General features: G+C 41.9%; 4 long non-coding RNA genes across 5 annotated transcripts; 3 read left to right on the top strand and 1 right to left on the bottom strand.

The window, feature by feature from the left end:
• Positions 1–121,622: 121,622 nt before the first annotated feature.
• LOC122464145 lies at positions 121,623–143,110 on the bottom strand. Its single transcript, XR_006288064.1, has 3 exons — positions 143,097–143,110; positions 137,517–137,526; positions 121,623–121,746 (listed from the first exon to the last, which is right to left on the bottom strand). It is a non-coding gene; the product is annotated as an uncharacterized LOC122464145 (long non-coding RNA).
• On the top strand, positions 142,139–537,238 carry LOC122464146. Of its 2 annotated transcripts, none has more exons than XR_006288066.1 (4): positions 142,139–142,254; positions 376,110–376,232; positions 504,158–504,269; positions 536,604–537,238. It is a non-coding gene; the product is annotated as an uncharacterized LOC122464146 (long non-coding RNA). The 2 variants fall into 2 exon arrangements; XR_006288065.1 differs by lacking the exon at positions 536,604–537,238 and adding an exon at positions 504,769–505,170.
• Positions 177,929–195,497, top strand: LOC122464144. The gene is made up of 4 exons (XR_006288063.1): positions 177,929–178,058; positions 188,094–188,098; positions 192,427–192,433; positions 195,486–195,497. It is a non-coding gene; the product is annotated as an uncharacterized LOC122464144 (long non-coding RNA).
• Positions 206,552–341,666, top strand: LOC122464147. The gene is made up of 5 exons (XR_006288067.1): positions 206,552–206,732; positions 227,477–227,510; positions 235,264–235,327; positions 330,140–330,292; positions 339,876–341,666. It is a non-coding gene; the product is annotated as an uncharacterized LOC122464147 (long non-coding RNA).
• Positions 537,239–576,716: the final 39,478 nt, after the last annotated feature.

Below are 576,716 nucleotides of genomic sequence, written 5' to 3'. Positions count from 1 at the left end.
CTACAATCTGCTGCGTGTGCTGGTGGACTGCTGTGCCTATGAGGAGTCCCATTCAAGTGGGGGTGACAGTTGCAGGCTTGGGTTATGATAGTGTCTCTATTATTTTGATTAACATCTATGCTGTTTGTTTAGTAGTCTTTATTTCTTCCAGTTTTAAAGAAAAAAAGAACTATTGCCTCTTGTGAAGCTGAGTCTCAAAGGGTTATGTCTTCTTTCCCCAAAGACTGGGCATTTGTTTAAACCTGGCAACTTTATTTAGTCACTGGATTTAAAATTCTGTGTCCTTAATTATATATGTGAATCCTTTTACTATTGCCGAAAATGCCAGTATACCCTAGTATACTGGATAATTTGTTGTGCAAAATAGTCTCTGTCAATTTGCGCCTTTTATTTGTGAATCGTACTTCACTGGTGCTACCAGCTCTTAGCTCTGATCCTGCCAGTGGGTGTAACTTTACTCCTATGAGTATTCCTATAGAAGTCAGTGGGTGAGTTAAACTAGACATGTGCCCATGGGTTTACAGGATCAGGGCCTTAGGGATGGTTGAGTAGTACTCTGCAAATATTTGTTACAAATTTTGGCAGCTCTTTTTTTTTTACCCAATAATTGTTCACAAATGTTTGTTGTTTAGACATCTGTAATGTGCACACATCAAAGGAAGAACAGGCTTATTATTAATTACTGTCAACTTCATGCACTGATGCAATCATTTTACATTTACTCAGTGTAATTCTAGACAAGAGATGTATTTCTAATGTCAAGTTAACACTGTATTGTAAAAGAAAATGCTCTACAGAAAACAAATGTACCTGAAATGCTGCTATACAATTTGATCTGCCAGAGGGTGCCACACAACCTTTAGTAAAATCCTGACGGCTAGTTTTATACGCAGATGTGACGTTATCTAATTAAAATATGACCATATAGATCATTGTTACAACCACTGTTATGTATTTGCAACAAATCTTGTACAAAATGTGGCACGTAAGATGTCAATGAAAGGGTTATGATTTGCTGGTTATGATTATGTTATCTGTATGCATGTATCATTTTTGTATTAAAGTTATGAATATTGCTCTATACTGGATTTCAAATGTTTGCTCCTGGGGTAATGCCCACAAGGTAATTAGCCAGCACATCTTGGAGAGACTATTCAAATTAAGTGGCTCAACAAGAAACACTTAACTGACAGTGCACCATGGGAGATGCCCATCTACACTGAATGGACTGTCCTGTGGACATTCCATCTGAAGTATAGGTAATGGCTTCCTGCAATGACTAGGTGAAATGCATGTGACTTGTCCATGTGACTCCAACCAGCATCTTGTTACTGTACTTTTCCACAGTAAGAACAATGGGTTTCCCTCCACATAGCAGAAGAGATAAAAGGCCCTGGAAACTCCTCCATTTTGCCTCTTTCCTGCTCAAACCTCTGGAATATGGATTTATACTATTGGGAACATTCTAACCAATGGACTGAGGGCCTTCCAATGATTTGGAAGCAACCAGAGACTTGACTTAAGCCAGCAGTTTATTCCATCACTGCTACAAGCCTGAACGAAGAACTTTGCATTTATTGTATGTATTCGATTCCTTTAACCGATTTAAACCCTCATCTTTCTTTTTTTCTTTTGATAAATAAACCTTTAGATTTTAAATATTAAAAGATTGGCATCAGTGTGATTTATTTGTTGAGACTGGTTGTAAAGAACCACTTATCTCTAAATCCAGTGTTTTTGATGGTGATATAAGAGCTGGAATGCCTAAGGAAGCTGCTCTTATGACTTTTAGTTAGCCAGTGTGGTGAAACAGAAGTTTACTTTTGTTGCTGGTTTGGTATATCCTATGGAAGAATAACCACCAGTTTTGGGTTTGTTTGCCCTATTTCTCAGCAGTTTGTCCTCAACTTGATATTCTCAGTTGTGGCCCATTGAGGCACGGTTACAGCAGGCCCTGGTGCTTTCACAGCTCTAGGGCCTTTTAAAAGCAGATTAACAGGATATTTTCACTCTGGATCTCCTTCATTACAGTGGAGGATCCTTCAGGCTGTGGAACCAGTGTGGTGTAGCTGCATGGGTCACTTGGAGCGTGGCATAATAGGGGGAACAACTGCCGGTTGAGGCCCCCAGATTTGCCACTATGCCAGTCCACTACCCTGTGCCGCTTCCTATAGGGGCACAGACATTTCAGGGTATATCTGCACTGAAATTAGACACCTGTGGCTTGCCTGTGCCAGCTGACTCGTGCTTGCGTGGCTCGGGCTAAGGGGCTGTTTGATTTGCTGTGTAGATGTTCGGGCTTGGGATTCAGCCTGAGCTCTAGGACCTTCCCATCTCAGAGGGTCCTAGAGCCCAGGCTCCAGCCGAAGCCCCTACGTCTACATTGCAATTAAACAGCCCCTTATCCCAAGCCCTGTCAGCCCGAGCAAGCTGGCATGGGCCAGTGGTAGATTTTTAATTGCAGTGTAGACATACCTATAGGGGTTAGTGCAGGCTGTGGGATGCAATAGTAGCGCATAGCGCGTCTCCTGCCATTTTGTGGCCTGCCCTTGTAGAATGCCTTTGGCCCCGACTCAAAGCCTAGCTCTTCAGGCCTGGTGGAGGGCAACTGATGTTTTTTTGCTATGTGACTACTGTTGTTTTGCTCCAACATCCGTGAGCTCTGCATACAAGTAGTTAGTTGCCTTGCAGAGCTCTGACTTTTTCTGAGATTTTTTTCTCATTGTGCTGCGGTCAGCTCCTCTGTAATTCAGTTTTATCGAGTCCTGACATTTTATCACAAGTCTCATGATGTTTGGGGACGGATCCCGCGTTGTGTCTCTAAGAGGTGCAGCATAGAACTTGCAGCCCAGATGGAGTAGCGGGGGGCTAGGGTAGCTTTAGGCCACCTTTACAACCTCCTGATCCTGGGCTGCTCCTTGGCCTGAATTAGACCCAGTGCAACTTACAAAGCCCTGGGGGTCTGTGTAAGTTAACGCAGGTTGCCCTATAGGCTGTAGGCACAGCCCAGAATCTCTGCCGTGTGAAATACTGCAGCCCTGACCTGGCACATTGCTCCCACCCATCCCTGTCCTTGGCGTCAGGACTTGTGAAGAGGTCCTTGGGAGGCAGACTTACGGCTGACTTTCACAGTGTCTGCACTGGTGGGAATGCTCTCCTGACCAGTCACAGTGCTTTTTAGGGCCCCTTTACAGTCCACTGCTTTCTCCCTTTTATTTTGCATCAGAGGCAGTGCTAGCCTATTGGGGACCCTAAGCAGGAATATTTTTGGGAGTCCCTTTTATGCCTTATCTACCCCCTAAAATATACAAATTGCATTATTCTCATAAACCAAAACTATACCGACACACCCACTAATATATTGGTACAATATCCATGTTAAATAACATGAGTGGTATTTTGGGGTAATATGAAATCAGTGCCCATTCGAGCTGCTTGGGGCCCTAAGCAATTGCTTAGTCTGCTTATACCAAGCACCACAACTGTGTGGTATAAAGGGGCCACTTCAGGGGTGAAGATCTTATCCCTGGAGCTTTTCATAAAGATTCAGGTCCTGAAGTCATGTGATTATGTGAGACTGTCAGATTTCATTTTTTTAAAGCAAGTTTCTAGCCCTTTTGGTAGCAGAGAAAAGCTTGAAAACATGAACCCTAGAGGTTCAAAAATAGCAGGCAAATAAAAAGGTCCTTAATTCTGTTCTTTTTTTTAAAAATACCATGATTTTTAAGACAATCTCATGAGGTTTTGGGCCATGACTCATGATTTTTGGATGTGTGGCAATACTGAATTTAGGAAAAGCTTGCTGTGAGCAGGAGACATGTGGTGCAAACATTTAGTGCATACATAGCATGTTCCATCCAGTAACTATTGAATCCTTGCAGCACACCTGTGGCTGCTGTTAAAGAGACAGGAAATATTCCCATTTTAAAGATGGGAAAACTGAAGTAAGGAGATTGACTGACATGTCCTGCACCACAGAAGGAGCCTGGGATGAGCCCTCAGGAGTTTCTCATCTACTAGTCCTATCCTCAGACCTCTCAATTTTACCTCTTGTTTTGCAGATTTAATCTCACATTTTAGTTCTCACAACACGTTTTTTGGTGGCCTCAGAGTGCGGCCGTCAACTCTTGCTGGTGGCCGCTATGACCATTTTCCCAAAATACTTAATTAACTTTAGGAAAAACAAATAAATATGCGCATATACCTGTCCAAATCATTGTAATTTATTTAGGTTTTTTTTGCATACTCAGTAATAACAACGTACCGTTGTCTCTATTCTTTACTAGACCCAAACAGAATAGAAACACACATAAGGTGTTTTGCGTGTTCTTGTCTTTGGTGGTGGTGGTTGTTTTGCTTTTTTGGTTTCTGTTGTTTTTTAAATAGACTTGCTAGCTAGTAAGTCTGCTTCTGTGAAAAGTGATATTTGTACGTTTGTTAATATCACTTTTCACAGTAGCACATTTGTTAGCTAGCTGGGAGGCAGTGAAAAGTGATATTAGCAAACGTACAAATATCACTTTTCACAGACTAACTCAGCCCTGACAAGCCGGGGGACAAATTCAGTCTTGGATGGGGAGGTGGGTAGGGAGGTATTGGGGGGGCAGGGGTGATGGGGTGGATGGGTCAGGGACCAGAGGCGATGGGGTGGTGAGCCTGAAGCCCAGTGGCTGGAGCCTGCCACCATGTGGCTGAAGCTGGAAGCCTGAGCCCCACTGCCCACGTGATGGTGGAGAACTCACACAGGCTATGTGCTTCTTAGGCGTTTGTGGCTGGGGGGGCAATGCTTCCCTTCCCACCACAATCACTGCTCAGGCAGCTGTGGCTGCAAAAAAGCCTCTGCTGGCCACATTTGAGAAACGCTGTCTTAGATAGTGTTTGCTGAAATAGGCACCGTTAACATAAAATAATATGTAGGCCAGTGTTCAGATGTGATACCATCAATTGATACCATGGTCATTATTCAGAGATTTTAAGGCCAGAAGGCACCATTATGATAATCTAGTCTGACCTCCTGCATAACACAGGCCACGGAACCTCACGCAGTAATTTCTGCATGAAGCCCAAATAACACGAAAACACTTCTTACTAACATTGGTTATAATCCCTTCTGGATAAAACATAATGTGCAAATTGCTTCATTTTTGATGTTTCGTTTAGCTATAATCATATTGAATGTTTCTCTCTGAGATAAATGTGGTGTGGGAATGTCATTTAACCATTTTTGCAGGCCTCTTTTGCTTTCATATTAATAGATAGTGTCCTATTATCATAGTAATATTTCAGACTATAACAATTCCTTGGATCAATTCACAGATTCTTTTATTTGGTTCTATAATATGCCTTGGCAAGATTCCATGGTTAAGTATGTCAAGGATGTGATGTAATGTATCTGAACACCTTTTGACAAACCTTGAAATGCCTCTGCATGGCTTGGAATACCTTGGAAGTGAGGGGAAACTTATACTTTATTGGTAGGTAGTTGCCTTTTCTTAATATTTCTGCCAGCACAAAGGAAATTTAAAGGAAAGCAACTTTGAAATCAGTGTAATAATATTAGAGAAAGACTCTCAAGGCTGACAGATCATAAAATAGATACACTACAATTTAGTAGGATTCTACTTTGAAAAGTGACTATGTAAAATGTTCTGATACAACAGATCTGCTTCTTTTGCATATCCAGTCGTACCTGCTTACTTTGGTCACAAAAATAAGGTTTCACTGCTGTTTATCCACTTCAGTGCTGCTGAGCCAACCCAGCTGTGGAACTGGAGGAGTAACCATTGGTCTAAATTTCACCCACAGTCACCCATATGCAGCCCTGATAGAAGACTTTCTACAGGTATATGGTGGCTCAGGGAAGCATCTGGTTTGTAGAATTTATTATTGGTGGTGATACATGAGCCAGAAAAAACCCAGATTGTATCTGAAGGTACCTTTACATTGCAATCAGAGGTGCTATTGCAGCTCAGGTAGGATACCTGCAGTAGCTTTGAGCTAGCTCGTATGGCTAAAAATATCAGTGAAGATGTGATAGCACAAACTTCACCATGGGATGTACAAAGCCACCCAGAACCCTTGCTAGTCTGTGCTTGGGTCCATGCTGCCACATCTTTATTGTTCCGATACTTGAGTTAGCTAGATTAAACTTATTGTGCTGTCAGGGCTGAATCCCCACCCTGTCACTCCGAGTGCAGAAGGCAGGGGCCCGCAAGGATTCTAAAAATTAATACTTGCCACTCCAGGCTTGTATTAAACTCCCAAGGGTACAGCTTTTCCAAACAGCATATGCACAAACCTCTTAGGACACCACAAATCCAATCCTGTTCTTAAAAAAGGTAAATTTTATTTAAAAACAAAAAGGAAGAAAATATATCTGGAACTTAGGCTTTTACTAGATTTTAAAGGAGCAATTCCAAAAATTAAGTACCCAAAATAGCTTTCTTGGGGGTTAGCTTAAAGGTTACAAGAAAACAAAAGCATCTGGGATTATCAAAGAAGAGATCCACAAGACAAAATAAGAAATAAACCTGATTGTATCTAATTAAACATTCCCTATCCAAATAAATTCCTCTAGGGATGGAAGATACTTTTTCATACCTGGGTTCAAACCTTACACAGCATTTCTGCTTATAGCATTGCTGCTCTGTGTCCCTGCAGCTCAGAGAACGACAGACAAAGGAAAAGTTTTTTTCCCCAATTTTAAAAAGTTCTACCTTCCCATTGGCTCTTTTAGTCAGGTACCCACTCCTTTTCTTTTACCTGTGGGCTTGTTAACCTTTTGCAGGTAAAGCAAGCAGAGAACAGACCAAGAGGGATTTTATAGCTAACTGGCTGACTGGGTGTCGATCAAAGGGAGCTACTCCCCCCGCCCCTTTCATGTATCACATGTGTGTATGTCTATAGGAGCTGCAGTCACGTCTTTGATTGCAGTGTAGACATGCACTTGGATCCTAGAGTGAGTTAACATAACAGGGCTGGGATTTAGACAAAATATCTTTATTTGTAAGGTGAGACCAGTTCTATGTCGAAATTCAGTTGTTGTAGGGTTGTTTCTTAATTTTGAATGCTCTGTGGATTGTGGTACGGGAAGTTTTTCCTTAGACATGAACTGTGCCTTTACCTATTTCCAAACTATTTCAGAAGTATAACCTTAATGGAGATTTTGCTGACTTCCCAGTGTTTGCTAAAACTACAGTATTCACTGAAGTCCCCCTCTTGAAGATATACCACTTACTCTGCCCTTAATTTGGGCTCTTTTTTTTTTTTTTTTTTTTAAAAGGGAATAATTTTTCAAACAAGTTTTGTAAGATTTCCTGTGACTCTTTGATACCAATTATGGATTTGTAAAAGATCTATGTACTGGTGCTCTGGACATCTATGAATTATTAATTTAGTGTTTAATCAATAAGGCTGAGTCAATGAACAGAGCAAAAGGGGAATCCTAGATTAAAATGGAGAAACTCTGTTGTGAGCCAGAGTTGCTTGCAGCTACTGGCATCCTAAGGGTGCACACGGCCCAGCAGTTCTGATATTGGCTTCAGCCTGCAAGCGTGGCTGGAATTGGAAGCTCCCTTGGAGCTCTTGGTGACTTTTACCTCGTTTGCAGGACTGCCCCATCCACACATTGAAAAATCATGAGTTGGGCCTAAGAAATAATCAGATTTTAAAAGATGAAAAAAATTGGATTCTTTTTATTTTGATTTCTGAGCAGTTAGGTTTACACTTGGGTCACATTTTCAAGTTATGTGTAAGGGAACTGTTGTCCCCTTACTAAAACTCAGTGGTGGTGTTTTGGTTGGCTAGCTCCCAGTACCAAATGAAAGGGGAAGGGTCGATGGGAAATCAGGTCCCTGAGACTGACAGTCCCCACGGGCAATGGGGAGAGACCAATGCTCCAGGTCAGCCTGATTGACAGGGTGGGCAGGCTAATCAGGGAGTCAGAAGGCCGGGTGGGTCCCGTCCTCTGTGTAAGCTGAATGTCCTGGGTCAGACAGAGTGGGGCCGGGCTAAGGAGGAAGCAGGGGCCCAAGCTGAGCTGGGGAGCAGAGCTGTGCCAGATCCAGAGGGACCAGAAAAGCAGGCCACGAAGCAGGTCAGTGCTGGGTCACAGAAGCAGGCCGCAGAGCAGACCTGTCCTGGGAGCAGAGCTGCAGCAACCGGACCCAGAGGGGCCAGAGAAGCAGCCCAGGGAGCTGGAGGCAGAGCAGCAGCCGTGTTGAGGCAGAGTGAAGCTGGAGGTGGAGCTGGAGGCAGAGTGGTGGAGCAGTCTGGAGCCGGATGCGGTGAGCAGCTGGGGAGAGTGAGGGGGACCCTGGGCAGTGGGCCCAGGGCAGGGAGATGCCCCCAACCAAGAGGCCCTGCAGGCCAGACTTGGAGGGGGATCGTAACCCTGACGGGGCGGGGGCGATGCTAAGAGGAAGGGCCCTGACACCTACAGCCTGAGGGTGTGTGGCCACTGCCAGAGCAAGTGTCCGACCTGCAGCATCCCTGCAACACAGCCAGGGCCTGAGAAGGGGCCTGGGACCATCGGCGCCAACTTCTCCTGGTGCTGGTGCATGCTCGACCCCCACCACCCCTTGCCCCTGAGCAAGGACTCAGATCCTTTCATTAGCCCATTTCACCGGGGTAGTGTATGAGCCGGGAAAGTTCCCAATAATAGCAGGACCATTCCCCTGCTTACATAATTGGCGTCACAAACAGGATCCTATCCACAGGGTCCACCCCATTAGTTTGCTAGTTGAGTTCTGGTAACACTGTCCAGGCCTGGTCGAGAAGCCTACCATGGCTGGAATTGAAGAACTAACTACGGGCCCATTTTGCTGAACTTCAGCTCAGATTATCAGAACAAGCGGAGGCATTACAACAAGCTAGAACAGAACAGAGAGAAGCCTTATCACTGGCTATGGCAGTAATAGACCAACAGGCAGCAGAACCTAAGAAACCCCCTACTATTTATGTCCCACAGGAGCAGAAGGTCACAGAGTTTGGTGGCTTCCCAACTAAACGAGGAGACATTATGGTAGAGGAGTGGGTCAAGTCTGTGAAGGCAGCTCTGTGTGTGCTAAGAGTACCTGAAGAAGATCATGTGGAGTTACATAGGCTTTGTAACCATGAGGGCTAGAAATGTTTTTCTTCAGTGAAAGCAGAGATTCCCACCTAAACCCTCACCTCATGGAGACAACTGATTAAGTAAAACACAAAATGGTGGAAGAGGTGTGAAAACTGTGCTTGTATAGGATTGTGGGGTCCCATGTCAGGACACCAAAGCCCTGACCCCACACACCCACTGCAGTGACCCTGGTAAACCCCAAAAAAGCCTGAGGTGAAATCCTGCTCACATTTAAGTCAGTGGGAGTTTTGCCATGGACTTCAATGGGGCCAGGATTTCACCCCAGGAGTTTTGGGGTTTGATTCGTAGCCAGTATTCAGAAGCAACACAGGCTCCCAGCTTGGAGCCAACTAGATGCAGATACAGCCTATTGGGGTCAAACCTCTTATAAGAATTATGGTGTTATCAGAGGAGACAAAGGAGTTGTGCTGTCCAGGAGACAATGCAAGGAGCTTTGAGGAAACACAGGAGCAACTGCATTGGAGGAATGATACAAGAGACTCTTGCCAAGCTGGTGTCAAACTGAATTAAACCAGAATTCCTGTAATAAAACCTTGCCAGGAGAAGGCTGATTTTTGTGTTCCAACTTGAGCCTCTGGTGAACTTTGTTCCCATTGTTCTGGTCTTGCTAGAGGCACCAGGTAGCTTTCCTGCATGACAGGAAGGCTGTTCCAATGGTTAGGGCACTTGCCTAGGACTTCGGGGACCTTCGTTCAATTATTTTTTCACTACAGACTTTCTGTGTGACCGTGGGCAAGTCACTCGGTCTCTCTGTGCCCCAGACATAAAAAGAGGGCAATACCACTGCCCAACCTCACATGGGGTGTTGTGAGGATCAATGCATGAAATTCTGCTAGGCACTCAGATACCGTGGTGATGGGGGCCATGGAAGTACCCCAGATGGACTCCTGACATCAGTATAAATCTAATAATGCAAAAATCTAACCAACAGCTTTCAAGAAATGGTCAAAGTCCTTGTCAAAGCCAACAAATCAAAACACATGCATAAAGCTTCTATACCTAGCAATTTTCAGGTATGATGAACATGTGTTTATATATTACATACAGGAAGTGTGAGCTACACACTTTTGATCTCTCATGTCTCCAAAACGTCTTCCAATTTGCCTTTATCTTTTCACCAAAATTCTACCGTTTTGAAAGAATTTAGAGTCACATTCAGTGCTGCCAATTCTCATAATTTTATGACAAGTCATGTGATATCTGTGTTTTACATAAAGCCCCGGTTCTTAGAGACTAGTGAGGAGATGAGACTTCCAGCATAGTTGCAAAAAAAAGTTTGAAAGTGTGACCGAAGAGCACCTGAAAGGCTCAGAAACTAGAAGGCAAATTCAAATAACCCAAAATGTATTCTTTAAAAAACCTCCTTCATGATATCAAAGACAAGCTAAAAATTCCTGAATGTTTGGGATTGGTAATAGTGAGCACTCACAGATATTATAAGGTGATGCAGCTACAAAACTATGCCCAGATGCTAGCAGTGACTCCATGCAGATGCAAGAGTCTACCCAAGTGCATGGTAATTTTGGCACCTGCTTTACTACAATATTATAAGAGGGATTTATATTACACTATTTCAACTCATTGTGTAGTATGATGCCTGGAACTGGAGAAAGAGCGTCAGGATTCAGGAGGGATCGAGCTTAGGGAGCTAGCAGGGCCTCAGGAATGCAAGCTGGAGCTCAGCTGCTATTACACAAACACTAGAGCCTCAGCGTGAAACACTGGCTGCTCAACATGATGAATAAAGCTCTGTTTCCTGCAACACTACCCGCTTGCTGCATGGCTTATTGCTAATAAAACATGATGGCAGCAATTTTTCTGCAAGAAGTTCAGGAGTGCGGCATCTAACAGTGCGAAACTCTTATATAATAGAATTTATTTTTAATATTAAACAATTAATAAAGCAAACTGTTGGGAAGTGGCCTAGTGATCTAGTTGATAGAAAAGGCTGGCTAGTCTCATTTATTCAGTTTAAAATTGCTTAGGTTTGAGTCCATCTCTGGTCTGTTGAATCACAGCTTTCACCCTGACCATTATAGAAAAATGTTTAGTCTTACAGAACATGTGTGCAGCAATATTAGGTCACAGGAGGGTGGTTTAATGGATGAAGTGAGAATCTGAACTTTAGAGTTCCTTGCTCTTGTCAGGTTTCAGAGTAGAAGCTGTGTTAGTCTGTATCTGCAAAAAGAACTGGAGTACTGGCACCTTCTTGTCAACTGTCCAAATGGGCCATCTTGATTATCACTACAAACGTTTTTTTCTCCTGCTGATAATAGTTCATCTTAACTAATTAGCCTCTCACAGTTTGTATGGCGACTTCCACCTTATCTGTATGTGTGTGTGTATATCTCTTACTATTTGTTCCATTCTATGCATCCGATGAAGTGAGCTGTAGCCCACGAAAGCTTATGCTCTAATAAATGTGTTAGTCTCTAAGGTGCCACAAATACTCCTTTTCTTTTTGCTCTTGTCAGTTTGTCTCACTACCTTTAAGTTATTTTCATGTCATTTCAAAGTACTTTATTATGAGCAATAATAGTCACTTTACTTTACGGTGACCAGATGCCTCTGCTTGACTTGAACAGTCTTGATTCTTAATTAAATGTATCCTTTTTTCTTGCTGCTTTCTCAAACCCAAGAAATTTAATACAGTTTTCATTAGCCTGTTTTTAGCAAACATTGGTTCATAGCTGACTTTTATTATACAGTTAGCTGTACAGTTTTAAATTGTATTATGGGGCTCCCCTCAATACTGCGGGTTTCACTATGCACTCCCTTCCACAGTGACATGTCTTTAATGCTTGTGTTGTTACACAGCAATAATACACAATTTTATATTTTACAAGCATTAGCTGTAACATATGAGATAGTAAAAGGTTGTAATTTACAAGGCTCTAAATGGTATATATGTATTTTTACTGGTTTAAAAAAATATTAGCTTAATTTTGAGATGGATTCTATTGTGTTACAAGTAGATACAGCATATTGGTTCCATTAACACTCTGCATTGTCATGTCTTTGAGTGAGAGCATTAAAAAGCACAAAAAACGACATTTGGACTCTGTTAACTGCAACAGATGTTTCCTACATATGCCAGATCATCTTGTCTCTCAAACTGTAGGAGTTCAGTACACATGAAATGCCAGGAGAAATAGGCCAAAATTCTGCAAACATATACACATGCGCTTAATTTATATATGTGCATAGTTCCAGTGATTTCAATAGACTTATACTAATTTCAGCTCATCAACATTAACGTACACATACGCAAACATGAACTCACTTTTTAGCAGCTCTCTGAATAATACATGTGACCAAAAAAGCAGAATGTTATCACATAAGAAAATTTAAACCAATTTGGGACGGTGTATGAAATGGGGAGGAAAGAGGAGACAGAAGAAGCTGAGAATGTGCTGCGGGCAGCATTGTCAGAAGGAGAATCTGTCACTGGGAATCTATGGGAGACAAAGTAGTATCCAAACTCACAGTACGTTCCATCCAAATTGAGTACTTAAAAACCGATAGGAAAGAATAGGTTCTCCTGGGGCAATGTTATTTTTCAGAAGGGTAATCTTGAGGTACCTTGATAACAATAGCTGGAGGGGAAAGCTTTGTTTTAGGCTCAGATGATTGGTATTATTTTAGGTTAAGGTAAAGAGTTCTGCTGGGGTATGTAGTGGGGTGGTCACCCCGCTCCGGCCCTGAAGGGGTTAAAAGCAGCCCTGGAGAGGGCTGCAGCAGGGAAAGGGATTAAGAACAGCTGGGGGAAGCTGATTGTGTAGCTGGCCACAGTGGCCAGCTCAATCAGGGCCCAGCTGGCCCTTATAAGAGGGCTGTGGGCCCTGAAGTAGGAACAGCTAGCTGCCTGAAAGCGAGGTACCTTGAGCAGAGCAGAGCTGGGGAGCTCCAGCCTGGTAAACCCCCAGGCTGCAGGCCTTGGTAAAGGCCCAGAAAGGTACTGGGGTTGTAGAGGGGCAGCCTGGGAATAGGCAGAGGCAGCTGGTCCTAACCCCTTGCCAATGATGAGTGGCCATTACATTGCAGTCTGCCCCAGTGAGTGGGGGCTAGATAATGACTGGCAGTAGCCACTGAGGCATGATGGGTTTAGAGGGTTGGGGGTTCCCCTGGGAGGGGAAACCCAGAGTATGGGGTTATGCTGGGGCAGAACCCCAGGGTAAACAGGCAATGGGGTCTGGAAGGGACACAGGGCCAGCGACAAGCGAGACATTGGCCTGCAGAGGAAGTTCCAATGCTGGAAAAGAGCTAATTCCCTGGACGACCAGCAGGAGGCACTGCACCAGTGAGTTGTCCCCTTGCGACAGGGTAATACTATAGTTAGGAAGCATCAGCCTCTTTGGGTAGAGTAGCAGGATATCTGGATCACTATCCATAGACATGGATGCTGGGAATAAAAGAGGTTCCAAGTCATTCATGGGTATTTTGTGTGTGTGTGTGTGAGAGAGAGAAATTTGATATATACATTTGGAGTTGTTTTATTTAAAATGGAGACACAATTGTATATAAATAAAATAAAGTGTGGCTGTCCATTTTAAATAAAACAACCCCAAATTTACACATCTTGGGACACACATTATTTTCTAAGCAATAAGAATTTTAATGCTTCTGGTGCTGAATGCTGATTATTTAAAAAAAATAGTGGAGGAATTTTGAATATCTAAGTGACAGTTAAAATACGAAAAAAAGACCACTTCACAAGCTCAAACCAATACTATTGAAGGCAAACTAATTTGAAAACAACAAAAAATCTTGTTTTTTAACTAGCAGTGGACATGTTTACTTAATAATGATTATCCTGCTGTATAAGAGCTGGAAAGACCAGGATAGGGTGGGTGGTGTGTGTTTGTGTGTGGGCAGGGTAAGATTTGAGTCGGGGGCGGGAAAACGAAAACCTGTGATTTCACTCAGTTGTTTTGCAGTCAGTACTGGGAATTTGTTATGAATCTGGAAAATGGTCTGACATTTGACCAACGAAGGGTTGAGAGAATTATCACTTTTAAAGCATTCTCGGGAAGATATCATGTTTTTCAAATATGGGTTAGCAGTTCAAATCAAAATATTCTTGACTGAGCAGTTGTGTATTCATTTGATTAAAAAGCCATCCATTTTTGGTGATTTCAGTTTTTGAAAACGACCATATTTCCACTAGCAAGTAGCTGTGTAGACTAGGATAATATAATTGATTAGACACGTTTATCTAAGCCAGGGTAGTTCATTTCAAACCTATTTATTGTCCAGTGAAGCAACAATGTTGTGACATTTTTTTCTCAGTGTCCCAAAATATGTGACATAGTGCTGTTCATACAATAATGCCATTAATTTTACTGAGTAGCTGCTCATGACTGATGTATTGCATCATTATCATTAGCTTCAGTTCTGTCAATGTGGTGTCATTTTCACATTTAGCTTAATTAGTATGGAAGCTCTTTAAAAAGAATGCTTCATACAGAAGAATGTTGTAAGTGCATTCTTGGCTTCTGATAAATAAACCAATAGGTTAATGCACAGTGAAGAATTTATAAAACAGCTGTTAGAGTGGAAAAGGTAACACTCAGGGTCAGGGCAACATGCTAGGAAGATAGTGAAAGAGATAAGCACACATAATACCTGCTTAGCATGAATGTATTATGGCATCATGTTGTAACTTCAGCAGTGCTATGGGGGAGAAGCATAGCTTCTGGAAGGTGGGTAGATAAGGCTCTGTGGTGTATGCAGCTATGAGGAGGTATATGTTGGGTGCCTTTGTTTTCTGTCTTCTGCACCTTTACATTCCTAAGAGCTCTGTCTGTGTGCAGAGACAGCAGCCATTTTTGAATTGCTGCAGCCTCTACAGGGGCACTGTTGATTCTTAATGATTTTCCTTAACTTGAATGGCTGATCGATAGTTATTAAAACATGAAAGGCTCCATTTCAGAACATTGGCCTTCCTGGTTTGATCAATGCATTCGCTCTTCCCTTCCTCCCCCCTGTCCCCGCTCCAGTTTTTAAGATGATCACACAAACCTCTGTGAGGCGGTGTGCTGAATGGCATGCACATTTGCTTGTGACATATATTTGTATGGTTTTTTCCATTGCAAATACACACAGATAAACTGTCTAATAAGCAATTAAAGAGCTACCCAGAGCTTGGAATTTAATTATTTCACTTACCTAGCTGACCAGGCCACTTACCTCCCCCTCCACCCACTATTCTTCTTAATTACACTGTGACAGGAAGGCAGCCTTCATGTTTCCCTGTTCTCTTTTGAAAGTACATGGGCTGCAGGTTTGGCACCGTGGTAAAAATGTCACAGATTGTGTGACGTTTCTTTGTGTACATGATTAAACCCAAGCCATGGCCCAACGACTCTTGCTGACAGGGTTGGAGAGGGGGTGCGACGGGATATCTCATCACAGGCAAGAGACAATGCACCAGAGCGGGAAGCAAGCCCAGCCCTGCAAGACAGGAGCCACCAAGGTTGGATGAGTGCAGAGCTAGCTTGCTCTGCAGCCCCCACAGACCTCCCACTCCCCTTGGGTAGGACAGGACACCCCCGCTCCCCACTGGGGGCAGGAATTTCCCCCTCCTCAGCATGCTCCCGGTGACTTTACACACCCTTTTCCACTAAACCACCGACTTTTACTTTACTATATGTACTCCATGATTTTTGCTAGAAACTGCCACGACAAATCTGCAGCCCTGCAATTGCTCAAAAATCATATGTCAAAGTCACAAGACTGGATTAAAAAGCATGAGATTAAAAAAATATTTTTTTATTTGCATTCTGTTTCTTGAGTCTCTAGGGTGCACTTGGGTTAGATTTTTAAGCTTTTGTCCACAACCATGAGGATGAGAAACTTCCTTTTTAAATCTAAAATGAGATTATCCCTTAATCACACGCCACCCACAACTGCGGCTTTAAGAAAAATACCAAATATCACAAGACTCTCAACAAAAATCTCAGGAGTTAGCAACTTTGACATTAAACTGCAATGAATAGAGATCAGGTTTCCTGCAGTCCTCCCCAGTTATAACAAATATCTTAAGTTTGCCCTTCCCATGTGCCATTGGGTATTACTAGCCCGTTGGTTTTTAATAGTGCATGGAGACGACTTTTGAAAGAACAAAATGCATCACAAACTGCCTGTTCTTTAACAGACATTTTTATGGGTATTTGTTTCTTGAATTGAAAAATTAAGTCTAAAGGAATCGATTCTGAGGTGTTGAGAACCCTCATCGCCTGTTGAGGCCAGGATCCTGATGGCAGGATCAGGTTCCTAATTCTGGCTTCAGACACATGTGTTGGGCTCCTCATTGAATGTCTGTGTGACTTATGCATGCATAGCCACTGTAGGATAGAGCCTTAAGAGAGGTTCAGTGATTCTGGAAACGACTATGCAATCTATTAGCTCAGATGTATTAAAAGGTTTCCTGAAGGAGGTGAGCTCAGACAATTGAAGCTGGAGGAAGAGTAGTCAAAAACGAATCCGGATCAGTTAATTTTTGTTATGTTCTTTCTCTGTCTTCTGGTTGGTGGAAGACAGACCTGTCTGCTTTCAACTCACTTGGATGTTCAGGATTGACTGGGTTAAGCAACAGAACTATAAGTGAATGTTAGACACAAGTCATGTTTCATTGGCTCTAATGGACAATAAATCAAACGTTTTTGTTTGAGATTATAAGAAGCTGCAAGAAAAACTGAGGACATGGGAGGAATCTATTGAGAAACCTAAAAGTCCATTCTGTTTCAACAAGAACTAGCAGGTGGTGAGAATTAGAACTGATTACTTGAAAATTAAACTCGGGTTATGAAATATCAAGTTACATGGTATTTTGGAAGTGGTGGATTAGGAGATACTAATATATTTATAATTTTAATCAATAATTTACAAATATCCTAAGGAGAGGGAAACTTTTAACTCTGTTGACAGCAGTGTTGGCTAAAAAAGCAAATACAAAAAATCCTTGAATGTTTCTTCATATTTTAAAACAGATACGTTTGCTATTTTTTTTGTTTGCATTCCTTTTCCATAGACATTTGAGCAATGGAGTTTTACTGGCAAAATGTCTATGGATGGCAAATGATCTAGTACATAGGTAAGAATTCACAAGAAATGAACAGTAAATTCACATGTGCATGTACTGTAGTAATACCCGAACTGCTTGCTTAGTCATCCTATCAGGGAATAGAACCAATACTACGTGGCTTAACTGATCAGTCCTAACTGAACAACACAACTTGAATTTCAAATATTTGTGATCACTCCATAGAACAGAAATTTCAAACAGATACTCATCAAAAACATTTGAATAATCAATTGATTTCCTCTAACTTATCTGCTTTTGGATATTTCATGAGAAGAAAAAGAAACAATAACTTGTTACATTTCTTGGTGTTTGGTTTTGGGTTTTTTTGGGGGTTTTTTTTTTGAGGGAGAAAGGAAGGGTTTTTATCTTAAATATTTACTTTCTATAGGCAGTGCTGTAGAATGTGGCTTTCCGGAGTGATTTAAATGAGGAGGATATGCAAATAGATTTTGCAATGTCATTCCAAGCACAGGAAGCAGCATGGACGAAGGTAAAGAGATGACTGTGGGAGAAGGAGATGGAAGGGATATCAAGGCAGATATCATTGGTTCAGCAAAAGGTGTAGACTAGAGACGTAAGCGGGGGCAGCACCAAGAAGACGTGTGTAGGCAAGAACAAGACATTTAAGGATTGTCTGTATTGGGGTTTTTAGCCAGTGGTGGTGTAGTTTTGATCTAGTTCCATCACTGGAGACCCCTCGGGCAAGTGCACTGCACTGATGCAAACTATGAATCGCCTCAGTGTAACCTACCCCACTTTGAGTAAGCCATACTGGTCAAGTCACAGTGTATACTAGTGAGCACATCAACTTTAATGGTTTGCATCTGGGCACCTACACATTCGTATAGACAAAGCCTTCAGTTGAACATGGACTGCAATATGCCATGATATGGTCAAGAAAAGTGACTTTGGCAGCTGTATTTTGTCTGGGGTGAGGTGAGTATCACGTAGACTTGTGGCTGGGGGTAGGGGGAGGGAATAACCATAGTCAAGGTGGGGAAGCACCAGATTGTGCATGGATAGTTTCTCAATTGAGACAGAGAAGCAGGGCCATGTTATGGAGGTGTTGTGTAGGCAGAAATGACAGGATTTAGTTATGGCCTGGATGAGAGGGGAGGAGTTGATGAGGATTCTGAGGTCTTGGGCATGTGTGAGAGGAAAAACGAAGGTTTTGTTGACAGCAGTGGAGAGGGGGAGTGGTAGAGAGGGTTTAGGAGGAAAGGTTAAGAGTTCAATTTTGGTCCTATTAAGTTTAAAATTGTGGCTGGCCATCCAAAGAAATGTCAGAAAGATAGTGTGGGTTGCGGGACTAGTTAAAGGGAGATCGCTCCAGGCAGGAGAAATAGACTTGTCATCGACATAGGTTAGTTAAGCCTGTGCAATCTGATGAGGTGCTGATGGAGAAGGTGGAGGAACAGAACCCTGTGGAGGAACAGAACCCTGGGGATTTCCCACAGATTAGGCAGTGGGGTTGAACAGGATCTAACTGAAAATGTCCATGGGCCAGGTTTTCAGTTGATAGATAGCATACTTTTACTAAAGCAAATAGATCCATATGGATTTACAGCAGCTGAGAATCTGACCTATACTCATAAATGGCCTGATCTAACACTCGTTGAAATCAATGGGAGTCAGAGTGGGCCAAGGAGAAAACAAAACACATGCTGGTTTTATAGGGTGAAAGGCTATGAAACGAGTATAAACAAATTGTCGAATTTCATCTAGTTAACATATGAAATATTTTAGCCATTTCTTCATTTTCCTGACATTTTGCTTTAGGAATGTGAATTAATGTAGAACCTGAATGCCAGGGGAGTTAGAGATTTTAATAAATGCATAATTTTAAGAGCTTTTTTGAACTCATTACTGCTGAGATGTGTAAACGGTATTTTATCTGTTATACTGCATGATATGATTACAACCATAGGAATTTACAAGTATTAAATTAGCCACAGTAAGACTCCCCTCTTGTTTCCTAATTTCCAAAGAAACATATTGAGAATTACAGTGGAAAAATTAACTGTATAAAAGGCTGCCTGTTCAAAGAAAGTCTGTTCCCTACTTATCAAGATCTGTGCACATACCAAATTTCATGCAAATCAGACTTAATCTACTGTTTGTTTTTTTTTTGCTGCTTTGAGAGAGAACAAGAATCCTCTTTCATTTTAGCTCTAAATCACTACTGCGAATAGAACACTGATTTGGATAATGTTATTTGTATGCTATCAGGTCTTTGAACAAACACCAAAGTGAAATCCAGAGGTTGGTCAAAAGAATACCCCAGATTCCTCATCACATTTGGTCCTATGTGGATAGTTACTGTATCAGAGCTCTTTATATAAATATCTGTACACACAGACACTTCAATAAATGCATCAGCCTTCCCCAACTTCTACCACACTGTGTTTTCTGACACACTGCAGGCATTTCCCTATGCATAAAAAAGGAAATAGGAATGGAAACGTATATAGTGTGATGTAGTAAATGTGGTTTAACAGTGACTTTTCTCTGTCTCTTGATGTGTATTTCTATAGCCCTTATAGCTATAGTATCTGAGTGCCTCAAACATATTAATGGAGTTTATCCTCCCTTCATACCTCTGATGCAAGGAGCTATTATCTGCATTCTACAGATTATGTCTACACTGCACTCAGGAAGTGTGATTCCAGCATGTTACTTGAGAATGTACCGAGGGTCCCTGGGTGGGCAGGGATAGCCTGTGCAGCCGCCAAGCTGTCACAGCGTCAATGCTATTGTTGCTTGAGCTAGCTTTGATCTCGCTAGATCAGTGCTAGCTCAAGTATGTTTACACATGCTCCAATCACACCTCCCAGTTGCAGTGTAGACATTCCCACAGATGGGTGAACTAAGGCACAGCGACGAATAACTAGTCTAGGGTCACTCAGAGCCTGTGGTTAGGTCAGGAATTAAAACAAAGATCATCCTTCCTCTCTGACACCCCGATCTCCACGCACTCTCATCGGTATCTATCCCTCTAGTAAACACAAGGAAAAGCCTCTCGGTGTAGATATCCTCCAGTAGCAAGTGCCCAAATGTGTTTACATGATGATATAACTAATTGCTACACTGGTTAGCGTTGGTGAAACACAAAGCTTACATCAATCAGAATTACACAAACTGCATATGGCACCCACAGCATTATTGCCAATGAAGTAATCAAATACCTAAGCTAAGGCCATGATGTGTCTATTTTACAAATGTGCAAAAGTCAGAGGTGTGCCAAGCCATTTAACAGTAAATCAAAACATTGCAAACTCAGGATGCTTGTGTTCAACATAAGCAATATTAATTACTAATTCAGTTAATAGAAGATGCTTAATACAGGCTACTCTTGGGCCCTAAGAGATTATGTATTAGCAAATTAATTCACTGCAGCATAACACCACTCTTGGTTAAAAAATTCAAACGGGCACAGTATTCCCTAGACATGTAGTATTTGTTTTGTATTTATACTTTAATGTATTGGTTTTAGGTTGCATGTAGGAAAATTTTAAAAGATGACAGCATCAAAAAGTAATCACTGTCAGCATAACTAAAATATACCTTCATCAGGCAACAACCCACAGAAACCAATGAGCGTTCTGCCAGGCCCTGAAGTTCAACAGCTTTATGTTTAGCAGAGGAAGTTCAGAATTGAGGTCTTCCACTAAGATCCTTGCCTGCTTTCTCAAGATCCTTAAATCTGATGACTGAGTATTTGAATGTTTCAACTGACTTTAACTGTCATGGTGGAACACAAGTAGAGAGATGGCTTTTGATACAGTTTTATTACCCAGGTAACAGAGGGCTTTATGGATCAATGTCTACTCCCTGGATTGTATTCAGAAATGCAAAGAGTGCTAATGAAGTCTTTGGAGCACTGGTGTAATGTGCTGGCTGCAGCTAATGCTTCCAGGTAAGAAGCATGTTTTGTACAGCCATAACCTTGGAATCGTCTTCAAGCTTGGCCCCACACAAGATATAAGATAGCAACTGAGCCGGTGACAAGAGCAAGGAATAGAAGAACGGCCATACTGGGTCAGACCAAAGGTCCATCAAGCCCAGTATCCTGTCCTCTGACAGTGGCCAGTGGCAGGTGCCCCAAAGGGAATGAACAGAGAGGTTATCATCAAATGATGCTGGGATCGGGTGACACGGCATGCTTCTGGCAAACAGAGGCTAGGGACACCATTCTTGCCCATCCTGGCTAACAGCCATGGATGGACCTATCTTCCATGAATCTATCTAGCTCCCTTTTGAACCCCGTTATAGTATTGGCCTTCACAACACCCTCTGGCAAGGAGTTCCAGAGGTTGACAGTGCGTTGCATGGAAAAAATACTTTCTTGTGTTTGTTTTAAACCTGCTACCTGTTAATTTCATTTGGTGGCCCTTTGTTCTTGTATTATGAGGAGCATATAAGACTTCCTTATTTATCTCTATGCCACTCATGATTTTATAGACCTCTATCATATCCCTCCTTAGTCGCCTCTTTTCCAAGCTGAAAAGTCCCAGTCTTATTAATCTCTCCTCATACAGAAGCCGTTCTATACCCCTAATAATTTTTGTTGACCTTTTCTGAACCTTTTACCATTCCAATATATCTTTTTTTTTGAGATGGGGCAACCACATCTGCACGCAGTATTCAAGGTGTGGGTCTTATTTTCTGTCTTATTATCTATCCCTTTCTTGATGATTCCCAACATTCTGGTCACTTTTTTGACTGCCACTGAACATTGAGTGGATGATTTCAGAGAACTATCTACAATGACTCCAAGATCTGTTTCTTGAGTAGTAACAGCTAATTTAGAACCCATCATTGCATATGGATAGTTAGGATTATGTTTTCCAATGGCCAACTTTGCATTTATCAACATTAAATTTCATCTGCCATTTTGTTGCCCAGTCACCCAGTTTTGTGAGATCCTTTTGTAGTTCTTCGCAGTCTGCCTGGGACTTAACTATCTTGAGTAGTTTTGTATCACCTGCAAATTTTGCTACCTCACTGTTTACCCCTTTTTCCAGATTGTTTATGAATATGTTAAATGGGACTGGGCCAGTACAGACCCCTGGGGGACATCACGATTTACCTCTCTCCATTCTGAAAACTTACCATTTATTCCTACCCATTGTTTCCTATCTTTTAACCAATTACCAATCCATGAGAGAACCTTCCCTCTTATCCCATGACTGCTTATTTTGCTTCAGAGCCTTTCGTGAGGGACCTTGTCAAAGGCTTTCTGAAAATCTAAGTACACTATGTCCACTGGATCTCCTTTGTCCGCATGCTTGTTGACCCCCTCAAAGAATTCTAGTAGGTTGGTGAGGCATGATTTCCCTTTACAAAAACCATGCTGACTATTTCCCAACAAATTATGTTCATCTATGTGTCTGACAACTTTGTTCTTTACGATAGTTTCAACCAATTTCCACGGTACTGAAGTGAGGCTTACTGGCCTGTAGTTGCCAGGGTCACCTCTGGAGTCCTTTTTAAAAATTGGCGTCACATTAGCTATTCTCCAGTCATTTGGTACAGAAGCTGATTTAAATGAGAGGTTACAGATGATAGACAGTAGTCCTGCAATTTCACATTTGAGTTCCTTCAGAACTCTTGGGTGAATACCACCGGGTCCTGGAGACTTATTACTGTTTAGTTTATCAATTTGTTCCAAAGCCTCCTCTAATGACACCTCAATTTGGAACAGTTCCTCAGATCTGTTACTCAAAAAGAGTGGCTCAGGTTTGGGAATCTCCCTCACATCCTCAACAGTGAAGACCGATGCAAATAATTCATTTAGTTTCTCCACAATGGCCTTATCGTCTTTGTGTGCTCCTTTTAACATCTCGATTGTCCAGTGGCCCCACTGGTTGTTTAGTAGGATTTCTGCTTCTGATGTATTTAAATTTTTTTTTTTTGCTATTAGTTTTGGAGGCTTTGGCTAGCTGTTCTTCAAATTCTTTTTTTGATCTTTCTAATTATATTTTTACACTTCATTTGCCAGAGTTTATGCTCTTTTCTATTTTCCTCATTAGGATTTATCTTCCACTTTTAAAGGATGCCTTTTTCCCTCTCACTGCTTCTTTTACTTTGTTGGTTAACCACGGTGTCTCTTTTTTGGTCCTCTTACTGTGTTAGGAGAACCACCTGCAAGAGAGAGGATAACACCAAGCTCTGGTTGAAAAGGTACATCTGGTCACGCAACTTGTTTTTGTATACTAAAGTGGTGAGATAATATAGGTTGGTAGATAAATACATAGAAATCACCTTCGATTCCACCAGCAAAGACATGATAATTCTCTACACTTGAAGTTGCCAGCAATTTTTAAAAAAGTCATCAAGAAACAGGGCGTCCCTGAAATGTACCCTGGCATAGGTATAGAATCTCAGCCATTCTCTCCCTTTTTTACTGTAGTTTTTCTATCATACTTTTTTCCCAGCACTTACCTAGGGAACAGCCAAAAAAAGTGGAGCAGGAATGTTTCTGCTGGGGACAGTGTGTAAAGAATATGTCCTTCCCCAAACACCATCAGCAGGAAAGTTGTAGACCTGCAGTTGTGATGATGGAAAGAGCATAATCAGCTGTACGTGTAGCAAAATCATACTTTGTTATGGGGTTTCTCTTTTGCAATTTCATTTTGTTCTTGTTCTGGGACGCTCGTGAAACATTAGATGCAGTGAAAATGGCCCTGCTTTGTCTTGAAGACCTGCGTGGTTTGTTCGTGTGTGGTTTTTTTTTTTTTAACGCAGGAAAAGATCACTCCCTGCTGTGAATGAGTAATACGGGGCATCACTAAAACACTTTGCCACTGGTTATGGCTATACTTGTTGCTGATTTTTATGGAGTGACAAAGAAGTGAATTACTGAGATCATTTTGAAACAGTAATAAAGCCTTGAACAACAAGACTTTTGATTACTTGGCCAGCTGAGTTTGAGATTGGATGTGTGTGTGTCCTGCTCAGGGAACCCAGAACTGTGAGCCAATGTGTTACCCTTCTTCCTTGGCAAGAGTAAGAGCTTTACAGATGCTAAGCTGTGGGTCAGCTCACTCACACCCCTGTCTACCTGGCCAGGAAACTATTCAAGACTCTGCCAGTCTAAACCTTGCCTTGCAGGTAAGAATCAATTTACCCCAGTTCCCGAGTTCCTCAGAGACATCTTCCTGCAGTGCCTAGTCCCTCTCACTGGACACTCCCAGAAATTATTAGGTTCACTACCTCCAAAGAGCATGACAGCCAGTTAGGTTAGCTGGAGACTCACGCTTCACTTGAACACACAGCACTGAGATGGTTTTGAAGTAAAACAAGAATAAGTCTGTTAACAAAGGACGGAAATTCATGTGATACTAAGCAACAGAAAAAGAGACAGGTGTGCTTACAAACAAAACAAAATAAAACACACTTTCTAGTGACTAAAACTTAATCTTTAGCAAGTTACAATCTTTGCCTGAGCAGTTTTCTTACATCAAGTTACCTGCATCTCTAGCTCTCCAGGCAGGGGGACCCAATGTTCATAGAATCAAAGGATGTTGTTCCCTTTGTTGCCGAAGGGATGGATAATTAAAATGCCGCCTTTGCTCCCCTTATATTACCAAAAGTCGATTGTCTATGCCTCAAGAGCCAAGAAGGATTCCTAGAGTGCAGACTCTAGATCGTGGTGGACTCACTAGGCTGCTGCTTGTCAACCTGTGACCTTTGCTTACTATATATGTAAATGTACTTTCATTGTCTTCTGCCAATAATCAAGATGGCGAGATGGATAAAAACACATCCCTTTTGTCCAGGGCAGGCTGGGTTTAGGCACTGCCTTCCAAACAGATTTTAAGAACCTATTTCCTCCACACATATATAACTCTTTGTACACAACCTGTACATACATCATGCCGTGATTTTTGGGATCAGTGTGTCACCAGTTTACATATGATCCTTTACAGGACACCTGATAGATACAGGGGGCATGGATCAGTGTTCATGTCATGTTCCCCATCAGTACCCGTCCTGGCTGGGAAGCTAATCATCCAACCAGCAGACCAAATTCAGTGATGTGTCCTGGTCATGTGCCATCTGAGGCACGTTGTGCATACACTAAGAATGTGTTGGGAGTTTATCAGGTCTGATGAGGTACAGTATGGTGGGCCCTCTCTCACTGGAGCTCCCAGAGTCACAGTGGCCACTTGTAGAAACGAATGTGTTTTAAACCACAAAACAACAGCTACACTATTGGAGAGAGATCTTCTTAGTGCTGGAAACAGATACAGTGACAAGCCCTGTGAAGTGGAGCACAGTACCCTCTTCTGAGACATCAGTTTGCTATTGGCAGGTGTCTACCTGGAAAATATATAACACAGCTAGCCCAGAGGAGATTTGTGAACCTCCTAATCCATTTATCATAGGTGAAAATTCAAGTGTAAAGTCTGCCTTTGAGCTATCCCAAGTGCAAAATTGTTTGCTACTAAATTATTCCAAGGGACTGAACACAGACCTTGCCCTGTCTGACTTTAGTTCAGATTTATAACCATTAATAGTGAAAAGTGTGAACAACAGTAACTAGATCACAGGCTACAGTATTTGTTGGGTTTCCTCTCAGAGAGATCCCAGAGTGCTCACTTGCCCTGAAAGTTCTCTCTCTCCACTCCACAGGGTTCTACCCATCCTCTGAAACATCTGTGTGGAGGGAGTCATTGTGGGAGGGAGGTAGTTTTGGAGGCAAGATGCTAGCAGGAAAGACAACTATACAGAACGGTAATGTAATTTAACAGCAAGGTGCTATGTGCTCTATGTAATAACATTCTGTAACTGAAAAAATTAACCAGAAAACTCTGCTGGCAGAAAGAATATTAGCTGTAACAGGTCACATTGCCCCTGAAGGTATAGTTCAGGCAAAAGCACTGCATTTGTCTGCTCTGTAACTACCTGTGTTTCCATATACCCTGAGGAGCATTAAGGGAGCCTGTAAAAAGCAGAGGGGAATCAAAGCTCCTGTGCAGTACTCTCTCTCATTTTCTATTTTTAACACCTTCTTATAAGCTTGACAATAACTTTTCTGATCCCGATGCTTTTGTCCTTTTTCCATCAGGACAACCGTGATTTCCCTTCATCCTATCCCTGCTTCTCACTCTCTGCAGTTTTCAGGCTTTATTACAAAGTAGAAAGCAATGTGGCTCAGCTTCATTTTTGCCTTTGCATCTGGACCAACATCACGGTTGCCCTTAACCTAGCTGTGAGCTAAGAGGGTTGAATTGACTCGTGCTGTGTGTTCAAGGTGCATCCCAGTGGAGCACACCAGCTTTGCTCCTGATGGCAGCCTTACGTTCCGTTGATTTGAAATGGAAGATAATTGATGATGGCAGTACAGCAGGTAGGATATTGGAACAGTATTGACAGAGTTAATTTGCATAATAGCTGGTGCTTGTCTTGTCGCTTGCAACAGAGGTGCAAAATTATTTTGAGGTCACGTGTAAACAAACAGTCAACTTTTTGGTCAAAACTGCTTGAGCCAGTAGTAACCCAGTAGACTTTTATGTTTGTACATAGGACTTCAGTCTTTGTATTAGGAAGGTTCAGGCCCTCAAAACACTCAACATACTAAGTTTCAAAGAAGATTTGGAAATATTCTGTTCTTAGCTAAACCTGGAATAACTCCATTGTTTGCTTGAGCCCAAACTGCTTCAGATTGTGCAAATATAGATAACTTCTACAACTCTTTAAATTGGAGACAGGTTAGATGTCTTAGTTTGTTCATTCAGATTCTACCTGAACTGCTCTGAGGTCCTGTCTAAGCAAAACAGGAAAAGAGAGGGCAGCACAAATCATCTGGGCCTCTGGGGAGAGCAGAGTATATTTCCAGTTAGTAGCTTGGTGGCAGATGTTCTGTTCTGTCCTGCCTGCTCCAGTTGCAACCCAAAGTATCTCAAAAGCTGGCTTACCCATGCCCTTGAGGATCATCCTTGCATAAAGAGGGAGAAGTGTGGAGTCACCATAGTGACTCCTGCACCACATCCTCCTGGTTCCTGGTGTAGGGAATTCCCAAGGAATGGGGAACCAGGTTGGCACTTTGCAAGAATTTTTGCTTTTCATTGTGGCTATGTCTCCTGTCTCTTCTACAGAGCTTGTGTGTGCTGCGTCAAGCCTCAACTCCAGAGGCTGATCTTGAGATGTGGCTTTTACCTGTGAATTAAGTAGGCTGCACTGGCATCACTTCCAGCATCTTCTGGCACAAGTGGGTGTGGACCAGAATTCAGCTCCAACTGATTGCTGGTATCAGTCTCTAGCACTTGGGGGTCTGAATTTTTTTCCTCCCTCAGACATTCTACACAGGTGTTATAGTGACTACTTTTCAGATATATGCAGTTCTAAATATTATGCAAATGACACACTGTTAAAATGAGCCAAGAGGATGTAGGTATCTTTATCAGTTTAAAAGGAAAGCAAATACAAAATAGAACAGGAAAAGCAGATAAAAACAAGAAAATAATAACACAAAGAAAAATGTGATAGAATGTGTAAGATTATCTTACATTAAAGGACTGACTGATTGGACTAGAAGCAGGAGCTAGGCAAGATAATGTGGTGCATAAACCCATTAATCAGACTCCGTGTTGTATGTGTAACATTATACACCCTACATTCAGAGCAAGAAGATAATATAAGGTTTATAAATCTATCTGGAAGTATATGGAAAATGTGTGGGCTAATGTGAGCAGAGACATGAGCCGCAGGATCAAAGGGCATCTGAAAGTAAAATCGGTGATTAGCAAGCATGAAAACAAACACCTCTAGAATACTGGAAATGACAAATTTTGAAATGCTGGCAAAGGGGTCTCTTAAAGGCACACGATAATCAAAAGAAGGTGTTTTCCACATCAAAACTTTATGGTTAAGCAGTTTTGCTGAATAAGGATGGCGAGTTATAGTTAAATCCCCAGGCCAGCTACTCATTGTTTAACATATAACTGCTTAGTTAATGTTCTTTTCTTTAATTATCCCATTTTAAAGAGTTATCTGGGTAATTAGTTGCGGTAAGTATGTTACTTTAGAGCATCACAGAAATAGAAGCCACTGAGCTGAGACAGAAAAACATATGGGATGCCTTTCTTAAAGACAATGAACATATCAATCTATTGATTTGTAAACTAAAGTAATAAATCTGTAACATAAAATATTTCTCTAAAGTCTTTTTTGTTACACAGCTTAATTTTTGAGTGCATTATACTGGATTTCATTTGAACTGGATTTCTTTTATGGCCTTATTGGTTGCAGGGTTTTTACATGAGGGCAGTAAAGTGAATTATGGGGAGGTACTAACATTTTGAACAACTGGAGATTGGATTATTTGGTCTATCAGGTTTTGGATCTGGAGACTGGAGCCCTTAGACTCTTAAGCTACATAAAAGCTGCTATGAATAACAATAATGCTGTGATTTACGCTCACCAAAGCAAGGAAATTCTGACTAAGGTTGAAGCCCTTTGCTTAACTTGCTCTCTTATACATTTCCTTAGCAGCATGTGCAGAATATAAGATCACACACTCTTCTAAGGCACCAAAAATGTCTCTGGCAGGCAAAGCTTGAAAGGCGTTAATGTTCTAATAAATGTAATAATTAGAGGTGGGCAAAGCTTATGCAAAAACAAATTTCACCAGAATTTGACATGATTTCGCATCTCCCTCACATTTTGATTTTAATTCAGTTTTAGGGGACTGAAAATTTATTTGCAAAAAATATCAGAAAACTCAATCCCTTTTTTTTTTTTAAATGTGGAACTTCAGACCTGAATCCCAGTTTCACCGTTGTCACCGACTGGCCTAAATAATACTTTGCATACATAATGCACGCCACAAGGATTTGGTTGCAGATATCTTCAGTACCATTTGAGAAATGGGAAAGTTGAAGATCCGAGTGGTTAGCTGGCTTGTCCATGGTTACACAGGTAAATCGGGACTAGAAGTCAGTGGCGGATTCTCCTCTTAGTTACTGGTTTTAAGGCCATGTAACTGCATCAACCTCAGTAAAGTTTCTTTTGATGTACATTGGGCAAGAGTTAGAGGAGAAATAAGCCCAGCTCCCTAAACAACTAGATGCAAGGAATTCTAGACAAGCTGCTCAACTTAGGAGTCCCCATTCCTTCTGCCTGTATAATGGAATAATTATAATTATCATTATTTGTATTACTGTGGTGTCTAGAGGCCCTAAAGGAGATTGAGTGCTCCCTTGTGCCAGGCACTGCACAAGCACATAATCACTGCCCCAAAAAGCTTATAATCTAAATAGACAAGACAGTCAAAAGATGGGAGGTGAAAGAGGCCCAGAGAGGTGAAGGGACTTGCCTGTGATCACACAGTGGGACAATGACTGAGCCAAGGTTTGTATTCAAGTGTCCTGGGTCCCAGTGCAGCACCTTATCCCCTAGACCATGCTGTCTTCCCTATAATAGCTATTTATAGCGTGTGTGTGATGGTAAAAATTATTGCCCTCATTTATGTGAAAACTAAGTCTTCAAAAGGTGGAAACAACATGTCTGGGAGCCCTATTAATATGCATAAGACAAGGATTCAGGATACCTGGGTTCTAGTCCAGAAATTACTTGTAATGTGACCTTTTGCAAGAAACTTGGGTGCCTAAGTTACCACGGTTTGTACAGCGGGGATCCTACTGAATCTGCATTTGTAAAGTGAATATTTGTACAGCAGAAAATATTAAAGTCAGACTGTGGCATAGATGGACCTTGACTCCAAGCAAGGTGATTGATTCACTAAACTCTGTAGTTTCTATGAAACACCATTTCCTCTTCTACAAGTACTTTTTCCAAAAACTGGCAGTGCAAATATTTGTTTGGAAGTGGTATTTCCACTGACTCTGTCCCTAGACAATCAGGGACAAAAGAAGTTGCATGAAATTTTACCCAGAAGTGTTTGTAACTTCATGAAATACTTTGATTTTACAGAAGTTTCACTAACTAAAAACAAAAAATGGCAAATATTGGGGGGGGGGGGATCTTCATTTGGAATGTTTTGGACTTCAATGCACCTCTGTCTGAGGTATACTGAACACTTCATTAGTTTAATACCTTTCCTCAGTCCTATTATTAACCCCACTATAAAGATGGGGAAGTTGAGGCACAAAGAGGTTAAGTGATTTGCCCAAAGTCAGGACAGCCCTGCTCCTGTGCCTTAAGCGCAAGGGCTTCCTTTTGTGTGCTGTAACTGTAACGCATTTGAACGTAGTTGTTCACAGGTTTAATTTCCTTACTTTTTTATAAGTAATTAAAAGAAATATAGAAAGCTAACATGCTGTTGACAAGTGCTATAGGGTCTAATGCTCCCCTGAATCCAGCATCCTATCATTGGGCCTATGGAGATTTTATTTTTTTGCAATGTGACTGGCAGCAAAGGAGCGGTACTAAATTAATACTAGGCCTTTTAGCACCCCTGGATGTGAATTCAGTTACGATCTCTAAATTCAAACCAGGCTTTCTGACATCCTCGAACTTTCAACAGACCTGAATAAAGTTTTGAACAAACCTCAGGTGATTTATGCTGTAAACAATACGAAATGTGATGGTTTCAGTTGGCTCTTATCTGAAACCAGGCAAACAATAAGGCCGAATTTCACATTCAGTTCACCTCAGTGTAGAGTCACTGCACAAAATCCTACGAATGATTTTGGTTAAGCCTTTAGAGGAAAATTCACTGCAGGCAGGCAGCTAAACAAAGCCTATTTGCCATCCAAGTTCCATTTAAGCCCTATTTTTGGAGGGCTTAAGTGGTTCATTGACCTTGTGCTATCCCTCTGGCCAGCAGCGAATTTCACCGTTAACACAGGGTTTAAGTAGGTTTTCTGTAATTCTTAGGGCCGAATATAAGTCTTCTGCACTGGGGTGAATTGCGCTGTGGGTTTTTTGCTTTGGTTGATCCCTTCACTCAAAGCAAACCTTAACTCCACTGACTCTCCCACTTGCATGACTTTCATTAAAATAGTTTGTTTTTCTGGAAGAAACAGGGGGAAAATCTTTTGAAAATTTCGTTTGGTATTATATATTAAACATCCGCAGCCTGAGAAAGTTGCTGCTCTGTGTAGTCAGTGAATTATTTTACTTGTGTATGGACAAGGATGTACACTCAGGTTGTTAGTTATAGGGATTGAGGTCCAGATTCATTTCAATGTGAGTTAGGTGCCTAAATACCCTTCAGGATCTGGGTCCGCATAGCTGGAATCCTGGCGTCTGTTCATTACTCTAACACACTGTTTGGCTTTGGGAACATTGCTTACCTGCTGTGACTTTATCTGATTAAAATATGACTATAGAGATCGTTGTTGCACCACTATTCTATATTTGCAATAAATCTTGTACAAAATGTGGCATGTAAGATGTCTATGGAAAGGTTATGATTATGTGATCTGTATGCATGTATCATTTATGTATTTGAAGTTATGAGTACTGGCTCTAGACCTGTATTTCAAATGTTTGCTCCTGGGGTAACTAACGAGGTAGTTAGCTTTCAGAGTAGCAGCCGTGTTAGTCTGTACCCGCAAAAAGAAAAGGAGGACTTGTGGCACCTTAGAGACTAACAAATTTATTTGAGCATAAGCTTTCGTGAGCTACAGCTCACTTCATCGGATGCATTCAGTGGAAAATACAGTGGGGAGATTAATATACATAGAGAACATGAAACAATGGGTGTTACCATACACACTGTAACAAGAGTGATCGCTTAAGGTGAGCTATTACCAGCAGGAGAGCGGGGGCGGGGAGAACCTTTTGTGGTGATAATCAAGGTGGGCCATTTCCAGCAGTTGACAAGAACGTCTGAGGAACGGTGGGGGGTAGTTAGCCAGCACATCATGGAGGGTCTATTTAAATTGAGTGGCCCATCAAAAGGACACTTAACTCACAATGGACCATGGGAGAAGACCATCTACACTGAGTGGACTGTCATGTAAACATACTGTCTGGAGTATAGGTAATAGCTTCCTGCAATGACTAGGTTAGAGGTTCTCAAACTGTGGTCCGTGGACTACCAGTGGTTCGCAAACTCCATTCAGGTGGGCCATGGATCGTTCCCTCTAAGGTGCGTGCCTGAGCGGCTGCACACGAGAGAATGAAGGGTCACCCACTAATTAGTGGAGACCCCCTCTTTCCCAGCCCCAGCTCGGGGGCTGCCACGACAGGGGAGAGAGGGAGAGACCCCCCTCCTTCTCAACCCAGCTTGGGAGCTGCTGCAGCGGGGGTTTGAGCGAGCACATCCATAGCATTAGAAAGGTAAGACTACTGATATTAAAATTAGTTGTGTGCTTTTATTTGTAGAACAAAAAACATGAATTCTTTTTATTTTTATATATATATATATATATATATATATATATATATATAAAAAGAATTAATAACGTTTCTTATATACAGTGCTATATATACATTTTTTTTTTTTATATAACGTGTGTTTTATATAAGCGCTTTTATCCACAGTGCTTTACAATAGTACGCTAACGTTACAACAACATTTGGAAAGGTCATTAAGTGGTCCACCGAAACCCTCAGCAATTTTCAAGTGGTCCGTGGGGGGGGGAAAAACAAGTTTGAGAACCAGTGGACTAGGTGAAATGCATGGACATGTCACTTGCCCATGTGACTCCAAACTCCATCATGTTGCTGTAATTTTCCACAGTAAGAACAATGGGTTTCCCTCCACATGGCAGAGGATATAAAAGCCCCTGGAAACCCCTCCATTTAGCCTCTGTCCTGCTCCAGCCTCTTTTCTGCTCAGACCTCTGTAGCATGGGGCACGGGTCACTTGCTGGAGGATTCTCTGCTCCTTGAAGTATTTAAACCACAATTTGAGGACTTCAATAGCTCAGACATAGGTGAGAGGTTTTTCGCAGGAGTGGGTGGGTGAGCTTCTGTGGCCTGCGTTGTGCAGGAGGTCAGACTAGATGATCATAATGGTCCCTTCTGACCTTAGTATCTATAAATCTATATACTAATGGGAGCATTCTACCCAATGGACTGAGGACCTTACAGTGATCTGGATGCAGCCAGAGACTTATTAAGCCAGCAGTTTATTCCATCACTGTTACAAACCTGAACCAAGAACTTTGCACTTACTGTATATATTTGATTCCTTTAACCAATTTTAACTCTCCCCTTTCTTTCTTTTTATGAATAAGCCTTTAGATTTTAGATATTAAAGGATTGGCATCAGCATGATTTTTGGGTAAGATCTAAGTTATATATTGACCTGGGTGTGTGGCTGGTCCTTTGGGATCAGAAGAACCTTTATTTGAAGAACCACCCATCTCTAAGCCCAGAGTTTTTGGTGGTAATACAAGGACTGGGATGCCTAAGGAAACGGCTTTTATGACTTCTTCTTAGCCAGGGTGGTGAAACAGAAGTTTACTTTTGATGTTGGTTTGGTATATTCTATGGGGGGATACACCCCAAGACTGGTGGCTATCTGCCCTATTTCTCAGCAGTTTGTGCTGAATTTGGCATTTTCAGTTATGACCCGCAAAGACATGGTTTCACCTGCTCTGGGCCCCAGTTTTCCCATTTTTTTTAAATGAGGAAAGTGATACTTATCCTCCTTTGTAAAGAGCTGGGAGAGAGCATTTTTAATTTTTAAAAAAGGTGCGAAGTATTACAGTATGACTAGAATGTAATTTTTTGTGTAAAGTTTTTTAAAGCTAAAAATTGTTGACCTTTTCATTTTTTTTCATGATTTTAAACAAAATTTATCGAATATTTTAGCAAACTTTATAAAACATCTGTGATGGGGTGTTCACCCCACACTTGCCCTAAGAGGTTTAAGGCAGACTGAGAAAGCAGCTAATTAACCCAAGAGGCCACAGCTAAGGGCAATCTGGTGGCTAAGCAATCCCCTGATTGAATGAGGAAGCCCAGCTGAGGAGGGCTGGGCTGGGCTGGGACTATAAAGACAGGAAATTGGAAGCCAAAAGGGGCCCCTGGGAAAGTCAGCAGTCACTCCCTGGGAAGAGGAAGAAGGGTTTAGAACATGTCTCGTCTCGTCTCTTCCCTTCTCCCCCATACCCACGGAGTGGTGGGAAGGAACAGTGAGGGCTAGAAGAGGAAAGTTCAGATCTGCTTAGGGTCCCTGGACTGGAACCCAGAGTAGAGACTGGAAAACCCTATGAGCCTATGAGGGTAAGGCACTGAGTCACTAAAAGGGCAGACTGCCTAGAAAGGACTTTGATACCTTGCAAGGGGAGAACCCTGGGTGACCTGGCTGGAGGTCTGAGTTAAGAAGCGGACGCTGTGGCTCCTGATGTGAGAGGGGGACTGTAGACCAGAGAGAGGAACAGCCTGTTGGCATAAAAAAAACACAGAAGGGGGTTTCAACTTCAGGAACTAAACCCCAGAATGACCAGGAGATGCCAGACCAGTGGTGAATGATGTGCTCCATGACGACATCTAAATGGTTATGGAAAAATTTTCATTTACCTGAAAAAACATTTTGCAGTAAATGACTGTTTTTGATGATCATTTAGCTAACCGCTTCAACAACATTGTCATTAAACATTTTTGATTACATTATTTATGAAAAATATTTTAAAAAGAAATTGGTCCATATCACACCTTGTGAAATGGAAATAATTTCAACATTATTCTTCTTCAAGAAATTTCTTTGACCAGCTCTGATTGTTTCAACATGCAATGTGCAGACCTCCATTGGAAGCATCTGTATTCTTGAAGGTGCTGATAGTACAAAGACCCAAATCTTGCAACCTTTATTCAGGCAAAATATCCTGATTTCAATCACAGTTTTCACAGATGGCAGGATTTAGCTCAAAGAGACGTGCAGATGTTCTCAGCACCTGTGATTTTCACCGCATTTGCATAAAAGTTTAGTTGATAGTTTTACAGTAGATTATTACTGTGACTGCTCCCAGATCATGTGGTCCTAAGTGCAATTTAATTTGAATGTTGCTGCAGCATTGCAGCAAGCTTGTATTACCAATGCTCTAAGACTCAAAGGTCTTGACAATTTTGAGTGAAATGGTTTGCTAAAGTCTTCCAAAATATTTTCTCCTATTTATTATTGTAGTGCTCTGAAGTCCCAGACAATGCCATGCATGTATAATAAGTTCTGTGGTGAGGAGCACGGTGATTGATATGCAGCTATTCAGTTATTCTAGTGAGAACTGATGAACTTTGGATTTCACTGACTGGACTAACGGTGCAATCAGCTGCTGCGAAATGCATGTTTTTCATGATTGCTGATTGCCAGCACAGCATTTCTTCCTAAGCATTTGGTAGGTACAGTCACTGATTTGGGAAGAATATTGCTCTTCCTGGAAGCAGACAGAGTTGCATCCTTATCACTGTCTGTACCACACAAGCAGAAAGAGTGTGTGCAGAAAGGCTATAGTTAAAACCAGAAGGAGCACTGGTATGGAAAGCAAAGAATTATGTGAGAGTGGATTTAATAATACCACTTGGGAGTGTGGCAGACATCAATGAATGAGATCGAAGCCAGGCCCCCAAGTCTGAGTACTGCCTAGTAAAAAGCTACTGAAGCTGCAGGGGGAAGAGGGCCTCTGCTTTTACATGAATAATAAGGACATATTCTGCTGGTATATTAGCTGAAAAGCATTTATAAGGGATGTTAAACCTTCATGTTCTAGGGTATAGGCTAACCTCTAACTACTTGAGATTAAGGAAAAACTTCCACCATAGGAGGATTATTGCAAAAGTGTCCATTTTATACCTGCATATGATACTGGCCACTGATGGGGACAGGATACCAGATGGACCGCTGATCTCATCCAATCAGGAAGTAGCTAATCTTCCATTGTGACAGTTTGGGGATGAGGTCTGTGTCAAATTTACAACTTCCTTTTTGTCACTTATGGTAACAGTTGTGAATTAGATCATTCATTTGGTAGCAGGGATCTGACTGGTAGTGAACAGACTGCCTAGGGAGGTAAAGCAGGGCCATCAGCCAGTGAATAGCTCTGGTGGAGCAATGGGGTTTGTCAGGGTTCCTTCCCCACTCTGAACTCTAGATACAGATGTGGGGACCCGCATGAAAGATCCCCTAAGCTTATTCTTACCAGCTTAGGTTAAAAACTTCCCCAAGGTACAAACTTTGCCTTGGCCTTGAACAGTATGCTGCCACCACCAAGCGTTTTAAACAAAGAACAGGGAAAGAGACCACTTGGAGATGCCTTTCCCCAAAATATCCCCCCAAGCCCTACACCCCCTTTCCTGGGGAGGCTTGAGAATAATATCCTAACCAATTTGTTACAAAATCATCAAAGACCCAATCCCCTGGATCTTGGAACAATGGAAAAATCAGTCAGGTTCTTTAAAAGAAGGATTTTATTTAAAAAAAAAAAAAAAAGAGGTAAAAATCATCTCTAAAATCAGGATGGAAAATACTTCACAGGGTATTCAGATTCAAAACACAGAGGATCCCACTCTGGGCAAAACCTTAGAGTTACAGAACACGGGAATAAACCTCCCTCTTAACACAGGGAAAATTCACATAAAACAAAAGATAAACTATTCCGCCTTGCCTGGCTTACCTATACTGGTTGCAATATTGGAGACTTGGATTAGGATGGGTTGGAAAAGACGGATTTCTGTCTGGCGTCTCTGTCCCAAGAGAGAACCACCACGTAAACAAAGAGCATAAAACAAAAGCCTTTCCCCCTCCCCCCACCAAGATTTGAAAGTATCTTGTTCCCTTATTGGTCGTTTGGGTCAGGTGCCAGCCAGGTTAGCTGAGCTTCTTAACCCTTTACAGGTAACAGGATGTTGCCTCTGGCCAGGAGGGATTTTATAGCACTGTATACAGAAAGGTGGTTACCCTTCCCTTTATATTTATGAGAGGGTTGTGATTGGCAGAACCATTGAGGTTTTTAAACAACTATTTGCCTAGCAATAGCACAGAGAAGTTAGAGCATAGAAGAACAGAATGCTTTTAAAAGGAGACCTACGCTGTGAGCCAGTTGGTCGTGAGAAAGAGGACACAGCTGTACAAGTGGGGGCAGGAGGGACATGCCTTTCCCTAAAGACACCACCCCCAAGGGGTCTCAGGCATGGTGAGGACTTGGGGTGGGGGGGAAATAGTATTCAAGCATTTGTTTTGCCTAGATCTGTAACTCCCCTGTGTTGTCTAGGAGTAAAGTGTATGTGGTTAAGCAGTTTTTTCACAGCCTGTGCTCCCTACTGTAACTGCCATGTGTCCCTGAAGTTATAAATAACACCCTTCATTTGGGGTTGTTTTGTTTTAAATTTCCCAGGAATTTCAGTGTTTAAAATAAAACGTGAAAATCAGTACAAACAGAAAACAAAGGGTCAGTAGGCGAGGGCTGCCCAGCATGCATGGAAGCGATGGTGGGGGGAGTGAGTGACTGCCCAGAAATCATTGGAGGCTGCAGGTGTGGGAGGATGAGGGGAGCCTTCTGTGCCTCACAGGTCTGTTGGGCAGTCTCAGTTGCAGTGCATGGCTGGGGCTCTGAGGGGAGAGCTGGGTCCAGGGAGTTCCGGAACTTGCAAAATGTGGGTTACACTGGGGAAAACCCAATTACTTGCTTTTTCAAAACATGGGGCTTGGGGGGGAGAAAGTCAGTAAAACCCCAAAACCAAGGCCTTACCTATAAACTGAAGTGCCCATGAGGGAGGAGCTCTGGGGAAAAGTGTGCATAGGGGTGTTGGGAAAGCACTGAGGAGGTCCAGCGTTGGTCTCGGGATTGAGGTCAACTGGACTGTAGGGCCCTATGCAGAGAGTCTGCACCACAGGAGTGTGTCCTAGAGGCCTAGAGTTAGAGACCATGACTGGACTCTACCCAGACCCAGCTGGCTGGAAAGTACATGGGATCCCAAGATTAGGTCTGACTGTAACAGCCTGGTACTGTCCTCTAGGGGTACTGAGCCAGAGCTGTAACTCCCATTGTCGCTATATTTAAGCATATGTTCCTGAGAAGGGTTGCTTTCAGGGGTTGGAACTGTCACTGCAATCTGGGAATAGCTACAGCTGCTGTATGTGCTAGCTAATGCCAGGGTGAATGAGTCTCAAGTTAGACAGGGATCTGTTTGTTTGCTTTCAAAACAGTTCTATTTCTTCCCCCTGTAATCAGTGCAGAAAATTAACAAAAAGCCTTTGTGTATCTACAATAATAATGACCTGTAATTTTGTGACCCAGCCAAGCTTTCACATAGGTTCCCAGTAGCCCATGGGAGGCAATCAAACTTTTCTATTGTAAATCATCTGGAGTATGAAATTGGGACTATGTTAAAGGCGAGATGCTTATCCATTGATTTTTTTGTTTTTTATTTTCTTTTTAAATCAGATATAAGGATGCCTAGCTATTTGAAATTCCCTTTTATTGAGCCATTGATTTTTGGCATTTTGATTTTTCTTGGACTCTTTCACTGAATGAAAACTAGCTTGTTTTATATTTACAAAACTGAATTTTGAGAAGCTCAGCTTTTGTGTGTGAGGTCTTGTTCTCTGTTGTTCAATCATGGCTTGTAATTTATTCAGCACTTTGAGCCCCATAGTTTTACATATGCCCTCAAAGCACTTGAAAACAAACCCACACCTGCCTAGATTTTCAGACAGAGGTTTTATTCAATGCTGTTTGTAAGGCGTTCTCAGAAGCTTAACAGAGTTTTTGCCCGCACCACATTTTAGTGAATCTAATTTTTTCCAGACATTAAGCTATCATGGACTTTGTTTCCATATCCTCTTGGATGAAGCCTTCAAAGTAGCTCAGAGCTTTCTGGAGGAGACATGCTTAGTTAGCTGTGACCATTGTGCTAGTTGGCAATATCCATAGCAAAAGTATTAAAACCTAATCCATAAATAGTAGCTGTTGGAGTATATTTATTTTTAAATATCTTGGCAACAGATTGAATAAAAGAAAATACTGAGCACTTTCCACTTTGGTAGGTCAAATTTATGTTCTAAACTACCAGCAAATGCAACTTTCAAACTAAGTTTTGGTACATCTATTTCTTTTACTAAAAAAGGTAAATATACAAGAGTCTGGTCTGTCTAATGGCTAGAGCAGAGACACGGAGCCAGAACTCCTGGACTCTATTCCTGGTTCTGCTGTGGACTTGCTGCATTACCATCTGTTTACTCATCTGTCTATGGTACTTCCCTGCTATAAGGATAGCATTTATGCTACAAATGTGAGAGTGTATTGTTAGTATGAGAATGTTTATGCTAATACTGTGTTAACCTCTGAGCATGCCCAGCATGAAATCGGACTACAGAAGCCTGACCAGTTTTGATTGGAGTTAGCTGCTCCTGCAGTTAATAAAAGTGCTGTGCCTTCTCGTACCTGCCTCCTGAGTGCTTGCTAAACATTACACCTACTTCACAGAGGATATATGAAGCTTGATTAGTTGTTGGTAAAACCTTCTGAGCTCCAAACTGGAAGAAAAACGAATTCTGGAGTGTTAGAATTACCTGTGGAATGGAAAATTGAATTTCCAACCATCCCTAGTCTTGGGCTGTTCAGTTCTGGATTGTAGTCTAGGCCCACCTCTGCTAGGAAAGTTAATATCTGGGGCACTGCAGCTAAAAAGCCCTTCTTGCACATAAGACCCTGACCCTCTGATCATGTGACCCTAAGAGAAATGAACACAGGGCTTGGAAATCAGGAGGTCCGTGGTTCTAATCCTAGCTCTGCTACTGACTCAGTGTGGCCTTTACCTTGTGACTTCAGCTTTCAATCCACTTCCCCGATTTTTAAAATTAGGTTTCTAGTACTTTATAGATGTGTTGTGAAGTAGTTAGATCATGGATATGTCCAAAGCTCTGAACAGAAAGTGTTCTACAAATTCTAAATATTAATGTTTCTTGGCCTACATCCAGGCAGTCCTGAAAGGGTGTGGCTCATCCCAGGTGGTCAGGATTTCTGGTTCAAGAAGTATTTCGGGGTTGGCTTTTCATACATCCACCTTTTCTCTGAGAGTTAACAGCTGCAGCAGAAGCAGCATAGTCCGAGCTATTTGTGTACCATCTTCCAGCAATAAACAGAAGTGGTTCTTTGCTTTAAAGAACTCATACTTACCTTTTTTTTTTCTTTTCTTTCTGAGCATTGTACTTGGTTGTGCTAGCCCACCAATAAATAGATTGCAAGAGCATGTGACAGTAGTCACCTGGGGTGTTGTAAGCAATATGAAAATGTAATTTGCACATTAGCAGTGAGTTGCACCAGTGTAATTGATCCTAGATCTCCTTAGCTGTGCAGACAGGAAATAGTGTGGGATCTGTGCAGAAGATGAGCATGTGTAAGTGTGATTAATCAAAGTCTGTAAATGAGAGCATCCCTTCTGCATTAGCTTCACTCAGGCTTAGTGCTGCCTTCAAGGCGTTGTTCCATGTGTGAACTAGCTCAGACAACTCAGATTTACAGCTGGCTAAATTGTAACTCTGGTCTCTCAACAGCTATTACAGAAGTACAAAGCATTGTAGAGAGAAATTTCTTACAGTTGGGATTGGCAACTCAAAAGTACAAGCAGCTAAGGCATCACTGGGCTGGACAGACAAGTGGATTTCAGCTGTTCAGGTGGCAACCAGCAGCACACTGATGTGTATTGTGGTGTTACAACCTCTTTTCCCCACTGCTCCGGTCATTGACACTGCTCTGGCTCAGCTGCATAATAATTACTAGATTACAGGAAATAATGGTCTCTGGGTGGCCTTTGAATGGTCCTGTGTGGAGCAGTTATGAAAATCAGGCCCCAGGCACTTAGTCTTGCACTAATGCGCACCTTGCTTTATGGCAGCAACACAGAGACTGATATCACCCAGGAGTGTCTGATTACACAAGGAGGTGCGCTTTAGTCTCGGTTTCAAGCCAGGAGGCAGGACTGAACAGGTTCCATTATGTTGATTGTGCTTAGCAGGTTTACAAGAGAGGATGTTATTTTCAATACCATATTCTTAACATAATAAGCCCCTCAGTATGAAATTACCAATACTTGTACTGAAATGGTGTTGTTTCCAGGGGGCCTGGAACAATTTGTATATTTTGGGGGTGCTGAGAGCCATTGAACCAAACTGTAAACCTTGTATATGACAAACCACTTCAAGTCAGAGGGTGCAGCAGCACCCCCGGCACCCTTAGTTCCAGCACCTATGATTGTCTCATCTAATCACAACACAGACAGGCTGTGCAGTTAGTGACCCCATTTGTTCAATTCTACAGTCCCTGCATCTTGGGTAAAGGTGAGAGTTTGTTCTGCATAATGACTAGAGCTATTTCTTAAGAATGGAGAAGGCATTACAAGATCTCTCACTTGGCCCTAATTAATATTTAATTATTTATACTAAGTGGAACAGCTCCAACAGGAGAGATTTAGTGTCTCCCAGAGAGACTGACGCTATAGTCCAGTTGTTAGGGCACTCACCGAGGATGTGGGAAATCCAGGTTCAAGTCCCTGATCCAAAGCAGGCAGTGCATAGCCTTGAGTTTGGGTCTCCTACAACCTGTGAATGACCTAACCACAGGGCTGTGTAAGCCTCTCCCGCCATGAAAAATTGAGAGGTCATACCTTTGTTCTGCATTGAAACAGATGTGGAAACCTTGAACATTTTTACAAAATGGAAATCTTGTTTTCTGGCCCGTTCTACAACCCAGTGATGTGGCTACTGGTATGGTATTAAATATGTGTGTATGGGTACACACATATGTACGTATTGATTTATATATAAATAAAACCCACGGCCACACACAACCACACTACTAAAACAAGTCGCTCCACTGCTCACACTTCTCCATTGATGGAGAGGATGAGCGAACACACAGATGACAGATTTGTAATCACGTTGCTTAACACCCTACTGGAAGGTGCTCCGATTCTATGGTTATAAATGTGGTATATAGACCAGAATAGAAGTGACAAAAGGTCCTGCTTCCTCATTAGTCACAGTGCAGCAGTGGAAGAAATGCACCTGTCAGCTCTGAAAAGCAGCGTGCAAAGAGCTATATGTTCAAAATTGACCTCTAAACTTACACCCATATACTAAAAAAGGCTCCTTTGAATAATTTGTCTCAAAGAGCCAGTCTGTTTTCACCTTCCACTAGAGTTGAATCAAGGAGGTAGTGTGCAGATCTGTATTAGATTTACACTGGGGTTCAGAGTTGGGGATTGAGACCAAGTCAGTTCTAGGGTTCAGGCTCAAGGGTGATGAATTCTTGTTATGGGAAGTGTTCTGATGAAGCTTGTGCCATAACTCACTTGTGTTTTATAACCACTTTCTGAACTATCTAGAAAGGTGGCATCATTTTCATTGATTATTTCAGGGATACCATGTAGACCTAAGGTGAAATCCTGGCTCCATTGAAGTAAGTGGCAAAATTCCCATTGACTTCAGTGGGGCTAGGATTTCACCTCTGACTCTCTGAACCTTGATTGCTCTCTAGATCAGAAGGGCCAGTTTCACAAGCAGTTTTCTCCTGCTTTGTGCTGCTTTGGTGATAACCTGCTTTAGCATATCCATGAAATTGGACCAATATTTCTCTATTGAAGTGGAAGCCACTTGAGGAAACACTGGGCCCTCACAGATCATTTAAAGGCCAATAACAGATGTTGGTTATCTGCAAACCTGCTCTCGTAAGTTCCAACATTCACCAACAGGAAGCAGCTGCTAAAGGCAGTTTCAAAGAAGCATGTGTAGACTGGAGAAGGATAGATTTTAGCAATATATGAGGAAAGAATGAGCTGAATAACAGAACATTAAAAAGCCATTGTGTTTTGTCATTCTAAATAAGGCTGACTTTTATAAAACTGGACCCCTCTCACTCCAATTTGCATAGAAATGATGCTGTGTTGGTTTCAGTATTTTTTTTTGGATCCTTAAAGCTTACTGTTTTCATTTCCAACATTTGTATTTCACACAGCTTTGTTAAAATTTCAAAACACTGCTGGAGTTACTGCCTGTATTCTGAATAGCGATATTTTGTGGAACAATACTTTCCTAAAGTATGTTTCCCCAAAGTATGTCTTCCCCCCCGCCCAAATACCTTTTTTATAGTTGCCCCATTAAGGGGGAGAGAGAGATGCCCATTCAGCATTTATAATAGCAATTCTTCTTTGAATAGGAAGCATTTGAGAATTGTCTCAATTGGTCAATCTCTTTTCAGTGCACTATAAACTATCTCTGTTTAATATATTGGTCCTTCAGGTTTCATGAATTTGAATAACTGGGGCTATCAGTGGACAGAGGGATCCGGCTAAGTTGGAGAAAAGTAATAAAATGTTTTTATATTAGGACACACAAGCCCAAAGAGACAGACATTCATTTCATTTCTTGATTTCATATAATGTCTGGCACAAATGAAACCTCACAGTAATTCTCATTTTAGAATCCTTCAGACAATAAGGATTATTAGCCTCTAAGTGTAGATCAGTGATACTCAGACATCAGGTTTCAGAGTAGCAGCTGTGTTAGCATTCGGTGAAGTGAGCTGTAGCTCACGAAAGCTTATGCTCAAATAAATTAGTTAGTCTCTAAGGTGCCACTAGTACTCTTACTCGGACATCAGTGGTTCAGGAGCCAAGTTAGCAGTCCGCATTACCCAAAAGAGCCAAAGTAGTGTGAATTCATTGTTTCATTTACTATAGCACTAGTCATATTTAAACAGATAGGGAAAAATTTAGTTTCTAGAATAAGCCCTCCAATCTCCCATTGAGAAAGGTGGACTAGTAACTGGAGATATAGGTTTTCAATACATTTCTGATTCAAGACTTTTATTCCACTGGCTTCCACTGCATATTGACATCAATAGGACTATTTGCATAGGTAAAGATTACTGGCATGAGTGGGATCGGTATATATATTATAAAGCTTTACATGTAGCTAGTGGCCTGTGAAAACACTAAATTTAGTTCTTAAAAATATTGCTGAAGGAAAAAATGCTAATAGAAGGATCTTAAAAAATTGAACAGAGTAAAATTTCTCAAAAGGGCGCAGACTTAGCTCCTAAATTTCCACCTTCATAGGAACCTTAAGCTATTGCCCTGTGCTCCAACATGATTGTAGTGCCTTGGTGTGGTTTCTACTAAAACCGTGGTGCTGGTTCTAGTTTAGGATGTAGTGATGTAACCTCTCAACCTTTTCTAAAAAGTCTCTCAGGCAGTGCTTGTTCAAGTAAAAAGTTTTTCAAGTGGGTTTGGCAGAAGCTATGTCCTGCATGTACAAAGGGATCTATTTCTTTGACTGAAATCCTCATTAACGTCAGATAAGTAAAGCTGGTTGGGAATACTTCAATGAAACATTTTTGCCAAAAAATGCCAAGTCCCTTGAGACCAAGTGTTGCAAGACAAGGTCAGTTTTGATGAATTTTCCCAACTTGAAAAAAATGTGGAAAAACATTTTGGAATTGTAGAAATGTCCCATTTTTAACTTTTTTTTTTTTCCAGGCAAAAAGTTTTGTTTTTTCTTGGTTCGAAACTACTATGTTTTGAAATTTAACTTAACTTCTCTTTTTAAACCTTGTTTAGTCAATTAAAATCAAGACAATGTTTCAGAATTATCAAATGAGGATTTTTGGCTTGTCAGTGCACACATTTTTCAAGACTCCTATTTTTCATTCTGATTTGGGATAGAAAACCTTTTTTAAATCTCTAAAACTCTACCCCCCCCCCCCAGACCTACTTAATAAATCCCTCCTCCTTATAAACTCCATTAATTGTGTATGTTTATGGTAGTGTTCACTATATGTGGGGATACCAAAAAAAGGTTTATTTTACATTTTCTTTCAACTTACTCTTACCCAAGGGGAAATCTACTGTTATGCAGTGAAGTAAGAATGAATAAAATGGCAAAGTGTAAACGCTTTTCAAGATAAGAGTTTGTTTGACTTGGCCTATGGCCGTCTGAAGTTCATCCTTATAAGATATCTGCATACATTGATTCTACTGGGGTGACATTGTCACTAATGAGATGACACATTCTAGGATGGTCTAGATATCCCTGGCTCAGACACAAAAGTACTCATTGTAAAGTTTTAGTAGAGAGAGTGGAAGAAACAAAACACAGAAATGTAAGTAGATTGGAGCAGGGATCACATCTCAGTTTAAAATCTAATATTTATAAAACCTCTTGGAAGCATAAGAGTCTTCGAAGAAGGACCTATTAAAGTAAAAGGAAAAATACATATATTTCAAATGGTTCATTCAAAGAGTACAAAGACCAAATCAGAATTCAAATAGACTTAGATAAAAGAAGATTTGGACATAATTTGAATAATCCAGAATGTTCAACACCAACCACTATACCCTCAGTAACCAGAAACATAGGTCTGCAAATGAAATAAACCAAGTGAGACTATAAATCATATAAAATCTTCTTTATATGGAATGAGTCAAAGTATATTTCTGCATGAAGAACGTACCCTTCTGAACAGCTCTCTGCTCAACCCTGTTGCTTCTGTCTACAGTGGATCGTGCAGCAGCCAGTTATCCCCTCTTCCAATCTCACTTCTAGCTCAAAGCCTATTACTGGGAATTCTTGTCTAGTCAAGAAAGACTCAGTGCAAGTAATCTGAGCCAGAGGCCCATGGTACAGAAATAAACTCAGAAGAACTGAATTTTTTTTTTTTTTTTAAATTCACATAGATGATGGAAACCTGCTTTTGCATTGTTAGTGTGCTTTACGTTAACAAAGGGGACCTGTGCTGGTTACAAGTGACTGACTTAGACGTGAAAGGCTCTGCATCCATTAGCCAGTTCTTAAGCTAACTGAACTGCAAATACGAAACATTCCAAATTCTGGGCCGAGCCACTTAAGGCTGCAGACCCTTGAAGCACTGAACACAAGGTTATGCCATTCATAAATGTATTTGTAGGTTACATATTGTGTATCTTTTAAATAAAAACTCAGTTTATTTTGTAAAATAAAAGGTTGCCCTGGGGTAGGTGGGTAAAGAGGCATGGCTGTACATCAGACATACGCCTTCCAGAGGTGGTAATTATCAGAAAAAATGATCTTGTGCACTCTTGAGTACCTCTAGGACTTTGCCATCAGTGGATATTGTTTAGAATCTTTTCATTTCCCCCCCACATTCGTGATATAAACAAATGGTGAATTAGTAATATGATCATGTCATGCATGCATTTTCATTTCCCTTTATTCCAAAGATTCTCAAAGCCTTGTCTCAACAGTAGACATGCCACAACATCTAGGGTAGAGGAGAGCAACCAACTAATTCTCGGTCAAAATTGCCCTTGGCCAATAAGGACATTAGGGCAAACCCCTGTTTGTTACCAAATATGTGGTTTATTTTAATGCAGAGTAAACAGGGTCTTCAACTCCCCCCTTTAATAAATAATTAAGTGTTCCACAGTAGCAGCCTCAAACCTTATAGCATAGCCATATGGTAAATTGCAGCATTTTGGATCATAACTGTAGAATACTATAGTGCTATAAAAGATCCATGTAGATTATTCTGCAACTTATCTGCCTCAAAAGGCTTTGCCAACTCTAATGGGGTATGCTGGTCCTTTAAGAGAAGAGGCCGGAAGACCCAGTTGAAATGTCCAAAGACTGAGGAAGTGACCTGATAATGGAAGAGAGGAAGTGGTCCCAGGGAATTGGGAGTTGGCTGTGGGGGAAGTCCCCAGGACAATGTTCTTCCAGTAGCCTGGGATCAGGAACCCTGTACTGTAAACTGGGGCAGGGCTCCCATTTCTTCCAGCCAGTTGAGAGGAGCTCTCTGAAGGTGCACAGTATACAGAACAGGACACACTGGCAAGAGAAGGAAGCCAGCAGGCTAAACCCAGGAAGAGACCACTAGGAGAGGCAACTCCATGAAGAGCAGGCTGTGGCAGGGGAAGAGGTCTGTGTGGATGGCAGAAGAGCCAGAGAAAAGTGTGAACCTTTGGAATGCAGTGATGGAGTTTACTGGTGAGACTGGTTGCTGTTAACTCAGCCCCAAGTAGAGAGTGGTAGGACTGATAAGACTTGGAGGGAGGGTCTGTAAGGGGCCCTGGAGAGGGAGAACAGAGGGAGGTTGCTGCAAAAGAAACTGTCCCCAAAGATCACTATGTCAAATAACTTAGATCCACTCTGAACATGAACAGAATATTTAATGCTACTGCACTTCCATTTCTGTTTCCTTCCCAGAGGGTGATACATGCTTATTGACCTGTAATATAGCTGGTATGTTTAAAAAAGAAGCAGGTCAAAATAATTGCTGGTGGAATAATTGCCAGAGTTTATACAGAACAGGGGACTAGATTAACCTTTAACTCCATCTTGATTATTTTCCTGTAATGTGGAGCCAAAGCAAACTCTGATCCAAGCACCCCAAAGCTATGGAATTCTGATCCAAGTGTGATTATTACCCAACAGGTTCTTATCTCTAAAATGGCCCAAACTCTAAATGTAGTACATTGAATTTAGTACATTTGACGATGTCTTTCTCTAGAGGCTGCTTCAGTGATTAGACCAGTATACTGTTTGGTTATTGCTAAATAAGGAGTTTGCCTTTAGCACAAACGGTACAACAGCCTATGTTTTTGGTGCTGAAGATCCCAAGTTTGCGCCTCAGTGTCATCTATAGCACTGTAAGCATTCAGCCATAGGACCAAATTCTCTGCTGATATAAACTGGGGTAGCTTCACTGAAGTCAATAGAGTTCTGCCAATGGATGCCACCAGAGAATTTGGCCCACAGATAATCTTTGTGGAGTTTAGGCTCTCGATCTGACCTTTGTGACCCGGATAATTGGGTTCTGGAAAGTGATATTGTCACGTACCCTCTCTTCAGACAGTGTCCCCATTTTTCCAGGTCTCTGTCTGAGGAAGAGATGTAAACTGGTAGTGAATTTGATCCTTCAGATACGGTGATGGAATACTTGCTGAACAATCAGGTAAGTCTGTGACACTAACATTTTGGAAACCATTTTAACCCCTAGGTGACAAAACAAGTATAGCGAGGAGTCTTTGCAACAGTAAATACGTTCAGCCAATTTTTTTCTCTATAGTAGGAAAACTATATGACAAAAGCTTAATATTACTCTTTGGCTCTCCTCCAAAACCAGAGTTCAAGATTGTTTAGGTTTCTGGCAAATGTTACTGAGACAATTCTCCATTTAAAAATCAAAGGTCTGATGCTTGGCTGGTGTACGCTGATGCAGTTCCATTGAGTTCTATAGTAAGAGCTTTAGGCTTCAATGGAGCTACTTCGATTTACACTAGCTGAGGTTGTGGCTGAGATGGAAGTGGAAGTCAGTGCTCACTGTCTTGGCATTTATCCTATGTCCATCATGGATCTTGAGCCATTTATAAAGTTTTCAGAGTTGAGGTTGGGATTTTCAAAAGAACATAAAGGACCTAGGCAGCTAAATTCCACTGAAAACAGTGCTTACAACTCAGTCTAAAATAAGGTTCTCCATTTCTCCTCCTCTAACTTCCGAATGACAGGATTTCCTTTAAGAGCCTTCCTACTATTGTAGGCAGCCCCTCTGTCTCCTAATCATTCACATCCTTTGCAGCTCCTGAGCACACTTTGGTAACTTACCTTTCAATACAAATTCTTTTTTTCATCAGGCTAAAGATTGACAAGGTCACTTTGATTTAATAGGAGCTCTCCAGTGCATCTGGGAAACCGGGAGCGAGTATCAGTCCTGCCGTTGCTTTCAAAATTAATTGAAAAAGCACTTTACCAGTGGCTCTACTTTACCTCAGAACATACACACTAGATTAAAATAGCCTGGATTCACTCTGGATAGTCTACTTTAATAGTTCTGTTAAAATTTATAGTTTCAAAAAAAGTAGTCTACCTGACGTGACATTCATTTGTCCCTCACCATAATTTTCACGTGTCTCTCCAAAGTATGTTTACAGTCAGTTGTTTGCAGTACACTGATGATGATCTCTCCCTATGCACACAGGCCTGTAATAGCTTTTGAGAAAGTATTATTGAAGGATATTTTAAAAATTGCTCACTGGCTAGACAGCAGTCGCCTTACTTTAAATCTCCATGAAACATAAACAGTCAGACTCTTCAATATGATAGATTGTCTATTTGGACCATTTTTAAAGATTCACTGAGCAGTGGCGTCATAACATAAATGCTAACTGTGCTAAAATCCAAAATGTCATCTTAATAAAATATTGTATATGGCCCTCTAATTAGATTACACCATCCTTTTAAAGAAGCACCATACCTAATGGACATAATTGCTCAAGTAGCATGAGAATTCCATTTTTCCCCCCTAGAATGCATTAGATCTTGTTCAAGGAACAATAGTCTAGTGATTTATATTCCTTCACTTTAATTATGGAGATGAAATGTGAGTTGAGTATTCAAATGGTCCACTGAAATTGTAAATACTACTTGAGTGTGGGGAAAAGCTAGCAGGTTTGTGCTAAATGTTACTACTTAAAATATTACAAAAATGTTCTAGGCATAATTAGCTTTCATTAAAGAGGATCGGTACCTGGTAACAATGCTGAACAGATGTACAAGCACTGTAGAAGAATATCTTGATGGAAAAATGCCATTTAGCTCAGTCTGTATAAGCAGTATTCTGCTGGAGAATATAACAGAAGGAGTGTCTAAAGCTGAAACAAATGTCAATTTTACATCATATCACCCTATATACTCCTATGCAGGCCCTCTTGGAGGTCCAGAGAGGCCTGGGCCACTTGCAGCTTTTGAGGCCCCTGGCCATAATAAAAAATGACAAAACATGAAAACAAAATAAGGCACCAAAAAAAGAGTAAGACATAATGTGAATATTTATTTTTTTATTTAACAAATGTTTTTCTAGCCTTTTTCTGTGCAAATGCATGAATTATTGAGGAAAAATCTAGCTTTTGTGCACATAAAAACAAGTTGCGAAACTTATCAAATGCCAAAAAATTCACAAGTGTCTAAATTTGAGGCCGCCCTTTGAGCTTGAGGCCCAGGCCAAATGGCCCTCCTGGCCCCCTCTCTGATTGGCCCTGCTCCCACGTATCTGGTTGCTAGCATGTTCTGATGCTCATTCCACAGCATTCAAACAAACCTAAGTAATACAGACACTTCTTTTTTTTTTTTTCCTCCCTCCAAAAATAGCCACTGATTTTTGGGATGCTTCAATATTTGGGCGTCGAACTTGAGGCACCATGGGCCAGATTTTCAAGAGGTTCTCCTTCCCATTGACTTTAGTTGGAAATCTGAGGGCTCAGAGCCTCTGAATCAGGCCCAGGTTGTCTCAGTTTGGGCACCCATTTGCAATGGTGGAAACTGTTGCCAAGTGTAATAATTGGTTTTGTATTTTTACCCTCATAATTTGAAATATGTATAAGGGCTAGGTTATGACTCTCATACACAATTAGTGAACAGTTACTCACATGAGCAACCCACAGTATATCTGTTCAGCACTATTGCCAGGCACCTCTCCTTTCTAATGGCAGTTTAGTTTGACAGTTCTAAAATATTACACAATATCTATTAGTACAATCTGACAGCTGGCTTTCTTGCCCCCAGCCAAAGTGTTTATGATTTCAGGTTCAGCAGAATTTGGTAGCAACAGCTTATAGGAGTAACTGCTCACCAGTGTGCATAAGGAGTTCTCAATCAGGCCCCAAGTAAAGACTATGTGCTTGGAGAGGAACCAAAATAAACAAACGTAAATATGTCTCTGAAAAAGAAGCAAATTCATTGTAAAATAGTCATGGCCTCCAAGGACTCCATGGTTGACACTGAATTGCACTCCACCGCCTTCTGCACCTCGGAGCTCCTGCTCAGAAGCCCTGACTCAGCAAACCACTTAAGGATCAGTCTTGCATAGAACTAGTTGATAAACTTTCGACAGAACAGCTGTCTGTCAGAAAGTGCAGTTTCATTGAAATTGAAATATTTCGCAGGAAAGTGTCAATTTCAATAAAGGTTTCTATGGTGGGGGGGAGGGGAGTCAAAACTTGCAATTTTACAATGTCAAAGTGCTTCATTTTGAGAAGGTGAAATGTTTTGACTTTATCATTTTGTTTTTGATGTTTCTACTGTAACATTGAATTTTATATAATAATTCAACATTCTCACAACAAAACATTTGGAACAATCCAAATGGTTTTTCAAATTTTCTCTACCGCAGGCAATTTCTAAATGTTGTCTTTTTGTTCTGATTCAGAATGAAAACAAATTTCAAAATGTCAATTTCCCACATGGTGGAAATTCCACTCTCAGACCAGCTCTAATCCTGCACCATCTCAGTCATTAGGAATTTTGTGATTGATTTTCAGTGGGAACAGGATTGGGGTCTTAAAGAATTCCTTTACTTCAAGCACGTGACTAATCCAATTAATTTCAATGCAACACCTCAGATGTTTGAAATTAAGCACAGGTGTAAGTACTCTGCTGACCTGAGGCTTAAAACACAGGCCCCTAGTATTTGGGCAAATGTTGAACCTTTTTTAACTGTGTCATTTTAGAGCCTCTGACACATAGTTGAGCAATTGTTTTTCATTAGGGGACAACAAGGTACACCCAGTGTGTGTGTGTGTGTGGTATCTTGCTGTTTTCCAGAGGGCATAGTTCAACATTAGGGCTTTGTATGTATGTATTTCCCCTACAAGATTGAAAGAGAGGAAATCGCATGGCTCAAACATTTGAGTTTTCTGTGTGAGAGGAGGCTATTTGTGCTGGATGAAGCAGCAATATCCATAACTTTTTTTTCTCCATTTACTGCATTCCCTTATTTTATCCCCATCTCACATTAATACTGCACCTTCTTCCCAAAGGACTCCTCTGCATCTGTCTGGGGAAAAAATCACTTACTTACATTAGCCACCTCAGGATCATGGACAACTGGAGCACAGCTTGCTCACAGTATTCGCTCCTTGTGGTTTAATCATAATTTTACTCTTGCCTAATGGGGAAGGATACAGAGGTTGAATTCAGTAAAACCGCTGCCTGGCTTTTCCACAGCAGATTGTAGGAAAACTCCCAAAGCCCAGCCCTCCAGCAACAGAAGCCCAACAGAGTTTAGATTGAATATACAGCAAGAATCATAGCAGCAAATGCTTTTGACATGACATTCTAGTATCCTGCACAGCATTTGCAAAGCTATAGGATGCGGCTGCTGAGTCTCCAGCAAGGCTGGTTTGTGTGTGTGTGGGTTTTTTGTTTTTCTTTTCTTTTTTTCTTCCCTTCCCCTTTGGAAGATGTACACTGTCTACTTTGTTTTAGTAAACTGGCTTGTCTTGCAGTCTTAATTTATACTTTTTTTTTTAATGCAGCCAAGAACTTCAGACAAATAGTTAAACCTTGAGGCCAAATACTCTTAAAAGTAGAGTTAGAATTATGCCTGGCACGGAGTCCCTGACACTTCTGTAACAGGAAAGTCATTCTGAATGATGGAGGCCTCTGAGATAAAGTAGGAGTCTCAATACAGTTATACATGCTTATAGAATTTGCTGGAACACTGCAAGTAACAACTCCAGCACCGGAGGAACCACTTAATTTTGTACTACTCTCTTCTCCCCCCCCGCCACCTTCAAATACAACAAAATAACATGCAAAACAATACTAAGATTAAGGTATAGCACCAACTATAGTGCTATCTACACTGAGCATTACAATACCATTAGAACTGGTCAAATACAACACCAAAGAGGATTTTGTCAACAATTCCAAACCGCTGTTTGGTTTTCCTAGGTTTGTGCTTCAACATATAGGTTTTGGTTCATACGGCTATTTGGGAAATTGTTGTTTGTACAAATACTCCTAGGAACACAAGTATTTTTGGGGTGATTAAGAGTTTGTCATCCAATGAGACCAAATACAATATCCCGTTACTTAATGTGACCAGTCACACAGCACAAAGAGCAAATAGGTTGTGAATATCCCCAAAGTTGAAATGAGGGTCTATGAATACTTGTAAATCAGAAATAGATTAACAGAATTCAAGACTGGTTCAAAATGATTTGAATTTTGCAAGCAGGAAAAAGGACTAATTTCATCTCACAGTTTATTTATTAAATAAACTACTAATCTGACCAGTCCTGCTTCTCAGCGTGAGAGCTCAAGTAAGATGAAAGAGGCCTCTGTAGTTTTTGCTGCTGAATTATAACAATGTTTATAAGCCTGACTGAAAGAAAAAGCAAATATGTAGATGTTGTTTGACCAGCAATTGATAAATGCCCTCTTTAGAACGTAAATAGTTCTGGTTGCTGGAGAAACCTATGTAAAATCTGGCTAGACTTTATTTGCAAATTGATGAGAGTTCCCATTTGGTCTCCTAGTGTATGCAGCATTGCAATTAAACTAATAAAGTAATTGGATTTATTTTTTTTTCTCCCACCATTTTCTCAGCCTTGTACGCAGCAGTACCTTCTGAAACTACAAAGATGAGAGAAAATCATATTTTCTTAAGTTGGTGCTGTTGATGTGAAAGAACAGACAAGCAGCAAAAAAAAGTCCCTCGGCTCTATGAGAAATGCAATCGTGTTTTCCCATGAAAGTAAACATTTTAAAAACTTTATTCCAGATTGTATTTGTGATAAAAAGGTCAACTACATATCTCAAAGATTTAGATATGTGGCAACTCTCTTCTGTGGCTTGCCAAACAAGCATTGATTGCAAGCATTGGCCAGAAATATACAAACACTTATAGATATTGTATGCAGAAGGCAAGCTGCACTTAAATTGATGATTAATAGATCTGCTGTTAGTAATCTATAGCATCTCTTTTGCATGGAGAAATAGTTTATAAGGGATTATAGTTTAGCTGTAACAGTTCATTCTGTGCTAAAACTTGGCATGTAATGATGCTGCCTTGGAGAATTTATCAATTATTCTTTTACAAAGGAGATGTAAATAATGGGAATGCAAAATAAATAAATAAAACTTGCCTGATTGCTGGTTTCGCTGTTCAGGTGATTACGGAGTAATGACTGGTTCTGGAGGTCATGTTACAACCACAATTTCGTATTAAGCCCTACTCTTGGATTCGCTTTCAATTGAAGAAGGAAAAAAACCTCTCCCTTTGCCTGGGAATTTCTCATGCTGAATCTTCAATAAGAGGAGATGGACTTTTTGGGGCGGGGGGAGGGAGGGATGTGTAAAAATTTGATATAAGGAAACTGTATTTCTACATTTACAATCAGTGTGCTGTATATCAGTCGCATTTCTATACTTATTTTTGATATTATCAAAATACAGTGCACCTGGGAGCAAGCCTCCCCACCCGAGTCCACAGACTTGAGCTAGTGGGCCTTGTGCTAACGTTCTAAAAACAGCTGTGTGGACATTGCACCTTGGGCTGGAGCTTGAGGGCTAAAGCCTGGGATGATGGGCTTCAGAGCACAAACTGCCACATCAAAGCACCATCTACACAGCAATTTATAGCACATTCACGTGAGCCCTGCTAACACACAAAGAAATTTTGAACTGAGAGCCTCTCTGTACTTTCTCATTTAAAAAAAAAAATCGACACTTCAGGTCCACTTTAACCCATATTCTTGATCTATTGTACGTACATTTTGAAAGGGTCACCAAAACAACTGGACACCTTTCATAGCTACACAAGGGACCAGAAGCCCACAATGCGTGCTGTAGGCACAGTATGATGATAGATACAGATAGAGGTTCAAACTTAACTCAGAATTTCCTCGCTATTGTGGTCCAAGGTCAGAATCTTAACATTATCTGAATAGAGTGTGTTTTGTGATGTAATACAGACATGTTAAGGGCTAAAAGTCTGCCTGCTGAGTAAGTGAGCTATTTTTTTTTTTTAAAGTTGTTCAACTTTAGGAGACTCCTGAGTCCAGCATAACTTTTATGTAAGTAAAGTCACCAAGGAAGAACAGTCAAGAATTTAAAAGGGCTGATCAGGACTTAACTCTTTTTTTTCTTTCTTTCTTTCTTTTTTTTTTCCTTTTTAATATATTTTTCCAGCCTTTTCTTCCAATCAGAATACAGAGAAAACGAAACCACAGGAGAAAGAGAGATTCAGTTCTGGCTGGTGCATTTAATAGATTTACTAGCTAAATTCTGATTGCGGGCGCAAATTCTGCTCTCCGTTACATTTGGGCAAATTGAATACGGAGGGTGAAATCCACAGATCATTGAAGTCTATGGAAATTTTGCCTTTGGCATCAGAGGACAGGATTTCACCCTGAGAGTGGAAACTCGTCTATTGGCTTGAAATACCTCTCTTACTGGTGGTGATATATGAGAAGGAAAAAGAAAAGGAGGACTTGTGGCAAATAAATTTGTTAGTCTCTAAGGTGCCATAAGTCCTCCTTTTCTTTTTGTGGATACAGACTAACATGGCTGCTACTCTGAAACCTGTCATGAGAAGGAAAGAATCCATCTTTACACTCAGATCCAACAGTGTATTTTCTAAGTTTTTAGCCCTGCAAGTTTACCTTTTTACAAGGTAAACTGGGCAAGTTTGATTTGGAGTCACTCAGAGATATGCTGTTTTTATAGTTGCCTTTTCAGAGTAGAGCTGGACAGTGGATGATACAGCACCTCTGAAGCAGTCCTGATAGTTTTCAGAGTAGCAGCCATGTTAGTCTGTATTTGCAAAAAGAACAGGAGTACTTGTGGCACCTTAGAGACTAACCAATTTATTTGAGCATAAGCTTTCGTGAGCTACAGCTCACTTCATCAGATGTCCTCAACAAATCAATGCCTTATCCCATGGTATATAGAGTAAGCCCCATCCATCCCATTTTCCCTGGCCTTTGAAAGATAACTGGGAAGAAATAAAGAACCCAGTCCTGTCCCTGGTAATGGCAGAGTCGTGTTGCAGTAATCCTAAACACAACAGTAGCAGCATAAAACTTTTAGTTTAAGACAAAAGTTCAATGACGTTCTGAATTATTAGCATATCTCCTCTGAGTATAGTAGAACAGAAAAGTCAGCTCATCACATTCTGTAGATAAGGTTTAATAATGCATTACTCCTGATTCTCTAAAACCAGACTCTCACACTTGGAAGGCTTCATGCATGCAAGCTACAGGCAGTGGCAAGATTTACCAGCATGCCACTATCTGCACTGTTTTAGTTTCCCTAAAAAGCAATCATTGCAGAGTGCAGGCCCTTCAGTCCTGAGATCAATTATGATTCAAGGCAAGAAATCTAAAGGGGACACGCTCAATTTGAAAAGGATTACAAACCCAAAACAATCAAATCTAAATTATATGTGGGCTTACAGAGATGACTTGGAAGGCCCGGTATGCAGAATGCTAGTGTAAATTCACACGACTCATATGCATTAAGTTCCACAAAAGCTCCAAGGATGTTTATTTCAAAAAGACTTGTGTTAACATGTCATCTCAATGTTTTAATGGAAATACTATGTTTTTTTTTTTAACATAAAGAAAAGTCTCAGCAGGTGCTGGAGGAAGAAGCGAGCTTCTAAGAGTGCCTGTTCACTGAAGGGCATGTTTAATTTATTTGCAAAAAGAAAAGGAGTACTTGTGGCACCTTAGAAACTAACAAATTTATTTGAGCATAAGCTTTCGTGAGCTACAGCTCACTTCATCGGATGCATTCGGTGGAAGATACAGTGGGGAGATTTATATACAAAGAAAACATGAAACAATGGGTGTTACCATACACACTGTAAGGAGAGTGATCAGGTAAGGTGAGCTATTACCAGCAGGAGAGCGGGGCGGGGGTGGGGGGAACCTTTTGTAGTGATAATCAAGGTGGGCTATTTCCAGCAGTTGACAAGAATGTCTGAGGAACAGCGGAGGGGTGAGGGGGGAATAAACAAGGGGAAATAGTTTTACTTTGTGTAATGACCCATCCACTCCCAGTCTTTATTCAAGCCTAAGTTAATTGTATTCAGTTTGCAAATTAATTCCAATTCAGCAGTCTCTCATTGGAGTCTGTTTTTGAAGTTTTTTTGTTGAAGAATTGCCACTTTGAGGTCTGTAATCAAGTGACCAAAGAGATTGAAGTGTTCTCCGACTGGTCTTTGAATGTTATAATTCTTGATGTCTGATTTGTGTCCATTTATTCTTTTACATAGAGACTGTCCAGTTTGACCAATGTACATTGCAGGGGGGTATTGCTGGCACATGATGGCATATATCACATTTGTAGATGTGCAGGTGAACGAGCCTCTGATAGTGTGGCTGATGTGATTAGGCCCTATGATGGTGTCCCCTGAATAGATATGTGGACACAGTTGGCAACGGGCTTTGTTGCAAGGATAGGATCCTGGGTTAGTGGTTCTGTTGTGTGGTGTGTGGTTGCTGGTGAGTATTTGCTTCAGGTTGGGGGGCTGTCTGTAAGCAAGGACTGGCCTGTCTCCCAAGATCTGTGAGAGTGATGGGTCATCCTTCAGGATAGGTTGTAGATCCTTGATGCATTGGAGAGTTTTAGTTGGGGACTGAAGGTGATGGCTAGTGGCATTCTGTTTTCTTTGTTGGGCCTGTCCTGTAGTATGTAACCAAACACAACCGCATTTGTTCCAACCCCTCAGACAGAAACAAACACCTACAAGATCTCGCTCAAGCATTCTTACAACTACAATACCCACCTGCTGAAGTGAAGAAACAGATTGACAGAGCCAGAAGAGTACCCAGAAGTTACCTACTACAGGACAGGGCCCCTGCCATTGGGCCAAAGGCTTGCTTTCTGCCATGGGTACCAACGCCATCACCCGATCCCCTGGTTGGAACTGTCGGACTTTTGCCTGGTGATTGTAATGGGTTCGCTGGGCCTCCTGCGCCTTTTCCAAATGTTCCCGTACAATAGGGGTGACCCAGGCTATCCGTTCTCGCATGTGCAACACATGGTCAATTATATTTGTCCCCTCATTGGGTTCCTCTCCCCAGATTTCTTTTGCACTATCTAATATGCCACGGGGGTGGTGTCCGTATAATAATTCAAAGGGGGAAAACCCATTTGAGGCCTGAGGTACCTCCCGGATTGCAAACATAAGGTAGGGTAGTAGGGTGTCCCAATCCTTCCCGTCTCGACTTACCACTTTCCTTATCATTGCCTTGAGAGTTCGGTTAAACCTTTCTACCAGCCCATCGGTCTGCAGATGATACCCTGAGAACTTCAGTCTATGTATATGGAGCAGCGTACAGAGGTCCTTCATTAGCTTTGACATAAATGGGGTACCTTGGTCTGTTAATATCTCCTTTGGTAGCCCCACTTGGGCAAAGATCCCCACCAACTCTTTAGCTATTGTTTTAGAAGCCGTGTTCCGCAGGGGGATGGCTTCTGGATAGCGCGTAGCATAATCCAGAACGACAGGTATATATTGGTGGCCCCGGGCTGTCTTCTCCAGGGGTCCCACTAGATCCATGGCTATTCGCTCGAAGGGGACCTCTATAGTGGGAAGGGGTACTAAAGGTGCCCTCAAATGGGGATGGGGACTGTGCAGCTGACACTCCGGGCAGGACGCACAGTACCTCCGCACTTCTTCATGTACTCCGGGCCAGAAGAATCGTCGCAGGACCCGTGCCAGGGTCTTCTCTACCCCCAAATGTCCCCCAAAAAGAGGACTATGGGCCAGACTTAAAACGGCATTCTGGTGTTTTTGAGGTACTAGGATCTGCTGTACCTTCTGCCCCTGTACTGGTGCAGCCCGGTATAAGAGATTCTTCTACATTATGAAGTAGGGTCCTTGTCCCTGGGTTTTCCCTTCCACGGGGACCCCATCTATTTCGGTCACCTCCTTCCTAATGTTGTCGTACCTTGGGTCTTCAGCCTGGTCCTGTCCAAAATTTCCTCTCCCGGGGCTAATCTGACTAGATCTAGGGGGCCAGTCTCTGTTGCCTCTACTGGTTCAGAGGCGTTAGGGTGTGGGTCAGACTCAGGTGCTTCTCCCTCCTGGGTGGCCTCCTTTTCAGCTGCTCGGGTCCGTCTACTTACGAGAGCGACCTTCTGGCTTCGGGCCAGTATTCGGGTTCCCAAGGCCTTAGCTGCCCTTCTTTCTGTTTTCGTCTTTCTACCCTGTCTGGGAGTGGAGAACAAATCTGGGGATATTTCAGAGAAGGTTGGGGGTTGCCAGTCTACTGTGGATGCCTCACTACTTTCAGGTAACACCCATTGTTTCATGTTCTCTACGTATATAAATCTCCCCACTGTATCTTCCACTGAATACATCCAATGAAGTGAGCTGTAGCTCACGAAAGCTTATGCTCAGATAAATTTGTTAGTCTCTAAGGTGCCACAAGTACTTCTTTTCCTTTTTTGTGGATACAGACTAACACGGCTGCTACTCTGAAACCTTTAATTTATTTGTTTTCTATAGCCAATTTTATATCCCAGGTGCTTTACAAAGTTTTACTAATGGCAGTACTCAGAACAAAAATTCAGACTTCACCAAATTGCCATATAGTCCCCCCCATATTCCAGTGTCCTGCGCACGTCCTTCTCTTCTCTCTCCCTCCACCCCCACGCCGCCACTTTATTACCTACCATAAAAGATAGCCAAAAGGTTTACACAATCCGGTTGCTGCTAGAACAAGAAGGAAGCAAATTCGGAAGTTAGGAACCTCTCCTGGAGAACACTCACCAGGAGAGGTGCCTTGTTTAAGGGCCTGAGTCAGAGCCCATTTGAAGACGGTGGAAAAAGATGAAAGAAAATAGGGTAGTCAAATGGTTTGGGTGCTGGGCTGAGATTTAGGAGACTGGGTAAATTCCTGTGTGTTCTTGAGCAAGTCATTTAATTTCTCTGCCTCAGTTTCCCATCAGTAAAATGGGCTCCGTTATAGCATCCCTGTGAGGGAGAGAAGTATGAGGATAAAGATTGAGGCACTCGGATACTATGGAAGTGGGAGCCATGTAAATACCTAAGACAGATTCTGTTTAACTTCAGTGGACTTTGGATCAGGGCTTGAACAAGAGAGATCCAGCTTAAATTGCTTCTCTGATTATGAAACAAGGATAGAAGTGGTCTCTTTAGTAACCAGGGCTTAAGACCAATACCTTGAATTTCACCTAGAAACTTATTTGCAGCTAGCAGAGGCTGTAAAGCATGGTGTGTTGTGGTTTCTTTGCCAGCGGGTAGCTGCATTCTGAGCTGGTCTTGGTTTCCATGGAATCATGGAATCCACATGGAAAAGGGATTGGTAGGGTACACAGAGGGGAAATGTACCAGCAACGCGGTACAGGTAAGTACCCGTTTTCATGTTCTCTCCACAGGTACCATTGCGGGGAGTGGCCCAGATGATACGTCTGGGGGAAGGGAGCAGAAGGAGACTCCACCAGTTGAAAGTCATGAGCTGCACTGTCCTAAGGTTGGGGGTTCCATGACCACCACTCCCAAGAGAAGGAGGCGGGTGGTGGTGGTCAGGGACTCTCTCCTCAGGGGGATTGAGTCATCTATCTGCCTCCCTGACCGGGAAAACAGAGAAGTCTGCTGCTTGCCAGGGGCTAAGATTCGCGATGTGACGGAGAGTCTGCCGAGACTCATCAAGCCCTCGGACCGCTACCCCTTCCTGCTTTTCTATGTGGGCACCAATGATACTGCCAAGAATGACCTTGAGCGGATCACTGCAGACTACGTGGCTCTGGGAAGGAGAATAAAGGAGTATGAGGTGTGTCATAAATATAAAGGGAAGGGTAAACCCCTTTAAAATCTCTCCTGGCCAGAGGAAAAATCCTCTCACCTGTAAAGGGTTAAGAAGCTAAAAGTAACCTCGCTGGCACCTGACCAAAATGACCAATGAGGAGACAAGATACTTTCAGAATCTGGGAGGAGGGAGAGAAACAAAGGGTCTGTGTCTGTCTGTATGCTGCTTTTGCCGGGGATAGAACAGGAATGGAGTCTTAGAACTTTTAGTAAGTAATCTAGCTAGGTATGTGTTAGATTATGATTTCTTTAAATGGCTGAGAAAGGAACTGTGCTGAATAGAATGACTATTCCTGTCTGTGTGTCTTTTTTGTAACTTAAGGTTTTGCCTAGAGGGATTCTCTATGTTTTGAATCTGATTACCCTGTAAGGTATCTACCATCCTGATTTTACAGGGGGGATTTCTTTACTTCTATTAAGTCTTCTTGTAAGAAAACTGAATGCTTTTTCATTGTTCTCAGATCCAAGGGTTTGGGTCTGTGGTCACCTATGCAAATTGGTGAGGATTTTTACCAAACCTTTCCCAGGAAGTGGGGTGCAAGGGTTGGGAGGATTTTGGGGGGAAAGACGTGTCCAAACTACGTTTCCCAGTAAACCCAGTTAGAGTTTGGTGGTGGCAGTGGAGATCCAGGGACAAAGGATAAAATTAATTTGTACCTTGGGGAAGTTTTAACCTAAGCTGGTGAAAATAAGCTTAGGAGGTTTTCATGCAGGTCCCCACATCTGTACCCTAGAGTTCAGAGTGGGGGAGGAACCTTGACATAGTGGCAGAGTGGTGGGATTAACCTGAAATCATTTTGAGATGAATTTGAGATTTTTTGAACTAGAAATACAGATTTTAAAAAGGAAAATTTTTTTTCCTTTGGGGCTGCTGGAAAGGAGGTCCAACTGAAAGCAGCTAGTTTTTTCTCTGTTTTGGGGCCAGAGCAGAGACAAAATGGGATTATCTTTGTGAATTGCAGGTTTTCTTTGCCTGGAGGCAGGGTACTTAACTCCTGCAGGGAAATTCACAGTCTTCCAACCCAGAGTTTTTTTTCCTAAAAGTAAACGGGGGGGGGGGGGGTGTTCTACCCATTTGCCTGGAGACAAAAGTGGCAGGGTTGTTTTTTTTTTCTTAGGATTTTGATTTTTTTACAAGGAGCACTGGTTTGAAAAGGAACTTTTTTTTTCCTTTAGGCTGCTGGTAAGCAGGTTTCCAAGTATTTGGAGGTTTTTTGCTTTGATTTGGGGCCAGAGCAGAGACAAAGGGAATTGTCTTTTTCTGTAGGCTGACAATCACTATCAGAGAATAGGTATCCTATTCCAGCACAGCAAAATTTTACAGCCAAGTTTTGTTTATTTCTAAACCTCGGGTATAAAGTTAGTTAAAAACAGAGAGGTTAGGATGACAAAATCCACGGCTCAACAAAAGCGGGAATTAGCCAGATTTCAGGCTGAGGAAAAACAAAAGGAACATGAAAGACAGACAGAACTCATGCGGCTGGAGAAAGAGGTACAGGAGGCTGCCCACAGGAGGGAAATGGAGGCAAGGAAGCATGTGGAGGAGGAGAAGGAAAAAGAGAGGAAGCATGTGGAGGAGGAGAGGGAAAAAGAGAGGAAGCATGCACTGGAGATGGAGAAGGTAAAGGCTCAGCAGAATATACCAACAAACCCTAGCAATCCTTCTCCAGGTACCACTTCCCATCCCAGAAAGTTCCCCACCTACAAGGCAGGCGATGATACTGAGGCCTTCGTAGAAAACTTCGAAAGGGCCTGCCTTGGGTACAGCATCTCTACAGACCAATACATGGTAGAGCTGAGGCCGCAGCTCAGTGGACCCTTAGCTGAGGTGGCGGCTGAAATGCCTAAAGAACACATGAACAAGTATGAACTGTTTAAATCCAAGGCGAGAGTCAGAATGGGGATAACACCCGAGCATTCTCGTCGGAGGTTCAGAGCCCTAAGGTGGAAACCAGACGTGTCATTTACCCGAAATGCCTACCACATTGTGAAACATTGGGATGCCTGGATATCAGGAGCAAGTGTTGAATCTCCAGTAAATTTGCCCTTCCTAATGCAAATGGAACAATTCTTAGAGGGTGTTCCTGAGGAAATAGAAAGATACATCCTAGATGGGAAGCCCAAAACTGTAATCGAGGCAGGAGAGATTGGAGCCAGATGGGTGGAGGTGGCAGAGAAGAAAACTGGTCACAGTTGGAGTGGAGACCAGAAGGGACAACCCCAGACCACATCCTATTACCGGGGGCTGCCCAAGGCCCCACCTACCTCCCAAAGAACCCTCCAGACACCTTATCGTCCCACCACCCCGTTCTCCAGCAACCCACCTCGCCCCAGTGATCCGTCAGCTGGACGATGTTTTAAATGTAACGAGCTGGGGCATGTAAAGGCCAACTGCCCTAAGAACCCCAACAGATTACAGTTCATTGCACCAGAATCACACCAGAGGTCCGCAGGCCCAGATACCTCCCAGATACTCTTGGAGCGGAGGGAAACTGTGAGTGTGGGCGGGAAGAAGGTCATCGCATGGAGAGACACTGGAGCACAAGTGTCAGCTATCCATGCTTCCTTAGTGGACCCCAATTTAATCAACCCAGAGATCCAAGTGACGATTCAGCCTTTCAAGTCCAACTCTTTCGATTTGCCTACAGCCAAGTTGCCTGTCCAATACCAGGGCTGGTCAGGAACGTGGACTTTTGCAGTCTATGATGATTATCCCATCCCCATGCTGTTGGGGGAAGACTTGGCCAATCATGTGAAGCGGGCCAAAAGGGTGGGAATGGTCACCCGCAGCCAGGCTAAGCAAGCCGTGAGGCCTAGCTCTGTTCCGGAAACTTCTATCAGGACCCGGTCAGAGGTGATGGACCCGGACCCCAGGCCAATGTCTGCAACAGCAGTAGTGGATCCAGTCCCAGAGACCCAGACGGAACCAGTCCCAGAACCGGAACCAGCCGAACAACCAACACCAGACCCATTGCCAGCACTGAATCCAGTACTTGCAACCTCTACACCAGAGGGCCCCACCAAACCTGAAACGGCAGCAGCCCATAACCCTACACAAGAGGCTCAGCCAGAGCTTGAACCCCAACAGAGTGTCCCAGCGGAAAGCGGTTCACAGTCAATGGAAACAGCCCCATCCCCTACATTGCTTCCAGAGGGACCAAGCATAGGTCCACAATCCAATGAGGAACTGATGTCTCCAGCATCAGGGGAACAGTTCCAGACCGAACAGGAAGCAGATGAAAGCCTCCAGAGAGCTGGGACGGCGGCACGGAGCAACCCACCGCCTCTCAGCTCTTCTAATCGATCCAGGTTTGTTGTAGAAAGAGGACTTTTATACAAGGAAACTCTTTCTGGGGGACACCAGGAAGACTGGCATCCTCAGAGACAGTTTGTAGTTCCAACTAAATACCGGGCCAAGCTCTTGAGCTTAGCCCACGATCACCCTAGTGGCCATGCTGGGGTGAACAGGACCAAAGACCGTTTGGGGGGGTCATTCCACTGGGAGGGAATGGGCAAGGATGTTTCTACCTATGTCTGGTCTTGTGAAGTATGCCAAAGAGTGGGAAAACCCCAAGGCCAGGTCAAAGCCGCTCTCCAGCCACTCCCCATCATTGAAGTTCCATTTCAGCGAGTAGCTGTGGATATTCTGGGTCCTTTTCCAAAAAAGACACCCAGAGGAAAGCAGTACATACTGACTTTCATGGATTTTGCCACCCGATGGCCGGAAGCAGTAGCTCTAAGCAACACCAGGGCTAAAAGTGTGTGCCAGGCACTAGCAGACATTTTTGCCAGGGTAGGTTGGCCCTCCGACATCCTCACAGATGCAGGGACTAATTTCCTGGCAGGAACTATGGAAAACCTTTGGGAAGCTCATGGGGTAAATCACTTGGTTGCCACTCCTTACTACCATCAAACAAATGGCCTGGTGGAGAAATTTAATGGAACTTAGGGGGCCTTGATACATAAATTCGTAAATGAGCACTCCAATGATTGGGACCTAGTGTTGCAGCAGTTGCTCTTTGCCTACAGAGCTGTACCACACCCCCGTTTAGGGTTTTTCCCATTTGAACTTGTATATGGCCATGAGGTTAAGGGGCTATTACAGTTGGTGAAGCAGCAATGGGAGGGGTTTACACCTTCTCCAGGAACTAACATTCTGGACTTTGTAACCAACCTACAAAACACCCTCCGAACCTCTTTAGCCCTTGCTAAAGAAAACTTACAGGATGCTCAAAAAGAGCAAAAAGCCTGGTATGATAAACATGCCAGAGAGCGTTGCTTCAAAGTAGGGGACCAGGTCATGGTCTTAAAGGCGCTCCAGGCCCATAAAATGGAAGCATCGTGGGAAGGGCCATTCACGGTCCAGGAGCGTCTGGGAGCTGTTAATTATCTCATAGCATTCCCCACCTCCAACCGAAAACCTAAGGTGTACCATATTAATTCTCTAAAGCCCTTTTATTCCAGAGAATTAAAGGTTTGTCAGTTTACAGCCCAGGGAGGAGAGGACGCTGAGTGGCCTGAAGGTGTCTACTACGAAGGGAAAAGTGCTGGTGGTGTGGAAGAGGTGAACCTCTCCATGACCCTTGGGTGTGTGCAGCGACAGCAGATCCAGGAGCTGTGCGCTGGCTACGTGCCAACGTTCTCAGCCACCCCAGGACTGACTGAACGGGCATACCACTCCATTGACACAGGTAATGCTCACCCAATTAAAGTCCAACCTTACCGGGTGTCTCCTCAAGCTAAAACTGCTATAGAACGGGAGATCCAGGATATGTTACAGATGGGTGTAATCCGCCCCCTCTGGAAGCGCATGGGCATCTCCAGTGGTTCTAGTTCCCAAACCAGATGGGGAAATACGTTTTTGCGTGGACTACCGTAAGCTAACTGCTGTAACTCGCCCAGACAACTATCCAGTGCCATGCACAGATGAACTATTAGAGAAACTGGGATGGGCCCAGTTCATCTCTACCTTGGACTTAACCAAGGGGTACTGGCAGGTACCGCTAGATGAATCTGCCAAGGAAACGTCAGCCTTCACCACACATCTCGGGCTGTATGAATTTAATGTACTCCCTTTCAGGCTGCGAAATGCACCCGCCACCTTCCAATGACTTGTAGATGGTCTCCTAGCGGGATTAGGAAAATATGCAGTCGCCTACCTTGACGGTGTGGCCATATTTTCGGATTCCTGGGCAGAACACCTGGAACATCTACAAAAAGTCCTTGAGCGCATAAGGGAGGCAGGACTAACTGTTAAGGCTAAGAAGTGTCAAATAGGCCTAAACAGAGTGACTTACCTTGGACACCAGGTGGGTCAAGGAACTATCAGCCCTCTACAGGCCAAAGTGGATGCTATCCAAAAGTGGCCTGTCCCAAAGTCAAAGAAACAGGTTCAATTCTTCTTAGGCTTGGCCAGTTATTACAGACGATTTGTACCTCAATACAGCCAAATCGCCGCCCCCACTGACAGACCAAAAAGAAACAGCCAAATGCCGTTCAGTGGACCGAAAAGTGTCAGAAGGCCTTTAACAAGCTTAAAGCGACACTCATTTCTGACCCTGTACTAAGGGCCCCAGACTTTGACAAACCGTTCCTAGTAAGCACAGATGCGTCCGAGCGTGGTGTGGGAGCAGTTTTAATGCAGAAAGGACCTGATCAAGAATTCCACCCTGTAGTGTTTCTCAGCAAAAAACTGTCTGAGAGGGAAAGCAACTGGTCAGTCAGTGAAAAAGAATGTTACGCCATTGTCTATGCCCTGTAAAAGCTACGCCCATATGTTTGGGGACGGCGTTTCCACCTGCAAACCGACCATGCTGCACTACAGTGGCTTCATACCACCATGGGAAATAACAAAAAACTTATTCGGTGGAGTTTAGCTTTCCAAGATTTTGATTTCGACATCCAACACATCTCAGGAGCTTCTAACAAAGTGGCTGATGCACTCTCCCGTGAAAGTTTCCCAGAATCAACTGGTTAAAATCGTCCTTGAGATGTGGAAAATATTGTTAGTCTTTATGTACTTGGTAGTATATTTAGAGGTGCATGTGTCTTATTAACTCTGTTTTTCCTAGAGCTCCAGGAAGAAATCCCAGCCAGCGTTTCACCCTAGCTGAGATTTGGGGGGCGTGTCATAAATGTAAAGGGAAGGGTAAACCCCTTTAAAATCCCTCCTGGCCAGAGGAAAAATCCTCTCACCTGTAAAGGGTTAAGAAGCTAAAAGTAACCTCGCTGGCACCTGACCAAAATGACCAATGAGGAGACAAGATACTTTCAAAAGCTGGGAGGAGGGAGAGAAACAAAGGGTCTGTGTCTGTCTGTATGCTGCTTTTGCCGGGGATAGAACAGGAATGGAGTCTTAGAACTTTTAGTAAGTAATCTAGCTAGGTATGTGTTAGATTATGATTTCTTTAAATGGCTGAGAAAGGAACTGTGCTGAATAGAATGACTATTCCTGTCTGTGTGTCTTTTTTGTAACTTAAGGTTTTGCCTAGAGGGATTCTCTATGTTTTGAATCTGATTACCCTGTAAGGTATCTACCATCCTGATTTTACAGGGGGGATTTCTTTACTTCTATTAAGTCTTCTTGTAAGAAAACTGAATGCTTTTTCATTGTTCTCAGATCCAAGGGTTTGGGTCTGTGGTCACCTATGCAAATTGGTGAGGATTTTTACCAAACCTTTCCCAGGAAGTGGGGTGCAAGGGTTGGGAGGATTTTGGGGGGAAAGACGTGTCCAAACTACGTTTCCCAGTAAACCCAGTTAGAGTTTGGTGGTGGCAGTGGAGATCCAGGGACAAAGGATAAAATTAATTTGTACCTTGGGGAAGTTTTAACCTAAGCTGGTGAAAATAAGCTTAGGAGGTTTTCATGCAGGTCCCCACATCTGTACCCTAGAGTTCAGAGTGGGGGAGGAACCTTGACAAGGCGCAAGTGGTGTTCTCGTCCATCCTCCCTGTGGAAGGAAAAGGCCGGGGTAGGGATCGTCGAATCGTAAAAGTCAATGAATGGCTACGCAGGTGGTGTCGGAGAGAAGGCTTTGGATTCTTCGACCATGGGATGGTGTTCCAAGAAGGAGGAGTGCTAGGCAGAGACGGGCTCCACTTAACGAAGAGAGGGAAGAGCATCTTCGCGAGCAGGCTGGCTAACCTAGTGAGGAGGGCTTTAAACTAGGTTCACCGGGGGAAGGAGACCAAAGCCCTGAGGTAAGTGGGGAAGCGGGATACCGGGAGGAAGCACGAGCAGGAGCGTGTGAGAGGGGAGGGCTCCTGCCTCATACTGAGAACAAGGGGCGATCAGCAGGTTATCTCAAGTGTCTATATACAAATGCACAAAGCCTGGGAAACAAGCAGGGAGAACTGGAGGTCCTGGCAAAGTCAGGGAATTATGATGTGATTGGAATAACAGAGACTTGGTGGGATAACTCGCATGATTGGAGTACTCTCATGGATGGGTATAAACTGTTCAGGAAAGACAGGGAGGCCAGAAAAGGTGGGGGAGTTGCACTGTATGTAAGGGAACAGTATGACTGCTCAGAGCTCAAGTATGAAACTGCAGAAAAACCTGAGAGTCTCTGGATTAAGTTTAGAAGCCTGAGCAACAAGGGTGATGTCGTGGTGGGAGTCTGCTATAGACCACCGGACCAAGGGGATGAGGTGGACGAGGCTTTCTTCCGGCAAGTCGCAGAAGCTACTAGATCGCACGCCCTGGTTCTCATGGGCGACTTCAATCATCGTGATATCTGCTGGGAGAGCAATACAGTGGTGCACAGACAATCCAGGACGTTTTTGGAAACTGTAGGGGACAATTTCCTGGTGCAAGTGCTGGAGGAACCAACTAGGGGCGGAGCTCTTCTTGACCTGCTGCTCACAAACTGGGAAGAATTAATAGGGGAAACAAAAGTGGATGGGAACCTGGGAGGCAGTGACCATGAGATGGTCGAGTTCAGGATCCTGACACAAGGAAGAAAGGAAAGCAGCAGAATACGGACCCTGGACTTCAGAAAAGCAGACTTTGACTCCCTCAGGGAACTGATGGGCAAGATCCCCTGGGAGAATAACATGAGCGGGAAAGGAGTCCAGGAGAGCTGGCTGTATTTTAAAGAATCCTTATTGAGGTTACAGGGACAAACCATCCCGATGTGTAGAAAGAATAGTAAATATGGCAGGCGACCAGCTTGGCTTAACAGTGAAATCCTTGCTGATCTTAAACACAAAAAAGAGGCTTACAAGAAGTGGAAGATTGGACAAATGACCAGGGATGAGTATATAAATATTGCTCTGGCATGTAGGAATGAAATCAGGAAGGCTAAATCACACCTGGAGTTGCAGCTAGCAAGGGATGTTAAGAGTAACAAGAAGGGTTTCTTCAGGTATGTTGGCAATAAGAAGAAAGCCAAGGAAAGTGTGGGCCCCTTACTAAATGAGGGAGGCAACTTAGTGACAGAGAATGTGGAAAAAGCTAATGTACTCAATGCTTTTTTTGCCTCTGTCTTCACGAACAAGGTCAGCTCCCAGACTACTGCACTGGGCAGCACAGCATGGGGAGGAGGTGGCCAGCCCTCTGTGAAGAAAGAAGTGGTTCGGGACTATTTAGAAAAACTGGATGTGCACAAGTCCATGGTGCCGGATGCGTTGCATCCGAGAGTGCTAAAGGAATAGGCAGATGTGATTGCAGAGCCATTGGCCGTTGTCTTTGAAAACTCATGGCGATCCTGGGAAGTCCCGGAAGACTGGAAAAAGGCTAATGTAGTGCCCATCTTTAAAAAAGGGAAGAAGGACGATCCTGGGAACTACAGGCTGGTCAGCCTCACCTCAGTCCCTGGAAAAATCATGGAGCATGTCCTCAAGGAATCAATTCTGAAGCAGTTAGACGAGAGGAAAGTGATCAGGAACAGTCAGCGTGGATTCACCAAGGGAAAGTCATGCCTGACTAATCTAATTGCCTTCTATGATGAGATAACTGGTTCTGTGGATGAAGGGAAAGCAGTGGACGTGTTATTCCTCGACTTTAGCAAAGCTTTTGACACGGTCTCCCACAGTATTCTTGTCAGCAAGTTTAAAGAAGTATGGGCTGGATGGATGCATTACAAGGTGAGTAGAAAGTTGGCTAGATTGTCGGGCTCAACAGGTAGTGATCAATGGCTCCATGTCTAGTTGGCAGCCGGTATCTAGCGGAGTGCCCCAAGGGTTGGTCCTGGGGCTGGTTTTGTTCAATATCTTCATTAATGATCTGGAGGATGGTGTGGATTGCACCCTCAGCAAGTTTGTGGATGACACTAAACTGGGAGGAGTGGTAGATACGCTGGAGGGTAGGGATAGGATACAGAGGGACCTAGAAATTAGAGGATTGGGCCAAAAGAAATCTGATGAGGTTCAACAAGGACAAGTGCAGAGTCCTGCACTTAGGACGGAAGAATCCAATGAACCGCTACAGACTAGGGACCGAATGGCTAGGCAGCAGTTCTGCAGAGAAGGACCTAGGAGTGACAGTGGACGAGAAGCTGGATATGAGTCAACAGTGTGCCCTTGTTGCCAAGAAGGCCAATGGCATTTTGGGGTGTATAAGTAGGGGCATTGCCAGCAGATCGAGGGACGTGATCGTTCCTCTCTATTCGACATTGGTGAGGCCTCATGTGGAGTACTGTGTCCAGTTTTGGGCCCCACACTACAAGAAGGATGTGGAGAAATTGGAGAGAGTCCAGCGAAGGGCAACAAAAATGATTAGGGGTCTGGAACACATGAGTTATGAGGAGAGGCTGAGGGAACTGGGATTGTTTAGTCTACGGAAGAGAAGAATGAGGGGGGATTTGATAGCTGCTTTTAACTACCTGAAAGGTGGATCCAAAGAGGATGGATCTAGACTATTCTCAGTGATAGCAGATGACAGGACAAGGAGTAATGGTCTGAAGTTGCAGTGGGGGAGGATAAGTTTGTCTATTAGGAAAAACTTTTTCACTAGGAGGGTGGTGAAACACTGGAATGCGTTACCTAGGGAGGTGGTGGAATTCCCTTCCTTAGAAGTTTTTAAGGTCAGGCTTGACAAAGCCCTGGCTGGGATGATTTAGTTGGGATTGGTCCTGCTCTGGGCAGGGGGTTGGACTAGATGGCCTCCAGAGGTCCCTTCCAACTCTGTTATTCTATGATTCTATGAAATGTGAACACATGGTGGCATCCCCTACCCATGTAGATACCCTCATCCCATGTGTAATGCATGATCTGGGCTGCTGTTGGCTGGGGATGGGGGAGAGAACATAAGGAATAGGAGTTGAGGAACAGCAACTGTACTCAGCAGGTTCCTCACTCATTTCACCTTTAAACTACCATTTAATAGGCATCATAACTTACTGCTGCTCTGGACTGCATGTAGAGACCCTTCTTGGTCATTTAAATAGAATGGAAGGTAGTTTATTGGGTAACTAGCAGAGTCTCAGCCAACAGCAGCATAGCTGAGTAGATAACTCTCTGGCATTTAGGATAGTGTGTGAGCTGAGATTCTCTTCTTTGTGAAGCAGACTCATCCACTGAGTCTAAAATCACCACCAACTATATGCCTTATACATTCCTGCCACTACACTCTTACCCTGCTCTGTATTTATAAAAAATGTGTAGTAGCACTTTTTAAAATTTTACTCCACTTTCACAGTACTCTCATAAACCCCCATAGTATGTTCTGTCACCTTCAAGTATCTGGTCAATACGTGTAAATTGTTATTCAAACCTCAATGACTAGTTAACAGTCTAAATATGAGCACTTCACTGATCCTGGTGTAACTTTGGAATAACACATTATTTTCTATTTTCGGGCATACTTCATAGAATCTTCCTCTTTTCTCCTTGGTCCAATTCTTGCCATTCCTTTTTAATCAAATTTTTAAAATCCTGCTTACTCAAAGGAATCTTTATATCAATTTCTCCATGTTTTAAAGCATTTTTGGCTGCTTTATCTGCCATTTCATTGCCAAGTATCCCAGCACGTGCTGGAATCCATGCTAGTACTATGTTCATACCTGTGTGTCAGAAATAATACTTGATTAGTTCACTTCTGCTTTCTGAGGTATCCCTTTTAATTGCCAGTATACCTGATAACGAGTCCAAAAAGATAAGTTGTGCAAGGCTGTATGTCTCTTATCCAGTTTAATGCTACCATTATTTTCCCCAATACAGCTGTCATAATGGCTACAAAATTGAATAATCTTTTAGATTTCTTAACTCCAGTCTCAGGGATTCAAAAGGCTGCTTTCACTCTACCTGTTTGTTCATCTTTCAATCCATCATTATATAGTCAGCTATGCTTACTCCATATACCACATATAAACTCAAACTATCTGGCATATAGGATGACTCTTTTCCTTTATTTTATTTTAGAATTCTAAATCCATATCCAGAGAGATGATTTTCCAGGTATAATTTACTGCCGCATGAGTATAAATTTTAATCTCTTCTAATCCTTCCTTTTCACTTAACTCTTTTTTACCCACATTTTATCCCTAAGAGCATAAGGGAGTTTTCTGTGTTGAGCTACATTTCATAGTTTAATTCCCAATATTCCACATATATTTGTCCACTATTCTTGTCAGTGCGATTTCCCTTGACTTTAGTCCAAAATGTCACTGCATTACAGTGATGTCGTAAGAAACGCAGCACTTGCACTTGAGATTGAATTGACTAGAGCTTAAAAAGGTAGAATCTGGTTGCAGAACTAAAGGCTTGACATGCATAATCTATTACTGATTTTATTAATGCTCTATATAGTATCATCAGAACTTGCTTATCTGTTCCCCAATTAGTCCCAGATTAATCCTCCTTTTACATTTGATTGTAATACTTTCTGTGGCCATTAAATTTTTATTATCAAACACCAACCAGAAATTTAAAGCTTAACCACATGCCCCTGTTCTCCACAAAGATAAATTATGCTCCTTTCATCTTTCTTCCAGTGAAAATCATTCCCTTTATTTTAGCGAGTGAAAATTTAAATCTATAGGCATGTCCTCGGTCTGAGACCTCCCTGAGGACTTCATTGATTCCCTCTCCAGCCACTTTAATTCTAGTGTGTGTAACCCATATAGCACAATCATCAGCAAATCGGGTAACACCTACTCTTGCCTTTACACTTTTTGGGTGATCATTTATCGCAATGTCAAACAAGGTAGGGCTGATGATGCCACTGGCAATACTTTAGATATCTGATAGGACTATATAGGTTAGAATAGGGGAAGTCTTATTACTCAAAAAATCTCTTATTTAACAGAAAATTATACATTGGATGAGGCCAAACAATGTTAGTGATTTACTGAAGAAATGCACACAAGCATAAGGATTACCCCAGGAACTGTGTGCAATAGAAACCTCTCAGAGATCGCTCTATACAGTGGGAACTGTTTGACCCAGGTCACAGGAAAAAAGCTTTCCAGCAAGATATAAAAGAGGGACAATGACAACATGAAAGGTCCTCACTTTCCCCACAACACATCTGAAAACACCTGAGGAACAAAGACTGAACTGTGAGAAGTGATGGTCCAAGGCTAAGATCTTTAGCCTGTGTATGAAAACCTGGGAAAGTCAAGGCAACTGGTGCCTTAAGAATCTGCCAGCCTGTTTATCACACAGGGTGAGAATTTGCTAATTTGTATCCTACCTATCTAGTGTGTTAAACTCAGTTTGCAGCTTTTGTTTATTTACTAAGGTAATCTGCATTGATCTGTTTGCTATCCCTTTAACCACTTAAAATCTACCTTTTGTAGTTAATAAACTTCCTTTATTTACATAAACTGGGTTTAATAATAATTTTTAGCTGAGGGGATGGGGGGGAAGAAGTGGTGCACCTCTCTCTTCAAGCAGGAGATGCTCAGTGAAATCCCAGTACATCAGGTGGCATCTCGGAGGGGGCGGGGGGGGGTGTGTGTGTGTCTACCCCATCACAACCATTCTTGCCACAACTTTACCCTCACATCTTGTGTGGGTAAACTGGTTTCTAGGCATCAGTTCTCATAAGTAGCTTGCCTGGCTTCCCTATTGGAATTATCATGGCATGCTTCCATTCCACTAGTTACCATTCCACTTATTACCTGCAGGAGAGTGGGGTGGGGGGAGAGAAAACCTTTTGTAGTGATAAACACCCTTTTTTTCCATGGTTTGTGTGTATAAAAACATCTTCTGTGTTTTCCACAGTATGCATCCGATGAAGTGAGCTGTAGCTCACGAAAGCTTATGCTCAAATAAATTGGTTAGTCTCTAAGGTGCCACAAGTACTCCTGTTCTTTTTGCGAATACAGACTAACACGGCTGTTACTCTGAAACATTCCACTAGTATTACTCCTTGTCCCAATACACTATTATATAATTTCCTTCAACTCCCTTCAAGTAAGTATTTAAGCAGCATCTTACATATACTATCTGTACCTGCTATTGATGTTTGCTATTATCTATAGCCTATTTTCATTTCCTGCATACTGAAGGTTTCATTCAGTGCATTATCTTCATTTTCCCTACCGTTTAGGCTCACAATTTTCTTCAAAAAAATCTCCTCCTCCTCTCCCCCAGCCCTGAAAATCTGTTTTATTCTCATTACTACTAGCGTTCTGGAACACTTTTGCTAGGATTTCTGCTTTCCCTTTGTTTGAACTTATCCTCCTCAATAAGAACAGGGAAAAAATTATTAGTGCTCCATGTTCCATTCATTCTCCTAACATGCTTGTAAACTCCTGAAACCTTGGTATCTTTATTTACCCAAAAACACCTCAACTCTCTCTTAGTCCTCTTAATAACTGTGTGCAACTGCCGTAGTTCTTTTATATTTCATCAAATCTTCATTTTTCATTGTGATTTTAGCTTTTCTATTTGCCCCCCCCTTTTTTTTTTTTTTGGTAATTGCAGCCTCATATTCTTCATTTCACCATGGAACCAGGTTTCTGATTTTAGGGCAATTAGATGTCTTATGAATAGCTACTTTGACTGCTGCCATAATTCCCTTTATTACATTATCACTACATTCCTCTATAATATCTCTTACACACTTGTTGATCAAGCACTCATCACACTTATTCCTGAAGAGCTCACAATCAGCCTTTTTAAAATTCCAAGGAGGAGTTCCTCCAGTGTCTTCAGCATCACTCTTTCATTGATACTTGGTGAGCTTTGAGAAACTATCACTTCCCACACCCTCTTCCTTCTCAATTTCCCAACTACATTTACTAGCTGTATTGCTTGTTGCAATTCCCAGATCCAAACAGGAAAAGAAACCAGCAATTGAGTTCAACCTAGTTGGTGTTCCATTATTTAGTATTACCAGATCGTGTTTGTCAATAAATGGTTCCAAACATTTGCCATTACTATCAGATTTCATACTTCAGCATAACTCATTATGGTTACTCAAATTTCCATATATAATAGATGGGCCCTTTTTCATCTGTAATTAGCTCTTTTAATTCCAAGCTTGCCAAATCTTTACAGGGGTTATAAACATTATAGATCCTTAAAGAGGTATTTTTATTATGCATTGGAATCTCTATAGCAGCATATCCAAACTCACTTCTTTACATTCATTTCAACATAATTTTAGATTTTCCTTTATAAATGTACAGTGCCCTCCTCCCCTTTGTATTTCTGTCTTGTCTGACTGTACTTTATCCTTGCACTTTAAAAGACAGCTTTTCGAGTAACCACATTTCCTGTACACAGATAACATCAGGTTTGACCTCTATTTCAAGTATAGTCTCCTTCAGTTCTTGACCCATGTGCTGTTAGGCTTGTGTATGCCATCAAAGTTTTTAGCACCGTATTAGTTAAACTGCAGTATTATCTTCACTCAAACTTGCGTGTTGCTTTCTATTGCTACATTACTAACATACACATACCTTATCCACTGCTTTTATCGTAATCTTCATTCTTTGTTTTCTTTCCGGTTTGTGAAGTGCCATTTATTACTTCTACCCTAAATGCTATGGATTTCTTTCTCTGCAAAAAAAAATGTCATCCCTTACTTCTCTTACATTACATACCATATCTTTTGTAAAACTTTTATAGCAATGGTACCTTCCCCTTACTGGTTTTCTCCTTTACCCACATGTCACTTTGAATGCCTTTTTTAGCAGCTTCCATATAAGATACCTTGTTAATTCTTGTTCTTCTCTAGCCTGTTTAGCTACCACATATCCTGCATAAGTACTATCCTTATCACAGTTGCCACATTTTAGCACAGCACCTTCTACACAGTTTTCATACAGATGCTCCCCTCCACATTTTGCCACACCTTGTTTTTCCTTTAACAAGTTTGGACGTGTGGCAAATGTGGGTAAACATCTGAAAAGGGGGCGGCCTATATAGCTTAGTCCAAAACCTCTGATATCCTAGTTTAACCCATCAGCTAAGGCTCTTCCACTAAATGTTATTTGCACGACTGAAGATGGTTTATTCTCTCCCTCTCCCCTACTAAGTTTTCATTTAATGAATAGCACCTGGTCCCAATTTTATTTTTATATATATATGTATAATAATTTTTAAATTTCATCCTCAGCCATTTCCAGTGGACCCTATATATATAATTACCCCCTATTGTTTCCATCATAAATTTGTGTAGTTGATCATCTACTTTTGTTTTTCCTAGAATTCTAGTGGTAAGCAGTTTTTCTCCCTTTTCTTTACTGGTACACTCGACCAACAAGTCTCTACCCTCTATAATCTTCTAGCTCTTGATATATCCCCAATATGTTTCCTGAACTATTCAGCTATTTTCAAGGAATTAATGTCTCCTATCTTTACTTCCTTATTCGGCAGTTTGACCATTACAATATTCTGGTTTTCCACCCTACACTTTAGGGTGCTGCTTCTTCTGTCTGTCTGCTTCTTCTCATTCTGATATTTCTGTTTTTTTTGTTTTGTTTTTTTTTTGTAATTTGCACCCGTTCTTAATTCCTAGCTTCTTCTCTCTCACTTTCTAGAGTGAATTCTGTGCTGTTCATTCTACTTTTTGCCTCTAAGCTGAGCACCAGCCAGAGTCTGACCTGAGAAACAGAAGTTTTTCCTTTCAGATCATGTAGTTCAGTGAGAACAGGTGGCTGCTCTCGTGGCCTTTTCACTTAGCTGCTAGCCTTCAGCAGGAGTTAAGAAGGAGATCAGAAGTGGCTTTGCAGTTGCTGAACTTCTGAACTAACAACTACACCTGCTTGATGCACAAAGGTGACGGTATGGGTTACCTGAGTGAGTGCTAAATAAATGTATTAGAAATCATCAGCGGGTGCTCTTCAAAGCAACAAGCCTACCACAGAAACAGCATTAAGCAATCAAAGTGAGTAGGAATATTTTATATTGTGTGGAACTGTGTTTTAAAATTTAATATTACAAATCTGTCTTTTTTGGGGGGGGGACCCAGCCTTGTAAGATTAACATAATTCCCCAAGTGATCATGAGTTAACCAACAAATGAGAACCCTCCAGCTAATCTGAGGCATGAGAAATATATTGAAGTAGGATAGAATCTTCTCAAATAAGAGACAGAAAACACATTCAATTCAAAATCCATTAACGGGAGAGTCCGTCAACGACATTTCTAATATAACCAAAGGAAGGTAGAAGTGCTGAGCTTAATAGCCTTTACTACAAGAATTATACTTTCAGAACCAGTTATTGCTGCATTTATATTTATAAAAAGTATATAGAAGTGTTTATAAATCATTTTGCATTGACAGCATTCAAGGGTACTTGAATACTTTTAAATGTGTTGTATACTCTGTGGCCCATTGTAATTTAATGAAGGTGAAATTCTCTCCTGTGCAGAAAGCCAGCACGAGGCCTAGGTGCCGCTTATGCTCCTGAAATAGGATTTATATAGTTCATAGGCCTCTGCACCATGAATTTCACCCTGAATAGTCCTTTCTGACTTCTTCTCTATGTGCAAACATTCACGTACCAGTATATTAAACACTTCTAAATACAGGAACAAATACTCCTTTGTAAAAATATACAGTAATTCCCCCACCCCCACTTGTGATGTTACTGTACTGTTGTAATACTCTTGGTTTGGACCATTAACATACTAGATGTTTTTCAGGGGCTGCCCCACAAGTCAATCCAATCATCCCAGCTCCATGGTGAGTTCTGCAGGGGAGTGGTGGGGAAGAAATCCACGCTCAGGCTGTGTAAAGCTGTAGTGGCTCCAGTCTCCACAAGCTGCTGTGGTGTCTATACCCTTGCTTTGTTGCAGCAGGTGGTCTGTGGACCTGTATAGGTGTGAACTCATTGCCTTTTTGCTAACCTTGCCCCCCTTCAACACTGGTGGTTACAGGAATGCTCTATAAGAGACAGATGTCTTTGTTCATGGTAAATAATTCACAGATAAAAGTGCCTCTAGATGGCACTCAGGCATATGCAAATCCACAGCTTTGTAGGGCCCATAAAGCTTCTTGTTGATGTGCAGTATAAAAGGCTTCATGTGTACAACTCTTACCAGTGGTGTTGGGTAAACTGGTGTTGAGCTAGGCTGTGATGTGTAGGGTGCACACCCACATTATCTCCAGGCTGCTGAGACCTCTTCTCAGTCAGATCCTTTGTGCCCTCAGAGTAGGATTTGCTCCTAGGTGTGGATAGGTTTGTAAACTGTACTATATTCTGGTCTTCTGTAACTCTCAGCTCTTGGAGGAACTATATAGAAAACAGACATTATTATTGTCATGTATGGTTAGAACGGAGCATATAATTGAAAATGAACAATTTACTGAGTGAGTTTAGCTTTGTTTTCTGCTCCTAAAATGTCCAGAAGCAGCCTTCAATTTCCTTGAATTTACTACTTTGTGCAAAATTTACACAAAATTCTTTTCTATTTCTTTTAAAACTCGGATTGTCAACAGCTCGTTTTGACATTCAAAATTTGAGCTGTATGCCCCTATTGATCATTCATTTCAGGAGGGAGCCTTTAATCATTCAGAGACTGGTAGCAGATAAACAGGACTAAAGAATCTTTAGAACATTTTTTTACTATTATGTATGCTACTTGAAACTGCTGTGCTTATGTGTATAAAACCTTTTAAGTTTCTGCTAAGACCACAGCCATTTTACTGCTGTAGCCTGATACAGAGGTGTCTTTTGTACACCACTGTGCTCGCTCCTGGAGACTTTACTTTTGTATTTTCATGGGGTTTTTTTGCCTTAAGCACAAAAGAAAAAAAAGAAATCATTTTAGATTCCCCCCCTCCCACCGTTGTCCATGAAAACATATTGTCAACCCTATTGATAAGTTCATGGAGGATAGGTCCATCGATGGCTATTAGACAGGATGGGCAGGGATTTTAAACCATGCTCTGAAGTGACCCTAGCCTCTGTTTGCCAGAAGCTGGGAATGGGTGACAGGAGATGAATCACTTGATGATGACCTGTTCTGTTCATTCCCTCTGGAGCACCTGGCATTGGCCACTGTTGGAAGACAGGCTACTGGGCTAGATGTACCATTAATCTGACCCAGTGTGGCTGTTCATATGTTCTCTCCTGAGCAATAGCAGCTGTCACAACTTCACACGTTGGCTTTCTATTGTAGGAGAAATCACTGACGTGGAGTTCAGATATATCACACCTATGCCCAGTTCCCAGGGAGCAAGCCTGCCTGAGGAATTGGATCTAAATTATAGAGATGAATGCAACAGGCAAACTCTTCTGCTGTTTGACACATTATCCCCCAAGATTCTGCGTCAGAAAAACAACATCACCACCACCAACAAAGCATTTCTTCCAAAACTGAAACCTTGCTGTCATGACAAGAAGGAACTTGAAAGACTCTGTGTAATAGCACTATACCAATAACTTCTCTTTTTTTTCTTTCTGGGTCACACAAGATTTATTAGAGTTATCATTTATAGAAAAAATTATGTCACTGAGATTTACTGGGTAGGCACAGAACTTAAAAATCACCTAATCACTTTCATATAAGATAATTGTGCAGACTAGCTGCAAATGGTGCAGTCAGAGAGGGCTCTGGCAAGGGGTTTTGGGAACACTCTCTCTACCGTGTCAAGCAGTCTCCTTTTCTACAAAACTAGCTATTTTGATGTGAAGATGCAAGCTTAAATTTTACTTTCTGATAGCATTTTGTGAATGACACTCAATCACTCAAATGTTTGTGGAAAACAGGAATTTGTTTTTAAATGTGTGTGAATACTTGTGGAACTCTCCACTTCAGAATAGTGCTGTTAATTATTTATAGGCCAGATTTGGATGGAGACTCTCTGGCATATTGCCCTCACAGTCCTAGTAACTGAAACTACATTTGATCTTTTGCACAGACCGTATCACTCTAACATCACTTCCAAAAAATATTCACTGTATTGGGTGCTCCATTTATGCCTAAATTTATAGCTCTGTTGCAGGGGAAAGAGCTTTTTTTATTGAAGGAGCAAGGCACAGTAAGTTTCTCTGATTTGCATGAAATTATGAATGCAACCAGGTCTTGGTATGAACTAGGGAAAATCTTTTGTTTGAATGCTTTAGTCCTTATATTCAATTTTTTAATTAACTTTTCTCTGTAATTCTCAATATGTTTCTATGGCATTCAGGGAACAAAAGGAAACTTACTGTAGCTAATTTAACACCTGTAAATTCCCACAGATGATGAACAAATAAAGACCTTGTAGCGTGTTGGGAATGGTGGTGGGGAATATAAGCCTTATGGTGTAGAAGCAATGAGTTCAAATGCTTCCTAGATTCCTTAATTATAACCTGTATTTTTTCTTTTCTTGTATTGAGACAGACACATTTTATTGCTTTAAAAACAGTAAGAATTAATATCTGATCCCAAACATTTCACATTTGGTTAAAATAATAAAAGCTTAAGTAGATTTAGGGTTAAAGTACCAGAGTGTGAGTTGAGGGGGGTCTGGATTATTTCCCAGTCTTTGCTATGGTCTTGTATGACTGTCAGCAGGTCACTTAGGGTACATCTACAGAGTAGCTGGAGGTATAAGTCCCAGCTCAGGCAGACATACCTGAGCTAGCTCTGATTTAGGTATTGTGCTAAAAATAGCAGTGACATCACGATTGCATGAGTGGAAAGATGAACTAGCTGCCCTGCATACAATACTATCTTAGGCAAATATGTGTCCTTGGGATGGCTAGCCCATCCTGCCACCAGGGCAACCCTGGCTACACTGCAATTTTTAGCATGATAGCTTGATCAATACTAGTGGGGATAGTGTCTGCCTGAGCTGACAATTACATCTGCATCTCCCGTGTAGGCGTTACTCTTAGGTCAAATTTTAAGTAGTGGCTTGTAACTTTGGAGGCCCCAATATTTAGTTGCCTATCTAGAGGTATGTAAGGCCTGCTTTTTGGCACCTGTGAAAATCAGATTTAAGGCCCCTGTTCAGCAGGGTACATAAGGCCATGCCTAACTTTAAGCACATGAGTAGTCCAATTAAAGTAGTCATGTGGTTAAATATCTTGCTGAATAGGGTTGCAGGTGTCTCAGGCTGGGCAACAAAAAATTGAGGCAACCTTAAAAATGGTGGACACCTTTGGCAAACCTGGCCTCTGCTGACACAGTTTAAAAAAATCATTTCAGGTTTTTATGCTTCATTCTGGGATTTGAAAGAAGTTTGAACAAAACTGCCTTGATAACTTGGCCTCCCAAACTAACTGCATTGTATATGGCTTTGGGATTTGAAATGAACCCTTTGCACAGCACTCTTTTACATCCTCCCTATGTAATCCTCACCACTATTCTTTTCAATAATATGGAGGATTCCGCATTCCCTTATGATATATTGTCATGAAGAACTTAAAATGTAATGATTAATTGGTCTAAAAATAGAAGACTTGTCTGCGTGGTTTTTTTTGTTTGTTTGTTTTTGTTCTTTCCCCCTCAGTGTACATCTAGTGTGGTTCTCCTAACTAGATGGTACATTCGTTAGAAACATAAGAACGGCCATGCTGGGTCAGACCAATAGTCCATGAGCCCAGTATCCTGTCTTCCAAAAGTAGTCAGGCTAGATGGTTCAGCGGGAATGAACAGAACAGAGAAATTGCCAAGTAATCCATCCCCTGTTTTCCAGTGCCAGCTTCTGACAGAGATTTAGGGCATGGGATTTCATCCTGAGCATTTGACTAATAGCCATTGATGGACCTATCCTCCATCTAAACTTATCTAATTCTTTTTCTAACCCGTTTATACTCTTGGCCTTCACAACATCCTCTGGCAATGAGTTGCATAGGTTCACTGTGTGTTGTGTGAAGAAATACTTCCTTATGTTTGTTTGAACCTGCTGCCTGTTAATTTCATTGGGTGACCCTGAATTCTTGTGGTATGTGAAGGAGTAAATTACACTTTCCTATTCACTTTCTCCATATCATTCATGATTATGTAGACCTCCAATATATTCCCCCTTAACTGTCTCTTTTCTAAGATGTATATTCCCAGTCTTTTTACTGATTTCAGAGTAGCAGCCGGGTTGGTCTGTATTCGCAAAAAGAAAAGGAGTACTTGTGGCACCTTAGAGACTAACATATTTACTGTCTCCTCATATGGAATCTGTTTCATACTCCTAATCGTTTTTGTTGCCCTTCTCTGTACTTTTTTCCAATTATAATCTTTTCTGAGATGGGGTGATCAGAACTGCACACGCTATTCAAGGTGTGGGCATACCATGGGTTTATCTAATGGCATTTTGATATTTTCTATCTTATCTATCCCTGTGCTGATGGTTCCAAACTTTGTTAGCTTTTTTGACTGCTGCTGCACATTGAGCAGATGTTTTCAGAGAATTTTATTCTATGAACAGTGACCATTAACCACTTAGTTTGATCCTTTGTCTTCAGCTGAGATAATTCCAGAATGTAGTTCATATACCCTGAAAGCAAAATAATGTTAAGGGAGGAAGCAGTTGTTTTACAGTGCCACTGGATGTTTGGTTCAGAGAAACACTGAAGTTTGGCTGTGTATTCAAAGCTGATCTGAATTATTCCAACCTTTTACATCTGTGAAACTGGGCCAGGCATCTCCCAGGAATTCATTTTCTCATAAGATTGGTGCCCCTCACTTTTACATTTCTGAATAAAAGGCAAGTCTAGAGCCCAGCACACTCCCAGAGTAACAGATTTTGTGCTGGGGGCTATCTTAGAAGAATGTTTCATCCTCTGCAGATATTGTGAGAACAGGCTTCATTTTCATAGCGTACATTAAAGCCAGGAAGTTCAGAGGCACATGAAAGTGAAAAGGGGTAGAGATAGGTAGGGGTGTGTGTGTGTGTGTAAGAAATTAGTTTTATGATCCTCCAGGTCATTCAGTGCTTGCTTTGAACAAAGATTTAGGAAGGTTCACGTTTCTTCTGAATCAATTTATCCAACCTTTCTTAACTAACAAGAGGAGGGCTAGCTAGTGATTAAATTGGAGGAGTGGTAGTCTGTACTTCTGGGTTCTGTTCTTGGTTCTGCCAATTACTGATGTGGTTTTGGGATACTGTATGTTTTAAATTTAAATTTCTGTAATGCTGATTCCTCAGTGCTGATTCCTCCGTGGAAAATCAGCCCAATTACCTCTAAGTGCACTAATTAATGATCTCCCCTTGCTGTGTTTAACTTTGTGTAAAGTGAGTGAGAATGCAAGCAGTGCCAGTGTTATGTTCCAGAACATTAGAGAGGCTTTAAGATAGTGCCCTTTAAGATGGAAGGATGGATGAGCACCCTTTAAGTACTTTCACACTGTGTGATAAGTTAAATGTAAGTACAATAATAAAGTGCTCAATGATGTACATTATGTAAATGAAATATATTGGAAAACCATATTTTCTGTCTTGCAAAGCAGTCATAGTGAATTACTTTTGTTTAATTATTGTAATAATCAAGTGTGGTTCAAGGTTACTTGGCAAGAATGTGAATGTAGGAAATACTAATGGTGTTTTTACTCCACAAGCTCTACATATTAAAATAAACAGTCTTTGTGGCTCCAAGCCTCCTGGGTTTTGCTGTAATGGATGCTATTGTGATTTTTTAAGAGTAAGTGATGATTTCTTTTTCCCTCCCTTTCTGTCCCATTCCTCAGTAGCCCATTGTCTAACACAGAGAAGGTCACTCTGGGTATGTGGTAGGGCTTTCTAAATCTGACTGTGGAATGACCAAGGTAAGCCAGGGAAATCTTGTCCGTAAAACAGATATTTCATTTGAAAAATGCCAATCTTTCCCAGTGAAAAGTGGCCTCTTTTGACAAACATATTTCAAATAGTTTCTGACAGTATTGAAATTAATTTTTTCTCAATTTTTTTTTTAAATCAAAATAGTTAGGATCATTGAAATTTTCCAGTTACCAGTAAAAAAAAAAAAAAAATCAGTAAACGAAAGATTTTGGTAATTGTTTCAATTTAATCATTATTTTTTGTGGGGGAGAGGAAATAGGAAAATGGGCCCATTTAGAACCCTGTGGAACAAAACAATTTCAAAATAAAATATTTTTCATTTTTTGAGCAGCTCTACTTATCTTCCCATGGAAGATGGTCTTTCCTGGCCAGTTTCTCCAGCAGACATATTGGACAGCCAGGAAGCCATTTAAAAGACCTATATAGCCCAAAACCAACAAAGAGAGGCTAGTGGGGTATGTAATGAACAATCCAAATCCTCTTCAGAACTATTTTTTTAAAAACCATTTGAAAATGGGGTCAACAAGCCCGTTCACTAATAAATGGCTCAGCAGAAGAGTAACTATAGCATAAACCGATGTAAAAAACTGTATTACATTTGTCAAACTGTCTGGAGTGGCTCTCAACCATGAGGGCCTACCACCTCAGGGCAAACTGTCAGAAAACGGGACGGACACCCCAACTTGGCGGTGTGTTCTGTAATTAGATTTCATCAAGCTAGTAACAAATGTGAACTCCTGGATCACTATACCAGTCTTACCATGGAGTCACAGACAGTCCCCTTAGACGCTCCAGTCTATCTTGCCATCTAGGCAAACTGGATTTTTGTGATAAAAGGTCACTTAAACTCAAAAATCACATCACACCAGGTTTCTCCCAGTCCCAAAGGACAGCCACTTACCTCAGATCAATTGGTACTCCAGATCTTACACCAAAGACAACACTGGCAGCCAATTCTCTGGTAAACTAACTAAAGGTTTATTAGCTAAGAAAAGGAAGTGAGAGTTATTGGGAGGTTAAAGCAGGTACCATATATCCACAGGTGAGTCACCGTTTGTAATTCCCAAATGCTGGCAGTGATGTAATAAACTGCCAGTTTCCTAAAAGTCTTTTCAAGGTTCCCAGATTCTCTGGGGAACTCTGCTATGCATCTGATTTGCTTCCCTGTAAGAGTCCAAAAAGTCCAGAGATAAAGGATCTTTCCCTGAATCCATACTTACAGCTTTTTCTCATAGAAAACAGAGCTGACCGGGTCATTACCCACGTGGGCTTTTCCTTTGATGCCAGACAGTGAGGAATGAATTTTGAGTCTTTGTCAAGGCTAATTTCCCACTCTGGCTCTTTGAGTGCAGAAGGTGGGGGCCCACTAGAATTCTAAAAATTAATACTGGCCATTCCAGGCTTGTATTAAACTCCCAAGGTTGCAGCTTTTCTCTGACCTTGGATTGCTAGATGCTGCCACCACCAAGTGCAGAACCCCTTTGAGAGCCCAAGAAGGTGCACTTGGGAATTCCTTCCTGTGGGATGCCATCAAGCCCTTTCTCTCACACACCCCTCTGGGGAAGAGCTGAGAAAGGAAAAAACAAGGAAATCCGCTGTTGCCACCAGCTAATTAAACAACATGTGCACAAACCTCTTAAGATGCTCAAATCCAATTCTGTTCTTAAAGTTAAATTTTTATTAATTAAAAAAAAGAAAATACATCTGGGAACTCAGGCTATTGCCAGATTTAAAAAATAAAACCTACAAGAATTAAGCACCAAGAATAGCTTTCTTGAGGTCCAGCTTAAAGGTTACAATCAAAACAAAAGCACCTGGGGTTAGCACAGAGGAATCCACAAGCCACAACGAAATAAGAGGGATAAAACCTAATCGCGTCTTCCTAGACATTTTCTGATCTACTTACATATCTGGGGTTTTAAATGAGGAGTTTCTAGATATGATACTGATGGATTTTTTCATACCTGGCCCAAGCTTCTTACAGCATAGCTGTTGCCATGTCTGCCTCTCCCCAGGAGGAGAACAACGGACAGACAAAAGGGGGGTCTTTTTTTTTCAATTTTAAAAGTTTCTATCCTTCCCATTGGCTCTTTTGGCCAGGTGCTCACTTACTTCCTTTTACCTATGCATAGCAGTGCATGGGTACAGGTAGAGCAATTAGAGAATAGCTACTAAGGGATTTTATAGCTACTGGCTGGCTGGGTGTCCATAAAAGGGAGCTATTCCTTCCCCCCCCCCATTTATCACAGTCTTTGACCTCTGATTATTACACACAATGACCCCTTGCTTTGAAATTAACTCCTTTCTTAGAGTTAGAGGAGTTCTTTTGCATTCTACAGAGCTTCTTTCTCCTTTTGATGGTTATTTAGTTACAGGGCTATATACAATGTAAATGTTTGTTTGCTACTATGTTATAATGAGATATGGATAACTGAAAACAATGCAAGTAACAACCCACTCGTTTTCATGAAGTTCAAACACCAACTTTACTCTTATACATTTAATAATAATTCTGATCTATACTAATACACAAGTGAATTCGCCTGGGTCTGCCAGCATCAGACCCCAATGAAAAACTGATGTATGAAGGGATGTTACTGAGTACACCTCATGGTTTTCCCCCATTCTCGATAAGGCATTAGCCACTACATGCTCCTTTCCCTTGATATGAATTATTTCCATGTCTGTAAACTAGATTTCTGTAAGCTAGATTCCAGTGAAGTAATCTAGAATTGGTTCCCTTCGCTCAGTGCAGCCATGTGAAAGGGGAACGACTTCGTAAAACAATAAAAAAAAATTATTACACAAATAAGGTTTAACAGCCCAGACAATGGTATAGCACTCTTTCTCGATTACAGCATACTTTTCTTCAGTAGGGGTCCGGAATAAGGTAAGCAAGGTAAGCAATAAGATGCATCTTATTCCCCACTGCATCTAGCATCAGTATTGTGCCTAACGCAATGCTCGAAGCGTTAATACACAGCACAAATGGTTTGCTGAAACCAGGGCTGACCAAAACAGGCTCTTTAGACAAAGCTTCTTTTAGGTTCTGGAAGCCTTTCTCACAGGCCACTGTGCCTACCACCTAATCTTGTTACCCCTTTTTTGTAAGGTCTGTTAGGGGGCCACAATGTCACTACACCCTTTACAAACCTTGTTTCCTGACAGCCTGTCCTGAGGTAGGCACTCACAGTCAAGAGCCACTCCAGACACAGTATGCCCTGGTAGGTCCTGTAGGCAAGAAGAGTTTAGATTACCTGGTCCCCCATTCCACACTAAATTCCCTAGTGGTCTATGCCATAAATGATGACAGAAGGAGATTGACTCCTCATGTCCAGGAGCTCAAGCTATTCTTTAAAAAGAAAAGGAGTACTTGTGACACCTTAGAGACTAACAAATCTATTTGAGCATAAGCTTTCGTGAGCTACAGCTCACTTCATCTGATGCATCATGAAAGCTTATGCTCAAATAAATTTGTAAGTCTCTAAGGTGCCATAGGTACTTCTTTTCTTTTTGCGGATACAGACTAACACGGCTGCTACTCTGAAAGCTATTCTTTGTTTGCTTTACAAGTTAGGGTAGCTAACTACCGTACTCTAATGGCAAAGTATGAATACACAAATTACAGCACATTCTTTCATCTTACTAATTTGCCACCAGACCAGCAGGACCAGTTTCAGGCTGTCATCACCGTTGGTCATATGATTGCCAAAGCCTTTTTGCAAGACACTTTGGACATGGCCAACACAGCCTGTCATTTTATGACAAACACCATAGTTCTATGCTGTGCTTCGTGGCTACAGCCCTCTGGATTCCCCAGGGAAGATCCTGCACTGTGAATTTCCATTCAAAGGCCCTAAGCTCTTCAGCAATGGCACATTTAAATCGCTTCATTTGTTAAAGGTTTCTAGAGGCCTCTCCAGTCCCTGAGCATCTACACCTCTGCAACCAATGGAGAATTCAGCCGGTCACAAATAATCCTTGGATCGGAGCTGGAGGATGTATAGAGTGCAGGGGCAGACCCCACAGTTACTGTTACCAAAAATCTTTTGACCAAAAGCACAAGGGTATGCATGCAGCTAAAGTGGAGCACCCACAGGGACAAACCGTCTTGAAGAACACGTACAGGTAAATAACATCTCCTTTTGATGAATCAGGTTTTTCAGGTGAAAAAAACACTTTGTAGAAAAATCCACCCACCCTCCCCACCAATGTTAGGGGGTTTCCAGCAAGTTCTTTCACATGGATCTAATGGCATGCTTAGGTAACACACTGACCATTTAGTTACATGTCCCCACTCTGGGCCTGAGCCACCAAAATTGTGACTCTGTTACAGCCCCCACCTTGACAGTCTGGTTCTTTAGTGTCTGGTTCTTTAGCTCAAGCAGTAGACTCTCTAGATTTTAGTTCTAGAGGTCCTCCATTCAATCCCTGGTGTGCTGGCTGTCACATGAGTGGGGACTTGTCTGTGGTCCACCTGAATCTAGTGGCCTGAGCCCAAATGCCTGGGAGTCAAGAACCTCTGAGCTCTAATCTTAGCTCTGTCAGGGTTCCTTCTCCACTCTGAACTCTAGGGTACAGATGTGGGGACTCACATGAAAGACCCCCTAAGCTTATTCTTACCAGCTTAGGTTAAAAACTTCCCCAAGGTACAAACTTTGCCTTGGCCTTGAACAGTATGCTGCCACCACCAAGCGTTTTAAACAAAGAACAGGGAAAGAGACCACTTGGAGATGTCTTTCCCCAAAATATCCCCCCAAGCCCTACATCCCCTTTCCTGGGGAAGGCTTGATAAGAATTCTCACCAATTTGTACAGGTGAACACAGACCCAAACCCTTGGATCTTAAGAACAATGAAAAATCAATCACGTTCTTAAAAGAAGAATTTAATTAAAGAAAAGGTAAAAGAATCACCTCTGTAAAATCAGGATGGAAAATACTTCACAGGGTATTCAGATTCAAAACACAGAGGATCCCCCTCTGGGCAAAACTTTAAAGTTACAGAAAACAGGAATAAACCTCCCTCTTAACACAGGGAAAATTCACATAAAACAAAAGAGAAACTAATCCGCCTTGCCTGGTTTACCTATACTGGTTGCAATTTTGGATCCAGGAAGTTTTTGGAAAGCGTAGGGGACAATTTTCTGGCGCAAGTGCTAGGGGAGCCAACTAGGGGGGGCGCTTTTCTTGACCTGCTGCTCACAAACCGGGTAGAATTAGTGGGGGAAGCAAAAGTGGATGGGAATCTGGGAGGCAGTGACCATGAGTTGGTTGAGTTAGGGATCCTGACGCAGGGAAGAAAGGTAAGCAGCAGGATACGGACCCTGGACTTCAGGAAAGCAGACTTCGACTCCCTCAGGGAACAGATGGCCAGGATCCCCTGGGGGACTAACATGAAGGGGAAGGGAGTCCAGGAGAACTGGCTGCATTTCAAGGAATCCCTGTTGAGGTTACAGGGACAAACCATCCCGATGAATCGAAAGAATAGTAAATATGGCAGGCGACCAGCTTGGCTTAATGGTGAAATCCTAGCGGATCTTAAACATAAAAAAGAAGCTTACAAGAAGTGGAAGGTTGGACATATGACCAGGGAAGAGTATAAAAATATTGCTCGGGCATGTAGGAAAGATATCAGGAGGGCCAAATCGCACCTGGAGCTGCAGCTAGCAAGAGATGTCAAGAGTAACAAGAAGGGTTTCTTCAGGTATGTTGGCAACAAGAAGAAAGCCAAGGAAAGTGTGGGCCCCTTACTGAATGAGGGAGGCAACCTAGTGACAGAGGATGTGGAAAAAGCTAATGTACTCAATGCTTTTTTTGCCTCTGTTTTCACTAACAAGGTCAGCTCCCAGACTGCTGCGCTGGGCATCACAAAATGGGGAAGAGATGGCCAGCCCTCTGTGGAGATAGAGGTGGTTAGGGACTATTTAGAAAAGCTGGACGTGCACAAGTTCATGGGGCCGGATGAGTTGCATCCGAGAGTGCTGAAGGAATTGGCGGCTGTGATTGCAGAGCCCTTGGCCATTATCTTTGAAAACTCGTGGCGAACGGGGGAAGTCCCGGATGACTGGAAAAAGGCTAATGTAGTGCCAATCTTTAAAAAAGGGAAGAAGGAGGATCCTGGGAACTACAGGCCAGTCAGCCTCACCTCAGTCCCTGGAAAAATCATGGAGCAGGTCCTCAAAGAATCAATCCTGAAGCACTTACACGAGAGGAAAGTGATCAGGAACAGTCAGCATGGATTCACCAAGGGAAGGTCATGCCTGACTAATCTAATTGCCTTTTATGATGAGATTACTGGTTCTGTGGATGAAGGGAAAGCAGTGGATGTATTGTTTCTTGACTTTAGCAAAGCTTTTGACACGGTCTCCCACAGTATTCTTGTCAGCAAGTTAAGGAAGTATGGGCTGGATGAATGCACTATAAGGTGAGTAGAAAGCTGGCTAGATTGTCGGGCTCAACGGGTAGTGATCAATGGCTCCATGTCTAGTTGGCAGCCGGTGTCAAGTGGAGTGCCCCAGGGGTCGGTCCTGGGGCCGGTTTTGTTCAATATCTTCATAAATGATCTGGAGGATGGTGTGGATTGCACTCTCAGCAAATTTGCGGATGATACTAAACTGGGAGGAGTGGTAGATACGCTGGAGGGGAGGGATAGGATACAGAAGGACCTAGACAAATTGGAGGATTGGGCCAAAAGAAATCTGATGAGGTTCAATAAGGATAAGTGCAGGGTCCTGCACTTAGGATGGAAGAATCCAATGCACCGCTACAGACTAGGGACCGAATGGCTAGGCAGCAGTTCTGCGGAAAAGGACCTAGGGGTGACAGTGGACGAGAAGCTGGATATGAGTCAGCAGTGTGCCCTTGTTGCCAAGAAGGCCAATGGCATTTTGGGATGTATAAGTAGGGGCATAGCGAGCAGATCGAGGGACGTGATCGTTCCCCTCTATTCGACACTGGTGAGGCCTCATCTGGAGTACTGTGTCCAGTTTTGGGCCCCACACTACAAGAAGGATGTGGAAAAATTGGAGAGAGTCCAGCGAAGGGCAACAAAAATGATTAGGGGTCTAGAGCACATGACTTATGAGGAGAGGCTGAGGGAGCTGGGATTGTTTAGTCTGCAGAAGAGAAGAATGAGGGGGGATTTGATAGCTGCTTTCAACTACCTGAAAGGGGGTTCCAAAGAGGATGGCTCTAGACTGTTCTCAATGGTAGCAGATGACAGAATGAGGAGTAATGGTCTCAAGTTGCAATGGGGGAGGTTTAGATTGGATATTAGGAAAAACTTTTTCACTAAGAGGGTGGTGAAACACTGGAATGCGTTACCTAGGGAGGTGGTAGAATCTCCTTCCTTAGAGGTTTTTAAGGTCAGGCTTGACAAAGCCCTGGCTGGGATGATTTAACTGGGAATTGGTCCTGCTTCGAGCAGGGGGTTGGACTAGATGACCTTCTGGGGTCCCTTCCAACCCTGATATTCTATGATTCTATGATTAGGATGGGTTGGAGAAGACAGATTTCTATCTGGCCTCTCTGTCCCAAGAGAGAACAAACAGGTAAACTAAGAGCACAAAAATAGCCTTCCTCCCTGCCCCCACCAAGATTTGAAAGTATCTTGTTCCTTTATTGGTCCTTTGGGTCAGGTGCCAGCCAGGTTAGCTGAGCTTCTTAATCCTTTACAGGTAACAGGATGTTGCCTCTGGCCAGGAGGGATTTTATAGCACTGTATACAGAAAGGTGGTTACCCTTCCCTTTATATTTATGACAAGCTCTTACCCTGATTCTCAGTCCTCGTGTAACTCGTGTACAACAACTTGGGAATTTGTCTGTACAAATGAATGCATTCTGGTGGATATTCTGAAGTGTCCCTATGAAAACTGCCCTATCATGAATGACTCTCTGTATATCCGTGTCAGACTGCAAGCTCCATTTTGAATGTGAGTTGCCTTCTATGTTGTCCTTTTATGTCTGTTGGAAGGAAATTCCAACAGGGGTAGGAACAGAGGTCTAACAATAGAGGGTTGTTTAATTTAAGAGCTCAACCACTGAAATTTAATCTCTCTAGAAAAGAGACTGGCTTCCAACCCCGAAAACTGGTGTAGCGGGAAAGAAGTGCTCTTGGCAACCCTGATTTCTAGTCCTCTGGCAAAGCTGGCAATGAGGTCAACTGACAGAGGAGACTGAAAGATTATCAAAAAGAAAGAGCTGATTATTTTGGAGTCTCTATCCATTTTGTCTCTAGCTCAAGAAGAGTGAGAACAACCCAATATGTAGGGGCCTGCCTGCCTTCCTGAGTCCAGATGGTCTCCCAAAGGAAGGCGAGCTATTTCATTTAGAATATTTGTTGTGTTCTGTATGATCTGTACTGTCTTGTGCTTTGGATGACTAAGTTAAAAGGGCAGTTGGGTTATACTCTGGGCAAAGTGTGGGAATTTATCTGCTTCACAATTACCACAAGCCTCCAGAGAGAGTTGAACAGTGAACCAGAGGGCTTGAATAGGCTGCTGAGACCCATGGGGTCTTAAACCACCTAGGGATCCAGGGACTTAGAACCTTGGATTTGACTCACAGCTTTGCAGGGGATGGTATGAGGGAGGCATGCCAACCAAAACTGGGACAATGGATTAACCTTTTTGCTTCAGATTCCCCATCTTTATAACGTGGGAAATAGTACTTAATTGCCTGCCTCAGAAGTGTGCAATGAGGGTTCATATTTACAAAGTGCCCACATATAATTACAAGAACAACCACATTTATTACACAGTGGCAGTGATTTGTTTTGTTTTTACTTTTGGGGTGCCTTGACAACAGAATAAATGATGCTTCCAATTCCTTACTGGGAGTTGGCTTCTGTCTGGTTGACTATTATAAATATTTATTTGAATGACCATAATACCAAATGCCACAATCAGGGCCCTATTATGCAAGGCACTGCACAAACAAGCACACACAGTAAGAGATGTGCTAGGTTCCATTTTTTTGCATCTTAAATAAGAATTAGTGAGCCATCACAATATGCTCATACTCATTCATTAGCATCATAAAAATCTTGAGATTTATTTAGTACGTGGTGATAGGCAGAACATTTTACTTTTATTTTACATGGTGTGATGTCCAGGCTTTTTTCAAATCACATCAGTCTAAAACTTACTAGCTATCAGCTTTAGAACAGTTTTTAAAATAACTTAAAGCATATTTAACTTTTCACTGCTGCATTAAAACCCTTTTTTATTGCGTAATAAAGGGTATAGGCAGTATTTACATTGCTACATATTTAAAATATTTGGCAAAGTCCTTGCAAAAAGATGAGATATAGACATCCCTCACTTCAGTAAGATTTTGCTTTAATAACACAGCAGAGTGTTATTGCTTGATATTATGTAGAATGGTTCTTTGGAGTGCGTCTTATGTGAGTCAAATGTCATTCTATGGGCTGTTTTCAATAGTGTAGTTACCACATGTAGTCATTGCTGAGAGGCAGTGTTGGCCTAGTGAATAGGCTATGGAATTGGCAGCCACACGACCGGGGTTCTACTGACAATTCTGCCACTGTGGGTATGTCTACACTACAATAAAAAATACCCGTGGCACTGAGGGCAAGTCTACACTACAGTGCTACATCAGCGCTGCTGTAGGGTGTCTGGTGAAGATGAGCTATGATGACGGGAGAGCGTCTCCTGCTGACTTAGCACCGGTGTGGACAGCACTTAGGTCAATGTAACTTGCGTTGCACAGAGAGGGTGTCTTTTACACCCCCTGAATGACATAAGTTACATCCACTTAAGTGGTAGTGTAGACCAGTCCTTAGTCTCAGAGCTTATGGAAAACTGACTCAGGTTTGCTGACTCAGGCTGCAGGGCTAAAAGTAGCAGTGTAGATGTTTGGGCTTCGCTGGACCCACCCCTTTCACAGCATCTCAGAGCCCAGGCTGCAGCCCAAGCCAGAATGTCTATGCTTCAATTTTATAGTATCACAGCTGGAGCCAGCTGTCCTAGGCCAGCTGCAGCTCTTCCACAGGTCTTTTATTGCAGTGTAAACATACCCTGTATGACCCTGTGTAAATTGTCACTTAACCCTTCTATCTTGGTCTCCTTTTATGTAAAAGCTGGGGTAAGGTATTTGAAATACCTACCTTTGTAAAAGTGCTTTTTTGACTGTGGAGGAAATGCACAACGTAAGTGTTTACTTTTATTCTACATAACCCATAGCATCCATTGCAATGGAGAAGGCATTTTTGCCCATTGCTTTCAGTAAGAATAAACAGGGGTATGTTACCTAACGCTGCCTAGAAATCTAATGCACTCTAAGAATGATGTGATTGTTTTGCCTGAGCATCTGTGACTTGCTTTAGCAGTAGTGCAACTTCATCTTTAAAATATATTTATTCCATATTGCTCCATTAATATATGTTAGCTCTGCTCTTGAGGGACTTTTGCTAGCACAGAAAGGATAGTTCAGTTTCCATGCTAGTTTAATCCTCTACGTTCCTGAGAGAGCCAAAAAAAGGTCCTATTTCTGCTGTGGGCACTTGTCTCCTAGGAACTGAACTCGGATCACTAACCCATTTCACAGAAACCTCTGAGCAGTCATTACATTGTAATAAGGATCAAATAGGTTGATATTCAGGCTTGCTCAGATGGTTTGTGGCAGCCTGTTTGCATGGGACCTGGATTGTGTAATGGAAATATTATAGAGGTTTGAATATCAAACCCTGTGTGTTTCCCTCTTGGTTTACCTGTCATTGCAGAGATCATCTTATCACCCCCACTGAGATGAGAGGAGGATAATATATACCATTTTTTACTATCTCTGTCGTAAAGTGTCCTTTTATACCACATATAACTGGAATTTCCATCCCCACAGGAAATTCTCTCACTTTTTTGTGGTGGGGAGAAGAATTGTTCCAAATCAAAATGAAAAGCCAAAGTTTCCTAAATCTTAAACTTTTATTCAAACTATCAAAACATTTCATTTCAATAACATTGAAATGTTTCATTTAGACATTTTTGTATTATATTAAAATAATACGTATTGTTTATTTGTCTTACCACAGCTAGAAGCCTTCGTCACGACCAGAATCCCATTGTGTTAGGTGCTGTACAAACACAGAACAAAGATATAGATATTCTGTAGGTATTATAATTAACATTTTAATATACTGTCAAAGTCTATATGAAACATTTCAACTTTTCCTGTTAAATTTTATCCCAATCGATATTTCTGTTAAATGTTTAGATGGAACTCCATTTCTTGACAAACAGCATCATAATGTTGTTGCTATTTAGAATCTATCCACAGTTCATGAACCAGCAACATCTCAGCTCAACAGAACCAATGACCAGCAAGATAGGAAAGAAAAACTGTCTATCTTTGCAAGAAACAGGAAGTGACAACAATATTCTATCCTTTCAGGATCCTGATGCACAAACTGATTTGCTTCCAGACCTAGTATCCTGAAAGAGGAAATAAACTTCAAAAGGCATATCACACTGTTAGTCACTAGAAATTCTCAAGGACTCTTAATTAACTTCGGGTCAATTCACTCTGTTCTCATAAAGCCTAGGAAATTGTATGGGTGAAATGTGCAGCTGTTAAGAGGGAGAGCTGCAGTGAGGAAGCTTGCACTGGAGAGCTGGGTGAAGGCTGCATTAATATGAATGTATATTGACAGTTTGGTTCACTCTTTGTGACTACTCTAGTGTATGAGTTTATAACACCACCAAACTCTTATATGGCACTTTTCTCCAATACAGATGAGGAACCTGTGGCACAGAGAAGGAAGTGACTTGCCCAAAGTCACCCAGCTGGCCTGTGATAGAGCCAGGAATATAACCTGAGTCCCGGCACAGTGCTCTATACACTAGGCAACACTGTCTCCAATAACTGCACAAATGCTTGTGGAAACAGTGGGCTTTAAGGGAGTATTGCAGAAATTCACAGAAGGCAAATTTTAAATTCCTAATTGTGACTGTTCCTAGTGATTCTAAAAATTACTCTTATCCAGAAAAAGAATAGAAATATTCTCTGGGTGCTACATGCCAATCAAAACAGCTGGAATTTGAAATAATGTATAACAGCAATTAACCCCTCCTGTACAAAGTAAAGACAAATTATTATTCACCAGATAATTTGGAAGAACCAAATCTATTCCAGAAAGTCGTGGTCTGTTCACAGACAGAAAAAGGGGGCAAAATATTGAATTACATTATGTATTAGGAGATATCCATAAAGGTCAACCTATGCTTATAAAATTTATGCCATATCTCTTCTATAGATGGAAGACTTCCTTCTCCAGAGCTGTGCATCCGGAAGCCTTCAAGACCACTTCATTTAATTAAAAAAAATTAAAAATCAGATGTACACCTGTGACCTCCTCCATTTCTTCAGTGTTCAGTAGGAAGTTTGCTTGCGTCAGTTTATTTTTTTAATAGCCTGTAAAATGTCATGACAAACTTTTTCATACAAAACCAAAATAGACTGGTATAGTAAATTATATATAAAGCCGAGCGTTATTAGGAGCAGTCTTAGTCAACTGCTTCAAATAGCATTTTTGCAACAATAGGCTCTGATTTTTGTTTCAGGAATGAATTAGTAATGACAGTTGCTGCTTGTCCTCCTGGAAATTGGATGTGCTGTGAAAAAGATGGGCTATGTCCCTAAAGAGAAGGGGTGGCAGCTGCAATGCTCCACAGCTGCTTGCTGCCCGTCCTAGGAATATCCTTGGCCTTTCTACAGCTACTGTTGCACCTGGTCATAACCGGATCTAAGATGACTTCATGGAGTGCAAAGGTGGTTGGCAAGAAAAGAGAAAAATCAGATGTTCACACATGCACGTATAAACATCTCCTCCATTTAATTTTGGTCCCAATTGCCTTTCCAATCCACTAAGTCGTGTGTGTAAAATTAACTGCCTATGTACTTTGTGGCCTGGATTTGTCTCTGATATCTATGTAGCTATATAGTATTTATTTTTACTGCTGTGTAACACATGTACTGATCCAGCACGTCACTAACACGCATGCTTCAAGTTAAGCATGTAGGTATAACCACTGAATTTAGACCTATCAGGGTATGTCTATGCTGCAATTAAACTCCTGTGGCTGGGTCAGCTGACTTGACCTTCCAGGTATCTGGCTGCAGAGCTGTAAAATGGAGGTGTAGAGGCTTGGGCTGGAGCCCGTGCTCTGGAACCCTGTGAGAGGGAGGGGACAGTCCCAGAGCCCATGCTTCAGTCAGAGCCTGAATGTCTACATCACAGTTTTAGAGCCCTGGAGCCTGAAACCCCTGGGGCTGAGTCAGCTGACATGGGCCATCCATGTGTTTAATTGCAGTTTAGACATATGCTTAATTATGATTTACCATTTGTGGCAAATTGCCGGCACTACTATGATGGGTCTTGGGCTTTCTCTTCTTGGGTGGGGTTCAGGGCACCGTTTCTTGCCCCTGAACTGGGGTATTAACTGCCCCACTAGTGTCCTAGAGGAGGGGAGTGGAGAGGGAGGGACCTAGGCCCGCCCTCTACTCCGGGTCCCAGCCCAGGGGCCCTAGGGATAGCAGTAAACCACTTGAACTAGCAGTTCCTTCACTTGGGCCACTTCCCTCTCCTGCCCTTCAGCTTGTGGGGCTTCCTGCCCTCCCTCTGCACAAACCAGGTGTCCCTTTACTGAGGATCTTGGTGGTCTTAGCCCACCGCAGCACTTCTTCAAACTTTCTTCTGCTTCCCTCCAAACTGCTCTTTGCTCCAACACCAGTCCACTCTGCTTCAACTCCTCCTCCTGTCTGATTGAAGCAGGGGTTTTTTAATCATCTGACTGGCTTCAGGTGCTTTAATTGGCTTCAGGTGCTTTAATTAGTCTCTAGCAAACTTTCTTCCCTCTACAGGGAATAAGGTTCCCTTCTAACACTCTCCTGCTGCCCTCTGGCCATGCTGTATCACATTGCATATTAGATTTTTTTTGTCAATAGCACTAATCGCTTGCTTAAAGTTTATGCACCTGCTTAAGCGTTCTGCTGGACTAAGGCCCAGATCCGGACCGGAACTCCCCAGAGAGTGAGAGTATTTGCATCTAGGGTGACCAGAGGTCCCAACTTTACAGGGGCTTTATTTGGGGCTTTAACTTATATAGGTGCCTATTACACCCAACCCCCGTCCCGATTTTTCTCACTTGCTGTCTGGTCACCCTATTTGCATCTTTGGGTTAATCCAAAATAGATATGTAGCGTACCATCATAACGCACCAGAAATCAAAACTATTGTGTATATAAAGCATAAACCAAAGTATATGAAACAGAAATGGTACTATTCAGAAAGCATATGGTAGAAGTTAGGGAAATGGGGGAATTTCTGGTGTTGACCCTAAAAGTCAGAACACTTGACTGCAATCACAACTTTGGGAAAAAGAGTCAGAGCATAGGATTCTTCCGGGCTAGCAACATGACCTGAGACTGTTTGTACTGTGGTGCTAAGAAAAAGAACAGTGTGGGTTTGGTTGGGCAGGTTAGCCTAAAGCTTAGTTTTGGTGAATTTGAATGCTGGCTGAAGCCATTGGCATAGACCGAGTGCTGCAGCGCTGCTCAACACCGCCAGTGATGCTGTCCTTCAACACTTCTCCTTCTGTCCTTTTCCTGCTGATGCCCGAGCATGCTCTCTTCGTCTACCTTCCATCTGGCTCTCCTGCAATGTATTGTACGGGAGGGATAGCTCAGGGGGGAGGGATAGCTCAGTGGTAGGGGGGAGGGATAGCTCAGTGGTTTGAGCATTGGCCTGCTAAACCCAGGGTTATGAGTTCAATCCTTGAGGGGGCCATTTGGGATCTGAGGTAAAAATTGGGGATTGGTCCTGCTTTGAGCAGGGGGTTGGACTAGATGACCTCCTGAGGTCCCTTCCAACCCTGATATTCTCTGATTCTATGTTTCTCTGATTCTATGTGCCCCACTTCTGATCATTAGAGCTTCTTTAGAACTTGGTCTAGATCTGGTTGAAGAGCAGTGGGAGGGGAGGGAATAATTTGTCATACGTTTGCCAACTGACAAAAAAATTGCAAGTAATTTAGCTGATTGATACTGCTCAGCCATCTATTTTCATCTCTATAAACATACTTATGGAAACCTTTTACTTTATTGTAGATAAGACTTTTTTTTTCTTTCACTTCACCGCTGAAGCTAGGAAGATGACTTACTTTCCTGAAATCTAATCAATTTCTCTTGTACACTGCTTCTATTTCAAATCATTATCATGTAGAAGGATGGGTAAGTCATAGAGAAACACAGGTGCTTTTCAGGGATTTACAGGGAACAGTTAAAATGCTAATATCAGAGAGGAAGGATGAGAGACCAGCTCTGACAGAAGCACTGGCCCCAAACTCTCCTTGATTTATTTTTAAACAGGGGACGAGTGATATGCCCCCTCCTAGAAAGGACTCATTTATTTTCTATGCTGATTTTCAGGGCTCAGAAGCGTCTCTCCAGGACCCAAGCTTCTCTGAATGGTAATCTCATTCACACTAGTAGATACAAATACATTCTGGATGATCTCTGCTGGGAATCCCCAGCTTGTGGAAAATTATGAATTCAGAGATCAAGAGCTCAGCAGAGAGGAATTCACCGCCTGAACCACCGAGTTTCACAGCCTTCTTTTCATCAAAAATTGAACTGGGGGATGGAAGGAGCTTTCTGGGAAACTGCAGGCAGGGCAAGTCTGGAGGAGATTGGGAGTGTGAATGGCAGCTCGTGTAGACATACCTGTGCTAGGTGTACTCTAGCAATCTTGCTAAATATAGAACTGAGGACACTGGTGCAGGTGTCAGCACAGGCTCCATAAGACAGCCTGACCCCCTGGGGTATGTACTCATTTGTGCAGCTGCCACTGACACCCATGCCACTACGTTATCGCTGCTATTTTTAGAGAGCTAGCTAGAACACAACCAGTGCAGGTATGGCTATGCAAGCTGCCGTTCACACTCCGTGATTGCAGTATAGACCGACCCTAGGACAGAAGTGTTCTGGGCAGCTGCGGGGACAGAACCTCCAAAGGAGTCGAGGGGATGGAGATAGTATGGGAAGAATGGAACCTACCATGGGAGGAAAGGAGGGTAGTTGTGGGAGCCTAATATAGAGGGCAGATATTTGACAAGGATCATGGGCCACAGGTGTGTGGAATAGGAACACTAACAACTTTGGTTAGTTCAAATAAGCATCTACATTCTTTGGTATGTATCCAAACTGAGCCGAGACAAACCAACCCTTTGGGACACATCCAGTTAGAATATGCCTCTGATGATGACGATGCTCAATTTATTGATCCTACATGATACATGTATCAACACCGAAATCCATGTTGTAGCTCTGACGCAGGTAAAATGCCCAGTGAAGAGAAGGGGAATCTTTCCTTCAAAAAGACTCCAGGATCGGGCTTGGAGAAAACAGTCAACAGGACTGGATAGATACCTGTTAGGAAATGGCTACACGCACGTTGGCTGTTCATAGCAATTTGTAAAAATCTACCTTTACAGACTGGTAAGTAAGTACACAGCAATTGCACCTTGTACACCAGCTGAGAATGTGGCCCAGAACTGGCCTATAGCGCCATTGAAGAATCTGGTCCATTATTTCAAGTTTTACTTGTTTCAGTGAAATAGAGTAGGCAACTGTTTGTTCCCAAGTTACTTACGCTTCTCACAAATCTTTATATATCATACATTAACTTTTCAAACATGGGTGCCTAATGTAAGGCACTTACATATAGTCTGCTCAGCACCTCTTAAAGTCAATCCACTTTTAAATGCCTAAATATGGACATAAGTGCCTAACTTTAGGTGCGCATATCTGAAACATTTGGCCCATTTTTCTAACCTTTCAAAGCTCTGCTCCTTTTAGAGCCAACATCTATGCATCTTTTACATATAATAATGCAACACAGATATATTTTAAAATTTAGTTTTCACAGTGATCATTAGTGGGGCTCAGCAGCAGTTTTTGACAATCCTCTCAGCTCAAATCTCTCATCAGCAAGCGCACACACGTACTGAACAGAGCTAGGAATGTGCATGCCAGGTTCCTATGCAGCTGTTGCTGTTTTCATGGCTGCACAGGATTATTTTAAAAACACAAGTTCTTTCATAAACTGATGGGAGGATGTTGGCTAGGAAAAGGCCACAAGTTGCCTGGAAAGTTAAATCAAGCCCACTTCTCTTCTTCGTGCCCCTTTATCTTCATAAAAATGTCCACATCTCTTAAACTCATTATAGTATTTGCTTCAACAGCCTTATTTTTCACCTTAATTCATATATTTGATTGAAATGTAACTAAAATAATTGACTGGACAAAAATGGCTTGGACCAATCAATCACTGGTCTAGATATAGATCTCTTCTTGTTGAAATCACTTGTGCTTCCCACCTCAGTGAGCTTGTGGTTTATCAGCAGCTCCTGTTGTAAGTAACTCCCTTCTTTTATTGAGCTCTCTCAGAATTTGGGACATTTGGCTGTTTCTGCTTCAGCAAGGGTGAGGGGGGTGCAGGAACACCCCTTGGCTTGAAGTGGTTTCCATCCTATATACAGGTTTTACAGTTTTGTTCAATGGCTCTCAGCACCCCTAACATAAAATTTGTTCCAATGCCACAGCTCCTCAGTTTCTATTATATGTAGCTTCCTGCAACAGCAGGCCAGACTTCTCATCAGAGTACATGGCTTGCGCTCTCTCCTCCTCTCCTTTTGGCCCATGGCCCTACTTTGAAGCAACAGTTCTCTCCAAAACGTGACCCTTTCTTTATAGGGTGAAATGCACTTTTAAGAGTCTTCAGTTGGACCTCCATTTCCTTAGCCTTTTCCAGTTAAAGGGATAAAAGCCCTAGGTATTTTTTTTTAATAAAATCTGAATCAAGGGGCAATTGCTGACCCAAGAGGCAATCCAAGAGATGCCGGGTTGGACCTGAGTAGAGAGGAACTCAAACCAAAGCTCTGCAGCAGAATGATGCCAGACTTCAGAGAGAAGGTGCAGTTCAGATCTGAATTGTGAGGTTGGCCCCTATTTCTGATTCCAAATCCTACTCAGATCTCAACCCTCTGAGTCAGGGAGTTCAAAAATCTACCTGTGAAAGGTGCTCAAGGGGCCCCAATTTCTATAGGTACTGAGCACTCACAATTTTCAATGTATTTATCCTAATAACATCCCCGTGAGCTAGGGAAGTGCTACTATCCTCATTTAACAGAGGGGGAACTGAGGCATAGAGAGACTGAGTGACTTGTCCATGGTCACACAGCAAATCTGAATTGGGTCTTCTGAGTCCAAGGTTACCATCCTAGCCATTGGAGCATCTTTTTTCTGCTCTGAATGTGACTTCAAATATTGTGGTTCTGGCCCAATTCCAATTTTAATAATCTTTTTCATTCACAAGATGCTTTTGTATGTGTATGATGGTTAGGTAAGTCCTAAATACACTTCTGTGAGTCACAGTGCGGTGCTAAGGTTGAATAGTATGGTATTTCTTTTCAAGCCTTTGGTTTAATATGACTTGTGACTTGCTAGGTTTCTCTGGAAACATGAAATATTGCAATTCTGGCCCTTAGAGAAACTGGCCATTTAAAACTCTTGAATTTGTGTATTCCCTAATGTATCCACACAAATGTATGCTGGAGTAAACATTTGTACAGGGCCATAGTTGTGGAAAAACTCCACTAGGAAAGAGCTTGCAGTGGCAAAAAGCAACCTCTCCCTCAGTAGCACTTGGGAAGGAGGGTGACCTGTTGCTGGCCAGTACCCTTCAAAAATGTGTTGCCAATATCTGGGAAAGGTATTATGGACAGGGCAGCTGGTGGAGGTGCTGATTCAGCTCATCCTCCTCTGTCACCTCTGCCAGCAGGGCTTCTGTGGAGCCCCCAACACAATCTAAAGCTACCCCATTGCAACCTGGCCTGCCAAGCAGAAACCCTTAGAGGGCTGGGAGGACCCTACGAGCAAAATGCTGAAAGGGAGGGACTATAGTGGTCTGATATCTTACACTAGAAAATTAGAGGCTAGAGTGGGCCTTGTCCCTCAAAAGGCAACTGGGATGTGGTTAAATATAGCCTATATGGAGATACTTGAGGCTTTCTGCCATCAGGAGGGAGAGCCTCAGAAAGTTCTGGTCATTTGTGTGGGCTTTGGATAAACATCCAACACAACATAAACCAGTAGTGCTGTGCTTGTCAAACTCCTTTGCAGCCATACTCTAAAGGACTCATCCAACCTGGTTCTCAGCCAGATTTTTACTTCTGTGTTTGCTTGTGTGTGTTTGTTTACCAGGGTAAGAGTGAGGTGGACAGGAGAAAAAAAACAGGTTAGCTGTACTTGGCTGAGAGAGTTCATGTGGCCATGCAGCAAGTTGCCTGAAAAATGTATGTGACCACCTGTTGGAATGGGCACAAGTAGCTTAACTGGGTCCAAAGTAGAGCTGGTAGATTGCTTTGTTATAAATATTTTTTGTGACCCAACTCACCCCTGTACTCACACTGTACAGTTCAAACTTTAACTATGTGAGGATATATGGATACTTAATGATATTATGCTTTAAAGTCTGTGCCCAAACAGGGAGAAACAAGTTCCCTCCCAGATTGGAGACAGGTAGATATCTGCCTTCTCTCCTATGTAAATTAAGCATGGGGGAAGCAAGAGTGGGGCTGTAGGCAGGCTGCTGGGGTCAGAGTTGTTCAACAAGTATACAGGCACTCAGGGTATGATCTGCATGCTTGTAGGCTTACTGTAAGCATCCCTGGCTGGGAGCTACGGGAGCAAAGCACTGTAAGGCACCCAGAGTGGCAGGGCAAGTGGTGACACAACCTCCCCCCGCCCCCGGGTCTGGATTGGTCCCTGAATCCCATGACAGAGTTTAGCCCCTGTTGTGGTCCATTTGTGGACTGCACCTGGTTTCTTGTGGTGAGTTCATTATTTTTAAGCATTCATTGAAGAGTTTGGATGAATGTTTATCGGCCTATGGATTGTCTGCAAAGTATTTACTTCCATTATTTGTTGTTAGACTATGCACACTTACAAATGGTGATCACTTTTCTCACACTAGTCCCATAGAAGTAAAAGGCATCCATTGTGAATAAGCATTAGCAGTCTAGCCCTAAATGAGTCATGTGATTGGTCACCTAAGCAGAATGGTATTGTTCAGGCACCCTCACTGGATAAATGAAATACCCCAAACCAAGAAAATGACTAAAAGTGACTAGCAAATAATATACTTTGGGGATACATTTTGGATGAATAATCCTTTTATCCTAAAGTTTTAATTAATTTTAGGACAAAGCTGGGTGAAACCTGGAAATTCCAGACCACTGAATATTTTGACACTTTGAAATTTCCAGCACTTACATCTTGTGTTCCAAAAATGAAATATGCTCCTTGGCATGGCAGTTTCACTCAGCAGCTGCTGGGGATTCTGGGATCTGTGGTAGCTCTACCATATGGACTCCCCCAGGGTCAGGGACCCCTAGTCTTCCAAACTTCCATGCCAGTTGGCTTCTGGGCTACCCCACCCATGCAACTTGGGGAGCCAGCTGGCTTAGGAGTCTTGCAAGCTTCCAGCTCAGGGGCAGGGAGCCTGGAGAGCCTCATCTTGAGGTGCGGCTTCCAGTCTCCGAGCACTGCATCAAGGACCCTGGGAACCCAGTCACTAACTCTGAGCCAGTCCATATGACAAGTCCATCCCAGAGCTGTGATCCCTGGAAGTCCAGTTCTTCAGCAACTCATCAGGTGAGCTGGCAGGGAACCAGGCAGGTTTACTGGCAGGCAGGGTTCCATGGGAACCTTGCCTGTGATTTGACAAAAAAAGTCAAACCTCAGCATTTTGGGTTCAACAAATCGACATTTTCCAGTGAAACCAACCAGCTCTATTTAGGATTCAGAAACACTTTTAAGAGTACCTGGTGGAAACCCAAACTCTCATGCATAACAAATAATATAATCCTCTGAATCACAGTGAACAGAACTTGGATTTTGTCCATGAAAATATTCACTCTTGTTGTTTGCTGCTAAAACTCTAATTTTAAAGATGGAGTTTTGCTAAAATATGGAAAGGAAAAAATGCTATAAAAAGCAAGTTTGTGGGTCCTGGCTCTTCAATTGAATTGGGTGATTGTCCAGCTGTTGATAAATTGTAAAAATGTTCAAGTCACCTTGACCCTTCAAATAATTTTCAAGAGTAAAAGAAATAACTTGAAGTAACCATGCTGAAGAACTAAGCAAACAGGCTGGATATTGCTTGATTTGTTGTGGTTTGGGTTTTATTTTCCTTTGCCCATGTCTGTGTGGTATCTGGATATTATTAATCTGCAGTGGAATGGGAACCTGTAGGCGTACAGATCAATCCCCTTCTGTTTCAATTTGTCTCTTTAATTTCATTTCCTAAACTCAGTTTTTTTAATAGAGAACTCATTGGTAATATGGACAGGACACCCTCAGCGCTAGAGAATTAAGAGAAAATCTACAGAACTCAAGGTGCAGCTGTAGAGTTTTGCCTGATGGCAAGTGAAGAGATGGGAACAAGAAGAGAATCAGCAGCTGGATTACAGCAACCAAGTAATTAATGCAAATGATCCATTCGGAACTGGCATAGGAATGACAGTTGCTAGAAAAGTCTGCCTAAATATGTCTTTTTCTCCCAAGGTAAGGATCATGTTAATGCTTACCTTGTACATTATGTATTTCAGATGTAGAATGATTTTGCAGCTAGAACAACTTGTGTACACAAAATTTTAAAGTATTTTCAGTGCTGGTTTGTAAAACTAGTTTTCAGCAAAATTTCTATTTTTTTTTCTTTTTACACATATTCTGGAATTCTACCCACCTCTGGGGTTATTTACAGAGCATCTGTTAATACATGGCTTCCTACCTAGCTGTCTTGCCATTAGTCAGTGTGTGGTGTTTAGTTGTTGCTTGTAATTATTAGAATTGGGAGCACTGGCTGTTGGGAGTCTGAAAGGACAGGAAACAGGAAGGACGGGGGAGGAGTTGAGAGGCTGGGAGAAAGCTACAGACGGTGCAGCAGCAGCTTGGTAAAGTGGTTTCCACTTTGAAAATAAAGTCCTGTTGAAGCTTGTTAGTACCTTACCTGGTTGATACAACATTTTGGTGATGAGGATGGATCTTCTGCCTCTGAACCCACCTGCACCCTTTCTGCAAAGCCCAGGTGAGCCTCCAATTGCTTGTACTACCTGGATCCATACGTTTGAGACTTATCTGCTTGCAATCAGTGCTACAGAGATTTCTGAAGTAAGAAAGCGTGCTCTGCTAATCCACTGCCTTGGAGCAGAAGGGCAGCGTATATTTTACACTTTTCCCTTTGCAGATGATAAATATGGGACTGCACTCACTGCATTAAAGAATTTTTGTGTGCCAAAAGTGAATGTAGTAGCTAATTGCGACAGATTTCGCCAGTGTGAGCAGAAACCAGGGGAAACTATAATGCACTATTTTGCTTTCCTGCGGAGTCTGATTGTAATTAGTGACTTGGGGAATATGGCAGATGAGGAGATTAGAGACCAGCTCATTGAGAAAACAACCATGCTTCGTGTAAGAGAATGCTTACTTCTAGAACCACAACGTACACTAGAAAAAGCAATAACCATTGCTACTCAGATTGAGTTAGCTACAGCTGAAGCCAAAATAATGAGCATGGATACAGGAGGCACAGTCCAGGCTGTGACTCCTTTGCAGAAAAGTTCACTACCACTGCAGACACACAATTGCAAGAGGAAAACGAATGAAAAACCACCGAATCAGCAAATTCAAAACACAGTAAAAGCATGTTTTTGCTGTGGATCCCCAAAACACATTGCAAGCTACACAGGATGTCCAGCAAAAGTAGCTCAGTGCAATCATTGCAAAAAGATTGGACATTCTGCTAAAGTATGTCGCAGTAGCCAGTTCAATCAACAGGTGCATGCAGTTACAATACCAGATGTTATTGTCTGAGCGTGGACAAAATCACTACTGCACATATTCCAGAATAGATAAAGTGCACTGTAAATGTTTCTGCCATACCCTCAGGCAAACCACACTCTCTTCAGCTAATGTTGGACACTGCCTCAGTAGTATCTATACTACCTGATTCCATCTATCTGCATTACTTTAAAGATGTGCCTCTTACTGAGCCCAAGCTTCACTTGGTGTGCTATTTGAAAAACCATATTCCAGTACATGGCTGCCTGCCAGCAATAGTTACTTTTGGTGATTGCTGTGTAACTGCAGAGTTCTACATTGTCCACAAAGGCACTCCTATTCTTGGCAGAGATTTATTGGCTGCTTTAAATCTCAGGGTAGTTAATGGACGAATTGATCTTCCTCAGCAAAGCACTCTTGTGGTACACACACCAGTTTCAGCTGGGACCCAACACCAGGTGGAGGAGAAACTCAGCTGTGCTTATGGGAACTTTCTGCATAAAGTTAAAATGTGGAATAATGTGATGCCTGTATGACAGAAATTACGGTGCTTACCATTTTCAGTCAGGGAAGCTGTTTCAGAGGAACTTAGAAAACTTGTTCAAGAGGACATTATTGAAGAGATCGACTCCTCGGAATGGGTTTCACCTATAGTAGTGACGCAGAAGAAGGGTGGAGGCATTCGCCTTTGTATGGACTTAAGGGAGCCAAATAAAGCTATTGTGATTGACAGCCATCCTCTTCCTCACATAGAAGAAGTATTTGCAGAACTCCGTGGAGCAAAGGTGTTTTCTACTCTTGATTTGCAGAGCGCATACCACCAGGTTATGTTACATGAAGATAGCAGAGATCTCACAGCATTTATTACACGTGAGGGACTGTTTCGTTTTAAACGTGTTCCATACAGTCTCGCATCTGCCCCAACTGCATTTCAAAAAATGATGTCATTGATTTTGAAGAATCAATATGGAGTTCAGTGCTATCTGGATGATATTATTGTGTTTGGAAATACTTCTGAGGAGCATGACAATAACCTGCAGTCTGTACTAAACTGCATCAGCACAGCAGGCCTCCAGCTCAATAGGTCCAAATGCAAATTTAGACAAACTGAACTCTCCTTTCTGGGGCATACAATTTCACAGGCTGGACTAAAACCTGATCCGGCTCATATCCTGGCAATTTCAAATGCTCCTCCTCCAACAGATTTGCAAACCTTACGTTCCTTCTTGGGTCTTGCCTCCTGGTATGCAAAATTCATTCCCAGTTATGCTTCTGTCATTGAACTGTTACAGGAATTACTACAGAGAAGTTCAACCTCAATGTGGACGATGGATGCACAAGCTAGTTTTGAAACAGTGAAAGACTTGATTGTACATAGTCCAGTACTTGCACTATTCAGTCCTGCATTGCCCACAATTGTAACTACTGATGCTTCTGATTATGGACTTAGGGCTGCTCTCACTCAATTGCATGAGGACAACACAGAGAGGACTGTTGCATTTGCTTCAAGGGCACTAAGTAATGATGAGAGAAAATATTCTACAGTCAAAAAAGAAGCACTTGCTTGTGTCTGGGCTACTGAAAAATGGAGAACTTACCTGTGGGGTTGCACGTTCAAGTTGTGCACAGACCACAGCCCTTTGACGACATTGCTCACCATGAAAGGACTGGGAAGAGCAGGATACCGTATTGCTCGATGGTCTGCAAGGCTACTCTTTCTTTCAATTATGAACTGGAATATAAGCCTGGAAACCAAAATGTGGTCGCTGATTGCCTTTCTCGCCTGCCTTTGCCTTCACCAGATGGTCCACCGGAGGATGAGGAGGTAGTAGTTGCGCTTATTACAAGCACTCTCACTGCAGTTACAGGAGAACAATTTCAAGCTGCTTGTTCAACGTGTCCAATTCAAGAAAAACTATGGGAATTTCTGACAAAGAGATGGCCCAGTCACCCTAAAAACCTTGACCCAGTTTTGCTGCCTTATTTTAGAGTTCGGGATGAACTTTCTTTGTTTGATGGCTGTGTGTTGCGAGGTACACACCAGCTCCTTGTGCCAGAAGATTTACAGTCAAAACTCATACACCTGGGGCACACAATACTCCTCAAGGAATTGTCCAAACCAAACAACGACTACGGGATCTATATTGGTGGCCAGGGATGGATTCTCAAACTGAAGCACTCATAAAATCCTGTGTCACTTGCCAAATGCATGATAAGACAGCAGTGACATGTACCCCTCCATTACAGCCTGTTCCTCTTCCTGAATCTGCATGGGGAAAAAGTCTTGATTGACATTGTGGGATCCTTTGATACTGCTCCAGTTGACGCCATTATGTCATCACTTTAATAGACTATTACAATAAATGGCCTGAGGTAGCATTTACATCGCAAATCTCCTCTGCTACAGTAATTAAGTTCCCCTCTTCAGTTTTTAGCAGGGAAGGTAACCCCAAAGCACTGGTTTCAGATAATGGTAGTCCAGTTTACTTCCCTGGAGTTTGAAACTTTTCTAGCACAGAGGAAGATTTTACACAGAAGGTCATCCCTATACTACCCTCAAGCCAATGGGGAAATCAAACGGTTTTAACAGAAGTTTGAAAGAGTTTGCAAATGGCTAAACTGGAAGGGCGATTGTGATAACCTTCACTACTGATTTATTGCAAGCATACCGGGCTACACGACATGCCACAATGCAAAGATCACCCACAGAGTTACTGCATGGGAAACAGATGAATACTAAACTGAACATTGCTGGATTGTTAAAGGCACGACCTGATGCCCCAACTGGGGATGATGTGAGAAAAACAGTTGAACAGAGCCAAGCAAAGTATAAGGCTTTCACAGACAAGTGGCGGGCTGCTAAGGAACCAAAGTTTCAGTGTGGTTCCTTCGTTAGAATACGAAAACCTGGAATTTTACGCAAAGGGGACCATAAATTCACAGTTCCTCTTAAAATCATAGAGAAGAAGGGACCTTATACCTATTGACTTTCTGATGGGCGGGTATGGAATGCTTCTTATCTTGCACCTGCCTATGCACCAAGAAGAGATTATGCCAACACCCAGTCTGCGTTGGATGACTTCACCATAGTACCAACACAACAAGAGATTGCACTGGAACCAGGGCTTGAGAGATGGCCTGTCACACCCAGACGACCACCTGTCTGGACTAGAGACTATGTTATGTAGTATCTACAGTGTTTTCAGTGTAATATTTCTGCCAACAGTATAGTGTCTTGTTTCATATTTGTTCCTGTGCTTAGAACAATAATGTTTGTTTTAATTGGGAGATTTTCTTAAGAGGAGGGAATGTGGTGTTTAGATGTTGCTTGTAATTATTAGAATTGGAAGCACTGGCTTTTGAGAGTCTGAAAGGACAGAAAACAGGAAGGAGGGGAGAAGAGTTGAGAGGCTGGGAGAAAGCTACACAGGGTGCAGCAGCAGCTTGGTAAAGAGGTTTCCATTTTGAAAATAAAGTCCTGTTGAAGCTTGTTAGTACCTTGCCTGGTTGATACAACACAGTGATGGATCCAAAGCATGCTTTTTGGATCCTTGAGATATCGATGCATTTAGATAGGGAGGAGTCCCTAGGCAGAGGATTGAGTGAGAGACAGAATAGCAGGTGGCTGACAGCCCATCTCACCCCAGCAAGCAACTATCTCTAACAGAAGGAAAAGTATGGAATCAAGAAATAGGGAGAAGACAGGAGTCCATCTTTAGATATAGGAAGGAGATTTCCTCTAGCAGGAAGGTTGAGTCTATTCTGGGTGAAGGTTGGAGAAAATATCTGAAATTTTGGGACTACACAAAATGGTGGTTGATGCAGACGATATTTAATCTTAATCTAGCCTAGTTGAAACAGCTCTTGATATTCTTCACTCAGGCCATGATTTCAGCAAAGCATTTAAATCTGTGGGTAACATCAAGCAAATGCTTAAATCTATTCTTTATTCAGCAAAACATTTAGGCACGGGCTTCACATTAAGTCTTACTTAAATTCTTTGAATCAGGACCTTAGTCTGGAAGATAAGAGGCTCCATTCCGGTGCACACATCTGTGGAGCTGTGATTTGGTAACAAAAGGGAGTATTTTAGCTTTTATTATTTGGAATCTCAGTACATTTTGGTTTGGATAATGGAAAGAAAACAGATCCATAAAAAGTATCTATATACTTATTTATACCATGTTTCGGGAGTCTTTTTGTCACCATATACAGGCAGCAGATGCTGAGCCTGGGGCTTGAAAAAGGTGTACAGGGATCACTATTTGTAGCCACTAGGGCTTCAGAGCCGTGAACCACTCATTACTTGGCAAGAAAATCATGTAAGTAATCAGTGGGGTCTGAGAAGGTCACTCTCCTTCAAGTATTGCCTAAAAGCCGTTTTTTTTCCTTTCCTCTATTTGAATCAATCCTATTTCAATTGATACATGGCCCAGCTTGGTGTATAAATCCTTGCAAAGTTTTCTACCTTCGCTCTAGACATTTTAAATTCACTTTGTACGTTCTTGGTATGCAAAATTCCTCAGAATCTGCAAGGATTTCCAGTTTGAGCATGAAAATTATGTATTAAAAGCACACACTGAAAGCGAATCGATCAAATACAATTTCAGTCAATGTTTTCCTGAAAGCAGTTTAAACCTAATTTCACTTGCATTTTGGGGCCAGATTTTCAAATGTGCCTAAGTGCTGCTTTACCCATGAGTGCTGAAGCCACAGCTGGGTAATAGAGGTTTTCCCAAACACGTGCCATCTAACTATATGTACAGCACCCACCACAACATATTCTGCATATGTCACACGTTATTATTTTTAAAGTATCTTGGTCATATATGAGAGCTTTTTAAAAATTACTGATACAATTTTTATTACTCTATTTTCCATGTGGTGGGATATCTTGATTGCCATGAACCCAACTCTGTGGACTTCAAAAGAAGAAAAAAAAATTACCCAGACTTCCTTTTCCATACAGAACAATGTTGTGTTATTACGGCCCAGTATCTTACAATCTACTGGGGCTAGAAACAAGTGTCTTGTATCATTGAGGAAAGGGATTTCATAGTGTGGTAATAGTATTAAGCTCCTTTTTATATCTCTGATGGGTCATGAGCTATTGATCACTGATCTAGGTCTGAATATTGTCCACTGACCAACATATGATAGGAAGGGGAAAGATGGAAACACTTTTATTGCAGGATGATTTTATTTTTTTAAAGTGGCAGCCATTTGAAGCTACTTATAAATTTGGAATGTAAGATGTGGGCCTGATGGAGATGGCTTAATGGGCAGAGTGCAGGTGATGTGGTCAGATATGCATGATAAATACAGTTCATCACATAAGACTCTGCACCACATATGTGGCGTGCATGATGGTGTGTGCTTTTATATATGTATATATGTTTCAAAAAGGAATAATGATCTCTAAGATTTCAAGGAATAATAATATATTTTAAATAAGACCTTTTAGCCTAAAGTGATTTTACAAATAATAAGCATACTGGTTTCCTGGAGCCATATTGGGGATGCTGTGGATGTAGGCATATGGATAAGTGGAGCACAAGGAGATGAGATTCTGGCCTAAGAACATTGGGCCAAGTCTCTACTTACTTGAAAGCAATATAATAATTTATTATGAACATAGAGTTCACAGGACCTTTTATTTCAAGTCATATCAGAAAGACATACTCTGATATATATGGCAAGTCCCTGCAATATCCTTGGAGATCTTACTGAATTAAGTTTAAGTATCTTTGGTGTCAATTGTATTAAATGCAAAGGACTATTTTGAACAGTGTGGTAAACAAGACATTACTTTCAGGATAACACACATGAAGTGGATTTCCTGGGAAATAGTTAGGGGGAGGTGAAGGCAAATTCCTCCCCCTGCCTCTGGTTATGCAAAAACCAGCCCATTGAAGCTACTTTCTGAAGAGAGGGTAATTGTCTGTCTGCTGATTACCTGATCCCAGGATCCCAAGATCAAAGGCCCAAACTGTATAAAGGAGGGACTCACTCTGATTCATGGGTGTGCTTGTTCTGAGCTAACAGCTGTTATGAAAAACTCCTTGGTGGGGTTTGAAGGTCTGGTCACCTGTCAGAGCCCTGGTTGGAGTTGGGGTGATCTCTGGTAAGCTTATCAGTATGTGTGTAGGTTCTTTTAATGTTTCAATATGTTTTCTCTATAATGCTTTCTCATTAAATGTGCTTGCTTAGAAAGGACTATGTGGTAACTTCTAACTGTGGGCAATTACACTGTTTATATCCTTTGAGGAGAAAGCAAAGCAGGCCTGTTGAGTAAGTCTGATTTGACAGGGAGCTCATAGTGTAGGCAGGGAACAGTGCAGCTTGGAAATACCCTTGTCAGGAGGAAAAGAGACCTGGGTCTCTTCCCAAGAGAGGTGATGGCCGAGGAGCCAGGAGGCTAAAATGGGTGCCCTTCCTGTACCACAAAGGGGGAATATTGATGCAGTTGCCTTGAACTGAGGCAGACTTGACCTTTTCTTTCAAGGTCACATCCGAAAGACGAACTGAGAGTAAACTGCATGTTGTTCAATTCATATGTCAGAAGGATTGAAGAGGGAGCTGCCCCTGTTAGAATTTGAACCTTGCTTGCTTCCAAGTCTCAGTATTTCCAACCTAATAGTGAGACCACTTTGCCACTAGGTAGAACAGGTGTAAGTAAGATTCTGAGTTGCCTATACAGAAAAGAATGTAAAGAGATAGGGAGGTGTAAGTGTGCGACTGGGACTAGGAACCACTGATTTCTAATCCTCACTCTGTGTGTGGCTGTGGGTGAATCACTTATCCACTTAGTGGCTCAGTTGCCTCTTCTCTGAAATGGGGATTAAATATTTACCTCAAAGGGCTGCAGTGACGGTTAATTAGCTAATGGATCTAAAGCACTCTGAAGACAAAAAGCACTCTATAAATGCTTCGTCCTAGTAGTGTTGTTGGGGGAAAAAATAGCAAATAGATTTTTGAGCACCCAGCATCTGAATTAGTGGGATAACACGGGTGATAAATGGTGCATCTCCATAAGTCTTTCACAGTTATAGCATAACATTAAGTGAACTATTGCAAAATATGTGCAGTAGCATTATGGCAATTCTTTTTTCAACACCTACTTAAAAACCATTTGTAAATGTTTCTTTGTTAGCATTCAGGAATCTGAATGCTCCATAAACTCTAATTATGAGTTTAGACTCTATGTGAGACAATCAAAATGTCTTTAGTCCACTGGTATTTCAAAACCAGTAACCCTCCCCAAATCTCACCAAATGTGGCGATACCAATTATAGAAAGAACCATATGCAACTTTTTAACAGTATAGATCCTGTTCAGATGCCATCATTTCTCATCTGGGATTGAAAAATATATCTGAACGTGGAAAGAAGAAACACCTCAGTTCTCTTTGGACTTGGGTTGCCTCTAGCTGCTTGCTGTTCGAATGTACATACTTTCTATCTTTGTGAATGAAAGCTGAAATACTTACCCAGTTCCAGAAAGGAGTCCTTCTGTTACATTAAAAAAAAGAAGACTGATGGAGTCATAAATAATTTATGAACTTGGTATATTGATTTTCTTTAAGCACTTATAGGAAATTATACATTTGTGGCTTCAAGAAATAATTGGACCAATTTAAGCACATAAAATTATGCTCCTTTATAATTCTTTTGAAATGGAACATTAATGACCATTGGGTCATATAGTGGGGTTGGGATGGAGGGGGTAACTCTACAGATTGAAGAGAGATAGAAGGGTCAAAAAACTAGCTTTTCAGTCTCATAAAGATGACCCCCTCATGGCAAAGGTTTCAGATGAAATCGAGTTGACATCTGTGTGATTACAAGCCAGCCTTTCTTTAAGGAATTGATAGAGACTCTAATAACAATATTAAATAGCATAATGCAGACCAGAGCCACAGAGGATTATCAGCACTTTAGAAAGACTTTTGCTTCATTGTAAATGTCAATATGTAGAAGGCTTTTGCTTCAGCGCAACTCAACCCCCAAATCCAGTAAAAATATCTTGTTCTGGGTAATATATATATAAAGCAAAATAGGGGCCAGATATTCAGCTGGTGTAGATCAATCTAGACCCATTGACTTCAATGGAGAGATGCCACTTTACAGCAGCTGAAGATCTGGCTCAACGTTGGTTGGTTATTTTTAAACTTTAGATTATGTAGGATGAAGTAAAACGAGCTTGCTCCCGGTCTCATGGAGGACAGTGTTAAACGGCTCATTATGGCCAGTGGTGCAGGATTAGGGAAGGCAACATTGCCTCTTCTTTGGAATTTCTGCCAAGAGGGATCAGCTTTAAGTGGCAGTTGCAGAGGTCTGTAGGAGTAGTGCAGCAAGCTCCCAAGACAGAACTGCAGTGGCTGCACTGGGTATAAGGTGTCGATTTCTCGGTGTGACCCACAGGTTACTGACTCGGGAACAATGATAACAGCTGAGCCATAATGGCCTTTTCATTTGAACATTGTATTCAAAATCTACAGTACTTACTGAGAATTAATGCTGTAAATATAGAATGCATATCTATGCTACACTTCAAACACACTTTTTAATACCACCCAGCATTTATTTTATGATCATGCAGTAACAATTTTATTAAATATAAATGTAGGGGTCTGTTTTTCTGTTTGATGCACATTTATGCTAATACCTTACATTAGCATTTTTATGAGTGAGATTTCAATGACAAACATATTAATATATCCCTAGGCAGTGTTCAGTCTGATGGCATAAGTTCCTGTACCATTTTATTTGAGGAGCTAATATATTTTCCCACTTGTCAAATCTGAAATGATAAAAAGTTTAGGAACAAACTGAGCCATTCAGTCCCTGTGACCTAGGAGTGGTAATGGCAGATAGAGCCTTTGACCTTTTAAGTTGCTTGTTCAATGTCAGTCCACGTCAGTCATGAGTAGTGACTGACCATCATTACAGTTGTAGTGACAGACTAGTGGCTTATGGAAAAGAAGTAGGTGGCCTCAGTCTAGTTCCCAGTGGAAAAGTGCCACTGAATAAAATCACCACTTTAGTTGATCTCTTACTGCCAGGCTTACAGGGGAGGCTAAGGTCTGACTAGGCACAGAGAGTGGATTATCTATTGGAGTGTGGGGGAAACGTGTTGTCCAATGGGACTTCAGTTTCAAGGACTGTCAGTCTGGCATATTTCACAGTGGTGTCCACTGACAACCTCGACATCATCTCAGAGGAGTGGGCACTAGAGCGTTCTGCTTGGTGTCCCCTTCTGGTTCCCTTTTGATTGTGACTGTGACGCTGGCAAACCAAGTGCCAGCTCTTGCCAAGGCTTTAGGCCTCAGCCTAGTACTGACCAAATCATTGCTGGAAACAAGTCGGTTTCCCTTAAGATGGGTATTGAACTTATGACAATGCATTGAGTGTTTAAACTTTATGAAATGCTTGCAAGCTGCGGCATACGTTAATCTCATTTATAATACCTTTATCACATGGTATAAGGTAATATTTAAGTTTTTGCTTTGTAACCGTAAAAAATGTTTGACCTGAAACTGTTGGCCTGTCACAAGGGATCGTCTTCTGCTCATTCAGAAGACTATCAAATCTAAATGGACCAATGTGGGAATCACAATACAAAGCCTTCATAACTATGAAGACAGTATGTGCAAAAGGGTTCGTCCCATCAGGTTGAATTCTGGAAGAAGGAAATAAAGACAGTAAACAAGAACATTTTTCATCTGTTTTGCTGTTTGGACTCTCACAGGGCTGGAGTTATGAAACAAAAGCAGAGATACCCAGGGTCAACCAGGTTAGCCCTAAAATTCAGTGCTGACAGATTGCTACAATTCTATGGTTCCAAAAGGTGGCAGACTGTAATTTGTGTGTGCATGTTTACCTGCTCTTACCTACTTTAACCTTCCTAATTAGTAAATCCTTAGTTTACTGTAGGATTGGCTACAAGTGTTGTCTTTTGTTGTGAGATCTGAGATACAAACTGGCCTGGGGTAAGTGACTGGTCTCTTGGGACTGGAAGCAACTTGAATCTTTTGTGATTTTTGATATATAGCAACCAACTATCACTAAGTCCAGTTTGCCTGGGTGGCAAGATAGACTGGAACGCCCAAGGGGATGGTCTGTGACTCCATGGTAAGACTGTTATAGTGCTTGAGGCGTTCACATTTGTTAATAGGGTGTTGAAATCTAATTATAGGATATACAGCCAGCTTGGGATGTCTGCCCTGCTTCTTGATAGTCTGACCTGAGGCTGGCACACATGGTTGTGAACCACTCCAGACAACATGGCAGTGATCTTGGCCTCACTCCTGTCCCTATGTTTTTTCCTTTGAATCCCAAATGTAGCAGACATTTGGTTTTCGTGGCCCTTCCCTGCTGTGGAGAGGGAGACCATTGTTGGTTTGGTGTGAATCTCTCTTGGGTGCTCGACCTCCTTCCCAGCGGTCAAATAGACACCTGTCACCAGCACCATGCTGAGTAACAATGCTGTTGGCTCACCAACTCATTGAAAAATGATTAATTTATTAGGCCTTGGTTGGACCACATCTCCCACAATATACCATGGCTAGATACTCCCATGATGAATTGCCTACCTTCTCCAAGAGGGGAGACTGTGGTGTATCATGGGGACCTTGTCCAGTCAAGGCCCCTGATTTATAGAGGAGAACAGGAGCTAGAGGCACCCAAACAGCTCCCTTGAGGCAAAGCAGGAGCTTTGCCAAATCAAACTATTCTGTTTGGCTGAAATATTTTGGTATTAAAATTTTTGCCAAAAGTCAACACTTTCCCTGGGGTAAACACATTTTTGTTGACCAGGTCTAGAAAATATCCTTGCAATACTGGACTTCCATGAATAAATTCAGATCGCAGTGAACACAGTGGCACAGTGTGGAGTGCTAGAGCTGAAAGTGAACTCAGTGGGAACTGCATTGGTTTGAACAATCAACAATCTTGAGGGAGACAGCTCATGAATCACAAATGGGGCTAAATTCAGTGGAATAATTTGCTAACGGCAAACAAACACTGTGTGGACACTACCGTCAGATCCGTACATGGTGTGAAATAAAATAAATGTGAAATACATAATGGTTTTGTGTTTGTGGGAAGATTCTATTTGGGAATATGGAGAGGTGAAGGGAATATGGTAGACCCTCTAACTACGTAAAAGGAATATCTAATTATAGGGGATATCCTAAATCTGATGCTGGGTGGCTAAGACCCTGATTCTACAAAGCACTTGAGTAAGTGAATAACCCCAGCCCTATTCAGCACATGCTTACGTCCCATCAGAATCAATAGGATTTAAGCACTTTGCTGAATCAGGGTCTTTGCAGATTTTGCAGCTTGTATTTGTCATGTTTCAGTTATGCCCCAATGTGTATCTATCTGCCATGCTAGTTCTCTTTAAGGGTGCATTAAAGTAAGGGATCCTAGCCATTGGAGAGAAATTAATGTTTACAGCTCAATTAGAAAAATTGTTCTCTTGGCGATAGCATTGTTCTCTGGGAGTGTTATGTTATCAGTCACTGTCTAATCACAGACAAAGCAATCTGTTACTCAGATACAGTAAGGATAGTGTGGATACTGATTGTGACTCAGGACTGTAGTGGAGGAGTGTGCATACTTGTGGGAGAGGTTAGCAAGGGGGAGCTGGGGGTTTAAGCTTTGAACAAGAGTATGAGAAAAGCATTATGATCAGCATCGAGTAGGAGGAAGAGGGAAGACTAGTGACAAAGGGCATATGCTGATCATATCTTAGCACAGATAATTGAACCAGATTTGATTACAAATAAAAGAAATGATGGACAGCTGTGAATTACAAGGTTCTGTAATGCTGCTGAGCAGCTTCTGGTGACATCTTGAACAGCAAAGCAATAAAGAGGATTAATGGGGCTGCTTTTTCAATCTCTCTGCAGAGCAAGTCACCGAAGAATGTCTGGCCATTGCTTGCTAAAAAACAGATCAAAGAGCTGTATGCCAGATATGCACAGCTGAATGGCTGCTATGCTAATACCTGCTGCTTATGTTCTGCCTAGCAGTTAAGAGTGTGTCCAGAACAGTCACAGACAGAGACCCTGTTTACAGCTCATTTTGAAAGATTTTCCTTTCTACCCATTGCTCACTTCTGATTTCGGTCTTGTTGTTAATTCCTGCTGTGGCCGCGCTGCTGTATGTTTATGAGTCAGAGCTTAGTCCAACAACAGGGTGACATTTTCCAGATGATATATTTGGGTATCAAGCTCCCAGTGCATATTGTACCTTTTTTTTTTTTTTTTTGGAAACTGGCGAGCTGTGGGGATGAGGAGAAGAAATGGCTGCTTTGACTGCCCTCTTGCCTGCTTCTTGCTCAACTCTGAACGCCGCAGGGAGTCTGCAGGGGGAGCATTGGCTCTGTCTGTACTGAGGAGAGAGCCTCAAACAGGATGACTCCCCAGCCACAGCCAGACTAGCTGTGGAGAGGAAGTAAAAGGGAGCCAGGAACCCTGGAAAGAAGCCTGCAGATATGCAGCAGGCCTGCGGCGGCAGAAAGAGGATGAAGTGACTAAGATGGAGGATTGATTGGACAAGGAGAGGCGGAAGATTAATGGTCTAGGGATGGCTGAGGGAAGTGGTGAGTTAATTAGATGTGGTGAGTCCATGGGCCAAGGCTAAACTAACTGGGAGGGGAGGAATGACTCTTGGGTTAGAGGACTAGATGATTGGTTGAGGGTACCTAAAGGGTAGAGATTGATTGATTAGTTGGTCTTCCAGAGAATGGCTGGGGTGGGAAGGAGGCAGAGATTGCATTGAATGGAGTTCTAAGAATGGATTTGATTGGGACTCTTGGGGGCCAGGTTAAGAATCAGTTCGTTAAGGAGACTTGGGGAGAGAAGATTGACGGATAGGGTGGATTGGTGGTCAGAAGAGGAACTGAAGGGTCCTGGGGGGAAGGGGTTGAAGAAGATGACTGATGGTGGTAAGGATGGATTGACAGTCTGAGTGGGGCAGAGGATGTGGAAGGAGCTGAGCAGAAGAGTGAGAACAAACTATGGAACTGATAAGAGCCTAGGGAAGGAGAAAATCAATCCTGAATCTTGGGCTGTGGGAGAAAATTGATTGGGGTGTCTGGGTTAAGAGGTTGGATTAGGGTAGAGAATTGATTTAGGAACAATATACCAGCAGGCAATGGCTCAATCAGAGTGCTGCTGGCTGTGTTGAATTACCCACTTGCTTTGTGCATGTTCTGGCTGGAAGTAATTTGAGGTAGCATCACAAGTTGTGTACACTATTTTCATCTTCTCTATCTCTGAACTACCATAGGCTCCCTCTCCAGTGGAAGGAAACTTCAGTGTAAATGTTTCTTCATTAACAAAATTAGTTATTTTTATAAAGCAGTGACATGCAAGGCCACGGGCATCATGGGAAAGTGTTTTTTGAATTAATAGTACTTGGTTCATTTCTTTAACAAATTTATTGTTATCCTCAAGTCCCTGTGCCTGCTGATTAACTCGGCTTCCAGCTGCAGTGTTCAGTTCAAAATAAATAATTATAAAATGAAAGATGAAAACATGTGGGTTTCATTTCAAAGTCAGCTGGTGTTTTGACATTGCCCTCTTCCCTACAGCACTGGTGAGTTACAACAGTGTACACAGGAAGAGTCATTCCGATGTTACAAAGTGATTTTAAATAATTTACATGAATATTCATGTCACCTAGTATATGAGCTGCAGTCATGATTCCGTCAAGTATCAAGGGATGGTAATGTGGTGCTATTTTGATGACCTTCTGTCTTGTTACTCCTCCCAACAATCTCCATCAATCCCTTTGGGTCCAATCATGGTGGCATAGACTCTACTGCATCTGATTACATTAATGTTAAACAAAATGGAAGGAGATACAACTTAGTGACATGTAAAAAAATCTGGGCATCATAATGTTTTATTATGTTTCCCACATTTAAAAATCCCAAACCTATTGCAGTTATATTTCTGTGCAGCAATGTCCTTGCTATAAACCAAGGTGATATAATAACTTCAGGGGCAATATTTCAGTTTAGTTTGAGTCACTTTCATTCAGCTTGGCTTTGTGGGAACCCAAATCATTTGGCTATGTTTTGCTAACTTTAATTTGAGCAGACTGTTGTCAGATTGCGAGGGTCACCATTGTCCCCAGAGGAGCAATCCTAGAACCCATTCTTCAGTAAACTGAAGGAGAATGAAAGAACAACTTTTATCAAAGTGAAAAGTACTAGGAACAGATTGACCCCTAGCAGTGGAGTATGGGCTGTTTGTTCCTAATTACAAGGATCAGGAGAGGGGAATTAGTTATAAATGAGTATAAACACTATTCATTTATTTAGGCTACTGGATACAGATTGACTCTATAGTTCTCACTCTAACGCAACCTATGCTGTTTGGTGTCACCCTGTTGGGTGCCTCTTGGCCTTGATTAACCAGTCAGGTAAACGAATGTAACGATCTGAAAGAGGGACGAGGGTGGTAGTAGATAAAGTGGGATGCAACATGCGTTTTTCAAAATGGAAACTGGGTTGGAGTGGACTCTCTCACAGGATTTCCGGCTTGTCTGGAGTCAGGAATAGTTTCGAAAACAACAGGCCTCATGATATTTTGGCATTTTCCCTCTGGTACTGTCTGGTTTATTAGGAACTGGGGAACCTTTTGGAAAAGGAGGACTAGTACAGGAAGAATGGGGCTCCACCTAAACCAAAAGGGAGCCAGATTGCTGGCATGTAAAATTAAAAAGGTTGTAGGGGAGTTTTTAAACTAAAGGCTGGAGAAAAGCTGACTGGTGTGGAGAAGCACATAGTTCGGACAGACACATCCCTTAGGGGATACTCTATATCCTAAAGAGGAGAGGATGACTGGGCAAGAAAATGGCAGATGAAATTCAATGTTGGTAAATGCAAAGGAATGTACATTGGAAAACATCATCCCAGCTATACATGCAAAATGATGGGGTCAAAATGAGCCATTACCACACAAGAAACAGATCTTGTTTTCCGAGAACTAGCCACAATGACTCCGTGTGCTCAATGGGCAGCAGCAGTGGGAAAAAAGTGAATAGCATGTTAGAAACCATTAGGAAAGGAATAAAAAATAAGACTGAAAATATCATAATGCCACTGTATAAATCCATGGTACATCCACACCTTGAATATGCTATACAGTGCTGGTCACCCCATTTCAAAAAAGATATATTAGAATTAGAAAAGAATACAGAGAAGGGCAACAAAAATGATTAGGGGTATGGAATAGTTTCTGTGTGAGGAGAGATTAAAAAGACTGGAACCGTTCATTTTAGAAAAGGGACAACTATGGGGGTGATATGATAGAGGTCTATAAAATCATGAATGGTGTGGAGAAAGTGAATAAGGACGTGTTGTCTACTCCTTCACTTTCCACAAGAACTAGGGGTCACCCAATAAAATTAATGGGCAGCAGGTTTCAAACAAACAAAAAAAGGAAGTATTTCTTCACACGACACACAGTTAACCTGTGGAACTCATTGCCAGATGATGTAGTGAAGGCCAAGAGTATGAGTGGGTTCAAATGAGAATGAGTTAAGTTCCTGGAGGATCGGTTCATCAATTGTTATTCTCCAAGGTGATCAGGGATGCAACCCCATGCTCTGACTGCCGGAAGCTGGAACTGGATGACAGGGGATAGATCACTTGATAATTGCTCTGTTCTGTTTATTCCCTGTGAAGCAGCTGGTACTGGCAACTGTTGGAAGGCAAGATACTGTGCTAGGACCCAGTCTGGCCATTCTTATGGTCTTATCTGAGATGCGTCTTAATTTAGTCAAACCTGTTCATACACTTTAAATATCACTTTCTGTCACTGCTTTGAACTTCTACAGGCCTATCTAGGAGGAGAATAAATGAAAGGGTCACTTTCTGTTAGCAGTTAACACACACACATAGAAACCATAATGTGTCCCATTTCTAAAACCCAAATAATTGTATTTGAAGGTTCTTCACACTATTAATGCTGGTGAGGCTGGCAGGCTAGTTAGTCATGTTCTGGAAATACAAGGGACTGCATGCCTTATAAGATAACTGAGGAGTCGTCATTTTGAATTTGGCTCTGATAGAGAGGGGCATATTCCTGGGATATTCAGCATTTTATTCCATCTCTGATGGAAATCTGAAATGGATGCAAAACCTGTGAAGCTGGAGTATTTGTCAGTGGCTGGAAACGTGTTGAAGGACATGGACAATAAAAACATTGCTCCGAAACGTTGTGCTGCACAAAGAGACGCAAAGGGATATAAAATAGCTTCCCTCTCATCTGTGGCAGTTCATGCTCAAGGCAGTGAATTTCTCTTAATCAGGTCAAACCTCCTTCTTTGGTACTAGACAGATGGAATTGTGCATTTTTATGGTGGTGTAGAAAAAAACCTCTACTTCTGTGATGCTACATGTTTGGAACATGACCATAGATATAATTAATATTGCCACTATTAGACTATTGCAACAAATCTTATACAAAGTATATCACGTAAGGTGTCAATGGAAAAGTCATGATTTGCTAAATAAGATAATCCTGTTTGTCTGCATGTATCATTTTCATCTTTGTATCTAAAGTTATGAATATTGACTATATACCTGTATTTCAAATGTGCTTGCTCCTATGATGACACCCACAAGGTAATTTGCAGCCAGTTTGGCCAGCACATTGTGAATGAACTATTTGAGTTGTTGGCGCATTAAGGAACATGTAACTCTTACAGTGTATCCTCTTACATAGAAGATGCTCATCCCTGCCTAGTGAGCCTTCCTGTGGACGGATATGGCCAGGATATGGGTAATGGCTACTCCTACGAATCATCAAGCCCGGTAAGGGCATGTGACTTGCTCATGTGACCCTGGACTCCTCTTGTGCCTATAATTTTCCACAAACTAAGACTGAGGGCATCCCCTCCCCATGGGAGAAGGTATAAATACTCTGGAAGCATCTCCATTTTGTCTCTTTCCTTCTGGACTATGGACTGACACTAAAAGGAGCATTCCAACCAATGGACTGAGGACCTTCCAACCTTTTGGAAGTTACTAGAGACTTTACAAGACAGCAATCTGTAACATCACTGCTTCAAACCTGATACACGAATTCTGCAATTATTGTATGTATATGATTCCTTCAACCATTTAAGCTCTCTCTTTCTTTTCTCTTGTAAATAAACCTTTAGATATTAGATACTAAAGGATTGGCAACTGCCTGGTTATTGGGTAAGATCTGCGTTGTATATTGACCTGGCTATGTGGCTGATCTCTTGGGATTAGAAGCACCCTTTGTTTTGATACAACTGGGTTTAAATAACCACTCATCATTAAATCTAGTGTCTGGGTGGTGAGACAAGGTCTGGAATGCCTAAGGAGACTGCAGTTTGGACTTCAGTGTAGTGAGACCGACATTTGTTACTGGCTTGATATATCTTATGGAAGAACAACCACCAATCTTGGGTGAGTCTACCCTATTTCTCAGCACTTTGTCCTGAACCTGGCATCCTCAGCTATGACCCACTGAAGCTCAGTAACAGCTTCATTCCATGCACTGATGTGATTGCCCAATTCTTTCTTTTTTGATATTTGATGTACCTAATGCCAGGAGCGGTGTTGAGTTCAACTGGCCAAATTCAACCATACAGTCCTATTGAATTCAGTAGAATTACATCCATTTACACCAGCATTGATTCTGCTTCAAAGATACTTTGAGGAGCTTCATGCCTTTCACTTCTCTAGCCACATCATGGCACAGTTCTGTTCTCTATAGGCTCGTATACCATGCTAATCACCATAGTATCTGAGTGTTGGGCCATATATCAAGTTGCCATTGCCCCTGAATTTTGATTTAGGAGTCAAAGTTATGGAGAAAGACTGATGAGTGTTAAAGATTAACGGTGTTGATAGCAAATGAATGTACCCCTCACCCCACAAAAAGCTGATTCCCCAAGTCTGCAAATCCCTTAAACATGTGTGTAACCTGAAGCACATGACTAGTTCCATTAATTTCAGTGGTACTGCTCACGTGCTTAGTTAGACGTGCTTAGGTGCCTTGTTGAATAGGGACTATGATGGCGGGGATTCTGTCTACATTTATCCATATAAATATGAAGTAACATTGAAATCCAGGGGGCAGAGGTTACTCTAGATTGATGTGGGTGTAACTGAGAGCAGAATTGGCCCCCTGTTTCTAGGAATGAATACGTACTGTACTGCTGAACTTAAAGAGAAGTATTGACCAGGGGCGCTGGAACAATTTGTATAGTGGGGGTGAGGAGAGCCACTGAACCAAACTATAAACTCCGTATACAGTGGAAACCACTTCAAGCCACTAGCAGCACCCCTAGTTCCAGCACCTATGGTATTTACTTTCACCTGAGCTAAATACAATCAGTAGTACGAAGCATCAAACATTCTGTCTGGCTGATGTTTCAAAACCCAGGAAAACGTAAAGCTTGACAAGGGATCAAACACAAGCCTTGATTCTTGATACTGCTGGCTAAAAGGATTAAATAACATTTAAACCAATATCCCAGTACTTCCTGCTGTATTTATAAATGAATGCCTCTAGATCTTTTAAACTGAATTTTAAATAAACCTTTTCTTTTCACTGTAAAAGACGCCAAGCACAGTGTTCATAGCATAATGTGATTTACAGAGGTCACAGAATTCTCATTTCAGCCTATTGCACAGAATCAAATGGCAGATGGAGACGTATTCTCACCTTGATAGCTGGCTATTTTTGTATCTGTTTTTTTTTTTTTAAGGGTAAATAAAATAGCAGATTTGGTAGGTGTGCAAGCAGCAAAGTTGGCTGTACGTACACTTAATATGAGGTTTCTTTTCTTGCTGGGTGAAATTTTACAAATGTTCTGCTAATCAGAATCTTGACATTACCCTCAAGAAAATGAACCAGAGGAGGCTAACCTTTGCAGTATTCCCTCTAAGTGTAAAATGGAATATGTCAGTCTGCCCACAGATTTTTTTGTTTTTGAGATGAAGATAGTTATTTATATTGAAAAAAATATCACTACCACTTTGCATATCTGTATTCGGGCTTGCCACCTGAGGATCTCAGCATAGCACTGACATTTGAGCTAGTTTGCACAAAAGGAGGGGGCAATACGAGCCAAGAAGCCTTTTCTACTGTCGTGATCAATCATAGCTCATATGCTCCCCCAAGCTCCGGGACTGTTCTCTGTTGGTCACTAGCCATCTCAAAGGGAATGGAGAGGGAAGAAGAGGAGGTAGGGCCCAGGTCCTAGCCCCACCTCTTCACCTGTACACACAGAGGGACACACTGCATCTCATGGCCTCCCTGAAAGCCAAAAGTAGAACTGTGTTTAAAAAAAAAAGAATGATGTAAGTGTGTGGAGGCTAGGCCGATCCATGGCCATTAGCCAAGTTGGTCAGGGATACAACCCCATTCTGTGTGTCCCCCTAAACCTCTGTCAGAAGCTGGGACTGGACGATGGGATGGATCACTTGATATTTGCTGTGTCCTGTTGCTTCCCTCTGAAGCATCTGACACTAGCCACTGTTGTATGACCGGATACTGGGCTAGATGGAGCATTGGTCTGACGCAGTGTGGCCATTCTTACTTTAATAGCAGAGGACATGCTCCTGCCAAAGGCTTGGGAAATTCAGGAGTGATTATGCCTCCCAATGCTCAGATGGGGCAATTCTGCGCAGCCACTTACTTGTGGCTGTGCCTCTCGGGCACATCTGAGCCCTGACTGATTGAGATTCACAACTCCCTTGTGATGCAGGTATTAATATACCCATTTTATAGAAAGGCAGGCTAACACCAAGTTCAGTCTTAGAATAGACAGTTTCTTGACTAAACATTCTACTGTCTTCAATGGGAGCTGTTCTTCTCAATTTGAAACCTGAATTTAAACCAGTGAGTCAAGAACAGATTTGGGATAGAACCCAATGGTCCTGGCTCCGAGTCCCTTGCTTTCATGTTCCATTCTTGCAAGTGGTGATATGTTACACCAAGCCCATGAGCATAGAATAGGATGTTACATTTTGTATGTGCACATCTGCAAGCTCAGAAAATCCACATCCTGGATTTAAACAGTCCTGTTGCAACTCCTGTTCTGAAGATATGGGGCAACTGTGAAAGTAGGTTAAATTTAAAATCTAAGAACCCTGACACTGTAGCTTTAAAGAAACATTAAAAATGCCCTTGAGCAATCTGGACTGTATTGTTGGGGAGCAGATCTGTATGTAAGGAAAATACAGGTTATGGACACTAGCTTAGGCTGTAGTAGGAATGGATAGAGCACTGGATTCTGGTCAGGGGCCAAAATCTGGCTCAGCTTCAGGAAAGTCTGTTGAAATATTTGAAGTCAATTTCCGCTACGTGAACTTCTAGTCAGAGAGGGTTCAAATGTCTGATCAATGAAGATTCAAAATAAAAGAGGGGTTGTCCTTCTGTGTCATGGGGTGGATGTTCTCAGAGCCATGGTGGAGAGGAAATGACTCGCAAGTACTGCTGGTTGAAATTCTTTTCACAAAAATTAAAAAATATATAAATATTTCCCATTTTAAGTGCTCAAAACAGTAATTTTTCATTTTACAAATTTCTTTATGGCTTCTAAAAACTGTCCAAACCTCAAAGAGACCCTTGAGTGAGTAAAAACTGGAGTGAGTGCATCCAATCAAGGAGTGAGGAAAATGCACCATGTCAAAACCTGTACCCAGTCAAAAGCTACACAGTGGTAAACAGAAAAAAACAAAATAATAATAAAAAAAATCCCTGACATTTTGATGCAAAAAATTATGCAGAGAATTTTAAGAACTCTTTCAGCAAAAAATGTCATACAACTGAAAAATTTTGTTGGAGCTGAAAAGTTTTCATGATTTTTTAATACATGCTATTTTTCAGTGACAATTTTTAAGTAACTCTACTCTTAAGTTATTGGTAAAGTGTGTGTGTGTGTCTAGTTTAAATCTTTTTTTAAAAGTTTCAAGTTACTGGCTGCTGCCTTCACAGAATGATTTTTGGATTCGCAATCCCCATAGGTAGCTTTTGAAATCTCAGCCTTTGGTTTCCTGAAAGTATATGTTGTGCAGAGTTTGCCTGTGACCCTCCAAGGGCAAGGGATGGCTGAAAATGAGCCACTCAAGGAAAGATGTCTCAAGAGGACACTATTTGGACGTAGAAAGGGAAGAAAGGAGAGTGGCAGGGTAAAACATATCACTGCTACCTGTTAGTAATGTTACATGTTACTAGAGCTAGGCAAAAATTTTCTGTTGAAACTATTTTTTTCCAAATCATAAAATGCCTCTTTGCTTTTTGACAAACAATTCTGAAACAAACTTTTTTTGCGGGGGAAGGTGGGGGGGTGGTTTGAATTGTTTTGCTTTTAGGGAAACATCCCCAAACTTACTTATTTCCTATCTCCCACTTTTTCCAGTGAAGGCAGTGGAAGTTTTTCCAAGAAACAAACTGAAATTTAGTTGAAGATTTTTTTTTTTGGTCAAAAGAATGAAAAATGACATGGAAAAACTTCGACTGGAAATGGAAATGTTTCCTTTCCATTCACATGTTTATGAAACATATTTACTTTTTTAAAAAAATATCATTCTGCATGTTAACTAAGGTGACAAGGCATGGACAACACATAAGACACCTGGCTTCTATTTCTGGTCCTTCCATTGACTGATTGTGTGGCCGTCATTGCTCTGTGCCTCAGTTTCCCTATCTATACAATAAGGATAATAAAACTCAATCAACTTTGTAAAGCACTTGGAGTCCTACACACAAGTAGTTCTATGTAAGGTCTGGTAATTACTGTTAATAAAAATTGGGGATGGGGCCTAAGTTGTGTCCCAGAGCTCAGATATTAGAAACCTAACACCTTGGCCTGCACTGGGCTCCTTTGCATCCATTTCTAATGAAAGCAACACCAACAACAAAAGTAGTTAACCTGATGTTCAGTCTAAAATGACTTGAAATCAGCATTTGTTTAAAGGATAGAACTATCTCTGCTAGACATGGAACATGCGGAGAGTCTCCCGGGGTGAGAGAGATTTTTAAATAATAAATTCTGCCTGGTATCAGTTCTAATTAGCAAATTGGATATTCTCCTCCTGTCACATGTGTGCTTCTGTTCTTTGCAGGCTTACTTTTCTCTAAAGTGGCATGCCTGAGGCAACCACACACCTGCAGTGAGAAGGGCATGGGGAGGCGGGGGTTGTTTGTTTATTTTCTTTAAGCAGCTAAAGGCATCTGGGACTGGATGCCGTAGTGATAGACAGGAAAGAAAACTCTGATGTCTTTGCTAAGACAGAGACGGCTCTAGCTTCAAGGGCATTTCTGAAAATGTAGCCTTTTAAGAAAGGAACTGGTGGCACTGGGACTTAGCACTTTTGGGCAACAGGGATAAGAATGCGATCTAGAAAAAGCAGCTGGAGGCAAGCCACATGATGTAAAGTTTAAAGTTTGATTCCCCCTTCTCCCACCCCCACCCCGTCAGGAAAGAGTGACTATGAAAATGACTTCTGTGTTTATTCATTCTCTGTGGCTTACAGCTCATTATGGTTTTTCTTGCCACCAGCCCTGCAGACTCAGCCTGGTTCCTGAAAAAGGAAGGTGTGGCCTCGCTGCCTTTTAAGTCACCAAGACAAATGATTCTCTGGTTACCATGTACCACACTTTTGCTGATTCTAGAGGCAGAATAGAATCCATCTTTTTCTCCCATAACTGTAATGGCTCTGCTGGGATAGTAAAACCTTGGTTTTGTTGGTGAAGTATGCCAAAGTGACTTGCAGATACATAAGGAACAGCTTTGTTGAATGAGACTGCGCCATCTTTGCATTCAGCAGTTTCTTTCCTGATTGCAATGCTTTATATTCTCTCTCCCACAACCAAAGGTGAAGCTGATTGGAAACTTGCACCACAGCCTGCCCTCTAATGATAAGTCAGTGACAAAGATCTTGATTATAATGATTTATAGCAGAGGGGAGGGCAACAGAATACATCACAAAAACCTGAAATAGATTCAGCTCTCAGCTGTTCCTGTGCTCATTCAAGTGGCCGAACATAAAACTCTGGCTACAACCAAGAATTCCTCATCTAACCTCAGATAAAATTAAATTTTTATCATGAAAGCCTCTGCAGCTTTTATTGAAAGATACCTAAAATATAATGTAGGGATCAATCTTGAATGGACAGGGATGGGATAGATGACCTAACAGGGACTTGCCATTTCTAACTTATGTGATTGCATTATAGTCCTCTCTTATTGAACTACATTAGAATATCTATAAAATTAGCATCGCCCCAGAAATCTGTAATGGACAGTAAGCACTAAGGAGCCAGGTTTGGCAGCAGAGATGGCAAAGAACTGTTATTAATTGCACCAGGTCACAGCTTACACAAAGTCAGCTCAGGCATTTGGGAACATCAAGTTCACAATGATTATTTCACAGGCATTAGAATAATTTCATTCATAGACATATGGGGCCTATCTCTATAATATCTGGCTGCTGAATCTGAATCTGCCTTTTTCCTAATAGTGTCATTTATCATATGCTGCCGAATTTCAGCTCAATTAGAAAGTCAACAAGAAAAACACATGAAATCTTGAAATCTCAAAACTAAACACCAAACTAAAAGTAATTGTGTTTTAGTCACTGGAATGGGTTCTTTCTCTCATCACCACAGAGAAAAGCTGGGTGGGAAAATCTTTGTCCCATACCATAAGAATTTGAGATTTAAACATTTTTTCCCATCCTAAATTATAACAAAATGTCGAAATATCAACAGTATCAGAATGGATAAATCAAAACATTTTGTTTCAATAATTTTCAAATGTTTAGTTTCCATTTTGACCTTTTTAATTTTTGCATGGTTTTTACTATAAATGAATTAAAATCCCAAAAGAAAAAAGTCATTTTGACCCAAAACCCAGAAAATTTTAATTAAGAAAAAGTTGAAACAATTCCAAAACTTTTCAAATTTTTGTTGAAATGGGAAATTTGACAAAACGGACTTTTCCACAAACGTTTTCAGTTGAATGAATCTGCATTTCCCAACAAAACAAAACAAATTTTAGTCAAATTCCTGAGCAAGTATATTAGTTGACACTGTCTGTTACAACTAGTCTGTTGTAAGTGACACTTGGGGATGGACAGTGGTCTCTCCAGCCCTAGAACAGGGGTTGCGCAGTGGTGGATTACAGTCATCTTGGTTCCCTCCCCAACCTCTGCCCAAAGCACAGGAACAGAATACCTGTGACTCAGGCCTTCTAAGTACTGCACTAACTTTCTCTCACTATGCGCACACTTTTAATGGTAGAAATATAGAATCTTCCACCTATAACCCCTTGCCTCATCCATATTCACATCTCTCTAAAAGTGGGTATGTTGCATATTAACCTCCATAATTATCCACATACAAACCTACAGGAACAGTCTACGCAACTTAGGCAAGTTTGTGTAAGACCCTGCAGGGCTAGAAGCTGGGACTATGGGGTTCTGCGTTACCAACACTTCCACAAAGCCATCAGAAGCTTAAGTCAGGTTTCTGCTGAAGGATGAGGTGAAGCTAGCAACTGCAGGACATGCTACTCAGGAGGGCCTGAGCGGTAGCTCCCCCCGGCAGTCCGCTGATTGGCTTGTGCTGGTACATAAACCAGGAAGCTGGCATGGGGAGGTATCTTAGCAATTATGCAGACTGCCTGCTTCTGCTTCAGACCTTGGCTGGCTATGGATCCTAGACCCTGACTTCTGACCCTGCTTCCTTCCCAGCTATGTTAGTTGCCTGGTGCCTGGCCTTGACTTCCTGGTATCCTGACGTGGCTTGACCCTGATCTTGCTACGTGTCTCTTGACTGCAACCTCATAATTGACTGGTGCACATATCCCAGGCCTGACAGTGTGTTTGTATATGTGTGCTTCACTCCACCCCATCCTTCAATATTTTCAATGGTTTCCTGTTCATCCCTGAATCCAAATCAAGGCTGTACTCCTAGGATTTCTAGACTCTTTATGGATTCTCTTCACCTTACCTCTTTGACCTCACTCTCCTGTTCCATCACCTACTCACTTCAGTCCTCAAGTTGTTGCGTTCTTCATGCTTACTCTCTAGGACTCTTTACTATTGGAGGTAATATAGCTGTGGTAACTAATTTAAGGAATCTACATCCAATGTGTTAGCTTTGTGCCTTCTTCATGCCAACTATTTAAATATTTAACCCTCCCCCCTCCCCCCCCCAAAAAAGTGATCTTTATGTGGATGAATTGTTTTTTCCTGCTCCATGAAATGTGTTGCAACAGATCAATTCCATTGTAGTGTATTTTGTGCTAGTCTAGATTCAACATAGGGAACCTAGAAGTGAAAAGCTCTGTATCCTATTATCTGTCCCCTCAGGCACCTGCAAGCCACAGTATATTTTTTTCCATTGCTTGCTTACAGACCTTTCTGTCTGACATCAGTGCTGAAAATCTGAACTCTAGAAATAGAATTATTTTATTTAAAACTTGTCTTAAAAGTCATTTATGTCTAAGCAAGACTTTTAGAAGTTCCTATGTACTGTAGATTTAGTTAAAATGATAGTTACTTGTATTCTATATTTTAATACAAAATTTAAGAAAAAAAATTGGAAGAAGAGAACTTTCCTGACTCCTGTATTTTCCCCAAAGCAAGAAACTATCTATGACAGTGAAAATATAAAATTAATCTTTCTTACATTTTGTAATTTCACAAGCAGCAGAATATTAATGGAAGCTTGGGAGATCCTATGTTTGAAGGGAGGGGGAATAATAAATTCAGTCACTTTTCTTCTTTCTCACGGAATGTCAGTGCAACGCCGCGTTATGATTCAGCACACACCATCCACACCAAGAAGCTCATATTCTGGGGTTCAAAGCTTTTCATCAAAGACCCACATAGTGCATCATAACCCTTTGAAAATGTACAGTTGGTGGCCTGGTGGTGTTCCAAATGCTGGCAGATGTACTCACACAAATATGAGATGCTAACTCTTTTCTTTTCTCTATTTTCACCCAGGCACAAGTCAACAGCATTCCAGCTTACACACCTTCTGTTAACGAAGGGAAAGGAGTGATGAAACACTGCCAGAAGTGAGTCTGAAAAGGAAAGTGAGTTTTAATGGGATTAATCAGCATGGGCTCTTCTGGCTCATTTTTGTCCGCCTAATCCTCTTGAGCTGCATGTTTTGGATGGTTAAAGGTGACTATCCCAATCCCGCCTGCTCACAGAAAGAGGGACTCAAAGTGAATCCAAAGGGACTGTACTGATTTGAGAATGTAAAAATGCAGGGGGAAATGAAGGGAAAAGGACAAACTGTTGATGTCACAACTGAAATTAAAGGTGAAGCGCTAATAAAAATGCCCTCCTCTTCTGTCTAAAGGAAGTTTGCACAAGAGGAAATTTCTGAGAAAACTGTGATTATTAAAAATACAGTGGGTCTGTGTTAACAGTGTTGGCTTTTAATTTCATTATCACAAGAGGAGGGTCTAGTTGGCAAAAGATAACACCTCAGAAGCAGTAGTAGGGTTTCTTTGCCCCTGGCAGATGTGGGGAGAAGGATGAAAGTCTCTGAAAGGCCACATATACATTCCTAATAGGAAATGGATATCTGAAGACCAGCTCCTCTTCCCTCCCCAATGCAATCAGCTGTGGCAAGATTGGGAGCCAAGGATTCCTTTTTACCCATCTCTCCGTGAAACATTGGGGAACATTTTCAGAAGTGCTCAAGTCTCATTTTCAAAAGCACTGAAGTAATTTAGGTGCTTTTGAAAATTTTACCTATTGGCAACTTCTCCCCCCCCCGCCCCTTCTCTTCAGCAAGAGCGAGGGGGAGGAGGTCATGGTGCCCATTGACGACAGCACTTCTCTCCCTGAAAGCGAATGCCATGAGACCTCCTTATGACACTGAATTTCAGTATAAGTTGAGTGAAGCTTCACTACAAGGAATATTGAAAGTCTGTTGAAATACACTTAAGCTACTCAGGACTTTCACTGTACTCCAAGGACTTGTCTGCAAACACATGTTGTACCATTTAAACTGTACTGATGCAGTGAAAATGGTACAACTGACCTAGTGTGGCTGCAGTTATATCAGTATAGAAGGGCTTATACTGATATATATTATTGCTGTCAGGGAAGGGGAATACGCTATAGTCATATAAAGCACCATTATGCCAATGGAGACATATTAACACTAGTGGTTGTACAGATTTAAAATATTTTGGTGGGAAAATGATACCCCCTAACTGAAAGAGTTAAATTGGTACAAAAACTGTATGTAGACCAAGGGTTTCACTGTGACCTGACCTATGCTATAAGGCCGTGATCCTGCACCATTACACGTCAATGGAAGCTTTGCCATTGACTTCAGTAATCATGGGATCAAACCCTAGAATTGCTATTTATTCCTTAGCAGCTGTGCGCCCCCGCCCCCACCCACTTACGACTCCCTCTAGTTTGGACCTGGCACAAGTACTGTTTGCACTGTGGCATCTGATCCAGCTCAGAACAGGGTTAGGTGACACAGTGGTGTAAAATTGCCTGGACCTAGTCAACACGAGAGCTTGCACTGCAGGCAACATCATTGCTCAATATGGCCACAAAATTTCCTAGTGGAGAAATATCTTGTAGATGGATTCCACTCTCTTTGGAAACAAGAAACTAACATTTCAGTTCTCTGACACAATATACTCCAGGAAAACCCTAAGTAATAGACATAGAACAATATCATTAATAATAAAGTAATACTGTATGGAAATGTGCTGCCAGTTTTCACCTGCATGTAATAAAACATGTCAGGTTAGTTCAACCAGTTACCTGGTAGCTGACCTGGTCAAAACATAGAGAACAACTTTTGCAGAGACTTTTTTATTTTTTTAAGGTAATTTCAAAGTTTCCAAAAACGTTGACAACCCTATAGACAGAGTTTAAATAAAATCAGAATTTTTTTGGTCAAAATTTCTGGAATTAAAAGTTTTGAGTAGTTCTAGCGGAGGTGGCAGCATCATGTACTTAGGAGAATCTCTCTCCAGGGGGCCACAGAGTTTGGATAGTGATGAAGTGGTGACAAGCTACAGCTCTGAAAAGAAACTTTGACCTTCATTGTTTCCACTTATTAAATCCCAGCCAACTGATGCATGTAATTGCATGAACAGGATGTCTAACTTTAGCTACAGTGATCCTAAATCCAAAGCACATTGGAGTCCCTAGACTCCCACTGATCTCAGTGAGCTTTGGAGGAGACACTAAAATCCATATTTAAACACCAAAGCATATATTTAGCTGGATAAATCTGGATTTTAGTGGCTAACTTTTGGCTCCCAAATTTTCAGAATTGTAGCCTATGCATTTGGTACCCAAATTTGTCGCACAAGATCTAGTAGCAGGAAACAAGATCTAGTAACAGGTTGGGAAATGATGTTTTGGCATAAGACTTTGAAAGGAAAAGGTTAAAAGGGCTGTAGAAAACCATATTTTTGTAGTTGTGATTTACAACAGTAATCTGTCTTATCTGTATCACTATGATGAAAGAGAAAAATGAGAAAAGCAGCAGGAATAGATCATTGTAATAACAACAACAATGTTCTCTATCATTTTGGACTTGTCATTCTAAAAATGATTAGATCCTTGCCGTGCTTCCAAAATGAATTAGTAACAATCATACGTAGCCTGGATTTTTCTGTGTAGTACAGAGTTTGCCAGACCCATGGTTGTTTTTTTTAGGGGCCAGCTATAAGCTTAGTATTTGATCTACAATCCATTGGAGACTCTGTCTATTGGCTTCAACAAGCTTTGGCTCTGGCTCTGGCTCTTAGTTCACATGTGATTTCCATATCGTAATATTGACTGGGACATGCTCCTTTTTTCCACTTGTGCGGATTGGGGACAAGAAGAGTTTAATAGGAGTAAAAGCTTCTCCTTTTCTTTCTTGTTTTCTAATCCCTCATCAGTTTGTGCCTTCACACTACTTGGGAGAATGCTAATGACTGAAATGGATGAAAACCTGTTTAAAAATTGATAGTCCAGCTCTCAAATTTGCTGAACCTCGCTGAAACCAGTGTGGGTGTTTATCTTTTAATATCTGGCCTCTACCAACATTGGCTCTTCTCTATTGGTCTGAGATCCATATGCTCTTGTGAGCAAGTGCCTATCCCAGTGTATTTTAAAACATGGTCCACGTGCTAAATAAAGTCCATAATCAAGCCCCCTTCCTGGTCTTTGGCTTTATTAGCACATTTTGAATTAGCAATTTAACAATATTCAGCTCAAACCTGTTCCCAGGCTTGGCTACTCTTAAGATTTTTCCCTGAGGTCTGCTCAGTCCACAGCCTACATCCTCTCTTCCCACCCCCCTTATTTCTGGATAGAGAGTAACAGGCCACCTGCCTCAATGAGTTAGCAAAACTGAGTTGATCATTTTCCAGAAGGACCAACACCTGCAAACAGGGTGAATTGTTTTAGGTAAGTACAGCCAGGTTCAGTTCAACAGGCAATTTCCATGTTTTAAAACCTGTGTTAATATCATCATTTGGAGTTATATAGCAGGAAGCCAACAATGCCATTCTGTCAGAGTTAGGTGCCTTTAGCTGGTAGAAAGAAAAGGAGTACTTGTGGCACCTTAGAGACTAACCAATTTATTTGAGCATAAGCTTTCGTGAGCTACAGCTGCATCCGATGAAGTGAGCTGCAGTTCACGAAAGCTTATGCTCAAATAAATTTGTTAGTCTCTAAGGTGCCACAAGTACTCCTGTTCTTTTTGCGAATACAGACTAACACGGCTGCTACTCTGAAACCTGTCATTTAGCTGGTAGAATTCTCATTCTGCCTTCCTAGAGTTTTAAGGCCTGATTTTCAGAGCTCTTGAGCATCCATAATTTCCACTAAAGCCAATGGGGGCTCAACGCTTCTGAAAATCAGGCTGTTAATATCTGGTCACTAGAGGTCATGAAGTTTGTTTTTTAATCAAACTTTTCTCTCACAGCTCTCTGCTTCTCTGAGGTGTGTAACCTGGAGGCACAGATGCACTTCTCAATCTGGAGCATCTTCCAGATTGACTATGGAGGGAAACGAAGCTCGCTTTGGCTGCAAAATGCCATCACCTCTACCTGGCAGTCCTGAATACCAGGGATTTACATAGGAAAAAAACCCACCCCTGCTAGAGTTGGCTATACTTTCCTGTGAAATAAAATGTATTCCTATGGACTGATCAATACTGATAATTGTGCAAATATACTCCCCTGAGACAGAGGCAGATTAAGTTCATAGGCCTTTCCAATCGAGTTTGATACACAAAGGCTCATGAAATGCTTTCCCCGAATTGCTCCTACCAGTGTTCCATTAAGAACACTATGAAGGTTCTGAACTGTTTATTTAGTCACTTTTCCACTCCGTCATGTTACCCTGGGAACTTGGCTAGATATACAAGCTCTGCATCAGGAGAAGGAGGATAATTGGCCTGCTTCCTGCAGCACTGTATTTATAAGAATACCTTTCAATGATCTATGTTTGTATTGTCTGGGAGTATGATTTCCATTCTGCCCTTGAAACACACATCCAGCAATGCTGCCAATCCGTATTATTCCCTGTCAAACATTTCACTGACTCAGAAGTCTGTGCACGGCTTAAAAAGCTACCTCCTCTGCCAGGGTTATTGCAGCACTGTCGTCTTCAGCAGCAAATTCGGTTAACCTTTTGGGAAGGAAGGGCTGCAGTTCAGACCCCTACCTGTCTGTTTCTATAGAACATGATTTTCACCTTTTAGTCACTATTCTGAAAGGGCCCGATTTACATCTCATTGCTGTGTTGTCACTGGTGGGTATTCAGTGGTCAACAAATTGAGTTGTCTTGGTGTGGGAGGTGTTGGGGGACAGACAGTCCATCCCCACAGACCATGTTCAGATTCCTTTTGTATATGCCTAGCTTCTCAGCCAGTCGTCCTCTGCTTTTCCTTCATGGCCCTTTTTCATGTAAATTGTTCTTTACTCTCTAAGTGATAGTTCAACAACAAAGCTCTGGGCATCTCTGCTCAAAACTGATATGTATATCACTGAATGAAAATATATATATCTCACACATACATACTGTATTTTAATGTAAACAACAGCTGCCACTTTCCTTATAGCCGAGGATTTCTTTCTTCTTCTAACTGGTGGAACCTTTGGAGATGTGACAATATTTAACAGCACATTTCCATGTCTATAGCTTGAGAGCAATCCAAGATTTTGGTAGCTTTTGCATATGGATTGTCCTCAGTAGCACTAGTTGTCCTCCTTCCCCAAATATACTCTTGAAAGGTTACTCCTTCCTCTCTCCGCCCCACCTCTTTTTCTTTACTGCATTTCAAAACATACGAGCAGATCCCTCAAGCCCTCTAAAGGTTGAGCATTTACTTTTGCATCTACCCTCTGGCTCTGAGTGTTTGAGTCTGGAGTGGAAATAAATTTAGGTAAAATGTAGGTAAAAATACCATACTGTTCAGTGTTTTTACACTCGTGTGTGTGCACACTGCCTGCATGTTCCCCGGTTTGTTTTTATTTTATACAGTTTTGTATAGGCCCAGATCCATGGCTGTGTCTCACAAAAACAGACTGTAGCTTGGGGAAGGGCTTTGCAAATAGACTAGAGCCAGTGAGCAATTGGTCTATCTCCAGACATAGCTTGGAGCAGCCACCGTCTGCCTCTGACCCTAGGGGGGAGTTTTGGTAGCCAGGAATTGTTACAGAGAAGCCCTGGTCACATCCCTTTTCCCCATTATACCTCTTATGTTGGTGACTGAGGTGGCGTGCACTTTAGAAATTGCTACAGCAGTTCTACATGGCTAGAGAATCCCCTTATGCACAGGGAAACTTGAATGGGGTAAATTCATAGGGTTTGTCTGCTTTTAGTGCAAACACACCACTGAATTGCAGCCACGTTTTAATGTTCACTCTGAATTTTGTGCAGTAGTCCCAGAAGAATAGAGAATCTCAAGTAGCAGAATTTGAAATAACAACCAGAGCATAGCAGTGGTACTGGCAAAATTACTGTGTGGTACTCTTACAATTCAGTAATGGGAATTTTGAGCAGCGGTGAGAAGTGTGACAATGTGGAATTCTCACAGAAATTGCCAGCTTTTAACATCCCAGGCCTAGATTTCCAAAAGTGATTAGTGACTTCAGTTTTTCGGTGCCAAATTTAAGACCCCTTTAAAGGGGCCTGGTTTTCAGAAGCAGAACTTTGGCACTTTGTAAACATCATGCATCTTCAAGTTATCTCAAGTTGGGCTCCCAAAAATTGAGGCACTGAACATCACTAGTGGCTTCTGAAAAGTTAAGTCCAGAAAGGGTTAACGTGACTCAGACAGGCTAAAAAACCTGACATGTCACATCTGAGGGAGAGTTAGTCTTGATATCTTTGATTGGGGACACAGCCCAGCTAAGCAGGAACAGGCAGGGCTGAGATAAGGCCAAACAGTGAAGGCAGAAGAAGATTGAAGTGTGGAAGCCAAGGAGGAAAGGAGAAGCCCTGGAATTGCAGCCTAGAGAGGTGGTAGAGAAGGAAGTTTGATAGAGGTAGAGAAGGAAAAGGCTCAGGGAAATATCAGTGAGGTTTGGGATGGTACAGGTCTTGGCTTCTGGTTTGAAGGTTCCTGAGCTGGAACCCAGAGTAGTGGCTGGGCCCAGGTTCTCCTACAAGGCACTGGGGAAGTGGCACAGTCAGTATGGGTAATGAATTGGAAGAGTGCCTCAGGCAGGTCATAGGCAAAGACTCTGATATCCTATGTGTTTTCCCCCTTTTGTGATATGTTTAGAATTAAACACCCAAGGGTAGCCCATGTCAGCTGACTTAGGCTTGTGGGTCTCAAGCTATGGGACTGTTTAACTGTGGTATAGACGTTTGGGCCTGGCCTGAAGCCTGGATGCTGGGACTCTCCTGCATCTCAGTGTAGATGTACCCATAGCGATCGAGCTGGAGGGGCCAAGCATTGAAGAGCCAGCACCCTGACTCACAAAGAGAAAGACTGTAACTCCTGGAGTGTGAGAGGAGCTGCAGCATGAGCAAGAGAAAGAAGGGAGTGTCAGACCAGGCAGAGTTCTTCCCCAGCTGCAGCCATAACGGGGGGCTCCAGCGGCAGGCCCTTCTTTTTTTTTTTTTTTTTTAAGAAATCATGTATCTTATTCAGATGCACTTTATACAACACCTAAAATAGTTTTACTCGAGAGAGAAGACATTTACAGCGAGAGGGAGTAGGATTTTTCCCTCCACACGCTTAAATCAGTACTAAATGAACAAACTCTCTCTCTTTTGCAAGACAAAAGGAAATTGGGATGTATATCATATTTGTTCTTGCTACTTGGTCATAAAGAAGTATTCTCCTTGTATGTGCCATACTTATAGCCACTTTGTCAATCCCTGCAATAAAGACTCAGGCAACATCTGCCACATTTACTTAGCTAGTAAAAACACTCATTTAAAAAGGTGATGGGGAGGGAAGAAATGGAAACAATGATATATGATTTTTTTTTCCTGTTTTGTTTTTCCATTTGGTACAGGAGGTTGCTTGAGTTGCACAGATATCCTGTTTCTTAACACTAACTTGCTGTGTTGTACCTTAAAGCCATCCCAATGAATCTGGACTTAGGGCCATGCCCTTCTCATCAGCAGTCAAAGCAATAGCACAATTGGCTGAACTTGCCTTAACGCCTGTTTGGAGCAAGAGAACCTGGCATGTGGGCTGGCTGTTCAGGATTCCAGAGCTACAGGTTAGAGAATAGCTTGCACAAACAGGTGTGTTTTGTAATACTTTCTAAGGATATGTCCACACTGCAATAAAAACCCTGCAGCACCTAGTCTCAGAGCCTGGGTGAATTGACGTAGCCTTGCAGGGCTCAGGCTGGGGGGCAAAAATTGCTGTGTAGAGTTCAGACTCAGGCTCCAGCCTGGGCCAGCTGCAACCATATCACAGGTCTTTTATTGCAGTGTAGACATACCCTAGGGCTCAGTGACAGTCTGACCCTTATGTGGCTATGAATGGTAGTAATCGGTGGGAGCGGAAGGGTTAATTCACTCCTCCCTGTGTAATTATGCGGCGCTTACTAGACAGGAAGCCCAGGCCCAGGGTGAAAGCAGGCTCCACACAGCAGCTACACCCCACCATGAGCAAGTAGGTTGGGGTATTAGCAGAGGCGTGCTTCAGCTTCACACCACATCCTGGCTGGCAAAGCAGACAGTGAGTGGAGAAGTCAGCTATGTTCTGTATAGCACAGAAGGAAACCACTTTCCTCCTGGAGGGAAGGAATTGTGCATCGGAGTTACTATGCATTCCAGGGCTCTGCCAGCAGATCGAGGGACGTGATCGTTCCCCTCTATTCGACATTGGTGAGGCCTCATCTGGAGTACTGTGTCCAGTTTTGGGCTCCACACTAGAAGAAGGATGTAAAAAAAATTGGAAAACGGCCAGCGGAGGGCAACAAAAATGATTAGGGGACTGGAACACATGAGTTATGAGGAGAGGCTGGGGGAACTGGGGATTGTTGAGTCTGCGGAAGAGAAGAATAAGGGGGGATTTGATAGCTGCTTTCAACTACCTGAAAGGGGGTTCCAAAGAGGATGGATCTAGACTGTTCTCAGTGGTAGCAGATGACAGAATGAGGAGTAATGGTCTCAAGTTGCAGTGGGGGAGGTTTAGGTTGGATATTAGGAAAAACTTTTTCACTAGGAGGGTGGTGCAGCACTGGAATGCGTTACCTAGGGAGGTGGTGGAATTTCCTTCCTTTGAATTTTTAAGATCAGGCTTGACAAAGCCCTGGCTGGAATGATTTAGTTGGGGATTGGTCCTGCTTTGAGCAAGGGGTTGGATGAGATGACCTCCTGAGGTCCCTTCCAACGCTGATATTCTATGACTGAGGTGGCACTGCTATGCATTGCCCCAAAAGCATGGTTTAGAGCCAAGACTCAGCCTAGCCCTGGCCGGGTTTAAACATATTGATAGCGGAAGCAAATTTCAATAGTGGGGGCCCTCTTCTTGGCATGCCTTACCCCTGGTAAACCCAAACCAAGAGATACAAGCAAAACTCTATATTAGCGCTAGGATTTAGTTCATGTCCAATTCCAGTGCAATTCAAATCAATGAGGTAAATCCATTGATTTTAAGTGTAGCTACTTCAGATTTGTACTGATGTAAGGCCTGGTGTGATGGGCTGGACTAGGGGCTGGAAGCCTTGATGCTCTGCCACACCCCACCGCAGAAAAGGGCAGTAAAGAGTTCCTCCAAGCTGCCTAGAGTGGCTGTGTGGGAAGCAGCCAATCAGAGAGGCTGCAGGGAGCAGCCAATTGGGGTCCAGCAGGCTAATATAAGAAGAGCTGTGGGATAGCGTGAAATCAGTTTTCTGCTGGAGTTGGAGGAGGGTGGGTGGTGTGCTTGGCTGGCTGAGAGAGCGATGGGACCCTGTATAGAGCAGTGGTGGCAGGGGCTAGGAGGAATGCTGGTACTCAACTGGGACAAGGCACCGAGGTAAGGACAAAGAATGAGCTGGGGCTGTGCAGAAGTGGCCCAGGGAATCATAGCAGCACCACAGTTTATTCAAAGGGATGTGGTGGATGGCTGCTACCTATAGGGCTCCTCAGCTCAGGTCTGGAGTAGAGGATGGGCCTGGGTCCCCACCTTACCAGCCACTGGGAACGTGGCCTGGACTTTGATGTATCCTAGAAGGGGAACTGAACTCTTTTAGTGGCCCACCTGAAGAGCTAGAGCCAGAAAGGCCCAGACATGTTAGAGCCTTCAGGGAGGGAGCCCTGGGGAACATGGCCCCACACTAGGGCTGGGACTGCTTGAAGAGGAGGGGCAAATTGAGGGAGCCCAGAAGGGGTTGAGACAGTTCGAACCAGTATACTGTGATAGGCCCTGCTGGGATGATTGAGGAATGAGCTCAGAGATAGGGCTGCAGATCAAGGGATCTTACAGATGAGGCTGAGAGAGGCCCCCTGTTGGATGTATATTCCAGAAGGGAGTTGTGTTTTGTCTTACATACAGACTGTGACATGGCTGGAGGGCTGAGTTACTAAAGACCCAACACAACCAGCGAGAGTGTGTAGACACCGCACACTGAGATGGAGTGGGGGTGCTTGCGAGAGGTCAGTACACCCCATTACACCTGGTCTAAACTTAAACTTTTGTGTGTATAGTTGTGTCAATTAAGAGTATGATTTTTTTTTTCTCCTCCCTTACCCCTTGACCGACATAGCTCTGCCAGCAAAATCCCTCGTGTAGATACAGTTGTCATGCTGTCTGGAGTGGCTCATGACTAAGTGCCTATTTCAGGGCAGGCTGTCAAAAACAGAGCAGACACCCCAAACTGGTGGTGTGTTCTATAAGAACCCTTCAATCACGAGAACCATCTTACCCTGGAGTCACTGACTGTCCCCTTGCCACTGGACGTACACCAAAAATCACAGCACATTCAGGCTCCTTCCAGTCCCAAGAGACCAGTCACTTACCCCAGGTCAACTGGTACCTTAAAGACCACAACTGTAGCCAGTCCTGTAATAAGCTATCTAAAGGTTTTTTAACTAGGAAAAAGAAATGAGTTATTTACAGGTTAAAGCAAGCAAACATATAAACACAAATGACTTACCATCTGGATCCTAAGTGTGACAGAGTTGTAATGATCTCTCAACTCAAAGCATCTTTCAGGGTGAACCCAGGAGGCAGCCCCTGGGGATCTCTGGCTTCAGTTTGGTAACTCTGGCCCTGTGAGAGTTCGAACAGCAAAAAGATGGAAGATTTTCCTGTGACTTTGTTTTATTTTCTTCATTCAACTTCCAAGTCCACAAGACAAGCTTCCTTGCATGTAGCATTTCCAAGGTGGGATGGGGCGATTAACTGATCCTTTGTATTGTGGCATTCCTTGATGGCCTATCTGATTTTATAGCCCTTCTGGGTGGGTGGAGACAGGGGAATGATTCCCATGCCCAGGTTCACAAGTTCAGAGCAAACATTCTCAAAGTTATAAAGCAAACCTTACATATCTACGTACAACTTGGACTATAGACATTACAAGTGAAATTGATACATGCAGCAACTTACAAGTATTTCATAGAATCTAAACACTAAATACATTCTTTTTCCACCTAAGATGTCTGCTGGAACTACCAAGGACTAACAAGAACTGTTCCAGGGGAAAGGATTAGGCCCAAACTAGGAAGGAGTCTAGTCTCTGAAAGAAGCTTATTGGAACATCTCTGAGGTATGCATCCAATGAAGTGAGCTGTAGCTCACGAAAGCTTATGCTCAAATAAATTGGTTAGTCTCTAAGGTGCCACAAGTACTCCTTTTCTTTCTAAGACTAATGCCTATCTTGAGGAAAAACTAACATATAGGGGAATTGGTCTGGTTTCCAGCTGAGAGTTTCAGTTCTTACTTAAGCCTGTAACCTGGGCAAGAGCTGGCATGTGGCTTACCAGCGTCACAGTAGTTATACCAGCAAAACATAAGGATGGCTCTCTTGTAAGGTTGGCTTATTTTGTTTGGGGAACTGGTATGAAGTATACTGGCAAAAGCACTCTTTGCTGCATGTGCTTTAGGAGATCTTCCTGATAGCTATACTGGCAAATTCTTTCTAGTATAGACAAGGTCTTCATGAGAGAGTGTCCTGAATTTCACAGCACTACATGGAATTAATCCTGGCTACCTGGGAGACCATCTCTCTCCTTCCACAGGAGTGACGGAAGCTCTGTAAAAGTGGGGGATGAGCGGGGCCCATGGGCACCTGAACCAGGACCCTATACCTCATGCCACCCTTTTCCCTAGAGCCCCTGCCCTCATGCTGCCTCTTCCCCCCACCCCCAAGGCCCTGCCTCACACTCCCTTCTCTCCACCCACTCCCTGCTATCACTTGTCCTTATTGCTGGTAAAAAGTGGGAGGCCTCCCACTTTTGAAGGTGATGGGGCCCTGGTCCCCTGCCCCGCCCCCAGTTCCGGTGCCCTGACCATGACCCCTCATCATAGCTTCCCTCCATTGGAGTGGTGTAACTGTTGATCATTAGGGTGTGAGCTTGTGGCCCTGGAAAACAGAACCATCACAGGACTCCTTAGGGTTGCCGGGCATCTGGTTTTTGACTGTAACTCCCGGTCGACAAGGGACCCTGGAGGCTTCAGTCAGCGCTGCCAACCGGGCCATTAAAAGTCCAGTTGGTAGCACAGCTAGGCTAAGGCAGGTTCCCTGTGGCTCCTGGAAACGGTGACATAGCCTCTGGCTCTTGGGCACTGGTACGGGCAGGGGGCTCCATGCATTGCCCCCTCCCTGAATGCCAGCTCCACAGCTCCCATTGGCTGGAAACTGTGGCCACTGGAATCAGTGGGGGTGGCACTAGGGCAGTGTGTGGAGCCTCCCTGGCTGCCCCTGTGCCTAGGAGCCAGAGGACATGTTGCTGTTTCTGGGCACTGCCCAGAGCCTGCCCCGAACCCCCAGTCCTGAGCCCCTTCCCACACCCAAACTCCATCCAGAGCCTACACCCCCTCCAGCACCCCAACCCCCTGCTGGGTGAAAATGAGCGAAGGTGGGGGAGAGCAAGCGATGGAAGGAGGGGGATGGAGTGAGTGGGGTGGGGCCTCAGAGAAGGGGCAAGGTAGGGGGCAGAACAAGGATGTTCCATTTTTCTGCTATTAGAAAGTTGGCAACCTTACACAGGAGCTGGATCAAGGATATGGAATTCACAGGCAGAAGAAATAAGAACAGCCACATACAGAGCCAAGTGTCAGACCCACATGTTTACCTATGCTTCCCCCCCCCAGTAGATCCTTTTATTCTCCCAGATTAAATCAAGCCCCCCTTAAACCTGACTTTTGGGGCACAAGGGGGGACAGGGAAGGAATTAAAAAGAAAACATTGCCATTTTTCATGTAATGGGTTAAGGGCCTAATAAACAGGCTAAATAAGCTTGGGGAAACCTGGGTCTTGCTTTTCACCTAAGCAGTGAAGTAATTGTTCATCCAGCGTGTACTTAGCTCTCCTTCCGATTGGATTTGTTGCAGGATCAAGTGGAGAGGTTACATTTATTAATACAAAATTAGTTTCTGAACGTTTTTGAAAGTGCTCTTCCAGAAAGGAGATGAACACTGCTCATCTTATTTCCCAGCATTAAAGGCATGGCCATTGCTTCTTTGTTTACAGTATTTCTTGTATCTGTTGCTTCACCTGAATTGCAATGGTAACACAAACAGTATATTATGCCAAAAAATGCTAATGGCTGCCAGTAGAAGGATCTCTTATCTAAAGCCTCTTTCAGGCTTGACAGAAAGATCAATCAAAACTGTTTATGTAGTAAAAACAGTCTCAGGCTACTGCCCAGGCAATGGGCAGCAGGGCAGAGAGCTAAGCTGTGTAGACTGAGGGGTTTCCCTGGATGCAAAAGCTGGGGTAGGATATTTGTTACAGCTAGCAGGCTGTGTGGAGTTTGAGAAATCCAGGAGAATGGGTAATGAGTGTGACCATGAGAGAAAATGGAGGGACAACTTCTTGAGTACAGAGCTTGCTGGAACAAAATACAAAGTAATGCACATGGGAAAACATAATCCCAACTATACATATAAAATGATGGGGTCTAAATTAGCTGTTACCACTCAGAAAGGGATCTTGGAGTCATTGCGGACAGTTCTCTGAAAACATCCATGCAATGTGCAGCGGCAGTCAAAAAAGCTAACAATGTTGGCAAAGGGAAAGATAACAAGACAGAAAATATCACATTGCCTCTATATAAATCCATGGAATGCCCACATCTTGAATATTGCATGCAGATCTGGTCACCCCATCTCAAAAAAGATATACTAGAATTGGAAACGGTACAGAAAAGGGCAACAAAAATGATTAGGGGCTTCAAGGCTGATACCCCACTCTGGCACTTCGAGTGCAGAAAGATTTTTAAAAATTAATACTTGCCATTCCAGGCTTGTATTAAACTCCTACGGTTACAGCTTTTCTGACCATGGCTTGGTAAACGCTGCCACCACCCAAATGCGAAACTCCTTTTTGTAACCCAGGAAGGTGCACTTGGGAATTCCTTCCTGTGGGGTACCCTCAAGCCCTTTCACCCCTCTCTCTGGAGAAGAGCTGAGAAAGAAACAAAGGAAATTAGCTCTTGCCACCAGCTAATTAAACAGCATATGCACAAACCTCTTAGAATACCAAAAATCCAATCCTGTTCTTAAAAAAGGTAAATTTTATTAAAAACAACAAAAAAATACGTCTAGAACTTAGGCTTTTGCTAAATTTTAAAAGAGCAAGTCCAAAAATTAAGCACCCAAAACAACTTTCTTGGGGATTCATCTTAAAGGTTACAAGCAAACAAAAGCATCTGGGGTTAGCACAGAGGAGTCCACAAGCCAATAGGAAATAACCCTAATTGTGTCTTCCTAGGCATTCCCTAATTACTTACATATTTGGGGTTTCAGATAAGTAGGGTTGAGGTATGATTTGATGCTTTTTCATACCTGGTTTTAAAACTGTTTACAGCATTGCTGCTCTGTCTCCCTCTTTCCCAGAGAGCCACAACACACAGACAAAAGTAAATTTTTTCCCAATTTTAAAAAGTTCTAGATCTCCCATTGGCTCTTTTGGTCAGGTGCCTACTCCTTTTCCTTTACCTGGGGACTTTGTTAACCCTTTACAGGTAAAAGAAGCAGAGAACAGCCACCCAGAGGGACTTTATATCTAGCTGGCTGTCTGGGTGTCCATAAAAGGGAGCTCCCCCCCCTTCATTTATCACAAGGGGTATGGAACAGTTTCCATATGAGGAGAGATTAATAGGACTGGGACTTTTCAGCTTAGAAAAGAGACAACTAAGAGGGGATATGATAGAGGTCTATAAAATCATGACTGGTGTGGAGAAAGTAGATAAGGAAGTATTGTTTACTTCTGCTAACACAAGAACTAGGGGTCACCAAATGAAATTAATAGGCAGCAGCTTTAAAACAAACAATCATAGAATATCAGGGTTGGAAGGGACCTTAGGAGGTCATCTAGTCCATCCCCCTGCTCAAAGCAGGACCAATCCCCAACTAAATCATCCCAACCAGGGCTTTGTCAAGCCTGACTTTAAAAACCTCTAAGGAAGGAGATTCCACCACCTCTATAAGTAACCCATTCCAGTACTTCATCACCCTCCTAGTGAAAAAGTTTTTCCTCATATTCAACCTAAACCTCCCCCACTGCAACTTGAGACCATAACTCCTCATTCTGTCATCTGGTACCACTGAGAATAGTTTAGATCCATCCTCTTTGGAACTCCCTTTCAGGTAGTTGAAAGCAGCTGTCAAATCCCCCCTCATTCTTCTCTTCTGCAGACTAAATAATCCCAGTTCCCTCAGCCTCTCCTCAGAAGTCATGTGCTCCAGCCCCCTAATCATTTTTGTTGCTCTTCGCTGGACTCTTTCCAATTTTCCACATCCTTCTTTTAGGAGGTGTTTCTTCACACAACGCACAGTCAGTCTGTGGTACTCTTTGCCAGAGGATGTTGTGAAGGCCAAGACACTAATGGTTCAAAAAAGAACTAGGTAAGAGCCATTGATGGACCTATCTTGCAGGAAATTAGCCAGGATGGGCAGGGATGCAAAACTATGCTCTGAAGGGTGCCTCGCCTCTCTGCCAGAAGCTGGGAATGGGCGACAGGGGATGGATCACTTGATGATTGCCTGTTCTGTTCATTCCCTCTTGGGCACCTGCCCACTGTCGGAAGACAGGATACCGGGCTAGATGGACCATTGGTCTGACCCAGTGTGGCCATTCTTTTGAAAGTCTTGGAGATGTTTGAGCAAGGAAACTGCCTGTTTGTGTTTTTTTTGTTACTGTGTTCAGGGAAACAGGTCTTTGTGGACATTCTTTTGTATACAAACAAGTTTACACCAAGAATATGCTAGTCTGATGTTACTGATTTGCCCTGTTAATGGAAACAACCCTGCAAGGCCCCAAATAGTGTCTAACCTCTAAGGCCAACACTAGTAATCACTCTCCAATAGGAGAGCAACAGTTTCGTTTTAGAAATTCCAACATTCTCCTTCCTAATGTTAAACAGTCTCCGTGTGACTATTGTCCTACAAGGGATGCAACATTTGGTGGCAGCAACCACATCATTATTAACATTTATGTTGGAGATTTTTGCCATCAGAGAGGCTTTGACAATGTCCTTGGTAGGATGACTGCCTTTTCAAAATGCAGAACTGGGACATGTGCAGGAGCCCTACCCCCTCTCCCCTGTGGCCCTGCTCCTCCTCTTCCACCTGAGGCCCAGCCCCCAAGGCAGACTGGAATCCAGAGCCAGGCAGTGGTAAGAGCTGCCCAGGCGGCTGTGGGGACCCTCAACCTGCATTGGGCAGGCGGTCAGGGGGGCCGAAGAACAGTCACTGACCTCTGGGGCACATCACCCAGGGCAGGTGGAGGGTCCAGGCTCCCCACAGTGGAGTAATTCACTCAGTCACTTACCTGGGCTGTACACTGCACAGAAGCTTGGGAAGCAGCTCAGACTGCTGGCTCTCCTGGATCCCTGTTTTCCTGCCCTCCCCTTACCCAGGGGGAAAACTGACCTGCTAGCAGAGAACACCTGGTTGGCATCACTGCTTGCCCCCTGCCCGAATGTTCCTCTGTGCCCCCCAGGGGCAAGATGGTGGTGGTGGGGGGTGAGCAGTAACTCCAGGTGCTCTGTGCCTGCCAGTCAGTTTCCTCACGTGAGCTGTGCAGTGAGTCAACAGGAGCAGCTCTCCTGACCTCCCTTTATGCAGACCATGTGGGGGAAACTGCCCAGGAGGCACAGAGCTCCTGTGTCACTGTTCTCTGCCCTCCCTCCCCTTCCTCTGAGGGGAGGAAGCAGAGCTAAGGGAGAAATCTGGGTGCCCCCCCACATGTCGCCTATGTGACATATCCAGTTTTGGGGGGGGGGAGGGAAATATCCCCCATGCGCTGTCAATTTCTGCCTATGCGATGATGTTCTCTAGTCTTGTTACAGTGAGCACCAGTATAAAGTGGTGGGACTGACATCACTGTTCAAGTTGACTAGTTTTAGGCACATCGTGCACTGAAGTTCAAGAACTCTCCCACAGAATCCTTCAGATCTGGTAGAAGGTTAATTTAGGCAACTTGGTGCTTGCTTCTTTGTGATACACAGTGGTTGTTATAACAGGAAGTTTCTGCACCCTGTCTCTGCATGCTTGCGTAGTATCAAGGCATTTCGTAATCATTAAAAGTTTGGGGAGTGATTGTGATCACACTTACCAAATATAAATTCAAAGTAACTCCAAGTCAATGGAGCCTTGGGATTGGACCAAATAGTAGCAGAAGTTTTATCCCTGTGTACTTCTGGAATATATAGTACCTTTTGCCTAAGGATTTTTACCATGTAGTTGCGTTTTAGGGATTCTGAATGCATCTACCTGACGGGCATGTTCCTGAGTAGAGGAAGCCATCTGGGAAAATCTCTGGCATATTTAGCTCACCATATGTCTTCAGAAACTTCTGCTTCTGGAACGAACATTCTTAAAAACAGCCACAGTAAAAGACTGTCATTTTTTCACTGTGACGTTGAGACCTATGATGCACTCTGATGAAAGGCAGTAAGCCGGGGGGGGAGGGGGGGTCAGAAGGAGAGAACTTGACTGAAAGAAAAAAAACAAAAGTTTCACCATTTTCATATTACTATGTGCCTTTCCTATTTGTTACATACACATACTCTTACAGAAAACACTTGTGTGCAAATGAATGTATATGTATATATTCTAGGCAGGCAGGTAGAATCATGTGTAAGGTTGCTCATCACTTCTTATTATCAGGCCCTGTTTTTCATGTGCTGATAATCAAACTTTGCCAAGATTTAACTGTTTGGGTGAACTTTTGGACACTTTAGTTTTGAATTAATATTTTCTCAATATAAACCAAAAACAACATTTTTCTAAACAATGTAGAATTGAATCAACACTTTATTTTCTACCCAAATTAATTTTTTGATTTCTTTATTTTGGTGGGGGGAAAAACCCTAAAAAATTCAATTTGATTCTAAAGAAACTGATTCCCCTTTGCCCTCCAGATTTTTTGCTTTGACGACCAAACAGAAAAATCAATTATGCACTCAGCTCTACTATAGACCAAGAACTATTTCTATAAATTATTGAGGAAGAACTAATTTTGGAATTACTAATATATAAAAATTTGGAAGAACTAATTCTGTCAAGAGAATCATAAACTGTTCACAATTAATGGAGAAACGGCAGCAAAATTGATCAGATCAGTGATTTGTTATGAATTAATTGCTTGGTCTTAAAGGAGAACAATTACCAGAGTTTCCTCCCTGTTACCTCAATAATACCCCCATTCTTGGCCAGCTAGAGTGGAGAATTTCAGGGACCAGAGGCCAAGCGTTCTCACCAGAGGTAAGGAGGGCTCTTGTCATTGGAGGGGATCATTGTCTGAGTACAATTCCAGCCCCTCCCCTTTGTGAGGGCCTCTCAAAATAAGAGCTGAAGAGCAGCCCCACCCTCCTCATGGCGGAAGGGAAGCCAAGAGAAAGAGGAGGAGGGAAAAGCAAATAAGAGAAAGGAAGGATGCGGGGGAGTGAAGGAAAAGCATCCCCTCCATAGCTGATGGCCAGTCCCCCGTGGAAGTTTGAGTTGTTTCCAATGGATCACCCCATGTGCACATGGTCCATTCAGAGATTAAACAGGCTATACAGTAAAATAGCAGAACCTGCTTGTCTTGCCACAGTGAGTTTGTCATGAAGTTGTACATTCTAAGACTGAAAGGATTATTAGATCATCTGGTCTAACATCCTCTGTATCACAACCATTACATTTCAGCCAGTTATGCGTGTGTTGAGCACAATAACTTCTCTGACTGAATCACGCCTTCCAGAAAGGCATCCAATCGTGATTTGAAGATAGCAAGAGATGAAGAATCCACCACTTCCATTGGGAGTGTGCTCCAGGCATTAGTCACCCTTGCTGTTAATAAAAAATTGTGCCTTATTTCTCATTTGAATTTGTCTGGCTCAAGCTCTATCTATTGATTTTTTTGTTGTTGTTGCTAAGCCTTTCTCTGCTAGATTACAGAGCCTTTTACTACCATGGTATTTTCTCCCCATGAAGGTACTTATACATCATAATCAAGTCATCTCTCAATTTGATTTTTTTTTAAAAAGATAAACATATTGAGCTCTTTGAATTCCTCACTATAAGGCATTTTCTCCAGCCCTCAAATCATTTTTATGGCTCTTTTCTTCATGCCCGTTTTTCAGCATCCTTTTTGGAATAGGGAAGGCAGAGGTGGACATAGTATTCCAGCTCTCACCAATGCCCTATAAAAATGTAAGGTCACCCTACTCACTATTTCCCTCTCTGTAGTTAAGGATGACATTAGATGCCTTTTCTGCAGCAGCATAGTAGGAGGTCATGTCGAGTTGCTCATCCACTATGACCCTGAAATCCTTCTGAGTCACTGCTTTCCAGGGCACCGGCCCTGTTCTATAGGTCTGATCTGTATTCTTTGGTCCTAGACTTAGGACCTTGCATTTGGCTGTATTAAAATGTATTTTGCTTGGTAAACTTAGGCCCATTCAGATGATCCAGATTACTTTGCATGACAGGCTTGGCCTCATGATTTACTGCTCCACCAATCTTTGTCCTCCATGTGATCAGCAGTGATTTTATATTTAATTCCAGATGAATGATGGAAAAAGTGAGCTGTTGAGAGTTTGTTCAGTCCCCAGCATGGCCAGGAAAGGGTTTCCAGCCTTGCTGTGACATGTGGTCAAAATACAGGACATACATGCTTAGGAATCGTTAGCCATGGGGTGTTAAACCATGTATGGGGGTGTGATAGGGAGCCTACCCCACACAGGCCTAGAAGGGGTTAATCATACCCTGACCTAGAAGGAGCAACGGAGGTGAGTCCGCCAAGTGGCCCATAGAGGCTATGTAAAGTACAGCCAATCAGGGAAGAGTTACAGGGAGCAACCAATCCAGGCCCGGCAGGCTCAGATAAAAGGGAGCTGCAGGGCAGAGTAGATCAGTTGCTTCTGGGAGCAGAGGGAGTAAGGACTGTGTCCCTGGAGGACTGAGAGAACGAAGTACCTTAGATGGAGCAGATGCTAACAGGGACCAGTGGAGCAAGAGCTCCTGGATAGCTGCAGGACTGAGCAGCCGAGGGCTGTGAGGTGAGGGCAAAGAAAGTGCTGGTGCCAAGGGGAAGTGGCCTAGGGAATTATAGCAGCATTGACAGCAGTTACCGAGGAGCAGTAGGGGGCTGCTATATACAGGGTCCCTGGGTCAGGCCCAGAGTAGTGGGCAGGCCTGGGTCTCCCCCCCGCTTACCACTGGGGAAGTGGCTGGACTGTTGTACAGAGAGATCCCCTCCCCCACAGAATGGGGAAATACTGATGATGATCAAGCTAGAGAGCTGAGTCACGGAATACCCTGGAATTCTGGGAGCTGAGAGAGGAGCCATAGGGGGGAGCAGAGACAGAGTGCTGGTGTGCAGACCGTGCACGTGGGCATCAGCCTTGAGCTAATCCCCGGTATGACCATAAAGTGCAAGTCTGGCAATGAGGGCTGCACCACATGACAGGGTGAGGGGAGGAGGCGCTCAGCCAGCTACCCTGCTGCTTCCTCCCTCTCAAGGCTGCAGGGACACATGGAGATTTTGGATGGGGGAGGGTGCTTCTGCTTGCCCCCCTGCCCCCTTGCACAGACCCCTGCACATATTGGACAATCCAGCCCCTTTCAGCCTTCTCATGTGCTTGATTAGACTGCAGAATATTCTCCCCAAGGGAAGGCATCAGAGCCTCTTTGCTTGAACACATCTACTAGACCTGACCATGCCCCTCAGAATAGATTCTAGGGATCATTAGAGCTCCTCAAAGAAGAGGTTGCCAGAATTATTTAGCAGGGGCAAAACAGTGTATTTCCCTTGTCTTATTTTAAGAAAAAATAAATACCCAGCATGGAAAGCTTCAGCCCAAACAGTTAAATTCTGACAAATGTATAAACAACTGAAAGCAACGTCTCATAACTGGACATACTGGGCAATCTTAATAATAGATGATGCTACCAGCCCTGCCTATAACAACATATAACTGTGACAACAGGTGCTAATGCCCTGCATATTTTGAATCATTGACGTATAAGGACTCAGGATGGAACTATTCCTGGAAAAAGTAACTGTGTGGTAGTTGCATCCATATTATCATTAAGGGGATTGTATAGATTAAAGGACTCTTTTGTCTGAGGATCAGTGAAATCTTTTCTGAGGTTCCTTTGTGTTGCAGAGCAAGGAGCCCATCCAGCTGCCCACACTGCTGTGGCTACACTTCTGTTTTTAGCATACTACCTCATTCACAACTAGTATGAGCTGGAAATTGCACCTTCCAACTCTAGGGTAGACATGTCCTCCCGCTTCCTCCTGCCCCCTGCAAGCCAACATGCCTCAGAGATGCCTGGATATGAATACTTAAGAGTTCTAGTCTGATCCCTACTGACATACGCTCCTCCAGCATTCACTCCTACCCCATCCAACTGACACAACTTTCAGCTTGTCCCCTTCAGGTTTGCAAAACTGCACGAAGATTAAAATAATAAATAAGTGGAAGATGGCTGGCAATAATCTTTTCTAGAGATGGTTGAAATTATTCAACAACATAAAAGAGACATGTTTGTTGCAAAAGCTCTTACAAAAAAGTGAAGGTTGGGTGGGCAGAGTAGGCAGGGAGGGAATGAGTGGTAAAAGACTACATGGCAGTGTGGAGCAGGCTGTTTCTCAGAAGTGTTCATTTTCCAAAAGATCCGAAATATATATATATTTGGGTGTAGAATGTTCATAAAGAAAGTAAATAATATAAAACAATTATTAGCTGGAATCCAGTAAAACCCACTTTTAACCTTAACATTTAATCAAAGTTTTTTGTATGTGAATTTCCCAGTTTTTGAAAAGATCTTCAACATTTTATACCGTATGATGATATTTCAGGAAGACTGGATTAATTTTATCATGTACACCAGTGTGACTGAAGGTAGAATAAAACTCTACTTCTAGAAAGATGGAGCTAGTGGGAGATTCAGTTAATAACAGAAAGCTACTTTCAACCTTAAATATGCAATGGCTCCTGCCATTCTATTATTATAATAAATCTGTCAGGGATCCTCTCTTCTTGTAGTTAGAAATGTTTGCAGACTTTTCAGTAGAGGGAAAATTTCTAAGAAAGAAAGTTTATATGATGTATTTGCTCTTTTATGTGTAAGCAGAGTATGATGTTATGTGTAGGTTTTGTAATTTCAAGTCTGTGGGGATTTGGAAGCGAACACATTTTTTATGTTTTTTGACAATGCTAGTTGACAGGATAAGAAATAAAATTCTCAAGTAATCTTGCATTTGAAAACAAAGATGGAAACAGCAGATGTCATTTTGCAAATGGAGAGTAAAAAGGTTTTTGTTTGTCAGCATGCACAGTTTAGAATAATTTCATTGCATCAGGAGTCAAGCATTAAATTATTCTAAAGTGGCTGGTAAGTGGGAGCAATACAATTACATTTTTTAAAGCTTTTTTTTTGGGGGGGGGGGTAAATGATTGATATAAAGTTACAACAGAGACACTGCAGTACAGTATGTATGATAAAGCAGACATTTTTTTTTCCTGCCAGGTGGAACTAGATTCCACATTCGGTCAAAAAAATCAGTCATATTTTTAAAAGTGCATAGGTATTTGCTCTGTAGAAGATTGGCAGATGCAAATATTATTTAAATTAGTATTTCCAGCTCAGTGCAGTTTTATGCTTGACGTAATAGGGTTAAAAAATGAAGCCGTAGAACCTAAGGTGTGGTTATTTTATCTACTAGATTATGTAGTTTTAATCCCCGCAATTCCACCAAAATGTCAGGGGCATTCAGAGTCTAATCCACAGGTCCAAACCACTCTGACTTTGCATTTTAGCTGGATCCCAAACAGGTAGACAAAATGTTTCTCAATTTTTTTTTTCAGTTGTGACCCAAGGGAGCAGAAATATTTCAAGATTGGGTGATTTGGGGCTGAAATATTTGGAGACCAGTTGGGGAGAATTTGGTGCCATTGAACCTAAATTTCAAATCACAGTTTAAATTTAATCAGGCCCTGGTGTGAACACTGCCTTTTTGCGTCATTTCTGTAAACTGTAATTTTTGATTAAAGGCATGATATAATTAGCAGTCAAACAGACACATTTATTTTCAGATTTAACCGTGTTTAGCTTTGAGCAGCTGTCACACCTTGGGATCCCTTTAATACAACAGATTCTTTTCCCACCATGTGTACTGGATGTCTATCCATATGGTGGATGGAGCACATATTTCTTGCTACCTCATTTAGCCTTAAAAGTACTTTTAAGTGACCTATTCTCTGTGACTTCTCAGTTGGTGTCAATCAACTGCAGAGAGATCTTCTCTTATACTGCTGCCAGTAGGGCTCATGTTGTCTTGAGTCCAGGGAACGCTTGGTCACACTGTATATTAAGATTTCAAGTATAAATGGTTGGTAAAATGATGAACAGATGTTATGATCATGTCGCAGATATGAGTAGTATGTGTTATATATAATTGTAAGTGCATTAGAGTTACAAATGGGTATTAACCTATGGTAATAAGTGACTAGGCCTGGCCAGAAAACAAGAATTCTGATATGTGGAAAAATGTTGACGTTTCGGCATTGTTCCACATTGGGACAAAACCAAAATAATTTGAATTTTGTTTAAAAAAAAAAAAAGCAAGGCATCTCAGTGGTTAGGACACTCACCTCAGATGTGGGAGACCCAGATTTGAGTTGTATGTTGCCTGCTTTGGTGCCCTCACTACCTGGCTGTTGACTCACTCTCTCTCTCTCTGGCCCGCTGTATATTTAATTAGTTATGCAAAGTGGAACAGCTCCAGCAGGAGAGATTGAGAGCTGTAAATCAGGCAGAACACCAGCTTGAACCTGTGTCTTCCACAGTGCACATAAGGGTCTTTAGCCAAAGGCTACCGCCTATTCTGGGGTGACACTTGCATGTTGTCTCAATTTCAGCAAATCATTATCACAGGGAGAAACCATTTCATCAAAAAAATTCATAACCAGCTCTATAAGCAACCTGTCCATCTGTTGGACTCTATAACAATTGATTCGCTATGTATTAAGATATATTATTAATCATTAATGAACTATATACGTAAATGGAACCTTCATATAAAGTGTGTCCAAATGTAATGGATCACATACTGTATATGCTGGGGACTAGGCTTTGTGCTGCTTACTGATGGAATTCTACCAGGGTCTTAGTAGAAGCTTCAAATCTCCCATCTGCCTCAAACTGATTGTCTTGCACCTTAGCGGGGGTGGGAGGGAGATTATCCTCAGAGAGGAAGAGGATATAAAATAAGACACAATGGTTTTCCCCATTACCTCTCCACCTTTATCTCTACACATGCTAGTAAGGTAATTTGAAAGACACAGAACCTTCACTGAACTGGGAGGATGAGTCCTAACTGGAAGGCTTTGGGGTGAGAGATATCTTTTTGCTTTCAAATCTTATTTAGCTTGGTAAAGTTTAGGAATTAGATTGCAGTTATGTCTTTTATTTCTTTGGTAACCAATTCTGACTTTTTTATGCCTTAATCACTTAGTTTTTCACTAGTTTAATAAACTTGTTTAATTGTTTATTGAAACCAGTGTGCTTTTGTTTGAAGTGTCTGGGGAATCTCTACTCAGGTTAACAAAGGCTGTTGCATATTCGTTACCTTTGAATGGAATGACAAATTTTAATAAGCCTACACTGTTTGGGGAAGGGGCCTTGAACGACATAAGACACACATCTCTGGAGTACAAGTCTGGGACTAGAGAACTGGCTAAGGTCACCCTGTGTGGAGTTCATGAACGAATGGTCAGAGCATTCATGTGATCAAGCTGGGAGTGATTTTGCATGCTGGTGGCTGTGAGTGAATGAGCCGGGCATGGTCTGTTCCCACAGTAAAACAGCACCTTGGGCTGGAGAGTTTAAGGGACACAGCACTTCAACCGTCTGGATTATGCTCTGGGGGATGTCATAAACCCACGTTTCCTTTCCACGGCATTGCCAACAATAGTGAAACATTACATGGAAGGGAGAATGTGAGCACCACTCTCTGTTAACCTGTAGTAACACCATACAAGCTAGCATCACTGAGAGGAGAACAGGACCATGTATTTACAGAAATTTGGCATGTAGCTATCAGAAACATTGCCCTTTTTGAATGGGATGGGTTTCTGGAGGTGACTAATGTGAACAGCAGAAATATCAGCATAGGGGATAATGGCTAATAGTCATCTACTGAAATAGCAATTGCCCCTATAATTGTAACATTTCTAGACTTGGCCCCATCACACTTACTGACTCAATTTGGCTTGTGGATATACTGGTGTGAGCACCAAAAAAACAGCATTTGAAGTCAGTGACTTTTCCACCAAGATTTTTCTCACAACATTTATCCTAGATCTGATGAAGAAGAAAACAAATACTTGTGCAGATATAACATGAAAAAATTGCTGCAATTTTCCTAAGTGTGTTCAATTTAAATATAAAAATCTATTCAAAAGTTGACTCTATGCATAGCGGCATTGGGGTAGGAATTTAAACAACCATCAAGATTTATATGTAAACACTGGAAATTTCTATTTTCCCTCACGCTTTCTTTCCCTCTCTTCTCTCCATAGGTAGGGCTCCTTCTTAGAGGCTGTGACAGCCATGATATCATTTTACTAGTGTCTGCTCAGCTTAAATTGATACAAAGAATTAATGCAAATTGCATTCCTTTTGTAACCACAGTTTGATTTTTTTACCACGGGTTATACCTTTGGGCATATGGCATCTGAACAATTACTTCTCACTGTCAGAGTCCTTCTCTAACATCGACAGCTCCGAGCCCAATTACCATGCAACCTCTTTTTTACTACCCTGCTTCCTACCTGTTCTCCTTCCCTCCCCCTCCTCTGAGGCACAGTGCAGTATATTCTCATGTCGTAACTCTGTGACACATTCAGTAGATGGGGTATAAATATAACAGTTACTTAGTATAAAATTAGCTTTAAAGGGGAAGCACCCTGATTGGTGAAATGTAGCTATCTGAGTTTTCCAAAACTGTCATAACAGAACCTACAAGTAAAACTCTCAAGGTGTTGGGCTCTGTTACAAACCCAGATCATGTGGTCAGGTTGGTTGAAGGGTGTGAACATTTCATCTCTCCATCAGCTTGGGCTTATTTGTGGATTCAGTTTATGGGATGTTCAGATCTGAACCAGGTAAAATTTGATGGTTTTTGCTGAGTTTATTTGGGATTCATTCCAACATGAAAGTCAGGAACGTGAGTCCATCCAAAATTACTGAGTTCCGTACAGTGCCACTCCTGACTCCTCTGTGGAAGGGGCTACCTACACAAGCTACCAATTAAAAGACAAATGAGTTAATAAAGAAAAACTAGAGAAAACATAAATCGGTATTTTGCCATTTCCACTTCCATGGGAGCCTGTGAGTCCACATTTCTGTCACTGTGTGGTGTTGCATAAGGCTATAAATGAGTAGCCTTTGCAGGCCTAGTCGCATGATTCAAGATGGCATCATCCTCCAGCAAACGCTTCCGGGCTTTTCCTGGATCCTGAGGAAACCCAAAACAGTAAGGAAATATTCCTCTTAGGTGAATCCAAGTTTTCAAAATAGCAGGCACAAGACTGGAGAACACTCACAATGCACTGTGAAATTTCAATTGTTTCTTTCTCTATTTTTTCCTGTGGGATTTTGTAGCTATGGTGACTAGATTTGAAAACTGAAAAGTCTGGACATCTTCTCTTTTGGGGTGAGGGTCAGGCAGCAGGTATGCATAAAATAGCTTGGGCAGCAGTGTAGTAGAAGACTAAAGGTGCCAACTCTCATTTCCCATCCATCCCAACTCAGCCAGGGCCCCTCCTCCCTATTCTCCAAATAAAAGCTGAGATTTTACTTTCTAGGGCAGAATGGTAGACAGCACAGCATTCCTTTTACTACTAATTTCCCCCAGTCTTGGCCCATTTATTATATGTCCGTTGCATCTCCATCTAACCCTACTCTGAATCCTATCTTATAATTTGCTTTTCACCGTCTCTGTTTCTGCTTTCACTCCTGCACCTTTACAGTAGAGTTTGTTGTATTTTAAATGCCTTTATCTTTTTTACCCCCTTTCTCTTCTGCTTATTCTCTGACCCCGTGTGACTGGGGTCCTAGCGTGGAGCCAGCTATGGTCACTCAATTAGGGTGAACTGCAAAGAATGGGACAGACAATCCCCATAAAGCTGGTGGATATTCCAATACTTAGATTCACCAAGCCAGCATTAAAACAGATTTTTTATTACCTTACTGGCTACTCAAAAGTCCAAACAACACAGTTCTTTTTAAGTGATCCAGTCTCAGGCCTCCATCCAGGTACTCATGTCAAATATGATGAAAAATTCTGTAAATCTTATTTCATCATGTAAAAGAAAAGGTTCTACTAATTCCAAAGGATCGGACACATTACCTCCCAGGTTAATGAATGTTTCAGATCTTACCCAAATACATGCTACAGCCAATTCTTATTAACTAAACTAAACTTTATGAAACAACAAAAGAGAGAGTATGGTTAAAAGATCAATATACATACAGACATGAGTTCAATTCATTGAGGTGCAGATTCATAGCAGAGATGGTGAGCTTTGTAGTTGCAAAGAGTTCTTTAAGAAATAGTTCATAGTTTATAGTCCAATATCCAAATATCATATTCAAGGCGTACCAGCATAACTGGGACCTCAGTCTTGCGACTTGAACTTCCCCGATGAATCCTAAGCACATCTGAGATGATAGAATTGGGACCCAAAGATCTTTTATACAATTTCATGTCTTTTGACAAGTTGGGAGTTCAAAAGGTAATTAGCATGACTTTGAAGGAGGTCCATCACTGGTACTTAGCTTTAGAATTAACATAAGGCAATTTGTTTGTTCCTCCACCGTTCACAGATTATTTGCTATACATTTCAAAGAGAGATGAATACAGAGATATCCCTTGTTTGTGATTCATTTAAATGATAGGATTTTCTCTTGACCTCTGAATTATTAGAATACAGCATAGCTAGGGACTGTTGATTACATTGTCGACCCTACTCATGCATACGTAAATACACAAAAATACAAACATTATCTCCCCACATGTCTTTTGAGGGTTATTTATTTTGCAGGATGTTTAACCCTTTCTGGCCATGCGTCATACCCCATATGGCCCTGATTCTGCATGATGGGAGGTGGAGGAAGGCTTTGTGTGGCGAGGAATAAGGGCAGCATGTAAAAGGTCCATTGGGGGAAAGGGGCAAGGAGTGATATCTGAACCTCTCTTCCAACCCTGTCAATGGCTTCTTCAGATGGCCAAGTCAGTGAGGGCTTACAAGACCAGGAGAAAAAAGTTATGTTGTCCAGTACCAATCATTCCTTTTTTGTCAGTGAAAACATCCATCAACCTTTGTGCTAGTTTAATCCATTCTGTAACAAGTGAGCTATATTACTTGACTTCCAAATGAGACATTTTCATTTGTCTAAAAGCTGCATGTAAAACATATCAGGTAAGGTGTGTGTAGGAAGGTGGTCTTTTGCCTGGGTGACCATCTGTAGGTAAGGGATGGGCTGATGTCCATGAAACTTAATCTGATTTAGGACAGGGGAAAGGTCCTTGAGGAAAGTGTGTATGTATGAGAAAAAGAGAGAGAGGTGGGGGCAAGTTTGTGAGAGGATTAATATAGGAGATGGAGTAGGAGGACAAAAATCCTGGAGCAACTCTCATATTTTTTTTTTATGTGGTCCCTTAGAGAATTAACAGCAAGTTAAACGACTCTAAATACAAGTATAAAACAAGATACATAAGGAGCAATGTGGAGAGCACTTCTCTGAAATATTGACAATAATCATATGGCATTTCTGTTTCCCCTCCTCTTTCTCCCTGTTAGCCTGACACAGTAAAATGGCTTGCATTAATGACTGCAGGAGCCGTAAGCTATGGACATTCATTGTTGCCAGCAGTGTTGGAATTCTACCAAGGCAGAGCCACGCAGGTCATTCAACAAAGGAGCCTTTGGAATTCTAGGAAGTTAAGCTAAATGAAAGTTTGGTCCCCTACTTCCACTTCTGGTAGCTGATTTCCAACACTTGACTGAAGCATTAGCTGTGTAGTACAATTATCTTAATTGGTTCTTGGTTCTTCAGTTTCTTTCTGGTACTGAGTTACCCAGAACTGAACATTGTATTCTGGATGCATTTTCATGAGGCCTACAGAGAAGAACAAATGGTAGGAAACAGCTAGTATATGAGCTCAGATAAGGCAGCCAGATTTAAGTGGGGTAGATCTGGCTTAGTAACTGGATGTCAAGGTTTCTATTCCTGTTCTTTGTGATGCTCTGTGGTTTTTAGGAAAATTTCCTGTCAGCCCCTCTTAAGCTACATTAAAGTGTGGTGAGGTTGCAAAGTCAAACACTTTTCACATTATGAAATGCTCAAATTAAGTTTTCCTCTTCAACTATAATTTGGGCTACAAATACCACCCATAATAATGTTCTTCTAGTCATTTTCTTATTGATTACTATACAGGCAGTCTTCGGACTTATGACACAATTGGTTCCTTACAATTGCGTCGTAAGTCAGAACATTGTGACTCAGAACCGCAATCTACTCCATTGCAGGACTGAGTGTCATAAACTCGAAACGTGTAGTCATAAGTTGAATCAGGGTGTCAACGTAGAAGCGTCGTAAGTGCCGTTTGTCATAACTCAAATGTTGCAAAGCCTGTAGTCACAACATTGTATCTTCATTAGTTACGGTACCATATAAGGTCTAAAATACTAGTCTTTTTGTCAATCCATGTACAATGCTTAGTGATAGGTAATGCTCTCATCTTCACCTTGGACTCCTATCATTCTACCATTCCATATGGAGCTAATATCAGAACAGTACAGGAGGCAGTATCACTATTATATTTATTTATGACATTCCCCTTCAAAGGGTCTCTGTGCTCTGTGGCGAGGTTGTACTGAAAAGCTGAAGAATTCAGAGGTGTTTCCACCACGCATGGATTGGAAACTATCTCCCTTATGCATCTCAGCAAGGCCAGTGGCCACAGTAGCCTGGAAAAGACAATCTTAGGAGAGGCTGTTGGATTCAGCTGAGAAAGGTAGAGCCTTTCGACATGTCTTGTGACTTTTCTGTCTCAGCTGGTGAATGTGTATTAGGAGAGCTATTGCTAGGCTGGTGTTATCAGACATAATCACTTACAGGGCAAAAGCTTGGCTCCATTGATGTCAGTGGCAAAACTCCCATTTATTTCAGCGAGAACAGGATTTGACAAATGGTCCTTATCTAGTCAACTCTGGGATTTAGTTTTTCATTGTTAGTACCACCTTCATCCCCCACCGTCATAGAGCTTATTAAGGGCAGATTAAATAAACTGTTCCGTAGCTCAGCCATTTAATAATCATTGTTGTTTCCCTCAGTTTATTTATCAGGCCTCATATATTTGTAAAATCCCTTTTTATTCCCCTATGACTAGCATTAACACATTTTGCTGCTATACTCCCTTATCTTCAACCTGTAACCATGAACAAACTATATATTCTTGTTTCCACCTTCTCCACTTACAGTACATGTCCATTTTTACCCTCAGAGCTTTGACCGTTCTCTCATGAAACTGCTTTCACCACATCTTGTGCCAGGCATTTTTTTCTCTGTTGATTTGCAGACTGTTATAGTGGTTTACAGCACACAAAAGCCCTTTTCATACTAGTAAGCACTGTACTTTATGTTGTACTTTGCCTTGCTGTTTCATGTGTGTGTACAAGATTTGTATCTCTATATAATATAGTAAAATATAGAACATGGTGAGCATTTGTCAGGAGAGCCTTCAACTAAGTTGTTAAATATCCTTCCCTGGGACCCTGTCTGGAACATATTCATTACACTAGTTTGGCTGCATGCTGTAGATACCACTATCAGTATCCGATAGCTGCTATTTCTGTACCCAGGTTGGTTCTCTAGGGAGAGGAGATCTGGAAGTTGAATAGACCTTTATGAAATTTGCCAAGCTGTATATAAATGATGATAATGCAGTAAATAAATAAAGCTGGCTGATTACTGAAATAGGTACTGGTGAGTATTTTATTAATACCCTCCCAAATAATTGAATAACATATTAGACTAATTACACTTGACCAGCTGTAGAAGCAAATACATGGGTAAAGTATACATTGCCAAGTCTTTATTCCTAACAAGTAAAAATTCCTACAACAGGTTGGATTAGCCTAGAGGATATTTTCATAGTACTGTACTCCATGCTCAGTGATACATTCTAAGTCCTAAAATCAACAGTGGACAACTGAGACTCCTAAAATGCTATTTTGACAGTGTCTAGAAGTGTGGGGAACTCTTCGTTTATAACCATTGATTTTTACCTAAAATAGAGGCTTATACTTCAAAAGTGAACATTTGTTTGTTCATTAAGGCCAACTGGAACTCATTGTCGCAGGATGTCACTGAGGCCCAGAACTTGGCAAGATACAAAGAAGGATTGGACATTTGTATAGATAGCAAGAATATCAAAATTATAATTGTAAGGCTAACAACATTTTTGGAAGGCCTATTAAACCTTATGCTTCAGTATTTAACCCAATTTCCAACTGGTAAAAGTTCGGATGGGACCTTGTAGGGGTTTCTTTCACTATCTTATGAAGACACTGGCCACCCTTGGAAAGAGGATACGAGACCAGGTGGCCCATTGGTCCAACACCTGCATTCATAATTATCATGTATTTCATATTTATATTTTGGGTACATAATGATATTGCAAACAATCTTTATGATTGTCCTATTATAAGTATGCTACAAAAGTTGAATAAGCATCCTTAGTTACAAGGCTAGATTTCACTGGAACTAGGACTTGCTCTTCAGTGCACATGAATTTGACTATTATGAAACCTCTTTCTTCTAGGTGCTCTGTGACCCTCTCCTTGCATTCCTTGCTGTTCCCTTGAGCCTTCCAAGCATCACTGCTGAGCTTGGCTTTCTCATTTTCCTGGTGTCTTTTGGGGCTTTCAGATTTTTCATATTGAAATGTCCAAGGGGCATGCCATCTGTCTGGAATGCATACAACTGTACAGAGAAAAAAAGGACCTAGCAGAGCAAGGGCATAATACATTTTAATCAAAGCCTGTTTTTCTGTGACACAAGAAACAGGATTCTGAATATAACCGAGGAATCAACATCTTTCCTTTATGTGAAGAAAAGGACTAATTATGAGCTGTGTCTTAAGCGATATATGCCAGCCCATGCCCTTGGGCCAGCTCAGAGAATGTTCCAAGAATGTCTTTCCGAGAAATTTGACTATGATGATATTAAAGGCTCAAGGCCTTCAACATAATCAAATTCTCGGTTTTACAAAACTGCTTGCTGCGTTAGATGTGTTTTAAATGATTACCCTTGCCATATACTAGAGTGATTTACAGTCTTTAAGATCCCTTTTTATTCAATAGCTATTTCTTATCCATTTTGTGAGTGTGGCAGTCACTGAAGTGATATTGTAGTGCTGAGCTGACAAAATGGGGATTACAAAGAAGCATTTACCAGCTTAAGGAAGATGGGGGAAAATATTGACATCATTTTGTCTGTTGATCACCCACCTAAACCTATCAGTGTTTTGTTTTTATCTAATGGCCTCATTCAAAATGCTTTAGAAAAACATAGGAAAAAAACACCTTGAAAGTTGCCAAGCATAGGAATGTACTCCATGCCAGGCAATTTAATGATATAATATTCCAGTGTATGCTGCTGCTGATGGGATGAAGTGTTGGAGCATTAGACATCCCCACAGTGTGAATTCCAATAAGTTCCTGTACAAAGACATTCCCTTCCTAGGACAGGTGGAAATATATGATGTTGGTCAGTTGCTATGTTATTCAAAGGGGAAACATGCCTATGAAGCTAGAACTGTGGAAAAATGGAACTTGGTTAATTGAAGAATACAGAAGGGCTGAATAGTGGCCTAAGAACTAAAGAGTCTTAGCTCATTATTTAAAAAAAAAATTGTACTGGCTTTTACTGCTTCTTAAGTGATCGTAATCTTTTAGTTTTGCTATTTGTACTGTATTCAGCTCAGTGCAAAGCAGCCTTTTGAGGATTCCCTCCCATGGAACAACGGTGCTGTGTGATTTAACACCCGTCTGCAGAAATACCCAAGTCAATTAAACTGAACAGCATTTATATCTCCCTCCGGGTTAACTAATTATTATTTCCCAGAAGTCTCCCGGTCATCAAGCTACTTAAGCAGTTCTAACATCATAGCAACAATACAAGCAAGTCAAAGCTTTGGTTATAGCATTGTACTCTCCAGTATTTGTACAGTGTAAGTGGTATTGTATGTCTGAACTAGAGCTATTCGAAGCAAACTATTTACTCAGTATATTTAGTTCTTTATTCTGTTCACAAATTATTTGTGAAAAGATCTTTTGTCCGTGAGTATACTCGTTACTTGAAAATTATTCTGAGTGGTTTATTGTGAATTGGGCAGGAGCTAATCCCTGTGACTATTCCTTTGAGTATCCGCTATTCCTAACTTGCTGTTTGTGCTGTGTGACTGGTCACCTTGATCATGGGGTAGTGTTTCTGCTCCCTGATTGCATGACTTCCAAACCCACAAAAGAGCTATCAAGTATTTGACATATTTCCCTCCTGTGACTGCTCTTGCAAACAAGAATGGAACTGTACCATTGTTGGTTATAATTAGGGGAGGCCTTTTTATTTAAATGGGGAACATGAATAGATTCCTTTGTCCATGAGCCCTCCCCATTGTAGCACATTCATGCCTTGGATATAGGAAACTAAGGAAGCACATTGTTTGGAGCACCTTATTAAAATATTGGCTTTCCATCACTGGCTGTATTTGACTGTGAAACACAACACATTTTTACTGTAGTGTTCTGGGGCTTTGATTTTAATGTGTGTACATTTTCCAGAAAAAGTTGGCAAAACTTACATGCAGGGGAAGCAGAGGAAATAGGGATCTGTTTAATCAGTGTCCCTGAGTATTAGTGTCTTTGTCTTCTATATTTCTTATAGCCATGTACTACCTCATTTCTGCTTTTAGTGGCTTTTCTCTCAGTTGCTGTGGTTGTTGCATGCTGGTAACATCTTTTCGCATGGAACAGCCCTTCTGCGTAGTATGTAACTGAATCTCGCACAGTGTTACAGCCGTCCTTGTTTTCACCTTTAATGCCTGTCTACTTGCTCTTCCAAAACTGCGATCAAACCTGTCATCCAATTATTTCTCATGCATCTAGCACTATAGGGTCTGGTTACTTTACCTCTCCCTGATCCCCCCCACACTCTTACAATTATTGAATTGGTTGTAATGAGACAAGACATGAGACTGGCAGCACTGTACACATTGAAATGTAATGTGTAATGACCTCAGATGTAAGAAACACAGAAGCTGTTTCTGAGAATCCTGCATTTCCCTAATATTAGCACATAGGGTGAATCTGTTGGCAGGTAATGTGACCAATTATAAAATCTCTTATATTCCCAGTACTAAAATTATCACTCCAAACACTGCAGTATCATGGTTTTGTCAGCTGTAGTGTTTTGAACAATTGCTGTACAGTTAGTAAACAAAACTGTTTCTAGGTGACCTCATTACACCTTCATCTTAACTGTTTCTTAAAACTCAGAAAATGGATCATTTTCCATAGAACATGTCTTGTACTTGACGATAACGCAAAAAAATGAAAGCCAGGAAATGAACAACTATAATTTGCAGCCACTTCTTTCATTCCAAATGTTCCTTTCTGACTTAAAATCACACCATGCACATTTTATTAGAAGGCAAGGTTTACATTTGGGTGGATACTGTGTGTCAGGTGGGGTGAGAGTGAATGACGGCAGGTTATATAGCAGCAGTGAAAGCAGGCTAGATCCTTGAACTGTTCATTTCCAAACATTTGGTTTTTTAAAACTGGATCCACATTTGGGGGTCCTTGCTCTGATAGATCTTATGAGGCCCACCAAAGAAGGGCTTCCTTCCTGTAGCGGTTAGTATGTCCGTAGGAGATATGTGGGGTATCTGGAGATAATCGGGGTCATGGACAGTGGAGGTGAATGGTACAGGAGATGGGGAAGCTTTGATCCAGATGGGAAAACTTTGAGCACTCTGCCTTCTCCTTTCTTCTTATGGCACATGCACTTACTCACTTGGTGCCCTGCACCCACCTTCCATGTCCTCTATATCTATTGCTCCTTGTCCACTTTACTCCCATTGTCTTGGCACTGTAATATTCTGGTACTTTATAACAGTGGTTGTTTTTGCATATTTAAAGAGTACTCTTTACATGCATGCAGCGTGGAAAAGCCATCAGCACTCTGCAGTTTCCCAGGGATCGTTACATACAGAACTTTGGAAATAAAATACCTGCCTAATTTTTAAATGAATTTGACTGTAATTTGTAAAACAATTGCTTAAGCTCTTCTCAGTAGAAAACAAATTGCTAAAGTTTTATATTTTCTTATGTCCCTTAACCAATATAAAACCACTGGTTAGGAGATAATTTAAGTGGTACTAACATTTAATAGCAGGCCTCCCATAAAGATGAAAAATGGGCATTGTAACAGGCAGGAGAGAGTCATTGTAACATTAGCCTTAATCAACAGGATGACTAGGAAACCATAAATAGAAAGGGTCAAAGAGACCACAGAAGCAAATTAAAAGCCAGACTAAGATTATCAGTTAACATTTCCATTGTGTTAACTAAGGATGGTCATATCTTAATAGATGTCAGTTTAGTAAGCAATAGCACCTAAAGTTCCTGTCTCTCATACTGCCCTGGTTTATAAATGTTTCGTTGTGGGGGTGAGTCACGGCAGAATGGTCCCTGGTAAATCTATCTGAAGTTTATTCAAACACCTTAATTTGCAAAATCAATCTGGAAATCTTGCAAGAATCGCTCTTTTCTGAGTTCCAGTATTTCCTGCTTCCGATAAATGCTGTGGAAACAGCCTTTCTTGTGGTACTGTATTTCTATTCCGATCTGATCTACTTCTGTTGTTGATCCAATCTGGAACCTAGAAGTGTAGAGGTGCATGGAAATGAAAAATTATGTAGAGTTGAAAAATTATATCAGATTAAAGTTTTGGACAAACCTGTGGATCAGTTCTTACTCTACCTAAATTGGTTTGCCCTTTCCTAAATGTAACTGCAGTGGTAATTTACTACAATTTTTAGCAGAATTATTTTGATATTATGGTATTACATTTCTGAAACAGATGTTTGGATATTGTTTTCTATTAATGCAGTTTTACATTGGGAGTATTTGCTTGGTATGGTAATGAAAGGAAAAATGATTTTTTTAGTAGTAGTCTTTTTAAAGGCATACAGTATATGTGTGTGTGTGTGTGTATGTATAATTCTTAAAGTTCTTAATAGATTCAAAAGGCCAAAAGAGACCAACTGATGATCTAGGTTGACCTCCTGCCTATAATGCAAACCACAGAATTTCACCTGGTAATTTCCGCATCGCACCTTGTCACAGAGTCACGTTCTGGAACTACTCCATACAAAGACAGTCAGGACTCTGGGGAAGCCTCCTCTCCCCAGGGCAAGAAGCTTACACAACTTTGACCTTCCTGGGGCTGACCTTGGAGCATTCAGCATCCCCGTCCACACCGTGCGCTTCCCACAGCTAGCCCGCACAGGCAGGGCTGGGTCCCGCACCTCAATTCCATAGTCAGATGTGACTCTCAGCCAGCCAGTAAAACAGAAGGTTTATTTGATGACAGGAACATAGTCTAAAACAGAGCTTGTAGGTACAGAGAACAGGACCCCTCAGTCAGGTCCGTCTTGGGGGGCAGGGAGACCAGAGCTCCATCTGGGCCTCCCTCCATTTCCCCAGCCAGCTCCAAACTGAAACTCTCCAGCCCCTCCTATCCTTTGTCTCTTTCCTGGGCCAGGAGGCCACCTGATCTCTTTGTTCTCCAACACCTTCAGTTGGCATCTTTGCAGAGGAGGGGCCCAGGCCATCAGGAGACAGGGTGTCGGCCATTCTTTGTGCAGACACCATCACACTGCCCCCCTAGGGCTCTGCCACAATCACGCACCCTTATCCCACCACTTAGATACTTAAGAACTGCGTAGGGGAAATTGAGGCACCCACACAGTATTCAGAGAAAACATTAAGAACATTCCCACTTCATCACACACCCATAACTTCTGGTTGAGATAAAGCAATATTATAAAGAGTCAGGCTCTCTAGCCATCCATTCTCCTGTCTAACTGATTGGTTCATATGGAACCCAGGTTAGAAGTAACTGAAAATCATCTTCTCTAGATGGCTGTTTATCCTGGATGAAATTAGTTGCTGGCTTTGGACCAGGTTTTAATAGAATTCAGGTAGCAAAAGGCAGCATCAAAATTGACCTTGTTTATTATTTACCTGCTGCTGGGGTGTGCTCAACAATGCATAAAATGCAGAGGAATGCATGGTCCCTACCCAAAGGAGTGTGGACCAGAGCCTTTCTAGTGGAAGACTCAGAAGAGATGCCAAGGGTCTCAATTGGCTTTGAAGCTGAATTAGCCTTTCAGTCCCCTGAACAGGTTTGAGGCACGTGAATAGGGTGATTCAGAGAAGCTTTCACTACCACAACTGTGTCTAATCTGGGGATAAATAGCGGCCTACAACCTACAGCATTTTTCAATACACTAAATTCTCTACAAAATTAAAATCTGGAAAAGAAACAAATCTATGTGAAAAAAGGCCATTAAGTTAACTATATATCTAAATCCACAAAAGCATTAGAATGCAGAATTAAGGGTATACAAACCCTGGCTGACACTGCATTCTTTATCTTACATGGTTGTGCCTAGGTATTTCACCTGGGTCTGAGTGAGAACTCTGTAGTGCAGCGCAAACACGTGCTACAAAACCTAGTAACAGCAAAACTAGTGGAGGCCAAAGTTCGGCTTAAATTAATGTCTTTCATTCCAAATACAGCCATTTTGATATAAACAAAATGTTTGTTCCCTGTTAGCTCAGCCTTGCAGAAGGAAGGGTGTGTCCAGCTCAGAGCGGCATTAAAGTGGCGAACTCTTGCTTTTCTTCATGTAATGTTGTTTTATTGTCATTTTTAAAAAAAATATTGTATTGCCAAGCCCAAGTATTCAAAAATTGAGTCAAGCCACCCCAAGTCCATGAGGTTGGCTTAAAAATGATGACATTTAAAAAATGTTGGTATTTGCTTTAGTTTTCGAGTGTGTATGGCTCATGCTTTCAAGTTTTTCTCTCCAACCAGGAGGGCTAGAAACTTAGGGCTGGTCGACACAATTAGTCTGCTGCAAGCTGGGGTGTGACTCTATCTTGCACTAGGCTGCCACCATCTGTCTGTCTGTCCATCCTGCTGACATGTGGTTAGAGCAGTCTAGTTAGAACACTTTGATCTACTCCTCTTTGAAAGGGGCTAGCTCAGTGTGCATTGGTGGATATCAAAGTGCTGTTTGAGAACAGGACCCCGGCCTTTCACGATGCCCGAGCCAAAAAGGTAGAGATATGCCCCTCTGGCTGAAACCTTGAGAGCTAAGGGTTACCAGGTCCAGACACACACACTGATCGTCGGACGCTTAGGCGCATGGGACCCCAGTAACGAGCGAGTGCTGAGAGAATGTTGAATCGGTCAACGCTATGCTGGGATGACGCGGCAACTCATGGTGTCGGATGCCATCAGGTGGTCAAGGCATATCTACACAGAACGCATCACTGGACATCGGCAAAACCAGAAGGGATGACCTGGAGTGCCGATGAGCGCAGTCAGGAAAGTAATAAATACTTTCCTCGTGGATTATATTTTCTAAATGGACAACCAACCTAAATCTCAATTACTGAGGGACAATCTCGACCCCTTGATATATTTTTGCTTTCCACAACCAAATCTCCATACAACTTCTCATGAGTAATGTACCTGAGTATTCGGATTCTAATATCTAAACTGTATTGTTAAATCTAGTTACCTAAATTTGGGTTATTGCTGATTATGTACTCTATGTATCATATGACTTTTAAAAATGAACTTTGTATTTGTGGATAATCTAAGCACTATACCCACATGTACAGATACTCTTCTCCCAACCTATGTATTATATCTTTTTTTTAAACATTAGCTTTAATAAAAATTTTAAATCTGAACTGTTACCACGTGTCAGCTGCATGTACACAAACAATTAGACTACAGTGGGCGAGTGTGAGGTGGATTTAAAGCCCAGCTTGTGGTGGTCTGATTGTTCGTATAGACAAGCCCTTACTGTATTTCTAATAAAATCTGTGATTTTCCAATAAGAAGACGACTCCAAGGTCTGGGGTTTTGAAATAAAACACCAAATATTGCAAGAGTTATGATAAAATAATGAGAGTTGACAACACCTTAACAGAAGTGAATTTTAGGTATGAAAAAAATAATGTTTTGTGTTTTTAGGGGCTCTCCATAACTTTTGCTTCTTTCTGTATATATTCTGGGAATTTAAGCCTTTATTTGAAGATTATTGGCCAGCTCTTAGACTTTAAGGCCAAAAGGGACCATCATGATCATCTAGTCTGACCTTCTGCACCTTGCAGACCACAGAACCTCACCCACCCACTATATTATGTTATGGGTAGCAGGCCCATAACCTCTGGTCGAGTTACTGAAGTCTTCAAATCTTGCTTTATAGACTTAAAGTTACAGAGAATTCACCATTTACTGTAGTTTAAACCAGCAAGTGACCCAGACCCCATGCTGCAGAGGAAGATGAAACGCCCCCATGGTCTCTACCAAACTGACCTGGTGAAAACTTCCTTCCCAACCCCAAATATAGCGATCAGTTATATCCCTCTGCTCCACCATCTACAAGCTATATGCCAGCTGCCTCGTGGCAAGGATCACGGACTGGTCAGTGTGCGGGGGCGCTGTCAGCTGAGCGCAGAAGGGCTTCCTGTCCTGCGAGGGATGTTACGAGCACAACTTCTTTCTCCAGATAGCCATCCAGGTGGCCGTGAGGTGCAGGAGACAATGCGCTGTAGCATGGCTTGACCTGGCCAATGCCTTTGGGTCCATACCCTACCATCACATCTTCATCACCGTGGGAAAGTTTGGAATGCCAGAAACCTTCCTCCAGATTCTCCAGGATCTCTACAAGGACGGCACCATCCGCACCACGGACGGAGAGACGGATGCCATCCTCATCTGCTGCGGCGTGAAACAGGGCTGCCCCCTCAGCCCCATCATCTTCAACCTGGCCATGGAACGCTCATCTGAGCCATCTCTGGCAGCCCGGCCATCTTCGACCTTCAAGGCAAAAGAATCAACATCCTGGCCTACGTGGACAATCTGGTCCTGGTTGCCAACAACTCTGAAAGCCTCCAGCAGATGCTCAACGTCGCCAACCGAGCCGCCAAGCGGATGGGCCTGCACTTCAACCTCCAAAAGTGCGCCTCCCTCCACGTCGAAGACAGCGCCAGGGCTCTGGTCTGGGCATCACGGTTCCTGATCCAGGGCGAGCCCATGGCGTCCCTCGAAGAGCAAGAGGTATTCCAGCGCCTGGGCACACCCACAGGAGTCTGCGTCTGACAGACCCCCCGAAGACACCATCGCAGAGATCCTGCGGGATGTGGCCCAAATCGACTCCTCCCTGCTCGGCCCCTGGCAAAAGATCAACGCCCTCAAAACCTTCCTGATCCCCCGCGTCTCCTTTGTCCTCAGGGGATTGGCTGGGGCCAAAGTGCCCCTGAACAAGGCGAACAGCACCATTGGGCAGCTGGTAAGGAAATGGCTCTACCTTCCCCAGATGGCCAGCACCGATATCACCCATATTTCTCACATGTGAGTGAGATCCGCCTGGGAAAGAATTGTATGCAGAATCTCAGAACCCCTCCTAGCTTTCAAATTCTTATTACTGTAACAAATCACACTGGGAGACAACCCACTTTCTCCTAAGCCAGCAAACTCCTATACGTGAGTAACTTTACTCAAAATCTCTCTGTTGCCCATTCGCACTAAACAATTGTGCTACTGCTACTCTGCTAACTCAGCCTTGCACAAGTTTGTCTCCAGCTAACATCAGCTTCCATGCTGTGAACTCTTGCCTCTCCTGCCGCATTCACTTCAATAAGATGTGAACTCCAAAGCCTAATTTGGTGGCTTGAAATACTGAGGATTGGATTTGGTGCATAGCCCTGCATAGGAGGTTTTGTGGAGCTGCATTGCTACACAGGAGGAACACTAGCAAAAATTCTGCCTAAGAAAATACAGTATCCCCCCAGTGCTTTTTGGTGCCCGTAAGGGGTGCACAGTCTTCCTGTAGAATGAAAGCAGATTGTTGCTTCTAGTGCGTTGCCCCCAGGCTCCCTAGGCTGATGCTGAGGGAATGACCCAGCCATAACTATGATTGGATGATATGTCTTGTGCAGCTTCCACTGTGAGCCTGAAAAGAGCTGCACACAATCTAACCATAATAGTAATACATATGTTTAATTTTTATTGTGTTGGAAGAAAAAATATTATTAAATCTCTCTCTATATATATATGTATATTGTGTGTATATGTGTTATAGATTATATTGCACTATTAGGGTCACACAGTTAAAACCACTAGAAGTCAGAAAAAGCAAAAGTTTAAAAGGAGGCAGTGCGCCCTAGAGAAGTGGTTTTCAACATACGGTCCATGGACCCCTGGGGTCTGCAGACTACACTGAAGATTTTCAAAGGGGTCTGCACCTCCATCCAACATTTTTTAGGGGTCCACAAATGGAAAAAGATTGACAACCACTGGCCTAGTGCATAGGGCACCTGGAATGGAATTCAGGAAAGTTTTTATTCCCCCCCCGCTGCTTACCTGCTGTGGGACTTTGGGCAAGTCACTTCACTTCTCTATGCCTGCTTTCCCTTCCAACCCCTGGTCTGTGATGTGTATTTAGACATTAAGCTTTTCAGGGTAAGGGGCTGTTTCTTACTCTGTATAAAGCCAAGCATTACAGGTTCCTGATCTCACTTGGGAGCTCTAGGTGGTACTGTAATACAAATAATATAGCTCCTACAGCAAAATTTATTTGCCTTTAATCCACATAACTCTGTGCATCATGGATCTTTTATGGTATAAAGTTAATAGCATAAACAGAAATATGCTAAATGAAACAAAAATAGAAAATACTACATATGTGCTGCATGTCTAGATTAACATGCCTTTAATGCTTTCTTCTGTTATTTTAATGTTGCAGCCTTAACACTGCATTTGTATTCATATAACAAGTATTAGTGGCAGATCTTTATAGACTTTTTGTTTTCATTCTGAGCTTTTCCCACCTGTCAGGTCGTTTATTTAATTAGAACGCATGCAGTCCAGAGTTTTGGGGGAAGGAAGAATCTAAGTCCCAGATTTTTAAAGGTATTGGGACATTGCTCTGCTCAGCTTTGCAATGCCTAACTGACTTAGGCGCCTAAGACTTAGTGAAAGTCAGTGAGGCTTAGGCTCCTAAATAGAGCTGGGTGAAAGATTTCATTGCAGCTTTGGTCACCCTGAAACTATTCACGAATTTGACCCGATAGTTTTCAGGGCCAGCAAAGTAAGAGTGTGTGCGCGCGCGCTCGCGTGCACGTGTGCGCATCCATCCTCCTTTAATAGTAGTTAGTGCACTTACCAGGGTTGTGGGGAAGCCTAGGTTTGAATCCTCACTCTGGTGCAGGGGCATGAACTCAGATCTCCCCTGCCAGTGAGTGTGCTGCCGATCAGGTTATAGGCTATTCTGGGGTGTGTCACCCTCAATCTCTCCTGTTGAAGCTGTTACATTCTGTATAAGTACTTAAATATTCATTGTGCCAAAGAAAGAATGATACTACAGCCTGGTGATTCAGGCACTCAACCTTGGAGGTAGGAGATCTTAACTCAAATCTTGTGTGATTCAAAGTAGGGATTTGAATTTACATCTCCAACTTTCCAGGTGAAGGCCTTAATCACCAGGCTGTAGAGACACATTCTCTCTGTCTCTCTCTCTGGAATAATGAATATATATTTATTTATACAACGTGGAACAGCTTCAACAGGTGAGAGACTGTGAGCTACCCATCCCAGAACTTGCTGGCCTGAAATGGACTTTTTCAGTTTGTCAGCAAAATCTGAAAATGTTTTGAACCCAGCCAAATAGCCTCCTAGTTTTTTGGTTCGCTGGCTGAACTGAAAAATCAATTATTCACCCAATTCTACTTCTAAATCGCTTCTAAAAACGAGATCCCAAGACAGTTAGGCCTTGAAATGTTGAGCAGAGCAGTGCCTAACTACCTTTTACAATCTGGGCTTAAGTTCCCTACAAAAGTTAACAATGCTTATGTTCTAGTGATATTAGAGACAATATGTGACCATGTTAGACCCCATATAAAATGATGGGGTCTAAATTAGCTGTTACCACTCAAGAAAGAGATCTTGTAGTCATTGTGGATAGTTCTCTGAAAACATCCACTCGATGTGCAGTGGCAGTAAAAAAAGCAAACAGAATGCTGGGAATAATTAAGAAAGGGATAGATAATAGGACAGAAAATGTTGCCTCTCTATAAATCCATGGTACGCCCACATCTTGAATACTGTGTGCAGATATGGTCACCCCATCTCAAAAAGGATATATTGGAATTGGAAAAGGTCCAGAAAAGGGCAACAAAAATTAGGCGTATGGAACAGCTTCCATATGAGGAGAGATTAGTAAGACTGGGACTTTTCAGCTTGGAAAAGAGATATGATTGAGGTCTGTAAAATCATGACTGGTGTAGAGAAAGTAGATAAGGAAGTATTGTTTACTACTTCTCATAACACAAGAACTAGAGGTCACCAAATGAAATTAACAGGCAGCAGGTTTACAACAAATAAAAGGAAGTATTTCTTCACACAATGCACAGTCAGCCTATGGAACTCCTTGCCAGAGGATGTTGTGAAGGCCAAGACCATAACCGGTCATGAGGTTATTACATGGGGTGTTGTGAGTTGTCAGCCTTCACCCCAAACCCTGCTTTGCCTCCAGCATTTATCAGGGTGTTAAATATATTTTAAAGTGTTAATTTATAAGGGGGGTTACTCTCAGAGGCTTGCTTTATGAAAGGGGTCACCAGTACAAAAGTTTGAGAATCACTAGTCTTGACCATGTCACAAAAGCCAGTGTTTGCAAGCATGGATGCATACTCTAGACTGTGAAATCCATATTTAGCCACTAAAATAGAAATGGCCTGACTTTCAGAGGTACTGACCACTTCCAACTCTCATTGACTTCAGTAGGAGTTCTGTGCTCAGCAGCTTGTAAAAATCAGGCCACTTTAATTAAGGTGCTTAAAACTGGATTAAGAGCCTAACTTTAGGCTCTCACACTTGAAAACATTGACCTTGACCTGTGTGTGTCTCAGTTTTCACACCTTTATAAGGATGATACTTCCCTAGAATGCCAGTGCAGTGTCATGTTTGTACATTTCTTTGGAAATCTCAAATGGTGGGCACTATGCCAGAGAAAAGTAATATAATTATTTAGTATCTGGTGATATGCCTACTTTGCACTGATGTAAAATGACTACACAAGACAGAAGGCAGTGGTGAATCTGGCCCTAAAAGCATTACTGTGCAGTTATTACATGAACTCAGTAAAATCTACTTGTTTGCATATTCTGTAACTTAAAAATGTCTTGGATTTTGTGAGCCAGATCTTCAGCTGTTGTGAATTAAAGAAAAAGGAGCTATATCAGTTTAATTCTAGACTGAGACTTAAAAATAAGTATTTAACCCTTGAAAACAAGGTTTTATCATTCTTAATTAGAGTGGCATAATCGTTGCTGCTATATAAGGTTTTTGCCATTGTTTGAAACATATGGTGGATATTTTTTTCTTTTATTGTAGTGAATTGTGCATCATTTCTTCCATTAGCTAAGCTCCCCCAACTTCACCTTTCCGAATTAATGCAAACTTAACTGTTCATTGTCAACTAATTCATTAATGTAGAGCCAAACTCCACAGAAACATATGGCCTGAAGTTAATAAATTTAAATACATGAAGTAAATTAGAACTAGGGTTTTAATATTGATATAGCTTTTACTACAAAACGATTGATGATTGGGAGAATGGGTTGACAGCAATGGAGTGTGCCTTGCACCTGGAAAAGAATGTGAACCAGTCACTCCTTGACCTGCACAAGCTGGCAACTGAGAAGAATGACCCTCATTTGTGTGACTTCATTGAAACTGTCCAGAGATTGATTTTTTCAGTTCTTCACATGCATCATTTTGTACACTAGACCACAATAGGATCATAGAAGATTCGGGTTGGAAGAGACCTCAGGAGGTCATCTAGTCCAACCCATTGGTCAAAGCAGGACCAACCCCAACTAAATCATCCAAGTCAGGCCTTTGTCAAGCCAGGCCTTAAACCTCTAAGGATGGAGATTCCACCACCTCCCTAGGTAACCCATTCCAGTGCTTCACTACCCTCCTATTGAAATAGTTTCTTAATATCCAACCTAGACCTCCCCCACCCCAATTTGAGACCATTGCTCCTTGTTCTATCATCTGCCACCACTTTGAACAGCCTAGCTCCATCCTCTCTGGAACCCTCTTTCAGGAAGTTGAAGGCTGCTATCAAATCCCCCCTCACTCTTCTCTTCTGCAGACTAAATAAGACCAGCTCCTGCAGCCTCTCCTCATAAGTCATGTGTCCCAGTCCCCTAATCATTTTTGTTCCCTCTGCTGGACTCTCTAATTTGTCCTCATCCTTTCTGTAGTGGGGAGCCCAAAACTGGACACAGTACTCCAGATGTGACCTCCCCAGTGCTGAATAGAGGAGAATAATCACTTCCCTTGATCTGCTGGCAATGCTCCTACTAATGTAGTCCAATATGCTGTTAGCCTTCTTGGCAACAAGGGCACACTGCTGACTCATATCCAGCTTCTCATCCACTAATCCCCAGGTCCTTTTCTGCAGAGCTGCCGCTTAGCTGTTCGGTCCCCAGCCTGTAGCAGTGCATGGGATTATTCCGTCCTAAGTGTAGGACTCTGCACTTGTCCTTGTTGAACTTCAGATTTTTTTTTTGGCCCGATCCTCCAATTTGTCTAGGTCACTATTCCTATCCTCCAGCATATCTACCGGCTGCCAACTAGACATTGAGCCATTTATCACTACCCATTGAGCCCGACGATCTAGCCAGCTTTCTGTCCACCTGATAGACCATTCATCCAACCCATACTTTTTTAACTTGCTGGCAAGAATACTGTGGGAGACTGTATCAAAAGCTTTGCTAAAGTTAAGATAAGACCACTTTCCCCATATCCACAGAGCCAGTTATCTCATCCTAGAAGGCAATCAAGTTGGTCAGGTGAATCCCTTGGTGAATCCATGTTGATTGTTCCTGATCACCTTCCTCTCCTCCAAGTGCTTCAAAATGGATTCCTTGAGGACCTGCTCCGTGATGATTTTTCCAGAGACTGAGGTGAGGCTGACAGATCTGTAGTTCTGCAGATTCTCGGTCTTCCTGTTTTTAAAGATGGGCACTATATTTGCCTTTTTCTAATAGTCCAGGACCTCTCCGATCGCCATGAGTTTTCAAAGATAATGGCAATGGCTTTGCAATCACATCAGCCACCTCCCTCAGCACCCTCAGATCCATTAGATCCGGACCCATGGACTTGTGCATGTCCAGCTTTTCTAAATAGTCCTTAACCTGTTCTTTCATCACTGAGGGCTGTTCACCTCCTCCCCATACTGTGCTGCCCAGTGCAGCAGTCTGGGAGCTGACCTTGTCTGTGAAGACCGCGGAGAAAAAAAAAAGCATTGAGTAGATCTGTCACTAGTTTGCCTCCCCCATTCAGTAAGGGTCCCACACTTTCCCTGAACTTCTTGTTGCTAACATACCTGTAGAAACCCATCTTGTAACCCTTCCCATCCCTTGCTAGCTGCAGCTCCAATTGTGCTTTGGCCTTCCTGATTACACCTCTGCATGCTCAAGCAATATTTTTTAATACTCCTCCCTAGTCATCTGTTTAAGTTTCCACTTCTTGTAAACTTCCTTTTTGTGTTTAAGCTCAAAGACTTCTCTGTTAAGCCAAGCTGGTCACCTGCCATATGTGCTATTCTTTCTGCACATCAGGATGGTTTGTTCCTGCACCCCCAATAAGGCGTCTTTAAAATACAGCCAGCTCTCCTGGACTCCTTTCCCCCTCATATTAACCTCCCAGGGGATCCTGCCCATCCTCCAGGGAGTCAAAGTCTGCTTTTCTGAAGTCCAGAGTCCGTATTCTGCTGCTCTCCTTTCTTCCTTTTGTCAGGATCCTGAACATGACCATATCATGGTCACTACTGCCCAGGTTGCCACTCACTTCTACTTCCCCTACCAATTCTTCCCTGTTTGTGAGCAGTAGGTCAAGAGGAGCATGACCCCTAGTTGGTTCCTCCAGCACTTGCACCAGGAAGGTGTCCTCCAAAACTTTCTAGATTATCAGTGCACTGCTGCTTTTTAGATCTACTTTTTTACAGGAGTCTAATGGAAAAACATACATTTTCTTACAAATAAAAGGCTTGTATGCACTGAAATGAAAATGACACTGTTTCTATTTCCTTCACTGAAGGACCCTCTCTGCAGTCTGACAACCACAAAGAGGGAAAAAACTGAAGTGCATTGGGATATAGGTGAATGAAAACCTTATCTGCATTCAAAAGCAAAAAATTCTTTGTCTCAGTAATTCTGGGGAAAGAAACATATTTCAAAATATCCAGACAATATTATTAATTTTGGGCAAATTTCCCAAGTTTCAAGATCAATTTGGGTATGCATCCAAAAGTTCAGAGGCCTGATTCAGTATTTGTTGCATTGCCAAAACTCTCATTGAAGTCAGTGGGAACTTGCAAGATCTAGACCCCAGATGCTTATCAAAACTTTGTGAATTATCCAAATCTCTCTATGGCAGGTTTGCAAAGCAAGCCATGCTGCCTCTATTGGCTGGTCAACTTAGGAGACTAGCCTATTACTAACTAGGACTAATGACAACTGAGGAAGTTTATCCTTTTGTTCTCAAGGGTCTGTGCTTTGTTGCTGAAAGTCCCATGTTCAAATTAAAATAAGCACTTTTGGATCAAAACTCTCAAGCTTTAGTATTTTTTCTTTCAGTATTCGCAGCATCAATTGGTTGGATTTGGTAGAAAACTAATGAGCATCTAGGATCTCGCTTCTATAGTCAATCTTAAAATTTTGCTTTCCTTGCTGAAGACTAAGATATAGCTGTTGTAGCCTCTCACTGATTGTGATTTTGTTGAAACCAATTCCCAGTGTTGTTGACTTCAAATGGAGCAGGATCAGAGTTTTAACTGATGCGATCTCCCTCCCCCCCTCAAAATCTGCAGAGTTAGGACATAAATATTTTAGTTTATTTTGAAAGGGCTGAATACTCTGAAGAGACAATTTGTAGGATTCCAACCAATAGAGAGAACGGTAAGATTATTGATCAAGGAGCCAGAGATCTTGAGTAAAGTCCAAAACTGACTGAAGAGTTACAAAGGGATCTCGCTACATTAGGTGACTAGGCAAGAAAAGAGCAAATGAAATTCAAAGTTGATAAATCAAAGTAGAGCACATTATAAAACATAATCCAACCTATCAATGTTCCCTCTAATTTTTAACAGGCCATGTGCGCAAAAAATTTCTTCTGTGCAGCTGCCAAAGCAACAACAACAAAAAAGCCACCGCTGAAGCCAGAGTGCAGGCGGTATTTCGCTGTGTGTGGGGGTTTAAGATCTGTGTGCGTGTGCACAGCTTAGAGGGAACAGTGCAACCTATCCATACAAAATGGTGGGGTCTAAATTAGCTGTTACCAAGATCTCTTTCTTGAGTGGAGTCACTGTGGATAGTTCTCTGAAAAGATCTGCTCAAAGTGCAGCAGCAGTCAAAAAAGATAAACAGGAATAGGAACCATTAGAGGAGGGATAGATAATAAAGCAGGAAATATAATGCCACTATATAAATCTATGGTATGCCCACACCTTGAATACTGAGTGCAGTTGTGGTTGCTCCATCTCAAAAACAGATATATTAGAATTGGAAAAAGTATAGAGAAGGGCAACACACATGGGTATGGAACAGCTTCCGTATGAGGAGAGATTAAAAAGACTGGGACTGATCCATTTAGAAAAGAGACAACTGGGGGCGGGGAGGGGGGTTGGAACATGATAGATGTCTATAAAATCATGAATGGTGTGGAGAAAGTGAATAGGGAAGTGTTATTTACCCTCATCAGGAATCACAGGTCACCCAATGAAATTAATAGGCAGCAGGTTTAACACAAACAGAAGGAATTACTTCACACAACGCAGTCAACCTGTGAAACTCGTTTTCAGGGGATGTTGTGAAGGCCAAAAATATATATGGGTTCAAAAAAGAATGAGAAGTTCCTGGAGGATAGGTCCATCAATGGCTATTAGCCAAGATGGTCAGGAATGCAACCCCATGCTCTGGGTGTCCCTAAACCTCTGATTGCCAGAAACTGAGGCTGGACAACTTGGGGTGGATCACGCAAATTGCCCTGTTCTGTTCATTCCCTCTGAAGCACCTGGCACCAGCCACGGTCTGCAGACAGGATACTGGGCTAGATGGACCACTGGTCTGACCCAGCATGGCCGTTCTTATCTCTGCCCAGGATTGAGGACTGATTGCCTTAGAATTGTGAGATGAAAGAGTAAGATGCTGACCTCGGGACCTCACCAGTAAGGCTGCGTAGTGTGTATGTTTCTGATGTTCAGAGAGGAAAGTCCCACCCCTGGTTGTGGGTGATATAAGAACTACTCCACAGCCTCTACCCCAGCTTAAGGGCTGAGGTGGCTTTTGCAACCCTGGTTCCTGTCTCCTAGCCTTGCACACATACTTTGAAAATCTGACACTAAGAGCTCAAGACCACATTTTCGCTCAACTTGTTGAGGATTTTTTCAAAATCTTTCGACTTATTTTGGCATCTAAATGGGAGCTGAGCACTTACAAAAATGTGGTCCTAACTGTGGGAGCTAAACCCTTTTGAAAACCTAGCCCACAGGATCCATCCACATCCTGGCCCCAAAGAACCTCTTAATGTAGCTACGCATAGTCCCCACAACTCTGTGAACCTGCCACAGAAAATCCTGTCTCACTCCCATTGCCTGAGCTTGATGGCAAAGTGGAGGTAGTGTGGGCTGGCGATGGGTTTTGTAGCATGATATGGTCCTATAGAAAACTCCTTATGCTCTGGCAGCAACTTCATGTATTGTCTCTCCAGTTAGATGGCATGTGGCCCTCACATATGGCATTCTGCATGATTTCTGAGGATTGCTTGATGGTTCAAATCATGAATGAAAAGAGCTGGCAAAAGGATTGTTATGTGCAAAGTGTCTCATTACCCTAGACCAGTGGTTCCCAAACTTGTTCCGCCGCTTGTGCAGGGAAAGCCCCTGGCGGGCCAGGCCGGTTTGTTTACCTGCCGCGTCCACAGGTTTGGCTGGTTGCGGCTCCCACTGGCCGCGGTTCGCTGCTTCAGGCCAACGGGAGCTGCTGGAAGCGGCGCGGGCCGAGGGACGTAATGGCCGCCGCTTCCAGCAGCCCCCATTGGCCTGGAGCAGCGAACCGTGGCCACTGGGAGCCGCGATCGGCCGAACCTGCGGACGCGCCAGGTAAACAAACCGGCCCAGCCCACCAGGGGCTTTCCCTGCACAAGTGGTGAAACAAGTTTGGGAACCACTGCCCTAGATGTTGGACAGTGATTAAATATGGGTACACAAACATGTCTGAAATAGCATCAGATAAAAATCTGTATTCAAGACAACAGAATTGATTAACTAGTCATTATATTTGTATCAACTGTGTGTGTGACCTTGGGCTACTGGTGTGGTAGGGGTATATGGTTATCCCCATTTTAGAGATGGGCAGTTGTGGGCACCAAGAGATTAAGTGGCTTATACAATGTCACATTGCTCGTTGTAGAAATGGGAACAGATCCCATATCTCCTGGCTCCCCTTATTGTACCTTACTTGCAAAGCCATATTTGTCCTACTGTAATATTGCTGTTACCTCAATATGATGATGGAAATGTGTGTTTACAGTGCTTCTTTCATTATATAAATAGTAAAATTATTATGTTGACACAATCATTTAGATATCTAAATTCTCAGAGGCCTCATTACTGTAGCATCTGAGCCTGTCGCAGTCATTGAAGGATTTTATCCTCACAACACCCTTGTGAATTAGTGATGTATTATCCCCATTTTATAGGTTAGCTTAAGTGACTAGCCCAAGGTCACATGAGAAGTTTGTTGCTGAGCTGGGAATTGAATGCAAGTCTCTGGGGTTCAAGACCAGCACCCCAACCACTCCTCCATCCTTCCTCCAATAATGTATTATTCCAAAATTATATGTGGAATATAAGATCGTGCGGTGTGGGGTATTTCCCTTACATGGGATTTGGTAGTCCCATTACTTACAAGGGGCACAGCCTCAAGAAACTTGACATAGTTGTCACTTTATTTAAAAAACACCTAGAACTTGCCAAAGAAGTTTCTTCCTTCTCTGGACAAATGTAGAATTTACCTTCCTAAAATGACCTTGGGGTCTAGGGTGTGTAAGACTGAATCCTTGGCCAGTGTAATGTTTTCTGTTTATTTGTATATATTAATGTATATATCCATTTATTTACATTTGTATGTCCAGTCTTTATATACATAATTATATAAAATTAATATTGAATAAAACATAAGGAATTTTAAAGTACAGTATCTATAGCTTGAGGTTTGAGTGTATTTAGATTTTTAAATATTTTCTGTTACAATGAATGTTGTACCCAACTTTCACCATAAAATGAATGTATATGAATGAAGTAATAACTGCTTCCTTTTAACATGAGCTGAGCCTAGCTTCAAAATGCAGTAATTTCAGAAGTTTGATAGAAACTCACATTTGTTGTCAGGGGCGAGGGGAAATGCCTTTGGCAGTCACCGTTGCATCTCATTTCTAGCTTTACCATTATCACCCTTCTACTGTCATCCTTCTCTGTGTTTAAAAAAAAAAAATCTACATTAAAATGTTACAAAATACCTGCTCAGGTTGATTTGGTTAAATAAGACTAAGTGAACTTGTTTTATCAATGCAATCAGGAATGCCAGCACTAGGGAATCAGCACTGGCTAATTAGGGAGTCAGGAATGATTTAGCCAGTGGTAATGATTTTGGCCACTCCAAATTGGGGGTGTGATGGGGTTGGGACTCACCACCGCAGCGCCTCCTGCTGTTCACTCTGGGAATTAGCTCAGTTCATGCAGCGCGCCCTCTGCCAGTGATGTCCCGTCCATCTCTCACCCTAGATTGGCACCTCAACCCACGTTGCTCCCAGCTCACGGCATCCTCTTCAGGACAGTGCCCTCCAGCAGTGTCCACTGCTGCAGTTTCACCCCCTTCCAGGGGGTTTGGTGTTAGCCGCAGTCCTTCTCTTCACCCGAGCCACAATGGCCAACCACACCCCAAAGTCTAACCCCTTTTTTGACAGGGATCTGGTGCAGTCTGTGATGGCCACTCCAAACGGCCAGGTGGAAGTGCAAGGGGGAAGGGAGGACGCAGGCCCACCCTCTACTCTGGGTCCCAGCCCCGGGACCCTTTGGCAGCAGCCTTCCTACCTGCCCTCCTTCTCTACCTTTGTCCGTCCCTCTCCCTGGGCCGTTTCCCCTTTGGCCCCTTTGCACCAATCTAGGCCCTTTTTCTCAGGGCCCACAGCCCAGCAGGTACGGGGTGGGAGTTCCCTTCAGCGCCACGCCACGCCACGCCACGCCACGCCACGCCACGCCACGCCACGCCACGCCACGCCACGCCACAGACAGACCTTCACCCTCTGAACACTGGGAGAGACTACCTGCTCCCTTCCTTGGCTACCTTGATATAGGGCCTAGCCTAGCCCTGATTGGCTGGCTGTAATACTGGCCCTGATTGGCTCTCTAACTGGCCCTCCCTGATTGGCTGCTGCCTTGCGCAGCCGCTCTGGCCCATTGAAGCACATCTGGCATGGGGTGGGGCACTGCCCCACCACAGGGGATATGTGTGTTATGGTCCCAATTCATCGAAGCACTTAAACACGTGCTTAATTTAAGCATGCGCTTCAGTGCCAATTACTTCACTGGGGCCATTTACATGTTTAAAGTTCAACTCATGCTCATGTGGTTTGCTGAATAGGGATAGAATCAGTCAGGGGTGTGTAAAGTTAAGCATCTATGTAAATGCGCTGCTGAATTAGGGCCTAAGGCCCTTAGCCTGTAGATGACATGCATCAGAGTATTGGAATCTGTGGGCTCACTTCCCAGATTGCCCCAGGTGGGGATCTAAACAGGCACAGGCCCATCTTTGCACTGGCTTCTGGCTCAGTTTTGCACTTGTCATCTCCTGCACCCCTTCCCAGGGGTCCCAGAACCTCCATTGCCCATGTAAAGGGGTTCCATAGCATGGATTGGTGAAGTCTCTGTGCAAATGCTTCCTCAGAGAGGATTAACATATGGTAATTATGTCAACAAGAGCAGTGAGGAAAGGGGACACAATGCTGCAAGAGAATGGCCATCCGGCCTGCCCTCTCACCCTACTGTGGATCATGATGCTCAAGCAGCTCCTGTTCAGGAGCTTTTCTGGGGCTCCTAGGATTGAAGGGATGATGCAGCAGAGGCTGTGCTTCTCCCAGGTCAGAACTCAGAAAGCCTTTCATTCTTTCTACTCAGAGTTTTATGGGATGATTTGGCTCTTAAGTCCTTATTCTGTATTGCCTTTTATCTATACTCAAATCCATGGATGTCAATGGGAGTTGCAAGCGTGGATTAAGACCAGTGTATAGTAATTTTTTTGTCGGGGGGATAAAGGGAAGGAATTAGAAAAGTGGTCTAGGAAGTGCTGCCTTTAGTTTTGATGGGCTGGAGAGAAATGAAAATAGAACAGTTGCAGTTCTCAGCAAATTGCACAATAGAAGTGATTCTGATGATGCCTCTTTCCTAGTTAAAACTATTTTGAGATTTTACAAACTAGACATCCATAAATAAATGAAAACACAAGTGCATAAAAGGTAGTGTGTAGGCCCATCCACTAAAGAGGTGTTTGTAAATGAAGTTTCCACAAACCTACAGAAGAAATCACTCTGCATTCCATAATTTGCAGAGACTCTTGGGATACCTCTTTCTTACTGAAATCAGATCACGTAAGTTTGTGCTGCCAAGAGCGTGAGGAGAGGATGAATGCTTTTTTGTCTTGACAGAACTGAGAATTCTCCCTCTACCCCAATCTCATTCTACAGGAACATGGGACATTCCATGACCTTTCCATGTGGCTCAGGGATTGCCTCTGTGTTAAAAACAAAAGTGTTGCAATGTTTGCCTCATCAAACAACTTTCTTGTATGATCATCTCTAGGTGCGTTATGGGGAATAGTGATATTAACAATAATACAAAATATTTCATTTCCTTGGAATTTTCCTTGACTTAATTTTTCAGATGTTTCTCCCGTCACATGCCATAGAAATCAAGAATCTGGACAGACAATTTTCTTGGTTACAAGTGAGGTAATGTTTTTCGTAACAAAAATTTTAAACACAGCAGGGCATAACTGGCCAAGCAAGGGAAAGTATTTAAATACAACCACAGTGAAATCTGAGTTGAGGGAGAGCAAATAGCTTTTCCTCTCTCCTCACCTCAGAGCTCTTATTCTCTTCCTCTTTGTCCTGTTCCTCTTCTTCCTTTCTTTGAGGTGGGAGTAGGCAGGGTTTTTTCATTTCTTCCTAGTTATTCCATAATTGCCCACCTTTAGTGTTTCTTGTACCTTCCTTTGAAGCAAATATGGATACTATGCCTCTATGTCTTACATCTAGCCTCTGATTTCTTCTCTGCTGCTCTAGTGGAGGACCTAAGGCTTTCAATGGGAGTTAGGCACCTACCTGCTTAGGCACTTTTGAAAATCCCCCTAGATGCCTGTCTGCCGTTAGGTGCCTAAATACTGTTCTAAATCAGGCCCTAAGTGGAATCTCTGTGGGAGCCAAAAATCGGGGTGTAAAATGTTTGTCCCATCTTCCTCTCTCTGCTAGCATCTTCTCTGTTGTGCGCCATGGAGCATCATGCTGCCAAAATGTGACCCATAATGCAAGTCTCTGCCCAATCACCCCAATTGATCTCTCAGATCAATCATTAGTTTGCAGGCTGATATAATCATTGAACACAAATTGAGAAAGCTTTTGTGATTTGCTGTACAGCTTTAATGGAGCTCTAGTTTTACTGGTTCAAATAGCTGTACAGTAGGTGGTGCCCATGTCCCTCACATCTCACTTCAGTTCTCAAGGATAGTAAGAGTTAAAATTACGTCTAATTTGAGAAATCTGTTTAGGGCTAATTATAAACCAAGTTAAAAGCAGATTGATGAGGACCCTGCCAGATGGAAACAGCTTTCACATTTCTTCCGAGGGGTTGTGGGTGTAGTTAAAAGGAATATCCTCCCCCGACTAGTCTATCTCCATCAGCTATTACCTCTCATAACAGTCCTTTTTTTTCTCCCTAAACCATGGGGGGGAAAGTGTAAACTTTCAATTTGCAAAATAAGATGGCCAAGCTCAAAGCCTGCTTGCTGATGAATCTAAAGATCGATGCATTGTGCAATTTAAAATTTCATTTTTTGGTGGCACAGTGTACTGAACATTTATTCCTGGCTAGTTGAGAGACAGGGATTCTCATATTTCATCCCTCTTACTTCAATGCAGAACTTGTCTCCTGGACTTGAGGGCAAAGTGTTCCAATTATAGTACTGCACAATGTTGTTTTTGCTTATCTTCTGCTAGGCTGAAGGACTGTATATCTAAGAAGTAGGGCTGTCCAGTCTTGAAGTAAAACATGCCAGTATCTGGCAGTCTAGCACGCTCTTAGATGCTGGGCTAGTCTTCCAAAGTAGGGAAAAGCTCCATTTTTTGCACATTTAAAAATTAGTGCAGTGGTTCTCAAACTGTGGGTCGGGACCCCATTTTAATGGGGTCGCCAGGGCTGGCTTAGATTTGCTGGGGCCTAAGGCAGAAGCCTGAGCCCCATCTCCTAGAGCAGAAGCAGAAGCCTGAGGACTTCAGCCCTGGGTAGCGGTGCTCAGGTTACAGGCCCCCTGCTAGGGGCTGAAGCCCTTTGGCTTCAGTCATCCCACCTGGAGCCGTGGGGTTTGAGCTTTGGCCCTTCCCCATCCAGGGTGGCAGGGCTCAGGCAGGCTCAGGCATTGGTCTCCCCTCCTGTGGTCGTGTAGTAATTTTTGTTTTCAGAAGAGTGTTGCAGTGCAATGAAATTTGAGAACCCCTGAATTAGTGTAAATAAAGCACCCAAGAATACAGCAGAAGGAAAAATCTTGCACCTGGCAAAGGAATGGACTTAGATGACCTGATGTTGATATTTGCTTATAATCATAGAATATCAGGATTGGAAGGGACCTCAGGAGGTCATCTAGTCCAACACCCTGATCAAAGCAGGACCAATCCCCAACTAAATCATCCCAGCCAGGGCTTTGTCAAACCTGACCTTAAAAACTTCAAAGCAAGGAGATTCCACCACCTCCCTAGGTAACGCATTCCAGTGTTTCACCACCCTCCTAGTGAAAAAGTTTTTCCTAATATCTAACCTAAACCTCCCCCACTGCAACTTGAGACCATTACTCCTTGTTCTGTCATCTGCTACCACTGAGAACAGTCTAGATCCATCCTCTTCGGCACCCCCTTTCAGGTAGCTGAAAGCAGCTATCAAATCCCCCCTCATTCTTCTCTTCCGCAGACTCAACAATCCCAGTTCCCTCAGCCTCTCCTCATAAGTCATGTGTTCCAGTCCCCTAATCATTTTTGTTGCCCTCCGCTGGACTCTTTCCAATTTCTCCACATCCTTCTTGTAGTGTGGGGCCCAAAACTGGACACAGTACTCCACATGAGGCCTCACCAATGTCAAATAGAGGGGAACGATCACGTCCCTCGATCTGCTGGCAATGCCCCTACTTAGACATCCCAAAATGCCATTGGCCTTCTTGGCAACAACGGCACACTGTTGACTCATATCCAGCTTCTCGTCCACTGTAACCCCTAGGTCCTTTTCTGCAGAACTGCTGCCGAGCCATTCGGTCCCTAGTCTGTAGCGGTGCATGGGATTCTTCCGTCCTAAGTGCAGGACTCTGCACTTGTCCTTGTTGAACCTCATCAGATTTCTTTTGGCCCAATCCTCTAATTTGTCTAGGTCCCTCTGTATCCTATCCCTTCCCTCCAGTGTATCTGTCTCTCCTCCCAGTTTAGTGTCATCTGCAAACTTGCTGAGGGTGCAGTCCACACCATCCTCCAGATCATTTATGAAGATATTGAACAAAACCGGCCCCAGGACCGACCCTTAGGGCACTCCACTTGATACCGGCTGCCAACTAGACATAGAGCCATTGATCACTACCCGTTGAGCCCTACAATCTAGCCAGCTTTCTATCCACCTTATAGTCCATTCATCCAGCCCATACTTCTTTAACTTGCTGACAAGAATACTGTGGGAGACCGTGTCAAAAGCTTTGCTAAAGTCAAGGAACAACACGTCCACTGCTTTCCCTTCATCCACAGAGCCAGTTATCTCGTCATAGAAGGCAATTAGATTAGTCAGGCATGAGTTGCCCTTGGTGAATCCATGCTGACTGTTCCTGATCACTTTCCTCTCCTCTAAGTGCTTCAGAATTTATTCCTTGAGGACCTGCTCCATGATTTTTCCAGGGACTGAGGTGAGGCTGACTGGCCTGTAGTTCCCAGGATCTTGCTTCTTCCCTTTTTTAAAGATGGGCACTACATTAGCCTTTTTCCAGTTGTCCGGGACTTCCCCCGATCGCCATGAGTTTTCAAAGATAACGGCCAATGGCTCTGCAATCACATCTGCCAACTCCTTTAGCAGTCTCGGATGCAGCCCATCCGGCCCCATGGACTTGTGCTCGTCCAGGTTTTCTAAATAGTCCCTAACCACTTCTTTCTCCACAGAGGGCAGGTCACCTCTGTAATGGCTGTACTTCTTTAAGTGAGGGATTTCCTGCCTCAATGGAATAAGGGACACCCTTCTCAGCACCTTTTCTGGCTGCTTTGTGCCGCCATGCAAAGGAGCCTGAAAGCTTTCCTCATGGGGCAGTCAAGGATTCCTTCTGACACAGGGGCATTGCCAAGACAGGGTAACTAGCTCTACACTACGCATCCTTCACCTCTGCCTAGAGGAATGTTGGGGCCCAAGAGAGCTAGGAATAGGGCATGCCCGGGGTGGGGCAGAGTGCCTGTCTCTTCACCAGATTGTCAGATGGCGCAGCAGCTGGCTGCAGCCAGTTTCACTTAGCACAGACCTGAAGCTAAGATATGCCTGCAGCAGTTTCAACGTCTCACTGACCTAAAATTGGGGGAGTGGAAAGATGGCTTTGGTCCACCTTCCCCCTTTTTTCTTCAGCTGCACCAAGCGCAGTACACCTCAGGATAGAGTCCAACGGCTACAGTATGAAGGTCTATCTATTCTACTGCTTAGTGTTTTCAAATCCTGTCACCAAAAGGCAACCATGATACAGTACTGGGAAAGGGTATTTTTGAGTGCTTCTAGATCAAGAATTTGCATCTAACAGGGACTGTCTAGCCTGTCCTGGTCTGACTTAGTGATTCCTGTTACCTCCCTGGAAACACGTTCCCTTTTTAATGTAAGATTGGGAAAGAGTTTGGGTCTAAGTTTGATCAATATTAAACCAAAACAAAACATGTCTGGCTGCTGGCTAAGTAGCACAAAGTGAAAGATTGGTGCCAATAAGTTTATATTTTTATAAGGTTCAAAGATACTGGTGTAATTACACCAAATGTTTGAAAATTACCTGAACTACCTAGATCTTTTGGGTCTAAAAAGACTAACTTGAAAATATCACGTGAACAGGCTTGCCCGGGATTTTCAGTACTTCCTAGTTCTAGTCAGATCAGATATTTCGGGATGGACCCAAACCAAAATCTTTGATCTCCCCTGAATCCATTGAATGTAGTGGAATTAAGAGGATGAAATCAGGATGAGAGCAGAATTGAGCCCAAAATGTTTACAGCAGCTTAATTAGCATTTTGTTCTTATCTGACTGTTCTAGTGACAGGTTAAAAATATGATTACTACAGGCAAATACAATGCAATTAACACAACTGTGGAACAGGAGAGACTTGTGGGATATGGTTTACATATCTGATGATGGGAAAGAGTGTGCAGAAAAGAGTTTCTCTTGCCTATATATTTAATTAGAGACTCAGGATACAAACAGAATGTCTCTCCTGCCATTTTACCTAGGCAGGTAAATGTCTCTCCTGCCATTTCCCTTTTGTTTCATGATAGTCTGCCCAAAGGGAGTAGAAAATGAGGCAAGCCTCTGCTATTTTGTAAGTTTAACTATGTGACCCATTAAAAACAGAAATACTTATTTAGGAAGCATAAAGAATGCCATTAGTAACTAGGTTGGGGGGGAGGGTTGGTTGCTTCCCAAAGTCTTTTTTCTTCACCCTTCTACTTTGTTTTACTCATTTATTTTTTCTTAGCATCTTCTATTCATCTGGTATCAGCCTGGATGTTTCTTTGCCTCCAGCCAGTAGATGGATCTGTGAATAATCCATACAGAATTATCTGTAGATGAGGTGGCAAAGGCGCCACAGAGGAAGCAGGATGGCCACCCCCATACACTCAGACTGTCAGTTCAGTGCCTAGCAGAGCTGTGCTCAGCTGGAACTCTCAAAGCAACATGGCCCAAAGCCCTGGGAAATCACATTTTCCTACGCAATTTAGGGAAGCTACGATGACAAGCCCAAGTGTGGGGATTACGGCAGCTCTGTTGTATGGTGTCCTCCGCTTTGTGCTTCTGAAACTTTAAAACCTGCTCAAAGCTGCGTTCAAGAAGTTTAGCCTCATAATTAAACATCCTCCATCCCCTGCTCTGTTCAATGTTTTGATGAAGAGACGTACACTGTGGGAGCCATTACGAAGAACTATGTGCACCAATCCCACTAACGAAGAAGGACACCAGAAGTACATTTACAAGGGATGCTGCACGTAGATTCCCCATCCAGTAAAGCATGGCAATGCAGTAAAACTGCACATGTACAAAAAGTACATTTATATGGCCATTACCTAATTTGAATTTTAATAGATAAACTCTTACAACAGTGGCAGGCTGGAGAGAAAAATGATTGAAAAAAGCCAAAGATGATATTACCAGATAATTATCGCTCAATTTAAAATGCATTCTCTCTTACTCCTGTATAGTATTTTATTAGCTTATCATAGCATGTTGGAAGGTTATGGCTGAAAGCCATGGTAAGAAGCAGATCCCCATTAATAGTGGTGTTTTCCCCCCTCCAGCAGGTGCAATGAGGCATTGGGTTGTAAATGGAAAGGTACCCTGGATGACTATCTCATATCAGCAAAACAAAATTCATTTGCACATCAAGGAAGCAAACATCAGAGCTTTGGGAAACTACAGCCTTACAAACACTGGCATTGCACGGGGACTGAGAGACCAAGAGAGATGAAATAGTTTTTAAAAAAATTGTGACTACTATGGCTTCAGTAAATACCCCCAGCTTCACAAAGCTGATGATATAACATTTAGAAAGCTTTTAAGTGCTTTGTGTAAATGGTGGGCACGTTCCCGCTGGAAAAACCTCTCAGCGCTGAGGCAGCAGTGCCAAAGCAATTTGAAAAGCACAAACAAGGATTGATTTTCAAATTTTTTTTTTGTGGTTAGTGTCTCTCCCCCTCCTCTCCCTCGCCCCTTAACTTTTTGGTAGCTATTTGCAGCTGCTCAGCAGGTACAATAACATTTCATGTGTCACACTGAACACCGGATGAGGCAAAGCTGATGGCATCTACTTGATAAAAGGAAAGGGGGAAAAAGTCCTTTCCCTTTTCTGAAAGAAACACAGTGTATAATCACCACCGAAGCTGTGATTAAAAACACCTGTTGAATATAGAATTGATTTTAGCAGGGTATTTGTTCTCTGTCTTACAGGACTCACTACATGAGAAAAGCATTTCAGGCTTCTCTTGAGAGAAGGGGCTAGCTTACCTATATCTTTAATATCTCTGGCTAGGCGCTCTTTTGCTGCCCTTCTAGCAGATTTCTGGCTTGATTGCTTCTCAGATCCTTTGGTAGAAACCTGCAGAAAAGGATATTTTGCAAGTCTTTGTTGCATTGTTAAAGCTGAATTGATGTACTATGTTTAAGGAGCTCTGAAGAGGAGGTGCCAATAATGAATGCAGTGGTATACATGGTTCAATGCTTCCTTTTAGCTTTCACCTATCTATTGTCAAAGGAAAAATAGATGAAAAGAGATCCTGAAGATGTATCTGCAATGTTTGGGGGGATGCCATTTTTCTTATTGCTCTTAAAGTAATGCTGGACCATTCTTGTAGATGGAAAAAAGCCACACGTTTCATATCATAGGTCTTGATTATTGTATATATTCACCAAAGTCATCCCTTGTCAGTAGTGAACTGGAGAGCATCTACTGTGCACAGAGAGTTGGAGCTGATGGCTTATGGGTTATATTGAAAACTGAATCACATTGGCTGTTTGGCCTTTGTGAAATGAGTTTGGTCTCAGTTCAGTTCCTAATGCACATGATGTTCAAACCACACACACGATCGCCTTGCTATACCTGCCGACAATGGGAAATAGAAGAGCTGGAGACTTTAATCTTATCCTGCAATGAATTCAGACAATGGTGAATCTCTTGACTCAAGAACTGTCTTCTTAACAGCCTTTCTGGACAGGGCTCAACTTTCTATATCATCCTGGAAATTGTTGAGATTACAGAGGCCCTGTGACTAGTGGCCACCCTAAATAGTGGCTCAGAAAGTTCAGAATACTATAGAAACCAGCCCTTGCCACTAGTGAAAATCTTAAAATTATGGAAGCTGAGCTGGGGGCATGAGAATTTTTACCTCTTCTTCTGCCCACAAAGCCTGAGTCCGTAGGCTAAACGCCAGAGGAGACAGGTATGTTACCATCATTAAGAGTGTGTCTTCACTGAGAAAAAAAAAAAGCAAAAAAGCAGGGAAGAACAACAACTCTGCTTGAACTATTGGCTCTATAGAGGAGATTGGGGTTGAACATGAGCTGCTAACCCAACTTTAAAGCCAATTTGCTGCGTTTTCACTGCTTTTTCAGCTCAAGATAACTAATGTGGGTTAGCTAAACCGAGTTAAGAATACACTCCCCCCCCCCCCCACTGAAGACATATCCTCAGTTCTGATTGGCAGACTTAGTAAAGAGGCCCAGGACTGAATGGAGACTAAGGCCTAGTCTACATACAGGTTTGGGTTTTTTTTGTTTTTTTTTACAGTGTAAATATTTTGGTTAGGGGTGTAATTGTTTTACTGATATAGCTACATTGAAACTCCCCTAGCGTGCACAGAGTTATATGGGTGGAAAGGTCCGTTATGTCTTGTCACAGGGTGCTTAGTCCCTTTTGGAGAGAGCAGAGCCAAGTCCCCTGTGACAAGCAGCCTGCTCATGTCAAGGGGTTAATTGAGCCTGGTGAGAGATACCAGCAGGTAGTTAGGTGATACCAGTCCTGGCTGGGGTGGATGGGGAGCATGGGTTAAAAGGAGGAGGGTTGTATAGGAGCAGGAGTTCTGCAGGTGCTTTGGTTGAGAGAGGAAGGTTGCTTGGGAATGGAGGTCCAAGCAGTACCAATTAAAGAGGGGCAGGGTTGTGAGCCATACTCTGGAAAGGGTTGCGGGCAGGGGGTTACTGAAACAAATTGCAAGGAAACTATTTGCTTATGACATACTTGTATTGCTTGTTCCCCTTCCCATACAGGAATAAACTCTATTGCTATTGTAGTACAGGGTCGTACCGCTTTATCAATGCCGGGATAGTTAAGGTCGTACAAATTTCTAGCAAAGACAATGAGGTGGTCTCATTGCTACAAGCAGCCTCTCCAGAGCTAGTTTAAGAGTGGTGAGTCAGTGCTAGGAAGCTTGAACTGCTGTTTCCTATGCTACATCTGTTCAAGGGGATAAACATACTTCTTTGATATCCAGAGCTGTCAATCTGCATCCTCTAGCAAGCAGGAAGTTCCCTTCATTTTATTTTGAATTAAATTTCCTTTACATTTGAAACCACATGCAAGAGAAGTATTATTGGCATTTATGTATTGTGACAAAGCTCTGTCCTTGCCTCCATGGGTCCCACATTTCCTGGCAGATTTCACTAGCCTCAGAGGCTCACTGTGACCCTCCACGTAACCCTCCTTCTTTCTCTAGAGACAAGGGTCATAGTGTACTGAGCCATTTTCATCATAAGCCAGCAAGGGAGGAGAGGAGAAGTTATCCTTCCTTGCACAGTCTCTGTTGTCCCCCAGTCCCAGTGATTAATCAGGGGGCAAAGGTGGGGGGAGGAACCCGGGCTCACCCTCTATTCCGGGCTCCAGCCCAGGGACCCCCTAATAGTATCAGCTATGGTAGCTGACCTTTTAGAAACATGACATGTACAATTCCCTGGGCTACTCCCCCCACAGCAGCCCTCACTTCCTCAAGCTCCACTTCACCCTTACCTCAGGGCCTCCTTCCTTGTGCCTGATATGGTGTGTACTACTCAGCCTCTCCAACAGCACAACTTCCTCCCACAGCTCCTGACATGCACGCCCACCTGACTAACTGGGAGGCTTTTAACTAGTTTCAGCCAGCCCCTGATTGGCTTCAGGTGTCCCAATCAACCTAGCCTTCTCCCTGCCTTCTGGAAAGTTCTTAATTGGCCCCAGGTGTCTTAATTGACCTGGAGCAGCTGCAATTTCACTTATCCTGGTCCTATTGGGATTTGTTTAGCCTGGGGCTAATATATCTATCTCCCACTACTTTTCTATAGCCACCTGGCCTTGCCCCGTCACAGTATACACACACACACACACTGACTCTTAATGAATTCATATCAGATTCATTCAGTTTAAAAAAAAAAGTAGTAGAAGCTTTTATAGCTGCACCTAGATTAGGGCTTTTGATGGCATAGAAATGTCACCAAAAAATCACATGCAAGCATTGCGACACCAAAAAAAGTTTAGTTTAGACCCAGCCTAAGCACTCCTGGCTGATAATTTGCTTGTGAAAGTTTTTTCCCGTGGGAAATTGGGTTTTTTTGACAAAACACACACACATTTTAACAGAAAATGTCTGTTTTTTTAAACATATTTTTTCTATTAGGAAACCAATCCCCCCTCCCTCCCAATATTGAAAAATTTTAGGCTCAACTGAAAATTTCAGTTTCCAACCGTCTCCCACCCCCTCCCCAAATAATCCAGCTTTTGGCCAAAAAAATAATTTTTTTTCTCAGGGGGAGAAAAAGAATTCCTACTTGCTCAAGAAATAAATCCAAAGAAGCTAGCCCTAAGTCCTTTCCTTGGTCTTATTTGTTAAAATGACATTTTGCTTTTTCTTCTTTCAAAGGGGGAAGCTTTTCTTTGAATCTGCAGTTGCTGAATTTGCTAAAAGGAAACAAAGATGTAAAATACCAAAGAAATAAGCAGTTCCTGCATTGGGCATTGGTATATGCTAGTGTGGACTCCTTGTGTCTATGCAGATTCCTACTGAAGTCCGTGGAAACCTGTATAATGCCAGGATCTGTCCCAGTGGATCCCAGCACAAGGTCAGGACCTAACCGTATATCCACTGTGTCATGTTGCTCTTCTCTGTTAACTTACCTGGCAAAAGTATTTGAATGTTCGGTCTCTGTTACATTTAGTGGTTTGAAACTTGTCCTGCTTTGTACTTTTTAATGGGGTGTAATGGTAAAACATGAATGACTTTTATATCTTCTGATGGCAGAAACTACGCAGCCCCTTGTTTCATGAGTTTAAAAGCCTCTGCATTAGGAGTCCTTAAGTTTCCTTGTATTGGCAAGATTCCTTGTGGCAAGTCTGTGAACAATGTGAATTCAGAACCATTTTTTCAAAGCCATACATACTCCACAGAAGTTACATGTAAAAGCAAAATATTTGCTGCCAGATGCACTGGAACTGTGCTCAAACTGTGCAGCTTTGAGTTTTATTGGGATTTAGCATCAGTCAGTTTAAGCAAAGATTTACCAAATATTTGCAAACTTTTTCTATTGTTTTAGTTTGAAAAATCTGAAAATGTGTTGCCTTGTTTCACCTATTTCTCTGTTAAAACAAACAAATACATGACCCAGAAAATTTAAAAGAATGGGGAAACAATGAACAGTCTGCTCAGGAACAGAGAATTGGCCATAGCTGTTTTAATCAATTGATGATGAAATTATCTGTGAATGTTTTTTTCATTATTTGACCAGTTTTATATATGGCTTGCTAATATTCATCATATAAAGTCTTTGTTGTCTTCCCCATCAATTGCTAAATAAATTACCTGTGAATATATTTTTTTTGTCATCCAACCAGATCTATGCAGCGCAGGGATGTTCAGATCCAGCTGTTGCCATATGGCCCATTTTATGACTGATGGATCCAAATCAGAATGTTCTCAGGTTTTGGTTCAGCCTTATCTTTACTAATATATAGCTAGGCTTGGGGGAAGAAGATTTTTATTTTTATTTTCATAATTTTGGCAGATTGGTTTATTTTTAAGCACTTTTTTTAATTTAAATTTTCACATTTGTGCAAAATTATGGGTTTTAAGCATTTTGTTTTAGAATTTTATCCATTTAAAATTTCACAGCTGTGGGAAATTGACTTGGGAGAGGTCAGACAAGAATTATTTAATGACAACTGATGTTGAGACTGAAAAAGTTAAAGCTTCGTAACACATTCTCAGCATCACATGGCAAAGTATACAAAGTAAATAGTTGTAAATCAAACTCTAGTAAGTTCTCAAAGTTGCATTTTTCTTACTTGAAATTTACAGGTAGGTAAAGTATTATCAACAGAAATATTTTTTCGTCAGTACATTGAATGTTTATCAGCATTTACTGATAAACACAGAATCCTTCCAAGCCTATTTATAAAAGTCAAACTCTCTTTCCCCCCACTTGCTTCTCTCCTTCACTTCCCCAGCTCCCTGCAAACATGGAAGTCAGGCGTACTTAGTACCTCAAATGTACAGAGACTCAGGTTTGGGCTCTAGAGCCATATATAATTCTGTGGGGTCCTGAGTGTAGCTTTTCACAGGGTTGCTCTGTGTTTAGAGTTGCTCTGCCTCATGTCAGAGTGGCTGGAATTGTAGTAGAACTTATCAGAAAGCAGTTCTGGGAGTGAATCGGAGACCCAGCTGTGTCAGAACTCTATTGGGATGTGCTGGTATGAAAAGCCGTGCTCCCAAATCCCATTCTGACTAGTGATGTTCAGTGGTTGCAGCCCTCTACCTCTTAGTTCCTCCCTCCTTCACAGTTTCCTTGTGGCAGCTGGCAGGAAACTCCAGATGCCTCAGTATGGGTGGGACACCAAGGCTAGTTGCTTTTTCCAGGCCTGCTCACCCAGTTGGTGGGCCTCTCTAAATTGATGTCTCCATTCTGATGCACAAGGCAACAGAAAAATATAGTGTTATTAACAGATCGGTCATTAGAGGAAAAAGGACAGGCTGGGGAGGGAGCCTCAGAGAGCTGTGGAGCTGTTGAGGAAATTCCCCTGGCTCCCGCAGTAGGGGGAGGAGGATGGCTGCTCTTCATCACCTCTGGCCTCAACAAGAGAAGTAACTGGTGGATGGGGCTGGAAGCAGAAAGCCTCTCAACAACTGCTCCTTAGACCTAGTGAGGATACAGGGGAGTAGAAAGAAACCCCTTCTCCATCTTCCTGCCACTGATAAGGGCTATAAACTTAATGGCACAAGCCCACCTGTATTTAATGGTGGTTAGGAAGAATCTTCCCCTATGGGCAAATTATTCCATAAATGTCCTTTTTGGGGTTTCTTGCACTGACCTCAGAAGCACTGGTGCTAGCCACCATCTGAGACAAGATGGACCACTACTGGAATTCTGTATGGTAATTCTTGTGTTCCTAATGGTCACAGGCATTATTTGGTGAGTAATTTTGAATAGTATATACGCTGTCTGTGGACAATCAACGAATGGGAAGAGAAGTGATATTCCATTAATAAACTATTTATTATGAATTATTTGTCCAGTTCTACTTTCTAAGTCTGAGCCAAATATAACCAATAAAGATTATTCTCAGCTACGTTGGTTCTGGAGTTTGATTGTAAGGTGACTATTATTTCTAATAATTTTCCCAGTTCAATTTCTATGACAATGCTCAAATTTGATTTTTCTTTCATTTCTGACTTTGGATAGACCTGAGTTAGAATTCAGCTTGCATGTTTTTTTTTTCCAGCTAAGTGCTAAATTTTAATCATGAACTATAAAGGGGAAAAATATCAGTGTCTTTTTAGAAAATCCTATTGTAAAGGGATACAAATTCAAAAACCTAAACAATGAGAACTCCCAACATCTTCTAAAACAGTATACTTGAAAACAATATTTGGTTTCTGAGTGCAAGAATACGAAAACTTATAGTGGGGAACTGATGAAAGTACTTTCAAAGAAATATCACTTAACAAAAGAAATACATTAACCGTAGCTTTTGTGAAACCTGCATTATAACATTAGACAAAATGGGCTTTGAGGCATAACACATTAAACTCTGTCAGTGGTCAGGAGTCTGAATAAACTAAAGAATTAGGAAGCCCCGGTGAATGAATATATAAAACAAGTTTTTAGCCTTTCAATATTCCAGTATGTGATATTCAGAAATTACTCCCTTATATCTAATTTAAAAAATCCCTCCTGAAATGTTATAGAATTGCACAGGGGAGGTTATGTATGGCTAACTAGATATTTGCATCTTCTACACCTGTCTATAAACATCTTCTCCAGCCCATATTAATAATTTCTATCTTAAAGGGCTTTGGGTATTGTACCAAAAACCCGAGTGATGGCTGTATTTCTGGGTAATATGGCAGCATATTATTTATATCTTCAAAACAACTATTTTTATTTTGTAAAGCAAGCATTTTATGTGATGTATTTAGGATACTGTATATTCCATCACAATATGCCAGCAGTCCATATCCCATTCAAGGTCAAAAGGAGGAGGTCTTCTTGGGCTGTTAATTTAGACCCAGTTCATCTATCCTTAGGAAGCCTATATCTTTATCTAAGTGGAATATAGTGACCTTAAAAACCCACAGGAGTAAAGCTCAGATGGTTTGTTCATGTCATCAGAATTCCAAGATAAATGTCAAAGCAGAGCTCAGACATCATGCATTATATATCCACAGGCAGTGCACAGTTTTTCTCCCACTCTGCTTCAGGACTGAAGCTTCTTTAGATGACAGCTATGGAAAATCTGAAGTGCCTAGTTTGAGCAAAAATAGAAAGTTCGGAATGCGGTTATTAAAAGTTTAATGTGTGAGTTACGTCAGCATAGAAATAACTAGTGATGGGTGAAACCCATAGCTGCAGCAGTTCAGGTAAAGTTCTATATCTGAACTTTTTAAAGATCTCTTTCCCTGTCTGCATATGGACTTCCCATCATTTTCCCATGCTTCCGTAACACAGTCATATTCTTCTACCTGACTCAATCTTTCCAGTCTCCTGACTCACAAATGAATCTGCTCATCCTCAGCTAGGGTTGCCAACTCTTCAGGATTGTCCCAGTATGTCATGTGATGAAACCTCCAGAATACATCCAACCAAAATTGGCAACCCTAACTTCAGCAGGTCCCCTGAACCCCAACTTTCACTGCGGGTGCGCGCGCTGTTAACTCTGATCTAATTTTGGAGATGTCATCAGAGTGGTGGAAGATCTGCAAAGAGACAGGTGGACAGAATCAAGCCTTGGATTGGTTAGAGAAGTGAGGGTTGAAATGTCAATGAGAGAAGAATGATTACTAATAAATAAACCCAGGGAAAAAAACTAAACAAGCAGCACAGGTAAAAATAGAGTAGAGTGGGGTGCTAGAGCAAAGAACCCAAGCAGCCATAATGTTAAAACACGCTTATTTTATTTTTTTCTCCTTAAGACGCAGCCTTCATATTGCTGTTTCATGTAACCAAATGTTGTTGCTGCAAGGGAGGGGATTGTGTCTAAGATGATGATCTCAGGCTTGCAAGTAAAAGCTGATGTACTTTATTTTTAAGCTTAACAGGAAGCAACCTCGTATTTCTTCGAGGTGTGATTGAAGAGCAATGGAGAGAGCTGCCATTTGCTAAAAGACCATTGAATTAGCTGTGGTGACAGCAGCAAATTTCAAGCCAGAGGCAATTTTTTTTCACTTTGGACGTGGTTTTGATCTTGCTTGCACTGATATAAATCAGGAGTAACCCCACAGAAATCAATCTGTTTACACCAGTATAAAACCAGAGCAAGTGAGCTCAGAGCCAGATTTGTTGTCTTTGGGGAGGTAAACCTGCAGTGCTCGGAGGAATTATTATAATTTAATATGATCAGTCCAGATAAATACTGTTACAATAAATTATTGCATATTCATGATCGTTGATGGTTGATTTAGTGTTAATCAGCTTATTGTCAGCATGGCTCTTGAAGTTCTTCACCAGCTCCGCTAATATATCGTAAGGAACATGGGATTAACTCTCATTCTTTTGAAATTTGTTGGGCAGGGGAAAAAATTCCTCTAAAGAGGAGTTGAGGTCCATGTGCTGGCATCACACCCAGCCCAGAAGTGAATTTAGTGCTGTTGAAACATGATAAGTAGATTAATGTTGGAGGGTGGAGTAGTCTGTTTTTTCCACAGAATAGGCACCGGCAGTACAAGTGCCTCTCTAACCGGAGCAACCCACCTCCATGTTCATTCAAATCCCAGTCCCCAAAACCTTGCCCTCTCCACCAGAGCTACAAAACTGGCCATATGTGATGGCAGATTTTATGATGTGCGCACCAGCAACTGGATGCTGACATCTAACTCATTTCAACAAAGGCCACTGAACAGCTGTCGCATGGTAACGGTTTTTCATTTCTAATGACTTAGGCCAGATATGAACTAGTAATTTAGAAATAAAGGACACCATATCCAATTATCAGTCCCCTCTGCCATTCAGGCACCTCCTTCCCTCACTGTCTCTTAAGGAACTCTCAGGGTCAGCTGCTATGGGAAGGAAGGAAGGAAGCAAGTAAGCATGCATACATACATACATACACAGTATATGAGAGAGAGAGAGAAAGAGAAGGCAGAGAATCTCTTTGTAAATCAAGAGGAGAGAAATACATTAGAGGAAAATATACTGACTAAATAAAGCTGCAATGCATTCATGATGTATCATGCCAAGGGCCAATACCTAATTAAAGTCAAACCTTTTCATGGCTGGAAGAGGGTTGAATCCACAGCTGCTGAAAAGTGCAAAAGAATTAGAGTACTATTTGTGTGTATACAACTAGGGAAATAAGTAGACAAGGAAAGGACTGTTTAGAAGTGCACCTGGCTTCTTTTAAGGCCTTGAGGTATTACTTGATTTCCAAAGCGTGCTCCAAATTATCTTGAGAGACTTTTTAGGCCACAGCCGATCCAGAATTGGGACATTGCAAATGTCTTTGCATCCACACTCCTTTGTGATCCCTGATCTACTGTGTGTGAATGTGAGCCGCGTGGCCTCTGGCCTCTGAAAAGGCAGCAAGGTACATGCTGCTGATCTGGACCTAAGTTTGTGTGCGAGAAAAAGTTGACTTGTTCCCAGTTTTTTTAACCCACCCATATTAAATGTTAAATTCTGTAATCTGTGCTAGTTTGATCACTCACTAGGGATTCTTGGGTAAGAAGGAAAATGATAGAACTGGACAATGGAGGTATTTTGAAGTTTGGACTTTCAAGTAGGGTTTCTTTGAACAGGAAAGGAGAGTGTGTGTGTATTTGGGGATTGTTAGGTGCAACCTGAGTGGAATGCAAAAAAATGAAGCAAAGAGCATAAATAGTGAAAAAGTCAGAAAGCATTTTGAAGATCTGCCCAGGAATTGAAGGTGTTACTGGTTGGGAAAACTAACCTTTGGCGAGTGACATTTGAAGTTACAAATGTGAAGGCTGAATGATGTATGTATATCTCAAGGTAAGAGTTTCAAGTGTTACTATCTTTCTTTGTTTCTCAGTGGGGCAGGAAACCTTATTCCTGAAACTAGTGTGTGAGAGTGACTTGGGATAAAAGCAAACAAAAAGACTAAATATTGTGTAATTCCTTCACATTTATATCCCCACTGAGTGGAATGAGCTGTCCACCAATAAGGACGTTATCCCACAGAATTCCTCAGATAGTCCATGGGCCATATCCCAACGTCTTTACTGAGGTTTTTATTTCTTCAGGCAAAACTCCCCTTCTAATCAGTGAAGCCGATAGGAATTTTGCTTGAGAAAAGATTAAGAACCTCAGGAATTGGTCCTACCTCTTTTGACATCACAGCTGCTGAAATGATAACAAGGTCCACACATGTAAAAAGTCTTCATCTCCTAGCCAGAGTAAAAAAGGGGTCTTCCTAAAAACTGCTGCTGCATTTCTACTGAGTGATTATCCAACCCAAACTTTAAGTCTGAACCTTTTGGCGTTCCCCTCAATGCCTACTTTATACTGTTGACATGATTTGAAAAAGCAAGCACAAGTGTAATATGCCTGGGTGCTCTACTAACATGTGTGGGCTGTTTTTTTAAATCACTGGTTTTCATTTCGAGTATGTTTTTTCCCCCCATGGATGCAATAAAGAAGCTTAGTAAGTAGAGCTGCACACTAAAATTGAACAGATGTTTTTAATGGCAGTACCTTAACCAGCTCAGCCCAACCCCTTTTCCTTTAATAGAGAGGGAAGGGCATGAAAGGAGTCAGGGCTCTTGCCCGTGGGCCAGTGGTCGCAAAGCACAACATCAGCCTTTATAACAGTATGCTCCCTATAAATAACCAACAGGTCTGGCTTTATGAAAAATACCTATATTCAAAAAACATTTTTTTAAAGGACAGAATAACCCCCCTTCATGGGAATCTGCCAGCCAAGAAAGCAAGAAGATAGGCGCATAATATAAAGTCCTATTCACTGACGATTAAATCAGAAACATGTTATCCCACTGTGCCCACAAACATACACACTTTGGATGAGAATATACCACTGAGGTCTGTATAGTATATCCCTTTCTTTCCCCAAAAGAGATCTGAATATACTTAGGGTTCTTGTCTTTATGAATTACTAGCGTTACCGGTAGAACTGGTCAAATGATGCAAAGTTCTGTTTACAAACTGCATCTACATTCTAAACAACTGTTAGCTTCTGCAGCTGGGCTGGTTAGCTGGGCTGCTTTGTATGGTATTGCTTCTGTTCCTTGACTGGCTGGATACAAGCACTTCCAGAACAAATTCTCATTTGTTTGAATTTAAAAATCCTTCTTGCAAATATTCACACAGCCAGCTTTAGACTTTGCTTTCTAAAGAGCTGCTGGCTATTGTGACTGCATTGCTTAGTTGTGATTAGTTACATGGTATTGCTTCTGTTCCTTGACTGGGGGTACTTGAAAGATGCCCCAGGTTGGATCGTCTGTGAAGAGTGAACCTGAAACCTCGGTGTCTAAAAGCATGAACGTGTGCTGCTTCAGCTAGAGAACCCGGTGCATAAACTAGTAGACTCCTCACCCTCTAAATGTGATCTAGCCACTATTGGGTGGTCGAGCCACATTGCATTAGCTTGGTTTACAAGTGCACAAGCATTTTGGCTCAAACACTCCCACATATGAATTTTAAAATTCAAGTTTTGCAAATACGCATGCATGCAACTTGTATCCATGCTTTCCGTGAACAGTTAAGCCAGTACAATTCAACCACCTGCAATTAAATGGAGAGTAGAGCTGGCTGAGTTTTTTGCACCCAAAAATGCTAGTAGGTCAACCTGCATATTCATGTTGAGTTCACCAAACAGTTCAACTGAACCCCCCCCTCCCCCCCCAGCCCCAATCAAAATGTTTTGGAAATGTTGACATGTTTTGTTCGAACCTGAATTGAAATGTTTTGACTTTTCAGTTTGGCAAACATTTCTGTTTCAGTTTGACCTGAAGCAAAACTCGTATCATTTTTTTTTAATTGCAAGCCAACCAAAAAAGATCTATTATTTGGCCAGCTCTAATGGAGAGTGAACACTAAGGGCAAAATTTTCAAATGTGATCATGGATTTTGGAAGCCGGAGGGTTTGGGTGATCAAAGTCAAACATCTTGAGCATGATTTTCATACAGGTTGGCCCTTTCTTATTGCCTTCAGTTGGAGTTGTGTGTGCTCAGTTTATCTGAAAATCAGGTCCACAGTTTATCAGTCTGGGTACTCAAACACTGAGACAAGTAACTGCTCTTCAACATGTTGACTTAAAGGGGCACAATCATGGCCAAGGTGAATTCATTTTTAAAATTCCATTGATTATTCACACAGAATGTTTCTCAGCTTCAGATAAAATCTAAATTAAGAGCCAGAAGCTTTCAGGGATTTTTCACTATTTATGATTTTATAACTCCAATTCCTTGCATGACTACTCCATGTTACAAGTTATGGCTAAAATAGTTATTTTCTTAATCATTTCTGCTGGACGCCTTGTGGCCCTGTTATGCCCTGCCCCAGAAAAGGGCAATGGAGAGGGTCCTCCAAGCTGCCTAGAGTGGTTGTGTGGAACACAGCCAATGAGAAAGGGGCTGCAGGGAGCAGCCAATCAGGGCCCAGCAGGCTAGTATAAGAAGAGCTGGAGGGCCAGCCTGACTTTAGTTCCTTGCTGGATCTGGAGTAGTGTGGATGGCTGAGGGAGCTGCAAGGACTGGACTGGACTGGACTGGACTGGACTGGACTGGACTGGACTGGACTGGACTGGACGAGATGAAGCTGGGAAGAGCGAGAAGGTGCTCTGGACTGGCTTTGTTGGGACTCCATCAGGACAAGCCCCTGAGGTAAGGATGAAGTGGTATCAGGCTGCAGGGAATTAGAACAGTGGTGTAGCTTAGACAAAAGGATGCAGCAGATGGCTGCTATCTACAGGGTCTCAGATCTAGGACCCAGGGTAGTGGATGTGCTCAGGTCCCCACAACATCTATTAACCACTGGGAGAAGTGGCCTGGACTTTGAGGCACTCCAGAGGGTGCTTTAGTGGCCCTGCAGGAGAGCTAGGGCCTGAAATGCCCAGAGGGGTGAGGGCCCTGCCTCTGGGGGAAGCCCTGGAATACAGTGCAATACCAAGTCTGAGATGATTGGGATTAGGTCCTTAATTTCTCTCCTGATCAAGGAGGGCTACAGGGAGAGAAGGTGCAGGCCTGTATACACCCAAATAGAAGGAGGCACTCATGAGATGGGTGCACTCCATTATGTTTCTTTATATCTGCTTTTTAAATTCCATTTACAAAAATGGACAGTGATGAAGTGTAAACCACTAGTTATTTAACTTCAGTGGCTTGCACAACTTTATGGCAACAAATGAAGTTTTTTTTAAAGTAGAATTTCATGACTGTGTGGAAGCTTTAATCAATGGGAAAGAGTAAATACTTAACGAGTCAGAGCTTGTGGTACAGAATGTTAAACTTGCTTCTGCTTATGTTTAATAAATAAAAGGAGGCCTTTTAAAAAGCCAGTGTATTTATGCAGATGTTGATGCACAGCCTTTCATATGTCAATGGAATCATGGTAGTGGCCACAGTGAGTAAAATAAAGACCATGGAAGAATGTCTGCAGTGCTTTGAAGCACGGTTCACTTAAATTGGCAGTTCAATCCACATATTAGGGCAGACTAATGTGTCATATTGTACTAGAATGATGCTGGTTTGTGTGAGATTTACTTATGTGAGTAATCCTTACTCATGTATGTCATCCCACAGAAGCTGATGGGACCACTCATGTGAGTCAAACTTTGCAGAATTGGGTCCTTGGATTTGATGTCCTAGTTTTCTTTCATCTTTCCCAGTCCTGATGTAACTAAGGTCTTGAACCTGCAATTAGCACTCTTCATTTGTGGATCTCTCCACTTCAGTGGGGCTCCATACCATAGATATATGGTGTGTATATATACTATTGTGCATATAGGTTGTGTGTGCTCTGTTTCACAGAAGAAAACAAGCACATGGACAGCTCATTCCTTTCCTTAAATGTTATTTTTGGAGGTGTCCTGCAGATGTGTTCAAACCTATTTCGCCCCCCGCCCCAATTCAGAACACACTGTGCTTCTCAACAAGCACCTCAGGTTGCTTTTCATCAGAAGAAAGTTTCTGATAATGTGTCCCTCAAAGCATCTAGCTGGACACAATTACTCTGGATAGGAAAATATAGAAGCAAGGAATTATTGTGCAGTGGATGGGATGACCTCTTACACTATTGCTAGTGGTGCATGACTGATTCGTAAGCTTGCTGAACAAATTCAAAGAATGATACCAAAATCAGTTGGTCAAGTGTCAAAACAAACTGGTAATAACCAAGACACAGAACCAAGACACACGGTATAGAAACATAGTACAACTCGACAGAAACTGTTCTGGGCAATCTTCACCCACAGCTTGTAGTCCACATGAAGTTATAAGAAAGAGGAGTTCATTCTGGATGGCTACTGTCTTGTGTTACAGATTGTTTTGTTTTTTAAAAAAGGCCAGAAAATTTCTACCTAGCTCTTAAATGTAACAATGATCCCACAGAAAATTTCCGTTCAGTTTGAAAACAGACCATTTTGTGTGTTCATAGTTCTGATTTACCCTCCTTTCCTTTTTTCCACTGGAAAAAAGAGGGGGAAGAAGAGAAACTGAAAAGAGAATTCTTTTTTCCCTTAGGAAACAACAACAAAATATGGTAAAGTTAGAAATTTTAAGGGGATAAAAACTCCCACAAAAATACTACTGGTATTTTTCAACAGCTCTCAGTATGATAGTTATAGTGGCTGTAAATATTCATTTTCTCCATCCTTGAAGAAAAAAATCAACCAGGAAGAATTGTAGTAGTGTAATTATATACAAAAAATATATATTAAAAGAATGTTTAGGTTGCAAGACAACCACTTGAAAGTTAGGAAATGCCAGATGGATAGCTGCCTGTACAACCTTCATTTGTCCCCTAGATGTGTCCATCCTGTGGACTGAATGAGGCAGGAATATCATGCAGATAACAGAAAAAATAGTATGTGATCATGTAATTAAAGATTGTGTAATATGTATGAAAAGGGGGCAGAATTAAGATGATAGACCCTGATTGCTCCCTTGTAGCTCCCTCAAGGGAGCTACATGGGCCACTGGGCCCAGGTGCTGACTTTGGGGATGAAGAGCCCAGCTTGATTCTGTTCCCCTGCCCCACCAACTTGTTATAGCTGCTCTGGCAGCTCCCAGGCATCCTCTAGTACAGTGTCCTGGTGCTGCTTTGGGAGCAGTACAGATCCAGCCTTGTTTAGTCATTCTTTTCAGCAAACTGCAATAAGCAAGAGCAGATAAATTGAATGTTTTAACTGTTTGGTGTCTGGAAAAACTGAATGGAATTTCATGGGACAAAAGTCACTTCCACAGCCTTGGGTGCTTTCCCCAGTTGAATATTGAAGGCCTGCTGAAAATAATAGACATATGAGAGCTTCTCAGAAAAAGACTGCAAGAATGTTTTTATTGGGGAAAGTGTTAAGCAACCTAAATATATAGAGGTTGCTCTCCCTATAATACTAACACATGGTTCTGCAGCTCTAGTACTTCGTACTCTCTACTCAGACCCAGGACATTGCAGTCTGAAATCTGAGTAGAACAGAGTCCATGTTGCAACATCTCTGGTGTAGTCTCCATTTCTGAATTCTTCCCACCCTTCCTCATCAGGCATTATTACTCACATACACTGCAATCTCTTTACAGGTCTGGGGCCTAAACAGACTAATTGCAGTGTTTAGATGTTGCTTGTAATTATTAGAATTGGGAGCACTGGCTGTTGGGAGTCTGAAAGGACAGGAAGGAGGGGGAGGAGCTGAGAGGCTGGGAGAAAGCTTCAGAGGGTGCAGCAGCAGCTTGGGAAAAGAGGTTTCCACTTTAAAAAAAAGTCCTGTTGAAGTCTGTTAGTACCTTGCCTGGCTACTACAACACTAATAAGAAAAGGAGTACTTGTGGCACCTTAGAGAGGGACTGAAGTATGCATCTGATGAAGGGAGCTGTAGCTCACAAAAGCTTATGCTCAAATAAATTGGTTAGTCTCTAAGGTGCCAGAAGTCCTCCTGTTCTTTTTGCGGATACAGACTAACACTGCTGCTACTCTGCAACACTAATGTAACTCTCAAACTTCCTACATTCATCTTCTTTGTGTCATCCTCAATCTTCTATGACTAGTCTCCTCTTTGGTTGACTACCCTGTTGGTGGTTATAAGTAATTATCGTTGGGCAGGTTAGTACTTTTGCCCCTGCATTAATAAATACAGACTTCTAGGGTCTCACTGCATTATTTGTCCAAACTTTTAGAGATCTCATGGAACAGGGAGAAAAAAGGTTGTCTTCGTTGTACAGCTGTTTAGCTTTGGTGGGGTGGAACTTTTCATTCTTGCCAGCATCCTGAGGGAGGAAAAAGAGGTCGAGGAGGGGGTAATCTGCGGAATGTTTTTATCGTGGGGGTTGCAGGATGAGAAGCAAGGATTCCTTTCAAGACTAAATAGAATACAATAAAATATCTGCTCCCTATATTTTACTATTGCCATGCAGCTGAGGAATGGTCTTGCCCCAGAACCAGTAAAGAGGGGTCAGAACAGTAAGCGCTATGGGGCAGGGAACCAAACAAACACACGGAACAGAAGAATTAATGCATGTGAGCCCTGGAATTCCCTACAATGCCCTTGGCAAGTGTTTTGAATAAACTAAATTGGTTTCCTGATTTTTGGAGGGATGGGTTTTGGTGCTTTTTATTTTCTTCATACCTTGTTTTGAATCTCCTAATTCATTGACGTAGTGAGTAGCTTTTAAGAGTGAAAGAGCTACTAGGGTAGAGCAGAAACCATGCTGCTTAAACAGAGCTGTAAAACGCAAGTTTACCTCTTTTTGTATTAGTTGCAATGAAGTTTACATCACGCTTCTGCACAGAACTTGTGCGTATATCCTTACAAATGCTCAGATAATTGTAGCTTTTGTGGGAGGAAAAAGCAAGTTTTTTAAACAATTTGAAAATGTCATGTACTAGTGCGCTAAGTGGTTGAACTTTAGGTTGGTTTACACTAGTATTAGGCAGGATTAATTTTCTTTATGAAAATAAAGGACCAATTTAAAAAATCAGTCTGGGTACATTTCTCAAGCTAGTCTCCATGTAAACCATGTGTTTTTTGTAAAATAAATCACTTCATTTCATAAAAACCATTAATCTTCTCTAAAACACACAGCACTCTTATGAAGCAGCTGTGCATCACACACTTTGGAAATGAATTTCTACAGCGAGCAGGAGTAACTATACAAACCTTTGAAGATTAAATAAAAATGGATCAACCTAGGTTACCTGAAAGTAATTCACAAAGGCCCCAGTTCTGCAAAGTTAGGTATGTGCTTACCTTTAGACATGTTAACTTCAGTGGGGCTAATCACAAAACTACTTGTGTGGAATTAAGCACATATTGGGAACAAAGTGTGTCATTCTCTTCTTACTAAGCAACTGGAGAATTATTAATAATAATTGTGTTTGATACAGAGCTCACTTCTGTAAAGGCTCATGTACATGCTTACTTTCGTGGATGTGAGTAATGCCATTAACTTCAATGGGAGTACATGTGCATAGAGGGAAGCCCATGCATAAGTCTTTGCAGGATTGCACAGATAATATCTAAGGCGTTATCTGCATGGGGGGAGAGGTGCGGCTCAGTGATTTGACTCACATTTGTTCAGCTGCCATATGTAGGCCAAACTAACAGTGTACAATGGATGGCTATGTCCTCTTCTAATTTGAACTCTGTGGACTCATAGCAAGCATTTGGCACATACTAAGTGCGTGGCAGTTTGGGAGGGTATCCCATGGTCCTCTGCTTCACTGCTGAGCTGTGTACGTTCTGGCATTTTTCTTGCTGCGCATTGTGGGATGCGTAGCAGAAGCCAAGCAGAAGTCAGTGGGATTCTGGGACTTAGGTTCAGATTTTACAAATCCCATGATTCTATGCTCTCAGTCCCATGATTCCTCTCTTCCTGGTTGGGCTAGCACCATTCTTGAATTGCTGTCAGGCTTCATGGACGCAACAATGCACCACGCTACTATGCTGGCAACTGCAAGCGCGCAAAGGCTGCTTGGGCTTTCTTTTAGCTTTTGATGTTGGGTGGCTTTGGTTTTTGGACTTCGTCAGCCACACTGCTGAGCAGTTGATGTGGCTATAGCAGTGGCAGAAGAGAAGGAGAATGAGGAAGGCTAGGAGAAGACTGAGCAGCTACTACTACAGGAGCTGTTCCTGCAGCAGTTTCATACGATGCGGTGTTTCTGGGCTAAGAAAAGCACCATGGGTTGGTGGGAAAGGATCGTTCTGCAGACCTGGGATGAACGCAAGCGTGAGGTGGCAAAAGTGACTCTTTTTTTGAGATTTGTGCTGAAGTAGCACTGGTGCGGCAGCTAGCAATATGCAGTGCCTTAGACCTATGGAGAAGTGGGTCGCCATTGCCATCTACAAGTTGGCCAGCTGTGAATGTTACTGGTCCACAGCTGAGCAATTTGGTGTAAGGAGACTGACTGACTGGTGCCATTGTCACGCCGGTATGTAAGGCCATGGAAAAGGTACTGTTGCACAGCATTATAAACATTGATAATCTCCTGAGCATTATTCATAGTTTTGCATGCATGGGGTTCCCAAACTGTAATGGGGCAATTGATGGGATCCATATACCTATCATTTTCCCCTGCCCCCAAGGGTCAGAATACATAAACAGGAAGGGGTATTTCTCCAGGATGCTTCCACAGCTGGTTCACCATCACAGCAGGGTTACAGGTATAAATGCTGGGTGGTCTGGAAGGGTCCTGGGGTGGGCGGGGGGTACTGATGTATTACTGTGGCTCTTTTGCAATGTACACTGGTAAATTTTTTGGCTCCTTCTCAGGCTCAGGTTGGCCACCCCTGACCTAGGGGGTGGGGAGGCAGAGACGGATTGTGAGCAGTGCCATTTCTTTCATGGGTAGAAGTGGCTAGTAATCCCCTCTACAACCTCCTTAGGCTGTCCTGACTTTCTTCAATAAGGTAAAGGGCAGAGCAGCGAGATACACCATGAAGTTATTCACCAACATGGTTCCCCCAAGACTGAAGGGAATTACGAATTATGCCGGGGACAGTGACCATGCTGCTATCCCACATATTGTCTAGACCAAAAGCAAGCAATTTCTCAGTTTGAGTCTGGTTTCTCTCTCCTGCAGTGCTGAAAGGTGTGAAGAAAAATGGATCAGGTTCTGCACTGACTGTTCAAAGCCTTAACTGCTCCCAGTCTCTAGTGGGGGGAAGTGTTGGGGGGGGCCTGTGACATATTTAGAAGGTCAGACTCAGTGGTCCCTTCTGGCCTTAAACACTATGACTGTATTTGAGCCTGTTAAAAACCATTCAGAGCCTTCTGTATGGTAAATTTGTTTTCCTGTATGTTACAGAGCATGTACACCTTAGCAGTAAGCTGTGGTCTTAGCACCTTTGTGGGCATACAGTGCCCACACCTACTTCATGTAAACTGGGAATACTAACCAAACTATTTTTCCTGTAATCATTGTCTCAATAAACCGCTGAATTCCACATGACTATTCATCATTCGAATATGCTGTGGGAAGGGAGGTGGGGGCTTTGGGGTTGAGGTTATGGCTGCCCTCTTCACCTGCTCAAAATGACAGCCAGTGGAACTGGGCTGGGGGTGTTCGCTGGGGAAGGAAAACAGGTAATGGGCATGCACCCTCCATGGCATAGGCTTGGAAAGAGTTGATACTTAGTTCTTCTGTCACGCTAAACCTCTGCCATTTTGAAGGGGTGGGGTGGGGCAGAAGAGATTGCATTGGCTGAAGGAGGGAGGCTGGAGAGTTGGGCTCCTAGTTCACATCTACCTAAAATGACTGGCTGTGAGGCACCCGCAACAGAAGCTAGCGCAGTGGTAGAGTATAATAATGAATTATACTGAGCTGTAGCCTGATCTCTAGATTATGCCTAAGATTCACAGGTATCACTTTGAGAGTAGACAGGTTCTTGTCCCAAGATCAGGCCCAGTATTATATTATATTATAAAAATTACTGTATAGTTGGGAACCCTGATGTGCAAAACTCACACTATAGGAACTTTTTATGTTTATTTGTACATTTAGCAAAGTCTCACACACTCTAACTCAGTAAGGTAGATCAAGATAATACAGAAAGTACATCTGAACATCCAAACTCGCACCATCCCTTGCAGAACAACCTGAAATGTTAGCCACTCTCTTCCACATCACCATCACCTTCCTAATCTTCACCAGTGGTCATCATTCTGGCCCTTCCCTAGGTTACATCTCTTTCCTACTGCCCACAGGCTGGGGTGCCACTTTTATAATACATTACACTGACCTTACCATGTCTAATAGTATATACAGTAAGGGTTTCTCTCCTCTTCCTTATCTGTATTTCCTCCCCTTACCAATACCTTCTTCTATAGGTTAGTATATTTATCATGTCACCCCATTATCATATGTCACTTCATTGCCATGGCACTCTTGCAGTTGGGTGTCCTATCCAAAACCTTCCAGAAGCTGGTGTTAGTTAATTATGGACAAAATTCCCATTCTGACATTCTACTTCCAGTTCCCCAAAACTTATGGGTTACCTAAGTTTATCTGTGCCAAAGTTCGTAGGCCAGAGTGGTGGAGAGCATGCAGATAGACACACTGGTCAGTAATGGACACCTGTAAAGCAGTGTGGGATAATAGTTGGAAGACTGCCAAAGTAGTGTATAGCAGCACTGCATGCACATGAACAGACCAAACTAACTCAATTCACATCAATTTAGTGCACTTTGAAAGAGGACTCTAGAGTTTGTGGTAAATGCTGAGTCAGTGTGATCTAATAAATTGTGTTATGTGTTTGCAGGCATTTCCACACTAGCCTAATTTGAGTCAGTGGATTAACCCCCTCCATATACATAAACCAACATGTACATTAGGGCTTATCTATGAGAACCTCATTATTCTAGTCAGGGCAGGCACCAGCATTTTTTGCCACTCCAAGCGGCAAAAAACCCAAACAAAACCTTGCCACTGAACACAGAGGCAGAGTGATGGTGTGGCCACCAAATTGCCACCAGTGACCCAAGAATTGCATCCCTGCTGCCAAATTGCCACCAAGCGTGAAACACGCTGTGACTGAGGAACCACCTCAGAGCCCAGCATCCTGCTACCCCTTTACATTTGCCACCAGCATCCTATTCATTTTAATTGTGGAACACCTCTCAGTTCAAATGAACCAAACTCATCACTGCTGTAACTCAACAGAGGTTCATATTTTTGCTCATGTCTTTTCTTTAACACCTCATTTGAATCTTTGTATATTGCAAATAACACCATTTAAGGGCACATATGATGCACGTAGCAATTTAAATTACAGATTTCTCTGCAAGCCAAGTTGTGTAAATTGTCATTTGGCATTAACACTCAAGGACGATTCAAAGCTGTCAAAAGTTATATGCTGAGGGCCCAGAGGAGAGAGTAGTGTAACAAGCAGATCGACTCATAGAAGAAATTTGCCCTGCAGGAAATCCCCACAGAGCTGGTAAAATGTTAACAGTTGTGGAAAATCACTGCAGTGAAAGTAGATACTGACCCAGACAGTTGGTGTCTAACTCACTTAGTCATTACAATTGGAAATTCCACAAATATCTTAATTCACAGCAGGACCATAAATGCCATGCTCTTGCCCTGAAATAAGTGCTGCTGGGAGGAGCACTGGAGAAATTGTGCCTTAGATGCACACAATCCTACCCACATCTCCATGCTTCAAGTGGGTGATCATGCTAGACACACTGAATGGATGAGCTAGTAATAGCCATTTTATCTAGAGGGGACTTTTAACCCTATTGATCATGAGTTTCTGTTGTCTTACCAAGCCTCTTATCCTTAGAGGTGTGCTCTCCAGGTAAGGGGACATGGGCAGGATAATGTGTGGGAAGCTTGCGCCTGATGCCTGCTCTACTGCCCCCACTCCCTGGATCAGCAGCATCCCCATTTTTTAGCCTGGCCATTAAACTCACTCTAAAGGAACAGAAAAGTAAAAGGGGGAAAATAGCCCCTGGATTTTAATTGTAGAGAGAATTTTTCTTGCACCGGCTTATTCTAGCACAGAGGTGGGCAAACTACAGCCTACGGGCCACATCCAGCCTGTGGGACCGTCCTACCTGGCCCTTGAGCTCCCAGCCGGGGAGGCTAGGAAAACATTTTCTTACAACTATAACCACAGCAGAGGCAAAATTGCTCTAAGGGCTCCATCCACCAGGTTGCTGAGCACTCTGGTCCCAACCCAGCAAAGCATTTTAGCCCATGCTAACTTTAAACAGGGAAGTGATCCCACTGAATTCACTCACATGCTTGAATGCGTCGCTCTGTCAGCGTCGGAGTGCTCAGCTCCTTGCCAGATCGAGACTTCTGGCACCAATTTAGCAAAGCACTTCAGCATGTGCTCAAGTAATTTGCTGAATAGGGTCTTTAGCACAGAAATTGACATTAAGACTCTTCTCTGGAAACATGCATTTTGTTCTTGGATACTCTAAGATCCGATCCTGCCTCTTTTGAAGTCAGTGGAATTTTGCAACAATTTAAATCAGCAGGATTAAGCCCATTGTGAGTCGGGCATATTGAAAGTATAGTACAGGGTTCAACTTGGGTAATTTGAAAAGGGGGTAGCCACCTTTTATGGACTCTGAGGCTGTCATCCCCCACATTTTAATACTTGATAAATATGCAGTGGTGCAACCTGGTTCATTTAAAAGACTAAATTGTTTCTCTTCAGAGTATTTTTAAGAGTCGGAAGGAGTAAATCAGCTGGCAGGGATGATTTCGCACATCTAGAGAAGGGGTGTTTCCAACAGAAGCAGAGAAATCCACCCAACCATCCCTTCTGTTAGGTTGCAGAATTTCATTAAGAGGCTCTTGAAAACCTGTGAGCGTCCACTCCAGCATGCCAGTGGCTTTGTCTTATGTTTCTCTTGACTTTCACAATATGTCATGATGACAGTTTTCACTCAGTGCCTCCTTATCCACTCAGACAAGTCTGGCATGCTGTTAGTTCATCAACCATAAAATATATCGTTTTCCAATCAATGTGACTGTTAGTGAACAGTGTCAGATGTTTTCAGAAGCAGTGAAAATGATGATGGCCAGAAGCATGCAGAAGCTGATAATTATTCAATTTTAGAACAGGGAGAATGGTGCTGAAAATCTGCCATGAATATTCATTCAAATTTTGAAATGAATTTGCTTCAGCTGCGTTCATGCCCCTATTATGCTGGCCTTCTGTGGACATTTGTGCCATCAGATTTGACCAGCATAGAAACCTAATTTCAAAGTCAAGCACGTATTGGTGGGAAGGTCATAGGCAGGGCCCTTTTTTTTGGTTGGCTTCCCACAAATAGTCAAAAGCCAGATTTACAAAGTCAACTTCTAGTGGGAGTTGAGCACTTTCCAAAATCCTACCAGGTACCTATCTGCATCTTTACTTTTTGTAAATCTGGCCCTAAGTGATCTACTTGGTCTGGCGGAACAATCCTGGAAAGTGAATTTGAACATCATGTGCAGGCAGGGAACAAACAATACTATGACTTATCCCACCAATCACCACTAACACTCACAGCTGAAATAGCAAATATCTAATACTCATACTCATGTGATCAAATCAGAGAGGATTTTTTTAAATGACGTGAATAAGTAAATGAAATGATCTCAGTTCACTCATGGATAACAACAAAGGTTGTCAAGTGATTAAAAATATTAATCATGATTAATTGTGCGATTAAAAAATTAATCATGCTGTTAATAGAATACCATTTATTTAATATCTTTGGCTCTTTTCTACATTTTCAAATGTATTGATTTCAATTACAGCAGAATATGAAGTGTACCATGCTCATTTCATATTTATTTTTTATTACTAATATTTGCATTGTAAAAACAAAAATATTTTTCAGTTCACCTAATACAAGGACTGTAGTGCAATCTCTTTATCATGAATGCTGAATTTACAAATGTAGAATGATGTACAAAAAATAAGCGTTTTATTTTTGAATGCAATGTCAAACTTTAGAGCCTACAAGTCCACTCAGTCCTACTTCTTGTTCAGCCAGTTGCTCAGACAAACACGTTTGTTTACATTTTGCAGGAGATAATGCTGCCTGCTTCTTGTGTACAATGTCACCTGAAAGTGAGAACAGGCGTTCGCATAGCACTGTTGTTGCTGGCTTTGCAAGACATTTACATGCCAAATGTGCTAGAGATTCACATCTCCCTTCATGCTTCAATCACCATTCCACAGGACATGTGTCTATACTGATGACGGGTTCTGCTTGGTAATGATCCAAAGCAGTACAGACCAACGCATGTTTTTTTTTCCCATCATTTGAGTCAGATGCCACCAGCAGAACGTTGATTTTGTTTTTTGGTGGTTTGGGTTCTGTAGTTTCTGCACTGGAGTATTGTTCTTTTAAGATTTCTGAAAGCATGTTCCACACCTCGTCCCTCTCAGATTTTGGAAGGCACTTCAGATTCTTAAACCTTGGGTCGAGTGCTGTAGCTATCTTTAGAAATCTCACATTGGTACCTTCTTTGCGTTTTGTCATATCTGCAGTGAAAGTGTTCTTAAAACGAACAACATGTGCTGGGTCATCTGAGACTGCTATAACATGAAATATATGGCAGAATGTGAGTAAAAGAGAGCAGGAGATATATAATTCTCCCCCAAGGAGTGCAGTCACAAATTTAATTAACACTTTTTTTTTTTTAACAAGCATCATCAGCATGGACGCATGTCCTTTGGAATGGTGTCTGAAGCATGAAGGGGCATACAAATGTTTAGCATATCTGGCACGTAAATACCTTGCAATGCCAGCTACAAAAGTGCCATGCGAACACCTGTTCTCACTTTCAGGTGACGCTGTAAATAAGTGGGCAGCACTGTCTGCTGTAAATGTAAACAGACTTCTTTGTCTTAGCGATTGGCTGAACAAGAAGTAGGACTGAGTGGACTTGTAGGTTCTACAGTTTTACATTGTTTTATTTTTGAGTGCATTTATGTAACAAAAAAATCTACATTTGTAAGTTGCACTTGTACGACAAGGAGATCATTATGGTACTTGTATGAGGTGAAATGAAAAATACTGTTTATCATTTTTACAGTGAAAATATTTGTAATAAAATAAGATAAAGTGAGTACTGTACACTTTGTATTCTGTATTATAATTGAAATCAATATATTTGAAAATGTAGAAAAACATCCCAAAATATTTAATTTCAATTGGCATTCTATTGTTTAACAGTGTGATTAAAACTGTGATTAACCATGATTAATTTTTTTGAGTTAATCATGTGAGTAACTGCGATTAATCAACAGCCCTAATAACATTTAAAGTCTAAGGGTACGGCTACACTACGAAATTAGGTCGAATTTATAGAAGTTGGTTTTTTAGAAATCGTTTTTATATATTCGAGTGTGTGTGTCCCCACAGAAAATGCTCTAAGTGCATTAACTCGGCAGAGTGCTTCCACAGTACCGAGGCAAACGTCGACTTCCGGAGTGTTGTACTATGGGTAGCTATCCCACAGTTCCCGCAGTCTCCGCTGCCCATTGGAATTCTGGGTTGAGATCCCAATGCCTGATGGGGCTAAAACATTGTCGCGGGTGGTTCTGGGTATATATCGTCAGGCCCCCGTTCCCTCCGTCCGTGAAAGCAGCAGCAGACAATCGTTTCGCGCCTTTTTTCTTGAGGAAATGAGATTCAAAAGTTTGCGGTTCTTTTCCTGTCTACCTGGCCAGTGCATCTGAGTTGAGAGTGCTGTCCAGAGCAGTCACAATGGAGCACTCTGGGATAGCTCCCGGAGGCCAATACCGTCGAATTGTGTCCACAGTACCCCAAATTCGACCTGGCAAGGCCGATTTAAGTGCTAATCCAGTTGTCAGGGGTGGAGTAAGGAAATCGATTTTAAGAGCCCTTAAGGCGAAAAAAAAGGGCTTCATCGTGTGGACGGGTGCAGGTTTACATCGATTTAACGCTGCTAAATTCTACCTAAAGTCCTAGTGTAGACCAGGGCTAAATGTAACAAGAGTATTAGGAACTAGGGATCAGCCAACCTTGTTTGCATGGCCTACCCCTGTAAGGGTTCAGGAATTTTGTAGTACCCAAGGACCTGGCAGACATGGCAGAGGCAGCTACTGGGAGAGAGGAAGAAGTCCTAAGGAAAAGCTGCACTACTGTTTCTTTTAGGCCTGGGATCAGCAGTCTTGAAGTGGAAGGTGGCCCTTTCTCCTAACCAACTGGGGCAAGCCCTGGGAAGGAGGGCACCATACTCATAACAAGACTTTAGACTGAGGAAGGTTGATGTCTGCTGCCCTCTCAAAGCCTAGGGGTGAAAGGACTGATTGGAAAAGGGACAAGTGTGAGAAGCTGGCAGAGGGCTGCAGTTGGCCTGGATTATAATGTGCTCCAGAAGAAGGACTGTGGGAATCCTGTTCTCTACTTGAACTATTGCTCAGGCCTCTAGAAGGAGTGCTGTCAGACTCCTGAACTTATAAGAGCAAGCCTACCTGAATTAGTACCTGGGCCCCACAAGAAGAGTTGGACTTGAGAGGCTAAAGAAGAGTTTTGTACTCTGTAAAAGAGTTAATAAATAAGACCCCAACAATGCGGGATCTTGTTCTCAGTAGTCAGGTCTGTGAGTCAATTATTGTAAGAACCAAGCAGGAGCTGGGGCAGCTTGCCGGACGGGTGCACTGTGCCTCAAGGAGGCGTGCGTGGGGATAGCACTCTGCTGCACTAGGCTTGTTGAATAAATTATTTGTTGGGAATAACTTTGCTCTTCTCTACACCACATAGTATATACTGGGCTTTTAAAAATATTTTTCACGTAGGCATGAGGTGGTCTGAAATGATGCTTCTTGTTTTTAAAGTTTCTCATCAATTCTGCCTCTCATTCACTTCTAAAATGAAAAGCTTAGCACTATCTCAGATGAGCCACAATATGGATCCATGCCAGGTAAAGCCATAAGGTCATTTTCTTTTCTGTAGCTTAAATATGAGGGTGAATTGATCGATTCTCTTCCTTCATGCTAGATTTCTATTGCAAAAAAATGTGAAGTGACTTCACTATCTCCTTAGCCTGGCCCAGATGATTCCTTCTGTCTCGTGTCTGAGATACTGTACCGTGTGCCTTTTTTTCTTTGTATTGCATTATCCCAACTTTAACATCAATGCTCTCCATTATCTTTTCCAGATTGAATTTAGTTGGATTCTTAAAAGGGAGAGAAATTGATAAGTCTCTTGAAAAGCTCTGCTTTTGTGTGGATCATATCATCTTCTCTTGTAATGAGGATTCAGTCTAATCTTAACTGAAAGATATTGCTTAGGCTTTTCCATTCAGTGTCTTTATTATTGCAGACATTGAACAGCTTCTATAGAACCATAGCCCTCTACTAATTCACTAAGTATAGTTTCAACCAGCCTGATTTGCTCTTGCATTTCAGTGAAATTCAATCCCTAGAGGAATCTTTTTCAAAGTAAATTCTACCAGTATTAAAAGATTTCCTGGTAGAACAAACTCGCCACACACAGACACACAAACCACCAAGTCTTCCTACTTAACTATACTATATTACATTATAAGCCCAACTCATTGTAACTCTACATTTAAAAAGAACAAAACAGACAAACAAAAAACACACACTTTGAATCCTGGACTCCAAAAGTAAAAATGCCTGTCACAATGAGGTTCGTGTTACTTTCTTCTCTCTTACACATCTATCCCTGTTTTGAATCATGATCATGTTTCTATTCTTACTTGTCTATTTTCCCACTCACCCTCTGTTCTGCCAGTTGAATCTCGTTAGTTTTCAAACTTTTCTTTGGCTCCTTCATCTCAACTGTTTTTGGCTTCATAATCTGCATTAAAGTCGTGAAAAGCAAACACTCTGGATTAACCCTTTGGTGCTGACAGCCTGGCACTTCTGCAGTTTAAGCCTTGATTGAATTCATTCCTCCTCTTGAAGAGTTAATAGCTGTTCTATCTCAGTCAAGTGTACTTTAGTTATGTCATTTTTAAGAAATGCTATCTATAGACTGTTCTCTGTAATTTCGACCTTGTGGAAGCTATATGGTGGATACTTGCAATGCCATTGAATAATTTGAAGGGATTCAACAGTTTTGGATATTTTTCATCTGTAAGAAAAAATTATCTGGGGACTGAACTGGTGATCATTGAAGTCAATAGAAAGATAATTTTCTCTGGATTTTGGATCCGGCCCTTAGACTCCCAAGAATTTCAAAGTAATGTATTTGTATTTCTCTTCCGTTAAATTGTTTCTTCAATAGGATTATTTTCCATATACACCTGGGAAATGCTTCAACGATTAACACTTATAAATTCTGTATTTCCTAGTCTTCTCTCTAATTCACTGTGATTACTTTGGCGCATAAGGGTATTTAAATTTCAGTTTAAGATTCTGTACTTCCTGACCAGGTATTCAATTATTCAATTTACTATAATTTGTTATCTTACAAAAGAACTCCTTCACATTCTTCTCGTCTGGCAAAGTCATTCTTAAGAATGGAATGATATCTTTGAAGCTTCTGTGAAACTTTAAAATTGATTATAACAAAATCAGGACTGTTAAACCAACTTTAACTACATGTGGGCCTAAAGGGAAAATAATAGAGTGAGTGTGTGTATGTATATAAGTAAAAGCTGGGTGCATGCTATGGAATTGATCTTGCAGTAGAGGACTTCATGTGAGGTGAATGATATTGAAAAAAATTGGGTTTGTTTAGTCTGGAAAAGAGAAGACTGAGAGGGGACCCATAAGTTTTCAAGTAGATAAAAGATTGTTACAGGGAGGAGGGAGAAACATTGTTCTCTTTAACCTCTGAGGATAAGAGAAGAAGCAATGGGCTTAAATTGCAGCAAGGGAGGTTTAGGTTGGACATTAGGAAAAACTTCCTAACTGTCAGGGTGGTTAAGCACTAGAACAGATTGTCTAGGGAGGTTGTGGAATCTCCATCATTGGAGATTTTTTTAAGGGCAGGTTAGACAAACACCTGTCAGGGATGGTCTAGATCAGGCCTGCACAACTTGTAAAGCGGTGAGGGCCATATTCCAAAGAAAACAATTGAGGGCCCAAACCCCCCCTCTCCCAGCGCTGCCCGCCCTGCGGAAACAAACCGTCCTTCCCCAGTGCCGCCCCGCTGAAACAGCTGTGAGCCGAAAAGGAAGGTCGTGGGGGGTGGTGGTGGTGGTGGTGGTGATACTTCATTAAGAATTTTTCAATTAAAGCAAACAATTTTTTAAATTTTTTATGAATCATGGAAAAATAAAAAATACCTGTTCTGTTGAAAGAAAACATTTGTACTTTTCATAATTACCTTGCAAATTTAATGAGAGATAGTACATCTCTTTTCGGCAACAAGCTTGTCATATCTGGGGGTCATATTTGAAGTGGATATTTTCATAATGTCTTCCAGATGGTCGTCAGTCAAAGAAGAACGTTGCTTGTTTTTATTCATGTTCATGATGGAAAATGTTTGTTCACATATGTAAGTGCTTCCAAAAATGTTGAATGTTTTCAGTGCAACTTCGAGAAGGTTCTTGTATTTTTCATTGTCCAGACTTTTGTAGAAGTCCCGCAGGCTGCTCTCTCTGTGCTTATTTCGGTAAACTGCCAAACATTGAAGTTCAATAACCTCCAACTGCAAATCTAGTGGCAGTTCCTCTGGATTCACAGAAAAGGGATATTCAATCAGCTTCAACTGGGCATCTTCTTCTTTAGACAAAGTAAGTCTTCTGTCAAATTCTTCAATCAAAAGATTAATGTGCTTTGCGTATTTTTCTTCTAACTCGGCGTGTTTGTGCTGAGAGATATGCTGTGCACAAGTGGGAAAGTGACATTTTGCCTTTTGACAGCTGACTTCTGAAAAGTTTCAATTTCATTTTGAAAGCTTTCACTGCTGCACACATTTGAAATATAAACTGATTTTTTTACCTGAAGTTGAATTTGTTTTGTGATATTACAGCACACATAAAGAGCTCTCATCTAATCCCTAAATGGCCAGGGTTCTCCTCACCTCAGGCAAGTCTACACTACAAAATTAATATCAGGTGTGCTGTAATATCACAAAACAAAAAGATCTTGATTCCAGGACTCATTTTCAAGCTCTGGGAATTTTATTGGCCCATTTTCTAGAAATTTTGCTACCTCCTCTTTCAAAGCAACGAAACGCTGGAGCACTCGTCCTCGACTCAACCACCTCACTTCCGTATGGTAGATTAGGTCGCTGCACTTGGCATCTATCCCGTCAAGAAAAGGCTCAAAATGTCCTATGTTTTAGTCCTCTAGAACGAATGTAGTTTACAATGGAAACTACCACTGACATTACTTGCTCAAATTTTAAGACTTCGCTACACAAAACCTGCTGATGTATAATGCAGTGATATTTGGTTATTTGTCTCCCGATAAATTCTTCAAGAAGAGTAACTGCTCCAACATTTTTTTCCGCACATAGCTGCAGCACCATCAGGACAAATGGCCACCAAGTTTGTGAAATCTAATCCCGACTTATCATTCATGCACTTTATCACTTCACTGGAGATTTCTTTTCTGGTTGTGCGACCTGTCATGGAGCACATGTTCTTCAATAATTACAAAGTTTTTATCAATACCTATAATAAAAATAAGAAGTTGGGCTGTGGCTTTTAAACCGGTGCTTTCATCCATAGCTAGGGAGTAAAAGCAGAATTCACTGACTCTCTGCTTTAACTGATCACTTAGATTGGTAGAAAAGTCAGCTATTCTTCTCTGTACAGTCATGCGTGATAGACTGACATTCTCAGATATTCCCCTCTTTTCTGGACGTAACTCAGATACAGCAATCAACATACACTTTTTAAAAAACTCGCCTTCTGTGAAGCATTTCCAGCAGCAGCAATTTCCTTAGAAATCTGAAATCTTACTTTACTAACCTTATCGTTCTCAGTGCTCACTTTCTTGAAAATTTGCCGACATACTGAAATTTGGCCTCAGGGGTTAGAAGCAAGCACCTTCCTTTGGGAACACCCTCTTTGCAGCATTGGGACAACCCCCAGCCCAGAGAAAAGCAGCAAAAAAGACCACCGGACACAGTCTCAGATTTTGAATCTGGGAGATTTGCATAAGAGGGAAGCTGCTATAAAAGTGAGGTGTCTTGCAGAGAACCCTAGGTTTCGTCTTGTCAACATCGGAGCATCAATCCAGATCTGCAGAAGCCCGGCTCCACCCCTCCCCCATCTAACTCACTTGGCCAGTGAAGTTTAGGGGATCAACTTGTTGATAACAACAGCAAGATGGGGGTGTGTGTGTGTGTATGTGAGTGCATCAGTGTGACATATCATACGCATATGATAGCGTTGGTTATTACATGTAGTACTAATAAATGTGGCGTTTTGTCTTATTCCCCCTGAAAAGATCCTGTACAGTACTTTAAGTACAATACAGTAACATAAATTAAAATTACTGAAAATGGATGCCCCCCTCCAGCCACTGACTCGCTGCTCACCTCCTCAGCCCCCCACCGCCAGCTCACCTGCCCCCCAGCCACTGGCCTCTTCACCACCCCGCCTGCTCGCTGGCTGGGTGTGGAACGCTTACCTGGGGAAGCTCCTGTTTGGTGCTCAGGATTGGGGTGGGAATGTGGGGGAGTGCAGGGGTGAGGGCAGGGGGCTGGGGAGGTGCGAGGGGGGTCAGGGGTGAGGGCAGGGGGCTGGAGGTGCATGAGTCAGGGTGGGCAGAGGGCTGGGGGTGTGGGCTGGGGTTGTGGGGGTGCTCACGGCAGGGGCTGGAAGGGGTATGCCCCGATTCCAGCCCCTCCTCCAAGGCCACACTCCTTCCTCTTCTCCTCCTCCTCCCCAGAGCAGCGAGCGTGCTGAGGCTCCGCTCTTCCCCCTCCCTCCCTCCCTCCCTCCCTCCCTCCCTCCTTCCTGCCGGCAAGCAGGGGAGGGGAGGGAATGTGGCATGCTGGGGGAAGAGGCAGGGGAGGAGCCCCAGCTGTCAGCAGCATCAAGCATCTGCCCCCACAGGAGACAGCAGGGGGACAGAGAAGGCTGGGCTCAGCACCAGTGGCGCCATGATAAATCCGGTATTGCCACCACTGCCTGCCCGCCCACCTGCTCGGCTCGCCGTCCCCCCACCCTTCGCAGCTGGCTGGGTCGCCTCCTCAACCCCCCCTTCCCCTGCCGCCAGCTCACCTGTCCCCCAGCCACTGGCATCTTCACCACCCCGCCAGCCAGCCATTGGCTTGCCCCACCCCGCCACTTGCCTACACCCCCCGTGGGCCTCACAGGGGCCGCATGTTGTGCAGGCCTGGTCAAGATAATACTTAGTCCTGCCCTGAGTACAGGGGACTGGACTAGATGACCTCTTGAGGGCCCTTCCAGTCCTACGATTCTATGATATTTAGGAGCTATTAATTGGAATCTCATTGCACGGGAGAGTTACACAAAGAGAAACATAAGCAGTTCCAGCCAATTTTGAGTCTTAGATATTATGAGTATATTCTTGAAATATACAAAACTGTCTTCATTAGTGAAGGTGTTCCAGTATGGGAGGAAATTAGAGTGACCCAATGCCAACTGAAGGACGCCCATTGCCTTCCATGAAAATGAGATCAGGCATTTGTCGAGTAAAATCTAGCAGGGTTTGTTACATAACAGACGCAATTTTGCTAATTTCATCTCAGAAAAATATTAGGGATTTACTGGGAGCACAGTCCAAAAAGCTTTAAGTGGATTACAAGTACTCATGCTAACAAACTGATATAGGATATGTGTGCTCAAGCAAAATGAGAATGGATATAGATGGGGGAAAATACTGGAATTACAGAACAATGTGAATTCTGCAGGAGTCTCAGTGTGTCCACTCTACAAATTAAGGTGTAAATGTAGCACAGGTAAGCATCCCAGAACAAGCTTTAATCTAGCTAGCATGTGCACCAATAGCAGTGAAGACATGGCAGCACTGGCTTCAGCACAGGCTAGCTGCCCCACTACTGGCCCACTTGAGACCCTGAGTATGTACTTTGGTTGGTAGCTCACACTGGGGTCCATGCCACTGCATCTTCTCTGCTTTTGTTACTTGTGCTAGGTAGATTAAAACTATGATGGTATGCTTCCCTGCACTGCAGCTACACATTTAATTTGCAGTGTGACCATATCCTTAGGTGTCTAAGTCCCATTGAAAGGCAATGATACTTGGGTCCAGATTGCCTAAATCCACTTTTGAAAATGGAACTTAGGTTTCAAAGTCTCTTAAGAGGCTTTGAAAATTTGACCCCAGATATCCACATATGTGGAATCAGTTTCCCTATGCATATTTTGGCATACATGTAGTTCAATCTGGTTTTGGTGTGGAACTTTAGGACTTTTTTTTTTTGTGGTGGTGATGTGCTGATCTCGCTCTCTTTTAAATTTTATTTTCAAAGTTATTTTTTTGAAGGATTCACTTATGTTTGCTCTTTTCTTTCTTGTATGTCAGATGGCATTCCTGAGCCCACGGCTGTAATGTTTTGGTAAGTTTAAAGTGAATGAATTAATGACAATTATGCATTTGATTTTGTGTTTGTGTGCGATACATGGCATCCTTAATTAATTTTTGCTGCTTCTTCCTTCTTCCCAGATCTCTTGATAATGTTATTTTCAAGTTGGAAGTTGCTAATTCCTTTTTGAGATCAGCCATATGTTCTTTTTTCCTCTCATAATTACTTTCCTTTTCTAAATTGATATGGTATTGAATGTGCATTTGGGAAGGAGTTTGTGCTTGGGTTTGGTAAGGAAACTTTATATATATGAACTCTGAAATATAATCTACATTAGAGCTTGCTGAAAGCTCTTTTTTTTAATGAAACAATTTTTTGTCAAACGCAGTTTCAGGTACGAACATGATTTTTGATTAAATTTGATGAGAAGAAGTTGAAACATTTCTCTTTAACAATGTCTAAATGTTTTGATTCATTTTGTTTTCATTTCCGTGTTATACTAAAGTATTAGGTATAATATATTATATGCACATTGCACACACATTACAGGTATTTAATATAAAAGTAAAAACAAAATGAATTAAAAGGGCAATATCAAAATGAATTTTTTTTGAATTTTTGTTCAGAAGGAAAATTCAAATTTTGGGGGAGGAGAGTGTTTTGATTGGGAATGAAAAATATTTTTGAAATGTCAGAATTTCCAGTGACCCAGAAATTCCATTTTCTGACCAGGTCTAGTATACAATCCTGTCATCTTTGGCAGAGATATCTTCAAACTGCACAGACCAAATAGGGCCAGATCGTCAGGCAGGAGACCTCCAAGGAAAATCAAAAAGGCTGCAGAAAGTAGTGGTGAATATTCAGTTTGTGAAATTTTGTCTTCTTTTCAGAATTAAACCACTATTCTAGCTTAGTATCTACCAATGTTTCAGCTTGGGTTTTTGAGGTGTCATCTTTTCGATCAGCACTGGATCAGGCTGCAGTTTACTCTAAAGAGATATAAGTCTACTGACCATTTCTAAGCATTACAGGTCCCATGGGACTCTCTGGCATCTCCCGTGGTGTCAGGGGTAGTTTCCAATATAGGTAATTAAATTTTGCCTACATAAACTTGCTTTCATACAACATGGTATTCTTCATTTACTCTCCTTAAGATGCTGTGTAGCTTTTTTGGTACTTCTGCAGCCTTGTCTTCTGTTTTCTGTGGCCCACCCACTGGTGGCTGCATTTGGATTGTCGGTGAAGTTATATCTCTTATGTGCATAATTTTTAATTAGAAAGAGTCTCTATCAAAACCCTGGATCTGCACAATCCTGAACTTTGAGGAATCAGTCTCTGAATCCAAGTCTTGCTTCGGCATCACCTCTGCTTCTAGTTCTGTAAAGCTGTTCTGAGGCTTGTTCTAGGAATTATATAAATAAGTGAGTTAGCACTAAATCCTGCCCACCTGATGGTGTTACTCACTGTGGGGTAGGTTGCAACATTGTAATCTGCTCTGCCCTAGGAGCAGACCAGGCAATGAATTGTGACTCGGACACCATTCTTCTCCCCTGTCCCTACCACTTGAGCAAAGAAGGGGAAGGGAGTTTGCCTGTCTTCGTGGAGCAGTTTATTTCCCCTGCATGTTAGGCCAGCTCCTTTAATTTAATAAGTAAAGAGGCAGAGACAGAGACCTAGCCAAGGCACGTCCCACTTTCTGGTCCTCTCCATCTTTCTCCTCCTATGTGCCCATAGTAGGGAATATTGTGTGAGCAGCCTCTGCAGCTGGATTTGTAATCTAAGCATGGTATCAGAAGCCTGCTGAGATGGGCAAGCGGTTGTGACTGGAATGCTGCTGTTATCCAGCAGTCCTCAAGTGGTGTGTGGCTCCAAACTGAAAAATCCATTATTTGCTCAACTCTAGTCAGGAGCTGTTTGAGTAGATCCCTGTGACTGACGCAACAGCAGATTTGTTGGGATCTTCTAGTCTACTACAGCTAGAGGTAGAAATCAGAGTTCCAATGAGAGTGAAGAAAAAAGGATAGACTGGTAGGAACCCTAAACAGAATTGTAATTATTGGGGCTGCTCAATGCCAGAGTACACCAAACCTGTAAGGTTACGTCTACACTGCAGCTGGCAGGTGTGATTCCGAGAGTAGACCCATGGAATTAGGTGGGTTTGGACTTGAGTAGCTAGCCTGTCCTCACTGCTATTTTTAGCACACTGGCTTGAGCTGAACTACTGAAAATCTGTCTACCTGCTCTGGGAAATGCATCTCCTAGATGCAATTTGGACATACCATAAGGTACCAGTAACATGCCAGGTGCACCACTACTTAAAAGCAAGCACGGCAGGTGCTTCAGCAGCTAGGCCTTGTAGGATTTAGTTCTGGTGTGTCCCATTAACCACTCAGACACATGGGCGAAGGGGCAGGGTTGCCGCCTTTCTAATTGCTGATAAACAGATGATCCCGAAGCCCCGCCCTGCCTTTCCTCCATGGTCCAACCCTCTTTTCTGCCTCTTCCCCTGAGGCTCCGCCCCTGTCGCTCACTCCACTCCCCCCTTCCCTCTGTCGCTTGCTGGATCATCTCCACATCCCTCTTCCCCCGCAGCTGGGCTCCCTCTGCTCCGGGGCTGGAACAGGAGCTGCTGCAGCCTGACACGGAGCCTGCCTACAAGTGGGAGGCAGCCCCAGATGAGCAGGGGTGGCATGGGTTAATTACCCAGTGCCTAACCCCACCCCACAATAACCGGACTTTTGCCAGGTCCCCTTTTCAATCACTTTCTGGTCAAAAACTGGGCACCTGGTAACCCTATGAAGGGAAAGGGCATTTTAGTAGGCTGCAGGAAAGGGAAAAGTTGCAAATACCCTAGGTACAGAGGCTTAAGTAGTTCTAATTCAAAGTGAGCAATAGCAGTCCTTGTTTGGGCCCTGAGGCAGTCCATTTGAGTGTTTGGGTTGCCTACGCAGCTGTGCGCTTTGCGTATGGGTAAGGACGGCTCTGGCTCTGAATACAATTCCTGTGGGATTTCTCTCTGTATCTGGCTTCTCTGCAGCTTCTGGTTAACCATGTTGCTGCTTCCCAAAAGTACTCTATCGCTTCCTGGTTCAAGGCATTTCTTCTTATCTGGCCGGGGGCTTCTGGGAGTTGTAGTCCTCTGCTTAGCAGGTTCCTCATGGAATGAAGCACTCAATCAAATCAACTATGTTGGGAGTGGGTTCTCACAAATGTCCTGGATCACTCTCCTTCCTTTCAGACTTGGAAGTTAAACATGTTGTCTTATGCATGGTACTTTGAGGATCACTGCTTCTTTGCACGGAACTAAAATATTTGCTTTTAAATTCACATTACAGCTGTTAAAAAATATCGACACATTGTCAACCGTATGGCATTTGTTCCCAGAGCCTATAAAACCTGCAAAAATTGCATTACCAAAGCAAAGCATCAGGCTAATCATTTGCACAGCCTACTAGGTACTTCTTTCTGAGGCATGATATTTAGCTTAGTACAAACATTTTGTTGTTAGTTGTCTGAACCGTTAATTTTATATCCATTGCACACTGTATGATGATTAAATCCAGATTGGCTAATCCTGCACTTATTATATACGATGCATACACAGATGTAATTTTAAACAAAGCAAATACTGATTACATCTAATGAGTTAGAAAACATTAGTTGAATTAAATGATGGTGCATGGAAGATCAGGTTTGTTTAGCAAAAGATATTTGCTTGAGTCTTTAAAGTTCCAGTGAGTGGAAAATATTTCTCTTTACTAAATATGTTTGAATAAAGAGGTTGCATGCATATGGCGGGAAAGTATAACCCTATGAAAATAAAATATGTAGCTAGTAGTGTTTTTTTCCCCTTAAGGAGAATAGGTGAGATTTTCAAAGCTGCCTAGGGGATTTAGATACATGCACCCCATTAAAATTAATAGTAAACGTGTCTGAATTCCCTAGACTGCTCTTAAAATCTCAAACTATGTATTTACCAAGAGAGAAAATAACCAGTTGCATTTATGGTTTCAAAGGTACAAGTAATCAAACTGGGAAAAGAAAAGTTTGGCCATCGGGGAGAGAGGAAACAGCTACATTTTTGGTGGTTTCAGACCAACTAGGGCTGATCAAAATGTTTTTGATGTAATAGTTTTCCTTCAGAAATGATGACTGGACAATATTGAAATGTTCTATGGGAACATATAGATTTCTTTGAAATTTGTGATGCAAAATTATCAAAATGATTGATTTTTTTAATAAAGACAAAATGTTTTGTTTTGATAAGGTCAAACATTTAGTTTCAGCTTTATTGCTTTAAATTGTAGGCTCTTATATTACTGTGTATAATAAAATATAACAGGTCAAAACATCTTGATTTTATATTCTAAAATATCATTATAAATTATAAGTCAAAATGAAATATTTTCATTTTTTCCAAAATTAAATTTTGCATTTCTCATTCTGTAGGACTTGAATTTTCTTTCTGATTCAGAATGAAAAAAACATTACATTTCAGAAATTCCCCTGAAATGGGAATTTTGCATTTGAACTTGGTCTGAGGCCAACTTCTAGTGGCCAGATGTCTATATAAAAGTATAGCAATTGACTACTTTGTTGGCAGTCTCAGCAGAAACCCAAAGACTTCCATGCGAAATGGTAACGGTAATTTTAATGTAACTACAATAACAAAATGATATGTGGGGGCAGGGGAGTAAAACTAAAATCAGGCACCAAACAGAGTTAGTTTAGTACCATGAAAGCAATGGGTGTCTCTCCCTATTGCTTAAAAAGAATTAAATCTATTACAGAGTTCAAATATGCAGAGAATGTTCATTGTGCACAATATGGATTGCAGAAACAAGTTGTTCCTATACATAATTTCTTAGAAAACATTTACATCTCTGGATGCTGCAAACAAAGCCTCATTCTCCATGGCTATACACCTTGCGTGGCCATTTACCCAAAAAACACTTATGCACTCCCAGTACGACTGCTCATGAGTCAAGTAATGCACGTGTGTAAGTGTTGCAGGAGCCAGGGCTTACATGTTATCATCCATTTCATTCTTTACCCTGGTAAAAAAATGCCTACACAAGGTGCAAGGCAGCAGAGAATCAGATCCACGTTATCCTCTCCTAATTGGCTTTTTTGGTTGATGGTATGGAAAGTGATAGAACTTCAAGGGTCCGCATTAGAAAGAGTCAAAAATGATTTTGTTTTTCTGTGAAAATGTTGTATTTTTGGTGGAAATTCAAAAACTGAATAATTTCAAGTGAAAACCAAAAAAATTACAACTGAAAACTTAAATACTTTATGTAAGCGGGGGAATAGTCCCGCTCTTGTGGGGAACTTTCCTGGCTTCTGCACTACCCCGGTGAAGTGGGCTAGCGAAAGGATCTGAGTTCTCGCTCCCACCTCCTTTACCCAGTGGCCTCCCTGCCCTTGATGACTCTCCTTCCACTCTCTTGTCTGGTAGAGTCCTTGTAACCCCAACAAGGCTGGGCCCAGGATTCCTGGGGGGCTCAACCCCCCCCCCAACCCTGCTGTGGTCACCTAGGACGGGCTAGGGTGTCCCCACTCCGGGGTGTACTCTCTGCACTGGGCACTTCTCTGACCCACTGACCATTACATACAAGTTAAAGCAAATGCAAGTTATTTAATCAACAATTAATTTTAAAAAGAATAAGGAAAAATGGGAAAGGTTAAAGAAAACACATCAACCTGTTCTATAGCAGGGAACATCACAAACAATGTCTCTGGAATGTCAAGGCAGTTCAGTCTGTTCCTTGTAAGTCCCAGGCCTTCTTCACAGGCCCTGGCTGTGCTGTAGGGATGCTGTGGTGGGACACTTGCTCTGGTGGTGGCCACACGCTCTCAGGCTCTAAGTGGCAGGACCCTTCTTCCCAGCGTCACCCCCGCCCAGTCGGGGTTATGATTCATGCCTGGACTGCAGAGCCCCTTGGCTGAGGCGTCTCCCTGTGCTGGGCCCACTGCCCAGGGTCCCCTTCAGTCTCCCCAGCTCCAGACTGCTTCAGCCCCAGCTGCACCACTCTGTCTCTGCACTGCTGCTGCTCTACCTCCAGCTCCCTGGGCTGCTTCTTTGGCCCCTCTGGCTCTGGTTGCTGCAGCTCTCCTCCCAGGACAAGTCTGCTCTCTCTGGGCTGTGCCTCTGGCTTTGGGGCTGCAGCTCTGCTCCCAGGACAGGGTCTGCTCTCTCTGGGCTGCTTTTCTGGTCCCTCTGGATCTGGCACAGCTCTGCTCCCCAGCTTAGCTTGGGCCCCTGCTTTCTCCTTAGCTCGGTCCCACTCTGTCTGACCCAGGCAATTCCAGCTCACAGGGGGGACGGGACCTCCGTGGCCTCCTGACTCTCTGATTAGCCTGCCCGCCCTGTCATTCAGGCTGACCTGGAGTATTGGCCTCTCCCCATTGTTCCTGGGGACTGTCAGTCTCAGGGTCCTGATTTCCCATAGACCCTTCCCCCTTTTTAGTACTGGGAGCTAGCCATCCAAAACACGCCCACTGACTGTTAGTAAGGGGGCAACAGTCCCCTTACACTTAGATTTGAAAATTTTGCTGAAGTGCCTCATAGGAGTTGTAGTTTGGGTGTCTCATTCTCCTTTGTTGGTTGGGCTCACTTTCCTCCCGTGCTTAGCTGGCTGCTTCTTGCTCACGTGCTCAGGGTCTAACTGATCACCACCATTTGAGAAGGAATTTTCTTCCAAGTCAGATTAGCAGTGACCATAGTGGGAAGGGAGTTCACGTTCTTCTGCAGTGTATGGGTTTGGGTCATGTGAAGGCATTATCTGGTTTCAGAGTAACAGCTGTGTTAGTCTGTATTCGCAAAAAGAAAAGGAGTAGTTGTGGCACCTTAGAGACTAACCAATTTATTTGAGCATGAGCTTTCTTGAGCTACAGCTCACTTCATCGGATGCATACTGTGGAAACTGCAGAAGACATTATATACACAGAGACCATGAAACAATACCTCCTCCCTCCCCACTCTCCTGCTGGTAATAACTTATCTAAAGTGATCATCAAGTTGGGCCATTTCCAGCACAAATCCAGGTTTTCTCACCCTCCGCCCCCCCCCGCCCAAACTCACTCTCCTGCTGGTAATAGCCCGTCCAAAGTGACCACTCTCTTCACAATGTGTATGATAATCAAGGTGGGCCATTTCCTGCACAAATCCAGGTTCTCTCACCCCCTCACCCCCCTCCAAAAACCACACATTCATTTATATATTTCCTGCCATTGCAGAAGCCTCAGGCATAGGTGCACCCCAGTCCCTTCAAATCTCTGCCATAATCTAGTCTCCTGAGGGCTTTAAAACTTTGGTCTAATTTCAGTTGTTGGATTTAGTGTGCAGGTGGTGGGTGGTGTTGGTGGCTTGTGATATACAGGAAGTCAAACTGATTATCTGGTGGTCTCTTCTGGCCTTAAGCTCTGTGCCTGCATGATTACATCTCCCATGAGACACCACAGTCTCTCCTCTTGAAGAGAGGATGCAGTACATCATGGGAGTCCCTGGATGTAGTGCATTATGGGAGATGTAGTGTAGTCAGGAAGTGCAGCCCGTGGAGGATATTTGGGTGCCTCCTGCTGCTATGCTCAACTTCCATGAGGCGCCATGGTGGCATTTCTGAAAACCAAAATAATTAGATTCTGGCTTTCGTTTTGTTGTGAAAAATCACACACTTCTAAAAAAATGGTTTTGGAAAAACCCAGTTTTCCATTGGAAAACATTGTGAATGGAAAGTTTTTTTGATCAGTGCTAGTCAACATATGTTTTGTTTCCTTTACAAAGGACCCCAACCTTCAGAGCGGAAGTCAGTGGAAGTCATTAGAACTGCAATGTGAAGCCCACAAAGGTATGAAAAATTTGTTGAAAAGATTTCATATTGTTCAAGATGATCAAATGCTAGAAATGTAGGGACATGCTTTCCAGTGAATAGGAAATGTCAAGTATTTAAACTTATTGCCTTTGTTCTTATTTAAAACACTTCTTTAAAATGTAACACAAATGTTTTATTCACTTGGAAACTCACTTGGATTAAAATCGAAATATTGTTATCTCTACCAGAGGGAGCCCATATTGTTCCATGAAGAACAAGAAAAAAAATGTGAATATATATTCTATAGTTGTTAAACAAAGTGTGTTCTCCTAGACCCTGACTTAGCAAAGGACTTAAGCTTGTGTCTGAACTGAATATCCCACTGATCTTGGAACTTAATAGGGCCCAGTTCAACAAGGTACTTCAGCACGTGAGTAATCTTATTAATTTCAGTGGGACTACTCACACTTATGTACTTTGCTGAGTAAAAGCCCAAGTTAGTATCAAGATCTACAGAACAAGATATGCATGTAAAAATATTAAAAACATCAGACTTACTGTATACTTTTAGTGCTAAAAAAGAGAAACAATTTTAACAACTTAATAAGAATGTACTCTTCTCCATAAATAGGTAATTTTATTTTTTTAAAAACAACCATATTTTGCATGTGATGTTCAGTGGGTTAGATCTGTGGGGATAGAATAAATGAAAATAAACCTCCAAGATGATGAAGTACAAAGCTTCAGTTTTTGATGTTGTCAGTCTGTGTATAATAGCAATTGTGCTGTTTTCCCCTTAATGACTCTCAGCAGTGATTCAGAGCTGGAATAATTGAAAATAAGCCGGGCTAAAGGCAAACTAAAACATCTCCTGTTCTACCTGTCAGCGGTGGTTGCTAGTACTCAGTATTGCTCAGTGGTATGTTGACTTTTGGCATAAATACGTTTTAGAAAAAGCAGCTGTGCCCATCAATGGTGTGAAGAGAAATGTAACAGAAGAGTTTAATTTTAATTAGTTTTCTCTTCCTGAAAAACATCTTATAACTACCATCACCACCAAAATAAAACCTACTAGAGATATCAAATTATTCACCCAGGATATGTGTCGGCTTAAACATTACAATTATCAATTAAATACTATTTTAAAAACCAGTTTTCTCCTTCAGGTACATAACCAGAACTAAAATCAAGGGCTGGTATTTTTCCTTGCAACAATCTGTAATTACATTAGCTCAGGTGCATAGTATAGACAGTTGGAAATTTCCATATGGAATGTTTTTTTCATTGGAGACTGCCTGATTCATCAAACTGAGTGTTTCGCAGAGATGGTTCAATTGTATCGAAGCTGCAAGGGAACACAGACACAGTTCCAATTGAAATTTGCCTGATTTCTTGCCAGCTCACCTGCTCATCTATTTAATGTGTAGACAAACCCTTAGACTGTGAGATCTTCACAGAAAGGGATTACCTTTCATTCTGTGTTTGAACAGCACCTAGCACAATGGAGCCCTGATCCATAATTAGGTCCCTTAGGTGCTACTACGATACACATAATAAAAAAGAGAAAATAAAAAACTGTAAGATCAAATCTTGGCAGGTAAATAAAGGTAACTTTGATACTATTTTTAAAATTTAAATGCCTTTACTTATCCTTCCAAGTGTCTTGTTACAGAGTAGTCTATCCAGTAGACTTGGATATTAATGTAGGAGTCAGGAAGAATTGCACTAGTGTAAAGTACAGATGGGTGCTGGTAATGGGGAGTTTACACTAGTTCGTCATGTCTTTGCCAACTATGTATGTGTATTGAATTTTATTTTTAATAGAAAGGAGAATAAAGTGTGAAAACAGAAAATGCTTATTTTTATCAATCATTCACAGTGGAGCAAGGAAATGGTGCAGAGAGAAAACCCTCTCTGCTTTACATTTGCACAAGAATTAAGAATTTCAATGTCATGTTCACTCTTGAATTTCATTTATGAGATGTCGGCCCTTCCAAAGCCTTGGCACATGACACAGTAGAAATATTATCATCATGATCACATGATAAAATTCACATTATAATAAGCAAAAAAAAAAGCCAACAAGTTGTATTGCTATTTTATTGCCTTAATATTATTTATATAGCATGAAAACTGGGTTGGATGCTTTGTGATTGCAAATACCCATAAGAGAATAAGGTCCCTGCCTTCGGATATTGCAATCTAAATAAAACTGTAGTATATACATTATTTGCCAGTGGAATTCTGAGTTCTCTTGTGAATATCTTATTTCATAAGAATAATTGTAACTTGTTGCAGTTTGCCAATATAATTGTTTTCGTAATCTGACTTCTATCTGTCAGGACTAAGAAGCACAAGCAGTGATACTGGCATGTTAATGTTTTTAATGGAATATAAGCTATTTGGTCATGGTTGCTTTACCATGGCAACACATTGCCATTGAACTGTGATATTGACTGCTGTCCGTAACGTACTGCTAGCCATTGTTCTTATAACCATATTGCTCTTCTTGTAACATGGAAGATGAAAGGGTGTGGCAGAAATTACCGTGATGGTGTTAAGTAAGATCTGCTGTGTCAGTGGAGAGTTGCAGGTGAATTTCTTAAGAGACCGGTAGACATCGTCTTCGGCTGGTGTCAATTGGCATAGCTATAGTGGAGCTAGGCTGATTTATCTCAGCTGAGTGTCTGGTCCATTGTTTCAAGTAGTCAGAAGTTTGCTTTTCAAGGACACAATGAATTTTAGCATCCCTAAATTAAAGAGAATTAACAAATTGGTCACACAGCTGAGCCAATATAGTCTGAAACTAGTGACACATCCAGCATCTGCAGACATGTTCTTGAAGGTGTGCCCAGCCAGATAGTAAGTGATCTAAGACAGTGCTGTTGCCAAGCAATGTTATTGGCACTGAAGGAGAAAACTGCAGACTCCTTTTTGCCAGAATAGGGTACAATGAGCTTCACGATACTGTCAGTTGTTCCAGCTATAGCGCAGCTGTGGAAACTCTGTTTCTGTGCATAGAAGTTTAATGTTTTCTTCAATGTTGATTCAGAGGGGTTGGCACCTTACTAAGTTGTCTTTGACATGAACCCCAAAACCCAATTAAACCACTAAACTATGTCTGGTTCCCCAGTATGTAACTCTTATTTTTTCATCCAATTAAGTATGAGCCAAAAACAGAACTCTGGATCCTTCCATCCTTGGATAATGGGAAAATTCACACTTAAATTCTGATAAAATCTTTGCTATTGGTTCCAATGTCAACCAAAAATACAGATCTAGATATTACTGGACCTTGAGAAATCTGGATTCAAATATCAGTTTTGCAGCTGTAATCTCTCCATCTTTTTTTATGCTGGGAAACCACAAATCATTCAGCACTCATTCCAATTTGGACCCAGGTTCCCTCAGTGAACCCTTTAGTGACCTTATGATCAGTTTTAAAACTATAACAAAACCCCCAAAATGGACAACGTGTGTCAGGTTTTCGCTTTCATTGTGGACAGTTTGCACAGCTCTGTTCATAGTGGTTAATTGTTTGCAAGAAGTCAAACACAAAGGAGCAGCCAAAGAACACTTCTTGGGCCTGTTGTAATTCTGTCCAAAACTTTCAAACCTAGATGCCTAAGGTAAGGCTCCTAAATCCATGTTTAGGCCCTTAAATATAAATGACCTGAGTTCTAGTGGTGCCCAGATGCCACTGAACTCAGTCAGAACTGCAGGTGGTCTGTACCTCTGAAACACAGGCCACTTCTGTTTAGATGCATAATCTTGGATTTAGGAGCCTAACTTTAGGCCCCAGGTTTGGAAAGGTTGGTTGGTTGGTTTGTTTACTTTTTTAAGAAACAAACCTAGACAGGGAATATTGTGATCATAATGCTGGACATGAACATTTTCCAACTATGTGCAGGAGGATTTGCTACACATACTACTTAGATGGTATCACCTCATTTATTTATTTTATTTATTTATTTACCTATATGCAACAAGAGCCCAGTTTACAGACTTTCTGCCTAAAATTAGGTGCCTAACACGTGTACTTTAGCCATCTGGATGCTGATTTAGGAGCCCAAAATTGATATTTAGGTGACAAATTACAGATTTCAGTGACTTATTTTTTCAGTATTTTGAGAATGGGGCCTATTATTTCCCTGGTTGGTATGCAGTTTTCTCTAGATTGGCAAAGTGACTGAGGGCCTGATCCCTGCTCCTATTGAAAACAATTGGAGTTTTGCCATTGACTTTAATAGGATCAGGAGCAGAGCCTGAAACCTGTGCGTGCATCCTGCAATGTAAAGGTCATGTACAGATTTCCATTTCTGACTAATGTTTTGGCAATTGGAAGAATGTTGTAATTTATAAATGTATGGTATGAGATTAAAATCTGCTAAATAAAGAGGTTTTGGCTCACTGGGAATATCAATGTCCAAGTTTATATATGTTCTCCTTATTATCCCTTTCCCAAAAGGAGTTCACCACAGGGACAACTCCACAACATATGTACAGCATTAAGTCCCCATTCTCATTTCTTCAGTTGCTGCGCTTACTCTAAATTAGGGCTGCTTTCTTCATTCAAGTTTGGGTCAAGTATATAATTTTTTGTTGTTGTTTCATAAACCTTTGGAGGAATTATTGAAGTTCCTGCAGGTTCGGCTTCCAAGTTTTTCTGTCATACAGCATTACATTGTTCAATTTGCATTTAGTGAAAGAAAGGAGAAAGTTACAAATTATGGAGGTTGTGGTTTTGGGACTTGGCCAACATTTCAATAAATATTAGTAATGATTGTGGTTCAGAGAGAGTTCCAGGTTTTGTTTTACTTCACATATTTTATATGGTATTTTCTTAAAAAAAGCTTCGACAGAAAAGAGAATAATAGATTTTACAAATTGAGCATTGACATGGATACAGACGACTGTAGCCATTATGCAAAGCTGTGACATTAAGGGTGTTAACTGTGGAAAGATGGAATATAAAAAAATACATTAGATTGGTAATACCTTGTGTTCATACAGAGCCTGAGTTCACAGTGCTATAATTTATTTTATAAACGACTTGGAAAATCTCAAGCAAGGAAGATAACTGGGAAAATATGACACTATACTTTTCTTGGGATGTTTTAGATACCTGGTACAATTTTCAAAAGTCTTTAATGGCCAGATTTTCAAAGGTATTTAGGTGCCTAAAATGCAGATATGTGCCTAGTGGGATTTTCAGAAGTGTCTATGATGGTTTATACAGGGTTAATGGGACCCAGCGAGCCCAGTTAGGCCATTCAGTGGCACCTAGAGGGGAGATAGATAATTAAGGATTAGACCCAGCTGGGGAGAACCAGACTGGGTGGCTCTTACAAAGAAAGGACTACAGAACACTAGGGAAAGGAGACCCAGGAAAGAGAGGTAGTTAGAAGTTTCCTGCCTCTGGAAAAGCAACCAAAAAGGGGCCTGTTGGAAGGTGCTTATACCCTGGGAATGTTCCTGAAGAGAGATGGCAGCTGAGCAGAAGGAAACTCCTAAACTAGGCCTGGGAGAAGAGTCTCCAGGGAAGAATCCCTGAGAGGGAGTGGCTTTGGAGGTGCCAGACCATCGTGGAGAAAGCCTTTTGAGGCAGCACTCTGTAGAACCAGGAAGATGTGTGAGCAGTCTGTGGAGGATTCAGCCCAGGAAGGGTGGAAGAGTTTTGTTCCTTTTCACTTTTGAGTTGGGCCATTGTTACCCCAGAGGGCTGGGACTCTTAGTGAGACCTGGCCACAGGGCCAAATCACCATTCAGACCCTCTGGAGGAGGCAGGTGAGGCAGAGGGGCTGCAGTGCTGCATCCTGCCACAAGGAAGTGCTCCAGGATGGTGAGTTTATGACCGTTCCTAAGTGAGTTAGGTGCTTAAACCCCATTGAAATTAATAAGAAGCTGTATAGATGTTCTTTGGTAAAGTGTTCTGAGATCTACGGATGAAGAGGGTTTATTGTTGTTGTTTTTCCACAAAACCATATCTTTGATTGTGTAACGGATTCTGTTTTAATAACGTTCCATGATAATGTAACAATCCAGGATCATCTTATAAAACGGAGAATATCTTATTGCCCTTATATAAATCCATGGTAGGCCCACATCTTGAATACTACATACAGATGTGGTCCCCTCATCTCAAAGATATACTGGCATTAGAAAAGGTTCAGAAAAGGGCAACTAAAATGATTAGGGGTTGGGAACGTGTTCCATGTGAGGAGAGATTAAAGAGGCTAGGACTTTTCAGCTTGGAAAAGAGGAGACTAAGGTGGAATATGATAGAGGTATACAAAATCATGAGTGGTGTGGAGAAAGTGAATAAGGAAAAGTTATTTGTTCGCATAATGTAAGAACTAGGGGCCACCAAATGAAATTAATGGGCAGCAGGTTTAAAACAAATAAAAGGAAGTTCTTCTTCACACAGCGCACAGTCAACCTGTGCAACTCCTTGCCTGATGAGGTTGTGAAGGCTAGGACTATATCAGGGTTTAAAAGAGAATTGGATAAATTCATGGAGGTTAAGTCCATTAATGGCTATTAGCCAGGATGGGCAAGGAATGGTGTCCCTAGCCTCTGTTTGTCAGAGGGTGGAAATGGATGGCAGAAGAGAGATCACTTGATCATTACCTGTTAGGTTCACTCCCTCTGGGGCACCTGGCATTGGCCACTGTCGGTAAACAGGATACTGGGCTAGATGGACCTTTGGTCTGACCTAGTATGGCCATTCTTATGTTCTTATCTGAGATTCGGTACACACTGTCTTAAAGGTTTCCATGTTTGAAAATTAATCCCAGTGCTGTATTTTGACATTCAAGCCAGCACTTCGGCACATCCAGGATGAAATCCTCGCTCCACTGAAGTCACTGGGAGTCTTGCCATTGACTTCCGTGGGGCTAGCATGTCACCAAAATGTCTGCTTTTACCCATTTAAGTCCACATTTGGACATCCAAAGGTGGGTGTTTTAAGGTCACCAGGTTATAAAATTGTCTGCCTTTCCCCATCAACAGAAGAAGAGCATTCCCTTCCATTTGTGGGAGGGAGTGTCTTTTTTTTTTTTTGGTTAGCTTATTGTACAATTGGATATACAAATGGGGCCTCTAAAGTATTTATAATAATATGGATGAAGGTATGTATCCATGATATAAATCAACTGCTCGTCTGATGTATTTTCCGCCTACTCTCTGATCTCTGGGATTTATACAAGTTAGGCTGGGGACACCATTGCCAGGACCTGCTGCTCAAATTGCTAATTAAATAGCACACTGAGGTCATATGGAATCTCTGCCCTGATGAATTGCCCTACTGTCCCCTCTGAATATTCTTGCCAAAACTAAGTGCACTTAGTTTCTCTTATCTTCTTCCAAAACCAAACTGAACAAATGGAGATATATTGGGAGTTCTGACCTAAATAACAGTATGTGCAACGTCTGAAGTAGAGATCAGTATATGGGTATGTTGGGAGATCCACTATACAGACTGAAAACACTTTATAAGACACAGTAGACTCCAGCCAAAACATACAAGCTCAGGGTTTGCTCCTGCTCTCCTTCCAATCAACACACTCAATAGCTGTAATAACAGCATATTCTGTAGTCTTGTTTGGCCCCATGTCATGTGTTGTGGAAGCCACAACATGGAACCAGATCTTCAGCTGGTGTAAATTGACCATAGCACCATTGACTGGAGTGGAGTTATCCTGATTTTATACCTGCTGCAGATTTGGCCCAAGGTATCTCAAACTCATTTTTAGATGCTGATCTCACACTTGATAGTCCCAGATCTTCCTCTGGGGCATGGCAGGCTTATGCCAACTTCCTCATAACAGCTTTTTGGGATTGACCCTATTGATCTCCTGTCTTGATTGGCAGCCCAAGCCAAACAAATCTGGGAGCTACAGCAGAGCTGCTTGGTTAGGGTCCCTGCAGCAAGCTCTATGAAGGGAGTTAGGAGAAACAACTTCAACTTCCTAGAAACTAGGATATCACCACAAAGTTCTCAGGCAGCATAAAACCACTCCTACCTCATACCAGACAGTAATGGACCATGTCCCTTTGGGGTTAGAGCCCCCCCGGCCCCAAAGCATCCAGAGGTTTGGCAGCATTGTCTTAACTGCCCCTAGGTATCTCATTCGTGACTCCGCCTCCTGTCAGGTCAGAGAGCATGCAGCAGGGCGTGTCCACACACAAAATAAGCCTTTAGTCCACCTTTGTCAGCTTTCTGAAAGGATGCAGGGCTTATTTGGCATATAACTGGGAATGAAGGGAGTGTGCAAGGGAAACATTAGGCTGAATATAAATGTAGTGAGCCTAGATACAAATATATTGTAGTTGGTAAATAGAAGTGGGTCAAATGACAAGCCTTGCAATGTAGACTGTCTTTGTGCCTCAACTCCTGCGCTGTTTGTACTGTATGGGAAGTCGGTTTCTCTTCTTCAGAGCGACCTTGCTCAGCTGTTCGTCTCCTCCCATGGTTAGTGTTCTCTGTGGTTTTGTCCCTCTGGCACTTTGTACTCAAGGCATTAGTCTTCATTAGCATATTGTAAATTACCTCTGCCATTAGTGCTCATGTATCCGTACACAATAAAGCAATCCCCTGAGCACTTCTGGAGGCATTGGACACACTTTTCATAAGTGACTAGTGGATTTTGGTTGCCTCAATTGTTGGGTGCCCAACTTGAGACACCTTAAAAGAGCCTGATATTCAGATATGCTCAACACCAGTCCTCTTCAAATCAAGTCACTGGAAGGTATCTCCAGCTAGGCACCCCAAATCACTAATCACTCTGTAAATCTTGGCCGTTGTGACTCTGTGCTGGGGTATACAATCTCCACACTGGAGAGCAGGGGTTAAGGAACAGCGCTGGATCCAGGCAGCGACACCCAGGCACACCTGTAAAGCCTGCACAAGCTGGAGACAGGACTTTAAAAAAGGGAGCAGAGCAGTTGAAGGGGGGCAGTGGAAGGGAGCAGGTGGCTTCCCTGAGGGGGGAAGTACTGTCCAGGAGCTTATTGCCCGGGACCTGACAATACAGACCTGTGCACAAATACAAAGGAGAAGCGGGTGACAGAATGGAGGCCAGAGACTTGACTGGAGTAATCTACCCTGGTAAGCTGAAGGAGACTGGGATAGGAAGTGGTCTGGGGGGAGGTGTCTTAAAACCCCAAAGAGTTGAGTGTAGCTGCCCCCCAGAGGGCCTTGGACCAGATTCCTGTGTAGAGGGCAGGCCTGGGCTCCCCTACCCCCTCCAAGAGGACAATATAACAATGAGACACTTCACTTAGGAGGAGAAGCCAGCTGGAAAAGTCTTTGACTGTTCAAGGTCACAGTCCACAAAATCCCGCTGTGAAAGAGGAAGACTGGAAAACACTGGGGTGGAGGCAGTAAAGGACAGGACTGTTTCAAAGGGGAGATGACCTGCCAACTCCTTTCTGACCATTAGGCAGCACTGTTGGTGGGCATGCCCCTTCAACAGACTTACAAAGACAAATGTCTCCAGGAACAGCTGCTCAGGTCTCGTCTCCTCCTACCAGTCTTTGACTCAACTTCTTAAGGGGCATATAACCGTGGCCCTTTCCATTTTTTACTTTCTGCAGGTGATGATAATACTAATGGCAAATCTCTGTGATTTGTGCTGCATTTTTGGGGAGAGCAGATGGTTTTAGAATTATCAAATGGCTGACTGGCCCATGAGATGTCTAGTGAAGATAGATGTCTATGATCAGAGTTCTGTGTATTATCAAGGTTGTGTTGATGTGTGCTCATTACTAGAGCCTGTTGGAAATTTTCCATCAGAATGATTTTCTGTTGGAAAACAAATTTTTGATTTCTTGCCCCCTCCACCCTCCCCCAAAAAATCAGCTGTTCGTTGAGAAAATCTAAATGAAATAGTTCAGTACAAATTGGAATATTTGCGGTTTCTTAACTGACCCCCAAACCTTTGTTTTGAATCAGTTCAGGAAAACATGAAAATGCATCTTCCTACTGTGGTGCGTTGCTTTATGGGAATAGTTATGGCTCCTATTCTCTCCTGTGGGCCAGGTTCTGTGGAGGACTACATCTCCCATGAAGCAATGTAGTGATTTCACTTTGAGCTGTATGGTGCATCATGAGATACACACGACTCTGGATGCATTATGGGAAATGTAGTCTGGCCAAGGAGCCTGGCTCATCAGTGAGAATGGGAGTATCAGGCTCCCTATCTCCAACTCCTATAAGTGACTATGCCACCCCATAAGAAAAACTCAGTTTAATATTGACTTGGCTTCCCAACAAAGGGTTTCAGGTCACTTGAACAAATCAAAATGGAATATTTTGATTTTCAGAGTTTCAAGACATTTAGTTTTTGTTTGAAATGGTCCAGATAAAATATTTTTACACTTTTTTAAATAGAAATCTTTCAGAGTTTCTGTTCCATGGAAATAATTAACATGTCTACTTTTTGTCCCATTTTGGGATGAAAAGAAATGTTGGCATTTCTTGTGGGATGGAAATTCCAAATTTAGCAGAACTCTACTTGATATGAACAAAATATTTGTAAACTGTTTAAAATAATATGGAGAAAAGATTTGGGAAACATATACAGAAACTCAATTGAATAAATTGAGTATTATTTACAAAACTGTGGAAGATGCAAAACTAAAATAACTAAAGGGTGCCACATACTCTGAAGTCTGTCAAAACATTAGAGACTACAGTTATGTTCCATGAGGTCATGGTGTAGGTGTAATCTGAATTGGACAAGTTTTGTAATGTGCTTGTATCATAGAGAAAGTCCAGAACTGGACAGCAATTCTGAAGAAAAACAGCAGATTATGTACCCAACTCCAGGTTATTCTAGCTTTGTGTGTACTGAACGCTTTCTCGCACATCACATACTGAATATTTCTTGTAGCAATAAAAAAAATGAATATGTATGGTGTGAACAACAGCAAAACATGCTACTACAAGGAAACCACCCCATCAAATGACAGGATCTACTCTTTTTGTGGAGACCCAGATTCAGCACAGCATTTAAGCATGTGCTCAACTTTAGGCATGTGTTTCAGTCTCCTTGAAATCAATTGGACTTTAGTATGTTCCTAAAGTTAAGCACCAGTTTAAGTGCTGTCTTGAATAGGGATGTTTTCCCAGAATCAGGTTCTGAGACAGCAGGCTATGAAAGTGTTATACAGACTGCTGTAATATCTTCATTTGGTAAAAGCTTATTGTCTATTTAATGAGACTTAAGAACTGAAATGGCTTGTTAAAAACAATGATGGTTCAAACACTTCTATAAACTCATGAAATAACATTGTCTGTTACTCCAAAGATAGAGATAATGATACCTTCCTGAGAACTGCATGAAATGTAGTGCTTCTTTTTGTTCATTTGTATATTTTGCTTTTTTCCTTTTTTTAAAATGTGTTCATATATTCTTAAGGTTTTTATAATCAAAATACTGGTCTCTCAAACAAATACTACGTTTTTCTTAATACATCTAAATTATATTTTAATTTTTTTTTGGCCTAGGAGGACAGTAAGATAAATGATGCTAGTAAAGTTATTATTTTGACCAACGCACGTACTATGCCATTAGATTTACCTGCATGTGAACAATTTAGATTAAAAATCTAAGTTATCTGGAATTGTTATGTCAGAAGATCCATTATGATGATCTACTCTGACCTGCTTTACAACACAAAAATCTCACCCAATAACATCTGCATCAAGCCTACAGCTTCTGTTTGTGTTACAGCATTTTTAAAAAAAATCTTGTCTTGATTTAAAGACTTTAAGTGATAATTGTCCAACACATTAGTAGACATTCCACTGGTTAATTGTCTTTGTTAAAAATTTGCACATGATTTCTAATCTGAATTTGTCTAGCTTCAAGTTCCAGCCATTGGATCTCCTTATTCTTTTTTGGATAGATTAAAGAGCTGCCTATTAACTCTTCCCCATTTAGGTACTTGTGATCAAGTTGCCTCTTAAATTTCTGCAATAAAGTAGATTGAGCTTCTTTAGTAACTCTCTAAGGCACATTTCCCAGACCTGTTTCCAGGAAAATCATAGCTCTCTTCTCATCCCTTTCCAATTTGTCAACATCCTTTTTGAAGTGTGAACACAAGAACTGCATTGAGCTGTAAGGTATTTGACTTGGTACCATGTGATATTTTGATTGAAAAACTAGAATGATATAAAATTAACATGGCACTCATTAAATGGATTGAAGCTGGCTAACTGACAGGTCTCAATGTAAGTGTAAACAAGGAATCATCATGAAGCAGATGTGTTTCTAGTGGGGTCCCACAGAGTGATTCTTGGCCCTAAGCTATTTGACAATTTGATCAATGATCTGGAAGAAAACATAAAATAATCACTGATAAATTTTTGTAGATCAGCCAGATTGGGATAGTAATAAACATTGAAGACAGGTTGCTGATACAGAGCAATCTGGATCTCTTGGTAAGGTGTGCACAAGCAAACAATATTCATTTTGTGGCAAATTGCCCGTACGATGATGATGGGTCCCGCGCTTCCTCTTCTTGGGTGGGGAGGGGGGGTTGTTCAGGGCACAGTTTCCTGCCCCTGAACTAGGGTATTTACTGTTCCACTAGTAACCCAGAGAAGGGTAGTGGAGAGAGAGGGACCCGGGCCCACCTTTTACTTGGGGTCCCAGCCCAGGGGCCCTAGGGATAGTGGTAAACCACTTGAACTTCCTTCCCCTGGGCTACTTCCCTCTCCTGCTCTTCAGCTTGTGGGGCTTCCTGCCCTCTCTCTCTCTGCACAAGCTGGGTGTCTCTTTACCTATGGTCTTGGTCTTCTAGCCAGCCACGGCACTCCTCCAAACTCTCCTCTACTTCAACTCCTCCACACTGCTCTCTGCTCCAACTCCTTTCCCTGGCTGTTTGAAGCAGGGGGTTTTTATCAGGTGACTAGCTTCAGGTGCTCTAATTGGCTTCAGGTGCTTTTAATTAATCTATAGAAACCTTTCTTCCCTCTACAGGGAATAAGGCTTCTCCTCATCCTGGGACTTACATATCTCTCCTATATTACTCTTCTGCCTTCTGGCCATGCTGTATCACATATCCTCCCCTCCTCTGCACAACACCATGGGGTTGGCTACTTGGGATGAGAGGCAATGCTTTCATGACAAGCCATCTGCGTTGCCATGTTGGCTTCCGCCCTATGCTGTACTCGGAAATAAAAGGGTTGCAGAGATAGGAACCATCTAGTCACTCTTGCATTCTTCTCCTTGTTTCTGTGCATCCACTGGAGCGGGTCATAGTCTGTCACCAGGGTAAATCGCTGCCCCACTAGGTTGTAGCAGAGCGTTTCCATGGCCCATTTTATCGCCAGACATTCCTTTTCAACAATGGCGTACTTTTGTTCCCTGGGGAGGAGCTTCTGGCTGAGGTACAGGATCAGGTGTTTCTTCTCCCCTACCATCTGTAAAAGGATGGCTCCTAGCCCAACTTCCGAGGCATCTGTTTGTAGGACAAATTCTTTCTTGAAGACTGGGGCTATGAAGACAGGTTTCTGGATGGCAGCAAAGGGCTGTCCTTAAATCTGCAAATGCTCCTTCTGCTGCATCAAACCATTTTTCTATCTCGGGGCCCTGTGCCTTTATCAGGTCCGTCAATGGCCCTGCTCTTGTGGTGAAATGAGGGATGGATCTCCAATAGTACCCTACTAACCCAAGAAATGCTCTGACCTGCTTTTTATGGACTGGCAGAGGCCAATCTTGTATTGCCTCCACTTTATTCCATTGGGGTTTTACCAAGCCTCTCCCTACTACGTACCCGAGGTATCTGGCCTCAGCTAGTCCTATCACGCACTTGAGAGGGTTGGCAGTGAGGCCGGCCTTCCGCAGGGCGTCTAGTACCGCTTCTACTTTCCCTATGTGCGTTTCACAGGCAGGGATATGGATGACTATATCGTCTAGATAGGGGGCGGCATACCTGGCATGGGGTCGCAGCAATTTATCCATAAGTCATTGGAATGTTATAGGGGCCCCATGGAGTCTGAAAGGGAGGACAGTGTATTGGAATGGGCCATCAGGTGTAGAGAAAGCAGCAGTCTTCTCCTTGGTGTTCTTGGACAGGGGAATTTGCCAATATCCTTTGGTCAGGTCCAGAGTGGTTAGGTATCAGGCCTTGCCTAACTGATCAATTAGCTCGTCGATACGTGGTATCAGATAGGCATCGAATTGGGATACTTCATTCAACTTCCGGAAGTCATTACAAAACCTCAGGGTGCCGTCAGGCTTGGAGATTAGAACAGTAGGGCTGGACCACTGGCTGTGGGATTCTTCAATAACCCCAAGTTCCAACATCATCTTCACTTCTGTCCTAATTTTCTCTCTTTTAGCTTCTGGTATGGTCTTATCGTCACCCTTATTCCTGGCCTGGTGATGATATGATGTTGGACCAGTGTCGTATGGCCCGGCTCTGTACAGAACACATCTTGGTTCCGTTGGATCATATCAATGACTTCTGTTCGTTGTTCTGGGGCTAACTCGGTGGATAGCCTCACCTGCTGCTGTGGGTCGTCCGTCTGAGGTGGAGCTCTCCGAATGACCAGGCATGTCTCTCGGTCACGCCAGGGCTTCAGTAAGTTTACGTGGTAGATCTGCTCTGGTCTTCAGCGGTCTGGTTGTCTGACCTTATAGTCCACTTCCCCAATGGCTTCCACTATCTCATATGGCCCATGCCAGCTGGCCAGGAGTTTGCTTTCCGTTGTCGGCACTAGCACCATCACCCGTTCTCCCGGCTGAAATTTCTGTACTTTTGCCCGGCGGTTATAATGTGTCCGCTGGGTCTCTTGTGCTTTTTCCAAACGTTCTCTTACTATAGGGGTTACTCAAGCTCTTCACTCTCTCATCTGTGTCACGTGCTCAAGTATGCCAACATTTTTATGGCTGACTTAGAACAACGCTTCCTCAGCTCTCATCCCCTAATGCCCCTACTCTGCTTGTGCTATTTTGATGACATCTTCATCTGGACCCATGGAAAAGAAGCCCTTGAGGAATTCCACCATGATTTCAACAATTTCCATCCCATCATCAATCTAAGCCTGGACCAGTCCACACAAGAGATCCACTTCCTGGACACTGGTGCTAATAAGCGATGGTCACATAAACACCACACTATACCGGAAACCTACTGACCGCTATTCCTACCTACATGCCTCCAGCTTTCACCCACACCACACCACACGATCCATTGTCTACAGCCAAGCTCTACGATACAGCTGCATTTGCTCCAACCCTTCAGACAGAGACAAACACCTACAAGATCTCTATCAAGCATTCTTACAACTACAATACCCGCCTGCTGAAGTGAAGAAACAGATTGACAGAGCCAGAAGAGTACCCAGAAGTCACCTACAACAGGACAGGCCCAACAAAGAAAATAACAGAACGCCACTAGCCATCACCTTCAGCCCCCAACTAAAACCTCTCCAACACATTATCAAGGATCTACAACTTATCCTGAAGGACGACCCATCACTCTCACAGATCTTGGGAGACAGGCCAGTCCTTGCCTACAGACAGCCCCCCAACCTGAAGCAAATACTCACTCACCAGCAACCACACACCACACAACAGAACCACTAACCCAGGAACCTATCCCTGCAACAAAGCCCGTTGCCAACAGTGTCCACAGATCTATTCAGGGGACATCATCATAGGGCCTAATCAGATCAGCCACACTATCAGAGGCTCATTCACCTGCACATCTACCAATGTGATATATGCCATCATGTGCCAGCAATGCCCCTCTGCCATGTACATTGGTCAAACTGGACAGTCTCTACGTAAAAGAATAAATGGACACAAATCAGATGTCAAGAATTATAACATTCAAAAACCAGTCAGAGAACACTTCAATCTCTCCGGTCACTTGATTTCTGACCTAAAAGTGACTATTCTTCAACAAAAAATCTTCAGAAACAGACTCCAACGAGAGTCTGCTGAATTGGAATTAATTTGCAAACTGGATACAGTTAACTTAGGCTTGAATAGAGACTGGGAGTGGTTGAGTCATTATACAAAGTAAAACTATTTCCCCTTGTTTATTCCCTCCCGCCCACTGTTCCTCAGATGTTCTTGTTAACTCCTGGATATGTGCTGGAAATGGCCCACCTTGATTATCACTACAAAAGGTTTTCTCTCCCCCCACCCCACTCTCCTGCTGGTAATAGCTCATCTTAAGTGATCACTCTCCTTACAATGTGTATGATAAACACCCTTTTTTTCATGGTCTGTGTGTATATAAATCTCCTCACTGTATTTTCCACTTTATGCATCCAATGAAGTGAGCTGTAGCTCACGAAAGCTTATGCCAAATAAATTGGTTAGTCTCTAAGGTGCCACAAGTACTCCTTTTCTTTTTGCGAATACAGACTAACGCGGCTGCTACTCTGAAACCTTTCCTGGGCTGGGTTGTTCTTCCTAGTCTGCCTTGGCGATATCTAATATTCTGCGTGGGTGGCATCCGTATAGTAGCTCAAAGGGAGAGAAAGCAGTGGACTCCTGGGGGACTTCCCATATTGCAAACATTAGGTATGGTAGAAGGGTATCCCAGTCTTTTCCGTCCTGTGCTACCACCTTCCGGATCATACCTTTTAAGGGTACAGTTAAACCGCTCTACCAGTCCATCTGTTTGTGGATGGTAGACTGAGGTCCTTATGGCATGGATGCGGAGCAGGGTACATAATTCCTTCATTAATTTCGACATAAAGGGGTTCCTTGGTCAGTCAGGATCTCTTTAGGGATGCCCACTCTGGCAAAAACCTGAAGTAGTTCTTTTGCTGTTGCCTTGGATGTGGGGTTTCTTAAAGGAATGGCTTCTGGATACTGTGTGGCATAGTCAAGGATGACTAATACGTTTCGTTGGCCCCGTGCTGATCTTTCCAGCAGGCCAACTAGGTCCATGGCTATCCTTTTGAAAGGGACTTCAATAATAGGCAAAGGTACTAATGGAGCCCGCAAGTGAGGTCAGGGGCTATGCAACTGGCATTCCAGGCAAGAGGTTCAATAGCGTTGGACCTCCGTGCATATTCCTGGCCAATAAAATCTTCGTAGGACTCTATCAAGTGTCTTGTTTACGCCTAGATGTCCCCCAAATAAATGACTGTGAGCTAACTCTAGTATTGCCCTTGTGTGTTTCTGTGGGACTAAGAGCTGCTCTACTTCTTCCCCTCGAATTTGCACTATTTGGTACAACAGATCACATAATACGGCCTTGGGTCTTTGCTCTTTCCTTCCACGGGTACGCCATTTACTTCCACTACCTCCTCCCTCACATTCACATATTGGTCATTGGCTTGGTCCTGCCCGAAATTCTCACGTGCGGTACTGATTTGACCTAAGTCCATGGGACCTATTTCTTCTCCGTCCCTTGGGTTGCCCCTACTTGGGCTAGGAACCGGCTCTGAGTCCTCACTGGCCTGAATTATCTCCTGGCCTCCTGAACGGGTTCGCTTTCTGGTTCTCTGCTAGAATCCTCGTCCCTAGCCTTTTATCTGCCCTCTCTTCCCGCCTAGACTTTCGGGGTTTCCCAGGGGATGAAAATAGCTCTGGGGAAAATTCGGCAAACATTGGGGTGAGCCTATCTGTAGGTGCCTCCGTCTCAGCCCTGGGGGTTGCTACCCTCCCTTGGCTCTAGTGTGGGGAGTAAGTTCTCAAACCTGGGGAAGTCCCTACCAATTAAGACCGGGTAGGGGAGCCTATGGACCACTCCTGCAGTTACCCTGGTAGTGTTTCCCTGGATCTCAATCCATACTGGGATTGTGGGGGAGAAATTTACGGTGCCATGAATGCCTGTTACCCCTGTGGTTTTGGCCCGGGTTAGTTGGTCTTGCCCCACCAACTTCCCTGAGACCAGTGTGACAGCACTCCCAGAATCTACTAATGCTATGGTCGCAATACCATTCATCTTTAGTGACCTTGTATACCCGTGTGAGGTCATTGCGACCACTACCAGGCCAATTAGGCCACATTGTTCCCCAGGATCCCCCAGATTGCACTGCATAGGCTCTTCCCTGTTGGGGCATATAGCAGCCCATTCCCCACACTCGTAACACCGACCCCTTATCCCAGTTGCCACCCTCTGCCTGGGGCTATTTGGTTGCGCCCCCGCCCCCCAGCCTTCTCTTCCCAAACATCCAGGTCCCTTCTTGGCCTCGGGCCATTCCTTCAGTGTCTTTCCTCCCAGTTATGGTTCTTCTGTAGTTCTCGACAATCCGGGGCCTTGGGTTTGGGGCTGTCTTCCTGGTTTGCCATGTCTCACCCCCTGGGATCTGGAACAGGTCACGGGCTGCCAGCTGTCTTTCCACGAGGGCGACCAACTCATCATAGGTGGAGGGGTCATTCTGGCCAACCCAAGCCCAGAGGCCTGGTGGTAGCCCCCTCATATACTGGTCCAGTACCAGGACCTCCATCATTTTTTTCAGAGCTGAGGGCCTCAGGGCGCAGCCATTTCTGGGTCAGGTGGATCAGGTCAAACAGTTGCGATCGGGGTGTCTTGTCCTCTGTATACTGCCATTCATGAAACCTCTGGGCTCGCAACGCCGTGGTTACTCCGGATCTGGCCAGGATCTCTGCCTTCAGCTGGGGGTAATCTGCTGCAGTCTCTGCGGCCATATCATAGCAGACCTTCTGGGCCCCTCCACAAAGGAACGGGACGAGGATACCAGACCACTGATCTCGGAGCCAGGCCTCCCTCAGGGCTGTTCTCTCAAATGCCAGGAGGTATGCCTCTAAATCATCCTCCTGTGTCATTTTCTGTAGGCAGTGGCTGGCCCATATAATCCGGGTTCCGTCGCAGTTGTGGTCCTTCTCCATAAGGGCCTTCATCTGGTTTGCCAGCTTCTGTAGCAGAGCTTGGTCCTGGGCAGCCTGATTCATCAACAGCCGTTTAGTCTCCTGCTGCACCCGAGTTGTCTCCTGTTGGGCGGTTGCTTGGATTCGGGTAGTCTGCTGCTGGGCCGCAGTGGCTTGTATTAGAGCCTTGACCACGTCGTCCATCTTGGGGATGGGATGATTTTGGTTAACCCTGGTTTAAGTCCCCAGCGCAGAGATCCCACTTCTAAAACCACGTGTGGCAAATTGCCCGTACAATGATGATGGGTCCCGTGCTTCCTCTTCCTGGGGGGGGAGGGGGGTTGTTCAGGGCACCGTTTCCTGCCCTTGAACTAGGGTATTTACTGTCCCACTAGTAACCCAGAGAAGGGTAGTGGAGAGGGAGGGACACGGGCCCGCCTTCTACTCTGGGTCCCAGCTCAGGGGCCCTAGGGATAGTGGTAAACCACTTGAACTAGTGCTTCCTTCCCCTGGGTTACTTCCCTCTCCTGCTCTTCAGCTTGTGGGGTTTCCTGCCCTCTCTCTGCACAAGCTGGGTGTCTCTTTACCTATGGTCTTGGTCTTCTAGCCAGCCATGGCACTTCTCCAAACTCTCCTCTACTTCAACTCCAAGCTGCTCTCTGCTCCAACTCCTTTCCCTGGCTGTTTGAAGCAGGGGATTTTTATCAGGTGACTAGCTTCAGGTGCTCTAATTGGCTTCAGGTGCTTTTAATTAATCTATAGAAACCTTTCTTCCCTCTACAGGGAATAAGGCTTCTCCTCATCCTGGGACTTACATATCTCTCCTATATCACTCTCCTGCTGCCTTCTGGCCATGCTGGATCACAATTTTAATATGGTTAAATGTAAATCTATTCATCTAGGAATAAAGAATGTAAACCATATTTACAGGATGGGGGACTGTATCCTGGGAAGCAGTAACTCTGAAAAAGACTTAAGGTTTGTGGTGGATAATCAGCTGAACGTGAGCTCCCAGTGTGCTGCTGTGGCCAAAGGGCCAATGCAATCCTTTGATGCATAGACAAAGCAATCTCGAGTAGGTGTAGATATTTTATCTTGTATTTGGCACTGGTGCAACAGCTGCTGGAACGCAGTGTCCGGTTCTGGTGTCGACAATTCAAGAAATAAATTGGAGAAAATGATAAATTGGAGAAGGTTCCAAAAAGATCCATGAGAGTGATTAAAGGATCAGCCTTTGGCCATGGTTTCATAAAAACAGAATAATTGGGAGATAATCCTGGTTTCAAAATTGATGGTAAAATGATATCTTGGAAATTGCAAATATTTCTATCTGTGTAAGTCAGTTATTTGACATAGGACAAATGTTCAGTAAGGAGGGGAGATGAAAATTGATGCTAGCAATATCTGCAGCTAATTAATGTGACTAAAAATGATGGAATAGAATTAGAAGGATGAGCTCTAAAAGCCTGGAATGCCGTGTCTTCTTGGGCTACTTTATTAACCCCAACAAAAGCAGGGCTTCATTAACTTACAGTATAAAGCCCTGACCTTACAATAAGCTTCTTGCAGGTAGAACCTTGTACTCTATCTCCTTCTAGTGGGCCACACAGAATTGAGCCTGCCACAGCCTAATAATGCTGTGTCTGTTAGGTCAGAGAGTAGAGGCTCATACATTTAAGATCTAAAGGTCCAGGTTCAATATCTAACAATAGAAAGTCACTCAGGGTCACTGGTGTTACAAGTGAAAGAGACAAGTCTCTGTAGCACATATCCTTTTCAGCAAAGGAATGAAAACCAAGCTAATGCTCTCATGGAGAGGAGCTTGAACTACATAATATGAGACATGGAACCAAATACATAGGGCCATAAATTAATCACTCCTTAACTTGAGACTGAAATGAATCCTGCAGAAGTTATTATTTAGGATTTATTGGATTCAAAATCACAAGATGAAAACTTGTATTAATAAGTGCCTGAGCTGGGGAAAGAAAAAGCAGACCTCAGTCACAGGATATGACTCTGGCTGCACAAGTACCCGAAAGAAATAACCAGAAGGTTAAACATGAAATTGGAAATGGATTTACCGACAGAGCCTAAGATCTTTATCCTTTGAGTCTTTGCTTCCATAACAAGTACTAATGAAGAAAAAGATGATTTTTGACTGGGGGTAATTCTAGCTGGGAAAAATTAGTTTTACAAACCTGGAAGTCTACTAGAAAAAAATGGAGTGGCATTGTAAGTAGGCCTGAGTGGTCAACCTTGGAAAGAATTAAATTTCAACAAAATGGACCAAAGGAGCAATTTAAGCAGTCTGGGCTTGTTTTCTAATGGCCAAACTGCACTGTTTGAATAATTGTTGCAGGATTGTGGAAATTAATTGGTAAAATCTAAGGCTAGAGCCGAATGAACTAGCAAATGGTTTGATCTATTTTGTCCTCTTTTCTGTGTATGAATTATCCACAAACATGTTGACTTTCTCATTTGTCCATTACTCAGAATGGCTCAGCAAACATTTTATGTGAACCTTCTTTTGGGTGTCTCATTGTATTTGAGACAGGATGGTCCTGTGGATAGGCCACTCATCAGGGCATCTAAGCTTTCTACCATTCATCTGCAGGTGATCTTGTGCAAGTCACCTCACCTCTGTGACTTTGTTTCCCCATCTGTAAATGGGGAAAAATGATACTGCTATTTTAAAAATCGATTTTAAGGCCAGAAGGACCATTAGATTGTCTAGTCTGATCTGCTGTGTATCACAGCCATAACATTTCATCCAGTTACCCATATTGAGCCCAATAACTTCTTTGACTTAAGTACCCGAGAGCTTCATTACAGGGTATTTTGAGAAAAATAGTTAAGTGCTAGTTAGGAGATGATTATATTTAAACCTACAAGCTTGTCTGCAAACTATTCATTTTGACTGTTCACTTGTCTCAGATCAATTAAGCCACAGGTGATGGTGACCAAAAATTTTATAAGTAGGAGGTGAGAGAGTTCACAGCCATGTGAAGACTTCTTCTAGCCCAAATATTCCATGCATAGCTTTCCTGCAAACATCCTTGCAAGCAAAAAGTTAAATGAATATTCATGGAAAGCAAATAACACTTGTGAATGCTGTCAAAGCAAATGTATTCTTTTAGTCAAATTAATGCTCATGAATACTTCTTGCGGTATTTTCCGGCTAAGAAAGGCACTATATAAATGTAAGTTGCTGTGGCAGTAGTTCTATAAAATTGGAATAAGCCGCCTTATTCAGAAGTGCAAGAAAAGCATTTTTGTCAAGCAGTATTGAGGTGAAAAATGCTGTGATATGCCTCCTGCTGTTGGACTTTGGTTGGGGCTCTTACGTGGGGCATCAGAACAGACAAAACAGACTAACTGACACAACCTAGGCTTCCAATAAGCCCTGGCAGAAGCCTTGGCCACACAAGCTGGGTTGGGATTTCTGATGAAGAATCAGAAAAATCCAAGATTAAAAAAAATTCTCTGTAGTCAAAAAAGTTGCTCCTTTCAGTAGATCAAAAGAAGAAATGCTACTTCCTCTCACTGATGTTCATAGAATCATGGAATATCAGGGTTGGAAGGGACCTCAGGAGGTCATCTAGTCCAACCCCCTGCTCAAAGCAGGACCAGTCCCAACTAAATCATCCCTGCCAGGGCTTTGTCAAGCCTGATCTTAAAAACTTCCAAGGAAGGAGATTCCACCACCTCCCTAGGTAACGCATTCCAGTGTTTCACCACCCTCTTAGTGAAAAAGTTTTTCCTAATATCCAACCTAAACCTCCCCCACTGCAACCTGAGACCATTAATCCTTGTTCTGTCATCTGCTACCACTGAGAACAGTCTAGATCCATCCATCCTCTTTGGAACCCCCTTTCAGGTAGTTGAAAGCAGCTATCAAATCCCCCCTCATTCTTCTCTTCCGCAGACTCAGCAATCCCAGTTCCCTCAGCCTCTCCTGATAAGTCATGTGTTCCAGTCCCCTAATGATTTTTGTGGCCCTCCGCTGGACGCTTTCCAATTTTTTCACATCCTTCTTGTAGTTTGGGGCCCAAAACTGGACACACTGTTCCAGATGAGGTTACACCAATGCCGAATAGAGGGGAATGATCATGTCCCTCGATCTGCTGGCAATGCTCCTACTTATACAGCCCAAAATGCCATTAGCCACCTTGGCAACAAGGGCACACTGTTGACTCATATCCAGCTTCTTGTCCACTGTAACCCCTAGGTCCTTTTCTGCAGAACTGCTGCCTAGCCATTCGGTCCCTAGTCTGTAGTGGTGCATGGGATTCTTCCGTCCTACGTGCAGGACTCTGCACTTGTCCTTGTTGAACCTCATCAGATTTCTTTTGGCCCAATCCTCTAATTTGTCTAGGGCCCTCTGTATCCTATCCCTACCCTCCAGCGTATCTACCACTCCTCCAAGTTTAGTGTCATCTGCAAACTTGCTGAGGGTGCAGTCCAAATCATTAATGAAGATATTGAACAAAACCGGCCCCAGGACCGACCCTTGGGGCACTCCGCTTGATACCAGCTGCCAACTAGACATAGAGCCATTGATCACTACCCTTTGAGCCTGACAATCTAGCCAGCTTTCTATCCACCTTATAGTCCATTCATCCAGCCCATACTACTTTAACTTGCTGGAAAGAATACTGTGGGAGACCGTATCAAAACTTTGCTAAAGTCAAGGAATAACACATCCACTACTTTCCCCTCATCCACAGTGCCAGTTATCTCGTCATAGAAGGTAATTGGGTTAGTCAGGCATGACTTGCCCCTGGTGAATCCATGCTGACTGTTCCTGATCACTTTCCTCTCCAAGTGCTTCAGAATGGAAGTTAGAATGTTAGTGTCAGTGACATGGATACAGCTCAGAGCCATGATAAGGCAGTGTTGCTGTATACAAGGAAGTGTACACGTGAAACCAAACTTTGGGTAACTGAAAGTGGAATTCTATCTTAGGTACTTAAATGGCCCCAGCACCTGAGTCCTTAATGTATTCAGCCTCGCAACATTCCTGTGAGAGAAGGTGGGACTATACCCGTTTTACAGATGGGGAACTGAGGTCCAGAGATAGTAAGTGATTCCCTAAAGTTACATAGGAAGTCTGTGACAGCACAGATAACTGAATCAGGGAGTCCTGATTCTCAGGGAAAGGCCCTAACTACTGGTCCTTCTTTAGTAGTTAAAGAATTATTAATCCCATAGCTCTTTTTTGAAAGAACAGGAAAGTCTATGTCCTAGCCATATATATATCAATAATTAGGTGGTTATTGTTTTAAGGATCTGCTTGTTTATTACAGTATGTCACTTGAGACAGTAAAGGTACAGTGGTACATGGCATAATGAATGCATAATGGCTTTTGCTTATAATCACAACATTGGGAATACCTTGTGATGAAAGATGCTGTCTAAAACTAAAGTCTATTCTACACAGCATATAACTGTCTGTCTGGGGGCACAGAGTGTTATTGATAGGATAAAACTTCTTTTTCCCTGCAGAAATCAAGCCAAAGTGGTGTCATGCTCAAAAGGTTTTAGCCTGGTGAAGGAGGCAAGGGTGATAGAATGCCTTGTACTGGAATCTCTCCATTTTATTCAATAGAAAGATGTGGATCATTGTTTAACCTTTTTTAAATTCCTCTTTTTCCTTCTCTTTACTCTTATAAGAGACACATTTGGGATGTTTCCACCTTCAGTGGAATGGGATGGAACTACCAGATTCCAGTGTGACAGGCCTTCAGCTGGCAAGCCACATATAGTACTTCACAGAACACAATCCTGGGACTATTTTACAGTGCTCATGGGTTTCACTGATTATAGTTCTTGGACCTCCAGCTAAATTATGATCTTGATTAGAAATTAAATTGCTCTTACTTTTCTTGTTCTGCATGTGCATTTGGCAGAATGACAACCCCGTATTTTCACAGTTTCTCCATCTATATGGTGACTTGAAAAGCATCTATACAATCAGAGGGAAATGTATTAATGGTAGTGAGGTTGCCTAATGCAGTGTTTTGCTGCTCTTTTCTGACTTGATTGTATACAGTGAGCTTTAAATATTTTATATAGTTTTTTAGAACAATTTTTTTTCATTTTAAATGAGCAATTTTTAACCTAGGGGGAGCAATTTTGCTCAGCACAAGAATTCCACAGGTCTTTGGATGTTTCCCTCCCTTTACTCTCGTATGCAGATGGATAGCCTATAACAATCCCACTAAAGGAGAGGCAATACATTTTCTACTGTAGAAGAAAAGAAGGGATGTTACGTTGCCAAGCACCAGCAGGACTCTTCAGGAATTATCTTAGAAGATAAAAGCAAAAAACTCTAAAATCAATACCACAGAATGATGATCCAACTGCTGTTTTAACCCCTCAGTGTAATCAGTTTTGGAGTTTTAATCCATGCAGCTGAAAAATCCAGAATCCTTATAGAATCATAGAATATCAGGGTTGGAAGGGACCTCAGGAGGATCAATGGCTCCATGTCTAGTTGGCAGCCGGTATCTAGCGGAGTGCCCCAAGGGTCGGTCCTGGAGCCGGTTTTGTTCAATATCTTCATTAATGATCTGGAGGATGGTGTGGATTGCACCCTCAGCAAGTTTGCGGATGACACTAAACTGGGAGGAGTGGTAGATATGCTGGAGGGTAGGGATAGGATACAGAGGGACCTAGACAAATTGGAGGATTGGGCCAAAAGAAATCTGACGAGGTTCAACAAGGACAAGTGCAGAGTCCTGCACTTAGGACGGAAGAATCCAACGCACCGCTACAGACTAGGGACCGAATGGCTAGGCAGCAGTTCTGCAGAGAAGGACCTAGGGGTGACAGTGGACGAGAAGCTGGATATGAGTCAACAGTGTGCCCTTGTTGCCAAGAAGGCCAATGGCATTTTGGGGTGTATAAGTAGGGGCATTGCCAGCAGATCGAGGGACGTGATCGTTCCCCTCTATTCGACATTGGTGAGACCTCATCTGGAGTACTGTGTCCAGTTTTGGGCCCCACACTACAAGAAGGATGTGGAGAAATTGGAGAGTGTCCAGCGAAGGGCAACAAAAATGATTAGGGGTCTGGAACACATGAGTTATGAGGAGAGGCTGAGGGAACTGGGATTGTTTAGTCTACAGAAGAGAAGAATGAGGGGGGATTTGATAGCTGCTTTTAACTACCTGAAAGGTGGATCCAAAGAGGATGGATCTAGACTATTCTCAGTGATAGCAGATGACAGGACAAGGATTAATGGTCTCAAGTTGCAGTGGGGGAGGTTTAGGTTGGATATTAGGAAAAACTTTTTCACTAGGATGGTGGTGAAACACTGGAATGCGTTACCTAGGGAGGTGGTGGAATCCCCTTCCTTAGAAATTTTTAAGGTCAGGCTTGACAAAGCCCTGGCAGGGATGATTTAGTTGGGATCGGTCCTGCTCTGGGCAGGGGGTTGGTCTAGATGGCCTCCAGAGGTCCTTTCCAACTCTGTTATTCTATGATTCTATGATCTAGTCCAACTCCCTGCTCAAAGCAGGACCAATCCCTAACTTTTACCCCAGATCCCTAAATGGCCCCCTCAAGGATTGAGCTCACAACCCTGGGTTTAGCAGGCCAATGCTCAAACCACTGAGCTATCCCTCCCCCAGAGGAGTTAAAAAGAATCAATATTATGTGATGGTGCTGTGTGTAAGAAAACGTTGTTAGCCTATTGATCATGGGGTAAGGCATTGGCAGTATCACCTTATAGGCAGAGGTGAGCAGGTATCTTACTTCTCAGGTATCTTTACCGTATATTCCAAGATAAACATTATTAGGGCCAGTTGTGCCTTGCTGCTTGGATAACTGAGGACAGTGAGCAATTGAATGGAAGGTCAGGTGTACTATAGACTGCATTCAGATATCAACAGCATCACGGAAAACGGGCTTGAGGTCTCATGTAGTCATTCCGAACCCCAGCATCGCGGCAGCCTTCCCTTCCTTTTGTGTTTTGCCTAGGAGTGGTGCTTTACATCTTTTTTTCTTTTTTCGGAGCCATGATAATACTTTCTCCCTTTACACACCTGCCCGTCTTGGACTAGGGAGTAAATAACCAGGATAGTGATCAAATTTGGATCTCCTCTAGGGCAGTACAGAGCTTACCACAAGATAACTGAGCAAGCACAGCCTGTTCATCTAGTCTCCTTTTATTCTAAGTCGTCTGTGTTATTTGTTTGGGGGGGAAGGGCTACTTTTTTTTCTTCTTCTGGGTTTCCTATGTTAGTTTTGGGTAATCTGATCCCACCTGACACATCTCATGCTTCCTGAGCCTAAACTGGCTTTTCTCAGAGCAGCGCTTCCCCTTTTGTAACTGACAGGCAGATCTGTTGCTGTCAAGATGGATTTTCTGTGTCTGCACTTCTCTACCCTATGTTCTGACTCGTATGTTTTTCTACTTCCTGCATTTCGCCTTTTCTCCCCCAAGAGGATCTCCTTCCACCTCCTTTATCTGCCTGCCTTCCTTTCCCCAGGCTGGGTCTTTTCTTTCAGTCTCCCATTCTCATTTCATTTTTCTAATCTTACAAACTGTCCTCATCTTCATCCTCCTCCTGAAGGCATTATACACTATCCTGTTGTGCACTTTCACATTCTGTGCCAGATCCTCTTTGAAATGCCTTTGACAACTTTGTCTAATGCCAGGGTAGACCTTGGAAAAGTTTTACACTTTTAAAAATATACTTTGTTTTCATTCTGTGTTGGAATAAAAATGAGACTCTTTGAAATTTTTTACTTTAAAAAAAAAAAGAGAGGGAACTCCCAGTATAAGCTGGTAGTTAGGGCGCAGTTGCATTAATTTAGGTGGAATAAATGGGCCAACAGTGTTAACATAACCTAGTCACTGTCCAACATTAAACAGTCCAGAGTTTGGTATACAGAGACCTGAGCCTCTTAGTAACATGGGTCACAAACCATTAAAAATCCTTTGCATCTTTTATTAAAGATACAGAAAAGAAAAACCCGCAGAAGCATTTGAAATGTAAAGTATTAAGGATTTCATTTAAACATTTTTTGTTCCCTTTCCCTTTTGCTGGAGAGAGTTCTTCGAAGGAAAAAACCCCTTGTCTGACAGTCTCTTAGCTGGAATTTAAAATGGTAGTAATTGTCCTTTTGGATAAAAGAGAAGAAGTAAGTTGAGATATGCTGGAGCAGTTGCTGCTGCTATTAAAGTCTGATCCCATATTACCTCAGGGGGTGGTTAGGATTGAACTGTCAGGGGTGGTGATGTTGTCCAGGTCTCTGTTTTTAGCCTGCTCTGGTCAGGACATCTCAGGATCGGGTGACCAAAGGCCTCCAAGTCCTAGGGGAATGGTGGGGGTGGCAGCCATGACGGTGATGCTTGGTCCAGTAGCCTGTCTATTCTTCTCAATTCCTCCTGCCCTCCCCCCCAATCTTTCTTTCAGGACCCAGAAAGGGAGGGGTGGGAGCAACAGCCCATCCTTTCATTATTTTGTCCACCAGTTAGGCATAGTATCTGACATAACCATTTGGATTCCATTGATTTCTGGTTCTACATCTTTGGTCTGTTTCCGAGCATGACTGTAACGCAATCTATGAACGATATCAGTAGGCCTTCTTGTTTACACTAATTCAGTTTTTCCGTCTCCTTTCCAAACCTTTTTCCATCAGCATTTGTTGTGTTATTGTAACATCTCATGAACTTCCACATACTTTTATAGTTGAGCTCACAATTAGAATACATTTTTGGGCCCACTTATCACAACAGCACTCATCTGGAATGTGGAAGAGCCAGACTCGTGTCCCTGCTCTGTCTGATGGAAAAACTCCTGATCAGCTCTAGTTCCTAATCTAGTTAAGATGGGGGTGGGGCAGGATATGTCTGCATGGAGTAGGCATCTTGTTTGGGTTGGTATTGCCAGCTCCATAATTGGTGTTTTTCTTAAATCCCTTTCACCAGGAGTCATATGATTAGCTGGGATTCTCAGCTGTGTATTTTTTTTTTAAGTTTCCATCTCTGATTGTTGAGGAGAAAAGCTTTAAAACATGAGCCCTGAAGAATCAAAAATCAGCTAATGGAGTCTCCAACATGGATTATTCTTAAATCAATCTCATGGTTTTATGGGGCCTGACTCATGATTTTTTAACACTTCAACTGTTCCATGGAGAAGATCTGGGAGCAGAAAAGAAAGTAACTTCACAGAGAGTTGAGGAGGGGAGTGATCAAGACCTTTGGACCCAAGGAAATCTAAACTGTATTGAATTGTGTTTGTGGTGTGTGCAGGTGCACAACCAGAATTTTCCTAAGGATGGGGGCCAGAGCTCTCCCTCTGCTGCTCTGCACCCAGACTCCACACTCCCTGCTCCCTCATAGCCAGTCTCAAACACACTCTGGCTGCTTCTGCACCGTATGCTCTCTCCCCTCCCTGCATCCATTTCCACACACTCCCCTCATGCTACCCCACACCCAGCTCTGAGCTCTCCCCACTGCATCCAGCCCTGTGCTCTTACCTAGAGAGGAGGTCAGGTTGCTGAGCACCACCTCCACCAGGGTTTCCAGGCCATTCTGGGAACCCCAGACCACATAGTTTATCTCTACTTTCCCAGAAAGCACCAAAAGCCTGGATCCAATCTTCCTACCCTCCTGGGAACTGAGGTTTGCTGATGCCCCCTACTCTTCTTCTAACTGGGCTACCCAGAGCCTTGCACACTGGAAGGACTCCAGAGGGTGGGGGGGAGTGTGAAGCAGGGTGCAATGCCACTCAAATTTGGTCTGTTCACCACTCTGTCACACTCCGCCTTTAAACTACCAGCTCCAGTCAGAGGCCAAGGCATCCTCCCGCTCTTGTACCCCTGACTATTATGCTATGCCTTGCTAAACTAGTGTTACTTATTGTAAGAGAAATACATTCAGCAAGAAACTTGTGTGTATGTTATATGGTTGTTTGCTGATCTTATGTTTCACATGGCAATTCCTATGAATGTTGAAGCTATGAGAATATGCTTAAGGGAGATTATTTAAAGGAATTAGTTGGTATGAGCTGTATTATTTTATTTAAAATATATGTAATGGGAACTGACAACTTGGAAAGAAAAATTGAAATCGTATTAAGGGAAATGGAGCTGAAAAAAATGCTAAGGCCTTGTGTGCTGTGCTGTGCATTATTCCAATAGCTGGAGGTCAGATGTAAAGGGAGTCAGAGTAGTTGGTATAAATACAATGATGGATTAGATTATAAATGTTTACAAATTAGGGCTGTGATTTTCAAATGCACTTAAGGGGTTCTGATGCCTAACTCTCATTAACTCCTTAGACTTACTGGAACTCTGATCCTTATTCCTCCCTTGACATCTCTGATTAAGACTGGGATTGTTATAATACCAGAGTAGGAGAAAATAATTGTCCCCAAAGACTAGATCTCCTATTGCTTCTATCCATAAGAGCTGGCAGTATGTAAGAATCAGCAACTTAACCGTCCCAAGAAGATAGACTGATATATTTCAGAGGCATTTGTTAGACAATCCATTGTCCCAGCCCTGATTTTGTGTGAGGATTTGTTGGGGGAATATATGGAACCTTGATTTGTGGGGGGAAGGGTTGGGCTGGGGCTAGGTTGTTTTTTTTCTTCCCCAAATACACTGACCTCTGTAAAGAGAAACTCATAGAATGGGATGAATTTTGTAACTTTGTGAACTTGTTAATGTTCGTCACCATTTGGCCAGATGATCACCCATGTTGCTTGCTTGCTTGTTTGTTAATGTACATTCATTTATTGCTGACCTTAGGTTGCCCCTCCAGAGGTGAGGCTGGCAACCAAGAAAGAACCACCTATTTTTGTAACCTTCTAGGGACTATAGAACAGGGTCAGAAAGAGTAAGGTGTAGAGTTACACTGACAAAGAGATCTGCTTTGTATGAAGCAGAATGTTTGTAGTCCTCCTCCTACATATTGAAGATGTGGGAGCAGATCTTTCAATACTGGGAGAGTGGAAGAACATGGCATGTGGGTTTCTTTGCAACTTGGATAGCTTGACCTAAGACGCTGAACTGGAAGTCAAGAGACTGGGGTTCTTTCCTGGCTCTTCCATTGATTTGCTTTGTTACCGTGGGAAAGCCAAAGCACAGAGTGGTGAAGTGATATTCTCTCCCACACTTTGTCTGTCTTGTCTGTCTAGATCGGGGTGGGCAAACTTTTTGGCCCGAGGGCCACATCTGGTTATTGAAATTGTATGGTGGGCCATGAATGCTCATGAAATTGGGGGTTGGGGTGCAGAAGGGGGTGAGGGCTCCAGCTGAGGCTGTAGGCTCTGGGGTGGGGCCAGAAATTAGGAGTTCAGGGTGCAGGAGGGGGCTCTGGGCTGATGCAGGGGGTTGGGGTGTGTGGGGAAGGTGGGGGCTCTGGCTGGGGGGTGTGGGCTCTGGGGTGGGGCTGGGGATGATGGTTTGGGGGTGCCGGAGGGTGCTCTGCACTGAGACCAAGGGGTTCAGAGAATGGGAGGGGGATCAGGGCTGGGGGTTTGGGCACAGGAGGGGTTCACGGGTGCAGGCTCCGGGTGGCGCTTACGTCAAGCAGCTCCAAGAAGCAACGGCATGTCACCCCTCTGGCTCCTACATGGAGGCATGGCCGGGGGGCTCTGCATGCTGCTCCATCCACAGGCGCTGCTCCTGCAGCTCCCATTGGCCATGGTTCCTGGCGAATGGGAGCTGCGGGGGCAATGTACGGAGCCTCTTGGCTGCCCCTACGCTTAGGAGCTGGAGAGGGGAAATGCCTTTGTTTCCGGGAGCCATGCGGAGCCGTGGCACATGTGGAGCTGGGCAAGCCCTGGACCCCACTCCCCAGTGGGAGCTCGAGAGTCAGATTAAAACGTTTGAAGGGCCAGATGTGGCCGTAGTTTGCCCACTCCTGGTCTAGATTGTGAGCTCTTTGGGAGAAGAAGACTATCTCTTGCTGTACTGCTGCCCTGAACTTGCTTGGATCTCTGTGCTACTGTGATATAAATAATAATTGGAGATGGTTTTGTTTTTAAAAAACAAAATGGTCATAAATGGGTTTATTATGGGTTCACTTTTTTTTTGGTTGTAAAATTTCCTGAATAAGCCGCAACTTTTTTTGTATTTTTGAATTTTTTTCACAGTTGTGGGGAAAATGTCAATCTTCTCTCAAATTTTACCTGCCCCTCCCCTCCTTTTTTTTCAGCAGTATTAAAATGGTGGTGGGGATATTAAAAAGAGAAAGTATCAACTTTAAAAGGCAAAAGCTAACTAAGACTTAAATTCACTTTTAGCACTTCCATTTTAACTGTTACTTGTAAGAGTTACCTTCAGAGACAGAGTAACACTTCTGTTTTAAATGAGAGAAAGTAAAGCTTTGACTTATTTGGCAGTGTAACTTCTAATTTTTTTAACACCATTTTCATTTCATTTTTTTCACTCTCCTCCCGACCTTATCCCCAATAGAAATAAAAGGGGGGAAATAAAGTGAGAGTTGGGATCTTTTCCACTAAAATGGGGGGAAAACAAATCCAAAAATAAAATCTCTTAATTTTTTGAAGATTTTCATGGGGGGAAAAAGAACCCCCAGTTTCTAAATGCTCTAACAGAAAATCAAATGCTCACAGTTATAAAAAGCAAAGAAGAGAACACAATACAGAGACTTTTTTGGAAGTTTCCCCATAGGTTTTATAGATCTTTAAATTGCCTTTCCCCTTGATCTTGTGGATGAGCCCCTCTCAAATCAGCAGTTGCTATAAGTTATTGAATGGCAGCACTGCCATCAGAAGTCCTGGCAATACAGAAAGGAATTAGGACTTGCCATGAAAATGGGAGACTTGTTATAATAACAATACTTACAAAACAGCTTTTATCCAAGGATCTGGAAGAGTATCACTAACTTAATGCAGGGGACTTTACACAACACGAAAAGACAAGGAGAAAATGAGTGCTGTAGAAGAATAAGGAAAGAGTAAAGGAGAATCATTAGTGTTGAAAGGGAATTAGAATGTATCCTTATTCATCCCTCTGCTTGGAGAGTAGGAGTGACTTTATTATACCTGAAACATCCCTGAAAGATGTTTCTAACCTTGATTGTCTCCCATTGATGATGATTTTATAACCTCCCTTGACAGTTGGTTCATTTGCCTAACTCCTGTTCTTACTGTGTGAAACTTCCCACATTAACTGTTGGACCTAAATTTCCCCTGATGCAGCTTAAGTTCATTACTTCCTGTTCTGTCCTCATTAATTAATGGGAACAATTGATTCCTGTTCTCTTTATAACATCGCTATATACTTGAAGACAGCTAGAACGCGCACACACACACTCTCGCTCTCTCTCCTATATATAAAGGAAAAAAAGGGAAATATTTCTCTGCCAGGTCGATTTAAACAAAATGGCAGCTGTTTGAAACTGCTTCAGGGTTTGCAATGTTGGAATAAGTCAGGGGAAGGTGGATTAGTAGAAAGAGTGCACTGAAATGGTGAAAGGGTCATGATCAATCTTTCACAATTTTGGATAGTTCTGAGAACAATTTCTTGTCCCTCCTCTTCCTGTCCAATATAACAGGTTGCTGTCTACCATTATAAATTATAATACTATTATCATATCTACCATCACTGGACACAGGAGACCAGATCCTCAGTTAGTGTCAGTGGAACTACCCATCATGTAACCAGCTTGAGGATCTGACCCTTGGATTTTTAAAGAGTTTTGTTAGTGAGGTGTGTGTTAGAGAGAGAGAGGGCAATTTCCTGCAATATCTTTGAGAAACCTTATTTTATTAAGTTTATGCATTATTATGGGCCAGGATGGTATGGGGCCAGGATGGGGGAATGTGGGGGGAGGGGGAGAAATGGTGTGAGGTCTGAGAATTGAAAGGGCTCTATTGCAAATGTGCCAGACAAGAATTGACTTTTGGGACAATAAGTGCTAAATAGATTTCCTGGGAAATACCTAGGGTGAGGTTAATGTAAATTCCCCACCTCCAGTTATGCAAAAACCTGTCTTTTGAAGCTATACCCTTAGGGGTGGGTCACTGTTTGCTGATCCAAGAGATGAGAGAAAAGGCCTGACCCATATAAAGGAACAGCTGAACTGCCCAGCCTGGGTTCTGGTTCTATATCGGAGACAGTTATGAACTTGTAACCATGGGGAAAACCCAGATGTGGGTTTTGAAGGCCTGACATCTACCGGAGTCTGAGGTTGAAGTTGGGGTGACCGCTGATGAGCTTTTTAGCATGTGTGTAGGTTTTTATTCGTTTTCAATGTTGTCTCTGTAATGTTTTCACCTTAAAAATAAATGTGCTTGCTTATAAAGAGCTGTGTGGTAACTCATAACTGTGGGCATAGCCTCTGGAGGGGAAGCCCGTCTTAGGCAGCTTGGCCTCCTGGGAATATCATAGTCAAAATCAGGGGACTGAGCAGCCTTAACATCCGGAGAAGAGAAGGGTTGGGAGAGTTACATCTCTCTGCCCAAGAGAGGTGATGGCTGAGGAGCCTGGAGTGGGTGCCCTTGAGAGACCACAAAGGGAGAATACAGGTGCAGCTGCTTTGAAGTGTGTGGAGGAGGCAGGAGGGGGAGAGAGTTCAAATATAATTGACTTATACAAAAAGTGTGTTTGTGTATCTTTAGGCACCTCGCTCCCAGCCTTCTGATGAAGTTGAGCACAGCTGCTTGTTCCATTCAGCCCTAGCAATCTGCTTCTCACTTTATATCAGTTTACGTTTTCAACGTTATCTCTGCAAGGAAAAGGGCTAGAAACTTTTTTTAAAAATGAAATCTGTGATTATCTTTTACACACGCAGTTCCTGCAAGCCACACTTCACGAGTCCCAGAGGATGGCTCTGGATACATGCAGTTTATTCTGCACTGTACCACATAGATGTCACCCTCACATATGTGGTGTCTGTATCTGTCTAATGTAAAATGTATTTTCATTGCGTTATTTCTCTGATGGATAATACCAGGAGAGTAGATGTATCTTATATACATCTTAAACTTTCCTGAAAGTGGAAAAGAGTAACGTTTTTGATTACAGGGATTATTTTGTCTGGAAACATAAGATTGTTTATAATGCCATAATAATAAACAGAGTGAGTGTGCCTGTTCTCTTGATACAGGGATTATTATGTTATTCCAGAATGAGCTGCCAATGACTTAGTGTTTTAACATCTCAAAGCTATCAGTAAGTGTTAGTAATTTTAGGAAATTGTTCATTTATAGCCTAGTAGTGCGTTCCCCCCCCCAATCTATCTAGCTAGTGACATCACTAAAGTACAGTCCGTGAACATGGTGGATGCTCCATGAATAATATTATTTCAATTTATTTTGGTGGTGGAGAGGAACCACTGATTATGGCTCTCTTCCTAAGCAGTTCAGATACCATAAAACCTTTCTGCATATTTCTTTTATGGCTGTGTTTTTCATCTCTACTTACTGAATTCAATGTATTTTAATGCCTTGTTGATGGGGGAGCAAGGCTTTCATTGCAATAAGTAATACTATTTAGTAATTATGTTGGGCTTTTTCCCCATAGATTTCAGTGTTTAACAAACCGGGGAAGTATCAGTTATCAACACTTTGCAGATGGGGAAGCTGAGTGTCAGAATTTGAGTGATTTGCAGAAGGTAATCAATGGCGCAGCTAGGAACAGAACCCAGATATCCTGGTACCCACTCTGATGTCCTCTCCAAGGTATCATGCTTCCTTTGAGTCCTGGCAGCTAACCATATTGTGCACAAAGATAATTTCCAAAGATTTCATAAAACTACTAGCTCATATGGGAGCCTCTCCCAGCTGCAGTGAATGTGTAAACCAACACAAATGGAACCTCTGCTGTGCTTTGACTGGACGGTTGCCTCATGCTGTTCACAGATTGAATAGGAGTGCAGACACTGGGAGGTTAATCTACTGTAATTCCAATTAATATTTATGGCTCTTTCTGTAAATCTGTGAGGTGCTGGAGTGAGAGTTTGGCACATCACAGATAGAAGAAAAGCTTTTTGAAATTCATGGGAAGACGAACGACAGGATTCTATTTATGTAGCAAATACTTGGTTTTCGTACGATTTTGGTAGACTTTTTTTCCATAAAAACAAAGTGCTTAAGAAAAACGAATGCTTTTCCTTTCTGTAAAATCCTCTGTCACTGGCTAACCTTCCACTGGGATAGTAAATAGGAGTGTTTTAACCTGGCCTTTTGTTATGAGTGGGAATAAAATTGTTCTTCAACTTTAAAAAAGCAGGCCTCTACTATTTGAATTAAAGGAGATTTCCTGTAAGAGGGTCTGGTGATATGTCCAGTATCCTCTCTGTAAGCCTGGCGCTGGTGGTGCCGTAATTACATATACAGACACTACAATCAATGTTCACCTTCACAGTGTAGAACTATAAATTCATAACTTGAAAATGAAGGACTGGATACTGGGAAGTGTGGAACACCTTTGACACTCACGGCGCTCAGTGGAAGTTGAGCGCTCAGCAGATGTGCCATATCTCTCAGCATTTGGCCCACATTTAAACAGTAGCAAGACTGTATTAGTAAACGGTACTGTTTCATGCCAACAAAAACAGGTAATGACACCTGCAAATGGGCACTGGAGAGCACAGCCCTCCTCCCCCCCCCATCTGCAGATGCAAATCCATGCATGTATTTGGCAGACACTACTTATGTTTTCTCATAAATATAGCTAAGAGATGCTTTAGACATTTCTTTTGGAGCAGTAACATTCAGCTTTTTCCATACTGGGACCGTCTCCCCATTTAGCAATATGGAATGGGCAGGGTGGCAGTGATCCATTGTCAGCTATTTGCAATCTTCCTCCAGATCCCGTGTTGACTGTTTTGGGGCAGGATGGGCCTGAACTTGTGTGGTACTGCTTAGTGGGGGCTGAGTGCTGAGCATCACCCAGCATTGGGCCCTGTCTGACCTACCTAACTACAGCACAGAGATGGTCACAGCTTCAGCTGTGTAAAACTTCTCCAGGCTTCAGGTTTAGATACTTGGGTCAAGTGTGCAGAAAAGTTTAGAGCTTTGGGTACCCTTGTTTGAACCCAGGCAGAATTCTGAGCAAGACGGGTATGTATAAAATGAAAAACCGAGCATTGTTTTATGTGAGTTCTACCTAAGACCAGTCCAGATCATACAATTTTTCATCTAACTTTGTTTCTTAGATCTGGGCTTTTTGAAGTCAGAGACGCAAAACAAAATTTAGAGGATTCCATTTTCACACTTTATTGTGTAGAAATCCATTGGACGGAAGAATACAGCTGTAGCTGGGTGACCTTCGTTCAGTCACTTCTGTGTCTTTTTTTCTCATAATTAAAGGAGATATTAATACCAACAACCTTCACTGAGTTATTAATACCTAAACAATTCAGTTGGGTGTTGATGCTCCTACAATGTTTTTAAATCATTTTTGAGATCCTCAGATTGGTGCAGTGTAAGTGAAAAGTTCTATTTTTATCATTTTCGATGAGGGGAAAAAAGAGAGACTATTAATGTGACTTTGCAAAGTGCTCAGAGATCACAGTGGTGAGCACTATATGAATACCTACACCAGGAGTTCTCAAACTGGAGCTCACAAGTGCCCTTCCTTTCCCTTCTTGTTAAATGGCAGGAGAATCTCAGCTATATCCTGGCTAGATGGGAGAGGAGCCTCAACATGGAAAATGGGACCATGATAAGCAAAATATTGAGAACCACTGACTTGGAGAGACTTCTAAGCAATGATAATCTATCAGGCTTCAATTCATGAAAGCATGGAAGTCTGCCATAGCTAATGTGATAGATGTTCCTTTGACTTGCTGCAAGTGTGTGTGGTATTTCAATAATGACTAAGGGGTGGGGATTTAAGATATCATATGTAACAACAAGGAATTATTTATGAAGAAAATTTAGCTCTGATGGTGCTGTAATCCAGCCTAGCTGTATTCCGTGTTTTAATCTTGGCTATTGGCTCTTGTCTCTGTGTGGAAGGAAGTCAGTCAGCAGGAAATGTGGCACTGCATTATCATGCAGGATGAGTGGCAATCCAATACTTCCTGATGCAGCTTAACCCTTTTAATAGCATAATATATTTGTTTCTTACTTGGAGACAGAATGGTCTAGTGCAATGTTTCTCAATCTTTTTGATACCAGGGACTAGCTTGCTGCCTTCCTAAACTGTATCAGGGAGATCTCAGGAACCGGCGTCGGTCCACCGGCTGGTCATTGAGAAACAGTGGTCTAGTGCAGGGGCAGCCAAACTTTTTGGCCTGAGGGCCACTTTGGATTTTGGAAATTGTATGGAGGGCTGGATACGGGAGGCTGTGCCTCCCCAAACAGCCAGGCGTAGCCCGGCCCCCGCCCCTTCCTGTTTCTTGCCCCTTGATGCCCCCCTGGGATTCCTGCCCCATCCACCACCCCCCGCTCCCTGTTCCCTGACTGCCCCCGGGACCCCCACCCCTGACTGCCCCCCGCCACCACATCCAACCCCTCCTCTCATTCCTGACTGCCCCCCCAGATCCCTGCCCCATCCAACCACCCCTTCTCCCTGACTGCCCCCTGCCGCCCCATCCAACCCCTGCTCCTTCCTAGCTGCCCCCATTCAACCGCCCTTTCCCCGCCCTCTGACTGCCCTGACCCCTATCCACACCCCCGCCCCCCGATCAACCCCCTGGCGGGAGCCAGCTATACCACCGCGCAGCACAGAGCACCAGGTCAGGCCGGGCTCTCCAGCTGCACTGCCCCAGGAGCTTACAGCCCCGCCGCCCAGAGCACCAGAGCATTGCACCAGCGGCGCAGTGAGCTGAGGCTGCAGGGAGGGCCCGGGGATGAGCTTCCCGGGCCAGGAGCTCAGGGGCTGGGCAGGAGGGTCCCGCAGGCTGGATGTGGCCCGTGGGCCGTAGTTTGCCCACCTCTGGTCTAGTGGATATTGACCTAAAGAGAGACTCAGGAGACCTGGGTTTTTTTCCTGGTTTGGCCAATACCCTTGGCAAATCACTTCACTTGTGTATGCCTCACTTTCATGTCCTGCCTTTTTTTGTCTTGTGGGTTTAGATTGTAAGATCTTTGAGGCTGGGACCATCTCTCACTATAGTGTTTGTACAGTCCTAGCACACCGGGGCCTTGTTTTCAGTTGGGGCTGGTGGGTACTACATATAGAACTGGTCAGGAATTTCCTCAGAATACAGGACTGGGTGGGACCTCCTGAGTCACTGAGTCCAGTTCCCTGATATCACAGGCAACCCTTATGATGAGATAACTGGCTCTATGGATGAGGGGAAAGCAGTGGACATGTAATTCCTTGACTTTAGCAAAGTTTTGATACGGTCTCCCACAGTATTCTTGCCAGCAAGTTAAAGTAGTATGGGCTGGTGAATGGACTATAAGGTGAATAGAAAGCTGGCTAGATCATCGGGCTCAGCGGGTAGTGATCAATGGCTCCATGTCTAGTTGGCAGCCGGTAACAAGCAGAGTGCCCCAAGTGTCGGTCCTGGGGCCGGTTTTGTTCAATATCTTCATTAATGATTTGGACTGCACCCTCAGCAAGTTTGCAGATGATACCAAATTGGGAGGAGTGATAGATATGCTGGAGGGTAGGGATAGGATACAGAGGGCCCTAGACAAATTAGCGGATTGGGCCAAAAGAAATCTGATGAGGTTCAACAAGGACAAGTGCAGAGTCCTGCACTTAGGATGGAAGAATCCCATACATGGCTACAAACTAGGGACTGAGTGGCTAGGCAGCAGTTCTGCAGAAAAGGACCTAGGGGTTACAGTGGATGAGAAGCTGGATATGAGTCAATAGTATGCCCTTTTTGCCAAGAAGGCTAACGGCATTTTGGGGTGTATAAGTAGGAACATTGCCAGCAGATTGAGGGACGTGATTTTTCCCCTCTATTCGGCATTGGTGAGGCCTCATTTGGAGTACTGTGTCCAGTTTTGGTCCCCACACTACAAGAAGGATATGGAAAAATTTGGATAGAGTCCAGCGGAGGGCAACAAAAATGATGAGGGTACTGGAGCACATGATTTATGAGGAGAGGCTGAGGGAACTGGGATTATTTAGTCTGCAGAAGAAAAGAATAAGGGGGGATTTGATAGCTGCTTTCAACTACCTGAGAGGGAGTTCCAAAGAGGATGGATCTAGACTGTTCTCAGTGGTAGCAGATGACAGAACAAGGAGTAATGGTCTCAAGTTGCAGTGGGGGAGGTTTAGGTTGGATATTAGGAAAAACTTTTTCACTAGGAGGGTGGTGAAGCACTGGAATGGGTTACCTAGGGTGGTGGTGGAATCTCCTTCCTTAGAGGTTTTTAAGGCCCGGCTTGACAAAGCGCTGGCTGAGATGATTTATTTGGGGATTAGTCCTGCTTTGAGCAGGGATTTGGACTAGATGACCTCCTGAGGTCCCTTCCAACCCTGATATTCTATGATTCTAACCCTGTCATATAATCTCTTTTTAATAAACATATTAAGCCCCATCTTAAAACCAGTTAGGTTTCTTATCCCCAATATTACTACTGGGAGGTTGTTCCACAACTTCACTTTTCTGGTAATTAGAAGCCTTCTGCCTTCCAGCTTAAATTTATTTATGGCCAGTTCATACTCTTTGCGCTTGTGCCAAAATTTCCCATTAGCTCTTCTACCTCCCTGGTGTAATCATTTCTCCTCTTAGCTCTTTTAGTCTCCTCTTGTAAGATAGGATCTCCATTCCCCCAATCATCTTAGTCAGGACCCGCTCCAGGCACCAGCGAACCAAGCTCTGGGGTGGCAATCCGTCCTCGGCGGCGGCGGGAATTCGGCAGCCACTCTGTCACAGCGCGTTTCACACTTGGCGGCTATTCGGCGGCGGGGACACAACTCTTCTTTGGTCGCCGGCGGCAATTCGGTGGCCGCACCATCACTCTGCCTCTGTGTTCGGCAGGCAGGATTCCGCCTCCCCGTTCGGCGGCAAGTGTGTTTGGTTTTTTTTGCTCCTTGGGGTGGCAAAAACACTGGAGCTGGCTCTGATCTTAGTAGCTCTTCTCTGCACCCATTCTGCTTTGAACCCATCTTGCTTGAACATGGGTGATCAGAACGGTACACTGTATTCCAGAAGACACCACACCAGTGCCTTGTTCAATGGCAATAATTCTTCCCTGTCTACTGGAAATACCTCACCCGAAACAGACTTTTATTTAAAACAAAAAATGCCGGTTTTTATCAAAACTAAATCTTTTCCCCTGGGAATGTCCCATTTTATTAATGCTTTAATCAGGAAATGTTTAGGTCCAGGGTGGAATTTCTGGAAGGGGAGGGAGAGCGAGCGAGCAAGCCCACCCTAAAATACCCTGGGCACTCACCTGGGATGTGGGAGATCAAGGATCAAGTCTCTGGCCTGATTCAAGCAGAGGAGGGGCTTGAAACTGAATTTCCCACATCCCACGCGAGTGCCTTAAGCACTGGACATTAAAGATGTGCTTTCAGTCTCTCCTGTTGCAGTTGTTCCACTTTGTATAAATAAATAGAATTGGAGCAGGGACTTTGTGATAAATAAAGGGGGCGGTAGCTCCCTTTTATGGACACCCAGCCAGTTAGCTACAAAATCCCTGTTAGTAGCTGTTCTCTACTTGCTTTACCTGTAAAGGGTTAAAAAAAGCCCATAGGTAAAAGGAAGGGAGTGGGCACCTGATCAAAAGAGCCAATGGAAAGGCTAGAACTTTTTAAAATTGTGGGAAAAAAAATTCCTCTGTCTGTCTTGCTCTCCTGAGAGAGGAGACACAGAGCAGCAATGCTATAAGAAGCTTTAAACCAGGTATGAAAAATCATCAAATCATACCTCAAAACTACTTATCTGAAACCCCAGATAAGTAAGTATATTGGGGAATGTCTAGGAAGACGCGATTAGGTTTATCTCTTTTATTTCTTTATGGCTTGTGGACTCCTCTCTGCTAACCCCAGGTGCTTTTGCTTTGCTTGTAACCTTGAAGTTGGACCTCAAGAAAACCATTCTTGATGCTTATTATTATATTTTCTCTTTTTTCTAACCTAGCAATAGCCTACGTTCCAGATGTATTTTTTTTGTTTTTGTTTTTTTAACAAAATTTACCTTTTTTTAAAAACAGGATTGGGTTTTTATGTCCGAAGAGGTTTGTGCATATGTTGTTTAATTAGCTGGTGGCAACAGCTGGTTTTCTTTCTCAGCTCTTCCCCAGAGCAGAGGTGAAAGGGCTTGAGGGTACCCCACAGGGAGGAATTCCCAAGGACACCTTTCTGGGTTCAAAGAGGGTTTTTTGCATTTGAGCGGTGGCAGCATCTACCCATCCAAGATCAGAGAGAAGCTGTAACCTTGGGAGTTTAATACCAGCCTGGAGTGGCCACTATTAATTTTTAGAATCCTTGCGGCCCCCCATCTTCTGCACTCGAAGTGCCAGAGTGGGGAATCATCCTTGACAGACTTGGACTTGGTTCTCCCACAGCCAAAGTAAATGGCCCCACTTCTGGGCTGTAGAGTCAGTCTTTCTTGCTCTCCCTGTTTTAAAAAAAAATTTTTTTTAAAAAGGTCTTGGTTTCATCTTGATGCAGAACAGGAAACGTTTTGAAATCTTCTTTTTTTTCTTTTTTTTTTTTTCTTGGGACAAACTGTTTCCCACTAGGACTGGCTACAAATAATGAATTGAAAACTCTGCGTGCATAACTATTCTGAAATTTTACCTGTATGAAAAATATTTAATTCCTTGAAGTCAATTAATACTACAGGTCAGTTTTGTTGCTAGTAGCTGATGTCAGGTAGGACAGAGTTGTTGCAGCAATGTCTTGAGGGCCACTTGATTTGAAGTAAGCCTGAAATGAAACCGAGCAACTAATCGGTATGTCAGGCAAAGATGCTACAATTCAAACTATCAGCCAATCACTTGGCACTTGTGAACAGAGGAATGATTGACTTTACATGAGCAACATTTCACAGCAGTGAAGCTGGTCCAGGTAGCAGTGGTTAATTGCTCCAGTCACCCAAGAGTAGAAATAGGGAGCAGGTGTTATGCTGACAGCACATCTTCAGTTTCAACAGGCTTCAGATATGAATGTAGCTAGTAGGGATGAGCCAAAAATATGTGGGTCAGTTGAGATTTTGCCATCTCAATTTTGAAGATTATAATTGAATATTTGCCTCTCTGACTTGCTTCTTTCTAATGCCTTTTGTATTGTTCTAACTTTTATTTTTTGTAAGCCTCTTCCCATTCCTTGTAGAATCACTGCCTATAAAGCTCTTAGAGACAAGGTGGGGGAGGTAATATCTTTTATTTGATCAACTTCTGTTGGTGAGAGAGAGAGAGAGAAGCTTTTCGAGCTTACACAGAGCTCTTCGTCATATCACTTATGCTGGTACAGAGTCTTATTACTTATGCTGTTCAGGTCTGTTATGCTGCTACAGAGTCGACTGACAAATCCATCCACTTAAATGATTTATTACTCCAATTTGCTGGGCAGTAGCACTGATCACTGAAAGGACAAATTTGTCAGTTTGTTTCACAGAGATCTTTATGATCTGCAACAAGTGTAGAGGCATCAGGGTTAGTGGAAGAGCTTCTGTGTTTGCAAGAAAAATGATGAAGAAAAACAGTGACAGAGTAGGAGAAGGTAGAGATTGGGCATGGGAAGAAAGTTTAATTTTCATTTGCTATGAAATGTATACACTACTGGGATGAACTTAGTTGCCATCTCACAAGGTTGCCTTGTAGCTGGTGGATTACTGGTTCAACATGCTGCTCCAGCTAGCAATCTTTTCCCACTGTCTCAGAAAAAAGGAAAGGAGGATCCTGGAAGGGGTTTTCTCTGTGAAGAGTCCTCAGCTTTGGAGCCTCTTCCTCCTCCTGCCCGCTTCATCTGAAATAGTCCAACTTTGTTGACTTTCTGTGTGCATGGCAAAGCCTATGGCTGAGATTTTCAATGTAGCCTCAGGTAACACTCAACTCCATTAAAAGCCAGTGGGACTTGAGAATCCCACTCCATTAGGCCCCTTCAGAAATCCCACCCTCCACACTGACCAAAGCTTTTGGAAAGGAAGTGGTATTAGAGGGCTTGTGGTTTGTGTGGGGATGATGGGTAGCATCGTTTTTTTAGCATCTGGGTTATTGTGGGCGTAAAGTAGCTGCTGGCTTACTTTTAATGATTGTAAGTGGTAATTTCAGTAAAGGTGCCTAGAGTCAGTGAATAAATCTATTTATCTGATTGATAAAACAATCTTAATGAACTGCTACTTATAATGTCCCCAGACCACCTCCACTTCTCCTGTTTTTTTGTCTCTCAGTCCTCCTCTTGGGACTTATCTGCTTTTGTTTTCCAGAGTGGACTCTTCTGGCCCTTTTGACTGGGATGAGTGGGGTGTCTAGGTTCCAGAACTCTTCACCTCTTAGCCCCTCACTACAAGGTTGCTTGGGGGCTAGTCTCTGAACTTTTTAAAATTTTCTTCAGCCTTTCATTGTATCTTTCACTTGGCGAAACCTGGATTTTCATTGATTCTGTGTCCATAGATAATTATCAGGTTTTCAATCAATCTCTCTCTCTCAAAAATTCTGCTTTGTGGAAAAGCCAATTTTTGTCAAAGTTGTCATTCCCCAGGTCATTTGAAGATGAGCTGTGGAAAAACCACAGCAGCGCACTCCTCCTTGTAAAAATAAATGTATACCCTAGCTTCTCCAGGGAGCAACTTATCAGATGAAACCACATTTTGAAACCACATGTGTTTAGTGTTGATTTTCAAAGTACTGAGTAGCCACAGCTGCCATTGCCTTCCCCCAGCTTACATTGATCTCAGCAGCTCTGAATATCAGACAAGCATTCCTTCAGTCAGATTTGAATTGATGTAAAATTGCCATGCTTACAAAAAAAAGCACAGTGCAACTGGATGTGGAAGGACTTAGTGGTTTGGATTTGGACCTGCAGCAGACCTTTCTGTGTCCCCTTTTTTATGTATGTTGTGACAGAAGTGCACGATAAGTGGAGGGGAAAGGTCCCTTAGCACGTTAACTGAAATCTCCCTTGGAGTATCTTCCCCAAGCAGTGTTTCTGGACCCTGCCTTTTCCAGTCGGGCTCTAGTACATTCTCAGGCATGTACTCCAGCTCTTAAATAATTAACTTTCTAAATATTCCCCCACTCTCCAACTCACCCCACTACCACCACCACCATTTGTCCAATTTGCAGGCAGTCCAGTTGGTGACTACAAGCTCTTTGAGTCTCATGCAGTGGAAATGGTTTTTTAAAAGATTAGAAATAAATCTTTATTTTGTATAAAGGTTAGAGAGAACAAGCGATGGAACCTCGACCTACACAGATCTCTTCATGAATACGACAATGTGTACACAGCATTCTTTTTCTTTTATAACACTGAGCACACAAATTCCGAGAAGATCTTTATAAATTACATCTCTTCAAGGTATCATTTGAGAAAACTTAAGGTAGTCAGAACAGTAGAAGAGGAAGAGAGGGAGCACAAAGATTTACAAGGGGAAAGAAAAAACAAGGGTAAAAGAGAAGAGGGTGACTAGTGCTCCTGCTATCCTCCCAACTGAATCTCAGTAGTAGATTTGCATCTAGTCTAACATGATGCCAGGCACCTGTTTATGCAGTTTAGTACTAATCTATTCTCACTCTGAACCCATTTACTTTTTCTGAAAGTAGTTGACCATGGCCACAGTATTGCGTATCTGTCTGCATGATTAGTGTTCACATACATAGAATGCTTTTGGATACCACTGTCATGAAAGCATTATAAATATCTACACCATGGGTTCCCAACTTTGGGGTTGCCATCAGATTTCAGAGGAATATAACTGACACTGGTGGAGCAGGTGCCAGCTCTTGCTGGTGCCCCAGGCCAATTCACTTGTGTTTTAGTATAGATCAAAGGGATTGTTAAATGTATGAGTGTATTTGGTGTTTAAATGTCATGAAAGCTAATGGGATGTCACATGCATTGTTTTTACTTATCTGTATCCCATTATAATGTATTGGCAAACATTTACATTGTGTATACCCCTGTAACTAAATAACCCATCAAAGGAGGGAGAAGCCTTATGGAATGCAAATGAAGAACTTTAAGAGAAACGTGCTAATTTCAAAGCAAGTGGTCATTGTGTGTGATGATTGGAGGTCAAAGACTCAAAATGCATTCCTCACTTTCCGTCATTAAAGGAAAAGCTCACAGGGTAGTGACCCTGTCAGCTTGTTTTCTGTGAGGAGAAGCTATAAGTATGGATTCAGGGAAAGATCCTGGATCTCTGGGCTGTCTGGACTCTTACAGAGAAGTGTACCAGATGCAAAGCAGAGATCCCCAGAGACAATCTGGGAACCCTGAAAAGGCTTATGGGAAACTGGCAGTTTATTACATCATTGCCGCCATTTGGAATTACAAACTGTGACTCACCTGTGCATATATTTTATCTGCTTTAACCTCTCAATAACTCTCACTTCCTTTTCTTAGCTAATAAACCTTTAGTTAGTTTACTATAGAATTGGCTGCCAGTATTTTCTTTGGTGTAAGATCTAGAGTACCAGTTGATCTGGGGTTAGTGACTGGTCTCTTGGGACTGGGAGCAACCTGATGTGATTTTTGGTTTGTGACCTTTTATCACAAAGATCAATTTGTCTGGGTGGTAAGATAGACTGGTGAGTCCAAGGGGATTATCTGTGACTCCATGATAAGACTGTTCTAGTGATCCAGGAGTTCACATTGATTACTGACGTGGTGAAATCTAATTGTAGCACATGCCACGTGTTTGGGGTGTCTGCCCTGTTTTCTGACAGTCTGCCCGGAGGTAGGCCTCTCATGGTTGAGAGCTACTCCAGATAGCATGACAATGACCACCCTCCCTTTCTTTATGGCTAGATGGGAGGAATGTGACCTAACGTGGGTGTGTGGGTGTATATTTGCCACATCACAGTTAAAAGAACATTACTATTGTTGCAAAGTCAAGCCCTCAAAAGTCAGGAAATTCCAGAGTTAAGATTGCCTGTGCAACCTTAATTCAGTCCCGTGTGTGTGTGTGTATAGATTATGATAGTCTTTAGTTACATGATCACATACTATCTTTTCCACAGGCCCTACACCTCATACAGAGCCCAGGGTGGAAGGTGCTCACTGAATGAGCAACTATTTGGTATTTTGTTTACTTCTCACTGTTCAGTGTGTGGCCCCAGGCTTATTTATTGCATGCTACTCAAACTCTGCTCTGAATACACAACTATTTAATCTTCTCAAGGTCTTTTCTCTGGCATTTGTCACTATAACATGAGGGCTTCACAAACATTTAATTAATCATCACCATTCCTCTGTCAGATGAGGGGGTGATATTATCACCATTTTTAGATAGGGAACTGAGGCCAAGTATCTGCTAACTTTGGGTGCCCAGTTTGAGACACCTAGGACCTGATTTCTTCAGAGTACTTAGCTTTAGAGAGCATTTGATATGTTCAAAACACAGCTCCTAGTGACTTCAGTTACAGATATTACTGCTCTGTACTTCTGCAGATTGGCTCCAGGATCCCAAATTAGGCACCAAGAAATTGTGGAACACGTAATTACTGACCACCTGGGAGAAGTCTGGTTTAAGTGACTTGCCCAGCATCACACAGGAACTCTGGGGCAGAGGCAGGGGTAGAATCCACTTCTCCAGGGCAGCATTCAGCTCCTTTAGCTGTGAGACTATCCTTTCTTTTCCTGCAATCCCCAGCCTCATTCACTGCACATCTCCCAACTTCTGCAACAAATGAAGCAAGGATCCTGTGGAAAAATAGTATGTGATTGTGTAACTAAAGACTGTATCATAATGCATACACATTAACTTGGGTGCTTTAACATTGCAACCTTAATGTTTTAATGAAGTACTTGTTTTTGTAATTTCTTAGTTATTTAAAAAAGCAAACTGAAAAACCAGTTCTACAATGTGGAGTCATATTGACACCCACATGGATAATCAACAGGACTGGAATCTTCATACCCTCTGCCACTTGAGCTAATGGTGTAACTGATAGCAGTTGTAAGTTGTCATGCTTTATGTGGACCAGAGCTAGAGGGGAATGAGATACTTTTCCCAGTGGGCTTCACAGATATTTGGTGACAGCAGAGGAATGGTGAGACTCAAGGATGTTGAATTTCATTTCAGACCCTGGCAGGGAGTGTGGGCACAAACTCTTCTGCCCGTTTTCCCTAAACGTAACCCTTTCTGTCCCATCGCCTCCATCCTGCCCTGTCCTGTCTCTTCCTAACCTCTGGTTCAGTGTCCCATTCCCATTCTCTTCACCTAGCCATAAACAGTTTCCATTCCTGTCTTTCCATTCTCATCCCATCTGTTTTCTTGCCCAGCAACTCCTCAGGACTCCCTGTCTCTGCCCTTGTTTTTCCCCCCTCATTCCCAGTCTCAGTCTTCTTGCCCAACCATTCCCATTTGCCACCCCATCGCCCAGCTTCTTGTCCCCAGCCAGTCCCAGTTCCTCCCCTTCTTGCTTCTCATCAGATCTTTTTCTTTCCCACTCTCTTCCCCACACACTGACCTACAGTAGTCCCCATCACCTTTGGCTCCCAGTCCCAATTTCCCTTGCTGTGCATCTCCTCCAATTTATGCGTGCCCACAGTGCTCGTTGTACCAGTTCTCCCTCTCCTTTCTCTTTCCCCCTTTCCCTCCCAGTTCCTCATCCAGTCTTGGTCTCCTTCCCCACAACTCACAGTCCTAGTTTCCCACTCCTCCCTGCAGGTCTTGCTTTGAGTTATTTGCATTTGAATCAGATTGGTTCCTCCTTTGTGCTGCCTGGCTGTCAATGTGGGGGATATTGGGAGCATAGGTCTTCCTGCTCTCATCTCTGGGAAACCCAGAGCAATCCAGAACTGCAACTGCAGAAAAAGTCCCGCTCAGGCCTGTGCACCACCATAATTGCTCCACAACTTGTGAGATCAAGCCTTAAATGCTGAACAGAGATCTTTGTGCTCCTCATTGGGGTGAAGTAAGGTTTACTTGTGTTTCCAGAACACCCAAAGAGAATGAGCTCAAATAAATTAGTAAAAATGTGTTTCATTCCACTGCCTGATACACTATAGGAAATGAACCAAAGCTTGTTCATAGGGTTAGGAAGGAAGGATTGTACAGTGGGTACTAGTCTAGGACTTGAGTTCGAGTCCCTGATCTGCCAGAGACTTCCAGTGTGACCTTCAGCAAGTCACTGAGCCTCTCTGAGTCTCAGTGCCTCATCTGTAAAATGGAGCCAGTAGCACTTCTCTACCTCGGAGGCATGTTGTGAGGATATATACATTAAAGATTATGAGGTGCCATATGAGAGCCTTGCATAGATAGGTGGGAATATCATCTTTCATTTAAAAAAGATGTTTGTAAAGGTGCACCCCCTACATACTGAAATAACCAAAGGCAAATTTTTAAAAAAATACACCCCCTTTTTTAAAATCTCATGAATTTTTTGGGGGGCCTGACTCGTGATTTTGAAGGCTTCTTAGTATCAGCAACATTGGACGATCCACACCCCTGAGATCCTAGGATCTGACCCAGTGTTACCCCAGAAGTCTCTAGCCAGTTTCAGGAGATCCAAGAATAGGAACAGCCAATTTACAGCTCTTGCTCTAGCTACTGGGGGTGGGCTTTCTGGCAGGAACCCATGTGCATACTTGCCAGATTTTAACTGTACATATGTTCATTATCAGTTTCTTTACTGAGCTACATGCAGAGAACACAGGGTACAGGGCAGGTGGCGTAGATTGGAATACACTTGACAGCCCTGACTGCCAAAGCTGTTCTCTGAGATGAAAACAAAAGGAAATCAGCATGATAGTAGCAAGCTTTCCCTAGTATTTGGAAGCGCAAACAAAAAAAATAACTCCTTCTATTTAAGCTGGTGGTTTACAGCCTCCTTGCTTAAGGTCTTGATCCTCTTGTCCCTTTGGAAATCTTGCCAGCTGTTTTCTTCTCAGGATAATCTACCACCACCCGGTCGCTGCTCAGAGGTATTGCACGTGCAGCCACCAGCATTTCATTTGTAACCTTGGAAATCTCAGAAGCTGAGAACAGCAGCATTTACACAGTAAAATGAATTAAAAATACAGGTACAAGAACTGACCTTACCTCGGTGAGAGGAGATCACTGAGATACACCCGGGCTAGCAGGGGCAGACTGGCAATGGGAGAGATCCCTGGGAGTGAATGGAAGGTGAGACTCTCAGGAAGGATGTGTATGTCACACACACGCGTGCCTGCAGAAATGCTGGTTGGGAAACCAGGCCTGTGATCTGCCCCCTGGAGATGCTGGAAAGAGGTGAACTTATGGGTTGCTGCAGAGGGTGTTAGTTAGTTACCAGGCCTTCCTCAAGAAAACAACAATAAGGGAGGTGAGCTCATGACCTGATAGGCTAGGGAAAAGGGTAGCAGGGCTTGTTGGGGGCTTCATAGACTTGTGCATGGTTTTAGTAGTGTTGAAAGGTGCCTGGCTGACTGTGTTGACAAATGAAGACTTGTTCAGGCATAAGAGCTGTGAAGTGCATAGAAATATGAAAACTAGTTGGGAGAGGTGAGATTTAAACTCTTTGTCGGCTGGGTTTTTTTGTTTTTTTCTGCTCTCAGTTCACTGTACTTTTCCCCCCTACACAAAAGGGTAGCTTGTGGGAGATAGAGAGGTCAGTCTCTCTTCTGCTCCATTCCAAACAATGAGATATGTGACTGTCTTTGTTAGGGGCTGTCTCTCTTCCATATGAAAAGGCTTTAGGAAAATGGTGATCATTGAAACTACGGGCAAGCTCTGGCTTATTTTCTTTTGGGAAATAATGAGGTTTGGACATTTTGAATAAGGGCAAAAACTGTGTTTAATGCCAGCAATCCTGAAATCATGAGAAACTTTAATAATAAACATCACAAGTCCTATGATAAAACAATAAAATGGCAAGAGTTGCCAACTGTGCAAATGTGCAAAATATATGTAAGAATTGGTTGGTTGATTGGTCAGAGCTACCTGAAAACTCTGTTTAGAAGATTTGATGAGAGATTGTCTTATAACACCTTCCCCCCCCACCCTCCCGTGTGTATGTGCGCGCGTGCACACACACACACACACACACACACACACCCTTTTCTTTCTATAACTGGGTGACTGCTGGTCTTAGACCTGAAGCTAATTTAGAATCTTATCCCCATCAACTATGGGCAACTATGCAAGCAAATGTTTGTTTAAAAAATTGTTTCCACTGAAATGAACAAAACAAAATGGAAAAAAAAAATTTCGTTTGGATGAGGTTACGTAATAGTTTATAGAACCTAAATCTGGGATTAAATGTGACCTGTCATTTTAATAAATGTCTTTTACATATTAAATCAACACACAAACTATTTACAAGGTGTGGGGTAGTCTGTAACTAATCTATGTGGCCTAGATCCTCCTGTGACAATTGCTGTAGAAATTCCAGTGTATGAATATCTACCCTTGCTAGACAGACAATAGGTTTTTAATTGTAAATAGAGCCTACAACTTTGTTTTATTGAGAAGTAGCAGGGATCTATATTTCTACGCCTGTCTCTTTAAATCTGGAACTCTGGTGCCGTTCTGGCATTCAGCTCTGAGGGAATAGGAAGTACTTTGCTGCAGAGCAAGTCTACTCTTGAGATGTATTCACCTTCCTTTCTGCAAATAATTTAGCTCTGTATCTGCTAAGATTTACATCTTCTGATGATTTTTTTTTAACTGAGACACAAAACCTGAAAACTGGATATATAGAAGTGAGTTCACAAATTATGACTTTGTAAAACTCTAGGTTTCTAGCCTTTGGCAGCAGAAGAGAAAGGAAGCTGCAGCAGTTCGTGCAAACTCTCTCTGAGGCATGTACTTGCAGATTGTAAACAGGGAAACATTGAGGGGTGCAGTCGTGGCCCCACTGATCTCAATAGACTTCAGTGAGTGGCACAGAATAAATTCATTTCAAAGGGGCTAGGATTTCATCCTGAGAGTGAACCAAGAGAACACCAGGATAATGTTTCACATTCTATACTTTATAGAACTGTTTGCCAGCTGTTAGATTATATCACAAGCATTTATCTTCTAAAAGCAGCAAAATATTAATTTTCTTTGGTGTGATTGCTTAAGTAACTTTTTATTAATATTATTTATTTTAACAGACTGCAAAAATGTGCTATGCACTTTACCTATCTATTAGAAAAATGGCAGGTCCTCTTCCTAAAGAGGGCCAGGGCAAGCAATAAAAACCAGAGACATGGGCAAGAGTGGGGTGGGGAGCAGGGAAAGAATATGACACAGCTTAAAATCGATGTAAAATATATATCTAGCCCTATGTAGGTACTTCATCTGCGCTCCGATTACTGACATATCTGAGCCCCTCCCAGTGAAACATCTTATCCCCCAAGGGCAATAAACCAACAAAAATCTCTCTCCCCTTTTTTCTGCAGGAGTAGCTTTAAACATAGATGTTTCTTCTTTCCTCTTTTCCATCCCTCCACTATCTAACTGTAACAAGCAGTGCTGTGATACAACAGTTTGAGCTCCCTATTAGGATGCCATATTGATCATTCACTTTGTTTTTTGCAGATGCAACAATCAGGTGCATGAACTGCAGTTGTGATCAGTCTATGAACTAAACCTATTGTAATGTCCTCTCATTTGTAAAGTGGGGAAACGTAAAAACTAGAAGAAACTGAAATCGGACGTTGGATACCTCAAAATGCATTGGGCCAAGCTCTTACTGGAGTAAATGGCAGCTCCATTGACTTCAGTTTACACCAGGAAAGCATTTGGCACCCAGAGTCAGATTCAGCTATGGCATGACTCCAAGATTTTGGCCTAGCTGGTCAGTATTTCCTATAATGCATGGTACTCTGTGGCTGAGTAACATTGCTTTTCTGGGAGGTGCCACAGAAGGGATAGTTTCACTTTGGGGCCGTACTCATTTCCTGACATAGTCACTCTTATTCCCAAGAGTAACTTCCCCAGTCTCAGCTATTCTTCCTGGAGCCTTATAGCTTCCTAATAAAATAAGTCTGTGGAGAAGCCTCCCCCGAAATTTTATTCAATATATTTATAGTACTGAAAGTAAACAAATCTAGAATTTGTGGTTTTGCTGTTCAGAGTTTTCTTACACAGAAAAGAGGAAAAAGCTGTATACAGCAAACTTAAATTTAAAACTCCTCTGTCACCTTGCCTAATGTAGGTCAATTTGTCTCTAGTCTGTGTGAACTAGGTTACTGATTTTAGCTGAGGGCAGTGTTTCTGCTGTTCGTTGTTATGGATTTCTTTTAATCCCTCCAGTGAGTTAGAATGGTGAGAATGAGAGTGTTGGGCTGCCTGGAGATCAAAGATTTTGTCAGTAGTGGGAAAAAAAGGTATAGCAAGCTAACTAGGGGTCTGTCTACACTACAGTGCTGCAGCTGTGCCATTGTAGTGCCACAGTGTAGACTTTCGTACAGTCATGGAAAGGGGTTTTCTGTTGATGCACTTAAATCCACCTCTCTGAGGATGATTCCATTGACCTAGCTACATCTACTTGGGAAGTGGGGGTGGGGGGAGGAGGAGGATTAGGTTGACCTAACAATGTCACACAAGGAGAGAGATTATTCACAGCCCTGGGCGATGAAGTTAGGTCAACCTAATTTTTACATGTAGACCAGGCCTGATTAAATGTTAATCTAATCTCTATTAGATTATATTACAAATCAAAATGCTCATCCTTTTGGTATCTGCATGTGGCCTCTGCCCCGATGAATTTAGGCCCAGAGACTCAAATGTATCTCTCTCTCTCATGAGAGTTAGGGCAAGTCTACTCTTAAAACGCTGTATTGTTGCAGCTGCCCCATTTTAATGAAGGCGCTCTCTGCCCTAAGAACATAACATAAGAATGGCCACACTGGGTCAGACCAAAGCTCCATCTAGCCCAGTATCCTGTCTTCCGATAGTGGCCAGTGCCAGATGTCCCAGAGGGAACGAACAGAACATCATCAAGTGATCCACGCCTGTCTCCCATTCCCAGCTTCTGTCAAACAGAGGCTAGGGACACCATTGCTATATCCCATTGGTGTAGTTAATCCATGTCCACGAGAGGCAGTAGATATGTCAACAGGTGAAGCTCTCCTGCCAACGTAGCAGTGTTGGCACCGGCGCTTAGGTCGGTATAACTACGTTGCTCAGGGGTCTGGATTTTTTACACCCCTGGGTGACATGATAATACCATCGTGTGTGTGTGTGTGTGTATGTGTGTGTGGATTGTGTATGGTCATGCAATTAAACAGTAGCATAATGTGTATGCACAAGGGGGCTGAAGGAAGGCTGCACTGGCAACCTTAACTCTGGAATTCCCTAGCTCTTGAGTTCTGAAGACATCAATTCTGTAATTGTGTTGTTTTTTTACAAGGATTAGTGTGTGTACTCTGTGGAAGAGGTGAGATTTAAGAAGTTGAAATGCTTTATACATAGTATTCTTATTTATTTTATAGCTATGTTATTCCCTTCCCCCTGCCATGGGGCAAGAAGAATAGGCAATCAGGCATATAATTATTTATAGTACTAAAAGATGCAGATGAACTTTCATGATTAATTGCAAAAGAGTGGGTATTGTAATGGCATGTAACTGTTAAATGCAGTAGTACATTGTCCTTAAAATATTTATCCTTTCCTTCACTCTTACTGGTTCCTACTTTTTCTTCCTCCTCTGCTGGCTTCCTATTATTTGCCCTTCTCTGTGCCACTTTCCTCACTACATTGTCCCTCCTCTTCCCTGCCATATTCAAGGATTGCTCATGCTGTTTCCAGGTTTCCACCAGGTTAGGTTCCTCTGACCGGCTCACTCTGCTCTGTTGTGTGAGATCAGGGTGTAGCATGTAGTGAATGGGTGAGAAAACAAATGCTGGCTATGTCTGCACTGGAGGTGGAAGGTATAAATTCTGATTAAGGTAGCATGCTTAAAAGGAAGTGTAGAGGGTAGCTAGCACATTCTGCCACAGCTACTCTTCTATTTTTAGCTTGCTAGCTTGATCAGAGCTAGCACCAGGTATATCTCCTCAAGCTGGAATATAAACTTTCCAGCTCCAGTGTAGACATACCCTCTGAGCACTATGTTGGGAACCTTTGAGAGGTAGGCGCTAACCTTGGTGTAATCTGAGGCAGTTGAAAAATACCTTAGGCAACAGGATGAGAATGGGATAACTATATATGTATTTAATGTGGCCCCATTTCCATACAGCATGTTAAGAATCCTCTTAGAGGAGACAACTGTGTTGCTGCAATAGTAGCAATGCAGAATAAAGCAGTTTTTGTTGGAGAAAATCAAAAGGAGGAAGGGAGACTACCTTGAACATCTAACATGAAGACACTGGAATGTGCCTGATTAAAAAACTATGGAGGATACAACAGGCTGAATAACATCAGAGAGGGTTAATGATATAGCACAATGAACATTGTAAACAGAGGGTAATCGTGACCACTAATCAATCACGGCATAAGCTAAAGGTCCACCTGCCCTCTCAGACACTACTGGCACTTGATAAGAATTTTGATTACTCTTCTGTATGTTGCAAGAAGCCTGTAGACATATTAGCAGGCACATTGTACTCTAGCTAAGGGATTTTCTTGTAATGGGGTCCTGAAATCTTGTTTGTCGCATTGAAAAGGAGGTCATTGTGAAAGTTATATTCTGATATTAACAAGAATAATGTGCATTGCAGAGTAGAATAATCATATTTAATTAGCATGGGAGGTTCTTTGAATCCATCAGCCAGCTGTCTGCTTGTTTCTCCAATGTAAAGAGCTGAGGTGAGGTGCCAAATATGACACAAGATGTGCTTGGATGACATAAAAAGGACCCCAAAAGCCATAGGTAAGAAGAGGTAGCAGAAGTTTATGGGGAGGTTACAGGTCTGATTGTATTCCACATTACTGTGGTGATGACTTGCACTAAATACTTGTAGAAATGTTGCTAGTTTCACAAGGCCTTTTGAGGGCAGGTTTTTCTTGGCAGGGGCTTTGCCTGCCGAGAAAATAAATGTAAGATTTATAAAACACCATACACAACTCCTAGCCATTCATCATCATACTTTGCCAGTCAATCATACCTATCAGCGTGCTTCGCTACGTGTTAATTAGACCTTAACAATGACTTGCAAACTTAAAATGGGGAGGGAAAGTACACTTTTTGCTTTTCATGATGTAGTAAAAATTCTTTACCCTGGAAATATCAGGAATATCAATATTTTTTCTTTCCTACTGGTCTCATTGGAGGATCAGGGAATTAGAATGGGAACATTCCAAATTATTCATTGAAGAGGTGTTTTTTTAATCTTATCTCAGATATTTCCTCCCAAATGTTGTTGGGAGTTTTTGTTTTTTAACACCTAGTTCACTCAGAGTTTTAAACAGTCTATTTAAAAATTCCTATCACCCTGAATTGCTTAGGTGCCACTTCTTGGTGCTTGTGATGCCACAATCCTCCTAGTCTGCCAAAATAGAGGGGTTGATGAGACCTGAATTTTTAATGTAAAATAAGCCAAAAATGAAGATAACAAAATATATTTCCAATCATTTCCCTTTTTTTTGCTTTATGATAAAAATCCAATTATTTTGCTTCTTGAGGTCACCTTTCAAAAAAAGATTAAAAAACCACCTATTGCAAGTAAATAAAAAATTAACCATGAAAGAAAACTAAATTATTTAAGGTTCTATGGCAATGCACATTAAATCTATCTAGATAACCTTGCATGCCTTTTATCCTCATTATAAAACTATCCTTAGAAGCTAGCTATTCTGGAGCATCTTAAAAAGGAGCGTTCTAGTAATAACTTTTCTTACCTTGAATTATAATCACTCTGCAATTCGTTGTGTTAATTTGGCAAAAAGGATTGCGGGGCGGGGGGGGAAAGCATTTATTTTATATCCTTGCTTGGGAGTTACCTGAGTGCAGTTCTCAAGAGTTCATGAAGTTAGGAACCTAGAGTCTCCTCAGACTCTTAACAGAAGGGTGTGTTGTAATAAAGAACCTCAGAATCAGAGTGGCGCGAACCATTAATTTTCTCAGCGTTCTGTTCCCTCTAACCTTGTTCGTTCTTTTGTCTGTCTCCAGCAGATGGCTAGATGATTGGCATCCTCTAACAATGTTCAGTGCTTATTATCACCATGTCATTTCAAGCAGTGTTTCCATCTTTCTTGCTCTTTTTTTCCTCCTCCATTAATCAACCTATACTTTCATGTGTTTAGCAAGCCGTTGACAGAGTTGTAGATTTTAACACTTTATTTTTTCCTCCATAAATACTACTTGATATCTGGGGGGAGGCGGGGAGTTTGATGCACCAAGTGATCAATGAATTATTTAGCTAAGCAACTATTTTCTGAAAACTTTTAGAAGCATGACTTATTTGTTTTTACTCATCAGTTGCTGTTCAGACCAGTGCAAATGCTTTAAAAACTATAATCTTCAGGGCAGCCTTTTTTTTTTTGGTAATGTTTAAAGAAATGCTGATTAAAATGTAGAGATTGTCATAATGTTAAATGGATGCTGAATCAAAGCTATGTAGTAAATGAAAATTACTTGTTCGTGGATCCTCTTCTAGGTATCAAATCTGCAGTTAAAGGGCAGTATTTGATACTGAACAGTACATTCTGGTATTTTTGTTGTTGTTGTTTCAATCCCCATATTGGCAAACCTGATGAGTGATATATTTACAAGTTCCATCGCTGGCACAGTGTTCCTTTCTAGATACAATCTCCTCACAGATTTCAGAAGTCACCAGTAGAGTTGCTGAATGATGGATATTTCAATGTGCTGGCAATAATAAAATAGTTCTGGGTTGAACTGAAAACATTTTTTTTTCTTTTTAAAATTACTAGTGTGTTGTAAAGTTGAGGAAAAAAAATAGTTGGGGTTAAATTAAATGTCTCATTTGGTCCAAAACACAGCATTTCATTTCTATTTTCAGCATTTTTTGAATGTTTAAATTATAAAAAAAAGAAAGGAAACTTTAATATGAATGGTTTCAAATAAAAAACTTCTTATTTTTTTTTGGTGGTGGCGGGGTAGGACTTTTTAGGGTGTCTTTTGACCAAAACAACTCAGCAAAATTGACACAAGTTTGTGAAAGAGCTTTGGTGTTCCAAAAATTACATTTTTTTCACTGAAAGTCTTGGTTGTAAAATTTCACCCAGTGTTACTTGCCTGTCAGCTTTACTGGAAATAATTAATCATCAGTTTGATAATTAGACATTAAGGACCTGATTCTTCACTCACTAATGCCAATGTAAGTTGGAAGAAGCTCCACTGAAGTCGCCAGAGTCATACCATTAGTGAAACTTCATTAATATCAGTGGAGGCATTGCTGACTTACACTGATGTGAATCGGAGTAGCAGCCATGTTAGTCTGTATCCACAAAAAGAAAAGGAGACACCTTTGTGGCACCTTAGAGACTAACCAATTTATTTGAGCATAAGCTTTCGTGAGCTACAGCTCACTTCATCAGTTGCATGCAGTGGAAAATACAGTGGGGAGATTTATATACACAGAGAACATGAAACAATGGGTGTTACCATACCCACTGTAAAGAGAGTGATCAGGTAAGGTGAGCTATTACCAGCAAGGGGGGGGGGAACCTTTTGTTGTGATAATCAAGGTGGGCCATTACCAGCAGTTGACAAGAACGTCTGAGGAACAGCGGGGGTGGGGGGAGGGGAATAAACATGGGGAAATAGTTTTACTTTGTGTAATGACCCATCCTCTCCCAGACTTTATTCAAGCCTAAGTTAATTGTATCCAGTTTGCAAATTATTTCCAATTCAGCAGTCTCTTGTTGGAGTCTGTTTTTGAAGTTTTTTTTGTTGAAGAATTGCCACTTTTCGGTCTGTAATCGAGTGACCAAAGAGATTGAAGTGTTCTCCGACTGGTTTTTGAATGTTATAATTCTTGACGTCTGATTTGTGTCCATTTATTCTTTTACGTAGAGACTGTCCAGTTTGGCCAATGTACATGGCAGAGGGGCATTGCTGGCACATGATGGGATATATCACATTGGTAAATGTGCAGGTGAGCGAGTCTCTGATAGTGTGTCTGATGTGATTAGGCCCTATGAGGGTGTCTCCTGAATAGATCTGTGGACACTGATGGCAACGGGCTTTGTTGCAGGGATAGGTTCCTGGGTTAGTGGTTCTGTTGTGTGGTGTGTGGCTGCTGGTGAGTATTTGCTTCAGGTGGGGGGCTGTCTGTAAGCAAGGACTGGCCTGTCTCCCAAGATCTGTGAGAGTGATGGGTCATCCTTCAGGTAGGTTGTAGATCCTTGATGATGTGTTGGAGAGGTTTTAGTTGGGGGCTGAAGGTGACAGCTAGTGGCGTTCTGTTATTTTCTTTGTTGGGCCTGTCCTGTAATAGGTAACTTCTGGGTACTTTTCTGGCTCTGTCAAGCTGTTTCCTCACTTCAGCAGGTGGGTATTGTAGTTGTAAGAATGCTTAATAGAGATCTTGTAGGTGCTTGTCTCTGTCTGAGGGGTTGGAGCAAATGTGGCTGTATCGCAGAGCTTGGCTGTAGACAATGGATCGTGTGGTGTGGTCAGGGTGAAAGCTGGAGGCATGTAGGTAGGAATAGCGGTCAGTAGGTTTCCGGTATAGGGTGGTGTTTATGTGACCATCGCTTATTAGCGCCATAGTGTCCAGGAAGTGGATCTCTTGTGCGGACTGGTCCAGGCTGAGGTTGATGGTGGGATGGAAATTGTTGAAATCATGGTGGAATTCCTCAAGGGCTTCTTTTCCATGGGTCCAGATGGTGAAGATGTCATCAACATAGCACAAGTAGAGTACGGGCATTAGGGGACGAGAGCTGAGGAAGCGTTGTTCTAAGTCAGCCATAAAAATGTTGGCATATTGTGGGGCATGCGGGTACCCATGGCAGTGCCGCTGATTTGAAGGTATACATTGTCCCCAAATGTGAAATAGTTATGGGTGAGGACAAAGTCACAAAGTTCAGCCACCAGGTTTGCCGTGACATTATCGGGGATAGTGTTCCTGACGGCTTGTTGTCCATCTTTGTGTGGAATGTTGGTGTAGAGGGCTTCTACATCCATAGTGGCCAGGAGGGTGTTTTCAGGAAGATCACCGATGGATTGTAGTTTCCTCAGGAAGTCAGTGGTGTCTCGAAGATAGCTGGGAGTGCTGGTAGCATTGGGCCTGAGGAGGGAGTCCACATAGCCAGACAATCCTTCTATCAGGGTGCCAATGCCTGATATGATGGGGTATCCAGGATTTCCAGGTTTATGGATCTTGGGTAGCAGATAGAATACCCCTAATCACATCAGACACACTATCAGAGACTCGCTCACCTGCACATTTACCAATGTGATATATGACATCATGTACATTGGCCAAACTGGACAGTCTCTACGTAAAAGAATAAATGGACACAAATCAGACGTCAAGAATTATAACATTCAAAAACCAGTCGGAGAACACTTCAATCTCTTTGGTCACTCGATTACAGACCGAAAAGTGGCAATTCTTCAACAAAAAAAACTTCAAAAACAGACTCCAACAAGAGACTGCTGAATTGGAAATAATTTGCAAACTGGATACAATTAACTTAGGCTTGAATAAAGTCTGGGAGAGGATGGGTCATTACACAAAGTAAAACTATTTCCCCATGTTTATTCCCCTCCCCCCACCCCCGCTGTTCCTCAGACGTTCTTGTCAACTGCTGGTAATGGCCCACCTTGATTATCACAACAAAAGGTTCCCCCCCCCTTGCTGGTAATAGCTCACCTTACCTGATCACTCTCTTTACAGTGGGTATGGTAACACCCATTGTTTCATGTTCTCTGTGTATATAAATCTCCCCACTGTATTTTCCACTGCATGCATCTGATGAAGTGAGCTGTAGCTCACGAAAGCTTATGCTCAAATAAATTGGTTAGTCTCTAAGGTGCCACAAGTCCTCCTTTTTATTGATGTGAATGAAATCAAAATCAAGCCCCATGTGTATTCATAGCTTTTCAAAGTAGTGCTCTGTGAGGGAAATATTTCAGGTGACTGTCAAAAACACTCTCAGCATTATCTTAACTGTGCTCCCATGGACTCCAGTTAAACCAACGTTGAGTGTGTTTGAAAATCCCACCCTATAGCATGGATCTTTGACAGGTGGGGACAAAAAGTGAGCTATGAAATGCAGGGCAACACAAGAATAGAACCTCAGAGTTATGAACACGTTGGGAGTGGAGGTTGTTCATAACTCTGAACAAAACATAGATCTTTCAAAAGTTTACAACTCAACATTGACTTAATGCAGCTTTGAAACTTTATTATGCAGAAGAAAAATGCTGCTTTTCTTTAATGTTTTAGTAGTTTAACATAGTACTGTGCTTGCTTCTTTTTTTTTTAATCTCTTCTGCTGCCTGATTGTGTACTTCCGATTCCAAAAGAGGTGCGTGGTGGACTGGTCAGTTCATGACTTTGTGTTCATAACTCTGAGGTTCTACTGTAGTTGGTGTCTATATGAACTTTACCCTATGTGCTCTGAACCAAAGCAAAAGGAACCGATTTCCCCACACACACCATCACATTTACCAAAAGAATATATGCTAAAATAGCTTCTGCAGTTAATTCTCTTAAAATCTGTGCTTTCTTAAATTATTGGCAAAAAGTCTCTGCTATGAACCTTCTGAGTTCATTTGCATTTTTCACATTATCATGTAAGTAGGAAAAGTGTGACTACAAATCTTTTATTAATCATGGGAAATTCTACACCTGCGTGAAACCTGATTCATGCCTGCTTCTTGACTAGTAGCTATAGCATTCTAGATGTGAATTTTCATAAATTGAGTATGCCACCATAGTGGTGTGAATGGATGTAATCATCAGTACAAATCAGTAACATCTAATGAGAACAGTGTGTATGGAAGGAATTCTAGTCACAAACTTCATGTTATTTAGTGCAGTGAATTTTAAAGAAAGAGTTTATTCTTAAAATAAAAAAACTATAATTCCCTCTCAGAGGAGATGGTGGAAGGACTCGGTGCTACACTGTGATTCCTTGAACTACAGGAATATTTAGTAGAAACTGATTGTAATGAATACTACTTGGTAAAGAAAACATCAGAAACCAAAAAATTATAAAGAAGTAAACTATTTAAGTGTATAGTGCATTACATTTAATAACCAAAGGAAATAGGTACTTTGCATGAGTTCAGAGATGATATTCAAATCGTCTGGGATGTTGACTCTCTTACTGAATAAATTAATTTAGTAGAACCAATAATTAGTGAAGGTAAATATTGAGTAATAGGAGGAAAAGTTGTATTTGACAATCACTGCGTCAGTTGTAGTTAATGCAGACTGCATTTAGCACAATGAAATTAAATTAAATGAATAAATATAATAACAATCAATAAAATTATATATATATATAAATCAATAAAAATAAACATTGGTTTGAGCCTAGCTAAACCCTTCTTCCTGAGGCATATTTCAAAACAGCATTTCCATATAAATAGAAGCACTTCATTTTGTGATCAAATTTGTAATGGACTAAGCTAGGCGTCTATCACCTAAGAGACCTGGGTTCAATTTATGGTTTAATCATAACTGAGAACTAATCTAATTGTTTCCTCTGAACCCCCATATATAGAGCCCCACGCAGATACAAAATTTGTATATGCATCGGGTCCACGATCCGCAAACATGGTCCACGATTATCCGTGGGATGCAGATATCCACAGATATAAAGCGGATATCTGCAGATTTGCAGGGCTCTACCCATATGTCCAAAACAGTAAATTGATCTTCTGCTGGGCAGCTAACATGTTTGCTGAAGAAAAGCCTTTATATGGAATAGCCTAGGCTGATGAGTCCTGGGGATGCTTGAGAAATGTCCTTGTAACCCACTGGTCAGCATGTGGTGTCTGACACACGTGATCTGAATTTGTTAAAAGTATCTTTAGCTTGGTAATAGAGGCTTTTAGCTCTGGAAGTTCAATTCCCATTGTTGGCTAGGATGGTGGCTGTCATATGTGCCTGTGATATACAGTGGCCCAGGTCCTGATCCTGCAATGAGCTCCATGTGGCTGGATCATGTACTCATGCCGAGCTCTGCTAAAGTTAAGTAGGCTCTACCAGTTTGTCTCACTGCAGCATTGGAGCCCTAGTGCTTCTACATACTCAGAACAACAGCAGCAAGCCTCTCAAGATACAAAATGGCAGCACTGCAGAGGTTGGGAAAGGACCGGGTGGCAATTATTTCAGAAGTAGGTAAGTGAAGCAGTGTTTTTATAACCATTTTAAATATGATTACAAGCCCAGATGTGGACAGAGATTTCAGACCAATGTAGACATACACACTTGCATCTTTTGAAGTGGAGCAGACAAAGTCGGGCATTAGTAAGGAGGCATGGGCTGAGTTGTTATCAATGGGCTGGTGATACCCAGCTGTATGTCTCCATTTCCTCTGACCTGGAGAGTGTAGTGGAATGGATGGCTGAGATTCTGTTGGAAATTTAGGGCCTGAGTGAGAACACGCTGGATGAGGATTAATCTCAGTAAAGAATGAGATGATGTCTTTAGTCTGGGGCATACAACCTAAAGACTTGTGTGTGTATTCTGTCCAGGCTACCAGCTGCTAGGAGAGGGCTTGCAGGTCTTTTCCCTGGTCAGCACTGAAATCATAACTACCTGCCTTTTAGACAGTGAGCGTGGGTGTGAGTTTTAAAACCAAAATTTTAGGTATCCCGTGTGTATGGAATTCTAAACTAAGACATCAGTGACGACCTATTCTCTAATCCAGGGACGCTGTCAAATTAAAAATCACACTTCTGTCTGCACGTTTGTTAGTATCCCAGAATGGAGTTATTGTTTAGATTCAATATCAGTAATTTAGAGTAATGCATTACACGGATGTTGCAGTTATCCCACAAGCAAGTGTTAAACCGAGCAAGTTCAGAGTTAAGTCTTAAAAGAAACCCCAAAATGTGGGACATACACAATGCACGGAAAGGAATGCAAACAACCGTAACTCTGCCCTGTTGTGAAGCCATGAGACGATGGCATGATTATAATTAAGGCGTTTTAGTTTGTGTGGTCCCAGATTAGATTAAACTGATTTTTAAAGATATGTTATTTTTCTTTTCCCCTTTTGTTGTGCCATGGCCCTGATTCAGGGTGGCTCTTAAGCAGGTGCTTAAGTCCAGTTGACTTTCCTGGGACTTACGCATGTGCTTAAGTGGTGTCCTGAATAAGAACGCTTTCCTAAACCTGAGCCTACATGCATAGTGAGATGGGTGATCGTTGGCATGCCAAAAATATCCCTGTTCTAGCCTTAGAGCAGCTCAGGACTCTGGCGTAGGTTCGTGAGACCCTTTTCTCGGTTCCTCTGTATTCAGACTCAAAATTCAGGGGATGCAATGCACTGTGAACTCAAATTCATTAGTCAGAAATGTGAGTTTGGGCCTTGTTTTACCTCAATATCCAGGCAGCCAATCCAAAATTATTAAGCCCAGCCTGATGAATATTTCAGCAAACCTAGTTTGATTTTCCAGTTTAAAATGAAACCTAAAATCAGTATGGCAACATTTTCCTAATTTCAGATTTCAACACAGAATTTCACTCTGCTCTAGTAAATCATGATCTATGCAGAGATGGCTACATACCCTTTCTGTTACGTGTCTACTCATCTCAGTTAGAAGCTGACAAATGCATGCATTCACTTTCTCCTCTTAACTGTACTGCAGACAGCTATCAATCTCAGTCTAATGCTTTCTTGGCTTCGACAATACCAAATGAAAAACAGTTGTGTCTATGGATATGACGGAGTGCATCAGCATGAGTGCTGTTGCCTGTGCAGAACTTTTTGAGGTCTTTAAGTTGTGATTTGATCAGTTTTGTGTCTGACTTTCTCACTCAGCGTCTATCTATTGTCATGTAAAGTTGTCTGTCTAACCCTCAGGATTACTAGTTCGCAATTATTACTTTCTTTACTTCACATATGTACGTGATCTAACTTTTCAGATAACATTTGCTTGATTTTTAGGCAGCACTGATACGCATGTCTTGGATTTTCTTTTTAAGCCAAAGCTGCAGTTTCCTTATCGAGTTAGCTTTCAGTGGACATTGTGCCTGAGCCACTCAAAAAAAAAAAAAAAAAAAAAAGTTCAAACCTAAGTTGCCAGTGTCATTGGGGTAATCCAGCCCTGTACTCATCACTGGTCAAACTTTCTGACCGAACAGTTTTCTGTCACAAAATACTGTTTTGTTGAAATGGAAACATTTGACCGGAACACGTCAATGTTTGATGGAAAAATTTCAGCATGCTTCAGACTCCAAATGGAATATTTCATTCTGACTTTCTTGTTTCATTTAGACTCTCGCGTTGTCTTGTTTTGACTTAAATTTTTAATAACTGTTAAATTTAAAATTTCTGTAATTATATTAATAGCTGATATTATGTTTTTACCTTATTAGAAGCCTTTAGTTGAGATAATGTCATTTCACTGTTTCCAAATCGTAATATTTTGGAATTTCCATTCTGATTCTTTGTACCAGTTCTGGATATTTTTTCCCTAAAATGTAGATTTCCCAAGGGGTGGAAATTCCTTTTTTTTTTCTGACCAGTTCTGTTCTACAGCAGCAGAAGTCACCTGTGCAAAAGGGCTGGTGTGGCTCTGCTCTGCAAGATGAGACTAGATAGGCGGAGTTGTTCAGGGGCTGTATGAATCTGCATCGTAACACTAACGCTCTGTGGGGCGTTGGGGAGTGGTACAGGAAAGGATGGTGCTTAAACCTGAAGATCTTGCAACTTTTCAGATCTCCCTATTTTCTCTTCTGCTTGCAGGGAGGAGTGTGCTTTGGAGTCTTGTAGGCACTTAGTTTGAAGTAGCCTTGGCAGACCAGCCTGCAGTGGGAGGCTTTATCCCATCTGTGCACCTTCTGAGTGCCGTGCCGGGCCTGCCTGCTCAGTGGTAGGCTCTTGAATTTAACCATAATGAATATAATGGCACACATTCTTCAGTGGTTCAACTGCTTAGCCTTATCAGGGATTAATTTAGTCCCTTTAGAATAAGGGGAGGTGAGAGTGTCTGTGTCTGTCTGCTACATAAACTTAATAAAGAAGTCTCACCACCTTCAAGGCCACTCTCAAGGATGTCCTGCTGAAAATGTAACCCGCTTAGTAGATGCCATTCCTTTCTCATTACCTCCTGACTGCAGGAAAGCTACCATCTTCCCAATGAAAAGGATTTAAGCTTGATAACCCTGAAATTTCTCTGCTGGGCTCCCAATCAACGAACAATAACACTGGGCATTACTGGGCTGGTTTGTTTGCTTATTTGTTTGTTTATATTTGCCTATCATGCTGACCCTCCATATCAGATGGTGAGTTATGTTCTTGTGAACAGGTGCCAGGGGAGCTTGAATCCTGGTTATTTCAAACTGTCTGCCCACCAGGATAAAGCAGACAGGGAGAGGAGGGGCAGTGCAGTGTGCCTGTGTCAAGGCTGTACTGTGCATGAATAGGAATGCTAACACCAGGACTGTCCATAATGTATTCATTCCACAGTGCTCTGGTTCTGAATTTCCATTTTTTAGGTTAGTTAGCTTTAAATATAGGTGAGTATCTTTACCTAAAAGTCGGGTGACCAGATATCCTGATTTTGTAGGGACAGTCCCGATATTTGGGGCTTTGTCTTATATAGGTGCCGATTACCCCCTATACTGATTTTTCACCCTTGCTTTCTGGTCAACCTCCCTAAAAGACCACTTTACAATTAAAAAAGAATTGTGGGCTGGGACAAGGGTGAGGTGGCATGAGGAAAAGGTTGTCAAAACATGTGGATCCCAGGTTGTAAAAGGTTTTGATGGGGTATTTTAGTTAGTTGTGTGGGAAAAAAAAACTCACTTGGAAAGACTCTCGCTCTCCTGTGCCAGAGCTTTTCTGCGGCTGGCATCAGAGCTGGTTACGGTCCCCTGATTCTGCCAGCTGGCCCCAGCACCACTTAGAGCTGCAGTAGGACAGCTCTGGGTTGTGCCACTGCTATAGGGTCCTTAATTAATCCCAGGCCAGGGCAGAGGATTGGTATAGCGAAGCAGAGTTCTGCAATGCACCCCTCCTCCCCCAGCATAGCCCCTGGCCAGGAATGGACCCCAGGGGCACAGACTAAGGTCTGTTAGTTACATGTGGCAGCAGTTTCTTCTACACCAGGGAATTCTCTGCTGGGAATCTGTGTTCGGCTGACTACTCCTTACACCACGTGAGTAACACAGTGTGGCTTGATCTCATTCGAGAATCCGTCTGTATTTTCTTTCCATCCTGTCCCTCTATCGCACAGTGATTTTTTTTCCTCTCACTTGCATGTAACAGGACTTCAGCTAAAGATCAACACTTAAAAAAATAAATAAACAAAAATCACAAGGGAATAACCAGTTAGAAACCCTCTAAACAAAGTGAAGAAACAAACAAAAAACTGAATGCTACTTCACGTATTACACTAAAGGGAGTGATATGGCTGCATGAAAAATAAATAGTCAATTAAGTGTGATTAATTATGCTGCTGTACATTAGTCCTGCTTGTCTCTTTCCTCAACATAGTCCAGGAAAGGATTCAAAATTAATACTTAGTTAGCCGTGCGGTTCCTGGCAGAGTAAACAGCCTGTATCTTTTTTTTTAAAGCCAGACCAATGTTTATGCATCTCTGATCTGCAGAGCTCTCTTTGCAAGTAATGACACAGTGGGTAGAAAATTAGAGCTATAAGTATTTCAAGCAACACATCTTCTCTGTATAGCATCCTGTATGTCTGATATTAGTTAAAAGTCATTATGACTAGCGTCCAAGAGCATTTCCTTTGGATGAGAGCAACAGATCTCCGCTCCTGAGGGTGTGATGGGGCGGGGGAGGCAGCAGCGGGGGAAGGAATCTATTCAGTAGTGGTCTGCCCGTTGGATTTAAGTGTAGAGTTGAAGGGCTATGCAGATGAATGGCCACCCCACAGCACCTCCTGATGGCCTCAGGGCAGCCCTGCACACAGCTCCTCACCTCACTTTCCCTATTTAGATCCCCCAAATAAACTACACACAGAGGTTTTTCCAGTCCATTCACAACAACCTTCCTGAAGGTTTGATTCACTTAAAGTTCAGAACTAAATACAAGTCTTCCCTCCAGCCTGCAGCTGAGTACAGCCCAAACTCCTCTGACCTGGTCAGAGTCCTTCCTGCCTTATCAGGCTATTCCCAGCCCTTTCAAACTGGAGCAATTCCACAGTTCTCAGGGTCTTCCCTACAGGAACCTCTCACTCACTACGGCTTCCTGAGATTCTCGCTTACTGTGGCCACTTTCTGCTCTTTGTAGGAAATAGCAGATCCTGAAGAAGAGCTCTTTGTAAACATGAAGGCATGTGTCTGTCTCTTTCTTTCTCTCTCTCCAACAGAAGTTGGTCCAATAAAAGATATTACCTCACTCACCTTGTCTCTTTAATATCCTGGGACCAACCTGGCTGCCACAACACTGCATATAAAGAATAGAGATGCTTTCTTGGATGAGGGTCTATATCAATGGTGGGCAACCTGCTGCCCATCAGGGTAAGCGAGCCGCAAGACATTTTGCTGACGTTGACCGTCCACAGGCATGGCCCCCTGCAGCTCCCATTGGCTGCGGTTCACCGTTCCCGGCCAATGGGAGCTGCCGGAAGGGCCTGCCAGCATGTCCCTGTGGCCCGCAGCTCCCATTGGACGGGAACGGTGAACTGAGGCCACTGGGAGCTGTGGGAGGCCGTGCCTGTGGATGGTCAATATCAGCTGTCATAAATATAAAGGGAAGGGTAATCACCTTTCTGTATACAGTGCTATAAAATCTCTCCTGGCCAGAGGCAAAATCCTTTCATCTGTAAAGGGTTAAGAAGCTAAGGTAACCTCCCTGGCACCTGACCCAAAATGACCAATGAGGGGACAAGATACTTTCAAATCTGGAGAGGGGGAAAAAAGGCTTTTGTCTGTCTGTCTGTGATACCTTTGCTGGGAACAGATCAAGGATGCAAGCCCTTCAACTCCTGTAAAGTTAGTAAGTAATCTAGCTAGAAAATGCGTTAGGTTTTCTTTGTTTTTGCTTGTAAATTTGCTGTGCTGGAGGGAATGTGTATTCCTGTTTTTGTGTCTTTTTGTAACTTAAGGTTTTGCCTAGAGGGATTCTCTGTGTTTTGAATCTGATTACCCTGTATTTACCATCCTGATTTAAAGAGGTGATTCTTTTATCTTTTCTTTAAATAAAATTCTTCTTTTAAGAACCTGATTGATTTTTTCATTGTTCTTAAGATCCAAGGGTTTGGGTCTGTGTTCACCTGTACCAATTGGTGAGGATATTATTATCCAGCCCTCCCCAGGAAAGGGGGTGTAGGGCTTGGGGGAATATTTTGGGGGAATAGGACTGCAAGTGGTCCTTTTCCTGTTCTTTGTCTAAATCACTTGGTGCTGGCAGCATACTGTTCAAGGACAAGGCAAAGTTTGTACCTTGGGGAAGTTTTTAACCTAAGCTGGTAAAAATAAGCTTAGGGGGTCTTTCATGTGGGTCCCCACATCTGTACCCTAGAGTTCAGAGTGGGGAGGGAACCCTGACATCAGCAAAATGTCTTGAGGTCCGCAATCAGTTTACCCTGATCTGCTGCAGCATGCCCACCACTGGTCTATATTCTTTGTGGGGCTCTCCATTGTTTTTTATCACTCTGTGACTTTGTGTGAAAAATTAGCCAAATGTTGGTAAGCCAATAGAGTCTCATACTTCAGAAAAGAGCTTTGAGACTGATACAGAAAACAAACAGAGGATTGTTTATATGAAAGCAAATTGTTCCATTTTCTAGCCTGATCATTTTGAAGGATTGGGTTGTCTCGAGTGTCCCTCTGCACATTAATCTGGTAAAGAAACATAAAATTCTGTGTTTGTCTTTTTCCGTTTGAGATACTGATGTGTAAAATAACTGTCCTGCTTTGTAATAGGCTGGTGTAATATTGCATAATTAACAGTTTGTGAATGACTCCACTTATAATTGATCCAGAATGCAACTCTTCAAATACAAGTTAATACTTCATATCTTGAGCTAAATTATTTACATGCAGCTTGATGATGCGTTTTCAATTCAATTTAAAATGCCACCTATGTCTTGGATAGCCAGTCTGTCCCTGTCTTAGCACTCAATGGTAGGAGAGAGACAAAATGAAATAATACATGCTCATTGCATTTTAGAGGGGGGAAAAAGGAAGCGTGGATATTGGATGGTTTAGGGGATTTGGTAGATGGATATCGCTCTACCAGGTTTTAACTTACCCCAGATAACTTAGAGAAAAAAATGGTACAATCTGTTGGTTGTTCATTTGCATATGTGAAACGAGTTGCTGGTCTCAGTCTAATATCCCACCCCTTTTAATGACTAGCATCCTTGTAGGTATCTTAGAGCTTGTCTACAGGTAGGGTTATGCACTCTACGTTAGTGTGCTTTACAAATCACTCCCCTGTGTTGTGCATTAATTGGACTCTGGTGACCCTGCTGGTGCACTTTAACATCGTGCTATTTCAAACACTATATTAAAGTGCACTAGGGAACCTTCAGTGAGGACTAGCATTGTCTACACAGACCAATTAATGCACAACATATTAGTGCATTTCCTCAGAGAGCATTACCCCATCACGTAGAAAAGCCCTTAAAAGAGGGGCTGGTGATTGTTTAAGCTATGGAGATTTTATTATCCTCTAGGCTCACCCATAGTTATGGCTACTTAAGGTTTCTGGCCCATTGATAGGGCCTTGCACTTTTTCTGCCTCCCTGGTGAAGCATCAAGCTCTAGATGAACAAAGGACTACAGTCTCTAGGACTGTCAATCTGGCACTTTTCACCAGTGCTAGATTTATTCTGAAAGAAAAGGGCTAGGAGGAATTATAAAGCAAAGAATGTTGTGCCCTTCCCCTTCCTAAAAAATGTAACCGGATTTATGTCAACATCTGAACAGACAAAAAGGAAAAGAATTATTCTCCTTATTTGTACTCTGTCAACCAAAGATGCATATTTACAGAAAGGTAAAATGTCGTGTTTCAACCAAGATATTGATGACATGATGCAGTGCGCTTTGCACCACACCATCTGGCAATGAGGAGGAAATATCAAATGCTAATAAGAACATTAATAATCGGTTGTGGAGAAATTGCTACATTTGGCTGGATTACTGTTTGCTTTTATTACTGTTACATGATACTAAGGCCAATGTTTTGAAAATTGGGTGCCTAAAGTTAGGCAGCCAAATCCATATTTAAGTATCTAAATAAATGACCAGATTTTCAGAGAGGCTAAATCAGATCATTTCCTCCTGGTGCCTCAATATGGTTTTAAGAGCTTAATGTTAGTCATCGACTTGAATATTTTAGCCATCATATTTTGTTTATATTTTACATATGGAATGAGAGCTTTTATCTACTTTTAACTATTTTGAGATGTACAGTACATATTCCAACAACACTGTTGGTATCATTTTAGTAACAGTCGAAACGATCCCTTTCTAGGACACAGGTTGTAGCAAATATTTAATTGTTGCAAAGAACTGCCAGTAGTTATTAATAATGTTTTCTCTGAATCCAAGGACGGGAGACTACGCCCATTGCACTGGAGGATTGGGAATGTTGGCAATTTATGGACACTGGGCCATGTATTGTGTTGATTATCGATCTTTAGGAGAACACCATAGTAATGAAATTGGATCCTCTCTGCTTCATGTCGCTAAAATAGAAATGCAACAGATCGGTGTTAATGCTAGCAGAAAAACAAAATTAACTTCAATTTACTAAAACAGTATACTACAAGCTGGCCAAAATTCACACTATGTATATAAATCTCTAGTATATTCGTTTATTTTGCATTTTTGTAGTTCAAATACCATATACTTGTGATTTAAGGTATAATTTAAGGAACTCCATTTACTTCCTAATACTAATTAGTGCATAGACTTTATTCCATATTAGAGTGTCTGGGGGAAAAGTGCTGCTCATTACACTGTCTGTGAGGATTTTTTTCTGGGGGAAAAATACCCTTGGCTGAATCCGGTCTGATTTAGAGAATACTAGTCTGAAAGGTGTAATGCATTAATGTCAAGCGTAATATTTTAATAGCAGCAACTGCAGTGCAGCAGAGTAATCGGTCTTGCAGTGCTAGCCATCCTGCATTATCACATCTCTAATTTTTGTTAGGCATCCTTCATCCATGTTTGACTGGCAAAGGAGGAAAATGACAAACCAGGTTAATGTTTCAGAGTAACAGCCGTGTTAGTCTGTATTCACAAAAAGAAAAGGAGGACTTGTGGCACCTTAGAGACTAACCAGTTTATTTGAGCATGAGCTTTCGTGAGCTACAGCTCACTATGGCAACATAGTAGCATGTGTGCCTGAAGCTGTTAAAGGGCAGAAGGCTAGATTCTGGGTCAGATCCTCAGGAAAGTGTGAATCAGGACAACTCCATTGTTCTCATTTACACCAGCTGAGGAGCCTGTTAATCAGCATGGCTCCACTGACTTCAGTGAAGTTCACCAGTCTACACCAGCTGAGAATCTGGCCCTCTGCCTTTAAGACCTGTAGCTCTATCTTTAGGTGTTCCAAAGCACTTAGTTTCTATCATCCTTTCTGTAGAGTGCAGCATGGATTCTGCTCACATGTAACAGAAGCCTCTGTAGTCAGTGAATATTGGCCCCACCATGTGAGAGGTGTATTGGCCTTAGATTCCCTGATCACGAGACTGTGACCTGGAATGGAATCTACTTTCGTATCAGGACTCATCTGTTACTCTAATCACACTCGTCAACACTACACCTTGGCAACTCTGCGGGCTGGTGCAGTGAGAGGGAGCATGGCTCCCCACGCCCATTGCAGAGGCTAGCACCCCAGGCAATTCCTGCCTAGACCACTCCCTGATCCCCTACGTAGGGTTGTAACAGGATAACTCCTGTTACTAATATACAAATGGACCAAACTTCCCCAAACCCGGTACATTTAAGTGGAGGATTAGTTGCAGAACTTAGCAATTATCAAAACATTGTTTTAAAGAAGGGCATGTTTGATATTTGCTAGTAGCTAGTGACTAAGATGGGTCATGCTGATATGAGGCAAGAAGCCAACTCAGAATATTATACTGCCATTATCAAAAAATTTAGCATTTTCCAGACAGATACCATCAACTTACCATCCATGTTCCCTAGCCTAAATACAGTATAGGAAAAACTGACTGCTGATAGTATCGTGTGGTAATTGTTACCAAAAAGAAACTCTTTGGTGACCTCTGGTTATAGCGTTTATGAGAGTGCAAATATAAAGAGGAGGCAGAGTTCTTGAACACAGTGTAGGCATGGCTGAGCCCAGTATTTGTGAGGATGAAACATGAGAAATGCCAAAGGTTCTTGAAAGGAACAGTGAGTACTACTATTAGTAGCCACTTGCTGACCAATAGGAGGCAAAGGTTCAGACTGAGAGGCCGAAGGGTATTAAGTGACCATGGTGGAGTTTTGGGACGAAATTCTGCCTCCATTCAGGTTAATGATAAAATTCCCCTTGATTGGAGTGGAGCAAGGATTTTACCCTTCATCAGTTAGGGTATGTTGAAAGTTTGATTGCAGCTTCTTTAATCTAACTTACATGGCTAATAATAGCAGTCAAGATGCAGCAGCGTGGAACCTTCCCCTACTGTTACTCACATCTTCTTGTCAACTGTTTGAAATGGGCCATCCTGATTATCACTACAAAAGTTTCTTTTTCTCCTGATGATAATAGCCCACCTTAATTGATTAGTCTCATTAGAGTTGGTATGGCAACACTCATTTTTTCATGTTCTCTGTGTGTATATATATCTTCCTACTGTATTTTCCACTGCATGCATCCGATGAAGTGGGTTTTAGCCCACAAAAGCTTATGCCCAAATAAATTTGTTAGTCTCTAAAGTGCCACAAGTACTCCTTGGTTTTTTTTTCCTACAAATTCAAGTATTCACCCAGATTTCCAGTTGGTCTTATTCAGCCCATGCTGAAGTCTCTGGCAGCTGTCTTCTCTACTATTATTAACCATGCTATCTAGATTGAAGCTAGTGCAGGTCTGTCTTGTCTGAGCTGCAGTTGCACATTTGACCACAGAGAAGGCGTCCACTAGGGTCGGATCCAATGCCTCTTTCCATTGACTTGAATGGGAATTAGATAAGGCCTTTCTTTTGCACACACAACACACCAATCTCAGCCAGGAATAATCAGCTGGCAAGTAAAGTCTACTTCACAGCTACTCCCTTTGAGGACTTTTGAAAGGCAGATAAGGATTTCACTTGTAAATCTACCCTCCTATATCATAACTCTTTAAACCCCTGGATTGCAAAGGGGAATGAAGAAATTAAAACTTAAGGCGGGAAAATCCTTCCTCACATTAAGTTTTCACTCCAACATAAAGCACTGTTAAAATCAGTGCAGATAATTTTTGAAGAACAATGACTGAGGACTTGAATGCATTAGGAAGACGGAGCGATTTCATGCTCATTAATTTGAAAGAATTAATGTTAATGAAGAATTGCACTTACTTTTTTCTGAAATGCTCAGATTTGGTTGTATTAAATCTAGTGAGTGGAAGACAATGTACTGATTGTCAATTGTTAGTCCCAGAGCTAGTTTAAGATATGAATTTGTCTATCAAATATATGAATCTTATGAAAAACAAAACAAGTAGATGTTTTCCATGTGTTTAATGGAATGGGACTTGCAAATGGTTTTGCTGTATAATAAACGATTGACTAAAAATTGAATTCCATGAAACTTTTAAGAAATAAGGAGCATTTATGGTAACAAGTATTGTAAGCTGTCATTTTGGCTGAGTGAATAAACAATTTCTTTGTTCCTAGAATAAAGTCAGTCATAACTGTTAATATGATGTGTGATTGGATCCTTTCTGAAGAGGCTTTAAAACCTCCACAGGCAATAGATAATCTGCAGCTCAGAATAAAAAGTCTGGAGAGGCAGTATAGTTAAGCTATGCTGATCAGGTAGCTATTGGTAACTGAAATTTCAGAAGTTTCCTGGTAACTAGCTTCGAATAATTATACGGTTGGTAACTTTCCTATTAAAATTACCTGGCACACTAACTAGTAACCAGTTTTGATACCTGAAGGTGAATGCTCCAACTTGTCCCATAAGAACTGTATTGAGACCATCAACTCATTCCTCTTAGGGATCAGATGGGCAATGACTTTCTGTGCATACCAAGCTGGTCTAGATTCAAACCTGTCACCTGTTGGTCAATTACCTGTGCTCAGAGCCATTCCCTCTCTCCATCACTAACCTTATTTGCATGATTGATTACTTTGTAAGTCACTATGTTGTGGCTAATGTAGTAAGGCATGTGATGTTTAGGGGGTATATGGAACATGGGTATGTCAGAAATGTGTACTTGGAAGAACATAATCGTCACTTTGTCACAAGTTCTCAAAGCTGCATTGGGCTCAAACTTACGAGTTTTGGAAATGAAATATGGACAATAAGCAGCAAGAGAATAGCAATTACTTGAATTACAGTGTCTTGTCAGAGTTGATTTACAACATTCTTTTTATGTTTGACCTAAATGACTTCTACCAAGTTTAATATAAGCTGCAATCTAATGAGTTATTGCGTGTGGGTTTTTTTTTGCTTTGGAATAGCACATTTTTTAAAAGAAGGCTTCTCTATGGATGGAAATGGTCTGTTATGGTGATTGAGACTGTACTTGAACATTCAAAGCACTTTCCTTCTATTGTTTATGCAGGATGTTTATCAGATGTTTACACACTTCTAAAGAGAGTATCGTGCATGGCCATTCACACCTACTTTATGAAAAATAGGTCCAGTACAACTCCATATGGCCAAAATATTTTTGTGATCTTCAAGGATATGTGGAGGATTGGAGGGAGAGACTGATGCATACAGTCATTTTGCAGGGGACATACCTGTGACTAAAGGGTTGGGTTGTATCGTATTCTCTGCCAACAACATTGATTGCTGCTCAACTAGAGCTGATCAAACTGATTTATTCAGAGTGAAAACCCAGCAAGTCCTTAATACAATGAAAATCTTTGAGGCTCAGGAAAGAAAAGTTTCTTGCACATCCAGGCCTTCTTATATCCTTTTTTTGGGTAAAATTGCAAGGGTCAGCAGCTGTGGTCCTCTGCTCAGCACCAAAATCTTTTCTGAGTGGAAATATTGCATGTTCTGGGGTACGGCTGGCAGAACATTTGCTATCAAAACTGTTTTTTCCACAGTAAATTAGGCTTTTGACTGGACACGATTTTTCATGAAAGCATCTGCTTTCTATGGAAAATTGAGTTTTTAATAATAATAATAATTAATAATTATTAATTAATAAAAAAGGTCCAAGGACCAAAAACTTTCCATTGCAAGCCAAAAACTGAACTTTCAGTTTCCAGCAGAAAACTGTTTTTGTTTTTTCTTTCTCTTTATGGAAAAGTTGAAACTTTCCATAGTGGGGGGAGGGAACGGACCAAATCCCATTTTCTGAACAGCTCTACTCCGAGGTACTCACAAGAGAGAGGGCAAACCTTGGGGTTAGAGCTGCCTGGGTTTTAGCAGGCCTTCATTCACAAAAATGGAGACCCTTAGTAAAATGAAGAAAAAGCTCTTAACAGGATTCCCTGGTAGCCTACAGCCTGTTTTGAGGGGAAGGAACCCAAACCACTCCACCACCACACTAATTTGAGGTTCAAACCCACCTTTTTACTTCTTGCCACCCTTCTCCCTCTCCATTGTTTTTCTCTCCTATCCCACCCTACTACAGTGGGTTCATTTATGAACACAAAAGCATCATTTGTGTAGCTCAGTTCAATGCTCAGCTCATCCAAAGGTAGGCAAACTGCTGACATTTTAAAATGTTCTTTTACACAAGTCCAGGGGCATTATTCTCAACCTTCCTGACAGCACCAGAGACGCTTTGTTTTTCTAGCTTCTTGTGACAGCCACATCAAAAGATCATTGTCAGTGCTGCGGAGAACTAATAGAGAGATGCAGTTTTGAGACACACATTCTTACCCCAGGGCTGCTTTCTTCCCTTCTCTTTCTTTTCATAATTGACTGGAATCCATTTGTTTTCATATGAAACTAAGGAAAAGTGGCAAATACATTTGCTTATTGTCTTTTGTCTGTCTCCCTTCTGTGACGCGTCAGTCTTACTGCTGTGCTGCTTTATTTTATTCTGCTGTGAAATATGCTTAGGTTTTCCCAGGACTACAAAGTGCCGGCCATTTGTTCTGGCATTTACTTAGTGTAGCCATTTGCTGCAGAAACCTGAACGTTCTGTTATTCGCAGATGATGGAAATGTATTGGGCTCTCTTCAAGGAGACAGGCTGGTGTCCACTTTGGGCTGTTTTAATGTTCAGGCCAGTTCAACACTGGTGATCTCAAAACTTCGGGTAAGTCAATACTGCAGTCACAGAGTGCGATTGCCGCTTGAGAAGACATACCTGAGCTAACTTTAATCTAGCTAGCCTGAGTACTGGAGCAGTGAAGCCAAGGCAGCATGGGTTCAGTGCTGACTGTACAGGCCCTCCTGGAACTCTGAGTAATAACTGTGCTGCAGCTTTGCTGCTTTTGGTACCCTAACTAGCTCGATGACTGCTAACTCAGGTCCATGTACAGGAGCTGTGATTGTCTTGTAGACGCACCCTCAGACCACTTTGGAATCAGGTGGTAAGTAAAACAGTGCAAACACTTTCCCATTCAAATTGAAATCAACATGTGTTGATATTACTGAGGAGTTTAGGACAGATCCGTCATTGTGGCATTGGTGATCTGTGGGATGCGAAACATTCTGGCTTGTTGCTTCTCTGCAAATTGCCATTTCTACTTAGGGAAAAGGGAAGTAAGTTACTGTCCTGTAGCACTCAACAGGTAAGTTGGAAGAAACTAAAAAAAGCCAACAAACCCTTTATATGGGTCTTGATCCTAGAACGAAAACCTGTGACTGCCAGGATGGTGCATAATATACATATGTTTTAGTCAAACAAGTTATTGGGCTCGATTCAGCCTGAGATATACAAGAGGTCAGACTAGATGATCTAATGGTCTCTTCTGGCCTTAAAATGTACAAATCTATAATATCCTTTCAAACAATGCTGTGTCTGTGTAGGACTGCAGGACCAAGACTCTTTTTCGTTCATACTCCTCATAGTTTGAGCCTCACACAGTTTTCCCATACACTAGAGGAGATTGAGTGCAAAACTGTGCTTTTGCATGTACACGCCCAAATTCTCCAAAGGAACAGAGCAGAGCGTGGTGTGTGTGAGAGCTGCCAGCTAATGATTACACTATTAGAATAGACAAGAAACTGCCTGCAGGTTACTGGCATCCGGTTCTTCCTTCTCCTTGATTCATAGCTCAACAATCTGGGCTTCAGAATTCTAGACTTTTTCCTGGATATGTGGCCAAAGATGCTCTCTGGGAAGCAGTGCCACAGTGAAATAAGGAAAGGGCAAACTAAATATTGCTGTTAGCCTTCACCTTAAATGTAAACCAAACCTGATCCAGGAAAGTTTGGCCAAGTTCCTCTGACTTGTTTTCCTTGCTTCTTTTTGTTCCCCAGCTCTGTGTACAAGTGGAAGTGTCAGTGTGCCTCAAACAAGGCTGTTAAGAGTATTTCTGACCCAGTTTTGCAGATCCAGGACATTCAGATCTATTTGGAGAAGGCTCAAAGAAACAATCACATGACTGGCCACGTGTCTGAATTGAGCTGTCTCAAATCTCAGAGGATCATTCGTTAACTGAAACCTGCTCTCTTGCTGAAATCACATTTTTCCCTTAGTTCCCTTTCTGTATAGACAAACTATTGGAATATTTATTGGAACCAGCAAATTCCCCTTTCAGGTTTTAAAGTCAGAGCAGAATACCCTGTTTCTTCTCCCAAATGCTTCAATCATCCTGAGTGAACTCGGTGAAAGTGACAGTTGACGTATCTTTAGAGAAGCCTCTGTATAAAATGCATTCTGCTCCCAATCACATGCTGAAGGGTATAGCAACATAACAAACTGCAAAGGAAACCATCTGAGGTGCTAGAGAGGCTCTAACAGGCTGGATGCAAAAAAAAAATAAAATAAAATAAACAACACCCTCTGAGGATGAAGATCAGGTTACGGCGGCGGTGATGGGGTAATGGAGCAAAGATCAAGTGTGAAATCCTGACCTTTCTTATGGGAGACTTCAGGAGCTTCTAAGCCCCTTCCTTCTGTGCATGAGGGCATTGTACCAACCCAACTGACCCTTGAGAATGGTGCTGCTTGCATGGAAAGAGATGTAGAGAGAGGCTGAGAACAAGAGCTGATTTTTGAGTTAATGAAGTCAGTTCATAGCTGCTGAAGGGAGGTGGAGAGTTTATGTAAATGAGTTCTCCTGCTGCCCCCCTCCCTCAATGACTAGCTCTTACTCGTCTCTCTCTCCTTCACAGAAGAGTCGTAGGAGACTGCAGTAGACAGTAGATGTGAAAAATCGGGACAGGGGTTGGGGGGTAACAGGTGCCTATATAAGATAAAATCCCCAATATTGGGACTGTCCCTATAAAATCGGAACATCTGGTCACCCTAGACTACAGCCTTGGGCCTACATTAACTCTCCATAATGCTGCTGTGGGGATGGGACCAGAGGAGACTGTGAATGAGTGTGTGGGGAAGAAGTGATTGCCTGTAAATTGGGAGCTTCAGGGAATCAAAGTACTGTGCAGTTGACTGATTGTCCTGGGGGATTCCTCAACCTCCAACAGGCTTTGTCCTCCTGGGCAGAGGAGCTCTGTTGTGGAGTCCCTCAGCTGCCCTCTCCTCTGCTTCCCCCATGCTGTCAGAGAGAGGGAAGAGCTATAGATTCCATCGCGTGGATTAGAAGCAGGGCTCAACAGCTGTCTGGCTGTTGCTGTGGAGATCATTCTTCCTTTCAGACTTAACTTCCAGTGGCTGCAAAACTCAGTTGCACCATGGAAATCATGGCAGCTCAGTACAGCAGAGAGAGGCTGGCTCAGGGGTTGGCCCGCAAATGCAATTTCAAGAGAGCCCACTGCAGTCACTTGGGGTGCTGTGGATCAAGAAGTTGGAAAATAAGAATACCCATCTTAAAATATTGCAGGTATATGATAAACCACCAAAAACTGTTCTACTTGGGGAAACCCCCAAAGTGAAAGGAGGAAATGACACAAATATGGGGACAACAGTAATCATGCTAGCAATACCGTGTGGTTTGGGTTATGGTGGAAATAAGGGCAAATATAAGGTGTCCTTTATAGATAGAAAGAGGGAGGTAGGGACCTAATCTATAGGTTTGAGCTGTGGATCTCTATCCCCAAATTCCTCTTAGATTTGACTTTTATATTGTTTGTATTTCAGTAGCACCTAGGAACTGCAGTCAGGGACCCCACCCCAGCACTGAAAAACCAGTGCCAATTTCCATCACTGTAGCATCTAAGTCTGTGAGAGGCACTGCGGCCTCGTAGGCTTGGGGAAGGTAGTTACATAATCCTTGTTTAATTAGAACTCCTCAGCCCACCTTCCTGGGGGTTGCACTTGCTCACTAGACTGACGCAACTGGAGATATGCAGAGGCCACCTCCGAGAAAAAGAGGTTACTCACCAGTAGCTATATTTCTTCAGGAGTGTTGCTAATCCTTATTCATGCTAGCCCCTCCTTTCATTATGTCTGCTCCAAATATTTAGTGCAACTTCAGGGCATTCCTGCAGCCCCCAAAGACCCTGCTTTCCAAATATTTCTCAGAGATCTGTGGTCTTTGGGAGGCATCACACAAGTATACATACAGTGAGGTAACACCTTCAAAGAACTGCAGTTACTGAGGAGCAACCTTTGTGTGCTGAACATTTGATGCACATTTTGAACCCAGAACATTTCTTTTTACCTGTTGAAAAAGTTCTAGAGCCTTTTATATTAATACAAAAGCAGAGTTTTCTGCACACCTGTCCTTCCTGAGGAAATGTAATTAGCACAATACTACAAGAAAGGTTAGTCTCATGCTATTTCTAACCCAACCCAATATGTGCTGGGATCTCTCAATGAAATCAGTTCTCATGAGATTTCGAGCAGAATTTCCACACCAAAGGGACTCAGATGAATCCATAGAAAAGTTGAACCTTGTGAGGTTCTTCCATCACCGGTTGGTATCTGAATCTGGAGCAGAGTAATTGAGTTACTAGAGCACACACCATTAACTAACAGGATTTCTGATTAGAAACCTTCCCTCACCCCCCGCCATGCAAATGTATCTGGAATATCTGATTTGCATGAACTTTCAAACATAGATAATAAGTGGTGGAATAAAGTTGTTTAGAAACACGTTCAGACGTCTAATGCCAGTGTATAATATTTGGTTGTTCCCATACTGCAGTTAAATTTGGATTTTTTTTTTAAGCCTGACATAAAACACAAGGCTCTACATTTAGAGAGGCTAAAATTAAGGCATGTGTAACCTTGTGGTCTTGAGAATCAAGATATTCTATTTGCAAACTCTTCATGCTACAGAGCTAGGAGTCTGCCTGAGCAAAAAAACAAAACTAAAAGAGTAACTCCTGATATTTTCCCAAGTTAAAGGTCAAATAAACTTGGCTCAATACTATTAAGAATAAATGTGTATTAAAAATCAAAAACTTGCTATGAAGCTGAAATGGTAACATTTTACCTGAGCAGAAACAAATCCTAATTTATTTTTAATAACATGATATGGATATAATTAAATGATCTTAGTGTGTTTTATAAAAAATAGGTCAGATCAGAGATGGATATGGAGACATTTATCTATCTATCTAAATAGATAATTCACTGCAAGTGGATATATTTCCAAGACGGAGAGAAGGTGAAAACAGAAGTGGAGTGAAACTAAAAATATTAGATCCACTCTGGGATTATATATTGGGTAACATAAACCGTCTGGACTCCGTCTCTAATCAAAATACATCTTTGCTGTCGGGTGAATCTGGTACATAAACACAGAATTCAGACATTAATTCTCCAGTTAAAGTAGTAGAAAAAAATTAATAAAACTTAACAATTGAATAAAACAGCTATAAATCCTCTTTTCTGCATATTGGTTTCTGCATATTGGTACTGCTGGCCATTTGGTGGCTTCCTGTTTTCCTCTGTTGCATATAGTAATACAATATATAATCACGGATATTATAGTGATTTACTGAAAGGGTACTTCAGGGGAACAGGAAACTTGGATGGCCAGTGTTGCACTTCCATAACAGGCATTACTGCTTGATAATTAACATAGCTGTTTGTTTAGCATCCTCAAAATATTTCATTACTGATGCAGTCAATTATCTTCTGGTAATAGCTGCTACAGAAGGTAGAATTGCTTAATTAAAATTATTTAGACCAAGGAGGCAATCTGATTGGGTAACCAGTAGTGGAAAGGAGTAGATTAATCTCTGAGCTACATGCCTCATCTGAAGATTATATTTAGCATTTCAAAATGCCAAAATTCAGCTTTTTTCCCCCCAACAAAAATAACACTGATAATTATACAATAAATACTCACCTACACACCTCCTTACATTTCCATCCACAATAACATCTTTGTGCAAGACATCTGCAGTGGAAGGAGGAGGAAGTCATATGTGGAGGCTTGAACGCTGAGTAGAAATGGGTCCACTGCATAGAAGAAAATATATTGAAAAGAAAGGGAAGATTATTTCTAGAGAGATGCACTCACACTTAGGTGCACGTTAAGTATCTGCTCAAAAGATTGTTGACTTTCCCTGAGAGAATGAATTCCATTCCCTACTTGATAAATTTTCATCACACAGCCTTCCTTTTAGTTGTAGTTAGGTCATCAGAGAAATAGAGATGGACCTCAGTTTGAAAATTTGGTCTAGATCTGACTTTCTTCAAAGTTTGGGGCCATTTGGATTGGGGTTTTGTGGGGCTCCTCTCATGTTACGGTAATGTTCATAGATGAAGGGTAACATTTTCAAAAATGCATATGTGTGATTTAGGAGCTTCAGTCCATTTTCAAAAGTGGCTTAGGCTCCTAAGTCTCATTGACAGTCAATGGGCAACTACGTGCCAGATTTTCAAAGTTATTTAGGTATCTTAAGTGTAGATAAAAGCCTATGGGATTTTCAAAAGCACCTAAGTGGGTTAGGTGCTTAACTCCCTAGCCTGCTTTAGGTACTTTTGAAAGTCTCACTAGGGCCTTGTCTATACTACGGGGGTAAGTTGACCTAAGTTAAGCAACTCCAGCTACATGAATAACATAGCTTAGGTCAACTTTCTGCCATGTCTACATCACGTTGGGTCAACAGGAGACACTCTCCCATCGACTTACCTTACGCGTCTCGTTCTGATGGTGTACCGGAGTTGACAGGAGAGCGATCTGCGGTCGATTTAGTGGGTCTTCACTAGACCCACTAAATCGAGCCCTGGTGCATCGATCGCTGCAGCATCGATCCCTGGTAAGACAAGCCTAGGGCATGTCTACAATCTACATCTTAAGGTGCCTAAATACCTTTGAAAATCTGCCCCTATTTTACTCTTGAAAAGGATGCTAAGTCACATAAGCCTTTTTGAAAAGTTTACCTAAACTGAATAAGATGCTCTCAAGAGAAAGAAAATTGATTTCTTGAGTGAGAGGATCTGGTAGTTTGAGCACAGAACCAGAAACTAATGGAGTGAAATCCTGCTGCTAACAAAATCAGTATTGATGCTCCCATTGATTACAATGGAGGCCAGGACTACACCCATGATTTCTAATACTGTCCTTGATGCGCTAGGGCCTTGGACGAGTCACTAAGGTCCAAATTCTTGCCCTGCCTTTCATTCCCTCTAAACCATATAAGGTACAGGAGACTTTAGCCTAAAACATCTTTGTTTCTGTTTCCTCAAATATTATATCAGAGTATTTACAACTGTTTTCACTTCTGGTAACCTCTATTTCTTGGAAGATAGGTCCATCAATGGCTATTAGCCAAGAAGGTCAGAGATGCATGCAACCCTATGCTCTGAGTGTCCCTAGCCTCTGTTTGCCAGCAGCTGGGAGAGGATAACAGGGGATAGATCATTTGATGATTGCCTGTTCTGGTCATTCCCTCTGAAGCACCTGGCATTGACCACAGTAAGAAGACAGAATACTAGGCTAGATGGATCATTGGTCTGAGCCAGCATGGCCGTTCTTATGTCAAACAGAATACAACAGGAATAGTATTGACGTCAGTCAGGTGCTCTTATTGTACTGTTTCACATAATAGAAGAACCAGTGAACAGCTAATTAAACTAAAAGACAACACTGCTTTACTCAACATGTAGTTCACCCGTGAAACTGACATCCCCAAGATATTAGCAAGACAAAGAGCTTAGGAGGGTTCAATAAAAAACTAAGTATTTATAGATTTCAGAGGGGTAGCCATGTTAGTCTGTATCAGTAAAAACAATGAGGAGTCCTTGTGGCACCTTAGAAACTAACAAATTTATTTTGGCATAAGCTTTTGTGGGATATAACCCACTTCATCAGATAAGTATTTATATAAATAGTAAGAATAATCCAGATATAGTAGCTAGGATAAATTATAATAGATAGAAAAAGTCATTTCTAGAGACAAGACATTGACAAGACTAATTGTCATGATTTTATTGTGGGACTTGTAACATGTGATGTTTTAAATCAAGCCCCAGCTGCTAGAATCACGTGAGGATCTCTGCCTTCATTTTTCAGAAAAAGTAGCTTCTAGCCCTCATGGTTGCAAAGCTTGAAAATGTAACATGAGTGCATGCATAAAGCTCAGAAAACAGAATATTAAAATATATTTTTTAAAAATGTTATGGTTTTTAAGCCAGTCTTATGACATTTTGAATGTTAGGGGAGATGCCAATACCGTCCAAGCCAAACACTAACTGCATGGGGTTAGGGGAAAAAATCCTGTCAGCTTATTTGTGGAATTGCCAATTGGCCTTGATTTGGTTTTGTATCAACTTCAAGGTTCAGGTAGTCACCTACAAACTACTAAATGGGACTGGCACAAGTGCAAGATCTCCATCCTTCATTGCAGCTAGCAGAGCCTGAGGAAGGTGAAGGAAGGGTCTTTCCAACTGCACACCCAAAGCCTCCTGCAGTGATCCGGCAAAAGCATATCCTACCCATCTTCAAGTCATGTTGAATACTGCATGAAAGCATTTCCAAATTAGTGGAGCATAAGAAAAACTTGCTCAAGGTTAGATGATGACAGGATACTTGCTCCAGGTTGGATGATGACAATTAAACCAAAAGACTAGGATGGAAAACGGCCTGTCTGTTCTAGGTAGACCTCTTTTACTTTTTCTTTTACTCCATGTGCAATATCTAGAAACTACAGTGAGAGGGACTTTAGAAATGCTGATTGACAAATGTGATTACATTAGACTACGGCAAGGCAGCGTTTGTTCGAAGCAGTAAAATAACACTACTTTTAAAAAAAATCTACCTAAAACTTTAGCACTTTTATGGCTAGGCTCCAAGTTTGCTCCTGCCTTGATGTATACCAGCGGTAGGCAACCTATGGCATGCAGGCCAAAGGCGGCACACGTGGTGATTTTCAGTGGCACTCACACTGCCCGGGTCCTGGCCACCAGTCCGGGGGTCTCTACATTTTAATTTAATTTTAAATGAAGCTTCTTAAACATTTTAAAAACCTTATTTACTTTACATACACCAATAGTTTAGTTATATATTATAGACTTATAGAAAGAGACCTTCTAAAAACGTTAAAATGTATTACTGGCACGCGAAACCTTAAATTAGAGTGAATAAATGAAGACTCGGCACACCGCTTCTGAAAGGTTGCCAACCCCTGATATATACAGTACATTGGCAACCCCCAAGAGCACTACCAGCCTCCAAGAGCAGATAGATGCTAGTACCACATTAAATAGGCTCTTGTCTTTCAGTGAATGATTTGCAATCAAGTGTCCTTAAATGTTTCCCGTCCCCCAATACAATCAACTCAAAATAGAAGCTCAAAAGGTGGAAAGTACAAATGGATTCAAGTATGTGTCAAATCCACAATTACTGTATGGGAAACAATAAAGGGAGAAAAAATAGAAGGCACTTCAAATCTTATTTCCTCCCAAAAGAGAATGTAATCAAGGTATAATGAGCATTGAAATTAATAAATTAAAAATAAATGTCCATAAGAGAGAGGGAAAAATGTGTTAATCAGTGGGTAATTATATTTTCAGCATTGTAAATTAATTTCCAAAATGAATCCATTTCCAGCCTATTCATGCCATTATCTATTTTCTTCCTAATTTTTTAATCTAATGATTAGTGTTTCTGAATTCAATATGTAATAATAATTTTTTTAAACCCTGTGTATTTATTAAAAGATAAAAAGGGGAGTGTCAAGTGCATGTTGATGATATTTTGTCCTCTTCTATCCAGGAAGAAAGGAGCAGAAATGTCCTTTTGTAATGAAGCTGTCTTTTTAGTTTGTATGTTTATTTTTTTGCTTGAGCTTTGTGGCATTAGTCATCTTTTCGCTTATGGAAGTAATCCTCAGTTGTCTTCCTAAATGCCACTAAACTGCATTCTTCAGCAAAACTAATCTCTTCCAACTGCTCCATTTCCCCCCTAAATCCCAAATATTGTGAGGATTGGAGGATGCTCAAAAAAATTTTTTTTCATATCCAATCTGGTCTCATCCTGTCTCATGTTGCTTGTGGCTTCAGCACCTGCTCCTCCTCCCCTGAAGTAAATGACAACTTTGCCACTAATTTTGGGAGTAGGATTGTACCTTAGGGCCTGATCCTTTAAAGACATAAGTAACTTTGTGCATGTGAATTAGAGTAATTGAATTTCACTTCCACAAAATTGTGCATGGTGCTTAATCTTTGTGGGCTAGAGGCATAAGCTTGTAAGCCATTTTAGCCTGGGAACTATCAATATCTTGGCACTATTTGCCTACTATAGAGTGCTGTGTGCATTTGTGGCTTTGTATAAATAATTGATAAGAAGAAGCAGTCTTAGATAATGTTTCAGACCCTTGTAACATTGGGATCTCTACTTGCCAGGACTGCTAGAGAGCCTCTCTCAGGCCTTCCTTAGTTTCTACTCTATTTTCTGCCTAAAAGGCAACGTGTGGCACTCACCTGTGGGCAGATGTTCGATTTCCTGGATGTGAGGGGGAAGAAAAAACAGCCAGTGATGGCAGTGAGGCTCTTCTGTTCCTGCCCTAGCCTGGTACTAGATTGATTCTATGTTGCCTCGAGGGATATTTATATTTCTAGTTATAAGCCTTTTACAGCTCAAAACCTTTCCCTATTAAGTCCATACGAACAGGACATATTTTAACCCTGTGCTTCCCAGATTTTCTCCAGGTGGCTAGGAATAAAATCTTACAGTTATGAGGAAAGTCTGATCTCTCCCCTATCCTGTCCTCACAGTTGGCAAAATCAGTTTCATGTAGCAGTGTTCATTGCAGCCAATAGTCATGTAATGAATGAGGAAGGAAGCACAAGCACCATTGAATGGTGAAACAGCTGGGGATTTGTAACCAATAATGAAATATCACAGGCAAAGGATCTTTTCAGTGAGGCAGACTGACAGCAATGTCTTTGAAGAAGCCAATTTGGATCTCATGGATGGTTCAACTGGGTTTATGGGAGAGAAGGGAAGGCAAACAACTTTTACTGGACCTCTCTCATCTGTCTAATTGGTATTCAGAGAGCCACCCATGCAGCTTGTGCATATTGCTGTTGTCTTTGGAGAAAGGAATCCTTGTTTCAGCTTAGGGGTTGCAGAGAAGGGGGAATAAATATGGTAGATAAAGGCAGGGCCAGACTAATGCATAGGCAACCTCGGTATGTGCCTAGAGCCCAAAGATTGGGGGCGGAGGGGTATTTGTTGTTTGTCTTTACCAATGCGGATTTACATGCAAACTGAAAGATGTTCACTTGAGTGAGCTGCGTTGCGATCTGGCACATGGGTTGCAACACCACTCAGGTAAGTGAACTTTTTTTCTGTTCGCACACCGATCCACACCAGTGGAAGAGTGGGCAGAGATAATCCTCACACATAACTGAGACTTATTTTTGCCATTTCCAACAGAGCCAAAGAGAGTAAAGGACAGTGGATAAAGAAATTGCTTCCTTCTCCAACAAGGCAGGGGCCCAGAAATGTAGGTTTGCCCAATATGTTAATCCGGTCCTGGTTAAAAAAGGGAATTAGGGAAATTACTGCTTAACCAGAAAGCCATGTAAAGAGGAACCCATATTTTGAAGCCAGTGATCTCTCCTTCTGCTGAGTTATAAATATGTCCAATCTAACTGCAAAATCACGTTTACCCTTTGAAATTAGAAACATAGTTATATATTTCTTGTACACTTCTTTCTGTGTAGGTAATATGCTAAACCTTAGTGAAAATCTACATTTTAAAAATATTTTGAAAATAAATACAGAGTAAAGGCTTGTTTTAGGTGTTGGACATGCCAGCTCTCCAGGGCTTAGCCAAGAACACAAGTAATGAGAGCCATTTTTCTGCTAAGATCTGCTAATGATACATGTACACAATTTACTCCCAGGTGTTTCTCAGTTCTGTTTGAATTGAGGACTAAAATAGATTGCAAAAGATGTCCAGCTGTAGCATAGCAAATCTTGTAACATGCTGGTGGTGTGTGCAGGGTAACAATAAAGGAAAATTGAGACAGAGAGAACTTTATAATTTCCCTATAATTGACCTGCTGTCGGCTTGCAACACTGCAAATCGAGTTGCTGCCTATAAGGAAAGAGTGTTCAGACAATCCCTGTAGAAAGACAACTGATAAACTGCCTGACTCAAGGCTGAGTAACCACAGTCCCGTTGATTACAGGCAGAAAGCTGGTTTATAGCCTAAAAGTAGGCATGTGTTCCTTGTTCTCCAAATTTCCAGAGGATTCAGATCCTGGGTTCCAATTTGAGGCTGTCTTTAATTTTTAGTTGCTCTTCAGTCTACTCTTTGTTTTATATCTTTTAATGACAGTTTCAAGGTTTATAAAGCTTCAACTATTTAATACTCCAATTTTCAGCTACGTTATTTGAAAGAGTTACAAATTTGGGGAAGAATAATGAAAGACGACTTGCCAAATTCTGAACTTACATCTGAGTTACATGACTATTCTCACTGGCAGTCATGGGTCCTAGGCAAGTCGTTTCCCAAAATTAATCTTTTAAATGATAAAGTGGATTAGAGTCTAATGGTAATTCAAGCTTTCAGAGACTGATTGATTCTGAAGAGATTATAATTCATTTCAGTAGATATAGTACTATATTTGATACTGATCATATTTTTATGGCAGAGGTCACCAAAAAGCACTGTTACACGTAGTCTTATAAGTTCTTTTTCTTATCATGTGAGAAAGTTTTTAGTTCTGGAAGAAATGCTGTGGTGGTGTTTTTCTAATACAGTTTCTTCGAGGGTAATGTTGCAAGTGGCAAGGGAGTTTGCTATCTGCTTTATTCTCTCTAACTAGAGTCAATTCTTGAGTTGTTCCCTGGGAACTGGACTTTGTTGAATGGGCTGAGATCCCTGAAAGAGGGGCTTGCCTGCTTGCTGTTTGTGACCACCTCTGTTACAGGCCTACTGGATGTGTGTAAATAAGCAGGTTACATTAAAAACGTACCAGACTCTGTAGTCATGACTTCTGCTTTAATGGGAGCCTATCTGCTACCTCTTGGCAAAGGGGTGGTGGTATTATGTATGATTTCAGTCAGTGAAGTAAATATTATGATATCGGACTGAAATCGCATTGACTCAAAACTGTCATATCTGCCTCTAAAGAGACAAGGTAGGTGAGGTAATATCTTTTATTGGGCCAACTTCTGTCTGTGAGAGAGACCACCATAAGTTGGTCCAATAAAATATATTACCTCACCCACATTGTCTCTCCAATATCCTGGGGGTGACATGGCTACAAGAACACTGAATATTTACCTCTGTTTGAGTATAGCTTGCTTCTTGCTTTGCTTTGTAAAAAGTCTTTGCAAAAAGCTACTTTGAGGGGCATGGGGTGGGGTAGGTAATCATGCTGACTGATGTGTGTTCCGTTCAGGGCATGTCCTAGACTCACTTTATTTAAAAGCATTCATTGGCATTGACGCCCTGAAGCCTCTTCGTTTTTGAATTCAGAGACATGACATTAAAGTATCTTACTTTAAAATATTGATATAGGAAGTAATAATAACCCATTTAAATTGTATCTCGCTTCATCAAAGCTCCCTGTTGACCAATGGAAAAGGAATGTATTCACATAAGGTTTTTTTTAATAAGTACAAAGATATTCACATTACAAATTGCTTAATCTATAAAAAAGCAGTTAATTTTTAATGGGTTGATAAAAGCCTTTCAAAGCTGACCCATATTTCCATGTTGGAGGCAAATTTAAAGAGAAACAATTGTTTTATTAAGTAGTTGCTGTTATGACTCCATAGTAGTGACTGAAAGAATAGTTGCAGTGTAAGCTGGATCTTGACCCCATTTTTCCACTTACACTTTCTGAAAATATTTCTTTGTCTGAAATTCGTTAGAGTCAGAAAAGTCATCCAAGTTGTTGTTTACTGCTGCTTACTATAGTAGCACGTGGGTCCATTTGTAGTAGGCCAGTGGTGGGTAATCTGCAGCCCGCGGGCCACATGCAGCCCATCAGGGTAAACTGATTGCGGGCCATGAGACATTTTGCTCATGATGACTGCCCGCAGGCATGGCCCCCCGAAGCTCTCAGTGGCTGGGAAAGCAGAAGAGATCAGTGAGGGGGATGATTTAGTTGGTGTTGGTCCTGCTTTGGGCAGGGGGTTGGATTAGATGACCTCCTGAGGTCTCTTCCAACCCTAATCTTCTATGATTCTATTATTCTATGAATAGAAGTCAGGATTTTTTATTGGGAAAATTCAAAGAAAATACTTCATTTTGGGTTGGTTCAACCCAGATAAAAATATTTTGATTTTTGAACTGATCCAAAACATTTTCAAATCAGTTCAACAAAACTTTAAATTTCATTTCGTTTTCAGTGCAGTGCCGTATGGGTCTTGCAGTTCAGGCCCACATTCTCTCTTATGGGTGGGTTCTGTGAAGGACTACATCTTCCATAATGTAATTTGGCTTGCCCTGTGAGTGAGCTGTGTGGTGCATCATGGAAGTCCTATGATTCTTGGGATTATTATGGGAAACTGGTGGCGTCAGGCTTCTGAACGACAACTCCAACAATATTCAGCTGCAGAATATACCAAGACAAATGTTGCAGTACTTAAGGTCCGTGGACCAGAGCCCTATGATGTTCCAGCCAGTTTTCTGATAAGCGCAACACAAAACCTGACCTTATCACAGGTGTTCTCAAGGTGTTGTCGAAAGGTCAAACTCTGGTCCAGTGTAATGCCAAGATACTTTGGATTAGCCTCGTGGCTGACACTCTCACCACGGAATTGCACATCAAGTTTGGTATTAGCTGTTTTATTGTTCAGATGGAAAGCGGTTACCGTGTGGGGTGGGGGATGTGTGTGTGAGATAGGCCTAAATTTCCAGCATTGGAAATAATCAGCAATTGTGCTAAGATCTCGGATTAGGGTGCAACTGGTGTATGAAGGCTTGTACGCTGCAATGTCATCTTTTTAGATGAATTTCCTTGACTCCATCGCTGGTATATCCGCGGTGTATAGATTTAAAAGTATTGGGGCCAGGAAAGAGCCCTGAGGGATGCCCGAGTTAAGAGTTCTTGGTTTACTGATCTGGCCATTAAGTGTACCTTAAAGTGTACCCCACTCATTGCTGCCAAGAGGCAGATCGTTCGCCGACAGTGAATGGCGCGGGAGAACTTGAGGAAGAGGCCTTGTCTCCAGATAGTGTCATATGCCGAGGACAGATCAACAAGGTGATCTCTGTCTTCAACTTACATTGGAATCCTGCCTCAATGCGGCCGGTAAGTGAAGCTACTTAGTCACAGCAGTTCCTCTTCGGGCGAAATCCTACCTATTTGCATCCCAGAGCAATGAAATCCTCTGAGGAACTCTTAATGCTTAGGCAGCAATCTTCCCTGCATTACCCTGTAAATGAGTATTAATGTTGTCCTGAAGAGATCTTTAAGGATAGTTCATAATTTGATAGAATATATGCATTAAATGATAGAATATATCATGTTGTACTTGCCTTCTGGAGAGTTTGATGGAGTCTTTCCATTCTCCCTATATTTTACTGTCTGATTCTTCCTGTATTTTATTATTATTATTGTTTCATTAATACTGATGTAGGATTTTGTGCTCTGTTATCCTTTTACTCTGATTTGTGGAGGTAACCTCTCAACATAATTAAAGCAACTGTAAATCAACAATATTAACCTCCTCAAATTCACTTGGCACATTCACTCTTTGATGAAGTGCTGTAGTACTTATAATAGCCTGGCTTCGTATGCTGGAAGGTCGTTTTAATGTTTTCTCACAACAGATGAACTACTTATTGAACTCCTACTTACTCTGAGTTTGTGAGTATTTCTGATGTTTGCCTCTGTGTTACCTAATTAAAAGAAGGTAAATGCTCAGTCCTGGGCCTCTCAACTCAACTGCCAAACACACGTCCAGTTAATAAAAATTTGTGTACATGGACACTTGTCCCATGAGAAGTGGACTGAGATCACTAAAATGCTATGCTGGGGGGAAGGATCTGTGTAATCAATTACCAGTCTCTTGTTCCACCCCATTCTTTTCTCATTGTATTAAATGTTCTAAAATATCATTGCACCATTAGTAATGGATTGGTTTTCAGAGATGCAGGTGCAGGGAACTCACTAAGGCCCTGATTCAGGAAAGCATCTCTTCAGGACAGCACTTGGACACATGCATAAATCCCACTGAAGCATGTGCTTAAAGTTAATGTTTAATTTTAACATTTAACAATAATGATGTTTTGGAAGATTGAATGAAGTGAGGAAAAATATGGGGTGGATCGGAAGACTGGTAATTGATTATACAGATCCTTCCACTCTCTAAGTCAGTTCAGCTGCATTCTGAATCTGAATTCTGGGCAAAGACACCTGTTCAACTGAGTTTTTGAAGGTTGAATATGTGCTTCCTAGATGATGGGGTGGAAAGGAGTTTTTGTAGGTGGCTGGCTGGTGGTGCTTCTGTTGACTTAATCATTTAATGCTGCTGAGATATAATTTTATTGTTAGTGGTGTGCTGAGGCACCAAGAGCCTTTTTATCTAGTACTTAAATCTAAAAATAAATATATTCAGTCCTGAATTGAGATGGACTCAAGATACTGCTTTATGTTTTTACGTGGAGGCCACAGTCACTGGGAGTTAGATGGTTAAGTACATGCATAGCACATTGAAAATGCACCTCTGAAGGATATGGAGCAGGGAACTAGCAATGTCCTTACTCACTTAAGGTTGTCACCTTCTGGACAAGAATATTCCCATCTGACCAGAGACTAATAAAACCTGAAAGCAAAATCAATTTTATACTCCCTGTTATTGTGTTAGACAGAGGATTGAAAATTTGCTTTTGCAATTGATTTGTTTTCCATTGCAAAACTAATTACTTCCAATGCAGTTCTTTCTCCACCTGCCTCCAGAGGGGAAACTGTATTGGCTGTGGTAACTTTTGTTCATTGTTCGGGCAGCCGCATCAATACTACTGTTTCTTCCTTGTTTGCGCTGCGTCCAAGAGATTCAAAGCGTTAGCAGAGAGTACTCCAGTATTAGCAATGCCCCTGAATGCCCTACTATTCCCAGGCACACAGTGTTCAGCAAAGCCACACACAGTGACGCTGTTGAGGGCAAAACGAGCCCATTGCTGTACGGCTGAACAACTTGTGCCTTGAAGTGTAGTTGTTAGTGCATTCTGACTTCATCAAGACTTTTCACAGATGCTGATTCAAGGAGTTGAATTTCCTAGAGATTTTGAATCTTAAATGCAGTGACATATAAAGGGGCTTTTTTAAAAAAAAAAAATCATCAAAATGCAGAATATTTTCCCTCTTTTATTTCCTTAGCCAAAAAATAAAATAAAAAATCATGTCATGGGAACTGGGCGGATGTGCCGGGAAACCTTATTACCTAGGTCTGTCAAGTTGGACTACCTCTACACAATGCTTGTTAACCTCCTCTGTGGGGAAGAGAACCAGAAGATCAGTGAAATAGTGAATCTTATGGCCCACCTCATCCTGAGACATATACTTGTCTGCTCATTTACACTGCTGCATGGGAGCCTCCATAGAAAAGGGCTTCGTGCACATGTAACCCACTGTTGAGTGCATCTTACAGGTCCCCTTCAGTGCCTGGTCTGCAGAGGATATGAATCGTTTGCAGCCCTAGCTGGAGAGCCTTGGTTCTTTAGCTCAGGCTGTGGCAGCTCCTGGTTTTTAAGCTCTGGGGTGGCCCCTGTTCAGTTACTGGTGTTTTGGCTAGGATGCTAGTGGTTACACATGCATGCTGTGTCCTCCCAAAGTTTGCAGTCACCCCCCATGCATTATGCAAGTACACCAGATCTTCTGCCAGAGAACTCTCTGCAGGAGCAAGACCTGTGCCTTACTGAATATGAAAGATGCAAGATTGACAGATCTGGAGAATAAAATTTGATTTCCCACGCAATTAAGAGTAGCAGGGGCAGTACAAGTTTTCCTTTGCATTGCTCTGAGAGTATTTAAGCCTCCATATACTCCACAGCAAGATGATCCTTGATTTATGCCGCTAGGCTCCTGGATTCTGCAACAGACTGGGAATTCTGGAGCAGTTTCCTTTACAATAAAAAGTATTGGGTTTTAATAAATTAAATTTGAAACTCCATAACACAGTCAAAAAGAAAAGGAGTACTTGTGGCACCTTAGAGACTAACCAATTTATTTGAGCATAAGCTTTCGTGAGCTACAGCTCACATCCGATGAAGTGTGCTGTAGCTCACGAAAGCTTATGCTCAAATAAATTGGTTAGTCTCTAAGGTGCCACAAGTACTCCTTTTCTTTTTGCGAATACAGACTAACACGGCTGTTACTCTGAAACATAACACAGTCAGTGCATGTGCTGGCCTGTGTTGCTTATTTTGTTGTTAAATTCAGTTTATTTTGCAGTATCCTCTATTTTCAGCTTGCAAGATGCCAAAAATGTTTGTACTGTCAACAAGTAACTGCTTCACGAAAGTTCTCGGGGGCGAAACTGAAAGCATTCCGGCACCTGGGGAGGCATAATAGGCTGTTTTTCCTGAAGAAGAGAGAATATAGAACAGGGATGAAGTAACAGGTAAGGAAGGGGATAAACAGGAATGTTAAATCTTGCAGAGGTTGTGACATTCTATACCTTGGGGAGCATGCTGTCACCCCCATATTCCTCATTTTCATATAATCATGATCTTACCTTACAAGGCATGCTTTATATGTATCAGGGGAAAGATTATGATCTGCTGAAAGTCATTTCTCTATCATAGAATCATAGAATATCAGGGTTGGAAGGGACCTCAGGAGGTCATCTAGTCCAACCCCCTGCTCAAAGCAGGACCAATCCCCAATTTTTGCCCCAGTTCCCTAAATGGTCCCCTCAAGGATTGAACTCACAACCCTGGGTTTAGCAGGCCAATGCTCAAACCACTGAGCTATCCCTCCCCCAATTATGAGAATTGTGGAGTATGGTTGTCACTAAAACATGCTGTAAATTGGGGGAATCAGTCAGATATTAGGTCCCCAGAGGCAACAGCAAGGAAAGTAACCAATGCCTGGGCAGGGTGTGAAACAGCCTATCAACAGCCATTGTCCAGCAAGGGAGCTACAATGCAATGACTCGCCTGCATGAGGCCCTGCCAGGGGAATTGCTCAGCCTTGCTGGAAGAGACTCAGCAATGCCTCACAGACATGCCTGTACTTGTGTTCTACAACCACATGGACTGAGAGTATAAAACAGACAGAGTGGACACATACTATGCCCTTCTCCTGCCCCCCACCTATGCTACAAGCAACTAAGACACTGAGAAGATGACAAGACTCCAACAGAGGAGATTGGCCTAGGTTTAAGGAACAAACCTGTATACTAAGGACTGCAATATCCAGTGGGGTGAGAAAAACTGCTTAATCTAGTTGCTGCCCAGTCTAATAGGGTTGAGAGTTTAGACTGTGTGCTTACAGTTTATTTTATTTCGGTAACCACTTTGACTTGTCTTGCTTTGATTTATAATCACTGAAAATCTATCTTTATAGTTAATAAATCGTTTGTTTATTCTACCTGAAGCAGTACGTTTGGTTTGAAGTGTGTCAGAGACTCCCTTTGGGATAGCAAGCCTGGTACATATCAATTTCTTTGTTAAATTGACAAACTTATACAAGCTTGCAGCATCCAGTGGGCATAACTGGACACTGCAAGACGGAGGTTCCTAGGGTTGTGTCTGGGACTGGAGATATTGTCTAGTGTCATTCGCTTGCAAGTAGCTGGGAGCAGCTTACATGCCAGAGGCGTTGCATGAACAGCCCAGGAGCGGGGGTTCTCACAGCAGAGCAGGGTAAGGCTGGTTCCCAGAGTCAAGGATTGGAGAGGCCTAGCAGATCACCGGTCCAGATAACACCAGAGGGGAATGTCACAGAGGTTGCTTAAGATTCACCAATGGGGATGGTGTTAGCTGATCCAATAGTAATGGCCCTTGACATCCTTATTGGTCTGTTTGTGGCCTACATATATTAGAGAATCCACTTATAGTCCACAGATGGTTTCTTCTGGAGGATATGAAGCCATCCATTATTCTCATAGACTATAATATCCTAAGGATCTCCCAGTGCTTCTCTCTCTCTGCAATGTTCAGAATTGACTTGGACAACCATCACTGGTCCCTTCAGCCTGATAAATTTAAAAAAAGTTCCCTATTCCCAAGCTGAGGCAGTTCTTTCCATTTCAGAGAAATGTTTATGTATCTTGAGTCAACTGGAGACCTCACCATCACATTTTAGCTTAAACTCAGGATCAATCAATGCCTTCTAATCCAGCTTTCTTTTTAACCAACAGCTTTAAATAGCAATTTACAGGTAAAGATGCCTTTTTGTCACTTCTACCAACTTTGGTTCTTCACAGCTTTTACAGATGTAGCACCATTTAAAAATACTTTAGAACTACGAGGCACGACATAACAGCATCTCTTGGAATTCCTTGGCTTTTCCTATAAGTATCTGAGTATCCTCTAAGACAGAGGTGGGCAAACTACGGTCCTTGGCCACATCCGGCCTGTGGGACCGTCCTGCCCGGCCCTTGAGCTCCCAGCTGGGGAGGCTAGCCCCCGGCCCCTCCCCTGCCTTCCCCCCTCCCCCGCAGCTTCCAGTCCTGCTGCTCTGAGTGGCATGGTAAGGGGGCGGGGGAGTTGGATAAGGGGCAAGGGGTCCTGGGGGACTGTCAGGGGACAAGGAGTGGGGGGGTTGGATGGGTTGGGGTTCTGAGGGGGATGGGAAATGGGAGTGGGTGGATAGGGGGCGGGGGCCAGGGGCCAGGCTGTTGGGGAGGCACAGCCTTCCCTACCCTGCCCTCCATACAGTTTCTTACCCCAATGTGGCCCTCAGGCCCAAAATTTTGCCCATTCCAGCTCTAAGAGATACCAAGCACCCACCACTCCCACTGCAGTCAAGGTTTAATTGAGAGCCATCAGAACCTCTCATAAAATGTTCAGTAACTCATAAGATTGGGCCTTAAATTAAATCAGCATCAGATTAGCTGGGAGATCTTTTTTTGTTTCCTTGGTTTGTGAGACTATTTCAGTGTTTCACAGTCTCCTCACTCAATGTGTTAATCTGGAAACCAGAATATGGAATTGTCTCTAAATTCATATCTGGATAAATGACTTACATGACTACCATTTTATTTATCTCTAGCGATAAGCTTGCTTAACACAGTGTTGTTTTGGTCATAGGTGCAGCTGGAGGATATAAGACTTCATTTGTCTCTTGGCTAAATGTTATAAAATTTGCATGGATCCTGACTAATGACCCAAGCATTCTGTGTTTCCATACCTATGGAATTTATCATATAATTGCGCTCTAGAACCTAAGCCTTCATTTTTAAAAATCTAGCCCTTACTGTTCTGAAGAAATCACGAAAATGTGAATTGTGATATAGCATTACCTTCCTTAGTCTACAGACAGCTGGAAACAAAAATCTCAGAGAGGTGTACACTATCCCTTTAATCTCAACCAGTTGTTAGTCTGAAACATGGCAAAAACAGAACTCTAATGTTTCTTCCTCCCACTACAATGTTTCTCAATCCTTCTGAATGACAACACTATTATCCTGCCTGGAATTTAGGCTCATGACCTAGGTATAGTTCTCGATTTGGACTTTTTGCTAGGTCCTTACATCCAGGCCATAACTAAGCATATGTCTACACTATGAAATTAGGTCGATATTATAGAAGTCAATTTTTAGAAATCAGTTTTATACAGTCAATTGCGTATGTCCACACTAAGCACATTAAGTCAGCAGAGTGCGTCCTCACTACCGTGGCGAGCATCGACTTACTGAGCGGTGCACTGTGGGTAGCTATCCCACAGTTCCCGCAGTCTCCGCCATCCATTGGAATTCTGGTTAAGCACCCAATGCCTGATGGGGCAAAAACATTGTCACGGGTGGTTTTGGGTACATGTCGCCAGTTGCCCTTCCCTCCGTGAAAGCAACGGCAGACAATCGTTTCACACCTTTTTTCCGTGGAGACGCCATACCACGGCAAGTGTGCAGCCCTTTCAGCTCAGCTCACCGACACCGCCGCTGTTGTGTCCTGGGTGCTGCTGGCAGCAGATGGTACAGTAGGACTGCTAATCGTCGTCATACACCGCTTCCGCTGCAACTCTGCTCTGCTGCTATTGTCTCAATAGCAAATTTCTCCGGGTTGTCTGTCATGGCCTCCCAGGTACGTGTGTTCTTCCTCGGGAAAGGTGCACGGTGCTAACCATCGTCCTCCACCGCTTCCGCTGCAACTCTGCTCTCCTGTTCTCATGAATCCACCTCGCAGATCCTCTCGTCGTTCTCTATAAATATCTATTCTCGTGGCATCCGTCGTCAGCCACCGCTTCTGCTGCAACTCTGCTGTCCTGCAGACGCCATACCATGGCAAGCATGGAGCCCACTCAGATCACTGTGGCAGTTATGACCATTGTAAACACCTTGCGCATTATCCTACAGTATATGCAGAACCAGAACCTGCAAAAGTAGGCGAGCAGGCGACAACAGCGCAGTGACGAGAGTGATGAGGACATGGACACAGACTTCTCTCAAAGCATGGGCCCCGGCAATTTGGACATCCTGGTGGCAATGGGGCAGGCTCATGCCGTGGAATGCTGATTCTGGGCCCGGGAAACAAGCACAGACTGGTGGGACTGCATACTGTTGCAGGGCTGGGACGATTCCCAGTGGCTGCGAAACTTTCGCATGTGTAAGGGCACTTTCATGGAACTTTGTGACTTGCTTTCCTCTGCTCTGAAGCGCAAGAATACCAAGATGAGAGCAGCCCTCACAGTTCACAAGCGAGTGGCGATAGCCCTGTGGAAGCTTGCAATGCCAGACAGCTACCGGTCAGTGAGGAATCAATTTGGAGTTGGCAAATCCACTGTGGGGGCTGCTGTGATCCAAGCAGACAACGCAATCACTGAGCTGCTGCTCTCAAGAGTAGCAACTCTGGGAAATGTGCAGGTCATAGTGGATGGCTTTGCTGCAATGGGATTCCCTAACTGTGGTGGGGCCATAGACGGAAGACATATCCCTATCTTGGGACCGGACCACCTTGGCAGCCAGTACATAAACCACACGGGGTACTTTTCAATGGTGCTGCAAACACTGGTGGATCACAAGGGGTGTTTCAGCGACATCAACGTGGGATGGCCGGGAAAGGTACATGACGCTCGCATCTTCAGGAACTCTGGTCTGTTTGAACAGCTGCAGGAAGGGACTTACTTCCCAGACCAGAAAATAACTGTTGGGGATGTTTGAAATGCCTATAGTTATCCTTGGGGACCCAGCCTACCGCTTAAAGGCATGGCTAATGAAGCCATACCAGGCACCCTGGACAGTAGTAAGGAGCTGTTCAACTATAGGTTGAACAAGTGCAGAATGGTGGTAGAATGTGCATTTGGATGTTTAAAAGCGTGCTGGTGCAGTTTACTGACTCGGTTACAGCTCAGCGAAACCCATATTCCCATTGTTATTGCTGCTTGCTGTGTGCTCCACAATATCTGTGAGAGTAAGGGGGAGGCAAATCACCTGGCCACTGATTATGCACAGCCAGACACCAGGGCGATTAGAAGAGCACAGCAGGGCATGCTGCGCATCAGAGACTGGCCAGGCTATGGTGTGACAGTTCTGTTTGTTGCTCCTTGATGAAGACCCGCCCCCTTGGTTCACTCTACTTTCCGGTAAGCCAACCGCCCTCCCCGCTTTGATCACTGCTTGCAGAGGCAATAAAGTCATTGTTGTTTCAAAATCATGCATTCTTTATTAATTCATCACACAAATAGGGGGATAACTGCCAAGGTAGCCTGGGAGGGGTGAGGGAGGAGGGAAGCACCGGGTGGGTGGTGGATGAGGGGAGGAAGGAAGGACAAGGCCACACTGCACTTCAAAACTTATTGAATGCCAGCCTTCTGTTGCTTGGGCAGACCTCTGGGGTGGAGTGGTTGGGTGCCTGGAGGTGCCCCCCCCCCCCCGTGTTCTTGGGCGTCTGGGTGAGGAGGCTATGGAACTTGGGGAAGAGGGTGGGCAGTTACACAGTGGCTTCAGTGGCGGTCTGTGCTCCTGCTGCCTTTCCTGCAGCTCCACCATACGCCAGAGCATATCAGTTTGATCCTCCAGTAGCCTTAGCATTGCATCCTGCCTCCTCTCATCACGCTGCCACCACCTCTCCTATTGTTCATCCCTCCTGTCCTCGCATTCATTTTCCGCTTTCCTGGACTCTGCCATTGTCTGCTTCCATGCATTCTGCTGAGCTCTTTCAGTGCGGGAGGACTGCATGAGCTCAGAGAACATTTTCATCGTGAGTGCGTTTTTTTCACCTTCTTATCTGCGCTAGCCTCTGGGACGATGATAGGGGGAGCGTTGAATCATTTGCAGTTGCAGGAGGAAAAAAAGAGAGAGTAGTATTTAAAAAGACACATTTTAGAGAACAATGGGTAGACTCTTTCATGGTGAACCAAGCTGTTAACATTACATAGCACATGTGCTTTCGGTACAAGGTCACATTTTGTCTCTTATATTGAGGGCCTGCTGGTTTAGTTTGAGAGATCACACACGCAGGGCCGGGCAACAGAATTCGGCTTGCAGGCAGCCATGGTAAGCCACAGTCTTTCGGCTTCTTCAACCTTCGTAACGTGGGAATGGTTTAAAACAGCAGCGCCCTCCTTTCCCGTACCAAGCACCTGTTGGGTTGGCCATTTAAAAGGAGGGGCTGCGGTTTTCGGGTTAACGTGCAGCACAAACCCAACTACACTCCCTCCCCCTCCCCCAATTCTCTGGGATGATCACTCTCCTGAGGCTAACACAGAGAGTTGAAGAATGGATGTTGCTTGAATGCCAGCAAACACCGGGACCATATGCTGCCATGCTTTGTTATGCAGTGATTCTAGACTACGTGCTACGGGCCTGGCATGGTAAAGTGTCCTACCATGGAGGACAGAATAAGGCTGCCGTCTCCAGAAACCTTTTGCAAAGTCTTTGGGAGTACCTCCAGGAGAGCTTCATAGAGATGTCCTTGGAGGATTCCCGCTCCATCCCCAGACACGTTAACAGACTTTTCCAGTCGCTGTACTAGCCGTGAATGCATCCCAAATCTTCAGGGAAAATTAATCAGTAAACACGCTTACTTTTGAACCATGTGTTATATTTACAAAGGTACACTCCCCAGAGGTGCCTTCTCTGGCTTCATGGTCTGGGAGCCCGCCTTGGGAGGGTTGGGAGGGTACTGGCTCCAGGGTGATAAACAGTTCCTGGCTGTCGGGGAGAACAGTTTCTCCGCTTGCCTGTTGTGCGCTATCCTCCTCCTCCTCATCATCTTCCTTATTCCCAAAATCCTCATCCCTGTTGCATGAGACTCCCCCCCCCACCCTCTATAGGTGTCCATGGACAGGGGTGGGATAGTGGTAGGGGGGCCCCCCTAGAATTGCATGCAGCTCATCATAGAAGTGGCCTGTCTGCGGCTCTGACCCAGACTGGCCGTTTGCCTCTTTGGTTTTTTGGTAGGCTTGCCTGAGCTCCTTAATTTTCATGCAGCACTGCTGCAGGTCCCTGTTGTCGCCTCTGTCCTCCATGCCCTTGGAGATTTTTGCAAACATTTTGGCATTTTGTCTTTCGGAATGGAGTTCTGATAGCACGGATTCGTCTCCCCATACAGTGATCAGATGCAATACCTCCCGTTTGGTCCATGATGGAGCTCTTTTGCGATTCTGGGACTGCATGGTCACCTATGCTGATGAGCTCACCACGCTGGCCAAACAGGAAATGAAATTCAAAAGTTCCCAGGGCTTTTCCTGTGTACCTAGCTAGTGCATCTGAGTTGAAAGTGCTGTCCAGAGTGGTCACACTGGAGCACTCTGGGATAGCTCTTGGAGGCCAATACCATTGAATTGCATCCACACTACCCCAAATTCGACCCAGCGATGTTGATTTCAGTGCTTATCCCCTCGTCGGGGAGGAGTGCAGAAATTGATTTTAAGAGCCCTTTAAGTCGACAAAAATGGCTTTGTCGTGTGGACGGGTGCAGGGTTAAATGGATCTAACGCTGCTAAATTCAACCTAAACTCATAGTGTAGACCAGGGCTAAGTCTTGCAGATTCTTTCTACAGAACATCTCTAAGACCTGTTTTTTCCTATCCATCCATACAGATAAAACTTTGTCTGCCATAAAGTCTATAGCAGTTAGTGCAGAGACTGCTGCCTATTATGCTGACCAGTGCTGTCTCATTGTTCCCTTGTATCCCTCCCATCTATCTACATCCATCTGTTGTCTCTTGTCTTATACATAGGTTGTAAACCCTTTGGTGCAGACCCTTTATTCTGCCTTTGTACAGCACCTGGCACAATGGGGGCCTGTTTCATGACCTAGGCTCCCAGATGCTATGATAATACAAATTATTAATAATAATGAATATGTAAATTTCATAGGTCACTGCTGATCCTTTTAGCTGGAAGATTGAGGAAGCATACTTATCCCCACAATCTCAAATGTCTCCCCAGGTCCAAATGCCACAACTGTTCCCTACCCAGCTGCGAAAACCTCCGGCTTCCCCTTGGTAATGTCCATGCAGTTATGCCTTGCCAATACAAAAATCTCTGGCATATCAAAAACTGAAAAAGTTGAGCCAGCATAAAATAAATTGGACTTAATATCAAAATAAATAACACAGGGGTTACTGTAGTGGTTTTATTATTCAATTGCATATTTAATTCACTGAGCGCCTACCCTTTTTTATTTACTTTAAGCTACCATTGAATTTCTGATGTGCTGCACTTTGAATGTAACATATCCAGGAATTTTGCACATGGTTTTTAGTTCAGTTTGTTGTGGAGTACACAGGATCTTGTTTATAATCATGCATTTACATTTCCTCGTTGTCATGTGACACACCTAAAAAGCAAGTTGGTTTCTGCATCAGGTAAAAGTATGTGGATTTATAGCCAAACACTTTTACTGTCAGTTAAAGCACATGTGGGTAAGTCCCAGAACACACAGGGTATGTCTAAACAGTCTGTGACAGTGAGACTGTCTGCCCAAGTCAACAGACTTGGACTCACCCTTGCACTCTAAAAGTATCTGTGTAGGCATATCTTTGAAGTTGTGGCTTGGATTGGAACTTGGGCGCTTGAAGCCTAGGGGGGTTGGGCTTCAGAGCCTGAGCCACATCTTCATAAGAGCTCTCTACACAGCTATTTTTAGAATGCTAGGGCGAGCCCGGCAAGCCCAAGTCTGTTGACTAACTCTGGGGGTTAGACTAGATGACCCTTATGGTCCCTTCTAACACTATAATTCTGTGACCAGGTCAGGGAGGCTCATGACCATGGGCTGTGTAGGCATGTCTATAGAGTCATGGAATTTAAGGCCACAAGGGACCACCAGATCATCAGATCTGACCTTCTGTATATCATAGGCCACCAATGCCATCCAACAACCGCATGCTAAACCCAACAACAGAAATTAGACCAAAATATTACAGCTCTTGGGGAGACTAGACTACTATGTGCCATTGGCAGAGAATAGGAGGAACTGAGGTGGCACAAGTGCCAGAGGCTCCTGCAATGGCAGGGAAATGATTAAGGGAGAGATACCCGGATGATTCAGGCAAGGAACCCATACCCCATGTTGCAGAGGAAGGCAAAACACCATCACCACTACCACCCCCACCACCCTCCAGGGTCACTGACATCTGATCTGGAGGGAAATTCCTTCCCAATGCCATGTGCATTTCTATCTGAAGTGAACTAGGTGATTATAAGGTGATATAAATTACTGGACAGGTAGAGCAAACCCCTTGTGACACTAGGAAAAAATGCTGCTGTACCACTGGAGGCAGAGAAGGAAGAAAAGAAGCAGCTTTAGATGGGTTTATCTTCTAACAGGATTTATAGAGCTGGGCACTTTTTTTTAATAGGGGAACAGATTTTTCCAAAGATACAGATTCAGCAAATCAGCTTTATTTCATCTCTGTGAGGAGCTCTTCTGCCAATTTGAGCAAAAATTGTGCTTTTTTTATAGCTTCACTTTCATAGAAAGAGCAATATGAAAACTCGGCAGATTTAAAGACTGTCGATTAGACCATCAAGCCCTTAAAACTGAAACATGATTTTCTTTTACTGACTTCTTATCCCGTCCTTCTTCTTACAGGTGCAGTAAGGAGGTTGGGGACTTCATGTCGTCTGAATATGATGGGATGGAATATACGGACACTTCAATGTTAGTTGGAGAGCCCTCATCTAGCCAATGACAAAATACCTCCCTTTCTCCACTAAGGAATACAACCATGAGCCCTTTGGGTCATCAGTGCTGGTCTAGGAAGCCACCTACTTCTCCCCAGGAACTGGGTTTTTGTTCCAGTTCAGATTCTAACTGTGTCTGGTGGTTTCTAAGGCGGACTGTAGAGCCTAGCGGAAGATCTAGGTGAAAGTGCTTCTCTCACTAGCTTTGACGGGCTGAGGCAAGGCAGATGTCAGTCTTATTTTTGGACTGACCTCATGATTGAGAGCAAATGGGCTTCATCACTCTAAAAACTTGTTAAGAAGGAAGAGGAGGAGGCTGGAGGAACTGTGAGTATCTGAAGAGTAGCAAATGCAGGTAGAAGCAATAGACATAGCTAAGTTATTTCCCGTGTTAGTCTTTATTTCTTTTTGTTTTGCTTGAGTTCAAAATGTTGGGTCAAAACCCTGGATCTGTTTGTCTTTTGGATTTTGCAAGGAGCAAGGGGAGATGGGTCACAATCTCCCTTATGGGGACCTATCTTTGTAACAGGCTGAGCCAAAACTTTGGGTCCAGACATCCTGAGTGGCTGCTTTATTTCAGAGTCAGTCAGACACAAACCACTAAAGGGATTTTTTTTTTCTTTCACTGAAGAACTCTGACATGTGTCTCTCTGGAGGTGTAAACTCAATGACACACTTCTTTTGTAGAAGGGTAGCTTTGGGCCTCCCCTATATGACTAACCATGAACAGCTAATTATGTGTTTAAATGATTTACTTGATTTTCAGGTGACCTCCTCTGTTTGGGTGATGCAGCTTATTCTGCCCTTTTTGTGTACGACCCCTGTGAGTAAAATCCATCCCTGTGCGGAGGGCCTTGTATGAGGTCTATCCACGCTGAGGTGCCACCTCAGCCCCCAGAACAAGGAACAGAACGGTGCATAGCCTTTGTGCTGGCCCTCTGAACAGGGATGAATTTCATTCACTGTGTGGGTGACAGAATATAATTGTGCAAACCATGCGTACCAACCCATTTTATCATTTTTTGAGCAAGTAGAGCCTATGCTGAGGCCTCCGTTTTTCCAAATGAATCTGAAACATCTGTGGAAGATTTTGCTTCTGCCATCATCAGAAAATGCACTTACGTTTTTAATAGTGCTGGTTACTTGTACAGAAACCAGGGTGCACTCAGAGCAGTGGTTCTCAACTTACTTATCATTGTGTGCCCGCGCCAGATCCCCAACCTAATGGGGCTGGCCCGGAGCTCGCGGGGCCAGGCAGCAACCCCGGATCCCCCTCCCTGCAGGGCCGGCTGGGAGACCGGAAGCCTCAACCCCTGGACTCCCGCCAAATGGCAGCCCTGACCTCGCCTCACTGGGCAGCTGGGAACCCGGACCCCACCTCGTGAGCTGGGCTGCAGCTGTTCGCTAATTGGGCCGCCTGCGGGCCACAGGGTTGAGAACCGCTAACTTTTGAAAATACTGTTTCTACAGATACATCCAAGAATAACTTTGGTAACAATATACTAAATGTTAATGCTTTGGGTTTTCTTTTCTAAAGCTGCAGATATTTAGAAAATTGAGAGGAATGAACAGGGACATTTTTGGTGAGGTCACTTTATTAATAAGATCTTAGGGACATTCACCTCCAGTATCTACCACTGATTCTTGTAGTTGTTTAATAGTACAGTGAAATAAAAAGTTATTTTCTCAGTTTTGATTTTAGCTTAGCCATGATGGCTGGTCTCACCTGTTTCTCAAGGACAATGTTGCTTGGTGTTTGTTTGCTTTAAAGCGTGCAAGCATAGTGATTTCAAATGCATGTACATATTACCATGGCAAAGCCAGCAGTTTCAAATAGGGTTGCCAATTTTGGTTGGATGTATTCCTGGAGGTTTCATCACATGACATAATTTTTAATTAAACATTGATCTTTAATTCCTGGAGACTCCAAGCCAATCCTATAGGGTTGGCACCCCTAGTGTCCAACAAAACCTACAACTGTTTTCCAGAGTGCAAGTCAAGCTTCTTCCCATTTGCCACATGGATTAATACTCACACTTATGGGTTAATGTCTCCAAAGCATTGGAAATCTTGTTCAATGTGAATAGGATCATAGCAGCGGATGGAAAAAACCTAGTACAACAGTGAGTCTCATCCTCATGCTAGTACAGGCTATGATCCTCCTGCATCAAGTGTCACACTGATGCTGCGACATTCAACGGGTGCTTAATCATGTGTTTTATTACTGCCACCTTCTCAGCCTTGGTGGAGCTAAAACTTTCAAATCACACACAGTGGGGTGGACCCGATTCTGGGCCCTATCCACTGTTTGAAGCTCTCCAATTCCGTTTTTGTGCTTTAGAAGGAGCTTTCATGGATTATGGTCCTCTAGAAAGAGAAAGGGATAGGAGTCAAAAATACTGCTGCAGCTGTTCTCTGAAGAAAGGAGGGAGGCAGGACCTCCAGCTGAATGCAGAGATAAAGGGATATTGCATGAATGGCTTTTTTCCCCCTCCTTCCCTGGGAAAAAGGCTGCTCTGAGTTACCATAGTTTCTGGTTTCTTTAGTAACCATTCCATGTATCTTTGAAGTAGCTGTCCTAAAATAGTGTGTGGCCAAGGAAAGGCCTGTGGAAAACTGCTGTCTGACATAGCATTAGTTTATTTATTTATTTATTTTTCTTCCTTCTCCTTTTTGAGAGTGAATCAGGAGTAAAAGCGTCCGTGTGTAAGAGAGAGAGAACTCCAGTATGAGATTCTGTTCCTGTATTGCTGATGAATAGTACATGCTTGATATAATATCCATTAGCACCTCTTTCTCCCAAAGCAGTATATTCTGGAACTTCCGCATCCCTGCAGAACTGCACTGTATAACAAAGTTAGGGTAGAACCAAGAAACCACAAGTTTTATGTTCTCTTTCACAAGCCAAGGAATGAAAGATTCATTTGGTGCACTTTGTTTTGTGATATTTGTGGAGAGTGCGTTTTTCTCAAGATCAGCTCCTGTTTTCATTGAGAGGAAGGGAAAACAACTCCTGGTTGGTAGATTCAATTTTTGCAAGTGCACAGCATGTGTTAGACTGTAGTTTTGCTTAAACTGATTAAAGCTGTTGAGTCTGGCAAAGTGATTTTTGAAAACACACACACACACACACACACACACACACACTCACTCACTCCTGCTGTCAAGAGCTGAACTGCTTCTACATTTAAAATAGAAGAGTCCACACAGCACTTCTTTGCTGAGTGTTGATACAGACTGACTTTAAATACCCTATTTGGTAAGAGAAAATAAATAAATAAATAACTTGGCTGCATTCTTTGTTCTATTTAGAACTTTTAATAAATACAATTTCCCACATCTATTTCTGAATCCCCCAAAGGAGTCTTTCAGTTAAATTCCTGTTCCCCTATTTGCAGCCTTCTACTCCTATGTAGATTAAAAAATGTGCTACTTTTCAGAGGAATTTAGTGGTGGTAACCTGCAAGGGATGTGCCGTGTTCTCTTTACTGCCTGAGGACAGAAGGGATTTCATGTGCATGAAGTGCAAGATGGTGGCTGTGCTGGAGGAGAACATTCTTGGCTTGGAGGGGCAAGTAGAGATGCTACTGAGAATCAGAGACTCTGAGGAGTTCTTAGATAGTCAGGTTCAGGAAACACCAGTACCTCAGGTTCAAGGAAGAATGGAGCTGGCCACCAAGAAATCGGAAGTCAGAGAGGAGGACTGGTAGTTTGTAACCTAGAGGCAGGAGGTCATGGTGTTGTTCTACATGGCTGGTGATAAATGGGAATGGGAAGACTGTGGCATCAGAGAGAAGATGGCTGGAAGGAATTCCACACAGCTGGAAGTTTGAAATCAATACCAGGTCCTCAATGTGGAAACTTTGAAAGATACCTCTCAAGATCCAGCAGGTCCAAGGGAAGGGAGAGATGTACCGAACATGCCTGTGGATGGCAGCTTGGCCCAACCTGTAGGAAAATCATGCTTGTCCACAAAGAGGTCTCCATTCATCCAAGGAAGACAGATTATTCTTGTTGGAGATTCAATACTCAGAAGAACCTTGAGGACATTTTACAAGGGACAGGCAGACAACTGGACAGTGGGCTGCTTTCCTGGAGCCGAGGCACCAGATGTCACTCTAAGATTGGAAGCTGACAGGCAAAGATCCATTGGTGATGGTTCATGTTGGCACTAATGACAGTGTGTCACAGGGTATCTCTCAGACAGCACATGACTTCAGGGAACTCGGAAGCGTGCTGAAGAAGAAGAATGTCCAAGTCATCTATGGTCCTTCCTGTCCCACAATTAAAGGAAGACAGAAGGTAGAAGATTCTGGAAGTGAACCACTGGCTAGATGAGTGGTGTAGGGTGAAGGGTTTGGGTTTTCTGGAACACTGGTCTACCTTCCATGGGGAGAGGGGGACTGTATAGTTTGGATGGCCTCCAACCTTGGTGGAAGGTGGACAAATCTTCTCAGGGACAGACTCTCTAGAAGGATCGGGGTAAGTTAAATGAATAACAAAAAGGGAGGGTAAGACAAGGGAAGATATGAGCGCTCAGCAGTAAATCAAGATGTTGAGAACAAAATCAAGGAACAAAAGGACACAAAGAGAAGACATTCTTGAATTTCCTATGCACTAATGCTAGGAGCCTGGGTGACAAGCAAGAGGAATTGGAATTACTCATTTTATGAAATACCTTTGATCTAGTTGGTATTCATGAAGTTTGGTGGGATGATTCCCATGACTGGAATGTTTAAAATCAATGGTTAGAACATAGAACTAGGTTCACCGGGGGACGGAGACCAAAGCCCTGAGGTAAGTGGGAAAGCGGGATTCCGGGAGGAAGCACAGGCAGGAATGTCTGTGAGGGGAGGGCTCCTGCCTCATACTGGGAATGAGGGGCGATCAACAGGTTATCTCAAGTGCTTATATACAAATGCACAAAGCCTTGGAAACAAGCAGGGAGAACTGGAGGTCCTGGTGATGTCAAGGAACTATGACGTGATTGGAGTAACAGAGACTTGGTGGGATAACTCACATGACTGGAGTACAGTCATGGATGGTTATAAACTGTTTAGGAAGGACAGGCAGGGCAGAAAAGGTGGGGGAGTAGCACTGTATGTAAGGGAGCAGTATGACTGCTCAGAGCTCCGGTACGAAACTGTGGAAAAACCTGAGTGTCTCTGGATTAAGTTTAGAAGTGTGTGCAACAAGAGTGATGTAGTGGTGGGAGTCTGCTATAGACCACCGGACCAGGGGGATGAGGTGGATGAGGCTTTCTTCCGGCAACTCACGGAAGCTACTAGATCGCATGCCCTGATTCTCATGGGTGACTTTAATTTTCCTGATATCTGCTGGGAGAGCAATACAGCGGTGCATAGACAATCCAGGAAGTTTTTGGAAAGCGTAGGGGACAATTTCCTGGTGCAAGTGCTAGGGGAGCCAACTAGGGGGGGCGCTTTTCTTGACCTGCTGCTCACAAACCAGGTAGAATTAGTGGGGGAAGCAAAAGTGGATGGGAATCTGGGAGGCAGTGACCATGAGTTGGTTGAGTTCAGGATCCTGACGCAGGGAAGGAAGGTAAGCAGCAGGATACGGACCCTGGACTTCAGGAAAGCAGACTTCGACTCCCTCAGGGAACAGATGGCCAGGATCCCCTGGGGGACTAACATGAAGGGGAAGGGAGTCCAGGAGAGCTGGCTGTATTTCAAGGAATCCCTGTTGAGGTTACAGGGACAAACCATCCCGATGAGTCGAAAGAATAGTAAATATGGCAGGCGACCAGCTTGGCTTAATGGTGAAATCCTAGCGGATCTTAAACATAAAAAAGAAGCTTACAAGAAGTGGAAGGTTGGACATATGACCAGGGAAGAGTATAAAAATATTGCTCGGGCATGTAGGAAAGATATCAGGAGGGCCAAATCGCACCTGGAGCTGCAGCTAGCAAGAGATGTCAAGAGTAACAAGAAGGGTTTCTTCAGGTATGTTGGCAACAAGAAGAAAGCCAAGGAAAGTGTGGGCCCCTTACTGAATGAGGGAGGCAACCTAGTGACAGAGGATGTGGAAAAAGCTAATGTACTCAATGCTTTTTTTGCCTCTGTTTTCACTAACAAGGTCAGCTCCCAGACTGCTGCGCTGGGCATCACAAAATGGGGAAGAGATGGCCAGCCCTCTGTAGAGATAGAGGTGGTTAGGGACTATTTAGAAAAGCTGGACGTGCACAAGTCCATGGGGCCGGACGAATTGCATCCGAGAGTGCTGAAGGAATTGGCGGCTGTGATTGCAGAGCCCTTGGCCATTATCTTTGAAAACTCGTGGCGAACGGGGGAAGTCCCGGATGACTGGAAAAAGGCTAATGTAGTGCCCATCTTTAAAAAAGGGAAGAAGGAGGATCCTGGGAACTACAGGCCAGTCAGCCTCACCTCAGTCCCTGGAAAAATCATGGAGCAGGTCCTCAAAGAATCAATCCTGAAGCACTTAGAGGAGAGGAAAGTGATCAGGAACAGTCAGCATGGATTCACCAAGGGAAGGTCATGCCTGACTAATCTAATCGCCTTTTATGATGAGATTACTGGTTCTGTGGATGAAGGGAAAGCAGTGGATGTATTGTTTCTTGACTTTAGCAAAGCTTTTGACACGGTCTCCCACAGCATTCTTGTCAGCAAGTTAAGGAAGTATGGGCTGGATGAATGCACTATAAGGTGGGTAGAAAGCTGGCTAGATTGTCGGGCTCAACGGGTAGTGATCAATGGCTCCATGTCTAGTTGGCAGCCGGTGTCAAGTGGAGTGCCCCAGGGGTCGGTCCTGGGGCCGGTTTTGTTCAATATCTTCATAAATGATCTGGAGGATGGTGTGGATTGCACTCTCAGCAAATTTGCGGATGATACTAAACTGGGAGGAGTGGTAGATACGCTGGAGGGGAGGGATAGGATACAGAAGGACCTAGACAAATTGGAGGATTGGGCCAAAAGAAATCTGATGAGGTTCAATAAGGATAAGTGCAGGGTCCTGCACTTAGGACGGAAGAACCCAATGCACCGCTACAGACTAGGGACCGAATGGCTAGGCAGCAGTTCTGCGGAAAAGGACCTAGGGGTGACAGTGGACGAGAAGCTGGATATGAGTCAGCAGTGTGCCCTTGTTGCCAAGAAGGCCAATGGCATTTTGGGATGTATAAGTAGGGGCATAGCGAGCAGATCGAGGGACGTGATCGTTCCCCTCTATTCGACACTGGTGAGGCCTCATCTGGAGTACTGTGTCCAGTTTTGGGCCCCACACTACAAGAAGGATGTGGATAAATTGGAAAGAGTCCAGCGAAGGGCAACAAAAATGATTAGGGGTCTAGAGCACATGACTTATGAGGAGAGGCTGAGGGAGCTGGGATTGTTTAGTCTGCAGAAGAGAAGAATGAGGGGGGATTTGATAGCTGCTTTCAACTACCTGAAAGGGGGTTCCAAAGAGGATGGCTCTAGACTGTTCTCAATGGTAGCAGATGACAGAACGAGGAGTAATGGTCTCAAGTTGCAATGGGGGAGGTTTAGATTGGATATTAGGAAAAACTTTTTCACTAAGAGGGTGGTGAAACACTGGAATGCGTTACCTAGGGAGGTGGTAGAATCTCCTTCCTTAGAGGTTTTTAAGGTCAGGCTTGACAAAGCCCTGGCTGGGATGATTTAACTGGGACTTGGTCCTGCTTTGAGCAGGGGGTTGGACTAGATGACCTTCTGGGGTCCCTTCCAACCCTGATATTCTATGATTCTATGATTCTATGATTTAGAAAGGATTGAGAGGGGAGAAGGAGTAGCACTCTATGTCAAAAATTGTATCACCTGTTTCTGGAACTTGGAAGAAAATGATTCTGAAAATTTATGGATCAACATCCTAACAGATAAAGCACAAGATGGGCTATTAGTTGGTGTCTGCTACAGACCACCAGATCACACTAGGGAACAGGATGACTGACTTCTTAGGCATCTGTCTATAATGTGGAGGGGGTGTGGGGAGGGGGTGAAAATGGTGCGATGCTGGAAGTTTCATGCTGCTAGTATTAAAACATCCTTGGAATTTCTAAACCTAATGGATGACAATTTCTAACTTAAAAAGTGTTGCAGCCAACATGGAGAAATTTATTAGACCTTGTCTTCACAGATAAAGAGGTACTGATCACACAACTAAAAATCAATGGTAGCTTAGGTACAAACAATCATGTCTTGATCAAATTTATAATGTGCAAACAGAATAAAGTCCAGAGCAGTACACACTTCGTGCTTTGATAGGACCAATTTCACAAAGCTGAAAACAATCAAATCAGCTGGGAGGATTAATTTAATTGGAAAAATGTAAATCACAATTGGGAATAATTTAAGAACACCTTACTAGGTGCCCCAAAAGCTAGAATCCCATAACTGAGGAAGAAGGTCATGCTGGTTAAAAAAACCAACCTGCTTTAGAGGGGAAGTGATGGCAGCTACAAAAATAAATGATATATATGTATATCATTTATATTCATTACTATTAACTTTCCCTTTATTGCATTTGTGCACTCTAGTGGCCATAGATTTCTCTTGTGTTCCTTTCCTTCCCTTATCAATTTTTTACAATTTCTAACTTCTGATTTATATTCATTACTATTAACTTCCCCTTTCTTGCATTTGTTAAAATCTCAGCCTTCATTTTATGCATTTAACTATTAATACCAATGCTGGCTGAAATTATTTGGGATTGAGAGATGGATTTTTAAAAGGACCTTAGTGATTTAGGAGCACAAGCCCCATTGAGAATCGATGGGACACATGGCCAAAATTTTCAAAAGTGACTAGTGAATTTAGCAGCTTCAGGTTTTTTGGTTGTTCAATCTGAGACAATTTAAAGGCACCAGATTTTTAGAAGGAAATACTTAAATAAAATAAATAAAATGTTAAAAATGCTCATTATCATCACTTCCAGTTGAAGACCCAGTGCCAGAACACCCAAATCATTTCCAGGTGCTACTTTAACTGGCTCAGCATAAGGTTTCTTCAAGTATGTTTCTATGCTTTTCATTAAGCTATCCCCATTGTCTGAGCTTAACCATTCACGTGACCAGGATTCAGTCTGGACACAGAAACCATGCTAGCTTCCTGCTAGCAAGAACCAAGCTTAAATATACTTTTTGCTAAGACTTTTAGGGCCTGATTCTCACATGCACTAAACCTGCTTTACACTGCTCTGTTCTCATATTCTTTCATAGTGTGGACCATAGTTTAACACAAAGGTTGTGTCATGGACGACCATGCGTACCATCTTTTACTTTCCCCTCATTCACAATCCCACACCTTCTTTATGACATCTGTATCAATTGCTTAAACGGACAAGTAATATTGGAACAGTATTTATGTATTTTAGCTATCTATACTATGATGTTTTGTCCTTTTGGGGAAAAAAAGAAAATAACACCATCTGCTTTTGTTCTTCATTGCATCTTCCCCCACTTGTTGGTTCTGTTTGTATGATCTGGAAACAAGGAGGTGAGCCAACCAAGACAAGTTCAGGGGACCATTAGTGGTCCACACACTCCAGTTGTGGAATCTCTGCTCTGCTGCAGGAAGGCAATAGGCTTTTTAGGGCAGGACTAGCGTCGTTCTTCTCTCTCTAAAACACCATGTATGTCTATGGCACTAGGTAGAAATGTGTGATGATGAATTTATATTGCCCTAGGGCTTCATCTTCCCCTAATCTTGTATGTTTGTGTTTGATCACATTGAGATAATCAGGTTTTTCATTATATAGAACCATCCCACCATGTAACTATTTTCCTGTTTATCCAGAGTTTCCCTTCTCTGCTCCCATCTCTTCCCACCATTTTACATCTCTTTTACAGTGTTATGTCTGATACTATATCTCGGCGCTCTGACTACAATACATTAAAGTCACTATAATTACTTTCTTACTGACAAGTTTGGCATGAAGACATATTTGATAGGTAGGAGACGTTGCTAGTGAATGCCCAGTTCAATTTTTACAGGTAATTATTAGGTCATATTTCCTACTAGCAAAAGAAAGAAAAAATCTTTCACTGCCATTTTAGTCATTTCCACCATTAATGTCTTGGTGCTTGCATAGTGTGTCACATCAGGAAATCCCAGTTGTTGGTTTCAAAGGATTAAGTTCACAATTACCATTGACACTCATCTTATAGACTTTTAGGTGAGACAGATAAAACTGTAAGGCAAGGCAGTGTTTTATTTGCTCCTTCACAGTATTGCATTTTACCTCTTCTCCAAGCTAAGTGTTAATCTGTTATTTCTTGCCTGTGCAGCCAAGTAACTTTTTTATTAAACTGCATGCGAATAATTTTTTTTCCCGTTTTAGTTGTATGTTAGCAATTTCTTGATGAGAAAAGCATGCAGTGTTAATATTACTTGTCACTTCTTCCTTGGGGCTGCTTACCAGTTTTCCTCTGAAAGTTGTTTTATTCATTGAAAACACTCTAGCAGTTCCAAATCTGAAAGTGCATTCGTTAATGCTGCATAGAAAGGAGTAGGACACCAATTATAAAATCACTCAGCATTGCATCACATATAGAACAAAAGAAGGAAACTTAACTGATTTAAAGCCAAAACTGCATGTCCGCTGCCTATGAGTCAGCTTTACTTGTCTATTTTTATAATTTCTGGATTACTAAAGACAAAATTCTAAGTACAACAAGATACACATGAGATGTCATGTTCCACCATGCTCTGCCAAAACAGGAATATTCAGAAGAAGACAGTGTCCTAGTCTAGCCCTTCTAGAAACAACAGGATAATGGCCAGATGTGGAGGTCCTTAATCAGGTCGATAAGAACGTCAAGATATGTCCATATATTGGAGACCTCCACTCCTTGGGCCTAGTCCTGGTACATATGTTGTCTCCTATACCACCCACAGATTGGGTTTCCACCATCATGCCTGAGGTTTTGCTATGGTATCCCCTGTGATGAGGTTCTCTCTGTCTCTGAACATCTATCCCAGTATCTTCCTCACGGCTTTTTTTTTGGGAGGGGAGGGGGCAGAAAGAGGAGGGGGATCCAGACCGCTATTTTATTTAGGTTTAAAAATGTAAAAAGATGCCTATCCAAGGCTGTAGGTGCCCTAACATCATTAGTTACACAATGCAATCTCAGCAACATTAGTCATTTCACAGGGACTGAGACAGCCACCTACAGAAACTCTGACAAACTTTATTTTTTCAGAGCTGTGTTTTGTCATGGTCACCATCCCCACACTGTGCATTATGGCTCCTCCTTCTTTTCAATCATGGAGCTTTGAAGGGCTTTCCAATGTTTTGGTTATCTTGAGCTGCAGAATTTGGACCTGGATTTTGAGCACTTCAGACTTTTGAGTGGTGGGAGGGAGTTTGGTACAGAATATTATAGCAGCGAGGGACCAGCTGCCAAATTCTTAAACATGGTTAGATGCTGCTTCCTCAACTCCTAAAGATTTTTTTCTTCATATTTGAGATTTTTTTATTTTAGCCCAGTCTCTATTGTTTAAATTATTTTTATGATATTTAATTGTTTAAGACCTCACCCCGACCCCAGAGTAAACTGCATAGTACTTAATTTATGTACCTTGGAGTGGCGAAAGAATGAATCCATCCTGCTGGGATTTGGACCTATTGTTCCAGGGTGAGTAGGCACTTTCAAACTGATTATTAGACCACTAACTCAAACCAATTAATTCTCCCCTCCACATCAGTTGGTTCTACTACACCAACAAATCATTTTCTTCTCCCCCCTCAATCAATTAATTCTACTTACAAATCAACAAGTCAGTCCTTTCCCAAAATCATATCTCCCCCAATTAGCCAATCATTTCTTTTCCTCACAAACCAATTCTTCTGTGCCATTCCTCCATGTTTTTGCAGGACTCATCTACTTTTGCGGCCACTGCTAACACCCTGTTATTCTACGGGGCTCACAGGGGACTTCTGGCTTCCCAGCTTCTCCACCTGTAACTAAGCCCTCTTTTTCTCATGCCCTCTCCACTACTCTTAAGGAAGCCCCAGCACACGGGCCAGTCCCTCATTCTCCCCTTCCTGTGGAAATATGTAGCAGCTCCAGACACTCTGCTCCCTTTCTCTTCCTGCAAAGCAGCTAGTAGTGCTTGGATTGCTCTAGCATCTGCCTTCACGTCTTTTCTAGTTAAAAGAGCAGTGGTATTGGGTGAAGATAAAAACCAAATTCAGCTGTGATGCACCACTACGGCTGCAGGTGGTGGTGGACTAGAACCACCTGATGTAGAAATGAGGAACTTGCTGTCATAGTCCTGGGATTGCTGTTCAGAGCCTAAAACAGTTCTAGCCCTGCTGTATCTGTTGGCAGCTGTGCAGAACCCTGTTGCATGTATGGATTTACATCTTTCTGGCACTTGCCTATAAGATTGTGCAGGAGAAAACCAGACAGATCTCTCTCCCCAAGTTTAGCCTAGCTTTAAAGTAAAATTAAGTAAATTATAAATTACTTGTGAACATTTGACAACTTTTATTCTATTTTCTGTTTCAAAATTCCAAATTTTAATAATGTTTAGAAAACTTTAAAAAAAATAAATAGGAGGGACTATTTTTTCCATAACAGTAGGTGGAAAAACACATACATTCACTCTGAATCTGAGTCTAAGTCAAGTCTCTCATGACGTATAAATAGATTAGATGAAAGCGTACTAAACTCTGTGTTTTTCTGTTGCAGAGCAAAACCGACAACTAATAAGAAATGCGCTGCTCATCATGAAGCAGGTTTTTGGACAATAAAAGCTTTGATCATTGTAGATGTTGAGCCCACATATTATAAAGTTTTCCAATTAAAGCATTATTCAGGGAACTTCAGGGGGAAAAATAGAACTTTCCTTCTCTTGTCTAGCTTCCTCAATTTTTCCTATACAAAATAAATTAAGCTTTCAAGAAGTTCATTACTGATGAGCAGATATGCTATACCCAGCCTAACTATTAGCAACCAAACTTCTTTATATGCATTTCAAATAAATTCACTTGGTCTTTGTAAAAAAAAAAAAAAAATATCTTCATTTATATAAATTTTACACTCTTTACACAAAGCTATTGATGATATTTTAATTTTAGCATGAAGAAAAAGACAACATTATAATAATAAAGTTGCATTGTCATGCCAATTCATTAATGTGATAAATAGATACTGAAGAACTAATTTGGTAGATGTGTAATGCATAATTCACAAAACAAATTTATGTATGCCTGGGTGAGTCACTTTATTGATTCTGCTATGCAAGAGCAAGCAAAGTATTTTTGTTTCCCTGTTAGTAGGGTGTAACTGTTCAAGGCCCAATCTTGCACAGTCTCCTCAACTTGTGTTGAAATCATTGGCAATGGAGGGCAATGTTCCCTCTAATTTTGACACTCCGTGTGTGCAAAAAATTTCTTCTGTGCAAATTGTGCTTCTGTGCAAATTTTTGTGTGCGCAGTGTTTCGCCGTGTGCGCGGGGTTTAGGATCTGTGTGCGCGCGCACATGCGCACAGCTTAGAAGGAACAGTGATGGAGGGTGCTCAATGGCTGTCAGTACTTGGGCCTTGAACAGATTTGTTTCTATACAGAAATTGAATGGGGCCACAGCACTGATTTCTGTGTTGCTATTTCATAGACTTTAAGACCAGAAAGGACTATTATGATCACCTAGTCTAACCCTCTGCAGAAAACAGGCCATAGAACCTCTCCCAGTAATCCCTGCATCAAGACCATAACTTCTGGTTCAGCTACCGAATATCTTAGAAAGACATCCAGTCTTGATGTTCTTCCACCATCACCAAAGAGGGAGTCCTTAAAATGCCCATTTTTATTCGCTCTATGTATGGTACTCATGATGTCACTCAGAGTAGCAAAAAAAACCCCAGTGATTCCACAGTGCTCATTTTATTTTAATGAATATAGAGAGAGAACTTCATTAAAATGCAGCACTGGCTGCCCAGTGCCCCACTACACTACCACTAACCCTCCCCTAAACAGACTAACTTGTGCAGGTGATAGAAGTGAAGGGGAAGACTCACAAATTCTTTGATCCTGACATTGCAGGGGTTAACTGTCTGCTAGCTTGCTTGCTTCCTTTTTTATTATTTTATTTCTTCTTTGACAAAAGGCTGCTATAATGTCAGTGAGGGCCCTCAGATGCACATGTGTTTTTCTCATTGACTTCATTGGGATCCTTTCACATGCACATCTAACGGCAGAAGCTGGTTAACAGTTTATCTGTTACACATTCCAATGCCTTGACACAGTATCTAACAGTTTGGAAATTATACTTTAAAAGCTCTCTTTTAAAACCACATCTGGGACAGTGACTGGTCAATCTTCAAAGCCTCTGAAATGATGATGCTTTGTTTAGGGTAGTGACTAGAGACTCTAATCAGGAATCAGGGTCTCATTGTTATCAGCCCTGTTGTATTAATTTAGATGGAATATACAGGCTAAAAGTGCTAACATAAATTAGCTACTGTTTAATATTAAATAGTTTTAAACAAGTTCTGGGGATTGGTATACAGAGATTTCAGCTTGCTTTGTACTATGACACACACTTTTTTTTTTAAAAAAGGAGTACTAGTGGCAGCTTAGAGACTAACCAATTTATTTGAGCATAAGCTTTCGTGAGCTACAGCTCACTTCATCGGATGCAGTGAGCTGTAGCTCATGAAAGCTTATGCTCAAATAAATTGGTTAGTCTCTAAGGTGCCACTAGTACACCTTTTCTTTTTGCGAATATAGACTAACACGGCTGCTACTCTGAAACCTGTCACTTTTTAAAAAATAACCTTTGTAGTAAAGATACAGAAAAGAAGAAAAAACAAAGCATTTGAAAGGTAAAGCATTGAATAAGATTTTTATTTTAACAACTTCTTCCCTTCCCCCCCTTTTTTGGCTGATGAGAGATTTTTTTTGAAGTAAAAACTACCTTGTTTGACAGTCTCTTTTGAGATAGTATTAAAGAAGATCATAACTTTGCTTTTGAGGAAAAGAAGAGAAGTGAGTAGCAATAGGTTGGAACTGTTGGTACTGTTGTTGAAGTCTGATCCTGTTTCCTAGAAGACAAAACAAGACAAATACATACACAAGGAGAGAAAAAAATACCTACAAAATAGAAGATGCAGGTTCTGTCTCTGGTGTTTCTTTCATCTGCAAACTTACTGATGGACACAGCACAGGGTGTGATCAGCCACTTCAAAACCTGGCAAACTTCAAAACCTGGTACCAGCATTGGGCTGTTTCGGGCATTGCTTTTAGTTGCCTCTTTCTTCAAGCCTTACAACAGTATTGCAAAATATGCAGCTTTGGCTGGCTAAGTCAGATGCTTGTTAAACAAAAGGAAAAAAGAGGAGGGATAGAAAAGAGAAGAAATAAGGTGGGGAAGGAAAAGGACACATGGGGGGAGCAGAGAGAGAGAAAGTCCCATCTCTCAGGTGATAGTCGGGTTTTACCCAGTGGAGGTGGTGATGTCATTTGGGTCCTTCTCTTTTTCATCCTGACATCTCTCAGGATCAGGACAATGAAGGCCTTGGGTCCCAGAAGATGATGAGGGAGGTAACCAAGATGGCAAACCTTGCTCTAGTAGCCAATTTTCACCCTTAAAATATCTGTCTTTGAGGACTCCAAAAGGGAGCAGTGGGTGGAATAGCCCAGCCCCTTATTATTTTGTCTACCAGTTAGGCCTAGCTTTTGACACACAAATTTTGGTTCACTGTTTTTTGGTTTTGCACTTTTCCTGTTTACTGGGCAAGATTTCAATGCAGTTCTTGAATTATATCATAGGTCTCTCTTGTTGGACTAATTTAGGGTGTTTTTTTTGTTTTTTTCCACCATCAGAATTTGTTATGATAAGTTATTGTGACATTTTATTAATTATGTGCTTTTTACAGTTGAGCTCACAATTATAGTAAATTGGTTGGCCCAGTTATTACAACAGCATTCCCTGGCCCCAGTGAGCTTACAGCCAATGTACATGATAAGACAATAGGTGGATAAAACAAAGACATGGGAGGAAGGGTAAGGAGAAGAATGAAACAATCCTGACTGTCTAAATAATTAGCAGTGTCCACTGTCTGTGCAACCACAGCAATATAAAATTTAATTCAGTTATGCACCAAAAAGTGTTGATACTTATTCACAGTTTTGGAGGTATTTTTCCCTTTCTTTCTCCCTCCCATCCTTTTCCTTCTCTCGTCTCAATCCAGCCAGGTGCCTCCCCGTATTCCTTTCTCTAGCACATTCCCTCCTTCTGACTGACCTCTCCTCTTCCCTAGCTACATAGTCATGCTCCTCTTGTGCAGAAGCCTGTACTCTCAGTTATCCAACTTTAAAAAGTCTAACTCAGTCTGTCACATAAAATTATTTATGAAAGTCAGAAAAAAGTTGGAAACAAATAGACTGGCACAAACTGAATTGTTTAAGTTAAAAGAACTGTGCAAAAGTGTCTTCAAGGCTTCTGGTAAGGTCACAGGTTGGCATATAAATAAGCTCAAAGATGGGAGAAAATGTGCGTAGTTAAAATCATCAAAATGAGTTTTGATTGGTTAATGTCAATGGATGAGGTTGTCACCCTGTCTTGGATATATCTCATCTTGGGGGCACTTTGTGGGAGTGGATGAGGACACAGAGGCTGAAAGGAGTAAACTTTACCATCATGACTGCCACCCGCATTGTGTCCTGACAATTTGGAACCTATCATAACACCATTTGGCCTGCACCACCTTGATTATGAAGGGTGTCCTGATAAGACTGAGCAAGTCTGTATCTTTAATAAAAGGTTGAAAGGATTATTAATGATGGTTCTTACAAGGGGAGTAAGCCAGCAATACCTAGACATGAAACCGCAGAGGGCACCTAACTGTTTCGTGATGTAAAAGTGACCAAGGATTTTCACTTGCTGGGCCTGAGACACCTATCAACACAACAATCCCCAGTCTCCTCTTTCTGATCTCCATGGGGCCTGTAGTATTTTTGATTATGGGGAACTGACATCTTGACATGGCACTTTTTCTGCTGGGCAAATGCTCTGTTCAACTCAGTTTTCCTGGAGGGTTTCCCCAGTTCAGAGCCTTTTGTAGGAGGGAGGCCACAGAACTCATGAGATCTAAAGACACCACTTGCTAATGAAGAAATTGGTAAACCTACCAAGACCCCCAAAGTGGATTAGGATAATAATGAATCTGGTTATAGATGAAGGAAAGATAGAGACTGGGTTAGGAAGGGGCACTTATCTAACATTTTTCAGACCTAACAGATTGGTCTTCAGCTTGGTGCTAGCTGCGGGTTCATCTTTTTCCCCAACCAGTTCAGGCATATTTAATTTCAGAGAGGTTGTGTAAGTTTCTGCATGAGCATTTCAGTACTTTGATAGCAACAAATCATCTTGTGTTAGTGACTGAGAGCTCTGATCATTTCTTTATTCATATTTCATGATTCATCCGGCCCCACTTCAAAGTGAAAAGACAAAGACAAAGAAATATCTTATTGCCAACTAAATTTGCTTCACAAGGTTCAACCATATTGCATTAAAGGAATTATATATATTAAGCATGATTATGGTATGCCAGGTGTATAATTAGTACTATCTGAGCCTATTCATATGAGCCAGCTTCCTAGTGTTCTAATTTATATCTGATCTGCCAGGCAGGAAATTTGCATGCTGTAAATGGCAACGCTTTACAAAAGGTGGCTAATCATTAAAAAAAAAATCCTTTGGCATTTATTGTTCGAGAACTTGGTTGGTATTAATATGGCTATAATTTGCAATTCTGAAGAATGTTCTTTGCAATTTAACACAGATAAATGACCATTTGTTGTTAAGTGCTACTCAACTTTTCTTTTAGCAGGATGGGTTGCTATTGTACAAACTGATGAATCTTTCTTTGGTGAGAAGATAGGTCAGGTAGCACTTTAAGGCTGAAACCAGCAATTGACAATTTAGAATCTCTATGTTGCAGAGTAATGTAAGGTACTATTCTATTCCTAATTGGCCACCAGATAAAAACTTTAATGTCAACCTAGCAGGAGTATCCCCAGCTACTTGTTATCCCTGAAGATTTGGGATACAAATAGATGACTTTATCTTTATGGACAAAGCAAGGTATAATTGTGAAGTTTCACAATTAGGGTTTCACAAACAATAGATTCCACAACTCCACATTTAAGAAAACTGCCAGAGAGGACACATTGCTACCAGATGATATGTGGTATCACACTGAACTGCATCAATGTAACTTTCATGGTATCTGAAAAAGTTCAATAATCACCAAAAAATAGGCAGTAAATAGCCTGTTGTCTTTTACAATGGAATTTGTTTAAAAAATCAGAGCAATAAAGGACACTATACTTGGATTGGAAACAATTTCCTCTATAATTGATTTCTGATTCTAAAAAGTCTAATCCAGTGATGTCCCCAGGTAATAATTGCAAAGCACAGATCGTGCCAAGCTGAAAGATAAGTGACTGAAAATGTTGACATGGTGGATTAATAATCCATCTAAGAAATATTCAGACTTTTTCTGTGTGATGATACTCTGTCTCCTCTCCAGTCTTCTAGGCCTGTTTGTCAGTGCTTAGCCTTAGCCAGCATGCCGTAGACCAATCATGTTACAGATAAACTGTGATGTTATTGGTTAAATATTTGATATGCTTTTTGGGGGAGTGGGATGAGTAGAGTGGTGACTGTATCTTGCTCTGGCAGGGTGATAAATAGCACTCACTGAATAGCTCTTTTCCGTCTCTTGGTGAATTTGTGACTTATGTTGTTCATTTAAACGGTTGAGTGAGAGCCATTTTTGGAATTTTGGACATTGAGGAAAACCCACCAAGCCAAATAAACATACATTGTATGATGTCCTGTAAACCAGAGATCTGCTTACGTTGTTGTGATGAGGCTCTCTCATAAAAGTTCTCCTTCTGCCTGAGCCTTAAGCTTGTGTGCCAGGAGCTCATCCGCAGAACTAGGGATAAATGAGAGATGGAGTAAACCTCCCGCCCCCAACACACACTTTTTCATAACCCTGGAGGGAAGGCAAGGCTGCACCTTTTGGTAAACAAATGTATATTAAGTAAATGTGGCTGGAAATGCTGACATTGCACCTCTTTCCTTAATAGGAAGTTGAATATTAGTACTGCCAAATCCCAAATGTTTAAAAATAATGAATCAGGGCCCCAAAGCCCACGAGATTGGCTTAAAAATTAGATTTTTTAAAAACTACTTTTTGGGGTTCTTTTAATTTGCTTTCTTGTTTCTGAAGCTTTAGAGTGCACTTTGTTCATGTTTTCAAACTTTTGTCTACAACCACGAGGGCTATAAACTTAAGAAAAAAAAACCCTCTCTCATTAAATGTTATTTGAGCAGTTGGGGCTTTAAGAAAAACATCAAATACTGTGAGACTTGTGAGAATTGGCAACACTGGAGTATACGAATAGTAGGAATGCTTAAAAATTTTCCATCAAAACTTTTTTTTTTTTTTTGAGGTTTTGAGTAAACACTTGGGGGTGGGGATGGAGAGTAAAAAAATGAGTACTTTCCACAGAAAAGTTTGGATTTTTGTTAAGAAAAATTTACCAAAAAGTAAAAACTTTGTTTTCAGAAAAAGAAAGAGAGCCTGTAGTTTTTTGGCTGAAATGGTACAGTTTTTGAATAAAAAGTCAATTTTTCCCACAGAAATCCTCTCTACTCCCACTTTCTACCCAGCAGTATTTAACAGTGTAATGCAATGTTTAGTTTGAATGGTGAGTATATATGAGAAGACACGAAGGATGTCTGAGAGCGTCTTCCTCCAGTAAATCTCTTGAACCTACCTGCCAATGGTGCATTTTAAAGGTAAAAACAATTCTCTATATGTATTTTTATAGGTCCTGTGATAAGCATTTGTTTGTTCAAATAGAACTGAATGCACTTCACTGTTGTTTATGACCCCTTTAACTCACTCCTTTTGATCCTTCCAATGTGCTGGGGCTGAATAAGAAGAGTTGCATAGTTTGGGGTTTGTTGTGGCCATTCAAAAGGTTCAGATAAGCTTTGAATGCATATCTGAACAGCATCCAATGCTGGAAGTTTTGAGGGTTGCAAGTGTCTAATACATCTGTCCTAAAGTCTAAAATGTTACTGGGAGGGATTTAGTGCAAAAAAGTCTTATCATTTCTTTTCGTGCAATTTCACTCTCCTTTGCCCCCACCACAAATGTTGCTTCATGCAACATTTGATGTCCGTGCAATAACAGCCATACTAACATATGAAATGTTGATTCCCACCCATCCATACCTCATGTTTATGGTTTAATGAACATATCCAGACGGTTTTGTTCAAAATATGTATCATTTAGTGACATTTTTCACAGAAATGAGCCCATTTTCAAGCTTGAACAAAATGCAGAAGTGTGATAATAGTTTTGCATTTCATCATGAATGTTTCAAACATCTGATTACTACACATGTTACAATTGTTAATGTGTTAATGAGTCTTTCAGTGAAGAATTGTAAATAGCCTTTCTTGTCACCAAGAGAGGGGTTGAGCATCCCCCTCGAATCAAAATAAAATTATGCCAGAGTCTGCATCCATATCCACTGTCATCTTAAAAAGTAAAAAAAAATCCATGATTTGCTGATTCATATTCTCCCTCCTTTGTCTTAAATGAAAGGCATTTTTTATCCAGTGATGAAGACTGTGTATTTCTCAGCAGAGTGTAGGCGTGAAGGTCAAAGATAAATTCTGCCTGCTGTGATGTTTTCCAGTGCCAGAAATCACATATAATAGTCATTTTTGTTTGCATTATTTTGTGAGTGTTATTTTGTTTGAAGTAAAGATTGATTTGTTGTGTAGCTTCCTTTTGTTTTGGGGCAAGTGGAGAGGTGGGGAAAGGAAGGTTCTTTTGTCTGTATCTGGAGAAGCTTGCAAAGTTGGCCTGGTTTTCCTTTTACTACTACAGCGCTTTCAAAAAAGGCATAGAATACTATGTATGTGGGGTTATTGTGATCTGGCCAAAGGACTAATGGAAGAGAATACTGGTAAGAATAAACACTGTTGTCTAACCCCCTGAAGAGGCAATGCCTCTCCAGCTATCACTTTGTAGGAGAACTTGAATCATCATCAGCACCACCCTAAAAGTCTGATTTCCATTGACTTCAGTGGCTGTGGATCAGGCCTGTGATAGTTTCTTCTGTATTTAATGATTGCCATAGAACAGGTATTCAAAGCCTGTAACTATAAAATCTATGCCACTGCCACAGAAACAGCAGTAGTGTAATCCTGGTTGTGTCTATGACACAGCTGACACAACAAACATTAGAATGCTACTGACCTGCCATTTCAAGTGACTTCAGGGTTTCGTTCAAGATCTCTAATGAGGAGAATGAGTCAAGGGGCACCTGCTGTACCTCTTATGACTTTCCTTTTTAGGTGGCTTTGGAGGCATTACTGTTCCCTCCCACATACATGGAAATAGCAAAATTAGTGGTAGTGGTGCTATTTCCACAAGCCGTGGTAAAGATCCAGATAGCATAATGTATTAGATTATATTGGGTCTTGGTAAATTCCAGACACAACCTGGAAAGGCCAGTGAAACCTGTCTTTCCTTGACCTTGTCTAGTCAGTGGGTTCACAGAGGGCCAGATTGTGTGACTCTAGCTTGGTCTACACTAGGAGTTTATGTCGGTATAACTATGATGCTCAGGGGAGTGGAAAATCCACGTCCCCGAGTGACACAGTGATACTGACCTAAACCCTGGTGTAGACAGTGCTATGTCGATGGGAGGGCTTTTCTCATCCGACACAGCTACTACCTCTTGGGGAGCTGTATTACCTACACCAACGGGAGAAACTATCCCATCGGTGTAGGTAGTGTCTTCACTAAGTGCCACAGCAGCGCCGATGCACTGCTGCTGTGCTGTAAATGTAGACAAGCCCTGTGTGAGGATGTGGACAAGGGGCTATGAGGTGACTTCTTCTCTCCTTCCTTCTTTGTGCCCCTGCATAGTGACTAGGTGCAGTCATACTCAGGCCACTCAGGAAATTCAAGGACTGCTTCAGGCTACTCCTAACAGCAGCACGAGCTTCGCCAGATAGCCAGAGTCTGGTCTCACTATCCCCTGCAATGGCCAGCACACCGTGGTTATGAGAATGCATACTGCAAACGTTCTCCTGCTCCTCCCAAAGCAATTGTGCTTGTCTCTGGCACAAGGGGTAAAATTCTCCCCTCCGCCCCCTTTACTTTCAAGCACAAAAAGCCCTCCATCTGGGTGGAGAAGGATTCCCCAGAGCAGGTGCTATGGTAGAAAGCCATAAGTTTGCCCTCATAGGACCTCTTTACAAGCCCTAATGTAGGGATGTACCGGGGTGGAGCTAGGACTTGGAAAGGCATGTCAGGTGGAGCCAAAGCATGTAGCACTATAAAGATTTTGGGCAGAGCTTCTACCCAAGGGCAGCCTGGGGAGACTGCCATAACATAAACTGCCCCCCAGGGCTGTGCAAGTTATGCCAGGAGCCTCTTTAGCCACTGAGCCACCTTAGCCCCTGCCTCCTATTGGATTTCAAGTTCTATACTGTACTGCACCTGTTAGAGGCACAGTGCAGAATCTCATCCAAGTTGTTTGGAATTTCCTGCTGTGATGGTGCTGATATGTTACCACCACCACCACAACCACCTATGGAAACATGCTACATAATTTAGTACAGAAATAAACCTTTTCCAAAGTTATTTTTAACAATGCTTTATAATTTAATGGAAAGTTATATCCCTGTTATAGAATTCTACAGCATGGTTAAAAAAACTTATGGAAAAGATCTCATACTCTATTAAATTCTGTATGTATTGTAGTGATTTCTCTATAACCCTCTTGGTTTAAATAAGTTAGGGGCCTGTCATATTAGAATTCAATGGGACTTAGGCACTTTTGAAAATTTTGCATGCTATTCCTATGGGACTTTCTCTATACTATTTAAAGACACAATCTAGCCTGGTATCTATGCTGGATACTTTCAGTAATAATGGACAAATTGTACTACTTACGTGCTTAAAATTAAAGATGTGCTTAAATTAAGGATTTGCTGGATGGGGGCCAGAGAGCTCACCACCTTGCTGGATCAAACTATAGCTTCTTTGGTGGCAAACTAGCATGAGCAAAAAGTGAGGGGGGAAAAAAAAGGAACTGTGTCCTACCTGATATCATTGTGCATATACATGATGTATTCAATTGGTGAAAAGTTTGCGTCTGTTCTGACTCGAGTGTCTAAACTAGCTCGCTCATTCCTAATTTGCATCCCATTCTGATGGTTCGGTTTTGTATCATTGTTAACTTACAGTGAGTAGCCTATTTGTGACGGTAAGTGTGACAGCTTTTTTAGTTTAGAAGTATTAATAAATCCCTTCTATAGAATACCATTTCTCTGAATACAATGACAATTTGTTAGGCTAAGTGGGCTTTTGGATAAATGGATGATTTTTCAATGCAAGGGATGTGTATTAGAGACATAGCCCAGTTATGGATAATAGGGAGTTTTCAACAAAGGAATTGCAGATAAACCAGGTTCTATTGTAGATACTTATTAAGTTGGAGCCTCACAGCTGCATGGTATCTGTATTACAAGCCCCCAGTAATTTGTTTATTAAGGTTAGTAAACAGAAGACACTTGGCATTTTGGTTCCCTTCAAATACAGTGCTAATTTTGTAAGCAGTTGTCTTTGTTGTCCTCTTTGAGGGTACAGGAAGAACACACAGTCTGCTTAACCCCTTCACAATTATAGGAGGACAATTCTGTTTTCTTCCTTTACTTCAGCGATTTGTCTCATTCCTGCATAATAAATAAATCCCACGTTCAGCTACAGGACCTTTTAAATGCCAACTGATGTACTCATTGTCCTCAATCAAGAAAAGACCTCACACCTCCCCTGACTTCCTATGTAATTGTCATTTCCTTCTTGTTTTCTTAGCTCTGACTTTCTTTCAATTTATTCATAAGTAATTTCTTATAATAGATTGTATTCTTGTTACTTTCCTTCCATCTAGAATATTAAATTCCGTTCCTTTTTTTTTTAAGTGACCCTGAATTTCAGGTAGCAACAGAATAGCAGTCAGTTTTACACTATTGGTATGTTTAAACTGCAGCTAGGAGTGAGCCCCCCAACCCGGGTAGACAAACTTGTGCTAGCTTCGCATGAGCTACACACTAAAAATAGCAGTGTGGATGTTGCGGCTTGGGCTCTTAAACCCAGCTGACCCTCCTGGGTCTGAACTCAGGTGGCTAACCTGAATCTTCCCCCGAGGTGCAACATCCATGCAGGTATTTTTAGCTAGACCACTAGACCATCCTAGAGTGGACACTATTTCATTAGGAACTAGTCTGAGACCATCAACTCACTTCACATACAACTACTGCTCACGTGGTAATAGCTTTTGTCCAGGATAGAAAAGTAACCAGGATATGCAAATTACCAGTCTCCTGAACTACTCAATTAGATGCTTTAAAATAATAAAACCCAGATGAATATTGATTTATTCAGTTTTTCTCAGATATTGACAATCTGTAATGCACAAAAGACAAATGTGCTGATATGTTACATTGCTGAACACTGTGATATGCTCATTTATATTACACCAATTAAAGCACACAAGTGTCTATACATTTTAATAGCAACACTCCTAGCAACTCTACATCTTATTTTTCAAAGAATAACTGTGCAGAAATTGCTTGGTTTGTGGACAGTATCTGACTTCCCCTAATTCCATGCTTTTCTGTACATGTTCTTTGGTGCTCCATGAGGACCGCAATATAAGTGAAAAAAGGATGTTTTCCCATGAGCTTATTGGGACATTCTTAAACAATATGGGGGAATCAAACCACATCTAGAATCCAGTATATGGTCACTAATTTTTTCATCTGAACTGGGCAGAGTATACAATGTAGAATCTAGCCAAGGGGCTGTAGTAGAGAGCTCTGGGATATACGAAACCATGAGCAAAAGAGATCAGACTGGGCCTTTCAGTAGGCTTGATGTAATTGGCCTTGTGTTTGCACACACTATGTCCCCTTTATGTTGTGCTAGCTGCAAAAGGGAATTTAAAGCTGCTTTAAATGGCGGGGGGGGGGGGGGGATCCTGGCATGGGGGAATGCTTGGCTAGTTGAGAGCTGGCTATACTTGTTCTACACCACTCTCGCTCAATCCCTTTCTCTCCCAGTGTTAGGAGTCAGAGAGGCCCAGCCACAATGTGGAGTGCTGTAGCAATCCCTGGCTAGTGTACAAGGGATTTTTACAAGCTGGCACAATTTAGTGAAGTTCCAAAGCTGCTCTAAATGATGCTGGGGTTGGTGGAAAACTGCCCCCAGGCTTGGGGGGGGCGGGGCTTCAGATGGCTCTACAGTGTCTCCTGACCTAAGATGCACCCAGCACTTAATTCCATGCAGCTGAGGGTTCTGCCCATATCGTATTCTTGGCTTTTCTTCTCCTGGAACCCCACATTCGGTATATCTCCTGATGCCTCAAAGAAACACCAGAGATACAGTACAATGGCTTCTGGGTGCTACTGGGATATCTGCTTTTCCCTTTCCCCACCATTATCATCATCATCCGTTTATGGCAGCACCCACTATGTGTTAGACCTTCTTGAAACACTCAAGAAGGACAGTCCCTGCTCCAAGGAGCATGTAATTTGAAGAAAGAAGTTAAGGGAAGAAGAACAGCAAGTAGAGTTGGGCAGGAAATTATTTTCCCATCTCATGAGATTCTTTGAGATGTCAAACATCTTTCCTCTCCCAAATTGGGACAACAAGTTGAAATCTAAAAAATGTTCATGAACTAATAATGCGGGGGGAGGAGGAAAATCAGGTCAGTTGAAATGTTTCATTTTGATTATTTCAAAAAGTTTAGATTTTAACCTTTTAAACATTTACCTTTTTTGGTATAAATTAACTTAATTTTGAAACAAAAATAATTTTGAACCAAACCCAAAAACTTTTCCTTTCCAAAATGTTTTGATGTCCTGTTTTGACAATTTCAAATTCTTTTTAAATTGGGAGAGTTGTTGAAACCAACTCTTTACTGTGAACAGTTTTGATTTTGACTAATTAGCTTTTTCAAAAAAAAAAAAAAAGTTTTTGTTCAAAAATTCCAAAGTGGTTCTAATAACAAATAGGCACTTTTCCATTTTCTATAATTGCTGGAGTCTCTCTTGAGGTTTTTCATCTAAAGCTGTGAGGCTTCATGCAAACTATGTTTGTTTTTGGTTTGCCTGCCTTTATTACCTACACCAAGTTTCACGTTCATTTTGGACTCAAGCAAGCTACAAAACTCAATGTGAAACTAAGCTGAGCCCCTACATTGCTCATGGTTTTTAATTGAAATCATAGTCATTCTACATTTTCTCATAGACTATGATGAACCAAAACAAGATTCCGATTTTTGTCATAAAAGCAACACAAAAGAAATCAAGTTTTTCATTTTGGGTTTTGTTAATTAGTTTGAGTAATTGTAGTGCTGACTCAGGTTTACACTAAAGAAAGGTCTGACCTGTAAAATTCAGATATGGATCCAAAGGTCTCCAGAGTTTGGCAGTGTTCAGATCCTAGTTTTGTTTGCTTTTATCTTGGTTTAGCACTCCATTTTGTATAATCTTACAGTTTGAAAAAGGATATTTTACCTGCTATTTTTCATTGAAAGTAGAAAATTAAAATAATTTAAACTTTTTTTGTGTGTGCATGTGTCATCAAGTTATCCATTCCTATAGAATAAGGTATAATAAAACATGTAAAATAAATTAGTTTACTGAACACTTCCCCAGGGTTTTTATTGAACTGAACAATTTTCTGTGTGTGGGTCAAAACGTTAGATGTGTTTGGGGCCATATTCTGAAATTAGATGAAATTACAGAAAATAATACCTCTTGTATTTTGTGACGTACTATTTCAAAACTATTTATATAAATTGGTGAAAATTGATTCAAAATCCATCATCTACGGACATGTTTTAAAAGTTTAGAGGAAATCTAGTGCAAAACATGCATGTAAAATTCAGCTACTCGAGTGAGGAAAAACTGTTAACTATTGCTTTGTAAATTTCTATATATAGAGCCAGAGATTTTCAGAAATTTTTGTGGGTGTTTAAGATTTTAATGAGAGACAAAATGTCCCCATAGCTTACCAGTGAACAAAGACGATTCAAGCAAATATGGGTCCTCTTTGCCAATTCTTTCAGTTAGACCCTCGGAGTATGAGGTGAAAGATTCAGGTTATAATCTCTATAGCAATAGGGTAGAATCCCATTTACATTTTTTGTGAACCCTCTAGAGGAACTCACCATGTTCTGTGTTTTTGGAACCCCCCAGTATGTATGTAGCTAGGTTTTTGATATATATAGTTATTTGGGATCCAACAGTAACTATGTGGTTTGGTCGTATTGTTTTTATTGTGTAAAAAGCAAAAAAACCCAATATCCCCACTTCATCTGTGGCAAATTCACCTGCTCTCAGAGCTGCAGAGTAGTCTTTATGTGTTCAGTTCCTTGGTGCATGGAGGCGCTGAGGGGAAGAGTGGATGGACATTAAGAGGAAGGGCGAACTTGTAACCTGCCCAGCCGAGGTCAGTGATAGAGATGGCACATCCCAATTCAGCACAAAGCAGTTTGCCATGCAGTAGTAGCGTAGGTGCTGTAAACAGAACCCTGGTATTTCAGCCTGGCCCTAGGAGCCAGGGATCCCTTTTGGCCGCAGGTTTGGCAGCAGCATCTGAAAAGCAGGGATGGCTGAACTGCTTTTAGACAATAAGAATCTACCATCCTGTCATAAATATAAAGGGAAGGGTAACCACCTTTCTGTCCACAGTGCTATAAAATCCCTCCTGGCCAGAGGAAAAACCCTTTCACCTGTAAAGGGTTAAGAAGCTAAGATAACCTCGCTGGCACCTGACCAAAATGACCAATGAGGAGACAAGATACTTTCAAGGCTGGAGGGGGGACAAAGGGTCGGTCTGTCTGTGTGATGCTTTTGCCGGGAACAGATCAGGAATGCAGCTCAGAACTCCTGTAAAAAGTTAGTAAATAATCTAGCTAGAAATGCGTTAGATTTCTTTTGTTTAATAGCTGGTAAAATAGCTGTGCTGAATGGAATGTATATTCCTGGTTTTTTGTCTTTTTGTAACTTAAAGTTTTGCCTAGAGGGATTCTCTATGTTTTGAATCTGATTACCCTGTAAGGTATTTACCATCCTGATTTTTACAGAGGTGATTCTTTTACTTTAATTAAAATTCTTCTTTTAAGAACCTGATTGCTTTTTCATTGTTCTTAAGATCCAAGAGTTTGGGTCTGCATTCACCTGTACAAATTGGTGAGGATTTTTATCAAGCCTTCCCCAGGAAAGGGGGTGTAGGGCTTGGGGGGATATTTGGGGGGGGAAGACATCTCCAAGTGGGCTCTTTCCCTGTTCTTTGTTTAACACGCTTGGTGGTGGCAGCGTAGGGTTCAAGGACAAGGCAAAGTTTGTACCTTGAGGAAGTTTTTAACCTAAGCTGGTAAGAATAAGCTTAGGGGGTCTTTCCTGCAGGTCCCCACATCTGTACCCTAGATTTCAGAGTGGGGAAGGAACCTTGACACAGCCCAACACCTCATCTGACATTTTGACAATGGTAACTGTTTCCCCCTCCTTATTTGTTACTTTCAGATGCTCCTGTATTTCTTAGCTCCGGCCGGGACTGGAAGCAGAAGTAATAAAAATTGTTTGAAAAAGGCTGTTCTTGCTGCATACTTGGCCCAACAGATATCATTGAGCACCAGAAAAGCCTATTCTCATGAGAGTCGGAGCTCAATTTTACAGACCCAAGAAGTTCAGATGAAATGGGAAAGAGGGATTCTCCTTCGCAGCCTGGCCTTTGTATGTTGCAGTGTCAGCGTAAAGGCACCAGAAAAGTCCCTTAGGGGACTGTTCTTTTTGAGGTTCTCCTAGCACAATGGAAAGGTCATTTCTCAGTGGCTTTGTCAGCATCCATATGAAACCACAAAGTTTTGCTTGGTTTCATCACCAAAAATCTGCTCTTGCTCCTCTGCTTTCATTGTTTTTCAGAATTTTTTTGAAAACAAAATATAGAAGAGGCTACATCAGAACTGAAATTGCTCACAGAGGTTGTTGCAATAAATACATATCCGGGTATGCTGTATTGCTGGGATGTATGGTATTTGTCTTAGCATCAGGACATACACAATTAAGATATGAAACATTATAAATAGTCTACAGTTTGGCTAGATTCACTCTGGCCCAAATAAGAACAAATAGTATTGGCTTCAGTGGGATTTGCACCTACCTACACTAGTGCTGAATTTACTCAGTGCATTTCCTGATAGGATACAGCATATGTTGCCTACAAAATGTTTTCCGGGGAATGGATTGTATTGATTTTTACATTTCCTTGTGCTATAGTTCACATGGCGTGAAGCCCCTTAGATTTCTGTCTTTATAAACATGAAGTTTTGGCTGTCAAATGTTATTTGACAGGACAAATATTTACCTGAAGTAGCACTGGACATCTTACTAACTGTATCGTGGGAATAATCAATAATGTCTGGCTGAAATTCTAGCCTGTTAGCAGTTGATCCAAGAAATATCCCTTGACAGGGAATCCTGGACAGGATTTATCAATTTTTTTAATTACAAAAATGTTCATTTTTTCGTTTTGGTTTTTAGACATTTGTGTTCTGTGCACTTTTAATGCATATACTTTTCATATATATTAAGGTAATATTGAAAGATGCTCTCTTCTATTCTAGCTTCCCTAAGAACTGTGGACTAAATTTTTTCTCTGGGAAAATGGTTTAGCGGTTGCAGGGAAGAAAAGGGGTCCAGGAATGTGGATCTCTATCCCCATTTATACCACTTACTTGCCATGTGAGCTTGTGCAAATCAGTTTACCCATCTGTAAAAGGGCAAAGTAATCACTCTCTGCAGCATTGTGAGGCTTACCTAGTGTATGTGAGATCTTTAAATGAAAGGGAACATTTGCTTGAAAAATAGAAGTGGGTGAATAATTTGTGGATAAAAATCTATTTTGACAAGTAAGGCCCCTACACAGTGATCCTCTGTGATCCTCTTAGCCCATATGGACCCCCAATGAAGTCAGAGGTGCTGCATGGATCTGCAACCACACATGACGTAGTGTCAGGGTCTTTCTTCATGTTTTTTGTTTGTGAATTGCCTGTGAGCAGTTGATGATCATTCTTATTCAAGCCTCTTGTTGGGAGTCTTCAGTATCCAAAATTTTCATTTTTGCTGGGTAGTTTGGCTGGCATGCATGTCTTGTGGTATTGTTTCTGTTGCCTGATTGGAGGAGCATAGCTCTGAGGCGCAGGTTTCTGGGGCAAAATTTTCTTTCCTCAAATATTCTCTAATACTTGCTTAAAGGTTCATGTTTCTGGGAATATTCCTGCCAGTGAATTAGAACATTTTCTGAAACCCCCAAAGCCAGTACAATAATTTATTTAAACGCATAATCACATATATTTTATGAGGTGTTAGTCCAGCTCTAAAGCAAAGTATTATCATATCTTTCCTCCCACCCGTCCTGTATATAGGACTCCCTGTAGTTGTGAAATTCTAGTCGTGCCTCATGGTTGTTCTGCCTTTTCTCATGCTTTGGAATCTCTCTCCATAGTGCATTACCTGTTAAACTGTTCTCATATTCCAAACTCATGTATTAGAAATGGGCTGAAACTGCAGAGTTGGGACCCAGCTCTGAACTTCCCCCTCCAAATCGAAGGATTTCCATGTTCAGGTTTCTGGCTTGGATTGTTAGGTACAAGCTGTCAAATTTTAGACATTTGCATTCAAGTCTCAATGCTGACATTTCTGTGGACTTTTGTGAGGTTTGTGAAAATGCAGTTGCCACCGACAAAGATCTCTCTTTTTGCAACAAGACTGAGGGCAGCTACTATAATACAGTATGAATAAAAGGGCCTGCTTCTGTTCACACACTTGTTTTACTATATCGTAACTGCCAGTGCAGTTACTCCTCATTTACACTAGCGTAAGGGATATCAAAATTCGGCCTAATGTTTTATAAAGTGTAATCGAATATGATAACATTTCTATACCTTTTTAACCATTCCATCGAGTTTGATAGAGAATTATATCCCCATTCCACAGGATGATTGACAAAAAAAATCCTACAAAATGGATTGTTATTCTCTGTTAACTTCTTGTAAGCTGTTAGAGGAATATTTCTGGGATGAATCTTTTTTTTTTTTTTTTTTAAATTCTGTAGGACTTTATTGTAAGCATTGCTTGAGTAAGTCTGTTTCAGATCAGTCTGTCACTACAGGCTGCTTAGCCCACATGTTGTCAGTTGTAGAATCAAAGCTTTGCACAGCCGCAGATTTTGATCTTACTTAAACCAGTATAACTCCGTGGAGTTGCACCTGATTTACATCAATGTAAATGAAATTTGAATCAGTCCTCCTGTATATATGCTGCAGACTCATTTTTCTTTTGTTTGAAGTATATCATTTAAACATAGTCAAGACCTGTAATTAGCCTTTAACAATAGGTGAAAATGTTCATGACTGAACACATGAAATTAAAAAAAGGAATATTTTAGACACATAATCTCCAAAACAAATGATTTATTATCTACTTATCTCAAAGTAGTATTCAAATAATTATTTAGTAATATAGAAAATTTGAGTGAGAATTTTTAGTAACTAAGATGCTCAACGATCTTGACGCTTGGTAAAGATTAGGAGGGATTAAGATTTTAAAATTCTTTTAGCATTGTCACCATCCTGCTGAAAACACTAAGGATTCTCTAGGTGTAAATGCCTGAAAGAGAATATTAAAATAGGAAGAAATGATTAAAGGTAGTTAGATATGGAAGGCTGTAATTTAGCACAGTGAAGAACAGTGTATTGCCAGCATGTAGGTTACACTTTTAAAGCTGTAGACTCAATTTATCAGTGTAAATCCATGTTAATTAGATATGGGAGGGCATGGAAATATTTAGATAGTAGGATTAAGCTTTGTTTTTATTTCTGAGGCTCGATAAGCTCACAAGCCTAAAGACAGCTTATGTATGTCCAAAAGCAGATCTCCAAAGCAATTAAAGCACTTAAACTTTGTACATTTTTCTCTTTCCACAACTAATCTTGCTTCAGGTGAAACAAGCCTATATATAGGTATCCGTGTTTTGTATTGCCAATACCCAGGTATGATTTTCAGCCATAGTCTAGCATTGAGTTTATGGGCTTCTCTGAACAAACTTAAAATTTTTGTCCCTACTCCAGAATTTACAATGAACAATTTACAAAGCATGGTGGTTGTCTTTATTCTTTGCAATGGGTCTGCATGGGTGTAACAAAGAGTACCCACTTTAAAGTCACCTTTACATCCCCAGAGCAATGTAAAGGGACCTTCGTGTAAATGAGACTCAGGTCTATTAGTCCAACTTGTATAAAACTGGTATAAGAGTGGAGGATCAGTTTATAGGGTAATTTAACAACCCTATTTAATTTCTATACTTGAGTCCTACTTGTTTAATTTCTACTTAAAATCAATAGGGCTTACCCTTATGGATTTCTTTTTCTCAAAAGCAAACAAACAACAGAAATTAAATGTTAAAATCAATATTCATATTATTGATATTACAGCTAGTTGGAATATTTCCATCTAAATTTTTGTTTTAAAAAAGGGATGGAGGAGGGAAAATAAATCAGAAAAACATGCAAGATAGTTTAATGCCATTTTCCAAGCAATTTTACAAAAATGTTTAGGCTAAGGGTTAAATTAACTAAAAAATTATAATTAATGGTATCCTCTTCACTGTATGCATGATAATGAAGTCGTTTGTGGTATGATCAGATACAATTGTGTAATATAATATACAATTTTACAAATTTGGTATATATGTATATATATGAGTTAGCTTCACAGTAATGCAAAAATTAGACATACATCGGATGATTTTGAATCAATATAAATTAGGATATGCTTTGATGTTGCACTAATTTAAATGTAAATAAATATGTGCTGTACTTTATACATACATCACATACACTTTATGTGTATCTGTGTACATATACTGTTTTGCCAATATACAGTATTTGCCACAAAGCTCTAAACAACATGAAAATTGCTGGGTTTCATTTAAAATTCACCACTTGAAGATTGTGTGAAATCACACAGATTATAATTGAAGAAAATATTCATGTAAACCCATGTGAGGTGAAATTGCTAAATTTTGCACAGCTTTGCAAAAGATATCCTTCAAAATAATACCATAATCATCATCATTCTAAACATCAATCTCGTACTGAAATCAGCACTCAGGACTAATGTGTTGAGGTTAAGGACATTTACTAACAAGAATAGAAAAAAAGAACCTTTTAAACCAATTAACTTTTAAACCAATACCATTTTTATAAATATTATTTCAAATGTTAGTAATAAATCTGATAGAAAAACTGTGTTGAAGTATCAGTGAACAGTGTCTTACAGGATGTTTTGTTTTTCCATGTCTAGCAAGAATAATTCTGTCATCTCGTGCTCCTTCAATAAAGTTCCCAGCTATTGAGAAATTAAATGTAACATACAATATTTCTTTCTGTGTCAGTAGGATTTACGCAGTGATTATGGGATAACATGCTATGGTTGAGTTTTGCGTTGTCATCCCAGAAATTCTGTCAATCTTGGGAGCGTGCACTTTCTTTGTTTGTTACCTAAAACAGTATTACCACAGTCCCAGCACTTTCTGTTATTAGCACTAGGGTAACGTTGGGGAATTTCATTATTTGGTCAGAGAGGGGGGAAAATGCAGATTAAATCCTTAGACTTTTCAGCTTTGTTCGCCATCAGAAAATAGGGCCAACACCATCCTTACTCCTAGACTACAAGATTTATATGTAATGATTTTTATTTGGAGATAATTCTAATCTGAACCCATGTTTTGCTTCAGCGCTTGGGTGCAGAGTTTTGGTTCAGGCCTAGTGTAGGTTTTGTAAAAGTTCTAACTAGTCCTGTTAATCAGAAAGTTGGGAATTTGTCTGAATAATCATCTTGGTTGACTTGTGTTGCCTATGACAATCCACAGTATGGAGAGGTAGGATCCAGTGACCTAAGCATATGCCTGGAAGCTACTAGTTCCTGAGTTCTAAGCCCACGAGTCTTTCTGCAGTTTGGACAAATTTTCACTTAAATAGTCTGCCTTACTTTTCTCCATCTAAAGATGATGATGTCTGCCTAATAGGACTGTTGTGTGGCTAATTGTTTTTAGGCAATAAGCAATATACAAGTTGTATTTGTTAACCTGTAAATAATAATACACTTATGATGTCTTGAGAATGCTAAGGACTAGGTTATGGGAAGTCCCTGCTTGGGTGTGCAGGGTCAGTGTACTGCATAAGAAACTTCCCCCATCACTGCACAGCTGCTGAAGGGCTGCACAGAACATCAATCCCTGTGCTCTGGATTGCTTGCTCTTGCTAACCCCTGGAAGCAGGAATATTTTTGCTATCTGTCAGCTTAGTATATGAACCATGTGGGTGCTCAAGTGCATATAATTTCAGCTTCCTGCTGTGCTGTAATTTGCACATATAACCCTTTTTAGCATTAATGGGACTTAAATATGTACATGTTCTGTTCTCCTATATTTGCATGGGGATTGTCACAGGTAGCTCTCATTAATGGTAATGAGCCTTATCCATGTCCATTCTACCCATGCAGATAGGAAAATTTCCCTCTCCCCAGTTAAACTTAACACTTACGGAAATGTTCTGTAGAAGTTCAGAGGGTAATGACTATTCTTTAGAATTTTTCAGACAACCAATAGAATCTGTTAGCAGGAATGTAAAATTCTTATCGAAATTCTGTAGAAAGGATACTAAATTTTGCAGTTTTTAGAATAACTTTTACAGTAACTTATTACATTTCCATAGAACCCTGTTGGTTTCACCCCTTTTAAAATCTATAGGAGTTTTCCATAGATTTTAAAAAAGTTAGAAAATAGTGGGTTATTTTCTACACCTCATTAATGGGCTTTAATATGTAAACACTGATCTATGCTGAGAGATAAAATATTAATATAGTTGTTTCAGTCAGGTTTTGATGTAATGTCATTTTCTTGCTTCTGACTGTAAAGGAAGAATAGATTTAAGGAACTCCAGACAGACCTATAGGCTTTGAGTTTTTTTATTATTGAGGATGGTCAGGATGGGAATGTAAAACACATTAATAATATGTGGACTGGCTTGGTATGTTCTTTCCCTCAAAGATTTCTCATTCATTATGGGCTTGAACCTGTAAGGTACTGAGAACCATTGGGAATTTAATAGTGTTGATGGTACTCAGCCTCTCCTAGGATTAGGCTCATCTGAGAAAACTGAGGCTCTCTCATGTTTCAGGAACAGAACATAAAAGAAAAACCTTTTAACTAAGATGGCCTGAACACTTAGAAACTGCACAGGCTCCTCATGCAAGGCACCAAGATCATAACACGTTAATAAACAGAATCCATAGTGGAAAACACCAAAGAGAGAACAAATGGCTTGCCTATCTATACAAGATGAATGGGAAGAAGGAATAGTGCTCTAGAGAGAAAAAGATCATTAATGGCACTTTGCTGGCTCAAATTGGCGTACTGAATCTTTGACTTTGGCATCTTTTACCCTCTGCAGTTTACTCAAGTTCATTGAGACTCCTTCACATGGCTCATGCCTTATTAGTGAACCATAGAACTTTATTTTATTTTTGTGCTGAAAGCATAATAAATAGACACATTCTCTCTCCCTGCTCCCCCCCCACACACTCACCCCCCTTCATTATTTGGCAGTGTCAGTGTCTGGCTTTGACTTTAATATATATCCATATTTTCAATGATGCTTTGGATAGGTTTTCAAAAGAGAGTGTGCTTTCATCTCTTTAATGTCTTTTTATAAAAAGAGAAGACATCTATCAGCCTTTCTGTGGTTGTTAGCATTAGCGCCCCATACAGATGTACTGTGGAGTCCTTTCTGTTGCCACTCCCATCTGATAATCTCTGACAATTCTCTTTTATTTTCTTCTACATTGGTCTCAATTAGCATAAGGAGCCATGGCCTTGCTGAGTTGTTGGCACTTGGAGCTGCAGCACAAAGGTGAATTAGAGCTTGGGAACAATGGTACAATACTCAAATTATTATATTTTCTTTCAGGACCCTAATGGATACTGGGAGTCTTCAAGAAGGGTGAAGACTGGAGGGTTCTCCTTTGAAGGTGAGTACAAGGATCCACCCACGGCCCTCGGTAGCCTGACCCAAAGTTGGGTAAATATAATTGTAAGTTGGGACAGGTTCTTGTCCCAAAATCAGGCCCAGTAAGATTGTTGTAAAGTTATCATATAATTTGGGAACCCCGATGTGCAGAGGTGCAACACTCACACTATAAGAACTCTTTCTCTCTATATAAATATATGATTTATTAATAATTTAGATTATGCACTCACTCAAACTTAACAAAGCAGACAGAGATAATACAGAAAGTACATTTGGATGTCCATACTTACACCCTTATCTTTCATACTTAACCATTATCTTTCTCATCACTGTCATCGTCCTTATCTTCCCCGGTGGCCATCATTCTGGCCCCTCCCAAGGTCTACATCTTTCCAACCTATCTGCTGCCCCTGGGATGTTACTTTTATAGTTGGTTACACTGATGCTGCCATGACCAATGCATATTCAATAGAGGTCCTTATTTGTTTTTCCTCCTCTTAAGGTGTCCATATTCTATAGGTTGGTATGTGTATGATGTTACCCATTAGCATACACGTCAATTTGCTGTCACGGCAGCTTTGCGGTCAGAGGTCTTGTCCAGAACTTTCTGGGTGCTGGTGTATGTTCTGTGGGTGGCTGATGTCAGTATTCCCCCTCTGGCATACCACTTTCAGTTCACTATAACTTATGAGTTACTTAAGTTTAACTGCAAAAAGAAAAGGAGTACTTGTGGCACCTTAGAGACTAACAAATTTATTTGAGCATAAGCTTTCGTGAGCTATAGCTCACTTCATCGGATGCATACAGTGGAAAATACAGTGGGGAGATTTTATATACACAGAGAACATGAAACAATGGGTGTTACCATACACACTGTAACAAGAGTGATCAGGAAAGGTGAGCTATTAGCAGCAGGAGAGCGGGGGAACCTTTTGTAGTGATGATCAAGGTGGGCCATTTCCAGCAGTTGACAAGAATGTGTGAGGAACAGTAGGGGGGGGGAAATAAACAAGGGGAAATAGTTTTACTTTGTGTAACGACCACTTTGAGGTCTGTAATCGAGTGACCAAAGAGATTGAAGTGTTCTCCGACTGGTTTTTGAATGTTATAATTCTTGACATCTGATTTGTGTCCATTTATTCTTTTACGTAGCGACTGTCCAGTTTGGCCAATGTACATGGCAGAGGGGCATTGCTGGCACATGATGGCATACATCACATTGGTAGATGTGTAGATGAACGAGCCTCTGATAATGTGTCTGATGTGATTAGGCCCTATGATGGTGTTCCCTGAATAGATCTGTGGACACAGTTGGCAACGGGCTTTGTTGCAGGGATAGGTTCCTGGGTTAGTGGTTCTGTTGTGTGGTGTGTGGTTGCTGGTGAGTATTTGCTTCAGATGGGGGGCTGTCTGTAAGCAAGGACTGGCCTGTCTCCCAAGATCTGTGAGAGTGATGGGTCATCCTTCAGGATAGGTTGTAGATCCTTGATGATGCGTTGGAGAGGTTTTAGTTGGGAGCTGAAGGTGACGGCTAGTGGCGTTCTGTTATTTTCTTTGTTGGGCCTGTCCTGTAATAGGTAACTTCTGAGTACTTTTCTGGCTCTGTCAGTCTGTTTCTTCACTTCAGCAGGTGGGTATTGTAGTTGTAAGTTTATCTGTACCACAGGTTATAGGCCTCAAGCCTCACACTATCTACTAAAGCCAAATCTTACAGGATAAAAGCCTGTAGGTTCCTTGCATTTCTACTAAATATAATAAAGCAGGATAACAAAGCAATGAATATAATATAGGTAAGCTGGCCCACTGAGCTACACGTCCTTAGGATTTATGGGGCCCTACGCACTATTATTAAACGGGTGCCCCTATGCTCCATTGAAGGCGGTCTCCAGCCAGTACCGCTGACCCCAGTGTGTCGAGGTGACACAGCCACCACCCCTGCCCGCAGAACCCCTCCCCATTGCTGACACACACCGTGCTTTGTACGCAGCAGATGCTGTGGCAGTGGCTCAAGGCAGGCTTCGCGCTGTCAGATGGAGGCTGCATCTTGCCAGAGCCCACGGCCCTCCTGCAGCCCCTTGCCACTCCTGGCTCACCACGAGTATTTTGATAGGATAACCAAGCAGTAATAACAACAACAATAATACGTGTGTGTGTGACTGTGTGTTGGGGAACAGAGTATGTGTTGGGGAGTGTAAGACTGTCTGTCTCACACACACACACAATCTGTATTGGGGGACTGTGACTCATATGAGAGGCAGAGTGTAGGGGGGTGTGAGAGCCCGTCTGTGTGTGTGAGAGACTGTGTGTGTGTTAGGGAAGTATGAGAGACCGTGAGTGCACTGTCACTTTAAGTCCCCGCCCTCCGCTTCCCTCCCCGACTCACCTGGAAGTTTCGCCTTTCCTGTCCTGGCCCTGGCCTGGTCCCCGCCAGAGAGCAAGCGGCGCAGGCAGGGTCCAGGGCAGGACTCTGCTCCAGGCGGCTGTGGGGTGGGCTGCTGGGCCGCCAGTGACCAGCCGTGCCACTCTGGGCTCCCTGGGGCTGGGGTGGCGGCTGGAGCCCTCAGCCGGCCAGCTGACAAGGGAGGGGGAGGGGGCGGGGTTGGGGGCGGGGAGAAGCCCACCGGCCCAGCACGGGGGAGGGGCCGGAGAAGAGAGGATTCCAACCGCGGCCAGCGAGGGGAATGGTACCCCAAACTTTCCGGTGCCCTATGCAGCCGTGTATGCTGCTTATGCCTAGGGATGGCCCCTGGATCCACCATGCAAGGGTCATGGTATGAGCACTGAATATTTTAAAAATATAATTCAAACTTGCAAAATCCTGCTCATCTGCTACCCTGGCGAAAATGAATGTCATTTAGGGTGGGATTTTGAAAGCTGCCTAGGGGATTTGGATGCCTAATTTCCATTAGTTTTATAATAGGAACTGGGAATTTAAATCCATTAGGCAGCTTTGAAAATGCCACCCATAGTTTTTTAATTTTTTAATGTCCTCGTAACAAGGATTGGTGACTAAATTCGTATGCAGGCTGGTAAAAGTAACATACAAATAATTAAACCCAATACATTTAATACATAACCATGGTGCAATGTGGTATGCTGTCACAGTTGTTGTCTGTGTTGATTATGGAGAGTCTTGCTGTACAGTTTGTGAATTCTGGCTGTATTATGAAGCTGTTGTTATGAAATTGTTGTATCATGGAAAGTGTCTCGATCTCTATGTATCCCCCATTGCTGACAAGCCTTTGAGCACTTCTCAGCCAGACCAAGGGCAATAGCCAATTGTTAAGGCCTTACCTGGGGAGAGTAAAAAAAAATAACCTCATCCTAGGGAAATTCAGTTCTCTCCAACTTCCCTCAACAGGAGGCTGAGGGTCTAGAGAGTGGAAATTCCCTAAGCAGGAGGTTATAAAAGGACGCATGGGGGAGGACTCAGGGAGTCACATAGGGAAGTTTAGGCCAGGAGAAGGGAAGGGGACAGGCTGGCTAAGCTCAGGGAAGTTGAACTGGGGTGGGGGGAAACAAGGCTCCATTTTCAGAACACAAGCCGTGCATTGGAGCAGGAGGGCCCTGGATGGCTCCAGATGACCCTGACACCAGCCTAAAGAAGGCGCTGGAGTGTTGAGGAAACTGAGTCAAGGAAATGTGTGCATAATTTTTTGTATAGATTTGTATATTTCTTGTAGGGTTGCCAACTTTCTAATTGCAGAAAATCGAACACCCTTGCCCTTCCCCCTGTCCTGAGGCCCCGCCCCCACTCTCTCCCTCCTCCGTCGCTCGCTCTCCCCCACCCTCGTTCAGTCGCTCATTTTCACCAAGCTAGGGTAGGGGGTTGGGGTACGGGAGGGGGTGAGGGCTCTGGGGTGGGGCTCGAAATGCAGAGTTTGGGGTGCAGGATGGGGCTCTGGGCTGGGGCCAAGGAGTTCGGAGTGTGGGAGGGGGCTCCAGGCTGGTGTAGGGGGTTGGGGTATGGGAGGAGGTGAGGGCTCCAGCTGGGGATGTGGGCTTTGGGCTGGGGGCGAGGGGTTCAGCATGCAGGAGGGAGCTCAGCACTGGGGCACGAAGTTGGGGTGCCAAAAACCGGATGTCTGGCAAACCTAATTTCTCATGCTATTAAAAAAAGAGCAGTAGTGTTGTAGAAGCTGTGTGTTATGTACTACAGCTCTGTCACGCCCCCTTGAAGAGATAAACCAGAATGCTCACACCCAGGGGAGTGCTGGGAGAAGGTGTGTTTAAGCTATGGGGAAAGCCTTGAGTGGTCAGCAGTAGTTTTAAGGGCTGGTCAGGGGGGCTGTGTTATCTCAAACTCCTAAGATACCAGACAGAAGATTTGCATCTTGAGGCAAAACTGTGGATCTGCATGTAGCCTCTTCTTAATGTATATAAGAGTGGTTATGGTCAAAAGCATGACCATGTAAAAGAGAGTGGCAGTACCTTGGTACCATTTGGACTCTTGGAGCTTAAAACATTCAGGGTTTCAGCAATGGGATCCCCTCACAGCAGTCTGGTGAGTGGCCAAGAAGGGACACTCGACTGGACCTGTGACACAGTCTTTTGGATAAGACATCAAATTAAGGACCTCCTCCGGTCACTTAATATTCCTTGGGGCTTTTTGTAAAAGTAGTAGTATTAGCCTGTGTGTCTTGGCTAAATTCCAGCTCTACTAATTACATACTACCTCCCTAATTTTCCACTACCTCTTCAGTTATTAGATATGGCAAGCTTTTTCCCTTCCTGTTCCTGTTACAAACTGTAGTGTGTGCAGTTAAACATTTGCTGCATTTCATCCCAGAGTTGACTGCATTTCAGTGCTGGAAAGAGTAATGTGTATATTAAGATTTCTGTGTATGTTCATGTTTTGAAAAACACATCGGGGTCCTTCAGAATAAAATGTTCTGTATAAGGCCCTGTTCCAAATCAATGGAAAGACTCCCATGGACTTCAAAGGGTACTGGATTGGGTCAACCCCTAAATGTAGTAGTATTAAATGTTAAAAAATACCTCTACTTTTTCCAAGGCACAGAAAAGAAAATCTCTCAAACACAGACCCAAAGACACAATTAATTTATAAATAAATCTTATGTGAAGAGGGGTGGATGGCACAGCATACTTAGAAAAGTTAACGTCAACAGCATTTATTGACATTAGATTTGGCAAGAAAATAGGGTTAACTGAACCACCTTTTGAATCCTACTAGATGTATTAAGCTACATGTTTAACCAGAGCACAGCCACTTTTATGCACCCTCTAACCCCCAGAGCCCAGGGTTAGAGAGGGAGAAACAGCCTGATGCTGGGTCCTGGGCTTGTGTGGAGTTTCCTGCATGCTGCCTCCTTCCTTCAGGGCGTGCGGGAACTGTACCTACCGGGAACCCTCCAGCTCCTCTTCCCGGCAGTATCTTCTGTTTGCAAGCTGGGCTCTGCAGAGTCCAGAAGCCCCTAGTGGTGGCAAACAGGTCTGCAGCCCCTTTCTATGTGTGCGGGGAAGGAAATTCTGCGCAGAACATTAGTTTCTCTGCAAATTCTCCATTGCACAATAGCACAGAATTCCCCCAGGAGTAACATGACATAGCTATAAATTCTGTTCTGCAAACACTTACAGATACAAGTATCTTTGGGTTCAATGACAGTGATTGATAAAGCTTCAAAACACACCTGTGATATAGCTACCTTAAGCCTAGGAGTGAAATACTCACCCCATTGAAGTCAATGGGAGTTTTACCGTGGCTTCTTCAATTGGGCCAGGATTTCACACTAGCTCGTACAAGATACTGAGCACTCTCCACTTCCATTGAAATCAATGGGAATTCAGGGTACTCTATATGTTATAGGTTTGAGGCTAAAGTATCTTTCCAAAGGTCACCAAAGAAGTCAAAATGGAATCCCATGGCCAAATTTGCATCCAGTGTAACGGTTGTCTTCAGTGGAATGATACCAGGGATGAATTTGCTCTGCCCTTTACTCTAAATACTAAAATATTGTCTCATCTTCCCTAGAATCTTTGACATTCATGATGCTGTGTCTTTTATAACATCTTGTTGGTCTGACTTTACTTGACCTAGTTGTCCATGGAACCCTCTCTTACAGAGTGTCCAGGAAGCTCCTTCTCTGAGGAGTACATTTTTAGTACAACACCACAGCTGTGAGACACTTTCTGACATTAACACAGTTTCATATAAATGAATGCCAACGTTCCTGGCAAAAATAAGAGCCGGAATACTTGTTCCCATGAACTAGAGAAAAGACACATTTAGTTAAGGTTTAGTGCGAGCTTTTTTGCATTATTCATCCCTCTGCTGCTGCTCTAATAACAATGTACTGTACTACATTAAAAAAACCTGCATTAAAAGAATTTTACGGTTGTAAAGTAAAGTTAGGAAATGTCAGAATTAAGGTTACTATGCAACCTTAATTCAGCCCTCCTTGTGTGAATGCATTATGTTACAGTCTTTCATTGCATGATCACATGCTATTTTTTCCACAGGACTTCTGCTTCAGTCAGTGAATGGGTTATTGAATATTTTCTTTAATCCTCGTCTTTCAGTGTTGGGCCCCAAGTTGTCTTTACTGCATACCGTCCACATCCTGCACTGAATACAAAATTATTCATTTACTTATTGATGTTTCTGTGGTGCACTAACCATAGTTCTGGAATGTTTCACACATTAATTTATCTTTGTAATAACCTTGTGAGATTAGATGATGATGTTATCCCCATTTTACAGCTGGGTAACTGAGACACAGAGAGACTGAAGTCATTATTGTTAGAAGTGTCCACTAATTTTGACAAGTTTCAGAGTAGCAGCCGTGTTAGTCTCTATCCGCAAAAAGAACAGGAGTACTTGTGGCACCTTAGACACTAACAAATTTATTAGAGCATAAGCTTTCATGGGCTGCAGCCCACTTCATTGGATGCATAGAATTGAACATATAGTAAGAAGATATATGTACACATACAGAGAAGGTGGAAGTTGCCATACAAACTATGAGAGGCTAATTAATTAAGATGAGCTATTATCAGCAGAAGAAAAAAACTTTTGTAGTGATAATCAAGATAGCTCATTTAGACCGTTGACAAGAAGGTGTGAGGATACTTAACATAGGGAAATAGATTCAATATGTGTAATTTTGAGTGCTCAACCTGAGACACCAAAGCACTGATTTTTCAGACTACCGAGCATTTTTATAGCAATGAATATGTTCAAAAAAGATCTCTGCTTCACTGATGATATTGACCTGACTGGATCATCACAAGAAGCGGTAACATTACTACAAGGGACGCTAAACATCACTTGGAGATCCAACATAGAATTGGACTTGCAACTGCTGCTCTAGCAACGCTCAGCCTGATGATTCTGTTCTTTACTAAAGTTTCAATTTGCCTAGTACTGAAGTTAGGCTTACCAACTTGTAATTGTCAGGATTCCCTCTGGAGTCTTTTTGAAAAATTGGCATTACATTAGCTATCCTCCAGTCATCTGGAGGAGGATTTCAGTGATAAGTTACTTACCACTGTAAGTAGTCCTGCAATTTCATATCTACATCCTTCAGAACTCTTGGGTGAGTACCATCCGGTAGTGATGACTCATTATTGTTAAATTATCAATTTGTTCCAAAATCTCCTCTATTTGACACCTCAATCTGAAACAGTTCCTCAGATTTGTTGCCTAAAAAGAGTGGCTCAGGTGTGGGAATCTCTTCAACATAAAGTGTGCTACTTTAGCACCTCGATTTTCCAGTGGCCTCCTGACTGGTTGGCAGGCTTTATGCTTGTGATATACTTTAAAAAATGCTGTTAGTTTTTGAGTCCTTAGCTAGTTGCTCTTCAAATTCTTTCTTGGCCTGCCTCATTCTACTTTTACACTTGACTGGCCACAGTTTATGATCCTTTCTATTTTCCTCAGTAGGATTTGACTTCCAATTTTTAGAGGATGCCTTTTGGCCTCTAACTGCCCCTTTTACTCTGCTGTTTAGCCATGGTGCCATTTTTTGATACTGTTCCTGTTTTTTGTTTGTTGTTTGTTTGTCTGGTTTTTTTGCTTGAGACTTACATTTAGTCTGAGCCTCTATTATGGCACCTTTAAACCATTTTCATGCACTTTGCAGGTATTTGCATGTGATGGTTCCTTTTAATTTCGATTTAACTTACTTCCTCGTTTTTTGCAGTCTCCTTTTTGAAGTTAAATGTTACTGTGTTGTGTTTCTTTGGCTTTTCTTCTCCCTTACAAGGATGTTAAATTTAATTACACTATGGTTGCTATTGCCAAGCAGTTCAGCTATAATCACCTCTTGGACCAGATCCTGTACACCACCTAGGGCTACATCAAGAATTGCCTCTCCCCTTGTGGGTTCCAGGACAAGCTGTTGCAAGAAGCAGTCATTAATAGTGTCTATTAATGCATCTCATCATGAGGTGACATGTACCCAGTCAGTAAGAGGACGGTTGAATTCCGCCACTGTTGTTGTGTTTTCTGCCTTTGTAGGCTCTCTAATCTCTCTCTGCATTTCACAATCACCATCCTTGTCAGGTGGTCAGAAGTATTTTCGTACTGCTGCACCCTGTTGTTCAAGCATGGAATTTCTATCCATCGATCCTGTGGTACCGTTTGATTCATTTAAGATTTTTACTTTATTTGACTGTATGCTTTCTTTCACATATAGTGCCACTCCCCCACCAATGCGACCTACTCTGTCATTTTTATATATTGATATCCCAAATTTGGGCCTTTAGATCCATAGCACAGACCGCTAACACTTTTGAAGTAATGGAGTAACTGCTAGCAGTAGTAGGTTGTTGTCCTCAATATGGATCAGTCACTACAGGTGCCATGAGACACATACTTTGCCTGAGCGTTTCACAGCTATTTGCTAATAGTGTGTGTCTTTACCACTCTGCTCCCTTGTTACTCCCCATCAGACCCCAGAACCTGTCCCCCTTCTCCTCTGCTCCTATCCCTTCCCTCAGTTTGTGCACCCTTGCCCTCTAGTCCTATCTCCCTGGTTCTTGTCCCCCACCCCTCTCTTCTCCTGTACAATCTTCTGATTTCTTTCCCCTCCCCCTCTGCACCTATCTACCCCCTGCCTACAACTTCCCGCTTCTTCTTCTGCTCCTATCTAGCCCCATCCCTTGGTGGCTATCCCCCTCTTCCTCTATGCATATATAGTCCTCTGCCTTCTCTCCTCCTGTCCACTTCCCCAGTGGCTCCTGCCACCTCCTCTCTATTCCTATCGCCTCTGTTCCTACCCACTCACCCCACACCAGCTCCTGCTGCCTTCCCTCTTTGTTACCCCCCGCAACCCATCCCCTTCCGTGCCTCCTTATCTGCTGGCTCCTGCAACTCCCCTCTCTTTCTGTGCACTTCCTTCGCACTGTGAGCAATAATTTCTTTTAGTTGCTTCCAATGACCCCTTAGTAATAGACTGTAGGAAATATATTTCAGCCAAAGCCCCATGTTGAGTTAATTTATATTGTATGTCATTGTTACCTGTAGAGCAATCTTTATTTATTAGTATTCTTATTTTGAATTATTTTCAGACAGGTCTGAGATTTTTGTTTTTATAGCCTGTCAGAGCCTAAAGCAGTTGAACATTTGAGAATGGCAAGATTTTCTTAAATCTTTAAGTGGCCTTACTTTTATATTAGCCACTGGTTTCTTCTCAAACATGATTTATTTCTGCATAACCATGGTATAAACCAAAGTAAACATGATGATGCTCAAAACCTGTGCGTCTATTACCTATATCTGACATTACTCCAATGTAGTGAGCATCAGCATTCAGAGATGGGCTCATGCTGCAGTGTAGATGGTCTAGATTCAGATTTTGATTTGTCCTGTTATAAAGATAGAGGATGCCCCATTTGCCACACCCCCCACCTTCAAAAAAGTGGATTTCTTCCGACTCGAGGATGTTTAGTGCCAACATTTTAGTCAGGGCCCTCTCTAGTGAATAGTGTCTTTCCAACAAATAGAGCTTCTATGAAAGGTAGTTCCATAAAAGACCTCACCGAGTAGGCCAGTGTTGTCACAATTGAAAGCAGTTGTGCCTTAGAAATATTTCCTTCTGGGTGTTTTGCTTCTAGAATTTACATTAAAATATTAGTGTGGTATATATTTGTCTAATAATTTATCATTGTTATAGAGAGAGCTGCTCTAAGTGGCATATCCTGTAACTGGTGTTCTGCAAACCTTTGGCTATTAGTTCATAAATATAGAGCTTCTTTGCATAACACCATGTATTAGTTTCTATAGTTCAGCATATCTGTGGGAACTGTTCCTATAGTCCCGGAATTTGGGGGAATGCCAGTGGATACTACAGTCTCATTCCTACTTCTGTCCTGACTATAATTCATACATATTTACTGCTGCATTTATTTTTTTTATTTTACTTTATTTTGTCAATTAAGAATCATACTTTACAAATGATTGGCCTCTCAGTAACCACTGTGAAAAAGAATTGCTTGGGCATGCAAGGATGCTTTATTTTATCAGCCAGTTAATATTACTTGAAAAGTCCACGGCTATATCCATAAAAATTGCACTATAATAAAATCACTTTGAAAGTAGGTTTAGAGGAACAGACTGAGCCCTTTGGTCCCAATTCAACAAGGTACTTATGAATTTTTTTTGGAGAGATAAATGAGTGAACATACAGCAAACCAGATTTCCAAATGGAATATTTTAGTCATATGTATTTATTTTTTCTCCTCTAATCCATCCCCAAATATCCCAGAACACTAGTCTGTGTTATGGACTGTGCCCAATAAAATTCTATTTTAAATTTAAATAAATAAATCAATTTGAGCCATAGCAATGTAGTTATGGCAACAGCAAAAACATTTGAGACCCCTACCGCCTGGAAGGAGGGGTGAGGGGAAATGTTATCTTATATTTTTCATATTTGCTAAAAGCAATTTGCTGTCAGGCTGAATTACCCCTCTCCTTATTTTTAAAGCAAGTATGAGCCCAGAGAGAGAATTTTTTTTATAGTTGAGTTATAATCTCTCAAAAATAATGGTTTATTAGGGAAATGTTGACAGACCCTTAACTTGAGTGGTGTGACTGGTGCTGCTACAATAATATTATGCTTTTGCAATGTTCCTGGTAATCATTTCTCAAATATCATCTCTAACTTCAATGTCAGCACATTTGCTCTGAAATACAGAGGCAGCATGATTGTTCTTGACATTCTTAAAAATGAATGGCTAAGAATTGATTCTTAATATCTTTTGAGTGAGATGTAAAACCAAAGCCTTCACCACTTGTGGTCATTAAACATTTCACTTTCCATTTTTCCATTGCACTTTTTGTAAGAGGAGAGGTACAAACAATGGTATCCTGGCCAACTTTCAAACAGGCCACATGAGTTCCTTGGATTCCCTTTGTAGTTTCCATTGTATATGGTATTCTTCATTTCTTGTCCTAATCTGTCATAGGTGCTGTTAAATTGTCAAATACTACCCCTGAGGTGGCTGCATTTCAGTGGTGAGTGAACGGATTCTTACATGAATATCTTACCTACCTCACAAGGGTTTTCTGTGGCTTCATTACTTTATATTTGTAAAGCAGTTTTATGCTAAGTAGCACAACCATTTTACCATTGTAAAAATGTGCTTTTGCCTGTGTCAGATAAATGATAGGATTGTGGGATTGTTCTGGTACAGACTTTGAATAAGATCTAAACGTTGTTAGAGAAATAAAAATTGCACCTCAATCTGGGAAACATGTTTTAGGAGATTAGAGGACATTTTCATATGGTAAAAAATAATTCTACGTACTATCAACACATTAAGCTTTTGATACAAAAAATGAAAGGTCCTGTCTTGGATCCCAATCCTGTGAAAACTTATTTTGTGCTTAATTTTAAACACGGGAGTGTTCCCATTGACCTCAGGGCCTTCATTTGTACTTATGCAATGACAACATTAATTTTTTTAAAGTAAAAATAAATAAACCATTTTATGACCAGGTTTTATGCCTATCTCAGAGACCCGGTAAGCGTTAAAGTGGAAAAGAGGGGGCTAGCAAAGGGTATTTAAATTAATAGTTATGATGACTTGTGGAAAATTAATAATAGAAATTTAATAAACACATAGTTTGGTAATGTTTATGGTGGGCAGAAAAAGGAATTTTGGTAAAATAGAAGAATAAATCTCCTTAAACAAATAGATGTTGTAACTGTTGAAAAGCTATTTGCTCTCATGAAATATATCTATAATATTCTCCCAAATTTAGGATAAAGAAATTGAGCATCTTCTCAAATAGTTCAGAGAACCCCCAGACCTGTTGTCACTAGTTTACCTTTCCAGGCATAGGTAAAGACCAGGATTTCAGCCCAATTCTACAAAGACTTCTACCCATAGTTGACTTTCTTGATGTCAGTAGTTCTACTCACAGTGTGTAAAGTTGGCAAATCTTTGTAGGATTGAGGCCTTACTGTGGATTTGATTATTTTTGTTGGTTTATTTATTTTTTGTTTTGTACCCCTCCATAATCATTAAGGAACGTAGTTTAGTTAATCTTAAAGTTCTGTTGTTCTCCAAAAGGAATAAGTCATGAATGGATTTCACAGGCTTCAGTGCATTGATTGGTATGCTATTGGGATTTCTTTCATGACTCTCAGTGCTTGTTATCACATTGTATTTTTAATATGAATTAGTTTAATCCATGAAAAATAAATACATGAAATAAATTAAAACACCTTTAGACACCTTTAAAACACCTTTATCTCTTTAGATGACAGGCATTGTAGAAATGCATGGAGTGATTACTATTTTTATTTCATAGAGCATATTTTCAACACTTGACAAATAATAAATAAAACCATAATTAATAATGCGGTGTTAGTTTAGCACTTGTGAAAAGTTTTGTCCGTGCTAACAACACTGCCTTCTGTAATTCTCCCAAGCAGCTTTTTCCAACCTATTGACCTGGTCCTGCAACCACTGTTCACCTGAGTAATTCTCACTCCTGCAAATAGCCCATTGAGTTCAATTTCCCCTGCTGTTTTTTGGATGATCTTCTGTGAGCAAACAGTGCCAATCATGTTAAAGTCTAAATCACATTGTTACCATTGATGACAGAGGTCCCTATGGATGACTGATGTCACAAGCAAACTTGTGTAACCCCAGATCTTGCTGAGCCCCTGGCCATTATTTTCTCTGTTCCACCTATCCCCCGGCCATATCTACTTCTTCCTCTGAGTTCTTTTAAAAAAAAAAGTCTTGTCTAAGTTCTTTCTTCAGTAAATGCAGAAATTTATTGTCAGATTACCTTTCTAGTTATTATTCTTAGTCTTATATAAGACCCCACTCATTATCATTTTTATTGAAAAATGCCATAGTTTTTGCCTATCTCCCTTTATTTAGAGCACTTTCTATTTATTTGTTCAATTTCCTGACATCTGACCTTTTGACCTTTTAGAAAAATATGATTATGGCTGTGATTTATTTTCTCCTACTAAAGTGGTGCTTCCAGCTTAAACTTATTCATCCTTGCAATGCATTGGGATTTTGTTTGCCTGTTTGTCCACTGCCTCCATGCTCAGAAAATTTTCAAGTTCTCAACGTTAAATCAAATCAATCTGAAGTGAGACCTTTCTTTCTGAAATGCTGTTCAATTGAGTTCCCATGCCAGCCTCTATTTCAATATTTCTTCCAAAATTGCTCTGCAGAGAGAGTTTTTGGAGCATCCTTAGCTGTTTATTGACTCACCATCTTATTTATTGTGGTCCATAGATATTTTCAGTTGTCTAGTAGGTGGAAGTAGCAGGGGTTCCTGCACTAACTTTGACACTAATCATATATGTTCTCTGTGTTGCTAACCATACTCCTAAATAACTCATGGTTAGACCAATAACAGCACATTCTTACATCTCTAGAACTTAAACCCCTATGAACACCTACTCGTGAAATAAATAAAATGAAGCATTTCAAAACAGGTATGTGCAAACAAGAAAAGAAACTGGAACCAGCAGAAGGAAATTTCTTAATAATCTACCATTCCATCAACGGTACACAGATCCCCATTAACAGTCAACAAAGGAAAAGGAATCTCACACGTTCTCAGCCACATCCACAAGGTAACAAGGATATGCCACATGTACTTTGGTGGATGTTGAAAGAATTTGTTCATCTTCCTTTGAGTCGGATCCTGCAAACATACAACTGGATATAGTCCATTTTGAAGTCAATGGGACTGTGCTTGTAAAGCACTAGGCTTATTGTGTTTTAAGACTGAGCCCTTTGGTCCCAATTCAACAAGGTACTTAAGAATATATTTGATTTTAAGCATGTGGGCCATCTCACTGAAGACAATAGGACTGCTCATGTGCTTACAGTTAGGCACAAGTTGAACTGAAACCTTAAACAATTATATGGTCTTGATCCAAAAACCATTGATGTCACTGGAATGAATCCCATTAACATCAATGAGCGTTGGATCAGGCCCTAAATAGGTGTGAGCCTTTATTGTATCACTACCTAGGGCTATTTTTAAGGTGTCCTATTCCTACCAAATCAGGTTTTGTAAATCCCCACATGCTACTTAATTTCTTTAGACTATAACATGCTTTTCAAGAGCTTTGTTGGGGGTTATCCAGTGCTTAAATCAATTGGCAGGGGAGGCAGAAAAAGTTACACCTAATAGGGAACGGAGTTCTGCAGAAGAGCAACAGGGACATTGAAAACTTTAGGTGTGTTTTGTTTAACATTCAGGATATGTCATCACAGCTATTAGACACCCTCAGCTGGCCCCTGCCAGCTGACTTAGGGCTTGGTTACACTTGCGAGTTCGAGCACATTAAAGCAGCCCTGGGCGCCCCAGCTCACGACCCGTCCAAGCTGGCAAGGCACGTAGAGCACTCTGACTCCTCAGCTAGAGCGCTCCTGGTATTCCACCTTGACGAGTGGAATAACATTTGATGCACCTCAGCTGCAACGCCCTGGCGTCAGTGTGAACGAAGTGTTGCATTACTGAGCTCTGATCGGCCTCCGGAAACGTCCCATAATCCCCTTAAGTCAAGTGGCCACTCTTGTCATTGTTTTGGAATCACTGCAGGAATGCGGATATGCCCTTTCAAAGCTCCGTTTCTGACAGCCGGTTGCTTATCTGCTCGGAGACGAAGCAACCATTACTATGGAATGCTGTGAGAGAGAGAGAGAGAGAGGCGGGGAAAGAGGGGTCTGCTGCTGTCTGAACTTACAAGACAGCATGCTGACATGCTCTCAGCCCCCCCAACCCACTCTCTCTCCCCCCACATACACACAACACACTCCCTGTCACACTCCACCTCACCTAACCCCCCCATTTGAAAAGCATGTTGCAGTCACTTGCACATTGGGATAACTGCCCATAATGCGCCGCTCCCAATGCCGCTGCAAGTGCTGCAAATGTGGCCATGCCAGTGTGCTTGAAACTGTCAATGTGGACAGACTGCAGCGCTTTCCCTACTGCGCTCTATGAAGGCTGGTTTAACTCAAAGCGCTCTACAGCTGCAAGTGTAGCCATGCCCTTAGGCTCATGGGGCTCAGGCTGCAGGGCTGTTTACTTGTTGTGTAGACAATCAGGCTTGGGCTGCATCCTGAGCTCTGGGACCCTCCCACCTCACAGGATCCTAGAGCCGGGACATCTATGCTGCAGCTAAACAGCCCCTTACCCAGAGCCCAACAAGCCTGAGTCAGCTGGCATAGTCCAGTCATGGGTTTTTAATTGCAGTGTAGGCATACCTTCAGAGTGCATAGTCCTAGCACATTAGTGAATGGTTTACAAAATGTCATTGCTCTCGTATGCATGCCTACATGGGTTTTTTTTTTGTTTTGTTTTTTTTTTTGTGCTCTGGTTTATCCTTATTGCTAGGGTCCAGAATTTTTAACATTTTCTGTTGCTAAAACAATCTCAATGCAAGTGCTTTAAAAATGTCTTTATTTTCTACTTGGCTAATAAAGGAAAAAGAAAACAATGTACAAAAAGCATTTCCCTCTTTTCAGGTACAGCACCAGTACAATCATTACAGGACATATCTGATGTTCTCTTTCTCCCTCCATCACAATGTTATTAAATACATATAAAGAAAGCATCAGTACGTTTGACTCTTCCCCCCCTCCCACCTCTGAATTTCACCACATTTATTTCCTGTACATGCAACAACAAGGTCTTGACTGATAATTGATTGTGGATCATTACTATTGTTGCCTCTTGGCCTAGGTGGTTAGCCAATATTCAGGGCCTTGCTTTGTTTCTGTTAAAAAGAGAAATTGAGTATACAAGTCAGGTATTTCTTTGGTGCAATCCTGTTTATTTACAAAGAATACACACAAAGTCCTGTGTCCTAATAACAACAGGAATAAACAGCAGCAGGTAGTTTCCTTGTCCAGTAATCCAAGTCTGCCACTTCAGTACTGTGGAAGAAGTTCTGTTTATTGGCATCCTCCCAGGGCCACTATCACCACTGCTTCTCTCTCATGTTCTTTTCTTCACTGACCTATGCAGCTGCAACCAATCGGTGCCCAGGGAAACTCCTCAGCCCATATACTGTAGCTTTTACTCAGGCCTTCCATGCTGGCCAGTGCCTTGGCCGTCTCTCGTTTTAGCTCTTGCTGCACAAAGGGATGTGTAACTGGTCCTTAATTTAACCTGAATGAAAAGTGCTCAGTACACCCATCAGCTATAACCAGGTCTGTGATTGATGACAGCCATTAGCACTTTCCTGCATAACATTATTATTATTATTTGTTTGTATGTGGCCCAGTCAAGTGCCAAGGTCAGGACTTCATTGTACTCATTGGAATATGAGACCAGCTCTGCCCTGGAAAGCTCACAATCTAAACAGACCAGAGAGAGAGAGGGCTATATGCAGGTTTAAAGCAATGTAATAGTTTACAAATGTCATGGTAGTTTCCCCCCCCACCCCTGCTTTTTATCATTTTAGGATCATTTTAGCCCAGATGGAATAAAGGGGTCCACCTGGGTCTGGAACAGTAAATGCAAAAAAAACAAAGAGCTGGAACTCTGTCTCCTCATAGAGTTGTTTGTTTTATGATCTCTTTATTCTAACCAGAGGAAGTGCATCTGTTCACACAGTAAAATTATTTCCTTTTAACTCAAACTCTGGATCAATATCACATCCTTAAAAAATTTTTCTTTCCAATGACAAGTCAACCAACCCAAAGGCCACATACTTTCCTTGATCATTATGAAAAGTCACACTGAAAGTCAATGTATGTTCTACATTCAAATCTATGACCGTATGAGACCCTTATCATTCCTTTTATCTGTTTTGTGACTTGAAATGATAGAGTAGTAAAACATACTTCCAGAACTGCCTCTTTTATCATGTATGTCATAATATTCCATTTTGATTTGAAGGGGATATGGGGACTTCAGAAGAATAGCCAGAGGCCCAGCATGGAAATAGTTTAGGTGAATGTCTGGCACCAAACTGGAATGTCATTTTAGTAATACTTCCCAATCTTCTATAAGGTCTATGTGTGTGGATGTATACAAACTCTATATGGACTAATTTTTTTCCTTAGAGAATAATTTATGTTTCTCCTTAAATATATCCTTTGCTAGCTGTAAAAGTGAGTTATTTTATTCTATTTTTATTGGAGAACAGCCACTTCCTAGCCCTGCTGCCCTAAACTATTGATGACGTAGAGCAGACTATTTTTGTGCTGAATGGAGAATAACATCCATAACTCCTATTAACAACAGCAACAGTGGTGTATGGCACTTGCTGTGAACTTGAATGAAAGTTTAGTTGTCAACGACAAGCTGTGTGTTCCCTGTAGAGTTTATTCTGTGCTGTTGAATAACTCCGTACAATTGCACCTGTGAAAAGGAAATGGGTTTTACATTTTCACAAAACCTGAGGCACATTACTAGACTTGTTTTGTATTCAAAACCTCTTATATAGCTGTGTTCCAAACAAAGCCTTAGATCCTGCAACAGTTGCTTCTGCTTAACTTTAGGCATGGGAGTAGTACCATTGACTCTAACAGGACAACTCACATGCCTAAAGATATGTTTGTAGGACAGGTTAGCCTTTCACTATAGAACTTTCCCTCCACAAGTGACAGAAGTGAAGTTAAGTGGGCAAGGGTAAGCAGAACTCTAGAAAAGCCACTCCTTCAGGAGAGAGAGCAGTATATGAAGCTAAGGAGACATTACAGTGTTGCCAAGTAAATAGCGTACTGGCAGGGCAGTGAGGAGACCTGTGTTCTATTCTTGGCTCTGGTGCTGGGTGGCCTTGGGTAAGTCACTTCTCTCCCTCTGTTTCACCTCATACCCCTTTTCTGTTTTGTCTCTTTAGACTGGAAGCTCTTTGAGGCAGAGATGGTCTCTCAGTAAGTGAGTGTATAATGCCTAGCACGTAGGTAGTACTGTGTTGGTAACAAGAAGGTGGCTGAGACACTCATCTACCGCTCAGGCACTGTTAAGAATTTGAAGAGTATATTGTTGGTTCACCATGCAACTGACTGACATTTCTCAGATTAACTAAGTTTGATTGTAACAGGGTGGCTTGCCTCAGGGGCTTCAGAGCCTGGGGCTAAGCCAACCCTGATTACACAATGAGCCCCACCTGAGAGGAATCAGGTGCTTCCCCATGCAACAGGAGCAGGAAGTTGCATTGAAGGGAAAAGCCCAGAAATCTGCAGCTGTGTCTGTAGACCTTTCAGGGAGCGAGAAGTTCCTGCTAGGCCCTAAGTCAGCAAAGGAAAAGCTCAAGAGGTAGAAGAGAGTAAGGAAAGCTCTCCAAGCAGGGAGAGACTACAAAGGCCCAGCTGGAAATGCCTGGGGTGAAGGACAAACTCCAGACAGGAGGTATCGGGAAGCAGACAGACTCTTTGGGGGCATGAGGGGTTGTGCCTAGCTGAAAACTGTGAGTTTGTATTTTGTTTTCAAAGACTTCTTAGTGTTTTGGACTACTGAGAGAGAGACTGAACTAGAGGTGGGGTCTGGAGAGCCCTCAGAGGAGTAAATAAACGGGATCCCTTCAGGAGATTGTTTGTTTGAATTACCTGTGAGCTTGGAGCTCTTAAAAGGCCACGAAGATGGGGAGAATAGGCAGGGTGCTCTAGACAGACCTCTGCCTACAAGGGGGCACGTGGGAGGTGGCTCCCTATGCTACAGTGATGAAATAGAAAGCTTGCTCAGAGAAGCTGAAAATAGCCTTACCTGTCCATACATGGGAGGAGGGTATAGTTTTAGAACTATATGATAACTGATTGTTTGTTTTTAGTTTGCTGTCAGTTTTGAAAATTTGAAGAAGAAATGTTTTGGATTGACTCAAACAATCTCTTTTCAAAATTTTTTAGTAAACCAAAGTGGTGTGTGTTTTTGTTGGTCAAAGAAAACATATAATTCAATGTCAAACTAGATGTTTTGTTTGGATTTTGAGCGTTTAAAAACACCTTTTTTAAAAAAAAATTGAAGGAAATTTCAAAATGAAAATAATTTTGAATAAAAAAAGGAACTATGAGGAGGAGAGGTTGATTTTTTGATCAAAGCAATTTTGCAAAATTGATACAAAACTGTTACATGTTTCAGTTGATCTGAATCTGCATTTTTCAGCAAAAAAAAGTTTTGGCCAAAAATTTTTACCCAGCCCTATGTACAGTAGTACTATCTCATCAATGTGACTAGTTGTTTGATGGGGAAACCGAGTAGAAACACATCTTAGTTTGGGAATATGTCCGTTCATGAAAGAACAGGAAACCTATAAATTAGCACTACTGATGTTAGGCCATGCTTCCTCTTGTCAGAGCATGATTTTTTTTTCCTTTTGTTGAGAATTTACTCTTAATTTACCTTTACTTTTCCCTTTTGAGTAAATTCTTTCAGCTGTCACTATCCTGCATCCCAAAGCGAGGAAAACGATTGACAGTACATATCACCTCTTTTTCATTTGTGAACAAATTACAAAGTCCCTGAATTAATTGGGACATCTTTGAGTTTTGATCTATTATCACAGTGAGTCTTATGTTATCATGTCAAGTGAAAGTTATGTGATGTCATGACATGACGTTGCAGGATAATCCTATCAAGTCATGATACTGTGACATTTTGGCAGAGGAGGAAGGCTTATTCTGTTAACCTTAATTTGAAGCTACAATAAGTAAAAATCAATGTAGTTTCTTGCTCATAAGCAGCAGATCTAGGACTGGCACTTAGTCAGAGCTGAGCGAATGATGCAAAAATGATTTTAGTGAACAAATGTGGCAAACTGATGTGATCATTATTGTGGTTATGTGGTATCAAGAAGCATAGGCAATACAGTGGCAGATGTGTGGCAAAGAAATGTTCCGCACCCCCCCCTTCAGCAGCTACACCATGTCATCTATAAATGTCAGCACAATTCACTTTGTTACTCTCATTAGTACAGCATCTAAGTAATGATAGAAAAATAAAGAAACTGACCATCCTCATCTTTGTCATCCTTGCACTGACTTGAGGCTGTGCCTAATGGGATAAAACTTAATCTGATTGAGGACTAATGACCAGACCCTCAGAGTCAAACAGGCCCAACAACCCTGGCTCTGGCAGATTTATGCTTCTGAACTCTGCACATCAATTGTTTATGGAAAAGACTTGGGTCTCTGGATTAGTGTGTAAAAATTTATAGCATTTGTAACAACTTGCAGTTCAGGAGTGAATTGTTAAGCAGGTTTATTGCACATCTTACCAACTGCAGCTATTCATTATGGCTAATAAAACAGTGCATCAATAATGTCTTAAAATCCCAGCTGATAAATGAAAAAAAGGGGAAAATTCCACATTCATACAATTATGTTGCCTTATGTACCAAGACTTTCAGAATAAATGCACTGAGTTTTGAGATCCCCCGTAATGTAACTTGTTTTACAATCTAAAAGCACTCTCAATAAATACCATTGCTAGTCTAAAGATTCCATTTCCTTGGGAATTTAGACATGTAATATGCTTTTTGTGGCTCAGTCTGTATTGATGGAAGTAAATGCACATTCCATCAAAGGTTAACAGAACTACAAAATGGCAAATACCGCTGACACGGAACATATCAAAACTTACTCTGAAAGCAATTAGATTGCTGTAATTGGGCAATTTCTACATACTCAGATCAGCATTTTTCTGTGGAGCCAGAAAATACCAGCAGTGCTTGCAATTAAATAATAAAGAAGAAATTTTGGTACTCCCAGAGTCCACTGGGAATGCTGTTTTTTATGATTGGTTCTCAACTGATCCTCACACTGGAAGATCTGCCTGCTTTTCTTGTGACTACTTCCTCCTTGTGCTTTTTAAACTAAATCTGGCTATTAGCAATATTCATACTTTCTTTGTAGATGGCCTGGGTTTGTAGATGTGGAAATGGATACAGACATCTATTCAAAACAGAACTGGATTATGTTTTAAATGGGTTTCAACATTATTTTCAAATGTTTTAATGTAACAGTTTTGGTAATGTCCATCTTCTGACACAATGCAGAGAAAAGAATTACCCCCCACCCCATTATAATAATGATACATTAATACTTTGGATTTATATAGCACACCTTTCATGAAAGGATATCACTGCTCTTTAGAAGCTATTAATCTTTGTAGCACCCTTATGATACAGCTGAAAGAGGAAGCTAGGAGCCATTGACAATGACTCAGAACTTGAACAATTTATTTAACCACCAGGTACTTTATCATTCCCATTTATGAAATGGATATATTATTTACCTGCTGCTACATATATTGGACCAGATCCTCAGTTGAAGTACAGCTGTGTATTGCGATATATATATAAAATTTACTCAAGGTGAAAATAGACTCTCAGAGCGGGTAGGATGGTTTTCAGGTTCTCATATGACTGCAGGAAATACGTTATTCTGCATATAATAGACTGACATAGAAGGGAATGTTGCAGAATGTTCAGAAATTTGATGTCTGCTTTTTTTTTTTTTTAATGTTGCCTCCTTAAAAATCAGCACTAACATGTCACAGAATTCCCAGCTGAGAATGTTCAGCATCAACTCTGAAATAACCTGCCTGTACATATTTTGAAAAGGCTTTGCTATTACCTTCAAATCCCTAAAGCTCTTTAAAGCAAAAATTAAAAAAAACCTGTCTACTCATTGATTCGTTTTCTGATTACTCTCGTATGCAGATTCTTGCAATTAAGTAGCAGAAAATTACAGTTGACCAGCTTCGTGTTCATTCTTCCCTTCCCATCTACATGGCTTTTTATCTATTGTTTTTGAAGTATCATTTGTAGAAACACTTGGCCTTAAATTATTTTTTTAAAATGCAGTGAATTTGATAATATATCTCATCCAAAAAGCCTGACATCACATTCATAACACAAAGCAGTGCTGAGCTCCCATTGCCTGCTCTACTTGTTTACAATTTACTTCTCAGTGCACTCGTCACCCTGTCATGGATCCCCACCTCCTATCTGGAGAATCTGAAGAGACTGTTGGGGTTTTCTAAAAATGCCAATAGAATCAGTAATTTACCAAGGCAATAAACATTTTTCAGGAGGCCTCTTACAGCATTCCAGGCCTGGAGTTTTTGTAGATTTAGATCAGCCTTGCAAACATTTATTGTACCGGGCACCTAAAATAATTTGGTTTGTTTCCTGATCAGATATCCTGGTAAAGGGCAGGTGAATAGAGTTGGTATCTGGACTAGTAAATGGTAATGACAGTTTTGCAAGGCTGGGCTAGACAGCTTTTGCATAGAGTAATGTAACACCACAGAAGGGCTGAGCAGCCCCCTGCAGCCCATAGAAGAAAAAAACAATACCTTTTACTCATTGTTTGTGATTTTTAAGTGGAACATATCTGTTAGATGGGGAAACATCTGAGCATTCTTCCCAGCATTCTTCAGTGCCAGCTTCAATGAAGGGTTGGCTTTCATTTGCAAGACAAAATCTTGGCAGTGAGATGACAGCAGGAGACTCTCATTAGAAAATAATAAATGGGATTAGTGTTTAAGCCAAGTTTTACAAAAAGAAGGAAATGGCTGATAAATCCTGACCAGCATCTTCTGCCAGCAACCACCTGCTATCTCCTCTCCCCTTTCCCTAAATTCTCTCATACTGAGCCTTAAACCATCTCCCAGTTCAGATCAATTCACTAACATTGAACTTCATAGTTACCCAAGCACTTTTGGAGAGCAGGAGCTGGCCTGTGGAGAATGTAGTGGCCCTGATATTCTGTGATTCACTTTCTGAAGCACTTAGAGGAGAGGAAAGTGATCAGGAACAGTCAGCATAGATTCACCAAGGGCAAGTCATGCCTGACTAATCTAATTGCCTTCTATGATGAGATAACTGGCTCTGTGGATGAGGGGAAAGCGGTGGACATGTTGTTCCTTGACTTTAGCAAAGCTTTTGACACGGTCTCCTGCAGAATTCTTGCCAGCAAGTTAAAGAAGTATGGGCTGGATGAATGGACTATACGGTGGATAGAAAATTGGCTAGATTGTCGGGCTCAACGGGTAGTGATCAATGGCTCCATGTCTAGTTGGCACCCGGTATCAAGTGGAGTGCCCCAAGGGTCGGTCCTGGGGCCGGTTTTGTTCAATATCTTCATAAATGATCTGGAGGATGGTGTGGATTGCACCCTCAGCAAGTTTGCAGATGACACTAAACTGGGAGGAGAGGTAGATATGCTGGAGGGTAGGGATAGGATACAGAGGGACCTAGACATATTAGAGGATTGGGCCAGAAGAAATCTGATGAGGTTCAACAAGGACAAGTGCAGAGTCCTGCACTTAGGACGGAAGAATCCCATGCACCGCTACAGACTAAGGACTGAATGGCTCGGCAGCAGTTCTGCAGAAAAGGACCTAGGGGTTACAGTGGACGAGAAGCTGGATATGAGTCAACAGTGTGCCCTTGTTGCCAAGAAGGCCAATGGCATTTTGGGATTTATATGTAGGGGCATTGCCAGCAGATAGAGGGACGTGATTGTTCCCCTCTATTCGACATTGGTGAGGCCGCATCTGGAGTACTGTGTCCAGTTTTGGGCCCCACACTACAAGAAGGATGTGGAAAAATTGGAAAGAGTCCAGTGGAGGGCAACAAAAATGATTGGGGACTGGAACACATGACTTATGAGGAGAGGCTGAGGGAACTGGGATTGTTGAGTCTGCGGAAGAGAAGAATGAGGGGGTTCCAAAGAGGATGGATCTAGACTGTTCTCAGTGGTAGCAGATGACAGAACAAGGAATAATGGTCTCAAGTTGCAGTGGGGGAGGTTTAGGTTGGATATTAAGAAAAACTTTTTCACTAGGAGGGTGGTGAAACACTGGAATGCGTTACCTAGGGAGGTGGTGGAATCTCCTTCCTTAGATATTTTTAAGGTCAGGCTTGACAAAGCCCTGGCTGGGATGATTTAGTTGGGGATTGGTCCTGCTTTGAGCAGGGGTTGGACTAGATGACCTCCTGAGGTCCCTTCCAACCCTGATATTCTGTGATTCACTTTCAAGTTTCACAGAAGAAAACCCCTGCGTTTACCTAGTTGCCACTCAGCTGGTGTAAATCAGCATTGCTCCATTAAACTCCATGAACTACACAGACTTACACCAGCTGAGGATCTAGCCATCAGTTTCTTAAGAATTTTAGAGGGGGGAAGTGGAGGTATGGGATGAGAGGAAAGGATGGGCTGGAGGGGGGGAAACCAATAACCACTTTCCTTCCTGCCTCTGTGAGCCCACGCGTTCATTCAGCAGCAGGCTGATTCATCGAGCATTTTTCATACACTTTCCACTAAGATGAACTAAATTAGGAGTTCAGTTTATAACAAGGTTGTTTTTTTAAAAAAAATATTTTGAAAACAGTAGAAGGAAAAATGTTTAGAACCTTTCCCTCACTATTTGAATTTATCTGTCCACTTGGCACTATTTTTCATCGTAGAAAGATACGTTGTCCATGCCCCTCCAGAACTTCTGTTTAATTATATTTAAAGCATCAGTGTAATAGCAATAAGTAATGGCAGGGTCACAGGCTACTGGTGCACTTCTTAGGTGGCAACAGGCATTCCTACATGTAAATGCACTGAAAGTGAGATTCCCGCCCCCACCCGAAGCATTCAGTACAACAGTACTTCCTCTGTTGAATTCGGGGCTAAAAATCCCATTGACTTTACTGGGAATAGCACTTCTTGAAAATCCCTCTCTCGCAGCCTTCTGAAGCTGGCTTATGCCTTATTGCTACAGGCTTTGACTGACATCTCAGAGGCAGCTGTGCTTCTCTAGTGCACATAATGGCTTATCAGGAAGAGAAGATGACTGGACTAAAACCAAAGATTAGGGGAAGGGTCAAATGCCTGAGAGGCCACCTTGTTTTCACGGCCCTGGACTCAGTGGTTGTGAGATGAGTTAGGGGGACCTTGTCGGGTAACATCAGGTGGCCCAGTCAACCTGGGAACCAGAGAGCCGGGGGACTCAGTGTCTGTCTCGAGCCATGGATGGCATGCTCACAATAGGACTAATCTTTCAGGGCATGTCTACACCGCAGTTTGAGCAGTGGATTGCAGCTTGAGCTAGCCACCCGAGTCCAAACCCACCTGAATCCCTAGTCTGGATCTGAGCTTGGATGGCTGGTCCGAGTGGCTGCCTATGCTGCAACATCAACGCTGCTCTTTGGTATGTTAGCTCAAGTACAGGTAGTGTGACTCTGCCTACCCACGCTGGGAATCACACCTCCCAGCTGCAGTGTAGACAGACCCTAAGTCCTTTTTCAAGAAAAATTCATATGAATGTCAATGGGACTTTTGTCTGAATAATTATTTGAGGACTGGGTCCAGTTGTGCGGTACATCAGCTTGGCAGTATCAATGTTTGACGAAGTAATTGACTCTAGCTTTTACGGAACTTACTCGATGAATGCTGAATTTGAATATAGCTATTTCCGAGAGCCACTCTGGGGATAGTAGAAATACAATTGCTATTGTCTGGGTTTGGAGATTTCCTGCTGCCTTGCTAATGGAACTCTGATTCACCACCTGAATGATATTTTTGGTTTCAGAGGCTCACAGGTTGCTAGACCTACCATGCTTAGAATTTACCACTCCTAGGGAATAAATGAAGCTGCATTAATTTTCATTGGAAAGGATGGAGGTACACATGCCATCCTTCTGCCAGGAGTCATGGCAGTTATTTACTGAGAGAGGGAACTGTGTGGGCTAGGGAGGGAACAATCACATATGTATGAAAAAGCTGAATTTGCTAATATTTGAGTGGCACATATTAAGATCCTGCCCCCTAATAAGACAAATTTTGTGGTACTCTGGCAGCACAGAATAGGCTTAAAGGAGATTTAATCTTTCATATAGGGATTGCCCTAGTGCTAGACCACCCATATACACCACCGCTGCACTTTGCCCTACCAGCCGAGATATGTCAAGGTCACACAAGGGAGAAAGGGGAATGGCCAGAACAGTGCCACACCCTCAGTCCCCAGCTGTGAAATTCCTCTACTGTGGCCACTGTACCTGGGCATAGTTAGCCAGAGGGCTGCTCTCTGATGCCATGGGCTTTACCAGTAACTGTCAGCCTCCAGTATTGGAAGGAGCTCAAAGGTGGTAGTGCCTTTAGCTGTACCAAGTGGAGTTTCTGGTGCAGCTGAAGATCTGGCCTTAAGTCAACAGTATAATGATATTGCACTGTTTAACCCTTTGTAAAGTTTTTCAAGTCCAATTTGTGAGAAATAAATTGTGGCTCTGTGCTTGGGGGCGTGGGGGAGTCTGCATTGCATATAGACAGTCACTGCGCATGGTTTAGCAATATAATCATATTTTTTCCGAGATGACTGAGCTAGTGTGGATATAAATGCCACTCGCTTCTAAAAAGACTGGTCAGTCTAGATTAAGTTCTCTCTTGCCTCTCTGATTATGTCTAGCGCTGCTCTTATATTTTATTTTGCGTTAACTTACCCTGAGTATTTAAGGGCATGTTTTGTCCTAGAATTTTTGTTAAGAATACAAGCATACCCCTAGGGTTGCCTACGCATTTAACTAAAACATTAATGATGTTAATTATAAAACTATAAGCTGAAGACAAATCTTTGAAACCAAATTTTTACCCTCAGTTTTCCGTGTGCACAGCCATTTTGCCATTGATGGAGTTCCTCGGATGTAAATGAGGTCATAGGTTAGTGCTTAATCTATTGTATGTGACTCCAGGATAAAAAATAAAAATAAAAGGGGGGTGGGGGATGGAGAAGAGGTGGGATGGAAATCCACTAATAGGTTTTTTTGGATATGAATGAGATTTATAATGTATTGTCACTGTTAAGTTTGTGAGGTCTGAAAGTGATTTTCCTAGGACGAGTAACAGCTACTATACATAGTTTCCTTTAGTAAAGATGTATAGGTACATAGCTAATGGGGATCTGTGTGGATGCAGTAGTCTGCCTGCATGCAATATGTTGCAGGATAAGGGCCAGCAGGTGTTTGGAAGCCTAACGGTGCAGATGTAACTCCCAGTTCCTATCTTGTTTTTTTTTTCCGGTTGAATGTTCTGTTAGTGGATTGGTACATGTTATTTGAAAGTGTCTTACAGGAATTCTTTTTTTCAGTTAATGTTCAGGACTAGTATCAGTTAAGCTTTTACACAGGAAACGGAGCCTTTTAGCCCGCTATACAACATCCCATTGATGTTTACAGGTCATTAGTTATAGCTTAAAATAAAATAATGTATTGCCTCTGACAATAATACACAGATTGGAAGTCCCTGGTGGATATTCTACTATCCAAGGCTGCATGTTAGAATGGTATGCATTAATATTGGTGAGAAGACCCCAAAGACAGAGCTTAACAGACAAAGCACTATGCCTATTGTCTACCAACGTACAATGCTGATCAATAGACAACTATGCCAAGATAAGCTTTCCCATAACTGAAGCCGTATGGCTCACTTACACTGGCAGATGCAGAAAAGGCATCAGCTGAGATGTCTATATATTTGTTGTTAGCCCTCTCTCACCCCTATTGATTTGTATGAGCGAATACAGGGGGCGTGGTCAAAGTAATTGGGAATTACTGAGATATTTTAGGTAGAGGGGTCTCTCAGTGTTATGGGTAGTTCTCTTCAACCAAAGGCTTACCATGGAAGCAATAATTGCATTAGGATAAAGAAGACCTTGATTGATCCTCATTATTTTTTTCTGGAACAGTAGTTGATGCAAAAAACCACCCCCCCAAACACGATCGCAAGATGACATGTCTGATGTAGCTTTTGGCAGGCTGTTAAAAGTTAGACTAAAAATATATTAAACGCTACCATTCTTAAAGGAAGCTATTTTGTTTGAGCTCTGGGGAAGGATAAATTGCTGTGTTACCTGAGAGTTTAAGACTCTCTTCTTTCAGTTGTACAGATGAAGCATCTTTACTTTGTGCCCTGTGTTTAGATAATGGGAACTTTTGAGATGCTTGTGTCAAGATGGAGAGAATTCACTATAAACTGAATTATGAGTTAGGTGAACAAGCTGGGTTAATATACGAGCCAACCTGAATTTTCACCATGATTCAAGATGATCTGAGGTTTGATAAAGTTCTGTAATTTTAAGAAAGAAATCTGAGACGCTCAACCGACTGATCAGTTTGTCTCTGTCTTCACCTTGAATTCAAGTTGCTAAAAGATACTCTTGCGGCGTTTGTCTTGGCCAAAGCCAGGAAGAACTGAAAATCTTGTTAGGCTGTTTCTGTGAGATTTCCGGCATGATTTTACTTGTTTAAAAATGTTCCAAACATTGGCCCCAGGCACCAGTGGGTCTTCACCAGTATAACACATTTAAAGCAAAAAGAGCACAAGCCTGTCAAAGTGAGTTTCAGCAATGGAGACCCACAAAATGGCAGGAAGGGCAAAGCAGCAGAGTAATTCATAACAGGACATGAGGAGAGAAGCAATCTTACATACTTGGATTCAATACCTTATAGAATTTATAGATTGTGGTAAGTATCTTGAATACTAATTCATAAATAAACAAAGAGAGGGTGCAATGCATACACAACACCTGAAGTGGAACAATCCTGAACTGCTGCATTCTTCACTAGCTGAAGCTTCTGTGAGTCCCTTTCAAGGGTATTTCCATGTACAGTGCATGGCACTAATCTAGCCTTGAGGATACAATGGTACAGATCACTGTGACAAGATCTGCATAGAGAAAACTGGTGACAGCCTGTGGGTTAACCATAGATGGTGTGTGTTGTGTGTGTGGTTTTGTGTTTAGTGCTTTAAAAAAAAAAACAACACATACAAAGATTCTAACGTAGCCAAGAATCTGGGAATGGCAGTGGTTTCAAAAGGACCCCATGATTTCACACTGGGTTGGTAAAGGCCAGCCACCGCTAACTGAAAGTGCTGCATAGACCTCATACAAGACCTAGTCTCCTCCCAGCCACTTTTCAATGTGTGATGCACTGGGAGAGCACCAAGACTAAGATCTAGGCTTGGCAAGAGTGATATGTACTGTGGTTTTGAGTGTCCCTTGCATATTAGGGAGTTTGCAGAGCAAAATGTCCCACTGTCGTCTTGAATGGGCACATGTTTGAACAGGAGAGGTGACAAAATGGAATCACGTATGACAGCATAAATCAGTAGCCTTGGGGAGGAAGTTTTGCGTGGCCATTACTGACCTTAGAAAGCTTTCCCAGAGGAAGGAAGTTAGCCATTATAGGGTCTGACCATCTGCTTCTACAGGACTTTGCACGCAAAGTCAACAAAATTACATGTTGAATGTTATCATAGACTACTGATAAAGCGATCTCACTGATGTTAACTTTACTTGTGTCAGTCGCTGCAAGGGGATCATTAGCCACAGACAGCAATACTATATCTGCATTACATCCAGGCTTGATGCAGATGGGGAGGGTCAAGAGCACCCAGGAGATCAAGAAATGGGTGGAGCTTGACACTGTAGCATAGAGACCAGGCAGTTTTTGCTGCCTTTCTGCAAAAGTTTGTCCTGGCAGAAAAGAGAGGGACAGAAGGTTGTCTGCTTGTGGTTATGTGGAGATGCATTACTCTTAGCCAACCACAACTCTTAAACCCAAATCTAAACTCTTTTTTAAAATAAAATTGGAATTTCTATTTTTGAAAGAAGCCAAAATAAAGTGGAGGGAGGGGAGCGTATCTGCAGTGCTTCTTTGCTGTAATAGCTGCTTACAGGGCTAGCAAATGCAGAACTTGAGTGTTCACACACATACACAGAGGGATATTTCTATTTGGGACTGTGCTTTTCTTTTTTCGTCTTTGTTTGAAATTACAAACAGGAGAAACCATGAATGTTCACTGGGGTTTTGACTACTAGGAAGCCAGAAGTTAAATGGTTTCTCATGTTTCCTACAAGTCTGGCAGCAAGTTAGTGGTGTGGTGGTGGGTGTGTGTGTGTGTGGGTATTTCTCCCCTTCTTACAAGTCAATGTGTGTGATTTTTTTTTTCTTTTTTTGCTCCAGCACAAGAGATCATAAAAATATAGCAATTGCCATAGCACAATAGCTATCTGGTCCAACTATTCCAGTGTCCTGTCCAAGTTGTTTATTGAATCCAGTTGCTAACTAGAGCAAATAAAAAGAGAGCAATAATTAATGTAAGAAAGCTTTAAATATTCACCCATTTAGTCCAACCCACTGATCAGTTATTTTTTTAACCTGTGTCAGTATTTATTAAATGAGCCTGTTTCCCAAGCCTTTGGGTTCATTTACATCTTTACAAACATAATTAAATATCAAACATTCATAACACTCTGCCTACATTTGACAGCAGCAAGAGACAATCCTTAGATTAATAATGTCCAACAAGCACATCGGAGAAGGAAACTCTGATGCTAGCCCTGCGATGGGTCTTGCACTGAGTCCTGGAAGTTGACTAAATTAAGCTCTAGTGGCCTGGAAAGAGGCATTGGGACTGGCCTTTGGTGATCTGGGGCAAAATATTCAGAAGTGACTAGTGGCTTTGGGTGTCTCAATTTTGGATGACCAACTTGACACCTTAAAGGGGCATGATTTTCAGAGGGTGGGTGTGACACAGACCAATTGGTGGTTCACTAATCCGTATAATCAACCATTGTCATGCCTAGCTTTGCCCGACACCTAACACACTGTTGTCATAATGTATATTTTAAAAGTATCATGTAAGGGATCCTATACAAACTGGTAATATGCTGGTCTCATGGTATATGTACTGGGTGTGTACAAAGGTCTATAGATAATTTTAGCACATATGTTCTTAAAATGTGTTTGGAGCAGGCATGCCTGTTCCAAACAAAGGAATGTGGTTCCATGTGCTTGAATGTGTCCCCCAAGGTAAATAAAGCCATCAAACTAACAAGGAGAGGAGAGAACCACTCAACTCCCCAGCAGGAGAGAGAAGCTTGGGCTCGGCTTACCTTCTTAAAGAATACATTTCAAAGGCATACTGGGTAATAAAGACAAGGGGGTTTGAACCTCATATGACAAGCAATTGAATCAAATGATTGTATACAATATTACTGTATTATAAAAAGTTTGAGGTTTTTTTATGAAAGTCAGTGACACAATGATACATTTCACAATGATATTAGTGTATTAACACTCCGAGGAATTACAGATACTCACTATATTATGAGTTAAAGTCTGTGACCAAACATAGGGGAAGAGAAGGTTTTTTTCCCTCACAGGAGGAAAGGTGGCTCTCTACCTGACTCTAATGTAAAATAAGCAGTACGGAATCAAAACAATGGAAGCCACAGTTACATACGAATTATGTAATATAAAAGGGGATGGGAAGCCCACAGGAAGGGATGAACAGCAGGAAGCCTTCCTGGTTCTTGAAAGTGAAGTTTGGGATGATATAAGGGGAGGAGGGCAAAAAGACTTGAGTGGCCCACCACGTGGGGGATTCCAGGGGCCGGAGCTCTTGAAATCACAGAACATTGGGCCCTTCAACCAAGGGGGTTGAAGTCTTTGGAAACTAAGTTTAGATAAGAAACCTTATGCAAAGATTATAACTTGCTGAAACTAAGTTTTAGTTTTACAAGCATAGTATTACTTCTGTTTGCTTGTGACCCTTTCATACTTATCCCTTTGTGACGGGGTGCACCTGCCCCACCTTGGCTCTGCAGGGGTTAACTGTGCATTGCAGGCTGAGAAAGGCACACCCCTTCACCTCTGCTGGGCATGCTCAGCCTGGAGGCAAGATATAAAAGGAAATGGCCCAGTTCAGTCTGGGCAGGCTGCTGAAGGGAGAGGACACCAACAGCAGACTCTCTCCAGGGAGCTGCTGCAGGACCTGACCCCAGAAGCAAGGCCCGCCGAGTCCCAGATGGATACCAGGCTGTCTGACCAACCCAGAGAGGAGGCTGTGCTGTCAGGAGCTACGCCGCCTGAGGGCCCCAGAGACCCGTGGGAACAGTGGCCCATTGCCAGGGAAGACAGGGTAGGAAGCAGCCAGGGGACTTAGACTTTGCTCTAGTGGGTGAACTGGGAACCCAGTCAGTGTGTTTTGGGAGGATCCCCGCTTACTCGGTGGCAAATAACCCTGCCACTGCCAGGGCCCTGGGCTGGAGCTCGGAGGAGCAAGTGTGGGTCTGATTTCCCCCTACTCGGGGTGCCACACAGCCCTGAGTGGTGCCCCACTTCCCCAATAGGCCATGCAATCCCACAGAGCGGTGTGACTTTATTGACTGTGAGGGGCTTTTGTACTAACTCTGACCCCAGTACTGCCTTGGCTAGAAGAGTAGTTTTATTGATTCTGGCCCTTAGGCCATGCTGCCCTGAATGGAAGGGCCATTTCACTAACTCGAGCCATTGGGTCATGCAGCCCTGTGCGAAAGGGTGACTTTATTGACTCCAGCCACTAGGCCATATTACCCTTTTTCCCAGGAAGAGTCATTAGCACTGGACCTAACCAGCTGCGGTACAGCCCCTTTCCTTGCTTGTGACCACACATGACCAGGCACCCCTGACTTTTTTTTTGTTAAACGTTTTACTTTTACTATAAACCAATTCAGTGCTGTGATTGAAATGAGAGTGTTTGTCAAACACCAGTTAAATTAATGAGCTGTAGTGTATTGTTTTTTTTTAAAGGTGCAATTAATTAATTAAACTTCTGTGAGTATTCCAGCAGAGGGCTGGACACTGCAGAGGGAGATGGCTTTGAGGAAATTCAGGACAGAAAAAATATTGGGGTAATTCTGCAAAAAGTAACCAGGTGGTAAAAGCCAGGGTGTGACCCGAATGCTCGTAAGGGCTGGCTGATGGTGTCAGGGCTCCAAGCCACAGCAGCACAGCACTTAGGGCCCCCAGACTTGCAGGGCAGGCAGTGACACAACTCCTTGCTGGCCTGAGCTGAATCACAATGGGTGTTCAGCGCTTCTTGAAAATCAGGCTCCTTTAAGGCATCACAAGTTGCACACCCAGAAATGGAGGCACTCAAAGTTCTTATGAAAATCTTGGACTTGGTGCTTAGGTAAAAATAAATCAATATTTTGGTGCCCCACTACTTTCTCTTATCAAAAACGGGTGTGTTTGGGGGGTGGGGAGGGATATTTTAACGTATCTAGAAGATCTCCCTGAGAGACGTCCTTAATTTCACTCAGTGTAATGAAATCACTCAAAACAACATGTCATAGGTAGTGTAAATATGCTCACTCTGTAACATGGTAACAACATGTTAAATAGAGAGATTATTTATTTATTTTATTACTGTGTGTTTCTCTAAACAAAAGTTCATGGTGGTGATTTGTCTCTGATTTTTACATGGCAAGGATGTGTAATAGGTTTACAATTCCTAAATAAATAAAACAGGCTAGCAGATAGGAATGAATAAAACAAAGCATTCTGCTATCTCAGTGTCATCGTTGAGTATGTGTATCGTAGTTTTTTTTGCCCCTTGACCACTTCTTCTATTCCTTTATTTCTTATGTCTCCCAGTTTCAATCTTTACTCTCATCTAAAATTGCAATTTTTTCTTTCCCTCCCTGTTTTTTGTGTCTCTTCTTTCTACTAGTGTCTTGTCTGTCTTTTTTTTTTTTTAATTGGGCCTCCATATTCTTTTCCCTTACTAATGAATCTCTTTCCCCTAGAGATCCCCCACTCTATTTTGTTCCCTTCACCTTCCCAGGGTCTCCCTAGTCTCTGTCCCTCCCATTCTCTCTCACACACATTATCTCCTCCTCTCCAATTCATTCTTTCTGTTTATTTCTGTCTCTCCCATTTACATTCAGACTTCAGACTGTGTGAGGAAATAGCTCTCACTGGGCAGCAAAGTAGACATCTCATCTGACCGTCTCCTGCTTCAGCCTGGCAGCCTAGCAATTTTCCTTCTTATAGGTGACAGATTATGGGAGAGCTGCTTTGATCTCCCACATCAGGAGGTAGAGGGAGGGATCTTTGTGTCTATTGCCCCCTGCTCTGGGCATGAACTCCTGTTGGGTGGGGACCTCAAGGCATAGATAGACCCCTTCCATCTGTTAGTGTTCACCACCAATCAGAATGTGAACTGTTACATGAAGGCCGGTTGTCCCTGCCATCTCCTTTCCATGGCTCTCTTGGCTTCCACAGGCAGTGGAAATTTGTGTGCTAATGAGAGCAACAAGCAGCAGATTAGGCAGCCCCCTGCAATGCTACAGTCTGCCTGTGCATAGAGCGGCCTCTGAAATAGCACAAGGGTGATGCCAAACACTTTGCCAAAGTTAGTTTGCTCACAGATATCCAGCCCCCGAACTTAGAATGCCCAGGGTGGAGAGAGAGAGGGTGGCCCAGAGGTTAGGGCACTAGCCTAGGATCTGGGAGAGCTCTGTTCAAGTCCATGGGCTTCCTGTGTGACCTGGGCCAAGTCTCTTAGCCTCTCTGTGCCTCACTTTGCCATCTGCAAAGTAGGAATAATAGTATTTCCCTACCTTCCAGGGTGGTTGTGAGGATAAATGCATAAAAGGCTATGAAATGTTCAGATATTATAGTAAAGTAGGCCATATAAATATGAAACACAGATACAGCTGGTAACAGAAGATCATCATAGCTCTTAGAAGGTTATGTATCCTAATTCCTGATTTGAAGTTGTTCCCTAATTTATGTCCATGGCATACTAATCCCAGTGTCCTAGCATTGCCGTAAGCAATAAAGTAAACAAAGGTGGTTGTGTTGCATTGCATGAAACAATGCCAGCTGGAGAGTTCTGACTGAGGTGCATATATGATAAATGCAGTAAATATTTGTTTCTCAGCTAAATATATGTTGAACAGCCTGTTTACTTTGAATCCTGCTTATTTTTCATAAATACTTAAAGGTTCTGCTGACCAGAAAAACCCAGTCTGAAGTACCAGGAGAGCAAAGAAACACTTGACATATTGTTCAATAATCAATTGTTCAATTGTTACACTTATTATTATTAAATAATTATTTATCCCTTCTTCAGATGTGGGTTTTTTTACCCACGAAAGCTTATGCCCAAATAAATCTGTTAGTCTTTAAAGTGCCACTGGACTCATTGTTGTTGAACTATGTGGTGATTGGGCTCAGAGATGGGGCATTCTTGAGCCAGTCAGAGGGATACCCAGAGTGAGGGTATATTTACACTGCTGCTGGAAGTGTGCCTCCCAACATGGGTAGAGAGACGTGTGTGTTTGACTTGTAAATAGCATTGTAGATGACTGGCACAAGTGGTAACTTAGGCTTGTACTTGGGCAGTTAGCCCATCTGACCCTCCTGCATTCATACTCAGGCAGTGCAAGAGAGAGAAACTGGAGCTGCAGAGACAGGGGTTAATCGACTTTGAGAAGGCGAGACTGGCTGAGAATCGAAACGATGACATGTCAGGGTTGAAATGACTGTGCAGCCAGTGACATACGAGTTCAGTGAAATGAGACAACTCCTCAGGTAGCACAGATGGTCACCTCTGATGTAAAGATGGGGATGACATTGATATATTTCTAAAAGTTTTGAAAGGGGCTATGCATTAAACCAATCTTGAAGACTTCCAACACCCTCTGTCCTCATCCTTTCTCATCTCATACAACACTCTGAGGAAAACTGTGTGGATTTAAAAGCCAAATGTCTAGTTAAACAGGTGTGTGCTTTCAGGTCCTGATGGCAGATAAACAACTGAGTATATGGGGGAAACTGAAGTACTCTTATCTGGGAAGACCCATTCCCAGAAGGCCCTATGCTAGGATAGGGTGGATCCATGTGCTGCCCTCCCTCACTAAGGAAACATTTTCTGCAGACATCTTTAGGGTATATTATAATAGCTAGGTTTATTAATATTGGTTGGGGGAGTAATTGGAAAAATGGCAGGGTTTTTTTATTTTTGGATTCTTAACGTGAAATTTCAAAATACCCAAACAATTTTGACCAGCTCTTTATTTGGTTGAAAAGTAGGGGGTGGAGAGAGAGGTAGTAATTTGTCAAATTTCTTGCAATGCTTTTAACTTCAGAATTTGAAAAATTGTGACTAAGCTCTACTTATTTATACACAAGCTTTCAATTTTTTTAAAGCTGTGCACTTCTTCAGAACCTTCCATCTTAAATTTCAGGGTGCTTTGCAAACAGTAACACACACAGCTTCAGAACTCCTGAGAGAGAGATGATGATGATTACCCATTTAAAAAGAGGCACAACCTGTTCCCAGTCGAACACCCAGTATGGGGTGGAACCAAGAATATCAGCCAGGTATCCTGATTATCATTATGCACTTTAACCACAAAACTGCCCTTCCACGTTGTTGGTGATAGTGGATCAGTAAATGACAGAGCGAGTATGGACCCTCCCCTATTTATCAGGGACTAATAAAATGGATTGGCTAAACCCACTAGAAAAGGAGATGAGGGAAGAAATTCACATTTATTAGCTCCAGAAGCCAGTTCTGCACCTGTGTGCCAATTACACGGTCACTGGTACTGATACTTGGATTGTGGATGTCCTCCGAAGATGCATGACAGAATAGGCCTGATTCAATTCCTAGCAAAATGAATGGGTCATTCCATTGACTTCATGGGGTATTAGATCAACCCCAAATACTTGCACGTAAGAGCAATGAAGGAAGAATACTCCAGTCTCTGCCCCAGCCTGATAAGACATTTAGATGTTAAAACAGACAGTCAAATATTGGAATAGGCCCATGCTGTCTTATCCTTAAAGGCAAGAAAAAGAATCATGGCTCAGTTATGACAAGCTGTGCTTACCCAGAAAAAGCTGTGAGGCTGGTTGGACGATGAAACTCTTAATCCCATGTAAAAATATATACAGGCCAACAGATTTGGCCCAGGGTTGCAAAAGATAAGTAAAGAATTGTAGAAAATCATCTTAAATAGCGATGTATAATGTGCCTCTTCTCCGGCAACTCCTTCTAGCTATATCGGAAAGGAAGGACTGTCTAGTGATTAGGGTGTTAGCTTGGTATTGTGGACACCCAGGTTCAATTCCCTGATCCGTTACAGAGTTCCTGTATGACCTTAGGCAAGTCTCTTTCTATCTCCGTTCCCCATCTATAAAATGGGGATAATATTTCCAGTGATGTTGTAGGGATAAATACATTAAAAGACTGAAGTGCTCAGACGCTACAGTAATGGAGGCCATAAAAGTGCCTAAGATAGAACTAAGCTGCCACATATTTGCACATAGCAAGAACTTAGAGGTCAATTCTAGGTGACTGTACACCCCATTGTCAATTATGTTTGCACAAGACGTAAGTCAACACAAAATGTGGCCCCAAAAGGTTGCAGATGTCATTGTCCATTTACTTCCTAACTAAATCTAATTTGGATAGTTTGAGCAGCTGTAAACCTCTTTATGTGGCTATTGCTGCTTTTAAATACTAGTGTAAGAGTCTCAGCTGTGTAAACCAGCATGGCTTCATTTAAATCAATGGAGGTACCTCAACTTACCTCAGGTGGGGATCTTACCCTAGACAGAAGCAGCAAAGTGGAAACAAAGAGTGCCATTTTCAAGAGTGTTCAGTGTTGAACTGTCTCTGTTCCCATTCACTGTAAAAGTAAAATTCCCATTCGCTTTGTTGGCCTACCTCTGCTCCCAATGCTGTATACTTTGGAAAATCCATTCTCTGATGTTGAAAGTGTCTGAAATTGCTACCTGGGGAGAGCTAAGTGACTGTAGTGCTTTGACAGTCTCTGATGTGGTGCTTCCTACTCTGCAAATGGAAAAATTGACAAACCCTACAGCTCAAAAATCAGGGGCTCAGAACCAAAATAAACTCATGAGATTTATTTACACAGATCTTGTTCTAAGGGAATGTCCAAGTGTCCCACTCCAGTGTATTTTTGAAGGATTACTAGCTGAGGATCCTGGGCTCCATTCACTAGTTCCCTGCCCTTTATGTAGACCATTTGCCCTAGTGGGAAGTAGATGTAAAATGCGACCAAATGATAGTGTTTTACATCCAATTTGTAATGGTGTAAGTGACTTACACGAGAGGCAGGGCAATCGTGAATTGGGCAGAACAGACTCCAGATCGCTCTTGCACTACAGCATTGGCTTAGCACTGCAAGCAACAGTGAAACCTCTTCTTAGTCATTCCACACGCAGATGAGTGACTCAAAGTCACAAGGTGCCGATGTAGAGGCACATGGATTTTTATGGTGATGAGCAGGGTAATCTCTTCTAGCTAGCTAAAATGAGTCCAGAAGGGACACAAAATAGTAACACTTTTTTTTTTCAAATTGTCCAGTGGAGCTTCTCAAAAATGTGCATCATACACATACTAGACAATGTAACTGGTGGTGATTTGGGAGGACCTGTATGCCTCCCTTTTGTATTCTGCAGTTGTGACTATTCTTAGACGATCAGCTATTTGTAGCAGGGACAATATAATTTTATGTAATGGTACAGTGCCTATTGCAAGGGAGTCCTGATCCTGACTGTGGCCTCTAAGAGCTGCTGTATTAAATGTTTGTTCATACTAATCCAAAATGAGTGCTGATAAAATACAGTTGTGACAGGCGTTGGCAGATAGTACTGTTACATGTGATCTTCAAGTTCTTTTCCTAAGTGTGTGAGCAAATGATCAGTATGGGATAGACCTGCTATATTATTAACTGTTATGCAAAGCTCTGTGTGGAGGCAACGGTCCTTGGAGAGGGAGCTGTGTGGGCAGCAGGAGAATTTGCTTTCTGCCTTGGTCTTTTATTAGTCGGTTCTTGAGGCAGAGTTGTTCCGTGGGAACTAGGTGTTGGGCTCCGATTACTGAAAGAAGGGGTTGCATATGTGCTGTTGTGACACCTCTAGTCCAGGACTGGTGTATAGGTGTAAATAGAACAAGATATACTTAGAGTGCAAGCAGACTCTGCATCATTGATTTCTCCTTTACTGGAAAGCCAACTTGCAAGCGGCCAGACATCCGCTACTAATTAGCAAGCGGCAATGCTAGTGTGAGATCCAGACGCTAATGTCAGAAGAAGGGACACCAATATTTATACTACCCCACACCATCCTGTATCTTCTATCTTCTATATTAATATAACTAACATGTTTAGGGCTAGATTCATAGATTGAGGCCAGCAGGGACCATTATGATCATCTAGTCTGACTTCCTGGATAGAGGTGGCTGTAGAATTTCATTCAGATTGTGCTCTGGCTCTAGGCAGCTGTGCTCATCAGTAAGGCTCCTCCACCCCCTGCATGATGGCATCTGACCTACCTGGATATCAGGTTCAGGTGTAGGGGGAGTGGTTTTGTGCCCAGCTTTTCCTTCCCGTGGGCCAGACAATGCAAGGGAAGGAGTGTGTGAACCTTGTAAAGGGTTGATGCAGCGTACATCCTCCAGCCCACTCCAGTGGAAAAAAGGGAGCGGCAAAGGAATTGTATTTCAGACTCTCTAAAATACAACACTTTCCCCATGCCCCTGTAGTACTCTGTACCCCCAAGCACATCCCTATGTAGCCAATAATATCTAGATATAGGTACAAGGCACAAATGATACAAACATTTGCATTTCTCAATAACCAGAGAATAGCTGTGGACTTATTGCACCCCAAAACAGTGATGCATCTAATTACCAAACCTCCAGATCTTGAAGGTGTACAAGATGCTAGTGTATAACACATCCGGAGCAGCACTTCCTCTTTCTGTTTCCGCGAGAATTTCAGAAGGCTTTTAGATCCAGGCAGTTCTGTGTTAAAGCCAACTTCATTATGTGGGCCTTTTTGTTTTCCATGTTAGTAAAAAAGCTGAAATCCTCAATATCACTTCTAATTTATGTGCTGAATCAGAATGCAATAGCATTGTTAAATTGACCTTGACCAATGTTTTCAACCATCAGTTGCTGTATCAAGACTGAGGTCCACCAGATGTCAGTACAATATAAATAATCCAGATTTTTATTTAAAACAAATCAAATAAAGGGGTATTAAAAAGAAAACTGCATAATAGTGAGACAATATTATCCAGGAAATAGAAGATCTTATATTAACTGTAAGGGAGCAGGGAACACATTACCATAACTAGAGAAGACAAGTGTCAGAATGATTTCTTTAAGTGCTTTTTCACTAATAGCACTGTGTCCAAAACAGCGCCAAAGTGTTAATGTAAATTGATCAAGCTGATTATATAGCAGTATAAAGGCATTTTCTCCATCTTCTGGCCTCATCATCATTCATTTACGGTATGTTGCAGCTGACTTCGCTATACATCAGTGGTTATGTTCTATATACAATAAAATTACCACATTGCATGTTTGCTTTGATATATAGTCTCTTTATTTCATGATGATGGGAAACTTTCCCTCGTTCTGTAGCAATTGCTTTCATTTTGAGAGCATTTTAACATAAGAGCTGTTTCAGGTACAATGATTGTGCTTAAAATGTTGCAATTTTGTCTTCCATAAACAGATAATGTGGCTACCTTTCTGTTCTGTTTGTTCAGTGCCTAGCACGATGGGGTCCTGGTCCATGACTTAGGCACTACAGTAATACATATAACAAAAAAATCTATATTTCCTGGATTCTTGTAGAGTCCTCACTTCCTGTGATGAGTACTTAATCTGATGAGTAAACTTATTGGCGTCAGGGGATTGTTTTGCAGAAGTAAGTGCTCATCCCATGAGTAAGGGTTGTAATATTTAGCCATTAGGGATTAGCAAACACATACAGGTAACATGATTAAGGACCCAATTTTGCAGTTCGTTCTGTGCCTGCATGAAGCCTGACTGAAGTCACTGAGACTGTCAGCAGAGGCAATTTAAGCGTGTGACCATTCTATGACCAGTGAACTATAAGCATACAAAAGGCACGTATGTGACCATATGCTATACTGTTGACATGTATTTTAAAATACAATGCAGATCATGGCCAGATCCTCAATTGCAGTGAATATGTCCATTTATACCAGCTGATAATGACACAGTCTTGCCTCTTCTGATACTTAATGCTCCAAGAGAAAGTGCTGTGATTTTGGGTAGGATACAGTGTATACTTTCTTTTGTAGACAGAGGTTGAATTCCTGCTTTTAAATCCAAAATTTTACTCAAACTCATCTATAGAGCTATAACTGGTACCTCCATATATGATTTAACTTCTCAGTTTGCATCAGAAATGAAATCTTAAGAGAAGGGAAGCAGGAAAGAGCCTTTTAAAAGTTAGGAAATAAAACTATTGTTTTGATTAGGAAACTTTTAATGTTCATATCAGAACTCATGCAGTGCCAGCTCTTGTAATTATCAAAAAATAGAAACTGTGGGCATGAAGGGACAATCTGGAAGTATGCAGGAGGAAAGACACAATGTCTAAACTGCTGTTATTTTTGTAATTTTCCCTTTTGTGTTTCACAGAGGAGAGCATATTTGTCATCCTTTTCTGCAAGTTTCACTAACTGCATTGTGCCCATTATTCTGATTTTGGGGAAATTTGGTAATCCTAATATCTCTGTACAGCCCCCAAACAGTGTAGCCCAGAATGGAAGCAGCTTATTAGGAGATGTTATCTTCACACTAAGGGACATTTCAGGGAAGTAAATAGCAGCTTGTGGAATGAAGCAATTGAAAATATGCAAGTACACTCAGCAAACAGATGGTGTTTAGCATGAACAAGATTCTCTTTCATAGCACTAGCTTGAAATATTTGATTCAATAGTTCATTCCCATTTTTTCTGTAATCCTTTCGAAGGCTCTGGCTGTCTTGAAAGTTATGTCGCCTCAGCTTTAACATAGACTTTCATTTCTTGCGTAAGATCTCACTTGCAATTAAACCATATAGAATTCTATTAAAAAACAATACAGCTTTGCAAATGCCAGTCCACCGAGGAAATGTTACTGAAATAACTCCAGTAAGTAAGAGAGGAGTGAGTGTGTGTGTGTGTGTGTGTGTCAAATGATAAAAGCTAAGTAATACACCTAATGTGATGAGCCCCAGTTATTCTAGAATGGGTCTTTTTAACAGAAATCTGAGAAAAGTTCAACCAGCATTCCTGATCAGAAAGGGCTATTCCCTGCGGGAGCTAAAACCAGTAAGTGCCGAACAGAATGAGTCAGCGGTAGTTGACCATTCCTGCTGATTGTTCTATAGATGCTCAGTCCCTCTCCCAGCCCTGTTCCACTGAGGGTGGGGCCAGGAGCGGGTCAAAATCGATGTCAGAATATGGTTGATGAAGGCTAGGAGTGAGAATGAGTTTGGAAACAGGAATCTTGTTTGTCTCGTTTGTATTTTGAGATGTTTGGAGAATTTTTTTTCTTCACTGAAAATTTTGACAAAATGGGAAAAAAATAGTTTCAACCAAATTTTTAGCAGAAGATTTCACCTTTTTTGGTCTAAAATCTCAAAACACGGGGAAAAATGGATTTCAAATGAAAAACTGAGTTGTTGTGGAAAAGTGATGCCTTCTGTGAAAATGTTTGTCAAACTCAATTTTCCATTAAAAAAATTTCAGTAGAACATTTTCAGCTGCGTTTTATCTACCCTAGACAGTCAGCTCTTCAAGGGAGGGAACACGTCTGTTCTCTCTGTGAAGCATGACACACATCTATCTAGGGCAATATATAAACAGGCTAATTAATTACAATTATTTGGTTGAGAAACAAGAAGGGAAGAATGATGGGAGAACAGAAAGGCAAGACTGTGGATGTGGTAGAGAGTGAGGTGTATGTGGAAGATTAGGGGAAAAGACAAAGAATAGGGAGGACAAAAAGAGGAAAAAGGTAGAGGAAGAATAAATATATAGAGATGGACAAATTAGACTTAGGAGAAAACCAACTGAAAAAGGAGAAATACTCCATAGATTAGAAATTGGAGGGAAGGAGAAACAGAACAGAGACAGGAAGATTGGTATTTCTTCCTTGTTTTCTATTTTTATCATGAAATGTTACATAAGAATGGCCATAGGTCAGACCAAAGGTCCATCTAGCCTAGTTTCCTGTCTTCCGACAATGGCCAATGCCAGCCGCCCCAGAGGGAATGAACAGAACAGGTAATCATCAAGCGATCCATTCCCAGCTTCTGGCAAACAGGCTGGGGACACCATCCCTGCCCATCCTGGCTAATCGCCATTGATGGACCTTTCCTCCATGAACATATTTAGTTCTTTTTTTTGAACGCTGTCATAGTCTTGGCCTTCACAACATCCTCTGGCAAGGAGTTCCACAGCCTGACTGTGGTTGTGTGAAAAAATACTTCCTTTTGTTTGCTTTAAACCTGATGCCTATTAATGTCATTTGGTGACCCCCTACTTCTTGTGTTATGAGAAGGAGTAAATACCTTATTCACTTTCTCCACACCAGTCATGATTTTATAGACCTCTATCATATCCCCTCTTAGTCGTCTCTTTTCCAAGCTGAAAAGTCCCAGTCCTATTAATCTCTCCTCATGCGGCAGCCTTTCCATAAACCCTAATAATTTTTGTTGACCTTTTCTGAACCTTTTTCCATTCCAATATATCTTTTTTGAGATGGGGCAACGACATCTGCATGCAGTATTCAAGATGTGGATGTACCATGGATTTATATAGAGGCAATATGATCTTTTCTGTCTTATTATCTATCACTTTCTTAATGATTCCCAACATTCCGTTCGCTTTTTTGACTGCTGCTCCACATTGAGTGGATGTTTGCAGAGAACTATCCACAATGACTCCAAGATCTTTCTTGAGTGGTAACAGCTAATTTAGATCCCATCCCTTTATATATAATTGGGATTATGTTTTCCAATGTGCATTACTTTGCATTTATCAACATTGGATTTCAAGTGCCATTTTATTGTCCAGTCATCCAGTTTTGAGGTGCTTTGCAGTCTGCTTGGGACTTAACTATCTTGAGTAGTTTTGTATCATCTTCAAATTTTGCCACCTCACTGTTTACCCCTTTTTCCAGATCATTTATGAATATGTTGAATAGGACTTGTGCCAGTACAGACCCTTGGGGGACACCACTGTTTACCTCTCTCCATTCTGAAAACTGACTATTTTAACCAGTTACCGATCAATGAGAGGACCTTCCCTCTTATCCCATGGCAGCTTGCTTTGCTTAAGAGCCTTGGGTGAGGGATCTTGTCAAAGGCTTTCTGAAAACCTAAGTACAATATATCCACTGGATCCCTCATGACCCTATGCTTGTTGACCCCCTTGAAGAATTCTAGTAGATTAGTGAAGCATGATTTCCCTTTACAAAAAACATGTTGATTCTTCCCCAACAAATTATGTTCATCTATATCTCTGACCATTTTTTTGTTTTTGTTTACTATCGTTTCAACCAGTTTGCCCAGTACTGAAGTGAGGCTTACCGGTCTTTAATTGCTGGAATCACCTCTGGAGCCCTTTTTTAAAAATTGGCATCACATTAGCTATCCTCCATTAATTTTGTACAGAAGCTGATAGGTTACAAACCACAGTTAGTAGTTCTGCAATTTCACATTTGAGTTCCTTCAGAACTCTTGGGTAAATACCATCTGGTCCTGGTGACTTATTACTGTTTAGTTTATCAATTTGTTCCAAAACCTACTCAGTTCCTCAGATTTGTCACCTAAAAAGACTGGCTCAGGTTTGGGAATCTCCCTCATGTCTTCAGCCATGAAGACGGATGCAAAGAATTCATTTAGTTTCTCCGCAATGGCCTTATCTTTGAGTGCTCCTTTAGCATCTCCATCGTCCAGTGGCCCCACTGGTTGTTTAGTAGGCTTCCTGCTTCTGATATACTTAAAAAAAAATTTACTATTACATTTTGAACCTTTGGCTAGCTGTTTTTTTTTCAAAATATTTTTTTGGCCTTCTTAGTTATATTTTTACACTTCACTTGCCAGAGTTTATGCTCCTTTCTATTTTCCTCGCTAGGATTTAACTTCCTCTTTTTAAAGGATGCCTTTTTGCCTCTCACTGCTTCTTCTACTTTGTTTAGCCACAGTGACACTTTTTTGGTTCTCATACTATGTTGTTTTTTTTATTGATTTGGGATATACATTTAACTTGAGCCTCTATTATGGTGTCTTTAAAAAGTTTCCATGCAACTTGCATTTTACTTTGGCACTGTATCTTTTAATTTCTGTTTACCTAACTTCCTCATTTTTGTGTAGTCCCCCTTTTTGAATTTAATGCTACAGTGTTGGGCTGCTGTGGTGTTTTTCCCCCCACAGGGATGCTAAATTTAATTATATTCTGGTCACTATTACCAAGTGGTCTAGCTATATTCACTTCTTGGACCAGATCCTGTGCTCCACTTATGACTAAATCAAGAATTGCCTCTCCTCTTGTGGGTTCCAGGACTAGCTGTGCCAAGAAGCAGTCATTTAAGGTGTTAAGAAACTTTCTCTGCATCCCGTCCTGAGGTAACATGTACCCAGTCAATATGGGGATACTTGAAATCCTCCATTATTATTGTGGTTTTTTTTATTTTTATAGCCTCCCTGAGCATTTCACAGTCACTATCACCATCCTGGTCAGGTGGTTGGTAATATATCCCTACTGCTATATTCTTATTAAGATGGAATTACTCTCCATAGAGATTCTGTGGTACAGTTTAGTTCATTTAAGATTTTTACTTCATTTTATTCTGCTTTTTCACATATAGTGTCACTCCCCCACCAGCACGGCCTGTTCTGTCCTTCCGATATATTTTGTACACTGGTATTGCTGTGTCCCAGTGATTATCCTCATCCCACCAAGTTTCTGTGATGCCTATTATCAATATCTTCATTTAATGTGAAGCACTCTAGTTCACCCATCTTATTAAGATTTCTAGCATTTGTATATAAGCACTTAAAAAAAAACTTGTTGCTTTTTAGCTGTCTGCCATTACAGGATGTAATTGAATGGGATTCTTTTTCATTTGGCTGTTTCTCATCAGATCCCACCTGTGTTTTATCATCTTCCATCCTTTCCTCCTTACCAGGACCATAGGGGAGGTTCTATTAATGGAGATTCTCTAAGGGATGTCTCTGTCCGAACCACGTGCTCCTCCATACCTGTTGGCTTTCCCCCCAGCCGTTAGTTTAAAAACTGCTCTACAGCCTTTTTAATTTTAAGTGCCAGCAATTTGGTCCCATTTTGAAATGTTGAAAAATTGTATCGTACACTGATGTCTGATGCATGCAAACCTACAGCCTGAGCCCAGGGCTATTGAAGTGTGTGGGAGTCTTTCTATTGGCTTTCATGAACTTTGGATCAGGCCCTTACAAAGTACATTTACAGGACTATAAAATTCTACCGTAGCATTTAACAGACCTATTTTGCACATGGATTCCTTAGTCCTTTCAGATGTTTAACTGTAGGATGCATACACCATTTAAGGATACAGGATATAATTGGAATTAGCAGTGTACATGTAAACGCACAAACACAGGATTCTTATGAGACAGCATACTTCAACTGGCATGATCTTGGAAATATTCCTTCTTAAACTCTTCATGTATTCATAGATTGAGTCATCTGTCTGTGTGCACCACCTTTTTTCTCACTCCTGGTTTCTAGAAAGAGGACCTCTTATTTAAAAATATATAATTGTGGTGGTTTTTTTTTCTCTTGAGATGTAAGGCATTCATCTTCTCTCCCCTCTCCTGCTGCCTTTTGGCAGTAGTCAAGGAATTGAAATTAAGAGGTGACCTCATGTCAGCATTGTAAATCATAATTAATGGAAAACAACATTCTTAACACCCAAGGTCTGCACAATTAAAGCTGGAAAACTGGGAAAGAGCTAAGATTAGAAGATAGATGTTTCTAAAAGTTTAATTTCCCTGTATGGGAGTTGCTTGCACTGGAAAGGTCAGCTAGCACACAGAGAAATTTACATAAATTCTTTTGTTCTTCTATGCAATTACTTAGCCATTTGTTTCCATGGAACTGCATGCAATTTACCATTCTTCAAATGGTGTTGTATTAAACTCTTCAAATATACACATTATGGCCCAGATTCTTGCTAGTGCCAAGATCCACTTGGAACAAGTCCGGTGTCACATGACTGTCTAGATGCCCCTGCCTCATCTGTTGTATAAGTTAGAGCAGTTCTTGTCTGATTTACCCTATGCCAGCTGGCTCTGTCCCAAGAGACCGGAGTCCTGTTGAGAATTGGCAGCATGCAGTTCTCTGCCCCACCCTGACTCGCCCCCATGACAAGGTGTGAGGGAGCAGCTGCCATAGGAGCCGGTTATACTGCTTCTTGCCAGCTAAGAGATCCTGTACCTGGGGTAATTCTGCAGTGGCCAATTAGGACCAGATTCTAACACTTTTTGATCCTGTCCTATGATAGTTCCTTCTTATTCGCTCACCTTCACGCTTTCATCTCTGAGTCCCTCAGTCTTCTGGGTCAAGATTTTAAAAAGTCAGAGCCTAAGTTAGTTGCCTAAATCCATTCTTAGCCATTTTTGAAAATTTTTACCCCAAGGCACCTTAATTAGTGGTTTGATTTCAAAAGTGCTACTCGTCCAGCAGCTCTCAATGAAGTTTAATTGGAGCTGCTATTCACTCAGCATTTTTTTTAAATCATGCCACTTAGGTGCCTAAATAAGAAGCCTAATTTAAAATGAGTGTTGGGTTTGGGTGGGTGGGTTGGTTGGCTTTTTACTAGTGGCCCTGTTCTTTGTCTCCTTTTTTCCTGCTTCATTATAACCTGAGCGACCTCATCTGCTTATTTTATAGGATCTATTATCTCCATGCTGACATCTGATTAACTTTGATATAATCTTGATGTCCTACACCAGATGCAACTCAAAATCGAAGTCAGAGATCCTCCATCTTTTCCCACCAAGCCGCCTCCTCTTCCCCCTTCTCTATAAGCATCCATCCCAGCCTATCATTGGAATCCTTTTTGGTGTCACTTCTGAAGCCACTCTCCTTCTTCCCACTCACAAGGTCCACTACTAAATTATTTTGGTTCTCTTCCCATTACTACTTAAAAATCCAACCCTTCTTTACTGTCCACATAGCTAAAATACTTGTTCCCACCTTGATTATTTGCAACCTCTTTGAAGAGACTCCAGGAGGAAAAACTCATTCTAGTCTATCCAAAAATGCAGCAACCAAGATAATTTTTTACTGCTATTCTGAAGAGGTCAATCTCTTTTTCCAGTCCTGGCACTGTCTTCCTCATCAAATCTAAGATTCTTCCTCACTTTCAGCTTCTATACAATTCTACCACTGCCTACTTCTTTGCTCTTACTTTTTACTACTTCCCCACCCATGCTCCCTCCTTTCATAAAGTCTCTTCCATTTTTTAGGAATGTATTCCCTACCTTAGTGTCCCCTCCTCTCTCTATTCAGATCACTTCATACTTGTGGAGCTTAGCAGTGCTAACCTATACCTGCAAAAGTGTGTCCACTCTTCATAGGCCAGATTCTGCCACCTTTAGTAACTTCTGCTTCAGGTACTTTCCAAGTTAACTTCCTCTGAAATGAGTGGTTGTCTCATGGAGTAAGACCTATTCACCATTAATATGTGTGGCTGAATCTGTCCTAAATGTAGTCTATTATATAGCATATAACCATAATAGAAAGAGAGTCACTGTAAAAGAAAATGATTCTCTGGATCACTCAGTGAATTCATTGTGTATGAGTGAGTGTCTATTTACATTAGAAATTCTTTGGAACAGAGGCCTACTCTTCCTTTGTCATGTCTATTCCAAAACACATGGTTAGTAGTTAACAAATAACAACTAATGCCTGTGGGGTCTAGCATTACTGGCAAATAGGATGGGAGACATATTGTGGTTACATTAAAAGTTACAATAAGAACACTAAACAGTCAGCATTTCTGTTACACATTGTCAAGCTGGAGAGGTAATCATAAGAACTCAAGCAGAGGAACAAGTTATGGAACTACTAGTTCACCTGTAACCTGCCCCAATTGTCTGTGTTGAATAGCACATGCTATTGGCAAGTCTTGTGCAGAATATGGGAAAGGAAACCAAGGGATTCAACAATATGGCAAATGTCAAACATCTTTTAGCTATTTGGGGGCTTCAGGTCACTTGCAGCATACAGCAAGCCATAGCTGACTTACCTGATATCTGAAAGTGGGGTGGGGGAGGGAAAGAAGCTGCTGCTCTTATTAGTAAAGCTGTCTTTGGCTAACTGAAACTTGTCCCTTTCTACTGCAATATTTTGTGTCCAAAGAATATTTTATGTGGCATGCTGGAAACAGTATAATTTGCTAGCTGTTTTAACATTACTGTAGTGGCTTTTTTCAGGTCACTTTTGTTAGTTTCTCAACATTTTCCTCTACATTCATTTTTTAGAGCTTTAAAGCACTCTTGTTCCCAATGAGGATACTGAGCAACTAAATGACTTGTAAAACACTCGGGAAGACATGATGGTTCTGGCTCATTTTTTATCTCCTTCTATGCAGCTAAAGCAAAAGGACAAATGCTACAATAAGCTTCCACTGGTTTGTTTGGAGATATGAAATGTGACTGTGTATAAGATTGTACAAATGCAGTGCCATCTGTGGGTGCCAGTCATGGGCATAATAGTTGTAGACTTCCTTTGGATTCAGTGGACCTTGGTTTCATTTACAATCAGGAGTAATTCCACCAGAGCCACTGCAGATACACCAGTGTAAACCTATTGTGACTAAGAGCAGAGCCCATTGTTTCATTACTATCTCTTTTGAAGTATACATAAAGTAAGGTTGTCCGAAGAAGTCTTTTTAAGATGCACATTTCGGGAACACCTGTTGTCTCGGCTCATGGAGTAGAGCCAATTGCCCTGATGTTGGATATGCCATCAGAGGGTTCAAAACAGAACAGTTCTGCAGAACTTCAGGGAGCTTTATCCAGATTATCAGAGGCTCTCTGCACAGGAACAAAGGGAGCTTTCAGAATTGCCTTATTACAGGCCATGGATCCAATTCAGTAGGCTGTTACGGCAAACTTGTTCCAGTCTCCTGGTGGGAAGCTACCCTAATGCCAGCAGATCCAGCTGTTGAAAGATTTAACTTGTTCTGGGATACCTACCAGTGGCATAGTGCCCCTGTAGTGGCTCCTCCAACAACTCTCTCACGGCCCTGGATATAGAGGGTGTTACTGGGGGAAAGAGGGTGTGATTAGGCATCCTTTTGCCCCAGAGATGTTCAACTCCTTGGATTATCACCAGGAGCACCTGGCAACCCTGAGGCCACTCCAAACTATGACAGTGATTGGGTTGGCACAGAACCATTCCCAGGATTGGGAAGAAGGGGCACAAGTGGCTCCTTTGTGTTGTCATCCAAGGTGGCGGTTGTGATGGGATCCCTGGGGTACAACCTGAAACTGTGGGACCATTGCACCCCCCCCCAACTCTCCAGCCTGGGCTGTATCTCTCAATGCTATGCCACTGATGAAACAGCAGACCCCTCCAGGCACTATGATCACTCTGCCATCAGCAGGTGGAGACCCACTCCCAGCTAAATCACATGAAGGCTCTCCAAGCCACTCATGAATTATAGCGAGAGGCACCAGCCAATCACCCCAGCCTTGCACCCCAGAAATATACCATCTTACACTGCTCAGGACTCCATTGGACAGTGCAATCTCATTAATTAGTGCACCACTCCAACAAAGGGTAGTGAACATGCCACAGCCCTTGTTAACCTGGTCTGAGATTCTCTAAGCACTTCAACCAAAAACACAATTTTAGATAAAATATAAAACAGATTACCTACAGAAAGATAGAACCATTAAAGTTGGTTACAGAAATAAAAAAATAAAAATGCAGTCTAACTTCTACAGACTAAGCAAGAGTTGAATCAAGCAGTTTCTCACACTAATAGATATTACAGGCAGCTCACAGTTCTTATTACACAGGCTGGATTCCCTTCCCAGCCTGGGACCAATCTTCCTATTTCAAAGTCTTTTTCTACCAAATGATCTTCCAGGTGTTGAGATGGGGAAGGAGAGAGGCCAAATGGTGATGTCATTGACCCTCACTTATAATTTCTCTCCAGGTTCTAGAAAGATTCTTGCTGTGACATTGGGGTTAGGCAGTCCCCATTGCATACGTGCCCTCTCTGAGGAGTCTCTGGGAGGGCCACTGGAAAGGGGATTCTCGTTAATGGGCCATCAACACCCATCTGGCCAGTGTTTAGTGGATCCCAACTTCACAACATATTTCATTAACACACACACACAAAGCAAAACTTCATAACTTCAGATACAATGGTGGTATATACAATTCAACAGGATATTAATGTTCAACAGATTGAGACTTTTTAAATGATACCTCACAAGGCATACTCTGTACAAAACATATCCTATCGCAGTGGTGAATATGGGTGTTCCAGGATGCTATTCTGAGGTACGTAGTGTCACAGTGGTGCCCAGCACTTCCTGGTCAGAGCTGAGACTCTTCAGCAAAGGAGAGTTGCAGCTTCTTTCCTAAAAATTCTGACCTTGTTTGAACTGCTGGTGTCCCGTCTGGGGTTCTCACATATTTGGTGATTACTGGCTCTTCATATTGTAACTCATCCTTCCTAAATAATTGGCTGGGATATAAAAAAATGTCAGATGACTAAACCACAACTTCGAGCATATAGTGCAAATTATATTTTAATTTGTGAGAACCAAAGTCAGTTAAAGGCAATGGGAAAACGCCTATTTACTTCAATTAGCTTCAGATCCAGCCCACAGAAAATTGTATAGGGATCTAGATTCTTGGTCCTCATTAAATCCTCAGCAGGTGTGGGCTTAAAAAAAGCCCCTTTTCCAGATGCACTAGATTTCAGAAAATCTGTAGAAAGTTTGACTGTTGAAAGAAAGTTACTGGTGCAAATATGGTGAGTCAAATGGTTGCACCCAGGCACAAGCTATGATATTGCCAGGTAGTTCAGTTTCTGGCACACAGCTTAATTCAATTTTGGTATCTTCTCTCCTGATCACTTACATTTTCCCCTTAGCTTGCCAACAAATCTAAGAATAAATGGTATCTGCTGCTCAGAAAATAATTATCCTCAGAGCATCATTAATTGCCAGAAATATCCAGCAAACATGGAAGGTAAAAGAACAAAGTGGGATTGCTCTTTGACTAAATCACTGAGCTTGTTACATTAGTCTCAAGGGAGCCTCTTTTCTATGTACTTTCCTTAGAAGTAGTCTGGTCAGTGTTCCGAGTCATTTATGTTTAAAATGCTCTCTCCTTTCCATCTCAATCAACAAAAATCTGGTTTTTGTCCTGGCCAATATATGCTGTTCCTTGCAGACCTCCTTGACACCCATCTGAGCCCCTTCAGTCCACGCCACATAATGACATTAAATCATCACTCCCTTCCTGAAACACCAGTAGTGGGTGGCTATCTCTTGTCATCTGTGTCAGGTGTAAGCTCCTCATCCTTATGTTCAAGGCTCTGTATAACAGCACATCTCTGTTTTCATCTATTTCTCCTTCTCTTTTATGCCATGCGTAGGAAAGTTGGATGAAAATTTCACCTTTTGCCAACAGAAAATCAGGTTTTCAACAAAATCGGACACGTTCCAAGATTTTTTTTTATCGTTTCATCAGAAAATAGAAAACCCAACAAACAAAAATTTGGGGGCAAAAACTTCATTTTTGACAGTTGAATTTTTTTTTTTTTTTGCTTTCATTAGCATTTCTCTCCCTCCCCGCTTCCCCATGGAAAATGTCAACCCGGTCTAATGAATACCTCAGTAACTTTAACTACTCATTCAGTATCCTTCATCTTCAGACTTTTTCATGCTTCCCTTTTACCTGCTGCACCCTCCCTTTTCACAAGCAATGCTACATGGCTATGTGATTATTCCATCTTCTTTTCTTCTGTTGCTTTGTGTCTAATCTATGGTCCATTGTTTAAGTGTAAATTCCTCAAGGCACGGACTGTGTTTTTTCCTCCATTGCGCACATTACAGAGGCATATTGCTGGTCCTCCACAAATAAGTAAATGAAATACAGCTAGGTGCTATCGTGAGTCATATGAGGATTGTAAATAATGTTGTATTTGGTATCCAGCTTCTTTTGATTCTACACTGCCCTCTACACTGTGTGTAGGCATGAAGAGGTATGGTGTAACAGCCATAAGAGTGGCTCTCTGCCACCTAAGGTTTCCCCTTGCCTAGCTAAACCAGATATAGGCTTGCTTTCCTCCACTGGAGCTGTGTAAAGCTGCTGGGGAGCACAGGAAATTCTGTCCTAAAGAATGCAATATATCAAAACACATGAACACACATATATGGAGTCAATATTATGCCTTGAAAATGCCTTCTAAATATGCATTTAACCACAAAACCAGAACAACTCTTTTAGGGAAATAACCCTCTTAGGGAAATTAACATCCTGTAACAAATTTATTTTCAAGAAATTAAAATAAATAAATTAATTTAAAAGTCAATTAAATGCAAATACAGTAGAACCATGTTAATTTGCACTAATGACTGGGAGACCCATTACAAATTACTGAGTTTTCTGAATTAGCAAGTGGATAAGCCCTAGAATAATGCGTCACAAAATGTTCTCTTTTGTTTTGCAGTCGCAGTGCAGCTGTAATTATGATATGCTATAGTAATGAAGAGGTCACCCATAAAAGCATTTTTAACGGTCTTAGATAACTAGGGCCCCAATTCTGTATTTAAAACCATGTAGTTTTCAAGGTAGAACTAAGGGTAATATAAAGTTTCCTCAGTGTCTGCAGTGTTTTTTAGTATTCCTTATACTAAATATAAGAGTACTGGAAATGCCGAGGCGTGAGTATTGATCCCAAGGCAAAACTGGCAAGCTTTTAAAGGACAAGCACTGTAAATACTGTAGAAGCAAAAAACTCTTTGGTAAATGAGACATCTCTATTGAGCTATGTACTTAAGGGCCATTATGACTGTGGCATCTGAGCACTTCATGATCGTTGATTAATTTTATCCTTCCCTCCCATTTTACATATGGGGAATAGTGACACAGAGTAGATTAAGTGACTTGCCCAAGGTCTGTTGCTGAAGTGGGAATTGACCTGAGTCCTGATTCAGTGCCTTATCCATTTAGATCAGCTTTTCACCCACTACAGCATAAGCTTACATCTGTGCTGAGGGGTTATGAGCAATCTTTATTTGTGATCAAATAAAAAATACAGTTTTAGGACACGTACAGCAAAGTTCCACTGTAACAGCAGTTTCGACTGTGTTTATGGGTGGTGGCAACCACCCAAAGATGGGAATTTTAAAGATAAACCACAATCTCCATCCTCACTATGCATTTGTGATCTGTCAAATTGCGAGCAAGAGTCTCGTGCAGAACGATCTGTGTCGCCTTCAATAGGGATCACACTGTGCCATATGTTATACAGAGTGCTGAACAAATAATTGGATGAAGCCAACCCTTCACCATTTAGATAATGTGTATGGAAAATTTTTACTTTGCAATGCAGGGGTAAGGGGAGATAAAATAATAAAACATAGTAACAAAAGCAAAAATGAAATGGTATAAATTGATAGATTAAAGTTCAACCCATATTTATTCTTCCCAGGTGTTCACAGAGGCGCCCAATTATAAGTCTTTCAGATATTAAAAGAGCCTAGGTTTCCCATTCTTGAACTCAACATTCACTATTCTTTCATCCTCTTCTTCAAAGTTACTGGTATTGTCTCTTCTCTTCTCTTTAGCCATGAATCGCTACCCATCAGAAGAATCTCTAAAGCATATATTTCCCTGGTGGCCAACCCTGAGATTTGCCAGATATGACAAGATAGATGTAATGCCTTTCTCTAACAATGCCTCATTAAGTGGTTGGGAGGAACTTCCTGAACTTGGATTCTGTTAAATCAGTGCTATCAAGGTAGAAGGAGGGGAAAAAATAAATTACTATGATTTCAAAATATAAATGAAACTAAAGAAATAAAGTTAGAACAGGGGTTCTCAACTTGGGGGTTGCCAACAGGTGTCGGGGTGAGGGGGGTGTTGTAATAACCTTCATGCCTTTCCCACACTGCTAAATGGAAAGGGCTACTGGCTATATTCAAAAGTGGGGAAGGTGGAGTCATGGTATGGAAAAGGGGTACCCCAGTATTAACGGCTGGAAGCCCCTGTTGGCAGTCAGTCTGCTTTTTTACTCTTTCTTAATCATCCAATATTCCCAGGGAAGTTGTCTGCTCCACTACCTACTCAGAGCCCCAAATGCTAGAAATGATGGAAGGGACCCAAAACATATTGTTCCTAATCCCGCATTGTTATCTACGCAGGCAGACTGCTGCACTGGCATTGCAGGATTAGTGCCATAGTCCATTCTACTGCCAGTACAGGACTGTTCACCGATATATTCTGCATTTCTTTGTGCAGTCTGGCGTTAAGTACATCAAGCAATGAGGCTTCTACCATTGCCTTTGGGAAATGACACCCACAAACTAATACACCTCACTGATATTCAGTGTAAAGTGTCCTTTGTTCTGTTTCCTCTTGTTACCACTTCAGACACATGATACAGTTCCTTTCCCGCCTTCGTGTTTACAGTTACATATTTGTAGACTGTTATAATATATCTTATTCGTTAGCCTTTAGCCAAGCTATAACTATTCTAGAGCATTTTTATCTATCCTCATCAGCAAAATCACTCAAACCCCTTAATCATTTTTGTTGCTCTTCTCTGGATTCTTTCCAATGTGTTGACTTTAGTTAGGTATTAAGGTGCCCAGAACTGTACATAATACATCTTGGAATGTTAAGCTGTCCCACAAAGAAAGTAACACTGCTGAAATGCACCTCTCACTTCTCTCTTTTTTTTCTCCTTGGAGGAGATGTTGTGTCCTGATATCTGTTATGAAACAATCCTTTATTTTCTATGTCTGCATTCAATCCACTACCTTTTGACATTATGCAGTATAAGTGTCAGGTACAGTACTGTGAACTAAAGCTAGTCGAAATACAAATAATGAATTTTTTTTCAATGAAATTGAAATGTTTGCTTTTTTTAACAGCATTGCCTGTTTTCAAAGCCACAACACAGTTAGTGTTAAAGTGTGGCTGCTTATTGCATTGTATTTGCCAAGCCTTGCAAGAGGGTTAGTTAATCCCAGGGCTACAACTATCCTTAAAGGGAGCAAGCAGTGCTGTTACACACCGTTACACCTGTGTAAAATGGGTGTACATGAGATCAGAATCAGGTCCATATTGTGTTTATCCTCTAGAAACAGCACACTGCCTAACTCCAGTACTACCCTGCCTTTAAACAGCACTTTACAAACCCTATTTATTTAGGGATCACCTAATTCCTAAAAGATAAAGAATATAGCTTCAGAAAATGAACTTCAGAATCAGGATTAAAATGCAAGCCCCAATCCACCAATTCATGATATTGTCTACATATACACTTGTCTCTCTATCAATATCCCTATTTGTTAAATGAAGTTAGTGGTGTTTACCAACCTAAGGAGGGGGTAGAGAGGTCCAGCTAAGTGGTGGTTTGCACAGATTATTGCTATTGCCATTAAGTAGAAAAGGGAAAAGAGCTCAGGAATTCCTGACTCCCACCCAATTTCAATCCAGTAAACTAATACTACCCCCAAGGGGTGCACAGAAGTGCTTTCACTTAATAAGGACATTTACAAGTGCACGTTCTTGTGATCAAGTGCTTTTCAATTGTTTTCCATGCTCTAATGTGAAATATGCCCAATTTCTCCATTTTTTAATCATATTTTTTGGAGGTCAAAATAGTGAAAACATCATACAAACTTTTGTGAATTTCCCCCCAAGTTTATTTTTATTACTGGCCTAAATTCTACTTTTAACAAAACATCCTAATCACATAATGGTCTAATTGTAATAATGAAGAGACTTTAGACTGCTGTGGGAATAAACTTTCTGCATGTTCCTTCTCGCACTAGGTACAGAATATTTGAATGCTCTAAAATAGCTCTTTGTTTCCTGCTTCTAGACCATGGCCCTGATCCTGCAAACACTTGTGCACATGCTTAATTTTACTACCACAAATGATTTTAATGGGACTACTCACAGTTGTGAAGATAAGCACAGGTGTAGATTTTTTGCAGGATCAGGGCCCATATTTGTTAATATATCACATTAGTACTGAATGCTGTCTAGAATAATTTATTATGAGGCATTGGCAGTATGCAATGCAACACATTCTTCTCTACATTCTTTTCGGACAACATGGCTTGAATTAACTCTGCAATATAGGATTACACTCTCAGAATAATTCTTTTTCCCAGCATGGCTTTCTGTCTTTTGACTCTGCAAATTTAAACAGCAACAGCCCTAAAGTGGCTGTTTTGCAACTGCTGTCTGACTGCTGTAACTGTCTTCCAGCTGGTAAATACTCTTGACTTTGGTTATGTTTTCCCTCCATTCTTTCTTTTATATTTCTGAGGAGATGTTGTATTCTGATATCTTTGATATTACTACCTGGGGCATTAGCTTTTATGCCCAAATTTAAATGTGTCTGTGTGTTTGGTAGAATCCTGCCCTGCTCTACAATACCGCCAACCTCAAGCATCCACAAATGTTAGACTGGCTTAAAAATCATGAGTTTCTGTTTTTAAATAAAGTTTAGGGGCAGGGCTTGGGTCTCTTTGTTTGCCTTCTCTTTTTATTTACTTATTTTTTCTTTAACCTTTATCAGTCATGACTTTCAAGGTTGGTTTGTTTGTTTGTTTTTGCTTCAACTATAAGAACTAAAAATTTACCTTTTTTTATTTAAATGAAAGCTGAGATTTGTCTCCAGGAGCTGGGGTTATAAGAAATTGCAGTAAAATTGTTGGCAACATTAATTTCAGATAATTATTTGTTATCTGAACACTTGTTATCGTCATAAATATAAAGGGAAGGGTAAACACCTTTAAATCCTTCCTGGCCAGAGGAAAAACCCTTTCACCTGTAAAGGGTTAAGAAGCTGGGATAACCTCGCTGGCACCTGACCAAAATGACCAATGAGGAGACAAGATACTTTCAGAGCTGGATGGATGGGATGGGGGGAGAAACAAGGGTTCTCTCTGTCTGTGTGATCTTTTGCCAGGAACAGAACAGGAATGGAGTCTTAGAACTTAGTAAGTAATCTAGCTAGTATGCGTTAGATTCTGTTTTCTTTAAATGGCTGATAAAATAAGCTGTGCTGAATGGAATGTATATTCCTGTTTTGTGTCTTTTTGTAACTTAAGGATTTGCCTAGAGGGATTCTCTGTTTTGAATCTGATTACCCTGTAAGGTATTTACCATCCTGATTTTACAGAGGTGATTCTTTTACTTTTTTCTTCAATTAAAATTCTTCTTTTAAGAACCTGATTGCTTTTTCATTGTTAAGATCCAAGGGTTTGAGTCTGTGTTCACCTATGCAAATTGGTGAGGATTTTTATCAAGCCTTCCCCAGGAAAGGGGGTGTAGGGTTTGGGATGATTTGGGATGGAAAGACGTTTCCAAGTGGGCTCTTTCCCGGTTATATATTTGTTAGATGCTTGGTTGTGGCAGCAATAAAGTCCAAGGGCAAAAGGTAAAATAGTTTGTACCTTGGGGAAGTTTTAACCTGAGCTGGTAAAAATAAGCTTAGGGGGTTGTCATACAGGTCCCCACATCTGTACCCTAGAGTTCAGAGTGGGGAAGGAACCTTGACAGTTATGAAGGCCATTATAGGACATGTGGGCACCAAATTCTCTAAAATGAAACTGGACCATTTAAATAAGGTTGAATAGTGAACAAATTGTTCACCCCTATCACCTTTCAATGACTATATCACATTTTAAATGTCAACTGAAAACATTGTTCTTTGCCTACACCTCTTTATTTCTCTTTCCCTCTGCTACTGTTTTTGTAACTGTGATCTTAGTTAACTAACTTCTGGGAACATAATTTGCATGAAAGAAACTGCAAAATAATGTTCTGAATTGAATTTTCTTTAGTGTGGGACCCTGAAGAGCTCTGGCAAAGCAACATGCACAGAGCAGTAGTGATGATGATTTTTGTTACAATTAATTATTTCAGAAAAAAACCTGCTTCAGAAGAATGTTGTTTAGGCTGCAAACTCAAGCACTCAAATCAGGAAATGTCAGATTTGTGATTGCCTGTACAACCTTAATTCTGTCTCCTTGTGTGTCATCTCGTTGAATGATCGATCCTATGGAAAAAAATGTGATTATGTAGTTGCAGACTGTACCACAATGCACATGTACATGGGGGCTGCATTAACATTGCACAAGCAAGAATAAATCTGGTATTTCCTGACTTTGAGTGCTTGATTTTCCAACCTTAACATTTTTATCATCACACTTTGCATGTAATTTACCGTGGCCCCACCCCCCTTTTTAAAAAAAAAAAAAAAAAAAAGTGCAATAGCCACCCTAATCCAGCATCATCACCAGGGTTTAACTACTGAACTATTAGCTCTGAAGCACAGGCATTTGCCACTTGATCTACATTAGCTAGCAAGGTTTTTTTTTTTTTTTTTTTTAAAAGGGATGCCACTGGGGCCAAGAGCTGAGTTGAGGGAGGATGGCTGGGGGAGTGTGATCCAACTTTCTCTCTTTCCTTTCTCCAAGAGCTGGGGGACCACCTATCCCATGTGGTATCACAGGGTGGGGAGTGTCCACTGGGTCTAGGGACAGGGTGAGAGTTTCCAGCCAAGCTCTTCCCTGAGCACCTCCAGCGTCACAGCAGCCCCCAGCTGTTAGCAATAAAGGCATTGGCCTGGTCTTAGAATGTTAACATTCCATTATTTTGGCACGAGCAAAACTAGTGAGAAATGACTTCAGTGGTGCTACTTATGGAGGTAAAATTAAGCATGTACGTTGAATGTTTGCAGGATTGGGGCCTGAGGGTTTACAATCAATGAACCAGAACCACATATGATATAAACTGGCATAACTCCAGTGACTTCACTAGTTCTAAACCAAATTTCAGTCGCTATCTGGCCCAATGAAAGTTGAGGGCACTAAGCAGCTTGGAGAATTGAGCTGGCATTTAAGATTTACAAGCCAAATTGGCAGAAAAAATAACCTTAATTTGGTTAAATTTGTATCTTTAGTCTCTAGGGCAAACAGGATTTTGAGGAAACTTTGGCTGAAAGACAAGTCTGAGATTAGGACAAAATATGCTCTTTAAGCTTTTTAAAGGTTTCAGAGTAACAGCCGTGTTAGTCTGTATTCGCAAAAAGAAAAGGAGGACTTGTGGCACCTTAGAGACTAACCAATTTATTTGAGCATGAGCTTTCGTGAGCTACAGCTCACTTCATCAGATGCATACTGTGGAAATTGCAGAAGACATTATATACACAGACACCATGAAACAATACCTCCTCCCACCCCACTCTCCTGCTGGTAATAGCTTATCTAAAGTGATCATCAAGTTGGGCCATTTCCAGCACAAATCCAGGTTTTCTCACCCTCCGCCCCCCCACAGACAAACTCACTCTCTTGCTGGTAATAGCCCATCCAAAGTGACCACTGTCTTCACAATGTGTATGATAATCAAGGTGGGCCATTTCCTGCAGAAATCCAGGTTCTCTCACCCCCTCACCCCCCTCCAAAAACCACACACACAAACTCACTCTCCTGCTGGTAATAGCCTATCCAAAGTGACCACTCTCCTTACAACCTGCATGAAAATCAAAGAGAAAACCTGGATTTGTGCTGGAAATGGCCCAACTTGATGATCACTTTAGATAAGCTATTACCAGCAGGAGAGTGGGGTGGGAGGAGGTATTGTTTCATGGTGTCTGTGTATATAATGTCTTCTGCAATTTCCACAGTATGCATCCGATGAAGTGAGCTGTAGCTCACGAAAGCTCATGCTCAAATAAATTGGTTAGTCTCTAAGGTGCCACAAGTCAAGCTTTTTAAAATTTAATGTAAAAAGGGAAACAAACCCATTTAAAAAAAAAGTTTGAAAGGGCTTTTTTCACACAATGCACAGTCAACCTGTGGAACTCCTTGCCAGAGGATGTTGTGAAGGCCAAGACCATGACAGGGTTCAAAAAAGAACTAGATAAGTGGGAGGAAATGTCCTTCAATGGCTATTAGCCACGAGGGGCAGGGATGGTGTCCCTAGCCTCTATTTGCCAGAAGCTGGGAATGGGCAACAGGGGATGGATCACTTGATGATTACCTGTTCTATTCATTCCCTCTGGGGCACTTGGCATTGGACACAGTCAGAAGACAGGCTAATGGGCTAGACTAACCTTTGGTCTGACCCAGTATTGCTGTTCTTGTGGTCTTATGTTATGTTCTTAAGTGTGGTACCTGGGGAAATCTCAGAGAATTTCCACAGACTGACACCATGTGAGGATTAGCAGTGGGACATTATTAACCTCAAAGTGACCCAACACAAATACATCCCTTAGAGCTTTCTGTCTAAAAGAATAAGAGGTAGATGTTGACATGACCAGACATAGAAGCTGATGCAGAAATATTAGTAGCATAGCACAGGTGGATAGATGCATCTGCTATCTCCTCCAACTTGGCCTGATGTTGAAAGGAGCTGATCATCCTCATCTTCCCAGTAAGTTATCACCTCAGTGGATGGAATCTCCTGTACTTACACACTGACTGCTAGGAGCAAAGGGGCATTGTCATGATCTTCCATCATCTCTTGCTAAATCTAATTGCCACTGCTATCAAAATATCTTGGTTTTCTTATAATTTTTAGTTTTTTGTTTCTTTTCAGTTACTTTATAAAATTCACCTGTTGCAGACACCTCATCTCTGGCACTCAGCATTGAAGAAAGAGAGGATGGTCCAGTGGTTAGGGTATTAGCTGAGAGCTTGAGAGATATGGGTTTAGCCCCTTGCTGTGCTACAGGCTTTCTGTGTGACCTTTGGCAAGGCACTTAAGTTATCTCTGCACTTACAGCAGCATGTAGACTACAGACACTGGACTCCCAGCTAGCATAGGTATAAACAGTCGTGTAGGCGGTCAGGCATGGCTTAGGCAAGCAGAGTTCAGTGCCCTATACACCTGACCCCCCTGGGTATGTACCCAACACAGCTCTTCACATGACTAAGCAGTGCCTCCCCCATCTACACTGCTAAAAATAGCAGTGTAGTGTCCCACTGCCTTCCCCCACAACAGCGGGAGGAGGAGCAAGTAGGGAAAGGTTCTGGAAGTTCCTGACAGCTGAAGTCTTTCACTGTGGCCAGGAAAAGCTCTGTCAGGGGGAGGCAGCGGAGAAAGCCAGAGGTTTTCAGCCTGTAGCTACCCGTGTAGTGCCTGTACTCTACATGGCACCATAAGTGTAGCCCTCGCCAAAGTCTCCCTGTGCCTTAATTACCCACCCATAAAATGGGGATAGTAGTAATACTTCCCTACCTAATAGGGGTGCTGTGAAAATAAATGTTACCTCAGATATTGTGAATCTTGGATGTTGCAGTCATGGGGCTATATAAGTACCTTATCAAGGTAGATAAACTGTACCTCGGGAAGAGTTCCTTCTTTGGAAAGAAGCATGACTTAGTGGCTGAAAGCTAAGCATTGGGAAGCCGGGGTTCTGTTCCACCTCTGCCTCAGACTGGGTTTGATCTTGCTTCTGTTGACATCAACGGATGTTCTACCATTCACTTCAGTACGAGCAGAATGTGGCCTTGGGCAAGTCCTTTCATCTCCCTTTGCTTCATGTTCCTCATATATAAAATAGGAATAGTAATTCTCACTTCACAGGACTGTTATAATGCACGGTTCACTCGTACTCATAAAGTGCTTTGAGATGGTCATTTTTCTGGCTAGAACCTCAGTAATGTAACATGCCTCTCTAATTCCGGGTGGTCAAATGCCTAGCAAATCTCGGAGATGGGACTCAGAGCAGCGACCATGCTCTGATCTTTCCCTTGTGTGTCTTTCTCCCACTACCTTTTATGTTTTATATAGACTATTAGCATTGAACAGCAGACTGGGGAAATCAGACTTCACTAAAATATAGAAGACACAAAAGGCTGGCTGTACTTTGTGAATGTAGACAAAATCCATACCTAATGAGTTACTGGAATCAATAGGCCAACATATTAAGCAGCCAAACAGCACTAATGTAGTATACTAGTCAGGTGAGCAGCCTTGTTGAACCTAAAGAGACTCAACCAGAAAGTCCGACACTCTCAGTGGACCTATTTCTGCATTGAAGTTTGCGTGAAACACATTTCCAGAAACCCCATCAGCAAAATAGCTCCAACAAAATATTTGCTGTTAAGTGAACATCTGACACCATTATGTAACTTCTGAAATCACTTCATCAAGTTCTGAACAATGTACAAATGAAAAAATGCCCCTCAAGTGCAAACAGGATAAAACAGCTACAGTGCCGATCAGACACTGCTGTGCTGTATTATTCCATGCATGCACATCACATTCATCCTGGTTGGAAACAGGAACTCCCAGAATGCTGAAGACTGCCCACCTCCATCCATAACTAGTTTGTTTACCATGGGCCCAAATTGGTCACGTACATGCATCTGAAGGATGCTTTGATTTCTTACACACCAAGAAAATTGGAGTGTAGGAACTAGGCAGGGAAGGAAGAGGGGAGTTAGTGTGTATGCATGCTGTACCCTTTACATTTACTTTACAAATAATAATAAAAAACCTTTCACACAATTTTCATGACTATTTGCGAAGAGTAAATCAACCATTATATTTTACATTCATTTTGATCTGTCTCTGATTTTACTGGATCAAATGAAGGTCCCAGTCCTGCTACTGGTTCAGTGTGGATGAACCCTTAGTCAGTATTGCCAGTTCCTAACCTTCAAAAACCATGATTCTTCTTTGAGTAATGTCCCTGTAGGTGTATCCACATCCCTGCACCTAAAATTGGAGATTTTAGGTAGCAGTGTCCACTAGACCCACACATGTGCTCTCCCTGCATTCTGCTCTGCATCAAAGCTATCTAGCACTGCACAGACAAATCACACTCCATTCCATCTCAACTGCTGTTTGGCCAGAGACGGAGCATTAGCAGAGTGCAAGTGACAATTTATCTCTGACCTTCATCCCCAGTCAATAGTGTAGCTAGTAGAGCTTCCATTTGTTAGGTTAATAATCAACCTTTTCTTTTCTCTTTTTCTCTTAAAATCTTTGTATTTCATTATGTTTGAAGACCATTAAACTGTCTTCCCTGTCCTTAGGTTTTTTTTCTTCATCTCTTCCCTTTCAGGAAGTGAAACCCACATGGTATGCCTGGCTCCCCCAGGTTTAAATGCTCTCTCTCCTGCAGTGAAGCTATTCCAGTTAGCAGTGGCCATTCACGCTGCATTCGCTGCCTTGGAGAGTCCCACGTACCATAGCAGTGCACTTTCTGTCCCAAATTAAAATCCAGGGCAAGAAAAAAAATCATGAGCTGAATCTCAGACTCCTCATGATGTAAAGGTCACTTGGACCAGCCTCCGATCCTGGATCCAGGACTCCCCTCGTACAGCGGTCCATGATGAGACCGGTCATGTCAATATCCTTGGTGCAGCACTCTGTTGTGGCTTCAAAGAGGAAAACTGGTGGTTCCTCTCATAAAAGTTCCAAAAAGCAGGTGCAAGTACCCAAACAAAAGAATTGACCTGGAGCAAGAGATCTTTGGCCAGATCAACCACCTCAGTACCGACAGATCTGTGACTGGGTGCCCATGAATCTATAGGCTCCTCAAGTACTGGTACTACTAGTAAACCAAAAGACCTGAAGGGCACAGGCTTGGGGACATCAGTACCATCAGAGGAAAGGAGTGGTAGACAGTGAGTCACTAAAAGGGAACTGCTGGAGACTAGTTGAGTCTTGGTACCAAGCACTTATTCCACTCAAAAGACTCCGGTATTATATTCTGGCCACTCATTGGCAAGAAGAAGACTTCAGGTACTGTTGACTCCCTCTATATCAACGGCCCCCTCTCAGCAGGCGTTATGGGTGCCAACTGCTACCACAGGAATTCTGTTTCTCCAAAGACCCGCTGGTCTCAAACACTGGAATCCCCATTACTCGATACCAGCTACATCATGGTCTCCTGAATTCCCTAGGGTACTGAGAGAATCACCATGAGCGCTTTTGATTGCTCCATCCAGTGGAAAGATCCTCAGGGCAACATCAAGAGACCAGTCACCCAGAAACAGTCTCAGAATCATATTAACGCCATGAGAGACAAGGCCTTCCCACTTGGTATGGATGCCCTTGGTGCCACCACCCATGCCCTTTGCACCAACCCAGTGGCCATACTGAGCAGCCTACAGACACCAATTCTCCAGGACCTTGAGGGTTTCATATCAGGATACAGGAAAACTGTCTCCCTCAGCTTCTCTTTCTAGACTCCTTGATCTTCAAGAGAAGACTTTTTTTTGAAGAACAGGAAGCAAAACTGGACAAGAAGACTACTCCAGCAACAAACGGTTTCTTGCCTGACAAAGCTGTTATGCCTGCTCCACCAACCATGGCAGATGACTTCAAATAGTTCCAGGACCTTACTAAGAGAGTAGCCGACTCCCTACAGATTTCCCTTTTGAAGTTAAGGAGTTGCAACACAAACTGCTTGACATCCTGCATTCTTTGTCATCAGCTTGTATTGCATTCCCTATCAATGAGGCCCTGCTAGACACAGCAAAAATAATCTGGCAGACACCAGCCATGATACCATCCACATGCAAAAGGGTAGATAAAGACTGTCCCCTCTAAAAACATGGCTTTTTAAAATTTTTCTCATCCATCACCAAATTTTCTTTTGTAGACACTGTAAATGAATGTGGCAGACTCCACCATGCTAATTCCAGATCCTAAGGCAAGGACTAGAAATGACTGGACTTATTTATCAGGAAATCCATACTCGTCAGCAACCCTACAATTTAGGATTGCTAATTATCAGGCCCTTATGGCTAAAAATAATCACATCAATTACTTGAAGCTCAACGCCTTTATTGAACATCTCCCAAAATGATCAAAGAGAGTAGTACCAAGCGATATTCAATCCACTTTACCACCCTCCCTCCCCATTCCTCTTCAGGGACCTTTCTCATGAGCATGTTATGCCAGGAGACCAATTATCTCCTAAACCTGGATGCTATAGTACCAGTTCCCACTCAGTGCTAAGGGAAGGGTTTCTATTCCAAATACTTCCTGATAACAAATAAAGAACAGCATATGGAGACCCATTCTGGTTTTGAGCTCATTCACAGATATGTAAAGATACAATGATTCAAGATTGTTACTTTAGCAGCAATAATACCATCTCTGGACCAGAGAGACTTGTTCTAAGCCCTTGACCTACAAAATGCTTATTTTCATATCACAATCCACCCATCCCACAGGAGGTTCTTAAGATGCACCTTGGGTCAAGACCGATTTAAATACAGGGTGCCTCCATTTGGCTATCATCTGTACTCAGTGGGCTCTCAGAGATCCTTTCTGTGGTAACAGCACATCTTTACAAACTAGGTATTATGATATATTTCTATATCCAGACAACTGCCTACTCAACGCAATATCCTTTGATGCCTTGTCAGTCATGCAAAAGATTATAGTTCTACTCATGCAGCTGGGACTACAACTAAATGTTCAAAAGTTGGCTCTGACTCCAGTACAACATCCAGAATTCATAGAGCCTTTCTCCCACTACAGAGGTGCAATACCTTAACCAACTTAATTTACACAATTCTGGCCAGCCCGCAGACCTCAGCCAGAAATTGCCTTCAGCTACAGAGACACATGGCAGCAGTAATAAGTCACAAGACTCCACATGTGTTGCCTTCAAGCATGGCTCAAAATGGTGTATGCACCAAACAGAGACAGATTGAGCAAACTGCTGTCTGCCCTCAACAGTCAAAATCTCTCTCTCTCTCTCTCAAATGGTGGAAAGATCCAACCACCTTTGACATGGATACTGACAACAGATGCATCTCTGTTGGGCTGGGGAGCTCATCTAAATAACCATACAGTTCAAAGCAAGTGGACCCCCTTCAAATTTACACTGCATATCAACCTCCTAGAGCCCAGTGGTCAGGAAAGTATTCTCACATTTCCTATTGCTGATCAAAGGCAAAGATAATGATTATGACAGACAACATGACATGTATGTTTTACACAAATCGTCAGGGAGGAGTGAGATCACCTTTCCTTTGTGCCGAGGCAATGAAACTATGAAGTTGATGCATTTGACACAGCCAGAGCCAGACTGGGTCACCATTCTTTCTGAAAAAAGAAAAGGAGTACTTGTGGCACCTTAGAGACTAACAAAATTATTTGAGCATAAGCTTTCGTGAGCTACAACTCACTTCATTGGATGCGTTCAGTGGAAAATACAGTGGGGAGATTTTATATGCAGAGTGCATGAAACAATGAGTGTTACCATACACACTGTAATGAGAGTGATCAGGTAAGGTGAGCTATTACCAGCAGGAGAGAGAAAAAAACCTTTTGTAGCCATAATCAAGGTGGGCCATTTCCAGCAGTTGACAAGAACGTGTGAGGAATGGGGGGGGGGGCGGGCGGAATAAACATGGGGAAATAGTTTTACTTTGTGTAATGACCCATCCACTCCCAGTCTCTATTCAAGCCTAAGTTAATTGTATCCAGTTTGCAAATTAATTCCAATTCAGCAGTCTCTCGTCGGAGTCTGTTTTTGAAGGGTTTTTTTGTTGAATTGCGACTTTTAGGTCTGTAATCGAGTGACCAGAGAGATTGAAGTGTTCTCCGACTGCTTTTTGAATGTTATAATTCTTGACGTCTGATTTGTGTCCATTTATTCTTTTACATAGAAACTGTCCAGTTTGGCCAATGCACCTGGCAGAGGGGCATTGCTGGCACAGGATGGCATATATCACATTGGTAGATGCGCAGGTGAACGCGCCTCTGATGTGTGGCTGATGTGATTAGGCCCTATGATGTCCCCTGAATAGATATGTGGACACAGTTGGCAACGGGCTTTGTTGTAAGGATAGGTTCCTGGGTTAGTGTTTTTGTTGTGTGGTTGCTGGTGAGTATCGGCTTCAGGTTTGGGGGGCTGTCTGTAATCAAGGACTGGCCTGTCTCCTAAGATCTGTGAGAGTGATGGGTCGTCCTTCAGGATAGGTTGTAGATCCTTGATGCGTTGGAGAGGTTTCAGTTGGGGGCTGAAAGTGATGGTTAGTGGTGTTCTGTTTTTCTTTGTTGGGCCTGTCCTGTAGTAGGTGACTTCTGGGTACTCTTCTGGCTCTGTCAATCTGTTTCTTCACTTCAGCAGGTGGGTATTGTAGTTGTAAGAACGCTTGATAGAGATCTTGTAGGTGTTTGTCTCTGTCTGAGGGGTTGGAGCAAATGCGGTTGTATCGTAGAGCTTGGCTGTAGACAATGGATCATGTGGTGTGGTCTGGATGAAAGCTGGGGGCATGTTGGTAAGTACAGCGGTCAGTAGGTTTCCGGTATAGGGTGGTGGTTGTGACCATCGCTTATTAGCACTGTAGTGTCCAGGAAGTGGATCTCTTGGGTGGATGGTCCAGGCTGAGTTTGATGGTGGGATGGAAATTGTTGAAATCTTTCTGAGACACTGTTCTCTTCCACCAGAACACAGGTCTCCTTTTAAGCCTTTCCTCCAATTTCTCTAATATCAAAGCTCCCGCTCAAGATAAGAAAAAGCGCAAGGATTATTCTCATAGTTCCCACGTGGCCAAGACAAACATCATTTCCATATCTTACTCAGTTAGCGATGTGCTCACTGATCACTCTTCAGCCCCTTCCTCATCTCTTTCTCAGAACGCAGGACAGATCCATCAACCCAACTTGCAGGTTCTCTAACTCAAGGCATGGCTCCTCAATCATTCCAAAGCATAGAGATGTCCTGCTCAGAGAATGTTAAAAGTGCTATTACATAGCAGAAAAATGACTAATCACATGTATATCCAAAAGTGGAAAATCTCCTAGACTATTCCTTTCTATTACAGAGAGATCTGAAGGATGCTCAATCTCTAAGCAAAGACTCTCTCTCCAGATGGATATCAGACTGCATTACCTATTACTATTGTACCCACAATCTCCAACCTCCATCTGGAGTTTGAACTCATTCTATGAGATCTCTTTCCACTTCTGTATCCTTCCTCAAAAATGTTCCCATCGCAGAAATGTACAGAGCAGCAACTTGGGCATTCACTCATGCTTTTGCTGAACATTATGCACTCACGATGATTCACCATCCGATTCCCTATTTGGCTCCACCGTATTACCCTCAATATTAGACTCAACTCTAAAGCCCCACCCCTCCATCAGAGGTACTGCTGTACAGTCACCTACAGCAGAGCACCCATAGGGACACTACTCAAAGCAGAAGAGTTACTCACCTTGTGTGGTAAATCTGGTTATTCGAGATGTCACCCCCAGTGGGTGCTGCCTTCCTCCCCTCTATTTCAGAGTTCTTATCAATGGGCTCTGTAGTAGAGAAAAAGCTTAAGGCAGTTCACTGGCACGGCACTAGATGGCCTCGAGGCAGAGCCCAAGACAGGGAGATCACATATGTGGGCCAAACAGACACTAAAATCTCTGATTTGAGGTGCAGGGATGCATATACCCCTGCAGTGGAGCACCCAGAGGGGGACACATGTTGAAGAACCACTATTTCTGCACAAGGTGAGTAGCCCTTTATTCAGCCCCTTTCCCCACGGCCCCACGCAAAAAGATCACGTGTTTAAAAAAAATGGGGGCTTTTGAACCTTTTGGTTTTATATTTTCCGGATTTTGGATGCAGTTCTGAGGGCTGGTCTATTCTTTATAGGTTCTTGTGTCACATTTATCACCAGTGTCTGAACACCTTCCAGTTTACTTTAAGCGGTATAACTACACATGCTATTTGTTCTTTCATCCTGGCTAGAACCTTTTAAAGTGAAAGCTGAGATTCTCACCTGATTCCAGGAGCTGAGGCTTGACGGAAAACATCAAATATCATGAGATGCATGATGAAATCTCAAGATTGGGCTATGCTACTTATTGTCACATGGAGTCCCACTGAATTCCACGTAACTTCACATGGATACGTAGGGTCTGCTGGCATGGATCCAAGTGCAGAATGTGGACCTAGAATGGCTGTAGGAAAAATCTGGGGCAATATATTCACTATTAAAAATAGTGTCTTAAACAGAATGATTTCCTATTTGGTAAATCTTCCAAAGGAATTCAAGCTAAAATACTTAGTTGGCAGCAGTAGATGGCCATTATAGGAATGGAATCCTATAGATCTTTGCCTACTTCTTCACTTCTTAATAATTATTACAGATTCTATTTTGCATTTCTATAATGTAGTTCTTGCAAGGATCTCGAAACCCTTTTCAAAAATTAATAGATTAAGCCTCACCCTGGACTACATCATGTTATCTGTTTTTCAACAGAACTTCCCAGTCGGCATTCTATTACCCTGTGAGTCAGATGATGATGATAATGCAATGATGCCCCTGGACAGATTGTCCATGTGGATTGAACCTAAAGCCTCTGGAACTAAGGGGATGAGGGTCTAGTGCTTTAGCTAACAAAAGAGACCAGATCCGTTAGCTTGGAAAATTATCTTGCAGGCAGTAGCAGGTGCGTAAACCTATGTGGTTTAGCCACTAGAGGGGGCCAGAGATCCACACTCAGCTAAAAGTGGGTCTGCATTTCAATAACCAAAATTTGCCAACTAGTTAGGCAAGTATTCACGAGTAGATATGTCTGTTCTGTAGATGAAATAACGTACCATATAATGGAGGCAACATTTCAAAAACTGGGGTTTCTTCAGTTGCCCGAGTGTAAATTAGAAATAATTCCATTGGAGTAAGTGGAGTTACATTGGTGTAAAATCACTGGTAGTGGGAGCATGAGAAGGTCTTGTATATTTAAGTTACATATGCCCATGGTGTGTGTTCTGGAGTTCATGTTCTCCTATTGTATATGATGTAATTGTTGAGCCTTTGGTTAGATTATATTATGACTGTGTTTTATACTGTCCATACGGATAGAGTAGCTGATGACTTGTCTATCAATTATTCTGCACCAGATTTTTTAACTATATTATGTCTTTCAAGCTGAGTTGAATTTTTCATGTGGTAGAGGGACTCCCATGCTACTGACAAGTAGAGAAAAGTCACCTTCTTCTAGGGAAGAAACAGTTATGTCTGTTAGGTGCTGTTTGAAACTGTGGGCCTGAGTTTACACAGGTTTTTTATACCCATGTAATGTAATTGACTTTCAGCAATAACTCCTGATGTAGGTTTCAGTTGAGCAAACCACAGAAGGTCATGTCTGGCTTTAACGGAACTATTCACCTGCTTAAAGATAAGCATGTGCTTAAGGGCTTTATAGAATAGAGATGGAGCTACTTACATACTTTAAGAATATGCTTAAGTACATTGCTGAATGGGGGATTAAAAGCCTGTTCCAAAGCCCATTGAAATCACTGGGAATCTTCACATTGACTTCAGTGGGTTTTGCATCACTTCCATACACAGGTGTGAGAGCAGAATTTGCCTGTATATCTGCAGTACTTTTGACTGTTAATAAACTTGCACATTTTTGTTGCTAGCTGCTCAACAGAAAATAAAGATGATCAAATTACATCCTGCTCATCTGAGAAGATGAACAAGTGATTCTGCAGCAACAGTGAATTATGATATTCTGCTCAAATTAAAGCACTGACAGAAGTTTACTGGGTTTCATACTGCCTGCCTTCTCCATGAAAAATAAGATTAAATATAGCAAAGTAATATTAAACACTAAAAGTCCTGGATTTGTTTTTCACCTTGGCACTCCTCAATTAATTTTGGTTTCGGTGTTCCTTTCTTTACAGGTCAGAAGTTATTAATTTAGTTGGATACAAGAAGTGGTTCTAATGGAACAGTATTTCCAAAGAAAGGAAAGAAATCGGTCTATTGATGATGATTGATTCCTATGCTGGAAAGTAGATAATAGAATGTATCATCTCATGTTATGATGTAAAACGCTCAAGGTTGTTAAGATTAATGTTTCTTTCCACAATGGATGAGTCAGCTCTCAAAACCACATACTTATCCTCATTGATTCCCATTATCACTCAACTAGTGATAGGTCATTTGTGGTTTCCGTTCTTCTGGACAAGCCATATGGCATCTCAGGGAAATGGGGCAGTGACCCTGGGCTATTACGAGGTATACATGGTTGGCACGCTCGATTACTGATTAAATATTAACCATAGCAGATACATTATTTCCACTCTGCTTTGAAATGAGCCTTTAATTAGAAAGAAAATAACAGCAATGAATGAAGTTTCATGCTTGTTGTGTGAAATAAATATTTTGACCCATATGTCCGTGTTACAAGCTCAAAAAGTCCCTTGAGAGTGTCAGGATGCCACTCTTAGACTAAACACAGGTGTCTCAAACTGCACATTGCTTTCAATCATCAGGCACAAGTATGAAAACTTAAATCTGAAAGTTGCTGGCCTTGCTTAAATCAGAGCAGATTTTTGCCGCATTTAGCTGTGCCGCCTTCAGAACAAATTACTTTTAAGGTATCATTGTGCTAGCAGTTGAAAACTGAGAAATTTTTTTCTGGTTTGTTGGAATCCCTGATAAATGTAAACTCTGGTCAAATAAATTTACCAAGAAATTTTTTATTTGATTCTTTATTTCCCACTCTTGTTTACTATTCTTATATGCCCTGTATGCCTTCAGGTTTAATTACATTTGGGGGAGGGGGAATAAACATTTAAAGGCACACATTTTACATTTCATGAATAATGTATGCTTTTAGGTACATAACTTCAGTGTTTTATATGATGCTGGGGTAATCCAGAACTTATTTTTCTGCTGTCAGAAATGAAGAGGCATTTAAAAAAAATATTCCTGGGCCCTTGATTCTTTTTTGCTGGTTTCCAACCCTTGAGCAATCTTTCCTAAAAAATAAGTAGATTTTTAATGCAGAAAAAGCAAACTATCCTTTTATTAACTAGAAATGTATTTGGGGAGTACAAAAATAATAATGGAAAAAATGCTGCTTAGTTAAGAGAATAGTCTCTTGAATTTTCTTAACATAAGTGGTTTATACATTTAATTCTAAATACAAATATGAATTACGGAGAGAGGCTGTAGGTTCTTTGTGTCAGTGAAAAGACATGCGTCTTCTAAATTTATAACAAGGCACTTCCAGATTCTTTTGATAAAACTAAATCTGATTAAGCCATTGATTAACTAATAAATGTGAGACATTGGGTTAGACATAAACTTTGCCCTTCCTTTTTTATGTCACGTGCTTTTTTAAATTGCCATTTTGTCATTGCCAGAGCAGGGTTGCAAGACTAGGTTAATTGAAATGAAACCGCTCTTTTGGTGCTGGTTTTAGTTCAGTTTATACTCATTCATAATTAAAAATATAAATATGATTAAAAATGCAGCCAAAATGTGACAAGCCTGTTAGCTGATACGCATATAGGAGTTGCTACTCTGTCTCAGAGCAGTAGTTCATTATAATGAATGTAACAGTGGCTAGTACCAGATGGTTCAGAGGAAGGTGCTAGAAGCCCTATAGTGGACATTGTGGAATGACCTGCCCACTGGGAATGTTTCTTGCTAATCCCAACCAGTTAGTGGTTACTTTATGCCTTGACAAGTCTGATTTATCCTTGTCAAGGTTCCTCCCCCACTCTGAACTCTAGGGTACAGATGTGGGGACCTGCATGAAAACCTCCTAAGCTTACTTTCACCAGCTTAGGTTAAAACTTCCCCAAGATACAAATTAATTTTATCCTTTGTCCCTGGATCTCCACTGCCACCACCAAACTCTAACTGGGTTTACTAGGAAACGTAGTTTGGACATGTCTTTCCCCCCAAAATCCTCCCAACCCTTGCACCCCACTTCCTGGGAAAGGTTTGGTAAAAATCCTCACCAATTTGCATAGGTGACCACAGACCCAAACCCTTGGATCTGAGAACAATGAAAAAGCATTCAGTTTTCTTACAAAAAGACTTTTTTAATAGAAGTAAAGAAATCCCCTCTGTAAAATCAGGATGGTAGATACCTTACAGGGTAATTGGATTCAAAACATAGAGAATCCCTCTAGGCAAAACCTTAAGTTACAAAAAAGAGACACAGACAGGAATAGTCATTCTATTCAGCACAGTTCCTTTCTCAGCCATTTAAAGAAATCATAATCTAACACATACCTAGCTAGATTACTTACTAAAGTTCTAAGACTCCATTCCTGGTCTATCCCCGGCAAAAGCAGCATACAGACAGACAGACACAGACCCTTTGTTTCTCTCCCTCCTCCCAGCTTCTGAAAGTATCTTGTCTCCTCATTGGTCATTTTGGTCAGGTGCCAGCGAGGTTACCTTTAGCTTCTTAACCCTTTACAGGTGAGAGGATTTTTCCTCTGGCCAGGAGGGATTTTAAAGGGGTTTACCCTTCCCTTTATATTTATGACAGTCCTATATTAAACACTTGTCCTTAAACTAGTGTTTACAATGACAGTTTCTTAAAACAGTTACTTTTCTTCTACAATGTTTACACACTCAGGACTTCATTCTATGTGGTCGGAGCAGTATATTTTAGAAATAATGGACCATCTTAGTTAATTTTCTTGTTAATTTAAATGTCTGAAGGCAGAGCAGCCCACTTATTTTGGATGCATGTATTTGGGGTTAATGCAATCATAACTTTGTTCAACATCCTAATGTAATAAAAAAAAAAAGCCAAATTTGGTTATGTTCTCGCATCCTTACTGACTGTAACCAGTTTGTATATGGCAGAATTGGGCCTAATAGACTTTAGAGTCACAGCATTTTAATTCACAAATCAAGGTTAGACAAGGTGGGTGAGGTAATATTTTATCGGACCTACTTCTATGGGTGGAAGAGACACGTTTTTGGGCATCATAGAAGAGCTCTATGACCCTGCCCCCTCTGGCTCCCAAGATGTCACCAGCACACTCTCTGTTCCTGAGCTTTTTAAAGAGGAGTTAGCTGTCCTTAGTTTCTGCTCCAGGGGAATTCTTTCTTTGATGGATCCAGGACTTTAGTGCTACGTGAACAGCATAAAGGGGCCACAGCAGATGGGAGAATTCCTCCGTTAGTGTGTGTTGTTGCAGGGACACAATGTGAATAGACATCACTGCAAATTACCAAAGATGCTCAAGAACATGAGCATGCTATCCTCATCCGTGAACACAGATCCTGAGCCACATCCCATTAAAATCAGTGGTAGTCTTCTGGTTCACTTCAGTGGGCTTTGAATCAGGCCCATAATGCTTATCCGCCCTCCACCTCTGAGCAGCCACCCCAGCCATGTGTCTTTTTCCAATACCTTACCAATAAATCAATTTTGAGACTTTGTAAATTCATTTAGTTAGTTACGTGGTGGAGAGAAATGGATGTTTTTGCTAAGTCAGTAACCTAGACAAGAGGTCAAATTCTGCTGTTGGTTACACCTGTGAAATAGAGTAAATCTAGTATCTGAATAATTTCCATGAGAATTACTATGAGTTTACTTTGCTGCAAATAAGAGCAGAATATAGTGATTGTAGTTAATTACATGAAAATCATCTTGTAAATGTCTCATTAGTCTTTCTGTTTGTGCTGCATTTTTTCTACATTAATCATTCCAGCTGATATGTGAGCGATATTGGGTCTGGTGTTTTCATACCAGGACTGCAATATCGTGTTCTGTTTTGCTCACTAGTACCTTTGCTTGTCTTGAAAATAATTGGTCTTAATTTAGCAAAGATATGAACTTTCAAACTGAGCATACACAATAGAATATTCTTTTTAGTCTACATGTTTAGGCCCTAATCTTGCAATGCACTCTGTGTGGGTGGACTGCCCTGCAGTATCAGGGCACACATTGTTCTTGTGCATGCAGCTGGGTAAATAAACACTGCTTGGTTCAAGGTTGCTATGCTGTTCAAATGGTAAATCCAGATTTTACTGAGCAGAAGAGTAAATGAGAACACCATTAAATGCTGAGAAGTGAAGTCATCTATTCACACATGAATTTCTGCTAACTGGTACTGCAGTGTCTAAATGACATCACTCTGGCCGGTGATCTTGTCAGATCTCTCCCACTAAGAGCAAGGTTAGTAATTTGAAAGGTGTCCTCTGCAGAAAATCCAAGTAACGGAAGTGGTGTTGGTAATTGTTAGGAGGCGATCTTCACTGTATGTCAGTACTGATATGCCAATACACCAGCATGGCACTCCTCATGTTTTTCTGTATTGCATATAGAATTCTTCCTATCTACTTCCGATCCTAAGCTATGTTGTGTGGCACTGTGTGCAATGGACCAAGGCTGCATTTTGTGGATGGAGGCATTCCTGTCCATGATTTGCAAATTACTTTGGGATGGAAAGGATCACAAATAAGCATATATCGTCATTATTAAGAACCAATTCACTTTCTTCTTCTTTTTTTAATCGTTTTGGTTTTTTTACCTTTTTATACCCATTTTATCATTTGGAGTTAATGGACAAAACCGTACCCTGACTTACATCCCATAAAACCCTGAATCCCTTCAGGGCATAAACACACAGCATATTTATGCTGTCAAAGAACACTTATAGAATTATATCTAACCTTATGTTCAACCTAACTAACCCTAGAAAATAGAGCCTATGAACCCTGACTGCTGATGTGTTAGACAAGACATGCTGAGACGTTAATGGGATGGCAGGCTGACTGCTTTCTATCCTTTTTCTCCAAGGAGTGCAACAGTTGCTCAGATTTGACCCAAATAATTTCTATTAATGGACCCAACATTACTTTCATTTTAAAAGAGACAAATCATTTAATAAAACATGTATTCGGTTGTGTTCATTAGTGCTAATCAGCAGTTGATTAAACCATAATCATATCAAGTTCGGGCCACTAATATTCAGGTGTCCTAATAAAGGACACAGCACTAAAAGAGCACACATTACGTATGCAGGAACATATTCATCTATAGCATACCCTGCATGAATACACACTGCCCATTAATTTGATTGCAAAGATTTGAGGCTAGAGATGCAAAAGAGACAGAAAGCAGCAAGTACACACCACAAATACAGAACAGGACCCAGGCATATGCTGGAATGTCCTGTTTGTATAATGGGCCAAATCTTGCACTACTGCTGACTTCAGTGGGCATATTCCCTGAAGCAGGACTTTGTAAAGACTGCAAGTTTTGTCCCAATGAAAGACTGTAGTACAACAGTGGAAAACCCCAGGACAAAATCTAAATGTGTGGTGAATGTTTAGGCCTATAATGATGAAAGGAAGATTGTCACTGATTATAGTGACCTGTGAAGCTGGTGAATAAATCAGGACCTATATCTGATATTCTTTGAAGTACGTAAGCACATGTGTAACATTTAAAGGCATGAGGAGTCAAATTAAAGACAATGGGAGTACTCACCTGCCTAAAGTTAAGCAAGTGCTCAAGTACTGTGCTGCATTGGGACCATAGTTTTGATGCCAGGATCTTTTGCCTTAGGCTGCTTTCCAAGAATGAACATTTGATAGTTAAGTAAATTGCTTTGGATATGTATAGAACCAGCCCAGACGTTCCTTTTTGCCGCAGATTAAACTGAATTTGAACAAATTTTACTTTTTCTAATATGTAAAGCATCTCTGATTTTCCTGGTTTGGGTGGACAGGAAGCGGAAATAATGGAATGTGGAGTGAAGATTGGTGGTGTACCAATTTTGGGTCAGAAACATCGTGAGCCATCTTATTCCATTTTAGAGGTGATACAAGTTTGTACCACCGTGTCATTTTTTTAATGCTTTCCTGAACCAAACCAGAGATATTAATAACACTTTTCACATTGATAAAGGTGAAGCTCCAGAGAGAGTGGTGTCTTTGCTCCTAGTAGATTCATAGATTCCAAGGTCAGATAGGATTGTTATGATCTAGTCAGATTGCCTGTATAAACTTGTTCTTATTGGATTTGGATGAAGCAAACCACGCTTCACATATTCTCAGACACTGCTGAAGTCAGCCACCCTTTGATTTTTTGAGGGACGACTTCTGAAATGTCAAGTAACACACAAAGAGTCAGGATATTGTTTTCTTCTGAAAATAAGATCCACCTTCCAGACGTTCAAACTATATCCAGGCATGAGAATCCTTGTTCAATTTGAGTTGAACCAGCTGGTCATAACCTACTATAAATTCTTTTAAACCTCCCCCTACCCCTTGTTTCTGAGATAGTGGTAAACTGCTGTAGGTAGTGCTAATGGCATATGTCAAGCAATCCGAACAAAATAGCTCAATGTCTGGACTGGCTTTTCAGCCTACACAGTATTGCTACAATAGATTTCAGTAAGAGGACAAGAGAAAAAGACCGCCCTTTTCTCTCTACTTCTGAATTACCAATAGCAGGTGCAGGGCCGGCTTTAGGGAGTGCGGGGCCAGATTGGAACACCCGCTTGTACTCATCTGGCGGCGCTCCGGGTCTTTGGCAGCACTTCGGCAGTGGGTCCTTCACTCTCTCCGGGTCTTCGGCGGTGGGTCCTTCATTGCCGCCAGAGACCTGGAGTGCCGCCGGGTGAGTAAAACTTAAAAAGGCACCGGTGCAGGGCCCGATTCGGGGGAATCGGCCTAAAGCTGGGCCTGAGCAGGTGGAGCCTAATTATTGCTTGATCTCTGAATAACTTTGTCTTGTTTTTTGCGCAAGGAAGAAAGTAGAAAACACTATGGAGCAATTGTATGAAATACCCACAGCATTTAATAAATGACTTCTAGATATGTATGCAACACAGCTATAAGTATCTCCCTTAAGATAGCGATAGTCATCATATCCCTTCTAAACATGGCTGTAAATGGTATACTTGCTTTCCCAGCCTGCGCTCTCCAGAAATAACTTGTGTGCATACAAAATGACTTTAAATAATTTCTCTTTGCTATCTTGATCGTTAGTATAAGTGTGTATTCATCTAGCTGGTCTGACCCCCATTTTGTCTGCCTCCATGTTGACTGAACACAAATATAAAGCATTATATCACCATGTGTCGAAAACTTTCCTTAAATGAAGCTGAAATGTTAAAAATAAGTTTGTGATGCCTTATTTGGGTGGAAGCTTTTAACTAGCTCTCTATGGAGCAGCACTGGTTCAGACAATGCTGCCAGGCCTGCAGGATATCTTTGGAACCCAACCTTCCAGGGACAGGTTAAAATGATAGTAGTGTAACTCTTCGCTTAACGTTGCAGTTATGTTCCTGAAAAATGTGACTAAGTGAAATGATGTTAAGCGAATCCCCTTTCCCCATAAGAATTAATGTAAAGGGGCGGGGGGTGTTAGGTTCCAGGGAAATTTTTTTCACCAGACAAAAGACTATATATTATATATACAGACACACACACACAGTATAAGTTTTAAACAAACAATTTAGTACTGGTACATAGTGATGATGATTGTGAAGCTTGGTTGAGGTGGTGAAGTCAGAGAGTGGGATATTTCCAAGGGAATACCTTACTGCTAAATGATGAACTAGCATTCAGCTGAGTCCTCAAGGGTTAACACGTGGTTGTTAAAGTAGCCTTACACTCTACAAGGCAGCACGAATGGAGGGATGGGAGACAGACACACACCCTGTGTGTGGGGGAGGGAGAGAGAGATGAGCATTGCCCCTTTGAGTATGCTGACTTGATTGTAAGTACATTGCCTTTAAAAAGATCAGGAAGTTGAGACAGCAGCTGCAGTCTCTCCCTCTCTCTGTCCTGAGCCCTGTCCTGTCCCCACCCTGCTCTATATGGAGAAGGGGTAAGCAGGGGGCAGGAGTAGGGGGAAGGGGGACACCCTGACATTAGCCTCCCTTTCCCCCCTCCCCTGCACAGCAAGCAGGAGGCTCCAGGGAGCAGCTTCAAGGCAGAGGGCAGGAGCAGCATATGGCAGTGGGGGGAGGGACAGCTGAACTGCCTGACAATTGATAGCCTGCTGGGTGGCTGCCGCACAGGGAAGGTAGGGGAGCTGATGGTGGGGCTGCCGGTCCACCCTGGTTCCAAGCCCCCACCCGCTAGCTCCAACAGACCGCTCTTCCTGCAAGCGGTGGACAAAGCAGGCGGCTGCCAAACAGTATTATAAGGGACCATTGTGCTTAAATGAGCATGTTGTCTAATTGATCAGCAACGAAACAACATTAACCAGGATGACTTTAAGTGAGGAGTTCCTGTACGACATTTTCTTCTCATGCTCCACTGCCACCTGGTGTGTAGTACAAACAGCTTGGTGCCGATTGACAGCTCAGTGATGATATTTTGAGCCCGAGGGGAAAAGTAGATACATCATTTTTGGATGTTCCCCCCTCCAATTGAACATCATCCTTCCCATCTGCCGTGGCAGACCGGTATAGGAGGGGAGGCAGAGTAGGAGAGAAGGCCATGTGCTAAACCCTGATCTCTTCATCTAGAGGACCAATTTACTGGCTTTGCAGAAGGGTCCAGATTTGCTTGCACCAACTCTATTGAGATAATTATAGTCAGAATCAGGGCCCTGCTGTACTCCTGTGATAGCCACCATCTTGGCCAGCGTACCAGGGATTGAACTGGCGACCTGTAGAGCAAAATGCGTGAGCCTTTATTACTTAAGATAAAGAGCCAGGTGCTTAAGCTGAGGCTGTAATAGACTCGTGTCTTCTGTGAACTGGGACTAGCGGGGCACACACAACACATACTGATCAGAGGGGACACTACCAGAATATAAATAATAATAATACAGTACATTGAAGAAGAAAAGTGAAGCAATTTTTTTTTTTTTTAGAAATAGATGCTGTCCTTAGAGGTCAAACACACACACACTGTCCAGGGCATAACAATTTAGGTTTACACTCATGAATTCTTTGCAAAACATTAAGAATCTTAGCTTGTGATACAATAAAATACTATATTAAAAGTGAATGTCCAGGGCCATTTTATATAATACAAATCATTGTGAATTAGATCCCTTTCTGAAACAGACATGAAAGGGGATGGGGACCAGTGAATGCCTCAGGGGATTGCTAGTGTGATGTAGAACCTTTCACTTAATCTCTTTCCAATCCAGACAGATGTGGTGGTAAGCAAAGCTTTTCTCTTAAGAACATAAGAATGGCCACACTGGGTCAGACCAAAGGTCCATCCAGCCCAGTATCCTGTCTACCAACAGTGGCCAATGCCAGGTGCCTTAGAGGGAGTGAACCTAACAGGTAATGATCAAGTGATCTTTCTCCTGCCACCCATCTCCACCCTCTGACAAACAGAGGCTAGGGACACCATTCCTGGCTAATAGCCATTAATGGACTTAACCTCCATGAATTTATCTAATTCTCTTTTAAACCCTGTCATAGTCCTAGCCTTGCCCTCTGATGGCTGTTTGTCCTATGTGAAATCAGTTTTGGTGGCTCTCAGTCTAGTCCTTAGTGGCAGATGTCCATATGTCCCATACAAAAAAGGTATGCTTGTTGGCTCTCTCTCAGAAAAAGCCAATGAGAGAATAGGCGTACAGTTTGAACCTCTAGCAGAAGTTCTTTTTCCTTCTATCATCTTCGCAATTGTCTTTAAATATTCATTTTATTTTATTTTTAATAGACCTAGAAAATAACGTAGCTGCAGTCCTCCCTCCAAGAGATGCTACAGAAATGGTCCAGTGAGATGAATTTGTTTTGTAAGGATCAGAGCCTGCATTCCTTGCACACTCAAATTCACCACAATTTAATGGGATTTTGAGTGCCCAGGAAATCACAATGAGGCTATAACTGGTCTCCCTGTTTACACCAGGTCTCCTGAGGCTCCTTAACCTCTTGATCTGCTGATGCTCCTCCAGCCTACTCCTATAGTCATGGTCTTCCCAGACTTTTTCGAGGCTCTTTTTGGCCATCTTTCATGTTCCAGTGTTCAGATTTTTGCAGTTCTCTTCAGTACCACCCTGATCTTTTGGGTGCTCAAAATACATCTAAAGGGTGTCCCAGGGGATTGCAGAATGCATCTTCAGATTTCTGTTATGAAAGAATGGTTTCAGACTGAACCAACACATTTTGGCTCTGTTCATACGTGTGTAAGAAAAACTTAAGGAAAATCTGTTGCAGCTGAATAAAGGTTTTTATTAACTGATTAATGTAACAAAAGCAGCTTATTGAAAGTATAAAATATTGAAGGAGAAAGCTGATGAAAAGGTGTATAGAACAAAGGTAATGAAGTGTGAAGACACCAGGAGGAAACAGAAATGGTAAATGAAGTTAAAAATAACACAAGAAATCAAGTTAAACAAACAGAATATTTTTACATATATAAGAAATATGTAGCTCGGCAAAGAGTCAATGGGGCCATTAAAGCATCTGACTAGGAAGTTAATGACAGATGAGGTTAATATTGCTAAAAGCTGGAATGGAGTCTTTACCACACTATTCACAAGAGCACCTGAAGGTCACATACCAGAGACTGTGATAGATTGTCCTGGGGCAGAAAGTGAAATTGCAATAATATATACTTACAAAGCCCCACACATGGGAAGTTAAAATACCAGATGAATTACTACGTCTATAAAGGCTCAAATAAGTAGGAAGGGAAACTAGAAATGCCACCAGTAGGAAAGATTTCTGATAACAGGCAGAATGTAAGGGAAGTATTTGCTATATGAATGGTATCTCCTGCTGTTTCATTACTGAATAAAAAAATCTATTGAAGTTATATGACAGTGAGTGTTATACCAATGCCTTTAAATGCATTTATATTAAATAAAACAAATAGGATACTTAAACTTGCAAGTCTTTCTTGAGTTACTGGGCATTAAGAGAAGATTTATGCTGTATTTAGAAGTATGCAATTTGGTAAATGAATGAGAACAAACACTAATGATTCAGGGGAAGACTTTCAAAAGTGCCTTCGGGATATGGGAATGCACACAGCACTGAAAATATTAATGGGGCTTGTGCTCCTGAATCCACTGGGCATTTTTAATTTTTTCCCCCCTGGAGACCTGAAGAATAAGAACGTAAAATCTTTCCAATAAAGTTTGGCTGAGTTTGCCTTTCTGCCTGAGTTTCAGGAAAAGTTTGTTGTTGGAATGTAGAGCTGCCAAACAGTGCAAAAAAATCCATGATTGCTTTGAATTTAGGAAAAAATTCACTTTGACTAAGTTCAAACTCCTTTTGCATCTGCTTCCCGTGGAAAAGTCTAGGAGACATGTTTCCTGGGCATGATCTCTCATGGAAACTGAAAATTGTAAGTGAAGGGCAGAAGATATTTACAGAAAGGCTATTTTAAAATTATAAACAGAACTATTGGCTTTGGAAACCTGTTTCTGTACGTCTTCGCTACCCACGGCTCGGCGGGTAGTGATGGATCTATCAGGAATCGATTTATCGCGTCTCATCTAGACGCGATAAATCGATCCCCGAATCGACGCCTGTACTCCATCTCGGCAGGAGGAGTAAGCGGAATTGACGGGGGAGCCGCCGCGGTTGACTCACCACTGTGAGGACAGCCAGGTAACTCGAACTAAGATGCTTCGACTTCAGCTACACGAATAGTGTAGCGGAAGTTGCGTATCTTAGTTCGAAACTCCCCCCCCGCCACCCCCCAGTGTAGCCCAGGTGTAGAGTCAGCTTGCTCAGCCCTGCTCTACGTTAGGAGTTTAGGTCGAATTTAGCAGCGTTAAATCGATGTAAACCTGCACCCATCCACACGATGAAGCCCTTTTTTTCGACTTAAAGGGCTCTTAAAATCGATTTCCTTACTCCACTCCTGACAAGTGGATTAGTGCTTAAATCGGCCTTGCTGGGTCGAATTTGGGGTACTGTGGACGCAATTAGACGGTATTGGCCTCCGGGAGCTATCGCAGAGTGCTCTATTGTGACCGCTCTGGACAGCACTCTCAACTCAGATGCACTGGCCAGGTAGACAGGAAAAGGCCCGCAAACTTTTGAATTTCAGTTTCCTGTTTGCATAGTCACCTGCAGCTTGCCTCGCTGGCCAGAGCTCATCAGCAGAGGTGACCATGATGGAGTCCCAGAATCGCAAAAGAGCTCCAGCATGGACCGAATGGGAGGTACGGGATCTGATCGCTGTATGGGGAGAAGAATCTGTGCTATCAGAACTCCGTTCCAGTTTTTGAAATGCCAAAACATTTGTCAAAATCTCCCAGGGCATGAAGGACAGAGGCCATAACAGGGACCCGAAGCAATGCTGCGTGAAACTTAAGGAGCTGAGGCAAATCTACCAGAAAACCAGAGAGGCAAACGGCCGCTCCAGGTCAGAGCCCCAAACATGCCGCTTCTATGACGAGCTGCATGCCATTTTAGGGGGTTCAGCCACCACTACCCCAGCCGTGTTGTTTGACTCCTTCAATGGAGATGGAGGCAACACAGAAGCAGGTTTTGGGGACGAGGAAGATGATGATGATGAAGTTGTAGATAGCTCACAGCAAGCAAGTGGAGAAACCGGTTTTCCTGACAGCCAGGAACTGTTTCTCGCCCTGGACCTGGAGGCAGTCCCCCCCGAACCCACCCAAGGCTGCCTCCCGGACCTGCCAGGTGGAGAAGGGACCTCTGATGAGTGTACCTTTTAAAATAGTATACATGGTTTAAAAGCAAGCATGTTTAATGATTAATTTGCCCTGGCATTTGCGGCTCTCCTGGATGTACTCCCAAAGCCTTTGCAAAAGGTTTCTGGGGAGGCAGCCTTATTCCATCCACCATGGTAGGACACTTTACCACACCAGGCCAGTAGCACGTACTCGGGAATCATTGTAGAACAAAGCATTGCTGTGTATGTTTGCTGGCATTCAAACAACATCCGTTCTTTATCTCTCTGTGTTATCCTCAGGAGAGTGATATCATTCATGGTCACCTGGTTGAAATAGGGTGCTTTTCTTAAGGGGACATTCAGAGGTGCCCATTCCTGGTGGGGTGTTTGCCTGTGGCTGAACAGAAATGTTCCCCGCTGTTAGCCATGGGGGGCGGGGGAGTGAGGGGCTAGCCACGCGCAGGGGGGAGGCAAAATGCGACCTTGGAACGAAAGCACATGTGCTGTATATGTAATGTTAACAGCAAGGTTTACCGTGAAAGAGTGTACCCAGTGTCTTTTTAAATACCACTGCCTCTTTTTTTTTCTCTACCACCTGCCTGTGTTTCAAGGATCACAGGATCTTCTCCTTCCCAGAGGCTAGTGAAGATTAGAAGGTGAAAAAAACGCACTCGTGATGAAATGTTCTTTGAGCTCATGCTGTCCTCCCACACTGACATAGCACAGACGAATGCGTGGAGGCAGACAATGTCAGAGTGCAGGAAAGCACAATATGACTGGGAGGAGAGGTAGAGGGCTGAAGCTAAAAGGTGGCGGCAGCGTGATGAGAGGAGGCAGGATTCAATGCTGAGGCTGCTGGAGGATCAAACCAATATGCTCCAGCGTATGGTTGAGCTGCAGGAAAGGCAGCAAGAGCACAGACCGCTGCTACAGCCCCTGTGTAACCAACCGCCTCCTCCCCAAGTTCCATAGCCTCCTCACCCAGACGCCCAAGAACGCGGTGCGGGGGCCTCCGGCCACCCCACCCCAGAGGATTGCCCAAGCAACAGAAGGCTGGCATTCAATAAGTTTTAAAGTTTTAAACTTTTAAAGTGCTGTGTGGCCTTGTCCTTCCCTCCTCCACCACCCCTCCTGGTGCTTCTCTCCTCCACCACCCCTCCTGGGCTACCTTGGTAGTTATCCCCCATTTGTGTGATGAATGAATAAAGAATGCATGAATGTGAAGCAACAATGATTTTATTGCCTCTGCAAGCGGTGATCGAAGGGAGGAGAGGAGGGTAGTTAGCTTACAGGGAAGTAGAGTGAATCAAGGGGCGGGGGGTTTCATCATGGAGAAACAGAACTTTCACACCGTAGCCTGTCCAGTCATGAAACTGGTTTTCAAAGCTTCTCTCATGCGCACCGCACCCTCCTGTGCTCTTCTAACCGCCCTGGTGTCTGGCTGTGCGAAACCAGCAGCCAGGCGACTTTCCTCAACCTCCCACCCCACCATAAAGGTCTCTCCCTTACTCTCACAGATATTATGGAGCGCACAGCAAGCAGTAATAACAGTGGGGAATATTGGTTTCGCTGAGGTCTAACCAAGTCAGTAAACTGCGCCAGTGCGCTTTTAAACGTCCAAGTGCACATTCTACCACCATTCTGCACTTGCTCAGCCTGCAGTTGAACAGCTCCTGACTACTGTCCAGGCTGCCTGTGTACGGCTTCATGAGCCATGGCATTAAGGGTAGGCTGGGTTCCCAAGGATACATATAGGCATTTCAATGTCCCAATGGTTATTTTCTGGTCTGGGAATAAAGTCCCTTCCTGCAGCTTTTGAAACAGACCAGAGTTCCTGAAGATGCAAGCGTCGTGTACCTTTCCCGGCCATCCCACGTTGATGTTGGTGAAATGTCTCTTATGATCCACCAGAGCTTGCAGCACTATTGAAAAGTACCCCTTGCGGTTTATGTACTCATCGGCTTGGTGCTCCGGTGCCAAGATAGGGATATGGGTTCCGTCTATGGCCCCACCACAGTTAGGGAATCCCATTGCAGCAAAGCCATCCACTATGACCTGCACACTTCCCAGGGTCACTACCCTTGATAGCAGCAGATCTTTGATTGCGTTGGCTACTTGCATCACAGCAGCCCCCACAGTAGATTTGCCCACTCCAAATTGATTTCCGACTGACCGGTAGCTGTCTGGTGTTGCAAGCTTCCACAGGGCTATTGCCACTCGCTTCTCAACTGTGAGGGCTGTTCTCATCTTGGTATTCTTGCACCTCAGGGCAGGGGAAAGCAAGTCACAAAGTTCCATGAAAGTGCCCTTACGCATGCGAAAGTTTCGCAACCATTGGGAATTGTCCCAGACCCGCAACACTATGCGGTCCCACCAGTCTGTGCTTGTTTCCTGAGCCCAGAATCGGCGTTCCACTGCATGAACCTGCCCCATTAGCACCATGATGCCCACATTGCCAGGGCCCATGCTTTGAGAGAAGTCTGTGTCCATGTCCTCATCACTCACGTCACTGCGCTGATGTCGCCTACTCGCCTGGTATCGCTTTGCCAGGTTCTGGTGCTGCATATACTGCTGGATAATGCGCGTGGTGTTTAATGTGCTCTTAATTGGCAGAGTGATCTGAGTGGGCTCCATGCTTGCCGTGGTATGGCGTCTGCACAGAAAAAAGGCGCAGAACGATTGTCTGCTGTTGCCCTGATGGAGGGAGGGGCGACTGATGACATGGCTTACAGGGTTGGCTTACAGGGAATTAAAATCAACAAAGGGGGTGGCTTTGCGAGAAACTGAATGGCAACCTCAAGGATAGAACTCAAAACTGGGTTTAGCAGGCTGTTGATTTCACAGAGGGAAGGAGGAGAAAATGAATACAAAACAAATCTGGTCTATTTCTTGTTTTGAGCCCCTTCATCTATCTTTATACATCTTGCTGGCAGAAGACGGTGCAGTATGACAACTAGTCATCATCTTCTGCTGGTTGGAGATTAAAAGACAGCGAGACGAAACAAGGGAAATGACCTGGCTGAGTCACTCCCATGTTTGCCCAGGCACCCGATTAAAAGAGCACCCCGGACTACGTCGATGACGGCTACCAGTCATACTGCACTGTCTGCTGCCAAAAGGCAATTTGCTGTTGTGTAGCAATGCAGTACCACGTCTGCCAGCACCCAGGAGACATACGGTGACAGTGAGCTGAGTGGGCTCCATGCTTGCCGTGCTATGGCGTCTGCACAGGTAACTCAAGAAAAAAGGCGCAAAACGATTGTCTGCCCTTGCTTTCATGGAGGGAGGAAGGGAACGGGGGCCTGACAATATGTACCCAGAACCACCGGCGACAATGTTTGAGCCCCATCAGGCACTGGGATTTCTACCCAGAATTCAAATGGGCGGCGGAGACTGCGGGAGCTGTGGGATAGCCACCCACAGTGCAATGCTCCGGAAGTCGACGGTTGCCTCGGTACTGTGGACATGTTCCGCCGACTACATGCACTTAGAGCATTTGTGTGGGGACACACACAATCAACTGTATAAAAACGCTTTCTACAAAACCGACTTCTATAAATTCAACCTAATTTCGTAGTGTAGATATACCCAGAGAACAGGAACAGGCTGGAGCCTGTCCTAATGAGTCATCACCAGGGATCCTAGCTCTCCACAATTTATAAAAACAAACCCACCACAATTCTCTGATTTAAAAAAAAATCTTTTTTTTCCCCCCCAGTTAAAATTAAACACTGAACTTCAGTTTCCCTAGCCACAATATATTTAGGTATCAGTTAAACACAATGTTTTATTAATATATTTACAATTTTTAAGGAAGTTTGAAGCTTACCTATGCCATGAATCATTATAATAAAATAAAATTAATAGAACTGCAATTTGTATTTCTTACATATACCAAATATTTCTATATCTGTATCCTATATTTTCAGAAAATTGTTTTTTAAATGCACCAAAACTTGGGAATAACCCAGTTACACTGCATGGTTTCTTTACTCTTGTCAATGGCCTTGCTGTTTCAGCATCTTTCTTTTTTTTTTCCCTTTTCATTCAGTTTGTTTAGCGCTTTCCGTGTGTTCTACAATTGTCTGTCTTTGAACATAATCTACATTCTTACTGCCTGCCATACAGAATGGCACATGACCATCAATCTGACATTTGTCCTTGCCAAACTCAGGGATCTGGTCTTTAGGTATGAGTTTAAATGTTTTCGACATCTTTTCATAACTTTAATTACTCATGTCTGGAGGCTGAAGTGAAGTTTGAGATGCATTGAAACACAAACCTCTATACACTGAGTAACTAACTTCTATACTCTATAAGCAATTTGTTGGAGTATGTTTAGCTATGTAAATCTAAAGCTCATTCAAAAATCAACCACAAGATGGGGAGGTTGTGCACATTGAATAAGTAACACTGGTACTTTCAGTAAAATTTAGTTATGTTTTTATTTTTCACAAAATGTGAAAACAACAAATTCTCTGTGAAAATGCAAATTCCACATTTTTCTATGGCAAACTGATTTCTAGGATCCCTGGTCATCACAGCTTGCATGTCAAATACTCACAACAAACTGCTTGTGGAAAACCTGTAGAGCTCTGTGTGTGAGAGAGAGAGAGAGTGTGAGAGTGAGTGTCCTTTGGGGTGGGGACACTGAGCAAATGGTGGGGGCTGCTGGTGGTTGAGCTGTTGCTGCTATTTTTGGGCAGTATAAAAATATTTCATTGTGAATGTATCTTTGAGTGTGATTCATTCTTATTGTTTCCTCTCCTCTTCTCTTATGGTCCCAGTTTAGTTGTTCTTTTTTTACCTTCTATTACTTTTGCATTTATTCTAAAGCTTATCAAGTGAGAGCATTCTTTTAAAAAAAATTCTTAAGATATTGATCTCTGCAGATCTCTTTGAGTTGTGCTGTAGGCAGATGGCAAGCTGTGACTAAATGAATGGATTGATATCTATATAACTGCAAAAAAACAGCCCAGTTCTTTCTGTTCTTTCTGATCATAGCCTAAGGCAGATATAAAGGTATCAGATGAATGACTTGTCACACTGACAGACTATGAGACTGTCTACTGTACAGCAGTTAGGTCCAGAAGGATAATGATGCTCTCAAGCAGTGGGCATATTATTATCCCAGATCAGAGCAGCCCATGCCACAAGGTACAGAGACAATGTTTTCATGATTACAATGATGTTGAAATCCATTTGCTAATGGATGGGGTGCAGAATCAGTGGCTAAGGGGTGTGAAGGATAGAACAGGTGTAACAAAATGAGGGCTAGATATTTGAGATCCACTTAAGGATGTAGGCAGGAAAGGAAGCCAGAAGATTAGTTGCTTGAGTTCTCATGCTTATTCCTAGCCTAAAAGTGATTGGCAATTGAAACTGTTAAAACTGGCAATTGTCTCTTCCCACAACAGTATGAATGCATTTCATACACCACAGATATGATATATAATATGTATAAAATGCCATATCAGTACTAAAAAATACTGTTTAGTGTTTTAGTTCACGTGTATAGGGCTAGATTTTTAAATGTTCAGCCCCCTTTGGGAGCAGACTTTTAAAAGAACTCGTCTCGCATTTAGGTGCCTCAATAAGGGCCAAATTTTCAAAAATGTTCTGCAGTTAGCAGTTCCCATCATGACACTTTGGATCAGATTTTCATGAGAGTTGAGTACCCAATGTGTGCCCAGCCTGCTGTGATCTTTTGAGAATCTGGCCATTTATTTTGGTGCCTAAAGGAGACTGGAGTTGTTTTTGGAAAACCTGGCTCAGATTATGTGTGCGCTGAGCTCTTTTGAACATTCTGGCCCTAGTGTCCCCAAAGTATGCTAAAAGCTTTGCAGCAACATATAAAAAAGACAACTTCCTCCCACCCTCACAGAGCTATGGTCTAATTTAAAATGCAAAGAGATGAGAGACTAGCATTTAATGGGGAGGAAAGCTAGTGGAAGGGCTATGGTTACAGTTGCAACCACTCAGCTTTGGCAACTGTGCATTTTCAGGTTCAGTTGCATCTTGTTTGCAATTCATGTTTGTAACTTTTTTACATTGAGCCATTTCTTGTATGTGATCTGGCAGAAAAGAGGCCCAAGGTGGGATTTACAAGAGGAGAGGGTGGTGAATTGGAGGACATTCCCTGTATAGGAAGCAGCATGGAGTGCATATGCCAAAGGCAAACCAAAGATTTAGTTGCTCTATGAAGCATAACTATGTTGTGACACATGGCTAAAATCCTGCAAAATAAGCAACCTTCAAAAGACATGGGGAGATAATGTTTGTGTTTTTGTATATTTACATATGTATGAGTACGGTGGACAGTGTAATCAACAGTCCCTGTCTATGCTGTATTCCGATAATTCAGAGATCAAAAGAACATCCTAGCATTTCAATGCAATGTAAACACAGGATATCTCTTTGAAATGTATAGCAAATAATCTCTGAATGGTGAAGGAACAAGCACATTGCCTTATGTTAATTCTACAGCTAAGTACTGGTGATGGACCAACTTCGAAGTCATTCTAATTACCTTTTGTTCCCGGAGGAACTCCCAACTTGTCAAAGAGGACATAAAATTGTATAAAAGATACTTGGGTCCTGATTCTGTCATCTCAGATCTGCTTAAGCTTCATCAGGGGAAGTTTGAGTCGCAAGACTGAGGTCCCAGTTATGCTGGTACGCCCTCAATATATTTGGACATTGGACTATAACCTATTAACTGAATTCTGAAAGAACTCTTTGCAACTACAAAGCTCACCATCTCTGCTATGAATCTGTGTCTCAATGAATTGAACTCATGTCTCTATGTATATTGATCTTCTAACCATTCTCTCTCTCTCTCTCTGTTTTTTAATACATTTTAGTTTAGGTTTGATCACTTTAAGGGAACTGTGTTGTTTGGACCTCTGAGTAACCAGTGAGGTAATAAAGAAGTTGTTTTATGCTGGCTTGGTAAATCTAAGTATTGGAATATCCACCAGCTTTTGGGGGATTTACTGCCCCATTCTTTGCAGTTCACCCTAATTGAGTGACCACAGCGGGCCCCCACTAGGACCCTGGTCACATATGTATGTTCAGATTTTTGAGTATTTAAAAATATCCATTGTAACACAGCAAATTCATTTTGTAACTAATTATGTTCTAATTTTGGGAGGGGGTGGAAGGCTCCATTGCATTTTCTGAATGTTGACAGGTGGAGATGTTACAAAAGTCACATGCCACATTTCTTTCAGGGAGAGCATGCCGCAAATGCTGCACTGCATAGTGTGTTTAGGGGTTTTTTGTTTGGTTTTTTTTGCCTCCTACACCCATCCTGTGGCCTATCTACCAATTTAGCAATGCTTTACTTCTGCTGACAAAGTGTTATGTCATGGTCAATCTTTTTAGCTTCAGGATTATTTCAAATACCGGTGATTTAGAGATGCTGTAGCAAGACGTGCTAGTCAATACATTTTTGATCTCTTTTTGGATATGGAGCTACAATAACAAGCCATCCATGGATTTTATTAAGCACTACTAATTTTGTATTAGTTTTAGGAGCTATAGATTTTCTCAGAGAGAAGTTTGGCTCAGCTTCAAAATGGCAGGGGTGTGAGGGAAGCATTTAATTCCTGATGACTACAATTATACAGACAATTTAAAATATCATAGCTTGGATTTAATACCCAGATTCCTAAAATTAATTAACTGAATAACTGATTCAATAATTTGAATCAAATAGCTTATCTGAGAAATTTAGCCTCTTTTTTTCTCTCTCCTTTTTAGTTTTCTATTTTCCATGAACAGATCATACTAGTTTCTTCTTTAATTTTCTTAGAGTAGTGCTTACAGGTCTCCACTGAGATCATACTTCCATTATGCTAGCTTTTGTACAGACACACAGTATGAGACAATGTCCGCCCCGAAAAACTTATGAGCTAAATAGACAAACTGATAAGTGTGGGAGAGGGCAAAACAGAACCGAAGTGACTTGATCAATGTGACATAGCAGGTCAGTGGCAGAGCTGGGAATACAGTCCAGGTCTCTTGAGTCACAGTCAATAGCCCCATTTCTCTAAACGTTTCCAGACGACTGTACCCCTTTCAGGAGTTTGATTTGTCTTGCCTACCCCAAGTTTCACCTCACTTAAAAGCTACTTGCTTACAAAATCGGATGTAACAATACAAAAGTGTGACAGCAAACTAGTACTGAGAAATGGCTCACTTTTTCATTTTTATCATATAATTAATCGGAATATAAATATTGTACTTACATTTCAGTGTATAGTATATAGAGCAGTATAAACAAGTCATTGTATGACATTTTAGTTTGTACTTACTTCACTAGAGCTTTTTATATAGCCTCTTGTAAAACTAGGCAGATATCTAGATGTGTTGATGTACCGCCTGGAAGACCTCTCTGTACCCCCAGGGGTACACGTACCTCTGGTTGAGAACCACAGCACTAACCCATTCTGTGTCCTTCAAATGTATTTATTTGAGTATAATCTTCCAAATATTTGGTTTTACCCTGTGGCTTGATCACAAATAGTTCATTGGGAGTAGTCTATATTTGTTAGTTGAACTATGTGTCTTTGTTGTGATTGGTTAAATAAATGATATGGCATTGTTTGGATGAGCATGTGACACTTCTGGAACAAAAATTGTGAGTGCGAATTTAGTATTTGTTTCTGCAGTTACTTTGAAATTATTTTCTGCAAACATTCATGCATGTAAACCTCAATTTCTCAAATGTTGGTGGATACTGAAGGCAAAAGGGGAACACAAACACTGCCAAATTAGATTCATTTAAACAATTGTGTGAATATTTGTAGAGATGTTTGTGCAGTATTCCCCCAGCTCTAGGAATGATTAGAAGGTGTGTGAATGGAAAACACTGTCTTTCAATAGAAAAGTAATATAGTAAATTACTTGTGTTAGCTTCAGAGCTAAATATAGGTTTGGCCTATGTGTATCTATACGACCCAAAAGGCGCAGCCAGCCCATGAACTTCAGAGTATAGCTGTTGCATCATAATCTTGGTCGAGTCATAGGGTGACCATATTTCCCAAAGGGAAAATGGGATACGTGGGGCTAGCCTGAGTGCCCCTCCCATGTATCTGTTTTTTTTAAAAATTCATTTTATGATTAAGTATTTGAAAACAGTTGATTTTTCTCCCATCTTTTACAAATATCCACATAGTCTACTTAAATTCATAACTGCCTAAGCACTGCGGTGTGTATATGTAACTAAGCAGAATCACTAAGCAAAAGGTAGGGGGAGAGCTACAGAATGGATAGTTGATTCAGTATGTAATGCCAACATCTAAGGTTCCAGAAAATTAACAAGTGGGGTAATAGTAGGGTCAGCATTAACTTCAGCATATTTTTCATTGCTTTCTATTTTGAATGACCTGTTTGCTTGTATAAGTAGCAACATCAGCGTCCAACCGGAACTTAAAAAAAGTCAAAGGATTTGGATCAAATGTGATGGCAATACAGCAGTTGATGACCGTGAGAAATGGACCTGAGCATTATGTGCAATCTTTAACTACAGTTTTAAAAAGGAAGACAAAGACCATTTCTATACAAAGTAACTAAATTAAAATCAGTTAATCCAGTTTTGTGCTTCAGTTGAAATAATAGTCCAAATTTAACATAAAAGCAGGTAAGCAAGATTGTTTTTCTTCTAATTTGTCCCACCTCCCCCACACCACCCGTCATTAAAATTCAAAAGTAAGATAAGCAATAAGTAGTTCTGAAGATAATTAGTGGATTTAATTTTGTTCTAGGAAATTGTCACTTCATAAACATCTAATCTTTCTAAAATGTCTTTAAATGACTAATTGACTTCAAGAACTGTGAGTTGTCTACTTTAGAACCAGAAAGATTGCAATGAAACTTAATGTTCTAACATTTAAAAAAAATTGAAAATGTCTACCTGCCCTCCCTTCAAATTTGAAGAAAGCTCTAGCGGAGACCAATTAACATAATTAGGATTTATGGAGTTTTAGTTGTATGCAAACTGTTTTTCCCTCAGTTACATTTGTGGAACCTCATTGACTTTATAGGGTAGCGTGGATGTAACTAATAGCAAAATCTGTGTCTCTGACATTGGTTTTCTGCATTAATCTTTAGCTCCTTTAAGTGTGGAGAAGTAAGGGGCTAGATGACTTAAGGGACTGGTAATGGGATACAGAGCCCCTTTCACCTCTAGGTCATTGGTTCAAATCTAGCCTGGATCAGTACTGACTGAAAGCCTTTACTGCCTGATGGCTCTTTTGTTGTCCAAGTGAGATGAATTGAAAGGTCCATGTGCACTTTCTAGTGAGCAGATGTCCAGGCTATAAAAGCTACCACCTAAATAATGATCTTGTTTGCATCTTCAGTACAAAGATGGACTTTCACTTTGACAAGTGGCTCTTCTGGAGAGTGACTGAGGCATTTTGGCTGGATAGTACGGGGAAACCTGTATTGTGTTTTTCTTCTGATAAACAGAAGCCTTCAATTAGCAGGACTGTCAGATTAGCCCCTTTTGTTAGCACTAAGTTCACTTATATTTAGGAGGAAAAAAAGATGGGAGATGATAGGTGCTAATAATGAAAACTAAGAGATTTAACAGTGGACAGTAACCAAACCCCAAATAGACTTTAAGGCCAGAGGGGACCATCACGATCATCTAGTCTGACTTTCTGCACATCGCAGGCCACAGAAGCTCCCCCACCTGCTCCTGCAATAGGCCTATAACCTCTGACTGAGTTACTAAAGTCCTCAAATCTTGATTTAAAGACTTCCAGTTACAGAGAATCCACCATTTTCTCTGCTTCAAGCCAGCAAGTGATACATGCCCCACGCTGCCAAGGAAGGAGAAAAACCCTGCCAATCTGACCTAATGAAAGAGTAGGAGAGGGCTCAATAATCAAGTGCAAAGATATAAAACTAACATTACGTTTGGAAGTCAGCCAAACTTCAAACAGGCATAGCACATGACTTCATGGGTTTGTAGACAACATACTCTGTAGTCGTTCCAAGTTCCTTGAGAATTGCCAAAAAATATTTCAGTACTTGTCTCATTGTTACTTTGTTAGCACAAAGTTTTGCCACATAAGCATAGTGCTCCTTATGTGACAATTAGACTATTGTGTATTCTGTTCTCAGGTACACTGATGCAACAGTGAAGTCAATAGAGTTACACCCATTGGTGTGGGAAGAATAAAGCACCTATTGTCTGAGGGTGGCTTTTAGATCCATAAAGTAATTTTTAGGTGTAACTGGGCCAAAATCTACTTCTCCTTTTATTGTTTTTAGGTGGACTTATTGAGACCAAATATAGTATTAAAGGGAAAAGATTAGTCATTAGGAGAAAAAAAAAAAGTAGAAACCAACTCTTACGTGTCCTTAAACATGAGCTGTCACGTTACTTCCTATACAAAAAAAAACACCAAAAAATCCTGGTGAAAGCTTTTCCTGTTAATTTTGTTAAGGGGACAATTCCAAATCCAATCACAGCTGGCTTGTGAGGTGAAGTGGCAAATATAATTCCCCTTGTCTGTCCACCATTTGATTTGGGGTAGAAGATAACGTACAGCAGTAAGCTCTATGCTTCTGACTCCTCCAGTCATGTCTCTTGATAAAACTAGCAAATTTAATATCAGAATGTAAATAGAAATAATTGAAAAATAACATCTGTTTAAGTAGGCATTTTCAGGTTAAAACACTTTATTTAAAAAAAAAACTTTTAACTCACATTAACAATGAGAATAAATTGGAAAAAAAATAAACATTTTTTCTCTTCTCTTCTCTTTCTTCGTTTTACCCATCCTTAGATGGTACTTGTATAATTTTTTAAAATGTTGTTTTCAAGTTGACTATGCCTCTTTTACTCTCTGGTTCTTTGGCACTTGTAAAATAATATGGTATTTGGACTGGAAAAACACTGGAAGTAGAAAAATATCTGATGGAATCAGATACTTTTCTTTAAATTTCCTTGAAATATTTCTTTTTGACTTGACTTCATTTTGTCGTGTTTTTCAAATTTATATTCAGTGTTTATCAAAATTGTGCAAATGCTACATGTTTGATTATTTTTTTAATATTTTAAACAGGAGAACTTTTACAACATAGCCAAGAGATCCTGGTGAAGATTTTCCGAAAAGGGGTGTCTAACGTTAGGCTTCTATGTACATGTTCAGGTGCCTAAAGAAGTGGACTGATTTTTTCAAAAGGGCTCCCACTGAAGTCCAGGGGAATTGCTGTTTCCCCAACTCTTTTGAAAATCAGGCCACACCTTTAGGTGCCTAAACATGGACTTAAGAGCTTAATTTTTGGGGTGTGTTTGTTTGATTATTTATTTTTGGTAATTTGACCTCTGGGACTAATCGATCTCTCTGAGATTTCTGAACTGAGGAAAAGACTCTGAGTTTTGACAAATAGAGCCTCTACCTGATTGTTTCCTCTGAGTTGTGGTGGTGGTGGTGGAGTAAGCTGTTTCTACCCTCTATAAAATAATGGCTCGGGTCCCTAAAACTTGCAGCTCTCCGGAGAGCTAAGGAGATCTGCCAGAGGCTAGTGCCCATGTGTGGAGGTTCTGTGCTTCCAGGCTGCTTCTCACTTCCCAGCCTTCATTGCAGTGTGATCCCTATCACAACATCTTCTGATTGCTGCGAATGATCCACGACCCCATCCTGGGCATGTCCTGTTTTGGCAATAATGGAATATGTTAGTAGTGAGGCGGTGGTGAGGTTGAAGTATTGGAGATCCCCTTTCCTCCCCAACTCCTTATTCTGAATCCTCCTCCCTGCAGAGCTATTGCCAATAGGCTTTAGCAAGATCAGAGGAAAGGGGGATATCATTTGGCCACATAGAAAGGAAAACTGCCAGGCACTGAGCAGGAGAATTATGCTTACTGTGAGTTAAAGTGGCGATTATATCAAGAGATGCATAAATATATGGACAAAGAATGACCCTTTACATTCACCTGAAAATAAGAAGCTGTCGGACACTGGTTTAAACCATCCTTGCTGTGTCACAACTGACTTGCTGTCCATTTATCATTTAATCTCCAAATGTACTTTTAGTCTCACAGTTAGGACTGCTAATGATTGATTAATCCAGCTCTGTATGGACAGAGCACACCAGGCTTTTATAAAAGGATCTTAACAGCTTCTCTGATGATGCCATTTGGAGCAGAGATGAACAACAGTAGTTGGATTTCTTGGCCATATCCTGAGCCAGTTAGGACAGAACCTGTTGTGTGTATTGGCTGCTAGCTCAGGAGGAGATGGAGAAGGAACGAGCAGCGTTCATTGCATTGGAAATCAAGATGCACACTTTTCGCATAGTGTATTTTGAAAGGAGGGGGATAAAAATCTCCAATTATGGAGCTGATGGCATTTTCCCTCTCTTTGCGCACATGTAATACATATAGTGCATACTATCATTTAGGTACTACATCTTTTGTTATAAATTATTTTCTCCAATGTACATATGTTTCCTCAGCTCGGTAGGAGGACAAACGTTACCTTTGTTTATGGTGGTTGGTACATCATCATTTTCAAAATGTTAAGTATAGATTCCCACACCGTGATCCCCAAAGTGCAAAATTAGAGTTCATTTGATGGTTAGCAAAGACTTAGTCTGCATTATGTGCACTAAAGAACAAGATATTTGTAAATCAAGCTGCTGTGTGAGAGTAATGTGTGGAGACCTGTGAATAGTGCAGAGGCAGGATTTTGCTGTTTAGGCATCAGAAGACCTTATTCGAGCAACTTGTTAGTGAATAAAACAGCCAATTTACCCTTACAGCTGAATGCTCTCATTTATCCACACCACTCTGTGTTTGCTTCATGAGCATCTGGAAGGGAGGTGGAATTATTTTTTTTCCCCCCAGAGGAAACAATCAACAGGAGAGCAGAAATCACAGAGCGTTTGCCTTTAAAGCAGCCTATTTTCTTCCTGAAACGAGAGGATGATGGTGATTCCAGGCTGCTCAAATTCTGACGCTAACCATGCCTTTTAGGTTCTGATGACCGTGAACGTAAATATTAATGACATTTTCATTAGAACTTGATTCCATGCAAAAGTGGATTATTCTTTGTATTGGTTTCTTTGTGCTGACTGTCGCTCCCTGTGGAATATATTGTAGCACCATCCAAAATTGCCATGTATGACATCTACTTTGTTACCTGCATGGAGAAACAAACATTTTTCAAATTACAGGCCTTTACGAGGAGCAAGAATAGGGCGAGCCCACATTTGATATAATGACTATCAATTATCTTGTGGAACAGTATATGAGAGTGTCATGAGAGAAATTAGAGGACAAAGCCAAAGGACAATTAGTACAGCAGGTGAACAGGAGACAAATATATTCTTGGCAAAACATTATTTCTTTTTATTTTCCCTTCCTTCCTAATATTTATTGCATTGGGTTACTTTTCCTTGAGTGCTTATGTTAATTATGGCAAAAATGTGTGATTAATATTCCACTGCTAGGTTAATTCTTCGTTTTCTAGGACTTCTTATTTGTGTTGTATACCCTTTGTTGATGTGCTAGCTTCAATCCTTCATTTACTGTAATAGCTTTACTGTAAATGGTTCCCTTACAGAAAACATATAAATACTACAGTTCCCAGCATTATGATGTCATAGCACCTATAAATACTCGAAGAAGAGAAATACATCCTTTTAAATTGCGAGTTTATAGTTCTCATGTGGATACCTTCCAGCCAGAGGATGAGCAGCTCATAATTCTTTTTTTGACAGGATAAATGGGAAATCCATGATTCCTATCAAGTACTGTAGAAAGATCCAGACACCCAAATCCATATGCCATACTTTGCCTCGTACATGTTTGAAGTGCTGTAGCTGACTTAATTGTTTTGCCCTAGGGACTCTTCCAAATGACTGTTGGCAGATACAAGTGATATTAACAAGACAAATATGTCTCAGTATATTTAACAGGTGATTACTGCTATTTCAAGGTAGTAAATTCTTATATTTATTCATCTATGATGTTCCTGCAGCAACAGAAGGCAAGCTTGATTTTTGGGAAGGCAGAGGGCTCAGATAGTGCTGTGAAGGCACTGAAGCAGCATAGTTCTACCGTTAATTGTATTTCAAGAGCAACATTTAAAATCACTAGCATTTCACTCTGTGTATACAAGTGATTTTATAATGCTACATACCCTATGTGATGGCATATGTAGCCTCCAAATGTTTAAGCTGTTTCTAGGCACTATGAGTGGATTTTTTTTAAATCACTGCAATATATTGGATGTACCAAGGACTCACTATTTAACTTGGTTTTTTTGCCTGTATTTCAAGTTTTCAGATGCCTCTCTATTAACTTGTTTATCTCTGACATTTAATAAATATAAATATCATACCTGCTTCCTGTCATCTCATCTCTTTCTTTTCGTTTTCTTTTTTAAATACAAATCTGTGTTGGTTATGACTAACTTACTATTTTGCTCATGATACAAAGAAGTTCTGCTCTTGTAAATGTGTCATTTATATGCCTCAACTCTGCTGGTAGTTTGCTTTAATGGAGCTGACTAAAGACAAAAACAGCTATGCCATCTTTAACATAAAACCTTAATCCCACAGCTATCCATGAAACCAATAGAACTGCAAAGGAAAAAGTATCCTCCTTTCGAGAAAGCTGTAAGTGTGGTAGTCAGCACTATTTTAAACATATTCATTATACAACTGCAAAGATAAAAGGATTTGCTCCAGATTTACCTTGTGTAAAGGAAAGCAGAATCTGGGCCACATGACCAAATTTGCCTTCCCTGATACTGTGCAATCCAAGTGACTTCCATGAAATTGCACAGATGTAACTGAGGGCAGATTACAACAAATATAGCAACGTAAGTGCTAATTCTGCTCTCATTTACGTCCCCTATTTATGGAAAACTCCCTAAAGAATTTAATATAACATTCTAACCTTTCTATAGGATTCCTTAATCATTCTATATCATTAATAGATAATATACACAAAAAGCCTATGTTAATAGAGTATTACTAAGGTTGCAAAGTCAAGCACTCAAGAGTGAGAAAATGCCAGAATTAAGGTTGCCTGAATCATAGAATATCAGGGTTGGAAGAGACCTCAGGAGGTCATCTAGTCCAATCCCCTGCTCAAAGCAGGACCAACCCCAACAACCTTCATTTGGCCCCCTTGTGTATATGCATTATGATACAGTCTTTAATTATATGATCACATGCTCCCAGCTTCAGTCCCCTTCCCTGGAATCCTAATTCAGTTGGTCTGTACCCTACCTCCTGTCTATCCCTGACCCCACCCACTGGTTCCTAGTCTGTCCCCTTGTTCAGCCAGGCCCAGTCTCCCCCACTTCAGCCCAGCTCCTTGCCCAATCTCAGTGCCCCCCCCCCCCCCCAGCCAGCCAACTGTCTCCTGGTTCCCACATTTCCCTTGCTGACTCCCAGTCTCCTTGTCCAAACAGTCCCTGTCTCCCCACTTCAACTCTTGGTCACAGTTTCTCTCTGCACTCCGGTTCTAGTCTCACCGGACTCTCTGTCCCTTTACCTCCCCTTCGTCTGTCTTTTGTCACCTCTGCATTTGTATCAGAGGCTTCCGCCTCCGTGTTGCCAGGAGGCTTGTTGGGGGTAAGGTGGGGGAGGGGGAATGGCCATTGACAGCACAGGAGAGAGAGAGACTCTCAGTTCTAGTGTCTGGCCCCAACCCTAGCCTGGATCAGTCCTTAAAGGGAATGTCCTGCTGAGCCCCCATAACTCTGCTGCTGGAGTATGCTGAGTTGCTCTGTTAGGACAGTGTGCACAGGATCTGGTCAGCATTAGGAGCTGAGGGAAGCTTGAGAGTGCTTATTGAGTATATAATCTTCGGAGATTTTAGCTATCTGGTTTCTACTGAGCATGTGTGAACTAATTTTTTTTTTCACAAGCTTATAACTGAGCCAAATTTGAGTGGATTTTCACAGGGACAGCAAAAGGCACATCCTTGGTACAAATGCCCACCTCCTGCTAAATAAAGTCTCTGCACCATACATGGGGGTGAGGGCCTGGAGCTTTTCAAAAAAAAAAAGGTCCCCAGAATTTAACACAAGCAAAACAGTGCATCATATTTTTTCTCTGGCCACATTCTCAGAAGAGGCTGCACTATTCTGGCTGAAAATTTCCAAAAATATTCAGCCTGCAGCGGACACCCAGCATGGAAAATGTCAGCCCAAACGGTGAAAGTGTTGCAAAGTTATAAGCAACTGAAACCAATAAGAGTGTCCCAGCTAGAGAATTCCATAGAATGTTTTGAAAGTCCTAGAGAATGAGTATCCTCCTCTGGTTCTGTAAATAATTTCTGTAGAAACCTCTTTACATTTTCAGAGAACCCAACTAGTTTAATATAGAACTTTCCATAAAGGCCGCACAACTCCACGGAAGTCAATGGAGTTGCACAGCATGTAAGTAAGCACAGAATTTGGCTCTAAGAAACCAGTGATGTGGTGCCAGTTTTTTAAACATTGGGCTTCTGCAGTAATTTCACTGTTAGTATGTGATTAAAATCTGCATCCTGTGGCATGCCTGTTGAGGGGGGGGTGGGGAGGGGGAATTGAGGAAATTCTTTTATTAGTTTTCCCATTTAAATAAAAACACTTTCTCATAACTATAATGAAGGAGAAAGATTCAGTACCTCTGGGTGAACGAATAGTATTAGCTAAATATTGCTGGCACAGTTAAGACTTTGTCCCTGAGAAATACACAGTGTACATTAATAATATAGCACAGTGTTCAGTTTGTGATTTGAAGGGGTTTAGGGAGGGAGTGAAGGGTTTTAGACTCTTCCCTCTTATGAAATTGTTTTGAAAATACCTGGTACTCTGTGAAATCTGGTTCCTTGCAAAGACACAAATTTGCTGTTCAGAAATATTTTTATGACACAAACAATTTATGTCGGGGATGATTTAGCAGCGTCCAAAGAAGGAAAGATTCTATCAGAGGCAAGGAAATCATTGCCCCTGACCTCTCTTTAATTTATGGAGTTTTAACAAGGATGTTAAAACATATTTATGTTTATGGAGTTTTAACAAGGATCTCCCAGTAGCCTGCTCCAGTTCCATTAGTCTCAACTACAGGCCACATTCTGCTCCTATTGAGAATGGTACCTCTTTTCTGGATTTACACTGTTAGCAGAAGCTGGTGTTAGACCTATTAAATAGGCTTTCTTTTCTTACATAGGAATATTAATGAAAATGGCCTGATTTACCATTTCTTGTAGGCTCATTTTTATTTCTGGTTGGCTTAATTGCAAAACTCAAAAGAGGGCAAAATAAAATAAGAAAAAAATGCTGTTTTAAATACATCAGATGAATGGCTATTCTTTTCCCCTCTTACACAGACTTTGATTAGGGAATGGGTCCATAGTAAAGAGAAACAAACATAATTAGTTGCATCTTGGCACCAAATCTTTTCCTTTTAAGTTGCATGTACGTAGGAAAGACTACTGGGAAGTTACCAAATAGCAAACTCCTGATGATAACTCAGTCGACAGAACTGTGTTCTAGTTCAGTATTCACTATTTTATTTCAAAGTACCAAATTAGTTGTTATGATTTGATATATACTGAGCTAATGGATGTAAAGCCGTCCATTTTAAAGGCATCTTTATCCTACATACAGTACTTCTTCCCTTTATATCCACGGCATATTTTGGAAGCCAGAGAATTTCCACTGCGTGCTTTTTGAAGGACCATTCACAATGGCCCCCAAGGAAGTTGCAAGCTGCAGTATAGTAGCCTAACTTCATAGGTGACTTTGTAACAGAGCTCCATGCAGTGGCACTGCACTGAAAGTAATAAAATTACTTTGACAGCTAGTATTCCCTGTTGCTATAGAGTTTTCAGTGGAGTCTTGATTTCTCAATAGTTATTACATTTTGATTGCTTTGCTATCCCAGTGTCATGTAACAAGGCAGATAATTCATGTCCCTCCACTTGCAAAGGGCTCTGAGAGGGTGAGGTACAGAACTGGAGGGTCACAGCAAAAGTAAGGGCAGTAAGCTTAAAATAATGGCTGATCCTGCAATCTTTAATCAGGCAGACCTTGCACTGAGTTAGAGCTTATGCAGTTTACAGAGGAGAGCTTATGCAGTTTACAAGGTTGTATCATCCGTAGCAGAAGACTGTCAGCCACCCGGGATGAAGGCGGTCAGGCCTAGTGGGTAGGGGCAGAGCTGGAGTCAGTAATCAGGAGCCGGAGCCAAAGGTCAAACTGGATGGCAGGAGATGGAGCGAGCAGGGTATCGGGCAAGGAGGGGTTCAAGGCAGGGCAGGATGCAGGCGAGGCTGGGTGCAAGGCAGGAGCAGCAGGAACAAGTTAAGGCAGGGGGAGGCACAATGGTGGCATGAGCACTAAGAGTCCAGGGAGCTGCTGCTGCTCCCGGTTTAAGAGGCATCCTGTTGGTCTCTGCAGCCAGTCAGGCAGTGCAGCTAATCAGGCAGCCTGCTGCAGATCAGCTGTACTGATGAGACTGCCTGGAGACTAACTCTGCTGCAGGTGCTGATTCCTGACACAGGCTTGGTAAAACTAGACCTCTAGCAGACCAATCTATCCTGGGGAATTTCAGCCTGGTGCCCAATGGGAAAAGAGGGGAACCACATTCACAGGATAATGCAGGGCTCAGCATGTGCAATTTGAAGGAGGCAGAGGTGGGAATGAAGTTTTTAGGCTATTTTTTAGTTTTCTACCGTTTCTCTCATTCCATTGAAAGGAGCCTGCAGTGTTGCTCAGGGGTTAGGAAAAAGCACTTTTTAGAAATTTCAGCAAAAGGTCTGCTGGCTAAACTCATGTACATGAGTTACTGTTGGTTGTGTTCCAGTGACATTTCTGTGGCTATGACTGGCCCTGTTAACTTGGATGGGAGCTTTTCCTGAGAGAAAACTACAGGTTTGGGACCCATGTGGGTTTCATTTCTGCAGCATTTTGATTATTCTCATTTTCCTGATTCAGCCTTACAGAGATTAGTAATGTATTGAATTAAAGTGTGATAACACCAGGTCATCGTGGCATAGTTATAAATGCAGGTTTAGAATTAGGAATGTCCTGTGTAATGAGGAATAATTGAGAGATGTTGACTGATATTTTGATATGAAAGTAATACTCTATAACCATACCAGCACTAAAATTGTCCGGGCCCATCAAACAATACATCTAATGTAACAATGAACTAACTATCAATCCTACTTCAGTAACCAGACTCCCAATTTCCTACTCTCCATCCCACGGCATGTCCAGTCAACCAGTTCCTTAGCCCCACATGCTCGTACTGAAAGGGCATGAGTACTTGGTTCCTTATCAGTTCAGAACCTAATGGAAAGTATTTGAGCTTTTCTGAGCCTTAAGTGGCTGCATGAACCAGCACAATTCATTAGAGTGAATGTCTTCTTTCAGGAAGTCTGCTCTGGCATCTCACTGTGGTTGGTTGGCTCTCCGGAGTCCTGGCAGCCCAAATAGTACCCAGATTTTTCTTTTTTTTCTACTCAGCTTCCGCAACTAGCTCTTTCATCAAGTCTCCTGTAGCAGAACAGCCCACATATAGCGCTTGGCACTGTGAGCTGAACTTCTTGTGTCCTGGCACCTACCCTTATGCTTTGCTTGTCCACATATTATCATTATATAATGTGCAACCTCCATTGTTTCTGATCCGCCTAATTTTTTAGCTGGAGTGGCTGATTTCACTTTCCTAGCACTAATAATCTCCACCTTTTGTTCTTGACTGGCTTGTGTGGAAGACAACATCATTTATGCAAATAAATTCAGTTATGTTTCTACTCTCCCCTGAATCAGTTCGTGCTATGCCAGTAAAAGTAGATTTTCCCCCCACCCATTTTTCAATAACAACATTTCTTGTGCAACCAATTATACACAGCCCATTAAAGTCACAAGAGCATTTTCTGAGCTCTAATCTTGGTTAGCAGGCTCCTATCCTGTTTCACCTACATGGTGATGTGGGTCCTTGCATGACTTTCTAGCCAGCCTGCTCTTTTTTTCTAATAACGTGCAGTGCCTTAGAGACCTAAAAATCTTCCTAAGTCATCTGCTCCAATATGTGGGATTGTTCCCTACAATAGATTTTCTGCTGTTTTGTCCAATCTAGGTATAAGTGTCTCAAGAGATGTGGCCTCCACTACTTTTTTGGGAGACTATTTCATTGCCTAATTAATCTAGTTTTTCCTGATATTCAGCCTAAATTGTCCATCTTTTAAATTTCTCCTCATTACTCTTATTTATAGCCTCTTGGGCTGTGCTAGACAATTACTCTACCTTCTTGCTTTTTATGCCCTTTCAATACCATTGCAGGCAGTTATAGCCCTGATTAATTATTGCTTTGCCAAGTTACATATTCTTGGGGTCAAATTTTGCTCCTGAATTTATACAGGGTTGCAAAGGTGTAACCGAGAGTAAAATTAACCCTTGGTATAAAACAGCATTCTGCAACTGCCTCTGTCCTCTTCTCTCTCACATACATCTTCAACCCTGTACCTTCCCTTAGTTCTCTCCGCTCCCGTATGTTACCCACTATATTATGAGTTACTTCACTGCTGCATTCTAGCCACCTCCTTGCACCATACAGGTCTTCATTCCCAACGGTTTCTATCCTCTCTTCTTCCTAACTTTCTGCTTCATGAAGCTTTCAATTTCTCTTGGGTGCAAAACCTAGTTACTTTAAGAATTTACTAATTGTAGGAATTTATCACCATCCTTCAATCTGCAGGGTTATCATCATTACCAGTAAGTGCATTTAAAGGAAAATCTTTCACAAACAGTAGTCCTAGAAGTTCCTGTCAAATAATGTGGGTGTTCCACATAAGAATTACACTATTTCTTCATTAAATGTTTTCTCACTTAGAAGTTATCAGCGCCAATGAAAATGTTCATATGTATGTGTGCTAGAAAGCACCCAAATCCCACATCTATACCCAGACTTTTGCATCCTCTATGTATTTATTAATATGATTCATTTAGTTGCATATCTAATCTTAAGGAAAATTTATCCATCCTAGGCCCTTCGAGCCTTTGACATGATTAAAATTGCAACGACAAAAAATATCAAACCAGCAACTTCCCTAAAACCAGAAAGCATTCTATCAGCGATAACGATTACACCCAAATGATGTTTTGTCAGACCCCATCGGTTGCAGGCCCATTACATACCCCTTGCCTCAAAAGCCTGCATAAAGTGACAGATTGTGCAGTGTGTCTTGAAATCAATAACCCTGGGCTAATTTGAAACAAGGAGGGAACTCAGCTCTCAAACTGAGAGGAGCCCTTGGGGAGAATGCCTTGCTGGCAACTTCCTTCATTTATACCCAGAGGGCTCTAGTTTTAGCACCTCCTCTCACTACATTTATGCAGAATGGCACAGGGAGAGAGATGTTCTCTCCACCAGACAGAGTTTCTAAACCATTTAGGGCTTTATTGGTAAATAGCGCCACATGAGACAGCATCAAAAGGCAGCCAACGCAGATCTCTGAGCACTGGTACCACATGTAGAGTTGGGCAAATAACTGATCTTTCCGTTCTCTGGAAGTTCCGAAAAATAAAGATAAAAATTGGTTAGACCCAGACCTGAATCCACAATTGGTGAAAAATTTCAGTGAATCAAAAAAATCCATTTTGACATGAAACCTTTTGTTCCAAGGATTTTTAAAGGGCTAGACTCAGAAACAGCTGGATGCATAGTCAGGTGACTAGGGTGCTCATCTGGCATATGGGGGTACATCTAAACTGCAGTTAAACGCACACGGCTGGCCCATGTCAGCTGACTTCTGCTCACTCTGCAACATTGTTGTGTAGATGTTTGGGCTGGAGCCCAAGCTCTGGGACCCTCTGCGGCAAGAAGGGCCCAGAAGCCCAGGATCCAGCCCAAGACCAAAAGTCTACACAGCAATTTTACAGCCTGAGCGAGCTGACATGGACCAGCCACGGGTGTTTAATTGCAGTGTAGATGTACCCTGAGAGTCCCAGTGTAGAGAAGGGATTTGAATTTGGATCTCCCACATTGCAGGAGCACACCCTAGCCATTGAGCTGGGATATTCTGGTGTGAATTTTTCTCCATCTCTTCTTCTGAAGCTGGTCCACTGTGTCTAAATAACTAAATAGTCATGAGAGCAGGGCCTTGAATTTGGGTCTCCTACATCTTTGGTGAGTGTCCTAACTGTAGGTTTTTAGAGTCATTCTTATTCTTTGGCCCAATGACTATTCATCATAACAATGAATAGTCATTAGGTCAGGGAAAGAAGACCCTGTGTGCCAGTTTTCCTCTCCAGATATTGCTCTATATCCACAGATAGCTTCACTCCCTCGTTCACATAAATTTATTCCCCGTCTCAATGCATCTTCCGAATGTCCTTTAATACTATGTCAGTCCACTCCAATATCAAACCTACTCGAATTGACATTTTAGTATTCTTGGTGGTGGTATGCAATTCCAATATGTACATTCATAAACCTGGCATCAATTTCTTTGTCATTCTACTGAACATAACATGCTGGTCAACATCTAGAGACTGTATTGCACCCTTTTTTTCTCTTTCTTGGATTTAGATATGTATGTGTACAACTCTATGAGAATAATCTTATAAGGAAAACAAATCACTTGCATATAAAAATAAGCATTTAAAACTGGATAGCCTTTAATGGATTTTTCAGGCAATCATTCATGTTATAAGAGCTGTGTTAATGGCTGGGTCTATGAGAGTCTATTGGGGACATAACTGATACCTGCTGGTTATGTACAGTACATCCACATAGCTTAACTGAAAGCCTATACTACCTCTCTTATTCTGTATGTATGTAGCACACAGTATAGTGTTTGCATTTCACGGTATGCTGCTTGAATTTGTTTGGACAGTGTACAATTCTACAGATTATGTAGAGACGCCACTATAAACTGCGTTTGTAGCTCTGTCGGTCCCAGGATATAAGAAAGACAAGGTAGGTGATGTGATATCTTTTATTGGACCCACTTCTGCTGGGGTGAGAAACAAGCTTTTGAGCTTACACAGAGCTTGTCGTCTTTGGCGAGCACAATCGATCACCTTGTCCAGCTTCACACGCTGCACAAAAAGGGTACGAGTAACAGCAGCAAGCAAATCCACAAAAACATATATGTTTTAAGTGAGGATTTCAATGTAGCTAAGTTAACTCTGTCAGCTGATTCCACATGAGATATGAGGGTATTGTACAAGAGAGGGGCAGCAAAATGAAACAAGCTGAACTTACAAGGCTCTGTCAACACCCATGGGGCAAAATGGGTACAAGGTTGAGATCATCAATATTTTCAGTGCCTTCTCAGCAGTTAATGTCAGGCTGTCCTCACACTTTGGCACTAAGTGGGGATGAGAAGGCACAGTTAACAGCACAATACAATACTGAGAAGATTAGCATAGTTCGCATGGATTTCGCAGCTGCTCCTATCATATTAGATTTAACGGAGCATTTTTTATAGTTCCTCTGAATAGGGAAAGTATATTGAAGTGGCCAAGGTTATTGAGATGTTTATACTGAAAGTAAGGGCATTGGGCCGGGTTCTGATATCTTTTCACTGGTGTAAATCTGAAATGACTCTACTAAACTCACTGTATTGACTCCATATTTGCACTGGCATAATAGATCAGAGGCTGGCCCCCTGTGATGTTATAGTCAGACAAGGCACATAACAGGGCTAAAAACTGTAATTTGCTTTTCTTGCTTAGTTTTGTATATCCAGGCTTTGGCCCTTAGCTCAGGAAAGCTACTGTGAATCAAAGAGTAGTATCCCAGGCAGTACTGATATGTTTACTCTCATTAGTGTTATTTGCAAAGGAAATGCAACAAAATGTAGCGCATGCATTAAGGAGGAATTATTCAGTTTGAGCAGGAAGTAAGGAAGCAAGGTAGTGTAATACTATTGCTTTTATTTCACTATTAGAGGACCACGATGCGATATTATGGAACAGTGTTGGGGGAGAGGCCGTGCCTATCTTAGTATTCTGTATGGTACTGAGCACACTGGTGGTGATTATTAATAATGATTCAAAATCAGATATGGGATTTCATCCCTACATTTCATAACTGATTTTTTTCTCAACATGATGATGGTCATGATCTTCAGCGATGTAAATTGAAATAGCTTCATTTAATTCAGTGGAGCTACACTCGCTCATGCCAGCTTCAGGCTTGGCCCAGTATTTGAATCAAGAAAGATTGTATTTAACAGCTGTGTATCACACATATCATATTCAATAGGGAAGTGCACATCCAAGGAAACAATAACAGGGACTTATTGACAAAAAAGAACATACAAAAAAGGAGAAAAGGACACTCATGAGTCCTCAGTAGGAATTCCCATACTACCGCACTAACCTGGAGGCATTTGACCGTGCACTCCTGTGGGCCTCAAATCCTGTAAGCCCTTGTGTAATGCACAACAGGGGGTGCCAAACTGTTGTGCTCCAGCTCAAGTGTGATCCGGGAGCACTGTCCCCACTGCACTGCAAAGTATTAGATATCAATCCCTGTTAGTGCCCATGCAAGCAGATGTTTGTTCCAAAGGATTTTCTCTTCCATGCTAACTTTGCCACACCAACCCAGTTTAATCTGTGAAGAGGCCGTGTGTGTGTGTGTGTGTGTGCGCGCAAAATGTTCCATCCTGTGTAACTTTCCTTAACCTCTTACAATCATCAGTCTAAAGTTGGTAATGTATAGTACACCCTAACCTCTTAATAGGAGGTTTTTTCCCCTTGTTTACTTTATCTCATGTTGTAGAGTGCCATGTTACCATTCTTCGAGAACTCTCAATTCTTAGGCTGCTTCAAATTTGCTTTCCACATTTTCCTACTTGTGTTGCTTAATATTCATTCTTTACCCCCCCGCCCCCAAAAATGTGGCAGCAGTAACTTTTGTCCCATAAGGATATTCTGATAGAGTTCAAAGTCTCTGTCACATCCATTTTTTGCGATAAATTCCAATCAAAATATTTCCTGCCATATCCAGTACCAGCAGGCAAACCAGTAAGCCTAAATCTACATTTCTTCTGAATGAAACGTTAAGAGAGTTTTGTTCGTTCATTATTTCTCAGTGCTATTTGTTTTCAGAGACTTTAAGAAATAGTTTTAAAATCTGAGAAGGAATATATAATTACTTTTATTTTGTTGCAGTATGTTACATTAGTTCTCATATGGTGTGGGATTTGCAGATGTTTTCAGAAACTGCAGGTTCCATTTTAAGATAAGCATCATCAATATCTTGTGACAGGTTTTTCCCCTCTCCTTTATCCTGTTGCCTGGCCTTGCTCTGTATGTGTATGCATGTGCGGCCTCAGATTGAGAGAGAGATGTCTGACTTTATGGTTGACCTGGAAAATGGTGTGTAAAATATTGTAATGCATCAATTTATCAAACCATCTCCCCTGAGAATACTGAGGGAGTTGATTGAGATCACTATATTAGACAGCTTGGGCATGAGACCAAAGTTAATATCCTTCATATATAAGATGTGCAGTTACGCTTTCAGCTCACCTTTGTTATTTTAATTCCTTGGAAACCCATCTTCTACTTTTAATACCCCCAAAGAGGAACAGCTTGTAGAGGTGTGACCTGGGCTCCATAGAAACAAACAAATGTGAATTTCCTTGCTTACCAGTACCATAATTGTGACAACTGGTCTGACTGCTAGGCCTTGGAGTTCCAGCTTTCGCACATGGTACAAAACTCTATAAAAGAAACAGCTCTTCTTTTAGATATGCTGTACTTTTTTCACTTTACAGTGTTTTCTTCATCTTGCTGATGATGAAGTAACATATTAAAAATGTACTTTATATTCGTGTATGGTTGATGGGGTCTAAAAAGGGGCAGAGAATGGCTAGATCATGATAAAACTACTGGAGCCAGGCAAAAATCAATGGATTTGAATCTCAGGGTTTCCTGCAAACTTCCCCTCCCTCCCTCCCTCCCTCCCTCCCGTTTTTTTTTTTTTTTTTTTTTTTTGATTCTCATAAATTTATATCCCAGAAATTTTGCTTGGCGTTTCAGGTTTAAATAACCGTCCAAAACAGGAGTTTTTCATCTGGTTTTGAATCAACAGTACTTTTAGCATAGTCACCACTAGGACGTACTACATCCCTGTGTTCACTCCCTACATGCTATTGCAGTCATCTTTGCACAAGTTATGCCTTGTACGGTATCATTTGAAAACTCATAACTTGCTGATCAGTAATACCATGGTAAAAAGTGTGTAGCAACTTTATGCATAAAGTTATAAATTTCCCTGTATTATGTTAAAAATACATGTTCAGACGCAACGTAGCACCAAACTGGACAAACAGATTTGTCTTGAACAAAGGAGTAAATGCTTGTTTCAATTTGCATTTAAGCAGTAAACAGAGTCATTAAGTAGGAAGGGGGAAAACAAAAGAAAGTTCACAGAGGTGAAAAAGGCCAGAACGGAACATTCATCTTCCAGAAGACTGCCTGTCTCGTTCTCAGCTGGAAATGCTTTTCGAAGAGGGGCTAAAAAACTATAAAAAGGAGGGGCAAAGGCCCCTTCTCTCTTCCTGCCCACCTCATTCTCTGCACCTGAGCAGACAAAGCAAACATCTGTTGGACTCGGGGGGAGGGGTCCTGACCTGAATAGTTTGGTTAGTAAGACTGCTGGAAGCATGTGATGAGAAACTTTGCATGAATCTGATATAGTTTGTTAGGCACTAGAAAGCATTTTATCTTTATTTTTGTTGTAATCATTTCTCACTTATGCCTCATTACTTGTACTCACAAAAAATCTCTCTTTGTAGTTAATAAACTTCTTGTATTGTTTTATCTAATCTAGTGTGTTTCAGTTAAAGTGTCTGGGTAATTCTATTGAAGGTAATAAGTTGTTGTGTATTTATTCCCTTAAAGGAATAATAGATTTAATATATTTGGACTGTGCACAGTAGGGCTGGGCAGTACAAGTCATACATTTCTGGGAAAATCTAGGACTGGGGGTGTGCTGGGGTCAAGGCTGGTGAGAGGCTTGGCAGGCTGCAGTTACACAAACAAATCTGGGAGTGACTTACATGCTGGTGGCTGTTTGTGAGCAGTCCAGGTTGAAGGCCACAACAGCAAAGCATTGTGAGTCACCCCAGGTTACAGGGGAGGGGTGACACAGCCCCCCACTGGTCTGGGTTGTACTCCAGGAAGTCACAACCACCCAATACAGGAAATCAGCCCACATCTTACTTTTGAAACTTGTCTGCGTTTAGTGAACCTAGTTGTGATAATATTTTCTACAAAGTTGGCCTGAATTACAGCATTAGAATTAAGACTGCAATCCTGCAGACTGCTGCAGGGAGTGTGGGGGAGAGAAGTGGTAGCACTGAGCACTCCGTGGCAGCTTAGCAAGAGTGCTGAGCATTGAGAAATGTGCAGATTGCTTTTTGGCATGGCAAACCTCTGGGCCCACACTGAACTGAGCACTGATGAGAAAAGCAGTGGGCATCATAGGATGGCAGTAATAAAAAAATGGTAAGGGCACAGGTAATTAAGTAGGTTCAATGAGTATAAATGGAGTGCACATTGGTCACTTCTAAGTTACTCCTACAGGCAAGTCGGAGTAGCGGCTCACTCTCATCAGTTACAAACACAGAAATGTCCTCAAAGTTTCTAAGAAAACAATATCACTCACAGGCAGCTTCTTGGTGATGGCATATTCCGGGCACAGTATTCTTACCAGCCTGCAGTGCCTGCTATCTTCAGGGTATTTTATGTTCCTGAACAATGGGTAGTGAAGCACCATACCCAGCAGTCCCTCCAGTGGCTCAGTGCTGCTCTCATGCCTGTCATCTGCAGAGACCAGGGAACTTTGACTGGTTTGGGGTTCTGTTATAAAAGTTGCACACAGGACTAGAAATTATGTATTGCTTATGTGATATTCATTTTCTGGTGTCAGCGTGAGCTCCAGAACATGTCTTGATACTGTCAAGCAGACTTGGAATTTTTTTTGTTTTGTTTGTACTGTTAGAGGCATAGATGGGGTATCTCTTTCATTGTTGTCAAATAGAGGGTAGGAAAATGTTGAAGCAGTCAAATGTAATTTTGCTAGCCCGCAGCAATATCCATAGCTCCATTACCATAACCCCCACAAACCACCTGCTGACTGCTGCTTCCATTTCACGTCAGATACCCGTGATCCAAGTTGACAGCAGCTGGGCCGCCTACTTCTCCTCCAAAAAGGACATTTCTTAATTTTTACATCATTTTAATTCATCTTAGATTTTATTGACATATAACATCACAAGGTGCACTGGACATGCAACAACATAAAAGTGATGCAAGACAGCGGATCAGAAAACAGTGACAACTGAAGTGCATGTTCTGGCTTATATTTAGACAGATGGGAATCATGGGTATTTGGCTTCTTTAAGCTCTAGAATATTATCAAGTACTTGTTCTCACAGAAAAGTAAAATTCAATTTTATGTATCTTGACCTAAAAAAAAAAAAAAGTAATTTACTATGGTGAGTTACTACCTGTAAAAATCTGCAGAATCAAACTGTCACCCAAAACTATTCAGTTAATTATTTTACCCCATATTTACAAGCCTTTTCACTCCAGAGGCAGATTAAGACCAAAGCAGGCTCAAATCCACCTATGCTTTTCTGCTCCTACCCTAATACAATAATTTAGCCCTATGTCAGTGGTGGGTGGCATATTGAACTCCACATTGCTCTCAGCAACAGCTTGTTCCCTTTCCTTTCTTCAGGCTCTTTGAACTGTGGCTTGCAAGATGGAAGGAAGGCATCTGGGACTTAAGCACCAGTAGATGGCCACCCAACTACTATGCCCCCTCTCTGGAAAAGCACTTAGGTGCATGTTGCATTATAAGCACTGAGTAATCCCATGATTTCAATGGGGTTATTCCCATGGTTAATGTTAAGTATGTGTTTAAATGCTTTGCTTGGATTGGTGCTCATCAGCTGGATGAATTTTTGCCTGTTGCTTGCTGACGTGCTGCTCTGTCAAGGCCTGCCTCTGACCATGAGAACTTGCTTTCAAATATACTGCTTGGATCTGCCTGTATTGCAGTTCCTGATCTTTGCTGGAAATTGAAATAATGTCCCCAAATGAGAGGCTATTGTGAGAGCATTTCATACCCAGCCAGAACTGAGGTACCAGACATCTCACAAGACCTCATGTGTTCTCTTCTATTTTCAGATCAACAAGGCTCAGATAAGCCTTGTCAAAATAGCCACCCAAATTTAACTCTACCTTCCACCTTTCGGTGTTTGTCAATCCCTACCAAAGCTACCAGCAAAATTGGCACCCTTCTGGGCATGGACAGGCTTGGAGTCTGAACTACCCTCAGATTGAACCAACCAGGGCTGTGGCATATAGGTGAGACAGTGTGGTTTCAATGTACTCCTTTTGTGGACAAAGAGGTGTCTTCAGTCTCCAGAGCAGTCAGTCAGCATCATTCTTTAGCAGTACATTCAGTTTTAAAGAACGTAATGCCCTCTCACACTAATTCAGTTATTTTACTTTGCATAGCAACAAGCACTGTGAGAATGGAACTTCAAGCTCTGAAGTCCAAATGAAACATTTCTGCACCCTGTCTGTACACTCTGCTTAGCCTGGTAGCTGTTTAGGGTGAGGACCTTTGTTTTGTTCTGTGTTTGTACAGTACCTAGCACAGTGGGCCCTGGTCCATGGCTCAGCCTTCTATGTGCTACCACAGTACAAATAATACACATTAGTAAATGCAAAAAATGCATTTATATTGCAAATGGGCACATCATTTTATTTAGCACTAATCTATTAACATCATAAGTGTGTAGATGATTGTTTGTATAAAAGAGAAGACCCTGACCTCTACTTTCCCTTTTAACAGGTAATGTAATGTCTGTACATGTGTTGGTCCATTAGAGAGTGCTGATTGTGATATTAATCTTTGGTATGTTAATCTTTGGTATGCTCAAGGTATGTTGTTTTCCCCCTCAAAATGCTATTTCCAGAGGTTTATTGCTAGGGTGTGCAAATTCACTCAAGGCTGAGACCTGCTTTTCAGTAAAGTCTCTGTTTGGAAGCATTTTTGTTCTCTCTCTATTTAGTTATAATGTGTTTTTAAATAAGCGTAGCTATATATGAAAAATTGCATTACTTTTTATGGTTTCACCTTCTTCCGTTCTAATTCAAAAATCAATTTGATTTATTTTTTAAATTAAATGTTGAGTCTCTAGTCTATAAACTGAACTGCTGCCTTTGGATTTATATATTTCAATTTTGTTTTTATTTAAATACATGAAACTTTTAGCAATATCACTTAAACATATGAATGGTAACTTTATGTTGTTGCAAAAACATAAGGCCCAGATATAAGAAAACATTTAGGTGCCTGTTGAATCTTGAGTAGCTCCATAAAAGTCACGGGACTACTGATTCACTTAAAATTAAACACTGTGTTTAAGTGCATTGCTAAAGTGGATTCTAAACACAGTGACTATACTAATGGACTGTATCTAAATTGCAGGAAATAGATTCTGATGCTTACACTGTTGAAATCAATGGTTACTTTGTCTACACTGGTATAAATGAAACCTGAATGTCACAATAGCCATTATGTAAAATACATACAAAGTTACACTGGATAAATACGTACATCTGAATTTGTTGATCTATAGGGTGTGATACAAGGCTTAACTATTTGCGGAAGGATAAAGTTTGTTTAAGGTTGTACAGTTTTATTTGGGGATGTTGGAAGGAGCTATGATTTTGGGGGGTTGAGGTGGGGAAGTTTCAGTTCTTCATCGAGTAGTAGCCTTCTGGGTGCTCCACATCAGGATGCGTGTGGACCCATGCATGTATGATTGGAGATAGCACGGGGGCAGTGTCCACAGGTCCACACCTACACCCTAGACCCTTCCTGCTCCAGTACAAGGGCATACAGGGAGGGGACAATCTGCTGCCACTCCAGTTTCTTTTCAACTGACTGTGGCTTAAAGATGGATCATTGAAGTGTACATAACCTAGCCTTGTGGTTTGCTACGCCTCTTGCAAAAAAAAGTAATTAATTTTATTTTCATAGTATTTTTTTGTTTTTGTTTTTAGCACACTTTGTGCTTTTAAAAGTGTGGGGGATATTCCTCTTCCCATTTGTTTTGTTTCTTTTCCTGATTTGGGCCTTTGTATTTCTTGGGCCTTGATTCGTGGAGCCAAATGTGGCTTATGTCCAAGACCCGATGCTTCAAACCATGTCTGTGGGGATTAGAATGAGGGTCTGCAGCCCCTGGGATGGTTGATGTTCCCATAGTGCTTCCAGGAGGCTATGCAGAGCCACAGCCAGGGGGCAGTGCGGAGAATAGGCACCGCAGGAAGTACTTTCCAAGTGACCCAGAGTGGCCGTACCCTGCGCACCTCTGATTGTCCAACCACCGTATTTAACCTTGGAGGGTGCCCCAGGAAGTTGTCTGGGCAACAACTCAGACTTTGGGCCTGTTGGAACTGTAGACTTCCCCTTGTCTCCTGATCTCTGGTGTCCAATTGCAGCCTGACCCTGACTCTTGACTCTAGTGTGGCACTCTCTTTGATTGCCGGTCTCTGACTCTGGCATGACTCTGATCTGATTCCCGCCTCCTGATTCCAGCTTTGTACTTTCTTTGGTTTCCCAGTCTGACTTTGACCCCAACTTTTGCTTATTGAACCCAGCTTTAGTGATTCTTCTGACTCCTGCTCACCTACTACCATCCCTGACATGTGGATCTCAGTCCAGCTGCAACCGCTAGGCCAGACCACTAATGCCCTGGTCCCTTACAAAGTCTATCTCAACAGAGGAGCCCTGCACAGATACAAAATTTATATCCACGAATGCGGACATAAACTGGTATCCGCAGGGCTACAGGCCTCTACCAGGAACCACAGTGGCGAAAGCAGCAGCATGTCAGGCCACCGTTTGCAAAAGCCAGCGCCCCACGCCAGCAGCTCCTCAGGCGTGGCTGTACCACCCCCAGCCCCGCCCAATGGGGCGGACGTCAGGCTCATTGGCAGCTGTCCCTGCTCATGCTAGTGTGCGCAAGGGACTCTCACGCTCCCAGAGCATCTGAGCCCCTTGCACACACGAGCATGACTAGGCCAAGCTGTTGGTGAGCCTGGTGCCCGCCCCACTTGGAGGGGCTGGGGGTTGTGCAGCCGTGCCCGAGGTGCTGCTGGCACAGGGCGCTGGCTCCTGGGAGCGGTGGCCCGACATGCTACTGCTTTGGCTGCTGTGGTTCCTGGTAGAGCTCTGCAGCTCCACCGATATCCACTTTATAAGCGTGGGTATAAATTTTGTATCCGCGCAGGGCTCTACTAAACAGACGTGCAAGTTCCCGCCGCTGCATAATAGGATGCGAGTTGTTCACAATAACTGGTGCGTGGCTTTGCTGTCCAGCTTGATTTTCTGATTCACTTTTGAGAACAGATATGCCAGTCACAACCTCAGTGCTGCTATGGAAGAGAAGTGTCTTCGCTTCTCTCATACCGGTGCCTTATTCCTCTCAGAAAATCTTGGGCTTCTGTTGCAGATTTCCACTGATGTTCTAATAGTCTGTGACTATGTGCTGCAATGGAGATTGTATGTTTTAAGCTTTTACCAATGGTAAATCTAATTTGCCAGCGTGATCTTGGATATGTCAGTTAGCTTAGCCTCAATATTCTTATCTATAATTTGGGGGGAAATCATATTCTTCCTGCTTTATAGGAGTGGAGAAGCATAATTAAAAAATTTGTAAATGCTCTGAGTGCAAAATATTAAGAATGCTTTGGGGTGGCATGTATACTTTTTGCCACCACCACCTCCGACAAAAAACAGTGTACATTTTTGGGGAAAAGTAGCCTCTTGAATTCATGCAAAAATCTATGTCATGATAAATGTGTGGTGCCAAATGTTGCTGAAAAATTCCAGAATATCATGTAATTGCACCAATTTCGTGGAAAGCCAGAGAACTATAAATCCAGACACATTTCATCTCCCAAAACATTCACAACAAATTTCACACAGTCCTAATTCCAGTTAGTAGAACTATTTCAACTTTCACAATTAAAATGTTATTCGGGGGTGGGGAGAGGAGGAAAGGCTCTGGGAGTCTAAATTAATTCAGACATGGGCTGGAAAGGGGATTTTTTCACATGGTCCCAGTTCAATCTTTTGATGCTTTTCCTGCCTACGTTTGATTTAGGAGAGAATGTTTCACATCTGGATTTTTCAGAATTTCCATAAAAAGTGAGAGTTGAAACAAAAGCAAGAAGTTTTGGTATTTGTTCTGTTCTTCCTACCTGCACACACAGATGGCTAATTGGCCATTATGTACCCCGCTGGGGATTTTCAAGGCATAAGAAAAAGATGTCCATGGGCATTTTAGATCCAGCATGTCTACACATGCATCATTTTTCTTGCTAGAAAAAGAACATGGACTTTTTTTAAAAAAAATGGGAAGTTGTTGGTTGTTGTGGCTTTTGATAAATATGGGGGCTAAATTCCATTGCATTCAGGGTGATTTAACCAAAACAGAGCTGAGGAAGAAGATGAAGACTCATTCTCTGGCGTTCTCTACACTGGCCGAGCAAAATTCAGTTCAGCATCAAAGGAGGATAAATGTAATGGCAGCCTTTTGTTCTGTGAATGCTGTCACAGAGGGCTTGAAAGCCTGAACAAATAATGAGAGAGGCAGAAAGAGCAGCAGCAAGTTCATGAGGGAGACAGCGCAGCAGAGAGCAGGAACTGCTGGAGGGAATATCTGTCGCTATAATCATAGCAGAGACAAAGGGAAAACCCAGAAGCCAAGGGAGCTTGCTGTGAGCAATAATCTGAATATAAAAGTGCAAAGTCTAGAGTGGAGGATGAGATTCAGCAATATCACTTCCCTAAATCCTCCTCATTACTTTTCCCCCTCACTTTTGTGGTTTGATTACCTCGCAGCTCAGTCCTTGATCCTTTGAATCTTTCACTCTCGCGTACTCTTTTTACAGTAATTTGTATTTTTATCACAGCAGAGGAGCAGTCTGGCCTCGCCATTAGTTTCTATCAGCTCAAATCTTACTAGTTACTGTAGTTACTTTTCCCACTGATTCCAATAATCGCACTTTGGGGATGGGGGTGGGGAAACTTAAGCGAGTCAATTGTTATCTCCTGCACAGGAAGCCCAGACAGCCAAACATAAGCTCTTTTTCAATGCTGTGTACTGTAATTTTCAGGATTACTTACAGTTAATGGTAACCCTTGATCAGGATATCTGTAAGTAATGGGGCAAAAATAATAAATGTCATTTTCAAAAAAGAGGCATGTAGGATACTTCTCTAAAATATGAACCCATGATTGTAGTTGCGCGCACAAATTATGTGTGCATATTTGTGTATGTAACTACCTGTTTGTGGATGCAACTTAAGGGCATTTTTGGTTACATTTTCAGTACTGTACAGGTAGGACTCCTAATAACATGAGGTGCAACTGTACCCAAGCATCAGAGAACATTATTAAGACCTTGTTGTATTTCTCATTCTTTGTTTTCAATTTTAGAAATATTGGTGAGTGGCAAAAATGGTTATTTATGGACCCAACTTCATTTACAAACTTATTTAATGCAATCAAAACAACTGCAGCAATTGTTCAGATATATTACATACATTTATTATTGGTAGGCATTACTTACAGCAGTATATTTCAGTTTCATGGTCAAAGTTCATGTAAAGTTCAAAGGGTTATTTCTGACTGACTATTTAAAAGTAGCTCTGCTAAACTATAAATTAATCATGCTCTCTAAACCCTCCAGAGCAGAGTCATAGCTGTGTACAGCTCGTTGGGTCATTTTTTTCCTGTCTGCATTAAACATGATGTAGAGATGGTTGAATTTTTTTTTGTAGGAATATTTTTGACCAAAAATGGCTTTTCAACCAGAATAAATATTTACATGGGAATGTATTTTGTATTTTACTTTTACAGTAAAAGCTGTGTTATCTAGCACTTTACCGACTGGAAAGCTCTAGAAACTGGCATTTCTGATATCTCCCAATACAAATCTTCAGTCTAGTAACCAGGATGATGCAGAAGCTATTTGAGACCCGAGTATTTCCAAGAACAGTCTGACTATGCTCGAGTTAGCCGAGAAGAGCCGAAGGCTGTTCTTTCCTTTTTTTTTGTCCGCCATTGTGATCGATTGGTTTATTACATGGTGTATTGTCTGGTGTTTATCGTAAAATATCAATGCCACCGTACCAATATGGCATCCAAAATACCAGCAAAAAGCAAAGGAGAGAAGCGTAAGAGAATTGTGTTGACATTAAAACAGAAAATCAATATTTGTACACGTCTTGAAAAGGGTGAGAATAGGAATGTTTATTCATTTTATTGTATTCTAATTCTTTGAAAATTAGTAATCCGTTGGTAAGTATAATTCTTAGTTAATCAGAATTTTTGACTAACCGCACCCTCTATTGCCCTAACATGCTAGATAACAAAGCTTTTACTGTATATTGATTTTTTTCCCCAAGAACAAAAAAATGAAAACTGAAAAAAAAAATCAGTTAAAAATAACATATGCAGGTGGGTTTTTTAAACCTAAATTTTAAAACAAAAAACCCCATTTTTTGTAGCTGAAAATGTTTTTTAAAAAACAAGAGAGGGAGGATGATCCAGTGACTAGGGCACTAGCCTTGCACTTGGGAGACCTGGGTTCAATTCTCTGCTCTGACACACACTTCCTCTGTGACTTTGGGCGTGTCACTTAGCTTCCTTGTTCTTCGGTTCCCACTTTGTCTAATAAGGATAAGATCACTTCCCTACGTTGCAGATACCACAGTAATGAAGACCATATACGTGCCTAGGATAGATACATAGAAAATTTTAAAAATTTCCTGTGGAAAATAATTGGCAGTTTATGAGCACAGTGTGCTTGCTATCTCAGGTTTTTGGTCTCATCCCTGTTCTGAAACTGACAGTTCCAGTTATGGAAAACTTGTCACTGACCCAGATCTGAATCTTGCCCAACTTGGGGCAGAGGCAGTTTTTTCAGGGCAATTCAACAGCTTGTGGAGACTGCACATATGTTTATAGTATGTTGAAAGAAAGAAACCTGGTGGTTGTCTGAAGCTGTTAAAGGATTTTGAATGTTAGAATAAATCCTAGGGCATGGGTTAGTGGATTGAGGCCAACTGAGTTACTCAAAATTCATTGCACATGGTTCTCGCCTCCAGATATTGTATGTGCCTATTTAATACATACATTTATAGTATACTGTATAAGCCCGTGGTGGGCAACATGCGGCCCGTCACGGTAATCTGCTGGCAGGCCTCGAGACAGTTTGTTTACATTGACCATCCGCAGGCACGGCTGCCTGCAGCTCCCAGTGGCCACGATTCTCCATTCCCAGCCAATGGGAGCTGTGGGAAGCGGCGCCGGCCGCAGGGACGTGCTGGCCGCCACTTCCTGGAGCTTCCAACTGGGAGCCACGGGCAGCCGTGCCTGCGGACGATCAATGTAAACAAACTGTCTCGCAGCCCGCCAGCAGATTACCCTGACAGGTTGCCCACCACTGGTATAAGCCTTTTAAAGATGTAAGTGTAAATTATATACAATACATAAAATGTAGAATATATATAATAGTACACAGTGTAGTACGCACCTTTTATATCATCCACTCTCTCACACTCAGAATATATGCAAACCCAATCTGTAAAGTGGATGAATGTGTTATATAAATCGAAAGTTGTCAGTGTGATCTATTAGCACTAGTTCTGCTGTCAGCTGTTCTATAAAGCACAAATTCAGGAGCCTATTCTCCCTGATGGTAGTGGGTACTTACATATTATACCAATTTATTATTATTTTGCTGATTTCGGTAGTGCCTATCACTATGGCAACTTTTATTACAGGGATTAGAACACAAAACAAGAATAGATAATCAAATAAACACAACCAATGTGCCTTGTATTGTGACCTAAATAAAAATTTAAGGAGGCTAAAAGCAGACTGAAACCCCTGAGCAGGAATGGCATAGCTCAGGAAATTGCTACCGGAGCCCAGAGTCTTTCATTGGATGGTCATTGGTTAGAAAACATTTGACCAGGTGGGTGGGAACCAGAAGTCATCAGTGATAGCTGTTTGCAGTCTGTGTGGAAGGATTTTTATTCTCAGTCTAGTTCCTTGGGTATACATTACAAAACAAAGCGTCTTAATTGCTATTAATTTTCACACTGCTGTTATTTTCAGCAAAGAGACCAAAGACCAATTTCTGCACTCAGAACACAGTTGTAGAATCTGTATACCTTTCTGACCCTAGACGTTATTTCCCCTAAAATTTCTGACTGAAGCACAGCGGTGGGCAGTGTTTTCTCAATGCTGCTTCTGCCCTAATGGTGACAGACAGCAATTTCTACTGCTTTCAGTCTAGCAAATCACTAAAAATTTGTTTTCAGACCCTGTAAGAAAAACAATCACTGAATAAGTCACTTTAATTGTCCCTTTTTGAAAGATAAATTAAAAATACTGCCCCTCCCTGACATTTTAGATTCCTCACTTGCCATGTCAGAATTTACACCATTCAGTCAGATCCTACAAGCTACTTTATGTTGCCTTATATCACATAGAGGCGTAGTAGGCGACAGGCCAAGGATACCATGGTGAATGACAGATGAACACTGTTCAGCATGATACTACTATTAAAGGGTGACAGGTGTATTGGAAACCTTAAAATATCCTTTTCTCAAGTTATGTTTTCATCAGAATTTTAAATAACAAATTAGAGTTCTTTTCTACAGAAAGTGTCACCTCAAGCTCTAGCTTCCCAAATCCTAGCAAATGACTAGTAGGGCCTGTCAAAACTGTTTTTCAATGGAAAAATTGGGTTTTTGACTAAATAAACCTTTCCATGAAAAGTGTCTGTCTGCTTTCTGCAGAAAAAAATTGAGTTTTAGTCAAAAATATTTTGGCCAAAGTCTTAGTTTTCAGTTTAAAATTTTTGTTTTTTTTTGACAAAAGATCAAAACTTTCCACTTTTTTCCTTACTTAATGATTAATAACTTTTATTATTTGCTGCAAGAACTTGAAAATCTGATATGCACAGGAACTGAGGACCACAGGAATTCTTACACTCGATCAGACCACTACTCCATCTTGTCTCGTACTTCATCTCCAATGGTGGCTTACACTTTCCTCTGAAGCATCTGGTGCAAGAAATCCTGAAGTGGGCTACTATGGAGTAAACGTGCTCTGTGTTAAAGAGAGGAGGGATCTTACTCGCCACCTGAGGAGAAGCTGTGAGGGAGCGCTCCTCCCCAAGCCAGAGAGAGGAAGGAGAGCATTACCTCTGCACTAGCCCATGGGCAATTTCTTCCTAATATCTTCAGATAGTGGGTGGGTGCCTGAAGCATGAGGGTTTATAGCTCTTCAAATTCTTATTGTTGTAATCCTTACTAATATAACTCTGGTTGTCCCTGTTATCCATATAAATGTTAAATATTCTGGGTTGTAATTGAAATCAATATATTTTAAAATGCAGAAAAAATCCAAAAATATTTATAATAAATTTAAATTAGTATTCTATTATTAACAGTGTGATTAAAAATAATTGCAATTAATCACAATATTTAATAAATAGTCATAATTAATCACAATTTTAATAATTTGAGAGCCCTAATAGATATAGATAAAATATCTTCCTCCCTCCCTCCTACTGCCCAGGAAAGGAATTCTGAGCCAGGGATCAATCAACTACTCAAACCTGCTAAAAGTAACAGCGTGGAAGCTGAAAGGGGAGAACTGAGGTCTCTGGGGTACTCTGAGGGTATTGGGATATTCTTCTGAAATTACAAGAAGCCTCTATCAACAAGATCCATGGAATCACCTGGACTAAATTCCAGTCCTTGTGCTACAATAGGTGCATTAATACCCAGACAGACAAGGTAAAGGATTTCTTAGAATTCCTACGAGATTTAAGTCCAATACATTGAGGAGACAGGTTGCTGCCATGGCAAGTGTCTTGAATTGTAAAGATCCAAAGATGATTCCTAGTCATCACCACGTCAAAAGATTCCTTAGAGCAACAGCACTTATTAGTTCTCCTGAGGAAATTGAATCTGATGTTAGGAGCTTTAATGGGAAAAAACCCCAAACATTTGAACCATTGCTCTCTGTTTTGGCCTATTTTCTATCTCTCAAAGTGAGTCTTAGTAGTAATCACCTTGGTTAGGAGGGTATTGGAATTTGGAGCATTGTCTACGGAGCCTTATCTGTGTATTTTCCATAAAAACAAAGTAATTCTGGTGGATGGATACATCTTTAATAAAAAAAAAAAACACATGATTTTCCACAGGTCACTAGAAGTGGCTTTGCCTTCTTTTTGCCCTAATTCTAAGCATCCCAAGGAGATTGAAGGGCACAAATTGGATGTCAGGAGAGCACTTAAAAATCTATCTCAAGTGCACAGAGCCTTATCGGAGATCCACATTTCTTTTTATCAATATTTCTCTTAAGTTAAAGGAGAGAAGGTGTCTAAACGGTCTATCAAGGCATGTATTGCTGAAGCTGATAGAACATCTGCAGAAAACATTACAGTCTGCTTGCTGAGAGGCTCCCATGTTAATGTTAGGTGACTTTTATATTAATATGTTCAGTTAGTAATTTTCAGCTTTATAGACTCGTAGACGTTAAGGTCAGAAGGGACCATCGGGATCATCTAGTCTGACCTTCTGCACATTGTAGGCCGCAGAACGTCACCCACCCACTCCTGTAATAGACCCCTAGTGTCTGGCTGAGTTACTGAAGTCCTCAAATCGTGGTTTAAAAACTTCAAGTTACAGAGACTTCACCATTTACCCTAGTTTAAACCTGCAAGTGACCCGTGTCCCATGCTGCAGAGGAAGGCGAAAAACCCCCAGAGTCTCTGCCAATCTGACCCGGGGAGAAATTCCTTCCTGACCCCAGATATGGCAGTCAGTTAAACCCTGATCATGTGGGCAAGACCCACCAGCCAGACCCCTGGGAAAATTTTCTGTAGTAACTCAAAGCCCTCCCCATCTAGTGTCCCATCTCTGACCATTGGGGATTTTTGCTACTGGCGGTTGCCGATGGCCTACATACTGTTGTAGGAAGTCCCATCATGCGATTCCCTCCATAAATTTATCAAGCTAAGTCTTGAAGCCAGTAAGGTTTTTTTGCCCCCACTGCTCCCCTTGGAAGGCTGTTCCAGAAGTTCACTCCTCTGATGGTTAGAAACCTTCTAATTTGAAGCCTGAACTTGCTGATGACCAGTTGATATTCATTTGTTCTTGTGTCCACATTGGTGCTTAACTTAAATAACTCCTCTCTCCTCAGCCGCCTTTTGATTAGGCTAAACAAAACAAGTTTCCTTCCATAAGGTAGGTTTTCCATTCCTCAGATCATCCTAGTAGCCCTTCTCTGCACCTTTTTCCAGTTTGAATGCATCTTTCCTAAACATGGGGACCAGAATTGCACCCAGTGTTCCAGATGAGGTCTCACCAGTGCTTTGTATAATGGTACTAACGCTTCCCTGTTTCTCCTGGGAATACCTCACCTGATGCATCCAAGGCCTGCATTAGCCTTTTTCACAGCCACATTACATTGGCAGCTTATAGTCATACTGTGATCAACCAATATAACCCGGTCTTTTCCCTCCTTTGTCACCTCCAGTTTTGTCACATCATCGTTCTGGGGGCTGCTCAGTTCAGCAGAAGCCATGTTCACTTGGTTTCTCTAAGACAGTGTCTGCATTACCATTGTGCTCTCTGATCCGGACGGAATACTAAGAAGCTAACTCTTACTTTTAGCCCCTGTATATTTCTGACTCTGGCAAGCAGTAGCCCACTTCTGCGATTCCAGAAGGTAATTGGGAACTCTCTCCCTATCATCTTATATTTTGAGTCCCATATTTATATCTTAGTTTTTAAGGGAGGATTTTGTCTCTCAGAGATCAGAACTATATTGTGGCATCAAAGACGAAGACTAATCTCACTCATACTTACCTGCAATGGAAAATTGAAAAGCCTAAAACTTTGGGTTTTATTTACCTGCCGCCTGAGATTCCTTGTCTGAAAAAAATGACACATACATTTCTATTTTTTTTTAATCTGGAACTAAAGTAAATACATCTCTTTAATAGGTCAATCAGTGCAATGGATGGGATCAAGAAATACTGTCTTGGCACTTTGGCTGGATACTTTATTTGTAATCTATGCAAGAGCCTGAGGGAGAGCCTAGGGTACTTGTCTGTTACGCTGTTCTCTAAACCTATAGAAGACCTAATTTTGATACCACTAAAGGTTTGGGACCATCTTTGAGGTTTTTGGGCTTTTGGAACCAGTTCATCTATCTGTTTTTGCTGAAAAATACATCCAGGACTTTACACATTATGCAATTATAGTTCCCCTATGTTACCATAAACAGGAGGATAATGTATGTAGTTAAACAATTATTTGAATTGTAATTGTATATATAAATAAATAGAATAGCATACTATGTATCTGATCCTTGGGGGGACGACGACATTGTTTTCCATCCTGAATTTTGAGAAATGTTTGAAAGTCAATGTGCTATAATGATATTGATTTTTTTAACGTCATGATGATTCAACTGAGTGCAATTTAATAATGGTCAAGCTACAGTCCAGGCGCCTTGTTCTCAAATACAGAAAAGAAGCACCTCCCACTGTGTTCAGTGTGACTTACTTGTATCTAGTGGTGAGACTATAAGGCAGCCACCAGAATTATGATCAGGTAAAATATCACCATTCCCCCTCTGAAGTTCATCATTACAATAGCTCAGTACCGCAAGAGGTAAGAGTAAGGTATGCTATATTGTCATGATTTTATTGAAAAGAGTCAAGTTCCCCCCTTACACCAGATTACAGAGTGGCAAACGCTTGCAGTCACAATATTTTAGGGCAAGACACTTCATTTCTGAGAGCAGAGACATTCCATTAAGAACTCTCAAAAATATTTTTCAAAATATGGTTAAACTCTTATACAGATATTGCTTCCAAATTGTTTTTACTTTTGTTGTATATTCTCTCCTGCCTAGCTAGCAGTTTTCATGTTGATGTTCAACAAGTGTCCTTGAAACCTCCCTAATATTGAAGAATACTGATTTTTGAAACATCATTATATCTCTAATAGTGAGATTTAGTTTATTACTCAATACCAAACAGTAGACAGGACAAATGACTCCTCGTATACTACATGGTATTGGTAATTCCATTACAACAGTAGGTGACAATGGATTGTGGAGACCTAGAAAACTTCCACCATCTGTGGTAGCACTGTCTCACAATTGACTCCTTCCTGGGGACAAACTTTCCTATGTTGTTTTCTGTTCTTTGCAGAAGATACAACATCCACAGTTCTTGCACTCTTAAGAGAAGATCCTCTGCTCATCAGAAGATTGGCTCAGAAGGAGGCAAAGTTTTGTTACCTTTCTGGTGCTCCAATTGTGGGGTGAGTGTGTGGTCCTAATTTGTGTCTATGCTCCAGGTTCTAAAGGGGCCATTTCAGTAGCTAGGGATCACCGGCACATATAGATGCCCGAGGCCCTTCCCCTGGGAATGTCTCTTGTACTGGTTGCCTATTGAGCTGGGGAAAATAATTGTTTTTTTTGTTTTCTTTGCTGGACGTTCCATAAAATTGGGGGAAAAAATAATTCAGGTTGACCTGAAATGAAAATTTCAAAATTTTCTGGAAAACAAAAAAAAATTTAAAATAAAAAATTATTTGACCCAAACTGAAACATTTTGGTTTTGAACTTTTTTTAAACATTTATTTTTAAAATAAAACTGAAATAAATGTTGACATGAGAAGTAATTTTGAATTTAAAAAAATCAAAAGTTTCATTTTGAAAATATCAAAGTGAAACAGTTGGATTTTTTCTGGAATGTTTTAGATTTTATTTAATCAAAGCACTTCAGCATATTTGACACAAATTTCCAAAATGTTTCAGTCCACCTGAATATCCATTATTCAACTGAAAAATTTCTCCCAGCGCTAGTATGGGAGAAGAGGTGCTATGGAAACCCACTACCACCTGAGGATTTTCTCACACAGGAGCGATTCCAAGGCAGCTGTATCTCCCACTGTAGACTGTAAACTACACATTTTGATTCTGTCATTTGCTATTTATGGGTGCAGTTGGCTGTCCAAATTACTTGATCTTGTTTCTGCTCCCTGATGGAGATGAATGAAATTATTTATACAAAAAAAAACAAATAACAAAAAATGAATAGTGTGAGTCTGGTAGGAATGTTCAGACAAATCATTGTTCTTTATTAAAATTCCTAAAACTCTTGATCTGGAAACATTTTCATGAATACCCAGAACTTTCAAATATTGACTAATATGCCCCCCCCCCCCAATACTAATAACGGAGTGAAGCCTATATACATTTATTTGCAAATGTGATTTTGCATTATTCAATAACTTCTAGTTTCCTGTATTAGGGGGAAAAAAAGCCTTTTAAAAATGTGTCAATATCTGAGAGACTGAGTTACATTTCTGTAAAGGTTCCTTCCAGCAGCGAGCCAGCACTCTTTTCAGCAATTTTGATCAAAATAGGAACTGCTATTTGTGGCTGTCTTCAGTGCCCCTGCAAGGCGTTGACTAAATGCATTTTTTTTTTATCATTTCTGCCTCGTGCCTTGTTTATAGATAAAGGGGATTATTATGTCCTGCCAAGTGAACTTCAAAAGGGCAATTTATGACAATGTTTTCAATTTAGAATGTCTAGAATTTCTCTCTAACATTCCTTTAGACTTCCAGTTAAACTAGTTTCATTTAATTTCTAAAGGATGTTCCACAGAATCTCTACCAAAAATTGGCCCATTTTTCTTTTGAGTCACTACCGTTCCTAAACTACTTTTCACAGAATGCTCTTATTTCAGAATTCTATAGTACTTTTTGCCCCTCACAAGGAATGTTGTTCCAAAAATGTTACCAACCAAAGCATGACATTTTAAAGGCACAAAGTAGGTTGCCCCCTCCCGCTATCCCCGCATCACACAGATAGTGGCCTCTTGTAAAGATCAAATTTCATCCTGTGCATTTCAGAAAATAGTGTAGACTGAATTCACGCCCAGTCTAAATCTGCTTAGTATAAGGAATTACACCAGGGATGAATTTTATGTTTTCACATTTGTATTCCACAGAATCTTTTGAATTTTTTTGCGGCTGCTATCACCTCTATAATTCCCCAATCCTGAGATGATCCCATATTGTCCTGGCTTTGATGACCCTCTGCATTTTTTTTTTAAATTAATGATTCTATTGCTATGCCAGCCCTTTTGCATGCTGCCCCATGGTCTCTTCTGATTCTCTTTTGGTCCTTGCTCATGCTACTCTGTTCTCCACTGATAATCTGCTGGGACTGATGAAGTGAGCTACCAGTCAGCACCACATAGGAGTCAGTAAAAAAAAAAAAAAAAAAAAAGGCTCATAGCGCCACCACCACCACTACCACCGCTTTTCATATAGCTTAAACACAGCAATATTGCCACAGTCCCCAGTTATGGAGGAGATTGGCACATCTGCCATGTCATGTGCAGGTGCAGTTCAAAGTGGACCATGTTTTCTGTGGAAGTGAAAAGCTGCTGGGTTCTTTGGTTGGGTACTTTATGAGGTTTTTGTTCAGGATGTTGGCGTTCTTCCTCCTTGCTTGCCATTGATTTTCAGGGGAAAACCCCAAGTCTTCAAACCCTTGCACTGCAAGCCAGAAAAGGTTTTCTGGAATTGAGTCAGACTCTTGATATGTTGTTTAGGGCTTCATGTACTGGAGGATCCTTGTTCCCTTGAATGCGAGGGACTCCCAAAGTATCCTCATGTTCTCATGAATTTGGTGAGGGTGGATGTGTGTCAGTGTGGGAAGCCACTGTTTTGGAATTGATTTTACTGTGCCCATAATGATGTGCATGGCAGTGTTAAGTTGAGAATCAACAAGTGATGTGTGGGAGTTATCCAACCGGATGGGTGAGAAGTATTGTATGGTACAGGAGACGTGGCCCAGTGAAGAGGTCCATGGAGTTTTTCCATTGGTTCCCTACATAGTTCTGCCAATTTCTGGATGAGATTTATACAAGGACTCAGTCTAATGTCACACCAAGATATTTTGGGAGTGGGATCGTATCTTATCTGTGGGCCACAGAAGTCCATGTGCAGTTCTGCTCTAGCCTTTTGATTGTTTAGATGAAATGCTAACACAACAGTGTTAGTGGGCTTTGGTTTTAGCCTCCGATGTAACAAATATATGTAACAAATATACCATGATTTTAAGGTCATTAGTTAGATTTTGTTCAGTGGTAGGTATGATGCTGTCTGGAATGGCTCATGAGTGCCAACCTCAAGGCAGACTGTTAAAAGGCAGGCCAGAAACCCCAAACTGGTTGTATGTTATAAAATTAGATTTCACCAACCCAGTAACAAGTATGAAATCCTAAAGCAGTGTAACACTTGGAGTCACAGACAGATTGGAATGTCCAAGGGGACTATCTTGCCACCCAGGCAAGATGGACTATGTCCTAGATGGTTACTTTGCACCGAAAATCACACCAATATTCAGGTTACTCCCAGACCTAAAGGACCAGTCAGTCACTTACCCCAAGTCAGTTGTATTCAGATCTCAAACGAAGGACATTTGTAGCCAACCTGTAATTAACTAAAGATGTATTAACTAAGAAAATAAATGAGTTATTTATAAGATTAAATCAGGTAAGCATACACACCCATAAAAGGTACAATCTCAAGTTCAAAAGGTTATAGAAGCTTCTATAACGGGGTCGGCAACCTATGGCACACTTGCCAAACATGGCACGCGAGCCAATTTTTAATAGCACGCTGCTGTCTGCCGGACTCGGGCAGACAGCAGCATGCCACTAAAAATCCTGCCTGGCGTGGCCTGGCCCGGCCCGCTCTTTTCTGCCCCCTGCCCACCACTCTCTCCTTGCAGAGCAGGCAAGCTTCCCCCTCCCCCCCGCCTCTTCCCCCAGCGTGCTGGGTTCCTGCCCCTCCTTCTCTCCCTCCGTGCGGCGGATCAGCTGACGGCCCTTGCTATGGAGCGGGAGCGGGAAAAGCAGAGCCGGAGTGGACTCTCTGCTCCGGGGACCTTGGGGAAGGGGGGTAGAATCAGGGCGTATCCCCTCCAGCCCCCTGCCATAAGCAGCTCAGGGCAGGGGGCTGGGAGCACCCGCACGACCCCAGCCCTCTGCCCTGACCCCTGCACCCCCCCACAACCCCAGCCCTGACTCCTGCACCCCCCACACACATACCCAGCCCGCTCCATGCCCTGACTCTTGCACCCCCCACATCCGCACTCCCACCCTGAGCACCAAACGGGAGCTCTTGCGCGTGCGCGCGCACACACACACACACACATACACACACCCATTCCCACCTGCACCCCTCACGCCAAATTGGAGCTGCCCAGGTAAGCGCTCCACACCCAAACCTCTTGCCCCAACCCTGAGCCCCCTCCCTCATTCTAGCTCCTGGCCAGACTCTGCAACCCAACCCCCAGCCTGCTCCTTCACCCCCAGCCCTGTTCTCAGCACACTTGCACCCTCATCTCAGTGCAGAGAGAGGAAGGAATGGGCTAGAACCAGGGAGAAAGTAGGTATCTACTCTGTGGACAGGGCCGGGACTCCAGACTGGCAGTGGGCTGAGCGGGGCCGGTAGCTGGGACCCTGGCTGGCAGGAGTCGGTGGACGGAACCCCAGAACAACAGTGGGCTGTCAGCGGACTGAGCCGTTCAGCCCACTGCCGGTCTGGGATCCCAGCCGCCGGCCCCGCTCAGCCTGCTGCCGGTCTGGGGTTCTGGCTGCCTGCCCCTTGCCAGCCGGGGTCCCGGCCACAGGCCCCGCTCAGCCTGCTGCTGGCCTAGGTGAATAGAACCCCAGGCCGGCAACGGGCTGAGCGGGCCAGCGGCGTAAGATCAGCATTTTAATTTAATTTTAAATGAAGCTTCTTAAACATTTTGAAAACCTTGTTTACATACGACAATAGCTTAGTTATATAATATATAGACTTACAGAGAGAGACTTTCTAAAAAACGTTAAAATGCATTACTGGCACGCGAAACCTTAAATTAAAGTGAATAAATGAAGACTCAGCACACCACTTCTAAAAGGTTACCGACCCCTGTTCTATAATAATCAAGCTTTTATGTCCCTCGGGGATAATTCAAGTCAAGAAGCTTGGGGATCTCTTGCTTATGTCTAGGAATCTCTGCCTTTCACAGTGCACACAGCATAGAGACCTCAATTTCTTCTGGTTAGGGATTTGTACCGCACCCCTGCCCCCAGCTCGAGTTCAAGCTGATGGGACAAGCACTCCTGCAGGTAACCTCTTCATGGGTGGAGGAGGGAGCAATTGACAAAGTCATTGTTCCACAATGGCCCATTTGGATTCAGTGGTCCTTCCTGATGGCCAGAAGATAACACCACTTCCTGGGGTAAACTAATATTTAACATTGGTATTGTTTCTCCCTGACTGTGGGGAATTGACTATCTTAACAAACATTTTTATAGTTATAGAGCAAACATTTAAACATTACCTTATAACATGGGATACTGATATTACAAGTAGAAAAGGAGTACTTGTGGCACCTTAGAGACTAATAAAGTTATTTGAGCAAATAAATTTGTTAGTCTCTAAGGTGCCACAAGTACCTTTTCTTTTTGCGGATACAGACTAACACGGCTGCTACTCTGAAACCTGATATTACAAGTATGATTAATACATCTAGCATCCTGCAAGCATTCCATAAAGTCTAAACACATTACTATAACTCTAATATCTATTTTGATTCATGTTAACATACACATAAGCAAGACTGGTTTCCAGCTATGCATTTGTGGGTGTTTAGTGAGAACTAGGGATCTTGATGTGAGCTGGCTCCTGGTCCGCCAGTGTTACAGTAGGTAAATCCCATCCTGTCAGAGCAATGTCATCAGCATAGACAAAATTTCCATGATGTCTGGGGAAGATCACTGGCATAGATATTAAACAGGATCAGCTGTAGGCAGGATCCCTGTGGTAAGCCATTATTGAGAATGTGTGGCCTGCTGAGCTTTTCACCAAGGAAAAACACGAAACCTATGACTAATCAGAACTTCTTGGAAGAATTTTATCATTGCATTGCATGGGATAGTTTTTCTCGCTTTCAGGAGAAGCCCTTCCTCCCTAAGGGTGGTGCAGGTGATGACGACGTTCTGATTGTCTGCACTATTAGATGCTAAGGCACAATGTCATCAAAATCAGCATCTGAACATCACTCAGTGAAGTCCCAGTTTGGACAGCAACAGGAGCAATTCATAGTGCCTATGCTTGCGCAAAAATAAACACAGAAGTTTGAGTATTGGCAGGCAGTGGTATGGCATTCACAAGACTCATTCCAATAGTTATGTAGAAAACATACCTAAGGTCATGCATTAACTCCCTGGGTTGAGTCAAACCACTAGCAGAAGTTCTACAGCACGAACGACTCTGTTAGCGTTATTCCCAATTTCTTCTCTAGCTCATCACCTCTGTGAGCAGGTAAAGCCTCCCTAGGATCAACATTCGTAATATGCTTTCTTTGCTGATTGCTCTCTTCCTGCCCAAACCCCAAATTAACAAACAGTACCATGTGGAGGCCTTAAAATGCTTTGAATAAACCCCATCACACGGTCCGCTCAGATTAAGGGGAGCAAGGAGGTTGGTGCCAACTCCCTAATCTGAGTCAGATTTGGTGAAAGAGCATCTACAAAAGTATGGTCTCTATGGGAGCCTGCGGATTAGCACTTCCGTTTCTTACGCTGAGATGTAATCCCCTGCAATGTTGTATACTTTCCACAGCATTGCAAGGTAAAGCTTGGAGGTTGTTTGCCTATACCCAATCCCTATATTTAGGCTGTAAATCTAACAGGCCTCATTTTACCCTTCCGCAGCATTTTAATAAGACTTTGCTGGCTCTACCAGCTGTCTCTTGAGAAGTGACTCCCATAATCCTACAGACCCACAACATTCACACCCTAAGAGCAAATTTCAACTTGAACAGAGAAAATGAAAATGACAATAAACGTGTCAATTTCCTAAATATACTAGCCACTATTGAAATGCTTCTGCTTAAATTATGAGACTATTAGAGCATCAAAGGCCAGTAACTGCTAAAGCCATCCACCTTGTCAAACAATTTAAAAGCCTGAAAGTTGATATCTGCACGTTCTTTAAAGTGCGCTGGCCAGGAGTTGGTGAAAGGAAAGTTTAAGGACCATAGGTTTTTTGTTATCAGGCAGGCCTCCTTGACAGCTTGCTCCAGCAAAAGGTGGTTTTTGTACTTTCATGCAAATGCCAGATAGGCAATGTAGGCTTGGTAGGTAATTTAATGAATGACTTGTCAGCATCTGATTCCATAACGGCTGTGGGCATTACAGCATATCATCACACCAAAATCAAGGCAAACAAAGTGGCTGCAGGTCATTGTTATCAGCAACTGCACTTAGTGCTTAATGAAACTCTAAGAAGAGATGTTGTCATGATCCTGCGTGACTTTAATGTTCAGGTGGGAAAGAATAATGACACCTGGGCAGGTACACTTGGGAAGTGTGATATCAAGCAGAAGCATAGGAACAGGCAGTGACTGCTGGACAGAGTTAATAAACCTGTTGCAGCCCAGATGGTTTCACTAGGACTGCTATTGATCATATCTTTGTCAGCAGTCATTGGAGGTCATGCAAAGATTCATAAATACTGAATTTTACACTGATCATCGGCTTCTGCTGACAAAAGTGCACCTCTGACTTTGAAGATAGCCAGTTAATGGGCCGAAATTGTCTGAGTCAACTAAAAGCTCATAGTACAACCAAGTTTTTGGACAGCTTTCTGTGTTGAACTGCTATCAAAGCATTAGAGACCAAAGTCTCACTCCCTTTGTCATCTGATGGGGAAGTCATCAGAGCTGATCATTGTGCATTCAATGCTGAGCTGTAGCCCTTCAAAAATCACCCATGGATCAGTGAGGAGATGCTCACTGCAGTCAGAGCTAAGAAAAAAGCAAGGATACAATTTGAGTCATCAGATGTGTTCACCGAGGAGCAAAAACAAAGACTGAATGGGTGTGACTTTGGAACAAGAAGGGAAAGGAATCCTGGAAGTTGACTCGGGCAGCCAGTTTAGAGCAGGCTTCTGCCAAGCATTATCTCCGCACTTTCTATTTAACTTTGCAGTGTTTGTGGGGGAAGGTGGCACCAGCTTGTCCAGCAAAGAACTGGGATAGCAACATCAGCCAGAGTCTCTGCAGAATCAGTTGCATCAGTGGGAAGATAATTTCAAGCTGCTCCTCAACTGTCCACCCCTATGGTCCCTCTGCTGTTTGAAGAAGGGCAGGAAGTTCCAGTAGAACCAGCTTCCTTCAGTCAAGAAGAGATCTGGATTGCAGTCCATAAGCTGAAGTTTGGGAAGGCACGAGGGGTTTGTAAACATCAGCTGTGAGTTGCTGAAAACAGGTGAGAGGTTTTTTTGTTTTACCGTGGCTGCATAGGCTTTTTCTGGACCCTCTGGCACATTGATAAATCCCTGATGGCTGGAAGAATGGTGGTGTTCTGCCTTTGTTTGAAAAGGGTGATAAGACCAAACATTATGCTTTTGTCGGTCCCAGGGAGAGCCTTCACTTCTGCGTTAACATCTCAAATCAATGATGGAGTTTGTGGCAAAGGCTGGGATACTCAGTGTGGTGTTCAACCTGGTTGTTCCACTGTCAACCAGATCTCTACCTGGAAGGTGAAGGTGGCTGAATTTAATAAGCCACATGCATCATTTTTTATAAACTTCCTTCAAGCCTTTGATTCAGTGCATCAAACAGGTTTCTGAGAGCTGATGAGATGACTCAACATCCCCGAGAAGATAGTGTCCTAGAAAGAAGAGCTCTCTCGAGCAGTGATTTTTTTCGCTCTGGGGACCTCTGGGGGTCCGCAGACTAAGATTTCCAAAGGGATCTGTATCTCCATTTGAAAATTTTAGGAGTCTGTAAATGGAAAAAGGTTGAAAACCAGTGTTTATAGAGGAATGGAAAGATGTGCCTGAGTCCATGGAAGATATACAGCATGGTTTCCTAGCTCCACAGCAGTTCAGAAAGGGTCCATTCGGTCACCATCATTATTCAATATCCGTGGTTGATGGATAAGCTTCAGGAGGCAGATGTCAGTGGCACTAAGCGGAATGCCATTCTGTTTTGAGATCTTCAGAATGCTGATATTGTCTTGTTGTCACCGTCTGGTGAATCACTGCAGCTAATGGAGTATTTGCTTGGGCACGAAGCAGCATGTATTGGTCTGGTTATTAATCCAGATAAAACTAAGTCCCTAGCCATTGCCATCAAGCAACCTCCAGCTCGGTATTTAACCTGCCCAGATTTGACGTCAAGTAGGTGGTGATGGTCATACGTGGGCAGCATACAAACTGCTGGTGGATGCTTAAAAGATTAGGTTGTGATGGAGGGGTGGGCAGGCCAAACATGGTGGTGCAACCGAGTGCAGCAGGTCACAATGCAACTCACTCAATATTCACCCAGCTGCCCCTCCGTTGTGATGGAGGGGCAGCTGGACTTAACTTGAGTGGTCCTGCGCCCCAATGCATCAGGTTGCAACACCTGGAGCAGGGAGCCAGGCCCAGCCCTGTGCGACAGGAGATATCGCTGCTGGGTGAATGAGAAGCAGGCTCACTCTCTAAATTCCTTTTCCCTTCTGCCCCTCCCCCCCCAAATCCCCTGTCTTCCCTCAGTGGTAATTTTTTAGCCGCTTAGGGGGCCTCCGTTTCAGATTTTGTCTTTGGACCCCCAAAAAACTCTGTGTAGCCTTGGTGAACCATTGATAACTACTCTTTAATTACTATTAAAATAATTACAATTAAATTAAATACAATTAATTAATTATTTCAATTAGTTATGCACCCACCTTGTAGTAATTTAATCTAAACCACATTTTCCTACTTTGCATATAAGAATGTCACATTGGACTGTGTCAAAAGCCTTACTAAAATCAAGATGTAGCATGACTACTGGTAGCCCCCTCCACTAACCCTGTCAAAGAAGGAAATTAGGTTGGTTTGGCCTGAAGAATTAGCAATTTAAATGGCATGGATAATGGCACTTGCTCCCAAAGTCACACAGCAGTTCAGTGGCAGAGTTGGGAAGGGGACTCGGGTCTTCTCACTCCTAGTCTAGGGCTTTGTCCACCAAAAGTACACTTTTATAGCATTCACAGTCCCGTTTATTCACTTTAGGGGAACATTCTTGCAAGCAAAATTTTGAGCACAGTAATATTCTTGAAAAATGAGATGGTCTCAATTTTCTGTGAGCTCGTATTGGAGGGCATTAGTGGGGGAAGTGTTTGCACAGCTGTCTTGAAAGCTCTTTGTCGGGAGGGGAAGGAGAGAGGGTTTTGCAGAAGAAGTACTCCTTTTTAAGAATAAATAAATACATTTCAGCGGCAGAAGCAGTTGTGAGATGGAGATGGAAAGGTTATTGTTCCGCTACTACCAGGACACAAATCTTCTAATCTGGCAGGACTACAGGACCAAGAAGGCATCTGGCCATCTGTCTGTGTACCTGGAATATGGTCAGGAGAATGGTCAAGACCCTTAATGATAGAACTGAAGTCAGCAGAAAATGTAGATGGGTACATTCAATAAATGCACTTGGCAGATGTACGAAATACTTCTGTATATCGGTTAAGAGTGTTTGCCAGCACAGCATGGTAGGGACTGTGGTGTTCTCAGAACCCCAGGTCAGGAGCCTGGCACTAACATGATTAATCAGAAGTGTATGTAAATGCACTTCTTGCAGCTAGGACAGTGCAAAAATCTTGACCGTAGGTCTGACAGAAAGGCAGTCAAATAAAGATCTGGCTGCCTCACCCTTCATCAGGATTATGCACATACAAACAATTATTTTGTGAATGTGACAAGAAAATTAAATTATTGTAAACAGAAATAAATCTTGCGTTTGTGTGTCTGCCTTAGTCAGGGAGAAACCCAGGTATTTTAAAATCTGGGATTTGCATATACAGTCAGAATAATCGTACCCTTACTGAAAAGAGGAAAGGAACAAGTTTTTTAAATTTTCCTAAAATTCCATAGACTGCTGCATTGGTGCTGGAACTAGAGGTGCTGCTGCACCCCTTGGCTTGAAGTGGTTTCCATTATATCCAGGGTTTACAGTTTGGTTCAAAGGCTCTCAATATTCCCACTACACAAATTGTTCCAGTGCTTCTGCCTGTTGTCTCCTGGTAACTCACCCATTTCGTAAGAATAATCAAAGCCCCAGTGACTTTTTTCAAGCCCTTCTCCTGTTTGTTAAATTTCAGATAGTCAGAGAGCAAAAATATCATGTCTTAGGTAACCAATCACATTTTCTGAGCACCTCATACTCAAGGTGAACAGTAAGATAACAACCCATAAGCTGAAGTACATTCACATGCAATAATTCTGAGTAATGACCAGATTTGTACAACTTCAAATCTATCCATGGATAACTCACAGATGGAAACAAGGGATAAATCTATCATATAAATCAGTTGTTACCTCTACTCAGTGTCCTTGTCATCGGCTAAATTCCATATAAATGAATAAAGAGGATCTCTCTTCCATTGTGTGTTTCTCCATTGTTTTACTATACTAATCTGAAAGCTTGTGAATTTTAATCTCCTCTACTTCTGGATGTCATAAAACTATGGATTCTAAGCCAAAATCTGACATTCTCTCAGCTGGTTACTCTCTTTCTAACTGTTGAACTCACGCATATTCTCACTTATAATAAATTAAGCAGCCAATTAAATTTACCAAAATACATTAAAATAAGTAGGAGTTGGTGTAGGTGAATAAGTAGATGCTGTCATTTTTCCTACAGATGAAGAAGCTTAGCCATTACTGAGGTATATAAATAATTAGTACCATTTTATAAATTCCCTCTTTTATGTATAAAAAGCAGAAGAGCTCTAGTTTAAACTGGGCCAGAATGAAAAGAATCTGAACTCATCCAAAGGTCATGTTCCTAAATCTGTATTCAAATGTGTCAAGATTTGTATATAGTCTCACTAAGTCTGTGCTGGGTGACTGGGATGAATAGCTGTGTACATTATTTATGGATAACTTTTACCTGATTAAACTGCCTTGGTTTTGAGTTTTATTTCATTCCTGACACTCAGACTAATTTCACTGATGTACACTAACCTGCTGGCAACCCGTAGGCCAAGTTTTCAGAGAAATTAGGTTACTGAAAGATAGTGTGGTCTGAAGCAGCATTTTAGAAGGCAGGAAGTGCTGAGCAAAACTGGCAGAAAGTTTATGATTGAAAATCTTTTTTTCTCATTGGAAAATATGGCTTTGCTAAATTACATTTTTTCCTTGGTAAAATGTTGATTTCCCCCCACCCACCGGGGAATTCAAAACTTCCACTTAAAATGTGGTTTTGAAATCTCAAAATGTTGTTGTGACTGAAAATGTAAAAAAACCCAAAACAATCATTTCAATATTTCCATGAAAAAATTGTTGAAAGCTTTTCACTGTGAAAATTTTAAACGTTTTAAACTTTAATCCTGGTTTAGGATGGAAACAAACATCAAAATATCAGAACTTCCCATGGGACAGAAATTCCATTTGTTGACCAGCTGTAGTCCTAAATTCTAAACTCTGCTCTAACTCTCATTCACTGTATGACCTTGGGCAGATCACTTCACCTTAGTTTTCTCATCTGGAGAAGAAGGATGTTTATCCTCACAGGGTGTAATTATGATTAATTAGTGTTTGAATATATAGAAGTGCTAACTATTTTAAAACTCTATGGTTTTGTTTGGTAACTGTGCATAAGTAAGTGTTTTGGGCTGACTTTCGGATTGAGAGATTAGATTCCATAACCATTCAGTCATTTGCCACTCTCCTGCCAAGCAATTGCATTGATTTGAATTAGAGTAACTGTCCATTAGCAACCTGACTGAGGCCACCAACTTATTAGCCATTTGGTACTACTGTTATCTTTGAGTCCTTCCAGACATCTTTGGCCATCAAGCCGGACAGTCTCTATGCAAAAGAATAAATGGACACAAATCAGACATCAAGAATTATAATGTTCAAAAACCAGTAGGAGAGCATTGCCATCTGCCTGGACACTCAAAAACAGACTTAAAAGTCGCGATTCTTCAACAAAAAAACTTCAAAAACAGACTTCAACGAGAAACTGCAGAACTGGAATTAATTTGCAAACTGGACATCATCAAATTAGGCCTGAATAAAGACTGGGAGTGGATGGGTCACTACAAAAAGTAATTTTCCCTCTGCTGATACTCCCACCTTCTTGTCAACTGTTGGAAATGGCCGATGTCCACCTTGATTGCATTGGCCTCATTAGCACTATAAAAGTAATTTTCCCTCTCTTGATATTCACTCCTTTTTGTCAACTGTTGAGAATAGGTCACTTCCACCTTAGTTGAATTGACCTAATTAGCACTGACCCCCCCCACTTGGTAAGACAACTCCCATCTTTTCATGTGCTCTGTGTATATATATATATGTGTATATATACTGTTTACTGTATTTTTCACTCCATGCATCTGATGAAGTGGGTTTTAGCCCACGAAAGCTTACGCCCAAATAAATTTGTTAGTCTCTAAGGTGCCACAAGGTCGCCTCGTAGTTTTTGCTGATACAGACTAACACAGCTACCACTCTGAAACCTTAGAGAGAGAGGCATTATATCCCAATTTCCAGGGATGGCTGCCTGCACTGGGGATAGTACAATTGGAATCTTGAAGATTCCCAACCTTTCATGCCCTCTCAGCCTTTCTTCTGAATTTCATAAGCATGATTTATCACAGTTCAGATAACTCGGCTTCGTGTCTTCTACGGTATCCTTACCTCCTATCTACTGCCATTTCTGCTTGTGGCTACTAGACAATTTAGTTCCTTCCCCTTTCCTATTGTTCCAAGCAGTGGTTTGTTCAAAGTATTACCTTTTTTAAATTGGGTGGTAAGAAAATGGACCATTGACTCCTGAGTGCCTGGCCCTTTTGGTCTGACTTCTGCTGTATGCCTTCTGAAATTAGGAGTGACTATGCATCTTGGATACAACCCTGGCCCCTTTGGAGTCCATGGAAAAAACGCTCGTTGATTTTAGTGGACCAAAATTTTACTAGTTATGTTTTACATACTGTCTTCCCAGGCAGCTGCTTAGGGATCAGTTCTATAATAAATTCCTTCCTCCTTTGATTTTAATATCTTGTTTTGAATTTGAATCTACTCATCAGAGGTTTGTTACTGCTTAATTAGTCCATACATTTCAACGGAATCTATGTTAACAGTATGTAAGCCAGTCTATATGTCTCCATTACCATCACTACAGTTCAAGGTCTCAATATTTCCGTATTTTTTTTTTTAGTGTTTTATAATTTGAGCCAAAAAACTTGCTTCAGGTTGAGTCTTGGCAAAACATGATATCAATTCCAGAAGTGATTTTTTTTCAAATAACATCTGAAAGACAAAACAGTTCTGGTTGAGCCAATTTAAAGTCACGAGAGAGTCAATAATATTCGTTGTCATATATTTTTCTCTATTTTAATTTAATAAAACAGCTACAAGAATTACCAAGATGTGCACATCCTAACTGAACAAGCACATGCTTATGTTTGCTATAACCTTTGTCCTCCCCCCCGCATCCCGTCTCTTCCCATTTGCCATTCTGCTCATTGTGAACTGTGTTCAGCTGCTCATTAAAATTTAGGTTGTGATCCTGCATACGTGTGCATGTGGTACAGTGTTACCCACATGAGTAGTCCCACTTAAATCAGTGGGACTGATTACGTGAATGATAATATGCATATGGATAAGAATTTTCAGTCCTGGAACCAAGCACTAAAACTTGTGCACTGTTCAGCAATCTGAGGTGAATGGGAGAATATTCATAAATGTGCAGTAGATCAGCTGTGCAAATCTCTGCAGGATCTGGGCCTTAGATTGTAAGTTCTTTGGGGCAGGGACCATTTCATCCTGTACCTTCTGTGAATTATCTAGCACAGTGGTTCTCTCCCTGCAGCTATGCAGAGGTCTTCCAGGGGGAACATCAACTCCTCTAGATATTTGCCTGGTTTTACAACAGGCTACATAAAAAGCACGAGCAAATTCAGTACAAACTAAAATTTCATGCAATGACTTTTTTTATACTGCTCTATATAGTATGCCCTGAAATGTAACTACAATATTTATATTCCAATTGATTTATTTTATAATTATATGATAAATAAAGTAAGCAATTTCTCAGTAATAGTGTGCTGTGACACTTTTTTGTATTTTTATGTCTGATTTTTGTAAGTAAGTAGTTTTTAAGTGAGGTGAAACTTGGGGTACTCAAAACAAATCACACTCCTGAAAGGGGCACAGTATTCTGGAAAGGTTGAGACACACTGACCTATCCCAATTTAGTAGTAGACAAATAAGACTTTCTGCATTATATAATTCATAAAATGACTTTTAAACCACACAGGCTTGCAAGAAAATGGTCCGCTCTTGCTTTTTAAAAATAAACTTACAACATTTGACTTTGTATTTGGATCTTGAGTGATAAAATATTTTGAGCAAAAATGTTGCTAGGAAAGTCAGGACATTAATTTACTAGCTATGCATTGTGTCCATAATGACCCAGTAGACCAGAACATCTTCAGAAGAGCTGTCACAATCTATCAAGTCAATGATCTGTGAAATATAAATTCTCTCTGGAAATTGTTATGAGCTATTAAGTAAATAATACCTGTTTTGTAAACTCAATATAGAGTTTATATTTATTAAATAAGATCAAACCGATATGGATAAAATGAGTCTCAAACTCTGAAACGTAAACTTGTTTGAGTGTAGAAAACAATGTGACTACATTTCCCCTCCCCACCCTCTCTTACATGCCTCTGGCAATGCCTGGTTTCAAATATGACCTGAAGCTGAATGCCAAAATCCCTTAAAACAACCTGTTTTCATATCATTTGTAGGCCAATTTTTAGACTAAAGGGTTCTGGATAAGTTAAAATAGACTCCAGCTGAGCATCCAACAAATTTGACCAAACCAGCGCAAAGTTACAAAACGTTTTAGGTTCCCTTCTTGCTAATAGCACCAACTTGTTTCCAGGTGCAACTGAAGATGTTGGGTTTTGATGTATTCTATGACCGCTATTACAGTGGCATAGGAGAGCCTCACCATCTTTATTGTAGTTATCCTCATAACACCCAGGAGGTAGGCCGATGCTATTTTCCCCATTTTACAGATGGGGAAACTGAGAGAGAGAGACTAAGTGACTTGCCTAAGGTCACACAGGCAGCGTTCCCTGTTTAAAAGAGGTGGAAACATGGTCTGGCATTAGAAAAACAAGAAAGGGAGTGGAGATATCAATTCCTAGTGCTCCTACAGGTTTGCTACATTATCAGTAAGATGGGGATAGCATCTTCCTCATAGAGGTGTTGAAATTCTCAACTTATTAGTGAATATAAAATTTTTTTAGAGTTCTTCCAATGGAGGTACCCTAGAGATGCCAAATGTTAATATTCTTGAGTTCATAACCATACCCAAAAGTATGCCATAGATTATGGACCAGCTCCTTAGCTGGTGTAAATTGATTTAGCTCCAAGAAAATTGATGAATCTATACCAGCTGATGACCTGGCTTTCGGTGTATTACAAAATGTCGGTAATATAAGGCCAGATCTATAGTTGGCCCTTGTGCAGGTTTGCAAAGGGGTGGCAGATTGAGGCACCAATCCCAATGGCAGTGCCTGTACATTCTCATGCCAGATGACTCTAGGAAATATTGTGACTCCCAATTGTTACTGATTGCAGCCACAGCTTGTACTTCAGTATTGGTACACGGATGTGCTGGGCCTTGTGCTTTTTAGGAGCCAAATGTTTAGCGGGGCCGAAAGAGAGAAGGAGGTGAGTGTGTATTTGTAGTGTGTTAAATGGGAACTTTATAATACATTGGCATGGAGCTGGGGATAAAAGTGCATAGTTTACTATTATTCAGCTAGCCTTCTAGATAAGTAGTTTCTTTTCACACTGTATAAATATTTTGTCCTGCAGCCAACTCTTTTTGCAGCCTTTTCGTGAACATATCAGGTGGCACCATCACTTTGAAAAATAAATCACCATGTCCTCCCGTCCACAATGGATAATTACCATCATGTAGCTTGGACTCCATTTAGAACATGACTGATTACAGCCAAAATTGTATAGTACGACTCATCAGTTGATAATTAGATCTCCCCAATACAGTACCTAAGTCATGTCATTATAATCTATAATGATAAAGGATAGAATTACTGATTTCATACTTAAAAAAAAAACACTCGCTGCAGTTTTCTAATATATTCATAATGAGATTGATAAGGTTTGTTTTTTGTATTGACGTGCATTCTCACAAATTTTACTCATATGTGGATTCCTGCCATCTTTAATTGATTTCCTCATTTCAGCTTCAACTTATTGTCTCTTTTCACACACACACACAGACACACACACCCCTCCCACCAATAAACAAAGATTAAAAAAGGTAGATATATCTTTTGGGTTCCTGAGGTTGAGATGGCTTTAATGATGTATTAAGACAATATGCCTTGCAATGGGAGATCTGCCAAGTGGGAGAAGTGATGCCAAGTATAGAGGAACAAATGCTGTAGATACTGAGTCAAAGGTATTTGGTAAACATTAGTGATGAGCTCACCTCTGGATTTAGGCTTAAATCAATATTAACATCTGTCATAAATATAAAGGGAAGGCTAACCACCTTTAAATCCCTCCTGGCCAGAGGAAAAACCCTTTCACCTGTAAAGGTTTAAGAAGCTAAGATAACCTCGCTGGCACCTGACCAAAATGGCCAATGAGGAGACAAGATACTTTCAAAGCTGGAGCGGAGGAGGGGACAAATTGTTCTGTGTGTGTGTGTGATGCTTCTGCTGGGACCAGAGCAGGAATGCAGGTCAGAACTCCTGTAAAGAGTTAGTAAGCAATCTAGTTAGATATATGTTAGATTCTGTTTTGTTTAAATGGCTGATAAAATAAGTTGTGCTGAATGGGATGTATATTCCTGTTTTTGTGTCTTTTTGTAACTTAAGGTTTTGCCTAGAGGGATTCTCTATGTTTTGAATCTGAGTACTCTGTAAGGTATTTCTCTTCCTGATTTTACAGAGGTTTTTCTTTTACTTTTTCTTCAATTAAAATTCTCTTTTAAGAACCTGATTGCTTTTTCCTTGTTCTTAAGATCCAACAGTTTGGGTCTGTGTTCACCTATGCAAACTGGTGAGGATTTTTATCAAGCCTTCTTCAGGAAAGGGGGTGTAGGGCTTGGGGGGATATTTTGGGGGGAAGACATCTCCAAGTGGGCTTTTTCCCTGTTCTTTGTTTAACACGCTTGGTGGTGGCAGCATAAGGTCCAAGGACAAAAGGTAAAAGTTTGTACCTTGGGGAAGTTTTAACCTAAGCTGGTAAGAATAAGCTTAGGGGGTCTTTCCTGCAGGCCCCCACATCTGTACCCTAGAGTTCAGAGTGGGGAAGGAACCTTGACAACATCAGTGGGAGATTTTTGCATTTTTCAGTGGAAGCAGAATAGGACACTATGGCCAACATTTAGGTACACTGTTAAGTTTACTGCAGTAGTCATCCCTCTGATTTCACTGAACACCCTAAATTTTTAAGGGTGTTTGAAATCTGGATTTAGGCTTGAATCTAAATTTTTCAAATGACCTCATCTCTGCTTTTAAAAAAAAGCGGGGTGGGGCCGGGAGAAGGAGGGCAGTTTACTAAATGATATTTCTGTACTTGTATTGCATCATTTACAAAACTTTCAAACCCGTGAATATTTAAGGACCTCATCAATTTTACACTGTCTGTATAATGAATATAAATTATTCATCTATTCACATCAAGTACAAAGAAATGCATATTTCATCCCGACACAATAATTTCACCTTTACCCCGGCTTGATTTCTATTGGGCTATTCAGAGTAGAAATGTTACACATATGCATGAGTCTCTGCAAGATCGTGGCCTTTGTGTATGACCACATATGTTGCCTTCTGTTTCTCTTTGTAGGTTAGAAAGAACAAAAGTGTCCTTCTATAGCTGACAACTAGCAAAATCTCCCTATAGTTTAAGCAGAAAAGACGTGGTTTTGGAGGCGTGCGGCCAGTAGGAAAAACTATGTTTATAAGTAAACTTCAAATATAAGCCCAACACAAAATCCACACAAAACACATTTAAATGATTTATGTACACATTAGTAATACTTTAATCAGTCTCAATTGCCAATCTAAGTTCATAATTTCACCATAAATCAATAACATTATATACTTTTTGATTTAAATAACATATTCAATATTATTCTCTAGAAAAACTCATTATACTTCTGTCAGTTGATACATTTAATAACTGATATTTCCCACCTAAATATAATTCTTAACAGAAAATATTTTTATACTGAATTCAGGATAACAATATTTATTAACAGAATCAATTGGTCAGAGTTAAGCTGGTTGTGTAATGAAGGGATATTAATTTCTTTGTACTCAATGTGAATAAAAATGAATAATTTATATTTCCTATGAGGGCAGAGTAAAATTTCTGATATCCTTTAAGTATTTACTTATTTGCTTTTAAGTGCTTTGGTTTTATAAATGATATAATGACCTAACTGATGTGTGCTGCAATGTAGATGAGGTTATTTGCAAAATTTGGATCTACATTCAAGTCCAGATTTCAAACATCCTGAAAGTTTTAGTATATTCAAACTTGGAAAGTCGGTTTGGATCTAGTGAACCAGTTATTGGTCACATGCTTAAGGAATTGAAAGGTAAAATTTATTCCACATTTGTGGGCTAGTGACTTTTCATATCTAGTGCCTACTCTGGTGTGTTAAGGTTTATTTTTCGTAGGGTTCACCCTGCTTGCTTAGTGCATCACAACTGCTACTAGTAGCTTTTCTATTCGACCGGCTATCCAAGGGCAAAGAGTATCATTTTGGGTATCACTTTAAGCTTTGTGCTTACTGTGCTTTTAAAAGAAATGAAAGCTTAAGAAGGGGTGGTGATTTAGAGGTTTGTTGACTTGTGAGGTAGCAGGTCGGCCTCTGGCAAGCAAGCAGGTAACTAGCCCTATGGCTACTCTGAAATAAGACAATGATTTTGAGAGAGAGCCAGGTAGAAAGCATATACTCTGTCTGTTCTTTCCTCCAGTTGGCTCTAGTGATTTCATTTTCTTTTCTAACCACCTTTCAACCCAAAAGAGATGAATGAAGGCTCCCAGGAGTTAAACTGGATAGTCACAGAACTCCCTATGGCTGCACACTGGTCCACAGGTATGAAGAACTGTGAGCATATGTCCTTACACTGGCTGCGGGATGTGAAAAAACTATCCTCAAAATGGCTTAGTCCTTTTAACTTCCCTTTTATTCCCTTTGTTGTTTTTTCATTTGGTGTGTGGGATGCAAGCCACATGGGAGCCACTCTGGGGAAAGTTATGGTATCCTTCCCTAGATAAGTCTTTGTGAGCCAGGCTAGGAAAGTGAGGACTGTGGTTGATGAGGCTGTGAGAAGAGTCGGGGACCCCTTACATCTGGCACTTTCCCTCACTTTCCCTCAGTAGGCAGACTAGTAAGGAAATCCGTGGAGAAGTTAACATGCTGAAATTAGGGTTGATGGAACCATGTGTCAGGAGAGGCTGTCAATCTTGGTTTAAGAGGCTTGTTTTTCTTTTTAAAGTAATATGGGCTGGAATTCAGCTCTGAAAATTCTTCATGGGGCTTCCTGTTTCAATTCAGAGGGTGTTTTTCTTGGCACATGTGTTTTGGGTCAGTGAAAAAACGAGATCGCTGTAATCCATTGGAAATAAATGTATGCAGCTTGTACAACCCTGGAAATTATGTGGACTGATTCACAAGTCCTTTTTCACTCACTAGGTTTCTCTTAAAGTTACTCACCAGGGTGCCATGTGGAATGCCTGACTGGGAGAAATCTGGAGACTCCTAGGAGTTAAAACCGTCATTAAGTCAGTGTAAGATGTAACTTTACAACCATTCTGTCACTGGAAACGTTCCTTGTTAACCAGCCTTTGTCAGGCTAAATTATTCAATGCAGCACAACTGCAGTGTTTGATTCTGGTTCTCCACTTATGTTGCCAGATGATACTAAAAAGGACTCTTAGTATTTTTCATAGCCCTGTTGGTGTGCATCTGTTTAAACCAGAGGAGCACTTTCATTGGGAGATGATAGTCTCCGAGACATTTCATCCTGGCTTTTCTCTCTTCCTCTGTGTTGCCAGTCCTGGATTTTACATAACAGCCCCAAATGGCAGTGCTGTTAAATAAACTCAAAGGATTTTAACGTGTTTTCCTGTACTTTTCTCCTGTGCAAGTCAAAACAAGTCATCTGACTGACTTTAGCATGTGTCACTGGACTGGGAGAACCAAACTTCCTTTGGTTTAAGTACTGTAGATTCTATGGAGACAAGCTGGATTTCAAACTCAGGCACGGACAACCATAGGCCAGCATCTGAACATCATAATTTAATACTGAACAGTGCCTGCCTTGTTAGAAAGAATGAACTATCACTGTGTAATATGAACCACATATTGGATTCCTTATGTTATTCCTGGGATTTACAGTCTTGGCTAACTAGTAACAGCAATAATAAAACTTGCATGTATAATATGAGTCAGTTATACCTCTGCAACATGTTTTTTACATCGTGATAATGTTTTTGCTGTGCATGGTGTATATGGAAATAATAAAGTTGACATCAGGTAGGCAATTAAAAAAAAATCTAATGGTAACTTCATTCACTGAAGCAGCAAATCTAACATGTTGATGGGAATCAGATGAAACAGATGGTACTTATTCTCCAGCAAGAAGTCCATTTTGTAATAACCACTCCTAAAGGTAGAATGCAGAATTAACAAAACCATGTGCCTACCAAAGGGCCTGAGCTCCCACGGAACTCAACAGGAGACTTTCCATTGACCTCAGTGAGAGTTGGGATGAGCCCTAATTGAAAGGAGACTTACAAAATGGTCTGAAAAATCCGCGCTCCCTGAATACACAACAATTCCTTCACTGTCACCACTATAGTGTACAGTACTTCTTGCTTATCTAGTCTTTCCTGAGTCCTAAATCCTCGCCTCACAGTCCCAGAGGAGGCCTGAAACCCCATACGACTGGCTTTGAGTTTTGAAAGAGTGCAATCTGCTGGCAAAGGAAAGGCAAAAATCAAAATGATCTTAATTAAGTAATATTTCTGATTGGCGATGACATATTAGTTATTTACATTTCAATAGCAACTAGAAGCCCCAACAAAGATCAGGGCTCCATTGTGCTAGGTGCTATACAAACACGTAGTAAAACAGTCCCTGCCCTGAAGAGCTTATATATTCTGAGGAGACAAGATTGAGGAGTGTGGGCTTGTCCCTGTTTGACAGGTGGGAAGCTGAGCTACAGAGAAGTGACTTGTACATGCTCTCACAGGATGTCTGTGGCACAGCTGGGAGCCTAGGCCAGTGTCTTAGCCACAAGGCCACCCTTCCATTGTGGCACTCAAGCTTATCTTTCAACAGCCTGCAAAGCATTTTCCTCTATATAATGATGTGATCTTCCCTTGCAAGATGCCCATCACTATTAGATGGGTAGGACCCACTTTCCTACTCCACCTGAGTTAATATATAATGTGCCATTTGTATCCATACCACAAATTAGATGTGTCTAGAGGAAGAAGGGACTGTGCAATTTTTAGCTTATTCCCAAAGTTGTCTTTTTAAATGGTGGGGCAGGGGGGAGCTGCCACTTCCTATGAAAACATAGTCTCCACATTGGGTGCCCCTCCTTTTCAACCTCCTTTGCCATCTAATGTAGAAATTAATTTTGGTGCGCTGTTTCCCTTTCTGCTGCTAGTAGTGTTAAATCTTTTAACAGCAGATCTGTCAGCTTCACTAGTGGCATGGTATTTGATCAGACTGGAGCTCACCAGTGCCCACTTAAGGAAAAGCCCGAAGTTACCATTCTATACCTCAGCTCTCCTCCATTTGCTATTGATACCAAGGTGTAACGTACTACCAAGGCCATTGTTCCAGACATGAGCTGCTTAGTTTCCTTTCTTTGCTGGGAGGAACTTGAAAATGACTCTGAGCAACATTGCCAGCTATCATACAGCTGATTTCCCTTATAATTGATGGGGTGAGACTAACATTGTGGTCTTATTCCAAATGCCTCATGTTGTGTCAATGATATTAATAAAGCACCAGTTGTGCCTCCAGAAATACTGCTAAGCTCAGTGGCGTAAAGCAGCTTCTGTAATAACTTCTTCCTAGAGAGTGATGGCTCACGGAGCCCCAGTTCAATTAGCTCACAGGCTAAGAAACAGGAAAAAGCCATCCCCTATGTATTCACTCTGTGCCGTCTCACAAGTTCCCCTGATTTTTGGAGACTCTCTGATTTGCTTTATTTCTAATGTTTTAATTCACTGGAACCTTGACAGCAATAGGTCAGCGAACGTTTTTTATATTCAGACAAAAACGGTACTGCATAGAAGGAGCAAATATGTACAATGTAGTTAATGTGTGAAATTAGAGGGACGTTCTTCTTTTAAAGATTAATTCCAAATGGGTGTGTATAACCTGCAAGATCAAAAACACTGCAAAATAGAAAGCACTTGCATCATACAAAAAAGAGAAAAAGTTTAATACAACTTTAAAGCACAACCCTGATATAAAAGATGATAAAAATGGGAGGGAGAATTGGCTTTAATTTTAACTATCTGAACTGATTGAGAAGTGAATCTGCTTATCTGTTTGTTTTCCTACACCCCGTGGGTTTCTCTCCTCACTATCACAGCTGGGTTAAAAGCTGCTGCTGCAAAAGCTGCAAGCAGGCAGCAGAGAGCAGTACTGAGCTGTCAGTCTGTGAAGGAAATGGTTGTCAAAAGGGCAACACTTGGCCCAGAGAAGAAGCCAAGATCCAGAAGAGACGGCTAATCTTCACCTCTTCTCCTATTTAGTAATTGGTCTCTTTTTTTTTATTTCTTCTTCTGTTCCTGGTGAATACATGCACAAGAGAGAGCTAAAACAATGGTACAACTTGCCAATGGTCTCCCTGTGCTCTCAGGTTGCTCCTTTCAGTATAAAATAATGTTATGCTTTAATAGGGTTATTCTCTGGCAAAAACTTTCAGAGCATTGCAAATAGGAGGATACTCAAGCATGTAAAAAGAAAAAAAGTGTATTTTAATTAAAAGTTAGAAAGAATGACTTGTAAGTGATATTTATCTGATTTATTGGAGTATGCACAACGGACGTCATTAACTAGTAAGATTGCTGTCTTTTAGATGAAGGTTTTTTTGAAGTGGAAATGCTATATGTTAGCTGTTTTTAATAAGAGGTTTGTTTTCCTTAATGAAACAAACTTTCAGGGGGTGGCGCACAGTTTGGAATATGTACTGCACATTTCATTGAGATGTTGAGTGCTAACTCAGTGCATTTGAGATGGATGGATGGATCATGTGATATAACAAAAATAGAGTTCCTTTTTTCAGGAAGGGAAGTTGGGCTCTTTTTCCTAAGAAAAATCAATTTTCGTTTAGGTTTCTCTCCCACCTCCCCAATCCAGCCCACTTCTGTTGCTCTCTGTTTGCTATAGTGGACCCAGAGCTCGGTACAGTTCTGCACACTTGGCAGTGAGGCACAGATACTGAACTAATGAAGTAAGGAGATTGCTGAGACACTGTGAAGATGCTTATATTCCGCCTCTCTGCACTGAATTTGCTCTGTGGATAAATTGTCCTTATGAGGAATTATTTTACATGGCTCCTTTGGCACCTGCTCCCTTGTCACTGGTGATCTTCTTGCAATGTACCAAAAACACATCTCAATGTTAAGCACACAGATTCCAGGCAGTTATGGTGGGCTTATCCTGATGATCCCTGCAGACACATCAGGTTGCACATAGCTTTACTGAAAATCGTCCGGATGCCCAGGTCAACTTCAGGATTATACTGCTGTCTTTGCTGTTGTCAGGGGGATTGGAAGCCTCTGTAGAAGTGCCCCACAGGGCTCACTCCTCTTTATTTCTAATATTTGCTAACTGCTTTGGGATGTACTGCTTTGCAGAAAGGGAACGTCGGAGATCTGAAGGTGAGCTTTTTTTTATTACCCAACTGCTCTCAACCCAAGTTTGTCTGAAAAGCTAAGATGGGCGGCAGTTCCTCCTCCCTAATTCTCCCAGGCAGGATATAAGAATATCAGATCAGCGTAAGTGGGGCCATCATTTTTTAATTATTACTATTACTTATATTGTATCAGGTTCAGAGCCTGTGATATACAAACACATAGGTGAACACAGTCTCCAATTTAGAGTTACTTTTCACGCTGGGTAGCTATTTCCCTTCTTAATAGCTGTACTCTCATATAGTGAAAGCCTATCTTTCTTAAGATAACCCTTGACTCCAGGCCTGGGTTTAAGGGTATAGACTCTATAGTCCCTTAGCAAAAGCCCTAACTTCTGGAGTTGTGCAATAATCTCAGCATTTCTGCTTTTGTTAGATAAAGTTTCTTGATTGTAAAGGAAGTGTGAAACAAGAGTAACCAATGCAGGATATTTGCCTTGGTCTGCAGCCAGCCTGAAACAGTTGCTCTGTGAGGTCTAATCAGCCCTATTCATCTCCATAATATGTTAACTCCAGGACCCACTGCTCTGGGGGCCTCGTCAGCACCCCTCCAGAAGTAGACTCTGTGTGTGACAGGAAAAGAAGAGTGAGTGGTCCACCCATCCAAGCAGATATACCTAGCAATATGTTCTAGGGACCCTCTCCTGACCTACTGGTCTGGCTATCAGTTGCTGTTTTGGTGCTAAGGAGGGCAAAATGCCACAACTCAGGAGGACAGTCATCTAACATGCCTTCCCCTTGTTTTGTGCTCATATCCTCTTGTGCATGTCTGTGCTGCAAACTAGTATACCTAAATCTGACAGTCATAGTCTTCAGTACAATGAAATGATACAAGACAGCTTGTCTGAGCTCGCCATGACTCAGTACCTTCAGAACAAGGTACATACAGTTAGCCACAGTTTATATTTATATTTAAACTAATAAATTAGTTTAAATATAAACTATATTTAAATATATAAATATTGGTCCTGCTTTGAGCAGGGGGTTGGACTAGATGACCTCCTGAGGTCCCTTCCAACCCTGATATTCTATGATAATATGGTATCCTGCTATATTCAGTTTGAGAATTAACATATATAATCTCCTAGGATCCACAAACCAGAGCAAGAGCCTGCAACTCTTTAAAATGAATTATTGATAGTTTGAGCTCCATATTAATTAATAATATTTTACACTGTACATATATGAGGAGAGATGAGATACAAAAGAAACTTTTCGTAAAGCTTTCACCTATTTAGGTTTTCAAAAATCAGTAAGGCTTTACTCAGACACAGTGCATATTATCTCTCTTACGCTTCTGCAAGCAACAAGCAATCCTACTGTTGACGTTGTTCAAGCATTTTGAAAACGAACATTAAGTACACCCAGAATTCTGTGGTAACGCATTTTTTTAAAACTTTCCAGGGAATTTTTCTGCAGGTCAAGGGTAATATGCATTGACTATCACAGCTTGATTTCCAATGTGGTTTTCTGTAACAGCGAAGAATTTTATTGAGCACAATTAAACAGGAGTAAACCTAAGCCTTCAAGGAAGATTAACCTCAGCTTCAAGACAAGTGTGTGCAGCTGAGAACATGCCAATTATAGGTGTATAACTGTAAAAAAGTGTGTGTGTGTATGTGCTGCACTGTGGATGAGATGGGGAGTGGGAGAGAATACACAGCACAGAAAGCTTCAGAAACTGAATACAATTTTATTGCATAGAGTCCGAAAGAGTCACTTACAGTAATGTTTCCTGGTGCCGCTTTAGCTTCCCTGTGCAGGGCTCTCCTTAGTACAGATTTCTTCTGAACTGTGACTGGCCCTGAACCTGTTTATGGCTTGGCTTCTTGGACTGTCTAACAGCGTACCTGATAAAGGGGAAACAGTCTCCCAGTCACATTAAAGGGTCCAGTTGTCACTTCATACCCTACATACTGCATGCTCTTACTCTTGTACCTCAGTGGCATTTTAGGGTCTGATTATATTATGCCCCACTCTCCTCCACGGAAAGGTAATGCCTTGCAGAACCTGACAGCTAACTGCATTTCCCGTCCTTCACTGACTGGATTGCAGAGAGAAGTACTGGGAGAATGGAAAATGAAATAAACAGTGTTCTAGATGTGGTGCTCTGTGGAGAACAAAAATGATCAGGAATAAATCCCTTAGAAACAATAGTAAATACTATGCTTGTAACACAAGGAACGTTCTTTGTAAGAGAAATCATCAGTAATAGAAAAGATCAGAATCGGCTGCAATTTATGACAAAATCAGAACAGAAAAATGTTTGCTCTCTTGGCCTCCAAATTTGCTTTGTCAAAACAGGAGTTGAATTATAAATCTGATATAGCAATATAGAGAGAGATAAATATATTGTTAACACATTTTGAATGATCAGTTAACTTTGAGACAAATCTTAACTTGTGTAACAAAGATTATTGTCCTTGTTTACAATAAGAGCCCAACCAAATTCCATTGAAGTCAATGGAAAGACTCCCTTGGACTTCAAAGCACTATAGATCGACTGCTCCCTCTTCTCACTTTGTGTCAAGGTTTCAGGATAAAATTTTCAGAAGTACCTAAGTGATTTAGGGGCTTAAATCGAGTTTTGAAAAGGGATTTAGGCCTAGTCTACAAATAGTTTTTGTATTCATTTCACTGTTTCAGCTAAGGATGTGATATTTTACTGGAAGAGCTAAATGGGTATAATCCCTATTGTTGACACAGTTATATTAATAGGTTTCAGAGTATCAGCCGTGTTAGTCTGTATCTGCAAAAAGAACAGGAGTACTTGTGGCACCTTAGAGGCTAACAAATTTATTAGAGCATAAGCTTTCGTTGGCTACAGCCCACTTCATCGGATGCATAGAACGGAACATATAGTAAGAAGATATATATATATATATATATATATACACACACATACACACTCACATACAGTTATATTAATGTAATGATGCCTTAGACATTATAGCTTTTCCCTCTAAATTTACAGGAATAAACTATACCAGTATAACCATCTTTATCCCAATATACCTTCATCCACACTGAGATTGTATAACTTTAACTATACCAGCTTCAAAAAGATATAGTTAAAGCACTGCTCAATGCACCATGAAACCAACCATATATCCTTGAGATACATCAGTGATACTTTCATCTGCTGGATAGATTACCCAAACTCCCTCATAGATTTCAGCCACCACCCATCCATTAAGCTGGCTCTAGAACACTCCAACACCAGCATCAATATCCTGGACATCATGATCAGCTTCAGCAATTGAAGTCTGCGGACAACTATATGTAAGAAACCCCTGGATCATCACTGCTTACATCCACAGATCCAGCAACCTCGCCAGTTATATCACAAAATCTGTTATTCAAAGCAAGGCGCTCAGATACCACAGAATTTGCTCCAAGGAGAAATTCCAGTATACACACCTAAACATGCTTAGAACTGCCTTCACTAAATAGGGACACTCCACCAGAGAAGTAAATTTGCATCATGGAACAGGCCACCCAAATACTTAGGGAGAACCTGCTTCAATAAAGAAAAGAAATCCTCTGACTACTCATCTCTAGTTGTCACTTGCCACTCCTCACTATACCCCATATGTAGTATCATTAAACAACCTTATTCAGTGGGGACCACATCCTGAAATAAATCTTTCCAGAATCTTCTCTTCTGGCCTTCGAACAACCACCCCACCTTGCCACTTTCATCATCTGAAGAAAGATCCCTACAGAACAGGACACACCAACTCAAAGTGGCACCAGACCCTGCCAGAACAATAGATGCAAAACCTGCAGACATCTCTCCACTGCTACAGTGATCAATACCACCTTCCCTATGACACTTCTTTCAAGATTCCTGGTTCCTAAATATGTCTGTCACTATACATGGTGTACCTCAGGTAGTGCATCAAATTCCCCAACAACAATGGTGGGTGAAACCAGACAATCACTACTTTCTTGATTAACACACACACACACACACACACACACACTAACACACACACACACTAGCACACACACACACAAAAAACCCTTATCACCCATGGGCAAACTCTTTTTACGCAGCAATCACTCCATAACTGACCTGTCAGTCCTCATTCTGAAAGGAAACCTGAACACCTCTAAAAGACAAGCCTGGGAAACTTAAATTCATAACTCTGCTGGACACTGGAAACCATAGACTTAACAGGGACACTGGGTTTATGACTCATTACAACAATTTGTAACACCACCCTACTGCCTGCTAAAAATTTTCACTTCATTTTTAGTGATTTCCTACAGCATGTGTGAATCCCTTATGCTTAAGAATCTGTCCCACCTTATATTTATGTTGGACTCTCTAGTTACCTTCTGCAGACCTGAGGAGGATCTTTGTGAAGCTGAAAAGCTTGTCACTTCTGCCAACAGAAGTTGGTCTAGTAAAAGATATTACCTCACCTTTTCTCTGTCAAAGAATTACTTCATTGCATTAACAATGCTTGAATTATGAAATTTTTTTTGCAGTTTTGCCAAACTACAATTAGTGAAAAGCTATTTAAATATTTTATAGCTGTGCTGTGTTACACAGTAATTGTGTACTTAATAATATATGGTGTACAACATTACTTATGAGAGAAGTTAATTTGTTTCTTAAAGAAGTTTTTAAAATTAGCTAAAATACTTCATATCCTGTGTTTATTATTTCATCATAATACTCACATCTTTAAATTACATGTTTTAATTAACTACAGTATTAAAATACTGGGCACTTGAACCAAGTTAAAATGTCACTTTTTTGATGCAAACATGCTTAATATCCTTTTAAGGTGATTCATTACCCAGTCCTTGGGGGGGAAAAAAATCTTTCTTTGTGTCTCTTCGTTAGTGACTACAACACCAGGGTGCCAAGGGATACTCAGAAAAATGAGCTAATAAAATAAGAGTTAAATAAATTTACTTTCATCCCATTTCTGCGCACCATTCCAGATGTTAAAGGGAATCCTTTCAGATGAAGGATTCTTGTGGGGGCAGCTACTCTGGTGCCTCAAGATGTACAGTACAATGCAACTATAAACAATTTTGGAGGGTGCTTTAAAGCCCTAAGTCAGGAAAACACTTAAGCATGAGCTTAACTTTAAGTCAACTTGAAGTCAATAGGATTTAAGCCATTGCTTGAAGTTAAGCACATTCCTAAGTGTATTCCTGGCTAGGGATGAACTTAAAATACAGTCTTTAGTTAGGTTTCAGAGTAGCCGCCATGTTAGTCTTTAGTTAGGAACACACTTAGGAATGTGCTTAACTTCAAGCAACTGTTTAATCCCATTGACTTTAAATTGACTTAAAGTTAAGCTCATGCTTAAGTGTTTTCCTGAACTGGAGCCTAAAACAGCAACAGGACTTCATCGACCAGCTCCAGGAGCACAATACTTACTATTGGACCAAGTTATAATGTCGCATCTAAAGCCACCACTCTCCCCCTTGCTCTCAGTCTGTCCACCTCCCGCTCCTTCCCACCACCCTTCTTACTGCTATACCTCTCTTCCAAGTATTTCACAGCATGGAGCAGTGCTCTCTTCTTTTTGTTGAAGAGGTTTCCTCTTCTGAAAGTTGCAGAATTAAGTGGGATCCTCCTTCTGAGTTCACTTAGTTTAGGGGCCCATTTTAAGATTACATCTTTTAGTGTGCTCTCTTTTGAGAACTGTCACACTGGACAGAGAACACACTTTTCCACCGCCAGTCCTTTCCGTCCTTGTAGGTAGGTATAAGGAAACAGTAATTTGCATCCAACAAACTTCTGATAGCATTATTTGTTTGAAAATACTTTATCTAAAATTATAATTAAATTGAGACACATCAAGAATTTTAACTAGCTATCACACACTTCTCTATAAAAGAAAAGGCAGGAAAGGTGTAATTTTTCTTAAAACAATTTTATATTATGTGAATAATAAAAAATTCTAAATTGGGAAAATGGCTATTACATGTTAATAATTAAATCTAGTATTTCACAATTTGCATATTCAATCTAAAAAGCAACTCAAAACAAGCCAGGTCACTGACTGAAAAATTTATTTTTGACTTGCGTATAAAAATACTGATTTTTCAAAAAAAGACTCCACACTTTGTTCTATTAGAAAAGACCAATAAATCAACAAGGAGCCCAAAGAATTCTACTCAAACTGATGAAACATAACATCATTTACCCCCTTCACAGATTCATTTCTTCAGAGGTCATTTTACAGATTGAGCAGCAGTAAGGTTATTTTAGAGTTTTTATTGTGTTTCAGATTCAACATTAGAAGGAAATCCCAGAAGAATTAGCCTATCTTGCAATTATAGCATGAAACGCTACCAGAATGCCTAGTAATAATAGCTTCCGACAATAATGGATGGTTATTGAAAGAGAATTCTATCTCCTGTAGAAATAGTGGGGAATCAATAAATTATTATTCTATAAATTATTAAATCTATAGACAAGATAACCATAAGTTGAGTTCCTTCTCATTAATTAATTAAATGAGGACATAAACTCATTGTTATTGTCTGTCTATTAATTTAATAATTTATTGAATAATGGATACTGCTAATACAAAGTTGAACAGGATGGCATCCATCTTCAATGCTATTTCCACACTAATGAGCTTGACACTACATTATTTACTCCACCCTTTTCTCAAATATCTATATTTAGCTTTGACCAGCAGAAGATTTTGTCTGGACTTGTAAATCAAGCACATAAGTTATTTCCAAAAACGTTGTGTTCCATCATAATGGATGCATCTTTTAAATTCATTTTAACTGTGATTCAGAACAAGAAGCCAACTGGATGCGTTAAATGGACCATGCTGACTAACCCAATTTAAAGCTCTAATCCTGTTATGGAGAGCTTGACAGATGTTTTCCTAAAGTATACTTAGTACATCACATTATGAGTCTAATAGTTGTTAGAAAGTGAGGTTAGGAGTAAATACAGGATTATATTCTTGCCTCAGTAAGTGATGTTGGGTAAGTCAGTTTAAACTCTTACCCCTTCCCAAAAAGTGGAAATCAGATGTATTTCTTAATTTTTTGAAGCTATTGGAGATCTGTTTGAAAAGCAGTACAAAAGTGCTAATCATTATTTCTAACAGGGAAAATGTGATGCCAGATGTATCTGTTTTTTTTTTTATACAACATTCTGATTAAACTGATTTTACTAGAAATATAAACTACCCTGTCTAGCAGAAGTAATTTAATGTTATTTACAGTGCTTCTGGAAACATCTCATTTTCTGGTCACGTCAATAACTCCATGAGGCTGTGGTGCTGTTCAGTCTTAACAATGATGTAAATCATTAAATACTAAACCAAAGGATGCAAACGCTCACTTGTCACAGTGACCCATGGCTCATGTTGTGCACAGCACAGAATGACTCCTGCAAGCCACATTGATTCTGTATTATCACATGCAACAAATGATCTTGAAGAATCACATTCAGTAGATAAATTACATAAGTGCATTTAATTTAATTCACATGCTTCTCTGCAATAAAGTATGGAGATGTCAAAAAACAAGTTACATTTGATTTTATGTTTCTTTTAGCTAAAATGATTAATCATAATGTTATTTTTACTGCTAGGTCATCGCCCACATGCAGTCACAAAGATCTCAAATGGAAAAGGAAGTTGGGAAAATTCACCAGAGAGAAAATTAACTGAGCTAAAACTAACTTGGATCTAAGCAAGTGAAAGGGATGGAGAACAACAAAGATCAAGCATCAGAGCTTAATTATTTAAATATGAGGACAAATTTTTATTTTTGTTTTTACGTAAGTAAATAGGGGCCTGTAAAGAAACTGCAGGGCAACAGTGATTTTATCATACAGTGGGAGTCAATAAGAACTAACAATCATCACCTCAGGTACTTGCAGTAATTCTGATATATTTCTATACTTGCACAAATAGGACCAAGGTTTCAGTTCAGCAAAGCATTAAAGCATGTGCTTCAGTCCATCCCTATTCAGCAAGGCAATTAAGCCTGTGCTTAACTTTATGTACGTGCTTTGGGACATAAGCATGGGCTTAAACGTTTTGCTGATTAGGGATGACTTGCTTGACTGGAATTCAAATTCTGAAGTCCTCATCCACACAAAACTCCTTGAAACTTTCTTGAGTACAGGCTTCAGAGTTGGACCCTCACAGTCCAATAGCAAATACTGTATTTTGAGTGGTGCCTACTGATATGCTCAGTGGTGGATGCTCACTTTGACAAAACTAACACAATGATTGCTTCAAGAGATTGCACCTAGAAGCAGAAATAAGGGGATTGATCCTGCAACCAGCTTGCATGTAAATCTCCCAGTGAAGTCAACTGGAGTTGTGCTAGTTACGGAATGTAGATTTGTACCTTAAATGGTCCCAATCCAGCTCCTATCGAAATCCATGGAAAGATTCCTATGGATTTAATGGGGAGTTGGAACAAGTCTGATAAGAGCACCAGAATGTGGCAGCAGAGAAAACGAAGCTATAGGGAAAGCAATTGTAGCATCATGGGTACCCAAAGGAATGAGGTGAGAATACATTGTCTAAAATAACCCAATCAAATGACATGCAGCCAAAGCCCTCACACACCAAGGGCTGCCTCTCCTAGACCTGGCGACAGGTAGCTTCCCCTGCCAAAAGAGGACTACTTTGTTTCAGTTCCTGTTTCCCAGTCTTTATCTCAAACCACACTCACCTATATCCCACTCAGTGAAGGAAGGGAAGCCCATTACACAATATTGAAATATGGTTTAAGAAAGTGGAGAAGAATACACAGAGAGTAACTCTTGCATACTTACATTTGTAGGCCTAGAGCCCTGGAGATTGCTCTTCTAGGCTGAAATTTACCCCTGTGCAGGGTCAGTACAAGGTCTATGCAACACTTAACTTCTACTTAGCCCCTATTTTTGAGAACTTAAATGATGCATAAGCTTTGTGCTGTCCATCTGCAAAGGGATGACTTTCACCCCCAGAGCAGAATTCTCTGCTTCTGTCTGCTGCAGGGTGGAGGAACCAATGCAGACCATTCTCAACATGCAACAAAATTCTGACCTGTGAATCAAAGAGGAGAATTTTGACCATTAAAGAGGCGAGTTTTATTACTGAATATATGTTTTCATGATTGTAAAATGCATATAATATTACATATAAAATCAATACATGAAATGCTTTTTAAAAAAACATGAGCTGGAAAGAGAATGAAACTAAATTGGAAGAGTGGCATCCTAGTATGTGAACCAGGAAAGGATAGGTGGGTAGCAACAGAGTGATTTATTATAATAATGGAGGAGAAAAATACTTACCCTGTCATAAACTCATGGGCAATCTATTTTTCTCTTATGCTAATCATAAATCACCATTTTGCTTTTATGCTTGAAAAGAAACACCTCATAGTACCTGAGGCTGTAACAAGGGGAAAAAATGGTTTTCTTCCAAAGGTCAAGACTGAAACTCATAGAAATTTCCATTGTTATACCACCTGGATACAGATAATACAGTACAGTATTTAGATCCAGATCACTGCTCATGGCCCTGGTGACAGAAACTCCCCTAAGGGTGTGAGGTTTAAATAAGGAAATGTCAATGACCCAGTCAGGCAGAACTAATTTGCCATGAGATCTGCTAGTGATTTAAGTGCCTACCATTGGGGTGTGTGTGTGTGTGTGTGTGTGTGTGTGTGTGGTATATCTTCAGTATTAAGTAAGAATAAGTGCAGATCTACACTGAAAACTTACATCTGCATCCCTGAAAAATCCACATCCCTGAGCGATGCAGCTATTCTGACCTAATCCCCAGTGTAGACAGAAGAATTCTATGGACCATAAGAATGGCCATACTGGGTCAGAACAAAGGTCCATCCAGCCCAGTATCCTGTCTGCCGACAGTAGCCAATACCAGGTGCCCCAGAGGGAGTGAACCTAACAGGTAATGATCAAGTGATCTCTCTCCTGCCATCCATCTCCACCCTCTGACAAACAGGCTAGGAACACCATTCCTTACCAATCCTGGCTAATAGCCATTAATGGACTTAACCTCCATGAATTTATCTAGTTCTCTTTTAAACCCTGTTATAGTCCTAGGCTTCACAACCTCCTCAGGCGAGGAGTTCCACAGGTTGACTGTGCGCTGTGTGAAGAAATTCCTTTTATTTGTTTTAAACCTGCTGCCCATTAATTTCATTTGGTGGCCCCTAGCTACTGCCTCTTGGGAAGGTGGATTAACTACAGTGATGGGTCACTATATTGTGTCCACTCTGAAGCATGAGAGTGGCATGGTAGCAGCGCTATAGCTGTGACACTGAAGCTTTTTAAGTGTAGACGTAGCCTAAATATTTAGAGCAAGATTTGTTAAAGAAAACCAATAATCAGGTGGAGAAACATCCCATTTATCTAACTCTATGTACAAAATTAAAAGGATATGAGTTAAAAATCGATGAAAAGTCTGAACTGTAGTTTGATTGCCACCAGCCAATCCACCATTAGTCCAACGGGGGTATGCACAGGCCAAATTATTTTCAGTCAGAGTTTTGTGTGAGGACTACAGGATTTGGCCCCATGTTATTAACAGAAGTAGCTCAATCAAAGTACTTTACCAGACCTGTCATTCTTGCCACTATCTGCAGAAGTGGCTTGGGATCCAACTACAGTAGAATTAATTTTGGTTTATTGTATTATAGTTATGTCCTACTCTCTTTTGCAGGCTGACAGAGGAAAAATATTTCATATTCAGTGTGACATTCCTGAGTGATCTTATGTCCTATTAATGCCATGTTAGCTCTCCTGAGCTTCCCTGTCTGATTAAGAAGGGAGGAGTAAATTGGTCATAATTATAATTTTTGTCTTCCTCCCACCAAGCAATGTGTAGGATAGTTTGACACAACAGTATAACAACTAAAATTCTTTCATTAGCATGTTTCTGTTTTTCTAAGAGACAACCATCAGGTAGACTCAGAAGAGGATTATGATCCGTGGTTCTCCTGGCTACCTGGTGAAGAACAGCAGAAGATTATGAAACAGTCTTATATTGAACAGGAACCAAAAAGGGGATCTGGGGGAAGAAGCGGGAATACACAAACCCGTTGTTTTAATCTAGGAACAGACTCATCTGATTAATGCTTTTCTGGTTTTACAGGTCATTTTGTTTAGCTAGGAGGAAAAGTTTGGTTAAATATGTGGATGTACTGCAGTGTCAAGGTGTGTCTACACTGGAATAAAAGACCCGCAACCTCACGGGCCTAAGCCCAAATGTCTATATAGCAATTTTACAGCCTCTCAGACCAAACCCCACGAGTCCGAGTCAGCTGTCATGGGCCAGCCACAGGTGTTTAATTACTGTGTAGATGTACCCTCAAAGAGCGCAGGAAAGCAGAGGCAGCTCCACCCACTCCAGCTCTCACCCTCCAATTGCCACATTCTCTTAGAACCTTTTCCTCAAGGCATCAAGACTCCTCCTACTGGATTCCAACCTTCTCTTGGTATAATCTGACTACCTTTTAACCACAGCTACCCGGTTTAGCTCTAGGGGAGATTGATAAGGGTCTCCAAGACACCCAATTTTCACTAAAATTTTGTACTTTTATATAGTGTCAAGCATCTCCAAGGGCCATGTTTTAAAGTGTATTGAGATGCCTAAAGATGCAGATAGGTGCCTAGTGAAAATCCCTAGGATCATATCTGAGTCTTTAGGCCTCTATGCAAAATGGGTAAGTATTTTTATTCCCATTTTACTGAAGGAGAAATTGAGGCAGAGAGAGGTCATAGATCATACAGTAGGACAGTGACTGAGCTGGGGTTAGACCCCAGGTCTCCTGACTTCCAATCTTGTGTGCTAACCAGTAAGCATGCAGCCTCCTTGAAGGGGGTATTGTGTAGCATTGCATTATATTGAGTCCTGTACCATGATATCATCCCAAGAAGTAATGTGACAGAAGATCCAGGAATTGTCATTCCTGACAGCAGTACCCAGAAAGGTTTGGCAACAACTCATGAAGTCCAAGTACCAGATCTATTCATGGGCCTCTATATTTCTTTGTACAGGTACTGAATTTCTCTCAACTAATTTGGCTGTTTCCTTTTTTTTTTTTTTTTGTATAGAGCTGAGTGAAATTTTTCAACTGAAGCTGCGGCTGCTTTTTGGGGGCCAAAAGATGTAGATTTGACAACACCAAAACGTTTCATGAATTTGTGTCAATTTTGCCAAACTTAGGTTAAAGAATTCCTAAAATAAAAATAAAAGCTAAATGTTTCATTTTAGCTTTTTTTTTAACTAAATGATTTTATTTTTTTATTCAGAATGACTTTTTGTTTAGAAATTTCCTTTTAATTTTATTTTTAAAGAATGCTCAAAATCAAAATGAAATGTTTTGTTCAATCCAAACTAATTGTTTTCATTTTTCAATTTGCCAAAAACTTTGAATAAAATTTTTTGTTTTGACCCAAAACAAAATTCTTTTTCCTTTTTTAAACAATTGCCAGCACACTCAAAAAATCTGTTATTTGCCAACCTCTGCTTTTTAATCTGTTTCTAATAAAGATAAGTAACTAGAACAAGTCAGGCAAAATAATTAAGGTACCTAGAAGGTTTGCCATATCATAGAATATTAGGGTTGGAAGAGACCTCAGGAGGTCATCTAGTCTAACCCCTTGCTCAAAGCAGGACCAACACCAACTAAATCATCCCAGCCAGGGCTTCATCAAGCCAGGCCTTAAAAACCTCTAAGGATGGAGATTCCACCACCTCCCTAGGTAACCCATTTCAGTGCTTCACCACTCTCCTAGTGAAATAGTGTTTCCTAATATCCAACCTAGACCTCCCCCACTGCAACTTGAGACCATTGCTTCTTGTTCTGTCATCTGCCACCACTGACAACAGCCTGGTTCCATCCTCTTTCGAACCCCCCTTCAGTTCAAAGCTGCACAGTTGAAGGCTGCTATCAAATCCCCCCTCACTCTTCTCTTCTGCAGACTAAACAAGCCCAGTTCCCTCAGCCTCTCCTCGTAAGTCATGTGCCCCAGCGCCCTAATCATTGTGATGCCTTCCACTGGACTTTCTCCAATTTGTCAACATCCCTTCTGTAGTGGGGGGATCAAAACTGGACGCAGTACTCCAGGTGTGGCCTCACCAGTGCTGAATAGAGGGGAATAATCTCTTCCCTCGATCTGCTGGAAATGCTCCTATTAATACAGCCCAATATGCCATTGGCCTTCTTGGCAACAAGGGCACACAACTGACTCATATCCAGCTTCTTGTCCACTGTAAGCCCAGGTCCATATCGTGCTTACCACTTTCTGTGTATTAACTGGTGGGGTACAATTTGGGGGTGTCTTGTGTCCCATGCAATATTATTCATGCAACATCATGGGACATGCATCAAATTGGCAAAAGGCCTCTATTTTGGAGAAGGCTTCACTCTTCTGCTCTAGAATATTGGCAATTTAAACTATAAAAGCTATTTTAGAGATGATATGCAAACAGAATGAAGAAAATTGGATTACATTTAGAATAATACACCCTAAATGGCATGCACAAGAGCTGTGTTTAGTCTGGAACCAGAAACATACCTTGGTGTGTCTCAAGTTCCCTGAAGTTGTTGTTGAAATGTATTATTTGTATCTAGAGGCCCCAGTCAGAATCTGTTTCTTGTTGTCCTAGACTCTCAGGGGATTTCTTGGTCCTGCTTTCAGGCAAGGGAGTTTTACAGAGGAAGTGTGGAATCTGGGTCTAATAGGAGTGAGTCTGCAAAGAGCCAGCCTGGAGGAAGATGGGGTGAGTTGTACCTCTGTGCTTTAGAGAGCAGCCTGCTTTCTCTCTGTGTGTGTTTGTTAGAGGTCTGGGTTCTTAGAAATAAAGTAGCATTAAAATGTTCTTTCTGAAAGCTTGCAATGTATGTTTTTACCCAGCTTCATTATTTGTATGCCATGAACATAACAAAGACACGTACGTTCTCATAATAATAACAGTTAATTAGGGCTAGGTTGACCCTTGCCCAACATAGCCATGCAGAGAATACTATAGAGTAAGGATGTCTCCTCCAACTCTGCAAAGTCACATTAGGGATATCCTGGGTCTAGGTCTCGTGCAGCATGCCGGAGTTGTACAACTATTGCTCCCACCCACAAGCGAGTGGGTGGAAAGTATCTAGGAGCAGGAGGAGCCATGGCTCCTTTCCCCCTTGCTAGCCTGTGGAGCTGGTTGGATAGCTAAAGGCAAGTAAGCTTCACTCCTTTCTCTCTGGTGCAAGAATGATGCCCTGGGAGGAATCATGTCACAGTTCCTCCAAGGGCTACTCCTAGTGCAATGCAATTTATGAATCACCCTTTACTCAGGGCAATGCCTAAAGGCACAGTCTAGCCCTTAATTTGTAATAAACAAGATATACTGTAATGTTACTGGTTTCAGAGTGGTAGCCGTGTTAGTCTGTATCAGCAAAAACAATGAGGAGTCCTTGTGGCACCTTAGAGACTAACAAATTTATTTGGGCATAAGAAAGCTTATGCCGAAATAAATTTGTTAGTCTCTAAGGTGCCACAAGGAATCCTCTTTTTTTTTTTTTTGGTAATGTTACTACTAACTGTGCTATAGTAATACTAATATTCTGTAATGTACTGTAATTAATACTAATATACTCAAATAATGCACATTTTAAGTGACAGCAAAGAATGCATTGTTGAAGTGCTGCATTATCAACTGTCCTCTTGTATTAGCAGTTTGACACTGAAAATGCTCACCAGAGAAAGTACCTTTCTCTTAGCCTTCAGCACAATAAATGTCCTGAGGAATCTCGAGAAGTAAGTCAGAAGACATTACTTCCCTGTAGCAGCTAGGAAAACCTCAGGGACATTTGAAGATGGTAATTTGTAGGCTGTAGAAGGAAGCCCCTTTGTTTGGTTGGTTGGTTTTTTTTGCCATGAAATTGTTTTGGATAACATGCTAATCTTCAAGTTTCAACTGTCCATTATACAAGGCCATCGTGAAATTAAAAGAACCATTGACAAATAGTAACAATAAATGTGTCCTTGGAATGATGAGACACCATGAGCCGCTGCTTGTAAGCCCAGCAAACATTTACCAATGTATTCTGGAAAAGGAGTTCTATTTGGTTTTCTTTAATATAATGAATTTCTTCCTACCTGCTGAGGCTGTGTGTCTGTTGGAGCCCTATCTAGAGAGCTCTGGCTCTTGAGTTCAAGATGTAGCAGCTCATGCTTTTAATTCTGGAGACCTCTGGTTCAAACCCTAGTGTGTCAGCCAAGATGGCAGCTGTCAGAATTGCATAGGCCACCTCTCTCTCCATTCATGGTGCTATAACATCCGTATGGCAACTACTTCTGGAGAAAAGTATTATTACGAAAGTGTAGGCTCAGTGCAGCATCTGGAAAAAAGGAAGGGAAGCCTGCACCATGTGACCAGCCAGTGTCTGTGGACCAACAGTGCTTCCTGGATCCCATTTGGGAAATGAACACTAAAGAATAAGGCATGCTCTGTGTGTATATTTAAAGCTTACAACTCTTTATGTTTCAATACCTCCCGTGATTATTAGAAATTTTTACTGGTTTTCTAATCAAGATAAGCTTTATCTCCTTTTATGCCCAATGCAGCTATGTGTTTCCTATTTCCTATTTAAAGTTTGCTATATGCAATGAATTGGGTGCTATTTACCCAGGGGAAAAAAATCACCTGCTGAACTTCATAGAGAACCAGCACAACTTTTCTATAGCTTCACAAATCTTGGGTAAATAGTCTCCCAGTTGCACCTGCACACATTCAATTTGACTATGCCCAATCCTGGTTTTGCAAGTGGTAAGAATTATTCTGTAGAAGTCTCAAAAGTAATGGTAAATTGGTGCTTAAACAAGACTTGCACAGAGTAGAAAGAGTGCACTGGGATGCCTGAGGAAGTAAATAACTGGAATGGATTTTTTTTGTAGCCCAGAAGAAAAAGAGCCTTTTGGGCAGTTTTGAATGGAGAGAAGTAGCTTTGCAGATCAGAATATAATTTAGTGCACAAAAAATACAAAGGAAAGGTGGGAGAATTTATCCACATCAAGCGCTACTTTATTCATCTCGGGCCTAATCTTGCTCCCATTGATTCCTTGCATTTTTCATTACCCAAGATAGCAACAGATTAATCCTGTATTGAACAGACCCACCAATCCAGAGCACAAACTCTGTAAGGGTCCCTACATTTCTGAGAATGGGAGCATCAGGTCAATCTGAGTTTGAACTCCAAAGGAGTCCAACTGCTTTGAGAGTTGCCTGCCACTTTTCTTTCATAGCATCCAAAATTTCAGAAGCAGTCCTCACACTCCACGGGGACTACCATGTGTGATTTGTCCACTGCCTGACCCAGGATTGGAAATTGCTGGTTTTGGTCAATCCAGGTTTTAAGTTTCCTGATCCAATTGGTGTAACATGTATGTTCATGTAACCCTTTATCATTGCCATACTTCTGAGAACCAAAATAAAAAGCAAATGTAATGCTTATACATATGGGCTTATCTATAACAAAACCATTCCCACAAATAAACTCTGAAACTGTTGGGCCAAATTCAGAGGTGATGTGTTAGCGGGTGTGAGCTCCGCCTTGGTAAATGGGTGTGAGTTGAATTTAATCTAACATAGCAGGAAGGAGGTGTGAGTTATTTTAGAGGTTGCCTATTCTAACTCACACCTTTTTGTGTCCCCCTGCTAGTTGCTTTTGCTGCCTTCACTTCTGACCCCTCTGTTGGTTAAGTTACATATGATCTTAGAATTCCTTGTGCTCACTTAGGGCTTGTCTACGATCTAATCTACACTTAAATTTTAGGTTGACATAGGTACATTACTCGAAGGTCTGAAAAAATCCACCCACCTGAGTGATGTAGTTATGTCAACCTCACCCCCAGTGTAGGTGCAGCTAGGTTGAGGGAAGAAAGTTTAGCGCCCGTCAGTTCTTACGCCGACAGAAAAACCCATCCATCGGCGTAGGCTGCATCTATGCCAGCAGAGCCGCAGCACTGTAGCTATGCCAGTATAGTCTCTGTGGTGTAGACATGGCCTACATGAGGACACTCAGGGAAGTTAAGAAGAATTAACTAAAGGTATGAAGTTAATATGCATTAGTTAAAGTGCACAAAATTGCTATGTAGATGCTCTCATTCAGAAGTAAAGTGGCCTTATTTCTTTTTAACTGGCCTGGTCTACACTTAAAATTTAGGTAAACATAGCTCTGGTGCTCGGGGGTGTAAAAAATCTACACGTCTGAGTACTGTAGCGATGCTGACGTGATCCCCGCTGTAGACGCAGCTGGGTTGACAGTAGAATGCTTCCATTGACCTAGCTGCTGTTGCTCAGGGAGATGATGTTCCTTTAGTGGCAGAAAATCTCTTTTGGTCACTGTAGGCTGCATTTACAGTTTCTGTAGCGTAGACCTGGGCTTAAGACTAGGAGATTCAGAAGTAAAGTGTCCTTAGTTCACTAACTTAGGGCAAGTCTACGATACAAAATTAAGCTGACCTGAGTTACGTCAACGCACAGCCACCACAGTAATTATATTGCTTTTGCATGTCCACACCACGCTCCTTGTGTCAGGGGTGCTCCTCACCAGAAGCGCTTGCACCAGTTTAACTGCTGATGTGGGTTAAGGTTTCTGAAAGGCAGCAACAGTAGATATAAGCAACGCAGTGTCTACACTGGCACTGCGTTGATCTAACTATATTGACCTAAGCGCTATGCCGCTCACGGAGGTGGAGTTAAGTTGGTGTAGTGGGTGAGTTACATTAGTGGGAGATACATTTTAGTGTAGTCGCTTACAGAGTTAGGTCAACGTAAGCTGCCTTACGTCGACCTAACTCTGCAGTGTAGACCAGGCCTTAAATTTAGGGGATAAAACAAATTAAGCCCACTTTACTTCTGAATGAGGGAGTCCACCCAGGGTGTTAATATGCTTTAACTTCTCACCTTTAGTTAACTCCTCTTAAACTTCCCTGAATGTCGCTGTGAAGACAAGCCCTTAGAGTCTGAGGAACAAATTCAAAGGTGGTGCATAAGGATCACTCTAATGCCAGGGCCAGCCACACTGTGAGAGCACAGTTAGTACACATGACTAATTCTGGCAGCAGCGCTGCCTGGCGGAGAGACTTATAGCTAGCTGGGTGTGTGTGTGAGGGGGAAAGCACAATATTAGCTTGTAGTCAGGGGTGGAATGAGTATAATACTTAGGAGGCAAGAATAAAAATAGGGGACTTGTTCTTGTTTATGGAAAGTTGAGCCTAAGAAAAGGGTTCCAAGTGTTTTAAACTTTACATTTAACCACATTGGGGAAACTGGCCAAGTGAGTCCATATTTTTTTTCCTCTGTTGGTGTATATATACACTGTGTATTCATCTGAACCAGCTTTGAATTTTCCTCTGGGTATCTGCATGATTCAGGCTGAGTCTGCTGAGGCTCTGTTTACCCCAACTCAGATATAAAACAGCTGTTATGCTTCTGGATTTTTGTAACATATTTAATATAATTATGTTGCATACCATTCACTGTTCCAATCTAATTTTTGCAGGGATGTTTCTCTTGTCATGGTTTAGTGAGCATCCTCTTTCCTCTGCATAGTTGAAGTTAAAAGCTCCCTTTCTACACACAAGATATTCACTTGCATTTTCCTAATGGAGAAATTTTTCTTTTCTTTTTTTTTTACAAGAAATGTTGGCCCCAAAACATCCCCCATTGCACACACGTACACACACACACATGCTCGCACAGAATTCTGTGTTCAAAATGAGAGGCGGAATTGTCAATGAGTCACTGTAAATATCTAATTCTGTTAAATGCCCTCCAGATGAGATCTAGATCAAATTAAAGGATGACAGGAATTTTAATTCGGAGTTCAGAGAAACAGGTTTATAGCAGTTTATTGACCACCTAACAGAGGACACAATTTCTTGAGTGGTACCTGAGGTAATTGTTTTAAAATCTTCTGTCACAGAAGTAGATTTAATTGTTTAGTGCAAACTGCACTCCATTTGGTTCTGATTCATTATAAATGTTTTGGCTTCTTCCTGCAGGCTTAATGTGCTATTGACACTTGTACAATGGTTTGAATGAATTCATCCTACTCTTTCCTTGTATTTTTTAATCACCTGCTGATCCACTATTTCCTCCACTCTTTCTTCTTGTGTTAAGAGTTGCTGACCTCACCTCATCTCTTCTTTACACAACACAGGTCAACTGGAAACTTTAAATTCATCTCGCCTCTTTTCTTCTCCCCCCACCCAAGAAAAAAGCTGATGGCAAGAGGTTGAATGTTTATGTATGAAATTTACATATTCATGAAAATGAGGTCTTTTGAGTAATGGAAACTAGCATGCAGAGTTGTATTCACATTAAAGAGTCTACTGCTTATGCACATGCAATCCAATTGTTAGAGGAGTGTCCATATTGAGGATTATAGTCTCCTAGCAATTTAAATATGCTTTACATAAAGAACAACAATACTTTACATCTGTACATCACCTTCTAAATAATGATCTCAGAGCATTTTATCAATATTAATCAAGCTTCACAACCACCTCCCTCTCACCCTGTGAGTTAGGTAAACCTGATGATCCTTATTTAAACTGATGAGAAAATTCAGACACAGTGAGGTTAAGTGACTTTCCCGTGATTACACAACCAGTCTGTTACAGGGCCAAAAGTAGAACATGCATCTTCTAACCCTTAAACTGCTCCTTAATCACAAGACCAGAGATATCTGAGAAAGTACTGCACTGGCTATTACTTTTACTACAGACTCTTTTTAACTACTAAATACATTCCAGCAAAACCTTGCAGCAGTAGCCCATTGATTTCCAGAGTACAACAGACTGTCATACACTGTATCTTTTAAAACTCCTGGGGAATTAACCTTTTACATGAATGATGAAGTTATAAACCCCAGGAATCTCAGATTTCCATTCTCCTTCTATTCCTTGACTCTATCAGATTTTCAAACTCATTCAGGTACGCTTCTATCTTTGCCCTCTTCCACAAGTTCACCCTTGATCTTACACTCTCTCTATTATTCCATCTGTGATGCCAATGTCAGCAGTCATTTCATAGTTGAGAGTGGCACCTTTCTCTCCAAAGCATCATCCATGACATGTTTCTCTATTACCTGCTGGATTCTTAGAGATTTTGTTTCCTTAATTTCATTCTTACCTATTAAGCTGCTCTGACTTTGTTACTGACAATGGACACACCTCAATTTTAGACCTCTTCACACTTGTAGCCACCACAGTCCTCTAATATTCTCTGTCTCATCCATCTTGGTCGTCACATTCCTAAATTTGATCTTTGGTATCCCTTTTGTGTTGATACCTAATCTATACTTGTGCACTAATGTCAACTTTCCCTAATTTACTGATCACCTCATCCTCACTAACTTCTTGCTCCAACACAGCTTTACCCAAGTGAATGTATCTGAAATTGGTATCCTGATAATTGGCTGGAAGAACGTCCCCCATGAAAACTCCACTAGCTCACTGCTTCGCTCTAATCTCACTTTTGGCCCTATTGTGATGACCATATGCTGCTGATACACAATGAACTCTCTCTAGCCACATTTCTCTAGCCTTTAATTCTGCCAGTTGTCATCCCTGAAGTGTTGCCCATATCGGACACTACCCTGTCGCTACTCTTGCTAAGCCCCCTTTGTCATGAACTTCCACTTCATCATGAAACAGAAGCTTCTCTTCTTTTATATTTTAAAGCACCAAATCACCAACATGTAATCTGTCCAAAATGTACCAGAAACAGGGATTATATATCACCTGAATCCTCAGAAATATTACCTGACTTTATATCTTAAAATCCAATGCAGAATCTTATTCTTCTTGTGCTCTACAAAATCCTACATAAATTTTCTCTTGTCCCATTTCCAGCCTCTCTAATGTTCTCTCTTTCAGCACTTTCTTTGCTTTTCTCACCACACTGCCCCATTATCTAGAGATCTGTATGTCCTAGTTCTCTAATAATATAGACAAGTCCTGTTTCATGAGCCTCTTTTTCCCATGCTCCATTATTTTCCCTGAAAGTTGGCCATTGTATCCCTTTTGTTCTTCCCTACATCAGAAAACAGTAAATATTCCAATGTCATCTACATAATTGACCATGTTTTGCATTTATTGTCCAAAATTCTAACTGGCCCTTGCATCCAATGGTGGGTGAGACACTAGGAGCCTTCCATACCTGCATCTCCCGTTTTGCATCATCATGTATGGCCCAGAGACTATCACAGTCTCGACAATCGGGGACCATAAGGACTACTTTCTACATGTGCCTCAAGGCTAGGGGATGCAGAATGCAGACAGGATTATGGTCCCTCACCCTTCCAAGTTAAAGAAGTATGGGCTGGATGAATGGACTATAAGGTGGATAGAAAGTTTGCTAGATTGTTGGGCTCAACGGGTAGTGATCAATGGCTCCATGTCTAGTTGGCAGCCGGTATCAAGTGGAGTGTCGCAAGGGTCGGTCCTCTGGCCGGTTTTGTTCAATATCTTCATAAATGATCTGGAGGATGGTGTGGATTGCACCCTCAGCAAGTTTGCAGACGACACTAAACTGGGAGAAGAGGTATATACGCTGGAGGGTAGGGATAGGATACAGAGGGCCCTAGACAAATTAGCGGATTGGGCCAAAAGAAATCTGATGAGGTTCAGCAAGGACAAGTGCAGAGTCCTGCACTTAGGATGGAAGAATCCCATGCACCGCTACAGACTAGGGACCGAATGTCTCGGCAGCAGTTCTGCAGAAAAGGACCTAGGGGTTACAGTGGACGAGAAGCTGGATATGAGTCAACAGTGTGCCGTTGTTGCCAAGAAGGCCAATGGCATTTTGGGATTTATATGTAGGGGCATTGCCAGCAGATCGAGGGACGTGATCGTTCCCCTCTATTCGACATTGCTGAGGCCTCATCTGGAGTACTGTGTCCAGTTTTGGGCCCCACACTACAAGAAGGATGTGGAAAAATTGGAAAGAGTCCAGCAGAGGGCAACAAAAATGATTAGGGGACTGGAACACATGACTTATGAGGAGAGGCTGAGGGAACTGGGATTGTTTAGTCTGCAGAAGAGAAGAATGAGGGTGGATTTGATAGCTGCTTTCAACTACCTGAAAGGGGGTTCCAAAGAGGATGGATCTAGACTGTTCTCAGTGGTAGCTGATGACAGAACAAGGAGTAATGGTCTCAAGTTCCAGTGGGGGAGGTTTAGGTTGGATATTAAGAAAAATTTCTTCACTAGGAGGGTGGTGAAACACTGGAATGCGTTACCTAGGGAGGTGGTTGAATCTCCTTCCTTAGATATTTTTAAGGTCAGGCTTGACAAAGCCCTGGCTGGGATGAGTTAGTTGGGGATTGGTTCTGCTTTGAGCAAGGGGTTGGACGAGATGACCTCCTGAGGTCCCTTCCAACCCTGATATTCTATGATTCTATGATTCCACCCTAGGGAGAGAAGACTGTACAGAAGTAGCTCCACCTACAACTTGTGCATATCCTGAGTTGCTCTCCCATCGGAACTTCTATTACACAGGAACTATATTTCCCCTTACAGTCCCTTCTGATTGTTACAGTCTGCACCGCGATCCCTGATGTTCATCAGAGGGCACAATCTAGCCTCTTCACCATCCCCATTCAGAACCATTCAGGGTTCTGCCTACTGGGTACAACATTGCTCTCCTTTCTAAGCATTTGATTCTTATATTAGTTTCTCAGAGACGCTAAGATTTTGATAGAAATTGGAACTTCTTATATATTTTTATTTGGCAAAGCTAGCCTTCAAATTGCAAAACAATATCCTGCTGTCCTATTAACTTGATCCTGTACAAAATGTCATTCATTCATACATTCCAAGGTCAAAAAGGACCATCGTGATCATCTAGTCTGACCTCCCATATAACACAGACCATATAATTTCCCCAAAATAAGTCTTAGAGCAGATCTTTTTAGGAAAACATCCAGTCTTGATTTCAAAATTGTCAGTGATGGAGAATCCATCACAACCCTTGGTAAATCATTCCAATGGTTAATTACTCTCACCATTAAAATGTATGCCCATTTATAGTCCGAATTTATCTCATTTCAACTTTCAGCCATTGGATTGTGTTGTATCTTTCTCTGCTAGATCGAAGCCTTATCAAATATTTGTTTCCTACATAGGTACTTATAGACTGTCAAGTTATCCCTTAACCTTCTCTTTGTTAAGTTAAATAGATTGAGTTCCTTAAGTCTATTGCTCTGAGGCAGGTTTTCTAATTCTTTAACCATTCTTATGGCTCTTCTCTGAACCCTCTGCCATTTATCAATATCCTTTTTGAAGTGTGGACACCAGAACGGCTCAGAGTAGTCCAGCAGTGGTCACACCAGTGCCAAAGAGAAAGGAAGGTACGGAGAGAAAGAAAGAACCCCTGGGGTGTGTTTGCTCCTCACTTTTATAGTCTCGTCACCCTTTGAAATGCATTTTCCTGGGGGTTATCGCTAGATAAAGTTCCTTCCTGCTGTGAGGACAGAGACATGGAGTCTAGTGGTGAAAGAGGTTCCATGTTGTTTGCTAAAATGCAGATCAATCTGTTCATGCCCCCACTTTGCTGCCAAATAATGACCACTTGATAGGTGATTGCCAATCAACTTTGACCCCTGGCTAGAGGCATTAGCTCGTCCTTTGTCTGATAGGAACTGGTTTACGCCCTCTTGCTGTCCTGAGGAGCCTGTTTACTACTTTTATTTAAATTGAGGTAAACACAGTTCTTTGTTTAGGATAGATATGTTTAACAATTTCTGCCTGGTCAATATTACACAGGTTTGAATATGTGACAGCAACATCACGCAGGAATTTATAACTTTACATATATTTTGCTACACACGTTTCACCATAATATTGACCAGCAAGTTATTAGTTCTCAAATGATACCTCACAAGGCATATTTTGCACAAAGATTATTACAGTGGTGTGTAGCATGGGAATACAGGGGTGCATTCAGTCACAGCCTCTAACACTCACAGGTTGCAAATCAATATTGTACAGCCGTCCCCTGCACCTACATTTGCAACCAGTGACAGCATTCAGTCCACACAGGATCTGTGTGCCATTAGCCTCATCTTTGAGTGGTAGCTGTCTTTGCAGTCATCTTAACTATATGAGGGGGCTTGATTGCTCCTTCTGTTGAGCCTGAAAGAGGGGCTTGGCATAGCCATTGGCTTTAACTAGGCCTGTGATTGTTTTTGGATCCGACACCTATTCCTGGTGGCAGCCATTAGAACCTTTCAGCACAGCAATATGAATAATTTAATAAACCAACTTTCAGTACTTTAAAGAGGCTGGGCCAGATGCTCCGCTAATATCAGTGGGGCTACTACAACAAACAGCAGCTGAAGAGCTGAGCCTTAGTCTCCCACCTCTCAGGAAAGTGCCCTAACCACTGAGCTATGGAATATTTTGTTGTGGAGTGCTGCTCCCTCAATCTCTCCTGTTGAAACTGTTCCATTGTGGATGAAAGGGTGAATGGAGCAAGGGAACTGGACCCTGGGTCTTCCATCTCCTAGGTGGGTGCCCCAACCATTGGATTATAGAATCATTTTCTCTCTCTCGCTCTCTCTCTCTCTCTCTGAACCAATTACTTTTCTACTGTGGATAAATACTTAAATAGTCATTTTTCCCCAGGATGGGAAATTGTGGTAGGGAAGACAAGAAGGTTTGATTATTTCAAACCAAAATAAATCCTATCATAAATGTATATCAAATCTGTCCAGCAACTCTTTTCAGTTGTATTTACATTTGAGAGCCACATAAAATAGCTTGGGATAGAGTGAATTGATTCTTTTAAACATCTTGGACTAACCATCTTCACTAATTTTGAAGATTTTTAAGCATTCACTCTCATATCAGCAATTATTATACGTAGGCACTTCCAGGTTTAACACTTGATCCAACTCCTGTTGCAGCTAATTCAAAGCCTCCCACGTTGGGTTTGGGGGGAAAAAAAGCAGTGTGCTGAGTCAACTTCTCTTCATCCTTGTAACGGAGCTTATTAGTCAGATAACCAAGCTTGTGGAAACAGAGAAAACTAACCTATGCTGATGATCTGGCCCTTTTGGCTGACGGCAAAAGAGTAATGGTAAATATGGATCAGAGTGGGTGTCTGTGTTTGAAGATCACAGATACCCACTCTGATGATGAAGATGAAGAAAACTAACATGATTCAAGTGGAAGAAGAGATGTTGATTGAAGTTTCAGGAGAGAAGCTGAATAAGAAGAAGGAATTTCTGTACTTGGGAAGTGCACTTAATACCATCAGAGAGAGATCTGGAGAATTAACCAGAAGAACCCAGTTTGCATGGGTGGCAGTGAAAAAGGTACCAGAAGTACTGTAGGACTGACAAATAAATAAAAAACTAAAAGGAAAAAGTGTATGCTCTGTGGGTTTATCCCTGCCTGCTCTATGGTTTGAAAACAGTGGGTCTTATGAAGATGGAAGAAAAGAAGTTAGAAAGGTAGAAAATAATATACTGAGGAGAATGGCAGGCAAGTAGAGGGTAGACCCTGTGTGCATGGAAGAAATTAGGGGGTAGAATAACTTGGGACACTTGGTGATAGTCTGGAGAGCTCATGTTTTAGGTGTGCTGGACATATGATAAGAGTAGGAGAAGAATGACCAGCAAAAATAGCATGGGAGGAAGAAGACATCAAGGAAGGATTTGGAAAACCAAGGATATGATGGAAAGACTCTGTCAAGAGAAATATGAAGAGAAAAGGACTGGGACTCATATGAATGCCACGGACCAGAAGAAGAGGCAAAAGTATCACAGGCACCTTAGACCCCAAAAAGGGGTTGAGAAGTGAAGTGAAAGCCTCCCATTGACTTCAGCGAGAGTTGACTAAAGCCCTTAGATAAGATCACAGTTGACGTTAAATCTCTAAACAGCCAAAAGTAGAAGAGAAGCCTTTAAAAGCCCAAATGTTGAGTATGCGGCACAAAACAGCAAAGGAAGAAGCTTGGAATGGCAGAGTGACCCTGTCTTTCATATAATAATTGACATTTCCTGTAACCTCCATTTGATAATTCAGCATATTTCTGATGTCAATAAATTACAGTACTACAGTGCTTGATACCACCAAAGCAATGTCGGACAGGGTGAAGGACATTCTTCTCTTCATTAGTGCAGCTTTGGAAAGATGGGTGTGGTAAGTGTAATATGAACATTTCCCCTTTGCCTTTGACTGAAGGCAGTGCAGCACCTCAGATAAATAAGGGAAGCATTAGTTTATGGGAGTATGCAAGGGAGTTTAAAGCTTTTAATGGCTTAATAAGATTAAAGATTTACTTTAATAAGTCTGACTTATCAAGGGCCAATAAAAAAAAATTAAAACATCCTACTGATTGGAAAAATGCAGTGACCGAATAAGAAAAGAACCGATCAGATTCTTAAAACCCTGGAGGCACAAACTAAAGAATGTACAGTTGTATTTTTTTAATGAAATAATCTTGTTATCCACACACAAAAGAATAATATACACTAGATGTGAGGAAACCCATCAATTAAAAATAAATTCTGTAAATAATTCAGATGTACAAGCTAATTCCTTTGTGCTACACAACAGATTTCTGTGGGGACAGCAGAGTCCCTCACTTTTTAAAAAAAATTGTTCAGTCTAGTATGAGAAAGTTCCACACCCCCTTTCCCTTCATAGCTCCTGCTTTCTCATAAAACAAAGCTAAATGAAATCCACAGTGACACATGGATAAACAGTAAAATGTGCTCTGAATTTTTTGGAATATGCCCACTGGTAAAAGTTCACTGATCTATGGAATGTTAATACCTGAAGTTACCAGTGCTACAGCCTCTATCTGCAGTATTTCATTCTCTATGCACAAGTGCTGGTGACTTCAAAATTTTGGGGTTTTAAGCCCTATCAAAGGATGTGTCGGAGTGAGTAGCAATTCCAGCTTCACCATGTCACCTCAAAGGGAGGCTTTCCACAGAGGGAATTAATAAGTAGTCGCTGCAATAGTCTATCAAGGAAACTGATGATACGACATTGAGCTTTTGTAACAAAGAGGATCAGTGAACTGTGAGTCACTAATTTACCCAGCATACAACAGCTCTTTATGAAAACCTCCTATTCTGACATTGTGGGTGCAGTGATGGATGTGATCATGGCTAGAATCAGATGGCAGACTATTCTGTTTATCTCTTCATTCTCTTGACGAGTGGGGGAGGAGGGTGGATAGGAATACAGGAGCTGTTTAGTTAGCTGCAGATTGGCATGCCAGAAAAATTCCAATGGGTCCTCCACCCTGCAACTCCGCTGTGATTTTGCAACTGGTTAGAGGCACGGATAGTTTAACCGGTTACAAATTACATGGTGTGGTTTGTAACAGCAGCTTTTCTGCTGTCACAACTGCCTAAATGTGTTTTTACAAGTGCATTCTGAGACATTTCTAGCCTGTCAAGCCTCAGGGGCAGATGCCTGCAGCCAGGACTATGGGGATGTTTTAATAAGTTATGCTAAGTATTGTTAGCTGCCTAGTCTGCCCTTGGTTCCTGTAACCAGTTAGGCACACTTATGCCACTGTAACAGGTAAAGTTAGTTCTTAGGCTATGTCTACACGATCACGTATGTTAGTGTAACTTATGTAGCTCGGGGGTGTGAATAAACCACCCCCCAAGCAACATAAATTACACTGACATAAGCGCCAGTGTGGACTGCGCTATGGCAGTGGGAGAACTTCTCCTACCAACATAGCTACCATCCCTCATTGGGGATGGATTAATTAATTTGACAGGCACTCCTCCATTGTTTAGAGCCGCTACACTATAGAGTTTACAGCGGCGCAGCTGCACTGCTGTAAGCTCTCTAGTGTAGACATAGCCTTAGTAAGAAAGTTCCCAATCAAGCCCACAATCCAGAGAGTACTTTCCATGGATCTTCCCTGCCATGCAGACAGGGCAGGAATGGGCTGGAGGTAGGCCAAAGAAATGCTCCATGTCCGACCCCAGCCCCTGAGTAGTTCAGGGGCTAAAAAGTCATACATTCTGGGTCTGTATTACTTTTCTGTTCGCCCTCATCTTGGCAGGGCTTCTCCTCTAAGAACTAAGGCTATGTCTACACTATTAGAGCCACACTGTTAAGCAGCAGGACCTAAGCCATAATGCGCCATAGCTGCTGTGAGAGTACAGAATCTCCATGAGGATCTGAGGATAGCCGCAAAGCTTGTGGACAAGCCATGCAGCCAGCTCCACTGTGGGGCATTCCCCAACCTTCAGAACACAGAGACAGGAGAAAATCTCTGAAAGGAAAAACCATGTAGAGATTTCTTCCCCTATAACCTCTTCCATGGGATTTCCCACACTGTAGGCAATAGAACCAAAAGTAATTTCTGGCAAAGACAACAGACTGACTATAGGGCTCATTTCATCCAGAACTTTTATTTGCTAGGATGAATCTTAGGGCTGCAGGATTTTTTTCACTCTGATATTTTTACATGCATTTTGAACTGCAGATGGTATGCATGATTAACAAAGACAAATATCACATTTTACCTAGGTGTGTACCCATCTAGGTAGTAGGATTTAGTTCATAGCAGAGGGAATCAAATACAGGATTAGGAAATGCCATTTTTGCTCAGATAAGAGCTTGCCAACACCTGGAATTTGTGTAGAAATATTCAAATGGGCATTAGTAGGCTGTTTTTAGAAATAATTTGTGGTTGAATTTATTGCTCATGAGTGAGTAACTAATAGAGTTGGCTGGAGATGAGGATCATGTAAGCAGGAACTGTGCAAGCTTTCCCCCCATATCTTTACACATGTAACTCAGCTCTGGGATGCAACCCTTTACCCCTTGGTGTTCTACTCTGAGGTCTCTCAAACAGAGACTGACAATCATACTAGGTTGTGACAAATTGTGTGGATGTGGTATCGTTTTTCTGAGACATAATCAATGACTACAGGGCACTCCAGATTTATTTTAACAGTGGCCTTCCCAGGACTCAAAGCCAGATCTCCAGTGATAAACGGAAATCCATTCTCTGAAATAAAACAATAAATATTTTCTATTTTGGAGCTGTAGACTAAGCCTTGCTACACAGCAACTTTTTACCATTCCTCTAACCAGTTAGAGACAAAATTGGCAATAATCACACTTCACGTCCACACATCACACAGTTAATAAGCAGATAATCTTATCTCTGTGCCACCCCTGCTAGTGCAGTGTGGGATGGCTGTCTCCACAGAGTAACAGGTGGAGAGAGAACCTAAACACTTCAGTTCTATTCAGAAATAAAAATGGTTAATTGCCCCCCTCCCCCTTTTAAACTGTAGTTTTGAGCCTGGTGGAATCGCTACAAGATGGTAATGATGATATATACAAGCTTTTGATGAGATCACCTCTGGTTTCTCTTCTCAAGTGATACATTTCTCTCTGATTTCTGCAGTACTGTATGAGTAGCCCTAGTGATCTATGTGTACATTACTCACATTTCCCACAAGAAAATGCTAATCTCATTTAATAGGGATTCTGTTTATCATCTGGCCCAGTTAACAGTTCAAGTTAATTATCCAATTATCTAATTAATTATCCAATTATCCAGTATTGACTCACTCACACACCCTCTTTTACACCCACCCACCCACACACACACACCACCACTACCACCACCTCTCTCCCGTCACCGTCATTTGTTGTGTTTTCATCACCAAATTCACTTCAGAATGGCTCTCCTTGTTTGCAGAGCAGTCCAGAGACCCATGCAACCCAACCTTGCTGACCAAATGTGCACCTATTAACCCTCCCATTTAGACCTTTAATCTGGGGTTCATCTCTGTCAGCTGGTTCTCCAGAGGTGGGTGTGCCTCACTCATTTGTGACAAAAACAAATAACGAGTACAGCTGGCTGAATTATTCATTGTGCATAAGTTATCTGATTAATTTAGCGTGTGTGTGTGTGTGTTTTTGCCAGTCATTCACAAATTGATCTTAATTTAACTAAATTAATTTATTATTCAGGGGGATTCATTTACATTTAATTGTTAGGATTAAAAAATGCTATTATATGGTTCATGAAGACTTCCAGTTATATTAGATAGTACAAAAAAGAATGTAAGAGGGTCCCAAGCCTAGCGAGGGGCGTGTTTTGGTTGCTACCGTGATGGGAGATGGAAAAAGGATGGGATGATCTGGGTCCCGTGAGATATCTAGCCCCCTATAGGACTTCTGGGGTAGGTTTGAAGTCTCACGGGATTGGCACAAGGTTTGGAGCCATAAAAGCCATTTACTCAGAGCCACTACCTGTTTGCTGGTTTCTAGCCGTTAACCCTCCCTCTTCTGCCTGGCTGGATGGGACCTCAGTGGGACAGCCTCCCTGGGTTCTGCCTCCTGATGCTGCAGGTGGGCCAACAGCTGTGTGAGCTGGTGGGACCATGCCTGGATGACTACCTCAGAGCAATTTGCTTATGTGGTGCCCCATGTGGAGCGGCTCCAGGGCCAGGTCCTGGGCCAAGGCAAGGGATGCCTCCCCTTCCCTGAGGACCCTGGCAGGGCTCAGGGTGTTGGGAGTTAGGAATTCCTAGGGAGGACAGGGCTGAACTCCAAGGTCTGGACAGAACCCTGGTGGGGAAACCTGGCTACCTCAGGCTGTGGGCCATGCTCACCAGGGGCTGCTTGATGCCTCTGCAGGAATTGAATTGGCGGTAGCAGCAGCAGCTGTTGGATGTGGACTTGGCTGCCTTTACCCCAGCCAAACGCTCCTCCAGGAATAAGCCCAGTCTGCCCCCTATCTGTGGGGTAAAATTTAGCTGTTGACTCTGCTTTGCTGTGCTAATCTAGTTGGTTGTTACCCTGGGCCCATCACTGCTCCAGCAGGGCAATGTGGTGACTGGGTTGACCGCCCTGATCTGGGACTAGGTCTGACACTCCTCAGCATGATTCTTGCTCCTGGTGCAGAGCCCCTTTGTATTTGAACGTTCCCCTATGCTTGTGGTCTCTCCCTAATCTCCTGTAGGGTGCTAGCCATGCTTGCAGCCTAAAGCTATGCACAGCTTAGAAATTGGCACTTTTGGAAGTGAAAATGGAAACCTCCAACCACTGGCAATAGGTAGTGTGTTAATGGTGACTTTGTCCTTCTGAGATGTGTCAGAAAGACTGATATAATCAGACACCTATTGAGGAGTGTCTCCTTTCCGTTCCAAATATAGACTCGGGGTCCTTTCCTACAGCAGTTTAATGGGTTAAAGCCTAGCTTCAGAATCATGCCCTTTAGTTAGGGGTTTGCACACTCATGTAATTACATCAGTGCACACTTCCTGAATGTAGTTAGCACCTTAGAATGAGGAGGCTGTATCATGTCTGCCCCATCCTGATGCTGGGAAGTTTCTACTCCTTACCATACTGTGCTTACAACTTTCCACTGAACTTTAGTGCACTTAGTTGTCAGTCCAATAAATCCAACAACACTTACAGGGTAGAGGTTACGAAAGAAGCTCCCTCCTCATTACCCCCCACCCCAAACAAAAAGTAGTGGGCCTTTCTCCTCTTTATCTCTGCTCCTCATCTGGAACTGCAGGAGACTTTGGCCCAGTCTACACTAAAATAATTAGATTGATCCAACTACATCGCTAAGGGGGTTGAAAAATCTACACCCCTGAGCGACTTGGGTAAGCCAACCTAACCCCTGGTGTAATCAGTGCCTGATCAATTGAAGAATTCTTCCATTGAACTAGCTATTGCCTCTTGCGGAGGTGGATTACCTATGCTGATGGGAGAACCCATAACATTGGCATAGGTAGTATCTACACTGACGTGCTACAGTGATGTAGCTGCAGCAGCGTTTCTAGTGTAGACGAGCCCTGAGTCCATGTGAATGCAGCCTTTTAAATTCTCATGTTCAATACAGGCTGGGGGAGAACAATCCATCTATGATTGGAAAGCAAATTACGACTCCCACACCTTGCTGAGACCCACCCTTCCTCAGGGAAGCCAATACAATTGGGGTATTAATAGATCATCTAGTGAAAGGTGCCTGGAAAGCCCTGTGATAACCACACATTGAACATTGGTGTGAGCTGCAGGAAGGGGTTTGTACGTGAGGCTGTGCAGAACTGATCTGGTTGTGAGCTTATTGTGGCTGGTGTGATGTCTCAGCAGAGACATTCCCCACCAATGAACCCTCACTTTTAGAGCTAAAGTGACTCTGCTTGTTGAGTAAGTCCAAGGCTCCACCTCTGTGCTGGAATCTCTGCCATGCTGGGGATATGGGTAAATATGGCAGCCACCAAGGTACCTCTGTCCCTCAGTGCTCATGAGACTGAGCCATGCCCCCAAACCATGATGCAGCCTTCAGCCTTACAGGGCTGCAGTCTGGTCTGTTAAATGGCAGAACCTGAAGGTACCTCCCCTGAGTCCTATATCCTAACTGGGGCCTCAAGGCAAGGCGTTGGTGTAAGTGGGAGCTTAACTCTCCTCTCCAGCCAATGTCTGGATTATTACACTATGCCTTCAATGGCTCTCGGTGAGTCGACCTCTGTCCTTGCATACCATTCCTGTTCAAACACATCAGTCCATGCCAGTGCAGAATTCTTCCAGTCAAATGGGTGTTTCATGGACCCATTGACTGGCTGCTGTTGGAGTGCACCAGTCACTCGCTGGATGAACTGTACCAGATTCCTGAATGGGGGGAAACGGCTCAACTTTGGAATTTCTTCCATGTCTCTCTTTGTGTGCCCTGAAGTGGGTATGGGGAGGGCAGATCAGGGGCTAAGATGAGCTGAGCTACCCCTGGGATGGAGCCCCCCAGATGATCCACCCTTTGTGAAATGTGCACATTGTGCTCTGAACAGAGGTGTCTGTCTCCTCTGTCCTCCCTGAAAGCAATACACTTAACTCCACTCTTGCTGATTTAATGCCAGGACACCAGGGCTTATTCTATCTCATGTCTCACCCACTGCCCTGTGGAAGACATTCGCTTCCTAGCCTGGGACACAGCAGCTCTTCACAGGGAGGAGAAGGAGTGACTCCACCTACATGGAATCCTTAATGTGACTAAGGCTCTCAAAGACTCTCTTCTCTCTAGAGGTGTTTAACAATTAACACTAGTACCAAATGGAAAGGTGCATGCAATATTCATTTCACTGCCAAGCATGTGCCTGGGCTTAAAAGCAGCCTAGCTGATGCTCTTCCGATTGCAGGTCAGCAGATTCAGAGCACTAGTCACAAAGGCTAGGGAAGTGCCAGAACAGATGCCAGCAGCCCTATGAAATCTTCATTGCTAGAAGCAATATCCGTGGCCAAGAGAACACTTGCACTGTGCACTTTTCCAGCTAAAACTATGGCATTTGAGGAGTTTTGTGGGGGTGGAGGGTCTATCCAGGGCCTGGTCTACACCAGAATCCCAAATCTGGTGGTTCATGGTCTTGCTATCACTAATCAGTTATCTGGGGTGGCCTTTTACTGCAGGCCTACGGGTCATTCAGACCCCTACCAGGCATTCAGACCCCTACCAGGATGTTGGAGGTTTGGGCCCAAGTTGCTGGGATGCAGAGCAATGTCAGGAAGCCAGTGACCTTCCAGGTCCTTAGGCAATTAGTTGAGTTTCTTCTTTGGATTTACTGTTAGGGGGTGAGGCTGTACTCTCCAAGGCTGCCTTTCTGTTGGCTTTCTTTGGCGCTGTCTGGGTCAGAATGGAGACTCTTCAGAGCAGGCTGTTGAACTACAGGACATGCTCAACAGCTCAAGGTCCACAGATCAAAAACCATGCATAGTTCAAACTAGGGTGAGCAAGGCTATGGCTCTGCACCACTCTGGTGAGGGGGACCTGCGTCATGTATGGGTACTGCAGGCAGGGTAGCTAAATGGCTACCCCAGTGAGGGCCCCCTGTTCCTGCACAGGGAACTGTTCATTACTAACCAAATTCCAGTTTGTGGGAGTGGTTAGAAAGGGGCTGTCATTCTTGGGCTTGCCACTGGAAGAGTAAGGCTCCTACTTGTTCTGTATAGGACAACCACAGCTCCCTGCTGGTTCTGGGGACGTCAGAAGTCCAGGCTATAGGGCAGGGTGATCCAGGACCTATAAGTAGGATGACCAGATGTCCTGATTTTATAGGTACAGTCCTGATTTTTGGGTGTTTTTCTTATGTAGGCTTCTATTACCCCACACTCCCTTTCTGAATATTTCACATTTGCTTTCTGGTCACCCTACCTATAAGTCCTACGTGCAGCTACCTGACGGGAGGCTGATGTAGGTGATGGACTGTAAGCACCACTGGTTTTAACTATGTCTGCTTCCTTCTCCATGTCTATCACATAGACTATATTGGAGCACACCTATGGCTGGGGTTATGGATTTGCAGGCACAGCATTGTGCACTGGTCTCACAGGAGAGCATGTAATTCAGCAAGGGGCTTGTGGCTGGGCCTGGGACTGGGTGTGACTTTTGTCTTGGCACAGCAGATGGGGCATGTGCTGGGACAAGTTCATGCCTCTTTGCGTGGACTGGTGCCCCTTGAAGATATGTTGGATATCACTGTTAGCCATCTAAGGGAAAATGACCTAGGAGCACGCTCCAGCTGATTTGGAAGACTTTAACAGGGATATTGGACTGCTGGCGGATATATTTCTTGGCATGGGCATAGTATAATTGGAGTTACTAGCCTTCAGGGTCTGGCAGTCTGCAGTCCACTTATGGAAAAGGGTCTAGAGGAAGGGCAACTGGAAAATATTGACATGGTTGGAGACCCGAGAGGGCTCAGTTATCAGCCTAGAGTGCAGCTGAGCTCTATCAAGAGGACAGAATACATTTCTCTGATATAGGGGCTGATTTGTTCCTGGATGATCTTGGTATTGGGTTGGCCAAATTTCTAGGTAGCCTGTGCGGGGTGGCGGGGGAGGCAGCCAAGCAGATGTTGGCGCCTCCTTGCGGCAGTGCCGAGTGCAGGAACTCACTGATTTAGGCTTCAGATCCAAAAAGGTAACATAGGGGGCATCCTGAGGGCATCTTCTTATGAGATGGGGGTATTTAACCCCCAGCACAAATGCAAACCAGGGGCAAGGGCACTAACCTGGGGGGACCACCCTATCAGTGCATTTGGCGGCGGTGCTGGTTGGGGGTCAAGGTCCCATCTTGCCTCAACCCCTGAAAGAGGGAGGGATGCTAGTGAGCAAGTGGAGGCACCCAAGGGACCCTGCTAGTATGATGATTGGCTCTCACTGCAATGGGAGCCCCCAAGAATTGATTGGCAAAGGATCAATGGGGTGCGAGTGACTGTGCTGGGCTGTCCCCTGACAGGAACCTTGGGTACAATTTGACTAATTAAGTTGTGGCCTGGTTAAACCTGTACCATGTGAGCTTACTGCCTTCTTCCACCCAGTGAGCACACCAAACACTCTCGTTTCAGGGCATATGCCAACCACTAGCAGCAAAACTTCACCAATGGGAATGTTATCTATTGATTTGTTTATGCCACTTCCTCTGAAGCATCAGATCATGGGCATTTTCAGAGTCAGGATATCATGCTAGTCTGAGCATCATACATGGTCTGAGCCAATATGGTAACTCTTATATCCTATTCACAGGTATTCTCTGAATAGCTTGAACGAGTACATGTTAGTCTATGGTTACTCGTGAATTAATGGTTTAAAATCTGGGTAAAATACTGACCCTACTGAAGTCAATGGAGGTTTTGCCATTGACTTCAGTGGGACCAGAATTTCACCCATCTCTACAATTAGTTGCTATTCATCTCTTCTGTTGTGTGATTGGTCACCTTGGTCATCATATGACAGCATTTGTTTCCTTTTTGAAAGACTTAAATTTCTTTTTAAAACAAGAAAATTAGTGACTGACAAATAGTGAATAACAAATGCATTTCTGGTAAAGTTTTACAGGGGAATCATTTGTGCTAAAATGTTGGCAATTTTTAGGATTCACAAACATTCTGACAAATAAGCTGGTGCCAATCTGAATCCTCCCTAAAATCAAAGTATGATCTTCATGAATAACAGCAGAGAGAACTTGGCACCATTTTTGTATGAATATATTAATGAATGACTTTTTGTACTATTTGACTAGTTCTAATTTGGAGTTTTCTTTCACCTTTCAAGACAGCAAGTCACTTTCCCTTCTTAAATCTAGCCTTAAGCTCTCCTTTTCCGTTGATTTTTATAATCAGCTCTCAAAAGAATTTTTTTGATACTGAGGCTGGAGTATGATATATTAAAATACACTTTAGAGTGCTGTGTTTTAATATTCATTGTTATAGAAACTTTACCTTTAAGTGCAGCACCTCAGACATCGCTCAAATAGGTGCCATGTTGCCATCCCTAAAAACCAAACGATCTAATTTCACCCATAGAACAATTACAACCCATGCAGTGGCAGTGAAAGCTTCCTCACCCTGCTCCACCAATGTGCCTCAGGTGTGACATGCCTAGAAATAAAATGCTAATCCACTTTCCAGAAGTGAACCTGATCTAAAATCCATTGAAGTCAATTGAAATACAGGAACTCCTCACGTAACGTTGTAGTCATGTTCCTGAAAAATGCGACTTAAAGCGAAACGATGTTAAGTGAATCCAATTTCCCCATAAGACTTAATGTAAATGAGGGAGTTAGGTTCCAGGGAAATTTTTTTCACCAGACAAAAGACTATATTATATACACACACACACACAGTATAAATTTGAAACAAACAATTTAATACTGGTACATAGTGATGATGATTGTGAAGCTTGGTTGAGGTGGTGAAGTCCGAGGGTGGGATATTTCCCAGAGAATGCCTTACTGCTAAATGATGAACTAGCACTCGGCTGAGCCCTGAAGGGTTAACTCTCACACTCTACAAGGCAGCAGGAAAGGAGGGAGGGCAGAGAGAGACACCCTGTGTGTGTTTGAGAGATAGAGGTGCGCATTTCCCCTTTAAGTATGAAGAGTGGGCTCATTAGTACATTGCCTTGTTAATTAGATCAGCAAGCTGAGACCTGACCACAGCTGCTGCCTAAGGCAGCAGCTTCCTCTGTCCGTGTGTCCCCCCCTGCTCTATGGAAGATGGGGTAAGCGGGCTGCAGGAGCAGGGGAGATGGGGACACCCTGACATTAGGCCCCCTCTCCTTCCCCTCCCCCCCACACAGTAAGCAGGAGTCTTGGGGAGCAGCTCCAAGGCAGAGGGCAGGAGCAGCACATGGCAGTTGGGGGAGGGACAGCTGAACTGGGCAATTGATAGCCTGCTGGGCAGCTGCCACACAGGGAACGTAGGGGAGCTGATGGGGGGCTGCCGGTCCACCCTGGTTCCAAGCCCCCACCCTCTAGCTCCAACAGGCTGCTCTTCCTGCAAGCAGTGGACAAAGCAGGCGGCTGCCAAACGAAGTTAGAAGGGAGCACTGCGCAACTTTAAACGAGCATGTTCCCTAATTGATCAGCAATGAAACAACGTTAACCGGGACGACTTTAAGTGAGGAGTTCCTGGATGTCCAATGATGCCTTGATCTACCTACTCTGAAAACTGCCAGCAACAGTGCCAAATAGTTACAGTTCTCATATGCTGTGGTTACATGCGCTAATACTGTGCAAAATGTATGCATTTCATGGACTTTGACAGCACCTTTTTTGTTTTTGTTTTTTTATTTTCCTTTTTCGTTTCCCCCTCTTCTCCGAAATCCCACTTCCTTCACCGTTTCAGTGAAATGGCTATTTTTCACAATGAAAAATTGCTTAAAGGGAAATTGCAGCATGTTATTGATGCAAAGGCCATCTTTGCTCAAAAACAAGGTTATTGCTAGTTGAAAACTTCCCATTGTTGCTAGAAAATAGGCTTTTAAAAATATGCACATAAAACATTTTCAGGAAAAATAGGCCCATTTGTTAATTTCTAATGAAATGTGAAAAACCTTGAATTTCAGGCTGGCTTTTGTTATGAGTATTTCACACATTTCCACTTGTGTCACCCATCCACTGGGAACTGGACTGAGACAACAAATTCATTTCACATAGGCCAGTGGCAAGCCATTAGCCCTTTGGAGTGAAATCCTGGCCAAATTGAAGTTTGTGGGATATCACCCTTCATCACTACTACAGCTGGGCAAATGCTGAATTTTTCTTCTAAGTGTTCATCATCATCTCTCCCATAACCGCATTGGTCATTGGGGCACCATCATTGATGAGCAATCCGCCAATTGTCTCCACTCCTGACGATTGTGTGTCAGCGCTTGAATCTCTGTGAAGTCCATTCTTGTCCATTCTTTTATGTTATCGATCCATCTCTTCTTCTGTCTACTTCTTCTTCTCTTCCCATGTACTGTCCTTTGGCCAGATGATCTTGTTACATGGCTGTACCACTTCAGCTTGCCTTTCTTCACAGTCATCAGAAGGTCTTCCTATGACCCAGCACACTGGGTGATGACGTTGCGGACCTCTTCATTAGTGACATGGTCGACGTAGGAGATGCCCAGGATTTGACAGAAGTATCTCATCTCTACTACCTATATTTTCCATTCAAGTTCTGCCATAAGGGTCCATGTCTCGCACACATACAGAAAAATGAAGACAACCAATGCGTGCAGCAGTTTCAGTTTGGATTCCAGGGAGATGTTCTTATTCCTCCAAATTGGCTTTAGCTTTGCCACTGCTGCTGCTGTTTGCATAGTTCTTGACAGAATTTCTGCCTTTGATCCTTCATCAGTGATGATTGCCCCCAAATACTTGAACTGTTTCACTGTCTCCAACTCTTATCCACTGACAGTGATAGGTAAGCTGATCCCATCACATTTGTCGGTCATCAGCTTGGTTTTCTCTGCACTGATTTCCATGCCGTATTTTGCAGAGGTTTCATCCAATCGTTTCACAAGGTTGGCAAGTTCATCTTTGCTGCCTGCGAGGCCATCAATGTCATCAGCGAACAGAAGATTTGAGTTTGTTTGCCCCCAAATGCTGACTGTGCATATGTGAACTTCTAGGGCAGCAGTCATTATGCGCTCCAAGTAGATGTTCAGCAGTGTGGGCGAAAGAAGGCAGCCTTGCTGGAGTCCAACAGTGGTGCAAAATCACTCTCCTATTGTGCCATTGACGAGAACTGCACTGCTAGCCTTGGCATACAGTTGTTTAATGGTAAGAATAAGCTTATGACCAACATTGTACTTTTTCATGGTTGCCATACTCCGTCAAATGCCTTCTTGAAGTCAATAAAGATGTGGTAGATGTCCTGCTGGTGTTGTAAGTAGTTTTCATATAGAACACAAAGGTTGAAAATCTGTTCTGTGGTACTTCTTCCAGCATGAAAGCCAGCCTGTTCTTCAAGGATGATATTCTCCACTTGTGGCTTCAATCTGTTCAATATGACTTTCAACATCACTTTTCTGGGGTGGCTAATTAAGCTTATGGTCCAGTAATTTTGACACAATTGCAGGTTGCCTTTCTTTGGCAGAGTGACTTTTAGTGACTGAGTCTACGTGGAGGGCCACTCATGGGTCTGCCAGATATTGTTGCAGATCTTGGACTATTACTACTTCTCCTCTGAATTTCATCAGTTCGGCTGGGATGTTGTCAATACCTGTAGCCTTTCCAATCTTGAGTAATTTCACAGCTGTCTCCACTTCTTTGCGCAGTTTTGGAAAGTCATCCTCCTCTGTCTAGGACACTGGGATCTCCATTTGTTTGGTGGTTGCACAGTTTAGAGAAGTAGTTTGTCCACCTGTTGATGATGTCCCTTTTTTCTGAAAGACTGTTTCCTACTTTATCTTGAATTGTATTAGCTTTGGTCCATCTTTCCTTTGTCAGATCTTTTACAACCTGGAAGGCTCATTTGCTATTTTTATTATTGATACACTCTTCAGTTTTAGAGCATTGTTTTTCAATCCATATCTCCTTGGCCACCTTAATTCCTTTCTTGATCTTTCTGCCAGTCACTCTGTACTTATCAGATCCCTCAGTGCTGCTCTTGTCTCTGTTGAGTTCTCTTCTAATGTCACACATTTGTAGTATTTCATTTGTGATCCACGGTTTTGTCATCTTATGGTGTTTCCCAAGGATGTCCATTTCTGTCTCATTCATTACAGCATTGAAATTGTTGGTCATTGTTTCTACGTCTTCCTCTAGAGCAAACAGCGGGGCAAATTTTCCGCTGATCATTGCTTGGAATGACTCTGCAATGTTTCAGTCTCTAAGTCTTTCTAAGTCAAACTTGGTTCTGGTGAACTTTGGCCTGATGATTTTCTTTAGCTGCAGCCAAAAGCTTAGCATCACAAGGTCGTGATCACTTCCAATATCCGCACCAGGGAAGCTCCTTGTTTTAGCTCTGTTAATCCCAGAATGAAATCGGTTTTGCACCATGATGTAGTCGATCTGGCTGTGATGTAGACCATCAGGTGCATACCACATTGATCATCTGTATGCTTTATGTGCTTCTAATGTGTTTGCAAAAACCAGATTGTTATAGCTAGCAAACTCCAAAAGTCTCAATCCTCTCTCATTGGTTACCACCTTACAGAATGGTGAGATTATTGTGGCCCAATCTTTCAATTTTAACATTCCAGTTTCCCTGTACAATCGTGATATCTTTCTTGTGTATCTTAACGATGATGTTTTTGAGCTGATTGTAAAAATATTCAGTTTTTTCATTGTCATAATCTGTTGTAGGGGCATAGACTTGTACCACTGTGATATTAAACAGTACTGCCTTTAGACGGATGGAAATAAGCCTGCTGGATATTGGGCAGCATCCTAATACTGAATTGTTAATATCTTTATGCACAAGAAATCCTACGCTGTTGATATGTTTGTCCTCTCCACTGTAATAGAGTACATGGCCTTCTTCCGTTAGTGCCTCTCCAAAGTTCTTCCATCTGACCTCAGAGATTACTAGGAGGTGCCAGATGTATTGTTCCATTTCGTACATGAGTTCTTTCAACCTCCCTATTTGTCTCAGTGTCCTTACATTCCATGTGGCTATGGTGATGTTATCTTTTCCATGGATCCTCTTTGTTGGGGTTACACCAACAGTATACTTGTTGCATCTGCCCTGGTGGGAGACGTATGGCGCGGTCATTATTAACCTGGACTGTAACCAATCTGGTACGGACATGGTTGACTTGCTCATCATAAGGTGTGTCTTCGGCAAATTTATAACCTGGTAGAGCCCATCCCTCTCCAGGCAGCCCCCTTTTATTTACCTCTTATGACAAGCAGGAGGAGCAGTAAACCTATCCTGGTCCCGGACCCACAGGGGAATATTCTTGACAACTTCTTCTTCCAGACATTAGTTTGGCTAAAAATTGTGAATTCTCTTTGAAGGTATCAGTGACCCCTTTGGTTTTCCATGAACATTCTTGCAAATAAGTGAATTATGGTTCAAAAGTAGGTCTACAGATTGATGGAGTGTCACACATACTTGTGTGAATGTGCTTTTGCATGAGTATTCATATTATGAGTATGGCCATCTTGAAAGCTATTTGTAGATTTGGAAGTCAGTCACTGAGTAGAAATGAAACTGTAGATGAAACTCAGCCCCCATACAGACCACTTAGTCCTTCAGTATAGGACTTGGATGAGATTCAAGAAGTGCATAGCCCTTACACAGGGATAAGTTCACCCAATGTGAGTTAGATGACCAGTCCCTTATGGAAATAGGGATAAATGTAATAGGGATAAAACCAATAGAGTTTAATAGAAATTACTCTTGAAGCCTATAGAATTTAACAGAAGATGATACTGTTGGCCCTGTTGGCCACAGTGGTTAGCCACTATTCAGGCCTTACTAGGTTGTTTCTGTTAGGAGGAGAAATTGATGATCCAAGTCAGGTATTTCTTTGGTACATTTTACAATGAATGAGCAAAGTCCTGTTCCCTGAACACAGTAGCAACAAACAGCAGCAGGCAGTTTCCCTGCTGAGACATCCCCAAGTCTCTCCCTCAATGACCAAGAAACTTTCTGCTTCCTGTGAGGGTGAGGTGAACAATTCTTGACAGCTTCTTTCCCAGGCTTTCTGCCTCCAACTCCATAGGTTACAAACAAATATCCTAGTCTTCTTTGCACTTGTCTTTGTATCAGGTTGTTTCTTCAGGGCAGCAGTGAATGACTTCCAACATAAAAATATTGTTTTCCTAGGGTGTTTTGATAACAGAGAGATACTTTTCTATTTAATTCTATAGGGTGCTCCAAAAAAAGTCTATAGAAAATGTATGATTACGTTCTGTAATGCTTTTCCATGTGAACTCCAATAGCAAATTATGAACAGCAAATAGTTCACAAGCATTCCACAGGCTGAAATAATGCATAAACCATTTGTTGCATAATTATGAATAATGATTCATGGGCAATTCACAAACAAGCAAAAGGGGCAACATTTGCTGTATAAATTGTTCCCTGTAGATAGTTCTCCCAATTTTAGTCATTTCTGGCCTGGATAGGCTTTAAATTAGTGACCTAGCAGGGTAGCAGTCTATAATCCATTACAAATCTCCTGTGCCATCCAGTCCTCCTGCTTATAAAGAGTTCTTAGCTTACCATGCATATTTCCTGATTGGTTGTGCTGCTGCAAGGATTTGCTGAAAGTTGATGATGGCATTTAAGTTTATTTTAAATAAATCTACTTCATCCCTTAAAGGTACCAAAGCATTATTTATTTTTATGTAATATAATTTTTATGGTGTAGCTTAATCTTTATTAGTGTTTGTAACTTCGCTGCAGACAATTCTGAGCACATAATTAGCTTGTGCTGCCTGCCGTTTCTTATTCTTATTCTTATTCTGATTATTAGAAATTGTACTGATTTCAAAAATGTTTCCAGCTCAAGTTAAAATCTCACTCACCAACTAGTATGCGGCTGGATCCCTTGTCCTAACTTTTTAATGCTTCCAGTAGATGCCTTTGAGCGAACTAAAAGTATTAATAAATAGGATAGATAAAGAAAACAATCAGACCCCCACTGAGATGGCAACAAAAAAGAAATCAAAACATTTGCCGATGCTCTGAAATATGAGACCTGCATTACAAAGTCACAGTACAGTGTAACTGTGAAGCAATCAGATCACTTACATGCACAACTCAATTGCTTCACAAGACTCCTTTTGTAATCTGTGCATTTATTTAAAGACCAAATATTCTCCAAAGAGATTAAACTCACCTGGGTCTTGGTCTCTGATGAGACATGAAGTGGAATAGTAAGGCCAGAATGGATGGCCTCTCCTCTGTAGACAGTATGGGAGTGGGACCCAGGATAGAGAGAGGGATTAGACTTGGAGATGGTGAGTGGAAACCCTGGGGAAAAAAAGAAGGAATGAAGGGGTAAGAGCCTGGCTGGAACACTGGCAGAAATGGTGCAGAAGGATTTACTTTGTATAAGACTTTTTCTCTTGTGGGATCAAAAAAAAAAAAAAAAGCCTTTTGCTTTGACTGGAAGGTCGAAAGCACTACAGCAACCTATGAGCTTGTGGAAGACGGTTGTTGGTAGGGAAACTGGAGCATGGACACTTCAGGATGTCAGAGAGTTACGTTCACATGCTCACAGGATGTTTCAGATGGGTGGGGCATCACATGTGAAAGATCATTACGCAGCAGCATGTTTGTTCGGTGATGTAATATCATGTGACCATATTATGCCTGCCCTGTATTTTTTAAATTCACTGTCTATGAAGTGCCAGATTTACTATAAATTGCTCGTGATTGTTTTTAAACCTGTTTGATATAGGCATTAGCTACATACCAGGCTTCCTCTTTAACCCTCGTCACAGCTGGATATATCTGACTGTATGCCACCAGTCATTTAACTGTCTTACTATCGTGCTGAGGGTTGAAAAGCACCCTCATGAACTTGTGCTGGTAGATGTGGAATCTACTCTTGCTGCTGAACTCTGTCTCAGGTCATCTCATTTCTGTTTTTAAAAGCATCTGAAAAAAATCTTTTTCCAAATAGGTGTTTAGGTTAACCTCACATGTATCATCTTTCTCTATCGTTCCTTTTCCCCTTATTTTGTATTGGGCCCTCTTGTTTGATTTTATTGGTTTGAATTTTAAGTGGACCATTTATAGTAGTTCACTGTGGTATTTTAAATTGTTTTTGATATATACAGTACCATGAGAGAGGGAGAGAGAGACGTGAGCTCCTTAACAAATAAGATAACTGTTGTGGTTTTATTCATTCCTTCACGAGGTCAAAAATGGCTTTTACAAAACTTGGCTGGTTTTATTTCCAGGATTGAACCTCAAAGTGATGTTATTTATTTGTATAATATTAGTGCCCAGGAGCTAACTTTGCCCATTGTTATAGACACTGTACAAATGCTTGGTCTCTTGAGGTCCTTTCCAGTCCTACAATTCTGATTCTGTGATAAACAATCTGAATAGATAAGACAGACATGAAGTAGAGCAGGGGTCCCCAACGCGGTGCTGGGTTGGACACATGGCTGGACGCCCCGCCGCCGAAATGCCGTCGAGAAGCGTTGCCATTTCTTGGCGGCATTTCGGCGGCGACGCTTCTTGCCGCTGCCGTTTCTCTGTGGCGGCATTTCGGCGGCGACGCTTCTTGCCGCTGCCGTTTCTCTGTGACGGCATTTCGGCGGCGGGGTGTCTGTCACCTGCCACAGTCTTCTGGGAATAGCAATGTGCTATTCCCACAAGAAAGGTTGGGGACCACTGAAGTAGAGAATAGGAATGTAACATACAAACAGCGATGATCTGCAAAGGTCATGTTAGTGTGAACAATTTTGGGGGATGGAGGTTTGATATATTTTGGGGTGGGGTGTTGCTAGGAAGAAATTAGCTAGATGGAAAGACAAAAGAAGGGAGACTGAATATTAAAGGGATAGTGCAAAGGGGAGAAAGCTGGGAAGAAGAGGAAGGGGAGGGAAGAGAAGAGCTTAGAGGGCAGGTAGAGTGAGGCTGAGTTCAAGAGACTGTGAGTGGGTGTTGGAGCAAACAACCAGTGCAGGGGAGAAAATGTTCAGAGACAAAACGATAGAAGGCAGCCTGATGACATAATTAATATTCCACTGCTCCTGCTGGCTTTTGTCTCTGGCTGCTGTGCTAAGTGATTTGGATGGCATTGCAGCTTAGCTTTTAAAGAGACCAAGGCCTTGTGCAGAACTGTTTTGTACCCTGCCTCCTTCCTTACTCACTTACATCCTGTGCTACCTTCACCAGGAGTTATGCCTGTTTAAAAACTTTAGGATCAGGTCCTTTGTGGATCTCAGTTATACATGCATCAGTGCTTTTTACCCAGCAATGCTGGGAGTGCTACCTGAGAATAATAATTTTCGTTTTCCGGCGTCCTGACCCAGTGAAACAACTTCTAACAAAAGTGAATTCGGCAAAGCACCTCAGGGGACTGTGACAGAAATTAAGGCCTGAGAAAATGAAGATGGCTGAGGTGTATTATTGCTGTGCTATTGTTTTCTGTGTTCTAGTTCAATTTATTCTTTTATATGTCCTGTACACTTGTAGATTAGATTTAAATCCACACAAAACAGGCTACATTACACATACAGCTTTACAAAAAGGAGGATAGTGTCCCTTATTCGGTCACTCCCTTGGCTGAGTCTGCCCAAGTGTTTTCATGTCAAACTAAAGTACAGGGGCCAACACAACCTTTTCTATTAATCTGACAGAGCCTCTTAGCGCACATGGTGGATAGTCCACTGGAAAGTTCACTGAGTTCATCCATTTTTAACTTCGTGTTCATTTTTTTGGCCAATTCTTTGAAGACTGTCTTTAAACTAGTGTGACAAAATCTGATCATTCCTGTTGCCTAATATATTCTGATATTTTAAAATGAATGCAAATTATTTTTTTCTAGTCTGCCTGCATGCAAAATGCAACCCGGATATTCCAGAGCAATGCATGATTTTCTTGTTGAATCTGTCTTCTGCAACAGATAGTCTGAACTAGTAGTATAAAGGAGAGAGTCTCCCCAAACTTCTCCTATTCACCTTAAGAGGCTGCTTACTTAAAAGGCATGACTAAGGCCCTACTTGAATTGCAGGATGATAGTCCAAAAATTGTGGCTGAGTTGAGGACAAGTCATGGAAAATTGTGGAAAAGTACTAATGGACCCTATTATTTGCAGTCTATTATTACTTGACCGTGGTTTTCCACTGTCAGCCACCCAGGGCTGAGAGTGAGGGCTCCCGCTGCCAAAATTGCAGTGGAAGCCTAATATTGCAGAATCCACAATGTTCACAATATCACAAGTTAAGTAGGGCTTTATGTATAATTATGTAAATGCTTGCATGGTTGACCAATTCACTTCTGATTGTTATGTCAAAAATATCAATCTAAGGTAAAATTCTTTTCACTTCATCCACATATGGTAAGTGGGAGGTGTGGGGGACATAAATTTCACCCCCAACTCAGAGGAAGGGCCTTGGGTTGCTGGGTAGCTTTCTTTGCAGCTGCTACTCCAATCTATGGGTTGCCATAGCAGACTCAGCCCCAACTTGCTGGGGGTATGTGTGGCAGAATTGGGGTCACTTAATCTGTAAATATGGAACCTGACCCAGTCCCATTTTTGTGCTGTCATCATATTGATCTTCTACATCCACCCACGTTTGGAAAAATCCTTTCCATTGAGTGGAGGGAATGCACAGACATCTCTGTGTGGCAGTTCAGCAGGTCACCTATAGGCTTTACACTGACAAGGGGGCCATTGCTGGCCCTCAGCACCAGTTGTGGATTTCACCCCTAGTGATTTTGTCCAATTTTATTAGATATACCTATTGACTCCTAAGAGTATTTATTTGGGTTGAAACTCTAGCAAAAGAGCCCTATGTTTTGCATGGGCAAATAGTCAAATATCTTATACAATATTCTTTCAATTTTTCAGATAACTGTCAACGTTCTGCCTTCTCCTCAATAAGGGTAAGAGTGGTGCTTACATTAGTATTGAGTAATAAGCGCTAGATTATTGCAGTGTGTCTGGTGAGGTTAGGTGGGTTTTCCATACAGGCAAGTAACAAACAATAGCACATGTAGTTAAGCCTACCTCTTTGCATCTTATATCAATACTGGGTATTTGTGGAAAATTAAGTAGAATGAAGAACGAAAGAAACATGCACACCAACACCTCTCCTCCACCACCTGCAAAAATTCTGTATAGTAAGGAGGAACGCCTCAACAGACTTTGCATGAAGAAAACCCTCTCTGCTTTCTTTCTGTTGGCTGGTTTCCACTGTTAGTTTGGTGATTTCCCTTGCCCTAAGACTTTGGCAATTGGCAATGATGTGATTACCGAGATAGCTCTCCCATGTCAACATTAGTACCACTTGCTCCCAGAACAAAAACCAAATGTCTTTGGGGTTCAAAAGGCTTTTATATTTGCACTCCCTTTTTTGGGGTGCCAATATATTCCAAGAAAGTTTCTTTCTCAAGTTATTTCCAGCTTCTCCTGGAGGTACTAAAAAGCTCACAAGTCAGCCAGTTTCTGTATGAGATTCAGAACAGTTTTGCAAACCCCACTGGTTCAGATGCTTGCACAGCATCTGATAAGCACATATGCTGATCCTGAACGCCAACACTTTTGCAAGAACTCTTGTCACCACATTTGATAGCACCTGTCTGTATGTCTGTATTTTAGGCCCTAATCACTAGAATATCTATGCATAGATGTTGACCAATGGAAATAAGTCAGAAAAGTTAAGGAAAAGAAAGACACAGAATGCAAAGCATTTCTTGGTGCCAGCATGATCATTTTTATTCTGTTTGGGGTCTTGGAAGCTTTGAAGGTGTGACAGGA

This window comes from Chelonia mydas, chromosome 1, assembly GCF_015237465.2.
Source record: "Chelonia mydas isolate rCheMyd1 chromosome 1, rCheMyd1.pri.v2, whole genome shotgun sequence".
NCBI classification, from domain to species: domain Eukaryota; kingdom Metazoa; phylum Chordata; order Testudines; family Cheloniidae; genus Chelonia; species Chelonia mydas.
The sequence above is the reverse complement of the archived record's forward strand: the minus strand, read 5'-3'. Positions and strand labels throughout refer to the sequence as shown.